Here is a 576716-nt window from a genome sequence, read left to right as displayed (position 1 = left end):
TGATTTGTTGGAGCTAATGGAAGATATTGATTTAGAAACTAGGCAACGAATGTGGTTCCAACAAGATGGAGCAGCTCCCAATTATGTTAAAAATGTGCCGAACGTTTTAAATTTTCGGTACCCTGGCCAGTGTTTAGGACGCGGCAGACCAGGTTCAGTGGGCTCCACGTTCACCAGACCTAACATTTCCTGATTTTTTCTTGTGGGGTTATTTAAAAAATATTGCCCACAACCCGAAACGATATGGAGCAGTGTATTCGAAGAGCGTGTGCAGCCATACCACGGGATGTACTACTCAAAACTGTGGACAATTTTCGCAGACGATTGACTTTATGCATTGAAGCAAATGGGGATAATTTTGAACAATTTCTTCTTGGCTAATTTCATTAATTAAGCACCCCAAATTGTGAGAGGTAAGGAGACTCAGGCTAATGAAGCACCCCAACATGCGAGAGGCAAGGGGACTCGCACTAATGAAGCACCCCAGGCGAATATCATTCTACTACGTCCATGTCGTTGTTCCTGGATAACGCTAAAAGTAGGATACAGTTTACTTTGTACAAAAACAGCTTAATTTGGCGTAACGAAAGAATTGGTGCACTATTTTTCGATTTAATGCGTCTTTGGCTCTGAGCACTATGGGACTCAACTGCTGTGGTCATAAGTCCCCCAGAACTCAAAAATACTTAAACCTAACTAACCTAAGGACATCACACACATCCATGCCCGAGGCAGGATTCGAACCTGCGACGTAGCGGTCGCGCGGTTCCAGACTGTAGCGCGTTTAACCGCTCGGCCACTCCGGCCGGCTAATGCGTCTTTCTCGGATAATTCTAAATAAATCAGAGTTCTTCCCCACTTTTACATTTTTGTAAATTTCAGCGACAACTGTCGATGGTTTAAAATATGTTTCAGACAAAACTTTATTACTTTTTTATGGAGACCCCGAATCTGCAATAAAAAACTGGTGTTCCCATTTAAGATTTAAAAGCTTCCTCCTGCCTCACCCAGGGGTGCAGGGGCTCGAGGTCACGTGTGGTATCGTCTGATGTCCACCTTTGAACTTACAAACTTGCCTTACCCACTATTTTTACCTGATGTATAGTTTTCGAGGTAATCTCATCTGAAACTTCAGATGGACCACCCTGTATGTTCGAAGTGCTCTCCGTTTGCATCAATACACGTTTGCAAATGGGTAACTAGAGAGTGTTGCACAGATTGTAGAGTTTATACAGATATTGCCGCACACGCCGCACTAATATGATGTTTCATATCCTCTACTTTCTTTGGGGTGTTTTTGATACAGAGAAAGAAGTCTAATGGCGTCAAGTCGGGGGACCGTGCTGGCCATCGCACAGTACCTCCCCGCCCCATCCACCTATTTGGAAATGTCGCATCTAGAACTTCTCTGGCAACTTTTGCATTGTGTGAGGCACATCCATCATGTTAGAACCTGTGGGGCGGCGGGTGAAATAATACGTTGTTGTTTAAAATGTCCCTATTATTTAGAATGTTATTTATGCTGTCTTTCGCCGTTCTCAACACTGGCTCTCTAACTACAATATTGGCAACCAGAAAGTGATTAGCAAAACGTGAAGCCTGTAATTAGAATTCCTAGTGCCCACTTCATCTGAGAATACACTTATAGTTACAGCTTATAGCTCTGAGGAATTAGGAGATTGTCTGGGATTTATAATCAAAAACAGTCGTGAAAAAAAATGTCCTGTATTCTGAAAGTCACAGATGAAAACAAAAGAATCCACACAATCTAACTAACAGGGCAGTTCAGAGACTAATGCGCTGATGCCACTATAACTGTCCAAATTAAATAGTTAAATGAATGCTCGCCATAATTTGATGATTAGTTTCATCAAACACCACGCTAAATAATGGTAGAATGTTTGTCCCGTGGCGGCACGTGAAAATACGACAATACGCAAACTGAAGATCGATAATTAAAGTCATCCCAGAATTAACACTTCACTCGAAAATGATTTCATGGTTACGCGTATCTCGAGTAACTTAATACGGCATCCGAGGCTGGTTGTAGCAATGATACCAACGCGACGCGACTCCCGACACAGATGGCGTGCTATTCAGCGTCTGGAGAGAACTGGGGCCTTGCCTTCCTCGCGTAGCGTTCTTACATATAAAGCCGCGGTGCGGACGGCTAAGGGAACGCCTGATCAAATCGGCTCTCCCGACTAGCCGCTGGGTTAGTAATGCACCACTTTAAGTTATTGAATAAATCATAGCTTCTTTTGCTGATGGCCGATGAAGCTCTCAATTTAAATGTGCATTCAGCACACAGGTAAGTAATCATAATAAAAGTTTGACGTGGCTAAGTTAAATATTTTGGGCGAGAGAATTAATTTAATTACACTGCACGCAGTAGACGAGCTCTGAACTGGCCCTTTGGAGATACGCTATCGCTATAGTTTTATAGGTATTCAAATGAAACTTCTCACATCCTTATGGTTATAGCGGATCTCCATTCTACTTAAATATAAACATCGTAGCCTTATTTATTAGCCTACTTAATCTATCTTGCTTCCTTAATTTTTAAAACAAAAACCAGAAAATCATGAATTTCCACTAAAATTTTAATTTGTGAAACCCAAAGTACTGTTTTTATTAAATTATTATGAAAGATGAATCTAATTATAAATTTTTAATTTTCTAGCTCTTTTCTGTTGCGCCAATGATTTTTACAGAAAAACATCCAAATTTCGAAAATGGCTAAAGTTATCGAACTGATATTCAACGCATATCAATTTAGTATTACTCCTGACATGCTAGAAACATTTCAGGTTATTTATTTGATTTTTAAAGTATTGCGCAACATTTATGATGTCAGAGCTAGTTACAACGGACTGGCTGGCACACAATGGAAAGACTGCTGTGAATTTACTACGGCGTGAGTAGGCTACTTCCCTACATCACCCTCTATTTAAATTTTTTGTTTTTGAATGTTAATGAAAGAAAAAAAATTAATTACAAAAAGGGAAGCAAGAGTACACCTTAACTTCCTATGAAAATTTAAAATTGGAATGTAAACATGTAGAAACACTAAAAGAAAAACTGATTACCTACACTAATTATTTAAATTGCGGGCATGTTCACTGCCTCTTAAGCAATATTATTACTCAAAATTTAAGCAAAGTCAGTGAAACAGTTTGGCATACATATTGTCTTAGACAAACAAACACATAAAAATATGTAAAATTATGAAAATCTTAACTCCATTAAATACATTTTCATATACACAAATTCAAAGAAAATAACATGATACATAAACAGATGATTATTTCTTAGCAGTCTTTTCTAAACCTGAAAGAAAATTTCACAAATCATTTTTACACACATGGTTGTAGCTGCTTTGGCTGGCGTCCTACACTTCCATTCACAAGGGTAGAGGAGGGGAAGTTGCTATGGTGGGCGTCCTTCACGTTCACTCTAAATTACGTGGGGAAAGGGGAGGGGTCACTGTGAGTTGTGTCCAAGTCACTCCACGCTTTCACGCAGCTACCAGGCTGCCATTATCTGGTTTGTCCTGTAGAACAAACAAAAAGAGTGCCTCAGACTCTGTTCACTTAATATCTATGGGTGGGTCACAATGAAATGGGGATATATACATTTTATCCTTCAATATTTCGCTGGAACAAAGTTAACAGAACTTTTTCAATATTACTCTCGTGGTTACTTAATTGTCATAAAATCGGTAAACAAATGGCTCAAAACGCCGTTAGCCACGTACTAGAGAAAATTAATGCTCAAGGCATACAATCATGAACCATACTTAACCTCAATTTATTATTTGTAGGCCGGAACACTGAACCAATGCTCGGTACATTCCTGACAAATCTGTATTTTATTCACTTAGCTGACTCATCTTCGATTACCTTATTCTTAGAGATAGTATGAGTATATTTGATTAGTAGTTGTATTCTCAACTTCTTTGTACATGTGAGTAACTTTTGGTAATAGTACAGTTCTGAGTGTTCAAAACACACTACGTTTAGTTGACTACTAAATCCACTTATTGGTACTCTGCTGCTGTGTCATTTCCACATCTGCAATTATGTATTTACTTCATCGAGGTGTATTTATGCTGAGCTATAAATAATGTTTCACGTCTGCCATTATATACTTACTTACTTTGCTAGTGTATGAACTTAAGTAATACTCACTCCATTAAAATTTAAAGCACAGGATAGCACATTTATTTCATATCCATAGTGTATTGCAACTGAATAGTTTGCTCACGTGGCAATCCATTTCCACTCGATCGGACGCTGAAACCACAGGTAGTCTCTCTCGACCTACCACTAAAGTGCATTAAGTAATTATGGACGAGCGTAATGCTAAATTCCTTAAACCTATAGGACACCATGAGCTGCTCTGTCTCATCTAACATAAGGGTACCTATGGTCGCATTCACGCCTCTATATCATAACCTCAATACGTGTAGGTGTGTCCTGTCACACACTACACCAAAATAATGGCCAGCTCGAACCTTATAAATACTTCAGGGACGGGTGATTCACGTCTCAACCACAAACACTGTTCAATTCTATTACACTACCATTCCTTGCTACACAAGGTGAGTTTATTCTAACAATTTATCTGCATATTTTTCATAAAGGAACCTCTTTTACTATTTATTAGTTAGCTCTAATGCATACACTAGGTTTCACTACCACTTCAGATCCTGCTTGTACACGAATTTGTATATCTTTTTTAAACTACTGTTGGTGGACCATTTCAAATAAAACAACACTTTGTACCTACAATATTACCAGGGTTCTATACATACTTGTTACTCAAATACATTTGTATCTGAATTACGTCATACTTCTCTATTGTTTATGTCACTGTTAGGTTTGTCACATTAGGTATTTTTCTTCACTAATCGGTGGATAGAATGGTTCCAGAACTCATGGCTTGATAGCCATGACGGAAAATTTTCATATTGGAAAGAAGGGGTCAAAATTTTTGTGGATAGGAAAGATGAAGAGTGAGTGAGACCTGAAATGGAAAGAAGATCTCACACAGCTGGGACTGCACAGCTGCCACACTGTGTAGAGGTTACAGAACAACCTCCTCCCTACAGCATTCATTTGTTTAATGCTGGCTTGATAGTCATGCCGGAAGATTTAGTATTTGAGAGTAAGAGCCGAAATTTTGGTGGATAGGAAAGATGAAGAATGAGTGAGACCTGAAATGGAAAGAAGATCTCACACAGCTGGGACTGCACAGCTGCCACACTGTGTGGAGGTTACAGAACAACCTCCTCCCTACAGCATTCATTCATAAACTTTGACCACGCCACGTCGATCTGAAAATACCTTATGATGCCCTTTTAAAACCTGTCTCAGTTTTTCTTCTGATAAGCTGAAATTTTATCGATTTCCTGCAATTTAGTTTCTATTTTATTCAAAATAATTGCTTCTTCTTCTTCTGTGTTTAGCTTACTGTTACTAAGATTAACACTTTCGTCCCAATATCTCCTAATTTTCAGAACTCGTATAGGCAGCTCCCAAGTTTCATCATTAGTTACTACATGTTCATCACTAAAAGGTACTGTAATTACTCCGGTTATTGGCAAGACCATCTTTAACTGGCTTCTTTCAAAGTCAACAACACTCTGATATTTCGACAAGAAATCTATGCCAATTAAAACCTCAATACTGAGATTGTTTACAATTAAACATGGATGATTACCATTAAAGTTAAAGGGCAAAAAAGCTTCTTGCTTTACCGTTTTTGACACCTTGCCAGTAGCACCAATTATTCTTAGCCCCTATACCCCCATTATTGTAAGCTTGTCTTTACCAGGTAATGCATCAAAGAAGGACTGAGATATTGCACTCACTTCACTTCCACTGTCTAAGAGACAACGTACATTGATACCCAACATATTCACTATTATTATAGGGTGGCTTATTCTAGGTTGTACAGGTGGTTCCTCAAACTCATCCAATAGTTCCTTTTGGATTTGTCTCCAACTAAAGTGATCGACATCTGTCTTCATTACATTTAGGTCAAAGTGTGTAGGGGTTTCCTGAATTACATTTTCAGCTGCCTTTTCCAGTCGGTCTATTAATTTTAAATCGAAACACCACACGACTTCATTACATTTAGTTTGCTGAACATAACCAAAAGTACTGTAGTCTGGGCGATTCTGCGCCTCCAGACCGGGCATAACACTAGTTACAGCTAAACCACTTTCACCATTATCGTCGGTTTCCTTCTCAAGTGACAACTGGTCACAGCTACTGGGTTCATCGACCCCAACAGGCTACCCTCTACATTCTCACTTATCTCCTATCCTAAATCTATTAGTACATTATCAACATCCTGCACCGGCACTTTAGATAAGAGCACATCATCCTCATCGTAAATATAAGCATGAATTTCTTCTGCTTCTTCACCTGACAAATCAGTATTTTGTAGCTCCTCCCTATCGTCACACTGCTGCGCCTTCTCTTTCTCTTCCCACTTAGAAAGCGTCTCTAACACGGTATCTATCAAATACTGTGAGTGATCTAATATTTCTGTTGTATCCTTAGATGCTACCGACACTTCATCCACCTGTTCAGTTTGAGTATCTGATTTGTCTTACCAATTCCCGTAACTACTGGCTTAGGAAAAGTAACCGCCTGGTGAGCGCCAGTGTCCTCATAGACGGGAACTGGTTTTCCTGCCTCGGCCTACTAATGTTTCCTTTATTTTCATTATAGTTAACTGGCACAGCATCACTTTCCGTACTGTTGTTTACATACATAATTCTGTTTGGAACAAAATTATTATCACTTGGATGCCATTGTTGGTTCTGATAATCATTTCTCCAATTCCTACCTCTCTTAGGATGGCGAACACCTACTGTTCTGATGTTTACATTGCCATTTTGCTCGTTCCTAAAATTACTACTATTGTTATTAGCATTTCTGTTATTACGTGCTTGCTCCTCATTGGCAGCAACACGTTCTACACGTTCCAAATATTCAATGAAACGATCCAGATTGTCTCTAGGGGCAGATATAATTCTAGTTTGCCAATACCATGGCAGTTTGGCTTCAAGACCTAGTATAATCATTTCCGGTTTTAGCTTTTCCGCCGAATGTGACAAACGTGAGATCCATGACCTAGCAAACTCTTTAATTGATTCCTTGCCTGCACTGAAGCGTTTTCCACTCCAAAATTCTCTCAACACTTCATTTTGCTTATTACTAGACCAATACTCATTAATGAAACCTGTTTTAAACTCCGCTAATGTTTTACACTTCAACATAACATCAGCTGACCAACGCTTGGCGTCACCTGCTAAATGGCTTCTAATAAATGAGATTTTCTCTCGTTCAGATCAAGTTGGTGGAATCACATCTTCAAAATCGTTCCAGAAATCTACCGGGTGGATATTTTTATCTGGATCGAACCGCAAGAACTGCCGACACCCGATAAAAGCGGCGTTTGCAGCTACAACTTGTTGTATACTACCATTACCAGAAGTTACTGAAGCTACTTTACTCTCAATGTTAGCAATGTTAGTACTGATATTTTCTACTCTCATTTCAACATTATCTACTCTTTGCACAATATGAGTAGTATCAGTTTTGATTGCATCTACTTCTGCTTGACATACGTTTACCTTTATATTAACATCTTTAAATCTATCTGAGCACAGTTCAGATTCTGCCTCGATCTTTTCTGTTAACTTGTGCTCCAGCTTCGCATCTTCCATTTGGAAGTCTCTGCGAACCTCAGCAACTTCGGATTTTACTGTTTTATACATTTCAGAAAACTGTTGAGCATCCTTTTTCTTAATATCCTCATGATTGTAATCAATTTTATAATTCAAACTGTCCAGATCCTCTTTCAACTTATTGCAACCAGCCGTGAAGAAGGTTTCTAATTCAGCTTTATTGGATTCTAATTTATTGTCCATTACCTCAAATCGTTTATTAAAATTTGTTTGGCTGGCCACAATCTCAGACTTTAATTCAGCATTACTGTTTTTGACCTGTTCACTTATTTCAGACTTTAATTCAGCTGTCATTCTAGCATTACTGGTTGACATTTTTGCATTACTGGCAGCTATTGCTTGTAATATAACATTTAAATCAATAGCCCCAGCATCTTTGGGTTGCTCACTAGCTGGCTTTTTATCACACTCAGGTGACGAAAAACTAGCTCCAACACCAGAATCATCAAAACTAAACGAAACTTCTGATTGATCAGTCATATTTAACTTCTCCTGTTTTAACTCTACCACTTCTGATGGCGGTTTCGTTTTTAACTCATCAGATAACCTATCATCCAATAAATTAACAATTTCTGATTTCTGCTTTACTACAGGGGTCTCTATTATTGAATCATTGCCCCTTCACACACTACTGTCAGGAGACAATACTTCATATTTCACTTTAACATTACTATTTTCACACATATTTACACTTGAACCATTGTCTGGATTTACAGTTCGTTCAACAGACATAGGTTCTGATTTAAGTTTAACATCAGTTTCTTTTGGCGGTTCCATCGCCGACAGTCTTTTAGTGCAGGTTAGTAAAATTTTTAACAGCTTTTCACTTAACTTAGTTCCTTCTGCACGACATATGGCGTTGCCGGCGTGGTGTACCAGGATTACTGATGCGACGCAGCTCGCTGACTTGCAGACGGCACTCCGACGGCTGTTGTGTGTTTGCGTGGCCCGCAACTGCAGGCGCGGCTCCGGCTACTTTGGCGAACGACTGCGGTGCGGCGAAACTGGTTTCTCGCGATGCCGGAAGCGCCGCTGGACTCAGTGCCAGCTCCGTCAATACAGATGCATTGTTAATCCAATTGCGTCGTCCACATACACACGTAACACTATCACTGTTTTGTTACTCAGTTGCGTGTCGCATTTCACTCGCGAATCCCAATATTTAAAAATCACTTTCACTTTACTCAGTTTGTTTCCCGGCCGATGCACCATATGTGGGGCGGCGGGTGAAATAGTATGTTGTTGTTTAAAATGTCCCTATTATTTAGAATGTTATTTATGCTGTCTTTCGCCGTTCTCAACACTGGCTCTCTAACTACAATATTGGCAACCAGAAAGTGATTAGCAAAACGTGAAGCCTGTAATTAGAATTCCTAGTGCCCACTTCATCTGAGAATACACTTATAGTTACAGCTTATAGCTCTGAGGAATTAGGAGATTGTCTGGGATTTATAATCAAAAACAGTCGTGAAAAAAAATGTCCTGTATTCTGAAAGTCACAGATGAAAACAAAAGAATCCACACAATCTAACTAACAGAGCAGTTCAGAGTCTAATGCGTTGATGCCACTATAACTGTCCAAATTAAATAGTTAAATGAATGCTCGCCATAATTTGATGATTAGTTTCATCAAACGCAACGCTAAATAATGGTAGAATGTTTGTCCCGCGGCGGCACGTGAAAATACGACAATACGCAAACTGAAGATCGATAATTAAAGTCATCCCAGAATTAACACTTCACTCGAAAATGATTTCATGGTTACGCGTATCTCGAGTAACTTAATACGGCATCCGAGGCTGATTGTAGCAATGATACCGACGCGACGCGACTCCTGACACAGATGGCGTGCTATTCAGCGTCTGGAGAGAACTGGGGCCTTGCCTTCCTCGCGCAGCGTTCTTACATATAAAGCCGCGGTGCGGACGGCTAAGGGAACGCCTGATCAAATCGGCTCTCCCGCCTAGCTGCTGGGTTAGTAATGCACCACTTTAAGTTATTGAATAAATCATAGCTTCTTTTGCTGATGGCCGATGAAGCTCTCAATTTAAATGTGCATTCAGCACACAGGTAAGTAATCATAATAAAAGTTTGACGTGGCTAAGTTAAATATTTTGGGCGAGAGAATTAATTTAATTACACTGCGCGCAGTAGACGAGCTCTGAACTGGCCCTTTGGAGATACGCTATCGCTATAGTTTTATAGGTATTCAAATGAAACTTCTCACATCCTTATGGTTATAGCGGATCTCCATTCTACTTAAATATAAACATCGTAGCCTTATTTATTAGCCTACTTAATCTATCTTGCTTCCTTAATTTTTAAAACAAAAACCAGAAAATCATGAATTTCCACTAAAATTTTAATTTGTGAAACCCAAAGTACTGTTTTTATTAAATTATTATGAAAGATGAATCTAATTATAAATTTTTAATTTTCTAGCTCTTTTCCGTTGCGCCAATGATTTTTACAGAAAAACATCCAAATTTCGAAAATGACTAAAGTTATCGAACTGATATTCAACGCATATTAATTTAGTATTACTCCTGACATGCTAGAAACATTTCAGGTTATTTATTTGATTTTTAAAGTATTGCGCAACATTTATGACGTCAGAGCTAGTTACAACGGACTGGCTGGCACACAATGGAAAGACTGCTGTGAATTTACTACGGCGTGAGTAGGCTGCTTCCCTACAAACCACACTGAGAAGAGTGATCCTAGAAGAGAGATCCTAGATCCTCCATGTGAAGCGCAAATGTGTGTTGAAGGAATGATGCATATCATTCTCCATACAGTGTTCCATGGTAAGAATAAGGACCTATAATACAGCTAGCAATGATACCGCACCAAACATTGACACTCCACTGTCGTTGATGAGCAACTTGGCGAATCCAGTGAGGATTTTGCACTGACCAGTAGTGCATGTTCCACAAATTCACATTACCATGATTTGTAAATGAAGCCTCGTCCGTACACAACGTATTGCTTAGGAATACTGGATTACCTTACAACTGCTGAAGTGCAAAACAATAGAATGAAATGCGGGATTCAACGTCATTCCCGTACAGTTCTTGGTGCAGTGAGATATGGAACGGATGAAACCGATGCCCATGTAAAACTCTGCACACACTACTGTGGCTTTTTCCTCCACATCGTGTATGTTTCTCGTGCACCCACCTGAGGATTGTGTGCTACGGCAACCAGAACAGCAATTTCGTTTCCATTGCCATTCACTGGAGTTGTACGTCGACATTTTGTGGGAGCCCAGCTTCCTGTTTCCTTGAGTGTCTTGCAGATGTTGCCAATGGTTCGACGTGACGGACACCGCCGATCTGGGTAGCGTTCAGCATACAGTGTCACGGCTGCGGTTGCATTTCTGTGACATACGTCTAAATTAAAATAATATCTAGTTTTTCTTCATTACTGAAGGCCGACATATCGACTAGATGACGGCAAATGTAACAAGCCACAAGAAAACAGATTTTAATGTGGCAACGTATACGAATTACGCTACAGTGTGAGAGTAGACCACATTAGGACACACTTGTACACTAAAGGTAGAGCATGCCGTGGCGATATTGGTATGTTTACGGCAGGATGCAGGCGCCAGTGCAGGCAACCCCTGCAACCTCTTAAAAATTTAATCCTTGCAGATGTTAAATAAAACAACAAAAGAGAATTAACTACTTTAATCTCTTTCTCCAACCAATAATTGGAAGAAAAAATATAAGTTACACCCCTATTGGGTAGGGATCTAGAAATATCCTCACAATTTGATTGAAGGTGAAATACTGCTCTGTATTAATATTTCATGCATCTGAAATTCATGTAATACCCCCGCGCACGACACTTTATTTACAGGACTTCCACACACATTAGTTTTGAACGCAAGGAACGCTCTCAGCTATGACAATTTGTTTATCAATTTGAAAGAAATCGGTTGTATCTGTTCTCATGGAGCAGTAAGTGCTTTGTTATTATCGCACGTGCGGTTTTTTCAATAGCTGGTCCATTATAAAAGGTAAGTTGACTTTAGATACAGTTGTTCCACTAAAAATTACCGTCACACTACAGCTTATAACGTAAATATATTGGTAGATTGTTTTTGGATATTAAAAGGTCCACTCTTACTCAAATGAATGTTCCAAAATGACAAGAACATTCTGCTGTGATAGGTAGTTTTCACATCAAAATAGTGGAAGTTTTCGATTCATTAAGATACGTTATCCATTTTATACGTGGTAGGCTTGTCAAAGAGATACGTGATAGGTTAATGCATGTGAAAGATGTATCGTTATAGAGCTCCAACCTTCGCAGTTTGCTCATCCGTTATCAACATCAGTATCATAGACTGAGTTCGTACTTTTACTCAGTTGGATGTCATGACATAACGAGGAGGAGTGGAGAATGATAATTGTAGCTTGCTGTTGGGTGCAAAAATTACTGTGTTCTTTTTCTGACATACGAATAGATAATGTGAAAGCTGCTGTTCTCTATTGATATTTGTGTGTCTGAAATGTATGTAATACCCACAAGCATGACGATTTGTGTACAAGACTTCCACAGACACTAATTTTAGTGGTTGGGGGGTACAGGCTGCCGGAAATGGCTAGCAACAATAGGTATGGGAGAGCAGTCAGTGCCAGCCTATTAATATTCACCACTACTGAAATCTCAATGTGGTCTCAGGGCCCGCTCCTTTTGCTGTCTCTTCCCAAGGGCTGTAGCATGCTGATGGCCATTTTTCTTTTGGAGAAATGTCCATGACAAAGAGTAAAGTATTCCATCATTGTTCCAGGGCCTGGCATTTCCTAGAAATACATCTGATTTTTGCAGATATGAAACAGTACATAACTGTCAACCAACACCAACCAAAGCAGAGCATTGATAGCAGATGAATCTGTTTGAGTACCCACAGCAAGAGATTAGAACAGGTCTGCCAAAAGCAGTATCCCTACTTATGGAAGGGTGCAGCTGTGCACTGGGCACAGCATACCAATGTCAACCCAACACGGACCAAAGTAGAGCACGTGCAGTGGATGGACCTCTTTGTGTACTATCAACAACTAGTTAGAAACAGCCTGGTAAACCAGTATCTCTACCTACGGGGGTAGAAAAGGGAGGGAGGAGGGGAGGTATGACTGGTTTGAAGCAGCTTAGTTTTTATCCACACGTCGATGTGAAGACACATGCACTGTTCTGGTGAAGGTTTTCTTTTATTTTCGATAGTTTTGTGATGTTCTTACAGTGTTTCATCTTACTGTAGAAGCAAGGCCAGGATGTTCTTGTAACATGACACAGCTATGTCATGCGAGTGTATTTTTTTAATAGTTGCTCAGTTATAACAGCAGTGTGTCTCTCTCCTCCTAAGACACATTGGTACCATTCACGAGAAAAACACGTCAATCCCTCTCAGACCAGCACTACATTATTGGTGGAGTCTTCTACTCACCACAGTGTATGGAACTTACTAGCTGAATGTATGTTTAAGGACTGTTGGATGCTGTTAAGTGCTTATATTGTAGTATATTAAATGCAAGATTCAATGTTCGTTGTAGCAAGCTTGATTTCAGACCACAAGAGTGAGTTTACACTTATTAAACTGGAGATTTCATTGTTATAGTACTATTTCCACTATATGCACTGTTTCCATCATTGTATTCATTTTAGAAGCGGAAGATTACACCCTTTGCACCATGTGAGGTGAGGTCTGTCGGTAATATTCGTTGTAGCAGGCATAAGACTCACATGCGGAGAATATATTGTGGTAATAATTTATGCTAAATATGGTGTGATTGAGTTTATTCAGTCACTTTTTTTAAATGAATGAGCTTAAATTACAGCAGTTGAGCTGATAAGAACGGCAATACTTTAGCAGACACGTTCGTTTGTTACTCCACGAGGAGCAAGAGACATGTACAAAATTCCTCCACCATCTGTACAGCACGAATGCCTCTCTTTCAACACCAACATCACTCAATGGTTGTATGTGCATATTCCTTCCAGAGCAGGTTTCAGCCACCCATGAATGTACCTAGAGCACTGTGAACAAAGCCTTTTACTTAAGTGGATCTTCCTAAATAGCAGAGATGTCTGATGAGAGCAGAACAACCCATCCTTCCAACGTATATGAGAACACATACAGAAAGCTGTTATTCAGTACTGTGGAGCATCTGAAATCTCTACCACACAGCCTTCCAACAGTTTACATGAAGAAGTAGAATAAACAAATGTGATGATGGATTATAACCGCATACAGCAGAGGAGGCTAGCTGGTGTGGACACTACTCTCCACTGATTGGTGGCAGAGTGGGTGGATTGGCACACAGTGAGACTACTAGTAAAGAGATCCTTGTGTATCTCATTGGCATGGGGAGTATTATTTCAATGGTTTTCCTACATGAGACTGATTTTACTTAGCCAACGATCACTTTCATAAATTGCTGGCACATTTCTTCCTCCATGACAGATACTCAGAAATTTCGCTGTTTTTCCAGGGGTGGGGGCAGTTTTCCGAGAAATACGTTTATCAACTTGCAGGAAGCATCCTTTTCTTGAGTCTTTTATCCACCTGTGAGTGATTTCTGCAATCTGGAAAAATTATATCACTTCCAGCAGATGGAGCTCTTTGTGTGCCAGCAGCGACAGGTTAGAAAAGGCCTGGAAAACCGTTATCCCCACCTGTTGGGGGGGGGGGGGGGGGTCGGAAGGGATGGTGAGGCAGGAGGGGAGGTGAGACTGATTCTAAGCTGCTTAGTCTGTATCCACACACTGATGTGAACACTCACGCAGCTGCCTCCACTCTCTCCTGGAGTCGGTTTTTGTGGTAGTTATGTTATTGTAGTGTTTTCCTCAATCGCTAGTGCAAGGGTTGCATTGTGGTCCGTTGTTTGTGAGTGGTGGTTCTTTCATGACAATTTCGATGTGTAATTAGAGCAGTGAAGCGTTTTCTGTCAATAGTGATAGAGTGTATTGGCCTTCCTACATTTCAGTGATAGTTTGCTGCCCTATCCCTTCTTGACATGTATCTGTGTATAAGCTACACACTTGTAGATTGATAGGAGGCAACTCTCCCTACACTTCAGTGATAGTTTGCTGCCCTATCCCTTCTTGACATGTATCTGTGTACAAGCTATACACTTGTAGATTGATAGGAGGCAACTCTTCCTACAATTCAGTGATAATTTGCTGTCCTATCTCTCCTTATCATGTACCTGTGTACACGTTCCTCAGCAGCTATAGACTTGTAGATCGGTACTTTGGTAAGAGGCAACTATTCCTACACTTCAGTGATAGTTTTTCTTGATGCAATAATTTACCAACAGCCGTATGATTTGTAGAAGTTTATTTTATTTTATGAACTTCTATGTGCTGCTACCAGTTTCGGCATTACATTGATACCATCTTCAGGCCCCACTCGTGATAGTCGTAAAATCGCTAAACACTGAAGGAGCCATATAACTGGATACAGTTCATAAAATAAAATAAACTTCTACAAATCGTACGGCTGTTGGTAAATTATTGCATCAAGAAGTTCATGCCAGCCGTCGTCACACGATCCATAATGGATCAACGAAGATGAGTGATAGTTTGCTGCCCTATCCCTTCTTATTACATACCTGTGTTCAAGTTACTTAGCAGTGATACCCTTGTAGATCGGTAGGATGCAATTCTCCACACACATCAGTGATCGTTTGCTGCCCTATCGTTACCATGTATCTGTGTACAAGTATCTCAGCAGCTATACACTAGTAGATCGTAGAAAGGAATTTTTCCGGCAGCGTCTGTAGAACGGTTTCCCGCCAGTTTCGAGTGGTATTGTGGGCTATGGCACGCAGCAAGGTGAACATATATGTACACGCGATCGTAAAGGGGAAAAAACCCGTTTCAAGTGTCCTTAGTCGAGCCCCATACACCAAGGCAGGCACCTTTGTTTCATTCAGTCTGGGAAGAGGACAAAGTTATGGGTGAGATCTAGGGGTCACGTGTAGTATCATTTGATGTCCCTCTTTGAGCTTACAAACTTGTCTTACCCACTAGTTTTACCCGATGTATAGTTTTCGAGGTAATCTCATCCAAAACTTGATATGGACCACCCTGTATGTTGACGTGACACAGTTTCATAGGTCAAGATGTGGGTGTATTTTCTATGCTGGATCTAATGCACAACAATAAAGTTTCTGTGGGCGACAGGGTACTAGTACATGTGTTTAGCAAAGTGAATTCAAGTGTGTTATCTCTAATTGTAGCTCTAGTTGTCATTTCGCTAGAATAAACATACATTTACAATTTGAAAAACGTAACTTTGGGTTGGACGTGTTACTTGTTTATTTTTGTGAATTGTGCAAACCTTTCCATTGTGTGAGACTCTGACACAGGCAGCATGAGGTACACGCTTGAGTCACAGGACGTGCAATAGCTGTGCACTTCATTTATTTCAAGTGTCAACTTCGTTTCACAATTTCTCGCGATGTAATCGACGTATTTCGACGCAACCAACGCCATTATTTTTGTGATTTTTCATGCTATTGATTGCATACGAAATAATAGGGGGTGTCCATTTAAAAATTCACACGTTTGTGTTGAAAATAGTATTTGTTTACGTTTTAAAATTTCACATAGTATGTGGTTTCCTAAGCCCCTGCCGTACGTTCATGCTGGTGAAAACAGTTTTTGAATATCTATTAATATTCCAGAGATATTTTAGGTGGCAGAGTTAGGTGAGACATCCTGTATAAGCATACAGTGACTGTGTAGCACTATAAATCGAAGATATTAAATGTGGCATTAAAGTGTGATTTACAGAGGCTGTATGGGAAATATTATGTCGTGCAATGCCATTCGTCCACACTCATATGGCGACAGACCTATCTCGTCCTGCTCCAGACATTCACGTTGTGGGTTAATACTATCATAGATATGCACAGGGATGCAGCACTCAAGGTAAAACCAGAGCCTCCATTTACTTATGTTATTAAGTGTTATGAACTTATGTAACAGAGGTGGCGCCTTATGCATTGTGTTTGACAGACTGACTCGATGGCAGTCATATGTAAATGCTGTAATCACTGACGTTTGCTATCTGCATGAGTACCATGCATGGGCTGATGACCCAGAACAGTGTTTAAATCCATGTGTCTACACAGTGCCAAAGTTGGCTGCTATCAACCCTCATGATCATTAAATCCATAAAAGCTGAATTTACAGATAGAATACCCTATTTTCATTGCATCTGTCTGTATGAACGCTATACAAACTGCATTTAGCGTGTATATGAAATAATTATTTGAGAAACAGTGTAGGCCCACAGCTGTTGATGTAGTGAAGAAAAAGAACCAGTGGACTTTTTTAAAGGATGGTGAATTACTGTACCCAATGTACAATTTTTACTGATGTATCAAATCACATAATATTTTCTTACAGAATTGTTCTGTTTGTCATTTAACGTGATTTAATAGTGTGTAAAGGTGTGGAGCCACTCTAGTTCAATGAGTAAGATGTTTTCTTCCTAAACAGAAGGCATTAGGCAGAGGCATTAGGACCCTCCAACCGACTTGCTAAGCTGTAGTGACTGCTCATTTTTTATGAAGAAGTTATCTTATTTGCTTCTTTTTATAGCCTTGACAATGTGGCATAACAGGAGGAGGTCCTTCAACCTGAAATTGGAAATTCAAGTCATAATTTTTATAACAATATTCACACTTGTAAATATGCACATAATCCTACTTTTATACAAGAAAGTAAATATGTTATTTAACTATACATCTCTTTTCTGTAAGTTGCATACTCTGCGACAAATTAGACTTATTAACACATGCTGAAGAAATGCTTTCTCCCAGTCATGTGAGAACTCTCAAAGGGTGAAGATGACGAAATATGAAGCAGCAGTATAGCTCTCATCATCTGCAGTGAATGCAACATCTAAGTATTAACGATGATGGTGCTATTAAAATGCAGTTTAAAATTGAGAAAATAACTTATATTTCCTTCTTCTTCATGATGCTGAGGTAAAGGTGTCATCATCGTCACTGCAGCCACAAGATGTGAAAATAATGTTTAATAGAACGTACAGTTTAACGAACAGTGAAAGTAAATACATTAGTGTTGGCATGATATCGGATCATGAGTTCCATTCAGTAGTTGTTTTAGAAAATATTCGATGTAGTGACATGAAAGTGACATTATCTATGGATGAGTGCAATTGTCTATGTAGTACTTCATGAAAATTTCCGCCTTGAGCAATGAAATAGCTCATGTTCCATCAGAGATATTAGGTGACTGTATGGTTACTGTGGAGGAGTTTCTGTGAACAGTTAGACTTTTTAACAAGAGAGAGGGTGCACTTATCTGCAAGAGCATACATTTATAAACCAAATGTATGCCAGTTACATGATTTGGGATGCTCTAACAAACTACTAAGCTAGCAGCCATATGTGTATAGATTGTACAAGAAGATATGGATCAATTTGCCGGAGTTAGGTCGTCAAACCATTTTCGTATAGAAGGAATAATCATTCAGTATCATGATGCATGTTGTGTATCAATACAGGAAAATATGTATGAATCTACCATGCCAGCTGCAGGCATGGAAACACATTCTTACTTAAGTATGTTCATATGCCCTAACATATTTCAGAGCTTATGGAAAAAACAAAGTGTGTGTGTGAAACCTAGATATGTTTTTTCTCTATATAAAATCCCATGCATGCAAATGTCAACACTTAGTCATTAACATGGCCGAGTTGGTGAAACATCCATATCACAAGAACTTCATAATAACTGACTGGTCCTGCAGTACTAGTGATAATATACATGCAATAATTGTTGGCCCATTTGACTGTGGCAAGGCGAATATTGTGTGTGTTCTTTCAAACGCACTATTTCAGTCTAAATATCAGCTATTACCGGATTTACTGCAAGGTATCAATGGTGTCACATACTCAGCATTCAGTGTAAGCAGTGATACCCCATCACCTGGAAGAGTAAAGCTGAACAGTGTGTTCATGTCTGACGATGTGGCTGTGGAAAACAAGGAGCAAATACGGAAATATTTCTAATGTGGTCGGCATATTGGACGCGATATCTTTTATTTGAGCCAGAGATATTCTAGCATTTCGAAAGAGACATAATGCTAATCTTATTATCGTTTTAGAACAGGACAGTTCGAATTGAAAACACATTTTTGAATGTATGTAGAAGCTGACATGACATTCAATTAATTTTGTAACCATATGTTGGGATTCCTGGAATCACACTCAGGATGGGCTCCTGCTTATTAAAGAAACAAGAAAATTGAATGACGGATGATACAGATGAAACTTCCAAGAGTACCTTTCAACTTAAAATGAATATATGGTAATGAATATTCGCTGAAGAGCCAAAGAAACTGGTAAACCTGCCTAATATCGTGTAGGGCCCCCATGAGTATGATATGACATGGACTCGACTAATGTCTGAAGTAGTGCTGGAAGGAATTGACAACATAAATCCTGTAGGACTGACCATAAATCCAGAAGAGTGCGAGAGGCTGGAGATCTCTTCTGAACAGCACGTTGCAAGGCCTCCCAGATATGCTCAATAATGTTCAGGTATGGGGAATTTGGTGACCAGCGGAAGTGTTTAAACTCTGAAGAGTGTTCCTGAAGCCACTCTGTAGCAATTCTGTACGTGTGGGGCGTCGCATTGTCCTACTGGAATGCACAGTGAACATGAATGGACGCAGGTGATCTGACAGGATGTGTCACCTGTCACAGTCGTATCTAGATGTATCAGGAGTCCTATATCACTCCAAACGAACACCATTACAAAGCCACCAGCAGCTTGAACAGCCCCCTACTGACATGCAGGGTCCACGGAATCATGGGGTTGTCTCCACACCTGTACTCGTCCATCCACTCGATACAATTTTAAACGAGACTCGTCCGACCAGGCAACATGTTTCCAGTTATCAACAGTCCAGTGTCAGTGTTGACGGTCCCAGGCAAGGCGTAAAGCTTTGTGGCGTTCAGTCATCAAGGGTACATGAGTGGGCCTTCGGTTCCGAAAGCTCATGTCGATGATGTTTCGTTGAATGGTTCGCAGACTGACACTTTTAATGGTTCAGCATTGAATCTACAGCAATTTGCGGACTGGTTGCACTTCTGTCACGTCTTCAGTCGTCATTGGTCACGTTCTTGTAGGATCTTTCTCCGGCCTCAGCGATGTCGGAGGTTTGATGTTTTGCCGGATTCCTCATATTCACGGTACACTCGTGAAATGGTTGTACGGGAAAATCCTACTTCATCGCTACCTCGGAGTAGCTGTGTCCCATCGCTCGTGCGCCGACTATAACACCATGTTCAAACTCACTTAAATCTTGATAACCTACCTTTGTAGCAGCAGTAACCAACGTAACAACTGCGCCAGACGCTTATTGTCCTGTATAGGCGTTGCCGACAGCAACGCCACATCCTGCGTATTTAAATACCTCTGTATTTGAATTAGCATGTCTATACCAGTTTCTCTGATGCTTCAGTGTAGGTAAGTACATCAATATACTTTACTGCATGGACAAATTTAAATGTATGTCAAGCACTCAACCCAAGTGTTGGAGAGTGCGTAGACAGAACGTTAGTCCATACGTGAACGTAAACGACAGTCTTAAAAGCTGTACTGCAGAAATTGAAACTGTCAACAAAACTCTTAAACATCACACTATGGAAAGACAAATATTGAGAGGTGTCATGTACTACATGAATACAGTAACTGTAAAGCTCCAGGATATTGTGAAAATGTTAGATTAAAAAAAGACCTCTTATTAACAATAATAAGGCAAGAAAAGATCGGGAAGAAACCAGAGGAACCTTTCTGAGGTTAATCAATATAATAAATGCAGATATTGACGGGACTGAGAACATTTTAGACATACGACAAGAAAACCACATTCAGTAGCATGTACAAGTTCAAGAGACTACATAATCTGCATATTATATCGAAGTCCATTTAGAACTTAATTTTGTCGACTGCTGTCTGTTTCTTCCATGACTGTATTACTTAAATAAACAGCATTCACCTTCAGTCACAAACTGTCACAACTGCGCATTGAAATAACATCACAGCTTGGTATGCAGTAACATGTCGACAAAACGTAAAATCATCGAGGCACGTAAGAACCATACCCGCGATTGCTAAGATTAGGATACTTTTAATAAGGTTAGTCTCTCAGAGAAATGTATAACCGAGCTACTGCATCTATTGAACAACTTGTGAAGGGGAAAAAAGAGAAATGTCTGATCAACTCTTTCGTTAACGGACACAGTGATACTAAAATAGATAAAATTTATGGTGTTGACATAGGAAGAACGTATACGTTGGGTACACTGCTATAGTGATCACTCAGCAGCTGACGCCGTTCACGTCCCTTATGCAGGGTGTTACAAAAAGGTACGGCCAAACTTTCAGGAAACATTCCTCACACACAAATAAAGAAAAGATGTTATGTGGACATGTGTCCGGAAACGCTTAATTTCCATGTTAGAACTCATTTTAGGTTCGTCCACCTACGCTCAATGGAGCACGTTATCATGATTTCATACGGGATACTCTACCTGTGTTGCTAGAACATGTGCCTTTACAAGTACGACACAACATGTGGTTCATGCACGATGGAGCTCCTGCACATTTCAGTCGAAGTGTTCGTACGCTTCTCAACAACAGATTCGGTGACCGATGGATTGGTAGAGGCGGACCAATTCCGTGGCCTCCACGCTCTCCTGACCTCAACCCTCTTGACTTTCATTTATGCGGACATTTGAAAGCTCCTGTCTACGCAACCCCAGTACCAAATGTAGAGACTCTTCGTGCTCGTATTGTGGACGGCTGCGATACAATACGCCATTCTCCAGGCTGCATCAGCGCATCAGGGATTCCATGCGACGGAATTCTTCAGCGATTTGTTCTGAGTATTCTGGTGTAAGGAATCTATGGCCTCCGATGGTTTGTTAAAGAGTAAATGCATTTTGTTTGATTTCTTTCCACCATTTACCTTCCTATCTCTACTGCACTCAAAATTTCTACAAAGCAATATAAATACTAACGTTATGTGATGCGTGTCTCATTTGGAGGCGGCATTGTTCCATTCAACTACGTATAGTAATGCCCACCTTACTCATCCCCTTCAAGCATCCATTAAGTACTGCTCGGTTTGCTTTGTTTTTCTGGCAATGTTAGTTGCACCGTAACAGCGATACGTGGTGGTTTGCGTAGATTTACTGATGAAGAATTGGCATTCCTTATGGGTTTACTGAGTGTAATAGAACAGTGGCGCCAAGGTGAGATACTGAGCTATTCCTGAAGTGGCGGTAACCACATCATGCACATCCATTACTTTCGTATCTTAAGGTTGTTGCATTACTCTGTGTTTTGTGTTGTACGTTTTTGTGCTTGTATATTATAGATTTTTCACTGTTATGACGTTATTTTTTCAGAAAAAAATAATCGGGGTAACAAAGTGAATAAATCGAAATTAGTTTATTAGCCTGTAAAAGTATTTGGGAACAACATCCTAAATTTTGCGGGTAGAGTTCGAATTCAGCTTTTATATTTTAATGAACTTCAGGTAACTGAGCTATTACGGAAAGTTCTGGACTCTTAGACCAGTCCAGATATCTTGCAAATGCACCGAATTTGAAACCCACATTACAACTGGCTGCTGACTGGGTGTCCTCAAAGAATTAACTTCATAGTGTAAGGCGATCATTCGAGCAAGTTCCTGCATTGTAGTAGAAATCAGTACAAAATGGTGCGTCAAGCTAAAAGAGGGGTGTTTAAGGCGATTTTTTAGTCGTTGTATACCGCCTTAATCTGCATTGTCCACTCTGCACCGGTGCGTATTCATTTTACTAATTGCTCAGAAATCTCAAAAAAAAAAAAAAAAAAATCCTCTGCCTGGTGTAGGGCGACGAATAAGTTAACTCATTCCAGAAAAGCCATAAAAAATTGAATGTACTGGGCGTGTCACTAAACTGCTCCATATTATCTGTTAATCTGCTGTATTCTTGTTGCACACTTCAGATCTAGGCCTACTAACTAAATACACTGAGGTGCATCGAGAGAAAGTAACTTTTGCCGCGCGGGGTAGCCGAGCGGTCTAGGGCGTCTTGTCACGATCCGCGCGGCTTCCCCCATCGGAGGTTCGAGTCCTCCCTCGGGCATGTGTGTGTCGTCCTTGGCGTAAGTTAGTGTAAGTTATATTAAGTAGTGTGTAAGCTTAGGGACCGATGACCTCAGCAGTTTGGTCCCATAAGACCTTACCACAAATTTTCAAATTTCCAAAAGTAACTTTCGCCTTGTGTCACTGCCAAAGTAACATAGTTCGATTAAACTTGGACCATAATTCGAAAGAGCTGCTACAGTATAGTGAAAAAGGTAACTGAAGGAAATACGCAATGAGACACTTTTATTCGAAGACAATAACTACACGGAATTTACTACGATTCATGGTCTCCTGGACATTGCAAACGGCGAGACATGGTTGTTAATAGGATGTGTAATCCCCACGGGCGACAATGCATGCAACATACTCCTATGGTAGCCACAATCCATTACTCCACCAGCGCAGTTGACAACTGTCGTATGGCCGTTGGTGCATTTGGAAGTGCTGCATTGTTTCTCTCCAACGCATCCCACACGTGCTCGGTGAGATTTAGGTCGGTGGAACGCTCAGACGACACCATACTTTGAATATCCTCTCATTCCAACAGCTTCTCCACTTGTGCAGTCCGCTGTAATTGGGCATTGTCAGCCATAAAAATGAAGTCAGGGCCAAATGCACCCCTTCAGAGACGAAAATGGGGGAAGAGTACAGTGTCACAACAATACTGGTCGATGAGCGTACCGTGTCCTAACATTTGGAGGTCAGTACGCCCATGCAACATCATGCCTCCCCACATCATAACACAAGAACCACCAAACGGATCGTGTTCGGCAATGTACTGTATTACAAAGTAGCCCCATCTGGACTGTGCTCAAAAGTATTCCAACAACTTATTATACATCGCACACACTTAACGAAATATCTGAATCGCTTGAAATGACGAAAATATTGTCAACTGTTTTTTCACTACTGACTTGAAAAAATCGTTTATGGACTGGTTCACCAGTCGCATCAGTAAATTGCATCGGAAGCTGTACATCATTTGCTGTGGAATATTAGATTGAGTATACAGCATACTCTCTGGAAACAGCTAAAACTAACGCTTTGCTTTTAAAATGTCATTCATAAATTAGCAATAGCAGAATAGCAAAGATGGAATAAGAAACTAAAGATACCAATGACAAACAAATACAGTCAGGCACCCCAAACAGGCAGAGATACACACTTCAATTCTACCCAGGTCTCATAAACCTGACAGACACCAGACGTAAGGATGAAGAAACACAGCTCTTACAGAAAGGTTTAAAACACAACGTAAACAAAAATGTAAATGAACATTTCATAGAAAATCTGATCAAAGAATTTGAGAACATACTGTCTCAAGAACAGTTCCGTGAGCATAGGCCTAACCAGTGAATTAACAGGCAAAGCAATTAAAAACATCATCATAGATTCAAGACATGAACACAATAAAACAAGAGAGATAACCACAGAAACCAAAACTGAAAACCCTTAGAGAAAAGCTGCACAAAGACAACATAATCATAACGAAGGCCAACAAGAGGAACACAGTTATTCTTATGGATAAACCAGAATACGGGATAACAAGGGACAAGGATTCATAAAACGAAAGTGAGACCCAACAAATAGGTTCTACACAATAATGAAAAATGTACTAAAGGCAACAGCGCACACACATGATGACAGACAAAGAGTTCATACGACACGAATGAAGCCTAATATCTGAAAAATCTGGGACTATCCAAAGCTTCATAAAGTAAATACTCCTGTGAGACCCATCGAAAATTACAGAAAAACACTCTCATACACCCTTGTCACACGTATGATAAACATATTGACACAACAGTACAAAACACAAAATGAGAAAACAGTAAAGATACAAAAGAACTAATAAACCACATAAAATGCTTATATATTCCAGATACAGCTATTTTGGTCTCACTTGATGTAGAAAACATATTGGACAGTCCAAGTCAAAGAAAAAATCAAAATAATAGAACAGGACCTAGATATTTCCAATTAGTTTCCACGGGAGCACGTAACAGAGGTAAGCACACTCCTAAATCTCATTACTTACCAAAATTACTTTGAATTCAACGAAACATTCTACCTAGAAGAAGAAGGATTGCCAATGGGTTCCCCAATATCAGGAAAGTTAGTAAATATCTTCATGAACAAAGTAGAAGAAAAAATGTGATCCACAGATTAAACAAACTACACCTGACAAACACAACTGGACATAATTAGTTAGATAGCAAGGAATAACGGATACCAAGAATCCCTAGTAACAAAACTGAACAAGAAAATCCAGAAAAACACGAAAATTAAAAAAAAAAACAAAAAACCAAACACCACACAAAAACAACAAAAAACCAAACACCACACCGCAAATACACACCAAAACATCACCACCACTATACAGCAAGGGCACAACACAGACATTCAACAGACAAGCTGTTACACACTCAAATTTGGAAAAAGACTGCTGTACAGAATTGGGAATATCATCAAGAAACAGGGAATAAAAATAGCATACCAAAGCAATAACTCTACACAGACATGTCTAAAATGGAAGATCACCCTGACAGCTATAAAAAATCTGTCATTTTCCAATTTTATCGTAACAGCTGTGATGGGGTTGGAGTAGGGTTGTTTGGGGGGAGACCAGACAGCGAGGTCATAGGTCTCATCGGGTTGGGGAAGGATGGGGAAGGAAGTCGGTCGTGCCGTTTCAAAGGAACCATCCCAGCATATGCCTGGAGCGATTTAGGGAAATCACGGGAAACCTAAATCAGAATGGCCGGACGAGGGATTGAACCGTCGTCCTCCCGAATGCGAGTCCAGTGTGCTAGCCACTGTGCCACTTCACCCAGTAACAGATGTGATGCTCTATGCTTAGGAGAGGCAGGCAAAACTTTTGAAATGAGGTAATAGAAACACAAAAGTGCATGGAAATACAGGCCCAACCATTCAACATTTGCAGAAAACCTCTGGTAAGAAAACAACCACACTACAATATAAAAGGACATGAAAATAGTCAGATTCAGTAACGAGAGACGTCTCCTAAACTTAGAAGAGAACTTCCAACTTCAAAAAGCAATAATAGAGAAGAAACACATAATAAATAACCAGACAAACTTCAGCTACTAGACAGTATTTAAACCAATGAAACATATTGTAGAGAAAGAACCAACCCCGAGTCACCACAAAATAATATCAGAAACTAGGTAATGTTCCCACCCTAGATCATCCATCACCGTACCATAGTAATGCAATAATCTACACACACAGTAGTTAGGTCATGCTCCCTTTACACACACACACACACACACACACACACACACACACACAAACACACACACACAAGGCAACAGAAGATGTTTCCACTACTACTACTACTACTACTAGTACAAAAAATAGAAAAAAAGACGCATTACTCAACAGGAAAGCAAAACACACGAAATGAGATGACAGTGGTTCTTCACAACCTAGAAACATGAATATATTTAGTGCAGTGAAACTGCTGTGTGCTATAATTCAACCATATACATCTGGAATAACAGGAAGTATGGCGTAAAGAAAAAAACATCATGAGTAACGACAACATTAACACTGTTTGTAGCAGTAAGTAAAGCATGTGAACTGTTCACGATCTCAGAAAACAAAACTGTTTAAAAAAAACATATTGTACAGTGACTACTGGAGATGCTTTAGAATAAAACGAAACGCGTTTGGTATTAATAAGACTTTCATTACAGTTGTAGAAGAGAGTATTTAACTTACACAACTTGCATATCTGCAACTGCGGGAAAAAAAGAGGCCAAAAAATAAAGGATACAACATGTGTAGTAATACATAGTTGCTGAATATGAATTTTTTAAAAATACTATTCCGCGAAACTTGAAATCCTGCAGAACAACACCATGCCCCACTGTGCATGAGGTAGACGAAATAACGCTCTCTGACATGCGCAAGGTGTGTGTGACAGTGGCGGAAAACCTGTTGAGAACGCATCACTGATACCTCGGCTCCTGCTCAACTTTGGACGCACTATATGCCGACAGCATATAAATGACACATCCGCTATAGGTACCTTGGGTGCTCTCGCCACACAGCTGAAGATGGGCGAGTGAGAACATCTATACCCACCATTCCTGGCCCTCCCCGCTGTCAGCACATCTAGCCCCCACTCAGTCAGTGGTTCCAGACGCGCCTCACAGAACGTAGGTTAGTACAGCGCACTCCACCTCGCCAAGCAGCACATTGAAGGTAGATACCCCTGCCACAGAAAATTTTCCACGGTCCAAGGCACAACTATGCGTAAAATTTGGTGCATCAGTGTGCCAACAGGGCAGTTCGGAGCTGCGCAAAGTAAAAGCGGCCTGTCTGAATGACAAAGAGAACCACTTTTGCCTTGCCCTACTTTATCGAGCTGCCCTGCTTTCACTCTGATGCAGGCAAATTTTAAAAAATGGAGCATGTCTTCCTTATCTTTAGCTCTCCATAGTATTGATGATGTTCTCTGAATAGTAGATTTTGACTAGGTGCGGTGTGTACGCCTGTGGTCTTTTAAGGTTGTGAGTATATTTTAGACATTCCTAAAACTGTACTTTGCTTTTTACCATGTAGGTTGCACCTGATGATGTGGCTTTAAGCCGCAAAACCCAATGTGTTTTAACAAACAACAATTTACCAGCTATAAGCAGAGTTCTTCATAAAATCATGCCTTTCCACAGCTGCGATTGCTCAGAATATAAAATAGCTTGTGACTCTGTGGGGACTAAAGAGGTCTAACTCCCAAACAGTGTATGATAGATATCCGATGCCAAATATTCAGGACTTCATGCCCGCCGGCCGGAGTGGCCGAGCGGTTCTAGGCGCTACAGTTTGGAACCGCGCTACCGCTACGGTCGCAGGTTCGAATCCTGCCTCGGGCGTGGATGTGTGTGATGTCCTTAAGTTAGTTAGGTTTAAGTAGTTCTAAGTTCTAGGGGACTGATGACCTCAACAGTTAAGTCCTATAGTGCTCAGAGCCATTTGAACTTCATGCCCTCATATGCAGGAATCACTGTCTTCCTGGGTGATCGACTGTGAAAAAGCATACCTCCAAATTCCCATGCACCGAGATGACGTTGTGGAAAGGGCGATAATCACACCATCTAGCCTGTGTGAATACCTCTTCATGGCATTTGGCCTGAAGAATGCAACCCAAACATGGCAGCACTTCATACACAGTATATTTTTTAAGTTCGACTTGTGCTGTGCCTACTTAGATGAGTTCCTCATTTTTTAACCACACCCCTGCAACACAACTAGCACGTTATAAAATTCTCACTGCCTTAGAGGACAGGGGCATAGTCATTAATGAACAGAAGCCTCAGATGCCAAAGGCTGAAGCAACCTCCATATGACATACAGTAAACACCGCAGGAATCAAACCTTCAGATGACCGAACTGATGTTGTCAAACAACTCCCTCTTCTTCTGAATTACCATGTGCTTCGATGCTACTTAGGGATATTGAACTTCTATCTGCGTTACCTACCACAGGCGGTACAAGCACCCCTAACTGATACCCTTGCCATGATGAACAAGTAGCGGAAAAGAGAAGTTTGTACCAATAAAATGAGGGATGCGTTTGAACTTGCTAAGGACCGTCTAGCAAGGGCGATTACACTGGTTGTTCCCATTCCAGAAGCGCAGCTCACAATCTTCACAGGCGACAATAACACCAGGATCGGGGTTGCACTATAACAATGCGTGGGAAGCTAGACACAACCAATATGCTTCTTTTCGAAAAATCACACAGCTTAACACAGTCGAAGTTGTCTGCCTTCGACAGTGAACTACTAGTTGTTTGTGAGGTGGTCAAGTGCTTCAGGTAAGACATTGAGGGGAGACACGTCATCATGTTCACAGATCACAAGCCACTCTCCTATGCGATTTGCCACCCTTCAGAAGATGTCAGCCTCCACTGCTATACAGCGTTTCTGGACTCTAAAATCCCTAAGGCGGCCAAAGAAAGACGGCCACCACAGGTTATCTAAAGCGCCAGTGATACCCATCATCATTGCTACAGCGTACGTGGAATGAGTATCTGTTGCGAGCGAGATCGTCTTACTAATTGCGCCTTCAGCTGACTTGCCTGTTCTAAATCCATACTGGTGAGGGCTTATGTCGTGTAGCAGTCTGTGAACTTGTAATCTTTTGCTTAATAGTTTTTCAAATATCTTGCCGTGAACGTTCAAAAGACAAACTGGACTGTAGGATCTGGATATCACTGGATAATTATCTTGTCCTTTACTAATTATTACTTCAACGTTCTTCCACGGTGTAGGGACCCTTCCCTATCTAATCGGTAACGTACTGTAAGGCTTGTATTACTTTGGCAGAGATTCCGTCTGGTCCTGGAGATTTTTTCTTTTTCAGTCTTAAAATTGTTTGCCTAATTTCTCCTTGTGCGAAGGGGTAAAAAAATTTATTGTTTCTATATTCTTCCCTTAACATTTCCCGTAACCTATTCTGATCAGCTGTCTCGCCTTCTTCTCTATCGTCAGGTAGTAGTGTTTCCATCAGCAGGGCAGCTGACTGTTCCCAACTTTCTGTTACCGTCCCGTCATTCCTTTTAAGCTTGGATAAGACTGTTGGTGATCGTATTTCCTCGCAGACTATTTTATATGGTACACCCCAGAGATTGGATTCTATGTTAGCCTCCACGAATTGCTTCCATCGTTCCATTTTTGTTTTCCGCGACTCTTCCTTAAAACGTTGTTTAACGCACCTGTATCTACGCAGCATTCGAACTGTTTTCTTGGGTCATGCTGCTCTGATGTAGCTACCTGGCTCTTCTTGTTTCGCGTCTTAATTTCTGCAGGGTCTCGGTCTAGATGCAAGGTACACCTGTAGAATGACCTCTGCTGACAGATATCGATGCCTCCATTGCTCTATGTAGAAGCACTGTCAGCTCTTGCTGGATGGAATTCATGGACACTGAAACACTCTTTTTAGTTCTTCTCAGTTAGCGTCCTTGATCTTATATTTGGGGCTTATGTGCATGTTTGCTGTAGCGTCTTTGACTTCTCTTCCAGTTATGGTATAGTGTATGATATTGTCATTCCACTCACAACCTTGCACCCTTTCACACGGCGCGCCACTGCTGTATTTGCTAAAGTCATACCAATATTTGACGTTGCTGCGACCCTCCCTTCGTAGGTTGGCGGATTGTGAGATGTGTTCAATACCTGTAGGTTGAGTTCCATAATGGCTTCTTGTACGAGGGTCACTCCAAAAAAAATTCACATTATTTTTTTTTAAATCCATCTTTTATTCTACATGGTTGAAAGTTTTACAGTGTGTAGATACATCCTTTATGGACAATATTTTCATTTCTCCACATAATTTTCATCCCTCGCAACTGCCTTACGCCATCTTCGAACCAGCGCCTGTGTACCCGCATCGTAAAATTCTGGACCTACCTGTTGGAGCCACTGTTTGGCAGCGTGCACAAGGGAGTCATCATCTTCAAACCTTGTTCCACGAGGAGAGTCTTTCAGTTTCCCAAAGAGATGATAGTCACATGGAGCCAGGTTAGGACTGTAAGGCGGGTATTTCAGTGTTGTCCATCCGAGTTTTGCGATCGCTTCCATGGTTTTTTGACTGACATGTGGCCGTGCATTGTCGTGCAACAGCAAAACATCCTGCTTTTGCCGATGTGGTCGAACACGACTCAGTCGAGCTTGAAGTTTCTTCAGCGTCGTCACATATGCATAAGAATTTATGGTGTTTTCACTTGGCATGATGTCCACAAGCAAAAGTCCTTCGGAGTCGAAAAACACCATAGCCATAACTTTTCCAGCTGAAGGTGTGGTTTTGAATTTTTTTTTTCTTGGGTGAATTTGCATGATGCCACTCCATCGATTGCCTCTTCGTCTCTGGTGAAAAATGATGGAGCCATGTTTCATCACCTGTCACAATTCTTCCAAGAAATTCATCTCCACCATTCTCGTACTGTTCCAAAAGTTCGCTGCATACCGTTTTTCTTGTTTCTTTGTGAGCCACTGTCAACATCCTGGGAACCCACCTGGCACAAACCTTTTTTTAACGCCAACACTTTCAGTGTTCTGCAAACACTTCCTTCTCCTATCCCAACGTAGCGTGACAATTCGTTCACTGTGATGCGTCTGTCAGCAGTCACCAATTCGTTAACTCTCTGCACATTGTCTGGAGTGTGTGCAGAACGAGGCCTGCCGCTGCGAGGGCAATCCTCAAAATTGCCGTGGCCGCTTTCATCACTTAACCTGCTTGCCCACCGACTAACTGTACTGCGATCGACAGCAGCATCTCCATACACCTTTTTCAACCTCTTGTGGATGTTTTCCACTGTCTCATTTTCACAGCACAGGAATTGTATGACAGCACGTTGCTCCTGACGATCGTCAAGTGTAGCAGCCACCTTGAAGACATGCTGTGACGGCGACACTCACGGGAACAGGTTGAACTAAGTTTGAAAACAAGTGGGAAGGATGTATCTACACACTGCAAAACTTGCACACATGCAGAATGAAAACTGTATTTTTACAAAAATAGTGTGCATTTATTTGGAGTGACCCTCGCAGTTGCCTTACACGGTCATCAGTCGGGCAGCTATGACATAATACTGACACCACATTTACATCAATGGTGTACACAAGAGGCTTAGTCCGTCCTAGGTGACTAATATCCTTTAGTTTTTTTAGATACTCGTCGATCTTATCCCTAAATTGAAAATACATGACCGTGTGACCGCTACGGTCGCAGGTTCGAATCCTGCCTCGGGCATGGATGTTTGTGATGTCTTTAGGTTAGTTAGGTTTAAGTAGTTCTAAGTTCTAGGGGACTGATGACCTGAGATGTTAAGTCCCATAGTGCTCAGAGCCATTTGAATTTTTTTGAAAATACATGGAAACCAGGATGCAACTGTCCCTCCTGTTTAATATTTCCACACAGATTGCGTGTTATTAACGGTATTGTGATATTTTTGTCACTATTGTGACCTTGTTAAGTACTATTATTACTTCCGTAGGACTACCTGGCCAGCTATTGGCTTACTAGGGATCTTTCCTGCCTTCGTTTTTGGTTCTTGGAGGCACAATGCATATAACTGCAACTCTTCTGCCATTCTTCTAGCCTCACGCAATACGCTGACACTTCTCTTGGTATTAAGCTGTCATATCTTTATCTCCATTACGGGTGATGGGTAAAGATTCGACAGTCTTGCCCTACTCGCCTGTAATGGAATGCTATAAGACCATGCGTCATCACAAAGTGCTTGTGCAACGTATCTAAGAAGAATGATTCATTTCTTCTGGCAGAAACCTGCTTGAATAACTTATCCAGTTTCCCACTTCTGTTGGCAGATTGTTTAGCATGAGATGGATTCTGTCTACGAAATCAGGTACTGGAAAAGTAATATACTCACCTTCTGGATGCTCACACCTTACTAGAGGTCTTAACGTTGTAGTAAGCGTCATCGGCTCTTCCAGTCTAGCAAGTTGCATAACGTTCCGTATGCTTTCATAAATGTGCCGTGGACCTGTTCCGGTCTGTGTTTTATTGATTACTTCTTTGTAGTAGGTGTTTGTTTCCTGTGCGAACTGGCTCTGAGTCTCGTACTGTTTTTCTTGCAGATTCACATCCTGCATTGGCGAAGCGTCTTTTACTTCTGTAGGCAGCGCAGTGTATTCCTCCGGATGCGTGCTGTCGCATTCTATGTACAACTGCCCAGCTTGTATCACCAAATCATGATCGCCTATATCATATGTCACTCCTACATCCGTCTCTGATCTTATCTTCTCTGTTATATCACCTAGTTCTGAATTTTCGCCAAAAACTTCTTTCCCGCCTTTTCGTAGGTGCATGATGCTCTACTTCGGTGTGTGTCGCATGCTCTGTTCTTGGTACTTACTGCTCACTTTTTGCCAGAAATTCCTCTCTCTTGCGGCGTCCCTCCTTCTCCTCGATGATGATTTGCGTTTTTTTACATAGACGGCACTTGATGGTGTCATTAGAATTCTCATTGACTGCTAGTGTTATGAGACGCCTACCCATAATCTGTTCTTAAAATCTGCCTTGTTAGCAGTGTTTGATACGTGTGACATTCGTCTGTGTTCTCTGTGCATTTTTTACCCCTATATTTACATGGCACACACACTGCCGCTTCTTTGATTTTATTGCAGTCTTTTCTGATGTATCCTTCTTCCCCACAATGTCCGCAAATTACTACTTGTTTATTGCAATATCTTGCCAAATGACAAGGGTCTTGGCATTGAACGCACCGCCTCACTACTAGATAGCCTTTCACTGGAACCGAATGAGACCCAAGATATATATTTTGTCACTTCATGGGAGCTGTTCTAACCTCAGGGCTCACTTCAATAACTTGATGGACCACTTTTATTCCCCTACCGAGTTAAATAGGTTTTCTGAATATTTTCGATATCTTACTCACCTCCAGAGTGACTAATCCTTAATTGAAAATTATGGCCTGTTTAAAATTGGGCCTGGTGATATAATCTTGGGCGCTACAGCGCCCCCTTCCATTGATGAACTACATGAATTTCATTGTGGCTTCTTAAACTTTCCATGTTTTTCCCAAAAATATCATTATTCGTTAAGTTAAAATATCTTTCTCAATGTAATGCGTCGAGAGAGGCCTTTGGTATTAACATCAATATACTCCTTCAACCAGTGGGTCTGCTTGAAGGAGGTGTTGCGAGTGACTAATCAATACCATTCACAGGTACACGTGAGAGGTTCCTATGGTGCATTATGTGTTACTGTTCTCCCCCAGCGTTGTTGTTAGATTGGGGATGGGACTGCTGCACGGAAATAGACTCTCCGGACAGAGACAGATCACTGTGCATGTCACGCACTCAGGAAGAATATGCCACAACTACCTCCATGACATATCCTTCACCAGAACCAGTTGCCACATCCATGAAATCATCTAACCTGAGGATGACATCTTTGGATAGCCACCAAAACTCTCCAACAGGTAGCTATTGTTGCATGGCATATCCATATATGTTTTTAACGTCGAGGCACAAGATATAACTCTCACACTCAGATTCTTTGAACTTTCCACTCGTTCGTGGGTTTTTAGCCTTGTCATGTCCTATGGCACATCGGTAAAGTCCGCCATGAGCGCCGCATTCGAAAAAGAGCAGCATGTCGACATCAGTCAATAACGCAATGTTGACACATATTCATTTCAACATTGAATCTCACGAAAGTCCTAGTCCAATGCAATAGAATGTAGACTGAGTGTATGTGGTCATGCATACACTCTGGCACTTCTCGAAAATATCCGCTAATAGTCGTATGTCAGTGAACATATATTGCTTTACATATTTCCCTAAAACAGAGATGTTGAATTTCTGCCAAATATTCACCACATGCCCATGGCATTCCGTTATAGCATTGCTGTACGGTTACTACTGAATGCGGTTACGTTGGGCAGTGCGATTTCGTTGAGTCTGTTTATAGAATCCAGGAACTCATCAGGAAAGACCCCTTCTTCGTTGCGAGCTGGCACTTTGCATCACTGGGAAATGGAGCTCTAGTGAGAAGCATTTCCTCCTGAAACAACCTCTCAGTAAGTTTCTAAAGCGTTAAGCGCATAAATCGAAGTGAGTCCAGAAACCGTAAGGTGATGTTAGGTGTCATCTGTTTGGAGAACGAAATGTATCTCTCAATGCTCTCAGGTAAGAAATTTACGTGATCGTTGTTTTAACTGAAATCACCCAAGTGCTCAATGATTAAGTGGGCATCATACCAGCTCAAACTGGGGAGAAAGATGGGTATGTGTCTTGGCACTTTGTAATTTAAATTGCATGCACTGTGTGCTGCACCACGGATCTTCCTCATTAGATGATAGTGGTCTCTATGTGGAGTTTCCACTGTTCTGTCTAACAGCAGCCTAGAAATATGACTTTTGATGGCTTTGTCATATAAGGCTTTATTCTCCTACAAGTTGGTCATGGGGATGTTGATGCCATAAATGCGATCAACTTCCCATGCAAGTCTTTCGAGCTCAGTGAGCAATCATCTCGCAGGATTATCCCCAGCATATTATCTGAAACGGTTTTTACCTGTATCGTATGAACACACAACCTGGTATGTAGCAGCATAGGGGTCATTCTGCTCTGTGAGTTTTGTTTGGGAGGCAGTGGGGTCCTTTTCCCTGACGTTTTCCTGCCATACATCAGGAAAAAAGCATCTGACGTATGGTGGAAAAATGTACTGATTAATTCATTATAAAGATTAAGAGCTTAATATTTGCTAATGTTAGTGTCTGTTACTGCGATTTTCATTTTGAAGTAGATCTTCATTACGAAAAGGATGAAAAGTTGGTTTTATTATTAAATATCGTTTTTAGACCACTTGTGATCTGTTGATTTTAATTTTAAAATTTGACATCTTTTCATTAATAAAAGATAAAATTGGATTTGTTATAAGCTTTTGTTTTAGACTACTTGTTTGGTACGGCATTTGCTTATTTGTAAACGACCGCCAATGTAGTGTTTCTGTGCATCGAGTGTGGCCTGTGCGTGTTGTCTTATTTATAAATGGACTTCTTGGTTCAATTTTAGAAAGTCTGTACAAAGAAAAGACGTATGAGTTCTTATTAGTGTGACTTATACACGCATGTAGACATTATTTTGTTGTATTGATGATGATTATGGTATGCAACAAAGACTTTCCTAAACGTTCGATAGGGTCGCCGCCTGCAGGAAAATTTTCTCAGGCTGACCAAGGATAGGCTGTCAGTTTTTGTTTGTATCCATTTTCATGATCACTTGCGTTGTACTCCTTTGGATAAAGATTGTCATGATTTTTGCCTTATAGAATAATATCTGTTCTAATTGAATGGTATGTATTTTTATATTTAGACATTGTACTTTGTGACACACATTGGCTGTTCAGTATATTATGTAACAAATTGTTACTTTAGCGTATTGTTTCAGAAGATGATTCAAGAATGGATTATGATTAAAAAACCGAGACTAATCATTATCAAATAATAAAAAGAGCTATTTTGCAACTTCGGCTCTTTGTCATATTGAAATAGTATCACAAGTTGCTGATCCTTCAACATCGCCGGCCGAAGTGGCCGTGCGGTTAAAGGCGCTGCAGTCTGGAACCACAAGATCGCTACGGTCGCAGGTTCGAATCCTGCCTCGGGCATGGATGTTTGTGATGTCCTTAGGTTAGTTAGGTTTAACTAGTTCTAAGTTCTAGGGGACTAATGACCTCAGCAGTTGAGTCCCATAGTGCTCAGAGCCATTTGAACCAACCTTCAACATCCCAGCATGCTGTAAATCCTTCACTTCTTTCATTTCCTGCACAGTGTGCTCTTCTTCTGGCTTACTTTCCTCTTCCTTCAGGCTATAAACATGAACTGAATAATGTGGCTTCTACCTGTCGAATTTATGTATATCCTGCAGTGTCATGGGGAATGAGATGCCATTAAATTTAAAAAGCCCACAAACATATTTCATTCCGTATGTGGTAGGATACTCAGGATGACCAGTATAATGTCCTTCACAAGCCAGTATTGTCCATGCGAAGCAGATTCGTCTTTATTATTCTGAACATTGATGCAAGCCCTTTTCTTCGCTGTATCCTGCAGAAACTGGACCCCAATTTAATGGATCAAAGACATGGGTGTGGAAATTCAAGTAACATATATGGTAGAGTACCTTACCGGACACTCTTTCCTGCATTTTGGAAAACGGGCCTAGTATGACACTCGGGATGAAATCATGGAACCACTCAGTGATTGAGTCACCCCAAGTTACCACGTCGATTTCCTTCTAATGCAGGTGATAACTTTCTCCTCAACATCACTATCTTGTTAGGGGGTACATTAATTTGCAGCATAGTACAACGCTGCAATTTATGGTAGGATAACACAGATCTCTTAAGATTTTAGGGAGCTCCCTTTCCAGAATGGGAATCTGTGCATTGAGGAACAGGTCAGGTTCTATGTACCCCACAGTAGAAATTTCTATGCAGGCATATGAGATCTGCTCTCTAAATGCATCTGCAGTCACAAAGTACACATACACTATATGATTAAAAGTATCTAGACACCCACAAAAACATACGTTTTTCATATTAGATGCATTGTGCTGCCATGTACTGCCAGTACATATCAGCGTCCTCAGTAGTCATTAGACATCGTGAGAGAGCAGAATGGGGCTCACCGCGGAACTCATGGACTTCGAACCTGGTCAGGTGATTGGGTGTCACTTGTGTCATACGTTTGTGCGAGAGATTTCCACACTCCTAAACATCCCTAGGTCCACTGTTTCCGATGTGATAGTGAAGTGGAAACGTGAAGGGACACGTACAGCACAAAAGCGTACAGGCAGACTTCGTCTGTTGACTGACAGAGACCGCCGACAGTTGAAGAGGGTCGTAATGTGTAATAGGCAGACATCTATCCAGACCATCATACAAAAATTCCAAACTGTATCAGGATCCACTGCAAGTACTATGACAGTTAGGCAGGAGGTGAGAAAACTTGGATTTCATGGTCGAGCGGCTGCTCAGAAGCCACACATTACGCCGGTAAATGCCAAACGACGTCTCGCTTGGTGTAAGGACCGTAAACATTGGATGGACGATTGAACAGTGGAAAAACGTTGTGTGGAGTGACGAATCACGGTACACAATGTGGCGATCCGATGGCAGGGTGTGGGTATGGCGAATGCCCGGTGAACGTCATCAGCCAACGTGTGTAGTGCCAACAGTAAAATTCTGAGGTGGTGGTGTTATGGTGTGGTCGTGTTTTTCATGGAGGGGCCTTGCACCCCTTGTTGTTTTGGGTGACACTATCACAGCACAGACCTACATTAATGTTTTAAACACCTTCTTGCTTCCCATTGTTGAAGAGCAATTCGGGGATGGCGACTGCATCTTTCAACACGATCGAGCACCTGTTCATAATGCGCGGCCTGTGGCGGAGTGGTTATACGACAATAACATCCCTGGCCTGCAAAGAGTCCTGACCTGAATCCTATAGAACACCTTTGAGATGTTTTGAAACGCCGACTTCACGCCAGGCCTCACCGACCGACATCGATACCTCTCCTCAGTGCAGCACTCCGTGAAGAATGGGATGCCATTCCCCAAGAAACCTTCCAGTACCTGATTGAATATATGCCTGTGAGAGTGGAAGCTGTCATCAAGGCTAAGGGTGGCTCAACACCGAACTGAATTTCAGCATTACCGATGTAGGGAGCCACGAACTTATAAGTCATTTTCAGCCAGGTGTCCGGATACTTTTCATCACATAGTGTATGCTGCCATGTGATTGACCTGGTCCAATCCTGTAGGATGGGTGAACGACTTGCTACTAGTCAGCTGGTGACTGTAACTACATGGCGTTGCAGGGTACAAGTGATGCCATGACGGCCCCATGAAAGGTGATGACCCCACATCCATGAGGGTCCTGGACACAGGTAGTGTAGCCACGAAGGCCCTGCATACATTGATGGTGGTGGCGCTGGGTACATTAATGATGGCTTAAGAGACGGTGTTGTTGTTGTTGGCTGAAGTCTGCCTCCAGACGCACCAGATAGTCTCAGATCAGACTGATACAGCCCAGCCATCACGTTATTTTCAACCAATCAGAGACGATAACGTGGCCTCCGTATTCTCCCCCCCCCCCCCTCCCCCACCACCACTACCAATCAGAACGCAGGACGCCTGGATGCAGAACAGGGTGACACCAACGCCTCAGGAAGGCTGGAACTGGAGTATACCTGACGTAATATGTAAGCCAGACACACAGACAGCCAACCTGATTGGACCTGTTCCAAAGAGTCCGAGTGAAAGCAATATACTGCTTGATAGAGCAGCTATTGATACTGCCCATGAGTATTTCTGGATGATGTAATAAATTTCTGTACCACACAAACGCTGCCTGTGAGATTTGATGCATCTGGCTCTGCCGCAATAGGCGGACGCTTCTGTACAGTAAATCCCTGTGCATTGTGTAATGAATTTTTAACATCCACCAGAGCAAAGTACTCCAATAAATTTTAATACCGTTTACTGAAGCGGGTGCTGATGTAGCATCAGAGAGATAAGATGCTACAGCACAGTTCTAACCAGCAGACAGTGTCAGTACTGAACTGGGCTCAGAAGCGTTCTGACTGTCTGGACCTGCTACATACGTAGACAAGTATGTGTTTTGGTGATAATATAAGCCCTTCACAGTTCAAGTGATCTTAACAAATGCACTCATCTACCCTGCTCTGATGTGAGTGGGGAGTGGTAAAGTCAGTTAGACCATGTCACTCTTCTTTAAAGATACGCAAGCACCTCGCAACATACAGTAGTGGACAATGTATCACAAACATCCTGGTGGTCTCCTAATATCTCAGCGAGCTTAAGAACACACAAAGTGACATAAACAGATATGGGAGTCTCAACCGCTGCGCTGTAAACAAACTGGGACTGCTGGTCACAGGGAGCCACCAGCTACATCGGTCGCTGTGCCGGTCTGCAGCTATGGATGTCACGGAATATAAGAAGCGTGTTTTTTTCAATGAATGTTGCAATGCTCTCGACTTAATGATTGTATGGCCTTGCGCATACTGGGCAGCTCGTGTAAGAGAGTGCCAAACGAACAGTTTACCGATACCAATTTGAAAAACGCATTCGGTAATTACATTAAATAAATGCATTAAATGTATTCGCAGTTGCGAATATGGACAATCATCACCTGTAGAATCGAATAACGATAATAAAAATTTGTGCTAGACCGGACCCGGGTTTCCCACTTATCGCGAGCGGTCGCCTTACCATTTGGCCATCCGTGCACGACACAGGGCCAGACCCAGTCTTCCGTATGTTGTCAACCATGCATCTACAACCTGTACTTGTTCATCCGTTATGTCTATTCCCGTGCAGGTGAGTTATTTTACTTGAAAGTCGCTTGCCCGGTGTCGGCGGATGCATAAGATATTGCAATGCCTGTGTTATTCCGAATTACGATGCAAAGTTCCTTTGGACATGCAGGAAATTTGCATCGTAATTCAGAATAATACAGCCACTGAAATATTGTGTACGGGAACTGTCTCAAATTCTGTCTCCAGTTCTAGAACACAAACACGGAACATATATGGAAGAATTTGCATTTTCACCATTGAAAAATCTATTGGTAAGAGAAATAAGTCAAACACATAATTTGGTTAAAAAATTCATTTATTGGTCATTCAGCTTAAAAGTAATTTCACGTTATTTGAAGCATAAATAAAAACATTGTTCTCTTCATCATCGTACATTTTCTTGAGTTGGCGGATCGCCAGACAACTGTATGATTGAAGATAACGTACTGAAGTGATCATAAATATTTTATTCATGTAGAACACTCTGTCACTGCCTTTGTCGTAAACTACACTATCGATGTGATCAAAATACCGACATGTCGTCAGCACATGCTCTAGAGATTCGTCCTAGTCCTTTAAATGGTGATTTAATGTCAGCCATAATATTGTCCTCGGAGTTTTCTGGGAATTCATCCTCCTGAATGGTTAGGAGCCTCAACAATCACAGAGAATATTGCTTTTACACTTCCAGCCTTCGTAAAAGCTAGACATACCAAATTTTTGTACATCAACTGTCCAAATGCATCTAAGAACTCTGGGGCACAAGAAATAATATTCACAATCTGAGACTCCGTTGTGAAGTAATGTGGATGTGGTGCATCGCTTGTTAATTTATACCTCCTGCTGCACTAGTCCAGTCATCGGACAATAATTCAACACTCTATCATGTAAAAACAATGCGAATGTGGCAGTTTCTTTGGGGATATTGTCTGATGACCCAAATTCTATACGAATATTAACAGTTGCGCCTTTGATGACTTCGTTGTGCTTCGATGTGTCTATAATAACGATCGGCGCCAATTCCTTAAACTTCTGCGGCTTCAGTATGCATCCAGATCTGTCGTCTGACTCTTAATAGGAGACATTTATATGAACAAAACTTCATATAAATGTCTTACAACAGGTTGTGCGCTGTATTACTCCAGTTCAGCTGTACGTCATTGTATAGGTAGAATTCGTCATTTAAAAAGACCTTAGCATTTGCTAGTTTACAGTTTCCGAATATGCTTGACTTTTTCTTCACGTTTCCTTCTCATTTCGTCTGCAGCGCCAATATAATGAAATGTGAAGTTTGTAACTGAACAGTCGTTTTAACTGTCCAAGACTGACATCCAGTAATCACGAGTGCTGGATATTCATACAGTTCCCATGAATGGAAAGACAGTGATAGCATAGCAGAGAAATTCAGTACCCAATAGAATTGTAGGTGCTATTTGTCTGATGCTGCAATGTGATACATTTTCCAGATGACCTTCTCCAATACTATTTTATTTTCTTCTGGATTTAGCTCTCGCTGAACATAAAATTTGTCATCCGTCGCACTTCCACTAAAGTCCATTCTTGTTTTGAGGGTATAATTACACGTCTCATATCTTCAAGGAATTCCATAAGTACCTAGAGCGGCAAGCTTACACTAAAGCGGTCGTATTCACTTATCGATCTGCCATGAGACACCCTGCATTCTGCAGGTAATTGTCATCAAAAGTTGATGCAGAAATGGTTAATCGTTGATATGATATGCACGTTGCATGAACACCATATAACCACAGGGATGGAGATGATAAATATCACGGATTATAGAGTTGTATCATTTTCGTGTAGAGTTAACATGGAATAAGGAGGAGTTACAACATACGTAAAAGTTGGACAAAACGTCAAAAATATTTAAACAAATAGCTTTTGTGTTGCTCAGAATTAAGAAGCATTTGTTCGTGAGTTCCTACTGCAGAATACTTCTCTGATAATTATAATAGTCTAAAGATGCCCTCTAGGAAACATTCAGCTATTTATGATAAATATAGATGCATTACTGAGCAACCTGTCAGACACTACGAAACAGTTAGTAGTTTGAGGACATTTCAATGTAGATTTATTAAAAGATGCAGACAGGAAAAACGAACTAGAATTATTATTTCTGTGTTTCAATCTAATTTCAGGAGCAATTTTCCAACTCATGTCCAACTACGTAAATAGTAGGACACTGATTAATAACATTTTATACAGTGTACAAGCTGAAACAATTAATGTGTACTGTAACGGAACATATTAAAGGCTTTACTTTAATGAAGTATGTGATACCCTCCAAATTCAACCAGTTTAACGAGTATTTATGATTATAGAAGAGTTATTGTGTATGTTAACAATGATTGCACAACATGTCTCCATAAACAGTCAACCCATTAAATTATACTGAATAACTGACCCACACAAAAGTTAATATTACTTGATCACTGATACAGCAAATGTCATCATCTAAAAATACTAAGTTTATCTTAAATAATTAATATGAAGTACGAAAAATAGTAGCCAACTTAGGTATTTTGGATCTCCTTAAATAAAAATCACCCAGTGAAACCTATTTGTTCACTAGGAGCGTTTTCACTCAGTATTCACGTACTCAATCCTATTTTAGACGAAAACCAATGTAATTCTTAATAATTCATGTTAATTACTTATTTATGCAAATTAGAGAAGTCAATTGACAAACTTCTAAAAAACGGCCTTTTTGTAACAAAGAATTATTCTGTCAAGTCTACAAATCTGTCTGTCATTTTAATAACATGTTAAATTATGTCACTCGATGCAAATTAATAACTTTTCTGCACAAATTATGATAACAGATGTACATGTGACTTGTAAACTATATCTCTTTTTAGTAGTTCTTTGACAATGTTATAAATACAAGCAGCAAGAACGGTCGGGAGGCAGTCGGAATGTCACTTTGGTAAAGTGTATTTGTGTGTTATTGTTTGAGGTGGATAAACAATGCAAAGAACATGTAAAGGAAGTACTATTTTGTGTTGTGTCATGGTCTTTGGTGGACAGTGGAATTAAGATGGCCACCAGAGTAATAAATATTTGAAGTTTACACATTTGTTGGTTTCGCTCTTTCTTTATCATCAAAAGCACATAAAAAACACGGGACCTCATGTTTTTAACCCTAGACAACCAGATTTAGAGCCAGCATCAGCATCGAGACACAGCAGCGATCCAGCAAGCAGCAGCGATTACTACAACGCATTTTAATGGCGCCAACGAAACATCAAGTGCTAACAAGCTCCGTAAACGGGAGTGAAATAGTGCGAGTACAGCAATTAGCAATATCAACGACTAGGCGACCATTACAAAAGTGGGGGCTCAGCCGGGATCTTTAAGTGCATCGATGATAATAGTGCAGCGATAAATTTCGTAAGTGCTTATCATTCCAAAAAAGTTTATTTGTGCAGTGTGGCAACAGTGAAAATATGTCAAAAATAAATAAATAAATAAAGTGTGTTTGTGCGACTACGCCGCTCGGAAGATTAACGTCTGGATTATGTCAATGGAATTCATCAATCAAGACTTCAGCTTCGATAAAACCGAATAGAAGTAAAGAAAGCCAACAGGAACACCGATCACGACATAGCTACATATAGCAAGGTATTTTGTTGTTGTTGCAATTTAAAATAATTATTAGTTAACATGTCTCTACCTGAGAGTGATGAGATCGTAGGAAATGTAAAAATTGAACCAGGGGATGGTGAACAATTAAACTTAACAGAGTGGCTAGCAGGGTTTGCAACTCAAATAAGCTCGCAACTTAAACAGTCAATTGAACAAGTAAGTTTGGATTTTAAACAATCAAGTGAACAAGTACGTTTGGATGTTAAACAATCAAGTGAACAAGTAAGTTTGAAACTCACAGATAGACTTGATAAGTTAAGTTTGGATTTTGATCTATTAACTACTCATCTCAATGAGAAGTGTGAGGAAATTAAAACAACCCTCAGTAAGGACACTAGCGAACAGCTGATACACTTCAGAAAAGAATTTCAAATTAAAGTTGAAAGTTTAAATGAAAATATACAAGTTAACACAGACAGCATTGCTGTCATCTACAACACAGTAGATACTGAAGTTGAAAGATTAGATCAGAGAATAGACAAAACATCAGAAAACCTTAAACAAGAATACAACCTGTATACCACTAATGTAGATACAAAAGTAGAAAAGATACACACTAAATGTACACAATTGGAGGACGCATTAATGTCCAAACAAACGATTTACAATCAAAATACAATGTATGGGCACATCCAAGTGAAATGCTTTCCTGGTGAAAATCTGCACCCTATTGACTTTATTCACCAATGTAAGGATATGTTTGTTGTGGGAATGTCAGATAACATAAAAATTAAGTTAGTAAAACGGTTCCTAGAAAGGGAGGCCCTATCCTGGGCAAATGAGAATAATGATTCTTGGAATACTTTTGAAGAGTTTGAAGCTAAATTTATTTGCAAATTTTGGTCACAATCTATACAAGCCAGATTAAAGTCAGAATTTCTAAATGGACCAGTGTATAGAGGGAAAGTAGGGGGAATGCAAAAATTTTGCAGAGATCAATTGAAAAAACTTGCTCACTTGAATAACTCTTTTGATATTATGACACAAATTGATGTTTTAAAAAGAAGGTTACCAGAGAGACTGCAGTGGGAATTGGTCCATGGACCAGACGATTCAATGGAAGAGTTCCTGAAATTTGTAGGGCCTTGGAAAGAGAAAATAACCAAAGTTTTGGCTCTGGCAACAATCAGTATGGGGGGGGGGGGGGGGTGGAACAGGAATGTAAATAGAGATTATTATGGGAGGAGAGACTTTGAAAATTCTGGAAATAATGCTCCAAATAGGGGAGATAGGAGATATGAAAATGATTTCAGAAACAATACACAGGAGGGAGGATAGAGGAGAGATAACAGGAATGGTAGAAATAGGTATTGGGGAAGAGAACAAGATAGAAGGGGGTTTGTTGAAACTAGTGAACAAAACGACAACTACAAACAGACAGACCGACGGAACCAGCCGGGAAACGGTGGACAGTCCCACTAGATGTCCGTAGTTTTGGGGCTAGACAATATTATGATAGGACAACATATAACCGAAACTGGAAAAGGAGAGGACACAATGTAAAAAGTAAATATCATGAAAATACTGATGTTGTTAGAATAAAAGGTTTTGGGATACTATGAGTAAAAGTGATACAGTTAATAAAAACAGGGTTCAAGCACAGGTAGTTAGTGAAAGTGCAAAAGTTGAAGGTATTGCAGAGTTCCATAGTTGGGCTGAAAAAGATACTGGTGTTAATAAAAAGTCAGACACACCACAAATAGAATCAATTTTGGGGGGTTTATTTGATAAGAAGGGGGATGCCGAAGTGTTTAATGGAGCCAAAGACTCAATTGCTGAGATTCAGATACATAGGGGGGAAACTGAAGATGGGGTTGTTGTGGAGGAGGAGGAAGAAGTAATAGAGGGACATTTAAATAATGATCCTAAATCAAGTGATGTTATTGATGAGAGTGTGGAGGAAGAAATAAAGGTATTTGTAGAATTGAAAAGTGATTATGTAGTAAAGGTAAGTGATGTGACAAACATGGGTAATAATGAGGTTAATTTAAGTGAAATGCAGACTAGGGAATGTGTATCTGAGGACAAGCTATTGCCTATTGGGAACTATGAAACACTAATCTATGAGAATGGTAATAATAATAATAATATTAAAGAAAATACAAAGGGATGGAATGTAAATGTGTGTTTTCAAGAAAAAGGGGAAAAGTTTTTAGAAGTTTTGTGGAACAACTATGGAAACTGTATAAACAAAGATGCCTTTTGGACAGAATTAGCAAAGGTAAGTGCAACCTTGTATCCTACATGGTGGACAAGAATCCGTAGTGGACTTTATAAAAAAGGGGGTGAAAACAGTAGGTTGTTAAGTGACAACACAGTGTTGAAAGGAACAGATGAAAACAAAGGTTTATGTTTAATTGTCAATGCTTTGCAAACAGAGAGGGATGTGTCTAAGTGTAGGAAAGAGACATTAGACTTAGGAACTAAAGAAATTGAAAATGATCTATTGTTTGAAAATACTGAAATAGACAAAGATGTTGAGCTAAGTTGTCCATATGTTAAAGTAAACATTGACATTTGTCCATTTGAAATAAAAGAAAGCCCACATCCTAATGCGTATAGACTTATCTTTCCCAGATCAAGAAGGTTATTTGGATTAAGAAACATCACTGAATTGAAACCATATAAACATGATTAAGCACATTTCCCTGTTTGAATACAGTTACTTACCCATTTGCCATAAAGCATGTTATCAGCAAACATTTTTTACTGGGTGTCAAATAGCAACTACCACTCATCCTACAGACCCTGTCACTATTGAATATTAAATTTTGAGACATCTTCCTTACTTGCAACGGGCAAGAAGGTGACAAACATTTATTACTTTCTTTTTGTATTGTTGAGTATGGGACAACTTGCACCAAATAAAAGACAATGTAAAAATTGTTGTGCAAAACCCATCATTTTGTTACTATTTTCTTAGGCATAAGAGTTGTGTACAATTTTCTACAGCTAATCAGATGTTCACCAAGTTTGATGTTTGTGTTATGTTGTGACCAATTTAAGTGTCCAATTTTAGTATTAATATGTTCTTGTACTATCTTGACTATGTGTCTCAATGGGAGACAAGTTATTTACATATTTCCTTTTTTTTAAATGCATACTATATTCATACATGTGACTTCTCTAGTGTTTGTATTTATATATCATGTCCATACTTATAATTATGTTCTTTGTTTTCATTTCCTTTATGTGGCTCAAAAAGAACAGACAGTTGCAATATTTTCCTATGGACATCTGAACTGTCCATCTATGTAAGATATTTATGTTCCTTCTATTATCTTGATTATTCTGTGACTCAATGAGAGCTGACTTTGAAATAATTTACATATATTTTTTTTATATCTTAAGACTGCATGTGATATATTTGTGTCAGTTTTTGATCATTTTCCATATGGCTCACTGGGAACAAAGATTAACAGTTTTTTTTTTACTTTCATATATTACTAATTATTTTTATTATGCTGTCATACTGAGGGCCATAACACAAAGTGCATTCGAAACAACACAACTAAAATATTTGCAGGAAACAGTCATTGTATACATACACATTATGCATAGTAAAACAAAAAAAAATTATTAAAATAGTACTTTTCCAAATTTTAACCATTTGACACATTTGTCCTAGTCGGCTAATATCATTATCATTCTGTAAATGATACTACCCGAGGGGGGTATTGTAACGGAACATATTAAAGGCTTTACTTTAATGAAGTATGTGATACCCTCCAAATTCAACCAGTTTAACGAGTATTTATGATTATAGAAGAGTTATTGTGTATGTTAACAATGATTGCACAACATGTCTCCATAAACAGTCAACCCATTAAATTATACTGAATAACTGACCCACACAAAAGTTAATATTACTTGATCACTGATACAGCAAATGTCATCATCTAAAAATACTAAGTTTATCTTAAATAATTAATATGAAGTACGAAAAATAGTAGCCAACTTAGGTATTTTGGATCTCCTTAAATAAAAATCACCCAGTGAAACCTATTTGTTCACTAGGAGCGTTTTCACTCAGTATTCACGTACTCAATCCTATTTTAGACGAAAACCAATGTAATTCTTAATAATTCATGTTAATTACTTATTTATGCAAATTAGAGAAGTCAATTGACAAACTTCTAAAAAACGGCCTTTTTGTAACAAAGAATTATTCTGTCAAGTCTACAAATCTGTCTGTCATTTTAATAACATGTTAAATTATGTCACTCGATGCAAATTAATAACTTTTCTGCACAAATTATGATAACAGATGTACATGTGACTTGTAAACTATATCTCTTTTTAGTAGTTCTTTGACAATGTTATAAATACAAGCAGCAAGAACGGTCGGGAGGCAGTCGGAATGTCACTTTGGTAAAGTGTATTTGTGTGTTATTGTTTGAGGTGGATAAACAATGCAAAGAACATGTAAAGGAAGTACTATTTTGTGTTGTGTCATGGTCTTTGGTGGACAGTGGAATTAAGATGGCCACCAGAGTAATAAATATTTGAAGTTTACACATTTGTTGGTTTCGCTCTTTCTTTATCATCAAAAGCACATAAAAAACACGGGACCTCATGTTTTTAACCCTAGACAACCAGATTTAGAGCCAGCATCAGCATCGAGACACAGCAGCGATCCAGCAAGCAGCAGCGATTACTACAACGCATTTTAATGGCGCCAACGAAACATCAAGTGCTAACAAGCTCCGTAAACGGGAGTGAAATAGTGCGAGTACAGCAATTAGCAATATCAACGACTAGGCGACCATTACAAAAGTGGGGGCTCAGCCGGGATCTTTAAGTGCATCGATGATAATAGTGCAGCGATAAATTTCGTAAGTGCTTATCATTCCAAAAAAGTTTATTTGTGCAGTGTGGCAACAGTGAAAATATGTCAAAAATAAATAAATAAATAAAGTGTGTTTGTGCGACTACGCCGCTCGGAAGATTAACGTCTGGATTATGTCAATGGAATTCATCAATCAAGACTTCAGCTTCGATAAAACCGAATAGAAGTAAAGAAAGCCAACAGGAACACCGATCACGACATAGCTACATATAGCAAGGTATTTTGTTGTTGTTGCAATTTAAAATAATTATTAGTTAACATGTCTCTACCTGAGAGTGATGAGATCGTAGGAAATGTAAAAATTGAACCAGGGGATGGTGAACAATTAAACTTAACAGAGTGGCTAGCAGGGTTTGCAACTCAAATAAGCTCGCAACTTAAACAGTCAATTGAACAAGTAAGTTTGGATTTTAAACAATCAAGTGAACAAGTACGTTTGGATGTTAAACAATCAAGTGAACAAGTAAGTTTGAAACTCACAGATAGACTTGATAAGTTAAGTTTGGATTTTGATCTATTAACTACTCATCTCAATGAGAAGTGTGAGGAAATTAAAACAACCCTCAGTAAGGACACTAGCGAACAGCTGATACACTTCAGAAAAGAATTTCAAATTAAAGTTGAAAGTTTAAATGAAAATATACAAGTTAACACAGACAGCATTGCTGTCATCTACAACACAGTAGATACTGAAGTTGAAAGATTAGATCAGAGAATAGACAAAACATCAGAAAACCTTAAACAAGAATACAACCTGTATACCACTAATGTAGATACAAAAGTAGAAAAGATACACACTAAATGTACACAATTGGAGGACGCATTAATGTCCAAACAAACGATTTACAATCAAAATACAATGTATGGGCACATCCAAGTGAAATGCTTTCCTGGTGAAAATCTGCACCCTATTGACTTTATTCACCAATGTAAGGATATGTTTGTTGTGGGAATGTCAGATAACATAAAAATTAAGTTAGTAAAACGGTTCCTAGAAAGGGAGGCCCTATCCTGGGCAAATGAGAATAATGATTCTTGGAATACTTTTGAAGAGTTTGAAGCTAAATTTATTTGCAAATTTTGGTCACAATCTATACAAGCCAGATTAAAGTCAGAATTTCTAAATGGACCAGTGTATAGAGGGAAAGTAGGGGGAATGCAAAAATTTTGCAGAGATCAATTGAAAAAACTTGCTCACTTGAATAACTCTTTTGATATTATGACACAAATTGATGTTTTAAAAAGAAGGTTACCAGAGAGACTGCAGTGGGAATTGGTCCATGGACCAGACGATTCAATGGAAGAGTTCCTGAAATTTGTAGGGCCTTGGAAAGAGAAAATAACCAAAGTTTTGGCTCTGGCAACAATCAGTATGGGGGGGGGGGGGGTGGAACAGGAATGTAAATAGAGATTATTATGGGAGGAGAGACTTTGAAAATTCTGGAAATAATGCTCCAAATAGGGGAGATAGGAGATATGAAAATGATTTCAGAAACAATACACAGGAGGGAGGATAGAGGAGAGATAACAGGAATGGTAGAAATAGGTATTGGGGAAGAGAACAAGATAGAAGGGGGTTTGTTGAAACTAGTGAACAAAACGACAACTACAAACAGACAGACCGACGGAACCAGCCGGGAAACGGTGGACAGTCCCACTAGATGTCCGTAGTTTTGGGGCTAGACAATATTATGATAGGACAACATATAACCGAAACTGGAAAAGGAGAGGACACAATGTAAAAAGTAAATATCATGAAAATACTGATGTTGTTAGAATAAAAGGTTTTGGGATACTATGAGTAAAAGTGATACAGTTAATAAAAACAGGGTTCAAGCACAGGTAGTTAGTGAAAGTGCAAAAGTTGAAGGTATTGCAGAGTTCCATAGTTGGGCTGAAAAAGATACTGGTGTTAATAAAAAGTCAGACACACCACAAATAGAATCAATTTTGGGGGGTTTATTTGATAAGAAGGGGGATGCCGAAGTGTTTAATGGAGCCAAAGACTCAATTGCTGAGATTCAGATACATAGGGGGGAAACTGAAGATGGGGTTGTTGTGGAGGAGGAGGAAGAAGTAATAGAGGGACATTTAAATAATGATCCTAAATCAAGTGATGTTATTGATGAGAGTGTGGAGGAAGAAATAAAAGTATTTGTAGAATTGAAAAGTGATTATGTAGTAAAGGTAAGTGATGTGACAAACATGGGTAATAATGAGGTTAATTTAAGTGAAATGCAGACTAGGGAATGTGTATCTGAGGACAAGCTATTGCCTATTGGGAACTATGAAACACTAATCTATGAGAATGGTAATAATAATAATAATATTAAAGAAAATACAAAGGGATGGAATGTAAATGTGTGTTTTCAAGAAAAAGGGGAAAAGTTTTTAGAAGTTTTGTGGAACAACTATGGAAACTGTATAAACAAAGATGCCTTTTGGACAGAATTAGCAAAGGTAAGTGCAACCTTGTATCCTACATGGTGGACAAGAATCCGTAGTGGACTTTATAAAAAAGGGGGTGAAAACAGTAGGTTGTTAAGTGACAACACAGTGTTGAAAGGAACAGATGAAAACAAAGGTTTATGTTTAATTGTCAATGCTTTGCAAACAGAGAGGGATGTGTCTAAGTGTAGGAAAGAGACATTAGACTTAGGAACTAAAGAAATTGAAAATGATCTATTGTTTGAAAATACTGAAATAGACAAAGATGTTGAGCTAAGTTGTCCATATGTTAAAGTAAACATTGACATTTGTCCATTTGAAATAAAAGAAAGCCCACATCCTAATGCGTATAGACTTATCTTTCCCAGATCAAGAAGGTTATTTGGATTAAGAAACATCACTGAATTGAAACCATATAAACATGATTAAGCACATTTCCCTGTTTGAATACAGTTACTTACCCATTTGCCATAAAGCATGTTATCAGCAAACATTTTTTACTGGGTGTCAAATAGCAACTACCACTCATCCTACAGACCCTGTCACTATTGAATATTAAATTTTGAGACATCTTCCTTACTTGCAACGGGCAAGAAGGTGACAAACATTTATTACTTTCTTTTTGTATTGTTGAGTATGGGACAACTTGCACCAAATAAAAGACAATGTAAAAATTGTTGTGCAAAACCCATCATTTTGTTACTATTTTCTTAGGCATAAGAGTTGTGTACAATTTTCTACAGCTAATCAGATGTTCACCAAGTTTGATGTTTGTGTTATGTTGTGACCAATTTAAGTGTCCAATTTTAGTATTAATATGTTCTTGTACTATCTTGACTATGTGTCTCAATGGGAGACAAGTTATTTACATATTTCCTTTTTTTTAAATGCATACTATATTCATACATGTGACTTCTCTAGTGTTTGTATTTATATATCATGTCCATACTTATAATTATGTTCTTTGTTTTCATTTCCTTTATGTGGCTCAAAAAGAACAGACAGTTGCAATATTTTCCTATGGACATCTGAACTGTCCATCTATGTAAGATATTTATGTTCCTTCTATTATCTTGATTATTCTGTGACTCAATGAGAGCTGACTTTGAAATAATTTACATATATTTTTTTTATATCTTAAGACTGCATGTGATATATTTGTGTCAGTTTTTGATCATTTTCCATATGGCTCACTGGGAACAAAGATTAACAGTTTTTTTTTTACTTTCATATATTACTAATTATTTTTATTATGCTGTCATACTGAGGGCCATAACACAAAGTGCATTCGAAACAACACAACTAAAATATTTGCAGGAAACAGTCATTGTATACATACACATTATGCATAGTAAAACAAAAAAAATTTATTAAAATAGTACTTTTCCAAATTTTAACCATTTGACACATTTGTCCTAGTCGGCTAATATCATTATCATTCTGTAAATGATACTACCCGAGGGGGGTATTGTAACGGAACATATTAAAGGCTTTACTTTAATGAAGTATGTGATACCCTCCAAATTCAACCAGTTTAACGAGTATTTATGATTATAGAAGAGTTATTGTGTATGTTAACAATGATTGCACAACATGTCTCCATAAACAGTCAACCCATTAAATTATACTGAATAACTGACCCACACAAAAGTTAATATTACTTGATCACTGATACAGCAAATGTCATCATCTAAAAATACTAAGTTTATCTTAAATAATTAATATGAAGTACGAAAAATAGTAGCCAACTTAGGTATTTTGGATCTCCTTAAATAAAAATCACCCAGTGAAACCTATTTGTTCACTAGGAGCGTTTTCACTCAGTATTCACGTACTCAATCCTATTTTAGACGAAAACCAATGTAATTCTTAATAATTCATGTTAATTACTTATTTATGCAAATTAGAGAAGTCAATTGACAAACTTCTAAAAAACGGCCTTTTTGTAACAAAGAATTATTCTGTCAAGTCTACAAATCTGTCTGTCATTTTAATAACATGTTAAATTATGTCACTCGATGCAAATTAATAACTTTTCTGCACAAATTATGATAACAGATGTACATGTGACTTGTAAACTATATCTCTTTTTAGTAGTTCTTTGACAATGTTATAAATACAAGCAGCAAGAACGGTCGGGAGGCAGTCGGAATGTCACTTTGGTAAAGTGTGTTTGTGTGTTATTGTTTGAGGTGGATAAACAATGCAAAGAACATGTAAAGGAAGTACTATTTTGTGTTGTGTCATGGTCTTTGGTGGACAGTGGAATTAAGATGGCCACCAGAGTAATAAATATTTGAAGTTTACATATTTGTTGGTTTCGCTCTTTCTTTATCATCAAAAGCACATAAAAAACACGGGACCTCATGTTTTTAACCCTAGACAACCAGATTTAGAGCCAGCATCAGCATCGAGACACAGCAGCGATCCAGCAAGCAGCAGCGATTACTACAACGCATTTTAATGGCGCCAACCAAACATCAAGTGCTAACAAGCTCCGTAAACGGGAGTGAAATAGTGCGATTACAGCAATTAGCAATATCAACAACTAGGCGACCATTACAGTACATATTCGCTAATGGGCTGTCTGATCCTGATGCATAATTAAAGGAAAAAAAACAGTATGGCACATTACAACCTGGAGGCAAGTTTATACAAAGCAGTGAGGCTTGAACAGGATACCGTGTTTTAAGAGAAAGCTAAGAAGTATGGAGTGGAATGAGGAAATGTAAAAAGAGATACTAATGTAATACAATTTATTCCATAGTAAATCAATATTTGATTGTTGCTTCCTAAAAAATTATACAAAAGATCCATTAAAATACTAATAAGCCGTAGGTACCTAATGAAATTAAAATCTCATGTAAGAGGAAGACGGAAATTTATGTAAAAGTATGCATGTACTCACAGAAATAAATAATGCAGATAATGAGATTAAAACCATTTGTGACATTGTCAAATGGGAGACAGGACAGCCAGTCAATGTACAATACTCCATAAAGTATATGACAATGTTCTAACTAATAATTCACAAGTCGCAAGTACTTTTCACAGTCACTTCCTAAATGTGGCAGCAAATATAGGATTAAATGGTTGAAGAAGCAAGAGAATGTATTAAAAAGTCATTCCATAAACGTGTAAGGAACTAGAAGTAGCATCAACATCCTTCACTGAAATTAATGCAGTCATAAAAATTCGAAAAAACAAAAGCTCTTATGGGGTTGATGGTATTTCAAACAGAATTCCGAAAAGTTGTTCCAATTTAACAAGTAATGTCCTTGGAGATATATGCAATGCATCGCTGGCACAGGGAATTTTTCCTGACACTTTAATACATACAATTATTACAGCACTTCATAAGAAAGGTGACAAGACAGACTTAAAAATTGTCGTCTACTTTCCTTCGTGACATTAATTCACTTAACATATCACAGTATGGATTCCAGAAAGGTTGCTCGACTCTGAATGCTACTTATACACACACACATCGGATACTACACACATCAAAAAAAGTTTTGCATCACCTCGGTTACGAGAGTTCCGGAATCCGTACAGAAAATTTGAATAGAGATCAACATAAACATCATTTACGCCCTTTTTATTGCTCATGAAAACCACACATTTCATGTTGTACCACTATACAGCGAGACCTTCACAGGTCCAGATTGCTGTGCACATCGGTACTCTAATATCCAGTAGCACGTCCTCTTGCATTGATTCATGCCTGCATTCGTCGTGGCATACTATCCACATGTTCATTAAGGCACTGTTGGTCCAGATTGTCCCACTCCTCAGAGTGGTTTGTGGGTCACGTCGTCCATAAACAGCCCTTTTCAATCTATCCCAGGCATGTTCGATAGGGTTCATGTCTGGAGAACATGCTGACCACTCTAGTCCAGCGATGTCATTATCCTGAAGGAAGTCATTCACAAGATGTGCACGGTGGCGACGCGAATTGCCGTCCATGAAGACGAATGCCTCACCAACATGCTGCCGATATGGTTGCACTATCGGTCGGAGGATGGCATTCACGTATCGTACAGCCGTTACGGCGCCTTCCATGACCACCAGCGGCGTACGTCGGCTCCACATATTGTCACCGCAAAACAGCAGGGAACCTCCACGTTGTTGCATTCGCTGTACAGTGTGTCTAAGGCGTTTAGCCTGACCGGGTTGCCTCCAAACACGTCTCCAACGATTGCCTGGTTGAAGGCACATGCGACACTCATCGGTGAACAGAACGTGATGCCAATCCTTAGCGGTCCATTGGGCATGTTGTTGGGCCCATGTGTGCTGCGCTGCATGGTGTTGCGGTTGCAAAGATGGATCTCACCATGGACGTCGGGAGTGAAGTTGCGCATCACGCAGCCTATTGCGCACAGTTTGAGTCGTAATACGACGTTCTGTGACTGCACGAAAAGCGTTATTTAACATGGTGACATTGCTGTCAGTGTTCCTCCGAGCCATAATCCGTAGGTAGCGTTCATCCACTGCTGTAGTAGCCCTTGGGTGGCCTGAGCGAAGCAAGTCATCGACAGTTCCTGTCTCTCTGTATCTCCTCCATCTCCGAACAACATCGCTTTGGTTCACTTCGAGACGCCTGGACACTTCCATTGTTGAGAGCCTTTCCTGGCACAAAGTAACAATGCGGAAGCGATTGAACCGCAGTATTGAGCGTCTAAGCATGGTTGATCTACAGACAACACGAGCCATGTACCTCCATCCTGGTGGAATGACTGACACTGATCGACTGTCAGACCCCTCCGTCTAATAGGCGCTGCTCATGCATGGTTGTTTACATCTTTGGGTGGGTTTAGTGATATCTCTGAACAGCTAAAGGCCAGTGTCTGTGATACAATATCCACAGTCAACGTCTGTCTTCAGGAGTTCTAGGCGCCAGGATGATGCAAAACTTTTTTTTGATATGTATACATGCCTTAAATATAATATATCACCAATTGGTATTTCTTGTGATCTCTCTAAGGCCGCCGCGCGGGATTAGCCGAGCGGTCTAGGCGCTGCAGGCATGCCCTGTGCTCCTGGTCCCGGCGGAGGTTCGAGTCCTCCCTCGGGCATGGGTGTGTGTGTTTGTCCTTAGGATAATTTAGGTTAAGTAGTGTGTAAGCTTATGGACTGATGACCTTAGCAGTTAAGTCCCGTAAGATTTCACACAGATTTGAACATTTTTTTCTCCAAGGCCTTTGATTTTGTAGCTCATATACCAGCCATAAAAACTCAATTTCTGTGGTAATGATGGGTGATTTGAATTGTACTTGAAAAACAGAATGCTGAAAAATTCAGACAGTGTCGGAAAGATAGAAAAATTTAATGAGTTCGGTAAAATCATTAAGTGAACCCCGAACCCCGCAGAGTTCTACTTTGGGTTCACTCCTATTCCTTACATATGTGAATAACTTTTCACTTAACATTCAACAAGCAAAATTGGTACTTTTTACAAAATGGTTCAAATGGCTCTGAGCACTATGGGACTTATCATCTGAGGTCATCAGTCCCCTAGAACTTAGAACTACTTAAACCTAACTAACCTAAGGACATCACACACATCCATGCCCGAGGCAGGATTCGAACCTGCGATGGTAGCAGCAACGCGATTCCGGACTGAAGCGCCTAGAACCGCTCAGCCACAACGGCCGGCTGGTACTTTTTAGACACAATACTAGTGTTATAATTCATCCCTTTAGAGACAAAGCAACAGAAGAGTTAGTAAACAATCTTACAAACTGTTATACTCTCCTGGAAATGGAAAAAAGAACACATTGACACCGGTGTGTCAGACCCACCATACTTGCTCCGGACACTGCGAGAGGGCTGTACAAGCAATGATCACACGCACGGCACAGCGGACACACCAGGAACCGCGGTGTTGGCCGTCGAATGGCGCTAGCTGCGCAGCATTTGTGCACCGCCGCTGTCAGTGTCAGCCAGTTTGCCGTGGCATACGGAGCTCCATCGCAGTCTTTAACACTGGTAGCATGCCGCGACAGCGTGGACGTGAACCGTATGTGCAGTTGACAGACTTTGAGCGAGGGCGTATAGTGGGCATGCGGGAGGCCGGGTGGACGTACCGCCGAATTGCTCAACACGTGGGGCGTGAGGTCTCCACAGTACATCGATGTTGTCGCCAGTGGTCGACGGAAGGTGCACGTGCCCGTCGACCAGGGACTGGACCGCAGCGACGCACGGATGCACGCCAAGACCGTAGGATCCTACGCAGTGCCGTAGGGGACTGCACCGCCACTTCCCAGCAAATTAGGGACACTGTTGCTCCTGGGGTATCGGCGAGGACCATTCGCAACCGTCTCCATGAAGCTGGGCTACGGTCCCACACACCGTTAGGCCGTCTTCCGCTCACGCCCCAACATCGTGCAGCCCGCCTCCAGTGGTGTCGCGACAGGCGTGAATGGAGGGACGAATGGAGACGTGTCGTCTTCAGCGATGAGAGTCGCTTCTGCCTTGGTGCCAATGATGGTCGTATGCGTGTTTGGCGCCGTGCAGGTTAGCGCCACAATCAGGACTGCATACGACCGAGGCACACAGGGCCAACACCCGGCATCATGGTGTGGGGAGCGATCTCCTACACTGGCCGTACACCACTGGTGATCGTCGAGGGGACACTGAATAGTGCACGGTACATCCAAACCGTCATCGAACCCATCGTTCTACCATTCCTAGACCGGCAAGGGAACTTGCTGTTCCAACAGGACAATGCACGTCCGCATGTATCCCGTGCCACCCAACGTGCTCTAGAAGGTGTAAGTCAACTACCCTGGCCAGCAAGATCTCCGGATCTGTCCCCCATTGAGCATGTTTGGGACTGGATGAAGCGTCGTCTCACGCGGTCTGCACGTCCAGCACGAACGCTGGTCCAACTGAGGCGCCAGGTGGAAATGGCATGGCAAGCCGTTCCACAGGACTACATCCAGCATCTCTACGATCGTCTCCATGGGAGAATAACAGCCTGCATTGCTGCGAAAGGTGGATATACACTGTACTAGTGCCGACATTGTGCATGCTCTGTTGCCTGTGTCTATGTGCCTGTGGTTCTGTCAGTGTGATCATGTGATGTATCTGACCCCAGGAATGTGTCAATAAAGTTTCCCCTTCCTGGGACAATGAATTCACGGTGTTCTTATTTCAATTTCCAGGAGTGTATATATATTCATTAAGGTTGTCAAGGAGGTATTTCCCAAACTTTGCCTCTTGCTAAATGAAGCTTGTTGTTGACCTCGGTGATGTTCAGAATGCTATTGTATGTTTCAAGACTGATCAGTACAATATGCCATTCTCCCATGCTTAAATCTATTTGCGAAAAGTAATCCGCTTTTAATACTGAGGATCGTTCTTTCAAAGTTATGGTGTATGACATGACATCTGGATAGCGAATGATGCTCTGATGTACATGCAGTTTGTTTTTGTGCATTTTTCAGGCGAATCATTAGACAGAAGTTACCACTGACATGGTTGGTTGGTTTGGAGTGCCAGGAAGTAAACTGCAAAGTCATCAGTCCCTTCATCCGTTAAGTGGCAAACCATAATGGTCGTCAAAGGAAGCAAAAGGCAAATCCTGGAAAGTCTAAGTGTAAATAACACAATACAAAGCCTAGAAGACGGACAGCACAGACAAGTCGTTAAAAGATCTGTCAAGACAAGGCATTAAAACCAAGAAATGAAAAATAAAAAGGCGGAAAGGGTAGAGGACAGGGTGGGTCACAGAGGAAGGGCCAACAAGTGACCTCTAGGAGAGGGAGGGGGGGAGGGGGGAGCAGCAAAGGGGTGCCCACCAATCCCTCAGATTGTCAATGAGGCCCAAAAGACCCTATCTAAGAAAGATGAATAGAAACCACCTTCGCAGGCAAAACATAACACCAGATCAGCTGCTTTTTCATCGTCTGCTAGCATCAGAGGTAGCGTGTCAGGAAGATGAAGATGCCGCCTCAAAGCAGCAAAATAAGGACAGTCTGTGAGTAAGTAGCCTATTGTTAGGCGGGCTTTGCATTGGTTGTGAGGGAGATCCTCATGTTGGAGACTGTGGCCATGTGTCAGGCAAGTGTGGCCAATGTCAAGTCGACAGATAACAGTGGATTTCCTGCGAGAAGCATGCAGGGCAGATTGCCATGTGGTCATGGTCTCCTTAATTGTCCTCAGTTTGTTTGAGGACATCAGGGCAGATCATTCTGAGTTCCAGACTTCCAGCAGTCTATGGTGTATAAACGAGCAAAGGTGGGTTCTGGGATCCCCATTTGCAAAATCGGCATCCTGGTCGCCGGCTTGGCCAAACAGCTCATTCATTTCCTGAAATCCCAACATGACCGGGGCTCCAAACGAAAACGACTGGCTGTCCAATTTGATGGAGGTCAGAGACAAGATCCTGGGTGGCCATAACCAGTGGGTGAGAAGAGTAGCACTGGTCTATAGCCTGAAGGTTGTTAAAGGAGTCGCTACAGAATAGGATACTCTTGCCAGTGCAAGAACGAACATGGACAATGGCCACCAATTCAGCAGTGAAGACACTGCAGCCATTTGGGTGAGAGTGGAGGTCACTGCACCGTGCATGTGCGTATGCAAAGCCTGTTAGTCCATCAACTGTTGAGGCATCAGTGAATACCATTTCCAAATCCAGATACATCTCAATGACAGCCAAGAACACAGGATGAAAAATCGTGCAGTCAGCGACATATTCTGGACTAAAGGAGGCTTAGAGACAAATCCAAGGTTGAGGCACAAGCCATGGGGGCAGATGCGATGTCTCCCTGACCAGAGGTGACAGTGGAGGAAGTTCAGTTCCAAACAGAGACACTGGAGGAGTACAGGAATTGTAAACCCCATTCTGGGTCGCTGTTGTGGACGGTGGAGCTCCATTCCAGGGAATATAACATGGTAGTTGGGATGCTCAGGGAACGTACAAATGCGTATAGGGTAATTCTACAGCTGTTGTTGGCGCCTTAAAGGTAATGGAGGCACTCCAGCCTCGACTTCTACGGTGTTCACACGGCTATCTCAGCAGGCTCCTGTCACAAGGGGGATCCCGCAATGATGAATGGGGTCTAGTGTTTGCAATGCTGAGGGTTGTGCTGAACCATATGCAAGACACCCATAATCAAGATGGGACAGAATCAGGGCTTTGTAGAGCCAATCTGTAACCCAGCTAGTGTTACTGAGGTAACGAAGTGTATTGAGGTGTCACCAGCACTTTCGCTTAAGTGGGCGAAGGTGGGGAAGCCACGTCAGCTGGGATTAAAAAAAAATGGTTCAAATGGCTCTGAACACTATGCGACTTAACTTCTGAGGTCATCAGTCGCCTAGAACTTAGAACTAATTAAACCTAACTAACCCAAGGACATCACACACATCCATGCCCGAGGCAGGATTCGAACCTGAGACCGTAGCGGTCGCTCGGCTCCAGACTGTAGCGCCCAGAACCGCACGGCCACTCCGGCCGGCTGGGATTCAAAGATCACTCCCAAAAAGTGATGCGTCTCACCCACAAGAAGTAACTGGTCGTCTAGGTAAAGTTCTGGGTGTGGGTGGGCAGTACGATAGTCAGAAGTGCATAGCACGAGTCTTGGCAGCTGAAAAACGAAAGCCATCGGTGAGAGCCCATGACTGCGCTTTTTGTGCAGCACCCTGTATGTGAAACTCAGCAACACCCTTACTGGAGGAGCAATAATAAAAGGAAAAATCGTTGGCATACAAGGAGAGCGATACTGAAGACCTCACGGCTACTGCTAGACCATTGATGGCCACCAGAAAGAGGGGTATCCTCAGTACAGAGCACTGTAGTACCCCCTGTTGACTTGGATATGGAGGGTACTGAGTGAAGCACCCACTTGAACCCAGAACGTACAGTGCGACAGGTAATTCTTGACAAAAATCGGGAATCGTCCTCAGAGGTCCCACGCATGTAACGTATTTAGGATGTTGTGACGTCATGTCGTGTCATAAGGCTTCTGTATGTCGAAAAAGACAGTGACGAGGTGCTGACGACGTGATGGACTCTAGATGAACTAAATTGTCAGCAGTGGAGCGGCCTTTGCGAAAATCGCCGTGAGATGTAGCCAAAAGGGCCTGGGACTCTAGGAGCCAACACAGACGCTTGCTCAGAAAGCGTTCGAATAACTTACAGAGAAAGTTGGTAAGGGTAATTGGGCGATAACTGTTCATCTGTTGTGGGTTCTTAGCCGGTTTCATTACCAGAACTATGGCGCTTCCTCACCACTGAGATGGGCACTGACCCTTGTTCCAGGTCTTATTAAGGAGGGCGAGAATGTGACGCTGACAGTCCACTAAGAGATGTTTTAGCATTTGGTTGTGGATGTGGTCTGACCCTGGGGTCATATCAGGGCAATGGACTAGAGCACTGGAGAGTTCCCATTCAAGAATGGAGCATTATATGACTCCAGTTGGTGGGTAGTAAAAGATAAGTGCATTTGCTCGACCTGCTGTTCTATGAGCCAAAAGACAGGGTGGTAGTTGTCAGTTGCAGATGTGTGATCATAATGCTCAGCAAAATGTTCGGCGACGTCGTTTGGGTCAGTATAAATGGCACCATCTAAGGGAATACTTGGTAAACCTGCATGGGTCTCGAAGCTATAGAAGCATCTGATCTTTGCCCGGGCCTGTGATGGCCTGTGATGTGGCCACAGAATGAGGTACTCCAGTGAGGTTGCTGCTCGTAGTGTTGGCGAGCCCATCTATGCTCTGTAATTACCATAGCGATCTCTGGAGTCTACTTGGGTACTGCCTTCCGATAGGGGGATCCCAAGGAAGAGAGGATAGCTTGGTTGACTGCCAAAAAAATGGCTGCCATTGTATGCTGAACAACTGTATCAGTACTCCCTTGCAATGGGGCAAGCGTCCAAGGGAGCAATGCTGAGGGAGGGACAGGAAGATCGAAAAGTGGTCACTATCACACAGGACTTCGTGGGCCCTCTGGTGGATAGATGGTAGAAGACCAGGACTGCACAAGGAGAGATCAATGGCCGAACAAGTTCTGTGTGCCACACTGAAGTGTGTGGGGGAAACAGGGTTCAAGAGGCAAGGATCGAGCTGCTCCAGTAAAGTTAAAGTTTTGATGTCTTTACCATGACTAATGATCATTGTACCACGCCACAACAGGTTATAAGGGTTGAAGTAGCCCAAGACCAGGAAAGGTGGAGGGAGCTGAGATAGTATTGCAGACAGTACATTTTGGGACAGGAAATCATCAGAACGAAGATAAAAAAAAATCCTGATGTGCCATTACCCAAACAACAACAGTCTACAAAGGTGTATCAAGAGGCACAAGGTCACTGTACATAGAATCCAGCACATATATACAAGCTCTACCTGATACCCTCTCATAATCTTCATCATTCTTAAAATAACCTCAGTAGCCATGAAGTATAAGGGTTCGCCTTGCTGGAAACCACGTTTCCTGCATGGCAGTACAGAATGAAGGATAAGTGCTTAAAAGCTGCTGTAGCACAACCAGGTAGTGGAAAAATCCGTTACAATTCCACTGGAGCATCATACTGTGTGAATACTGTGGGATCATGAAGTGACTGTGGGTCAGGTTATGACCCAGGGTCATATGCTGCCAATGGTTGAGATGTCAGGGGATCCACTGACATATTGCGTGGGAAGATCTGGTGTTCCAGGAACCACCGGGATCTCCACCTCGGTCACAGAAACAGTACATGCAGAGTCCAGTGGCGCGGGGCCCACTGGAGTTTCCTTTGTCTCAGAAGACTTCTTTTTGTCCTTCTTGTCTTTCTTCCCCTTAGAAGATGAGGACTACGAAGGTGTCCTTGAATTTTTTTTGGGGACAGAAGAAGAACAAGAAGTCCGACGGCCAGCTGCCTGTGGTTCCTTCAGCCACTGGCTGGCGTCTGGCTATGAATGAGCAGGAACATGGAAGGAAGAGTCCTGAGGGACCTCTTCCTAGCCAGAGAAGCCAGAGGAGGATGAGGCATCTCTGGCTGGGGGATGGGGACTGGTGTCTCCGGCAGGTGGGGAGCCAGTGCTCCCAAAGTGGGTGCGGTGGGAGCCCTAGAAGGGCTCCTAACCGCCTGGGGGCAGCTAACAGTGGGCAGCTCTGAGGGTCCACTGTAAGAGGAAGTAACTGTCGATAGAGAAGGCAACACTGTTGCAGCTGATGTGGAAGATTGTTTCATTTGTGTGGGTTAAGATGTTCATACTTTTTTCTGGCCTCTTGATATGTGAGCTTGTCCAGAGTCTTATACTCCTGGATTTTCATCTCATGCTTAAAAACGGAACCATGTGGTGAGCAGGGGGAGTGGAGCTCGCCACAGTTTACACAGATGGGGGGAGGGGTACAAGGAACGTTTGCATCCAGTAAACTTCCACAATCCCTGTAGACAGTGGTAGCCGTGCAACGGGAAGACGTATGTCCAAACTCCATTCACCAGAAGCATATCAAAGAAGGAGGAACATAGTGTTTCACATCACATCGGTAGACTACGACCTTGACGTTCTCAGGCTGTGTACTAACCTCGAAAGCGAAGATGAAGGCCCAACTAGCAACTCTGTTTTTCCTTGGTCCCCTATGGACATGACGGTCCCCTGGGCCATGCTGAGACTCTTGTGGGAAGTGACAGTCACGGGAATGTCAACCAACTTTTCGCAAGAGAGCAGCGCCTGTCACTGGGCAGGAAATGACGTTTTAATCACGACGGAACCATTCTTCGTCTTAGAGATAGCTGAAACTTCCCCGCATTGTCTCCAATGTATTCCATAAAAAACTAAGGATTTGTGGCCAAAAAGGTGCCCCCATCAATCCTTGTACAGATCGGGTATTGGGGGCAGGTTTTTGCTCCTTGTCGTCTTATCCTGCATTCCTCTCATGGCGTGGCCAGGGAAGGGAACAAATTGGGATCGTACTTTGTTGCATCATACGAGGCCTTTCCATTTAAGAGATGCTAGGGCCATATGACCACCAATGGGAGAAAGTTTAAGTCACTTCATGTGCGAACTATCCTCCATGTTGCCATCAACTCTGAACAGGGGCTCTCCACATGGGTGCCACCCAGATACAGCAACGTCTACCTGGCCGGTTATCCACTGTGGGGAGTCCCCATACTCCCGTCATGATGGGCACAAATGGTTCAAATGGCTCTGAGCACTATGCGACTTAACTTCTGAGGTCATCAGTCGCCTAGAACTTAGAACTAATTAAACCTAACTAACCTAAGGACATCACACACATCCTTGCCCGAGGCAGGATTCGAACCTGCAACCATAGCGGCCGCTCGGCTCCAGACTGTAGCGCCTACAATCGCACGGCCACTCCGGGCGGCTGATGGGCACACATGAGGAGTGAGCTTTGCAGACACCAACAGCATGATCCCTGTGTGGTCAGGGGGCTACCATCGAACAGGTACTTGACAATACCCCCGCAATAGAATGGCTACCATGATGGGTTTTGGGTGTAGTATGACAACAGGAAGGAAGGCTCCCAGGGTGGGAGGTCACGAGATGCACCTCTATGTAACTTTGAAAAGATGGTAGACCAGACCCAATAATGTTGACTGTCGAGAAATGATTTATTTTCTACCGATCCATTATTACATTGCAACAGCGATTGTAGAATTCATCTCCACGATCAGTTTGAAGATTGTTAGGGCAGCAATTCATCCCTGTCTGTGGCAGTTGTTAAAGATATCTGCTACCTCCTTACCAAATCTTCTCAGGCAGAGCCCAGGCGAATTTCGAATACGTATCTATAACCATTATAATATTCTTGAAACCTTTAGTTGCTTGTGAATACTGACACATATCCATGAGGCCTGGCTGCCATAAATTATCCAAACCATGTGCAGTAGGTCGTTTACATTCAGATGTCTTTTGCGCTGATTTATGGAGTTCTCAGACAACTGTCCCCCTAATTATTCAATAATGTGTCTTTCTTTTATGTCGGAGCTGAGTGATATGATTTCGTTTGTGTGCACTGTACTCCCAATAGCAGATGATGCTGTGAGCAGCTGTAACCATTCTACAATTTCGTTAGAATTGCCATAGTGTATGTGTTCCGCAGGCTTCTTGTTCATTTTCCTATGTTCCATATCAATACCATTACCCACATCACGTACAGCTTCTAATGCAGGTGCAATAGTATTAACGTATTTCTTGCTCTTGGGGTGTTTATTTGTCCATCTGGCGTGTTGTTCAGCGTGTATGCGTCAGTCATACAATTCACTATAAAATCATATCTCTTTGGGGAGGTATGTGCTAGGATTCAAAGTTTTTAAAAATATCAAATCCACCAAAAAAAAGGTGTTCGCTCAAATTCCTTCTCTCCAACGTCTATTAAGTACCTGGTTAAGTGCATAGGATGCTTTCCCAACATATACAGTTTTTCCTGGCGATTCAGTATGCCTTATTTGTTTTTCTTGCACTGTGATGGTTAATGCAGTTCGTAACAGTATATTCCCCCCCCATGAACCATGGACCTTGCCGTGGGTAGGGAGGCTTGCGTGCCTCAACGATACAGATAGCCGTACCGTAGGTGCAACCACAACGGAGGGGTATCTGTTGAGAGGCCAGACAAACGTGTGGTTCCTGAAGAGGGGCAGCAGACTTTTCAGCAGTTGCAGGGGCAACAGTCTGGATGATTGATTGATCTGGCCTTGTAACACTAACCAAAATGGCCTTGCTGTTCTGGTACTGCGAACGGCTGAAAGCAAGAGGAAACTACGGCCGTAATTTTTCCCGAGGGCATGCAGCTTTACTGTATGATTAAATGATGATGGCGTACTCTTGGGTAAAATATTCCGGAGGTAAAATAGTCCCCCATTCGGATCTCTGGAGGACGTCGCTATCAGGAGAAAGAAAACTGGCGTTCTACGGATCGGAGCGTGGAATGTCAGATCCCTTAATCGGGCAGGTAGGTTAGAAAATTTAAAAAGGGAAATGGATAGGTCAGAGTTAGATATAGTGGGAATTAGTGAAGTTCGGTGGCAGGAGGAACAAGACTTCTGTTCAGGTGAATACAGGGTTATAAATACAAAATCAAATAGACGGTAATGCAGGAGTAGGTTTAATAATGAATAAAAAAAAATAGGAGTACGGGTAAGCTACTACAAACAGCATAGTGAACACATTATTGTGGCCACGATAGACACGAAGCCCACGCCTACTACAGTAGTACAAGTTTAAATGCCAACTAGCTCTGCAGATGACGAAGAAATTGGAGAAATGTATGATGAGATAAAAGAAATTATACAGGTAGTGAAAGGAGACGAAAATTTAATAGTCATGGGTGACTGGAATTCGAGAGTAGGAAAAGGGAGAGAAGGACACAAAGTAGGTGAATATGGATTGGGGCTAAGAAATGAAAGAGGAAGCCGCCTGGTAGAATTTTGCTCAGAGCATAATTTAATCATAGCTAACACTTGGTTCAAGAATCATGAAAGAAGGTTGTGTACATGGAAGAACCCTGGAGATACTAGAAGATATCAGATAGATTATATAATGGTAAGACAGAGATTTAGGAACCAGGTTTTAAATTGTAAGACATTTCCAGGGGCAGATGTGGACTCTGACCACAATCTATTGGTTATGAACTGTAGATTAAAACTGAAGAAACTGCAAAAAGGTGAGAATTTAAGGAGATGGGAACTGGATAAACTGAAAGAACGAGAGGTTGTACAGGGTCTCAGGGAGGGCATAAGGGAACAATTGACAGGAATGGGGGAAAGAAACACAGTAGAAGAAGAATGGTAGCTTTGACGGATTAAATAGTGAAGGCAGTAGACGACCAAATAGGTAAAAAGACGAGAGCTAGTAGAAACCCTTGGGTAACAGAAGAAATATTGAATTTAATTGATGAAAGGAGAAAATATAAAAAATGCAGTAAATGAAGCAGGCAAAAAGGAATACAAACGTCGAAAAAATGAGATCGACGGGAAGTGCAAAGCGGCTAAGCGGGGATGGCTAGAGGACAAATGTAAAGATGTAGAGGCTTATCTCACTAGGGGTAAGATAGATACTGCCTACAGGAAAATTAAAGAGACCTTTGGAGAAAGGAGAACTACTTGCATTAACATCAAGAGCTTTGATGGAAACCCAGTTCTAAGCAAAGAAGGGAAAGCAGAAAGGTGGAAGGAGTATATAGGGGGTCTATACAAGGGCGATGTACTTGAAGACAATATTATGGAAATGGAAGAGGATGTAGATGAAGATGACATGAGGTATATGATACTGCGTGAAGAGTTTGATAGAGCACTGAAAGACCTGAATCGAAACAAGGCCCCCGGAGTAGACAACATTCCATTAGAACTACTGACAGCCTTGGGAGAGCCAGTCCTGACAAAACTCTACCATCTGGTGAGCAAGATGTATGAGACAGGCGAAATTCCCTCAAACTTCAAGAAGAATATAATAATTCCAATCCCAAAAAAAAGCAGGTGTTGACAGATGTGAAAATTACCGATCTATCAGTTTAATAAGTCACAGCTGCAAAATACTAACGCGAATTATTTACAGACGGATGGAAAAACTGATAGAGGCCGACCTCGGGGAAGATCAGTTTGGATTCCGTAGAAATGTTGGAACACGTGAGGCAATACTGACCCTACGACTTATCTTAGAAAATAGATTAAGGAAAGGCAAATCTACGTTTCTAGCATTTGTAGACTTAGAGAAAGCTTTTGACAATGTTGATTGGAATACTCTCTTTCAAATTCTGAAGGTGGCAGGGGTAAAACACAGGGAGCGAGAGGCTATTTACAATTTGTACAGAAACCAGATGGCAGTTATAAGAGTCGAGGGACATGAAAGGGAAGCAATGGTTGGGAAGGGAGTGAGACAGGGTTGTAGCCTCTCCCCGATGCTATTCAATCTGTATATTGAGCAAGCAATAAAGGAAACGAAAGAAAAGTTCGGAGTAGGTATTAAAATCCATGGAGAAGAAATAAAAACTTTGAGGTTCGCCGATGACATTGTAATTCTGTCAGAGACAGCAAAGGACACGGAAGAGCAGTTGAACGGAATTGACAGTGTCTTGAAAGGAGGGTATAAGATGAACATCAACAAAAACAAAACGAGGATAATGGAATGTAGTCTAATTAAGTCGGGTGATGCTGAGGGAATTAGATTAGGAAATGAGACACTTAAAGTAGTAAAGGAGTTTTACTATTTGGGGAGCAAAATAACTGATGATGGTCGAAGTAGAGAGGATATAAAATGTAGACTGGCAATGGTAAGGAAAGCGTTTCTGAAGAAGAAAAATGTTAACATCTAGTATAGATTTAAATCTCAGGAAGTCGTTTCTGAAAGTATTTATATGGAGTGTAGCCATGTATAGTAGTGATACGTGGACGATAAATAGTTTAGACAAGAAGAGAATAGAAGCTTTCGAAATGTGGTGCTACAGAAGAATGCTGAAGATTAGATGGGTAGATCATATAACTAATGAGGAGGTATTGAATAGAATTGGGGAGAAAAGGAGCTTGTGGCACAACTTGACTAGAAGAAGGGATCGGTTGGTAGGTCATGTTCTGAGACATCGAGGTATCACCAATTTAGTACTGGAGGGCAGCGTGGAGGGTAAAAATCGAAGAGGGAGACCAAGAGATGGCTACACTAAGCAGATTCAGAAGGATGATGGCTGCAGTAGGTACTGGGAGATGAAGAAGCTTGCACAGGATAGAGTAGCATGGAGAGCTGCATCAAACCAGTCTCAGGACTGAAGACCACAACAACAACAACAACAGTATATTGCTCTTACTACTTTGTTTCCTCCCTTCTTTTGCCTCCATCTTTCGTGTGTGAGAACCAGTTAAGACTATCGGTTACTGGCTTAAACATATCTGAAAGAGTATTGTCTTGCTCTGGCTGTCCTTATTTCAAAATTGATAGTTTACGGCGAGTAGCCTTTTGCGCCACGGTGACTTTGCGTTTTTTCTTTTGGCATATTGCTACATACCAAAGTTACTTCGAAATGGTGTACAGCTTATATATACATTGATATATAGGAATTTCCTTTCGTATGTCTAACATTCGCTCAGTCTCGTTAACCTATGCGTTTACTATATTAAACTCAGATTGGTGCTAATGTTTCCTTCCCGTGCATTTCTTTCCTCAATATTTATAGAAGAAGTTTTTTTTCATGTCCTCGAATGTCGTTTGAGTCGCATGGGACTTTACAGTTATCGTTTTGAGGGTGACCTTTTCAGTAGAGCTTTTAAGGCTTTCAATTTTTGTGTCTATGTACGAGGGTTGCCCAGAAAGTAAGTCTCGATTGGTAGCGAAATGGAAAATACTGGGAAAATCCGGTAAAGCTTTGCACAGATGTGTTGGGCAGTGTCTCTAGTATGCCCGTCGATCGTGTCGCGGTGCTCTTTTCATTTTTGAGTGAACAGTCAGCACGTAAAGATGCGTAGGGAATAGCGTCTCCCGCCAAGTATGAGGGCCTGGTTAGAGATTTCGCCTGTGTCATGCAGCCCACATAACACAACTGTCGAGCAGTTCCTTCTTCATGCCAGTTCTCGGCCGCACACTGCAGGGGCAATGAAGACGCTCCTGCAGCGTTTCCAATGAGCCGTGTTTGATCACCCACAATGCAGTCCGTAATTGGCTCCCCCTGAGTCGCAGCTCTGCTCACAAGAACCGCTGGCTATGAAGACAAAATTTTACCATAGACAACGAGCTGCAGACCAGTGCAGATAACTGGGCGATAGCATAGGCGGCTGCTTTCTATGACGAGGATATTGGAAAGTTTATACAGTACTACGAAAAAACACGAAGTTGGAGCAGCGTCTATGTAGAGAAGTTGGTGGAATGTGTACCTAACTGTTGCAAATAAAACGTTTCTGGTTTTCGCTGTGGTTTCCATTTTGCGACCGATCGGGACTGACTTTTTGGACCACCCTGGTAGAAAGTGATGTTCAGTCTGTGTTAAAAAAATGTCCAAATGGGAGTGAATTCCTAAGGGACCAAACTGCTGAGGTCATCGGTCCCTAGACTTACACACTACTTAAACTAACTTGTGACAAGAACAACTCACACACCCATGCCTCAGGGGGGACTCGAACCTCCGGCAAGAGCGTCCGCGCAATCCGTGCATGGTGCCTCTAACCGCGCGGCCACTCCACGCGGCTTCAGTCTGTGCATCACACCCTCAGAATGAGTGCATGACATCCTTGAGAGCCTCTCCAGAGCAAACAATATACTGGCACAGTTACGTATTGGTACAAAAAAATGGTTCAAATGACTCTGAGCACTATGGGACTTAACTTCTGAGATCATCAGTTCCCTAGAACTTAGAACTACTTAAACCCAACTAACCTAAGGACATCACAAACATCCATGCCCGAGGCAGGATTCGAACCTGCGACCATAGCGGTCGCGCGATTCCAGCGTATTGCTACAGTATCTAGTAACAGGATGTCCTCGAAATTTCGTCTGTACCGACAATCATTCAATTTCCTAGTTTTATCGATAACCAGAAAATCATAATGAGATTTATTCCAGCAGTCAATGCATATGGTGACGAATTCATTGAATGACATGTTGGTTCCTTCATGAGCTTGGTAAATATGCTTTACATTCGCATCGTCCTGTTTGAAGGCGATAATAAGGTTCGCATTATCCTGAATCAGCTGCTTTGGGTGTATGAAATTTGGAAGAATTGACCCTTTCTTCTTCATTTCGGCATCATTGTAGGACCAGTTGGCTACTGCGGAGTCCTTGGAAAGAGGATGTTTTGCCGACTCAGACATGGTGATAACTACAAGTTTACATTAGCATGCAGGGGATTTTATAGAGAGAAAACACATTTTGCTCTTATACTTTTATTAGTTTATAAATTCTTACAAATGAGTGGATTAATATACATTATTAAATATGATCATAGTTTGGTGCCAACATCAGACATGGTTGGTTCATACACATTCCCAAGTACTGAACACAGCATGCGTCAGAGTTGGGCAATGATTTCTTATTCCCAAGTACTGAACAGATCATGCGTCAGAGTTGGGCAATGATTTCTTCCGATCGTTTTGAAGTTTGATGTACCAACTCCATCTGATTGGTCCACATTTTCTTGTAGAATCTGGACACATATGGTTGCACGCTTAGCCGTCTGTCTAGAGTGCGCTGAAGTGCGTAACTGGCATACATTGAGTTCTTCAATGTCTGCTCCTGTACATGCGTCCACTCCTTTTTGTTACAAATTGTAATTGTTCCGGGGAACTCACCTGTGGCAAGAGTATGGTCACCTAGTATTACTGAGGGAGCTTGACTAATTCCAATGAATGGAGTGGTAATCTGCATGGAAGTTTCATATAGACGAATCCAATCATCTAAGGATATGAAATTACAATGAAATTAAAACCCTTAGCTACTTACAGGCATTGACATACGTCAACGGGGACAGATGAAATGTGTGCCCCGACCGGGACTCGAACCCGGGATCTCCTCCTTACATGGCAGATGCTCTATCCATCTGAGCCACCGAGGACACAGAGGATAGTGCGACTGCAGGGATTTATCTCTGGCACACCTCCCGCGAAACACACATTCTCAACGTATTGTCCCGCACTACATTCGTAGTGACATGTCCGAAAGAACATATACCATCTTAGTATATCTAGGGATATTATGACTGATATAACTATATCACGGATTTTCTAAAACAAGTACTGGGTAGAACTAATGATCTGAGACCATTCCCACATTAGCATGTTTGCTGTCATTGGTGTTTACGTTGTAGGTGACGTTACGTAACATAATTCTAAGATCTGATGGTTTTGCCTCAGCTGCAGGAAGATAAAGATATGTGCATTAGATTCATACATGTATCGTCACGTCCTTTTTTTTACTAACTCCAGTGAGACTAATACTTAGTTGTCGCCTGCATTGAGGAGATGATCTGAGATGCACAGTTCGACATCATTTCCCTTTAAAGAGTTCTTACTCGACTGAAATAAAGCTATTTTGCATCTCCGTTAATACACATAACGACCACAGCAGTGTATGAAACATTAAGAAACAAAAAAATACTATATGTAAATCGTCTTTGGTTTCAGGTATATAAGATGAACCACTGTTGAGTGGTAAATTAGAGGGTGAATTTCTCCGAAGGGTGGAGGAATGTTGAGTGGTACTTAAGTAAATAATTTAGTGAAATCAAAGTGAACTAGAAATTAGAATATAAATGGAAAACTTGGTTTAGTTTAGAGAGTTACATACTGGCATTCAGCGGGCAGAACAGAAGAGACAATGACCATGAAGTCAGCAAGTTCCACATAAGCGGGCGCTGTCGATTCAGCGGTCAGGGCATCGCCCGACCGGCTCACGTGTTTCTCAGTTGTCGCATGTGAGCAAAGGCCCTCGCCTACATTCCAAGAGCCAATGACCGACGTTAAGAAGATTCTTCGAGAAGCTTTTCAAAGTGACGGAAGAGGCAATGACCGGCTCACGTGTTTCTCAGTCGTCACATGCGATCAGAGGCCCCCGCCTACATTCCAAGAGCCAATGACCGAGGTCAAGAAGATTCTTCGAGAAGCTTTTCAACGTGACAGAAGAGGCAATGGCCGTGAAGTCGTTCACCTCCAGTGAACTGAAGTAAATAAATACGCGAGACGCGGTGGGCCCGACAGATGAAGACAGACGGAGACGAAGACGAGAGACGTAGGAAGAAAAGAAGAGTAGCAGTAGTTTTCAGTCAGTTTCGGTGCTGAAGACCGTCATGCAAGAAGAGACTACATCATGCACAGTCGCACCAAGTCCGCCGCTGTAATGGAATAGCAAGCAGCAGCCGCGGCGCCAGAAGACAGAAGTTAAAAGGTATTGGAAGTCTGATTTTTACGTACCCGGGTGACTCGTGAGGACGGGAAGGAGACAGCCTCACCTCAGCAGTCACCTGTGAGCTGGGATAAAGACCTGACAGCCGAAGACTGGCAAGCGGGAGTCCGTGGTTCGAGTTCGGGACACTGGCCTTGCCCCGCCGCGCCGCTCCGCTGGTCGACGCACAACACACGCGGCCGCTTAGAGAAGAGAAACACTGGGACGCCACACCCAAGGTATCATCCGATGCACGACTTCGCTCGCAATAGTTAAACCGGCCACCTCGCGCTGCGCGTCTCCGGTCAGCTGGGCGAGACGGCGACACGAGATACACACCGCTACGCGTAATCAGACGCCGCCGCCGCCGCCGCCGCCGCCGCCACTGCCGCTGCCGCAGCAGAAGACTTCACAAACGACACAGCTGCCGCTCTCCGAACCAGAACATCCCGTAAGATACATTTGTATAAATCTTCAATAAAAGTTATCTTATGTAAAAATGATGTTTCATTCGACCTCATACCCGAGCCAAGGAAGAACCCACCCTGCCCACATGTTATTAAGAGAGAAAAGTTAATTTATTTAATATTTTCACCCTGACAGAATGCTTTAGAATGCTCATCCTGACAATTGACAGCATCAAAAGAGAAAACCCAGTTACACTGAGTGACAGAAGTGTCACATTTAGTAACACAAATGGTACATTTGGTGTCAAAAGCTGTTTTAGTTGTTACACCACTCAGAGAGCGTAACAGTCAGTTCTCGCATGACACATATTGAATAAGGCCTGATACTAGACGATAAATGCGATAAGATAAGAGTAATGGTATTAGTTATTAATTTAAACACAGGCGATGAGTGAATACTGCAAGTTATCAGCACTGAAGCGTCTTTCAACTCACTGTAGTCAACCATTAATACGCTGTTAAAGGAGAATAACGATTACAGAGCACTAGTGTTTTTGGGGAATCTGCTAAGCCTAGGCATTCTAAATATTCTACAACAAATTATACCAGAATACAAGACGATGGTGCGCTAGAAGACTATTGGATTCGACAAAATGGAGTGTTTACACATATTGCATGTTCACATAGATTAGATCTAAACATGTACATAAGGTGATGCTTGAAATATGAAAGGAACTTATGGATGAGTGCTATAATTTGAATAGTGAGGATTACTACTTGTTTCCTAAAGAACCGATGCATGCTACATATAACATTAGACACATATATGACAAGCTACCACCAGCGTTTCAGTCTGATGAGTTTATTTACAAGCACAGCAATGGTGGTAAGCATTTTCAGTAGCATGGAGATTGTGAGATTGATGGTCCACCTTCTATTAAACTGTGATGTGAAGGCTGTAAGAAAGCAAATTGAATGAAAAATAAGTGTTATTTTTTTATGTCTGCATACTCTTTTCATATAAAATGTGTGACAGATTTAGCACAATCAGCTGGTAATGATGGGGGCCACTCACTTCCTTTCCTCTATATACAGGCACCTTGCCAACTGTGCTACACCAGTTGCATGCCTGTACGCACTGCGGAGAAGGTGTACATCCTACAGTGGGGGCCAAGTGTATACACTGCAGTCCAGCAGAGAGAAGCGGGGGTGGACAGCACTGACTGCACAGACAGCCACCGCATTCCCCCGTCAGCTGCCTGTCCACCACTGTCTACCGATGCACCACCATTGCAGCCACAGCTCATGCAGTGCACGTCGAACATCTACCCTCCTGTCTGCTTCCGCTTCGGTACAGGACGAGAAGAAAATGAACTTTATAGATAGCCTATCCCAGTGTTGTTTACTGTAATATTAGAGTAGCAAGAGGATACTAGAAAAGTGGTAAATAGTCTTGGGGTACATTATTGTCCTGGAAATTGAATAAGCTTCATAGTGGTAGCAGTGTTGCCCAAGTGAGATTCACATTAAGAATGCCAATCTCAGGGGACACTAAGGAGCAGTGGGGGTAGCGGTGGTGGTGGTGCCGGTGGTGGGGTGTTGGGGGAATGGCCAATAGCACCACAGTGGAGGCACTGGGGACACAAAGACATATTTGTTTAGAGTCTTAAATTACTATCATCAATATGACAGTAATCACTTTAAGCTAAAAGCTTTAGATGATGATGATGATGTTTGGTTTGTGGGGCGCTCAACTGCGCGGTTGTCAGTGCCCGTACAAATGCCTTTGCTCAGCCCAATCTCGCCACATTCATGAATGATGATGAAATGATGAGGACAACACAAACACCCAGTCATCTCGAGGCAGGTGAAAATCCCTGTCCCAGCCGGAAATCGAACCCGGGACCCCATGCTCGGGAAGTGAGAACGTGACCGCGAGACCACGAGCTGCGGACTAAAAGCTTTAAACACTTGAATAAACATCAACTATGGCCGTCATCTTGAATATAAATTATGGTAATTATTTTGACAGTTTTTGCCTATTATGTTCTAAATAAAGAAAAAATGTGGCTAAGTGATCAGTTTTGTTTATACAAGGGTCATCAAATTAGGCTAGTGAAACTCGGCAGTTTGCTTACTTAAGAGATAAAGGGATTGTCCAGAAACCGACCAACTCTCCCCCCCCCCCCTCCCGTCTACCTCCACACACTGACACAGATGCCCCTGTTGACGCACCACCTCTTCAGCTGTAGCCCGCGGCCCAGCTAACCTAGTCCGAGTCCCGGTACGATCGCATCAGACAGCTCCTGTGCCACCTGCTCCTTACCATCTGTATGACATTAGTGCTACTGGTGACACCTCACCAAGAAATGGTCCAGCTGTGTCTTACTTATGTGCTTACCCATGGCATGACCTGTCAGGCGCACCTGCGCAATGCTTTTCTGAGAAATGACTTACACATGCGTCTGCCATGGCATGACTGCTGGTCAGGCGCATCTTGCGATGCTGCTATGAGAACTGGTTCAGCCGTGCCCCTCTCATAGCTTTCCCCAATGCTCCTCACTACAGTGGAGGGGGGGGGGGGGGGAGTGCAGGTGGGCTCTGTGAGGGTATTGACATCGACAGCATTGCTTGGAGGCATACGCATCTGTGGGCGGAGAGAACAGGGAGACACAGCAGGAATATCTGCACAACAGACAAAGATTTCAGAATTATGTGAGACATGCAGCTGTGCAGTCACGCTTTTGTGTCATTCGATCGCAATCAAGTGTTCTTCGCTCACAACCGTCTCATCTCCATTATTGGAACTGTCCTGGTCGGGAAACCTTCCATAAGTATGTACAACCTGATGATGTGTACTGTCATCGCATAACGTTTTTCACCACGAATTAAGGAGGGGAGCGAAGATAATGTATCACTATAAAAATAAAATTGATAGCAGTTGATTTTTATTTGAAGTGACTGACTCCAGTTGACATCAAGTACGAAACGGAACTGCTGTAATCGGGGCTATGGCTTTCCAACACTATAATCAAATACGAAATAACGCCAGTATTTAATAAAAAATACCACCACACACACACACACACACACACACACACACACACATACACACACTCACTTGTACGGAGGAAACGCCAATACTTACATATGACCAAAGAGATGTAACATCAGCAGAGATGATGACAGACTCAATGTCTCGAAAGCAAATTGTATGATAAAATTATTTATCATTTATCGAATACAAATACACACAGGCAGGTTGCATATCTTAAAACGCAAGTATAATTACAGATCTCTATGGAAATTCGAATAAAATAAAATTGTATTATATATAAGATCTTATACATTTTTTCAAGCACGGTCACCCTTCCAATTACTTATTTCCACACCTAACTTGCCTGTCTTACTCATTACATTTCACTCAGCTTTCATATTGGCGCTACTGATAAAAACATTTACGTTAAGCAGCACTCGTTAACGACGAAAGTTTGGTATTGTGCAACACTTTTTGAGCTCTATTAACCAACAAATTAAATATTCCTGCGTTTAGACTGTCTGTATAACTTATTAAAATATATGCAGTTCGGTTATTGGCCCTATGTGAATAAATTATGCGAAGGTGTAATGAAAAGTAGCGCCTTCCAATTTTTTATGTGAAAACTCTTAAAGATTATTAAATAGAACAAATCTTATTAACGTTGTACATCTATAGTTTTCATGTCTGCATTTTATTTCCCAACATAGTCACCCTGGTGACGAACACATTGCTCCCAACGAGAGATCAGTTTGTTCATACAGACACTGTAGAATGTTTGACTTTATTGACGGAGCCAGAAACTCACTTCTACTTGCACTGCTTCATTACTATCAAAGGAAAGTCCTCGAAGGTGTTACTTAAATTTTGGAAACAGATGAAAATCGGATGGGGCCAAGTCGGGACTGTAGGAAGGATGATCGATGACAGTGAACCCAAGACGTCGGCTTGTTGCAGATATCGCAGTGCTCGTGTGTGGTCTATCGTGGTCATGCTGAAGAAGAGGGTGCTGCTCCACGTGTGGAAAAACTCTACGAATAAAGAACTCGATTACAGCACGCTGTTTCTCACACATCGACATAGCTATGTTACACACTGCCACGTTACACGCAACAACAGCAGAGGGTTGCATCTTGCATCAGCGAAGCGTGAAAATTGACTGAGTTTTATGTAGGACCTGTAATACCTCAACCGATACTGAGATGAGAATAAAAAATTCGGTGGCATTACTTTTCAACGCGTCTTTGTATTATGGACATTAAAGAGAAAACAGACGAAGATGAGATGGAGATACGATACTGCGAGAAGAGTTTGACAGATTACTGGTACACCTAGGTCGACACAAGGCCCCTGGAACAGACGACATTCCCTCAGAAGTATTGAGATCTGTATCATAATAAACCACGATAAAACTAGTCCACACGATGCGCCAGATATATGAGGCAGATGGAGTACCGTCAGATTTCAAGAAGAATGTAATTATTCAAGTTCCAAAGAGGGTAGGTGCTGACAGATGTGAATATTACAGAACTATGAGTTTAATAAGTCATGGCTGCAAAATACTCACATAAATTATCTACAGAAGAATGGAGAGATTGAAAGAAGTCAACTATGAAGAAGGTATGTTTGGGTTCCGGAGAAATGTAGGGGCACGCGAGGCATTGCTGATCCTAAGACATATCTTAGACGATAGACTAAAGGAATGCAAACCTACGTTTACAGACTCTATAGATTTTGAGAAAGATTTTGACAGTGTTGAATATAAAATGCAGAGAGGAAAAGATTGTCGACATTTGTACAGAAACCATTAGTACAGAAACCTGACTGCAGTTACAACAGATGAAAGACATGAAAGGTCGCACGGTTTGAGGCGCCATGTCACGGATTGCGTGGCCCCTACCGCCGGAGGTTCGAGTCCTCCTTTGGGTATTAGATTAGATGAGATTAGATTCAGTTTTCGTTCCATAGACCCAAAAAATGAGATGATTCTCGTGGGTGTGGAACATGTCAGAAAGTATAACATAAAAACATAAAACTTTTGAATATAATAGTTACTATCCAGGTCATTTGTCAGGAGACCGTCGAAACAGGTGAATATAATACGAGAAACTGGAACAGCTGATAAATACAAAATTAACACTCTGTCAGAATGAAACATTGTTGTTTTTTTTCCACTATGGGACTTAACTTCTGAGGTCATCAGTCCCCTAGAACTTAGAACTACTTAAATCTAACTAACCTAAAGACATCACACACATCCATGCCCGAGGCAGGATTCGGACCTGCAACCGTAGCAGTCGCGCGGTTCCAGACTGTAGCGCCTAGAACCGCTCGGCCACTACGGCCGGCTGAAACATTGTTATGCACTATTAATAAATTTATGATACACAAAATACCTAATCTTGACTGTTGTGACCAGGTGCTGTCAAAACCGAAATATAACAGATATCTTTATTTAAGCTGGCTTAACAGCCTCTGTTAAGATATTCTTCTATGGAGTAGAAGGAGTTGCCTATCAAAAAGTCTTTCAGACTCTGTTTAAAGCGGGCTTAATCTGAAACCAAGTTTTTAATGGTTGCTGAAAATTTATTGAAAATGTGTGTTCCTGAGTATTGGACCTTTTTTTTGACCAAAGTAAGTGATTTTAGGTCTTTATGTAGATTGTTCTTACTCCTAGTATTGATACTGTGTATTGAGCTATTTGTTGGAAACAGAGATGTATTAACTGCAACAAATTTCATTAAGGAATAAATGTATTGAGAAATAGTGGCTAGAATACAAAGTTCTTTGAACAAGTTTCTACATGATGTTCTTGAATTTACACCACAAATGATTCTTACCACACGCTTTTGCACCCTAAAAACGTTTGCTCGGTTTGATGAGTTGCTCCAGAATATGATCCCACATGATTTTAAGGATTCTACGATGGACGCTACTTCTTTGGGAGACGTGAGTGTCATTTCCATTTTACGGAAGCTATTTTTAGAGATTGGTCTCAGATACTCCATTGCACTGTTGACCGAACCTGATAACCCCAAGCTGCCAGTAACAGAAATGAAGCACTTGTTTAAGAGGTTTGCAACACCAAATGTACTTGTTACCAAAGTCTCATTTATTTTTACAGCTATCTGTTCCTCTTCCCTCTTGGCCCCACCTGTCTCTGTCTTCACTATATCCCATACGGTTTCTATTTTGTTGCCTGATGTAATTATCTTACAGCTATCTGTTCCTCTTCCCTTTTGGCCCCACCTGTCTCTGTCTTCACTATATCCCTTACGGTTTCTATTTTGATGCCTGATGTAATTATCCTTTTCTCGTAATAAAGGTGCTTCGATTTCTGGATTGCTTGTTTCAATATTTCCCTGTATTCTTTGTAATACATTACAATTGTAACATCACAGCTGTTCCTAGATAGTAGAGACAGTCTCCTTTTTGTTCCACATGATATCTTTATTCCTTGTATAATCCACGGTTTATTTTTTTTGCTTCTGTGTATTTTAGTTACCTTTAGGGGAAAGCAAATTTCAAAAGTGGATGTAACTTTATTAATGAATGCTTTGTATTTTCAATTGGAGTCAGAAATATTGTAAACAACTATCCAGTTCATGTCTTTGAGGAATTTCCTGAATTTCCCAATTTTTTACTTATTTATTACCCTCCTGTACTCAGATTTAATAGATTTTTTTATCCTGACAAGTTTCAACATTTAACACAAGATGCTGCATGTCATGATCAGATAGTCCATTTACTATTCGTTTTGTGATATGACTTTTTTCCCTAGATTTGTCTACAAAGATATTATCAACAGCGGTCTCAGAGCCTTTACATATCCTAATAGCAAAGTTCACAGTAGGAATTACCCTGAATGATAGTGTTATTGACTGCAATAATTGTTCACTGACAGAGATTTTCAGTAATTCCACATTAAAACCATCAGCAACCACTATTTCCTTGTTTTTTATCATGAGATGGGACAGAGGAGCTTCCAGTTTTTTTTATGAAGGGGTTAAAATTTCCTGCAGGTGACCTATCTATACCTACTATTATAAAGGACCTGTTAATGAAACACTAATTCTGTTGCACAAGCTTCTAAGTTCTGCTCTGAGCAATCAATATTCTTGAAATCAAAACAGTTTGTGACAAATGTGGCAACTCCTCCTTTCTGCACATTTCCTCTACAGAAGTAAGAAGCTCACCTGAATCCTTTAATATTTAACATATCTATACCAGTGGCCACATGAGGCAGATTATGTCGACTGGTTTGCTCAATTCTAATTCTTCAACACAAATAAGCGACTCATTAAGCTTACTCCTTAGTCCTCGGATAATCTGATGCAATAAAGACAATTGATTTTGTGCACTGGCTGAATTACAACTGGATGAACCTAATTTTCCTGCCAATTTTTGAGTATCTCTAGTTTCAGAGGCTGTCTGCATGAATTGTGTCAATTAAAATTTGTTTTCTGGCTGCCTGTTTTATCAATGTGAATGTCATTTTCAGCCTGTCTCTGAACATCTTTTGTTTCTGCTCACCCTACCCTAAAAAAACTGCTGATCTGTCACTTGTAACCACTGGTACTTTACAACTTGTGACAGTGCCCCCCCCCCCCCCTTAAGTTAATTGTTAGTAGCCCAGACAGTTTTCCCTTTCCTGTTCAAGTGAAGAGTGAAGGCCGTACATAGTATAATCCCATCTGCCGATAGAGTCAGCAGAAACCACACCGATATGGGACCCCATATCTGATCCAAGCAGCCCTTCCACCTTTAAATTAACTCTATCTTTACCAGGCCACTCTCAATTGAATAATTAGGGTTCCTATCTATGCTGTTGCCCGACCCACCCACTATTACCAGTCTTCCTTTGTGAAGTCTTTGAAAAGTGAACCTACATCCTTTATCACCTGACCCAGATTTGCACTAGGTTTAAAAAAACTTGTGACCTGGTAACCTGACCCTAGTTCATCCTGCAACAGTTGGTCAACACCTATACCATGTGAACCACCTAACAACAAAACTTTCTTATTCTTCACACTGTCTGAGAACGTCCTATTCCTATTTCTTCTGTAACTTGTTGCTAATCCTACACAACCAATGACCCTTTTTTATTTCCTCAATTCCCACACCACTACAGTCACCCACATGAAAGAAACTGCAAAGAAACTGCAATAACCCTCACACCACAACCCGGAACTAACAGTCCTACGGCAAGTCATACACTTCTCACTCATGGCAAACAAATTTTAGCTTTAGTCTAAGTTAAAACAACAATAACTCCTTAGACTACTCAATTAATACATAAAATTTCTTAGAAAGCTTAGGCCTAAAGTTCGGATTCTAATTCAAAACTTCTGGGGAAACAAAAACGATATAACCTGTATTGTTTACGTGACGAAACAAAAAGTAAACACAGAACTGAGCCTATACTATATAAACTTTTCACTTATTTTGGAACCTTTCACTTCGGCTACTTACTAGAGAATCAAATGCATAGCGTATCATGGGTGTGTGTGTGTGTGTTGTTCTTAGCATGAGTTAGTTTAAGTAGTATGTAAGTCTAGGGACCGATGACCTCAGCAGTTTGGTCCCTTAGGAATTCACACACACACACACACACACACACACACACACATGAAGGGGAGGCGTAAGTTGAGAAGGGGAGAGGGAGGATGTAGCCTGTTTCCCATATTACTGAGTCTGTGCACTGGGCAAAGAGTACAGAGAACCAAGAAAAATTCGGAAAGAGGATTAAAGGTCAGGGAGAAATAATAAAAATCAAGGTTTTCCGATTACATCATAATTATACCAATGTCAACAAAGGATTTGGAACAGAAGTTGAACGGAATTCATAGTGTCTTGAAAAGCGACTGTAAGATGCACATCTTCAAAATTAAAGCAAAGCCATGTAATGAAATCGTATTCAGTCAGATGATTCTGAATGATTAATTGGATTAAGAAATCAGACAAGGGATGTAGTATATGAGTTTTGATATTTAGTCATCAAAGACACCGATGATGGTTGTAGTAGAGAGGATATAAAATGCAGTCTGGAAATAGCAAGAAATGGCCTTCCGAGGAAGACGAATATTTTGACATCTAAAATAAATTTAAGTATTATGATGTCTTTTCTGAAAGTATTCGTTTGGAGTGCAACAATGTATGACAGCGAAACGTAGACAATAAACAGTTCAGACACATAAAGTTCCACGTTCTGACCCTAGATGGGTCATACTCTGCCCGTGGCGTCATTGGATGTGTTGTGGTCAACATACCGTTCTCTCGGTCCTTGTCGGATTTCCCGATACTAATCGGCCGAGAACTCGTCAGATCGCCGCACAAGGCTGACTGCAACCCGTTGCAGTATTCCCACGAAGGAAGAATCCCTGGCAGTACCGGGAATCGAACCCCGGTGTTCCGCATAGCAGTCAGCCATGCTACAGCGACGGACAGTTCACGCAGAAGGAGAACAGAAATTTTTGAAATGTGGTACTACAGAAGAATACCGAAGATTAGATAGGTAGATCAGGTAACTAACGACAAAGTTCTGAATCGAATTGAGAGGGAATTTAATTTACGGGACTACTTGACTACGAGTAGGGATTGACTGACAGGACACATCCTGAGGCATCAAGGAATCGTAAATTTGGTACTGGGGGGAAGAGTGTGTTGTAAAAGTAGTAGATGGGGACTATGGCAAGCTTCTTCAAACGGATGCAGGTTACAGAAGCTGCGTAAAAATTAAGAGGCGGATACACTAGTCTAGAAAGTTGCGTGAAACCAGTATTCAGACTGGAAAAACAACAACTCTTCTGCACTCGTAACAATAAACGTAGACAGGTATATAGAAAATATGCGCTGCTCAGCAGAAATGCAGACATGACAATGTTTACAATATTCAAGAAGTCTTCATATACACCATAAAGTTGTGGCAGTGCCAACGAATACATCGAGCCTTGTGATTACTGACTTTGTTGGAGTAAGCGTAAGACGTAAAAATCTGAAGAATACTCTCAAATCTGATAATATTTAGGGGGAATTATGAAAGACATTATGTATTTGCATTTGTACGAAAAATATAGGACTGCGGGGCGTCTCAAGTGGAGTGCAATATGAAAGGAAGCTTAAGGAATCAAACTGGTACTGCTGTGACAACTCTTTTATTAATAAATATCAGATTTTACAGATAATTTATTTATTGCTTATTTAAATAAAACTAATGACATATGGTACATCTGGTGAAAAGTTATTATAAGATAACCGTCAGAACATGTTGTGAAAATATTAAGCTGACAGTTCCATGGCATAAGGAAGGTGACAAACATTAAATGAAATGGAAGAAAATGAAAAAAAGAGCTGAGCATTACACAGATGGTTAGCGCAAACGCGATGATTTTTGCCAAAGTGTGCAGTGCTGTTTCCGATGGTCTGCTGGGAATGGAAACGAGGAAATGAAGCGAAGAGTGCCCTTAACAGGCAGTTAGAGTTAACTGTAGTCCTTATTACTTAATAATGCTAGGGAAATGAAGAAAATGGATCAGTTGTAATGGTAAGACTTGCTGAAGAGCCGGGAAGTGTGAGATGAAATTCAGTCTATAGAATAATAAAATTCCTTTCTTATTTAGAAAAAAATAAAACAAAAAGCGAGAGCGGATATTTGGGTAGGAAGTAAAATCGTTGACACTACACAAAAATGAAGTACTGTGAGCTGCAATAAAGCTATGTGCTATAAAGATAATGAATATGTCGAGTAATTACGTTGGAAAGGACGAAAGAGAGAATTCAGAAGACGACGGGAAAAAATAGTGAAAACACGAAACTATCAATGAGGATAAATAACGACTGCCTAGTGACAAAAGTGTTTCGCCTTTTGTTTCTTGCTCAGATATATGAAATTCTGCACATATCTCTATCACTATATTACAAAAATTGCAATACTTTCAATTTTGTGAAGATCACGAGACACCAACCTCATTTTTAAACGAAAGTCAGGGGTAACAGCAGAATCACATCTGGAACAATACGTGGACGTGCTAACGTGAAAGTTTAAAAATTCATGGAGCATCACATTGATGGAAGAAGTGAGAAGAATATAATCACTTGAAAGGGAATAGCATCAGTTGTGTTTCAATATACACGCTATGTCCAATTAACAAGGAAGGCTAAGTGTGTTGAGTTCTTCAAAGACATCGTCATCTCAACAGCGTTATGTCTTGTGAATTTTCTTTACAACAAAAACGAAAACACTTTTCGTTATCTTTAACATCAATACAGCGTGTTTCCAGTCAGTGCCAAAATTATGACGGGTCATTTATTTTTATTGCTCATCATTCGTTTTCCATTTCTTTACCCGATTGTCCTCGACGGCGACTGTTCATCGAAGACAAGGTTATTGTCAGGAGTGTTCCAGGTAACTGTGATACGACCGCTTTTATTGTCTGTGTATAATACATAAATGACTTGACGGACAGGGTGAGCAACAATTTACGGCTCTTTACTAATTATGCTGCAGCGTACGGAAAGGTGGCATCGTTGAATGACTGTATGAGTATACAAGATGACTTTAGACAAAATTTTTACTTGGCGGAATTTAAGGTGTGCGGAGGTGAAAGTTATGTAAATTCCATTTAACATAGGAGCCGTTTATTTCTTCTTGTCTGTTTCACAACCACCCACAATTGTCCTCATCACCATCACCACCGTCAACTTCAAGATAGCGACGAACATAAAGAGATTTAAATATAAATCATGTAGAAGGAACAGTCATAAAGTTTTAATTATAATCTCGGAAAATTAAATTTACATATTTAATTTTTTGTTTGTTTGCAGGTAAATGTCTGCAGCCCTGGTGGACACTGAAATCCCTGCGCCGCAGTACCGTAGCACGCTGCTAGAAGAGTAAAAGCAAGATGGTGCAGCCCGTCGATGGAGTATTGTGCATATAATCAGCAGTGGAAAACTGCATCTGTGGTGGGCCAATCCAGTGGAATTCTGTAGCCGGATAAAGTGAAGTATTAAAAAGTTTGCCATTTTCGCATTTATTCAAAAAACAAAAAAATATACTGGATTTCTGATCATAAAGTTGATCTACTGCAGTATCCATTATTTGATTTCCAGCTATTTTAATTATTTGCTGTTGTATATATTGATGTTTATTTGCAATAGGACACAATATGTAAGGGGCACTCAAATGAAAACCGGACACCAACCACAACTGACCATGGAATGGTTCCATTCAAAGGTAACCGCCACACGTGTTAAGACATTTATCCCACTGGAAGACGAGACGATCAATCTGCGTTTCATAGAACATGGTGGGATGCTGACAGACCCACAACCGCACCCACTCTTGCACATCCTCGTCTGTCTGAAACTGACGTACACGTGAAAGATGGGAAAATTACACAGCGAAATATCCAGGCTGTAAGAAGTATATTATAGGGTTTCCCAACCAAATCACTGAAGTTAAACCTTCATCCAGTTGACAATATGGGGCGGAAGTTAACATGCAACTGGATGATTCCGCCTGACAGCATTCCTGGACATTTTGACTTTATTATACATCGCCATTTCTGCAAAGTATTTTTATAGTGATGCCCATTGGTTGTGCTTCCACGCTTGGGGAACTCGACTAGCAGAGAGATCCTGTAGTTTAAGAATGAGGTCATCATGACCTTACTGAAACTTGTGTGAATACCTTTGGATTTCTATGGCGGGGGAGATGTGGTGCGTTTCCATTGTTGGGTTTGGCATTTGCCCTCAGGCTGTCAGAATGCTGACGGATAGGATTACCCTGATGCACAACAACGCCTGCCTCCACACTGTCAACCGGATGAAAGCTACGCTTCAGCGATTTAGTTGGGAAACACTGTAACATCCTCCGCGCAACTCGGAACTTTCACCGTGTGACATTCACATCTTTGGCGATCTGAAGAAAGACACGTGTGGACGTCGGTTTCAGTTGGACGAGGAAGTGCAAGCGTGGGTACAGCTTTGGATACGTCAGTGGTCGGACGCGTTCTTCAAAACAGGAACTGATCGTCTCATCTCCCAGTGGGATAAATGTCTTCATGCATGTGGTGATTACTTTTGAATGGAACCATACCATGGCCCCGTTGTGGTGGCCGTTTAGTTTTCATTTACCTGCCCCTCATACACAAATATCCTTTAAAAATATTCTAGGTAGGTGAGTTATTTTTTGGCCGTTATTACAGATGTCAGAAATTGCATCGCTTGGCAGTACACTGCGGTACCACTATAATAATACATATATTGTAAAGCCATCATCAGCATTACTGGAGGCACCGTGGGTAATGTACACTACTGGCCATTAAAATTGCTACACCAAGAAGAAATGCAGATGATAAACGGGTATTCATTGAACAAATATATTATACTAGAACTGACATGTGATTACATTGTCACGCAATTTGGGTGCATAGATCCTGAGAAATCAGTACCCAGAACAACCACCTCTGGCCGTAATAACGGCCTTGATACGCCTGGCCATTGAGTCAAACAGAGCTTGGATGGCGAGTACAGGTACAGCTGCCCATGCAGCTTCAACACGATACCACAGTTCATCATGAGTACTGACTGGCGTACTGTGACGAGCCAGTTGCTCGGCCACCATTGACTAAACGTTTTCAATTGGTGAGAGATCTGGAGAATGTGCTGGCCATGGCAGCAGTCGAACATTTTCTGTATCCACAAAGGCCCGTACAGGACCTGCAACATGCGGTCGTGCATTATGCTGCTGAAACGTAGGGTTTCGCAGGGATCGAATGAAGGGTAGAGCCACGGGTCGTAAAACATCTGAAATGTAAAATCCACTGTTCAAAGTGCCGTCAATGAGAGCAAGAGGTGACCGAGACGTATGGCGATGACGAATACACGCTTTCAATGTGCGTTCACCGCGATGTCGCCAAACACGGATGCTGTAAACAGAACCTGGATTCATCCGAAAAAATGACGTTTTGCCATTCGTGCACCCAGGTTCGTCGTTGAGTACACCATCGCAGGTACTCCTGTCTGTGATGCAGCGTCAAGGGTAACCGCAGCCATGGTCTCCGAGCTGATATAACATGCTGCTGCAAACGTCGTCGAACTGTTCGTTCAGATGGTTGTTGTCTTGCAAACGTCCCCATCTGTTGACTCAGGGAAGGAGAGGTGGCTGCACGATCCGTTACAGCCATGCGGATAAGATGCCTGTCATCTCGACTGCTAGTGATACGAGGCCGTTGGGATCCAGCACGGCGTTCCGTATTACCCTCCTGAACTCACCGATTCCATATTCTGCTAACAGTCATTGGACCTCGACCATCGCGAGCAGCAATGTCGCGATACGATAAACCGCAATCGCGATAGGCTACAATCCGACCTTCATCAAAGTCGGAAACGTGATTGTACGCATTTCTCCTTCTTACACGAGGCATCACAACAACGTTTCACCAGGCAACGCCGGTCTACTGCTGTTTGTGTACGAGAAATCGGTTGGAAACTTTCTTCATGTCAGAATGTTGTAGGTGTCGCCACCGCCGCCAACCTTGTGTGAATGCTCTGAAAAGCTAATCATTTGCATATCACAGCATCTTCTTCCTGTCGGTTAAATTTCGAGTCTGTAGCACGTCATCTTCGTGGTGTAGCAATTTTAATGGCCAGTAGCGTAGAAGGCATATCATCAGGAAACATCCCTCGGTGCCAGTAGAGAGGATAGTTTATGGATGTAGACCTGTGAAAATTAGTTACACAAATTAAACTGAGTATTCCCAGCAATCCGCTCTGGCCTCTGTCTTCTCAGCCTTAGCTTCCCTCAACTTCAGATACTGGAAGCGAAAAGAGTGAATCCGTCATTCAAGTTGATTAATGGTACAATGATGGAAAAAAAATCCGAACACCAGGAAATAATCAATGTAGAGTAATGACATTTTAGGAATACTCTTGTCTAGGTAACATATTTAAGAAATTAACGTTGCAAGATAACAGGTTAATGTAAATGTGAGAAAAGCCGCTGCAAATATGAAATACTGGTACATTAATAACCAATGCAGCCGCTAAACTGTTGAATGCAAGCATGCAAAAGCGCATGCATTGTGTGGCACAGGAGCCGAATGTGAGTTTATGTGGGAAAGTTTCATGCCTATTGCACTTGGTCGGTCAATACAGGGGCAGTTAATGTTGTTCGTGGATGACGCTGGACTTGTCATCTAATGATGTCCCCTACGTGCTCGAATGGAGATAGATCTAGTAATCAGGTAGGCCAAGGCAATATGTCAAACACTCCGTAGAGCATGTTGGGTTAAAACAGTGGTATGGGGCGAGCGTTATCCTGTTGGAAAACATCTCCTGGAATGCTGTTCAATATGCCAGCATAATAGATCGAATCACCAGAGTGACGTACAACTTTGCAGTCAGGGTGCGTGGGGGAACAACGGGAATGTTCCTGCTGTCACATGAAATCGCACACCAGGCCATAACTCCAGGTGTAGGTCCCATGTGTCTAGGCCGAAGACAGGTTGGTTGCACGCGTTCACCTGACCTGCTTCGAACCAACACGCGATCATTATTGGCACTTTCGTGGAACCGGCTTTCATAAAAAAAAACACAACAGTCCTCCACTCCACCCCCCAAGAGCTCTCGTTTGACACCACTGAAGCCTCAAACGACAGAGGTGTGGGTTTCGTAGAATGCACGCTAGACACTGCCTGTCTCGGAATTGTCCTTTAAGTAACTGATCTGTAACTTCGTTGTGTAAATGTGGTGCCAACTGCTGCTGCAGACGCAGTACGGTGCGCCATAGCCATACGCCGAACATTACTGACTTCCCTACATCTACATGTACATTTATACTCCGCAAGCCACCCAACGATGTGTGACGAAGGGCACTTTACGTACCACTGTCATTACCTCCCTTTCCTGTTCCAGTCACGTATGGTTCGCGGGAAGAACGACTGCCGGAAAGCCTCCGTGCGCGCTCGAAACTCTCTAATTTTACATTCGTGATCTCCTAGGGATGTATAAGTAGGGGGAAACAATATATTCGATACCTCATCAAGAAGCGCACCCTCTCGAAACCTGGACAGCAAGCTACACCGCGATGCGGAGCGCCTCTCTTGCAGAGTCTGCCACTTGAGTTTGCTACACATCTCCGTAACGCTATCACGCTTACCAAATAACCCTGTGACGAAACGCGCCGCTCTTCTTTGGAGCTTCTCTATCTCTTCTGTCAACCCGACCTGGTACGGATCCCACACTGATTAGCAATACTCAAGTATAGGTCGAACGAGTGTTTTTTAAGCCACCTCCTTTGTTGATGGACTACATTCTCTAAGGACTCTCCCAATGATTCTCAACCTGGCACCCGCCTTACCAACAATTAATTTTATATGATCATTCCACTCTTCAAATCGTTACGTACGTATACTCCCAATTATTTTACAGAAGTAACTGCTACCAGTGTTTGTTCCGCTATCATACAAGCATCCAATAAAGGATCCTTCTTTCTATGTATTCGAAATACATTACATTTGTCTATGTTAAGGGTCAGTTGCCACTCTCTCCACCAAGTGCCTATCCCCTGCAGATCTTCCTGCATTTTGCTGCAATTTTCTAATGCTGCAACTTCTCTGTCTACTACAGCATCATCCGCGAAAAGCCGCATCTCTACTAAGTCATTTATATATGCTCTCCCGGTAAAGCCACATGGCCGTCCGGAGCCCGGTCTTTTTGCGACCGTAACTTCCCGTGACCACTGGTAGTAGCAATCACGTACAGTGGCTACATTTATGCCAATGTCTTTCTGCAATATCGCGGAAGGAATATCTAGCTTCTCGTAACCATTCACATGGCTTCAGTGAGCTGTTGATAATGGAGTCTTCGTCGTCTTGAAGGCATTCTTGATTAACACCAACTCACGACGTCCAATCTCAAAGGTAACTAACGCCCACGACCTTTACAGCGCACATTTAATGCAAACCTGAGGCACGTCCTCATAGTGCCACTACTGGCGCTATTCTCATGCGACTGGCGCGAAATTTGAATAGACTTCATCTTTCAGATACAGAAACATCCCTTTTCAGAATGGTTCAAATGACTCTGAGCACTATGGGACTTGACATCTGAGGTCCTCAGTCCCCTAGAACTTAGAACTACTTAAACCTAACTAACCTAAGGACATCACACACATCCATGCAGGATTCGAACCTGCAACCGTAGCGGTCGCGCGGTTCCAGACTGAAGCGTCTAGAACCGCTCGGCCACAGCTGCCGGCCGTTTATCTCATACGATCCCTATAGCCAAAACTGCAGGCAACCAAGGACATTCGAATGGAGACTAGTGTCTCCATCGAGATAGTGCGCCCCGTCAGTCGACAGAGCAACTGCTTTTGTAGAATTCAATTCCCGTTGAAAACTGTCCCACAATTGAATGGATGACTGTGGTAACAAGTTGTTCGAATGTGTTTTCCTTCTTGGAAGCTGGTAATTGGTACAAAGTATCAGTATATTTCAGCAATTTGATGTGTAGGACGTTTACATCTGTTGCGTTTGAAAGCGTGTCGTTAGCAATAGCACAATCCTATTGGACAAATTTCGTCAAAATTGTTAATCCCTCTTAATATTTAAAAGCAAAGAAATTTGCTTTTAGTAACTGAAATTAATTTCTAAGGAATACCACTAAAGATAAGGAATTTAGGATGATTGTTTCCCTGCTTTGTCCCAATTACCACCTTCCATGTAGGAAAGCACGTTCCAACAGCTTGTTATTACAATTATCCAATCAGTGGTGGGATAATTCTCAAGGGGAACAGAATTCAACGAAAGACGTCGGTCGCTCTATCGACTGACGGAGGGCGCTATCTCGATGGAGATACTAGTCTCCGTTGGTATATCCTTGGTTGCCTGCAATTCTGGCTAGGGCACGTTGCCGAAAATATAAGTGACTTGCCACTAAAAGAAGCGTTCAACTGGACAATTAATAACAAATTAGTAGCAGCAAACGTTGACGCGATCAAAACTTGTAAATGGCCTCACATCACTTTCTATGCACACACCAAAAAGCCCAATCGAGAGTATAGTCGAAAAAACAGGCGTTAAACATTTCCTTAACTAGATTTCCTTTGTTTTCTCAGCACCACGACCATAGCTGCTAGTTGCTACATTTGATGATGAGCTTTCAGTGGCTTGAAAACTAGTTAATGGTACAATAAATTGTCACAAAAACACGTTTCAATCGTCATATAGTGTGTTTTGTGAAAAAATGGGAATTCGTGTGAAATCACCAAAACTTCCGTTTAACAAAGAAAATTACGCATCCAGAATAACTGCAAACAAGATTAGAGAATCAGAGATCGTAATTAACATGCTAAATAACGCGACTGATCTGGCCTTGTAACATTGATCAAAACGGCCTTGCTGCGCTGGTACTGCGAGCGGCTGAAAACAAGGGGAAACTACAGCCGTAATTTTTCCCGAGGGTATGCAGCTTTACTGTATGATAAATGATGGCGTCCTCTTGGGTGAAATATTCCGGAGGTAAAATAGTCCCCCATTAGGATCTCCAGGCGGGGACTACTCAGGAGGATATCGTTATCAGGAGAAATTAAATTGGCGTTCCAGGGATCGGAGCATGGAATGTCAGATCCCTTAATCGGGCAGGTAGGTTAGAAAATTTAAAAAGGGAAATTGATAGGTTAAAGCTAGATATAGTGGAAATTAGTGAAGTTCGGTGGCAGGAGGAACAAGACTTCTGGCTAATGGTTCAAATGGCTCTGAGCACTATGGGACTTAACATCTGTGGTCATCAGTCCCCTAGAACTTAGAACTACTTAAACCTAACTAACCTAAGGACATCACACACATCCATGCCCGAAGCAGGATTCGAACCTGCGACCGTAGCGGTCGCGCGATTCCAGACTGTAGCACCTAGAACCGCTCGGCCAGTCAGGCCGGCAAAGGAAGAGAAGGAAAAGTAGTAGGTGAATATGGACTGGGGGTAACGAATGAAAGAGGAAGCCGCCTGGTATAATATTGCACAGAGCATAACTTAATCACAGCTAACACTTGGTTTAAGAAGGGGGTTGGGGGGGGGGGTTGTTTGGGGGAAGAGACCAAACAGCGAGGTCATCGGTCTGATCGGATTAGGGAAGGATGTCGGCCGTGCCTTTCAAAGGAACCATCCCGGCATTTACCTGGAACGATTTAAGGAAATCACGGAAAACCTAAATCAGGATGGCCGGACGCGGGATTGAACCATCGTCCTCGCGAATGCTACTACGAACAGGATAGTGAACACATTGTTGTAGCCAAGACAGACACGAAACCCACTCCTACCACATGGACTGTGACCATGATTTATTGGTTATGTAGATTAAAACTGAAGAAACTGCAAAAAGGTAGGAATTTAAAGAGATGGGACATGGATAAACTGAAAGAACCAGAGGTTGTAGAAAGTTTCAGAGAGAGCATTAGGGAACGATTGACAAATACAGGGGAAAGAAATACAGTGGAAGAAGAATGAGTAGCTTTGAGAGATGAAATAGTGAAGGCCGCAGAGGATCAAGTAGGTGAAAAGACGAGGGCTAGTAGATATCCATGGGTAACAGAAGAGATATTGAATTTAATAGATAAAAGGAAAAAAATATATAAAAATTCAGTAAATGAAGCAGGCGAAAAGGAATATAAACGTCTTAAAAATGAGACTGACAGGAAGTGCAAAATGGCTACGCAAGAATGGCTAGAGGACAAATGTATGACTAGGGGTAAGATAGATATTGCCCACAGGAAAATTAAAGAGACCTTTGGAGAAAAGAGAACCACCTGTATGAATATCAAGAGCTCAGATGAAAAACCAGTCCCAAGCAAAGACGGGAAAGCAGAAAGATGAAACCATTATATAGAAGGTCTATACAAGGGCGTCTTTTTCGAAACCCATGCTGATTCCTACAGAGTAGATTTCTAGTCTCCAGAAAAGTCATTATACTCGAACATAATACGTGCTCCAAAATTCTACAACTGATCGACGTTAGAGATATAGGTCTATAGTTCTGCACATCTGTTGGACGTCCCTTCTTGAAAACGGGGATAACCTGTGCCCTTTTCCATTCCTTTGGAGCGCTACGCTCTTCCCACAGAAGATAGCACAAGAAGTGCTGAAACATTTTTGGGTAAAGGAAAAACAAACAAGCTGTGCCTGCATAAGGCGGAATACCTCTCCAGTTCTCCTGAGTAAGCACAGAGAGGAAGAGCATCAACATCCAAAAAGATGATTATCATTATTGTTATTATTGTTCCTTTCCGAGGAAACATGATTCGTTGCAGCAATGCAAATATTTGGTGAAAGATAAGAAAAAAAAGAAAAAGACAATACTAACACAGTACAGGCAGTGCCACCTTAAGCGGCTGCGCTAACACCGCTGCTTAATGGCGTGTGCTCTGTTATGGTATTGATCTGTCTTGTTAGACTTTGAACTTCGATTTGTATGAAACACTTGAGAAGCACGTCGTACTAAAGCAATAATTGTTACATATGAGTACGTTGTAGAATCGTACGAAAGATGAACAAGTTGCTATATTGTCGGAAACTGACTGAAATGAGCAAAATCTGTGACCCGTTAGGTGTCTGCCTCGTTTGTAAGTGCTACGACGTAGCAGCATCCTCGTATGTTTCGGATTCATTACATACGTTCCAACATTACGTATGGGGGCGCAGAAGCCGTTAATCGAACTCCCGGTGGAGCATGCGGCCGTGGCGCCGGCCGGATGGGATAGTGCGCAGGCACCGCTGGAAATGCTGTTCGCGAGCGATCAATACGATAATATTCCGGCACAGCACAAGGGGTAGCGCACCTGCTTCTTTGCCATGAGTCACTCTTCGTCGTAACTGTGACAGCAACACAACGCCACTCATCATGTCAGTCAAAGTAAGTGCAGCACTATTTTCTTATTAAATCGTTACATTGTTTACGTCGCGCTGTGGCGATTAAAGCATGCCAGCTGGCGAGTGTGCGAGTCCTGAGTGAGTGCGTCTCAGACTAGCGTCTAGTCATCGATTACTTATGCGCTTCGTAGTTAGTTTGGAAATTTGCAAATGCTTTTAAAACTTTTGTACACAGTTTACTGTGATCCGAATTTAGCGCCATGTGACTTCTTTTAGTGTAAAGACGTACGTTTTTCCTCGGCCCACCGGCGATAGTCTTGGATTAATAGCACGGCTCACTCTGCGAACAGCATAAAAACACTACTTCAGTTGAATTCTGTTCCGGTAGCAAAGAATGTCGCTTTCTGTTGATATCAGATAAGTTCAAGGCTGTAGACAGACTGTGCAAAGAACTTCGCAATTTTTGAGTAGGTTTACGCTATATGCCTCATCCTTTTGTTTTCTTTTGTTATTTTGAAATACTAATTTTAAATTTCAGAGCTTATGTGCACGTTTTTGAATATTTTGGATGGTGCAATAACTTCGTGTAATATGTTACCCTGGAATCTGACCTGAAGTGTGGGTAGTAAACATCTCAGGTTTCCGGTGAACAAGATATAGCTCTAAATTCCACGTTTGAAACAGTAGAAAAAACGAGAATTTATTATCCAGTTCACAACTTTCTGTCGCAGAGTCGATGCAGTTAACTCTACGAGGTACCTTATTCTGGTGCAAGTGCTTTGTCACAGCTGAGACAACACATAGCAGACTTTCTTATAGGTCTATAGATCTTGCGAACTGTTCTAGAATTATCTTTATTAACGCCACGTGGTGTATCAATAAGATAGCGTTTTAAAAAATTATTTAATGTTACTGCAAATCAGCTGAGTGGAAGTCCATTACAAGTATTTCACATTCTCTTGTACTCCAAATTTATTTCTTCTGTGACGTGTGAGTGTTTATTGGCTTTTGAGCGATTTCTAAGTGCCTGTTGCTTTCTTTTATGTGCAAGTAGTATTTCTGAGAGAAAACGTCTGTTCAATGTATGTGTGTCTATCATTGTAACAGCATCATTAACGTTGTTTGAAATATTGTCAAAGTTAAATGAGCAATTCCTTCGCTTATTAATTGCGGCTGTGAATTAAAAGGCATTTCATATGTGATAATAGAATTCTGAGTCACATCTCACAGCTGTGAATAAAACCATTAATTTATTATAGCTTAACCATTGTATAAAGTTACTTCTAGATGTTTTCCTTTGAAAAAATACAGAGGTTTTAATTTATGACGTCAAAACCAAATTGTAGCGCTTGCTTTATCTGTTTCACTTATGTTAAGGCATATGCTCTTACATTCGTGAAATATACTCATTTATGTTTAAAGTACTGAAAAAGATTTCACTATTAAACTGACCACATAACTTCATAATCTACTGACAACGTAAGAATACAATTACTTATAAAATTTCGATCTTACTGAAACATATTACGGTTCAAGATACAGACATAGGACATTATTGATGATAAACCAAAACATATTACAGATGGAGCGTAAATCAAATGAAATATAATATCGTGTCCAAAATATGTTAACGGAGAGCGTTGAAGCTATATGGAATAAAAAGACTGCTGAATATGAACTAGTTACGAAAAAATTGGACAAAATAATGAAACAAAATTCCTCCCAAATCATTATTTCGAACGAAGTAAAGAACATCCTTCGAAAGAGGCAACATTAAGCGTAAATCGATTTCCAGTTCCAACAGTGAAACGCGTTGTTTCTGTATTACAGTCCTCGGAATGATCAATAAATGTATAGAGCTTAGCGACATTGATTTTCAGTGAAAACTTCGTTTATTCCATTACAGATGTGTCCATGACAGAAAACAGATCTAAACTGTAGTGAAATCAAGGCAGTTCGTGCAATTATATTCTTCAATCCAGCGATTGCAAGAAATGTCCGTATTTAAATGTGTAGTTAAAAGAAAGTGACTTACTAACGCAACAGTCATTCTGCTGCAACACTGACTTGAAATCAAATGTAACAATTTTATGAAATGCAGCATTTATCTCCTCAATAATAGTTTTACAGAGGAGTAAGCTGCGGGATTCCAACTTTCTAATGAAATCCATGCACTTAAAATCGCCTCACTTTGCTGTTATTAGAATGTGACCTCTCTCTCCCTTGCTTATTATATCTCCGATAATCATCCTGTAGTCGACAGGACAGTAAACTAGAATCTTCACTCCTTTCTTTTATTGGATAATTTTAGTTTGAGGTAACGGTGTTAATGAGTTCAGTAAATTGAAGGCAGCGTTAATAGTACTCGTAATTCGGCTGTTAAATATCCAATATTTTTTTACACTTTGCTTAGTGCAAATAGCAAAATATACCGTTCACTAAAAACAAATAATTAACATCACACTTACGAGATAGCACACGAAGCTGGAAAATTGTCTGTTTCAGTTTTCATTCTACTCATTCTGATCACCTGTCTCCTCAACAATTATTCCATCACTTTCACCTTACAGATGAAGGGTCCAGGAAGAGAATGAGTTAAGTAATTCTTTTCATTTTTTGAGTTTTCAGCAGTATATTAAAGCATGGAACAGACCTAATATTTCCTACTGTAGTAAGTAGGTAAAAAACAAGACCAGTCGTACTGTAAATTAGGTTTGACAAATTTCAGTACAGGGAAAGAGTGAGCTCAGTCCATATGAAACAGGGAAATAAAATGTTCTGTTCAATAAGTGCTGGACTTTAAATAATTATATAGGTTGCAGCCCTGATAAACAGCTCTAGTGTCTGAAATTTTGCGAAAATACAGTTATGGAACGCCAGTCATCAAATGATGCCTGTAGTGAAAGTATGGAAGGAGAAACATTGCCGCTTATCTGAGGTAAACAGAAAGATTAATTTAACGTCTCATGATTGGGAGAGAACTGTCATTGTAGGCTACAGTGCTTTGAAAACGCGCCTGAAGAGACAAGACAAAATATTTTAAGAGAATTCAACTTGATGGAATCTGTAGATTTACAGGATGCTTATCTATGTTGTCTCATGACTGTACTTCCAATACAGCGTAGAAGGCCTAGGAAAGGCGAATGTGAAGCAAGATTTAACAATGCAACCTATAAGTACAGAGTTCGACGACAAATAGGGCACTGGACGAAAGAAGCTGTAGTTTGTCGTAAGCATTTATAGCAAAGTACGGCATACCAAAAAGTAAGATTCAATATTTTGTGTCTAGTGTCGAACTGTTGGGAATACCCCTACTGATAAGAGAGGCAAACAGGAGAGCAGGCCCTGGGAATTAAGTGATAAAACAGTTAATACCATTAAGCAGCATACTGTGCCCCTATCCGAGCAGAGATAGCCATTATGGGTTAAAGTATACCTCTCTGAGGAACTAGGTATAAGTAAAATGTTCAATTTATTCACAGAGCCTTACCAGCAGGTAAGGCATCTTACGAAACATGTAGACACATATTTAATACGAACTTCAATATTTCCTTTGGATGGCCCCACGCAGATACATGTAGTGTCTGTGGCGAATATATAGCCAGAATGAAATGCCGGTCACAAAAGTGCACTGAAGTAGTAGAAGACTCAATTGAAGAATTTTAAAACTTTATAAGATTATCCACATATTTCCAATAAGAGAACATTCTTATTTGGAATGTTATAAAAATATGGGGCTTATAAAGAAGAAAGCTCACACAGAAGTTCCCATAGATTAGCTAAATCTGGAACTTTTCGCTAATGCACAGCATTCCTGAAGCACTTGTACAAGCAGAAGTGACCTTCTCCTACACTGCTGCTTTGTAATCGGCTCATCCAGCTGAAGGATCCAATGGACTAGACTTTGATTTGACTGAGTTTCATTATACTGGTAAGACTGTAAGATAATCTCCAAACCTTGATTTTTTTAGCATGATATAGTTTCAAATTATAAAACGTTATATTTTCAGTCCATGAGAAATACCTGGATTTGCAGGTTTTGAAAAATTTCTGTGGGACAGAAGCACAAGAATATTATGACAGTCTTTCTGTTGCTTGAAGTTCTCACAACAGAACAGGCAACCTTGAACTGTTTTTTAAGTATAGTTTGAGTCCTACTTCAAGTACTAAGGGAATAAGCAATACTTATGATACTTGAATTCATGGACTCACTCATTGAATAAGTTACCCTTACACAACTTCTGCACTTGTAGCAACGAAAGTTTGAATAAATACCTTATAATATTGTTATATATTTACAAAATATTAGTCAAGCTTTGTAATTTTGTAAAATAATTGTATTTTGTTGCATAACTATAAAATGAAGGAGGGATTTAAAGAGAAATATTAATGTCCTGTAGAATTTATAAAACAGGACTTAGCTCATTCTTATCCTGGACCCTCCCAATGAGAAAGTTAGTATGGAGGAATCGGTTGTGTAGCTGAGCTGTGATCTGAATTGTGAGCTTAGGCTGTTAAGTTAAATCTTTAACATTTTTGAACTATAAATTGGAGAGAGTGGCATCGTTTATGAGTTTATACATTTGTTTGAACAAATTATGGTGCAACATTCGTAAATGATATGTACCCTACTCTTCTCTCTCTCTCTCTCTCCCCCCTCCCCCCCCCCCCCCTCTCTCTCTCTCTCTCTCTCTCTCTCTCTCTCTCTCTCTCTCTCTCTCTCTCTCTCTCTCTCCATCTACTGTCACCCTCATTCTGTTTCTGTTCCATACAGAAGGAAACATTTTGCAATCAATTTCCAGTTTCAAAAATTGCTGATACATAGTCGTGATGCAAGCCTCTATTGTTTTAATGACATGGAGTGCCTACATTACATAATCATTGAATTAGTAGCGTTAAACAGTTTGATTGCATTCCGATTCTATAACGTAAGGATTACAGCACAAAAAAATATATACTTTTGTGGTATTCTGTGTTTTGTTGAAAGACATTCTAAAGAGTCCACCTTGGTTGTTGCTTACACACATTTACTTCAATAAAACACGCGCAATTGACCACTTTCGGTCTTGCTTGCCATTTTCAAGTGCTGCAGGTGCCAACATATTTTTTTTCCTGTACTGTAATGTCATTCCCCTGCCCCATATGGGCATGGGAGGGCTAGCAGCGGCACAGTCCACCGCTCTTCAGCCAAACGATTTTAAAAATACATGAAAGGGTGATGCTTACAAAAAAAGAGGGGGATAAAAGGAGGACATAAAAAAGCAGGAGATGGAGATGAGCAGAAGTTAAAATATACACTAATATGGGGACATGCACAGGGTAACAGTTAAAAAGTCGACAGAAAGTTAAAAGAACACAGCTGGCAAGCATTTGTACACTTAAAATCACTCGAGTCAAACACAAGTTAAAAGTTGGCCACAGTATAAAAATCACACGAACAAACATGGACTATATATGGGTCGAGCACACAATTAAAGCCGTATCACTGATGATACTGTATAACGCCACCGAGCACAACACTAATGCAGCACACTTTTTAATGCAGCATACTTGATAATGAAGAAAAACCTGGGACAATCTGCCAGGGTAGGGGACAAGGGAGAAGGGAAAAGGGAAAAGGAGGTGAGACGGAGGGGAGAGAAAGGGGGATGAGGTGGGGGGGGGCGCTGAAGGGGGATTGGGGAGGGAAGGGATGGGAGAGGAAAACAGCTGAGGAGGGGGTGCAGGGACTCAGGGGGAGAAGGAGGAAAATCCGCTTTGGGGAAGGAGGGGGAGGTGAAGGAGGGCCCTGGGTAGGGGGGGGGGGTCAACAAGGTCAGGTTACAGTTGGAACGAAGGGTAGATGTCATGGCGAAGTTCAACATCTGGGAGGGGGGGAGAGGTGTGCTGGAAATTGCCCTGATGAAGGAGATGGAGGGTGTAGAGGTGGAGAGATATAGTGATAGAGGCACAACAACAGGTCGGGGGGTGGAGAGGAAGGAGGATACCAGGGAGTGGGGGGTGCCAACATGTCATACTATCCAATTATTAAACCCCAGAAATGACAGTCTTGGAAGCGAGCACGGAACATGAGAGCGCATAGTTTTGAAACTGAATGTTTCCACAGAAAATTGGCAACGCCTTTTTGTCATCGCTAATTTCGTCCAGATTTATGGTATACTAGCTGAGTACTCGGTGTTTCCTGGGTATATATTAGGTTCATTAAAATGAAATCTGGTCAGTGCATTTACCTTTGCCTTACACGTAAGGTGACACCACATAACTGTGGCTATGGTGGCGCCATGTATTGATAGACTAACGCGTGTGCACTGTTTGATGTTGCATAGTGCCAGTGTGGTTTCACACCAAAGAGAAGATGGTCACACAAGTTACTGTCCACTACCGAACATGCAGACGAGTAAGCAGGAACAACAAGGAGTGATTCGATTTTTGGTGGCGGAGGGAGTTGGAGGCAGCCAACTGTATCGACGGATGGAGGTTGTGTGCGGTGAGTACAGTCTGAGTCGTTCAAGTGTTGTGGAATGTGCGAACGATTCCTTGAGGGGCGTGAGTCACTGGAAGACGATGCTCGTCCTGGACAAGCTCATCGTGTCATCACACAGGAAATGGTTGCGGAAGTGAATGCTTTAGTCTTGGACAACCGCAGAATCACCGTGGACGAGGTCCATCGATAACTGGGTATTAGCGTGGGCAGCCGATGACGAAATGTGTGACTGCGTCTAGGTCTGGATGTGACAGCAACCCACTAGCTTCTTCAAGGATGGAATCGACCAGGTAGTGTCACAGTGGGATAAATGTGCCAACAGTTTTGGATATGTGTATGTTTTGAGTATGTATGCTGTGTATAACTACATGTTTGAGTTAATAAAATCATTACCGTTACTTTACACTAGTGATTAGGTTTCATTTGAATGCCCCTTATATGCATTCCAATTCTGTTAGTCTATCTGCTCCTCCTGGCTCCTGCTCTCTGTCCACCTCTCCTGTCCCCCTCTCTGTCCATTTCCTTCTAGCCCCTCTCTCTGTCCATTTCCTCCTCACTCCTCTCTTTCTGGCCATCTACTCCTCCCTTCCACCTCTATCTCCTCCTCCCCTCTCTGTCCATCTCCTTCTCGCTCCTCTCACTGTCCATTTCCTCCATCCCCCACTCTGTGTCCATCACTTCCTCCCTGTCTGTTCATCTCCTCCTACCCTGTCTATCCATCTCCTCCTCTACCCTTTCTCTGACCATTTCCTCCTCGTCCCTCATCTGTGTCCGTCTCTTTCTCCCTCTCTGTGTGTCCATCTCTTTCCCCTGCATTCTTTATCTAAGTTATTACCCTCACCCCAACAGGAGGCTGCTGATTCTTACCCCCACAGTATACCAAGTTTGACTGAAATCGATCAAGGGATTTTGGAGGAGTTTCATCCGCGGCTTTTCCCACATAAGCACATTCCACATACATCAAATATATTTCACACTTACTTGTACAAATATTTCACCTGTTTCTATAGCGAATTTCGCCCAACAGATTCGTTTACACTCAGCTCAGTGTTTACGACATCATACCTCTTGAACTGTGTGTTGTATAATAGTACAATTTTGCAAGTATGCGAGTACTGTCTGCAAAGTGTATCGTGGTAAAGAAGTAATAAATTAAATCGTCATGCCTGATGTGGTAGTTTTACTACAAAAATGTCATAAGCGGTAAACTTTTTTCTTTCCTCTTTTTGTGGGATGGGGAGGGGGGGTCACCGAGGAAAGGTTTCGTGAAGGTCTGAAATTATGGTTTGTTGCAAGTAACTAAGTGCTCTCATTCTCAAATACTGCATAAATAAAGTCTGAGAACTCACGCGTCTTGGGTCATACTTCTTTTTCACACCCACCCCTTTGAGAGATTGCTTACGGACAGGAAGTGATAAGTGTAGCAAGGTTGTTTGAAATCCGTCGGTTTAGGAGGAGCTGTGGAACGTACATACATATATACGTACATCCATTTTTATAATATGTGTGGATGTATGGATGTTGGACTTAACAAGAAATTGTCAGAAGTGGGAGCTCAGATGGCCAAGCGCTTATGAAAGATAGAAATTTTGGTGAGGGTAGGCCGAGGCTTGAGTCCTTTATGTTAGAATAGTTTCCAGGCAGCGGTCGGCGCAGCTGAAAAAAAAAAAAAAAAAAAACAGGACTATAATCCGAGAGTCGTGGGGTCGAATCCCTATGCAGAAACTTTTTTTTCAATTTTTACGTTACTTACACTACAAATAATCCTAAATGATGTTCAATATATTGTATTTATTAATATTGTCATACAAGTCACGAAAAAGAAAGTCAAAATAAAATTTTGAATCGCAAATAAATTTCTAGGAAGGGATTTTAATGCGTACAGCAGAACTTCGCACGTAAAATTAGATACTTGTATTATTTTACAGTTGATGATTTACCCCTTGCTGGGGTGCTATTCACCGTAAAAAGAGGGTAAGCAGTGATTTTCTAGGCATCTTGCATACATTATAAACGCCTAATTTTTCTAGTTGCATGGTTGTTTTCAAGTTAATATAGAAAAACAAACTTGGTTTCCATTCATTATAGGTTCTCTCCCATCACAGTTTCGCAGTAAACCACACGCAACGGCCGGCCGGAGTGGCCGTGCGGTTCTAGGCGCTACAGTCTGGAGCCGAGCGACCGCTACGGTCGCAGGTTCGAATACTGCCTTGGGCATGGATGTGTGTGATGTCCTTAGGTTAGTTAGGTTTAATTAGTTCTGAGTTCTTGGCGACTGATGACCTCAGACGTTAAGTCGCATAGTGCTCAGAGCCATTTGAACCATTGAGCCACGCGCAACGCACCATTTCGCCGTACGTTGGCGAGGATGGCTGGTTATATACAATGGAATGTATTTTGATGCAATCTTCTCGGGATATGATTTGCTTTTCTCTCTATGAGATAAGAGCAGTTTTGAAGGTTTTTGATCAAATTCTTTATGTGACGATAAAAGTAGGCATCGTAGGGTCGCAGTAGTTTCTGAGGACTGCTCAAAGATCAAAATGAAACTAAACGAATACGACGCTCTGTACACTTTAATTACAATGGTTCTTTGAAAAATTGTTTGCTGAGTCCTGGTGGACGCTGCAAGTACAATCCTTTCTGGGAAACATATTAGCAGTTCTCAAAACTTTCCTTTGTCTTTTCTTTTCATGCCTTTTACGAAAATATTAACAAATACAATATAGTGAGCATTATTTAGATTTATTTGCCGTGTAAATAACGTAAAAATTTAAAGTAAAGTTTCCACATATGGACTCGATCATACGACCCTCGGATTACCATTCTGCACTCTTTCCGCTGCACCAACCACCGTCTGGAAACTACGTTAACAGAAATGCCTCATGCCCCTCCCCTGCCGGGCCAAAAACGCTATTTTTTCCAAACGATTAGTCATCTGGAGCTCCCACTTCAGACACAAATCGGTGATGACAAGTAGGCGCTGTATCCTCGTGAGTGCAGTAATATTTATCACTGAAAGCTGTGTCACGTCATAAACCATAGTTTGTGCTCGCTGTTCGCTTACGTTTTTAAACACCATCCGTTACTCTTGTCCGCTGTGCTTCCTGCGCGAGCGCATAGTGTGATTTATAACGTGGCACTAGTGTGGACGACAGCGCTCGGTAACCATTCTGTTTCTAAATTTGTCACTTGCACGTTATGTGCTCGCTCTCACAACTGCTGTAATCGGATAATATTACGTGTTGGCGCCCTGTAGCTTTCCACAAGTACCACCCAACAGATTACTAATTTGTACCTATAACCGCCTACCCCCCCCCCCCCCCTCCGCTACAGAAAACCGTACGTGTTTCGTGTCTGGCTATTTCCTCTTTTCAAACCTTTCACGCTGGTAACAACACTGTATATTTGTAATCATCTCTTCATTAATTTTTTTTTTAAATTTTTCATCTATAAATATGTCTTCATTCATATTTTTGTAAAAGCTCTAGACTAAAGAGTGTGATACTATACCACTGGTGGCCCACCACACCTCCCCATATGGGGCTAGGAGGATGAAATGACAATAAATTAAAAAACAAAGGATATTTTGGTACCTACAGCACTTGAACATGACCTGTAAGACCGTATTTGGCCAACTGTGCGCGTTTTAATAAAGTATCTGCGCGTAAGCAATAGCCTAGGCGGGAATTTTACAGCGTGTTTCAACAAATATATGGTTGTGGTACCCCAGAAGAAGGAAATTATCCATGTTCTGTGTTCGTGTTATTTATTGCTGTTTTTTCGACCTGTGCAGATTGCATACGATCATTGCAGCCGTGGTCACAACGTCATCACTGGCTGCAGCTTAATGAATTCTGAGGCATTCTGACACGGATAATTAATTTACTTATTAATCTTCGATCATTACTCTATCACCCATGAGGTACCAATTCAACACACACGTAGCCCTCGGGAATGGTCTGATTCTAGGTAACAATTTTGCGGCAAAGTAGAAAAGTACACGAAAAATAGACGAAAAATAGTTACGTCCCACGTAATGGATAGCACACATTTCCTCTCTTGTGATGATGGCGACTCGTCGTGGGATGGACCATTCATGACTCAAAATACATTTTAGACCCATCTGTTTCCAGCTGCCTACAACTCATATATATTGGTTGAGACACATTCCCAAACGTAGTTAATTATCTCGACGGAACTGAGCTTGGTGGCCTTGGGGCAGACAAGTACACTGACGCCCTTGTAGTGATCGTCTAATTACTCTGACACTGAGTTTGAGAGAGTTTGACGGTGGGGTAGGGACGTACTCGTCCACTGCTACCACCCTGTATACCGATTTGTATCGAAACTCCTCTGTCAAGGCGGTCTTTGTTCATGCTATAGCAGACCAATGGTACTGTTCTTAGACTCATATTTATCTCTATGCCCTACGACGTACCATTGTTTGAGATGTTCGTGTGAGATGGTGGCTTCTGTAGCTCATGGTGACTAGAATATTTTGAATGTTATAGCTGCAACCATGTTTGTGCAGAGCAATGACAAAACAAATGGTTTGCGCTATTTGTGCCGTCTGTCCGCTATCACAATCCGAGCTGGCTGATGGCGATCCTCACCCAACACTCGTCGTTGATGGCAGCAGCAACTGACATTGGCGAAATGATGGCGAAGAAGTATTTACGGTAGATTAGATAGAGAAAAGAGAAGCAGATGCATGAATATCAAGAGCTCAGATGGAAAACCAGTTCTAAGCAAAGAAGTGAAAGCTGAGAGGTAGTAGTTGCTATTTTGTAGAAATGGAATAGGACGTAAAAGAAGATGAGGTGTGAGATATGAAACTGCGAGAAGAATTTGTCAGAGTACTGAACGACCTAAATCAAAACAAGGCTTCGGAAGTAGAGGACATTCCGTCAGAACTACAGACAACCTTGGAAGAGCCAGCCATCACAAAATTCTTGCATCTGTTGTGCAAGATGATGAGACAGGTAAAATACCCTCAGACTTCAAGAAAAACGTAATAATTCCAATCCCAAAGCAAACAGGTGCTGAAAGGTTTGAACATTACTGACTATCAGTTTAATAAGTCCTGTTTGCAAAACGCTAACATGAATTCTTTATAGAAGAATGGAAAAATTGATAAAAGCCGACATTGGGGAAGATCAGTTTGGATTCCGAATAAATGTAGGAACACTCGAGGCGATACTGACCCTACGACTTATCTTGGAAGATAGGAAAAGGAAAGGCAAACCTACGTTTCTAGCGTTTGTAGACTTAGAGAAAGCTTTTGACGATGTTGGCTGGAATATTCTCTGTGAAAGTCTGACGGGAGGAGGGATAAAATACAGAGAGTAAAAGGCTATTTACAGCAACCAGACGTCAGTTATTAGAATCTAGGAACATGAAAGGGAAGCTATGGTTGAGAAGGGAGTGAGACAGGGTAGTAACCTATCGCCAATGATACTCAATCTGTACATTGAGCAAGTAGTAAAGGAAACCAAAGAAAAGTTTGGAGTAGGAATTAAAGTTCAGGGAGAAGAAATAAAAACTTTGAGATTCACCGATTACATTTTAATTCTTTCAAAGACAGTCAATAACTTGGAAGAACAGTTGAGCCGAATGGACAGGGTCCTGAAAGGAGGATGTAAGCAGAACGTCAATAAAAGCAAAACAAGGATAATGGAATGGAAGTGAATTAAATATGATGCTGAGCGTATTGCATTTGGAAACAAGACACTTTAAGTTTTGTTATTTAGGCTCCAGAATAGCTGATGATGGCCGAAGTAGAGAGGATATAAAATGTAGACTGGCGATGATAAGAAAAGAGTTTCTCAAGAAAAGAAATTTGTGCACAACGAATATAGATTTAAGCATTTGGAAGACTTTTCTGAAAGTATTTGCATGAGTGTAGCCATGTATGGGAGTGAAACATGGACGATAAACAGTTTAGACAAGAAGAGAATAGAAGTTTTTGAAATGTGGTGCTACAGAAGAATGCTGAAGATTAGGTGGGTAGATCACGTAACTAATGATGATATACTGAATAGAACCGATGAGAAAAGAAATTAGTGGCACAATCTGACTGGAAGAAGGGATCGGTTGATAGAACACATTCTTAGACATAAAGGGATCACCAATTTGGAATTGGAGGGAAGTGTGTGGGGGTAAAAATTATAGGCGTAGACCATGAGATGAATACAGTAAGCAGATTAAGAAGAATGCAAGTTTCAGTAGTAGAGATGAAGAGGTTCTCACAAGACAGACCAGAATGGTGAGCTGTATTAAACCAGTCTTCGGACTGAAGACCACAACAACAATTAGTTTATTTCATGATGTATAGGTGATTTGTACCATTTTTACATGATAAATTGGGACGAGTCACAGTACAGTCTGCCTATACAGACAGTGCACCAAATATCTTCATTACAATTCGCCTATTCAGTGTTTTTACCTTGCCTAATTTATAATTCAGCATTAGACATACGCATGCCTATAAGCACTGTGAATTCACTAGTGCACTGTAGTCTTTTAATGTAAGGTCTCTAACCTAAATGTCTTTTATTGTAGTTATTTGTAGCTATCCCACACGAAATTCCCATCCTGTGTATACTTTTTCCCTACGGAAAATTCTTATGAATTCAGCTCTTGACCTACTGTTTCGAAGTATTATTGTCTTTACTTTCTCTATGAGGCATTGTTGTTATTAAAACAAATAAACATTGTCATCGCAAAGGAATGTGCTGGTCTGATCGTTAATTATTCTAAAGATTGGTATGTATCGTTGCATTTGTGAGGCTAGCATGATATAAGGTAAAATCAGATGACAGGTAGTTTCTTTCAGTGTATTTGTTTTTCGTCCCAAGTTTGGTGATAGGAGTATATAATCTTTTAGTTTTCCTTTCCAGATCCTTACAATGTTCTCCGAGACACAGTTAAAGCTGGGAGGAGATAGAACTCCACTTTGCCTTCAACTTGTGATGATTTTGAACTATGTGGCGATTTCATCTAAAACTTTACATTTAAAAGTGACAGTCACATTATAATAATAATTATTATTGAAGTCATTTGATGAGTCATCGTCCTTGGTTAATATTTATTTAATGTAGGGACCAGTGTAACACTAACTAAGCATTGTTACTGCCATTTTCATTCACCATACTTATCAAAGTATGGAAGCTAGTAATGCATCTCCCACGACTTTGCTGATATCAAAGGCCTAACTTCTAACAAAGAAATCACAAAAAATATGAAACGGAGCGAGTATGGAACGTTTGAATTTTTTGATAGCTTCATTTATTTCTAGTTGTGCAATGGCAGAGTGCAGTGGGATAAGTTGATGGGTATCTTGAAAAGGAAGGGGGTGTATTTAAAGGAGAGAAGACCGATTACAAATCTGTATTGAGTCAGAAAGTGGAGGTACGTATAGGAATCGAGACTCCGGAAGATAGCAAGATCGGGAGAGGGGTGAGACATGGCTGTTGTCTCAACACATCGAGGTCAGAATGGCGATGGCGATAGACCCATTTCAAAAGTAGAACTGAATCTTATGTGGTTGTTTGGACATAGAAATAGGGAAGTGACTTGCGAAATGGCTGGTATGGAGAGTGGTCTTGTACGGGGCAGAAACATGGACACTGAGAAAGCACTAGGAGAGCAGAATCGAAGATTATGAAAAGTGGATATGGCACGGAATGGAGAAGAGTACCTGGACCGATAAAGTCAGGAGTTAGGAGGTACTGAGATGTGTTGCAGAAGATCAGAGGATGTTGTTGACAGTGAAGAATAAGAAGCTAAGCTGGATAGTACATAATTTGAGACGAGATTGAATTCTAGCACAAGCAATTGAAGGTTTTATTCTGGGGAAGAGAGGGAAGGGCAAAACAAGATACTAGATGCTGAATGAAGTCAGTAGACCGCACAGAGGGTACCGAAGAATGAAGAGGAAAGCAGAGGACAGAGAAGCACGGACGGCTATGAAGTCTAAACGTGTCGGAAGGCAGATAACCAAATGATGATGACGAACAAATGTTCCAACATCTAGATGCAACTCTGTTCTCAGATATATTTCTCTTCGTCATATTACGAACAATGATTTGAAGCCGGCTGGAGTGGCCGTGCGGTTCTAGGCGCTACAGTCTGGAACCGCGAGACCGCTACGGTCGCACGTTCGAATCCTGCCTCGGGCATGGATGTGTGTGATGTCCTTAGGTTAGTTAGATTTAAGTAGTGCTAAGTTCTAGGGGACTGATGACCTCAGCAGTTAAGTCCCATAGCGCTCAGAGCCATTTGAACCATTTTTGAATCATTTGAAATAAAATAGTCTGTTGTTTTAGCCGCTCCCCCCTGCCCCCCGCAATACTTCTCTGCAATTAACCGTTTAAATTATTTCACAGAAATTTCTATCTTTTAGAGTGCGCATAACAGGATTTTACTATGAAAGATTTGTGGAAATAGACAGTACATTTTCCTCTAACAGACTAGTATACTTAAATTTTGGTTGTGCTGATTATTTAGGACATTGGACATTTATCTTGGAAGAAAGTTTTGAAACTCCTTTGATTGCAGTTGACCGTTGTTTAGTTAGCTAAATCACTTCTGGTGAGTTGCGAGATAAGTTGGGAACGAGGGGAGGGAGTGCGTGGGGAAGATTGAGTTTGTTAGTTCGACCGAATAAGCATTAACATCTGAAAAGTTGTTTTCACTGTCTGAGAGAGCTCTACTATTTGAATATTTACATCAACTGCCTTTACTCTGCATTTGATCCTTCCCACTAGTTTCTTCCTACTCGTAGGAGATGTTGGCAGTGTGGTAATGAATGCTTCTGCGTTCTTCTCTCGCTATGTTGCATCGTTAACTGGCTTAATGCCTCCTGGACTTCCGTCGATTTGTGGACAACTTTCGGTAACGTAATCCCCATTCCCTTGCGATTGTGTTTGCAGTTATCGGCAATTTGGACCAGTGGAACACATTTCCTGTAGGCAAAGGTTTTATAAGTGATTTTCCAAACGAGTAAGTAAAGCTTGGAGACAGCGTAGACTTTAGCATTCGTTTTGCTTTACCTTATCGTATGTTTCTGATTGCTTCTTAATTCCTGAATTTTCAACACTGTGGCGGTTAGCTTGTATTCACTGCTCCACACGAGATCTTTATTTACATCTCCTGCAGTTCATTTCTTATTTTCTTGGCAGAGGGTGCGCAGTACCACTTTTAGGCAATATCTCGACCTTTCCACTATCGAACGGCACATGGCAGAAATAAACACCTAAATCCTTCTGTGCGAGCTGAGATTCCTCTTATTTTATTACCATGGTAGTTTATCACTGTGTAGGTGGGCGTCAACAAAATATTTTGCATTCGAAGGAGATACTTGGTGAAAAATTTTGTGGAAAGATCTTGCAGCAATGAAAAACGGCTTTGTTTCAGTGAGTGTCACACCAGCATGCTCATCACATCCATGACACTCTCCCCGCTATTTTGTGATATTACAAAACGAGCTGCCATACTATGAACTCTTTCGATATTCTCTGTCAATCCTAACTGGTAAAGACCTCATACAGCGCAGAACATTCTAGCACAGGGGCGTAGTATAGGCAATCTGTTCAGTAGATTTATTGCATCTTGTAAGCGTTCTGCCAGTAAAACGCAGTCTTTGATTCATCTTCCTCACAAGACATTATTTGTTATTGTTCCAATTTAATTTGTTCATAAATGTAATTCCTCGGTATTTATTTGAATCTACAATCTTTAAATTTGCATTTTTTAACTTATGACCGAAATTTAATGGATTCTGTTTAGTACTCATGTGGAAGACTTCTCATTTTTTATTGTTCAGGGTCAACTTGCATTTTTCGCATCGTACCAATATCTTGTCTAAATCATTTTGTAGTTTGTATCGATCTCTTGATGACTTTAGTCGACAGCAAACAGTTGCATCATGTGCGAAAAAGCTAAGAGGACTGTTCGCAATGTCTCCCAAATTGTTTGTATAAATTAGAAACAGCAGAGGGGTCTGTAGCACTTCCTAGGGGAACGCCAGGTATCAATTAGGTTTCACTAAATGATTTCCCGACAGTTACTACGAACGAGGTCCATTCTGACAAGAAATCACGATAGCAGTCGCACAACTGAGACCACACTCCATATGAATACTCCACTGGAATAGAAGGGAGAACCGATAGAGGTACTCAAAGTACCCTCCGCCACACACCGTCAGGTGGCTTGCGGAGTATGGATGTAGATTGATGTAGATGTAGAAGAGCGCAATTTGGTTACAAGCTGCTTATGAGGAACGGTGTCCAAAGCCTTCTGGAAATCTAGAAATACGGACTCTGTGGTGTCACCGCCAGACACCACACTTGCTAGGTGGTAGCTTTTAAATCGGCCGCGGTTCGGTAGTATACGTCGGACCCGCGTGTCGCCACTGTCAGTGATAGCAGACCGAGCGCCACCACACGGCAGGTCTAGAGAGACGTACTAGCACTCGCCCCAGTTGTACAGCCGACTTTGCTAGCGACGCCACACTGACAAATACGCTCTCATTTGCCGAGACGATAGTTAGCATAGCCTTCAGCTAAGTCAATTGCTACGACCTAGCAAGGCGCCATCACCAAGTTATATTGAGATGATAATACTGTATCAACAAGACCAATGTTCACCAATTGTGGATTAAAGTTAAGTATTCCAGCAGCTACGTTCTTTTCTTTATAGCATTCATTACGTATCCTGTTTCAGACCTCACGCCAGCCTGCGTGAGTTTAAGCGCGTGCCTTTCGGCTTCCTCTCATTGTGTCTAGGCTGTCTTGCCTAGACACAACAGAATCAACTAGAAATCACCTGTCAATAGCACTTGTTATGATGACGACGAACGAATCGTCGCCAATGTTAATGACTGGTGGCCAATGCTAAATAGAAACATACAAATCTCTTCTTTGCATATACAGCAGGTTTGTCAGTGAAGTCGATAAGGAGTTGGCTGCGTGGTCTGGGTCTACAACGACTAAAATAATTAGAAGTTGTTGGTAAAAAATAATATATTGTACTTAAATGATGGTTCATAGTCAGGAGGAATATAATTACAAACAGAGAGGTATAGAGGCCTCACATAGGCCATACTTTAACTAAGCGCCTAGTTAGATGTTGCTTTCTATCAGCTGAAGGCTATACTACTTTCCTACTTGACGTTCCGAGCAAGAGTAGTCGAGCGCACGCTAGAGACTCGTTGCATGTCGCGGAGCGGCGCTAGCGTCGCTAGTCTCGACTCGATACTAGTACGGACCGCGGTCGATAACTGCAACCCCTAACAAGTGTGCTATCGAACGTTTGATACCACAGCACTCATCACTTCGTGTGAATAAAGGGCCAGTTGTGTTTCACACGAACGATATCTTCTTGATTCCGTGATATATTTCAATAGATCATCACCAACACCATTGACACACTTTGACACGGATGTACAGGAAGATTCTGTTTCTTGTTCTGACCACATATGGGTCCGCCATTACAATGAATCGTCGTGGGCCCAAACATCCGGAATTTGGAAAACCTTAATTTGATACGGTATAATAGGTCGTACCTCGAGGTGGATGTACCCAGCCTCTACTTCTTTGGGTAGCGCAGGCGTGTTGCAAGTTAAAATGAATTCTTACACTTTCACAAGTTGAGAATTTACTTTCTTCGTTATATTCTTGACTTCCGTTACTCTGTTTTTTGACTATTCTTCCTGCAACTCTTTCACGTTGATATCCATGATATTACGCTACGTCGCAAAACTTGTGTAAAGGTCGAGTATGTTGTGAAGTTTGCGAGCGATAGTGTAGTCATCCACCGGCCTCTGTGAGCGAGCGGTTCTAGACGCTTCAGGCCGGAATCGCGCTGCTGCTGCGGTCGCAGGTTCGAATCATGCCTCGAGCATGGATGTGTGTGATGTCCTTAGGTTAGTTAGGTTTAAGTAGTTCTAAGTTTATGGGATTGATGACCTCAGATGTTAAGACCCGTAGTACTCAGAGCCATTTGAACCATATGATAGTGTAATCATCCAACGTCTTTGTACTCGGTAATTTTGCTCATTGTTTGGTAGTGGCAGTCTCTTCCTGCCCACTCAAAAAGTTATGAACTCGAGCATATAAACCTGGCTGCCCTCGGCTTTGGTCACACGCACGGGACATATGCTCCTACAATTTGCCGCTTTGTTTGGATAGGTCATAGAACAATTGTTGTAAATCGCCTCACAGCGTGAAAGACAACAGATTATGGTCAGCAGAACGGGTATATCATGTTGCTGGATTTCCTCGTCCAGTTCACCGTCCATTAAACGACTGGTTTAGATACTGTAGTACGAAACGTAGAAAATTGGATGTAGGCTTGCCACATCCGTTTTCATTACTCATAGACGATATTCTGCTATAGAGAGGGTATTTTATGCACAGAAACTGTTGATAAATAGCCCTTGTTAAAGTGGAATAAGACAATCAGCCGCTTCAGTTGTAAATTGTTTTTTATTAGTTCAAAAGTACTACTGGTAGCGGGAAATTTTAAGTTCATCTTCAGGTGTGCAACAACCGAGGATCGCGTGGCCGCCGCCCACTGAACGCTAGGCTGCAGGCAGGTGACCGCCGCACGTGAGGCCGAGGCACGTTATGTTGGCTTCAGTTCCGGCGGCCGCCTGCCCGCAGCCTAGCGCTCAGTGGGCGACGGACGGCTCTTGCACACCTCAAGACGGGCTTGTAATTGCCACAAAGCGGGCGTATTTTTGAAACAGTACTTCCTACCAAATCTTATGCTTGTTAAAGTGACTGATAAAGTGTACGACCCTATGAAATTCCTACTTACGTGATTACTGTGGCAACTTGTTTTTCCACTCCTTGTGAATCCCGTTTCATCTGTAAATTAAAGTGCATATTGTAAGTTGCAAATTTTACCCGCCAGGGTAGCCGAGCGCGCTAACGCGCTGCTTCCTGGACTCGAATAGGCGCGCCGGTCCCGGATCGAATCCGCCCGGCGGATTAACGACGAGGGCCTGGATGTGGTTTTTAGGCGGTTTTCCACATCCCGCTAGGTGAATACCGGGCTGGTCCCCACGTTCCGCCCCAGTTACACGCGTCGCAGACATTTGAAACACGTCCGCAGTATTTCGCGATTTATACTAGACGCTGCCAGTTGGGGTACACTGATTCCGTGCTGGGGGGGGGGGGGGGGGGGGGTACGGGGTGGCGGCAGGAAGGGCATCCCTAACACTAACACTGCCAAATCCGTTGTAACCACGCTGACCCTGCGATCGCTGCAGGACTATGTAATGAAAGGAAGAAAGAAAGAATTGTTAGCTGCAAATTTTCAGCTCTAAGCCTTAGAAGCAATTTTTGTAACTTTGGTCTGCAAGCTGACGTTCTGGCCTGAGTCTACACTGAAGCCCCGAAGAAACTAGTATAGGCATGCGTATTCAGATACAGATATTTGTAAACAGGTAGAATACGGCGCTGGGTCGCAAAGCCTATATAAGACAACACATGTCTGGCTCAGTTGTTAGACCGATTACTGCTGCTACAATGGCATGTTATCAAGATTTAAATGACTTTGAACATGGTGTTATACTTGGCGCACGAGCGATGGGACACACAATCTCCGAGCTAGCGGGATGAAGTGGGGATTTTCCTGTACGACCATTTCACGAGTGTATCGTATCAGGAATCCGGTAAAACATCAAATTTCCGACATCGCTGCTGCCGGAAAAGGATCCCGCAAGAACGGGACTAACGACGACTGAAGACAATCGTTCAATGTGACCGAAGTGCAACCTTCTGCAAATTGCTGCAGGTTTCAATGCTGAGCCATCAGCAAATGTCAGCGTGCGAACCATTGAACGAAAAATCATCGATATGGGCTTTCGGAGCCGAAGGCCCACTCGTGTAGAAAATGGTTCAAATGGCTCTGAGCACTATGGGACTTAACAGCTGTGGTCATCAGTCCCCTAGAACTTAGAACTACTTAAACCTAACTAACCTAAGGACATCACACACATCCATGCCCGAGGCAGGATTCGAACCTGCGACTGTAGCAGTCGCGCGGTTCCGGATTGCGCGTCTAGAACCGCGAGACCACCGCGGCCGGCCCCACTCGTGTACCCCTGATGACTCCACGGCACAAAGCTTTACACCTCGCCTGCATCCGTCAACACCGATATTGGACTGATGATGACTGGAAATATGTTACCTGGTCGGACGAGTCTCGTTTCAAATTGTATCGAGCGGATGGACGTGTACAGGTATGGAGACAACCTCATGAATCCATGGACCATGCATGTCAGCAGGAGTTTGTTCAAGCTGGTGGAGGCTCTGTAATGGTGTGGGGCGTGTGCATTCAGAGTGATATGGGACCCCTAGTACGTCTAGATACGACTCTGACAGGTTACACTTACATAAGCATCCTGCCTGGTCACCTGCATCCATTCATGTCCATTGTGCATTCCGACAGACTTGGGCAATTCCAGCAGGACAATGCAACGCCACACACGTTCAGAATTGCTACCGAGTGGCTTCAGAAACACTCTTACCAGTTTAAACACTACCGCTAGCCACCAAACTCCCCAGACATCAACATTATTTAGCATATCTGGGAGGCCTTGCAGCGTGCTGTTCAGAAGAGATCACCAATCCCTCGTCCTCTTAGGGATTTATGGACAGCCCTGCAGGATTCATGGTGCAGTTCCCTCCAGCACTACTTCAGACATTAGTTGAGTCCATGCCACGTCGATTTGGGGCACTTCTGCGTGCTCGTGGGTGCCCTGCACGATACTAGGCTAGTGTACCAGTTTCTTTGGCTCTTCATTGTATAAGAGACATGGATAAAGTAACAGCTCATGCAGAAGGGAACACACGACGTGGTTGATGTCTGCAGCAACTGCAGTTCCTGTCAACTCGTTCCAGGATCATCTTCTACCAGTCGCAACATTCGCTCTCACGTGGCTGGCGTGCAAACTGTTCGAGGTTTACCGTGATCTCTTGCATCTGTAGCGAACGTTACCGTGCCTACAAGTCTTTGATACAGCTCGCTGATTTTTTTCAGGTAGAATGCAGCGTTTTGGATATTGTTCGGCGAAAATACACTGATAAGCCAAAACATTATGACCACTGCCCTCTGCAAGGCTGGATGCTTCCTGGTGTCTTTGCGGGCACGTGACGCAGTAAAAAGTATGTAAGCCTAGCAGCGACCCTAGCGAATATATGCGCTGAAAATGGAGAAATCTACTCATATAAGTGACTTTGCCAAAGGGCAGATTACTATTATTCAGAGCCTGTGAATGAGTATCTCGAAAACGACCAAGCTTATCGAATATTCACGTGCTACTGTCGTGAACATGTACAGAGAGTGATAGAAGGGCAGTGAAACTACCACTAGGCTCTAAGTGGTTGGACGTCCACGACTCTTCACAGAACGTGGGTTCAAAATGGTTGAAATGGCTCTGAGCACTATGGGACTTAACTTCTGAGGTCATCAGTCCCCTAGAACTTAGAACTGCTTAAACCTAACTAGCCTAAGGACATCACACACATCCATGTCCGAGGCAGGATTCGAACCAGCGACCGTAGGGGTCGCGCGGTTCCAGACTGAAGCGCCTAGAACCGCTCGGCCACACCGGCTGGCCAGAACGTGGGGTTTGGAGGCTTGTCTGCTATGTAAAGTAGGAAAGATGGCGATCTGTGGCACCTCTGGCGAAAGAACACAATGCCGGTGGACGCACAGGTGTTTCGGAGCACACCATTCAGCGCACATTGTTGAACAAGGGGCTCCGCTGCAGATGACCCTTGCTTGTTCATATGTTGGCCCAAAGACATCATCAATTACGATTTTACTGGGATCGGGATCATTGAGATTGCACCTTGTATCACTGGAAACGTGTCGGTTCGTCGGATGAATCACGTTTCACCAGGTCTATGGTCGTCTTCACAAACGCCATCATCCAGGCGTGCGGCTGCTCGAAACGTGCACCGCGTCACGGGCGCGTGTTGGTGCGAGCAGCATTGTGCTATGATAGACGTTCTCCTGCGTTTGTATGGGACTTGTGGTAGTAACCGCAGCTGCTGCCCGTCATGATTTATGTATTCCCTGACGACGATTATCTTTCAGCAGTAAAATTGTCCGTGACCCGAAGCCATAATCGTGCTACAGTGGTTAGAGGAGCATGATAGTGAAATCACGTTAATGTCTCGGCCACAAAATTTGCCTGATATGAATCCGAGGGCTCCCAACTGCGTCGCTATCGAGGGCTATCACCGCGTGCACAAGTCAGCGGTCAGTTATTTACGGGAATTACATGACACGTGCGTAGGCACCTGGTGCCACATAACTCCACAAATCGACCAACGAACTATCGATGATACGCAGAATCGGTGATATATTTTGTTACAGAGATGGCCCAACAAGCTATTAAGCAGGAGTTCATAATGTTTTGGCTAGTCAGTGAATAACTCCGTTCTGTAGATTTAGCTGAACCGTAGCAGAGTACCATGCTTGCCGCTTGCCAGTTGGAATAAGACATCTCCAGTTGGTTTACGTTGTTCACACTACTACAGGTGACAGATGTAGCTGCTATGACTGACATCAACACTAACCGGTGGACTGAGTAGAGAGACAAACAACCAGTAATAAATCAGAAATGAACAGCAATAAGACGGCCACGTCACTAAGTACTGAACATTCTCGACGTAAGTAAAATGGCCCATATCTCAAAAAAGGTATGTTTAATCTAATTTTGGCAGATGAAGATATGGTTGGAAACCGTGTCCGCTATATGAAATAAATTGTTGCTGTACACCACCAGCAATTTATCTCAAGAGGTATCTTTTTCAGGACATATGCCTACCTGACGTTTTTTCCTATTTTGACAAATACTATCTCCTGTAAGGTTATGGAAACACTTGTTTTTTTTAACATCTTGTATACAGTTTGCTGAAGGCAATAATTTATTCATCATGAACACCTTAATCAAAAATGGTCATGAAGCCCAGATCACGACTCTGAATGAAATAGATTTTATTACTCCAAAGCGCCGGCCGCGGTGGTCTAGCGGTTCTAGGCGCTCAGTCCGGAACCGCGGGACTGCTACGGTCGCAGGTTCGAATCCTGCCTCGGGCATGGATGTGTGTGATGTCCTTAGGTTAGTTAGGTTTAATTAGTTCTAAGTTCTAGGCGACTGATGACCTCAGAAGTTAAGTCGCATAGTGCTCAGAGCCATTTGAACCATTTTTGAACTCCAAAGCAAAACGAAGTGATCACAGAAAAAAAACTAGCGGAAATAATAATGAAAACTACGAAAGAAATAGGGGATCAGTGAAAGTTACTGAACAACCGCGGAAGTTATCGAATGAAACCAGGGAACTGCCGTTAAAAACACCAGCGATGAAAATTAAAACAAGTGTTGAGGCAGAATACTCAGAATTATGTAACGCATAAAGAAGAAAATGAAAGCACATATAAGAAGATACAGCAAGAATGCCATAAAATTAGCACTAGAAAATAAAAGGAGCTGTAAAAAAGTTAAACAAAAGCGTATGATTGGTAAAAAAGAAATAATAGCAATTTACAGTGGTAAGGGGCACGTAATAGATAAGGTAGAAATCTAGATCACATAGGGGATTTTTACAGCGAACTATATCAAAGAACTCATGAACCACTAAGAACACTTGATGAAAACAAAAATGACGAAGTCGGGTCAACGGAAGCGTCCGATTCGTGATTTCCCTCAATCACTCCAGGCAAATGCCGGGATGGTTCCTCTGAAAGGGCACGGCCGCCTTCCTTCCCCGTCCTTCCCTAATCCGATGAGACCGATGACCACGCTGTCTGGTCTCCTTCCCCAAAAAACCAACCAACCAAGCGTCCGATTCCACCCGTCTGCTTTGACCCGCGACGTAATAGTATTGTAGTGTGTGGCGTCATTAAGGCGCGGAGTTTTTATTTATTTATTTATTTATTTATTGTTCCGTGGGACCACATTTAGGAGAAGTCTCCATGGTCATGGAACGAGTCAATACATGAAATTATAACACGATTGTAGAAACAGATAAAATGAAATATAAGAAACATATTCAGGCGACAAGTCGTTAGTTTAAATAAAGAAAATCAAGAATGTAACACTGGAATTTGCTTAATTTTTTAGCTCTTCCAGGAGCTCCTCGACAGAATAGAAGGAGTGAGCCATGAGGAAACTCTTCAGTTTAGACTTAAAAGAGCTTGGGCTACTGCTAAGATTTTTGAGTTCTTGTGGTAGCTTATTGAAAATGGATGCAGCAGAATACTGCACTCCTTTCTGCACAAGAGTCAAGGAAGTGCATTCCACATGCAGATTTGATTTCTGCCTAGTATTAACTGAGTGAAAACTGCTAACTCTTGGGAATAAGCTAATATTGCTAACAACAAACGACATTAAAGAAAATACATACTGTGAGGGCAATGTCAAAATTCCCAGACTATTGAATAGGGGTCGACAAGAGGTTTTCGAACTTACACCATACATAGCTCGAACATCCCGTTTTTGAGCCAAAAATACCCTTTTTGAATCAGAAGAATTACCCCAAAAAATAATACCATATGACATAAGAGTATGAAAATATGCGAAGTATACTACTTTTCGTGTTGAAATGTCACTTATTTCAGATACTGTTCTAATGGTAAATAAAGCGGCATTTAGTTTCTGAACAAGATCCTGAACATGGGCTTTCCACAACAGCTTACTATCTATCCATACGCCTAGGAACTTGAACTGTTCCGTCTCGCTTATAACATGCCCATTCTCTCTGATTAAAATGTCAGTTCTTGTTGAATTGTGGGTTAGAAACTGTAAAAACTGAGTCTTACTGTGATTTAGCATCAAATTATTTTCCACAAGCCACGAACTTATATCATGAACTACATTATTTGATAATGTTTCAATATTACACACAAGATCCTTCACTACCAAGGTGGTGTCATCAGCAAACAGAAATATTTTTGAATCACCTGTAATACTAGAAGGCATATCATTTACATAAATAAGAAACAGCAGTGGCCCCAGCACCGACCCTTGGGGAACGCCCCATTTAACAGTGCCCCATTGGGACTGAACATCATTACCACTCTCAATATTGCGGAGGATTACCTTCTGCTTTCTGTTCTTAAAGTAGGAGGCGAACCAATTGTAAGCTACTCCCCTTACTCCATAATGTTCCAACTTCTGCAGTAATATTTTGTGGTCAACACAGTCAAAAGCCTTCGTTAAATCAAAGAAAACACCTAACGTTCGCAAACTTTTATTTAATCCGTCCAAAACCTCACAGAGAAAAGAGACTATAGCATTTTCAGTTGTTAAGCCATTTCTAAAACCAAACTGTACATTTGACAGCAAATTATGTGAATTTAAATGCTGCAGTAACCTTGTATATACAACCCTCTCGATAACTTTAGCAAACACCGATGGCATAGAAATAGGTCTATAATTGTCAACATTATCCCTGTCTCCCTTTTTATACAGTGGCTTCACTACTGAGTACTTTAATCGGTCGGAAACCGACCACTCCTAAAGGAAAAGTTACAGATATGGCTAAGTACTGAGCTAATATACGTGGAACAATACTTCAGTATTCTGCTAGATACCCCGTCATATCCATGAGAGTTCTTGGTCTTTAGTGATTTAATTATTTACTCAATCTCCCTCTTGTCAGTATCATGGAGGAGCATTTCAGGTAACAGTCTCGGAACACTTTTTTCTAAGAGCGCTATATGATTCCCTGTTGGGACTAGGTTTCTATTTAGTTCACCTGCTATATTCAGAAAGTGATTATTAAGTACTGTACATATATGCGACTTATCAGTAACACGGACATCCCCACTACGCACTGATTCTATATTCTCGACCTGTCTCCGCAGACCAGCCACTTCCTTTACGAGTGACCATATGGTTTTAATTTTATCCTGAGACTTAGCTATTCTATCTGCATACCACATACTTTTTGCCTTCCTAATAACTTTTTTAAGCACCTTACAATACTGTTTGTAATGGGCTGCTGGATTTAGATTTTGACTGTTTCTAACGTTTTGATATAATTGCCACTTTGTTCTACAAGATATTCTTATCCCTTTAGTCAGCCACCCAGGCTGCCTGTTTGTGCTAGTACCCTGTTTTGAACGTTCTAACGGAAAGCAACTTTCAAAGAGCACGAGAAAAGTCTTGAGGAAAGCATTATATTTATCGTCTACTGTATCAGCTCTATAAACATCTTGCCACTCTTGTTCCTTGATAAGGTTTACAAAAGTCTGTACAGCAACTGGATCAGCTTTCCTAAAAAGTTGGTAACTATATTTAACATGTGTTGCAGCACAAAAATCTTTTAGTCTTAAACTTTGTGCATCATGATCTGAAAGGCCATTCACCTTTTTGCTAACAGAATGCCCTTCTAATAATGACGAATGAACAAAAATATTGTCTATGGTTGTTCTACTGTTCCCTTGCACTCTCGTTGGAAAGAATACGGTTTGCATAAGATTATATGAATTAAGGAGGTCTACCAGCATCCTTTTCCTTGCACAATCACTTATACAATTAATATTGAAGTCACCACATATAACTAACTTTTTGTATTTCCTATAAAGTGAACCAAGAACCTCCTCTAGCTTTAGCAAAAATGTTGTGAAATCGGAGTCTGGGGATCTATAAATAACAACAGTAAGAAGTTTAGCTCCACTAAATCTAACCACACCTGCACAACATTCAAACACCTTTTCAGTGCAGTACTTTAAAACATCAATTGACTCAAATGGGATACCGTTTTTCACATACATGGCTACTCCCCCACACCTCAAAGAGCTCCTAGAAAAGCTGCCAGCCAACCTGTATCCTGGTATTTTAAGGAAGCCTCTGAATTATCTCCTTATTTAAGAAGTGTTCAGATATACCAATAATTTCAGAGTCAACATCTATAAGCAGTTCACTAACTTTATCTCTAATACCTTGTATATTTTGATGAAATATACTAATTCCCTCATTAATCGGATACCCAAGCTTTGTAGAAAGTGGTTTCTTTGTTAGAGAGACTTCCCTTAAGCAGGAATACCTATCAGCTGACTTCAATCTAAAAAATGTACATCTCTAACACCCACAACTACCGGAATTTTCCCATGAGTGATCCCACCACCCCCACCTATGCTGTCACCTATAAGTTTTGCCAACCTCCCCTTCCCATACCTGTTGAGGTGCAGGCCATGTCTAGTGAAACCCGTCCTACTGATAGACTCCACCGACACCACTGAAATGTGACTCATGCCTTCTGTCATCAGCGCACCCCCAAGTCTCATGTTATTACGCCTGACGGCTGTATTAAGATGAGGCCGATCGTGACGCTGAAACAGTCCCACGAAATGCACATTCGTGTTGCCAGTCTGAGTGGCTATCTTTTCCAGGTCACCATCTATGTCATACTCCCCATCCCTATCAATACTATTACCAGCCCCACCCACAATCACTACCTGATCCTCTTTAGTAAAATCCCTACATAACCCCCCTATGTTAAAAGTCACCTGAGCCAATCCTGCATTAGGCTTCACAATGCTGGTGACCTGGTACTCACTCCCCAAAACTTTCTGCAACTGCTGGCCTACACCTCTACCATGAGAACTACCTAACAGCAGAACCTTCTTCTTTCTCTTAGACTTTGCAACTGTCCTAGCCACCGTAACTGCTGAGGTCTGCTGCATACTTCCTACATCTACAGCTACTAGAGATCCCTCTCCACTAGACTCTGACAGTTTGTCATATCTATTACAAACACCAATAGTAAAACTATCTGAAAATCTCCTTCTCCTAGCAGATCTCTTGCCAACAGCCAGCTCCCATTCCCCAACCCCTTTCTCCCTCCTCATCCTATCTAGCTCCTCCTGTGCGTTTTTCAACTGCACCTGAAGGGCACAGATCTTACGCTCCTACTCCTCTTATCAACTTACTCTTGCTACATAACCTGCAGTTCCAGGAGAGGATCTCACCAGAATGCCCACTGGCTTCCCCACTGCATTCCCCCCAGTGAAAATACTTCGAACAAGTCTCACACCACAATCCACTACTCACGAACCTACGGCAAAGCCCACACTTCTCACTCATGGTAAAATTTTACAATTATTGAAACAAGAAAACAACTTTATCTAAGTTCCGCTACTACAATAAGAAGATGTTAAAAACTGACTACAATTATCACAAACTTGCTCTACAAGGGAAGTAACTACTATTATTGACAGTATTAATCAACAACAAATGAGAATATAACAAAATACTAACACAGAAAGAAAATCAAACGTCTAATGACCGTAACGAAACTGAAAGCAGTTCGCAAAAATTTCTTCTGAAGTTATTTCACCGGAAAACACCAAGAACACCGGTTGAAGACTACTAAAGTTCCTAAATAAACTACTATACACAAACAATTAATTAGTACTTAGCTTTCGATGCGCCGCTACAGCTGCAACTGGTCAGCGCGGAATGTAAACACGGGTAAGAGGTTAAGTTGCTCGATACGAAACACTCACAAATATCAGGCCACAACACAAGAAATGCAGAGGTGAATGAAGAAACCACTAATAAGTCACTTATATAGTAAATATTATCACAAAAACAGTTAAAATATATATCTGAAACCTAAAAATAGATGAAAACTTAGAGAGCGATCTCACACGCAGTCACGCGCTTATGACGTCACACCAAAGATGTGTTGGTTGTGTTTGTAGATGTCATATTTGATGGTGTCCTCTGGTGGTGTATGTGTATGTGCAGGGTGTAAGGTGTTCATTTGAGGTTCCGTGCCGGACGATGTAGCCGAGCGGTTCTAGGCGCTTCAGTCCGGAACCGCGCTGCTGCTACGGTCGCAGGTTCGAATGCTGCCTCTGGCATGCGTGTGTGATGACCTTAGGTTAGTTAGGTTTAAGTAGTTCTGGGACTGATGACCTCATATGTTAAGTCTCATAGTGCTTAGAGCCATTAGAACCATTTTTTGCGGTTCCGTGTTGACAGTGCAACGTTGTTGGGAGTGTTAGTTGCTGGTCACGTATCGTGCATTGGAAGTGTTTTCAGTGAGTTATTAAGGACTTTTTGTTTATGTGTTTGGTGTTTTCGTCAGGTTTCATCGGTTTGGTGTTTGTTGTGCGGTAAGAAATTGAATTCGTTGTTTGGTTTCTATTGTTAGGAATGGATATGACCGTGAAATATAACACAGCATCATTTCGTGCTGAGATTGGGAAGGAGATGATGTCGGTTATTAAGTTCTTGCAGTTATTGTGTCATATTGCGGAGGCTGTTAGATGCAGCATTCGTGGCGAAAATATAAGTAACGGCGTCTCAGACCAGGGACGCGTATATGCGGCAGTATTTGATGGGGATTTTTTGAGGGGGAGAGGTGTGAGGTGGGTGGTGTGGGTTGGTTTATGGGTGGTAGATAGTGGGTGGTTTGGGAGTTTGTTTGTTCGTGTATTTTTTGTGTTCGTGTGTGTGGATGTGTGTGCCAGTCTAGTTTGTATCGTCGGAATACGTTGGTGGTAAGTAATGTTTGTTTTGCGTTTATTCTACACGAATTCTGATGTTTTGTGTATTTATGGTAGATTGATTGTGCTTTAATTTATGTAGTGATGTCTAATTTTTGGGTTATTGAGGTGTTGGTGCTTTCGTTGTATTTTTCGTACTTGTGAAGTGTTGGTTTTTTGGTATCGACAGTAGTGGTTGAGTTATATACACTATGTGTATCCAGACATCCCGAAAACATAAGTTTTTCCTATTACGTGCATTGCTCAGCCACCTACTGCCAGGTAATCCATACCAGTAGAGATGGGCAAACTGAAACACGTAACTGTTTCGAAACAAATGAAACAGTTCAAAATGGCTCTGAGCACTATGGGACTTAACATCTATGGTCATCAGTCCCCTAGAACTTAGAACTACTTAAACCTAACTAACCTAAGGACATCACACACATCCATGCCCGAGGCAGGGTTCGAACCTGCGACCGTAGCAGTCGCGCGGCTCCGGACTGAAGCGCCTAGAACCGCTAGACCACCGCGGCCGGCAAATGAAACAGTACAACGTAATGTTTCGATACGCTGTTTTCTAACGGTTTGTGTTTTGTAATCTAATAAACCTACACATTTTATCATCTTGAATGTCTACTGTATAAGTATGTCCATATAAACCCAAATGAGGTGCGAGAGCACTATCATATCGCAGAAAGTATGAAACTATTACTTAGGCGTCTTGGCAGTTTCGTATTTCATGCAGCAAATGCGCTGCTTTCGTGTCGTGTGACTTTCATACTTTTCAATTGGCTGAGGACAGCCATAGCTGAAGACAGAAGAACCACCACGAACGGAACTGGAGGTGGGAGCAAACTGCAGAAACAACGGATATGCTACTGGGCTTCCCACATTCCGTTAGTATGGGTAATATACCCATCCTGCTAATTTCCATGCACACAAAGGGAATCATTGTGGATAATAGGCACAGTGACTATAGACTCACAAATAATGCCAAATAATTCGAATAAATAACAAAATATAACAGAAAAAATTTCTTTCAAGGTGTTTCGAACCGTTACTATAAATTCACCTTGCTTCCCAGCCCTTCCCGTTCACCATTACACTATCAGCGATATGTCAAACAGACTACTTGCAATTATACCTACACCAAATTTATGGATATGTGTAATAACTGTCACTCTAAGCCTTTTTTTTATTCAAAATGTTGTAGGCTTACTTGCGTTTCTTACTATGATTACTGTACATGAGCAGAGAAGCGTATGTTGTAAAAAAAGTGTAATTTAACTGAATGGTTTTCACATATTTATTATTTTGAATGTGAATAGTATGCGTTGTTTTATTGTTTGGTTAGTGTTTATAAAGCAGATGTTACACCATTTTGGAATAGGACAGTCAGCTAGAAACGAAGCTTTATTTTCGGATATCTTAAGCTTCATGCTATTGCTTGTCAAAAAGATTTCGACACTCTTGAGAGTGTTTCACGAAGTGGTGTGTTGTGTTTCAGTACCTGTGCCGAACCCGAATCTCGTCCTACACAGAGCGGAATGAAACATCACTGTTTTGATACAATTAGTCCGTTCGAAGCACAGGTGGACTGAAACAGCCTTATTTTGAAACAACGATACAGTTTCTGTGTCTGGCTCGAGATCGAAACGAAACAGAGAACTACAGCCGTTCCGAAACACTGAAACAGTTCCACGCATCGATACACTGTATCGAAACATAGAAACAGTGGCCAAATCTACATACCAGTGACATCAGTAGTCGTTAGACATCGTTAGAGAGCAGGATGGGGCGCTCCGCGGAACTCACGGACTTCGACCGTGGTCAGGTGATTGAGTGTCCCTCGTGTCATATGTTTATATGCGAGATTTCCACACTCCTAAACATCCATAGGTTTACTGTTGCTAATGTGGTAGGTAAGTGGAAATGTGAAGGGAGGGACACGTACAGCACAAAAGCGTACAGGCCGACCTCGTCTATTGACTAACAGAGACCACCGACAGTTGAAGAGGGTCGTAATGTGTAATAGGCAGACATCTATCCAGACCATCACACAGGTATTCCAAACTGCATCAGGATCCACTTAGGCGGGAGGTGAGAAAATTTGCATATCATGGTCGAGCGGTTGCTCATAAGCAACATACCACGCCGGTAAATGCCAAACGACGCCTCGCTTGGTATAACGGGCGTAAACATTGGGCGATTGAACAGTGGAAAACGTTGTGTGGAGTGGCGAATCACGGTACACCATGTGGAGATCCGATGGCAGGGTATGGGTATGGCGAATGCCCGGTGACTGCCAGCGTGTGTAGTGCCAACAGTAAAATGCGGAGGCGGTGATGTTATGGTGTGTTCGTGTTTTTCGTGGAGGAGGCTTACACCGCTTGTTGTTTTGCGTGGCTCTATCACAGCACAGGCCAATACTGATGTTTTAAGCACCTTCGTGCTTCCCACTGTTGAAGAGCGATTCGGGGATGGCGATTGCACCTTTCAACACGATCGAGCACCTGTTCACAATGCACGGCCTGTGGCGGAGTGGTTACGCAACAATAACATCCCTGTAGTGGACTGGCCTGCACAGAGACCTGGCCTGAATGCTATAGATTACTTTTGGGATGTTTTGGAACGCCGACTTCGTGCCAGGACTCACCGACCAATATCGATAACTCTCCTCAGTGCAGCACTATGTGAAAATGGCTTTCCCGAAGAAACCTTATAATGCGGCAATTCTTTCTATGCTGGTCTAAGCTTCATCGAGCAGCGTTAATTGGCAGGGACACAGCATGTGAAAGTTACTTTAATAATTAATTTTTCGCACAACTGTAGTACATGCAGGTGAACAAGTGCACTATGAGATCAAAAGTATCTGGACACCTGGCTGAAAATGACTTACAAGTTCGTGGCGCCCTCCATCGGTAATGCTGGAATTCAATATCGCAAACGGTCTCCAAGTAGCCGAACATAACCATTTCTAGTCAATTATCTGTTCATTGAGACCACAGGGCCCATTCAGTTCCATGTAAACATAGCCACACCATTATGGAGGCAACACCAGCTTACACAGTGCCTTGTCGACAACTTGGGACCATAGCTTCGTGGGGGTCTGCACCACACTCGAATCCTACCCTTAGCTCTTACGACTGAAATCAGGACTCATCTGGTCAGGTCACGGTTTTCCAGTCGTCTAGGGTACAAGCGACATGGTCACAAGCCTAGGAGTGGCGCTGCAGGCGATGTCGTGATGTTAGCAAAGGCATTCGCGTCGCTCGTCTGCTGCCGTGTCCCACTTACGCCAGATTTCGTCGCACTGTTCCAACAGGTACGTTCGTCGTAGTCGTACGTCTCACATTGATTTCTGCGATTATTTCACGCAGTGTTGCTTGTCTCTTAGCACCGAGAACTCTACAAATAAGCCTCTGCTCTCGGATTTTAAGTGAAGGCTGTCGGCCACTATGTTCTCCATGGTGAGGAGTAACGCCTGAAATTGGGTATTCTCGGCACATTCTTGGCTCTGTGAATCTCGGAGTGTTGAATGCCCTAACGATTTCTGGAACGGAATGTCTCATGCGCTTAGCTCCAAATACCATACCGCTTTCAAAGTCTATTAATTCACGTCGCGGGATCATAATGATGCCGGAAACCTTTTCACATGAATCACCTGAGTACAAAAGATAGCTCTGCCAATGCACTGTCCTTTAATACGCTGTGTAAGCGATATTACCAACATCTGTATATGTGCATACCTCGACCCCATGACTTTTGTCACCTCAGTGTATTGCTTCTTTTCCTCCAAGAGCGTTATAATGTTCAAGCTTAAGGTAAGTTCTAGGATTATGGAACAGATGGACATCAGCAATATTGATCAGTAATTCTGTAAATTCTTTGACTGGATCTCTTTACTTTGCACAAAAAGCTCATCATTCCCTGCTGATTATTTAATTTTGGAAAATGCAAGTCTTGTAAAATACATCAAAGAGAAGTAATTAAATATGTAGAGAGATCACTTTTTTCCAATCGTTCCAGGAATGTCGCCATGAAATCGACATCAGCATAAAACACTCACCGCACGTAATTACACTGTTACAGATCTGATAAAAAAACATTCTCACTGTGTCTTCCCACTGACCTTATGGCAGACGTGCTGGGAGCTGCAGCTGCGCCAGCTCAAATGTTCAAATGTTCAAATGTGTGTGAAATCTTATGGGACTTAACTGCTAAGTTCATCAGTCCCTAAGTTTACACACTAGTTAACCTCAATTATCCTGAGGATAAACACACACACCCATGCCCGAGGGAGGACTCGAACCTCCTCCGGGACCAGCCGTACAGTCCGTGACTGCAGCGCCTGAGACCGCTCGGCTAATCCCGCGCGGCCGCTGCGCCAGCCACCTGGCGTATTCCCGCATGCGCAGGTCAGGAGAGAGACGGCACACAGGGCCAACTCATGTGGCATGCAGACTGGAAGTTGCACAAATCCCCAGAACAAAAGCTTTATGCGGCTGCAACCCTTTGATATTTGATACCTGGGAAACCATCTCCGCTCTCTCTCAAGTGGCTACTTCCAATGCCACAGACAGCACTTGTAATAAGTACTTTTCTCCCCCACCACTTTCCTCGGGAATCAATAGGAACACAACAATCACCCTTCCCACAACTAAAAATTACTAGAGACCAATAGGAATGTGAGAACAGTACATGTGGTCATGTGACCTTTACGTTGGGGAGATATTAGATGGACGTGCTCTCATTGCAGTCAGTCAGTGGAAGAACCACAAAGTATCAACAGCAACTGAGATCCTCATATGGCTCTGCAAAGCAGGAGAAGCGTGAAAGTAAGTACTCATTACATGTATTTGCTATTATTATCATATTTAGCGGTTCTTCCTTTTCTTTCTCAAGTCTCTTACCTGCGTTCAACTCCATGTCCTTCTCTGTGGATGCTTATTGGTTCTTCATCTTTGTTCAGCAGCGTCCAGCTTGTCCGGACTTGCAGCAACCTCTTGCGTGTCTGGACCACTGGTCTGTGTCATATGCCAGAACATTCCGGTGTTATTGCAAGGACAGAGTGTTGATGTGGTGGGTGTGAAGCCGCCAATTCCTCCCAGTGCTGTACTGCTTTTCACTTCAACTTATAATTTAACAACTAGTGGTTCTAGGTACATAAATATTGGTATAGATGCATCAGTGGGCAGTGGCTGGCGTATTGTGTTAGAGATTAAGAATGCATCGAGAAGTGTTAAAGTGTGGTTTACGGAGTTGGAATGGGATGAACTGTGTAATGCAGAGCCCTACATCAACAGACAGATGACCTCTGAGTATTCTCTATCTCCGAACATTTACTGTGCTGGTCTGACACTTTCTATAGCATCACTGTGCGATGGAGTGACACTCATGGTGAGATATAGAGGTTGGTCCATTTATCTGCTACACTCTACCGTTACAAGCTTGTTCGGCCTACGGATGGTGCTATCCCTTATGCTGGTAAGACTGAACCATGGGCTGCCGCATGTTCGAACTGCATATGTAGGTATTCTGAACTATCTCCGTATGTATACTGTGTATGCAGACAATTTAGAATACTGCATCACTACAGTGACAAAAGAAGGAGCTAAAGGAACACCTATCAGTTTGAGAGACATACACGCTGAATTCTGTGCATACAAGAAATCTTTATTTGCAAAATACTGTATTTATATATTTACGCATCAAGTTCCGTAGGACCAAATTAAGGAGCAAATTTCCAAGGTCATGGAACGTGCCAGTACATTAAATTACAACATAAAGGTAATAACAAATAAAAATAAAATGTTTATGTCGAGCCATAAGTTCCAGTAAAAGCAGTCAACAAAATAACATAAGAATCAATATTTCAAGGAACTCCTCAACAGAGTAGAAGGAGTGACCCATGAAGAAACTCTTCAGTTTCGTTTGAAATCGCGTGGATTGCTGCTAAGATTTTTGAATTCTTGTTTTGCTTACTGCAAATGGATGCAGCAGTATACTGGATACCTTTCTGCACAAGAGTTAAGGAAGTCCGATCCAAACGCAGGTTGGATTTCTGCGAGTATTAACTGAGTGAAAGCTGCTTATTCCTGGGAATAAGCTGATATTCTTAACAAGAATCAACAGTAAAGAATATACAAACATCAAAAAAAGTTTTGCATCACCTCGGTTCAGAGAGTTCCGGAACCTGTACAGAAAATTGGAATAGAGATGAACATAAACATCATTTCCGCCCTTTTTATTGCTCGTTAAAACCACACATTGCATGTTGTACCACCATACAGCGAGACCTTCAGAGTGGTGGTCCAGACTGTTGTACTCACCGGTACTCTAATACCCAGTAGCACGTCCTCTTGCATTGATGCATGCCTGTATTCGTTGTGGTATACTATCCACAAGTTCATCAAGGCAGTGTTGGTCCAGATTATCCCACTCCTTAACGGCGATTCGGCGTAGATCCCTCCGAGTGGCTGGTCGGTCACGTCGTCCATAAACAGCCCGTTTCAATCTATCCCAGGCATGTTCGTTAGGGTTCATGTCTGGAGAACACGCTGGCCATTCTAGTCGAGCGATGTCGTTATACTGAAGGAAGTCATTCACAAGATGTGCACGATGTGGGCGCGAATTGTAGTCCATGAAGACGAATGCTTCGCCAATATGCTGCCGATATGGTTGCACTATCGGTCGGAGGATGACATTCAGCCGTTATGGCGCCTTCCATGACCACCAGCGGCGTACGTCGTCCCCACATAATGCCACCCCAAAACAGCAGGGAACCTCCACCGTACTGCACTCGCTGGACTGTGTGTCTAAGGCGTTCAGCCTGACCGGGTTGCCTCCAAACACGTCTCCGACGATTGTCTGGTTGAAGGCATATGCGACACTCATCGGTGAAGAGAACGTGATGCCAATCCTGAGCGATCCATTTGGCATGTTGTTGGGCCCATCTATACCACGCTGCATGGTGTCGTAGTTGCAAAGATGGACGTCGCTATGGACGTCGGAAGTGAAGTTGGGCATCATGTAGCCTATTGCGCACAGATTGAGTCGTAACACGACATCCTGTGGCTGCACTAAAAGCACTATTCAACACGGTGCCGCCGTTCCCTTGGCGGCCTGAGCGAGGCATGTCATCGACAGTTCCTGTCTCTCTGTATCTCCCCCATGTCCAAACAACATCGCTTTGGTTCACTCCGAGACGCCTGGACACTTCCATTGTTGAGAGCCCTTCCTGGCACAAAGTTACAATGCGGATGCGATCGAACCGTGGTATTGACCGTCTAGGCATGGCTGAACTACAGACAGCACGAGTTGTGTACCTCCTTCCTGTTGGAATGACTAGAACTGATCGGCTGTCGGACTCCCTCCGTCCAATAGGCGCTGCTCATGCATGGTTATTTACAACTTTGGGCGGGCTTAATGATATCTCTGAACAGTGAAAGGGACTCTGTCTGTAATACAATATCCACAGTAAACGTCTATCTTCAGGAGTTCTGGAAACTGGGGTGATGCAAAAACTTTTTTTCATGTGTGTATATATTGAGATGTCAAAATGTGAACACTGAACCAGTGAATTCTTACTGATGTATACCACTGCTGATATGTGAATAAAAAAATATTATCGCCAATCTTTGTTGTTTCCCTTATTTAACTAACCCATAATTATACTGTAAGGTGTATCCATTGTAGCGCAGTTGGTAAGATGATTGCGCTATAGTGGCTACATATGTTATTATTATTGTTATTATTATTATTATTATTACAAGTGTTCATTTTTCTATAAAACCCATTGCACGCCAAAACCTGATGTAGTCTGTATCATGGCAGGGTGGATGAAGCATCAGGACCTCGTTGTAAGTGACTGGTCCTGTGATAGTGCGGAAGAAGACCAGAAGAGGTGGAAGAAGAATGGGATACGCCTACCTGATGATATACGGGCGATAATTGTTGGTCCATCCAACTGAGACATGTCACCACTAACACACCCAGATGAAGTCCACTTTGAGCATGTATGTGTATTTAAAAAAAAAAAAAAAACGCTGTTGGAACCCAAGCACCAGCTATTTTAAAAGATACTGCATGGTGTAGATGGTGTAACATACGCAACATACAGTCAAAGGAGTCAAATACCCCCTGACAGAAAAAATAAAGCCGAACATAATTTTCATATTTGAGGATGTTGCTGTGGAAACACAGGATAAAATTCTACGATATTTTTATTTTGGTCGTTGTATGGATGTTTAAGTATTTTGTATGAGTCAGACATATTCCAGAATCCTGTAACAGTTGACAGGTATAATGCAAATCTCATTATAGCTTTCAAACAAGAGAATTTGAATTTAAAACACATTCAACAGGTGCATGTAGGAACTGACACGTCATTCAATGATTTTGTAAAGATATGCGCAGATTGCTGGAATAACACACAGTACTGGTTGTTAATAAATCAAGAAAACTGAATGACAGTAGGTATAGACAGAACTTCCAGGAGTTTATTTGTATGTAGCTATGAAAAAAAGTGATGCATATGTTAGAATGTAATGCGCCATGGACAAGTTCGCACGTATGTCAGGCACTCAGTGCAAGAGGATAGGCGTGCATAGACAGAGAATGCATCTGTACATAGATGGAAAATTGCACTCTTGCGAACGTAATGTTAAGAAGCTAGAGATATATGCCCCGAACCTTCTGAGACGGATCAACGAATTAGATACTAGGGTTAAGGAACTAGAGATGTACACCCGGATCATTCTGGAAAAAGAGGAGGCTACTTAGCTATAAAGGTTAATGGAATTGAAAATAAAGTACATGACTTAACTGTAAAGATTGAGCAAAACTTATATAAGGTGCAGCCTGTGAAGCAGCCCACTTAGTATATAGCAAGAAGTCGACTATGCGTAAGGTAATCACTACACAGAAGGTTGTTCAAGAGATGTTTCGGCTGCTAAGGGCTGGACATTTGGACCAAGAGCAAACACCGAGAGAAACCTTTAAACCTGTCACTGAATCTCTCCGTGAACTCTCAGTGATATTACACAACGATGAGGAAGACGCTATTGCTAGTTCCAATAACTATCTCAGCGATGCTAGGGTAGACAAAACATTTCGTGTCAGTGGTGAAAAACCATGTATGCTGGGCATGCAGTCTATAAATTTAAATGAAAAAACAATACAGATGGGCGACAGTAAATTTCAAAGATCACTAGGTCTACTGAATCTCATTTTCCTAAAACCCTCAAGAACAACGAAATTTTCACCTAAAGATTTGGTGATGTATGGTTAAAGAATACAATTGACTGGCGTACACAGAAAAGCAGGAAACCAACGCAGTGCGAAATACGAAGACGTAATAAAACAATTATTGTCAGACAGTCTGTATAGCAGCGGCGAATGTATTGACATTCAGTCTAAGAGTCAGCAGTCAGCCCTCTCAGTATATATACTATGACGATCACAATGAGATAATAAATCGACTATGACTGCTTGTGGCATCAGCTGCTGTGGGCAATACAGCTCATTCGAATGAGATTTGTTTTAGTAATTTTAGAGCTTAGAGAGAGAGGTATAATCGAAAACTATGCAGTCCTAGAACTGCACATAATAGCATTCAGAACATACCCCCGCAGGCATGTCATGATTATAGGTTTGGACGACTTACGGAAGGCTGATCTTGTAGATATGAGGAAATATCTACATGAGGATAATGAATTCAAATATATTTTAATGGTTATTGATACATACTCCAAATTTGTCTGGGCATTACGTGTTAAAACAAAAATCGAGAGAGGTGTTTGAGCGTTTGTTGCAGACAGGGATGAATCGATGGCTGGACAACCTCCAAACCGGTCGAGATGGAGAGTTTTACAACAGGGATTTCAAGACTATGATGCAGTGGTATGGAATACATAACTACTCAACATTCACCCACCTGAAGATGAGTATCGTGTAACACCTGAACAGAACAATAAAGGGTCAAATGTGGTTGTGTTTTAATGGACCGATATTCTCCCAGAAATAATTTCACAGTATAATCGAAACAAACATATCACAATAAAAATGAGACCAAGCAATGTTTGTGATAATTGACTCATGGATATGGTGTACTATCGCATTACAGAAATTTAATGTGTGCGATTTGGTAAGTATCTCAAAACACAGGACAGCATTTGAGAAGTGGTACCTCCCAAACTGGATCAGTGAGATATTCGCAGTTTCCAAAGTGCAGAGAACAAATCCCAGGACTTACATCTTAAAGGATGGCATGGCACTAAAATTTCAGGATGCTTTTACACCGAGGAAATGCAGAAGAGCTCAGAACTACACGTGTGTCTCAAAGAGTGTGTCATAAGACGTCGAGGGAATAGAGAATTAGTTAAATGGCTTGGTTTTCCTGCAACACCAAACAGCTGCATCGACGCTGACGATTTGCTACGTAACGGGCGCACAGAGCACAACCAGCACAGTAGCATTACATGCACGATAGGAGATGCGTTATAGGACGTGGTGGTATTCTCGACAAACTTCCCTTCAAATATCACATTCCGAGGTATAATTACTATGGATCTGGTACAAAGCTTCAAAAACGTTTAGCTCGTCATGATAAGCGGATTAACCTGCTTGACGAGGTGTGTTTGGAACACGACATTGCATATGCTAAACATAACTCCCAAGACGTCATATTGCAGACCGAATTTTAGCTGATAAAGGCAAGGCAATACATGTGAGAAAGGATAGTGGTATAGGGCAGCGCATTAGAGCATTTATAGTTGTTAAAACCATGCATGGTAAAATTAAATTGAGCTTCGCTGTGAATTTCAAGCAAGTTATGAACACCGCACATAGTGCACTGAAGAAGAAGAAGAAGAAGAAGAAGAAGAGAACGATGATGAAGAAGAAGAAGCCTAGGCAGGGGTGCTTAAAAAACTGTATCCTGACAGCGATGTATGCAGCTAAAACTGCTGTGAAGCATAAGGGAACAATTAAAGCTTCCAGGGTTCTGCTGGTACCAAAGACTTCAGGTGGACTTACCCTCTTCTTCATTCCAGTCCTTGCAGGTCGCTAAGCGATGGGTTCACTGGCTGTTAGTGCTGTAGCTTTTTCCAGAACAGGCAACAACACACAAAACTCACAGGAGCAGCTAAAGGAAGCAAGAATACATAACTGTATAATGGAAGCCGCAGCCATCGGAAAGAACTAACCTGAAGCGCGACAAGGAAGGACTAGGGCTCTTCAAAAATAAAAAAAACGGCCGTTAGTTATTCTATCGGACAGACCGCTTACAAATAAAAATCTGCTCAAATTTGTTAGGAAAAAGTTCAGCATTCCAATATTCCATGATGTGTTTATGCGGAATACATTACCGAAGACTATGTGGAAATCGGGAGAATGTGGAATTGTGAATTTAGATGTTTCTGGGAAGGGGGGGGGGGGCGGGGGAGGGCAGGAACCCACTGAGTGGCGTGTACGTTCAGAAAAATACAAATAACGCCTTCTATTTTGATTCATTTGGAGACCTGCAGCCTCCAGAAGAGTTACAACGATACTTTACCGACAGAAGACGTGTGTTCTACAATTTTCATCGCTACCAAGACGTTAATAGCTACTTATGCAGACATCTGTGCATCATATTCCTCCTAAAGTTTACGATGAATCATATATATAAGGAGATGCCTTAAGCATCCGCCCGTCAGTTAAATGCCTTATACCCTGATTCTAAAACAACGATGTCAGTATTACGAGCGAACTACTTCCCAGCGATTGATTTAAGTAATGGGTTAAGTAATGCAATGATTGGATTGGAGATATACAACAGAATTCCGAATATCACAGAGGCTAACAGTAAACGTCTTCTGGATATTAATGGTGGAAAAGAAACTGTGGAATTAGAACCTGTTGGATAAGTTATTGACGATTTAAACGAAGTTTTAAAACGGTCTGGAAAAGGGATTACGCTATATGCAAACACCAATACACTTAATTCTGAAATAAAGACAAGAAGTGCAACTACTGACATTACCCAGAAAGGTTCAATAGGGCGGCTACTGAGTTTCACAAAAGAACGGGTTTTGAAGACGGATCCTAATAAATTCTATAGATCCGACCATTCAGCTGATATACTCCCTGTCAATACAATCCGTGTTGAGTGTAACATTGCAACAAACTCTTACCTCAACAACAGATTGATTTACAGATTCTTACCATCATTGGGTACAGGGTATAAAACCACTGAGACTCATATCAACGCTATTTACCTCCAAGTGACAGTTCAGGCATTGGACTGTGTGAAGCTGCGTATTGCGGACCAGGATAATCAACTAGTCGACTTTCCTGGTGAGGATATCCTTGTACGGCTACATCTAAAGTGGAACCAGCGGTGATCTTGAATGTATAGGGATCTAGAAGCAGCGGCGGTGGCCTTCAACCAGCCGGGACCTGTTGGAGGCAGAAGCAACGACTTTTAACTAGCTAGACGGGAAGCGTCGGCGGCGAACTTCAACCAGTCAGGGATCACAGTGTCCCTGTATTGTCAACAAAGACAGGATGGGCGTAAGGTATAAAACCAAGGTGCACGACGCACAACGCAGCACTTCACAACAGAACAGCAAGGTGATATCACGAGTAAATTAAGAATTTCTAAAATCAGTAGGATTGAAACTGTGCAATAACGTCGTTCAATATAACAAGCCCAGTGGAATATGACGAATATATTATACACCAGGAATACTTCTCGCATAAACCTCATGCATCAACCACATTCAACAAGAACGATGAAATTAGGATTGCCATCCAACACCAGGACGCTTTAACCCTTCCATGCAAGAGTTTCACAAATCTTGATAGATCATTTACGAAAAGGGATGGCATCGAAACTTACATATAAAATGTTTTAGCATTCCAGTTTCATGAGGTACGATATAAACGTAAGGGGGTCGAGACTGACCGTACACGCAATGTGGGCATAGCATCAACTCTTAAAACGTACGTCTCTCCTTCTCCCTCGGATTTGAACGATTTAGAAAATGCTGGGTGGTTCATTGACGAGTCAGCGAATGGAACAGTAGAAGAGCACAAGAGATTTACTGCTTGTATACCTTTAAAATTGTTTGTGGGATACTTTGAGAACATGCTGCGAATTGGTTGCATCACCAATGTCTTTCAAGGATGTGTCGTGTGCTAAAAGACAAAGGAGTGCAAAGTGATTAACACATTTCTACCATGCAATTCACTGGGATGACCTTGTCATACCCTATAAATAGATGGTGACGCCACTTTACCTGTTAAACCACACAGATACCATCATATATGTCAAAGGTGAAGGAGATCACATGGACGCCTCGAATCTTCAAGTTTGCTGCTATTCAAGACCTGGAATTCTTTGGGTGTCCTGCTTTCCATCGACTCGAGACAAAGAAGAAGAAAATTACTTTTAAGTTGGATGGACAGTAAATGATTTTCTATCTCACAAACTGTGTATAATTTCTCTTCACCCTGTTCCCACTTCGATAGTATACAGTTTTAGCCTGTTTATGGTTTTTTTCAAGTACTGGTGATATAATTTTAGACATGTCAGATATACGTCTTTGCAAGCGGACCGGGTCATGTGCCTCCCGCTCCCAATTCGTAAAGCACGATAGGCGGAATCCAGTCGTGATCAAAAGTGTCTGGACACCTTGCTGAAAATGACTTACAAGTTCGTGGCGCCCTCCATCGGTAATGCTGGAATTCAATATGATGTTGGCCCACCCTTAGCCTTGATGACAGCTTCCACTCTCGCAGGCATACGTTCAATCAGGTGCTGGAAGGTTTCTTGGGGAATGGTAGCCCATTCTTCACGGAGTGCTGCACTGAGGAGAGGTATCGATGTCGGTCTGTAAGGACTGGCACGAAGTCGGCGTTCCAAAACATCGCAAAGGTGTTCTATAGGATTCAGTTCAGGACTCTGTGGTGGCCAGGGATGTTATTGTCGTGTAACCACTCCTCCACAGGCCGTACATTATGAACAGGTGCTCGATCGTGTTGAAAGATGCAATCGCCACCAGGGGCGAATTCCTCTTCAGCAGTGGAAAGCAAGAAGGTGTTTAAAACATTAATGTAGGTCTGTGCTGTGATAGTGTCACCCAAAACAACAAGGGGTGCAAGGTCCCTCCATGAAAAACACGACCACACCATAACACCACCACCTCCGACTTTTACTGTTGCCCTACACACGCTGGCAGATGCCGTTCACCGGGCATTCGCCATACCCACACCCTACCGTCGGATCGCCACATTTTGTACCGTGATTCGTCACTCCACACAACGTTTTTCTACTGTTCAATCGTCCAATGTTACGCTCCTTACACCAAGCGAGGCGTCGTTTGGCATTTATCGGCGTGATGTATGGCTTATGAGCAGCCGCTCGACCATGAAATACAAGTTTTCTCACCTCCCACCTAACTGTCATAGTACTTGCAGTGGATCCTTATGCAGTTTGGAAATCCTGTGTGATGGTCTGGATAGATGTCTGCCTATTACACTTTACGACGCTCTTCTACTGTCGGCAGTCACTGTCAGTCAACAGACAAGGTCGGCCTGTACACTTTTGTGCTATACGTGTCCATTCACGTTTGGACTTCGCTATGACATCGGAAACAGAGGACCTAGGGATTTATAGGAGTGTGGAAATCTCGCGTACAGAGATACGACACAAGTGACACCCAACCACCTGACCAAGTTGGAAGTCTGCGGGTTCCCACGGAGTGCCCCATTCTGCTCTCTCACGATGTCGAATGACTACCGAGGTCGCTGATATGGAGTGATGATGATAAGGTCCCATACTCCGAGGAGCGTAGGGGACGATGCGCGAGACCCGCACCGCCGTACTAGGCAAGGTCCTAGCGGAGGTAGTTTGACATTGCCTTCCTCCGACTGTAATGGGGATGTATGATGATGATGACACAACAACACCTAGTCATCTCGAGGGAGGAAAAATCCCTGACACTGCCAGGAATCGAACCCGGTCCCCTGTGCGCGGGAAGCGACAACGCTACCGCAACACCACAAGCTTGATATGGAGTACCTAGCAGTAGGTGGCAGCACAATGCACTTAATATGAAAATCGCATGTTTTCGGGGGTGTCCGGATACTTCTCCACTGTAGGAAAGTTCTCATTGAATAATGTGGTGCGCGTAAAACATGGCCTGGCGACGCATTATCTTAGCCCCCCCCCCCCCTCCCCCATCGCCCATCATATTCGGTTCTAATCCAAATTTCATGACGTTCCCTCAAAGTCTCTATTGTTTTACCGAAAATTGAATTATTCGTTAATTTTAAAAAATGTTTCTCGAAGTTACACATTATGGAATCCCTCAGTGTCGTATTCAAATCGATATACTTCTTCAACCAGGTGCTTCTAACCAGCGTCATCCCCAATCTGAGCCGGCCGGAGTGGCCATGCGGTTCTAGGCGCTGCAGTCTGGAACCGAGCGACCGCTACGGTCGCAGGTTCGAATACTGCCTCGGGCATGGATGTGTGTGATGTCCTTAGGTTAGTTAGGTTTAATTAGTCTAAGTTCCAGGCGACTGATGACCTCAGAAGTTAAGTCGCATAGTGCTCAGAGCCATTTGAACCATTTTGAACCCAGTCTGAGACATGGAAATGGAAATGTCGTGTGACGAGGGCCTCCCGTCGGGTAGACCGCTCACCTGGTGCAAGTCTTTCGATTTGACGCCACTTCGGCGACTTGCGCGTCGATGGGGATGAAATGATGATGATTAGGACAACACAACACCCAGTCCCTGAGCGGAGAAAACCTCCGACCCAGCCGGGAATCGAACCCGGGCCCTTTGGATTGACAGTCTGTCGCGCTGACCACTCAGCTACCGGGGGCGGACAGTCTGAGACATTACTGGAGATTACGATAGTGAGTAATGTATCTCCACTTATTACCCATCGTCATCATTAGTTTTGGCGTAGAGCCTCCTCATGGAACTAGTCGCTCTGGACACAGCAGAAAATCGGCGTGCGCATCATGCAAACTAATAGGATATGTGAGTTCTGCCTCCACCACATACCACACATCAGCCGCCATAACATCGGTTCTTCCACCTAATCCCTTGCATTTGGGTTCAGGCACCCATTGAAACTCCTGAATTGGCAGTGGTTGTTGCGTGGCGTGCCCGTATGTGTTATTGACATCCAAGAACATGATGTAACTCGAATCAACATGATGTAACTCACCGGTACTTTGGTTATTTGCCTTGGTGTGCCTATTGACACATTGGCAAAGTCGCCCATGGATCCTTCGCTCAGACAAGAGAAGTATGTCAGCATCACTCAATAACAAAGACTCGTGTGAAGTTATTCTAGGAGCGCCCTCAACGTAAAACCTTGACCAATTGGATAGAAAACCAACTCGAGATGGGAACATATTCGATATCTTGGCGACAAACAGACCTGATCTTTTTGATGACGTTAATCTAGAAGAAGGTATTAGTGACTATAATGTCGTTGTGGCTTCTATGTCAGTGGAAGTTGCAAAAAGACCAGAGAAATAGCGTAGAGCGCTCCAAACATTCACGGTGGGACACAAAGATATTGAGAATCTTTGGTCGGAATTTAAAGGTATTATCTACCACGTGATAGAGAGGCATGTGCCTAGCAAAAATATAGGGGAGGGAAAGGATGCACCTTGGTACAACAAACCTATTATGAAGTTGCTGAGAAAGCAGAGAATTTTGCACAGTCGTTTTAAACGTAGTCACTGCCCCGCTGACATACAGAAATTATGCGAAATGAAAGCAGCTGTCAAAAGGTCAATGAGAGATTCTTTTAACGAATTTGAAAGCAATATTTTATCTGCAGATTCTAAAAATAGCCCCAAAAAATTTTGTTCACACGTAAAATCTATGAACACTATAAATAATTCAATACCTTCTCTTGCTGACAGTATGGGTAATGTAACGGATGATGATAAACAGAAGACCGAAATTCTAAACCTAACTTTCAAAAATTCGTATACGGTAGAGGACTTCAGCACCATTCCTCCTTTCATTTATCGAACAAACGCAGGGATGGCTGATATAGTGTTCAGTGTATCTGGGATTGTAAAACAGTTAAGATCTTTAGACGCCAGGAAGGCATCTGGCCCAGACGGTATTCCCGTAAGATTATATGTTGACTATGCTACAAATATAGCACCATTCTTATCCATCATCTATCAGAGATCATTGGAACAGCGGAAAGTTCCAAGGGACTGGAACAAGGCCCAGGTCATAGCAGTCTATAAAAAGGGGAGAAAATCGGATGCACATAATTACCGGACAATTTCACTGATATCGATTTCTTGTAGAATCATGGAACATATTTTGTGTTCAGACATAATGACCTTCCTAGAATCTGAGAAGCTCGTCTGCAGAAACCAGCACGGTTTTAGGAAACAGCGGCCATGCGAGACACAGCTGGCTCTCTTTGTGCATGATACACAACAGGCTCTAGATACCGGCTCCCAGGTTGATGCCATACTTCTCGACTTTCGAAAGGCGTTCGACTCAGTACCGCACTGTTGCTTGCTCCAAAGAGGGCGCGCTTACGATCTATCCGATGACATATGCGGTTGGATAGAAAGTTTTCTAACAGACAGAGAGCAGTATGTCGTCCTGAATGGGGTGACTTCAACAGAAATGCGTAACTTCATGTGTACCCCAGGGCAGCGTAATAGGTCTGCTGCTTTTTACGATTTACATAAACGATATGGTTGATGGTATTGACAGCTGATTTAGACTGTTTGCCGATTATGCTATAATCTACAGGAAAGTAGTATCACACGAAAGTAGTGAACGAATCGATGAGGACTTGCAGAAAATAAATGCGTGGTGTAATGACTGGCAGTTATCTTTCAATATTAGTAAATGTAACCCACTGCGTGTAAGGCGAAAATCCCCATTAATGTACGAGTACAAAATAAATGCCCAGTCTTTGGAAGCGGTAACATCAGTCAAGTATCTGGGTGTGACTATTCGAAATGATCTCAAATGGAATGATCAGATTACACAAGTAACGGGCAAGGCGAACTCTAGATTACGATTTATTGGTATAAACCAGGGCTTAACAACTGGCCGGTTTTGAGCGCGAGTAGGTACTCGCGTCTGCTCAGGCACGTGCTCGCGAGCAGGTGCAAGGTCGCGGAGTAGGGAGGGAGGGGAGGGAGGGGAAATGCGCGCACACGTTTGAATAGGGCCGCAGCGTGCCTATTGAATTCGCGCCGACTGTGTAACGTTTAAAGTACTACTATCAGCTCTAACAGTCACTTCGCTGGTTAAGAATCATGTCAAGTCGCCGTTGTGTGACCACAACCATGCTTTCGCAGTTCAACCCCCATTGGGAGGAATTGTATCTGTTTACAGAAAAAGATGGTGTTGCAAAATGTTTAGTATGTCACAAAACGCTGAATTCTTTTAGAAAATTTAATTTGCAGCGACATTATATGTCGTACCACGCGAAAGACTACGGAAGTGGAAAATGTGATGGACCAGATCGTGCACAGGGAGTTATTAAACTTAAAAGAAAGCTATCCGAAGAAGATCTGGACGACGAAGAAAAATCAACTGAGGCAGCTCTCAGAGTGAGTTACAAAATTGCTTTTCTTTTAGCAAAATCCCTGCGCCCCTTCACTGATGGCGATGTAATAAAAGAATGTTTGGTAGTTGCAGTGGAACATTTGTTTCCATCTCAAGTTGAACAGTTTCGGATTGTGCCATTATCTAACATGACCATTATGCGTTGCATACAAGAGATGGCAGACGACGTCCAGAGCCAGCTTGCAAATATCTGTAAAGATTTTATGGCGTATTGTCTAGCTCTGGACGAAAGTGTTGATATCACTTGAACAGCGCAGCTTGCCATATTCATTAGAGGTGGTAAAAGAGATCTTCAGATGAGGGAGGAGCTCCTCGATGTAGTAGCCATGAAGAACACTGCAACCGGAGGTGATATTTGAAGTAGTGTTGAAGAAAGTGTTGAAAATATAGGATTGTCGTGGAATTCTTTAGTTTCAGTGTCTACAGACGGTGCACCAGAGATGACAGGGAAAAAGTCAGGTTTCGTTGCGCTGTTGAAGGAGAAAATGCAAAAACTGACCGTGCCGAATGAAATAAGGGGCGTTCACTTTGTGATCCATCAGGAAAACTTATGTGCAAAGAGTATCACTCTAAAAAATGTGATGAGTGTTGTTGGTACAACCAATTATATAAGGAAGCATGGGCTACAACACAGGCAATTTAAAAGCTTTCTTGAGTATGGTAGCCTGCCTTATTACAACGAGGTCCGCTGGCTTAGTCGTGGCGAATTATTAAATCGATTTTTTTGCCTATTAGATAGGATAAATATGTTCATGGAAATAAATAACGTGTGTGTTCCTGAATTGAAAGGGCCTTCATGGAAATGTGATCTCGCGTTCTTAGCAGATTTAACTAGCCCTCTGAATGCTTTGAACATTTCACTACAAGGCAAAGATCTGCTAATTACTCATTTCATAGATCGAACACGAGCTTTTAAAATGAAATTTACGCTTTGGGTGAGTCAACTGGAAACAGGAAATCTAGTTCATTTTCCTAAATTATCATCCGTGCAAGATGTTCACAAAGACTGTGAACGTTATTCACAAAGTTTAGTTGTCCTTAAGGAAGATTTTGATCAACGCTTTCAAGATCTGACAGCACTAGACAGTGATTTTGATCTGTTTTCCTCTCCATATTCAGCAAATATTGAAGAGATTTGTCCTGAGCTGCAACTAGAAATTATTGATCTCCAGTGTGACAGAGAATACAGAGACAAATTTCAGAACAAGAAAAACATTTTGGAATTCTACAGACACTTCCCTCAGGATATATTACCTCGTTTGCACAAATTGGCGGCTAAATAATATTAATGTTCGGTTCCACGTATGTTTGTGAGCAACTGTTCTCTGCAATGAAATGTAACAAGACGCGGCTGAGAAACGCATTGTCTGATCGAAATTTAAATTGCACGCTGCGCCTACAATGCACAAGAACAATTACTCCGAACATAGACGCAATTGTAAAGAGAAAAAAAATTACAAGATAACCGAGAATCCCACACTTTGGGACTGATTGAAGAGATTGAGAGCGTCCAAAGAAGACCGGCAAGATTCGTGACTTATTACATTTAGCCATCGCGAGAGCGATAAAAATTTCATAGAAAGTTTGAAGTGGGACACACTTGCAGATAGACGACGCGCTAAACGGAAGGGGCTGCTCACGAAACTCCAAAATCCGATCTTCGCCGAGGATGTAGAGCATATATTATTACCACCAACGCCCAAATCGCGCAATGATCACCATTCAAAGATAAGGGAAATTAGAGATCGTACTGAGGCGTTCAGGCAGTCGTTTTTCCCTCGCGCGATCCGCGAGTGGAACAGTGAGGGGTGGGGAGGGGGAGCGGGGAGGGGGGGGGATTATGACTCTCGCGCGAATTGTGCCCTCTTCCACACACCATTTGGTGGCTAGCTGAGTATATATGTAGATGCAGACGTAGATAGTTCGATGCTGCGCTTCATTTTCTAGATTATAGCACCCCAAGACAACCCAAGTGCTGTGTAATAAAATGCGGGATCCAGAGAATATGTGGTCATGCCTAGACTGATAGACTCCGAAATTTCTCGAAAACGTCCGCAAGCAAGCGCATGTCCGTGTCCATTTAAATCTGTGCATACTCTCCTAAAGTGGAGATGTTGAAATCCCGCCAGACATTCACGGCATGCTCATACTCTGCATCTGTTATGGCATCGCCTGTAAGGTCGGTGGAGAATGCGTTTACGTCGGGTAGTCTAGTTTCTTTGAGTTTTGCCATACTATCCTCGTACTTATATGGGAAATCCCCCTTCCTAGTCACAAATTGAAACTTTTCCTCATCGGGAAATGCAGCTCGAGTGATATGCATATCCTCCCGAGCTAGAGTTTCAACGAGTTTCTGGAGTGGTGCCTGCATAAAACGGAGCGAGTCAAGGAAGCGGAGCGTAAGTCTTAACGTCATTAGTTTGGAGACTGAAATATATTTCTCAACACTCTTAGGCAGGACACTGACCTGATACCTGCTTAAATTATGAAATAATACGGGTATGTGCCTTTGTAACTGGTGTTATGGGTGGTGCTGTGGAATTTCCCTGAAAGATGACAGTGGTCCTTACAAGGAGTTCCCACTTTTCTATCTGGTGGAAGACCTCAGATATGACAGTCAACCACGTTATTGTACAAATCTTCATTCTCCTTCGAATTGGTCAAGGGGAAATTGTCGCCGTAAAGCTTATCAATCTCCCATGAAAGTTTCTCAAGCTCAGCGAGAAGCCAAACCACACGATTATCCCGAACATAAGATTTGTATTGTTTAAGACCCGAATCGGAAGATGATACAACTATGCTGCCACATATGGTACTATGTGAGGCTGTAGGGTCACCGTCACAACAGAGCACAGGAGCAAGGAGGTTCAAAGTCGACATACACCACAAATGGATGGTGAGGATTTCTAAACTATGAATCTGTTTTCCTCAGGAGGCATAATAACACGTACTGGGTCCTTGGAAGTGTAATCTACTAGATGCTTTGCTAATAACTTGGCCGAGGAAAAGACATTGAGGTACCTTAAGCAAATATACTGTTTATGCCTATGTTTACTCATCTGGGATAAAAGTAAGTGGGACATGTCCCTGATCCAGCAGTGATGATAATTGCCTTTCTCCTTATTTTTTTCATTGGAGAATAGCAGCATATTTACACGCAGTTTGAATATAGAGAAATGGAGGGGTGCGACGACTGTATGCTCGTTCTGCTCATCTGACTTGTTTCTCCAGGCTGCAAAGATGAACCGATATTCCAGTATTCTGAGCCTCAAGTTTAGGTATATCCTGTATCTTGAAGGGGAAAGCCATAAAGCCATACCACCAGAGTCATAACACTCATGAATGTCAGAATAGCTACCATATTAAGGTGTGTGCTGCTGATTTTTCGTGTAATTTCTTTCGCAAGCCAGGACTGACCATGCAAAACAAGCCTGGTCGGTTTTATTTTTGGCATTAATGCATGTCTTCTTATCATCTATATCCTTAGGGAGCTTGATGTAGCTGGACCCTCCATTTACTGTACCATAAACATGTGTATGGGTGTCAAGGCGTAGTATTGCTTTAGCTGCCCCTCTAATTTCCATCTTGGAAAACCATTCCAGTATAGCACTTGAGGTGGACTCACAAAATCGGTTGGCGATTAATGTGCTCCATGTTATCACATTTTGTCCCAAAGATAGTGAATGCCAGAGGCCTGTTTGGTATGAAGGGGGGGAGGGTGGGGAGGTGCGACGTGTGACCACAGCACTATATTTAATGTTGGGATACCACGCTTCATTAACAGCTTTGAGAAGCTCCGTTTCCAGAACAGGACGGCACACTTTCAGAAACCCTACAGGGTCTTGGTGCCCTACCGCTGGATTCTCGATCCTAGCAAACGAGATTCGATCCTCAAAGGCGCCCGCAATCATCACTATCTTAATTGCGGTACAGTGTTACTAATCTGATGTCCTTCACTAAAAGGACGGGAGAGGGAACTGCCACTAGCCTCTGGATTACTACTACTATTACTATAACTACAGCTTGTTGACGACGATGCTGTTGCTGCAGCTGGCTGCGTGGAGGAGCATGGAGGTGCTTGTACCTTGCAGTTTAGGCAAGAACGTGGGGAGAAGGAGATTGTATGTTGTCCCAGAGTGAATAGTCTGGCTGTGGCTGCAGAGATGGCTGTTACCACAACCCTGAGCCAGTTGCCTGAGGGAGGGTTGACCATGGACGCCAGAGTGGAGCTAGTGAGGGGGCAGGGTCAGCGGCGGCTGTGGCTACAGCTGCTTGCGCTGCGACAGCTTCCCGTGCAGTGACGAGGTCCGTCTTACATAGCGGAGCTTGCCGCATAGGACCGCGTCTTGTTGGTGGATTTTTCACCGCCCCTGTTACCCACGCTACTGCATATTGCGTGGATGGTGGTGCTGTAGAGAAAGAATGATGAGAAATAAGTACATCATTCCAGACATGGCCTGCTGCTGCAAGGAAAAAAAGAACAATGGTTATTTGTAAGCAGAGTGAGTACATGTACAAATTACCTAAATTGTTCTGGCTCCGTTCATATCCCTTAGGTCATCCGGCATCTTCTCAAGGCAACGCAGCTCCTTCTCTATCTCCTCCATCCATTCAAGCATCTCCTCGCCTGAACCACCATGTATCAATCAACCGAGTCTTCTCCAAAATCACCTACAACAGCAGCATATTTATTTAATAAAAAGTACCCACTCTAAACTTATATTAAAATTTAATGAATGAATACGTACTTACATTATAGCTGTGATGCAGATGGAATCACAACCTCTGTCCCTCCCTGCCGCTACTCCTCAAAATCATCAACAACAACAACAACAACAACAACGACAACAAAGAATATGCAACATTTTACGTATATGATAAAATTTTTGTCTACCTGCAACATATTATGTATACACAGTATTATGAAGATCTAAAATATAGTAAATATATACTCGTACTACTGAAAATGCTACTGCTACTGCTGCTGCAGTTGCTTGCTTTCAACAGCCAGGTTATCAATTATCCGCTGGACATATACTGAAACAATAAGACGTCATGCATTCAATTTTATTACTACTACGAAGTTCTTAGTGAAAAAGTTACAGTTATCGCTTTTGATCCTTGAAATCATGTACAATAGCAAACACTTACTGACCACCAAATATAAACAGCACATTACATATACAATGAATAAAATATATATATTTACTATGTTGATTCTTCTGCTGCTGCTACGTCACAGGCTCCAACTCATACACGATTTGGTGAATATATGATGAAGCAACAAGAAAAACAACTAACGCCGAAATCCAAACAAATGCTATGAAATATGAACGCTATGAAACCTATGAAATCTGAACAAACAGTATGATTTGATACGACACTTTTCTTGCGAAAATATACTTCGAACTCTGAATACACAGTAATTTGATACTACAAAACTTTTTTACGAAAGTATACACCATGAAATCCGATCTCATGCTATGAAACCTAAATCTGAGCAAATGCTACTATACCGAAACCCGAGCACAGTGTTCTTCGATACCAAGAAACTGTTTATACGTAAATATACCCTACGGAGTCTGATCTCATGCTATGAAATCAAACATGGGCTTACCTCGTAATTCTTCTTGCCTCAGGCGTTTGGTATTGCAACTGGTGCTGGTGCTGCTGGTGCTGCTTGAAAAACGTTTCATCTAGCCAGCAAACTGCACTGATACAGGCAAAGCGACGATCAGCCTAACGGAAACGTGAACGATAGCATAATGAGGGCAAGAGTGGAGGGGTTAGGCTTTATACTCCTTCACTGCTTCAGCATTAGCTAATAGCAATTCAGTATTCTGAGGAGGGCTGAAAACCTCCGTCTGTGTATTTGGACTCGTTGGTTCACGCACGAATAGGAAATAGCCACATGAGAGAGAGCGGTGGTAGGAATTCCCCAGGTATCAAATATCAAAGGGCTGCCGCCATCTGATGCTTTGTTCGACAGAAAACATCCACGACCTTATCTCGACATTCCTATTACAGTCTGTCTATCATGGAGTTCATTAAAGTGTGCTAACACCAATTTCTGTCAGCGGAAACCTTCACAAAGGTGACGTGTGTGCGAAGTGCGCAGCCATGTACACTACTGGCCATTAAAATTGCTACACCAAGAAGAAATGCAGATGATAAACGGGTATTCATTGGACAAATATATTATACTAGAACTGACATGTGATTACATTTTCACGCAATTTGGGTGCATAGATCCTTAGAAATCAGCACCCAGAACAACCACTTCTGGCCGTAATAACGCACTTGATACGCCTGGGCATTGAGTCAAACAGAGCTTGGATGGCGCGTACAGGTACAGCTGCCCATGCAGCTTCAACACGATACCACAGTTCATCAGCGTATTGTGACGAGCCAGTTGCTCGGCCACCATTTACCAGACGTTTTCAAGTGGTGAGAGATCTGGAGAATGTGCTGGCCAGGGCAGCAGTCGAACATTTTCTGTACCCAGATAGGCCCGTACAGGACCTGCAACATGCAGTCGTGCATTATCCTGCTGTAATGTAGGGTTTCGCAGGGATCGAATGAAGGGTAGTGCCACGGGTCGTAACACATCTGAAATGTAACGTCCACTGTTCAAAGTGCCGTCAGTGCGAACAAGAGGTGACCGAGACGTGTAACCAATGGCACCCCATACCATCACGCCGGGTGGTACGCCAGTATGGCGATGGCGAATACACGCTTCTAATGTGCGTTCACTACGATGTCGCCAAACACGGATGCGACCATCGTGATGCTGTAAACAGAACCTGGATTCATCCGAAAAAATGACGTTTTGCCATTCGTGCACCCAGGTTCGTCGTTGAATACACCATCGCAGGCGCTCCTGTCTGTGATGTAGCGTCAAGGGTAACCGCAGCCATGGTCTCCGAGCTGATAGTCCGTGCTGCTGCAAACGTCGTCGAACTGTTCGTGCAGATAGTTGTTGTCTTACAAACGTCCCCATCTGTTGACTCGGGATCGAGATGTGGCTGCACGATCCGTTACAGCCATGCGGATAAGATGCCTGTCATCTCGACTGCTAGTGATACGAGGCCGTTGGAATTCAGCACGGCGTTTCGTATTACCCTCCTGAACCCACCGATTGCATATACTGCTAACAGTCATTGGATGTCGACCAAAGCGAGCAGCAATGTCGCGATACGATAAACCGCAATCGCGATAGGCTACAATCCGACCTTTATCAAAATTGGAAACTTGATGGTACGCAGTTTTCCCCCCTACACGAGGCATCACAACAACGTTTCACCAGGCGACGCCGGTGAACTGCTGTTTGTGTGTGAGAAATCGGTTGGAAACTTTCCTCATGTCAGCACGTTGTAGGTGTCGCCACTGGTTCCAACCTTGTGTGAATGCTCTGAAAAGCTAATCATTTGCATATCGCAGCATCTTCTTCCTGTCGGTTAAATTTCGCGTCTGTAGCACGTCATCTTCGCGGTGTAGCAATTTTAATGGCCAGTAGTGGATTTCAGCATTTGACGCGCGTTTTCAGAGAAAATGGTTACAGTAAGGGAAAAATTGCAAAAGGTTTCAGGTGCCACCAATTAAAGACGACAAGCGAATCGACGGAAGAAACCAACCCGGCTGCATTCCTTCCACATTGTCGAGCAACTAGTACCAAGATTGGACGCGTGTTGGGAAATGGACTGAGACCAATGTTCCAACATAGGTCTTCGTGTTCCTGGCATTTATGGTGTCACCTGTGAATGTGGTAGCGTTTGCGAAGGTCAAACTATTTGGACTGTTGAGCAGAGTACTCACGGCATATTAAACAAAGTGTACTTGAGAAGGCGCCGAGGGTTGAACATTGCCTAGAAAGCGGGAATAAAATACAATTCGAAAAGCCAGCAGCTGGTGGCCGTGCGGTTCTAGGCGCTTCAGTCTGGAACCGAGAGACCGCTACGGTCGCAGGTTCGAATCCTGCCTCGGGCATGGATGTGTATGTGATGTCCTCAGGTTAGTTAGGTTAAAGTAGTTCTAAGTTCTAGGTGACTGATTACCTGAGATGTTAAGTCCCTTAGAGCTCAGAGCCATTTGAACCATTTGAACAATTCGAAAAGACGAGAGTTTTGGTTCAAATATCGCCATATTGAAACTCACTCTTAAGACTTTGGACATTAATATTCCGGATGGACAGAAACAGATATCCAGGGACCTTGAACGTTTAATGCTTTGATACAAGCTATAGCATATAAAAAGTATAGGGCTTAATGTCATCTCGACAACGAAGTCTCTGGAGACGGAGAAAAAATTCGACTTGGAGAAGAACAGGGATGAAATGAGCCATGCCCTTCTAGAACAACTATGTCGGCGTTCGCCTTAAGCGGTTTAGGGAAATCTTAACTCCCTAAATCTGGACGACTGGAAAGATTTTTTTTTTAACCGCCGCCCTCCTGCATACGTGTCCAGTGTCTTATTGCTACCTCTCTCGGTGTAGCTGTAATAAAGTGTGTAGCTGGGGTGGGGTGGGGTGGACGGGGGAGGGGGGGGGGGGCGAGGAGGAGGCTACTATCGACTATGCCTTTACCATCTCTATCTAGGAGCTTGTTTTCAAAAGCGATCCAAGAAGAATTGTGCTGAATTCTGGCTACTTCTCTTTTCTGTTCCTCCGCCCTCTGTAGTTAATACATTTGGAAACGTGTGGAGTGGGGTGAAAGTAACCTCTTGAACCAAAGACATCGACAAATCTTAAACATGTCAGCATTAATAACATTCTTCCAGGATTATCTTAACTATCTGTGCAACCTATGTCTTACCGAGATGGAGCATTGAAAGAAGCTACATCGTGCCCCAGCTCTATCTAAGTATTTGGCATTTCACGATTAGAGTGTTGCCAACTTCGGCCTGTCTTCACTGAGAACCCTACCGAAAGTCGCTTACAGTAGGTTAGCCTAGAGGTAAAGTACCGGGTGATCAAAAAGTCAGTATAAATTTGAAAACTGAATAAATCACGGAATAATGTAGATAGATAGGTAGAAATTGACACACATGCTTGGAATGACATGGGGTTTTATTAGAACCAAAAAAATACAAAAGTTCAAAAATGTCCGACAGATGGTGCTTCATCTGATCAGAATAGCAATAATTAGCATAACAAAGTAAGACAAAGCATAGATGATGTTCTTTACAGGAAATGTTCAATATGTCCACCATCATTCCTGAACAATAGCTGTAGTCGAGGAATAATGTTGTGAACAGCACTGTAAAGCATGTCTGGAGTTATGGTGAGGTATTGGCGTCGGATGTTGTCTTTCAGCATCCCTAGAGATGTCGGTCGATCACGATACACTTGCGACTTTAGGTAACCCCAGAGCCAATAATCGCACGGACTGAGGTCTGGGGACCTGGGAGGCCAACCATGACGAAAGTGGCGGCTGAGCACACGATCCTCACCAAACAACGCGCGCAAGAGATCTTTCACGCGCTATCTGTAGGACATTTTGTGAACTTTTTTTTTGTTCTAATAAAACCCCATGACATTCCAAGCACGTGTGTCAATTTCTACCTCTCTATCTACATTATTCCGTGGTCTATTAAGTTTTCAAATTTATACCGACTTTTTGATCACCCTGTACTTTATTTATCAGACATATTCATGTATCAGCTAAGTCATCCTATCTTTAAGGAATTTTTTTTTTTATTTTCCTTTCCTCAAACCAAACAACAATTAATGTAGAGTAATGAAAATTTTGGGAATCCACTTGTCTACATAGGAAATAGAAGTGATTAATATTTCAAAACCACAGGTTGATATAAGCACGAGAAAAGCCGTTGAAAATGTAAAAGTCTGGTACATTAATAATCAGTGTAACCGCCAAAATGTTGAATGCAAGCATGCAAAAGTGCATGCATTGTGTTGTACAGGTGCCGGATGTCAGTTTGTGGGATGGAGTTCCATGCATGTTACAACTGGTCCGTCAATATAGGGACGGTTAATGCTGCCTGTGGATTACTCTGGAGTTGTCGTTCGATGATGTCCTTATGTGCTCGACTGGAAACAGATCTGGTGGTCGAGCAGGCCAAGGCAACTCGTCGACACACTGTAGAACACGTTGGGTTAGAACAGCTGTATGTGGGCGAGCCTAATCCTGTTGAGAAACACCCCTTGAAATGCTGTTCATGAATAACAGCGTAACGGGTCGAATCACCAGACTCATATACAAATTTGCAATCAGAGTGCGTGGGATAACCACGAGAGTGCTGCAGTCATACGAAATCGCACCCTAGATCATTACGCCAGGCTGTGTTCAGTGTGTGTAGAACTTAGACAGGTTGGTTGCAGGCACTCAACTCCCCTCCTCCTAACTAACAAAAAAATGTTCAAATGTGTGTGAAATCTTATGGGACTTAACTGCTAAGGTCATCAGTCCCTAAGCTTACACACTACTTAACCTAAATTATCCTAAGGCCAAATACACACACCCATGCCCGAGGGAGGACTCGAATCTCCGCCGGGACCAGCCGCACAGTCCGTGACTGCAGCGCCTAAGACCGCTCGGCTAATCCCGCGCGGCCCTAACTAACACACGGGCAACACTGAAACCGAGACAGAACCAAGTTTCATCAGAAAATACTATACACCTTCACCCTGTCCTCTAGTGAGCTCTGGCTTGACGCTATTGGTAGAATGCACGCTACAGAGCGTCCAGCTCGGAGCTGACCTTGAAGTAACCGATGTGTAATCGTTCTTTGTGTCACTGAGGCACTAACTGCTGCTCAGATTGCTACTCCAGATGTAGTACGATGCCACAGAGCCATACGCCGAATACGGTGTTCTTCCCTCGCGATAGTGCCACAGTCACGGTCTGGAGTCCGGTCTTCTTGCGACTGTAAATGCTCGTGACCACCGCTGCCAGCAACCTTGTAGAGTGGCTACATTCCTGCCAAGCCTTTAAGCAGTACCGCAGAATCAACATTCAGTTTCTCATAGCCTTGTTACACGAACCCGTTCAAACTCAGTGAGGCGTTGGTAATGGCATCTTTGTGGCCTTAAAGGTATTCTTAACTAACATCAACTCACCACGTCCAGTCTCAAAGGTAGAAACACGCCTACCAACTTTAGTTTATATCGAACAACTCTTTCTTGATGTTGAGATTTTTTTCTGTCAGCGTATAATTTGTCATGGGTTTTAACAAGCCGTTAGAGGATTTTCTTTTATAATATAGTACACGAAGCAGATAATGGTTCAAATGGTTCAAATGGCTCTAAGTACTGTGGGACTTAACATCTGAGGTCATCAGTCCCCTAGACTTAGAACTACTTAAACCTAACTAACCTAAGGACATCTCACACATCCATGCCCGAGGCAGGATTCTAACCTGCGACCGTAGCAGCAGCGCGGTTCCGGACTGAAGCGCCTAGAACCGCTCGGCCACAGCGGCCGGCGAAGCAGATAATGTATCTAAGCTTTACATATCTGCCAAATATACAAACTCGTTAAGAAATACTAGTACAGTCAGTTACTGTCGTGGGATTAGCTCTCCTGTAACACACACTTTGTGACCAAAATTGTCTGTACACCATTGTGTAATAAGGAATTGCCCACTAGATGTCAGGAGAGGCGGCCCGCCAGTATGAAAGGAGGCATGTAGTATTCTGTTGTCAGAAGAGAAGCAGTAACAGCAAAATGGGTCGCTCAGCAGAGCTCAGTAACGTCGAACATGGACTGGTCGCCGAATGTCACATGAGTAACAAATACATCAGCGAGATTTCGACCCATCTAAAGCTGTCTAAATTGACTGTTGATGATGTGATTGTGATGTGGGAACGCATAGGAACAACCACAGTTAAATCGAGACCAGGAAGACCTCGTGTACTGACAGACAGGTACTGTCGAGCACTGCAGAGGAGGGGTCGTAAACATTGCATGAAACCTGAGGTAGGAATCACTTGTAAGTTCCATAGTGCTATCAGCAGTCCAACTAGCACAATGACTGTGCGTAGGGAATTAAAGAGAATATGTTAAAATGATAGAGCAGCTCCTCGTAAGCCAGAGATCTCAATCGGTAAGTCTAAGCGATGCTTCAGGTCGTGTAAGTATCGACACAACTGGTCAGGGAATGAATATCCGCCCCGATAGCTAAATGATAAGCGTGACGGACTGCCGTCCTCAGTGGCCCGGGTTGGATTCCCGGTTCGGTTGAGGACACTCCCCGCTCAGGGACTGGGTCTTGTGTTGTCTTCATCATCATTTCATCCCCATTCGGCGCGCAGGTCGCCCAATGTGGCGTCGAATGTAATAAGACCTGCACCAAGGCGGTCGGACCTGCCCCGTAAGGGGCCTCTCGGCCAAAGACGCAAAACGCTCATTTCATTTTCCAGTGAATGAATGGAAACTAGTGATTTGAAATTATGAATTCGCTATACTCTATAGCAGTCCGATGGAAGGGTTTTGTTTACCGAATGCGTGCGAAACTTTACCTTTCGTCATGTGTGTTGCCAACAGTGGAGATTGAAAGAGGTCATGTAGTGGTATAGTGTTGTTTTTCATGGTTATGGACCCCTTATTGCTCTTAAGAAGACGCTAATTTTGGAAAGATAAGAACGCATTTTACAGCATTGTGTAATGCTTATAGCAGAGGAATAGTTGGAGGTGGTGATTGTTTGTATATGCATGGCAATGCACCTTGTGATAACGCAGGAACTGTGAGGCAATTGTGAACAACATTTCTGAAATGGACTGGCCTGTCAAGAATACCGACCTGAAACCAATGGTACACGTTTGAAATGATTCAGAACGTCGACTTCACTGCAGAGACATGCGTACAGAATCACGTCTTCTCTGGTTTAGGCTCTTGAGCAAGAATGGGCTGGCATTCCTCCGCAGTCATTCAGACAACTCACTGAAAGTGAAGTATCCATGGCCATGAAGCGCAACTGTCAGTACTGAGATATACACTTGAACTAAACTTGGGCAGTCGCTGATGAGTAGCGAGGCGCCGTGACGACATGGTTCCATGAGGTGGTGGCTCGTGGACCGTCACACGCAGTGGTGCCCTCGGGAACGGCTGACGGAAGTCCAACGTCGTACGAGGCTTGTGACGAGGGTGAGACGACATCTTGCTGGGCAGCAGGTGTTGGGTCTGTAATGAAAACTCGTGGTTGCTGATGGTCGGTCGGAGCCTGGAGCGTAACTGACTCTAGAGGGATGGAGCAGCGAGCTAAGCAAGAGTCCGTAGAACACTACATGAGCGGTGTCACGCGGACACGTGACTGAGTGGACTGCAACTGCAGTGATTTCTACCGCTTAGCGGTAAACAGCTCAGTGAATCTTCTATTGGCAAACAGCGTCCATGGTGCGACAGGGGCTCTACCTGGCCCGCGAAGCATATCTAGAATTGCAGGGGCCGAATATGCGGGGGTGCAGCGCTGCATATGCCACACCCCTCACACCCTAAAAAAGGGATTGCCCAACCATCTTAGAGAAGCTCAGCATAGAAGGAAGGAGGCACAATGTAGCCTCCAGAGCACACTGTCCCAACAACTGGAACGAATCAACGGTATAATCATCCAGTGTGCAAAGATGCGTCTGATAAATTACCAACAAGTTGCTGAATTGTGTAACACAATATTCCACAAGAACGGACATACACCAAAAATATGCATAAAAATAACCTCTGAATTACATCTACCACTGAGGAAGCATAGAAGACAAAAGTAAGAAGACGGCGGAACATGGGTTGCATAACAAATGCCGTCTACACTACTGGCCATTAAAATTGCTACACCACGAAGATGACGTGCTACAGCCGCGAAATTTAACCGACAGGAATAAGATGCTGTGATATGCGAATGAATAGCTTTTCAGAGCATTAACACAAGGTTGGCGCCGGTGGCGACACCTACAACGTGCTGACATGAGGAAAGTTTCCATTCGATTTCTCATACACAAACAGCAGTGGACCGGCGTTGCCTGGTGAAACGTTGTTGTGATGCCTCGTTTAAGGAGGAGAAATACGTACCATCGCGTTTCCGATTTTGATAAAGGGCGGATTATAGCCTACCGCAATTGCGGTTTATCGTATCGAGACATTGCTGCTCGCGTTGGTCGACATCCAATGACTGTTAGCAGAATATGGAATCGGTGGGTTGAGGAGGGTGATATGGAACGCCGTGTAGGATCCCAACGGCCTCGTATCACTCTCAGTCGAGATGACAGGCATCTTATCCACATGGTTGTAACGGATTGTGCAGCCACTTCTCGATCCCTGAGTCAACAGATGGGTACGTTTGTAAGACAACAACCATCTGCACGAACATTCGACGACGTTTGCAGCAGCACGGACTATCAGCTCGGAGACCATGGCTGCGGTTACCCTTGACGCTGCATTACAGACAGGAGGTCCTGCGATGGTGTACTCAACGACGAACCTGGGTGCACGAATGGCAAAGCGTCATTTTTTCCGATGACTCTAGGTTCTGTTTACAGCATCATGATGGTCGCATCAGTGTTTGGCGACATCGCGGTGAACGCACATTAGAAGCGTGTATTCGTCATCGCCATGCTGGTGTATCACCCGGCGTGATGGTATGGGCCGCCATTGGTTACACGTCTCGGTCACCTCTTGTTCGCACTGACGGGACTTTGAACACTGGGCGTTACATTTCAGATGTGTTACGACCCGTGACTCTATCCTTCATTCGATCCCTGCGAAACCGTACATTTCAGCAGGATAATACACGACCGCATGTGCAGGTCCTGTACGGGACTTTCGGGATACACAAAATGTTCGACTGCTGCCCTGGCCAGCACATTCTCCTGATCTCTCACCAATTGAAAACGTCTGGTCAATGGTGGCCGAGCAACTGGCTCGTGACAATACGCCAGTCACTACTCTTGATGAACTATGGTGTCGTGTTGAAGCTGCATGGGCAACTGAAGCTGTACACGCCATCCAAGCTTTGTTTGACTCAACGGCCAGGAGTATCAAGGTCGTTATTACGGCCTGAGGTGGTTGTTCTGGGCACTGATTTCTCAGGGTCTATGCACCCAAATTGCGTGAAAATGTAATCACATGTCAGTTCTAGCATAATACGAGGGGTGTTCAGAAAGTAAGCTCCGATCGGTCGCGAAATGGAAACGACTACGAAAATCCGATAAAGCTTTGCACAGATGTGTTGGGTAGTGTCTCTAGTATAACCCCAGTTAGCATCACGTCGCTCTTCTCATTTCTGAGCTCGCAGTGAGTGCGTAAAGATGTCTAGAAAATAGTGTTTGCCGCCAAGTACGAGGGCCTGGTGAGAAATTTCGCCTGAAGCTATGCAGCTAACTTTACATAACTGTCGTGCTGTTTCGTCTTCACGACAATTCTCAGCCGCATTCTGCAGGGGCAATGAAGATACTCCTGCATCGTTTTCAAATGGAAATGTTAGATTACCCACAATACAGTCCGCAATTGTCTCCCCCTGAGTTTCATCTCTGGTCACATGAACCGCTGTCTTTGAAGACAACATTTTGACACAGACAACGAGGTGTAGGCCAGCGTGGAGAATTGGCGGAAAGCACTGGCGGCTGCCTTCTATGATGAGGCTATTGAAAAGTTGGTACAACGCTATGACAAAAGTCAAAGTCAGAACGGCGACTACGTAGAGAAGTAGCTGAAAGGTGTAGCTAATTGTTACAAGTAAAACATTTCTGATGTTCACTGTGGTTTCAATTTGGCAATCAATCGGAGCTTACTTTCTGAACAGGCCTCGTGTATCTGTCCAATGAATACCCATTTATCATTTGCATTTCCTCTTGGCGTAGCAATTTTAATGGCCAGTAGTGTAATACACAAGAATATAAAAACCATATAAGTGTTTCACAACAGCTTCCAAAATATCAGTGCAAATCTAAGTAACACAATAATACGATCCCATCCTGAGAAGCACGCCATGTCGGTTTAGGGAAACGGTAACATGCCGCCACAGGCGACGACGCGGAAAGCCGTGGCTAGGCAGGGCTTGGGGCGAAATTTCCACGAAGGCGCCACCCACAGTCCTGAAGAACACACGGCGGGATCGGCGGCGCCAGCATGGACGGTGTGACCGTCACCAATGTTAAGGGGGGTGAAGGGGGGAAGGTTCCAGGGACGGCTGTGGGGGAGGCGGCGGCGGCGGCGGCGGCGGCGGCGGCGAAGGGGCCGGCGACGAATGCACTGACAGTGGGCTGTCGGCGGCGGCGACAGGGCCGGTGTCCAATGGCGTCACTTGCAAGAGCGGGGGACTTCCGCTGCTAGGGCTGGGCCGACATCAGAGGGGCTTCCGCCGTAGAACTCCGTGAACAAGAAACCGAGTGCCACATGGCACGACAACATTGCAGATAACCTTGCCACACACAAAATTCTTGGTCGCCCAGTGTGGACACTCTTCATAATCACACTCACTCTAACACTGTGGGGAAGACTGTCCGTCATTAACCCGGAAAGAGGTATGTTCTCGGGGCTGCCGGAATGCAACTGTCACTACAAACATACACATCTAATCGGTCCATTAACGAGTCAAAATCTTGCGGACGAGAGTGTGGGAAAAACTAACGACACAAACAAAAGATTTCTGTACCAGCACCTGCAATAAAGTAAGCACTGTGCTGCGTACCTTGTATGCCGTATGCTATAAAGTGCATCTTCAACCGTTGACGATGTATGGTCCAGTCCTCTTTCTAACCGTCAAACATCCGAAAATTTTGCGCAGATTCAGAAGTAGCTTGCCGAGGCACGGCCTTCGTAGTCAGAAGCTGAGAGAGTTGAGTTACGGTTTACAGCTGCTTCTGAATTTTCTGATCCTGCAACTGAATGACTTGAGTCTAAGGCAGCTCCGACGATCGGAGAGAGAGATAAGTCAAAAGACACTCAAACATTACACGAAAATACACTGGCAGTGAACTGGAACCTGAACTGTCACAGAAGTACGAAAAAATTCACGAAATAATCACAGATAACAATGCAGACCAACTGCGTCATTTAAGAGAAGACCTACTGCATTAACGCACGAACGCACCACCCAAACTATGCAAAAAATAAAACTACTGAAAACGAGTTTCACAAACTGGCAGCTACTAAGAAACTTGGACACCATTTGTAAAATGGATGCCTACCAAATTCTAGACAACCAAATCAACATACAGTAACTGAATCCAAGAAAAGGACAGTCCTTGTCCTGTACACAGCTGAACACGTTCGCATTATAGTATTGTTTTAATAGTCCTAATACGGTACAGGGCTGGACGCAACTGAATCAGTCATTTCAAAAAGGCCATATATCCACCAAAGTAAAATTTTCATAAGAAAGAAAAATCTGTTTTGATTGCAAATCTAAAGTGTGAAATGTCTTCGTTTGTATTTAGACTATAGTGTAGGATATTTAGCATAAATGCGACCATAAAATCGTGTGCCAAAACAATACATGTCCCATGTTGCTATCGAGCAACCGATGTAGAGATATGGCCTTTTCGAATGAAATAGTTTTTATGAAATATAACATTCTACGAATTGTTGATACCCTGCAGCTGTGTCTAGTAAATAAGTGATTAAGATGTAATTAATAAAGAATGCAGCATGATGCATATTTAGGTATGCTTTTTATTACACAGTCTTCTAAGTTTGGAATAGTACATAACAGAAAAGCTGTTAAATATCAAAAGCATTCTTAATGCACACTCAGGACGTTTGTGGGCCGTTCACAAAGTTCCTTGTGGAAGTCTAATTTATCGCCTTGTACGAGCTGAATCAATTTCATAAATTTTTTTCGTATTGACTGGAATTTTTTCTTTGTATGCAGAACTGTTTGGTAGTTCAGGTGTGGACGCCACAGGCTTCCCTAACTAAAAATCTTCTCGTTGTAACCCATCGATCCACTGATATGCTTTAAACAAACCACATTCACTTGGACAATATTCAGACATTATATACTGCCACCATTGTAGAGTCACTTGTTCACGTGGAATTTTTGTCAGTGTTTTCCTTGACTGGACAGATTTTTTATAATGTTTAGTCCACCATGCCTTAAAATCAATGTTTGCACTAGATGAACTTCGAAATTGGAAACTGCTCTTTGTATTAGTGTGTTGATTTCGTCTGAAGTGTACATTCTATGTATTGTGAATAAGTCCCTTTGCTGTGGCAAAAGCCCTGTCACAAGGAAGGAACGAATGTCCTCTGATAGGTAAATAATGAATAATCTTTTCAAGTCTCCCAGGCGATGCTGCAGCTAACAAAAATCTGAGCACCGTGTTGTTTGTATTTTGACCATCTGAGAAGATATGTAGGTCTTTCACCTCTTAGGGAATATTTTGCTGAAAATGCTTGTTTAGCAGTGGGCAGACTTCACTGGATCCTTTACGAGCCTGCCCTTAACGGTAAGAGGAAAACATTGCCGTATGATCCCGCAAGTTGACAATGCAAAATTAAAAAACCCACAATTGTCTGTAGTAAAACAGCTTCTGCATTGGAATATCCGGCAGTGGGAAGTTCTGCATGTAGTCGATAGTAATGCCACCTACAGTATTGTTTTTCTAGGCAAGCTTCTTGAAAGCATCACTTTTCTTGTATAATTTCTTGGCTCTGTTTTTATGTACTATGAGTTCTACTGTAGCCACTCTTTACGCATTGTCATTCAAATGCGGGCATTTAAATTTTTCATTCTGTTAGTCACTTGTCGAGCACGTGTCAATCTGCAGTTTCCCAAATTTACAATCAAAATTTTCCTTGAAAGATTTCAAATAAAATTTGTAGTTCGCTTTCATATCAGGATACTGTTGTCTAAAGAACTCATGCATTTGCTAGACATCCGACTGTGCTGATAAATATTTTCTTCATTTGTTGTTCAAATAATGGACTTCATGTACAGGGAATTATTCAATATGGTCCTTAATCGGGAAATATTCTCACCTATTCCATAGAGAATCAAGAACGCATTTTTACAAGCTTTGGTTCTTCTTCCACACTGCTCACGTGATAAGGAAAATTAGCCACTTCGTGATTTGTAATTCTTGACTACCTTTCTCTTTTTACCGGATGCGCATCAATTAGATCTTGCAAATAACCACACTGAGTATCTTTATCAGCAAAACCACTCATATTTGTCAATATCTACTTTTGCTATTCCTCTGTCACATTGTCGAAACAATTTCTTGGACACCTGAAAACACCAACACACTCAACCAACTTGTGATCAAACAGCCCATTTTACGAGGCACAGCTGCAGGCTAATTAAGATATGATTTCTAAGAGAATTGCGCAATGCGGCGGTAAGTTATCACCGAAGGTATAGCTATTACGTTCTAGGGTCAACATCAGTAACTATACCTGCATTGAGGTGCCGTTTTGCATGTTGGTACGACATTTACACCGTAGCTCACATGCTGTTTCCCTTGGAATTTTGCCCTTGTTATTCCATCACATTTACTCAAACTACCTTTTTTCCTTCTCTTTGCACCCTCACACTCACTGACACTATCACTTTCACTCATTATAAACAAAACTATAACATAATCCTATGAGGAAGCACTGTCATTGTATACACAAATAGACGTCGGCGTGCAGGGCATGCAGTGGTCAACACTTGATTTCACAGGTGGCGACCGCGCAAAGTCAAATCGCAGGAAATATGGTTCTTTCCTGCGGAACGTGAAATGCGACTCTTAATATCACCTATACAGGAATTAGCGGGATATGGCCATTTCACAGGGAATGCGCGTATCTTTCATTGCTTGCAGATTTTGACCTAAAATGGAAATGTGGTGGGAATGGACATATGGCCTTTTCGAAATGACTGATTCAGTTGCTCTGTAGTAGGATTTGCGTATGGCGATTGACGCCACTGAATACAGACTGTCATAGCACAGCCCCATCAAGACGAAGTAACACACACGCCAAAATCCATTTGGAAACCACACGAATAACCTGGAAGAACGAAACTCTGCTTCATCAAAGCGAACTGATATACCACAAGAAACACAAAAACATACGTGATAGCCGGCCGGGATGGCCGAGCGGTTCTAGGCGCTACAGTCTGGAACCGCGTGACCGCTAAGGTCGCAGGTTCGAATCCTGCCTCGGGTATGGATGTGTGTGATGTCCTTAGGTTAGTTAGGTTTAAGTAGTTCTAAGTTCTAGGGGACTGATGACCTCAGAAGTTGAGTCCCATAGTGCTCAGAGCCATTTGGACCATACGTGATAAACAACAGCCTCGTCCCAGTTGAAGTATGGCGGACGAGGGATTAGCACTGAAAAACCACGTCAAACCATTATACTCGTCGCCATTCAAGTGTCCTTGGCCGGGTGGTATCATTGACAGTATTGAAATATTCAAAAATGGTTCAAATGGCTCTGAGAACTATGGGACTTAAGTCATCAGTCCCCTAGAACTTAGAACTACTTAAACCTAGTGTCTATTCTTACACACACGTCGAGGCCGCTGCTTCCGCATAACATCCCGATGCAGCTGGTATCATTAGTTCCTTCCCTCCCCTTTCCTTTCCTTTCTCCCCCATCCACCACCAATTTACATAATATATATCGCAGCAGCTAATTCCTCTTGGTGCCTGTTCTTTCAAACATGTCCGAAAGAACAGACACGACGCGTTCATATAATTGATTCGCTTCTATGGACAGTGACTCAATAACCTTTAGTGCTGATGCACGTTTACGTCCTACCTCCAGCAGGAATCTACAATTAGCGAGCATGGACGACATGGACAGGACTGCAGATAGCTGGCAGTAGGTGGGAATGTAAGCCGGTCGGGGAGCGTGCAGAGATAATCCGCAGTCCGTGTCCGGGTGGCGCAGTGATTAACGCAATTGCCTAGTAAGCACGAGATGCCGAGTTCGAGTCCCGGTCCGCCACACATTTTCACTCTTCGGTGCTGATTTCGGATGAGGTCCCGATGCAGCTAATACCATCAGTATTGAAATACACACCGGCAATAACAATTGTTTGTTTATTCACGTGAAATAAACAAAGCACAGCTTCTGACAAGGGAACCTCCCCATCGCACTCCTTTCAGATTTAGTTATAAGTTGGCACAGTGGATAGGCCTTGAAAAACTGAACACAGATCAATCGAGAAAACAGGAAGAAGTTGTGTGGAACTATGAAAAAAATATGCAAAATATACAAACTGAGTAGTCCATGCGCAAGATAGACAACATCAAGGAGCGTGTTAGCTTACGAGCGCCGTGGTCCCGTGGTTAGCGTGAGCAGCTGCAGAACGACAGGTCCTGGGTTCAGAGCTTCTCCCGAGTGAAAAGTTTAATTTTTTATTTTCAGATAATTATCAAAGTTCAGGCACTCACACATAATCAACTTCGCTCTCCAAAATTCCAGGACATGTTCAGATTTGCTTGGACATGTACAGGATTTGACGGTCTACGAACGGAAACATTTGAAAACGTAAAAAACATATGTTTTGATAGAGCACAGGGAAAACTGTGCGACTGTGAAACTGTTGCATTCATTTGATGCAGTTTATGTGACAAACTCATCACTTTTTTGAGAGTGATTATCACATCCACAAGAAAATCCGAATCGGGCAAGGTGGAAGATTCTTTTTACCCATTCGCCAAGTGTACAAGTTAGGTGGGTCGACAACATATTCCTGTTATGTGACGCACATGCCGTCACCAGTGTCGTATAGAATATATCAGACGTGTTTTCCTGTGGAATAATCGGTTGACCTATGACCTTGCGCTCAAATGTTTTCGGTTTCCATTGAAGAGGCACGTCCTTTCGTCTACTAATCGCACGGTTTTGCGGTGCGGTCGCAAAACACAACCGCTAAACTTATTACAGAGAACAGAGACGTCAATGAACGGACAGATAATAACTTTACGAAAAGAAAGAAAGTAAAAATTTCACTCGAGGATAGACTTGAACCGAGGACCTCTCGTTCACGCAGCTGCTCACGCTAACCACGGGGCCATGGCGTTATTAAGCTGACATTCTCCTTGATGTTGGCTATCTTGCGCATGGACTACTCAGTTTGTATATTTTGCTTATTTTTTTTTCATAGTTCCACACAACTTCTTCCTGCTTTCTCGATTGATCTGTGTTCAGTTTTTCAAGGCCTATCCACTGTGCCTACTTATAACTAAATCAGAGGGGGGTGCGATGGGGAGGTTCCCTTGTGAGAACTAATGTCCATGAACGTGAAAGTAGCGAGGAGCAGGGAGGATAAGCAACGACACTTTCCCACGAGTTGGGAGCTCAAGGGTAGTCACTTACGAGCAGCAGGATGCCATAACGACATGGTCCCACGAGGCGGTACCTCTTGCGCCGTTAGCTGCATCCTACGAAGGAGTGCCCTTAGGCTGGAAAGTACGAGTGTGCGGAAGACTGTTAGTCGATCATAATATTATTGTATCTGGGTTAAAATGGTTCAAATGGCACTGAGCACCATAGGACTTAACATCTGAGGTCATCAGTCCCCTAGAACTACTTAAACCCAACTAACCTAAGGACATCACACACATGCCCGAGGCAGGATTCGAAACTGCGACCGTAGTGGTCGCGCGGTTCCAGAACCACTCGGCCACACCGGCCGGCTATTGTATCTGGTAGTGAGGGCGCTTCAGCAGGCTTATATAAGTTTTAATTATGATACCGAGCGAGGTGGCGCAGTGGTTAGACACTGGACTCACATTCGGGAGGACGACGGTTCAATCCCGCGTCCGGCCATCCTGATTTAGGTTTTCCGTGATTTCCCTAAATCACTCCAGGCAAATGCCGGGACGGTTCCTCTGAAAGGGCACGGCCGACTTCCTTCCCCATCCTTCCCCAATCCAATGAGACCGCTGACCACGCTGTCTGGTCTCCTTCCCCAAACCAACCAACCAACCAATTATGATATTTCACGAGGACCTGCGGAACCAGTTGATATATCCACAACTGTCCTGAAAGCATTTGCAGTGCAATGCACTTTCCTTTGTCACCACTGTATTTGTTTACTTTAACGTCACTGCGTGTTTCCCGTAACGGCCACGGGAGACCAAGTGCAATAATACTGCGGTCGGCTAGTACACGCCTGGTGTAACGTGAGCACGTAACCGCGCTGACGATGCACTGTGTAACGCGGCCTACACACCATGTATCGGTGCAGCTTGCATCTCAACACACAGTGGCTGCTGCAGAATATATGGTGGTCAACAGTTCAATGCCTCTTCTATTGACAAATAACGCCACGGTGAGGCAGGGGCCGTATCTGGTCCGCGAAGCATATCAATAAGCCTGGAGGGCGAATATCCAGCAGAATACAAGCCACAGTAAAGGCGGAAGATGGGTACTTTTTTTTTTAATTACTATGGGACCAAACTGCTAAGGTCATCGGTCCCTAGACTTACACACTACTTAACCTAACTTATGCTAAGAACAAAACACACACCCATGCCCGAGGGAGGATTCGAACCTCCGGCGGGAGGGGCCGCGCAACCAGTGACATGCCGCCTCTAACCGCGCGGCCACTCCGCGCTGCGGAGGATGGGTACCCCATATTCATGTTCACTAGCAGGTGCGCGGATACAACTGATCAGATATTGTAGACATAACATTTAACAATTGAGTTTAAGCTCCTGTGTATGTCACTAACACACAATATTTGCTTCGATAGATGGATTTACTACCGCAACTTTTTGGTGGGTGCCCAACTGGTCTGAAAAGTTGCGATTTTGAAACACAAAAACTGAAGTTTTTAGGGAGGAAAGTTATAATTTAACGCCTCCTGACGTTTGGGTAATTTTTTTATATGCTAGTACAGGCGTTGAAGAGGGGGTCTATAGAAACTGTGGACAAGATAGCATTGAGCAAGCAAGAGGAATGAAATCGGTGGTGCTCTTTGCAAAGGAACCGTCCTCACATTCGCCTAAACCGATTTAGAGAGCCCGCGGAAAGCCCATATCAGGATAGCAGTATGGGGATTTGAGCACTGTCCCAACAAGAAGCGAGTCCAATGTTCTAATAGCTGCGACACAGCAACCGAGGTATACTTTAGGCCATCTCTGCTCAGACGTGGATAAATAGAAGGCAATACACGTAACTGAAACAGGTATTATCAGATTATTCTAAATTAATTCGCTTAATGCGAATTCATTGATATCAACTGTATCAAGTGTAAATCTACTACCCAACAACAACACACGAAAATTTTTACCACGCCGGGAACTCGAACCCGGATTTCCGGCTTATAGCGAGTTGTCGCTTTCAACACTTCGAATATGCGTGCACACTCCCCAGACCAACCCAAACTTCCATGCGTCACACATCCTTATACAGTAGTAAATTTAAACAAGATTGCAAATGAACATTTGTAATTTTTCTATTTTTTTCCTCTAGTTTTATTCTTTTGTAAAATTCTCAAAAATGGACTAGTAATAAAACTGAATTTGTATGATACAACATGTAAAATTACAAAATGTACGACCTGCTATATAATAACAGGCAGCAGGCCTTTACTTGAGAAATAAATAAATGCCATAGTTCACCTAACGCTCACAACATTGCTTGGATTCCCGCAACATGGAAAATGAGACAATGAGGAATCGAGACCAATGCTATTACCGTCGTTACCCACCTAGGCTTGTAATACTTGTTTGCATGTCTGAAATAACAGCCACTCTGGATAATCCGCATCTGTACAAGACAATGCGAAATTAATTCGAGCCGGCCGCGGTGGTCTAGCGGTTCTAGGCGCTCAGTCCGGAGCCGCGCGACTGCTACGGTCGCAGGTTCGAATCCTGCCTCGGGCATGGATGTGTGTGATGTCCTTAGGTTAGGTAGGTTTAAGTAGTTCTAAGTTCTAGGGGACTGATGACCTTAGATGTTAAGTCCTATAGTGCTCAGAGCCATTTGAACCATTTGAATTAATTCGAGGAATGCGAATTCCATGAAATCAGCTTTATCAGGTGTAGATGTACTACTCAATAATTACATGAAAATTTGTGCCGGACCGGACTCGAACCCGAATTTCCCGTTTATCGCGAGAAATCGGCTTAACCACTTCGACTATCATGCACGCTCCCGAGACCGACTCAAACTTCCTTACGTCAATATTTGATAGTAGATTTACTCCTAATACTGCTCATATCGAGGAATTCGCATTCAGCGAATTAATTTAAAATTACGTAGTACAGCTGTGGATCGTAAACAGTGTCTGTTCGCTCAGACTTGTACAAGTACTACCAGATTGCAGGATTAGCAGTAAATTGACTGATCCTGTCACACAGGAATCAACACCATCATCTGACATCATGACATTGAGCGATTACCTGAAAGCAACTATAGGGAATGCGAATGGAGGACATGTACACAGTCCAGACACATTAATGTGAGCACCGTCTATGTTCGACGTCAACGTGCAATAACCATACAAAGACAGCAGATGTCAGCACTAGCAGTGGAGAGTATATAAAGTGTGACGGGGAGACGCGAAAAAACAGTGCTGTAGTTGTCGTAATACAGAAACGCAGCGATTTATCTGAAGTCCAAAGGGGTTTGATCACTGGATTTCAAGCCAAGGGTGCAAGCATTTCCGAAACTGCTAAGTTTATAAACTGTTCGCATGATGACATGGTTCAAGTATTGAGTGCAAGGCAAAATGGCGCATAGTAAATGTATAGGGGAAGACAAAAAGTATCCGGACACTCCCAAAAACATACACTCCATATCAGCGACCTCAGTAGTCATTAGACATCGTGAGAGAGCTGAATGGGGCGTTCTGCGAAAATCGACTTCTAACGTGGTTAGATGATTGGATGTCACTTGTGTCATACGTTTGTACGCGTGTTTCCACACTCCTAAACATCCCTAGGTCCCCTGTTTCCGATGTGATAGTGAAGTGGAAACGTGAAGGGACACCTATAGCACAAAAGGGTACAGGCCGACCACGCCTGTAGACTGACAGAGACCGCCGTCAGTTGACGAGGGTCGTAATGCGTAATAGGCAGACATCTATCCAGCCCTTCACAAAGGGAATTCCAAGCTGCATCAGGATCCACTGCAAGTACTATGGTAGTTAGGTTGGAGGTGAGAAAACTTGGATTTCATGGTTGAGCGGCTGCTCATAAGCCACACATCACGCCGGTAAATGCCAAACGACCTCTCGCTTGGAGTAAGGAAAGTAAATATTGGACGATTCAACAATGGAAAAACGTTGTGTAGTGTGACGAATCACGGTACAGAATATGGCAATCCGATGGCAGGATGTGGATATGGTGAATGCCCGGTGAATGTCATCTGCTAACGTGTGTAGTGCCAATAGTAAAATTCGGAGGCGGTGATGTTTTGGTGTGGTCATGTTTTTCATGGAGGGGGCTTGCACCCGTTGTGGTTTTGCCTAGCACTATCACAGCACAGACCTACGTTGATGTTTTAAGCACCTTCTTGCTTCCCACAATTGAAGAGCAATTCGGGGATGGCGATTGCAACTTTCAACACGATCGAGCACCTGTTCATAATGCACGGCCTGTGGCAGAGTGGTTACAATACAATAACATCCCTATAATGGCCTGGCCTGCACAGAGTCCTGACCTGAATCCTATTGAACACCTTTGGGGTGTTTTGGAAAGCCGACTTCGTGCCAGGTCTCACCTACCGGCATCGGTACCTCTCCTCAGTGCAGCACTCTGTGAAGAATGGGCTGCCATTCCCCAAGAAACCTCCCAGCACCTGATTGAAGGTATGCCTGCGAGAGTGGAAGCTGTCGTCACGGCTAAGGGTGGGCCAATACCATATTGAATTCCGGCATTACCGATGTAGGGCGCCACGAACTTGTAAGTCATTTTCAACCAGGTGTCCGGGTGCTTTTGATCACATAGTGTAGAACAAGCAACAAATGTACTCAAGCGACTGCTTACAATAAGCTTGACTTCTGGAATATTTCTGCGTTGTATGGAATCCTTACCAGATATTATTCCCGGGGACCATCGAGAAAGTTCAAAGAAGGGCACCTTGTTTTCATTGTTGTGAAATAGGGAGGAGAGTGTCACGGATATAACACGCGAATTGGGGTGGCAATCATTAAAAAAAAAAGGTGTTTTTCGTTGCTGCGAGATCTCTTCACGAAATTTTAATCGTGATATTTCTCCTCCGAATATGAAAATATTTTATTGACGTCCAACTACATAAGGAGAAACAATCGTAATACATTAGGACACGCCAGATCTGGCGTAGATAGATTTTCGGTGTTCATTTTCTCCCGTGCTTTGGAGAGTGGAACGGTCGAGAAACAGTGTGAAGGAGTTTCTATAAATTGGCACCAAGGACTTGAATGTAAATTGCAGAGTAGTCATATAGTCTTAGTTATGGCCCGTGTTCTAATACATCTTTCTGTGTCTAATATTTGATCTCTTAATCCTGGAGACATCACTAGATGTAAATACCGGCTCTGAAAGCCTACACTGTTTGATTAAAAGGAAATATTTGGAAGAAAGGAGAAGTCGTTGTCGCTAGCCCTTTTTGGTAAATTTAAAGTATTCAAGGGGAACTGAGGAATAATTCTCGTGCCTGCATCTAATGTTTCGCACAGAGACCAGCGGAATAATATAAGATTTGTGTGCGCAACGAGGCATTGTTTTAGACTGCCATTTGTCCGTCGCTCCGTATGCAAATGGAATATGACTTAAAATCGCTAATATTGGTACGTACTGGTTTCCTCTATCCTCTGCACCGGGTATTGTGGAGTGTGTACATAGGACATCAAATGCTCACAGGAATAAAGTGAACATTGATAAAAGTATGGAGAATTCCTAGGCTGAATCGCGAGAATAATACCTAGTCATTTGCCATGTATGGATTCTTGTAATTCGTTGCTGCTTGCGGAGCGTAAGCAAAATAACAGGCGCCGGCACTGGTAGTAAAGGTTGCGTCACCGCGAACAATGAATGCTGCAACAGCAGCAGCGTGAGAACGCGCGTTTCTGTGGGCGCAGACACGAGTGGCGATGGTGACGCCTGACTGATCCCACGCCGAACACCTAGCCCCTTCTCTTTTCGTTCCCATTTCCGTTCAAGACCAGAGCAACATGTTAGTTTTCAAGTGTCTGAAAATCATATTTTAAGTCAGTCAATAGAGCGTCCCAGGTGAGAATTAGCTTAACAGTGGGAGAAAAATCGACGAAACGAGTTGTAATGAAGCGATTGTCGCCGTCTGTCAAAAAAATGGTTCAAATGGCTCTGAGCACTATGGTACTTAACATCTGTGGTCATCAGTCCCCTAGAACTTAGAAATACTCAAACCTAACTAACCTAAGGACATCAAACACATCCATTCCCGAGGCAGGATTCGAACCTGCGACCGTAGCGGTCACGCGGTTCCAGACTGAAGCGCCCAGAACCGCACGGCCACACCGGCCGGCTCGCCGTCTGTCACTGAGAATTTCTGTGTAATATCCTAACTCTTATTTATGACATTTGTATGGGTATGGCGGAAATAAGAGCAAGCAGTAAAATGGGTGTATGAAGACATCGTATGTGATGGAATTCCGTTAGTAACTAGTCGCAGCTCCTGTATCTGGGTCGGCTGGGAATGGTTGTTTTACTCGCGTGGATGGACGCGCAGTGAAGCTATCTTTATCTGCAAACATGCACCAATATTTCTTAACTGGTATTTGCCACATTATAAATTAAATTTTCTCGCGATGTTGCGCAAAAATGCACTGGGAAACACTATCATCTCTGCGTATTAGCCCGCCAGGTCACCGTTTCTTCCTCTCCAGTGGCGTCATTCACATGCTGTATGGAGGTGCTTGGAATCAGCACACTTTTCTCGCGGCTGTTGTGGGCCTCCAGCCAACGGAAAATTCATGGGAATCCTACTTCTCCGAACAGCGGTCAGACAGACTGACCACTTAGTTACGGACGTGGACAATATTGGGAAATCTTCCTCTTTTATTAAAATATCCGGTAATAGGTTGTTACATGATTTTTTGGCGAAGGCAATAACGTTGTCTTAGTATGGTGGGTTGTATTGTTATATGTTTGAATGAATAACCGGGTTTGTTAATAGACTATAGTCCGCAGCTCGTGGTCTACTGGTTAGCATTGCTGCCGAATTCGATTTCTGGCCGGGCTGGCGATTTTCGCTGCCCGAGGACTGGGTTTTTGTGTTGTGCTCATCATTTCATCATCATTCCTGAAAGTGGCTGGATTGGACTGTGTAAAGATTGGGACTTTGTTCGGGGGCTGATGACCGCGCAATTGAGGACCCCACAAACCAAACATCATCATCATCATTAGCAGACTATACGAAATGGGAAGTAGAGTGATTAAATAACAAAGGAAAAATTAACATTTATGTATCTTATGCAGCATTGTGGAATCCAAGGACTTCCATAGTACTGCAGGCGAACTCGAAACCGGTTGTAGCGATGTTCGTAAGTAAGCATGTAACAATTATCATAAATTCTGAAGTGATGGTAAATGATTTAACAATGGAAAAATCCGGTAGTTCGCGGGCAAATAAAATGCAAAGATAATTTGCAGATAGTCATACAAATTTCCAAAGAGAAGACAAGAATCGCTTATCTTCCTTATGTTTTTCTATAGTCCGGAAAAATATGTTGCGGCCCGAGCTTCAGGCAGGCCTTTGCAACCAGTCAAGGCATACGCGGGCCAGACACCGATATAATTCTGCAGCTGTGCGCTCCAGTCGTATTGACGCAGCACCCTGCAGTGTGTCGTTCTGCCGTTAGTGGCTGACTAGATTATCACATGGTGTTGCAGAATGCAGAGGGCTAGAGGTAATAGCAAACTGTCACCAGCTAGGTGAAGCCGCTGACCTAGCAGCTGTCAGCTAGTCCTGATGGTTCCAGGCTTCGAACTGGGTCTGCTAAGGCAAGGTCACCAAGCGGATGCCGTCGCCATAACATTCCAGTCAGTCTGCAAAGGCCCTGGAATCGATGTCGAGCCTGTCCACGTCTTGTCAGACTCACAGAGCGCTGGCAGTAATCACTGCCGCTGGCTTGACCTTAAGGCCAATTCATACTTGACGGTCCGGCACGGCATGTCACGTCAAAACATTCCACAATGCATTTCATATGGCTGCAATCACACAGGCCGTCAACGGCACGGCACGAAACGTCACGTCACGTAACGTCACGTCACCGGCAAGGTTTCTCAGGAAGGAAATTGAGAAGTTCAAGGTGGTGGGGGAACTGTGTCGTCGTCTGCTAACATTGAAAGTTAACCTACTTTGGAATCGCTCACTCATGTTACAGTAGCGTATTGCTCACTTCTCTATCTTCTACATTTTTATTTTGTTACTTTGCTTTGTTTTGTTTTCGTGGTAAATTGTAAATTGTCCATGACAACTTGGATATTTTTTCCATTGAGTGTTCTTGCATAAGCGAGACCAGATACCTGAAAGTGAAAAATGATTTAGGTTTTACAATGACAGAATAGGGCTGACGCCTATAGTACATAGAAATAAGAACATAAATTGATGAAGCAGTTTTAACTATACTACTGGCCATTAAAATTACTACACCAAGAAGAAATGCAGATGATAAACGGGAATTCATTGGACAAATACATTATACTAGAACTGACTTGTGATTACATTTTCACGCAGTTTGGGTGCATAGATCCTGAGACATCACTACCCAGAACAACCACCTCTGGCCGTAATAACGGCCTTGATACGCCTGGGCATTGAGTCAAACAGAGCTTGGATGGCGTGTACAGGTACAGCTGTCCATGCAGCTTCAACACGATACCACAGTTCATCAAGAGTAGTGACTGGTGTATTGTGACGAGACAGTTGCTCGGCCACCATTGACCAGACGTTTTCAATTGGTGAGAGATCTGGAGAATGTGCTGGCCAGGGCAGCAGTCGAACATTTTCTGTATCCAGAAAGGCCCGTACAGGACCTGCAACATTCGGTCGTGCATTATCCTGCTGAAATGTAGGGTTTCGCAGGGATCGAATGAAGGGTAGAGCCACTGGTCGTAACACATCTGAAATGTTACGTTCTCTGTTCAAAGTGCCGTCAATGCGAACAAGAGGTGACCGAGACGTGTAACCAATGGCACCACATATCATCACGCCGGGTGATACGCCAGTATGGCGATGACGAAAACACTCTTCCAATGTGCGTTCATTGCGATGTCGCCAAACACGGATGCGACCATCATGATGCTGTAAACAGAACCTGGATTCATCCGAAAAAATGACGTTTTGCCATTCGTGCACCCAGGTTCGTCGTTGAATACACCATCGCAGGCGCTCCTGTCTGTGATGTAGCGTCAAAGGTAACCGCAGCCATGGTGCCTGAGCTGCTGCTGCTGCAAACGCCGTCGAACTGGTTCGTGCAAGTGGTTATTGTCTTGCAAACGTCCCCATCTGTTGACTCAGGGATCGAGACGTGGCCGCACGATCCATTACAGCATGCGGATAAGATGCCTGTCATCTCGACTGCCAGTGATACGAGGCCGTTGGGATCCAGCACGACGTTCCGTATTTCCCTCCTGAACTCACCGATTCCATATTCTGCTAACAGTCGTTGGATCTCGACCAACGCGAGCAGCAATGTCGCGATATGATAAACCACAATCGCGGTAGGCTACAGTCCGACCTTTATCAAAGTCGGAAACGTGATGGTACGCATTCTTCTCCTTACACGAGGCATCACAACAACGTTTCACCAGGCAACGCCGGTCAACTGCTGTTTGTGTATGAGAAATCGGTTGGAAACTTTCCTCATGTGAGCACGTTTTAGGTGCCGCCACCGGCGCCAACCTTGTGTGAATGCTCTGAAAAACTAATCATTTGCATATCACAGCATCTTCTTCCTGTCGGTTAAATTTCGCGTCTGTAGCACGTCATCTTCGTGGTGTAACAATTTTAATGGCCAGTAGTGTAAAAAACATTTTTAAAGTGAAAAGTCAGCTCGACTGAATAAGAAAAATACAGTTGTTTATGACGTTATTTGCTACATAAGGGAAAAATACAAAATGGATAAGGTAAACAAGGTCTATTTATTTGCCAGCCGGTGTGGCCGTGCGGTTCTAGGCGCTTCAATCTGGAACCGCGTGACCGGTACGGTCGCAGGTTCGAATCTTGCCTCGGGCATGGATGTGTGTGATCTCCTTAGGTTAGTTAGGTTTAACTAGTTCTAAGTTCTAGGGGACTGATGGTCTCAGATGTTAAGTCCCACAGTGCTCAGAGCCATTTGAACCATTAATCTATTTATTTCTTTATAAATATTGTTCGATGAGCTTATATGTATATATTTCCGCTAGCAAATAAATGTCGATGTTTTGTCATGTTGTTTCATTTCTCAGCACTTTACCACGCAAAATTGATCAAGAACATTACGTTATGCAGTTTGTCTCCGCAATTAATGAAATTTAGTGTTGATAGTACCTCAATTCCGATACTGTACTCCGACTTTTTGTATCACAGATGGTATCCACTACCTCACTTACACCTTTTGGTACTGGGTTAAGCGAACTGACATGTCGTGACGTACAGTGTGAATCCACTCTGAGGTTGACGTGATGTGACGTGACGTGACGTCCCGTTCTGGTGACGTCTAGTGTGACTCGGTCTTTACAACGGCCGCAAGGTCGCTGTCCACCGCCCAGCTGCCATTGTCTCAGCATACGTCACGCACTTCCGATACCAATGTCACAATGGAGCCACTTCTGGCTCCAATGTTGTGGCTTGGCTGGTTCCAGATGCGCGAAGTTCAGTGAGCGGGTTGCTGTGGCATGGGTTCTACAGTACCGCGGAGAGTGCAGAGTCAAGAATGCTACTCAGCAGGAACATACTACATCTATAACTACACCTTCGGGATTACTCTGCTATTGATAATAAAGTGCCTGGCAGAGGGTTAAATGAACCTCGTTCAAGCTGTCTCTCTACCGTTCCACTATCGAACGGGGCGCGGTAAAAATGAGAACTTAAATTTTTATTTTATCGTGATCGTTTCTCCCTATGTAGGTGGGCACCAAGATAATGTTTTCGCAATCGGAGGAGAAAATTGGTGATTGAAACTTCATGAGAAAATCCCGTCGCAACGAAAAATGCCTGTGTTTCACTGATGCCACTCCAATTCACGTATCATGTCTGTGGCACTGTCTCCCCTATTTCGCGATAGTACAAAACGAGCTGCCCTTCTTTGAACTTTTTCGATGTCATCCGTCAGTCCCACCTGATGCTGATCCCACACCGCCCAGCAATACTCCAGGACAGGGCGGACAAGTGTTGTGTAAACAGTGTCTGTAGTAGTGCTGTTGCACCTTCTATGTGTTATGCCAATGAATCGCAGTCTTTGGTTTGCTACACCCACAACATTATCTATGTGATCGTTGCAATTTAGGTTATTTGTAATTGTAATCCCTGAGTATTTAGTTGAATTTAGAGCCTTCAGATTTGTGTGACTTATCGGGTATTCGAAATTTAGCGGATTTCTTTTAGTACTCATGTGAATAAATTCGCACTTTTCTTCATTCAAGGTCAATTGCCACTTTTCGCACCATATAGATATCTTATCTAAAACATTTTACAATTCGTTTTGGTCGTCTAATGTTTTTACAAGACGGTAAATGACAGCATCATCTGCAAACAATCTAAGAGGCCTACTTACATTGTCTGCTTTGTCGTTAATGTAGATCAGGAACAATAGATGGCATATAACACTTCCTTGGGGAACGTCGGATATTAAGCCTGTTTTACTAGATGAATTTCCGTTATTACTACGAACTGTGCCTTTTCTGACAGGAAATCACGAATACAGTCGCACAACTGAGGCGATATTTCATAGGCACGCAGTTTGGTTAGAAGACGGTATCGAAAGCCTTCTGGATATCTAAAAATATGGAATCAATTTGACATTCCCTGTCGATAGCACTCATTACTTCATGATTATAATGAGCTAGTTGTGCTTCACAAGAACGATATTTTCTGAATCCGTGCTGGCTACGTGTCAATAAATCGTTTCCTTCGAGGTAATTCATAATGTTCGAACTCTGTATATGTTCCAAAACCCTACTGCAAATCGACGTTAGTGATACGGGCCTGTAATTCAGCGGATTACTCCTATTTCCCTTTTTGGCTATTGGTGTGACTTGAGAAATTTTCCAGTCTTTAGGTACGGATTTTTTTTTAGGAGCGAGTGGTTGTATATAATTGCTAAATATGGAGCTATTGTATCAGCATACTATGAAAGGAACCTGACCGGTATACAATCTGGACCGGAGGCCTTGCCTTTATTAAGTGATTTAAGCTGCTTTGCTACACCGAGGATATCTACATGTATGTTTCTCATCTTGGCAGTTGTCCTTCATTGGAATTCAGGAATATTTACTTTGTCTGCTTTGGTGAAGGAGGTTCGGAAAACCGTGTTTAATAACTCTGCTATAGTGGCACTGTCATTTGTGACTTGACCGTTTTTATCGCGCAGTGAAGATATTTATTGCGTCTTGCTACTGGTGTGCTTTATGTATGACCAGAATCTATTTGAGTTTTTTGCCAGATTCCGAGACAGAGTTTCGTTGTGGAAATTATTGAAAGCATCTCGCATTGAAGCACGCGCTATATTTCGAACCTCTGCAAAACTTTGCCAATCTTGTGGACTTGCGTTCTTTTAAATTTGGCGTGCTTTTTTCGTTGCTTCAGCAACAGCGATCTGACCTGTTTTCTGTACCATGAGGGATCAGCACCATCGCTTATTAAGTTATGTGATATATACACTACTGCCCATTAAAAATGCTACACCACAAAGATGACGTGCTACAGACGCGAAATTTAACCGACGGGAAGAAGATACTGTGATATGCAAATGATTAGCTTTTCAGAGCATTCACACAAGGTTGGCGCCGGTGGCGACACCTACAACGTGCTGACGTGAGGAAAGTTTCCAATCGATTTCTCATACACAAACAGCAGTTGACCGGCGTTGCCTGGTGAAACGTTGTTGTGATGCCTTGTTTAAGGAGGAGAAATACGTACCATCACGTTTCCGACTTTGATAAAGGTCGGATTGTAGCCTATTGCGATTGCGGTTTATCATATCGCGACATTGCTGCTCGCGTTGGTCGAGATCCAATGACTGTTAGCAGAATATGGAATCGTTCAGGAGGGTGACACGTAACGCCGTGCTGGATCCCAACGGCCTCGTATCACTAGCAGTCGAGATGACAGGAATCTTTTCCGCATGGCTCTAACGGATCGTGGAGCCACGTCTCGATCCCTGAGTCAACAGATGGGGACGTTTGCAAGACAACAACCATCTGCACGAACAGTTCGACGACGTTTGCAGCAGCATGGACTATCAGCTCGGAGACCATGGCTGCGGTTACCCTTGACGCTGCATCACAGACAGGAGATGGTGTATTCAACGACGAACCTGGGTGCACGAATGGCAAAACGTCATTTTTCGGATGAATCCAGGTTCTGTTTACAGCATCATGATGGTCGCATCCGTGTTTGGCGACATCGCAGTGAACGCACATTGGAAGAGTGTTTTCGTCATCGCCATACTGGCGTATCACCCGGCGTGATGGTATGGGGTGCCATTGTTTACACGTCTCGGTCACCTCTTGTTCGCAGTGACGGCACTTTGAACAGTGGACGTTACATTTCAGATGTGTTACGACCCGTGACTCTACTCTTCATTCGATCCCTGCGAAACCCTACATTTCAGCAGGATAATGCACGACCGAATGTTGCAGGTCCTGTACGGGCCTTTCTGGATATAGAAAATGTTCGACTGCTGCCCTAGCCAGCACATTCTCCTGTTCGCTCACCAAATGGAAACGTCTGGTCAATGGTGGCCGAGCAACTGTCTCGTCACAATACGCCAGTCACTACTCTTGATGAACTGTGGTATCGCGTTGAAGCTGCATGGGCAGCTGTAGCTGTACACGCCATCCAAGCTCTGTTTGACTCAATGCACAGGCGTATCAAGGCCGTTATTACGGCCAGAGGTGGTTGTTCTGGGTACTGGTTTCTCAGTATCTATGCACCCAAATTGCGTGAAAATGTAATCACAAGTCAGTTCTAGTATAATATATTTGTCCAATGAATACCCGTTTATCATCTGCATTTCTTCTTGGTGTAGCAATTTTAATCGCCAGTAGTGTATCTCTCAATTGCCGTCGATACTATGTCTTTGAAATCATTCCACATCTTTTCTACGCTTACATGATCAGTTCGGAAGGAGTGGAGACTGTTTCTTAAAAATGCGTGAAGAGCAGTTTTATTAGGTTTTTTAAATATATATTCTTTGCGTTTCTTTTTGATGGTTGTGAGTGTTGCGGTATTTAGCCTAGCAGCAACCTCCTTGTGGTCGCTAATCCCTGTATCTGTCGCGATACCCCCTGTTTATCCAGAATTATCTGTTGCTAAGAGTTTAAGTATGCTTTCGCAACCATTTACGCTTTGAGTGGGCTTATGAACTAATTGTTCAAAATAATTTTCTGAGAAAGCATTCAGTACGATTTCGGATGACGTTTCATGGCTGCCGCCGGCTTTAAACGTATAATTTTTCTAGCATCTCGAGGGTAGATTGAAGACACCACCGGCTATAATTGTATGAGTGGGGTACCTATTTGAAATGAGACTTAAGTTTTCTTTGAACTGTTCAGCAACTATACCTTCTGAGTCGGGGGATCGGTAAAACGATCCAATTAATAGTCTAGTCCGATTGTCCCGTATAGCCTCTACCCATACTATTTCGCAGGAATAGTATGGGTATTTCTTTATTGCTTGGTCCCGCCGTACAATATTTCAACAGTAGCGGCCCAGATGCCGGTCGTGGCTAGTAGACAGTGGAGGCTGGTGGTAGGTAGCGACCTTGCTGATGCAACCCGTTTGGTGGTATAAGACCAAACGTGCTGGCAGCGAGTAACCACCGATGGTCTGTGACGCTGGCAGTAAATGGGCAGGCACTGTATTGAACATTGGATGGCTCATAGATGTCTAATTGGTGGCGTCCACAGAAAGTTGGATGTTACATGGTGAGAGGTCATTGTGACTATAGCAGCCGGTCCTGTAACAGGTGACAGTTGAAGGAACGGACAGTTTATGTCAATAAGCAAGCAGTTACTATGTTATTCATTACAAAATGCCCCGGAGACAACATTTGGATGACTTCGCACGGGGCAGAATCATCAGGAAACTGGAAGAAAGGCAAAGTGTTACGAGTATAGCAAGGATTTTGATATTGCTCATAGCACTATTTCACGTGCATGGGAAGCGTTTCGAACCACAGGCACTGCAGCCCGAAAGAGAGGAGGTGCTCGACAACAGCAGACGATGGCTACATTGTGCAACAGGCAAGGAAGGACCCACGTCAAACAGCAGGTGCAACTACAACCATATTTAATGTGCAATGTCAAGCTACTCAGCAACACGGCGACAGCAAAGGGCTGGTCTCTTTGCTCGGCAAATACAGGGTGATTCTAAAGTCACTATACATTTTGTAATTAAACAAATTTTTTTAACCAAAATGTAATGGCACTGCAACTTATGTTACAATAGGACATAACTTCAGTACATTTCAATGTGACCACCTTGCATGTCTAGGCACACCTCCAGCGCTCCACTGTAGACCGAAAAACCTGCCTAAGCATATCTGGTGTAATCTCAGCAGCTGCGGCTCGAATCCGCTGTGTTAAGTGTTCAGTGCTGCGGATCTTCACCTGGTATACCTTAGACTTGATAAACCCCCATGCAAAAAAGTCTAACGGTGTTGATTCAGCAGAGCGGGGTGCCCACATTCGTGGAGAGGCACGACCAATCCATCTGCCGGGAAATGCTTGATTCAGATAATCCCGAACAACGAGGGCAAAATGGGGTGGTGCACCATCCTGTTGAAAAACAACAGTATCCATGATCCCATCAGATATCAACTCAGGCTCCAAAAACTGTTCCAACATACCTGGGTATGTGGTTCCAGTAACGGTTTGTTCTGCGAAGAAGAAGGGCCCGTACACTGTTGACCTCGTTATCCCTAACCACACGTTCACTTTTGCTGTGTCCCATTGCCACTCCTGCAGCACACTTGGTTGTTCGTCCGCCCAGGTCCTGCAGTTGTGTCTGTTCACGCGTCCACAGGTATGAAATGTAGCTTCATCAATGAACAAGAAATTTTGCATCAAATTATCATTTTCCACAGCTTGTCTGTCTGCGTAGCCTTCCACTTCAAGCTTATGTACGACCTGGACATGGTACGCACGTGTGTGCAGCTTGTAACGAAAAACTCTCCATGCAGTGGTTTGAGGAATACCAAGCTCCCTACTAACAAGGGAACCTCCCCATCGCACCCCCACTCAGATTTAGTTATATGTTGGCACAGTGGATAGGCCTTGAAACACTGAACACAGATCAATCGAGAAAACAGGAAGAAGTTGTGTAGAACTATGAAAAAAATAAGCAAAATATACAAACTGAGTAGTCCATGCACAGGATAGGCATTATCAGGAAGAGGGTGAGCTCAGAAGCTCCGCGGTCCCGTGGATAGCGTGAGCAACTGCGGTACGACAGGTCTTTAGTTCAAATCTCCTCTCGAGTGAAATATTTTTCTTTCTTTATTTTCGCAAAGTTATGATTTGTCCGTTCGTTCATTGACGTCTGTGTTCATTGTAATGAGCTTAGTGCCTGTGTTTTGCGACCGCACCGCAAAACCGTGCGATTAGTAGACGAAAGGAAGTGCCTCTCCAATGGGAACCGAAAACATTTGATCGCAAGATCATAGGTCAACGATTCCTCCACAGGAAAACACGTCTGATATATTCTATACGACACTGGCGACGGCATGTGCGTTACATGACAGGATTATGTTGACGACCCACCTAACTTGTACACTTGGCGAATGGGTAAAAGATTCTTCTACCAGCCCGATTTAGGTTTTCTTGTGGATGTGATAGTCACTCCCAAAAAGTGATGAAAACATAAGAGTTTGTCACATAAACTGGAACAAATGAATGCAACAGTTTCACTGTCGCACAGTTTTCCCTGTGCTCTGTCAAAACATATGTTTTTAACGTTTTCAAATTTTTCCGCGCGTAGACCGTAAAATCCTCCATATGTCCAAGCAAATCTGAACATGTCCTGGAATTTTGGAGTGCGAAGTTGATTGTGTGTGAGTGTCTGAACTTTGACAATTGTATGAAAATAAAAAAATTTCACTCGAAGGAAGACTTGAACCAAGGACCTCACATACCGCAGTTACTCACGCTAACCACGGGACCACGGCGCTCCAGGGCGCAGAATAGGCTGTTCTGTTGCCTATCTTGCACATGGACTACTCAGTTTGTATATTTCGCTTAGTTTTTTCATAGTTCTACACAACTTCTTCCTGTTTTCTCGATTGATCTGTGTTCAGTTTTTCAAGGCCTATCCACTGTGCCAACTTAGAACTAAAACTGAGGGAGGTGCGATGGGGAGGTTCCCTTGTAAGTCTCCTGGTAGATGCGGAAAGGCTACGTGTGATCGCATTCTGCACACTTTGCACGGTGTCTGGCGTTATGGCTGGCCTCCCTGGACGTTCTTCATCTGCAACACTATTAGTACGCTGTAATATATTGACTAGGGTCTTGATAGCAAGCCTGGTGGGGCCTGTGTTCCGGAATCGACGGGCAAAATCTGTCCGCAGCTGTTCATACGTCATTCCACGAAGACAAGCAGAAACAACAGCAATTCGTTCTCCTTTGGTTAGTATTCTGTCGTAGTACCTGCAAGAAACGAATAGTCCCTTACCAGATCACTTCAGAATCACCATGTAGTACGTTGTGTTGACACCTGCACATCGGCGGCACCGTTTGCCATAGTGCCAAGAGCATAGTGACTGGAACAAGCAGGAGTGGGGTCACGAGCTTTTTTCAGATGAGAGAAGATTCAGTCGGAGTAGAGATTCTGGACGTACATTCTTCTGGTGTGAAGTGGGAACACGCAGTGCACCCAGGAACATTGTCGATCACGATAGTCTTGGTGTTCATTTCAGTTATGGTAGTTATGGTATGGGGTGGCATGATGTTGCACGGGCGGACTGACCTCCAAATCGTTGAAGACGATTCACTCACCGGTCAACGTTATTGTGACACTGTGCTCCTTTCCCACGAGCGAATTTACAAGCGTCGGCCCCAACTTCATTTTTATGGATGACAATGTGGGGCCGCTTCAAATAGCGCAGGTGAGGGCTCTTGGAACGAGAGGTTATTCGGCGTGGCCTGCCCGGTGCCCAACTAATATCCCATCGAGCACGTGTGGAGTGCACTGAGGAGACGTATTGCAGTACGTCCACATGCACCAACGACCATCCAGCGCTTATTATCCGTTCTAGTGGAGGAACGGAAAGCCTTACCACAAGAGCGTCTTACCAACCTTGTGAACAGTATGGGAGCACATTGCAGAGCACGCATTGCCGCCTGTGGTGATCACACACCTTAATACGGACCATGCCCTGCCTATTGTAATGACCATGGGACCATAATACACTACTGGCCATTAAAATTGCTACACCAAGAAGAAATGCAGATGATAAACGGGTATTCATTGGACAAATATATTATACAAGAACTGACATGTGATTACATTTTCACGCAATTTGGGTGCATAGATCCTGAGAAATAAGTACCCAGAACAACCACCTCTGGCCGTAATAACGGCCTTGATCCGAGCGGTTCTAGCCGCTTCAGTCTGGAACCGAGCGACTGCTACGGTCGCAGGTTCGAATCCTGCCTCGGGCATGGATGTGTGTGATATCCTTAGGTTAGTTAGGTTTAAGTAGTTCTAAGTTCTAGGGGACTGATGACCTGAGATGTTAAGTCCAATAGTTCTCAGAGCCATTTGAACCATTTGAACGGCCTTGATACGCCTGGGCATTGAGTCAAACAGAGCTTGCATGGCGTGTACAGGTACAGCTGCCCTTGCAGCTTCAACACGACACCACAGTTCATCAAGAGTAGTGACTGACGTATTGTGACGAGCCAGTTGCTCGGCCACCATTGACCAGACGTTTTCAATTGGTGAGAGATCTGCAGAGAACGCATTGCCGCCTGTGGTGATCACACACCTTAATAAGGACCACGCCCTGCCTATTGTAATGACCATGGGACCATAATACACTGCTGGCCATTAAAATTGCTACACCAAGAAGAAATGGGGCAGCAGTCGAACATTTTCTGTACCCAGAAAGGCCCGCACAGGACCTGTAACATGCGGCCGCGCATTATCCTGCTGAAATGGAGGGTTTCGCAGGGATCGAATGAAGGGTAGAGCCACGGGTCGTAACACATCTGAAATGTAACGTCCACTGTTCAAAGTGCCGTCAATGCGAACATGAGGTGACCGAGACGTGTAACCAATGGAGCCCTATACCATCACGCCGGGTTATACGCCAGTATGGCGATGACAAATACACGATTCCGATGTGCGTTCACCGCGATGTCGCCAAACACGGATGCGACCATCATGATGCTGTAAACAGAACCTGGATTCATCCGAAAAAATTACGTTTTGCCATTCGTGCACCCAGGTTCGTCGTTGAGTACACCATGGCAGGCGCTCCTGTCTGTGATGCAGCGTCAAGGGTAACCGCAGCCATGGTCTCCGAGCTGATAGTCCATGCTGCTGCAAACGTCGTCGAACTGTTCGTGCAGATGGTTGTTGTCTTGCAAACGTCCCCATCTGTTGACTTACGGATCTAGACGTGGTTGCATGTCCGATACAGCCATGCGGATAAGATGTCTGTCATCTCGACTGGTTGTGATACGAGGCCGTTGGGATGCAGCACGGCTTTCCGTATTACCCTCCCGAACCCACCGATTCCATATTCTGCTAACAGTCATTGGATCTCGACCAACGCGAGCAGCAATGTTACGATACGAGGAACCACAATCGCGATAGGCTACAATCCGATCTTTATCAAAGTCGGAAACGTGATGGTACGCATTGCTCCTCCTTACACGAGGCATCACAACAACGTTTCACCAGGCAAAGCCAGTCAACTGCTGTTTGTGTATGAGAAATCGGTTGGACACTTTCCTCAAGTAAGCACGTTGTAGGTGTCGCCACCGGGGCCAACCTTGTGTGAATGATATGAAAAGCCAATCTTTTGCTTATCACAGCATCTTCTACCTGTCGGTTAAATTTCGCGTCTGTAGCACGTCATCTTCGTGGTGTAGCAATTTTAATGGCCAGTAGTGTAAATCGCAGTGACTTCACGGTGATTATTTTCATGGAATTAATGTGTCATTTCTGTTCGTCTCATTGTGTATTTCTTACAGTTAGCTTCTGTACTATACCGTAACAGTTCTTTCTATGTACTGTCCAGGTTTCATCGAGCTATGTTACTTGGCAGTGACACATCATGTGAAAGATACTTTCGCCCTTAAGTTTTGCACACCGGAATACATCAGTTACTGGGTCCACACCACTGCACGAAACATGACTCGCATCAGGCCTCAGAAATTCACTACAAGTGAACAAGTAGTGGCTAAACTTTATATAATGTAAGATATGTTTACTGTGTAAATGTGTATATTTCTGACACGATAATAATAATACAATTTTCCTTTTATGTCACAGTAATGCTAATTTCCTTTGAGTTTCAGAAGACTTGTTATTTCATTCTCTGGTCCACGCCAGTTTAAGTCCCCACAGATTCTCAGATACACAAACCGTATAAAACTGGTTTTAGCAGTTCATGTGTGGAACGTCCCCATTTACACTCTCTCGCCCTGTCTTTCCTACCTGCATTAACCGTGAATGGGTACCATTAGTGACGTAAGACGTACTCTCTAACACTATGCCTTACATTGCGGGACAGAAAGAAATCGATGTATAAGGGACAGTCAAATAAAAGCGAGACAGATGAAAAGAAAGTAAGTAAACCGTTTATTATTTCAAAATTAATTGTCTAAATTGTTAAAACATTCATCCCACTGTGAGACAAGACTGTCATTGCCCTGGTAAAATGTTTTCGGTGCCCACTGAAACATGATTGTACCCAAGAGTCCACCTCTTCATCCGATGCAAACGAATGCCTTTCTCCAGGACTCAAAAAATATGGAAATTGCGTGGGGAGAGATCCGGACTTTGTGGAGTATGTGTAAGCGCTTCCCAGCAAAACTTCTATAGCGTGCTCGAAAGAAACTTGGCAACATTGGTTGTTAATGCTAACAGGTATGTCCAGAAACTTTCTAATCTATTTGTGGAGCAACAAACAGAAGATGAACGACTGTATTGATATTTTCAGCAAGATGAAGCAACGGTAGACGACGCCTTAACAATCTTGTCATGAGTGTATGAAGTGTTCGGTGATTCGAGGACGATCAGCAGAGTCAGTGCAATCTACGGGCTACGTCGATCACCTGATCTCTCTTCATGTGATTTTTAGCCGTGAGGTAAATTGAAGAGTCAGGTGTAGCACCCAGAAGGGGAGGAGGGAACTAAATGAAAATTCACGAGTTGATAGGATGTGTGATGTTATTTCAGTGATTCCAAAGCCAAGTCAAATTTACAAAGGACTTAGCAATCTGAGTCGACTCATCTGTTTGACGTTGCATCTCCTCTGTCTGGATGCATGCTCTGCCTTGTTTGGGAAGGGTTTCATATAGCCACTGTCTCCTCTCGAGAGGAAAACTGGCCTACATCTGTTATAACGGGTCCTTGATATGCTGGACACTAGCATTGGGACAGAGTTGACGCCCGAACTGGTACCACTCATGTTCTGTCGGGGGCCGATTGTGGGATATTGCTGGCCACAGGAGTAGCTCAACATCACACAGGCAGTTCATAGAAACACGTGCCATGCGTGTGTACGAGCATTGTTCTATTGGAAATGGTACCACGGTAATGTCGCATGAGGGGTAACACATAAGGATGCAGGGTTACGACGTACCACTGTGTCGTCAGTGTTCCCTCAGCCACTACCAGCCATGAACTATAGTCATACCCTATCGCTCCCCACACTATGAAGCCAGGATTAACATCGCTGTGGGTATCCAAATAGTATGAAAATGGGACTCGTTCCCAGGGCGTAGCCATACGCGCCAACTATGGTCGTCCATGGTAGTACGGAACCATTATACGACACTGAACACAATGCGACCCCATTCAGCAGCAGTCCTTGCTTTCTGGCCACGGCACCACCCCAAACGTAGCCATCTGTGTTGTGGTGTTAACGGCTAGCTATGCATAAGAGGGTAGTTCCTTATTCTGGCTGCTGCAAGTGCGGTGTGCCACAGAAAGTTGCATGGAGTCCATTACTTGGTCTCGGATGGCAGGCGCACATGTGAAGCGTTTTCGACGTTCTTCGTGCACAGAACGACTTTCCTCTCTTGTGGATGTCATATGTGGTCAGCAGAACCTTGAAAATGAGTCTGATTGCCCTCAGTTCTCATGCAGTCCAGTATCAGTTCATTCAGATAGATTGTAAACTGTCACGGAAAGCCCACGTTCAGGATCTGGTTCAAAGACTTAATGCTGCCATTTTTACTATTCGAGCGGTATTTGAAGTAAGTGATCGTTCGATACGAAAATTAGTCTACTTTGCTTATTTTCATTCGCTCATGTCTTATGGTAGTATATTTTGGGGTAACTCTTCACATTCTTGACATTGGCCTCTCAATATATATATATATATATATATATATATATATATATATATATAAAACTTACTGCCTTTTCTTGCTAACAATATTAGCTTACTCCCAAAAATGAACAGCTTTAATTCAGTTAATACTCGGCGGAAATCAAACCTGCATTTGGATCGGAAAGGTGTGCAGTATACTGCTACATCCATTTGCAGCTGCCACTAGAATTCAAATATCTTAGCACTAATCCACGCGCTTTCAAATCGAAACTGAAGAGTTTCCTCATGGGTCACTCTTTTATGCTGTCGAGGAGTTCCTTGAAAAATTATGCTGATTCTTATGATATATTGTTGTCTCCGTTTACTTAAACTTATGGCTTGGCTTTTTTCGGGTTCATAAACATTTTATTTTTGTCTGTTATTACTTTTACGTTTTAATTTCATGTACTGACACTTTCCATGACCTTGGAGATTTGCTCCTCAATTTGGTCCTAAGGAACTTGACGTGTAAATAAAAATAAAAACATATACACTGTTAAACATGGCCCCATGGGTGGTTGGTCCATGTGACCCAGAGGCCGACAGCACCTATCGCAGAAATTCGCGGTGGCTTCTTCATGAAGGTTCAAAAAGTTAGCAAATGAGAGCCACTGATTGCCTTGGATCTTATTACAACCCACGGCATCCCCACTCCCTGCCCAAAGAAAAAGGTCGACAGACAAAGTGGCATACATTTTATGGTCAATCTAATTGTGTCTTTGCAACAGTTCTGGAGGGACCATTTTGGGACGTAAAGTTACCAGGCACTGTTGTCTTTCTAAAAACCAAAGTCGCCTTGCAGATCTATCTACGTGCACGAAAGCGTTCAAAGTTTTGCTAAGCTTTGGTTTTAACGATAATCGTTATCTTGACCATAATTAGTAACTTTTTTTTGTAAAGCTAGGTATCGACTTGCGAAAATTTCCTCTATACCTATGTAAAGTACTATCGTTATCTATTTACCATCTTTCGGTCGTCCACACACCACATACAAAATAGGACTGGTGAGTTGGAAAAGGAGTCGTGTTCACTTTTTTCTCAAATAACATTTACTGGAGATATATGATATTTATATCTGTATGCATCGTTTGGTATAATAAGGGGTCATGTTCCATCAACTTAAGTGCTCGTGAGTCAGAGAAGGGGACATATTCGGAGATGACTCTAGAGGATTATAAACTTTGATACGTCCACCGTCTCTGAAGCAGAAATTTACGGTCATAAACGTGGAGACAGAACATATTCAGGACCTCAAGGCCTAAAGGCCTAAGCACTACAGAAATAATGTTACTTCAGTATGTTCCTATGGTAGCAAACCAAAAATGAAGTTTCAGATATCTATGTACAGCCACTTCGCTTCCCGTAGCGATTCAGCTGGAATTATTGAAGCCAGGCTGTTCGATTATAGACTCACTGCTTTCCAGTTTCCTCTACTCAAAGAGAATGTAAGGTAGACCTCCCAGATAAAGAAAGTGGACCTTTGCCGACAAAAGAGAAGAAACTATGGGACGTAACGAAAACTGTGCAGTATATACCTGACGAGCAAAAACCATTTTATAACAGTATCTGCCACTCGCCAGTGGAGAATAGACAAGATAATTGAAGCATACCCACCAGACCGCTTTGCTGTATTTTGGGTACATTATGAATAAACCTATATGGTCGTAACATATTATTTTATTGCTATAACAAATATGAATAATACAAACTTGCATAACACATTCCTTCCGCTGCAAACCAGAAGGCTAGTTGCCTCTGCATCATCATCAGTTATGAAAAAGGGTCATCTCCTCTTCAAATTGGATTGCTGACAATCACTCGATGGCTATAGTGTGTTGTAATAGTGTATACTGTCTCATCCTGGGGTCAACTGTTACATAGCAACTCCACGATACCATCCTTAATCCCGTTCTGTTATTATAGAAGTTCCAAAATTAATTTTTAATCTCAAGTACTTCATTTTTCGTGCAATTAATTCTAAAGTTTTTTCACTATCTCTAGAGGATGTGGCATCAGTAGAACCCACATACGACTTCTGTTAGAGCTCACGAAGAAATTGGTTCGAGGGTTGTTTGATAATCATCGTCTAGAACTCATACTCAAGTAACTGCAGCAGCTCAACTCCATTTTCTCTATTTCGCACTACACAGTACCGTTCGACAAGCTCAACAATCATATACTAGGGTTTGATGGAGATGCACAATATTTCAGTGTTGATGGCAGAAAACTGGATAGATCGAGAAGGACGTGTTGTGTAGCCGCCTCGTTCACCTGATTTACCATCCCTTGTTCTTATATTTTTCTTATGGGGCATTTCAGTATTGTAATTTACATTAGCCCAATTCCCCACAAACTGAGAAGATGGCCCAAATCGGGGAACATTCATCTAGACTTCCATGGGATCTATGGTGGTAGTAGAAGGCACGATGACACCTGTGTGATTCATAAACATTATTGTTGATCACATGAAATGAAACAAAACGCTACCATGATCGACAGAATTTGATAATCATTTCCGGGACTTATCAAGCAACACAAAATTTAATATATCGTCCAGACGAGATGCCAAGCGAACCTCGACAATGTATGAAATAGACAAGACGCCTGCCGCCCAGACACAAGGAAGAAGAGCCAAGAACGGTTGAATGATCGGACAATATGTCAGCTACCCAAGACATGAATGGAACGTGGGACTGTTTTAGAATATGTAACTGTTTACAATGAATATTTTCACTAGTAATAAACTATAAATCATGATAAATTGTGAGACATGCAAGGCTGAGGTCTGTGACATAGTGCTGTTTATCTCCATTACTTCAAAAAACAAGAAATTTTGGCAGTGCAATGCACTCACGAATTTTTGCACGTACCCTGATGAGCCGCAATATTATGAACATTGCCCATCACGGAACTGAATGTAGCCTGACGGTGTCGCGTTGCACGTGACGCGGTAAGGAAATAAATAAGTGGAGCAGGGACGAATCAACAATCATTCTGCGACAGTACTGCCACCAGTGGAGAAACTTACTGTGAGAAGCGACTTTGACAATGAGTACAGTGCTGATGCAGGTACAAATGTTTCAGAGGACAGCGTTCAGCGCACATTGTTGAACAGGGGGCTCCATAGCTGACAATTCCTACATGTTGCCGTGTAGACTGCACGACATCGTCAACTACGACTGTAGTGGGCACGGGACCCTCTAGATTGGACAGTGGATCAATGGAAATGCGTCAACTGGTCGGATGAATCACGTTTCTTGTTCCACCAGGCTAATGGTTTGGTCTAGATACGCCATCATCCAGGTGAATGGCTGCTCGAAACATGCACTGCACCGCGGAGTCGGGATTTAGAGGCAGTATTATGCAGTGGGGAACATTCAGCTAGACTTCCATGGGAGCTATGGCAGTAGTAGAAGGCAAGATGACACCTGTGTGCTATATAAACTTATTGTTGACCACCTGAAACCTTTCAAGTTTGATTTATTTCCCGACGTCGATCGCATCTTCAAGCAGGATGCTTGTCCATGTCACACGACCAGAATTGTGCTAAATGCTGTATCTCTGCCATCCAATAGCGAGCTCGATACCCTGCAATGTCACACGGACCTGGCTGGTGATGTCAAACCGGAAATAAAAACTGACCATCGGGCCGCTGCAAGACACTATGAATCGTACTTATATTGTTTTCATGACCTGGCTGTTTCAAATGATTCAAATGGCTCTGAGCACTATGGGACTTAACATTTGAGGTCATCAGTCACCTAGAACTTAGAACTACTTAAACCTAACTAACCTAAGGACATCACACACATCCATGCCCGAGGCATGATTCGAACCTGCGACCGTAGTGGTCGCACGGTTCCAGACTGAAGCGCCTAGAACCGCTCGGCCACAAAGGCCGGCACCTGGCAGTTTACTGGATTTAAACAGGACTACGGTTTGGATTGCTGTTTTATGGATTATTGACGAATTTGCTCAACTTGGACTATCTGGATTATTCTCTTGGTGTATTCTACAATTTACGACGACCCGGTGTGGAATGGAATTGTGAACTATCAAGTGATTACACTCTATCCATGTTTCTGTGCAATATCGAGCGTGTTGATCATAGTAGGTGTAGTGCGACAGTGGTTGGAAAAATATAATAGTGAGATGACGTTGATGTGTTGGCCACCAAATTTGTCTGATCTGAACTCGATGGAACACATCTGGGACGCAATCGGGTGCCATTTCCGCTCCCACAAATTACGGGAACTGAGTGTCCGTTGCGTAGACATCCGGTGCTATACACCTCCGGAAACCTATTATCGACTTGTGGAACCCCCTAATATCCGACAAAATTAAAATCTCATCCGAAGCTTTTACATTCTGGGTTTCTGTTATTAAAGTAACAGTACAATGCAGAATGTACGAGAACAACGTCAACCGGACAGCATGGAAGCAAGACAGAGAAATGCGCGAAACTGTTCCTACGACAGTGATGGCGCAATCAATGCAGACAGGGGCACAATTCCTAGTAACATGACGTAATGATAAAACACCCTGACCAACTACAAGCCGTCTATGGGCTATAAATAACCACCACAATAGCTGGGGCGCCAGTCAGTTGTTCCCGACAAAGATAATGGAGGATTTCGTAGAACGCTCGAGGCTTTATTCAGATTTGACATGGCAAGAAAATTAAGAACGTTTTATGCAAAGTTATCGTTGATAGAAACTTCAATCTCATAATGGTCTTAGGGGTCTTTTCTAACAGACAAAACTTGAACCACTGCTATGAAAACCATTTCTGGCTAAGCTAGACATAACTTCTCTTATTTAAAAACATAGTACATGAAAAAATCCCAGGGTATCTTTTTGTGCAAAATTTGGTTACTCAGCTCGTCAACAAAATTTTCGTGCGCAAATTCAAAAACCTAGGAGAAATAATCCGACTGCGAGAATTAAATCGTGGAGCTAACAGAGAGAGATAATTCACATTATAAAACTCACAGTATGAGCTGAAACATATGCAACAACAAATCAGCACCTTTGGAAGCAAAACCAAGACATTGTAACACAGTAACCTAGCCTTAAGCATTATGTACATGCATGATGTACATTGAAATCCGTGAAAACTGCTGGCAAATAGGCAATAAAGATATGGAAAAGCATGAAATCAAAATTATAATACAATTTCCAGTCCAGTATGTATAGCGGAAATTTGCAAGAAAATTTAATTGGAGGAAAATGAATAATACAGATACAAACGGTAAGAAATAAAAATTATGATAAAATTTATGGTACAGTATGCATTGTGGAAATCGGGGGACAGAAACTGCCATAAATTATACCAAATATTCTAAGAAAATTTATTACACTTTAAGGAAGAACACACTAAAAATGACATGGTCTTATCAACAAAATTAATACATTGGCTGAAATAATTGAATTTATCTTCTCAATAATAATCTAGAAAACTAGAGACATTCAAGAAACTGGAATTAAAAATGACAGAAGCAAATTCAAAATTCTAACAAACAGTCATCAGTTTACGGAATAATCAAACACTATATTTAATAGTAAGAACCTGGACCAAAGAACGTAGTAGAGACTTCAGCGAGAGACCGAAGAAATACTGAGAGGAGAAGAAGGGAAAAAAATTAGACAATTAAGTTGATTCGCTCTCCTCCATTGAGTATAACGATGTAATAAAACATTATTAAATCCGGATTGTAATATCGTTGTTAACTGTTACTGTTGGCCTGTCAGTTACAGAATTATTCATTTTAGGCTTCCGTTCTGATTACAGTTGTACAAAACACGTTGTGTTGTAACCAGTTTAGTCAAGAATATAAGATCTCATAGTTTTATAAGTCTGCTATCGTTCATTCAGCGCACGTCGCTTCGTTCGTTTATGAATAATCACCAGTGTCTTGTAATATGATTTTTTAAATATAAGCAACAGATACGTCACAAAATAATTGAAACACTTCTCTTCTTTGGAGTTCCGGCATAAGACTACTTAGGACAAGTTGAAAATAGTCAATAAGGCACATATTAGCACTATTTTCAAAACGTATTGGGTACACTTACGAAGTTTTGCAAATCCCGTGCAAAAATAACCCATTAAAATGAATCAGGGTTTATAAATACATCATACACGAAAATGAGCCATTACTAACCTGGAAATTTAGTAATCAGCAGTGTTAGCAATGGACAAATTACAGAGAATAATTGGCTGTTTAGACTTATACGGAAAGCAGATAGCAGCTATACGATTTGAAGAACATGGAACGCAGGCAAAAACTGTGAAAGAAGTGACAGATCTGCAGCCTATGCCCTATGATACTCAATACGTACATAAAGAAAGCAGTGAAGGGAACGAAAAGGAGATTGGAAAAGGAATTAAATTACAAGGAGAAGAAATAAAAACTTTAAACTCTGTAATACTGTTAGAGACGGCAAAGGACTTGCGAGAGCACCTGAATGGAATGGATAGTGTCTTCAAAAAAGAATACAAGATGAACAACAACAAAAGCAAAGCAATGGTATTGAGATACAGTAGAATCAAACCAGTTGATGATGATGGAATTAGATTAGGAGATGAGACACTAGAAACAGTATATGAGTTCTGAGATGGGACACTAAAAGCATTATATGAGTTTTGTTATTTGGCATCAAAATAATTGACAACGGCTAAACTAAAGAGGATACAAAATGCAGGTTAGGGATAGCACGAAAAGTGCTCTGAAAAAGAGAGTCTTCTTAACATAGAATACAAATTTAAGTGTCGAAAAGTATTTTCTGGAAGTATTTTGGAACGTGGACAATAAACAGTAGAGGGAAGAGGAGAATATAAGCTTTTGAAGTTTGGTATTGCAAAAGACTACTGAAGATTAGATAAACAGATCCAGTAACTGAATGAAGAGGTAGTGCATCGAATTAAGGAGAAAATATTTTATGGCGTAATTTGACCAAAAGAAACAATTTTTGATAGGGCACATGCAGAACGACCAAGTCTCGTAGGTAATTTGATAATGGAAGAAAATATTGGAGAGGGGGTAAATTTGCAGATGGAGACAGTGGCTTGACTACAATACGCAAGTCGAAGTGGGTGTAGGTTGCAGTCGTGATGCAGATATGAAGAGACCTACACAAGATATAATAATAACATAGAGAGCTGCATCAAACTAGTCTTCGGACTGGCGAACACAACAACGACGATGAACTGGGAAACAATGTCAGTTAAGTACAAAGCGAAGTAGTGAATAAACGGAAAAAAGCAATTAGCGACACATACCCAGCCATCTGATGAGTCGTATGAAAACCATGACATACGGTCACACTGAATTTATCTGTCTCATGAAAATAAATATGCAAAACAACTGTGTTTTGCAAAGTAACTACCATTCACATAGTACACTTTTCTTGGATGTTGGAAAAATTTCTGCCCTTCAAAGCGAGGACAGTACATAATACAAGCTCAGATACCCGCAGCACCTTGCTTTGACTCCAGAGTTTACCGAGAACAGGATCAGTCTTAACTAGGGGCAAGTAACATTTTCCGGCTAATATTGTCCTCGATGATCCATAATCCAGTATGAGAAATAGTACATAGAGAGATTTTGCTAAATGGGCAAAACTGTAGGAAACGATCCCTGATAGGATAGGGAGTTAAAAAGGTCGTGTGGGCATATGATTGGAAATGCATTCCAAGGGAGGTCCTGCCAGTTGAAGAGATAAAGATCTGTGACAATGACCCTGCAACAGCAACAGCCTGATGGTCCACCAACATGGGGAAGCCATGGAACATTCTCCACGACTGCCAGTATCGGCATCACTGACGTATGCAGGTCTTATTACCTACGGACTTGATGCCACGGCGACGGTTTCGTCACTGATTCGTCGCACAGGCCACCACGGTAGTGGTATTTCATTCATCCATTCTATTCTCGGCTGAGGCTACCTTTACGAGAAGCAGGATCGTCAACTGACACAGTCCCCATCTGTGGACTACAGAGAATCGGTATGATATGGCGACAGCGAACCATCAGCGCCCGCTCAGCCTCAATGTGTGGGTGGGGATTATTAGCGACCGCCTGTTGGGACCCATCACCTTCCCAAAACGTCTCAAAGGCGAAGCATATGTACACTTCTTGCAGGTGAACCTGCTGGTTCACATGGCTCTTTGCACTATGGGACTTAACATCTGAGGTCATCAGTGCCCTAGACTTAGAACTACTTAAACCTAACTAACATAAGGACAACACACACACCCATGCCGAGGCAGGATTCGAACCTGACCCTACTGGAAGACAGGCCTTTGCTAGTGCGAAAGATAATGCGAGCAGTACATGATGGTACTCCAGCTCGATGCCCTCTTGAGTATGAAGCTGAAACACTAGCGTAGACAGAATATTCTCACTTGTCTGGTACGTTCACAGGTGTGCTTTCAATCACTGAAACGTACATTGTCAATGATGTCTTATCTCCTTCCTTATCCTATCAGGAATTGTTTCCTGCAGTTTTTACCCATTTAGCAAAACCTCATCTAATTCCACACAACATTTGTTTCAGCTCCAGTTGCAGGCGAGAGTCATCATGCACTGTCTGTGGTAACACGGGACTGGATATCTTTCCATGTTGCATGGATGGTTTGCAGAACAGCACGTAATCTCTTCATTCGACTGACATACTCCCGCTTCTGCTCTCAACGTTACCGAAATTAAACTGCTTAACGCGATTGTTCGCCATGTGCATATCTAAGAACGTGTTTGTGCTTTATTCAAGGGGAGAAGGGAAGGAAGTAATAAGCCTTATGAAACTAAGAAATTAACTTCATTGCGAAATAAAAACAAAAAAATAACCAACATAAAGTCAGCCCGTTCTAAAATACATCATTGCACACAATTAAAATTAAAGTATGTTGCTGGAGTAACGTTCAAGACAGTGTTGCTGTACCTAATGCATTGTAATAGCTTCACTCCTCCTTACAAGGGAACCTCCCCATTGCACCCCCCTCAGATTTAGTTATATGTTGGCACAGAGGATAGGCCTTGATAAACTGAACACAGATCAATCGAGAAAACAAGAAGAAGTTGTGTGGAACCATGAAAAAATAAGCAAAATATACAAACTGAGTAGTTCATGGGATGATAGGCAACGTCAAGGACATTCGGAACGCAGTAGCGCCGTGGTCTCGTGGTAACGTGAGCAGCTGCAGAACGGAAGGTCCTGGGTTCAAATCTTCCATCGAGTGAAAAGTTTAATTTTTTATTTTCAGTTTATGTGACAAACTCTTACGTTTTCATCACTTTTTTGGGAGTGATTATCACATCCACAAGAAAACCTAAATCGGGCAAGGTAGAAGAATCTTTTTACCCCTTCGCCAAGTGTACAAGTTAGGTGGGTCGACAACGTATTCCTGTCATGTGACGCACATGCCGTCACCAGTGTCATATAGAATATATCAGATGTGTTTTCCTGTGGAGGAATCGGTTGACCTATGACCTTGCGATCAAATGTTTTCGGTTACCATTGGAGAGGCACGACCTTTCGTCTACTAATCGCACGGTTTTGCGGTGCGGTCGCAAAACACAGACACTAAACTTATTACAGTGAACAAAGACGTCAATGAACGAACGGACAGATAATAACTATGCAAAAATAAAGAAATTAAAATTTTCACTCGTTGGAAGAGTTGAACCAAGGACCTCGCGTTCAGCAGCTGCTCACGATACCACGGGACCACGACGCTCCTGAGCTCACTCTCTCCATGATGTTGCCTATGCTACCCGTGGACTACTCAGTTTGTATATTTTGCTTATTTTTTCACAGTTCCACACAACTTCTTCCTGTTTTCTCGATTGATCTGTGTTCAGTTTATCAAGGCCTATCCACTGTGCCAACTTATAACTAAATCTGAGGGGGGTGCGATGGGGAGGTTCCCTTGTTAGCATTATGCCCATAGGGTGGCCAGATGTTGCTCCTCAAACCAGTTCCACTCATCCTCGGTAGCCCTCCAGAGGTCAAACAGTGTGTGACAAGGGATCGTTCCTGTGACGACACCATGCAAATTTTAGCTCTTCGTAAGCACGTTCAGTTGAGTACATAACAGCAGGAACCGCATGCCATTCCATTCAAGTGATTCTTGTCTCCCTGAGGAACGTGTTCACGAGGTCAGCGCGGAGTGACAGTTGAAAGACGAACCCATTGCCGAAATGTTGGCTATAAGGCTGGACAGTAGATTGGAACATCCTGTTCCGGCACTGCACGACCTTCTAATTATCCTGAATAACTAAGAAAGGGGTCCAACTTTCGTATATGATACCGGCCCGAAATATGGCTGACCCACTTACATGCTGAATCCGTTGGGCTGCGTGCCTGAGAGGCTTAGTGGTTCCCAGCCGCCTCCAGACTTTTCTGTGACGACCATCAGGCGTCAGACAAATCCTGCACTCATCAGTGAACAGAACCCGACGCAAATGATCCGGGTTTCATCCCAAGTGTTTGCGCCGGCCGAAGTGGCCGTGCGGTTAAAGGTGCTGCAGTCTGGGACCGCAAGACCGCTACGGTCGCAGGTTCGAATCCTGCCTCGGGCATGGATGTTTGTGATCTCCTTAGGTTAGTTAGGTTTAACTAGTTCTAAGTTCTAGGGGACTAATGACCTCAGCAGTTGAGTCCCATAGTGCTCAGAGCCATTTGAACCAACCAAGTGTTTGCTTGCCCACCTTTACGGTGCTTGCTGTTGTTCGAAATTGACGTTTGAGTCAAACTTGTGTTGTGGAGACGGTTGCGTATCATCTTGGTCGACAGAAGACATCCAACTGCCTCAAAATGAATGCGAACAGTTCTGTTACATTTTCCACGGGGTGCTTACTAACCGTAGTTTATAGGCAGCGGTCATCGGCTGTTGACGCGGGGTGACCACTGCGAGGCCGACACTCTCTATAAAGCCTGAACGTTCGAATGAAGTCCACACCACCAACTGTGGACTCAGGCAGTTTTAGAAGGGTGAAATCCAATACCTACTCGACGTTCAAAGTCACTAAGCTCACCTGACCACCCCATTCTGCTGTTACTGCTTCTATACTAACAACACGATACTCCCCGTCTCCTTTTATACTGGCGGGTCCGCCTCTCATAACATCTAGTGGTCAGTCTCGCATTACGTAAAGCTGCGCAGATACTTTTGATCAGATGCTGTTGGTGGGGTAAATAACTTTGATACTACGGGACGACCCCAGATGCCAACTATAATGTCGTACGAACCAGGTGGTTGGCCCTCGAATCAGAAAGTTATTATTCATTTTCGATCTCACAAAGACTCCCTCACGCGGAATGCACGGTCATTACTACAAAAGACCACTACTCAGTAAGTTAGTGCAGTTGATAAGAAACCGACCTTCTTTTCGGGAGGTTTCCTGAGTAGTAATGTGCTTTGTCTGTCTTGTAAGATTCTTGTGATTAGAGTGGAGCGTCAGCAACAGGCTGTGAGGAAACTGAGGATCGATAATTTACACGTTCCCCAACTGGCCGATGTGTGGAAAGTGCGTTATGACAAGTATTTTAAAATTTGATTATAACGCGAAGGGGAATATTCGTAAAAATGTGTTTTACTTACGATGATCATCATTCCCAACACATTTTCTGCTTCAGTTCGTGGTTTGAATAGTCTTCAGATGAAGTGTCCCAAATTGCTGGTCTCATCTGAATATCACAGATAAAAGATTCGATGTCAAGACTATCAGTAGCATACACGTAGAATTAAAAGAAAACTATGTACAGATAATGATCGAGTAGTGCTTGGCAGCTCTGCTGGTGTGGGACCTTCCATAAGCCACCGTGCATTCCACTGGCTCGCAGGCTAGCCGGCAGAATTCGCGGCGGCAGCACCTCTACTAGCAGACCTTCTGCGTTGAGGTTGGTTGGTTAATTTGGGGAAGGAGACCAAACAGCGAGATCATTGGGCCCATCGGATTAGGGAACGATGGGGAAGGAAGTCGGCCGTGTCCTTTCAAAGGAACAATCCCAGCATTTACCTTAAATGATTTAGGGAAATCGCGGAAAATCCTGCATCAGGATAGCCGAACGCGGGTTTAAACCGTCGCCCTCACAAATGCGACTCCAGTGTGCTAACCACTGCGGCTTGCTGCCTCTGGATCACGGGGTCCCGGGTTCGATTCCCGGCCGGATTGGGGATTTTCTATACCCGTGGACTGGGTGTTTGTGTTGTCCTCATCATTTCAGCATCATCATCACTCATGACAGTGGCTAGATCGGACTGAAAATTTGGACTGTCTCAAAATTGGGACGTTGTACAGGCGCTGATGACCGCGCAGTTGAGCGCCCTACAAACCCAACATCATCATCATAACAACTGCGCCACCTCGCTCGGTCTGTCTTGAGGTAAATTTCAGGTGCGGGAAGCTCCGTTGCGCCCCCTTTATTGTGTTTTGCTTCTCTGCCAGCAGAGCTGCTGTGATCACAGTGATGGCAGGCCCTTATAGTGTCTGGGGATCGTCCAAACAACAGAACTCTTGGTACGTGAGTCGCAACCGCAGTTCTAAGTGTGGTGCCGCTATTACACACCGAAATTCAAGCTGTTCCTAATTGTTCTAAAATGGACACTCGTGTTGATATTTGTACTAGGCTTCGAGTCAAGAAATGTATTATTGAGGAGATGAGATATTCATGTTAATGAGTCCTTGTTTGTGGCAGAGGTAACTACCTAAAATTCGCAGCATGCACTGACTATAAAAGAAAGATATTCTTGAGATTTTATTATTAATCATTATTTACTCATTGCTTCAGACACTGACTTCACAAAATTTTGCGATTTGAAGAATCTGGTAGCAGATCATTAGTATCAATCAATAAAGGATTAATTATTACCTTGTCCATGTGCTGATTCTGCAACTGTTTGTTTATTTAATGAAAAGCCACTCCAGTTTCGGTTGTGAATTTTATTGAGTTCAGTCAGAACATCAGAAAAGCTACAGATAGTAACTACTTTTTATTCAACAACAAAAAAGAAAAAGACAGCCTGAAAATTATAAATCCCAGAAGGTCTATACCTATTGTTGTGTCTAGACAAGACAGCCTAGACACAATGAGAGGAAGCCGAAAGGCACGCGCTAAGCCAAAGCAGGGTGCGTGAGGTCTGAAACAGGATACGTTATGAATGCTATAAAGAAAAGTACGTAGCTTCTGGAATACTTAACTTTAATCCATCCTTTTGGTACATCTGGAGATTGTGGCGATACAAGTGAGACTCTTTAGATACATGCAATGTTACTAATGGCGCCTTGCTAGGTCGTAGCCATTGACTTAGCTGAAGGCTATTCTAACTATCTGCTTGGCAAAGGAGCGAGGCTTCGTCAGTATAGTCGCTAGCTACGTCGTCCGTACAACTGGGCGAGTGCTAGTCCATATCTCGAGACTGCCTTGTGGTGGCGCTCGGTCTGCGATCCCTGACAGTGGCGACACGCGGGTCCGACATGTACTAATGGACCGCGGCCGATTTAAAGCTACCACCTAGCAAGTGTGGTGTCTGGCGGTGACACCACATTCCTACCCCGCAAATCGGCGAACGGTCGTGTTATAAGGCTTCCGCCCACCATGGGGAGGACCCCATGTTGACGTATGCGATGAGGTGGGGAGCCTAACAACAGGCGAGGCTGTGCCACCCGCACCCGGCCATTCGGTCCGAGGGGAGCTAGGAAACGCCTGAAAACCTAGTCCAGGGTGCACGTCAACATGCGGTAAAGAGACAGGAGGGGCCGAAGGGTCGACCTCCATTGCGTCGGGGTACCCGACGCGCGAAGACAACATGTGGTCCGGAGCGGGCAAGAGTTCCATGGCGGAGGACAGCTGGTCACGGGAAGCGATCGGCGGCGCGTGACCCAGGGAGGCGCTTGGCGGCTGCAGCGAAGCGTCCACTGCGGGCGGCGCCGGCTGGAGGACAGGCGGCGGCGGCGGAGGCGGCAGTGGCGCGTCACCATGGGGCAAAATGGAAGGCATCGTCGGTAACACCTGGCGATGAGGCGAGCCAGTAGATGGGTCCCCAAGGCGCTGACCGGACGGCACCGTCGCTGAAAGCAGACGGGGAGCGGCAGAACCCGTGCGACGACCGAGGCGCAGCTGATTGAGATGCCGACGCACCTCACCAGAGGCCCCCAAAACCAAATGCATCGCGCGGCCGAGGCAGCGAAGAATGCGCCCTGCGAGCCAACGCCGTGAACCGCGATAGTTGCGATAGAATACAACGTCGCCTGGAGCAAAAGCAGGAGTCTGCCGCTGCACAGGAACCTGATGCGGCGGATGCAGCAAAGACATCAAGGTTCGATGAGGACGACCGTGGAGCAACTCACCCGGCGAGCGACCATCTCGGGGCTGAGAGCGATACGAAGACAAAAAGAGCAACAACGCGTCCTCCCGAGAATGCGACTCTTTTAGCTTCAACATCTGTGACTTGAAAGTCCGGACCAATCTTTCAGCGGCACCGTTTGACTGAGGCGAAAACGGCGCGGATGTCAGATGTTGAATACCATTGGCCGTGCAGAATGACTGAAATTCTGTGGACATGAATTGTGGGCCATTGTCGGAAACAATAGTCCGCGGAAGACGTTCAATGCAAAAGATAGCAGACAATGCTTGGATGGTGGCAGATGACGTCATGGAAGACATCCGGACAACAAAAGGAAAATTACTGAAGGCATCTACCACAACCAACCATCGAGCATTCCAGAACGGACCAGCAAAATCTATGTGCAAGCGCTGCCAAGGGGAAGTGGCTTGCGGCCATGCAAAGAATTTCCGCGGCGGTGCGGATTGTTGTTCGGCACACGCCATGCAAGAAGAGCACATATTCGTAATCGCAGCATCGATTCCAAACCAAGTACAGTGCTGACGAGCAAGTTGTTTCGTTCGCACCATACCCCAATGTCCTTGGTGGAGAAGCCGTAAAACAGAGGACTGTAACGAACGTGGGACCACGACTCTGGACTGATCATTATCAGAACGCAACAACAGAACACCACGTCGAACAAAAAGTCTCTCCTTGTGAGCAAAAAATCGGCGAACCAACGGATCCTCGATCCGAGACTTCGACAAGGGCCATTGAGTAGCAACAAAACGCAAAACGGTAGCAAGGACAGGGTCAGCAGCTGTGGCTGTAGCTACATGACGAAAATCAATCGGAAACGATTCGACCATGTCATCGGTTTCCGAATCAATGAACATGCAAGCAAGTTCGGAAGAATCGAATGCTCTATCCTCAGCAACAGGCAAACAGGACAACGCATCGGCGTTTCCGTGCTTAGCAGTGGACCGATACAAGATATCGTAGCGGTACTGCGAGAGGAAAATAGACCAGCGAATGAATTTCTGCGCTGTACGCGGAGGTACAGGCTTGTTCGGATGAAAAAGCGACGTCAAAGGTTTGTGGTCTGTGATGATGGTAAAGTGACGACCATACAAGAAATCATGGAACTTAGTAACACCAAACACGAGAGCCAAAGCTTCTTTCTCGATCTGTGAATAATTTCTTTGTGCAGACGAGAGCAATTTGGACGCAAAGGCAATAGGGCGATCATGCGACCCATCTTTGTGCGCAAGCACAGCATCGATCCCGAAATCCGATGCATCTACCATCAACAAAAGGGGTTTCTGGGGATCGAATGGCGTAAGGCAAGTATTAGAAAGCAACGCCGATTTCAACTGGCGAAAGGCGCGTTCGCATTCCGTCGTCCAGACGAACGGAACACCTTTACGGCGTAAGCGATGAAGCGGAGCTGAAATGGAAGAGGCATTGCGCAGAAAGCGACGATAATAGTTAATTTTACCCAACACACTCTGTAGCTGCTTCAAATTCAGCGGCGAAGGCAAGTCTCGTATGGCACGGAGGTGCTCTGGAATCGGATGTATGCCTTGGGCATTGATTACATGTCCCAGGTATGGTACGTCACGAGCAAAAAACACACATTTGTCCTTCCGCAAGCTAAGACCATTTTGTCGCAATACCTGAAATAATGTTCGTAGATTTGCTAAATGTTCATCTGCTGTCGTTCCGGAGATCACGATATCGTCCAGATAGTTCGCAGCAGTAGGGAGCGACGCACAAACAGTTTGTAAATATTGCTGAAACAATGCAGGGGCGGATGCACACCCGAATGGCGGTCTTTTGAATCGGTACAAACCAAGATGCGTGTTAACCACCAAGACGCGCTGGGATTCTTCGTCCACCGGTATTTGCAAGTACGCATCTGCGAGGTCCAACTTCGAAAAGTATTTACCCGGGCACAGTTTATCAAAAAGATCTTCCGGGCGGGGTAAAGGAAAAGTTGCAGTCACTAGTTGTGGATTCACAGTGGCCTTGGAGTCCACACAAAGTCTCAATTTTCCGGAAGGTTTTGGCAAAATTACTAAGGGCGAGACCCAGAGAGAAGCCTGCACACGTTCAATTACACCTTGTGATTCTAAATCGTGTAATGTTCTTGCGACCTCATCACGCAATGCGTGAGGAACATTGCGCGCTCTGAAAAATTTCGGTTGCACGTTGACTTTCAGTTCCAAATGTGCTTCATAGTTTTTAGCGCAACCTAAGCCCGGTGCAAAAATGTCTGCAAATTCTTCACACAGACGAGAAACACTGTCTAAAGGCACAGTCTGATTCACTGATAGGACCTGATTTAGTATAGACATGTTAAACAACTGAAATAAATCTAAACCAAACAAGTTCACTGCAGTAGAAGAACGAAGAACGTAAAATGACATAAGTTTTGTTTGTCCCTTGTATGTTGCAAGAAGAGTGCACTGTCCTAACACAGGGATATTCTGACCTGAATAACTATTTAACTGAACATTTGCGGCACGCAACGGAGGTTTGCCCAGTTGTTTGTACGTGTCGTGATTGAGCAATGAAACTGCAGCTCCGGTATCGAGCTGGAATGGTATGACCTTGCCATTAAAGTCCAAATCTACTAAAAGTTTATTGTCCTGCTAACGACAAGAGCGACTATCTTGTGCAATTTGAACTGACACTGGTACAGCATCACTTGCTAATTGACGTGATTTCCGGCGACGTCGACGCACACTTTGTGTGGGACGAACACAGTCACTGTTAGAGACAGTGGCACTGGACGAAGTGGAATTTACTACATGAATGTCCATGGGCGAAGGTTCACGAGCCTGAGTGTCCTGGGTTCGATTCCGGCGCGAAGCAAAGGGCCTGGAGTGATTAAGAGTGTCTGACCTGAGCTTTTTCTGGCAAACACTTTGAACATGTCCTTTCTTATTACAGAAAAAGCAAATAGCTTGGCGTGACAGGCAATTGTCACCCGAATGTCAAGTGGCACACCACGGGCATGATTTCACTGCATTTGTATGCTGGCGCGGCACACCTGGTTTAGAGCGTGGTGGCAGCTGCGTGGACGTGCGCGAGGGCAGTTTACCAGGCCGTGCAGCGCGCCCGGCGGGCCGGTTAATGTTACACACGGCTGGCGAAGTTGCAAATGCTTCCTGAGCGAAGTCAAGTGTGTCTTGCCTATCCAATATGTCTATCACTTGTTGAAGGGAGGGATTGACTAGTTTCAAAATCTGTTCCCGTATACGAACATCAGAAACGTTCTGTGCAATTGCATCACGTACCATAGTATCTGAATAAGGGAGTCCACATTCACACTCAAAAGCACAATCCCTTGTAAGGCCTTGCAATGTTGTAACCCATTCCCTATTAGTTTGACCGGCCGTACGTTTTGTACGAAAGAAAGTATACCTTTTTGCAACGACATTGACTGTTTCTTTGAAATAGGCGTCCAATGCCGACAAAATTTCTTCGTAGGACATAGTCGCTACGTCGCGTCGGGGAAATAATTTCACTATCACACGGTACGTTTGCACCCCGACACACGCCAATAAATGAGGCTGCCGCTTGTTACCTTGAATTCTGTAGGTGGCGAGATGAAATCCAAACTGGCGTGACCACTCCGTCCATGTTTCCGTAGCTGGGTCAAACGGCCTAAAAGGCGGTGCAACTGCATGTTGTGGCTGCGGTAGCGGTGAAGCGGCGGCGGCCGCATCGTTTTGCAGTGCACGTTGACCCTGGACGAGCTGTCCAAGGGCATCCAATAACGCCTGCGTCTGCTGATTCTGCAAGCGATAAAATTCGGACAGTACATCTGGCGAAGCCATGACACAAGTAAATGTAAGCAATTAGGAAGAACAAGACCCTTTCCGTTGGCTCGTCGCCAAAAAATGTTGTGTCTAGACAAGACAGCCTAGACACAATGAGAGGAAGCCGAAAGGCACGCGCTAAGCCAAAGCAGGGTGCGTGAGGCCTGAAACAGGATACGTTATGAATGCTATAAAGAAAAGTACGTAGCTTCTGGAATACTTAACTTTAATCCATCCTTTTGGTACATCTGGAGATTGTGGCGATACAAGTGAGACTCTTTAGATACATGCAATGTTACTAATGGCGCCTTGCTAGGTCGTAGCCATTGACTTAGCTGAAGGCTATTCTAACTATCTGCTCGGCAAAGGAGCGAGGCTTCGTCAGTATAGTCGCTAGCTACGTCGTCCGTACAACTGGGCGAGTGCTAGTCCGTATCTCGAGACCTGCCTTGTGGTGGCGCGCGGTCTGCGATCCCTGACAGTGGCGACACGCGGGTCCGACATGTACTAATGGACCGCGGCCGATTTAAAGCTACCACCTAGCAAGTGTGGTGTCTGGCGGTGACACCACACCTATAAATTAAAACGCACGAAATCAATGCTCCTAGACATGTAGTTAACATTATAAACACAGCTATCTGCCAGACAAAAACTTAATAAACCACTACGAGATCATTTTACGTTTAAAAATAACTACCCTGTAAAAAACAGTAACAAACTTATGGAAACGATTAAACATACAAGTATACCTTCTAATGCAAGGTTCACGTCGTTTGAAATAGCAAATACGTATACTAATATTCCAATGAACGAAACAATTAAAGTAACAAAACACAATTTGCTACCCCAAGGAACTATTACTGAAGACCTGAAAATTTGTAGTAAAGTAAAACTGTCTTATATTCCAAGACAGTACCTACATACAAAATGATGTATTAACTGTAGGACCTCCAAAAGCAGGTACACTGACAAATATTTTTGACAATCATTTGTAAAAGAACTTCTTCGAAGAGCACCCTGAAATTAACGCCTGTATAGAGAGTTACAAATGTTATGTTAAGCAGGTCGTCGTCTTATATAGTGGCTTACAATAAGAAAATGAGGAATTTGCAGATGCCTTTAGAAAAATACGTATATAATAAAATTACTGTTACAGACGAATGGCAGCGCGAAAACGGTATTAAATTTTTAGATCTAATAAATCAAAATAAACATGTTTTTGGAACTTATTGTAAACCTACATCTTCTGACCGCAGCATTCCCGCTGCAGCATGCCATGCTGATCAATATAAAGAAGCCTTATTTCGTTCTGCAATAAATAGGCTCCTTAAACTGTCACTGCATGCCAGTGAAGTAGAAAGAGGGTTTAACTAGTTATGAAATATAGTCCGGAATAACGGCTATCACAGCATGATCGTTGATGAAATTTACAAATTGACGAAGTCTAAAATGAATCAGTTGACACATGTCGAGTTGCTACAAATAAAAAGAAAAAATTCTATCTCTTCCTTTCAATGGTCAGGTCTCACATAGATTCAGTAACCTTCCTAAAAAAACAGTGTACACATCGATATCATTCTGAGCCTTCAATGCTACATCTCTTAGTTATGACACTGACATAACACACGACTTCTATCAAAACAATGGCATATACATAATTTAGTACTCTAATTTTAAGGCTAGCTGCAGCGAACGTCCTAAAGATGGACTAATGAGCCGAAAACTAGTTTGAAATATACAAAAATCAGTGGAACAAAAACAGTGTACTTGTTATTCAACCTTAAAAAAAACGGTAAGGAGTTTTAAAACGGTTTACAAGGATAGGTACGAGTATTACTCGTGCACTGAGGGTTCGGTACAAACTTAATTTTGCATGTACGAGTGTGTAGTTCACCCATCCCGGGAATCGAGAAAGTCGATGACTTTTGCTTTCAAACGATATCGATATCGGCAAGATATCAATTCCCTGACATTCCCATACTTTCGAGGATGTTTTAAGCTTTAAGTGTAAATTTTTTGTGTGATTTTGCATTTGCTATAGTTGTTTTTCATTTATTTGATTAATTTTGTAGTTATCAAGAAAGTGCAGATTCGTTGACTTCGTCTGATCTCTTCCCTGTTGCGATTACTGGTAAGATTTGACGAAAGTCCGTGGAGAAGGAACCGGTGCAACCGACCATAGGGCTATTGCTGTTACGCATGTTTCGAACTATTCTGTGGAAAGCTTTAATGGATATTTTATGGGATATGGGAATCTCATTCCAGACAATGGAAGTGCAATCCTGCATCAGTTACCAGTATTACTTTGCTTTGAAACATTACGGATGCTGTACCTTTGCCCGTCAGCGTGGTAGTCGTGCGGCCTTTCGCCTAACACCGCTAGATGGCAAACGCTTCGTTTTCACAGTGGCAGGGGACTTTATTTGATCGTAGCTCAGCGACGTAGCACGAAGTATTTGTAAACTATATACGCAAACCTTTCTCGTGAATCACTATACCTATTACTGAAAAGTAAATCAAAATCTCTGCCGCCCTGCACTAGTTCCTGAAAGTTCTGACAGATTACGAATGCAATGTTAGTTTGTAAGGGGAAAAAATATTTTTTGTGCGATATAATTAAGAATTAACAGTTTTCGTATTCTTTCCTTTACTTGTATTATGAAGCCTTCCTTCTTGCCAAATTTCATGATTCTAGGTCAACCTATAGGCTTCGATGAGTGAGTTTGCGAATGACAAACAAGCCGTTTCTTTTCACTGCATTGACTAAGCCTTAATGCGCTTACACCGCCAAGGCACTGTAGACCAAAGTATGTGATATAAATTTCAACTTGATACCTCTAAATGTTCTTGAGAAAAATGGATCTTAACAGTCGGACAGCGACGAATAACGACGTGATCCTATAAGGGTTCCGTTCTTACCCACTGAGGAGCGAAACCCAAAAACAGACAGAAAATAAATCCTCCTTCGCAGTTCACCTCATACAACAGAATGACACAGTATCGAAAACAACCTCGTAATGCTTCATACAATGGAGAAAATATACCTTATTAAGATATATGAAGAATTGAAAATTACGCCCATCTGAAAAAATCAAAGGAAAAGACGCTTTAATGAACATCGTACGCTAAAAAACACATCTTGGACATCTGCGGCACCGTTGTTGACAACGCCCTTAAAGTTACTCATCAAACTCTTAGCTGTATCTAGAAGTTTGTAAACATGTTCTGTAAGCAGTCCACGATGCGTTCAAGCTACGCTAACGACCTCTGAAGTTCCCGTAGTTCAGGTTTCACACGCTGCAAGATGCAATTCTACACTTGACTTGGATACCCCCGTCCACTGCAACTATTTCTATGGCTTTATTAAATATAAAAAAACTATTTTCAACCTTTTATTTATAATCCACACGATTTGGAATTGTCGAATATGTCGAGACATACATGGTTCAAATGGCTCTGAGCACTATGGGACTTAACATCGGAGGTCATCAGTCTCCTAGAACTTAGAATTACTTAAACCTAACTAACCTAAGGACATCACACACATCCATGCCTGAGGCAGGATTCGAACCTGCGACCGTAGCGGTCGCGCGGTTCCGGACTCAAGCACCTAGAACCGCTCGGTCACCGGGGCCGGCTAGACATAAATCCTCTTAAAGCCAAAGAACAATTATTATATGTAATCTTGATACGCTCATGGTTCTCACGATATTACGAGGTGCATTCAAGTTCTAAGGCCTCCGATTTTTTTTCATAATTAACTACTCACCCGAAATCGATGAAACTGGCGTTACTTCTCGACGTAATCGCCCAGTAGACGTACACATTTTTCACAACGCTGACGCCATGATTCCATGGCAGAGGCGAAGGCTTCTTTAGGAGTCGGTTTTGACCACTGGAAAATCGCTGAGGCAATAGCAGCACGGCTGGTGAATGTGCGGCCACGGGGAGTGTCTTTCATTGTTGGAAAAAGCCAAAAGTCACTAGGAGCCAGGTCAGGTGAGTAGGGAGCATGAGGAATCACTTCAAAGTTGTTATCACGAAGAAACTGTTGCGTAACGTTAGCTCGATGTGCAGGTGCGTTGTCTTGGTGAAACAGCACACGCACAGCCCTTCCCAGACGTTTTTGTTGCAGTGCAGGAAGGAATTTGTTCTTCAAAACATTTTCGTAGGATGCACCTGTTACCGTAGTGCCCTTTGGAACGCAATGGGTAAGGATTACGCCCTCGCTGTCCCAGAACATGGACACCATAATTATTTCAGCACTGGCGGTTACCCGAAATTTTTTTGTTGGTGGTGAATCTGTGTGCTTCCATTGAGCTGACTGGCGCTTAGTTTCTGGATTGAAAAATGGCATCCACGTCTCATCCATTGTCACAACCGACGAAAAGAAAGTCCCATTCATGTTGTCGTTGCGCGTCAACATTGCTTGGCAACATGCCACACGGGCAGCCATGTGGTCGTCCGTCAGCATTCGTGGCACCCACCTGGATGACACTTTTCGCATTTTCAGGTCGCCATGCAGGATTGTGTGCACAGAACCCACAGAAATGCCAACTCTGGAGGCGATCTGTTCAACAGTCATTCGGCGATCCCCCAAAACAATTCTCTCCACTTTCTCGATCATGTCGTCAGACTGGCTTGTGCGAGCCCAAGGTTGTTTCGGTTTGTTGTCACACGATGTTCTGCCTTCATTAAACTGTCACACCCACGAACGCACTTTCGACACATCCATAACTCCATCACCACATGTCTCCGTCAACTGTCAATGAATTTCAATTGGTTTCACACCACGCAAATTCAGAAAACGAATGATTGCACGCTGTTCAAGTAAGGAAAACGTCGCCAATTTAAGTATTTGAAACAGTTCTCATTCTCGCCGCTGGCGGTAAAATTCCATCTGCCGTACGGTGCTGCCATCTCTGGGATGTATTGACAATGAACGTGGCCTCATTTTAAAACAATGCGCATGTTTCTATCTCCTTCCAGTCCGGAGAAAAAAAATCGGAGGCCTTAGAACGTGAAAGCACCTCGTATTGGGGCCATAACATTTTAAATCCACCTGACTTTCACTTTTTATCATTCAGACATTACTCTTCTACAACATAATCTTTGGTTGGTTGGTTGGTTTAAAGATTAAAGCGACTAAACTGCAAGGTTATCAGCCCAGCATACTTGTTCAAATGATCTATGGAACACGTAACTATCTAACTAATTATTTAGGTGTTACACTCTGACTGTACTTAAACTATAAATATGTAAGGCTTGGTTTTTTCATCTTCTGTTATATACAACGTACAGGGTGTCCAGAAAAGGACTCCCTGATTTCAAAATTAAATATCTCGAAAACAAAGATCGATAGAGGAATGCAGTAAACGGTATGTTTATTGTGAAAGCTGTAAGAAGTTTATACAGCAGTTTGAAATAATAGTTACAAAAGCTGCTAATAGATGGCGCCGTAATCGCCATACGTAATGCCTAGTATAAATATCCGAAGCCCAGAGCGATCAGTTCCACTATTGAAATGTGAAAGGAGGTTAGCGTACCGAAGGAACAGATTAAAACCGTGTACTCCATTGAACAACGCGTTTTTCTGGTGCTAGAGTACCACAGGTTAGAAGAGAGTCCTACGGCAACAAGGCGAAGTTTTCAAGCACGATTTAACGTTCCAAAAGGACCCGATGCGAAAACCATTCGTACGCTTTTCGCAAAATTTCAACGAACAGGCAGCGTAACTGATGATCTAGTGGGGCATGTTGGCCGCAAGCAAACCGCAGTTACGCCTGAAAATATCGCCACAGTTTCTGGAATTATTCAGCGAAATCCAGTGTCATCCGTACGTAGAATTGAATCTGAGACTGGCTTGAAGCGTTCAAGCACGCATAAAATACTGAGAAAGAGCCTGCACATGTTTCCATTCAAAATTCAAACGCACCAGGCCATACCCGTACGAGCTGTGCAACAAAGAGTTGCCTTTGCTAATCAGATGCTCACAATGATTGATAGTGAAGGACTTGATGTTGGCTGCATCTGGTTTACAGATGAAGCACACTTCCACCTGAATGGATACGTGAATAAGCAGAACTGGCGATTTTGGGGTTCCGAAAAGCCATATTGATGTGAAGCGAAACTCCTGTATTCTCCTAAAGTTACTGTGTGGGCTGCAGTATGCAGCAGAGGCATTATTGGCCCTTTTTTCATTCGAGAAACGGTCACTGGTGCACGTTACGTTGCAATTTTGGAACAATTTGTCGCCACGCAGCAAGCGTTAGAGGATCGACCAGGTACTGAATGGTTTATGCAAGATGGAGCCCGACCATATCGGACCGAACAAGTGTTTCGCTTTCTTGAGGAATACTTCGGGAATCGAGTCATTGCTTTGTAATATCCCAAATTTACTGGTGCAGGCATGGATTGGCCTCCATATTCGCCGGATTTGACTTCCTGTGACAGTGAAAGACATGGTCTACTCGAGCTTGAATCGGCGATCTGTGTGGCATGTGAATCCGTTTCGGTTGAGACACTACGAAATGTGATGGCGAATTTCATTCTTCGTTTGCGCCACCTCTGTAGTGCCAATGGTGAACATTGAAAACATTGTGATGTGATTGTTTGCAAAGATTGTTTTCATACTAGTATTTCACTTATGTATGCTGATATGAGCTGTACAGCGTACAGCGCCATCTGTTAGCAGATTTTGTAACTATTATTTCAAACTGCTGTATAAACTTCTTACAGCTTTCACAGTAAACATACCGTTTACTGCATTCCTCTATCGATCTTTGTTTTCGAGATATTTAATTTTGAAATCAGGGAGCCCTTTTCTGGACACCCTGCATATTTATGTATCTATCTTATTTGTGGCAGTTTTCAGAATCGCTTGCAGATGGTCTAAAGTAGACTTGTGTTGAAGACCTAGCGAAAACAAACATTCATGATTAATTCAAACCGTCTAGAGATATCACTACTCATGTCATGTATTTCATGGGGATAGTAAAGATTCAGCAAAACGGGTGACTGAACAAGTGTTTATATCACATCACCGGGACATAATCTCTAATACTTTCAATGGGATAAAGACAAGTGAAGCCTGTCTGTACGTGTCGGGAGCGTGTTTTGCCCCGCTAAGATATTCACCAAATGTTAAATCCAGATTCTTCACCAACTTCTCTCATAGTATTTGATTAACATAAAGACCAGAGGTCAAGTGTTGGTGGAATTCACATCTTAGGAGAAATTAAAATTACTCGAAAATTATTGGCATTTAATTCAAGGTTCACGTTATGCACCCATTTGGAAAATGAACACAGCTTGTCATTATTGTGAAAAAGGGCAATATTGATTCATTCAGGTTTGGCACACAAGTAGAGCTCGATGGTAATCGATATAGAAATGGTATTTGAAGCACCAACGAGATGTGGACGTACACGGAGGACAACTATTGACCAAGAACTGTGCCCTGAAGTACTGCAGAGAGAACTTGCTTTCAAGACGATTTTTCATTCCCACATACCACACGCTACTGTCTGTTTCTCAAGTAGGTTGCAACCATCATCAGTGCATTATATGAAAAATTTAGCTGTTGGACTTTCGTTAGCAATATGTCAAATGCTGATGTGTAACACATATTGCGACCTCACTGTTCTTTATGCCATATTTCAACTCATCATTTACCTTACTTAGATCAGTATTCGTGCGAAGGTATTTACAAAACAAGGGGAGTTGAATGTCTGTTAGCACATAGTTAGTTAATCGTGAACAATGTATTCCAAAGCTTTCGATACAGTGGGTAAAATGTTGATTGGCCTGTAATTGCAAAGCGATTTTATTTTCTCCTAAGACCACTACAAATTTGCAAGTATTCTTCAAGTTTTGGACTGAAGAGTCCACATCTTGGGTATCAGCTCAGTGTCTGACACAAAAGCAAAACTAGAAACACGTTTGCTATCTGCTTCCTGGCCAGGTCAGTCGGCCTTGAGATTTTGTATGAACTCCAGTCTGTTTTTCTCTCAGTGAATTTGCAATTAGAGAATTTTGTATTGGTCTGTGGATTCATCGAAGAATATATAAATATACACTAAGAGCCAGCACTCCCAGTAGAAAATGAAAAATGAAGAATATCGTGACTGAAATACACTGGTGTACAAACCTTAAGGACGAAAGTAACTTCCGCATGATACGTCACTGCCAAGCAACTTGAATCGTATTTACAGCTGCCTGTAACATGGACACGTCTACCGGCAACCAGATCTACCGGCGGCCCTCGTGGAATGAATTCGTGTTCTCTCTACTTAAACCTAACTAACCTAAGGACATCACACACATCCATGCCCGAGGCAGGATTCGAACCTGCGACCGTAGCAGTCGCACGGTTCCGGACTGAAGCGCCTTGAACCGCTCGGCCACCGCGGCCGGCGGTAGTGTTTTCATAACGTATTTCTGACGTTAGGAGTAAGTGATCCTTCGTTACCAACCTGTTTATTTCTTGTAGTATGGAAAACAGAGAGAATCCGAAAGTTCGTGGATGTGGATTTCTGGCTGAGTAATTCAAGATTTTGTTGACGAGTAATGCCGTTTAGCGAGTGTGCACACGCTCAGTAGGCAGAGACCGCAGATTAGGTTGTGGAGCCAAGTAGCTAGCTAGACGGTGGTGTTTTAGTGAGACGGACTTGGCGAGACTTAATTCAAAGAAGTAAATTCCACTAGCTTCAATGGACATCCGAATGTGGTGTGTATGTGACTTTCTCCGTATCTGACTGATCTGTATTTCTGTTTTGTCGTTTTGGAGATTATCGGCGGAAGCCCCCATGTGTCAGATGGGGGCGAAAGTATGAAGACGCACGTTATATAATGTTATTTTAAAGATTTTTTTGGTGACGATCGTCTATATGCAGCCAATTAAAAGCAGAAACGTTTCGCCTCAGTTCATTAAGGTACCATCAATTGCTGTTACTGTATTAGGGCTGTACTAAGTTGACAACAACGAGAATTCTAACGGCCGAAGTGCTAAGCCAATCGAAACCGGACATACGCCAACAGGAAACTGAATGTAACAAGAGAGCATTTCGGGAAGAAGAATATCCTTTTGAACACGCGAGTGTTTAAGTGTGGCAGAATGTTAGCATATGAGACTTCTAAGCTAGCGAAAACACAACTGACGCGACGCGGCGGTCACCGTAACTGCTCGTCTCGGAAACGAGGGACTCTCTCCAGCACACACGGCGCGAGCGCGCCCTGTGCGGAGCCGCCGTAACCATTTCGCTGGCCGCCACCACCATTGCTCCCGCGTATTCTGTTGCCATGGCACTATCGACATGTGCGGATACCAAAGCTGTATGTGATGACATTGCTCTACATGTGCGTTTTCTGTACTGATCGTGAAGCTGTTGTTCTTCCTGTACAACTAGAACCAAGTTTCAACACAGGTCGCAAACTGCACAGGTATTTACGTAAACAAGGTGGAAGAGAACGAGTGTGTGTGTGTGTGTCGAAAATTAGTTTTTGTGCTACGGTAAAAAAAGACCAGATTATATATATGAAGATAGTAACTGTTTTCGAAAGAACATATACCATTGATGACCGTGCAGCTTCTCTAGAATAAATGATAATTAATTGAAACCCTCAGCCGCCAGAAGGTATTGTTGATATTCCTCGATGGGGAGAGCTGAAAATGTGCGCCCCGACCAGGACTCGAACCCGGGATCTCCTGCTTACATGGCAGACGCTCTATCCATCTCTTTTTTTTCTTTTTTTTTTTAGAACTGATTTTGTTCTATATTGTGCGTTGAATTTGTTAGGGGCGCGCGTCCGATGACACCCGTTCAGGTTCTTCGTTGATCCGTTCACTCAGTTTTTTATTACAGAGGGTAGCTAATCCTCCGACCGAGCACGCTGAGCTACCGTGCCGGCTCCATCTGAGCCACTGACGACACAGACGAATAGCGCGACTGCAGGGACTTACCCTTGCACGCTTCCCGCGAGACCCACATTCTCAACTGTCCACAATCTACATACGTAATGTACCCGTCGGCAGTTTTTTTTTCCTTTATTGATTTTCAATTCCCCCCGAAGGGGGCGGGCTGGCAGCAGCTTAGAACACTGCTCTACAGCCTACAGACTTTTATTTTAAAAAACGGAAGAAGAAAAGAAACAAGAAAAACAGGCGATAAAACGGCGACGTCAAGTGTAAAATGGCGGAAAAATGCGGAAAGTTAAAACAGAAAGCAAAAGGGGTTGGCAGCGTTAGTAAAAGACACAGGAATCAGACAAGTAACATAGTACACACACAATTAAAGAAACACAGCGACAGTCTGCTTTCTGTTCGCAAGAGATAAAAGGCACACCCAGCGGCAGTATGATGGCCGTTCGCAACACTTCCCAAAAAAAAAACACGGAACACTCACTGTAAAACACTCACTGTAGAACACTCAATGTAGAACACTGCACGAAAGTGGCGGCACAAAGATGACACTCCCAAGCCAAAGGCAGATGGGGGGGGGGGGGGGGGGTGGGACCTGGAGGAGGGGGGAAGAACAAGGAGGGAGGAAGGAAAAAAACGAAAAAGGGGGGGACCAAGGAGGGAGAGGACTAATAAAGGGGGAGAAGGGCAGACGCGAGGGAGAATGAGAGGAGGCAGAGGAGGGAAATGAAAAAGGACTCGGGGGAGAGAAGGTGGCAAAGAGAGGGGAGGTGGGGAAGAAAGAGGATGGAAGGGGGGAGAGGGAGCCCAGGAAAAGGACAGAGGAAAGGAGGGGCAGTGAGGATCAGAGTTGATAGGAGGGATAAATGGAGGGAGAGAGGGCATCATCCGGGAGGGAGAGTTGATGGAAGCCACCTAGGGAAAGGAGATGTAGGGTGTAGAGATGGAGGGTAGGAGGGACACAACAGTGAAGACGTGGCAGGGGGCGGGTATGGGAGAGGAGAGGAGCAACCAGGGGGTGAGGGGGTTCAAGGCGGTGGGAGGTGTAGAGGATCCGTCAGCAGCTGAGGGTTTCAATTAAAAAAAAACAGATTCCCCAGCAGTACATCAAGAGCGCATGTCGAGCGACGTCAACACATATAGCCATTGATATTGCCTTCATAAATTGAGGCGAAAAGCGTCTGACAAAACAAATATTTTCTTTATTCAGTTTCATGCACACGATTCTAACCTAAAAATTGTAAATATACACTATCTGATGAAAAGTATCTAGTCGCCCTTATGTAATGTGGAATTGACCACTAGATGTCATGACAGGCGGACCGTGTAGTATAAGAGGAGGCGGGAGGTATTGTGTTGTTAGTAGAGAAGCAGTAACATCAGAATGGGGGCTGGCTGGAGTGGCCGAGCGGTTCTAGGCGCTACAGTCTGGAACCGCGCGACCGCTACGGTCGCAGGTTCGAATCCTGCCCCGGGCATGAATGTGTGTGATGTCCTTAGGTTAGTTAGGTTTAATTAGTTCTAAGTTCTAGGCGACTGATGACCTCAGAAGTTAAGTCGCATAGTGCTCAGAGCCATTTGAACCATTTAGAATGGGGCTATCAGGTGAGCTCAGTGACTTGAATGTCACCTGAGTAATAAATCCACCTGGGACATTTAAATCCTTGCCGGCCGGGGTGCCCGAGCGGTTCTAGGGGCTACAGTGTGGAACTGCGCGACCGCTATGGTCGTAGGTTCGAATCCTGCCTTGGGCATGGATGTGTGTGATGTCCTTAGGTTAGTTAGGTTTAAGTAGTTCTAAGTTCTTGAGGACTGATGACCTCAGAAGTAAATTCCCATAGTGCTTAGAGCCATTTGAACCATTTAAATCCTAATAAAGCTGCCCAATTCGACTTTCGGTGTGTGACTGTGAAGTGGAAACGCGAAGGAACAACCACAGCCAAACGAAGACCAGGTAGATCTTGTGTACTGCCAGGCAGGAACCCTTGAGCGTTGTGGAGGGTAGTTGGAAAATATCACATGAAACCAGTGACGAGAACAACTTCTGACTTCCAAAACTGCTACCATCATTCCAACTAGCACAATTACTGTATGTAGGGAGGCAAAAAGAGTAGGGAACTATGGACGAGCATCTACTTACGAGCCACATATTTCTGTAGTCGCCGGAGTGGCCGAGCGGTTCTAGGCGCTACGGTCTGGAACCACGCGACCGCTACGGTCGCAGGTTCGAAGCCTGCCTCGGGCATGGATGTGTGTGATGTCCTTAGGTTAGTTAGGTTTAAGTAGTTCTAAGTTCTATGGGACTGATGACCACAGCAGTTAACTCCCATAGTGCTCACAGCCATTTGAACCATTTTTTTTCTGTAGTCACTCTAAGCAATCCTTGGGGTGGTGTAAAGAGCGACACCAATGTGCAGTGAATAACTTGAACCGAGTGATTTGCAGTGATGAATCACGCTGCGTTATGTGGAAATCCGATGGGAAGATTGGGGGTGCCTGGAGAACATTACCTGCCATCAGCCGGCCGCGGTGGTCTCGTGGTTCTAGGCGCGCAGTCCGGAACCGTGTGACTGCTGCGGTCGCAGGTTCGAATCCTGCCTCGGGCATGGATGTGTGTGATGTCCTTAGGTTAGTTAGGTTTAAGTAGTTCTAAGTTCTAGGGGACTGATGACCACAGCTGTTACGTCCCATAGTGCTCAGAGCCATTTGAACCTGCCATCATGTGTACTGTCCACAGCGAAGCATGGAGGCAGGCAGTGTTACGATTTTGTTGTGTTACCCTTCGTGCGTTTAAGAAAACGCCAAATGCAGAGTTGTGTACTGCGTACAGTAGAGGGACAGTTCGGAAACGATGACTCTAAGAGTGTGAGATGAGACATGTGATAAAGGAGCATCTGTGAGGCAGTGGCTTGTGGACAATAACATTACCGACATCGACTGACAGGCCCAGAGTCACGCTCCGAAGCCAATGGGATGGAAGCCTTTGGGATGATTTAGAACGTCTATTTCGCTCCAGAACCCAACGTCCAACATCACTACCTTCTCTGGTTTCGGCTCTTGACGAAGAATGGACTGCCATTCCTCCACAATAATTCAGACACCTCAATGAAAGTGATCGCAAAAGAGTTCAAGTCGTGATAAAGGCGAAAGGTGGACACACCCCATATTAATATGCACTAATATGTGTCCAGACACTATTAATCAAATAGTATTTTTGCCCTGTATTCAGCTGCATACAGAAGGTCGTAACATAGAAATCATTAATATAATATTAATAGTAACTGAGTATTTACAGATCAACAATATTGGGAGGATCAGTTTGGATTCCGGAGAAATGTAGGAACACACGAGGCAATACTTGCCCTACGATTCTCATAGAAGATAGGTTAAGGAAAGACAAACGTACGTTGATAGCATGTGTAGACTTAGAGAAAGCTTTTGATAATGTTGACTGGAATACTCACTTTCAAATTCTAAAGATGGCAGAAACCAGATGCCAGTTATGAGTCGAGGGGCACGAAAAGGAAGCAGTGGCTGAGAAGGGAGTGAGACAGGGTTGTAGCCTATCCCCGATGTTATTCAATCTGTATATTAAGCAAGCAGTAAAGGAAACAAACGAAAAATTTGGGGTAGGACTTGGAAGAGCAGTTGAACGGAATGGACAGTATTTTTAAAGGAGGATATAAGATGAACATCATGGAATGTAGTCGAATTAAATGAGGTGATGCTGAGGGAATTAGATTAGGAAACGAGACACTTAAAGTAGTAAATGTGTTATGCTATTTGGGAAGCAAAATAACTGATGATGGTCGAAGTAGAGAGGATATAAAATGTAGACTGGCAATGGCAAGAAAAGCATTTCTGAAAAAGAGAAATTTGTTATAGATCTAAGTGTCTGGAAATCCTTTCTGAAAGTGTTTGCATGGAGTGTAGCCACATATGGAAGTGAAACAGGGACGATAAACAGTTTAGACAAGAAGAGAATAGAAGCTTTTGAAATGTGTTTCTATAGAATATTACTGAATATTAGATGGATAGATCTTGTAACTAATGAGAACGTACTGAATAGAGTAGGGGAGCAGAGAAATATGTGGTACAACCTGACTAAAAGAAAGGACCGGTTGGTAAGACATGTTCTGACGCAGCAAGGGATCACCAATTTAGTGCTGGAGGGAAGCGTGGGGGGTAAAAATCGTAGAGGGAGACCAAGAGATGAATACAGTAAGCAGAGTCAGAGGAATGTAGGCTGCAGTAGTTATTCGGAGATAAAGAGGCTTGCGCAGGACAGAGTAGCATGGAGAGCTGTATCAGACCAGTCTTTGGACTGAAGACAACAACAACAACACAACATTAAAGATGTTATTATCAGATTGTGTTTCTCCAACTTCTATATAGAAACCCGAAGTGACGCAGAGGACGCGGAGACAAGTAATTTAATATAAGACACATGGGGGCAGCAACTGTCGGGAAATACCCCAAAAATAGATGACAAATTTAGAGCATGTGACGTCACCAGATGACGTATCTCGCCGCGCGTGCAGCCGTTGACCCTATCGATCTGTCACACCTGAGCCGGCCTTTGTGGCCAAGCAGTTCTAGGCGCTTCAATCTGGAACCGCGCGACCGCTAGGGTAGCAGGTTCGAATCCTGCCTCGGGCGTGGATGTGTGTGATGTCCTTAGGATAGTTAGGTTTAAGTAGTTCTAAGTCTATGGGACTGATGACCTCAGATGTTAAGTCCCATAGTGCTCAGAGCCATTTGAACCATTTGATTTGTCGCACCTGATCAACACAACCCAACAGAAGTCAAGTATTCACGTCGCTGAGGCTCTGGGCCACGTGCGCAACTTTAGCGCTTGGGGCTGGCGTCTGGAGTCTTGTGCTTAGCAGACAGTATTATTATTATTATTTTTTTTTTTTTGCGTTAGAGAATTATGTGTTTACATTGAGGTCAGATTTACTATTTTATCTAACGGTCTCACGATCTCCACCGGTTTATTGCAAAGCACAGTACAACACAAACCTAGCACATGGTGTCACAAGTAAATGAGTATAAGCTTCTGAATTGCGTCGCTGCTAGTAAAGAACGTAAATAGAAGAAGGAGGGACAAAGCACAGAAACACAAACTTAGAACAGCTTTTGATTGGTTACAGCGAGGACAATAATTTTATAGCTTCTACGTTCACAACTGATCACATCTACAAAAGGTGTTCGAAAAAAGAGTAGCCTAGCGGAACACTGTGCACCTCTGCCCCCTACCGGCGAAGGTAGGATCGACGAGCCCAGCCGGTGCACGCGTGGCGAGGTAGTGTCATCTGGTGCCGTCACGCTCCACATTTGTCAAATTCTTTTCTACATCTACATCTACATCTACATCCATACTCCGCAAGCCACCTGACGGTGTGTGGCGGAGGGTACCTTGAGTACCTCTATCGGTTCTCCCTTCTATTCCAGTCTCGTATTGTTGTGGAAAGAAGGATTATCGGTATGCCTCTGTGTGGGCTCTAATCTCTCTGATTTTATCCTCATGGTCTCTTCGCGAGATATACGTAGGAGGGAGCAATATACTGCTTGACTCCTCGGTGAAGGTATGTTCTCGAAACTTCTTCAAAAACCCGTACCGAGCTACTGAGCGTCTCTCCTGCAGAGTCCTCCACTGGAGCCTATCCATCATCTCCGTAACGCTTTCGCGATTACTAAATGATCCTGTAACGAAGCGCGCTGCTCTCCGTTGGATCTTCTCTATCTCTTGTATCAACCCTATCTGGTACAGATCCCACACTGCTGAGCAGTATTCAAGCAGTGGGCGAACAAGGGTACTGTAACCTACTTCCTATGTTTTCGGATTGCATTTCCTTAGGATTCTTCCAATGAATCTCAGTCTGGCATCTTCTTTACCGACGATCAATTTCGTATGATCATTCCATTTTAAATCACTGCCAATGTCTACTCCCAGATAATGTATGGAATTAACTGCTTCCAGGTTCAAATGGCTCTGAGCACTATGGGACTTAACATCTGTGGTCATCAGTCCCCTAGAACTTAGAACTACTTAAACCTAACTAACCTAAGGACATCACACACATCCATGCCCGAGGCAGGATTCGAACCTGCGACCGGAGCGGCCACGGGGTTCCAGACTGAAGCGCCTAGACCGCATGGCCACTGCTTCCAGTTGCTGACCTGCTATATTGTAGCTAACTGATATGTGATCTTTCTTTCTGTTTATTCGCAGCACATTACACTTGTCTACATTGAGATTCAATTGCCATTCCCTGCACCATGCGTCAATTCGCTGCAGATCCTCCTGCATTTCCGTACAATTTTCCATTGTTACAACCTCTCGATATACCACAGCATCATCTGCAAAAAGCCTCAGTGAACTTCCGATGCCATCCATAAGGTCAGCCGGCCGTAGTGGCCGAGCGGTTCTAGGTGCTTCAGTCTGGAACCGCGCGACCGCTACGGTCGCAGGTTCGAATCCTGCCTCGGGCATGGATGTCTGTGATGTCCTTAGGTTAGTTAGGTTGAAGTAGTTCTAAGTTCTAGAGGACTGATGGCCTCATCTGTTAAGTCCCAAAGTACTCAGAGCCATTTTGAACCACAAGGTCATTTATGTATATTGTGAATAGCAACGGTCCTACGACACTGCCCTGCGGTACACCTGAAATCACTCTTACTTCGGAAGACTTCTCTCCATAGAGAATGACATGCAGCGTTCTGATACATTTTGGGATACTTCCCGACATTTGCAGCCCCCGGTGGTGTCTTATCTTAAATTACTTGCCTCAGCGTCATCTACGTCTCTTCGCGGGTTTTTAAAAGTCAATAAGCACTACCCCGTATAGTGTAGACCTCATTGGAGACAGGACATTAAACTCGAATCCTTTTTGCTTCCTTCCTAAGCGTATGCTGAGAGCGTCACAACCGCAGCGTCGTCTGCGGCTGCTAGAAATGCTGCTAGCGCGGCGGGCGATAAAGCAGACGAGTGCTTTTCGGTGCTAGTGCCGCGGCTCTCTCCGCTTCGGCGCGTGGCGCCAGCACAAACGGCGTGGCGCCGTGCGTCGCGACGCGGGGTGGGGGACGCCGATTTAGGGGAGCACCGAAAAACAAACGCTGACGTAAAGGGCACAGCTTACGGCGGAGACGACGAGTGCAAAGCGGCGTCTGTCCTTGACACGTCGGGGGCGGAGGAGGGGGGAGGCGCTTCCTACTTACGCCCACGCCACGCCCCGCGGCAGTCGGCGACGCGCGCCCGCGAGGTGAACACAGGCCCGCGACCGCGAGATGGCCAGTGCTCGCCGATAGACGCCGGTCGCGCCGCCCGCGCCGCGCTGCGCCAACAACGCCACAGGTTCGCCTCTCGCTTTCTCATTGTGCGTTTCTCATTATCCCTTCTACGCCTAATGCTCTGCTGCTTAGACACTCATCGTGTAACAATTTCGAGATGCACAGTATTCGCTACTGGAAAAAAATGGCTCATAATTACTTTAGGATTGACAGCCCCGGTTCAGCCCTTCGCTACTATTGCCAACTACTTTAACATTATTAGTGTGGTGGGGCTTAAATAACCCAAAATCAAATGTTTCATTTTTTCGTTCTAAAAACAGGTGAACACATTGTTAATTAACCTCGACAACATACATCAATAACAAAAAAAAAAAAAATGTTTTCCATGATAGTATTATTTTCTTTATGTTCTGAAAAGTTTTGTAATTTTCAGTCATAATGTCCACAGTTTCAATAATAAGAGAAATAATAAGTACACTTATATTTTCCTAATTTTAGTTGAAATGTATAGCTTCCTTACAAGTAATATTTGGAGTAAACAGTTTTCATTCGATGTCTTCTTCATCACTGAGCCACCTTTCACACATTAGAACAATGTGTTCTCAGCACAAAAATTTACTGCATACACCACATCGATGTTTAGTATTCCTATCTTTGGATCCTGAACATACCACGCACTTGCTCTGTGATGATAGTTTTTTAGGGGCAAATTAATTGGAAATTGTGTTACATTTCCTTTTCAGCTTCAGTTCAATCTCTCTTGGCAATCTACTTGATGACTGTGCTTTGTGCTGGATAAAACTTTCTGACATCTGAAGACCAAGATTCTTTAGAAATTCTCTTCTCTTCATCTTAGATCCAGTGTTTCAAAAGAGCACCACATCTGGATTAGTTTATATTACAGCTTAGACTTACAACATTTGTAATAGCAGAGGGACTAAACTACTGTGGTTTGGTGTGATAAACTACAGCAACGAAAAAGGCGTCTGTCTTTCTGCACGAACGAGGCTAAACTGGCGTTAACTGCAGTAATGCCATCCACAGTTTGTAAAAGTAACGTAACGAGTTATTCAAGTACAAAAGTGATGCGTCATCTCATGAAAACGCTGAGAAATACATCGACTATGGTGTCTGAAATCTCAGTACAGCAACTGAGGGTTAAGATCGTGCGGCGTCCGTAACATTGATGAACTACGGGCCCCATATTCGGCAAAATGAACTTACGTTGTTGTAAAAGTATTATTTTACTTCCATATAACATTTAAATGTAATAGTTATTTTCTTCACTTATTTAAACCTAACAGATGCTACGCAGCTTCATTTTTGAACCATTATCCGAGAAACATAACATTTCCCAATACGTAAGAACTATCCGTCGCAGTTGACACCAAGTCCATTCCCACAGCAAGGAAAAATCACTTTTTACTAAAACTGACGAAGTGGTCGGGGTGTTCTTGCTCCTGTTCAGATTTTTACCACGCTCGAATTATTGGTAAGCAGAAGTGACATCTGCTTGCCGTCGCAGGCACTAACTTGTGCAGACTGTCATGAAACTGAATTTCTTACAGCATTTATCATCATAAAAAAGTAAAAGTAGTTAAATTATAAATTTAAAAAGTTTAGAACTCTGTATACGACAGAATTTTGCAACACAATACGTACTTACGTGCCGCGAAGCAATATGTCGGCATACAGCAACACTGTGCTAGAGTAAGTCAACAAACGGTGTTTGAGTGAGCTCTGTTAGCTATGTAAAGCAAGCAATGGCTGTCGACGATATTGTGGTGTAAGTTCGTAATAAGCCATAACAGAGCATAGTGGAACAAAGCATGTAGAAAAAAAAATTCTTTTTCCAGTTTATAATACGTAAAATGTGGTTTAACAAAACAGAAATGCCGAATGTATACTTCAAACGTTTGAAAATAAGCGCATTTTTTTGTCAATGTTCTATTTCTTTCAGTGCTTTAAAAGTACTGCTCAATCATTCGCACATAATCTTAAAATTCAAAACTACCACGGTTCATATTACCCCGTCAAATAGTCGGTGTGGTGTAGTGTTCCTTGAAGGCACTACTCCCATAGATATGCTGCAATATGGATAATCCGCTTCTGAGGAGTGACACTTCTGCAGAAGAACGTGTAAGTCACATCCAACATGTAACACGAGAGTAAGCTTACATTTCAGCCAACTAGGCCAGAAGTGGAAACTACTCAGCGTGTTCTGGACGAGATGCATTATGCTTTCATTTTAGTTCTAGAGGGTGAAACAGAACTCCACCGACAAATTTTTACATGTTATTCAGTGATATTTTCTGAGTGTTTGGTATAAGGGATACATGTCTCAATGGATCGTTACAAATTAATTGCATTTCGTTTTGTTTTTTGCCCTCATTTATCTTCGTATCTGTGCTATACTGAAAGTATCTACACAACAGTGCAAATGTCGACGGTATAAACTGCGTGTCTCATTTGGAAACAAACTAGTTCAATCCACACATGGTATTTGCTGTTAACAACAATAATGCCCAATTTACTCCTTGTGCTCAAGCTTGCATTGTTTACTGCTCGGTTTCGTCTCGGGTTTGATTTTACGACATTGTTAGTTGTACGTTGACAATTATACGCAACAGAAATATGGACAGTTTTAATGATGAAAAGTTGCCCGATACGCACCTTGTGTAGGGAGTCTGTGAATGCAGTGGAAAAGTTTCAGAGCAACACTATGCGGAGCTATCTGCGCAGCGACGGCAACCACATCACACCACTTTTACATCTGGCTATAGGAGCACACGAGAAACGGGATGATTTTGCGTTATGGAAATTGCAAATCACAGACTTGTTCACTGTTGTGAACGTATTTTCACAGAAACAAGGGTAACTGGAGTAAGAAATCGAATAAATCCTAATTACATTATTACCTTGTGACGAACCACCGGAGATCACGGCTCCTTCATATCAAAATACTAGGAGTATCCATGAACAACCTCCGAAAGTGTGTCGGTGGAGTTTGCTTTCACTCTGTAGAGGAAAAGAACTGAAACATGTGTTAGCTTTCTTCCTTTCATTGTTTATCTACATCCGTCTGACATTCGATGCGTTATGGAAATTGCAAATCACAGACTTGTTCACTGTTGTGAACGTATTTTCACAGAAACAAGGGTAACTGGAGTAAGAAATCGAATAAATTGTTTACCTTATTCCAGAGCGAAGATAATTATAGTATCCTGATATCCGTGGGGGAATTTGAACTGAAGATCAGTACACACCAAATACACGTGTAATGCACCGTTCTTCGCTCTAACCAAGTGTATCTATTGCAGTTTTCTGTGCGTGGAGTCTTCAGAATTTGGCGGGTTTTCAGTTGTTTAAATTGCAGCAAGAATTATTCAGTTCTGACTCTGCGTGTTGTGCGTTAGTATTTGATACAGGGCGTAGTTATCAAGAACATTAAACTAGTACCATCTGATTATTAATTTTCTACGTCGAATGATAAACGAGATACTGAGTATAAGAAATATTATTGGTGACGAAAATACGGTGTTACTGAAAATAATTTTGGGGAAGTATTTTCTCTTAACGTCACTGGTATTGACTAAACACCATAAATAATTATTGCATATGTTAGTGATGATTTCCCTGTGATTTTCATTCTGGCAAGGTCAATAATCGCTCATTATTACAGAAAACTAAATTCTCCTTTCTTCGCAATATCTTCAGATGAATTAGCGTAATTTACTTCCTGGTCCCTCCAGTTGTTCATAATATGCCAATAAATACAAGGTGTCACAAACTTTTAGGATCAAGAGAATATAGGCGGTAGAGCGTTCTTAACTGAGTATTTTGTCTTCAGAAAATCAGTATTTCAGATGGTACGAAATCTTGAACGAAATGCGTGTATCATGTTCTATTGTAAAGTTCTTGGGTTTCGTAACAAGCAATTGCCTGTCACATCGATGTTGGAGACGCTAGCTTAAAAATAATATGCAGTTATTTTTAAACTATACACGGTGGATCAAAATGGCTCTGAGCACTATGGGACTTAACATCTGAGGTCATCGGTCCCTTAGAACTTAGAACTACTTCAACCTAACTAACCTAAGGACATCACACACATCCATGCCCGAGGCAGGATTCGAACCTGCGACCGTAGCTGTAGCGCCTATAACCGCTTGGCCACAACGGCCGGTACACACGGTGGAATTTGCCACTATTTACAATTTATGACTGGTTGTCGAAGATGGAGATATTCGTTTAATGTATGCTGCAGCTGGATGCATCGCCATAAAAAGCGAATGAGTCGGCAGAGAAATGTTCCGCAGCATACGTCACTGTAATTTGAAGAAATTTATTGCCGTGGATAAAAACTGGGCGCTCAAGCTACAGAGAACAGGCCAAGGTTCTCGAGAAAGAACTGCTCGTACACTATCTAATTAAAAGTATCCGGACACCCATTACGGGACATTAATATGGGGCGTATTCACTCTTTCGCTTTATGAAGGCTTGAGCTCTGTTGCGGACACATTTTCAGTGAGGTGTCTGAATGTCTGTGTAAGAGTGGCTGCCCAATCTTCCTCAAGAGCAGAGACCAAAGAAGGTAGTGGTGTTGGACGCTCTGGTCTGGAGCGAGCGGTTCTAGGCGCTTCAGTCTGGAACCGCGCGACCGCTACGGTCGCAGTTTCGAATCCTGCCTCGGGCATGGATGTATGTGATGTCCTTAGATTAGTTAGGTTTAAGTAGTTCTAAGTTCTAGGGGACCGATAACCTCAGATGTTAAGTCCCATAGTGATCAGAGCAATTTGAAGCGTTTCCTGGAGCGAAGTCGACGTTCTGAGTCATCCCAAATGTGTTCCATTGTGCTCAGGTTGGAACTCTGTGTAGGTTAAACGATTTTAGGAACGTTATTGTCGAAAAACCATTGCCTTACAGATGCTGCCTTATGACAGGATGCACTGACATGCTAATCGAATCATTGCCTCTGAACTGTTCCTTTACTGTATGCAGTACACAACGCTGTAAAATGTATACCGGTATATATCATCCCTGATTTAGCGTTTTCCCCAGTAAGGGAACCACACTCAAAACAAGAAAAACACTCCCATACCGTAACACCACTTTGTTGCTGAAATTTTTGATACCCTATAACAAGGCTTTTCTAGTGTTGCGCGCAAAACTTCTTCTCGTAATAATTTCCACTTTATACACTGAAGTTTCCAACTTCTTAAAGCACATGGGTTCTAAAAAGAAAAGAAAAAAGAGATTGTCACATCATTCACTTTGCAAGCCACTCCTCCTTCCACGAATTCACGACATCGTTGCCTCTGATTTCCTTCAGTCATTGCTGCAAGCCAATAAGTTTTACATTACTACCTGTAAAAATGGCTTTCTGTGCATTCACTCTTCCCCCGTTCAACCGTGCACTCACTGACCAGGTATTTTAAGTACCCAATCATTGGTTTAAACTGAAACGTTGTGACGCTTCTTTTCAGTGTTTACATAAGGCGGGAAGATTAGATTAACAACCCTAGCACAAGCTCAGATTAGATAACGACGGGGAGAAGAAATCGATCGCTTTCGGAACCATAGAACCAATGTGACCGTCTCCTAGAGTAATTTCGAGGAGACGCAGAGAACCTGAATGAGCCCGGCCAGATGGATATATGACACACGCTCTTTCCACATACGAGTCAGATGTCTGAAAGCCACCTTACCGCTTGGCTATCTGAAGAAGATACCGATATTTCGCTAGAATCCCTCTTTTTCCCCTCAGGATAGTGTATCAGTTGTAAAACTTTGTATTGCGGATGATAGATGAGTGCATATGTAGCGCAGAACAAACTGGCGGCTGAACAACACATGTTTGTTATAACACTCTGACAAATATGTGAAAATTACAAAATATGCAAGGAAAAAATAAAGAAATCTGAGGAGAAAGAAGGAAAGGAAGAAGACTAAGAGAGAGAGAAAAGAATAAAGTAAATATGAATGATTAAATGTTCAAAATGTTCAAATGTGTGTGAAAGCTTATAGGACTTAACTGCTAAGGCCATCAGTCCCAAAGCTTACACACTACTTAAGCTAAATTATCCTAAGGACAAACACACACACCCATGCCCGAGGGAGGATTCGAACCTCCGCCGGGACCAGCCGCACGATCCGTGACTGCAGCGCCCTAGACTGCTCGACTAAGCCCACGCGGCTGAATGATTAAATACCCGGAAGCTTAAGCACTGAACGGATTGAAACTTTTTAAGACGGTGCGAGTCTGGGGTTCAAAACCAGATAATTTAGATTTGAGATCCAGTCATATACCACTTAATTTGAATTTTTCAGGAAGATTCATTCCAGCACATCTCCTGTCGAGTAGCTTTCCGGATTGGTGAAAGCTCTGATGATGAAGCTGTCCGAGTCTTTGGACATGCAATGGAGGGTAAGAAAACTGTACGCTGGCAAGGAGCTAACACACCGTTTTAATTTAGAATAATCCCTACGAAGCCAAATTACCGGTGTTATATACTCCCACAAAACTGGTTTTCCACAATTGTCAAGAAAAGAAAAGAATTGATTCACATCGACTGGAAGATTTGTTCAGATATGTCCGTAACTTATACTGTTTGAACTGTGGAGATTAATGATGTGGCCCACGGTCATTACATTGCGCTAGATTAATTTGCGTATCAAAGACACGTTGACGGCAGGCTGTTTTCCGAGCAGAGCCTTATCGCCTTGAGTTATTTCGTTTGCTGGACATTACACAGCTTCTGTTTTACTTATTATGTTCGGAAACTTTTGTGCGTTAAATCGTGTCTCCTAAGCATTCAGTGTTCCAACCAGCATCAGGAAGATTTTATCCAGTTTGGTTTATAGAAGACTGCAAGAATTTCGGGATACCATATTGTTATATAATACCACAGAAGAGAGAAACTAACAAGCCCTCTGTGGAACGTTGATGAACATTTGAGGAAAACAGAGAAAATGTAGACAACAGATGCATTAGTCGTTTAATTTACAAAAATTTATAATTGACGGTTGTTAAACGATCCGTGTTACTCAGACAAAAAAAAAAAAAAAATCCCTCTGTAGTACGCAATCTGAGATTGAGCTGATCATAAAGTAAACTCAGTTAGGTGATAGAGAAAATGCAAAAGAAAAGAAGGAATAAGAAACAAAGTCCTCGACTTACGGTGTATATTAAGGATACAGTTAATGTGTAGCCAACGCTCCATTTATAGACACGACCCCCCAAAAATTGTGCAGGTGACATAAACTAAAAATAACTTTTTGCAGAACCATCAGAACCAACAGAAGTGAAGTAACTCATTAAGCAATACATTAGATCACGTAACATACAAAGTTTTGCCTAAGCTGTTGCATGTATTAGAAATTGGCAAAAGTTTCACGCAAGATATTTTCAGCACAATGACTGCTATATTCACTTATTTTTATTTCTCAAATTCAAGCAAAGCTAAAAAAAAGAAAAACCTCTGTGTATCCAGTTATGACTAAGACTAGAGACTTTAAATGCACTACTTAGTTTTGATAAAAGTTGTGTAATGGATCCCAGTGAAGTTCTGTACACTACAGGAAACTGCTTAAATTAAGAATTACTTTGTCATTAGTTGAATGATTATGAAAATATAAAGTGAAATTAAAGCATTGAATACAACAAAATGATACGTCGACTACGTTTACGGGTGTTCTCCTACATACAATTTTAGTGTTCATTTAATATTGTCTGGAAAGGTGATTAACTTTTCTATCCAGAAAAAGGAATACTCCTCGTCAGTGTGTTCTATTTTTACGTTTTGAATACTTTCTTCACCAGTATCAATTGACAACTGTTTACTAGACTCATCCAGCCCGCGAACTGGCTTATGGATGGAGACACTTGCTAGAAGCGAAGTTCAAATTTCCGATCTGCCATTCCCATTTATTTTTGTCTAACTCAGCACATGTGAATGCCGAGGTAGTTCCCTCTTCCCCCTTCTTAGCTGACATTTGGTTGTTAGTATACTCAGCCATCTCATCAGTTTTGAGGACTTATCAAACATTAACGTTGTATTTAATTATTTTTATTAGTTTCTGGTAAATTTTTTTCATTTCTTTCTCTCTCTCTCGCACGCTCGCACACACACACACACACACACACACACACACACACACACACACACACACACACACACACACACACACACACATACACACAACAGGCATACATACAATTGGCGTCTCCAATTATAGGAAAACGCAAAACATACAGTAATTATGTACTTAAAGCACACACCAATGCAGTCTGAAAGGCCACTTTGCGAGATTTATAAGATTTATATGGTTAAAAGCAGTTTTAACACTGCTCTTAATAACGGAGGCCAGATTTAGGAAAATACGTACATAACATTCGTAGATTTCAAGAAGACTTTTGATACCACAGAAAGGAATGAAACATTTTCCATTCGGAGGCACAGTAGCCGGATGGTTTGGCCAAACGGTTCTAGGCGCTTCAGTCTGGAACCGCGCGACCGCTACGGTCGCAGGTTCAAATCCTGCCTCGGGCATGGATGTGTGTGATGACCTTCGGTTAGTTAGGTTCAAGTAGTTCTAAGTTCTAGGGGACTGATGGCTTCAGATGTTAAGTCCTAAAGCGCTCAGAGACATTTTCGGAGGCAGAGTGGCATCAGTTACACAGAGAGAGAAGTGTAGATTACTTTTTTATCTGAAAAAAAAAACGAAGGAAGGGAGACTAGAGTTGAAGGTCCCGTCCGAAACGAGGTCATTAGGGACGGAGCAGAAGCTCGAATTAGGGAGGTATGGGGGACGGAAATCGGCCGTGCCCTTTCAAAGGAACCATCCCGGCATTTACCTTAAGCGATCAAGGGAAGTTACGGAAAACCTAAATCAGGATGGTCAGACGCGGGGTTGAATCGTCGTCCTCCCGAGTGCGAGTCCTGTATGATAATCAGTGATCTAGCCCTCTCGGTGTGCTGGAGGGGGTAAACGTATACTTGGACAAGAATATCTTGAGAGGTGAGTGAATTTTTATCGTCTCGGCAGTAGAATAGACAATAAAGGAAGGCGCTAGAAGTCGTAGTCGCAAATATTGCACAATGCAAAAAGACTTTCTACAAAAAGAAACAGCTTCTAGCCTCCAAAAATATAAACCTTTAGACCAGAAAAGAGATTTATGACACTGTAAGTTTGGAACACAGTTGTGTGTGTGCGAAACGTTGACAATCAGAAATGTGGTGTTACGGGAGACTGCTGAAGATGAAATTTGGAAATTTGTGGTAAGATCCTATGGGACCCAACTGCTGCTGTCATCGGTCCCTAAGCTTACACACTACTTAATGTAACTTAAGTTAACTTACGCTAAGGACAACACACATTCCCATGCCCGGCTGAAGATAAAATGGGTTGATCGAGTAGGGAGTAAAGACGTCCTGTAACGAGTCAACGAGTGAAAATCTATAAAGCCCGTAATGAAACTACGATATAGGGGAGTTGGGCACATATTAAGACGTGAGTCGCTTTCTAATACAGAAGCTGAAGGGACTGTAGAGGGAACGAATCGCAGCAGCAGCTCTATATTGTATACATAAGGCAAACCGTTTATAATGAGGGATGGAGCAGTTAAGACGAGTTGAAGAGGTTAACTGGTAAGTGACAGCAGCGGGATCAAACCGAGTATCGGCCCGATAATCACAACAACAAAAACTTAAAAACAGTTATGCATTTGTGCACCTACGTTAACTTTATGATTAACATTGCTGCCTTCGGTGCCGAAGGACTTGGGTTCGATTCCCTGGACGTTTTGACATTTTCTGAGCTAGAGTGGCCTGGAATGGGCCCACTCAGCTTCGTGAGGCCAAGTTAGGAGCTTCCTGAATAAAGATCATCAGGATCCATCCACTGGCAATAACGGCTGGAGAGATCGGAGACCTAATGATAACATGCCCCACGATCACAGACTGCTCGTCGTACTGCTTTGTTGGTAGTAGTTGGCCAGCTGGAACAGGCCTCAGTGAGGTGGTGGTGCTGGTATTTGAGCTCTAAAACTGAATATATGCGCTTATAAAAAAAAATAATATCCAGATTTCTCGACTATTACCAGACCATTTTACTCTTACATAGGACCCGTGAAAGATGAACACCTGTTTCCGCGCGTGATCTGGTTTGTCTTATTGTATTACGATGGTCGTTTCGCCCCATTTAGATGAGTCTCAACAAAATATCTTCGCAGTCGGATGAGAAAGTGCGTGACTGAAATTTTATGAAAAGATCTCGCCGCAAACAAAAGAGCTTTCATTTTAATGACCGCCACCGCAGCTTGCGTATCATATCTGTGGCACTCTCCCCCCAATTTCGCAATAGTACATAACGCATTCGCGATAATACAAAAATATCTGCTTGTCTTTGAACTTTTCCGATCTCCTCCGTCAATCCTATCAGGTAAGGATCTAACACCACGCGGCAAAACTCTAGCAGAAGGTGGAGAAGATTAATGCAGGCAATATTTTTAACAGATATGTTGCAACTTCTAAGTGTTTTGCCAATAAAACGCAGTCTTTGGTTCATCTTCCCAACAATATTTTCTTTGTGATTGTTCCAATTTAAGTTCGTAATTGTTATCCCTGGGTATTTAGTTGAATCGGCGACTTTTGACTTTGGTTTATTTATCGTTTAACTGAAATTTAAAGGATTATTTTTAATAATCATGTGAAGGTCCTCACACTTTATATTGTTCATGGACAGTTGTCACTTTCTGCATCGCACAGATATCTTGTCTAATTCATTTTGTCATTCGTATTGATCTAAAAACTTTACTATAGTAAACAACAGAGTCATCTGAGAACAGTCTAAGACAATTATTCTCATTGTCTCCCAAAACATAAGAGAGCTTTAACACTTCTATTGGGATCGCCAGATATCACATCTGTTTCACTCAATGACTTCCCATTAATTGCTGCGAACTGAGACCTTTCTGACAGTCGCACAATCTAAAAGATACTACAAAGACACGCAATACGATTAGAAGACGCTTGTGAGGAACAGCGTCAAAGGCCTTTCGGAAATCTAGGAATATGGAGTTAACTTGAGAATCATTGTCAATAACATTCATTATTTCGTGTGAATAAATGACCAGTTGTGTATTACAAGAACATATTTTCTGGATCCATATTGGCTGAGTATCAATAGATCGGTTTCTTCGACGTATTTCATAATGTTCGAACACAATTTATGATCTAAGATGTTACTGCAATTTTATGTCAACTGTATGGGTCTAAAATTCATTGGATTACTTCTTTTTGTCTATTGGTGTATTGGTGTGACCTGAGCCACTTTAAAGTCCTTATGCACGGATCTTTCACCGAGCGAGCAGTTGTACATGACTGCTAATTATGGATATACAGGGTGTATCAAAAAGAATTATTCGATTCTAAAAAAATCGTAACTATTATGTTATTTGCGATATGTCCGTGAACAACGACCTGCTGGAAAATGGCAAACTCTCGAGTTTTACATGGTTCCCAATAGGTAGCAGCAGTGTGCGCCCAATTCAGTTCTAGTAAAAATGGTGTCGGGACAACAGAAAGCGTTTCGTGTTTTACGTTTTGCACAGTGTGGGTCAGTAACAACTGTTCAGCGTGACTTTTGTATTAGGTATGGTGTGGATCATCCTACAGCACAGAGCATTAGTCGATGACATGACCAATCCGAGAAACAGGTTGTTTGTGTAAAGGCAAATCGCAGGGCCGTCCCCGACTCCACATCTACAAATCCCTCATACATCCTATCCTCAGTTATGCCAGCATTGCCTGGATCTCCGCCAACCCCCCCCCCCCCCCCTTTTTACAAGGCCCTCCCAATCCTCAGGTGCCATGCACTCTGCCTTGCCTTCTGTATCCACATTCCTTCCCCCGCACGCCTCCTGTATGACCTCAACCCCTTCCCCCACCAGCTCCTTTTCCTCCAACATCTCCACAACCTTTACACTGTCCGTGGGCTTTATCTCCACCACCCCCTTGTTTACTCCTTCCTCTCCACCCCCTGCCTGTTGCTGTGCCTCTGTCGCTGTATCCCTCTCTCTCTCCACCTCCACACCCTCCATCCCCTTCATCAGGGCAATTCCCAGCACCTCCTCCTCCCGGATGTTGAACTTCGCCGTGACATCTACCCTTCCTTCCAACTGTGGCCTGGCCTTGTTCCTCCCTCCCAGGGCCCCCTTTTTCCTCTCCCCTCCTTCTTCCAGAGCGGATTTTCCTCCTTCCCTCCCTGAGTCCCTGCACTTCCTCCTGGGCTGTTTTTCTCTCTCATCCCTTTCCTCTCCAGGCGGCCTTCGGCGCGCCCCTCACATCATCCCCCTTTCTCTCCCCCCCTCCTCACCTCCTTTTCCCTTTTTCCCTTGCCCCCCCCCCCCCCCCCGGCAGATTCTCATAGGTTTTTATTCGTTATCAGTGTGCTGCGTCAAGAGTTGTGTTTCCATGCCTTTATACAGTGTCCTCGGTCCTAGAGTGATGTGGTTTCAATTGTGTGTTCGACCTGTTTATTGTCCAAGACTGTTCCATGCTACGCCATCCGTCACGTGGCTGTTTTCATCATTCTACAACTTTTTATGCTTCGGCCGTACTTTGCCTGGTGCCTTTTAATCTAGTTTGTGTTTTTTGTGTAACATACTTTTTTAGATTTTTATCCCCAATTTACAGTCACCACTTTGTATGCTTTCTTTTCTTATGTTCCGCCTTTTTGTTTCTATATTCCGTCATGTTTCCTTCTTTATATTGTTTTAATGTCTTCCTGTCTATTTATGTCTCTTGGCTGAAGAGCATTGTGCTTACGCTGCTGCCATCCCGCCTCTGATGGGGAATGGAAATTACGATAAAGGAAAAAAAAAATCTTCCCCGACTGTCTGACGCGGACGTCCAACGCATCCGCCATAGTTTCACAAGGAGTCCGCAGAAATCCGTTTGCTGTAGAGCTCGACAGCTCAACTTGCCCCTAATGCCAGTCTGGCGCGTGTTGCGATGACGTTTACACATGGAACCAAACAAAATTCAGCTACTGCAAGATGTTCGTTAAGGTGTCAAACAACAACGTGTGGAGTTCTGTAATTTCGTTCTTGGGTAATTGGAGGATGACAAAGTGTTCAAATGTGTATGAAACCTTAGGGGACTTAACTGCTAAGGTCTTCAGTCCCTAAACTTACACACTACTTAACCTAAATTATCCTAAGGACAAACACACACACCCATGTCCATGACTGCAGCGCCTAAGACCGCTCGGCTAATCCCGCGCGGCGCAGGATGACATTTTTCTTCCTCACTTAGTGTTTAGTGACGAGGCAACGTTCCATTTAAATGGAAAGGTGAAACGTCGTAATGTGAGAATATGGGTACAGAAAAACTACATGAAGTTGTACAACATGAGTTGGACTCTCCAAACTTTAATGTGTTTTGTGCAGTTTCGCGGGAAAAGGTGTATGGTCCATTTTTCTTTGCCGAGAACACTGTTACAGGAAGCACATATCTCGATATGCTTCAGAACTTACTTTTACCACATTTCGAGACTGATTCGAACGACTTCTTTTACAAACAAGATGGGGCACCGACACACTGGCATCTGGAAGTGCGGGAATTTCAAAATCAAAGGATTAGTGAACGATGGATCAGTCGCACTGAACCAAATGATTCGGATTTACATTACTGGCCTCCAAGGTCACCAGACCTGACTATATGTGATTATGTCTTGTGGGGGTTTATAAAAGACTCTGTTTATATGCCTCCGTTACCAACAACAATTAGTGAATAGAAACATCGCATAACAGCAGCTGTGAAAGTTGTAACTCAAGACATGTTCGCTGCAGCGTGGGAACAATTTGAATACCGCATTGACTTATGCCGTGCATCTCAAGGGGGCGTATTTAACACCTATGAAAAGGTACGAAAAAACTTTTTGACTTTCCTGTTCATCAAAAAACATAATTCATTGCATATATTTATTAGTTTCAGAAATATTGACGTGTTAGATAGGACAATTCTTTTTGATACACCCTGTATTACATCAGCATACTCCGAAAGGTTCATAACTGGTATGCAATGTGGAACGCAAGACTTGCCTTTATTAAGTGACTTACGTTGCTTCGCTACACAGAGTGTACCTACATCTAAGTTGCTCATGTTGGCAACTGTTCTTGATTTGAATTCTGGGATATTTATTGCATCTTCTTCGGTGAAGGTGAAATAATTGCGGAAAACCATGTTCAGTAACAGCATTTCAGTGCCGCTGTCATTGGTAGCACTACCACTGCTATAGTACAGTGAAGGTATTGACTGTGTGTTGCCGTTGATGTGTTTTACATACGACTAGAATCTCTTTAGTTTTCTGTAAGATTTCGAAACACATTTTCAATGTGGAAAGTATTGAAAGCATCTCAAATTGAAGACCGAACTAAATTCCGAGCTTCTGTAAAGCCATTGTCCATCTTGGGGATTTTGTGTCCTTTTATATCTAACATGTTTTTTTCATTGCTTCAGCAACAGCGTCCCGTCCTGTTTTGTGTACCAAGGGGGTCTGTTCCGTCTGTTATTAATTTATTTGGTACCAATCTCTCAATGGCTGTCAGTACTATTTCTGTGAATTTAAGTCGCATCGGGTCTACGCTTACATAGTTTAGAAGGAATTGAAACTGTCTCTTAAGAACCCAAGAAGCAAATTTTTTCTGTTCTTTTATATTAACTTATATACTTGCGTCTGTTTTGGTGGATTTGGATGTTACGGCATTTAGTCTCATTACATCGACTTTGTGGTCACTAATCTCTGTATCCGTGTTGACACTATTTGTTCATAACTGTTTGTTGTCAAGAGGCCTAGTTCGTTATCGCAACCATTTATACTTCGTGTGAGCTCCTGAACTAATTGCTCAAAATAATTTTCGGAGAATGCATTTAGTTCGATTTCGGCCGATGTTTCATGCCTATCACCGACTTTAATCAGAGATTGAAGTCACCTCCAACTTTAATTGTATGAGTCGGATATCAGTTCGAAATGAGACTCAAATTTTTCTTAAACCCTTCACTATATATATCATCTGAGTTGGGGGGCGGGAGGTGGGTGTCGGGTAAAATAAATATTAATTTATTCCAGTTGTCGAGTATAGCCCCTCCCCACTGTAAATCCCAGCAACCAGCGCAATTTCATTACACGATAAACTACTTGCAACAGCAACAAACACGCCAACTACTGAACTTAATTTATCCTTTCTGAACACCTTTAGATCACTGGTAAAAACTTTGGTTGAACTTATTTGCGGCTTTAGGTAGCTTTAAGCACCTATAACGATTTCTCCTTCGGCGCTTCTTATGAGCGCTGGGAGTTCTGGGTCTTTCCCAACACAGCTACGACTATTTACAACTAGAGTGCCAATGCTTCCTAGGTCTATCCTCGTCCTGTGTTTGACCTGCACCCCTTTAGACTGAATCCCTATTTTTATACTTCGACAAACTTCTAACTTCACGCGATAAAAATTTGTAGGAAAAGCAGTGCTGTACACCATGCTCTGGTTGTCGGTTACAGAGTGACGATTTCCCTACAACGTGAAAAAGAGCGTTCCACAGCACATGTCAGCCTTTCACGTTTACCGAGCGGGGTGGCGCAGTGGTTAGACACTGGACTCGCATTCGGGAGGACGACGGTTCAATCCCGCGTCCGGCCATCCTGATTTAGGTTTTCCGTGATTTCCCTAAATCACTCCAGGCAAATGCCGGGATGGTTCCTCTGAAAGGGCACGGCCGACTTCCTTCCCAATCCTTCCCCGAATCTGATGAGACCGATGACCGCGCTGTCTGGTCTCCTTCTCCAAACCAACCAACCAACCAACCAACCTTTCACGTTTAAATAAAGCGATATGCTGTACTGTGAAGCCTTCAGGAAGCGATGCTGAAATATCACCGCTCAACGCAGCAGCGGCAACAGAATACACAGTTTCGAAACCGTCGTATTCCTTCAAATAGGAACGAGCTTTTTGTACAATTGTGTCGGCCTTACTTCCGGTTACGTTTCCGAGCGCTGCAAAGGCATTGACGACCTCGCGTATTGCTTCAGTCAAAAGCAAATCAAAAGCTTCTCTTGCTTTGATAGCCTTCATACAAAATCTAAAATTTGCTGTTGTGTAAAGTCTGATTTCAAATGTGCGTTGGAGCGCAAATTTCATAAAATATCGTTGAATGGGACAACGGGCTAGGGCTACTTCCGTAGCTATATTGTGATTAATTTCAATTCAGTAGAGTGCTTTAACAAAACCAGCCGTATTTTCTCGCAAATACGATGTAACAAATGAATGACGCAACAGGGTGAATCGGTTTAGAATAGCTTGCTCGTAATCCCTTGGCTCCTTTTTCCATCTGTTAAAAGTAGAACAACATCATCTTAACGAATGCTGTTAGATCATTAATTCCATGGATTCCTTAAAACTCCAATCACTGGACGAATCGGTGACAGTTTTCCGCTCGTGTCAATTTAACAGGAATGACGGAGAATACTCATCGTTCTTTGAAAATGCTCCAGTACAGATACTTCCAAATTAACCTACCAATCAGCTCGCATGTCTCATCAGTTCACACACAATTATCCGCATTGCTTCATGTTTCGCAAACTCGATGCATGGTTTCAATGACACGCATTGACAGATAGAGTTTTTTCATTGTTGGTTGATTGGTTGATCGGGGGATGGGACCAAATAGCAAGACATCGGTCACATAGGATTCAGTGTGCTAACAACTGCCTCACCCCGCTCTGTTTTCTCAATGTTGCTTCGTCGGGTGTCCAGTGACTTGTGAATCTGGACAGAAATACATTTATCAAAAATGGTTCAAATGGCTCTGAGCACTATGGGACTCAACTGCTGAGGTTATTAGTCCCCTAGAACTTAGAACTAGTTAAACCTAACTAATCTAAGGACATCACAAACATCCATGCCCGAGGCAGGATTCGAACCTGCGACCGTAGCGGTCTTGCGGTTCCAGACTGCAGCGCCTTTAACCGCACGGCCACTTCGGCCGGCCAATACATTTATCTGGGGGTTATTTAACTCAACGAAAAGTATATTAAAATAATTCAAGCTTCGCACGAATCCATAAAATACACCCCTTGTGAAATACCGCATGATGTGGCAGCAAATGCTTCTGCAAAACGCTGGTTCCACTGATTTGACGAACTCTTCACTGCCTGATGCTTTTGTTCTGCATTACTTGTGACATTTGAAGCCCACTATCTTATCATACAGCTTAAAAAAAAAAAAAAAAAAAGCTATTGCTCTTTCGGCAACACTCACAACACTGAACTGCTGGGAAACTTTACACACTCGAACAATCGGCAATCAATTGGCGTGCTTGAATAAGACGTACTGTGAAATCCAGTATGTCACTTGTACTGGTGCGTCCACGATTTTCCGCTCTTGATTCGATGCCCCACGGACTCAAGTGGGTCGCAGAAAAAAGTAACTTAATGAGATATATAATCAGTAACATGTAAAACTGAATTCAGTCTATAGAAAACACCTTTCAAATAAGTGATTTATGTTATTTGTGTTATAGAAAACGGGAAAATATGCAACTTATAAGCTTTATCACTAAAATATTGTAGTAGAAAAATAAAGTACGTAGTTTTATGTGCTCATAAGTTCTTCATCTACATCGATCGACACACATACTCCGCAAGCTAGCTTTCAGTGCATGGCGGCTGTACCATGCGCCACATCTAATCATTCTCTTTCCTGATCCGCTCGAGAATGGAGACAGGGGAAAAAAATTGTCTATATGCTTCCGTACGAGTCTTAATTTCTGTTAATTTGTCTTTGTGGAGCTTACGCGAGATGTATGTTACTGGCTCTATAATCGTCGTGTAATCAGTCGTAAATGCCGGTTCTCATCAAACTTTATTAATAGTGTTTAACGAAAAGAATGTCTTTTTCCGACCAGGCATTCATATTTGAGTACACGGAGAATTTCAGTAATGCTCGTGTGCCGGTCGAACCTACCGGTGACGAATCTGGCAGGGTGCCCCTGAACTGCTTCGAGGTCTTCCTTTAATCTGACTTGGTGTGGGTCCCAAATACTCGAGAAGTACTCAATAATGATTCGCGTAAGTGTTCTGTACGTGGTCTCCTTCATTTATGCAGCGTTTCAGATGTGCTGGTAGGTCTCCCAATAACACGAAATCGACGATTCGCCTTTCCTACAACCCATCTCACGCGCTCGTTCCATTTGATGATGCTTTGTAACGTTACGTCTAGGTATTTATAATCGACTTGGCTGTGTCAAGTAGCACACCACTAATACTGTTTTCTAACATTATAAAGCTGTTTTTTCCACTCATCTGAATTAACTTACATTTTCCCAGTTAGAATCATTGCCGATCGTCACTCTAATGTGGTCTCAAAACACATACCAGTCCCTGGAGGTTTGCCACTTGTTTAATAATTATATAAAACATAAAATTTAATTTCTAATAATAATTCATGTATAATCCATTCCAATGCCACAGGCGGGCTTACGAAGCAGCAACGCTGCTACAGGAGCACAATCTTTTTATTACTAAGAGTCATGTAATATTTTGAAGTATAATAAACTACAACATTGTACAGATGTTGATGCAATGTATTACCATTACCAACACATTCTTCAGTCTACTTATATTAAGCCTTATATTAAGCAAGGAATAACAAAAATAAAGGATGTCTGTCTATTATACATTACGACCCTCTTCAACTCTTGGCGGTCTCTGTCAGTCAACAGACGAGGTCGGCCTATGCACTTTTATGCTGTACGTGTCCCTTCACGTTTCCACTTCGCTATCACATCGGAAACAGTGGACCTAGGGCTGTTTAGGAGAGTGGAAATCTCGCGTACAGACTTATGACACAAGTGACACCCAATCACCTGACCACGTTCGATGTCTGTGAGTTCCACGGAGCGCCCCATTCTGCTCTCTCAGGATGTCTAATCACTACTGAGGTCGCTGATATGGAGTACCTGGCAGTAGGTGGCAGCACAATGCACCTAATATGAAAAGCGTATGTTTCTGGGGGTGTCCGAATACTTTCGATCACGTAGTGTACGTTTACCATAATTTGGGATAGACTGTATAACGATTCGGCTGCCTTTGTCCTTTACGTCAGAAGTACAAGATAAAGGAGGTTAAGATACATAGCAAGGCATTCAGGTGGACTTTATTCATTGGCAGTACGCGAGTTTGGCAGAAAAAAGGAACAAATTGACAAAGAAATACTCTCCGAATTGTACTGTTGTCGCATGTGGAAAGTACGTATGCGCTTAAATAGAGTTTCTAACAGTAAAAACAATAAGAAATTTGCAAAAAATATTAACATACAGTTTTTCCTAATGTTACCCTAGTTTCGTTACAGCGTCCACCACAGGACCCAGAATGGTAATGGGGCATCGGACACTCATTCAGATGGGTGGATACCCCTTTTACTGCAAGGGAAGGAATACTGTATACGCTAGCTGGCTGCAAATCACGTAAGCTTTGCTGACGTGATTCATGTGAAACAGGGTAGCGTAATACACTGCGGCGCGTGTTTTTGTGATTCACAGGTTTCTGTGAAACACCCCGAGTTGAAGTGCGCTACAGGACAGCACAGTTTACTGCGCGTGTCGCGTAGTTTCACAAACTAAAGCATCTCCCCTAGGCATTCAGAGTCCTCCAGCTCAAGAATGCGAAGTACCTCGCTCATATGACGCTGCAAGTCCTTGTTACTCTAAGTAAGACAGTGGCTGATCCTTTAAACCGAACTTATAAATATTGTGAACAATTTTCATAGGTAATTTTCGAAACCTACTTATACAACTCTTGTCAAGATTGAGGTTTGATGAGCCGTAAAGCAAGTCAATAGAGACGAAGTGTACAATCATCCAGGAAAAACAGTGGGCGGAAATCGGCCGTATTCTTTCGACAGGAACTGATACCACATTTGAACTACGTGATTTCGGAAAATCACTGGAAATCTAAAATCATGAAGACTGGACGAGGATAGTAGGATGCTACTTGCTTTTTTGACACACCCTGCGATTTGAGAGAGTTTTCCAAATGTTTGCTTTTTAATTTCACATAAAATTCGAGCTGTTTTGTTATATGAAGTTATTTCCTGTCATTGAGATTAGATAATAGTTTATCTTCCCTCGACAGTTTGAGTGCAGTTCAGCTGCATCGATCGATGATGGACCATTACGCCGGATGATCATAAAATTTCTATTATCGGCTCAAAGAACCGTGGCGATGGTGTCAGTCCTCCATATATATTCACCCTTCAGTGGAGTATATTGTTTCTAATGATGACTGACTTGGGGGAGGCTTTTATTGTATAACTGCATTTTGAGTGTAAGGAACCGCCACACTACGAAAATCACCTCATTGTCATTCTGGAAATGGGTGCCTCGCAATGGTTTCTTCATTCTAGGAAAGAGGTAGAAGTCACTGAGAGCCATGTCAGAAGAATACGAGCATAATCTGTTAGTATCACACCATGCCAGTCCCGTCCTAAAAAAAGCATTTACTTCCACTTTATTCTATGGTGTTTGAGTCTTCATTTTTTTTTACATGGAATGCATTCGCAGTGGCAAATATGGACTACCACCAGCCGTATAATGGAATGACGACAACGAAAATTTGCCCCGGATCGGGACTCGAACCCGGATTTCCCGCTTACCACGAGCAGTCACCTCACCATTTTTTATTTTCTTATTTTTATTTTTTAAAATTGATCTTATTTTGTTCGTGTTTGTTCGTTGTATCTGGTAGGGGCGGACGTCGCAAGACACCCGTTTCAGTTCGTCGTTGATCCATTAACTCAGTTTTTTTATTACAGAGGGCAGCTAACCCTCTGACCGAACACGCTGAGTTTCCTTGCCGGCAGTCTTTCCACAGGAACGCCCCATTTGGCGGTCCGAGCACGAATCACGGCCAGATCCAAACTTCCCTGTATCGTCAGCCATGTGTCTACAACCTATACTAATACATCCATTATGTATATTCCCGTACAGGGGGCACATTGTACTTGAAAGTCACTTGCCCGGTGTCGGCGGATAAATATGATATTGCAGTGCCTGTGTTATTCCGAATTACGATGCAAAATGGTTCAAATGGCTCTGAGCACTATGGGACTCTACATCTGTGGTCATAAGTCCCCTAGAACTTAGAACTACTTAAACCTACCTAACCTAAGGACATCACACACATCCATGCCCGAGGCAGGATTCGAACCTGCGACCGTAGCAGTCGCGCGGTTCCTGACTGAGCGCCTAGAACCGCTAGACCACCGCGGCCGGCAATTACGATGCAATGCTCCTTCGGACACGCATGCATGTCCACAGAAACTTTGCATCATAATTCGGAATAAGAAAGGCACTACAGTATTGTATTATTTTTTTTTAATTTCTCGGATGAGGTGATCCACATGTTTTCACGTCTTGCTTTTCTACTTTGTCTCGAGGTCATAGATATACATACAGTAACCGTCCACGGTGATTATGCATCTAAAGAAATCGTCCGTATTGGGTAAATGATTGTTCACGCTGGTCGTTCTTCGTGTTAACTGGTCATTCAGAATTAACGCCTCAGGCGAAGGTAGCTGATGATACAAAAAGTGTGTGTATCGTCTTAATTGTACGATTGGATTGTGATTTACTATCGGAGAGATCACAGTTCGTAGTAATTGACGGAAAGTAATCAAATAAAATAGACGTGATATCTCGCGTTCCCCAACCTATATAAACGATTTAGAAGACTATCTGAGCAGCCATCTTAGATTGTTTGCAGATGATGTTCTCATTTACCGTCAAATAAAGTTATCAGAAGATCAAAACCAATTGCAAAATGATCTAGACAAGATTTCTGTATTGTGCGAAGAGTGGCAGTTCGATGTCAGAGGTTATTCACATGAATACTAAAAGGAACCCGTTAAATTTTGTTTAAATGATAAGTCACACAGATCTAAAGGCTGTCAATTCAGCTGAATGTCAAGGAATTAAAATTACGTACAGCTTAAATTGGAACGATCACATAGTTAGTGCCGTCTGAAAGGCAAACCAAACACTGCGTTTTATTGGCGAAACTCTTAGAAGATGCAACATGTCTTCTAAAGAGACTACCTACACTACGCTTGTTCGTCCTCTGCTGGAGTATTGCTGGCAGTATGGGATCCCTATCAGACTGAACTTACGGAAGACTTCGAAAAAGTTCAAAGAAGGGCAGCTCGTTTTGTATTATCGCGAGAGAGTGTCACGTATGTGATATCTACGCGAGTTGGAGCGGCAGTCATTAAAACAAAGGCGTTTTTCGTTGCTGAAAGATCTTTACACTAAAATTTCAATCTCCAACGTTCTCCTCTGAATAGGTAAACATTTTGTTGACACGCACCTGCAAAGGGAGAACTGATCATTGTCATAAAATAAGATAAATCAGAGCTCACATGGAAAGCGTTAAGTGTTCATCTCTCCCGCGCGCTATTGGAGTGTGGAACATTAAAGAAATAGTGTGAAAGTGGTTCGATGAATGATTCTGCCAGGCACTTAAGTCTGAATTGAAGAGTAGCCGTGCAGATGTAGATGTGTTCATTTAGAAAACAACGATAATTCAGTTCTTCTGGAGATGCCAGTAACTGTTCAAATGTTTGTTTTGAAAATAATTTAATTTTCCGGCACAATCACACACAATTTCAATACGAAAGCATCTATTGCGGTCGCCACCGGGAATATTCAGATCGTAAGACGGATGACGCAGTTCATTCCGAGCACTGAGGAATCGACTGCGTGGTTTCCTTAGTGGACGGAATGGACTCCGGTGTCTGTCGTATGGTCTGAAGACGGCCGGTGAAATCTGAAACCGGTAATTTTGCATTTAAACTGTGAGCGAGTGTGACGGAGAATAAATTATATTAAAAAAGGCGTTCATTTTTTAAAATATTGTCCGACATACCACACTATTAGAACTATGCAAGTGTGAACTTATCTTGTTCTGTGGACCGTACTGTTCGTGTGTGCAAAGTATTTCAGTTGCTGGCCGACACGTGATGCTGGCAACATTGTCTAGAAACGAGCCGTTCGTGTTGTATTGACAGAGCTGTGTGTCAGGCTACGCTAGCGAGTGGCAACCGTGCAGCGCGCCCGGCTTCGTCATTACACGCAGAGGAACGTCCACGCCAGCCGACCTCCAGACCCTTCAAGTGCCACTTGTTGTAACGGTCTGCGCCGCTTATCTGCCCCTGCTGTCCTAGCTTCTCCTCACAAAGACAAAATAGCATTAATGTCATAGTTAGGCTCCGTTAATACGACAGTTGAGGAGAAATTGCAGTGACACGCAAAAAGTGCAACACCCGAACTTGCCAACAAATCTCAAAATTCAAGCATCGTGTGAATCGCGTTGATGCATCTTAAGCGTGAGACTAATGTATTACCTGGCAAAGCGAACTGAAGACCTGATCAAGTGTCAGCATCGTCGTTTTTACTCCCAGGAAGGAGGAAGGGAAAGTTCTGATTTTGAGTTCCAAAGAAGGCAGATGATGACAAGTTTGAATATTACCGAATCATGCGTTGAATAAACATTGAGTGCAAAATACTGACACGTATTATTTACAGAAAACTGGAAAAACTGGTAGAAGCCGATTTCGGGAAAGATCAGTATGGGTTCCGGAGAAATGTAGGAACTGTGAGGCACAGCGTGCGATTTGTGCTTTTACCAGTGGGGGGGATGTCTTAGGGGGTTAGTAGAATTATATATATAACTAGCTTGGGCCGTGGCGTTACGCATGGTTAAACAGCTATTTATAAATAGATGTTAATGCCGAAACTCACTATTGATGCGTATGCACTATCAGAAAAGCCATCCCCTGTTATATGTTTAAAAGTACATTATAGGTAAAGCTTATTTACCAAATCATCTACATATGGGTACAGATATACGAGGGGAATTCAAAAAGTAGAGGCACATTTGTGAAAAGTTGTACTTATTCTGATGATAGAAAACTGAAACATACTAATAGTATTAATAATAAGTCTTATTAAAATCTTTCAGTGTTCGGCTCCACAAATTTAAATTATATGTAAAGTTTTACTCCAGTGCGTGGGAAATAAACATCCCAGGTTGTGATGCATAAACTAAAACCAGACGAGGGGATGATCTGATGCAGAGGGGGGGGGGGGGAATCCCCCCCCATCCCCCCCTGCAAATCGCACACTGGTGAGGCAGCACTGACTGTCCGATTTATCTTAGAATACAGCGTTTGGAAAGGCTGACTAGACTACTCTCATTGACATTTTTAAAGTAGCAGGGTAAAATACTGGACCGAAAGGGTATTTACAACTTGTACGGAAATCAGAGTGCAATTATAAGAGTTGGAGGACATAAAGGGAACCAGTAGTTGAGAAGGAAGGGAGACAGGGTTGTAGGAATTAAAGTTCAGGAAGAAGAAATAAAATCTTTGAGGTTAGGCGTTAACATTGTAATTCTGTCAGAGACGGCAAAGGACTTGGGGTAGCAGCTGAACGGAGTGGGCAGTGTCCTGAAAAGAGATTATAAGATGAACATCAGCGAAAGTAAACCTGGGGCAACGGAAAGTAGACGAATTAAATCATGCGAAGCTGAGGCAATTAGATTAAGAAATAAAGCACTAAAAACAGTAGACGGGTTTTGCTGTTTGGACACCAAAATAACTGAAGATGGACGAATTAGAGAGTATGTAAACTGCAGTCTGGCAATGTCAAGAAAAGCATTTCTGAAAAAGAGGAGTTTGTTAACATCTAATACGAATTTCAGTGTAAGGAAGCCTTTTCTGAAGGTAATTCTCTGGAGTATAGCCTTGTACAGAAGTGAAACGTGCAAGATAAGCAGTTCAAACGTGAAAAGAACAGACGCTTTTGTATTGTCGTGCTGCTGTGGGTGGTCGAAGATTAGAGGGATAGATCTCATAAATACTGAGGAAGTGCCGAATCGAATCGAGAAGAAATTTAATTTATGGCACACCATGACTGAAGGAAGTGGTCGGTTGATAGGACACATCCTGAGGCATCAGGGAATCGTAAATTTGGTGTTGGAGGGAAATGTATATGTGTGTGTGTGTGGGGGGGGGGGGGGGGGGAAATTGTAGAGGGAGACCTAGGCGTCAATACGCTAAGCAGGTTCAAGTTGATGTAGGCTGCAGTAATTACTCAGAGACGAAAGGGATTACAAGGATAGACTAGCGTGGAGAGCTGCACCAAACCAGTCTTCAAACTGAAGATCAGAACGACAACAACCGAAAGCATGTTCTCCATGCTTGCACTTTGAAGTAACAACAAGCACTGGTGCCTATACTCAGTTACCTGATCAAGTTAGTTTCTCCTACGGACGTCCGTTGATCATCGATATTTACAAAATATTTATGTCGGGAATTTAATCATCTATGTTTCAATATCGACACTGAAGCCTTTGAAACTTTGTAATATCGATGTTAAAGACAAAATATTGACCTGCGATGGCAAAAAAGCCATTCTACTTGATGCCTCAGTCAATTATTTTTTCGTTATTTAAACGAATCCTTTTTGAACATGTTCCGTAACGACATCAGTAAAGGAACAGAAATAGCATTTGGGGAAAAAGTCATATATCGTGTTTTGCTCACATGCTTAGTTTGGTAACAAAAATTCTATTGAAAAGACTGAAAAAGTGCCTGGGTTTATTACCTGTGAAAAGGATAGTATTTTTGTTCAAACAAGTGTAGTAGCAAGAGACTAACTACAAAGAGAATGAGACGTCAAACTAATTCAAGAAGTATCCACTAAATGAAATTCAGCGTTTCATGTGATAGGTAATTTTCGGAGTTCTGCGTCCAGTGATTAATAACGCCTCCATGACGGTGTGTCTGGACGCGTTCGTCGAACTAATTTTAACAATGAACGTCAATCTTCCTACAAGCCGATACGATTTCATTGATCCGCGGTCCAATTTCGGTGATCCTGCGCCCGCTTTAATCATAATTTGCGATGTTGTTGGGTGAGCATGGGAGCACGTTGGGGTTGGTCTAGTATGTGCTGTAACTTTCGTATGGCAGCGAAACTTCGTAGATATGCCAATACTTAACGTAAGGGATTTACGCTGGAAAAAATTAGGTCCAGTTTTCCAAATTTGGTGTTGTACAGCATCTCGTGGAATTCGCCGGCGCTCATATTGAACAAACTGTGTAAGTGGCAGTTGTGTTACCTTTCCTGCTCACACCCCGTTCCTAAACCATTACATATGGAAACATTTCTGTATGTTATGAAACGGTTTCACACATTACGAATATGAATGACGACGGCTATACGATTTCCTAGTAACATATGAAAATTTGTACCGGATCGGGACTCGAACCCGGATTTCCCGCTTTACGCAAGCGGGCGCCTTACCCGCCTCAGGCATCCAACCATGCCTCCAGACCGCCCCAAACTTCCATATGTCCTAGTTTCTACATACCATAGTGTTCGCGAACAAATCGTATGGTTACCGCGCAGGGAGAGACATTGTTTTGCTCGTCAGATTGCCTTGCTTTGGTGTGAAATACAGCAGGGAAGTGTCTGTATTTTACAGTGTCTGCGTAATTCGATGCTATGCATCCAACTATACGAACATTGAAAAATATAGACAATGCCCTACTATTTCTACACATCTTAGGTGTATTTACGGCGCCAGATTTGCACCTGGTGGCCAAAATTGAAACTATTTTTTTCCCAGCGTAAATCGGCTCCGTGTTAACGCATTAGATTATCTACCAAGTTTCGCTGCCATATGATAATTACTGCCTCACTGGATCTCTGCGAGTAGCTGCACTTTAATTATAACCATCGGCTATCAAAAACTGTACTTTAGCGTTATCTTGACTATACTTGCCAGGGCGCACATAAAAAAAAAACTTTAATTCCTGTAATCTGCAAGTCGGTTACATTATAAGCGAGGCGTAATCGCATACGTATAGCAAACGTAGATGAAAGTGTGTGGCAGTGTAAGTAGCGAATGTGTTGTCTGTTGCAGATGGCGCGCTACAAGCAGGCGGAGTTCGACGACGACGCCAGCAGCGTCGGGTCGGTTCAGCTGACTGGCACTTCGACGCCCGGCGGCCCCCGGATCCGATTCCGCATGGTAAAGTTTTCTCTCACCGTGGCCTTCATGTACAGCCGCATTTTTGGTACTTACCTCCTGTGTTCTTGTTGGGCGCACATTATCTTACTGAAATCGAGTACTACTACGTAGAATTTATAGGTCGACCAAGGGAGTGCGTACACGAACACGGTATTTACACAAGGCAGGTAGAAATTTGACAGATAGGCCAATTCCGGCTAATACGCTGCCACTGACCAGCGGCCTGTGACGCCACCAGAGAGACAACAGTGCTATGGACTTCAGTTTTCCATTGTGCTAAGCGTTGGCTGTGATATTCCTCGGTGTATTTCTCGTGCTGATCATATATAATAACACCTTGTAGTTCTGGTACATTTATAAATACTGTTCTAATTAGTCGGATTGAAAAGTTATACAGGGTGGTCCATTGATAGTGACCGGGCCAAATATCTCACGAACGAAAAAACTACAAAGAACGAAACTCGTCTAGCTTGAAGGGGGAAACCAGCTGGAGCTATGGTTGGCCCGCTAGATGGCGCTGCAGTAGGACAAACGGATATCAACTGCGTTTTTTTTAAAAATAGGAACCCCAATTTTTTATTACATATTTGTGTAGTACGTAAGGAAATATAAATGTTTTAGTTGGACCACTTTTTTCGCTTTGTGATAGATGGCACTATAATAGTCACAAACGTATAAGTAGGTGGTATCACGTAATATTCCGCCAATGAGGACGGTATTTGCTTCGTGATACATTACCCGTGTTAAAATGGACCGTTTACCAATTGCGAAAAGCTCGATATCGTGTTGATGAATGGCTGTTGTGATGAAAATGCCCAACGGGCGTGTGCTATATATGCTGCTCGGTATCCTGGACGACATCATCCAAGTGTCCGGACCGTTCGCCGGATAGTTACGTTATTTAAGGAAACAGGAAAGTGTTCGGCCACATGTGAAACGTCAGCCACGACCTGCAACAAATGATGATGCCCAAGTAGGTGTTTTAGCTGCTGTCGCGGCTAATCCGCACATCAGTAGCAGACAAATTCCGCGAGAATCGGGAATCTCGAAAACGTAGGTGTTGAGAATGCTACATCAACATCGATTGCACCCGTACCATATTTCTATGCACCAGGAATTGCATGGCGACGACTTTGAACATCGTGTACAGTTCTGCCACTGGGCACAAGAGAAATTACTGGACGATGACGGATTTTTTGCACGCGTTCTATTTAGCGATGAAGCGTCATTCACCAACAGCGGTAACGTAAGCCGGCATAATATGCACTATTGGGCAACGGAAAATCCACGATGGCTGCGACAAGTGGAACATAAGCGACCTTGGCGGATTAATTTATGGTGCAGCATTATGGGAGGAAGGATAATTGGCCCCCATTTTATCGATGGCAATCTAAATGGTGCAATATATTGCTGATTTCCTTCGTAATGTTCTACCGATGTTACTACAAGATGTTTCACTGCATGACAAATGGTTCAAATGTCTCTAAGCACTCTGGGACTTAACATCTGAGGTCATCAGTCCCCTAGACTTAGAACTACTTAAACCTGACTAACCTAAGGACATCACACACATCCATGCCCGAGGCAGGATTCGAACCTGCGACCGTAGCAGCAGTGCGGTTCCGGACTGAAGCGCCTAGAACCGCTCGGCCACAGCGGCCGGCTCACTGCATGACAGAATGGCGATGTACTTCCAACATGATGGACGTCCGGCACATAGCTCGCGTGCTGTTGAAGCGGTATTGAATAGCATATTTCATGACAGGTGGATTGGTCGTCGAAGCACCATACCATAGCCCGCACGTTCACCAGATCCGACGTCCCCGGATTTCTTTCTGTGGGGAAAGTTGAAGGCTATTTGCTATCGTGATCCACCGACAACGCCTGACCACATGCGTCAGCCAATTGTCAGTGCATGTGCGAACATTACGGAAGGCGAACTACTCGCTGTTGAGAGGAATGTCGTTACACGTATTGCCAAATGCATTGAGGTTGACGGACATCATTTTGAGCATTTATTGCATTAATGTGGTATTTACAGGTATTTACGCCGTAACAGCATGCGTTCTTAGAAACGAAAAGTTCACAAAGGTACATGTATCACACTGGAACAACCGAAATGAAATGTTCAAACGTGCCTACGTTCTGTATTTTAATTTAAAAAAACCTACCTGTTACGAACTGTTCATCTAAAATTGTGAGCCATGTGTTTGTGATTATTACAGCGCCATCTATCACAAAGCGAAAAAAGTGGTCCAACTAAAACATTCATATTTCTTTACGTACTAAACGAATATATAATAAAAAATGAGGGTTCCTATTTAAAAAAAACGCAGTTGACATCCGTTTGACCTATGGCAGCGCCATCTAGCGGTCCAACCATAGCGCCATCTGGTTTCCCTCTTTAAGCTAGACAAGTTTCGTTCTTTGTAGTTTTTTCGTTTGACGCTTATTTCTTGAGATATTTGGCCCAGTCACGATCAATGGACCACCTTGTGTAATAAGACGGTTACAAGTAGAAATAGAATGCTCAGATAAGTAGAACGTTGCACAGCCAACTTAAACCGTCTTCGCAGTTACATATATTTACCATTTGTAATAACTGTCAGATAAAGATAAAATATATTACAGAAAAAATAAAATTTTAACCACAGTAATATGTCCCATCAGAAATGCTATGCAAGCTAATATGTAACGGTGATTTTACTTCAAACGATGTTTGGTAAATTAGACTTTAACAATGCACTCAGCGATTCTGTTAATGGAGATATGAGGCCTTCTTTAAAACTCCAAGTATCCAGTTATGATCTGCGACTCCTTTAGTAGGAGGCAGGCAGTTTCTTATTTCACCTCCCAGTGAATTTTCAATGTTCTTTCCTTTAAAGACAATGTATCCTGTGAGGTTAATTCAGTGTGTTGAGAGCCGAATATTCACTGGGAAATACTGAACAACTGCATGCTATATTTAGAAACAAATTATCTTCGCTTCTATCTTTGGCGTTATTATAGCACAATTTACTGGTTAAAGTGGCACCTAGTTCGACGTATAACTGACTAGAGAGTTTTCATAATCTAGGTTGGTTTCTTCAAAAGCATACTATTATCTGAGGAGACAGAAGTATCCTTTTCTTTGCCATTCAACGCTCAAGACGTGGACGAAACAACTTACTTTCAGCTGGAGGAGAACTATTTAAAATCTTCGAAGAGGTACGCCTCCTTACCTCCGATAAAATATTGATAATCGAATAGTTTACATCTGCTGATGCGATACTTCAGTTTACGGTGGTGGCCCGCAGCTAATTTTCGGCGTGGAAACAGCCAGTATAACACGTCTTCGACGTCACAATGACTATTGAGCTCTATGAAAGAATAATAAAAGATATCGAAAGAGCTGAACAACCCATTGTGACTGTTATTTGGTACAAGGGAGCCAAGGAATGCATGGAAGTAACTTGCCCTATTCATAAATTAAACTTAATTCTCAAACCATCGGATTCGTGACAGAATCGTATGGGTATTCTGTAACACATTCATTGTTGAAATTGCCAAGAAACCATTTAGGCCTACTGCACGAAGGACACGTTTTGCAGGTGTCATGACCAAGACAAACAAATTGATACAAGATCTTCTGGATCATCTGAAGAACGAGCTTTCAATTCCTTTTCATATTTCAGAAGCGCATCTAAGTATTCCTGGACACTCCAACCAAAATGTGTGGACAGCTGAACAGTTACTTTCACATCACTCCGTGCAAGCTGAGAAAATATATACTAAAGAAAACGTGAAGATAATTTCATGGGACTCGTAAACGATACTTGTGAAACTCGAGATACACCGAAGGCGAGATGATTTCCGTACAAATTGAATACGGCCTCAACATTAATCTCATTTTAAGAAGATTTTTGACAGTTTGTCGTGCCTTGATTGTAGGAAGAAGGATAAGACACAAAGCATTCTGGAAATGAGTTTTGACCTCCGTGATCTTTAGTGATTGGTCCCTATAGCGACCTAAGAAACCTTGGGGCATCTCACATATTGAATGCTAGGTTGAACTGACTAACGAATAATTTTTCCATACTTTTCGGTCTTGGTGCATTCCGCTATAGTCTGACAACGATAAAAGTAAAAAGCATCACGCTCTTTATAACATTCATCGGAAACGTGAACGTTAATACTTTCTCTGATGGTGCTATAATTTTGGGAACAGAATTCAGCCATCAATTCTACTTCTATTGCATTTTTAACAACGGCACAAGACTCTACTCCAGATAACAGGTTTTCCATTTTTGAGTAAACATCGAATCTGCTCTAGTATGAGAAGTTATGACAAAATAACATGTACGTCATTACTAACAGTCTTATGTTTCACTTTATACTTATATAAGACATTACATGACGATAGCCTCAGCTTCATTGTTAATAATTGTTTCTCGAGATCCTCGTTTTAATTTAGTGTTACTAATGTGGCTGAAACCGGAACAGAATCCGATAAACGATGAACATAGCATCCCTTGTATTACGGGCTACCTTGATGCAATGAGTGGCAGTACAATTATGCCTGCACTAATTTATTTCTCCAGAAATTCAGTTATCACCAGAAAAGTAGCAACGACAACCCATACCACCGAACTATCCGCACACGAAACCACTACTATTTGCCAGGCTGCAGCTAGCGGTAATGTTCGATATGTCGCAGTATCTTCCCAGTGACGTCACAGGCAGCATTCGCTGACTTGAGTTTCATGCGGGAAGACGGAATACACCCTCGTGATGTATACATGCAAGACCCTCACCCAACCCATTCTCGTCTATGACAATGTGGAATGAACGTCCGATTCTCTCAAGTTTTGCTTCTCTCTCCAAACCCTTGAACGACATTCAATCAGCCGACTACCTTCTCCCAGCCTTGCCCTGTACTAGTTTATAAAATCTCTACACCACCGCAAATATCTAGAGTACCTTTGCCTATCCTATGCCTCCCGTGCACTTGGGTAGCAATATACCACTGGATTGCTTACCCATTACAATTCCAACCTGCTGCCGCACATACAAGGCGATTCAAAGTCTCTGCACTAAATGACTAGGGATGATGGATCACGTCATGGGGAACGAATTTTGTTAGAGACAAAATTTTCTGTGACAGTTCCCGGCGACGCTAGGCGTCTTTTTATTGAATTCTCTGGCTTGGGGATGAAGATATTTCACCGACCTATCAGGTTCTACTGACAAGGTGTGCTGCATCTGTATAGCGCCTTCCCCAATAAATCGATAGAGTGATTTTAAACAAGAGAACCTTAAAAATAAGTGTTTCTAAGCGGAGAAGCATATTTTAGAAGCTCGGTCTACCCTTTCCACTTGGAGCAGACGACTGTCTTATAGACAACACACATTACATATGACCCATGCAGAGTGTCTACGCCACGCCGCCCTTCAGGAGCATAACTAATAATAAAAGGCTCCTTGCGTCACCTAGAAGCAACGGCGAACATCCTGTCTCTAACAAAAGTTGTTGCCATTAATGTGACCTATCTCCCTTAGATGTTTGACGCACAAAATTTGAAACATCGCGTATATCGGCACACGACACCTTCTGTTCATCTACAAACAACGAAATACTTCCCGTATCAGTTCTGAAACCTCCCTCGGGCAGTCCATGAGATAATCCCGAAGATCTACCCATCATGTGGACTGTAACATACACCACCTGCTCTACCCAAAATTATAACTCCATCTAGGGACGACTGAAAGTCACACGGGGCCCATATTACCTATAAACTGCAGGACCTGTATTATTGATAAACTGCGGGACCCCTATACGGAAATATGACCGAGCGAGGTGGCGCAGTGGTTAGCACACTGGATTCGCTTCCGGGAGGAAGACTGTCGAAAGCCGCGTCCGTCCATCCTGATTTAGGATCCAACCTGACGCTCACTAATTACGTATTTATCGATGCAGGCTCATAGCCATCTATTCCTGTCACTCTTCAACCAAAACATTTTTACTCTTGAAAACAAAACTTAAAGGAATATTCTTATAATTTTCCAACAATATCCCTCTCAAATACAGTTTTTTTTCCTTTTTAAAAACAAAATTTCTCCCTTATTGATAATTAATAATTTTTCTAACCTTCTAAGTCAAATTTTCATTCTTTGAACGTAAAATTCTTCCGTCTGTGAAACTTCAATTTCTATTCGATCGAAATTTCTCATCTTGTGTTCTCGGACGTCATTTTGTACCTTGCGTGGTTTATTTTGCCGGCTAATGAAAATCAAATCCTCTCGACAGGAGACAGTTTGCGTCCCTAAATATGTCCTCGTATTTACTTGAGGTAACCAGGGGTTTCGGGTGACGCACACCACTTTTCCAGTCGGAAGTAGCACCGATTTATCATGCTCTTGGGTAAAATATTCTCGAGGTAAAATATCCTTCATTCGTATCTCCTGCGGAGAACCCCTTAGGAGGATCGTGTGATCGGGAAAGATAAATTTGGTGTTACAGAATGAATTTTTTCTCTACATCAGAGTGTGCGCTGGTTTGCTTGGAAGATTAAAACTGTGTGCCGGACCAGGACTCGAAATGGGGACCTCTGCGTTTCACAGTCAAGTGCTCTACCGACTGAGCTACTCATCCACAACTAACGCACGAACTTTTCCTCCCCCCGACCCCCTCTCCTCCCTCCTCACAGCTCTACCTCCACCAGTATCTCATCTCCTACCTTCTATACTTTCACAGTTCTGGAAGAAAGGCTATTGCGGGACATGGTATGCTGGAGAATTTCTGTGAAATTTGGAAAGTGGAAATGAGGTAATGGCGGAAGTAAAGCATGAAGACGTGTCGTGAGTCGTTCTTGGATAGCTCAGTCGGTAGAGTATTAACCCGCGAAAGGCAAAGGTCCCAGGTTTGACACCTGATCCAACACATAGTTTTAATTTGTCAGGAAGTTTAATATCTAGTGTCGTACGGGTCGGAACGTCGAATGTTACATCTTCTTAATCAGGTAGATAGGTCAGAGCCTTTAAAAAGAGAAATGGATCGGTAGAAGTTAAATATAATGGGATTAGGTAAGGGTGTTGGTTGGCAGAACAAGGCTTTGGCCAATTGGATACATGATTGTAGACACAAAATCAAATATGGGTAATGCAAGAGTAGGCCTAGTAATGGATGACGTTCTGGTTCCCTCTGTGTTTACTTGTTCTGGAGATTTGTTCGATGGCCTGTTTTATCAGCCTCAGCCTGTATATATTTAGCTATTTCGCAAACCTAGGTCTTTTGCCTCCGCAAGGAAAACCAAAACTTGGGGTGTTGTGTCTTACTGGTTTTCCGTGATCAGTAGTTGACGTACTCACAAACAGATGCACTGTGTGCGGTCGAATGCGGCACCTGGCAGGCTGATGCAAATCAACAACCTGACTATGCGGGTCGCTGTGGCTCTGCACGTCCGTGGCTGAATGCTGCCGGAAGCAGGCTGGGCCCAGTTTGCTCCGCACCTTCGGAGGGTGTTGACGTGCAACGCCACTGTTCCGCTCACAGCAAGTCAGTTTTCTCGTTTACCTTGCGTATAGTGAAGACAGCAAGATCTAAGTATCTCTCAACAAAGTTAGCATTCTCACGCTACACTGGACATGATAACAGACAAGTGTAGATTGCGGAACTAAATGCAACAGAAATGGTCACTTTAAATACTGCGGACGGAATCGACAGTAATCTAAGACAAGTTGAAGACGTCGAGATGATGAGTCATGAGAAAAGCTTGCGGTAGCGACTGATGAATGACAGCGACAACGCGCACGAAAGCGGTAAAATGCTTTGTGCAGATGCAGAAAGTCACCCCGGATGCGGCTCTGGTAAGGAAGACACACGCCACACGGAAGCTGCTGTAGCACATGCAGAACCGGTAAGTGATCGAGGCACAGTCTGTACGCCAAATAAATGTGTACGGTCAGTCTGGCGTTAGCCCATTTTATATTTTCATTGAGAACAAGGATAATGACTTGGGTCAGTTACACTCTATCTTTGATAAATCGTGAGTGTAGTGGGATGAATAAATATCGTCGATCATGTAGAAGAAATTGAACATGATGCAACCTAATATCTAGACGGTTACCTTCAATAAATAAATATATCGCAAATATAATATCATTAGACCGCAATCGCATAACAATGGAAACTTGTTCTGGAGATGCTGCAGACGCTTTAGTTCTCAATCACATTTTTCAGTACAGTGATACGCAGGTTAATATTTCACCTTTCATACCAACAAAGCAAAGAAGAAAATTTGGAAGTTATCTTCAACAGCGTACCCCTAAGTGCTTTATCAGAAATATTACAATAAAAGTGAACATATAAAAAGCCCTACTCCAGTACTTTTCATAACACTGAAGTCGCAAGACAGACCAGTTTACTTTCCAACTCATGGAGTAAGACAGAGTGTGGTTGTCATTCTACCATTCGTCTTTCAATATCTGAACTGTTTGAGATTTACACTCGAAAGTAGAGAGTACCATAGTTAACTTAAGTGTTTTCATTCTGAAGAGACTCATAAAGGTGCTGGATGTGACCGAGCTAAAGATACTTTACTTACAAAGATTTGCTGCGCAGCTCATGACAAGACTGCAGACAAAATAGACCCAAAATTGACCAGACCATGGGAAATACAGAAAAAAGAGTAGGGTTCGATGTAACCTGCCAATGCTTTTCCATCAATGTACACCGTTCATGATATAATATAAGCCGAACCTCCTGCTACCCAGCCAACATATTTCCCTCTTGCAAGCGGGTCAGTCCCACCGCCTGCCGTGTTGTGTTCACAACAACCGGCAACTGCACCAGCTCTGATCGTACAGAGCAGAACCTTGCCTTTCTCGGGCAGTGCTCTTACTGACTGAGATATCCAGGGACGACTCAAAATCCGTCCTCACTGACTTACTTTTGCTAGTACCACCCTTCGTTTCAAACTTCATAGACGTTCTCCTGCATACCAAGGTTCATGAGTACTTACTGAGGAATAATTTAGTCAAGTCTATGGGAGTGTTCTCAGAATGAATAATTCATTCTGCAGCTGAATCTGTGATGTTTTCAAACTTGCCGGCAGATTAAAATTGTGTGCCGAACAAGGACACGAACTCGGAACCTTGCTTTTCTGGGGCAGTGCACTTATCAAATGAGCTATCTCGGCACGGTTTAAACCTGTCCTCACTACTTCACAATGTATTTGGTCAGTCAGTGTAATATCATAGCAACAAGTCAATAAACAATATCCAGTGAACATAAATACACTATCTGAAAAAAGTGGCCGGCCAGAGTGGCCGAGCGGTTCGAGGCGCTTCAGTCTGGAACCGCGTGACCACTACGGTCGCAGGTTCGAATCCTGCCTCGGGCATGGATGTGTGTTATGTCCTTAGGTTGATCTCAGAAGTTAAGTCCCGTAGTGCTCAGAGCCATTTGAACCATTTTTGAAAAAAGTGAAGCTCCGAGAACGGGAGAAGGGAACGAAATGAAATTTTACGGGTTGAGTGTATATATGATATTATTTTAGTTACTACAAAATCGAGACGAATTTACAAACAACGTGACGGTATGCGCCTACTTAGAAGCACGACGATGCACACCCTCTGGCCTGGATGTATGCACTGATTCGGTTGGAAAGGTGTCATAAAGCCGTTGTATCCTCTCCTGAGGCAAGCTGGCCCATAACTGTTGTAACTGGTTTTTGGTGTTCTCGATACTGGCATTGGGATGGAGTTAAAGTCCGAATTGGTAAGAACATGTTCTATGGAGAACAAATCTGGCGATCTTCGTGGCCTCGGGAGTACCGGAATATCACGCAGAGATTTCGTAGACATACGTGCTACGTGTGGACGAGGATTGTCCTGTTGATTAATGGCACCACGACACTGTCGCTTGAGAGTTAACATGCAGGATATCCGTGACGTACTGTCGAGCCACCATAGTTCCCTAGTGATCTGAAGTCACCCACTATGGATCCCCACATCATCCTACCAACAGTAATACTTCATTGCCTCTCCAAGACATTGGAAGAATGTGACCCCTTCCCAGGTCACCGCCATACTCGTCGACGATGGTCATCCATGGTAGCACAGAACTGCAATTTATCGCTGTACTGTAAGCAGTACCATTCATCAGCAGCCCATGCTTCCTGGTCACGACCCCCCCGCCCCCCCCCCCCCCCCCCAAATGTATCTTCTCATGTCGTGATGCCAACGGCACCCTACACGTGGGAAGTTAATTACCTAGTCTGGCTGCTGCTTATCTCCGTCCAATGGTGAGGGATAACACAGAATGTTTCAAGGCATCAATTACTTGTTCTCGGATGGCAGACGCATATGTGAAGCGCTTATAATGTCCTTGGTGCACAATGCAGAGATCCTCCCTTGTGGTGCTCAGACACGTTCCCATGCAGTCCACCGTCGGGTTACTGTCACATCCGAAGAATCTGGATACTGCACTACTATTCGATCATCCGGCCAAATGGCCCGTTTCAAACACTGTCAGGTGCCGATATACCTGTTTCACACGATACGCAGCATCTCCGTGTTCTTCACAGTGATCACTCAACATCTGACGCTATTCACGACCCTTATATACTCTACCAGGTCCTGTAACAACACTAAACATGAACAACACTAATGCCTTCTGATTGTGTTCCACCTGGCACAGAGAATTGCATCTTTAATCATTTACATTCCCGCCGATGACGTGTACATGTACAAAGTAGCATTGACGTCCAGCCATGTCCTCTGGGTGCTTCACTTTTTATGTCAAGCAGTGCAAATAGACAAAAAAATCTTAGAACTAAGAATTACAGAGTCGGTGCTCTTCCACATCCTCCCCACTCTGGTCGGCTTCCAATGGTACGACCAACTGGACAGTCTTGGTAACATATTCCCATTCGAGTTGACTAGGAAGACAATTCGGTTTAGTCCATATCGTCTAGTTCGTAATTCTTTTAACCTGCCCTTCTTCCACATGTGGCAAGGAGGGACGTCCTCTTGTAGAGGGCTAACGTCTCAAAATCGAATTTTCAAAGCTCACCAGGTGTGCTTGACTTAATTGAAATGCCGAAGGAGCTGTAGGTACTCTTTACTCGTCCGCTTCCAAAAGTCCAAACGTCCGCAGCTATCTTCTACTGGAGCTTCAATAGTTCCACTGAGTTGATTGTCTTTGGTGACTCAGGCCCTGTGAGTATTGTAGTCCCTTTCCAACTGGGAAGGACGTTGAGGTAATTCATCCCCAGTTTCTGTGATGAATATTGCAGGAAGCGCGGCTTTTACGTTCCCTTGCATTGTTTTTAGGCCTTCCTCGTCCATTTTGCAGTGTCTGAGGACTTCGTGGAGCTATCTTTCTGTGAAGTCAATCATCCGCTCCCACTATCCTCCCCACCAAACCGCATGTGGTGTTAAAGTTCGACTTGACAACTTATTGTGTGATGAACTGGCGGGTCCTGCCAGCACAGAAAGCGATTCATAGTTCCGCAGTTCCGATATCTCTCGATTACCTACATGAAACATTCAGGAATTATCACTGTAAACAGTGTGTGGAATGTAACGCCTACTTACAAAGCTTTGAAGAGCTAATAAGAATCTGTCTGTTGTGAGTTGGTGGTTAGTTTCACATGGACAGCTATGGTTACAGCACAGATGAATAAGACATTACAACACTTGCCTGTAACACAGCTATTTTTAAATATTGTGATCCATCAGAATCTATTCCAGTAACTTCAAACGATTTGTGAGGCTTTGTTTTATCTGTTTGAGCTTGAGCATGCCTTCTATCGGTTAGTCAGCAATGCTACGTGCAGTTTTACCGGGGAGACAACGATATAGAACCACTGTGGTGACAGGACGAGCGTGTTGTATCCATGACTCTCCGAGAATAACAGTGACTGTGAAAGGTTTTGCTCAGTGCTCCATTTTTCGTTTGTGCTTAGTGGCAGAACTGATTCTTCTCTCTCACTCCGTAGCATGACAAGGCCCCCTGCAGCCCCCATCCTAGGACACACTTCACTTCGTCAAACCGTCAAACTGAGGTAGACAGCAATAAGATTTTCTTTTCGAGATGAACAATGTTATTCAGTAACTGCCCTTTATAAGGTAGGACAGAGGAAATACAAGATAACCCGTTGTCATTATTTCTCCTTTTCTTGATTTCTGTGTAGAAACAAATTTAACAGATACAGGGAGACGACTATGGATTTCAGAAATAAGCGGAACGTTGACCATAATTTTGCACCTCAACGGAATTAGGACTGATATTCTTCGAGTATTCTTCTGCTGTAAAGCAAGGCATTAAACAATAAGAGTTCTAGCAGTGGATTTAATTGTGTCGACCGAGAACCAAAGCAGGAATAATATTACACTATTTAACAAAATGGGTGTAATTACAATAGGATGGAACAAGCAGTGTATATTTTTCGGTGTCCATTATCCCTGAGTGGACCATTCATTAGTAACACACGCTCGATGTTGGTGTCATTATTTTCAGTGTAAAGAAATTGAGATAAAAGCGTCTTGTGTCAGATGAAAACTGTTTTCTTGGATCCTTTTGTGTATACGGCATCTTTAGACAAATACTGGTATATGAGAGCAGATTGCAGACTTTTACCAAGACATTCTCTCCCTCGTAAAGAAGAAAAGGGAAGCGGACACAGTTCAGTTATACTTTACTACCCGCAAAGTCGGTGATACTCTTTCCTCACGCCACGAAAGTTACATCTTGCTTTATATTCCAGAGTTAAATGAAAGACTTCTGTCATGTATTGAGATATAGTAAGAAAACAAGTGGAAGCGAGCGACTGGGTTATCGCTGCTATGCCTCACTTCCTGGGTGCAAGAATCTCATAATTCAGGCCATGAGTTAACAAGCGGAAGACATGCTCAGAGAAAAGCATTATATGCGTCAACACTATTAACCTTCTGACCTCGGGTGATATGTCGACCACTTCAGGAAACAACGTTTAGACGAAATGAAACTGTGAGCAGGATTTCCAAGCTGACGTTGCAAGTCTAGGTGAAATCCTGAACCATACTTCTCACCTTGAAACTGACTCTGCTAACTATTTTAAACTATGTAGGAAGCATCATTCATTAGTGGATTACGGGATGATCGTGAAATATTGCGAAAATTTAAAACTGTGTCTTATTTCCGGATCCAAGCCCAGATGCACTTCTCTAACAGACAGCACTCTTCCATCTGAGCTCTCTGAGCTCCGCTCAAAATTAGATTTCTATGTGTTCCCACCTCTCGGGGAGTACATCCAACATTGGCGAACATGAACGTTTTGGGGTGAAGGTCTTACAGAGGAGAGAATCTTCGGCGAATCGACTGGTCTACCGGTTCCCCAGACTTAAATCCCATTGAATACGTGTTGGATGTGTTGGACAGATGTACTGCAGCACTTGCAAAAGCGACAACGACCCTCCAGCTACGCCCTACGACAAAAACTCCTTACGAATCTTGTGGCCAGCACGAGAGCGCGTTGCAGAGCACGCAGTCTACATCTACATCTACATCTACATCTACATGATTACTCTGCAATTCACATTTAAGTGCTTGGCAGAGGGTTCATCGTACCACAATCATACTCTCTCTCTACCATTCCACTCCCGAACAGCGCGCGGGAAAAACGAACACCTAAACCTTTCTGTTCGAGCTCTGATTTCTCGTATTTTATTTTGATGATCATCCCTACCTATGTAGGTTGGGCTCAACAAAATATTTTCGCATTCGGAAGAGAAAGTTGGTGACTGAAATTTCGTAAATAGATCTCGCCGCGACGAAAAACGTCTTTGCCTTAATGGCTTCCATCCCAACTCGCGTATCATATCTGCCACACTCTCTCCCCTATTACGTGATAATACAAAACGAGCTGCCCTTTTTTGCACCCTTTCGATGTCCTCCGTCAATCCCACCTGGTAAGGATCCCACACCGCGCAGCAATATTCTAACAGAGGACGAACGAGTGTAGTGTAAGCTGTCTCTTTAGTGGACTTGTTACATCTTCTAAGTGTCCTGCCAATGAAATGCAACCTTTGGCTCGCCTTCCCCACACTATTATCTATGTGGTCTTTCCAACTGAAGTTGTTCGTAATTTTAACACCCAGGTACTTAGTTGAATTGACAGCCTTGAGAATTGTACTATTTATCGAGTAATCGAATTCTAACGGATTTCTTTTGGAACTCATGTGGATCACCTCACACTTTTCGTTATTTAGCGTCAACTGCCACCTGCCACACCATACAGCAATCTTTTCTAAATCGCTTTGCAACTGATACTAGTCTTCGGATGACCTTACTAGACGGTATATTACAGCATCATCTGCGAACAAGCTAAGAGAACTGCTCAGATTGTCATCCAGGTCATTTATATAGATCACAAACCCTATTAGGTGCCATATCTCGTCTTTTGTAATGTCCAGGGGACTATCATACAACGCGGTGACTTCAGTGTAATTACGTACTTCTTTCAGTTGCCGTCTGTATTATAGTGTAGCAGTTCTTTGTAGATATGGTTCAAGTTTCATCGAGCTATGTTACTTGGCAGTGATACATGATGTGAAAGGTACTTTGTCCGTAAGTTTTAGACACCAGTGCATTCAGTAAGGTTCTATTTCATGGAATAGCTCTGTAGCAGAAAAAGGTATTGTTAGGTTCAGCTTCTGCGTATGCAGCCAACTTACTCCATAACCTGCATTCCATGTGATCAGGTGGACTGCAAGATGGATTTTTCGAAGGCAGAAAAAAGGAGAGATCAGGTTTGTGAGAGACGGTGCAGTGGTTCAGTTGCAGACAAATGGGGTAAGCGAGCAATCCTGTTTTAGGCCTTTATCACTTGGCCACCTTCGTCGATTGCATTGTCGAGAGCACTAAACACTGACTGTGATACGTGCTGTGTCTTCTTTACAGTACAAAAACTTTAATTCCTAGAGAGCAAAAAGATGACGGTGGCAAAATTAGGTACGTGGGGAATGCGAAGAGCGCCGGACGCCTTAGTGTATCTTGCGAAAGAAATGAGTGGACGCGTTGTTGTGGCGGAGCAGCCAATTGACCTTGCCCCACAGTTCAGGCCATTTGCGCCCAGCAGCTCCGCGGACGCCTCACGACGCCGCAGTAGAACTTACGGTCGACGATCCGAACAGTGACACGTATTCATCGTGCATTATCTGAGGAATGTTGAAAGACATATAAAGACTATCTCTTGACGTACCCAACATTTTCTGACTCCGTAACAACAGAGCACTGTCTTTTCTTCTTGATGACCACTGGCGCCGAGATACTTTCTACGACGCTGATGTAAGTGTGGGTAGAAGCACAGCTGAGGGCATAGGAAGTCTACGCAAAATATCGACGCCAAGCTGCTGGACCTTCAAATGTGATATGGAAGTAGCATCAATGGTTCTACGAGGACATTAACGCAGAAGACATATTGCACCCTGGCAAGAACAGTGACAAAACTAAAGATGAGTATCGTAGGACCGTTTCTACTCACAGCATACATAAATGACGTTGTGGATGACATCGGAAGTTCACTGAGGCTTATTACCGATGATGCTGTGGTATATCGAGAGGTTGTAACAATGGAAAATTGTACTGAAATGCAGGAGGATCTGCAGTGAATTGACGCATGGTGCAGAGAATGGCAATTGAATCTCATTGTAGGCAAGTGTAATGTGCTGAGAATACATAGAAAGAAAGATACCACATCATTTAGCTACAATATAGCAGGTCAGCAACTGGAAACAGTTAATTCCATAAATTATCTGGGAGTACGCATTAGGAGTGATTTAAAATGGAATCATCGTATAAAGTTGATCGTCGATAAATCAGATGCCAGACTGAGATTCATTGGAAGAATCCTACGGAAATGCAATCCGAAAACAAAGGAAGTAGGTTACAGCACGCCTGTTCGCCCACTGCTTGAATACTGCTCAGCAATGTGGGATCCGTACCAGATAGGGTTGATAGAAGAGATAGAGAAGATCCAACGGAGAGCAGCGCGCTTCGTTACAGGATCATTTAGTAATCGCGATAGATAAACTCCAGTGGAAGACTGCAGGAGAGACGCTCAGTAGCTCGGTACGGGTTTTTGAAAAAGTTTCGAGAACATACCTTCACCGAAGAGTCAAGCAGTATATTGCTCCCTTCTACGTATATCTCGCGAAGAGACCATGAGGATAAAATCAGAGAGATTAGAGCCCACACAGAGGCATACCGACAATCCTTCTTTCCACGAACAATACCAGACTGGAATAGTAGGGAGAACAGATAGAGGTACTCAAGGTACCCTCCGCCACGCACCGTCAGGTGGCTTGCGGAGTATGGATGTAGATGTAGATGCAATATTTGAGAAAAATCGGCTTAAAGAATTTTATAAAACTTATGCTGGTGCTGATTTTGCATTTAACATTTGACGATGCCACTGTGGCTGCAGTACATTAGGACTTTGTTTTTATAAAACAGATCTCATGATGGTCATTATAGACCGAAACCGGTAATCTGTTACCAAAAAGGTTGTGACCATAGACGTAAATTATAGGAAACTTATTACATTGAAATAGTATATGCTTGTTTTAAATTTCAAATAACTTTGCGGCAGTAGATTCCAATATATTCAACACAAAACTAATATGGACATGTAGCTCTGTTCTCGTCGAATATGCAGTGTTAACAGATAATTATTAATTAGTTCTTTGAGCTGAGTCTCTTTTCTTGCCTTTCTAATTTTTGTTTCTTTTGTTATGACGCCTCATCTAATATTTTTAGCAGTTTTCCACAGCAAATAACTTTTTTATTTTTATTTTCTATAACACAATACGACAGTTGAACCTCCATAAATCAGAATCGGTACTGAAGTTAGAATAAAAAATAAAAAAAAAATTGAAATTGTTTTATTGGAAAAATACAAAATAGAAAATTATAATTTATGAAAATTAACACAGTTTGGCTAAATGGCTCTGAGCACTATGGGACTTAACTTCTGTGGTCATCAGTCCCCTAGAACTTAGAACTACTTAAACCTAACTAACCTAAGGACATCACACACATCCATGCCCGAGGCAGGATTCGAACCTGCGACCGTAGCAGTCCCGCGGTTCCGGACTGCGCGCCTAGAACCACTAGACCACCGCGGCCGGCTTAACACAGTTTAATAAAGAACATCAATTAGGTACAATTTAAGAAAGACAACTTACGAAAACACAGACTCATAAATGGGCTTATATAATGTAGGAATACTTTTAGCAGTTTTTCAGTATGAACTTTCATTATAGCAGAAAATCCATTGTTTTCTTGTACGCTGCAACGCACGAAGTTTCGTAGTATGTGGTATTTACAGCATCTACATCTACATCTACATCTACATTTGTACTCCGCAAGCCACCCAACGGTGTGTGGTGGAGGGCACTTTACGTGCCACTGTCGTTACCTCCCTTTCCCGTTCCTGTCGCGTATGGTTCGCGGGAAGAACGACTGCCGGAAAGCCTCCGTGCGCGCTCGAATCTCTCTAATTTTATATTCGTGATCTCCACAGGAGGTATAAGTAGGGGGAAGCAATATATTCGATACCTCATCCAGAAACGCACCCTCTCGAAACCTGGACAGCAAGCTACACCGCGATGCAGAGCGCCTCTCTTGCAGAGTCTGCCACTTGAGTTTGCTACACATCTCCGTAACGCTATCACGCTTACCAAATAACACTGCGACGAAACGCGCCGCTCTTCTTTGGATCTTCTCTATCTCCTTTGTCAACCCGACCTGGTACGGAGCCCACACTGATGAGCAATACTCAAGTATAGGTCGAACGAGTGTTTTGTAAGCCACCTCCTTTGATGATGCACTACATCTCCTAAGGACTCTCCCAATGAATCTCAACCTGGTACCCGCCTTACCAACAATTAATTTTATATGATCATTTCACTTCAAATCGTTCCGCACGCACACTCCCAGATATTTTACAGAAGTAATTGCTACCAGTGTTTGTTCCGCTATCATATAATCATACAATGAAGGATCCTTCTTTCTATGTATTCGCAATACATTACATTTGTCTATGTTAAGGGTCAGCTGCCACTCCCTGCACCAAGAGCCTATCCGCTGCAGATCTTCCTGCATTTCGCTGCAATTTTCTAATGCTGCAACTTCTCTGTATACTACAGCATCATCCGCGAAAAGCCGCATTGAACTTCCGACACTATCTACTACAGCTGCAATCGTCAAAACAGTGTCTCTTCTATCAGGCATGCATGCATGTCTGAGGAACATTGTAATATTAGATAGAGACTGTGTATAATACAGATATTGCCGCGCGGGATTAGCCGAGCGGTCTTAGGCGCTGCAGTCATGGACTGTGCGGCTGGTCACGGCGGAGGTTCGAGTCCTCCCTCGGGCATGGGTGTGTGTGTTTGTCCTTAGGATAATTTAGTTTAAGTAGTGTGTAAGCTTAGGGACTGATGACCTTAGCAGTTAAGTCCCATAAGATTTCACACACATTTGAACATAATACAGATATTGTAATAATAAATGATATTAAATGTGACGTTCAACTGACCTTATACATGAAACGTTCCACAAATCAGAATGTGCCGCCCTTGTTGAATGGCCGATCCACACATGCCAGTGACACTGTTCTTGCCGTGGCGAATCATGGTGTTGCTTCCAACAAAACTGGCACAACTGTCCTGAAGTGGAGGTACTAAGAGATAGAGATGTGACGTTTTTTGTGCACGTTGGGTCACTTAACATGTATTTTTCTGTGACATAAGCTAGAAATTGCCGTTTTTTGAATTGTGTCACATTCCTTGTCGGAGTGCGATATAGTGACTCCATATTTAAGGCGTTTTTATGCGGGAACACGGAGCCAGTGTAAAGTTGCGCGGAGCAAGTGGCTCAGATGAGCCAAACGATCCATATTTAGCGATATGTCCTCATTTTTTGAAGTACTTTCTTAATTTCATATAAAATCTGAAGGAAATGTCTAACAAAATTTTATTTCACTAGTCTAAGAGCTAGCAGATGCTAAGTACTCATTAGCTCAATTCGATTGTAAAGGAAGAGGTTCCGTTTACTGATAAAAAGTCTCTCAATCATGATCTTAAAATACATTTTTAACACCACTACGTATTTAGGTGTGTATACAAACCATAACTGGCCAAGTGGTCAGGGTTTTTATTACGCTTGATTTTATTATGTGAGAGCGGTAAGAAGATCATCATTCCACGTTTTCACCATAGCTGGAATTACTGGGTGAGCGGAACTGTAAAGCGCTGACTTATCCATGCTGTCTAGAAATTGACTGCAAATTATTAAGCTCACTTTAAAAAGCCAAATTGCTTGTATAATAAAGTTTACACCTCCGGTTAGAACAAAACTTCGCAACGCACTACGTAGGTCTAAGCAGCACAGTAAAACTTCGCGACACAGTTTTGGAAAGTCTGATTGCTGTGCTTAGTGGAGGGAGCTATAATCATGATTTACTCGGTGGGAGAGAATGAACACGCCGCGTATGTGAATCGGTTAAGCATCAAAGCATGCACTAAAATTTACGGAAATATTTCATACAGGAGGCGTTGGACAGCTTTCATGAATATTAGGAGCTGCGTCATTTAATATACGGCCGTACTTATTTTTTGTTTTGTCTGTAAATTTAGGTCGAACTTTGACCATCCTCGGGTCATAACAGATGTTTCCCACTGCGCATTGCACGACTGCAATGACTAATCATTCTTGAAATTTTCTATTTGGGTTTAAAATTAGTTATAACAAAAATATGTATTTAAATGGCACATCTTTGAACATAAAACAAAATTTGACAGTATTTCATAGTTAAAGCTGTATTCGCGCCGTCAAATTCCTGGCAACTTTCTCTATACATTTATAGATCCATATCAGTTAAGTGATTGAAACTACGAGTAGTTAACAAACAGAGAAAATTCCAGACCACATGGACTATGCACAACATGTCCCATTCGATTACAGTAGCTGCAATCTCTATCCTCATCAACCGCAACTATTCTGTGTACATTATCATTCTATTCCTGGCATTGTATCTTATAACTTTACTACGGATTTTATAACATTCGGGAACCCTAACAAACGTCACGCATTAAACACTTTAAGAGATCAATGTCCATTAGAAAGGGTAGAAGAGATAAAAAAACTCCCTATGCCTCCAGCGGAAGTTCCCCGACCATACGTCTGGCTCAATGGTCGAGTGCAAGGCTTTCAATTTGAAACCACTTCGGCAAATTGTGTGTCCCTAACCTTCACTAGTTATCCAAGGGGGGAAAGGGGATCTAGATTTTAACATGGGATCAGATTTACGTCTCGTTCCTGGCAGCTCCTCACATACTTGAGAGGTGAAGGTTAGATTAAAGGCAGACTGAAAATTAACATAGTCCGACCGGAATACGATCCCGCGACCTCTCGGTTTCCACGCACAAGCTTTGTCACTAGACCAGCAGTCCCGACATGGTAGCTGTAGGAGATGTATTTAATTTTCTTATTATCCGCTGGGATGACTGCGCGTACGTTGCAGGTTTGCGAACTAACACTGAATAAACAATCGAACAACGTCCTCCAACTACTAGCCCGACAGCCCACAAGAGCGAGAAATATTTTCGACTTCCTGACTTAAGAAAAAAAGAACAGAAAGGAAAAAATCCGGTCCTTTTGAGAATGTCATCAGAAAGACAGCGCCGGTCGTTGTGGCCGAGCGGTTCTAGGCGCTTCAGTCCGGAACCGCGTTGCTGCTACAGTCGCAGGTTCGAATCCTGCCTCGGGCATGGATGTGTGTGATGTCCTTAGGTTAGTTAGGTTTAAGTAGTTCTAAGTCTAGGGGACTGATGACCTTAGATGTTAAGTCCCATAGTGCTTAGAGCCATTTGAAGAAAGACAGGAAATATCACCCATGATGGAATTACAGCAGCTTGAAGTATTTCAAGAAAGCTAGGAGATGATTTGTGTTTAATAGAATTGATAGTATGTGACATCCTTCGTAAAGAGCGATCTGGGAATATGTAGTTCACATCAGGTAAATGCGGAAGGTTAGTGGTCAAACGTCAAACTTGCTCTTGGATAATTACGTATGAAGTAAAGTAATGAACGATACCAAGTTCCCACCTTAACTGAGGTGACAAAAGTCTTTGGATAACTATATGCACGGTAACATCGCGTACACAAGGTACAACAGGGAAGCACTTTGGCGGAGATATTATTTGACCTCAGGTGATTCATGTGAAAAAATTTCCGATGTAATTATAGCCGCACTACGGTAATTATCACACTTTCGACGCAGAATGGTAGTTGGAGCTAGACGCATGGGACATTCCATTTCGAACACTGTTAGGGAATTCAACCTTCCGAGATCCACAGCGTCAAGAGTGTGCCGAGAATACCAAATTTCAGGCATTCTCTCTCACCACGGACAACGCAGTGGCCGACGGCCTTCACTTAACGACCGAGAACAGCGGCGTTTTCGTAGAGTTGTAAGTGGTTACAAACAAGCAACAATGCGTGAAATAACGGCGGAAATCAATGTGAGACGTACGACGAACGTATCCGTTAGGACAGTGCGGCGAAATTTGGCGTTAATGAGCAATGGCAGCAGACGAACGACGCGAGTGCCTTTGCTAACAGCACATCGCCTGCAGCAGGTCTTCTGCCCTCGTGACGCTATCGGTTGGACCCTTGACGACTGGAAAGCCGTGCCCTGGTCAGCTGAGTCCAAATTTGAGCTGGTAGGAGTTGATGATAGGGCTCGAGTGTGGCGCAGACCCAACGAAACCATGGACACTAGTTTCAAAAAGGCACTATGCAAGCTGGTGGTGGCTCCATAATGGTCCGTACTCTGTTTACGTGGAATAGACTGGATCTTTGGTTATGTATGGCTACTTGGAGACCATTTGGAGACATTCACGGACTGCATGTTGCCAAACAACGATGGGATTTTAATGGATGACAGTGCGCCATGTCACCATGTCACAATTGTTCGAGGTAAGTTTGAAGAACATTCTGGAATCGGAGTGATTGATTTGGCGCCCCAGATTACCCGACATGAATCCCGTCGAACATTTATGGGGCATAACCGGAAGGTCAGTTCGCACACAAAATCCTGTACCTTCAACACTTTCTCAATTATGGACGGCCTTAGAGGCAGCCTGGCTAAATATTTCTGCAGGGGACTTCTAACGACTTGTTGAGACGATACCACGTCGAGTTGTTGCACTACGCCGGATCACTACAAAGGAGAATGCAGGGAAACTGTTAAAGAAAGTTTATTAGTAATTCGTACATTGTTAACAGTGGCTATGTGTGAAACCAACAACCATTTTCATAAAAACATACTAGTGGAAGATTCACTGATCAGCCAGAACATTATGACCACCAACCTATTATCGATATAAATCCATCCAGCGATAGCATCGTTACCTAGCGAGGAATGACTGTTACTCAGACACATGCATGGTGTATGCAGTAACAGTGAGCGTGCTGTCCGTGTGTAAAATGGGAAAGGCGCACGATCTATCTGAATTTTACCGACGGCGGATTGTGATGGCCCGGAGGCTCGGCACGAGCATTTCGGGAATGCACGATTTTCTGGGTGTTGGAGGAATGCTGTGGTGAGTGTCTTTAACACATGGAAAACCAATGTGAAACCACGTCCAGACGTCGTGGGGTTGGGCGGCCACCCCTCATTACAGATGTCGGACGTTGTAGGCTGGGCAAACTGGTAAAATAGGACAGGCGGCCAACTGTGGCGGAACTGGCATCAGACTTTACAGCTGGGCAGAGTACAAGTGTGTCTGAAAACACAGTGCACTGCCGACGACTCATGCATGTGCCAATACACCACGACATCAGCACCTACGACTGAAATGGACATGTGACCATTTGCACTGGACGTTGGCGCAGTGGCAGAGCGTTGCATGGTGTGATGAATCCCGATACCTTCTTTACCATACCGATGGGAGGGAGCGAATCCGTTGTCTTCCAGGGGAACAGCTTCTTGACGCCTGTACTGCGGGACGGAGGCAAGCTGGTGGTGGCTCCGTTATGCTCTGAGGAACATTCACACGAGCATGCATAGGCCAATTGAAGGTTGTGCAAGGCACCATGAAGGCCAAGGAGTATCGTACGCTGGTTGAAGACCATGTACACCCCTTCATGACGATCATGTTTCCCAATACCAGTTGGCCGGCCGGGGTGACCGAGCGATTCTAGGCGCTACAGTGTGGAACCGCGCGACCGCTACGGTCGCAGGTTCGAATCCTGCCTCGGGTATGGGTGTGTGTGATGTCCTTCGGTTAGTTAGGTTTAAGTGGTTCTAAGTTCTAGGGGACTGATGACCTCAGAAGTTAAGTCTCATAGTGCTCAGAGCCATTTGAACCCAATACCAGTTGCGTTTTTCAGCAAGACGATGCGCCATGTCACAAGGCCAAGAGGGTGATGGAGTGGTTCAGGGAACACAGTGGCGAGTTCCAATTGATGTGCTTCCCCCCCCCCCCCCCCTTCCCCTCCAACTCACCAGATCTGAACCTTATCGAACACATCCGGGATGCGACTGAACGTAATGTCAGAGCTCGTCCCCCCCCCCCCCCCCCCTCCCCTTACTTCCCAGGAATTTACGGGAATTAGACGACTTTGTGGGGCAGATGTGGCGCCAGCTCTTTCCAGCTACCTACCAAAGCCTCATTGCGTCCATACCGCGACGCGTCGTCGCTGCTATCGGTGCCAAAGGTTGATACACCGGCTATTAATTAGATGATCATAATGTTCTGGCTGATCAGTGTTTATCAGAGAACTTTAGGAGATTCTGGCTCTTTGTTTAGTTAATGAACGGAAGGAAATCGATGTGTTGAAACTGAAGACAGCACATACAAAACCGAAACGTTAACCCCCCCCCCCCCCCTTTTAAATATACATTCATGAAAGAGTAAACTACAACCGTACCATCGTTTCACCGGCACAGAGAGAGTAACATATGGCTGATATTAAAGTACATTCGTTCTTGAAAAACAGTTAAAACTAATAAAATCGAACAAAACAGCAGGTCCTTACAGAAGCTGTACGAAAACGATAAAAGAAGGATATAGAGCTCTAACATTTTGACAGCTCGAGCATATGACGTTCCTACATTAACACAACCCTCTCACAAACAATCAGCACAGTTTCGGTGAAATCACTTGTATTAAACTCAGTTATTTTCATTTATTTTGTAGATAGAAAATACAGTCGAATCGGTGTTTTCTATTTCTCCAGATTTCACCGAGCGTGCTGGATTCCCATTCGGGAAGCCGACGATTCAAATCTGCGTCCGGCCCTCCTGAGTTAGGTTTTCCCTGATTTCCCTAAATCGCTCCAGACAGATGCCGAAATGGTTCCATTGAAAGGGCACGGTCGATTTACTTTCCCATCCCTGATACAATCCGAGCTTGTACTCCGTTCTAATGACCTCAATGTCGACGAGATGTTACAGACTAATCTCCCTTCGTTTTTCTTCTTACGTTTCCGAAAGTCTGTCACATCATCTGCAGATAACCAATACGATCTTATAATTATATGTTTGGCACGAAGTATTTTGTATTCATTGGATAATACTCAACCGGTTATCTAAATTAATCTAGCAGAATTTCACGAGAACAATATCGTTTTACTGCCACAGATTCCGATTTAAGTGTCCTCTTAGATTATCTAATGGACTGCGCTGGCCTGCAGTGACGCTGTCAGCAAACCGCTAAATTCGTTCAATATCTGTTGTCATGGCTGCTTGATTAGAATTCCAAACGCAATAACAGTACTCTAGAATCGGTGTCACTAGCGTCTCGTATGGTTTTCATTGGCCGATGCACCACCTTTCCCAGAACTCGCCGAACACCTAAACCTTTAATTCGCCTTCCTTACCACTGCTTTCTCGTTTTCGCTTAGCAGTGGAATTCTTATGTATTCATACAATGTGACGGACTCCAAATGTTGACCATCAAACCTGTAACCAGATGTCATCCGGTTCTTTATCTCGGTTTCGGGAACTATCTTACACACTTATTAAAATATTCCAGGCTATTATGCCGTGGTGGATGAATTTCTTATTGAAAGCCAATGTTTCGTCCTCGTGTTGAGGACACCTTCAAGGGAAGTAGTAACTTTTTCAAATGTCACTTGCACGCTCTGGCTCGCTTCTGACAGAGGTAAAATTCTTTTTCCTCGTGTAACGTCATATGTTTTGAAAATTCTAGCGCAATCGGCCGCTATTGGTTGTCATCGTCGGATATTGCTACCAGCCAGTGATGGAAGGCTGGTAGATATCTTCTTCAGCACCGGTATCCAGATACCATTTAGTTCGCACCCTCCTCCTTGTTATGAGACTTACTGAGATGATTAGTGAACTCTATGGCCTCTCTGTATAGCTTTACATAGCTTATGGCTGTAAGTATTTGAGTCTCATCAAATCGAATCTGGTGGTCTCCTGGGTACAAAGCATGTTCATCAGTATCTGATCTGTTAGTTTCTCCTATTACACACGTGCCCTCATGTTCATCTAATCGTTTTTTCGACCATTCGTTTAGTAGTACCCGCGTACAGGTCTCCACAACTATACGGCATTCTATGAATTCCTGATTTTTCCAGTTGTTTGCGAGAATCCTTGGCCGGCTTTAAGTGTGCCTGTATCTTCCGGGTGGGTTTGTAGGTTACAGCGATATTTCTTTTTGTCAAGATATTTCCTATGCGATCAGTAACGTCTTTTATGAACGGCGGGAAAAACTTAGATTTTGCAGAAAATGCTGCGGTTAGAGTATAGCTTGTGTACGAATGAGACTTTTTATGCCCTCATGAAGCTTATTATTCGAAAGATAGGAATTTGCCATTTTGCATTTCATGACGTTTGGGAATGAAACGCGATGTGCCAATTTTCCAGAAATTGTTTTGTGCTTACGAAGAATGCCAAGGTCTTTTAGTAATTGAAATGGGAATTTCCACTGTAAATGCTGAAATTGTTGGTTTAATGTTTATATCTTTTTTCATTTCTATTGTGTATATTTACATCTTACTTATGTAAATAATGTGGGCTACATATTCCTATGCAAGTTAGTTTCTTCATTTCTGACAAGGAAATTACAGTAAAAATATCAATAGTTCCTACCAATAACTTAACACTAGTGCCTTCGAAGTGAACAATTTGACGATACCACACTTGCTCGTGAACCTAAAATATCGCGAAATCAATTAGTCCTAATTTTGATGAGCTGTCACATAGGCCAAACAGTGCCTACAAAGAATGTCGCGATCGGAAGTTTCACCATCATGTATTTTTGCGTTTTTTCTAAATTCCATACACACATATCGATCAGCACTGAAATAATGAAGCTATGTCAATAAAAAATGTTTCTTTCGGAGTTTAGTTTGTTTTTGTGTCACAGATACCGTTGAAGATTTTTTATTTTTGCTTTTAGCGATATAATATTTATTGCCTTTACAGCTAACATCAATTATAATTTGGAAAGTTTAAGGAAATCATTACACTGAAGTATGAAAATATCGCAACTATCTACAAAATTATGGCCAGCACAACGTACGAGGACATCATGATAAATCACATGGCCGCATTACACATATATTAATTCTTACGATAGTCCCATATGCAGTCGGCAGGTTTTGACTCTTCGTATAAAAATGGCTCTGAGCACTATGAGACTTAACATCTGAGGTCATCAGTCCCCTAGAACTTAGAACTACAGGGTGTTTCAAAAATGACCGGTATTTTTGAAACGGCAATAAAAACTAAACGAGCAGCGATAGAAATACACCGTTTGTTGCAATATGCTTGGGACAACAGTACATTTTCAGGCAGACAAACTTTCGAAATTACAGTAGTTACAATTTTCAACAACAGATGGCGCTGCGGTCTGGGAAACACTATAGTACGATATTTTCCACATATCCACCATGCGTAGCAATAATATGGCGTAGTCTCTGAATGAAATTACCCGAAACCATTGACAACGTGTCTGGCGGAATGGCTTCACATGCAGATGAGATGTACTGCTTCAGCTGTTCAATTGTTTCTGGATTCTGGCGGTACACCTGGTCTTTCAAGTGTCCCCACAGAAAGAAGTCACAGGGGTTCATGTCTGGCGAATAGGGAGGCCAATCCACGCCGCCTCCTGTATGTTTCGGATAGCCCAAAGCAATCACACGATCATCGAAATATTCATTCAGGAAATTAAAGACGTCGGCCGTGCGATGTGGCCGGGCACCATCTTGCATAAACCACGAGGTGTTCGCAGTGTCGTCTAAGGCAGTTTGTACCGCCACAAATTCACGAAGAATGTCCAGATAGCGTGATGCAGTAATCGTTTCGGATCTGAAAAATGGGCCAATGATTCTTTTGGAAGAAATGGCGGCCCAGACCAGTACTTTTTGAGGATGCAGGGACGATGGGACTGCAACATGGGGCTTTTCGGTTCCCCATATGCGCCAGTTCTGTTTATTGACAAAGCCGTCCAGGTAAAAATAAGCTTCGTCAGTAAACCAAATGCTGCCCACATGCATATCGCCGTCATCAATCCTGTGCACTATATCGTTAGCGAATGTCTCTCGTGCAGCAATGGTAGTGGCGCTGAGGGGTTGCCGCGTTTGAATTTTGTATGGATAGAGGTGTAAACTCTGGCGCATGAGACGATACGTGGACGTTGGCGTCATTTGGACCGCAGCTGCAACACGGCGAACGGAAACCCGAGGCCGCTGTTGGATCACCTGCTGCACTAGCTGCGCGTTGCCCTCTGTGGTTGCCGTACGTGGTCGCCCTACCTTTCCAGCACGTTCATCCGTCACGTTCCCAGTCCGTTGAAATTTTTCAAACAGATCCTTTATTGTATCGCTTTTCGGTCCTTTGGTTACATTAAACCTCCGTTGAAAACTTCGTCTTGTTGCAACAACACTGTGTTCTAGGTGGTGGAATTCCAACACCAGAAAAATCCTCTGTTCTAAGGACACACTTGCACGTTGTGAACAGCACACGCTTACAGCAGAAAGACGACGTACAGAATGGCGCACCCACAGACTGCGTTGTCTTCTATATCTTTCACATCACTTGCAGCGCCATCTGTTGTTGAAAATTGTAACTACTGTAATTTCGAAAGTTTGTCCGCCTGAAAATGTATTGTTGTCCCAAGCATATTGCAGCAAACGGTGTATTTCTATCGCTGCTCGTTTAGTTTTTATTGCCGTTTCAAATATACCGGTCATTTTTGAAACACCCTGTACTTAAACCTAACTAACCTAAGGACATCACACACATCCATGCCCGAGGCAGGATTCGAACCTGCGACCGTAGCAGCAGCGCGGTTCCGGACTGAAGCGCCTACAACCGCTCGGCCACAAGGGCTGGCACTCTTCGTATATTGATAATAGATTATTTTGAAAACATCACCAAACTGTCCACTAATCTTAAAATATTAATATAGAGATACAACGATGAGAATTTCACAACCAGACTGTTACCGTAACATTTATTAAATCATCTGAACTTTTAGTGCATTTTAAAATCTGTACATTGGCCTGCGTCAGAAAATTCTCAGTCATATATATTTATTTATGTCACATTTAGAGAGTTAAGAAGTAGCACTTTACTTAAACGAATGTATTTGGTAGTCAGGTTCCTACACCTTGTGCTTTGTGCTTGCTAATGCTATGTGCATGACACTGTCGCTTAGTTGAGGTTAGCTTCATCACGACTTCAAGAATCTATAATTTTTATGCAACGTAAATATGCACGTTATCTTGTGATCCCAACATTTTAATGATTTGGGACATCATCTGACGTTAAATACACTCCTGGAAATTGAAATAAGAACACCGTGAATTCATTGTCCCAGGAAGGGGAAACTTTATTGACACATTCCTGGGATCAGATACATCACATGATCACACTGACTGAACCACAGGCACATAGACACAGGCAACAGAGCATGCACAATGTCGGCACTAGTACAGTGTATATCCACCTTTCGCAGCAATGCAGGCTGCTATTCTCCCATGGAGACGATCGTAGAGATGCTGGATGTAGTCCTGTGGAACGGCTTGCCATGCCATTTCCACCTGGCGCCTCAGTTGGACCAGCGTTCGTGCTGGACGTGCAGACCGCGTGAGACGACGCTTCATCCAGTCCCAAACATGCTCAATGGGGGACAGATCCGGAGATCTTGCTGGCCAGGGTAGTTGACTTACACCTTCTAGAGCACGTTGGGTGGCACGGGATACATGCGGACGTGCATTGTCCTGTTGGAACAGCAAGTTCCCTTGCCGGTCTAGGAATGGTAGAACGATGGGTTCGATGACGGTTTGGATGTACCGTGCACTATTCAGTGTCCCCTCGACGATCACCAGTGGTGTACGGCCAGTGTAGGAGATCGCTCCCCACACCATGATGCCGGGTGTTGGCCCTGTGTGCCTCGGTCGTATGCAGTCCTGATTGTGGCGCTCACCTGCACGGCGCCAAACACGCATACGACCACCATTGGCACCAAGGCAGAAGCGACTCTCATCGCTGAAGACGACACGTCTCCATTCGTCCCTCCATTCACGCCTGTCGCGACACCACTGGAGGCGGGCTGCACGATGTTGGGCGTGAGCGGAAGACGGCCTAACGGTGTGCGGGACCGTAACCCAGCTTCATGGAGACGGTTGCGAATGGTCCTCACCGATACCCCAGGAGCAACAGTGTCCCTAATTTGCTGGGAAGTGGCGGTGCGGTCCCCTACGGCACTGCGTAGGATCCTACGGTCTTGGCGTGCATCCGTGCGTCGCTGCGGTCCGGTCCCAGGTCGACGGGCACGTGCACCTTCCGCCGACCACTGGCGACAACATCGGTGTACTGTGGAGACCTCACGCCCCACGTGTTGAGCAATTCGGCGGTACGTCCACCCGGCCTCCCGCATGCCCACTATACGCCCTCGCTCAAAGTCCGTCAACTGCACATACGGTTCACGTCCACGCTGTCGCGGCATGCTACCAGTGTTAAAGACTGCGATGGAGCTCCGTATGCCACGGCAAACTGGCTGACACTGACGGCGGCGGTGCACAAATGCTGCGCAGCTAGCGCCATTCGACGACCAACACCGCGGTACTGGTGTGTCCGCTGTGCCGTGCGTGTGATCATTGCTTGTACAGCCCTCTCGCAGTGTCCGGAGCAAGTATGGTGGTTCTGACACACCGGTGTCAATGTGTTCTTTTTTCCATTTCCAGGAGTGTATATTCCACGTGATCTAATCACCAGCTGAAGGATACGTCCGGTCGTATTACTACTGCTGTCTCCCATATATTTCTGAGATTCGTGCCAATCGCATTTCCAGTGGTGATAGGCATACTCCCAGATAATAGTATGAAACCATAATGTGGAATCGACGTTAGATGGAGCTTACATGGTGCAATACTTCTCTTTACTAAGGAGTCAAATCTTTCGGTATGAACAATTTCGTGAAGTCTTTTACCGGTAACAAATGAGATTCTAAGTCGATTTTCTTTGCTACTGTGATTTTTTGTAATATTTCCGAAATATACGTGTTAGTTTACTTATCCCATTTCGGATCCAGTTATTTCTACAAAGCGAATTGAATGTCTGTAGTCCAGAATAAATAACTTCTCTGGTTGTCAATAGCAACGCTGTATTGATGGTAGCTTCGTTTAGCAATGCATCATTTTGATGGCTCCATTAGCTGGTAATATTGTGTCCTGCAAGACTGATGGGCTTAAATTCTGTCATTCCTCGCAGCTTCCCACTAGTAGAGGAATTCGTTTAATATTTTTCCTGAGTGGTGGCTGAAATAACAGCCAATATTTGGACACTCGCTTCGTGGAAATGTGACTCCATATCGCTTACCGGCTCATGAGGAATGTATCCGAAAATATTTGTTTTTTTTTCTTTTTTAATCTTTAGTGGCATTTCGAAATCTTCTACTAACAGTACGTTAGCTGGGGTAGATTCATACTTTCAGGTGTTTGGCGGATAGCTGTATAATCGACAGCACGCGAATTCCGAAAAGATATTTAGATGCGTTGACACATACAATGCTTCCGTACTCACACACAAAGCGAATCAACACCTCTTACCGTGTCAAGGGTACCGACGAACCTGATCTCCACCACACTCTCGCCATTCTTCTTGATAGATTCATACTTTTCCCATATTGTTAAATAAGTACTCAATATAACAACTCGTCGTTAATTTACTGACCTAGAAGTATCGGCAAATTATACGAACCAAGCCGTATTCTCGGTTGTACTTCTTATTTCTTGTAAATGCCACTCCCACATCTAAATATACATATACAGGGTGGTCAGATACAATCTGAAAAGCTTTTAAGAGAGTTGCACGGTGGATTGTGGTAAGAAATAATTGTGACGAAAAAATTCGATACGTTGCGCTGTTTTCGAGTTAATTAGCACTGAAGTTAGCCAATCGGACCGTTGCGCGTGTAATTCAAGCGGTCCGCCAAGGTCGGTGTCGCCTAACGTGTTACTCGTTCCTAAAACCGAGCAAGAGAGCGATACAAAAATTGGACATGGAACGGTAGTAAGGATCAAACCCGAGCCAAAGGTAGAGCAGTCTCGTGCACCATCATCTACGCTATGAGAACAACTGACACTAGTTGTATCTGGCGGGCCTCTTAAATTTTCGCGCACAACGGCCTAATTGGCTAACTTCAGTGCTAATTAACTCGGAAACGGCACGAACGTATGTAATTTTTAAACAATTATTTCTCAGCAAAACCTATTCTGCAACACTCTTATAATCTTTTCATAATGTTTCTGATCATCATGCATACACCACCAGTCACTGTACAGTTCAGGGTAGAGGGTATACTGCACCAATATTATCAGTTTCCTTTCCTGTTACATTCTCGTATTGAGTGAGGAAAAAATGATTATCTGTATGCTCCTGCATGTGCCCTAATCTCTCTTATCTTATTCTCATGACCTCTACGCAAGATATACAACGATGGCAGCATAAGTTAGGTGGGATAGTCTTTTCGAATACATATTATTTAAAATCATCCTACATGATTTCGTGAAAACTAAGTTGTCTTTCTTCCATGGATTTCCGTTTAATTTCCCCCTAGCCATTCTGTTATAGTTTCGCATGAATTATATCGACCTTTTATGATCCAAACAGCGCTACTCTGAATTCGTTCGACGTCTACCCTCATCCCTAAACACTAGAATAATACTCTAGAATTGGTCGCCTTAGCGTCTTGTACGCTATTTCCTTTACAGATTCAATGCATTCACCCAGAACCCTTCCAACATATCTATGTCTTCCATTTACCTTCGCTAATAATGAGTCTACGTGATCGTCTCATTGCATATCACTTCTTTGTTTTACCCGTAAAAATATACACGATGGACGTGCTCAACATCAGAACTAACCTTGTTAGAAGATGCTATCAGATTCTTTCCTTTTGTTGTAGGTATTATCTTACGTTTATTCACATTTACAGAGAGCTGCCATTCATCAAAGCAAGTGAAAATTTTTCTCAAGTCTTTCTGCAAATCCTTACGCTCGTCCAACATCGATACTTCCCTGTAGACTACAACAACGTCAGCAAACGATCTTATAGCGCAATCAAATACTCAGTATCATGAGTGTTTCTCTCAATGTTAAAGGTCAGAGATGTGATATTCTGTGGAGTATCTTTTCGTTTTATGAAGTATTGTTAATATTTAATTGCACAAAAATCCGAGTTAGTTCACTATAGTATTTATTTTTAACTTTAAAGCGTAAGAAATAAATGAAGGTCCGTCGCTCGTGGTCTCGTGGTAGCGTTCTCGCTTCCCGAGCACGGGGCCCCGGCTTCGATTTCCGGCGGGGTCAGGGATTTTCACCTGCCCCGAGATTACTGGGTGTTGTTGTGTCTTCATGATCATCATGCACCCCCATTACGGCAATGGCAAACGACCTCCATTAGGACATTGCCTAGTACCGCGGTACGGGTCTGCCGCATCGTTCCCCTACCCTCTGTCAAGAAGCATGGGACTTCATTTCCATTCCAAAGAAATGAAGAGGATTACATCGAGCTGAAATACAGAAGTGCTGGAGGAGGATGAAGAAGGAAAGAGGAAACTGACTATGAAGAAGTAAGGAAAGTTAAGGATTGGGACATGGAATGTGCTCACACAATTGCAGGATGGAAAACTGGAAAATGTTAAACAAGAAATGATGATGAATAGGCTGGATATATCCGATGGATGTGAAGTGAGATGGGGAAGTAATGGAGAGCTGATAGTGGTGAGTATAAATTGTTTTACTCAGGCAGGAAGAAGTGTGGCAGATGTCGCGTGTCAGCAGCGGTAGGAAAACGGCTGATGAAAAACGTATTGAAAGTGGAAATGGCTAAATGGTTCAAATGGCTCTGAGCACTATGGGACTCAACTTCTGAGGTCATCAGTCCCCTAGAACTTAGAACGACTTAAACCTTACTAACCTAAGGACATCACACACATCCATGCCCGAGGCAGAATTCGAACCTGCGATCGTAGAGGTCGCGCGGTTCCAGACTGTAGCGCCTAGAACCGCTCGTCCACCCCGGCCGGCTTGAAAGTGGAGTACATAGTGGAAAGACTGATGATGATGATGATGATATTAAGAAGTGACGACATGGACGTTGCTTCAATACAAATATACTTGCCTACAAGTCAACACCCTGATGAGGTCGTAGAGGAATAGTATGAAAAGACTGAACAAATTATGGATGAAGAAAAATGAAATGTTTGCATCATCGTAATGGAGTATTTGAATGCAGTGATAGCAGACGGAAAAGAAGACGGAGTTGTTGGAAGATTTAAACTGGGAAGTAAAAATTTCTGTGGAGAAAATTCTCTTGCGGTTGGAAACATTGTTTGAACATCATACAAGACGAAGATATAGGTGGATATCTAGAATGAATGACGACATACCAAATTGACTATAGCATAGTTCAGAACCGGTACAAAAACTGCCTAAAGAATGCCAGAGCATACTCTCGAGGAGATTCGGAACACAACTTAGTGGGGGCGGACTTGCAAATATGGTTGAAGAGAGTGAGAGGAGGAAAGCCAAGAGAGAAATTTGACCTAGAAAGACTCAAGGAAGAAGGTAAGGATGCTGAGTTGGAAAACACATTTACGTCAAAATAGGATGGAGGACTCAATGAAGAGAGTTCAAATGACAAATGGAAGAGGATGAGATAAAACCTTAGGGAAAGAAGTCGTAGAAGGGAGGAAATTCGAAAGAATAATACCGACTGAGAAGAAAGGAATGCCAAGAAATGTGAGGATTTTAGAAACGTAACTTTGATTTCCCATGCAGCAAAAGTTCTGCTATGCGTGATAAATAAAAGACTCCAAGGAAGACTGGAAAAAAGTACTGCAGAGGAACAGTATGGCATTAGAAGAGAGAAAGGTAAAAGAGATGATTGTACACCAGTCAGGTTCCTCTCAGAGTATGCAAATAGCTCCATATTTAGTAATCATATACAACCGATCACTCGTTGAAATATCCGTACCTAAAGAAACTTGCACAAGTCACTTCAATACCCAAGAATGGAAATACGAGTAATCCACTAAATTGCAGACCCATATCGCTAAAGTCGATTTGCAGTAGGATTTTGGAACATTGACTGTGTTCAAACGTCATGAGTTATCGCGAAGAAAAAAAATGGCTCTGAGCACTATGGGATTTACCTTCTGAGGTCATCAGTCCCCTAGAACTTAGAACTACTTAAACCTAACTAACCTAAGGACATCACACACATCCATGCCCGAGGCAGGATTCAAACCTGCGACCGTAGCGGTCGCGCGGTTCCAGACTGGAGCGCCTAGAACCGCTCGGCCACCCCGGCCGGCTATCGCGAAGAAAACGATTTATTGACAAACAGCCAACACGGATTCAGAAAATATCGTTATTGTGAAACACAACTAGCTCTTTGTTCTCACAAAGTAATGAGTGCTATATTTTGACCATTAATTTTTAATAAATACAAGCTAATTATTATATCAAAAATTCAATTACAAGATTACCTTACTAAAATTATTAATGATTAAATGATACGATTATTTACGGGAAGCTCGCGCTATTTGTGCTACAAAGGCATGTGATACTGTTGATGGCAGTCCATCTGTTGGGGAATGGAGTTTCCTCAGCTTGCTTGTGAGTGAAGTACTGCTTTCTTTTGTGGGATACATCACTGTGTTTTACATGTTTTAATTTTGTTGTAAGCTGTATAGCTTCATTTTTAACTTATTTTCATTTCATTTTGAATTTTATAGAAATAATGGTAGCCTATGACAGCCGAAACCGGTGATTTACATATGAAATTTTATGTGATTGTGCCAGACAAGGAACAATTTTTTTTAAAAAAACTAGAAATGATACGACTTAGAATTACAGGGAAACGATGGGGACCGGTGAACTGTAACAAGGAAAAGTGGATGAAGAAGGATCCGCGAACCACGTTTTAAATTCTAACGAGCAGTCCGTTTGATTTGTTACTTAGACTGGGGAGGAAGAGCTCCAGACAGCTTTTGAATCAAGTAGGGTGCAGCAGACTCGTAGAATATATGAAGCTAGGTCGGATGCAAAATAAAGCAGAAAGAAAAGTCTTGCTGCCAAGTACAAGTCATGAGAGCAATGTACTTTACTTGCTACAGGAAAATATAGGTGTAAAATACTAGGTCACAAATAAGGTGCATCTCGGTTACAGCGAGCATGGGGTGGGGGGGGCTTATGAAAAAATTTTGAAGAAAAATATCAGGCACTCGCAGTGGGAGCAGCACGAAAAGGCCCAACGACTTGCATTATAGCACTGAACATGAACTGGATTCAATAAGAGCGGCAACGGAGCACATAAGTGAGTTTTTTGCGGAAGTTTCACAACTCCATTGTCGGCAGCTGTAAGCCGCGTAAGCAAAACGTTGGATGGGCAATTGTTGAATAGCAAAATCTATGCTGTACCTGATACTAGAATTGGGATGCTGGGATATACTAAGCACGACATGCATCTGAATAGGAGGAGCGAGGATAGATTAGTTGAACTTCTTGCAGGAAGTATAAGAGAATGGTGGACGGGGGGAGTGGGGGGGGGGGGGGGGGCAAGGGAACGAGGCAAAAAAAGTCCCTGTAATTACTGGAGTCAGCGAGTCACATTTTTAAAACCGCAGTGATAATACAAACAAGCAGTCTTGAAAGATATGATACGTAACAGTTATCAGTGGAGTAAAGTGGATTTATTCCTAAAAAAAAGCAGAATTATGAAGTTACGTTCTAAGTTAATAATTTAAGTTTTTAGTGATATATCTAGTGCATTAATCACCGAGGTAATTTTTCCAGACGTCCTAAAATACTGCGTTGTTAAACGTCTTTATTAGGATTGTCACAGGAAAGACCTAAATAGATGTACAATAATTTCCTTTACTGATGGTTTTTCCAGAAACATTCAGTAAAGTTCTCAGGTATAATTGCACATCACGCTATGGGTCCCAGAAAGGTTGTTCAACTGAGAATGTCATCTTTATATGCTGGCACAAATTTTCAAATGTCTTCAGGAATTGGATTGGCTGCCAGTTGAGCTCTTGAACCTCTTCATGAAAAGCACGATACATCACTCCGGGAATGTGTGACAGCTACATGCAGCCACATTCTCTACTAATTGTTTTGTTGTTTTGGAAGAGATATTTCTGTTGCGTTTTCTTTTTTGAAATGTAATGCTTTCGTTTCAGTCCTTTCCAAATTACGTGTTTTGGATACACTACTGTAAAAAAAAGTTACATATCCTGTTCAGGAAAGGAACATAAGTGACTACGAAAGTATGAATGAGCTCTGAAGGCGTGCTCGGGTATCGCAATGGGCTGCTGCTCGTGAAAAGAGGGAAATCCGGTTTCGAGCCCCATTTCGTCACAAAAATCATCTATTTTGAATTCTTGGTTTTTATTAAAACCTATCTCTAGCGTACAAATACCATTAGAACAAGGGGCGCGTTTTGTAACAAGTAAAACACTTAAAAACGTTTACAACACTGCAGTTCCTCTGGAGAAGTATTGAATAAACATGCCTCACTACATTCCATATTAGCAACCGAACAGACTCATTCGGATTAATTTAAAACTTTCGCTTTTTGCAGAAACGTAAGTACATTGCTCTGAAAAACTTAAGGGGAGTTGGAATGCCCTATCCCGACAAAGTTAAATTTAGTGACTTGGCTTCCCTGTATTTCAGGAACCACTGTAGATTTGGGCATGAAACTTTTACAGGGCATTAAACTGTATGTTCTGAGTCTACTGAACTACAATAATTGCATTTCAGCCCATGCTTTCGAAAATACAGTTTTTTAATTACACCGCTAAAATTTTGTGTACTTTTTTGTACGTTATCCTAAATAATTTTAATTATACATAACGTTATGTTCATTTTTTTAGTTCAGTAGACTCAGGATATGTATGTTATTACTCCCTGAAAATTTGAATACTCTACTCGAAGTGGTTTCTGAAATTTAGGGAAAAATGCAACAGAAAATGTAAATTTTCATGAACGGCTTCTAAAGTTTCAAAAGACTGTAACTCACTTAACATATGCTTAATATTTTATTTTTAGTCACTCAGAAGCACCCTGCACCATACTGTATATCATCCTCTTGATTTTTTTCCAAGTATTTTCTTCTTTTCTTCTTTCTAGAATCCTTAGTGGGCAACTGTGCTGCATACTCTGCTTTATCAATGCGAACCTTGTCCATCCGTTCAAGTCCTCTGATGCAGTTTGCTCCAGGATTAATTCCCATATGCTGTAGCACTTTCACCCTACCAATCTTGCAATCATCAAAAGCATAAACAGCATCACTGACTGTCTTCGATCAAACAAAAACAATTTTTGGTAAGCGAGTCTATATAAAATTATTGAACGACTCATTGGGATTTTGAGTCTGACCATGCAGACACTTCCTCAGTAATTCAGGATTTGCCAGGTCTCTGTAAATAAGTTTTATGATATCCATGACTGCTGCTGGGATGGAATGGTTCAAATGGCTCTGAGCACTATGGGACTCAACTGCTGAGGTCATTAGTCCCCTAGAACTTAGAACTAGTTAAACCTAACTAACCTAAGGACATCACAAACATCCATGCCCGAGGCAGGATTCGAACCTGCGACCGTAGCGGTCCTGCGGTTCCAGACTGCAGCGCCTTTAACCGCACGGCCACTTCGGCCGGCTGGGATGGAATGTTTATGGCTGTATGAACTGTTTCAGTATTGGGCACTGCGGTAATTGCACCATGAATCAGGTCCAGGAGGGCAAAGGTGGTGTACCGGTTTTTCATCAGTTGACATTCAGTGGAAGGAGGTAGCCCATACTGCCTGCTTCACTTTCAACAAATCCTCAGTAGTATTTCTAATGGCCATCCCATAATACTGCTGTAGTTCATCAATCATTTTGTCTGTCAGCCTGCCCCTTATGGTTTTACCATCAGAAAGTTTCTTGTCTCTCAAACTTTGTTTCAACTTCCGTAACTTGGTGCCCACCCTCTTCTGGACATGACCAACACATCCCAGCCTTCTATATAAAAAATTACCGATTTTATTAGTTCTTGAAGTATTGCACGTAAAAATTTTAACATTTTCAACCGGTGTAGATTATATTTAAAAAATAAAATAAAATACTTCCCATGTTAGTTTATAAGTGATATTTATATCATTTTATTCGAAAAATTGCAAATTTTATAATGAGATAAAAATCCGGAAATTTGTAAAAACTTTTTCCGTTCTAATTCCCCTGAAGGACGGACAAGATAAAGTAACATAACATACTGACTATTTGGTGGGCATGAATGAAAATGCGTTACCATGTTGCCACGGGTCTAAAAGTCGTGAACAGAAAGTTGGACGCCACATGGCGTGAGGTCAGCGTGATTATAGCACCAACTGGAGCTGGCTCCGCAACATCAGGCAGTTGAAAAAACTGGAAAAGATGTGTGCGTCAATCAGAGAGCAGTTACGGTGCACTTCATTAAAACATGACCCAGAGACAGCATGTGGATGACTTCACACGAGAAAGAACCATTGGGAAGCTGGAAGAAGGGCGAAGTGTGACGAGTGTGTTTCGTATTGTTAACAGGATTGTTTCACGTGCATGCAGAGTATTGTGAACCGCAGACACTGCTGCCCGGAGTGGAGGAAGTTGACCACGGTCAACTACAGCGGCAGATGACCGCTATATTTGAACAAGCAAGAAGGGACCCATGGCAAATAGCGGGTGCAATTGCAATCACATTTAACATGACTGCAAGGCACGCAATCTCACGCTCCACAATGGCACCGCAAATGCGTGGAGGTGGTCTCTTTTCCCGACGAACAGTATACAATGTTCCGTTGACATCCGCACATCGGCGCCACCGTTTGCGATGGTGCTAATAGCATAGGGACACGGACCAACGCTGAGTGGTGTAGCGTACTTTCCTCTGAGGAGTGATTCTGGACGTACAGTCATATGGCGACTTGGGGGGAACACGTAACGAACCGTGGAACATTGTCGAACATGATCGTTTTGGTGGTTCAGGTGTTATTATGTGGGGAGCCGTAATGTTGTATGGGCGTAGTGACCGCCAAATCTTCGAACATGGTCACTCACCGGTCGACGCTACTGTGACACTGTACTCCCTCCCCAAGTGCGTCTTTTCAGGGGCGCAATCGCTTCTCACTTCATTTTTTATGGATGACAATGCGCGACCACACCGAACAGCGCAGGTGGTGGAGCTCTTGGAACGAGTGGATATTCGACGAATAGACTGACCTGACCGTTACCCCGACTTGAACCTCATCGAGCACGTATAGGATGCATCGAGGAGACGTATCTCAGAACGTCCACATGCACCAGCGACCATCCAGCAGTTGTCATGCGCTCTGGTGGAGCAATGGAACTCCCTACCACAAAACTCCTTAAGAACTTTGTGGACGGCGTGGAAACACTTTGCAGAGCATGCGTAGTGGTCACACACTCTATTAAGAACCATGTCCCGCCGATGGTAATGTACAGGGGACCATCATGAATTGCGGCCACTTCAGTGTAATTATTTTCTTTGAATAAACATGTCATTTCTGTTCGTCTCATTGCGTATTTCTTTCAGTCATCTTCTGTACTATACTGTAGCAGTTCTTTCTATGTCTGATCCAAGTTTCATCGAGATATATTACTTGGCAATTACAGATCGTGGGAAAGTGACTTTCGTCCTTACGTTTTGTAGACCATTGTACGTAACAGGGTAGGGAATCTTTTGTATACGGCTTATGTTCGTGTTAGGAGGGTTGACGTTCAATTGTAACATATGAAACATGCAATATGGAAGTATACATCTTGTTGAACCTAATTAATCGCTACAGTAATAAGAAGTCTTCTTCCTTGGATTAAAAAAAAAAATTGTTGAAATGGCTCTGAGCACTATGGTACTTAACTTCTGAGGTCATCAGTCCGCTAGAACTTAGAGCTACTTAAACGTAACTAACCTGAGAACATCACACACATCCATGCCCGAGACAGGATTCGAACCTGCGACCGTAGCGGTCGTGAGGTTCCAGACTGTAACGCCTAGAACCGCTCGGCCACCCCAGCCGGCCCTCGGATTAAAGACAGCACACTCACCACAGCAGAGGGGAAGTGCAAAGGGTAAAATGAATACAGAGTGGGAATTTTGGCACATATTTCAACATGCAGGAGCAGTAACAGATTGTGACGCCTCATAAGAAGAGACTGTGCAGACCGCAGACCTGCTCTGCATTCACCGCTGTTAAAAATAGCCAACCGTCGCCGATTGGAACAGTCTATCATGCACGCGCAGCGTCCTCTGCGCTTTTTACCCTTGATGTCTCATCATCGACCGCCAGCACTCGTTGGCTGGTGCAATGTACCAGACATAGGAATGTATTCTATGACGACTACCGTAAAAGGCGGTAGCAAAAGGGTTCGTGGCTGTAGCAGACAAGGAAATAAGTCAGCACCGACGCCTGAGTAGTGCAGATCGCGTGTACCGAACGTTATCTTTTTGCAGAGGGGAGGGGTCTGATACGGCGTTGCCATATCAAATGGTTTTTGCGTTGCACGGCCAGCGCTGTAACGCGACCTACGTAGCTCGCTGCCCTAGAAAGCCTCTGCTATGTATTCACTTAATTCATTTAAGCTGTGGTGTTCGTGAACAGTAACATTGGGGGGCGTCCTAGGACGACTTCTGCTCAACAGTGAATAGTCACCGAATGTAATTAAAAGCTTCCTAGCAGGTTAAAACTGTGTGCCGGCCCAGTAATTCTACACAGACAATTCTCAGGCAATACCCAGTTGCAGTCTGAAAACACGTAACAGAGTACCTTGTTGTATTGGCTCCAAAGGAGCCCACAAAGTCAGCTAATCTTGCGCCATTAATGCGTGGGTCAGATGAGTTACATTTCATCACTGGTTCGATATATGGTCCTGATATGGTTGATGGAAAATGATGCCTTGTGGATATAAGAATGTCATATCCATGAGCACATTTGCTTTGTCCCAGTTATTATTTGGAAAATAATTACTCTGTTTCACACATTATTAGATATTCGTACGCCAGTCTCAGTATTATGGTTGTGGGAAGAAGGAAGGAAGATTTAGATTTAACCTCCCGTAGACTATGAGGTTATTTCGAGACGAAACACGTAGCTAGGGTAGGGAAGGATGGGGAAGTAATTCGGCCATGCCATTTACAAAGTAACTGTCCCGTTATTTGCCTGAAGCGATTTACAAAAATCACGGAAAATGTAAATCTGATTGGCCTGACTGGGATTTGAACCGTCATCTTGCCTAATGCGAGTCCACTGTCCTAATAACTACCCAGCCTCGCTCAGTATATTGTCGCAGAGAGGCTACAAGCGAAACTAACCGAACTGTAGTCGTTGTAAGTGTGCCATGCATTTATATTCCCTTTAGATACATATATCTGATGTAGAACAAATTATAAGTCTTTACTGACGCATTGATTATGATAAACTTCATCATGACGGTAGAACTGCACTTCGAAACCGCACATCCTCCAGTTGAAACGTCGGTTATAGCTCACGACTATGGATCGACAGAGTTACAACAAGTACATGTTATTGGCTGAATGAAAGCAAGAGTGAAACGTGAATAATATTTACCTCTGTTAATAATAGATTCGGAGTTTCCACACGGAATGTAGAAACGTTATTGATCAGTTAATGTCAAGCATGAAAAGACTTGAATAAAATCATACATGCCTATTTTCAGGTAGGTAATAACATTTATTTGCTTCCTCTCTCAGTGATTTGTCTACAGCAAACGCCCCGAATTACTCTAAACAATAAATAAACGGAATATAATTGCGTGATACAGTTAGACAGAAATGTATGAGCTTATTTTCATCTCATGCAACATATAACATTATGGTTACTCCTGTTCTGTTGTCAGAAACGGCCTGAAAAACTTGTAAGGATGTTGCAAGGGGATTGAACTGAGAGATACGTGTTTTAAAAAAATCGATGCGTTGCCCCGTTTCCGAGTTATTGTGAATTGCCGCTAGCGAGTCAGGTCGTCGCACGCGCAAATTGAAACAGCCTGTCAGAGACTGTGTAGCCAAATTTGTTCTTCGTTTGGTTTCCTCAAAATGAACAAAAGTAGTCTGTGCTCACCTAGCTTAAATGTATCATTTCCAAAAAAAGACACGTTTTAACTGGTAATGAGGATCTGACCAAGTGGTAACTCACGAACCCACAAATTTCTGTGCATTACGACTTTTTGGCGCGTGCAGGTCCTTGAACTTAGGCGGGTGAAAACCTGATTGGCTAACTCTAATGCTAAATAACTCGGAAATGTATCGAATTTTTTCTTAACAATTATTTCTCAGCGCAACCTCCCCTACATAACTGGGGAAACTAAATAAAGAACGTCTCAGGAAATTTAAAAATGAAAAAGTACTTCCTAGAAAGAGATCAAGGTGGCGCTGAGATACCGAAAGGGCTTGTAGCAACAGCAGAGGATGCATAAGGAGCGAATCTCATGCCAAGATACCACAGCCGGCAGCAGTAACGCCGAGGGAAAAAAATTGCAGTAGATACATTTTATTCTGTATAACCCTCTTTTTGCAAAGTCGCAAGCAGAGAACAAGTTTCTGGGTCTGTAGAAAAGATCAGAACGCCCCTTCTGCAATAATTGATTAGAAATTTTCTGTGCATCAAATGAAATATAACTGCCGTGCTGAAATCCACGCGCATTGTGCGTAAAAAGAATCGAAGACCTACATGGAATACTGAGTATGAACATTCGTAGAGAGACAGAGAAAGAGAGAGAGGAAGCAGTATCGGGGAAGACGTGAAACACTTCCAAAAGGACAGAATTTGTGTTGAAACATGGGTTAGTGTAGGGCCTAAGTCGTGACTGGGAGAGGTTCCACCGCCAGTTTCACTGACGAGCGTTGTAGTAAGTTATATTAAAACTCTTGCTACAGATTATTCTGCATACTGATACTCTGGTGCTCACTATGCTGTTTTCTAGCCGTATGGAAATGCTGGTAAGGAAACGAGACAAAACTTTTGCGGGGCTTAAGGTTCAAATGGCTCTGAGCACTATGGGACTTAACTTCTGAGGTCATCAGTCCTCTCGAACTTAGAACGAATTAAACCTAACTAACCTAAGGACAACACACACATCCATGCCCGAGGCAGGATTCGAACCTGCTACCGTTGTGGTCGCGCGGTTCCAGACTGTAGCGCCTAGAACCTCTCGGCCACTCCGGCCGGCGGGGCTTAAGGAAAAGGAAAACGTGTAAAAGGGGCCTACATCTTGAAGAGAGAGCTGTTAATTATCAATTGACGTGAAACACTCAGGCCAGGGATTAAAGTATGAAGCAGAACGAAAAAGGACGTACAGCACTAGTGAAATGAAACAGTATACAGGAAAGGCAGACAGGAAGTGACAGGAAGGTTAACAACATGTTATTCGGAAAGACCTTATTCATCTAAATAAGTTAGTAGCATGCTGCATTGATTATACTGTATATTCCAAGTGATTAAAATAACGGGAATTTTTTTAGTTACTCCACATTTCTACCTATTACCTAGTATACTACAATAAGGCATTTTTATGTCTACAGCTGTATTCCTAGATTCACTCAAAAGAATGACAAATAAGAGAGTTTGTACTTTCCTTCATAATAATTCGACGTGGCGAAAAATATGGTTCGAAAAATCGGCTGTTACTGAATTTTCTGTCTTGGTCGGTTTAAATTCGGGAACTAGCAGACCAAAACTGCAAGTTTAATTCTCTTATCATAGTGCTTGCTATACAGTATTAAGCATCATTCTACCAACTATGCCTTTCGATCATCAAGCTGAAATTAGTTCTTTGATACAAAGTAAGTTAATTATTGGAGAACAATCGGAGCAGTACTTAGAATGGAATAAACAGGGTGGTAATTCTGCACGCATCTTGTTTACACTCGAAGTTTAACGAGGTGACACTCTAGAGACGAAGTCTTTGTGTTTGCTACATTACATAAATAGCCTCTCGCTCGTTATTGGCAGCGTATGTTCCAAACCTTCAGCTTCCCAGATCAACCAGGTGAGACAAAACGTCCGCAGCTCGTGGTCGTGCGGTAGCGTTTTCGCTTCTCGCGCCCGGGTTCCAGGGTTTGATTCCCGGCGGGGTCAGGGATTTTCTCTGCCTCGTGATGACTGGGTGTTGTGTGCTGTTCTTAGGTTAGTTAGGTTTAAGTAGTTCTAAGTTCTAGGGGACTGATGACCATAGATGTTAAGTCCCATAGTGCTCAGAGCCATTTGAACCATTTTTGAGACAAAACGCTCAAATTTAAATCCACAACGCTGTTCTTTGTAGCGCTCGATAGCTCAGTGGATAAGTGCCAGACCACGAATCAAGCCGTTTGGCCTTCAACCCTTAGTTGGTGGTAGTATTCTTTCTGTAGCTTATCGCTTCTTTCATCGCTGTAAATAATTAGTTAATACCAAAAATGAGTTTCAGCATGATGTGAAGTCCAAATTAAACTATAGGTCCCCTAATGACTAGCTGGGTATGTCAGTTCGAAAGGTTAAAGGAAGTCAAGGGCATACCACTCCTAGTAAAGCACACCGCTGTCCAAACAAGTATTAGAGTTGACTACTTTACTGAAAGTTTTCAACAAAAGTCATTAAAATCGAATGTCCCTGTTTAGAAGATACTATTAAAAATTGGGAAATTTCATCTTGCAGCGCCGAGTACGTAAACTGAATAGGCTAGTGCTGACACGACAGGCGTGCTGGAGCCGAGTAGAGTGCACGGCTTCGAATGTGGCTTCCCATAACTGCCGGGCAGATAAACGGCATGTGCGTGGCCCATTGTGTGCCATATTTATCCTATGCAGGGGCCTGGCTGGGTGAAAAGCCTCAGATGGAGGATCCCTGATCTAAAAATAACTGCAGCAAAGCGCTCGTCCCATCACTGGCGCCTGCATTCTGTTGTAAGAAAGACTTTCACGGTCTATTCTTGGATAGCACAAGAATGTACAAATGCGAGATCGTGTTACATATCTCCATCGCTAATAACTTCGATGTTGATGGGACGTTAAAGTCTAACCCACTTTCTTGCTTTTCTATACTTTATATGTTCATAAATGAAATATGGAGGTACTAAATAGAAACGTTGGAAATACCACTCGCTCATTTATCTGCAGGAAACTGCAGATAAAAGCAAAGCGCTGATATCGAGAATATGATAATTCAGCAGAGAATATCACGGGAACGTTTAAAAAAAGACAGTTCAGAAAGAGAAAGCGTATCGCAGTAATTATTCTGAGAAAGTTACAATGAGAAGGGGAGAAAATGCGGATTCTTTTCTGTCGGTCTTTATGGAGGTAAATATACATGCCAGTCCAAAAGTCACCAGGGGATTTTAATTTATGAATAACTTCTTTATTTATCATTAATTTCCATCAACAGTTCACACACTTAAAGACCAAGGATGGTCAATCTCCGGCCCTTTTTCTTTCAGAATCTGAAATAAAAGGAAGGAGAAATAGAGAGAATGAAGAAAGATATTAACAGTTATGACCCAGTCTTGGATCAACCCTATCTCACTGGTCTTTGACCAAAATCTTGTGAATATTGAGTTCCGTGCGCAGTTAGGTCGTGGATGACTGGAGTCAAAAGTAATTCGTAAGTCGTGTTCTCATTCTCGCTGCTCTTGATGGAAATGAAAAAACTGTCATAAGATCACACTGTAATATACGCTTTAACACCCAGTTCTACGCACTAAGACTATGATATACAGGGTGATTCAAAAAGAATACCACAACTTTAAAAATGTGTATTTAATGAAAGAAACATAATATAACCTTCTGTTATACATCATTACAAAGAGTATTTAAAAAGGTTTTTTTCACTCAAAAACAAGTTCAGAGATGTTCAATATGGCCCCCTCCAGACACACGAGCAATATCAACACGATACTCCAACTCGTTCCACACTCTCTGTAGCATATCAGGCGTAACAGTTTGGATAGCTGCTGTTATTTCTCGTTTCAAATCATCAATGGTGGCTGGGAGAGGTGGCCGAAACACCATATCCTTAACATACCCCCATAAGAAAAAATCGCTGGGGGTAAGATCAGGGCTTCTTGGAGGCCAGTGATGAAGTGCTCTGTCACGGGCTGCCTGGCGGCCGATCCATCGCCTCGGGTAGTTGACGTTCAGGTAGTTACGGACAGATAAGTGCCAATGTGGTGGCGCTCCATCCTGCTGAAATATGAATTGTTGTGCTTCTTGTTCGAGCCGAGGGAACAGCCAATTCTCTAACATCTCCAGATACTGTAGTCCAGTTACAGTAGCACCTTCGAAGAAAAAGGGACCAAAAACTTTGTTGGCTGAAATGGCGAACAAATGTACAACTAAATGAAACTTTATAGCTCCCTTAATTCGCCGACAGATAGTGCTTAGCTCTGCCTTTTGTCGTTGCAGAGTTTTAAATTCCTAAAGTTGTGGTATTCTTTTTGTATCACTCTGTATTATACTGTTTCTTCGGAAGACACTGATGAGAGGTTTGGGATTGAATCAGCATCTCTATGACTACGCAGAGTCTATTGAAGTGCGTGCGAGCATAATGTTCACAGTGGGAGACACAGCTGTGAATTTCTTCGATGAACGCAACATTTTTCCATTCCACTGTAATATTCATGAAAAACTCTTCCTAGTCACACAGCTAGCTTATATAGACATTTCCATATGTCTGCCTGTATAAAAAACACATAAAATCATCGACACGCGACGAGAAAACAATAGTGCGAATGTAAAATAATTGAAAAATAGTTTCTCAAAACAAGGTGCCACACGATGGGCTACTGTCCGTGATGGTTTACATACTACAGCAGAAATGATACCGTTTGTAATGATTTATAGGCGTGGTACTTAAGGCAGGAAATAGCTATGCCAAAATATAACTCTGTCCAAAAAATAAATCTGAGGATAGACTGAGAATTACAGAAATCTATTTACCTATATTTATTCGTATACCACAATAAAACCTGGTACACAATAAAAATAAAAAGCGATTACAAAGAAATAGGGAGCTACAAAATGGGAAGTTCGAGAATATACAAATTTAAAGAAATATTAAAGCATAACAAATGTAAAGTCAGTATTTAAAATAGTGCAACATAATTTGTTGTGCAGCAACACATTTGTATCATCATTTATATCCTCAGTAAAGTAGGTGAGGAGGTACTCAGTAAGATTATAGATGATAATCCTATTTGTCAGTTTGAAGACTATGAATAGAATTGCCACTTTTGTTTTGTTCAGCTGTAACCAGAATGTTACCAAAACAATTGAGGAAATATCTATTGTGTAGATCAATTTACTTAATTATGAGGGCATTCAGTTGATTTGCGAAACGACTAAAAATTTCAATCTCTTTCAGAATATAAACTTTCTTTTCATTCTTTTCATAATAAAGGATTTGTAGCTTATCGTTATTCTACCGTGACGTGTGATGCTTGTCAATAATGTTCAGCCCGGAGGCACTTGCACAATTCTCATTATGTGTGTATCGAGCAAACAGGAAGAATTCCCTGGTTCGTGCTACAGTTCCATTTGTTATATTCACACTGACAGATAAAGTACATTGCATCGTCTATACTTCGAATGAAATTAATAATACAGATGTGATGTTGCCCAACAATTATTGTGAACGTTTTAAATCTTGGCATTACCTTTGCCAAAGAAACCTTATATTTAAATTTCGATTCATTAATATTTTGAAACATTCTAACACTTCCATTTTGCATTTCCGTATCTCTTTTTAATAGCTTTTTATTTATTTTTTTATCATATTTTATTTAGATATACTAACAAACACATGTACATTGCTTTCTGAAAGTGCTAGGCTGTCCTCAGCTTTTTTGTTTGGTCAGCGCCATATCTCTGCAGAGTGCACCTACTGCTTGCAAACCATCATGAATGGCAGCATTTCTATCACTGTTTGTAAACATCACGGATGATAGAACAAAGTGTGTGGTACTTCGCTTTGGACATCTGTTTTTCACTTGTGTTATAGTTCACTAGCGTGTTCTCGTTCCGGCCAATAACGTCATGTGCTTCTTACGCAGGCAAACATGCGGAAGTGGCTACATAATCTGAAATCAGCTGTGTTACTAAGAGGAGGTCTTAATAAATACTACAGCTTAAGTGAAACAATGTCACCTTGATGCATACCAGCAACTTACACCACCCCTGGTCTTTTACTAGTAGTGAAACTGGTTACCACCGACAGGATTCAAACAGCAGAATATACTCTGTTTAACAGTTGCTAAAGAACAGCTATACTTTAAGTTGTAGTGTTTTCATTTGGAAATCAACTGACCATTTGATCATCCAGAGAATATACTGATTGTATTACACGATACTGCTGGTATTCTTTGGCATAATCTCAGGTAGGACCATGACAAACAGGAAACTATAAACTCGAAGCAATATCGCTCGATGACAAGTATTGTCCTTAACTCGGCAATGCAGCAAAACGATTCAGGAGTATGACCCATGTGTATAGCAATGCAAGGCGAACTTGATTAGGACCTATTCTACTAGTCTGTTCAGAAATCCTGTAGGTATGCTCTCTTGATACTCCATAAAAACGATTTGCAGGGCCAAAAGGGTCGGAGGTGGTAGCATCGTTTGGGAAACAGGTCACCCGTGAACACACGAGCCATATCCTGTAGAGTGTAGATTAAGGTCAGGCAAATACGCGCCACGTGCTCTCTCTCCAGTGTCTCAGGCGCTCGACTGCTTCTGCGGGCACGGACGTCGCCGTTCCTTAAAATGTGTCACAACTCACACGGAAACGTCCAGTATGATCCTTCTCTATTTCAATATATTATCTCTAAATTCTGATCGACCTTCCTGTAAAGACACGCAAAGATGTTCTTGTATTGATTAGGATACACCTGTACGTCATGACTCCAAGCCCATTAGCCGGCCGGTGTGGCCGAGCGGTTCTAGGCGCTACAGTCTGGAACCGCGCGACCGCTACGGTCGCAGGTTCGAATACTGCCTCGGGCATGGATGTGTGTGATGTCCTTAGGTTAGTTAGGTTTAAGTAGTTCTAAGTTCTAGGGGACTGATGACCTCAGAAGTTAAGTCCCATAGTGGTCAGAGCCATTTGAACCATTTGAACCAAGCCCATTGTTATGTTCCAATATGCTGCGAGAAGTGTAATTAGTTCCTTGTTCTCTTCGCTCTACGTGGTGGTCAGAATTTCTTTTTACAATGAACCAATGCCGATCTAACATCAGCGTCGCTCGCTATGGTTTTTTTTTCCATCATGATATTCCTTAGAACAGATTAGTTAATTTCTAATACGCTGAACGAGAGATAACATCCGAGTTACAAGAAAATTGGAAAAATTGTAAGCATATGTTAACAACTTCTCATCCCTTGTTCATAAATTTCTTCGTCTTGAGGGGAACTTCTGTTACTTCGCAATACAGATTTAAATTATTACATGACTCAAAACGGTGTATCAGTTCCAGTCAGACACGTGTGGAGAATGTCTGAGAGTGGGTCCTCATTTAGAGTAGAGGGTTTTCAGTATCGGAGTAATTAAAAGTTGTGCTATTGCCAGACTTATAATTTTTGTACGGACGCACTTAAACGCTTTTACAATTAATAAGAATGGCAGGAAACGTATCTACCTCGCTTCCTGCACTTTAGTAGCAATTAAGTTAGGAATGTGATGTTACATTCTAGCTAAACTGGGGAAATAGTGAAAGGGTAGAAAGTGTTAAAACTGAGAGCAAAATTTTGTTGTTGTAGTCGTGGGCAGAAGTTATAATTTAAAATGGAAAACCTTGTTACTAAAAAGATGATACAATTGACGTGGCAGGAACGAGCGTAATTATCTACCGCCAGGCAATGTTTTTTCCAATCTAGCGCCGCTGGTTCGAATCCTGCCTCATATATCGTTACTGTGTGCGTCTGTTTGTCATTAATATGTGGAAACAACAATTCAATGTAAAATACGAGAAACCGTGAAGAGGGGTGGGGGGCGGTTGTACTGCCACTACTGTTCACAGCTTGTGTTAAAGATGCATCATTATGATGTTAAAGCACAGGGGAAGATGTCACCTTTTTTTTCGAAAATTGCAGCGTTCGTAAAACTATTCTAAAATCCAGTATGACCAATCGAATTTTTAATATTTTCCTGTAGTCGCTGACAAGCGTTAGATTATAATCGACTGGGTTTATGAATTTTTAAGCATAATGATGTTAATATCAAGCTAGAAGATTGCTTGGAATAGTGACTCGAATCGTTATGAAACCGAACCAGATTATAAATTTCATTCTGTCAGATCATCATTAAAGAGACAAATGAGCATCTCATATATAATTCATTGATTCTTACATACACACACAGAAAAATACCCACATTTGTGGGATTCATAAAAAATAGACACTAATACAATAAAAGTTTAAAAGTGCGCAAAAGACATTCATAACATATCTTTCCACATCAAATGGAAAAAACGTCGAGGAAATGTGTGTTTTCATATAAATATGGAATAAACGATGTTGCAATTACACATACACACCGGAAGCCATTGTGTAGTTCATGGTGAAGGTTACATAGTACCAGTATCTGCTATTTTTCGTCGTATTCCATTCACACACTGACAGAGAGAAAAATGACTATGTATATACTTCTGCACGTGTCGTAATTTTTCTTATTCTCAAGATCCTTACGCGAGATACACAATGGTGACAGGAGCATAGTCGCCTAGTCTTTCTCCTAGAGAGGTTCCCTAAATTTACTCAGGGGGCTTACGCCAAAACTACGCCGCTTTCTTCCAAATATTCTCCCATGCAAGTTCCTTGAGCATCTCTGTTACACATTCGAATGGGATATACCGACCTTTTATCATTCTAGCAACGAATCTCTGAATTCTTTCCATGTCTGTTGCCACTCATATTCGATAAGGACTCCAAACGCTGGAATAATACTCTAGAATTGGTCGTACTAGTGTCTTCTATGCAGTTATCTTCAGAAATGTACTGAGAGGTCATGGGTCTCCAAGGTTTTATCACTTACAATTGTTTTCAGATCGTAGTCTAATTGTCTGCAGTCTCTCTGCCTGAAAAATGGAGCATCTGAGAACGACATGATCAGCGGAACCATCCTCTCCACGTTCATAGATTGATGTGGTACTAAATCCCACTCGAGCAAAAAATTTGGGATACGGACTGTGACTTGTTAATAGGTGCACTGTACCTCGAGAAGGGGAAATATCGCGCAGTTTGAACCTGTTCCTGATGCTTGGGAATATGCTGTAAACACACCTCGCAGTGTTCCTAGTGTCCCAGTCAGAGTGTCATTCATCTAACTTCCAGGCTCGTAAATGTCTTTTATCAGTAATATGCGTTCCTGTGATCTCGTACACACGATCATATGCAGCACTGCTATTTAGTACAACGCGCTGGGTTCTGTTAGTGAAATATTCGTCGAAGAAATCGTATATCTACAGGGATACTTCGTATGGGCGTGTCTTTGCTAGTAGCTGACAGTTTGGTACAGATTAGAACGCCTTTCGGAAATCTAGGAAGACGAAATCTACATGTTCACCTGCATCTACAGTCTAGATATCGTATATGAAAACAACCGGCTGTCTTTCACACGAGTGGTTCCTCTCGAATTTGTGGTGATTCTCTGAGAGAAATTTCTTTTCCTTCAAGAACGGCATAATGTTTGATATTAGAGTATGCTCTGTCAAAGTAACACTTCGGTGAAACATTTAAAAAGATGATCCAGGCACATTAATGACCACCGCCTATGTTCGACGTCAACGTGGAGTAACTACTCGTAGACGGTAGCTGGCAGCAGCACTAGCAGTGGAGGAGAGAGAAAGAGAGAGAGAGAGAGAGAGAGAGAGAGAGTGAGACAGAGAGAGAGAGAGAGAGAGAGAGAGAGAGAGAGAGAGAGAGAGAGGGAGAGAGCGTGTTTGTGGGAAAACAGTGCAGTTGTTGCAATGTGAAAACGGTGCGATTTATCTGACGTCCAAAAGGGCATGATCACAAGGGCCCGGATTTTAATTACCTAAAAAACAATGAAATATGCAAGCATTTATGACCTAAAACTTACATAAATATAACCTTAAAAAATAAAATATGACTTAACAGAAGTTTATTTAAAGCATTCTTGTTTGTTTATTTAATTTTTTATTTATCATAAAGTAATACAGAATTCACTTCTCAAAATACTGTAAATATAGTTCTTTCTTACTGTAGGGTTTGTGGCTAATTTGCACCTATTTTTGACTGTCTGAATGTTTTATTTTCTAAAGGCAAAGTACAGTGAAAAGATCATCTATCGAAACAGTAAAACAATATTTTTATTTCTACATAGTATTTAAAGCGTTTCACATTATTTAATACCGTATGTCAATCTTCAGTATCTGCAAAGTTGCACTGGATCACAAGGTGCATTTTCAGGTTTTCCATTGTCAAAGATCTACGGTTGTCTCTGAGGATAGTTTTGTACCTGGAAATCTCCCAAAAGTAGGAAAGTTTTAGGGAGTTGATCAATCAGTGCAGCCAATACGTTCAGGGGTAACGCACCATCTGGAGGGAGATACACGTTGCAGACAGTTATTTCCTGACAGCTACAGCTTCAAGAGGAGTTTGAAGCGGCACAGGTTCACTACATACCGAGTTCAGAACATAAACATAGACTCCACCTGACACTCTATTATATTCACTATGGTTCTTGTTATGTTGCCTGTAGCTACGAAGGGGAGAGGTCTGCATTGCCGGGAACCGGGTTTCCTGGAGGGCAATGCACAAAGCAAGTGTAAAGCTTAACAGATGCCATAGCTCAACCAGGTGGCGGAAGAAACCGCTGGAATTCCACTGGAAGATAACGTGATCGTGAGACTGGGAAGGGATGAAACACTCAATGAGGCAGTCTACGCCTCAGGGTCACCTGCTGCCACAAACTTATTTCCTGAACAGGCTATATCCATTGTGCCTGAGGGTCTGGTGAGATCTAGGTCCTCAACGGACGCCAGATACTTCACCTCATCCTCAGACGCAGAGCTTGTAGGCAGCAGTGATGAGGGTGCCACCACAATTCCCTTGGGCTTGAGGGCCTTCTTTCTGAATTTCTCTCGCTGATCCTTCGGTTTCTCTGGCTGGGAGGGCTTCACTGATTCAGTCTCTGGGACTGAGGATGATAGTGAAGCCCTACAACCAGCTGCTTTTGGTCACTTCAGCCACTGGTGGGTGTCATCTTCCCCACTAGCAGAAACCTGAGAAGGGAGTGACCCAAGGGACCTCGTCCTAGCGAGAGAAACTGAAGAAGACTTAGGCTTCTCCGGCTAGGAAGTGGGGACTTGTGTCCCCGATGGTTGGGGGGACATTGCTCCCGAGGAAGGTGGTCCAGGAGCAACAGAGAGGGAAGTGACCCCCACGATCAAGGGGGCAGGTGTAGTCTTTCAGATCTGAAAGCCGACTGTAACTCGTGGAACTGATGGGGCTACAACTGTTCTCGTAGTGGTGGCATAAGAGGAGGTCATAGCCACAGGATGTAGACGCTCAAATTTCCTCTTGGCCTCAGTGTAGGTCAGTCAGTCCAGTGCCTTGTATTCCATGATTTTCCTTTCTCGCTGTAAAATCCTGCAGTCTAGTGAGCAAGGGGAATGATGCTCTTCACAGTTGACACAGATGGGAGGCACGGCACATGCAATATTGGGATGGGATGGGCGTCAACAATCTCGACATGTGATGCTGGAAGTACAGCGGGAAGACATATGGCCGAACTTCTAGCACTTAAAGCACGACATTGGTGGAGGGATAGATGGCTTGACATCACAGTGATAGACCATCACCTTGACCTTCTCGGGTAATGTGTCACCCTCAAATGAAGGCACCAGTGGCAACCTCATTATCCCTCGTACCCTGGCAGAGGCACCAGACGAAACGAACTCCTCATCGCTCTAAGTTGACGCACAGCTCGTCGTCAGACTGCAAAAGAAAGTCCCTGTGGAATATAATACCCTGGACCATATTTAAGCTCGTATGAGGCGTGATGGTAACAGAAACGTCCCCCAGCTTGTCACAAGTGACTAATGCCTGTGACTGGGCAGAGGATGCCATTTTTATCAAGACCGACCCTGACCGCATTTTGGACAAGCCCTCCACCTCCCCAAAATTGTCCTCCAAATGCTCTACAAGAAACTGAGGCTTCATGGACACGAAGGAGTCCCCATCAGCTCTCATACATACGAGGTACTGGGGTGAATAAGGTTCACTGCCATCCTTAGCCCTGCTTTCCTCCCATGGTGTGGCCAGTGAGGGAAACGATTTAGGATCATACTTCCTTGCACTGTACTGAGACTAGGAACGCTTGGAGACTGCTGGCGTTTGATCACCAGCAAGTGATGACATGGTATGCTTCATGGAGCGTCATCCGCCCTGATGCCACTCACTCCGACCAGGGCCCTCCACACAGGCACCACCCAGCCGCAGCGGAGGACACCTGGCAGGATGGCCATTTCCGGGAGTCCAGATGTCCCAGGGTGACGGGCATCTACTCCTTGGCATACGTGGGAAGTTAACGGTGTAGGCGTCAGCAGAGCGATCCCTGTATAGTCAGGGGACTACAACCAACAGGGTACATGGCGGCCCCACCACAATGGACTGGCTACTGTGCTTGATATGACGTGCAAAGAATTCCATGGTTGTCGTCGGTGCAGAAAACGACACTGCATAGTGGGTGGAGGCAAAAGCACCCAGAAAGGTGTCCCCGCTGAAGAGATGGAGGATGAGCGGGACTGCAATGCCACGACGAGAAATTGGGCTAAAGATGTGAGTGCACGATGGACACGATGCACCATTTAAGACGCCCTTCCGCAATTGGCTCGCTCTTAGGGAAAATTTTGAAAAACGGAGGTCAGACCCTACAGGAGACCATCACATATAGGCCGAAAGGTGTGAGACTCCTTTTACTCGCCTCTTTCGACAGGCAGGAATACCTCGGGGATATTCAAACCCCCCGAGTCAGCAGGGGGGCATGCTGTGAATGATCTCATCAGTCTCGTGCTGAGGCAATAGTGCCCATTCTTCCTGTAGAGCTGCTTGCAAGTCTAGGAGAGTGGTTGCTGAATGCTAACGTGATGTAACCCGTCTCCCTAGGGCATCACAGATATGCTCTATGGGATTCAAATCGGGAGAGTGAGCAGGCAACGCCATACATGCAATGTCTTCCGTTTCCAAGAAAACATCAACCACCTGTGCTCTATGAGTTTGAGCATCATCTTCTATCAGCACGAAGTCTGGGCTGGCAGGATCCCGCAGCAACTGGGCGTGAGGTCCTAAGATATCGTCACGATGCCCGACAGCACTTGAACCCTGCCGATTCAAACGTACAATTTCATGAAGAGGTGTTACAGTGGTCAACATAATCCCTGTCCACACAGTTACGGATCCTCCTCGATATCAATCTCTTTTCACAATGTTTGAGTACCAAAATCGTGTTTCACGTTCCCTCCAGATGCGAATCCGCCGAGAATAGCTTTCCAGACAAAATCGGGGCTCATGTGTGAGAAGAACGTTGGCCCACTGTTCGACCGTCCAGGTAGCATGATGATGACTCCACTTTAGACGTTCCCTTCTGTGAAGACGCGTCAGAGCTACACATATAACAGGTTTCCGACAGTAAAGGCGACTCTGCCGAAGCCTTCTGTAAGCCGTTTGCCTCGATACAAAAACGTCCAATGGATACTGCGAGGTCAGATGCCAGTTGCCGTGGGGAGCTAAGGCGGGCCATTGTGCCATAACAGCTAAATAACGGTCCTATGTTTCTGATGTCACACGTGGTCAGTCGTGCCCTGCTTTTTGGGATACAGTTTCGGTCTCTACAAACTGCCGCCACATTCGAGAAACAAGCCATCGGGCCATATGTGCTTGCAACTTTCCTGCTTCCATTCTTTCTATGGCTCTCCACCTCAGAAAGTCTGGAAGGCGTCTTCTCTATGCCATGCTGCAGCGTCTGTGACTGTGTACACAGCGATTGTGGATGTGGGTCTACCACGCAAACCCTACTCCGTTTGATAGATGCCATGACATCATCGTTCGCGTGATTGTCCGTTGACCGGAATGACATCTTCCGTGCAGAAGACGATCGTACGAACATCTGTTGACAGTATGTATGATTACATCGTGAATCAGACACAGGACGAGGAAATAGCGGTTTGTTGCTTTAATTTTGGACACTAGTGTATTTGTAACAGTAGCGTTGTTGTTACTGTAACCAAGCGAGGTAGCGCAGCGGTTAACACTCGCATTCAGGATGATGACAGTTCAGATCTCCGTGTAGCCATCCAGATGTAGGGTTTCACTTTATATGTTGAAGACAATCGTGCAGTTAGCTAAAACACACTGAAATAACGAAAACCTTTGACTCTCTTTTGGTCATAGTAGATAAATACCCAACTGAGAATGGAGAAAGTTGACATTGGATAACCACATGTAGATAAACATATAAGTAGTCATCTAAATGTTAGAGAGGTAGCAGAAGAGATAAACAGAGATAAAGAAAAATGACATGTTACGTACTGTAAACTTAGTTCAGAGTTCACAATAGAAAAAAACACAAAAATATATTGTCATATGAATTCACGTAAATATAATTTGATGTGTGATGGTCCATTGCTTTATCTAGGAATTTTACAAGACTGAATAAATAAATAAATAGGTATTATTACGAGGAATCAACGGAGTGTTGGAACGGCAAATGCCGGACAGATTCATTGCAAGGAAATGTATTAACCTGCATAAGAGGAAGTTTATTAAACCCTCTTTCGACTGATTCTGGAGCACTTCTAACAAGATTGGGAGCCTTGCTAGGTTTTTCTCGAACTCTAGTGTTTGGCACTACAAGGGGAAGGGGGGGGGGGGGTGGGATGTTCACCAGGGACAAGTTTACTGCTAATATTTTCAGAGCGTAGAGTTCAATAAATCAAGTAACATATTAATCATCCTCACATACACCTTGCAGAATCGCCATGGCGGTAAAGATCAGGGAGAGTCTGCCTGATGATGAAAGCATGTTACAGTAGGTAGCTTCAAAATGGCCGAGGGGGCGAAATTAGCTAATAGCGAAAATTCATTAAATAAAGAATTTATTCCATAAAGAAATATTAGATAACTTGAAGCTCTCACAGAGGATTGCAGACTGTTTTTCTTCCCACACATCTTTCGATGATGGAACGGGAAAGGAGTGTAGATGTAGATAAATGGACAGGACAGCAGAAGAACGAATGCCAACGCCGGTTCAGAGGTTGGAACGAGTTGACAGTCGCTATACTACGGAGCAGTTGATCAGCCAATGGAGCAGAGGCCAGCCGGTCAATTTGCTCTTTTCGTCGACGATTATGTGCTCCAGATTCACAACTACGGAACCTATACTGCATCTGCTGGCACCAGTCTAGTTCATCATCGAAAGAGGTGGCCTAGTGTTTATGCCATCAAATTTCCAACAGGCTGTCAAGGTTAAGGTTCTTCATAAAATTCCTTTAGGTGATCAAACTTTATTGCTATGTTTGTATATACAGTGCCTGACAAAAAAGTGGAGCACACCTAAGTTGAGGAGGAAACGAAATGAAACTTCACGAGTAGAGAGGGAATGTGATGTTATTTCAGTGATCACAAAATCATGTCAAATTCATTAAGAACTTGGCGGAATGAGACGACTTAACTGTACGACACTGATTAGATGCAAGCGCTGATTCAGTTGGGAGAAGTGTCATAAAGCCGTTGTATCCTCTCCCGGGGCAATCTGGCTCACTACTGTTGTAATTAGTCCTTGATATCCTGGATACTGTCACTGGGATAGAGTCGACATCCGACCTGCCCCCACTCTTGTTGTGTCAGGGAAAGTCTTGGAAGCTCACTCTCCACGGAAGTCCCTCAACTTCAAGCAGACGGTTTATAGAAGCACGTGCCATATATGTATGAGCATTGTTCTGTTGAAAAATTCCACCACGATACTGTCGCAGGAGAGATAACACATGAGAACGCAGGATGTCCATGGCGTACCGTTGTGGCGCCAGAGTTCCCGCAGTCACTACTAGCTGTAACCTAAATCGTACTTGATGTCTCACCACACCATGACGGGAGGATTAACACTGCTGTATCTTTCCAAAACACTGCGTGAATGCGACCTCTTCCCAGAGCGACGTCATACTCGACAACGATGGTCATCTAGGGACGTGCAGAACCGCGATTCATTACTGAACACAATAGGACCCCTTTCATCAGCAGTAGACGCTTCCTAGTCACGGCACCACTCCAAACGAAGCCGTATGTGCTATGGCGTTAACGGCAGCCTGCGCATGATACAGCAATTCCTTTGTATGACTGCTCCTAATCTACAATCTATGGTGCGGGATGACACAGAATATTATAGGGAGTTCATTACGTGTTCTAGGACGGTAGACACAGATGTGAAGGGGCTACGAAGTGCTTTGTGCGCAATACGGCGATCCTCCCTTGTAGCGGTCAGATGTAGTCGACTGGAAACTTTACGACGAGTGTGCCCGCCCTCACGTCCCATGCAGTCCAACATCGGGCTACTGTCACAACCGAATCCCCCAAAAATCTGGTTATTGCACATATCGAACAGACAGCCAAAGAGAGTCCCACATTGCGGCCACTCTCAAACTTTGTCAGTTGCTGATAATACTGTGTCATTCGAATGTACGTCATCTCCATTTCCTTCATTTCACGGTGTTAACGTTCCTTATACGCCCTACCAGGCCTGGTAACAAAGCTAAACACGAACAACACTAATGCACTCTGGCGACAGTTCCACCTCTCACAGAGACTGAATTTAAATATCCGCCAATGGCATGGACGTGTATGAAGTTACATTGACATCCGCCCATGTCTCCTGGGTGCTACACTTTTTTGTCAGGCAGTGTAATTTTATCGATTATCTGTTATGTAAAACGGTTATATCCTCATGACCAGTCTAACTAATAAAATTCTATATGGTTCCAAATCCTGTCACACATGAACCACGCTGAAGATAGAACATAGACGTATATTTGGCATGACTTCGTGTATGATCAACTACACTAAGATTATGGAATCACAGAATTATTATCGCTGGTTTCATAAGTAAATAGACCTCGACTGATCCAAAAGCGTCGGTTTGTCATCCATTATATATATATATATATATATATATATATATATATATATATATATATATATATATATATATATTTAAAGTGGAATTTTAAATGTCCATTCGATAGAGTGGTACAAAATTAGACTAGTGGGATATTTTTCATCGATATTTATTAACAAAGACGGTGACACAAAAAGAATATCCAGTACCCTAACAGGGACAGCACCACCCTGGCCTGCGCTAATTGCTACCGCCATGCAGCAGAGCTTCTCAGCTGCTGCTAGAGTACTGGTTATTCTTCGTGTTTTATTGTGTCTGTTAATGCATACCGATTATATGAATACCGCAGAAGGCTAATCTTGGACCGCTCCATCGAATGGGTACATAAATATTCCGCTTCAAAAATAATTTCGTTTGCAATGGGAAACAAACCGACGTTTTCCGTCGACATTGGGCTTCGCGTGAAAGACGTGATGAGCATTATCTGTTTGGGCTGACTCCAGCTACACATTACAACAACGAAATTGCACATATCTGCCGAAACGTGAGAGAAAATGTACCCGACGATTCGTACGAGAACGCCCTGTATGCAGGGTGTTTCAAACTCTTTGCAACAAATTTAAGGCGGAACAACTATTATTAGAGACAAACTGCTGATGCTTGCCGGCGACACAAGGCGTCGTTTAAGAGTGGTTATGATCCTGGGAGGCGACTGGGAATAGGCACTCTGCGGCTTTCATATGCCGTATGCATTGCCTACCATCCAGTCATCTGCTCCAAGTGAAAGGCAGTAGACTGGGCAAAATTAAAGTTCATAATTCGCTTCTAAAATGTATTTCTTCGCTTAGGGGCATGTTTTCTTGTTGCAAATCATTCTATCAGTTTAATGGGGTAGGTAGTGCACTGCATACCTGGTTGGTAAACCCTGCTAATGCAGTGAAACCTCGTCGTCACAGGACCGGCTTATACTAAAGGATGCCTAGCGTAGAAGGGAAGCGTCAATGAACATTTTGTCTCTGACAAAATTTGTTCAAAAATGATTCAAATGGCTCTGAGCACTATTGGACTTAACATCTGAGGTCATCAGTCCCCTAGACTTAGAACTACTTAAACCTAACTAGCCTAAGGACAGCACACACATCCATGCCAGAGGCAGTATTCGAATCTGCGACCATAGCAGCAGCGCGATTCCGGACTGAAGCGCCTAGATCCGCTTGGCCACAACGGCCGGCAAAATTTGTTCCCCATGACGTGATCTATCACTTCTAGGCGTTTGTCACAGACTTCGAAACACCCCATATATGTATACAGCGTGTCCCAGAGTGACAAAATTCGAGGTGTTGTAGAGGTGCATTGAGGGAGAAATCGAGGATAGGAACCCGTGTGGGGAAACGTCATCCAACGACGCTACAGAACGTCGGAGTTATAGGCGGTTGCACCTGCCACTAGGTCACCCCTTCAACAGCAAACGTGACTTGGTATGCTGACGGACTGTAGGCGGAACGTTTCACAATGTTCTTTGTTATTCAGTGATCGCGACTGATTTCCACGATGGCCACTGGACAATCTGCTGTGTAGAAAGGCTTTGTCTACTACGAATGTAATGCTCTGCTGCAATTTATTTTTTTCCTGGAACCCTCTACAGTCTCCAACGTTTTACAGCATACAGGAGAAACATAAACAGCTGATGGAAACGAGCGTCCGAAACCCTCATCCAGCAAGGCAACAGAGCATTGCATTCATAGGAGACAAGGCCTGTCTATGCAGAAGCTAGCTCCATCTTCCCTACTAGCCATCACTGAATAACAAACAATATTGCGAGACGTTTTGCCTACTTTTATACAAATAGCTATGGTATCACAAAGTTAACAATCCAATAGGACATATAGAGATCGATTTCAGAACACAGGGTACGCTTTCCTCATACAAAGTGTTCCACAAACGCAGCAGTTCTCAGTTTTACACGTCTATACGTCAAGACTGCAGCGCATATAATGCAGATGACGGTAACACAAAACCATTGTCAGCTCTTCATTAGTACAGGGCGGTTATAATTAAACTAGAGAGCGTAGTCATGAAAAACGAGTGATAGTAGGGCAATGAAACTTTTGGTAATTTTTGTAAGGACATGCGTAAGAGAAATCACGAATAAAACATTGGAAGAAACCACTTTAATTCCCGTTTGAGAAGGTAACATTTGTTAATTGCGTACCATGTTACATTCCGGGCTACAAACGTTGCTGTATGTGATGACCGCCTGCATTCATGACAGTCTGAAACCGCACTACGGACACAATCGTTCGCAGCCCTTTTCGTACGGTGGAGCATGGAATGTTCAGCTGTCGTGACAAAGCTCGTGCACTGCTTGAAGATCGCACATTGCATCCCGCATTCTCAGCCATGGAAACAGTAACTTCTTAAACAATTTGTGGCGCAACTGGCTGTCGGCTTCTTCCAAGAGTAATTCCCAAAACGATGGTTAATTCGAACTTCCGAATCATGGTTTCAACTCCGGTGCAGAAAGAGGATCTCTCCGTATTCCTTTAATGCGTCGATACTCGCGAAGATCAGCTGCACTATTGCTGTTGTTTTGATAAAACAGCTTTATGAGTAAAGTCCTGCTCATCATGTCCAAACCCATATTAACTTTCTGCAACTCTAATGAACACAGATGCTTGTGTTTCAACCCTACGTCACCATACCATTACCTGCGCTGAACGGCAGGTTATGACACCAACACTATTGTTGTTGTTGTGGTCTTCAGTCCTGAGACTGGTTTGATGCAGCTCTCCATGCTACTCTATCCTGTGCAAGCTTCTTCATCTCCCAGTACCTACTGCAACCTACATCCTTCTGAATCTGTTTAGTGTATTCATCTCTCGGTCTCCCTCTACGATTTTTACCCTCCACGCTGCCCTCCAATACTAAATTGGTGATCCCTTTATGCCTCAGAACATGACCTACCAACCGATCCCTTCTTCTAGTCAAGTTGTGCCACAAACTTCTCTTCTCCCCAATCCTATTCAATACCTCCTCATTAGTTACGTGATCCACCCACCTTATCTTCAACATTCTTCTGTAGCACCACATTTCGAAAGCTTCTATTCTCTTCTTGTCCAAACTAGTTATCGTCCATGTTTCACTTCCATACATGGCTACACTCCATACAAATACTTTCAGAAACGACTTCCTGACACTTAAATCTATACTCGATGTTAACAAATTTCTCTTCTTCAGAAACGATTTCCTTGCCATTGCCAGTCTACATTTTATATCCTCTTTACTTCGACCATCATCAGTTATTTTACTCCCTAAATAGCAAAACTCCTTTACTACTTTAAGTGTCCAACACTATTAATAACGCAAATACTGCAGCGCATAGTCTGAATATCATTCCTATAAATTCCTATAAAGTTAGGTACCCATACGCTAAATAGTTTTACGTCTACAATGGCTCAAGTAGCTAAAGTTTAATTATAACCTCCCTCTATACCAATAAGAGAAAACACTGCTGTACGGTAACTGTGTAGCTGATCTAAACGGTATAGTAGCTAGTCAGAATTCAGTAATTACACAATCTACATACACATTTCTTAGTGGTAAGAACATTGAAGTTTATTTTCAATGAGAAATCTTCATCAGAAGCATTGGCGACAATGCAGCATTAGATTATGAATTCTGTTTAGAAGCTACATGTTATTTCAAGCGAAATGTCACATATGTAAGAGGTAGTAATATGAACTATTGATAGTACAAAAGGATCAAATGCTATTGTCTCACTCAGTGTGGTGGTACAAGCGTCGAATGTGACAAACAAGACGAGTTTGTTGTCCGTAACTTTCGTTTTGTAGAGACGGATGGGTTGCACACAGTATATGTTGACTAGCAGCGTACAGATTCGATGTTGCTGCCACCTCAAAACAACGCCCCTCAGACTGTTTATGAGGACCCTTGCGTGCAACTTCATAACTGCTGCGTCTTTGCTTATAATTAACAGTGGACAGGTGTTTAAATCATCACTCTTTTCTTATGCATTAAACGTAATTAATTTTTTTTCTCTCTGAAAGCACCTCATATCCATTACGCAGGTGAGATACGTCCTAATGCTGTCCCATATTTGTGTAGATTTTTAAATAGGAATATTAAAAGATATTGTGTTCTACAACCGTAAACATACTCGTTGATTATAGTGCCTGCCAACATAGAAAGTGCAGAGTAACGCATACGAAACAGAGATGTTAAGATAACGTTCCATTAAAGTGTCTGATAGCCGTGACATCCATTACATAGTGGTCAACTATAAAGATAAACGTGTCAAGATAAAACTAGACGCTGAAACGACGGAGAGGGAGCTTTGGTTCTACCCCTGTGGTGAATAAATAATAACACCAAAGACGTCGAAGGGGCGAACATCTTAAAGGCAAAAAATAAAAAAAAAAATAATGGGAGCACATAGGAACGACTGCATAACTACGAGTAGCTTAGAGTAAGCACTTAGCGAACAGAAATTTACGGTATGAACGCTCGAGAAAAGGTCCGAAAATGCTGTCGTAGGTGATGCTCTCCTGTATCGAAACGCAGAGGGACTACTCCCAACTCAGAACCGCCGGACAGAACTTGTAGTAGAGTAAAGTTTTAAGGACGTCGGGGAGGAATGAACAGACGTCACTAGGTAGGCTTTTCGCGACGAAAGAAAGTCATTTGGATTCGGGTCCCTGCCCAACATAAATATACAGCTTGTCAAAAAGTTTACTATTAGTAAAGCTTTTTCTCATTCGTGAATGCGAAATTTCAGTTCATACATAATTGATTCAACCCAAAAACGTAAATTAAGATAGTCGAGAGTGAGGTCCATATGTTTCTTCGAATCTAGATGTTGCTGTTAGGAAATTATTTTATTTGTTCCACTATTTATGTGGTTGGTAGTGTTCAACTATGCATGAAAATGGGTTGCCAACGAAACTCCTATCTTTGCATATCTGGTCACATACGACAAAAGCAGGCAATTTTCTTATCATTTTCGATGAAATACGATTTCTGTCATCACAGGAGCAAATGCGCATTATTTACGCGTGATGATGATAGAAAGCAACGCACTATTGTTAGATATTCCCAGATATGCCACGTGATATACATTAAGTGTTGTTAAGATGTTAGTTTTCAAACATAGGTCTTTTGGAAATTGGCTCTATCGCATTTACTTTCATCATAATTAGTAACTGGCCTATGTCTACAGAGTTACACTGCTGACTTTTGCTACCTCTCATGTTCTTTACCTTTACCTCTATCAGTTGAGGTGGCGTTAACGTCCTGCGCTTTAACGCAAACAGTATTGACAAGAGGGAGGAGGACGTGGGAGAAGTATACACCCTAATAAGGAGTTTCCTTCCTTTTAGAGTCTCATGCTAGCGGAAAGACACCTCGTGATACCCTGGAGATCACTGTTTAGCACGACTTGAAACAAGAAATGAGTAATTGTGGTTCTGTAAGGGCAACTTATAGCCTGTGTTGGTGTCACGTGGCGATAGCACCAATATCTATCTAATAATTCCAAAATCTGTTTAACATTTTAACTCTTTACACGTAGAGCTAAACTGAAATAAGTGAGTGTCATTTAATAAAAACATTACTGACTGAGCAAGCGATTAGGATGAAAGTATTTATCGCGTTGACCAGCTTTGTAACAAGGAAAATATACCAACACTGAGTGAACTGCTTTTGGTATCATAATGTTCGTTTTCTAGTTCATAGCACATGAGTATCTTCTCTCATTGTTGTTTAGACCGATTAGTAAAATTCTCTCGTGTGCGTCGGTTTCCCCAATATTTATGCTATAGTGGTACCTGACTTGAAAGCCTTGCAACTTAACACTGAATTTTCGTTCGTCACGTATCCTGTTCTGACGTTAAGATTACATACACTCCTGGAAATTGAAATAAGAACACCGTGAATTCATTGTCCCAGGAAGGGGAAACTTTATTGACACATTCCTGGGGTCAGATACATCACATGATCACACTGACAGAACCACAGGCACATAGACACAGGCAACAGAGCATGCACAATGTCGGCACTAGTACAGTGTATATCCACCTTTCGCAGCAATGCAGGCTGCTATTCTCCCATGGAGACGATCGTAGAGATGCTGGATGTAGTCCTGTGGAACGGCTTGCCATGCCATTTCCACCTGGCGCCTCAGTTGGACCAGCGTTCGTGCTGGACGTGGAGACCGCGTGAGACGACGCTTCATCCAGTCCCAAACATGCTCAATGGGGGACAGATCCGGAGATCTTGCTGGCCAGGGTTGTTGACTTACACCTTCTAGAGCACGTTGGGTGGCACGTGATACATGCGGACGTGCATTGTCCTGTTGGAACAGCAAGTTCCCTTGCCGGTCTAGGAATGGTAGAACGATGGGTTCGATGACGGTTTGGATGTACCGTGCACTATTCAGTGTCCCCTCGACGATCACCAGTGGTGTACGGCCAGTGTAGGAGATCGCTCCCCACACCATGATGCCGGGTGTTGGCCCTGTGGGCCTCGGTCGTATGCAGTCCTGATTGTGGCGCTCACCTGCACGGCGCCAAACACGCATACGACCATCATTGGCACCAAGGCAGAAGCGACTCTCATCGCTGAAGACGACACGTCTCCATTCGTCCCTCCATTCACGCCTGTCGCGACACCACTGGAGGCGGGCTGCACGATGTTGGGGCGTGAGCGGAAGACGGCCTAACGGTGTGCGGGACCGTAGCCCAGCTTCATGGAGACGGTTGCGAATGGTCCTCGCCGATACCCCAGGAGCAACAGTGTCCCTAATTTGCTGGGAAGTGGCGGTGCGGTCCCCTACGGCACTGCGTAGGATCCTACGGTCTTGGCGTGCATCCGTGCGTCGCTGCGGTCCGGTCCCAGGTCGACGGGCACGTGCACCTTCCGCCGACCACTGGCGACAACATCGATGTACTGTGGAGACCTCACGCCCCACGTGTTGAGCAATTCGGCGGTACGTCCACCCGGCCTCCCGCATGCCCACTATACGCCCTCGCTCAAAGTCCGTCAACTGCACATACGGTTTACGTCCACGCTGTCGCGGCATGCTACCAGTGTTAAAGACTGCGATGGAGCTCCGTATGCCACGGCAAACTGGCTGACACTGACGGCGGCGGTGCACAAATGCTGCGCAGCTAGCGCCATTCGACGGCCAACACCGCGGTTCCTGGTGTGTCCGCTGTGCCGTGCGTGTGATCATTGCTTGTACAGCCCTCTCGCAGTGTCCAGAGCAAGTATGGTGGGTCTGACACACCGGTGTCAATGTGTTCTTTTTTCCATTTCCAGGAGTGTATAATCAAATATCTCTCGTCAGTTCACTTTCTCTGTTCACATTGTTTACAGTGAACATTTATCTCTTAAAATTATAAAGCATTCTTCAGAGCTGCCGTATCCAATGGACCCAATCAGTACTAGTTTGTGGCCGCGTGGTTTGAGGCGCAATGTCACGGATTGCACGGCCCCTCTCGACGGAGGTTCGAGTCCCTCGGGCGTGGGTGTGTGTGTTGTTCTTAGCTTAAGTAGTGTGTAAGTCTAGGGACTGATGACCTCAGTAGTTTGATCCCTTAGTAATTTACACACAAATTAACAAATTTACTAGTTTGTGCCACTTGTTGTCTATGACACCTACTAATCTTTTCCATTTTCCTTTCCGCAGTACAGACAATGCTCCACACTGCACGCTCTCACTCCGACATCAACCATAGCTTATCCAGCCGCGACATCTTACCCCATCACCCACATCCACACTCTCCACAGTTTCCGTTGTCTCATGCTTCCATTGCCTTCTGATTTAAATGGCTCGCATTAATTCTTGCTTCACTGTTGAAAATTTTTGTTATCAGGTGCGTGCTGCTACGAAAAGCACAGCTACAAGGAGCACCATCTATCGAATGTCAACAACTTGCGTTATTGCAAGGTTTACTACAAAAATAACAACATTCATGATAGTCACTGTGGAAAGTTCGTTACGAGACATTTATAAAAACTCTAATAACAAAATCCTTGTTGAACAGAGAAGACCTAGATTCCTAGCAACTTTGCTCCAGTTTCGAATTCGCGTTTGATACAGCTATTATTGTAGCTCAGAATAAAGTTTGCTGATATATGTTCTGTAAAAATGTTGCCCATTTCGCATTATATGCTTAGCATCGTTTGTTCCTAATTCAAAAGCACATTACAGTGGATGAAAATAGCCATCCTTATGGCATTCCTATCTATAGAATTCTTCTGAATGTACTCTTATGTTCTTACCTCACATATTTACATTTTGCCCAGAGTGAAATTTTACCCTCCTCTTTTTTATTTAGATGATTTGTAGCGCGGAACAATAAATTATTTTTCCAGATCAATTGTTGACTCTTGATTTAGTCGTTAGTAATTATTTTGTAATTATCCACGTGTTGGTATTTTCGCTGTCACATGAATTTGTTCGTGAAGTGAATCATGGAAGCTTTGTTTAACTGTCAATCGATATTAAGCCGAGATAAATTTCTAGTCTGTCGTCATAACCACCATGCGAAGTTAATTCTGCGGAACAAGACACTTTTTAAGTCCTACGGGTACGTTAACAGTTTTTCAAGCTAAAAGTCACAATACGATGCTGTTTTCGACTAATTTTTGATGGATCATTTTCCATATTGCCTCTATAACAGAATGCCCGTCTCCTTAGCTGAGGGCGCTAATTCAAATTTGTCCCGTGACGTTCGACTTGGAGGTAGTCACTTCTAATATTTGTGGTGAAGATATTTCATCGCCAGTGTTTGGATAACAATGAATGAGCAACATTCCGTATCACTTGTTATTGCACCAGCGTCCTGGTTAAAATCCAAATCCCTCCGAAGTTGCTCATAGAGTGTCGTCTTGTGAAGTTATTGATAGAGATCAGTCATTTGGATCAGAGTGAAAAGCCAGGCGATCTGCTTTGTGCTGTTCGATAGGAACAGGTTATGTGTCGACACCACGCTCTCCCTTCTCCTATCCTAATCACCCTAGCAACTCAACCACCATCTCTCTCATCAACATCAACACAAACACGACATTGCAATGTTCACGCCATCATGATACTCACGAACGAGAGGTAATTAAAATCTAGATACGCTAAAAGCAAGTCTCCCATATCGCGTCAACCAGAAAGGCTAGTCCAAAGCCGTAAGCCACACGAGTAAAATTAAAATAACGAAATAGGTTTTACCGAGGTTTAAAACTGCTCACTCAACGCCTGAAATACACATCTGTACGGTAACAGTGAAGCGATTAGCAGGCGTCCCATGCGCTGCCCGGACCACACAGCACATGGCGTCTGGCTTTCGTCCGCTGCGCGTTCGTTTCCACACCAGCTGCGCTCTCAAAACAGTCACCACGTTTTATTAAATGTCAACTGCTTCCATATCTGTAAGCAAAGCTGACATTTCCTACCTCATGGGTGTTAAGCAGGAATCACTGGCTTATTTTCGTGGCCCAAAATGTTACGTTGACACGAATCATATATCTGTATTGTTTATTTGAGTTTTTGCCACGAATCATATATCTGTATTGTTTATTTGAGTTTCAAAAACGCGTGGTAACTGTCATATACTTTCGCTAAACGATAAATGGGCACAATATTAAGGCAGTGCCAGTTATATAGTAGAAATTTTAACACTTAAAAAGATTATACTTACACTTTTTGTGGATATAACTGAAGTTTTCATGGAAATAAAGGGTCGCGAGAAATTGAAAGTACTTTAAAGATTGCTGTAGCCTTGAAATATGAGCTGTACGAAGATCTTGAGATATAAAGAAATGAAAAGCTTAGAAATTTTTTATTTATATACATGTGTCAACTCACAAATGAATGCTTAGTGCATTCTTGGCCTACGCATACGTAATGACAAACCTAAGTAGTTCTAGACACGGTGAATAATTGCTGTGTTCGTAATAAAGACTTAAAAAAGGTTAATTTTTGTTCACTTTCTTATTTAGTATGTTTATTTAGTATATTTCAACACATATCAGAAATTTCTCGAACAAAACAAGAGGTGGGCCGTGTAATGCATAGAAAAGTATCCGGTTCAAAGTCACCGCAACCCACAGCCTGCACATATTTCGTTTCTATAATTTCTATAATCTTCCAAATGATTTTGTTTCTCAATAGATCCGCGCTTCTGACATTACGTTTCTAATCTACATGGACAATAAACAGTGTCCTGCAGATAAGTCCAAGCATTGCTCGTAACGAAACCTGGTAACTACGCTTAGAACGCATGTCAGATACACGATTGATGCTACAAAAGTTCTACAAATGTGACGTTCTGCGTCGACAAGTCCTTCGATACAAAATAAAATCTGTTCATACGTGCACTGTTGCCAGGAATTCTAAACTTGTTGTGTCCCCAGAATAAAAGTATCTTAGAACATGTTAGAAACTATAATTCGTATCATTATGAAAGGACCCGTAATCCTTTGCGGGTTTCACACTATTTCAGAAAGAGGCTTATAGCATCACGTATCTGTCTGTTGAAAGGAATACTCAAACACTTGAATATGGCAAATAATGCTACGTTTACGACAAAGCCCTAAACAATCGTTTTTCCCGCGTTCTATACGCGAATGGAAAGGGAAAAAGCCCTAATATCTGGCGCTAAGTAACGTACCCTCTGCCAACACTGCACAGTGGTTCGTGGAGTACAGATGTAGATGTTCCAGACAATTCCGGAAACATTGTTTGAAGATGTTATACAACTTCTGAGGTCCAAAGTACATGGTACACCAAGAAGATACAGCCGACGGCTTTGTTGTATCTACGAGGAAGCAAAGAATTTGTTGAATTGCTTTAGACACTACGTTCTCTTTATTTTACGAATCAGCGATGTATAGTGTTCTTGTTGAGTTTCCAACTGGTGTTGTTGAGCTTTGCTGTGATTCCCACACCAAGACTAAATAAATCATTCTGAATTTCCATTATAAGCGAATGCTCGTAGAAATATTGGAGTATCGCTTCCCGCCTACGTGGAGACCATTAAGAACGGAGCGTTATTTCAACTGATCACAGAAGGGGATGAAAAACATGGGTGGGTTTGTTGAAGGAACCGTCGCGATATTTGTCTCAAATTATTTACAGACTTTGTATTACTTTTTATTTTTCTTACTATTTATAGCAGTTTATTTTGGCCCATAGTGTGGGGAGCTACGGTAGACCTCTAATTTGCTTAATTTTTTATTTCTACTGAGGATATACGTAGCAAAGAATGGAATTACTTCATTGACGTAATACTTCAGTTAACTGAACGGAATTTTATACATACGTTTACCATGCCTTTGTTACTATAAATTGCAAATGTAAGTATATAACAAGAAAGGATATAGTTTTTTTAGAAACTAGCTTATCAACTAAAAGCAGCAATCTAAGGATGGAAGATTTGAGATAGTTGAAGGGAGAGGAAGACGTATCCTATCGTAGTTATCGGAGTGATTACATCAAGTCTTCCACTTCACTGGCCGGTTTCCACTTATATATCTTATAATACCACACATGCTACCAACCAACAAGTCCAACCATGCCTCCAGCTTGATAGACCGATCTGTACGAAAGTTAGACGGTACTACATTATGGCGCTTACAGCTAATTTTGGTGAATCTGCCAACGACTTATTCTGATAGCTGGGTTTTACGATGAAACGGAGAACTTATCTGTAGGGTTAGTATCTAGCGGAAGGTCGAGTAAAAAAAAAAAAATGGTTTAAATGGCTCTGAGCACTATGAGACTTAACTTCTAAGGTCATCAGTCCTCTAGAACTTAGAACTACTTAAACCTAACTAACCTAAGGACATCACATACATCCATGCCCGAGGCAGGATTCGAACCTGCGACCGTAGCGGTTGCGCGGTTCCAGACTGTAGCGCCTAGAACCGCTCGGCCACTCCGGCCGGCTAAGGTCGAGTAAGATACAGAACTTACGATCTGGAGATATTTTTTATCTTAATAATTTTTTTTCACAATATTCGGTAGAGCAGTGTACTTAACAATACTGTATAATTCGATACAATGTTCCTTCGGCCATAAGTGAATTATGAAATGCATTCGCAAACTGCGAATACGATTGTACTAGGGCTATACGATTTACTAGTAACGTATGAAAATGTGTACTGGACGGGGACTCGGATCCGGATTTTCCAGTTTACGCGAGCAGTTGCTTTAACTACCTTTGTTCCGCTAGCGGTCGCCTTACCATTTTTTTTTTTGTTTTTTAAAGAGCAGAAAGGCAGGTTAAACAAAATATCTTTATTCTTACAATGGAGCCCTTCCAGGAATAAAAAGATGACAAACCAACAAAAAAATTAAATCATAAATAGAACGTAAAGACCTCCCTTCTGGCGGAACCAACATTAGACTCGACGCACACTGTTACCATCGATCAACATGTCCATGGAGTCTTCTAACCCATAATTCACGAAGAAAGGGTTCATATGATTCTGTCCCTTGTTCCGATCCGTTCCGTGAAATTAATATTCACATAAGGTTAACTTCTCATACCCGGCACACCCCAGCTGTAGGAAGGGTCCAAGAAGACACTACCGAGATAATTAGCGAAGTATTGGCGGTAGCTCGGATGAATCGTTCCAATAGGAAGGTCCAAAAATCGCGAAATTGATTGTCATAATCACGGTGAAGATGTAATATGGTCAGGCCCTTCGACCATATCACTGCATTCATCTTAGTATGTGGATAAAATGTCATATCTGGGACAAGAAGGGATGTTAAAGTCACTGCTGTAGGGGGCCTTTCGCCAACATCAGTCTCGTCAACGTCGACACCTCCATGGCGGACCCACATCCCAGACGGTGTTCATCTGTACCAGACAGATGGCACTGGGGACATAACGGAGAATCTGCTATACGTATGGAATGCAGTGCCTGGCTATTCATATATTGTAGTTGGCCACCAAATGCCAGGTCACGCTGGTATCGGAATCGAGAAGAGCACCTTGCCTCGGCCATCTGATCACTCCTCCATGACCGATCCAGACTACCATATACCCAAGTGTCTACGTCGCATAGTGCTCGCATACAAATAGTATGATTCCCGCACAAGGAGAGACATTGTTTTGCTCGTCAGATTGCCCTGATCTGGGGTGAAATGCAGTAGGAGTGCCTGCCTTTTACGGTGCATGTATAGTTCGATGCAATGTTCCTTCGGACATGCATGCATGTGTGCACTATAGGATATACACACTAGAACATATGAGTGTTTTGGTCGGTTTGGAGGGCCGCTCGGGTGGCAGAGGCGATTAGGGCAACCGTTCACTTTGAGCGAGAAATCCGGGTTCGAGTCCCAGTCCGGATCTAATTTCCATATGTTACTAGTTAATCGCACAGTTATACAATCGTATTGGCAATTTGCGAATGCATTTCATAATTTAAAAATATTCGTAGAAATATATAAAGTAATATTAAACAAAATCGATTAGTTTCCATCATTTTATCCCCATCATTTTCTTTTACTGATAAGCACCGTCAGGTGAGATTACTGACAAAGACAACGATCAACTTCAATAGTAGGTAGTATTAAAGCTTAATTTTAGGGACTGAGAAACCAAAACACAAGTAAAAACTCTTGACTTACAAACAGCAACAATAATCGGTGTTCCATTGACGTGATTCGCTTGAATTTCGTCTTATTCGATGCATGTGACAAGGGGCACCTTGCTTGTAAATAAAACATTTTAACCATAATGCGATTTTCCCTTGTCCACCACAAATAATGCAATTTTCTCCATAATCAGTCTTTTCCTGGTTCATATCCTCATCCCTATAAATGTATGAGAGAGCAGTCGCATCTTAACCTTTAGATACGTCAGGTATCAGCTGACCCATCGAAAGCTGCTTCTTTTTAGCGGGAATCGGCCGAGCGGTTCTAGGCGCTTCAGTCCGGAACATTGCTGCTGCTACGGTCACAGGTTCGAATACTGTCTCGGGCATGGCTGTGTGTCCTTAGGTTAGTTAGGTTTAAGTAGTTCTAAGGCTAGGGGACTGATGTTTAGATGTTTAGTCCCATAGTGTTTAGAGCCATTTGAACCATTTTTTAGCATGAATCCACAGTTTGAGACGTTTAATTACTTCACTTTTCAGCGTTAACGTTTATTGTCCGCCGGTGCGTGTAATATGTTGAAGTCTTCAGGTTATGACCTTCTACTCGCAACAGAATGAAACCATTTTTCTCAAGTTCTATTCATTTCGCCTTTATTTTTTTGAAAGATATCACCAGTGGCAAGGTTTGTAGCTACTGCTTTACACATGTGCTTGCTCTTCTGGTTTACAAGCTGTTCTTCTGCTTCCAGTCTTTCAAATATTTTCTGGCACAGCATTTTAGATTTAAAAATAGCGAACCAAGCACAGATGTGGAGCAGCATCTACAAGTCTTGCCTCTCACGCCTTTCAAGAAAATAGGACGATACGCATATCACATGATAAAATTGATTTTAATCAGTTGCATATAGTTAGACATAACCTGAAAACTATCAACATAATAAGACGTCAGTTATCTCTAAATTTAGTAACCTTCCTTCGTTTTACTCATTTTCTTCAAAGCTTAGAAGTGTCTCTTTCACCGAAGTTCTAGTGAAGTGCACATTAAGTTATTTCTTTTCAGGTCTTCTAGATTATTTCCTTGCACATTGGGAATTTGCGAAAGATTAGAAGCCGTGTTTATTATCAGTGGAACATGAGCAGAAGATGGACAGATATTGTCGTAGTTACACACCGAGCGAGGTGGCGCAGTGGTTAGCACACTGGACTCGCATTCGGGAGGGCGACGGTTCAATCCCGTCTCCGGCCATCCTGATTTAGGTTTTCCGTGATTTCCCTAAATCGCTTCAGGCAAATGCCGGGATGGTTCCTTTGAAAGGGCACGGCCGATTTCCTTCCCCATCCTTCCCTCACCCGAGCTTGTGCTCTGTCTCTAATGACCTCGTTGTCGACGGGACGTTAAACACTAATCTCCTCCTCCGTAGTTACACTGTTCAAAAGAATTAGGGGAACACGTGTATCTCCGTCCAGTATGTTAAATCTATTTTCATACAGGCGGTACCTGTGGTCTAATTGAACGGCTTCAGAGCTTCTCTTTGAATGTAGGCAACAATTAAAAGCATTCTCCATATATTGGCTGTGTTATGCGTTACAGTATCAGGTGGCCCCTAAGAAGGAAATGAGTACACAGACGACAGTTGTAATTCGAGGACGTTGTATTCAACCAAGCACATGCAATACGACATCTTACTGCAGTGCAAGTTGCAACGGCAGTCTGTTCGATCCAAAAAGGACGGACTTTCGGTCGTGTTGCTGCAGATGCCAATGCTTCTCCATGTACCATCCGTAGGCTGTGGACACGCTACAGGGAGACAGATCAGTACACAAGACGTGTTGAACAAGCTCCACATTACAACCCCACGTGAAGAGAGATATCTGGCCATCTCTGCGCTGCGGTGTCGTACTGATACCGCCAGAGCACTGAAAGACGATCTCTGAAGGGCCACTGAAACCGCTGTCTCCGATCATACTGTAATTAACACATTGCGAGAAAAAACCTTACTACCAGATGTCCTGTACAAGTACCCTGTTTGACACGACAACTTCTTGCAGCTCGCCTTCAGTGCTACCGTTCCCATGTTACCTGATAATTTCGTCACTGGCGAAACGTGTTATTCCCAGACTATTTCAGATATTCTCAGATGCGGTGTAATGACCGTGTTCATGCGTGGAGATCTGTGGTCAGCGGTACCTGCTAAATGTTGTCCAAGAAATCGACAGATTTCTAAGGTTCTGTGATGCTGTCGGGAGACTTCAGTGTTGACAGCCACACGGACCTTGTCGCTGTCCATGGTCGCCTGACCGCGAGGCAGTGCATCGAAGAGATCCTGCTGAACCATGTGGCGGCTACTGCATACGGTGGTGGCCCTGAATTCCTTCTAATTCCAGGGCCATTGTGGTGGGCGTCAGCAGTGATGTCTCGTGAAACCTGGACGTTGAAGTAATGAAATGGTCGGCGATGAGTTTTCGTGGTCGTCCTGTTCCATCACACATTCTCAAGTACTAACGTGGGCTCTCAATGAAACGCATACCTCAGGATGACCTTCGTAGACTTATAAAGGAGAATGTCACGTAAGTGTCAGGCAGTTTTATGCGCTAACGGAGGGTGCACACGTTGTTAAAGCTCTCAAAGTCTATTGGAAAGCACCCAAGATGACTGGATGAACGATTGCTTCCATTTTGTTTTCGATATCTGTCGGAAATTTCAGTTCTATTTATGTGGCTGGCTCTGAGCACTATGGGACTCAACTGCTGAGGTCATTAGTCCCCTAGAACTTAGAACTAGTTAAACCTAATAACCTAAGGACATCACAAACATCCATGCCCGAGGCAGGATTCGAACCTGCGACCGTAGCGGTCTTGCGGTTCCAGACTGCAGCGCCTTTAACCGCACGGCCACTTCGGCCGGCTCTATTTATGTAAACGATAGAGAATATAATAACGTTTTGCTGTGTACTTAATTTGTGAAAGATAAAGGTATAGTGTGGTTATAATATGGGAACATACGCAGTCCTCAATTATTGCTCAATGCTGTACGGCAGACACCCAGAGTCATGTTCCTCTAGTTCTTTTGGGCAGTGTCTGTTGGGCAGAAACAGATTATAAGGCGACTCGAGTGAATTAGTATCAGCAGTTTCTGAGATATATATGGGGTGTCTCACCTAACTCTGCCACCTCAAATATCTCTGGAACAACAATAGCAACAATAGATATTCAAAAACGGTTTACACCAGCGTGAACGTACGGCAGGGGCTTAGGAAACCAAATACTATGCGAAATTTTAAAACGTAAACAAATACTGATTTCAACACAAACTTGTGTATTTTTGAAATGGACACCCCCTAATATTTCGTATGCAGTCAATATAATGAAAAATAAAAAAAATAATGGCATTGGTTGCATCGCAATACGTCAATTACATCCCGAGAAATTGCGAAGCGAAGTTGACGCTTGAAATAAATGAAGCGCACAGCTAGCGCACGTCCTGAGACACAAGCGTGCATCTCACGCTACCTATTTCAGGGGCTCACACAATGGGAAGGTATGCACAATCCACAAAAACAAACAAGTAACAGGTCCAAAGCAAAGTTACGTTTTTCAAATTGTAAATGTATGTTTATTCTAGCGAAAGGACAACTAGAACTACAATTAGACATAACACACTTGAGTTCACCTTGCTAAACACATTTAATAGTGCCCTGTCTACCACAGAAACTGTATTGTTGCGTATTACATCCAGCATAGAAAATATACCCACATCTTGACCAATGAAACTGTGTAACGTCAACATACGTTCGAAGTGCCCTCCATTTGCATCAATGTACGTTTGCAGACGGGTAACGAGAGAGTGTTGCACAGATTGTAGAGTTTCTACAGATATTGCCGCACACGCCGCTGTAATAGGATGTTGCATATCCTCTACTGTCGTTTGGGGTCCTTCATACACTCTGTCTCTCACTGCGCCCTGGAGAAAGAAGTTTAATGGCGTCAAGTCGGGGGACCGTGCTGGCCATCGCACAGTACCTCCCCGCCCCATCCACCTATTTGGAAATGTCGCATCTAGAACGTCTCTGGCAACTTTTACATTGTGTGCGGGGCATTCATCATGTTGGAAACACATTGATAGACGAGTTTCGAATCCTAGATCCTCCATGTGGAGCGCTAATGTGTATTGAAGAACTGATGCATATAATGGTCCATTCAATGTTCCACGGTAAAAATAGGGACCTACAATGCATTGACACTCAACTGTCATTGATGAGCAACTTGGCGAATCCAGTGGGGATTTTGCACGGACCAGTTGTGCATGTTCCGCAAATTCATATTATCATGATTTGTAAATGAAGCTCAAAGGATGCAAGTGGCTCTAAGCAGTATGGGACTTAACATCTGAGGTCATCAGTACCATAGACTTAGAACTACGTAAACCTAAACAACCTAAGGAGATCACACACATCCATGCCCGAGGCAGGATTCGAACCTGCGACTGTAGCAGCCTCGTGGTTCCGGACTGAAACGCCTAGAACCGCTCGACCATAGCGGCCAGCTGTAAATGAAGCCTCGTCCGTAAACAACGCATTGCTTAGGAATACTGGATTATTTTGCAACTGCTGAAGTGCAAAACGACAGAATGCAATGCGGGATTCAAAGTCATTCCCGTACAATTCTTGGTGCAGTGAGATATGGAACGGATGAAACCGATGCCGAAGCAAGATTCTGCACACACTACTGTGGATTATTCCTACACCTCGTGCAATTTCTCGTACACGCACCTGAGGATTGTGCTCTACAGCAGCCAGAACAGCAATTTCGTTTCCATTGCCAGTCGCTGGCATTGTACGTCGACGTTTTGTGGGAGCCAGCTTCCTGTTTCCGCGAGTGTCTTGTAATGGTGAGATGTGACGGACACCGCCGATCTGGGTAGCGTTCACCATACAGTTGTCACAGCTGCGGTTGCATTTCTGTGACATTTGCCACAAGTTAAAATAGTATATAGTTTTTCTTCATTACTGAAGGCTAGCATATCGACTAGAAGATGGCAAATGTAATAAGCCACAACTACGCTTCGCAATTTCTCGGGATGTAACTGATGTATTGCGATCCAACCAACGCCATTATTTTTGTGATTTATCATTCTATTGATTGCATACGAAATAATAGGGGGTGTCCGTTTAAAAAGACACAAGTTTGTGTCGAAAATAGTGTTTGTTTACGTTTTAAAATTTCGCGTAATATTTGATTTCCTAAGCCCCTGCCGTACGTCCATGCTGATGAAAGCCGTTTTTGAATATCTATTGTTGTTCCAGAGATATCTGAGGTGGCAGAATTAGGTGAGACACCCTGTATATAGAATTTTTACTTTGTCGAAAACTGACATGGAGAGAGCGTGACTGTGCAAAAATATATGTTAAGTCTTACAATAAGTAAAATCAACGGCTAGCCACAGGTGAAGCCCAACATTTGAACTTCAAAGTGTAAAAGTACGTACTGAGTTTGAATAAAGTAGCGCTTTTAGATTTAGGCAACTGATCGCTAGGAAACACTGAGCGAGGTAGCGCACTGCTGATGAGGCAGGAGTCGTTTCCGGGAGGAGCAAGATTCGCGTCTCCGTTTGCAATCCTGATTTAAAGTGTCTGTGGCTTTCCCACTATCACTCTAGGCAAATCTCAGACTTTTTCTTTCGTGCAAATCATGGCAGTTTTCTTTTCTCATCCTTACAGTTGCGCGTTTTTGCTGATTCTCTCTAATAATCCCGACGCCGCCAGGGCGTTAATTGCTTCTTGCTAGTGAAGACGATAATTGCGTACAGTGCTAACGTCGTGTTTGTATTGATGACGGCAAAGAGACAGAGACTGGAGACGGTAAAACCGATTCATTTCGAGCAGTGCTAAGGAGTAATTTGGAATCTAAGCCAGGACGTTACGGCAAAGTCTGGTGATCACGAATTGTACCACATCAGATCCGCCCCTTGGCCGTCAAATACTTGCAATGAAAACTCCCTCTATCTTCAATATTCTAATCACCTTCTAGCGACCTCTATTATGGAGACAGGCGAAAAAAAATTTTTAAAAGCAAAGTATGGCTATTCTAATTCATATTCCTCTTTTCGCTGGAGAAGGCACAGTAACGTGTGCGGAACACAGAACATAGCGGGTCTCAAGCAATTCCAAAATGCACCACACACGAAACTATAGAATACACTCCAGTTTGATTCTCGAAACTTTCTCTACGCAATGAGAATTCCATTAAGTTTCGGGCTTGCAGCCGCATGACGTCGATATATTGGGCAGTAGACTTGAGCAGTAGGCTTGAGTGGCTAATGAACTTGACGGAGAGAGAGAGTTATTAATCTGTACGTTGTATTTTTCTAGATAATGCTGGCATATTTTAGAAACAGTTATACACTGACGTGACAGATGTCATGGGATAGCCATATTCACAGTTGAAGATGGTGGTAGTATAGCGTAACCAAGGTGTAAAAGGGTAGTCCATTGGTGGAGCTATCATTTGTACTGAAGTGATTCATGTGGAACGGTTTCCTACGTGATTATGGCCGTCGATGTGAACTAAAGGCTTTGAACGTGGATTGGTAGCTGGAGATAGACACATGGGACATTCCATTTTGGAAATCGTTAGGGAATTGAGTATTTAGAAATCCACAGTGTCAAGAGTGTGCCGAGAATACCAAATTTCTGACATTATCTCTCAGCACGGACAACGCAGTGGCCGACAGCCTTCACTTAACGACTGAGAGCAGCGGCGTTTGTGGGAAGATGTCAGTGTCGACAAACAAGCAACGCTGCGTGAAATAACCGCAGAAATTAATGTAGGAAGTACGACGTATCCGTTACGACAGTGCAGAGAAATCTGGCCTTAATAGGCTACGGCAGCAGATGACCGACGCGAGTGCCTTTGCTAACATCACGACATCGCCTGCAGCGCCTTCCTGGGCTGGTGACCACATCGTTTGGGCCCAAGACGACTGGGAAACTGTGGCCTGCCCAGATAAGTCCCGATTTCAGTTTGGAAGAGCTGCCGGTAGGGTTCAAGTATGGCGCAGACTCCTTGAAGCCAAGGATCCAAGTTGTCAACAAGGCACTGTGCAAGCTTGTGGTGGCTCCAGAAGGGTGTAGGCTGTGTTTACATGGAGGGGGTTTGGTCCTCTGGTCAAATTGACCGATCATTGATATATGAACGTAGGATTCCACGGCCGGTGTCATAGTGATTAAAATTCTTCTGGGTATTATGCCGCGTCATTGTTAGAAACTAACAACAATAATAAACTAAAACCGACGTTTCGGCCGAATTGCAACGGCCTTCCTCAGGACACAACTGGTTTTGAATGGGGATAGGTGCTTCTATTTATTACAGACTATCAATGTCTGACATCACTGTTGTAAAACTTTTAATTGGCCCTCTAATGTGATTGGCTAGTCATTACATAACGGAAGATGGAAGGCGAGAGGCTATTCGTGGATGTCCATATCGTTAACGATTGGTAGCTGTCCGCCAGTCAGCGTTCGGCTTCTGGTCGGCAAGTTTTCCTCCTGGTGTGCGCGGAAGTGGACTGACTAGCTAATCATATTAGAGGGCCAATTAAATGTTTTACAACAGTGACGTCAGACATCGATAGTATGTAATAACTAGAAGCACCTATCCCCATGCAAAACCAGTCGTGCCCTGAGGAAGGCCGTTGCAATTCGGCCGAAACGTCGGTTTTAGTTTATTATTGTTGTTAGTTTTTAGCAATGACGCGGCGTAATACCCAGAAGAATTTTAATCACTATGACCGATCATTGACTGGAAATGATTATGTTCGGCTAGTTAGAGATTATTTTAAACCATTCATGAACTTCACGTTCCGAAACCACGATAGGATTTTTATGGATGACAACGCGTCGTGTCACCGGGTCACAATTGTTGGCGATTGGTGTGGAGAACATTCTGGACAGTTCGAGTGAATGATTTGGCCTACCAAATCGCGCAACATGGCACATAATCGAGAGGTCAGTTCGTGCACAAAATCCTGCACCGGCAACAATTTCGCAATTACGGACGGCTATAGACGCAGCATAGCTCAATATTCGTGCAAGGGACTTTCAACGGCTTATGGAGTCCATGCGACATTAAGTTGCGGCACTGCGATGGACAAAAGAAGGTCCGACACGATATAAGGAGATAACCCATGACTTGTGTCACGTCAGTATACACTGTTCTCAAGCACAAGTTTGGAATTGGTCCTGCTGATAATGTGCGTTTTCCAGTGACATTCGCAATGTTATATTGCAGTTACTCCCCTACAGTTTATTTGTTGCACGGAGCTGGTTTCAACGACTACGGCAAGCGCTACTGATAGTGAAATACTCTGAGCGTCGGTACTGCAATTGCAGAGGCTGTAATATACGAAAGTGCAGCAAGCGCCTGTGTAGTGAGGCACGTGTTGTGTTGTTGTGCAGGGCTGGTCTCTGTGGCAGTCGCGCACACTGCTGGAGCGTCTGCTGCTGGTGGTGATGGGCGCGCTGCTGCTGGCGCTGCTCATCGTGTCCGCCGTCCTCCTCTCCAGGCCGTACACGCCCGCTCTCCTGCACGCCGGTAAATATCGCCTGCATCTCTCTTCTCTTCTATTTATTAACTTGCACTAACACGCAATAGTACGCTACTGGCTATTATAATTGCTACACCAAGAAGAAATGCGGATGATAAACAGGTATTCATTGGACAAATATATTATACATCAACTGACATGTGATTACATGTTCACGCAATTTGGGTGCATAGATCCTGAGAAATCAGTACTCATAACAACCACCTCTGGCCGTAATAACGGCCTTGATACGCCTGGGCATTGAGGAAAACAGAGCTTGGATAGCGTGTACAGGTACAGCTGCCCACGCAGCTTCAACACGATGCCACAGTTCATCAAGAGTAGTGACTGGAGTATTGTGACGAGCCAGTTGCTCGGTCACCATTTCCCAGACGTTTCCAATTGATGAGAGATCTGGAGAATGTGCTGGCCAGGGCAGCAGTCGAACATTTTCTGTATCCAGAAAGGCCCGTACAGGACCTGCAACACGCGGTCGTGCGTTATCCTGCTGAAATGTAGAGTTTCGCAGGTATCGAATGAAGGGTAGAGCCACGGTTCGTAACACATCTGAAATGTAACGTCCACTGTTCAAAGTGCCGTCAATGCGAACAAGAGGTGACCTAGACGTGTAACCAGTACATGCTTCTAATGTGCGTTCACAGCGATGTCACCAAACATGGATGCGACCATCATGTTGCTGTAAACAGAACCTGGATTCATCCGAAAAAATGACGTTTTGCCATTGGTGCACCCAGGTTCGTTGTTGAGTACACCATCGCAGGCGCTCCTGTCTGTGATGCAGCGTCAGGGGTAACCGCAGCCATGGTCTCCGAGCTGGTAGTCCATGCTGGTGCAAACGTCGTCGAACTGTTCGTGCAGATGGTTATTGTCTTGCAAACGTCCCCATCTGTTGAGTCAGGGATCGAGACGTGGCTGCACGATCCGTTACAGCCATGCGGATAAGATGCCTGTCATCTCGACTGCTAGTGATACGAGGCCGTTGGGATCCAGCACGGCGTTCCGTATTACCCTCCTGAACCCAGCGATTCCATATTCTGCTAACAGTCATTGTATCTCGACCAACGCGAGCAGCAATGCCGCGATACGATAAACCGCAATCGCGATGGGCTACAATCCGACCTTTATCAAAGTCGGAAGAGTGATGGTACCCATTTCTCCTCCTTACACGAGGCATCACAACAACGTTTCACCAGGCAACGCCGGCCAACTGCTGTTTGTGTATGAGAAATCGGTTGGAAACTTTCCTCATGTCAGCACGTTGTAGGTGTCGCCACCGGCGCCTACCTTGTGTGAATGCTCTGAAAAGCTAATCATTCGCATATCACAGCATCTTCTTCCTGTCGGTTAAATTTCGCGTCTGTAGCACGTCATCTTCGTGGTGTAGCAATTTTAATGGCCAGTAGTGTATAATTTATAATTAGCCACGATAAATGACGTTTCCAGACAAGTGTTCCTATCCATAAATACTTGCTCACGGCACCCTCTACAAACTTTAGAAGGTTAGTTATACCCTGTATAAAATACTCAAAAGATGTTTTGCGCTATTCTCACAACTTAAATGTTCGTGTTTTTGACGGGTAACCTTTCCTTCAGCACTGTTTTCGATAAACTACGTAGCCACTTGAGTAATAGCATTCTCCGTGTAGTTCAGTAGAACTCTCTTTGTATACAAATTAAAAGAGAGTGTGTACACTTGTCAGTCTGTCAGCATGGCTTTGTGGTGATTTCAAGTTTAGAGCGTACATGCAGTGTCACTTTACGGCAAGAGTGTTGTCAGCACGGGAATCTGCCTTTTGAAGGGGCTTTTCCGGCAACCATTCAGGGAACAAAGAGCAACAATCTGCAGGTAGTAGTTAACGTTGGAAGGAACGGTGTGAAATGTCTGGTTCCACGGAGATGTCCACTAGAAAGACGGGTAGCGATAATATAACAAATTTATTTCTCGAACGCAGCTTTAACAAAGCCTTCAACGTACTGTGGATGTAAAGTTCCTTCAAGTCTGAAATTAAACGAAGCTCTTACACAAGTTAAAAAGAAACAGTAGTTCTCTACTGGCAAACAATATCAAAGTTCCTGAAACGAAAGTGAACAAAATCGTGAAGTCTAAATAAAGCCGAAGTTCAACATAAAACAAGTTCCTAAATTCTCGAGTCTGGAAGTATGCTCTAGCTCACGTCGCGGAAGCAAACACTTTCAAAAGATCTTACAGTGTACTTCACGGGAGAAGTTCCGATGACCAAACCGTACAGAAAAGATAAAAAGCACTATTTTGTCGGTAAAGTAAAAATAGTGGGAACAGTACCAAGTCCCACCCAGCACGTCGCCGATCTCACTTAGAGTCCAGGCGGAGGTGCTGTGCTGGAAGACAGTATTGGAGTCCATAGCGAGACTTGCTGAGATCTTTTTGTCGGTTGCTTGCTGCGATGAAACTCGCTTGCTAAGCTCACGTGCGGGTCTAAATAGCTGCGGGGCTATCTCGAGCACGTCGCACTGCGGAATAGGTGCTGCCGTACGTCAACAGCTTCTACCGTCGCCGTGCACGCCGCCTGGTGGCCTGTTGTCGCCACCTGCTGGTCTGACCGAGGAGTTCCGGAACTCATACTTCCCGTGGCGTCCGTTCCGTAGGAGCGAAGCTCGCGGCAACCCAAACTACTTAGACGTTGTGCGTGGTGCCTTCGACGCCTGCTTTCTAGGGCACCACAGCACGGTGCCTGTCATCAGAGGTTCGAGAACATAACTGGTTCATTCCAACGACAGGCAGAGAGAGCTGCGAAGACCACCCATGCTCATGGAGTACCAAAGAAACTCACAGTCTGCAACATTGTCCCCAGAAGTGATGGGGGTCCTCTGGCTTTGAGGCGAGGGTGAGTGGAAAGCTCGAAACATACACTTCGAAGGTTCTTCTACCAGCTGTGCTCTTCAACTTACGCCATAGCGTTGAGAATTGTGAGGCCCCTCAAAATGAGTCAAGGGTGTACTGCTGCCCAGGTGACTTACTATGTGTAGAGCACACAAGATTTTTTTTAGCTTCGACGACCCACCATCCAATCAAGATAACGATAGCTTTAGCAGACCCCTATATGTTAGTGGAAGACCCAATGAAATGGCCCCACAGGTGAAACGATTAAAATGCTAGTGATCAACTACCCAAGCATTCGCAACAAATCCCGAGGGTTTGAAGCAGTTCTAAAAAGTGTTGGGACTCATACAAGACTAAATTTAAGCGTGTATCGAAAGGGAAATGAATATAATGTATTTGGCACAGTAGATAAGAAACTCAAATTCAACTAGATAGGAATTGAAACTTCATGTGTGATGTTTTGAGCAACATTCACTATTGGACATAAACCTGTGATCGAGTGTTCAATCGACTACCAGACTCATTCCCAGATGACACTTAGCAGTTTAATAGACAATATTAGTTCATCATTACGTATGTTCCTGAAATATATTGAAGGAGACACTAATCATTTAAGAATCGATTGAGAAAATTGCAGCTTTATAAGTGCTGTGCGTGAAAAGACATCCTGCGAAACATCACTAAATACCTTATCTGATGAATGTATAGAAAAAACCGCTCGGAAGCCCACTCATCATGGAAATACGCTGATGAGCCAAAAAATTATAACCATCTGCTTAATAGCATGTTGGTCCTCCTTTCGAACGCAATAAAGTCCCATAGTGCTCAGAGCCATTTTTTGGCATCTGGTAGCGTGCGAAATGTGTACCATCGGGTTCATGGTAGCCTAATTTGGTGGCGAAGACATCAGCTTCATTTTAGTATCATACCCTTCAAACCACTGTAGCACGATTCTTGCCTTGTGACAGGGATAATTATCCTGTTCGAAGATGCCATCGCCGTTGGGGAAAACATCAACCATGAAGGGTTGCAGGTGATCTAAAATAATATTTACGTTGTTCACAACTGTCATCTTGCCTACGATTATTACCACAGGTCCAATGGAATTCCAGGCAAATGTCTCCTATAGCAAAATACAGCCCTCACTGTCAGTGACAATGTGTGTGTTTCGAACAGCCATTCGCCAGGATGATGGCATATCTGGGCATGGCAATCGACCACTTAGTTCAAGACATGTGACTCATCCGAGTATACGTCACGTTCCCATTGATCCACAGTCTAACCTCGATGATCCCGTGCCTACTGCAATCGTAACTGACAATATCGTCGTGTCAACATGGGAACACATATAGCCCTTCTGCTGAGGAGTCACATGTTGAACAATGTGTGCTGAAATATGTGCTCCTAAACACTTGTGTCTGCACCAGGAATGTGTTCTGTCGTCAGGTCTGCCATACATCGCTGCCCATCCTGGTGTACAGAGTGGACAAGCCTCCGACCTCCACATCCTGTGATGTGGCGTGGACGTCCAACACCTCGGCACCTACATATGGTTCCGCAGCGGTTCAAACATTTTCCACAGATGTTCAAGGCAGTAGGACGCGAAAAACCGACCAGCTTCGTCGTTCCTGAGATGCTAGTTCCCACGTACCGAGCCATAACAAACTTCTCTTTGTCAAAGTCGCTTACGTCCGTGGATTTCCCCAATTTTCGGCACATATCATCGCAAGAATGATTCCCCATTCGTCTCTGCTCTGCTTGTATACTTAAGTTACCTTGTCACGTGCTCGCTACGTCACCCGTCGGAAATTCGCTCTCAATACAGGCAGTGGACATAATGTTTTGTCTCATGAGTATATACAGTATTAGATCTAATGGCAAGAAACAGATCTGACCTCTTTGAGGATATCCATATTTAAAGTGATAACAGTGACGTTGAGTCCGTTATAGTGACAGTGACTGCCATAGTGGAAAGAGCAGCTAAAACAATAACGAAGATTTACATTTTTAGCAAGTTAGATAAAGTGGCTGTCGTGTTATATCACACAGAACAGCTCAAATCATTTAAATCTGGGCACTAGCATGCAGAACTATGGCTCAAGTGTAGAAAAATAGCTGACCATCCATCCATATGGATCCATAAGTACATAGTACAACAGTTCATGATCGGAAGGACTCTCAATGGTATACAGTCACTATAAAGAAACATCTAAAGAAACAGCGACTATTGCATAATAGACTTAAAATAATATATAGGGCTATAAATAGAGAAACGTTGAAGGAAACACGTTTGTCTTGCATAAGCCAATACATGAAGCCTTTAGTGATTGCTGTAACAAAATCTTATCGAAAGTGTAGTAACCAAAACCAACTGCGGGAACGCCTTGGGCTGCGGATCGGAGCCGCTAGGCGGGGAAGCCGCCGGCGGTGGAGCACGCACCACCGGGTAAACACAGGACGAGTCGGACGACAGACCAACGACAACTGACAACAACCGACCACGACCGACTATGACCGACACAACAAGGAAGAGATAAACAATGGAGGCTTTTGGAAACCACAGTACCAAAAACCAACAGTAAATCCACTCAGAACCAGAGCCAGCCAAATGTCAACAACAAGCAACGACCAGAACGCAGTACCGCCGAGATAGAAACGAAATCCAGAGCGAGTACCAGACTGGCAGGACTAGGTTTTTTTTCTTTATTGTGATTTCATTCCCCTGCCCCATATGGGCAGGAGAGGGCTGTCAGCGGCACAATCCGCCGCTCTTCAGTCGAGTGACATAACAACTTCAAATAAGAATAAAATGTTACATACATAAGGCGAGAAAGAGGAACTTAAAACAGAATAATGGGAGAAAATGGAGGTAAAAAGTAGACTAACACGGAGACGTTCATGGAGGACAGTTAAAAGTCACCAGAAAGTTAAAAAACACAGCTGGCGAGTCTTCAAAACTCAGAGAAGACACTGAATGGACATGCACACGTTAAAATTCGGCCACAGTAGTAAAAACACTCCGGAACAACACACTTAAAACCCACTTGGAGCACACACGACGAAGAATAAAACTGCCAGGCGGGACCTGCCGAGGGAAAGGGCAGAGAGGATGGAAAAGGAGGGGAGAGCATGGGGCCTCAGGGGAAGCGGCGGGATGAAGAGAGGAGGGGCATCAGTGGTTTCATGAAGAGGCAGGAGACAAATGGCTCTGAGCACTATGGGACTTAACATCTATGGTCATCAGTCCCCTAGAACTTAGAACGACTTAAACCTATCTAACCTAAGGACATCACACAACACCCAGTCATCACGAGGCAGAGAAAATCCCTGACCCCACCGGGAATCGAACCCGCGAACCCGGGTGCGGGAAGCGAGAACGCTACTGCACGACCGGCAGGAGACACATGGGGCGGGAGAGGAAGAGGGAAGACAGGGCAGGAGGGAGTGCAGAGACACTGAAAGGAGGCACAAGAGATGGAGGGGGAGTAGGAGGGGGAAGCCGCTCAGGAGGAGGGAGGGGGAGGAGAGGGAGCCCTGAGGAGGAGGCAGGAAGATGGGGTTAGAGTTGGTAGGAAGGGTAGATGTCAGAGCGAAGCTCATCATCCGGGAGGGGTAGACGGTGGAAGTTGTGTCGGGAAAGGAGATGGAGGGTGTGGAGATGGAGAGAGGGTGGGACACAACGGTAAAGGCGTGGCAACTGGTTGGGGGTGGAGAGGAAGGGAGACACCAGGGGGTGAGGGGGATCAAGGCGGCAGACAATATATAGTGTGCGGATGTGTTCAAGGAAAAGGAGAAGGTGGGGGAAGGGGACGAGGTCGTAGATGATGCATGTGGGGGACAGAAGGCGGATGCGGAAGGCGAGGCGGAGCGCATGGCGTTCTAGGATTTGGAGGGCTTTATAGAACCGGGGAGGGGCGGAAATCCAAGCGACACTGGCATAACAGAGGATGGGGCGGATCAAGGATTTGTAGGTGTGAAGGATGGTGGAAGGATGCAGACCCCATGTCTGGCCGGACAGGAGTTTCATGAGGCGGAGGCGGTTTTGAGCTTTGTTTTGGATGGTAAGGAGATGGGGAGTCCAGGTGAGGTGGCGGTCGAATGTGAGGCCAAGGTATTTGGGGGTAGGAGTGAGGTGGATAGGACGGCCATAAATGGTGAGGTAGAAATCATGGAGGCGGAAGGAGCGGGTGGTGCGACCTATGATGATCGCCTGGGTCTTGGAGGGATTAACACGGAGGAACCACTGGTTGCACCAAGCGGTGAATTGGTCAAGGTGGGTTTGGCGGGTAGATTGGGACTGTTGAAGGGTAGGATAAAGGGCTAGGAAGGCGGTGTCATCAGCGAACTGGAGAAGATGAACAGGAGGGGGAGGTTTAGACATATCAGCAGTGTATAGGAGATAGAGGAGAGGGGAAAGGACAGAACCTTGGGGCATGCCGGCAGAGAGATAGAAAGTACGGGAGTTGGAATTGTGGATAGTCACATAGGAGGGACGATGGGAGAGGAAGGAAGCAACGAGATGGACGAAGTTGATGGGGAGAGCATAGGTCTGGAGTTTGAAGAGGAGCCCGGGATGCCAGACACGGTCATAGGCGTTCTGGAGATCAAGGGAAACAAAGATAGCGGAGTGACGGGAATTAAGCTGGAGGGAAAGAAGATTGGTAATGTTAAGGAGCCGGTCGTCGGCGGAGGAGGAAGGCCGGAAGCCACATTGGGTAAGAGGAAGGAGGCGGTGCTGGTTAAGGTAGCGGTGAATACGGCAAGAGAGGATGGCCTCGAAGACCTTACTGAACACGGACTTGAGGCAGATTGGACGATAGGAAGAAGTATCAGAGGGGGGTTTGTTAGGTTTAGGGAACAGCAGGATACCTGGACTAGGGCATAGCGGGTCCTTATATACGAAACCGGAGGGAGCGGCTATTGGCTGCTGTCTGCACGTGGCGTAGCGGTGGCGCCCTCGCTGCGCGAGAGCCGCTGCGCGGAATAGCCGCCGAGGAGGCGGAGCCCTCTATGGGCTGACCACGTCCATTTGTCCTGGCGCGTGTTCGACATCCGCGGCGGAAGATACTAGAGAAAGATCTCTCACAAAACCCAATGAAATTCTGGTCATGTGTAAAGGCCGTCACTAGCATCATAGTAACTGACCAGACACTAATGGAATTGAAATTGAGGGTAGAAAAGCAAAAGCTTAAATGGTGAACCCCTTTTCAAATGGTGAACCCCTTACTAAGCAAGTTACAGAAGTACTTACCAGTTTACTTTTCACGACAGTGCAAAATGAGTTTGTACAGATATTAGTGTCACTGGCGCTGAGAAATAGCTAAAATCGCTACAACTAAAACAAGGCTTCAGGTCTCGATGGAACCCTGGTCAGATTCACCCATTTAAACGATAAAACACCGCAGATGCCTTGAACAAAAAATACCGAGCCCAGTAATTGGAAGAAAGAGCAGGTCACGCCTGTTCACAAGAGGGATAGCAGAAGTGATCCACAAAACTACTGACAAATCTCACTGTCGTCCATCAGTCGTAGAATTCTAGAACGTATTCTGAGCTCAGTCATTATGAGGTATTTCCAACAGAATGACTTCCACGGTGACAACCAGCATGTTGTACGACAACATCGATATTATGGAACCCAACTTGTGATTTTGTTACATGACATCCTCAGAGCTGTGGATCAAGGAAACAGTATTTCTTGATTAGCAAAATGCAATTGACTTGGCACCATACCAACGCTTACTATCAAAGATATGATTGTTTGGAGTATCAAACAATGTTTATTGCTAGATTGAAGATTTCTTGATAGGGGGGACACAGGATGTTATTTTTGATGGAGATTCATCGTAGGTAGTAGAGCTAACTTCGGGCGTTCCCAAGGGACTTGTTTTAGGACACTTACTGCTCATAGTTTTCATTAATAATCTCGCAGACAATTACAATCTAAGCAAAACAAGACGCACCACGAAGGAATTATCCAAATGAGACGGAAATCGGTAGATGTGGTGTACATATACAGACAAACAAATGATTACAGTTTCAGAAAAATTGGATGATTTATTCAAGAGAAAGAGCTTCACAAATTGAGCAAGTCAATAACGCGTTGGTTGATCTCTGGCCCTTATGCAAGCAGTTATTCAGCTTGGCATTGATTGATGGAGTTGTTGGATGTGCTGCTGAGGGATGTTGTGCCAAATTCTGTCCAATCGGCGCGTTAGATCGTCAAAATCCTGAGGTGGTTGGTTGGTCCTGCCCATAATGCTCCAAAAGTTCTCAATTGGGGAGAGATGTGGCGACGTTGCTGGTCAAGGTAGGGTTGGCATGCACGAAGACAAGCGGTAGAAACTCTCGATGCGTGCATGCGTGCGGGAGGGCATTATCATGCTGAAATGTAAGCCCAGGGTGATTTGCCATGAAGGGCAACAAACGGGAGAGTAAAATGTCGAGACGTATGGCTTTGCTATAGCCACGGATGACAAACAAAGGGGTGCTGCTACGAAAAGAGACAACGCCCCAGACCAACACTCTTGGTTGCCTGGCCGTAGGGGGGGTGGGGTGGGGGGGCGCACATTTAGTTTCGTATCCCATCGCTGTCTAGGACGTCTGCAGCGCGTCTTCGGCCGGGGATCTCATTGACTAGAGTAGAATTGTCTTCAATGGTCTGGAGACTCACTATGCACCTAATCTTAGAACAGGCAACCACTCATAGAATATTTGTCAAATTTTTGTAACCTATACCAAGTAGGACTAAAAGGTAATATTAAAATTGGCAGATGCTTGCAGAGAGACAACGATTATCCTGCAAAAGCCTACTTGTAAAAGAATCACATACCAATATTTAGTGAAGAATCGAGAGATAGTCTTTTCAGCCCCCCTCCCCCTCGATGTATTGGTCCCTTAGTGGCCATGAAGACAAGATTAGAAAAACCATTCTTCGCGTGTTCCACAGGCGATTGGAACGGAAAGAAACTCTAACATGTAGTACCACTCGAAGTAGCCTCTGCCACGCACTTTACAGTAATCTGCAGAGTATGTATGTAGATGTAGAATTAGTTTACACCACAGTGACCTCTTTCGAACATTATACCGCTATCGCGAGTCACAAAACATTGGATACCTGCATGATAGTGCTCAACGACACCAACTGATGGCATAGGATTATGGTTTACAGATACTCCGAGAAGAACGCAACATAATTATAAAGTGGCTAAGGGAACGCCCGGAATGGGACATGGATTCATGGCGTCGAGTTCTCTTTGCCAACGAATGCTAGATTTGTCTGACAGCTGATGATGGCCTTAGAAGGGTCTGGAGGCAAGTTATGTACCGATGCACGATTTTGAAGTCCAATGGGTTCGTCTGCAGCTCGTGGTCGTGCGGTAGCGTTCTCGCTTCCCGCGCCCGGGTTCCCGGGTTCGATTCCCTGCGGGGTCAGGGATTTTCTCTGCCTCGTGATGACTGGGTGTTGTGTCATGTCCTTAGGTTAGTTAGGTTTAAGTAGTTCTAAGTTCTAGGGGACTGATGACCATAGATGTTAAGTCCCATAGTGCTCAGAGCCATTTGAACAATTTGAACCATCCAATGGGTTCAAAAGGGAAGTGGGTCAGACATGAGTTGGGACAGTATATACCTCTTATCGCAGTCGAGCGTATATGTGGGCTGTTAAGGCCGGCCGCGGTGGCCGAGCGGTTCTAGGCGCTGCAGCCCAGAACCGTGCGACTGCTACGGTCGCAGGTTCGAATCTTGCCTCGGACATGCATGTGTGTCATGTCCTTAGGTTAGTTAGGTTTAAGTAGCTCTAAGTTCTAGGGGACTGATGACCTCAGATGTTAAGTCCCATAGTGCTCAGAGCCATTTGAACCATTTTTTGGGCTGTAAAGTTTTGGGACAGGAATCTTCTACCTGTTGTCCAATCATATAGTTAACACTTCGGCCATGGGCTCGTCGTTCAAGAAGATAGTGCACGAGCAAACCGCACCCACCACGTGATCAACTTCCACCATGAGGCATTAATCAACCGGATGGAATCGTCTGTGGTATCTGGTAACATTATCCATATTGAGAATGCTTAGGATCAGTTGAAACTTCAAAAGCGTCGTCACAGGAACCCACCTGACACACTGGACGACCTCAGGATGGCCGCGTCAAAGTGTGAGGCAGGTTTCGGCAGCAAAGTCTCGACCACCTTGTGGACAGCATGCCACGGAGTGTCCAAGCATGTTACAGTGCACAGGGTAGAACAGTAGAGTACTGAATGTTAGCCAGTGGCAGAGTTTGATTTCAGAGATATGCAGTCATGATCAGTTTGAAACAGGTTTTGATTTGTACAAAGATGAGCACTTTTGAACAAGCTGCTTTTAGTTTGGTTATTTGTTTGTTTTTATTCCACGGTAATGTTATTTCCTTTTACTTCATAAGGCATATTTTTCCATTCCCCTCGTCCCTTGAATCTAAGCCCACATACACTATCTGATCAAAAGTAACTGCACACCTATTAGTTGATATTAATGTGGGGTGTGTCCATCCTTCGCTTCAACTCTGCTGGGAGCAATTTCAGTGAGGTGTCTGAATCTGATTATAGCAATAGCAGCCCATTCTTCCTCAAAAACCAAAACCAGAGTGTTAGTGATATTGGACGCCGAGGTCTGGAGCGAAGTCCAAGTTCCAACTCATCCAAAAGGTGTTACGTTATGCTCAGATCGGAACTCTTCGCAGGGCAGTTATTTCAGGAATCTTTTTTGCCATAAACCATTGCTTCACAGACGCTGCTTTATGAAAGGGTGCGTTGTGACGCCGATGCAAACAATCATCGTCTCCGAACTGTTCCTCTAGTGTGCATAGTACCCGAAACTGTATAATGTGTTCGTAGCTTGAATTTAGCGTTTTTCAAGCTCCCTAAGGGGGCTGCACCATAACCACAAAAAACACTATCCGATTGTAACACCAGTTCCTCTATATTTCACTGTTGACACTACACCTGATGGCAAGTTACGTTCTCCAGGCAAACCCTTCCATCAGAGTGAACTGGTTGCTGTCCGTAAACAGCTGGATGCTGTGTTGGCCATGGTCGACAAGCTTCTAGCAGTTGCTCAGAGCTGTGGCGACATCAGGGCGCCAGTGACGAGCCCTGCAACATCTTTGGTGTCATTGGAATTCCCTGTTGACTTGGCTGTCGCTGCATCAACCGATACGCAACATGTGACCGGTTTCTCGTCACTCGAGAGTGAGTGGCGGACAGTGGTAGGTTCGCGTGACACTGCACAGAAGGCGAAAAGGGATGGGCCACACGGCTGGCTCCTTATTCCTTAGCAACAGGTACAAGGTGCTACCAAGCGTTTATAAAACTTCTGAGCTAGCACGGGATACCTCACCTGTTAGGACAGCGGCCGATATTCCTGTCAAGTCCGGTTGGGATCGGAGGGCTGGTATGCTAGACATTGAGAGTTCCAACGATAGGCGGGCCACGGAGCCCATCAGAGAAATAACAGGCAGGGTGGGAAATACGACCAGTGTGCACTTGGTATGTTTGCCAGGGGGTGTGGGGGTGACTTCTGAGACATGGAGGAGGCCCTTCCGGCAGCTATCGAGCGCACTGGGTGCAACCGGCCTCAAATAGTGACTCATGTCAGCACGAATGTTGCCTGCCGCTTGGGTTCTGAGACCCTCCACGGCTCCTTTCTGCAGGTGCCTGATTTGGTGAAGACACGTTTTGGTGGCACAGATCCTTGTCGTCACAATATCTTGATGACCCACTCTGGTAATTCTTAAAGATTTTATGGACTCCCCAAGGTCCACCAAGATGGGGTGCCATTACACCACACTGTCAGCAGCATCATGGCTCCTACATATTTGCCGACAAAATATCTGACAGATACTAAGTCCTTTTGTGGGTAAATGCCCATATTATATCCACAGTTCTGTGGACTCAGATATCATGGTGAGCTCTGACGTCGTTTCGTTATTCACCAGGGTGCCTCTACGTGAGTCTCTAGAACTCATTGATCAGAAATTTTACGAGAAGATCACCGACTTCTTCAGGCAAGTCCTAACCTCCACGGACTTTCTGTTTAATGGAGAATACTATAGGCAAACGGAGGGAGTCGCAGTGGACAGCCCACTCTCGCCAGTCGTTGCGAAGTTGTGTATGGATCACTTCGAGCAAGAGGTCGTGACGTCAACCAAATGGAAACCCCATTGCTTTTCCCGTTATATGGATGACACGTTTGTCTTCTGTCCCCTTGGAAGGGAGAGACTCCTTGACTTCCTTGTACATCTGAACTCCGTGCATCCCAACATCAAATTCACTATGGAGACCGAAGAAGAAGGAAGACTACCATTCCTAGACGTCATGGGAAAGAGAAGAGACGATGGCACCATGGGTCATAGTGAGTATCGGAAGAAAACGCACACTGATCTGTATTTGCGCGCACGTAGGTGCCACCATCTTGCGCAGAGGAATGGTGTACTAAAAATACTAGTACACAGGGCGCATGTCATCTCAGACACAGAGTGATTTCATGCGATTTTTTACAACCACTCTCCGCAATCCTGACGATAAGGTGGGGAGATTTTGTTTTAACGTTCTGTCGACATCGAGGTCATTAGAGATGGAGCACAAGCTCGGATTGTTTCAACGATGGGGAAGTAATCCACCGTGGCGTTCCCAAGGAACTGTCCAGATATTTTCCTGAAGCGATTTAGGGAAATCACGAAAAACCTAAGTATGGATGGCCGAACGAGGACTGGAACCGTTGTCCTCCCGAACGCGAGTCCCGCGCCCTAACTACTGCGTCACCTCGCTCACTGCTGGACAGTCCCTGTTGATCAGCAGATGAAGCCTGCCTGATTTTTGTTTAGCTGCGGTTCTTCTTTCGCGTTCCAACTTCACAATCACATCACCAACAGCCGACTTAGGTAGCTTTAGAAGGCCTGATTGTGTCGTTCAGGTGAATCAGGAGACACGTTGACCGTCATAGCAATGAGCGTATTTGTTGCTCACAGTTTGATTTTATTATATGAAACAGTTAGTGCCTCTTGGTACCATGTTGCGTAACTAGTTACGTTTGATAAGAGTGTGTGTGGTTTGAGAATGTCCGACTCAGCCCGACACTTGTAACCACTGTAGCAGTAAATTGTATATTCATGCAACTGAGACGGACAAAATAAAAGTGTATCAAGCTTTCCTCAGCCTTAGAAGGGTTGAAATGACCTTGACGAATTTATTACTCAGCAGACATCGAATGGCCAACGGCCTTGCAGCAGTGGTAGCACCGGTTCCCGTCAGATCACCGAAGTTAAGGGGAGTTGGAATGCCCTATCTCGCCAATGTTAAATTTGCTAACTTTGTGTACCTTTTTCTTTGGAACTATTATCTTCAGAACTTTGAAATTCTGGCAGAGGTTTTCAGCATATATTGTGAGCCCACTGAACTAGAACCAATGTTTTCTTTTTGTTGGTATAGTATTTATGAATTTTTTACCATTAAGCCATTTTTTATTGGAAAAAGTATAACATAAACTTCCCTAGTTCAGAGAATAAGCCAGTTCTTGTCATGATTCTAGTTCAGTGGCCTCTTTGAACTGTTTTGCAGCATTTCTGAAAATTTGAATGTTGTTGGTTGAGTGGTTTATGAGATAAAGGTACATGTAACACTAAAAATGTCAAATGCCAGAAAATGCGATTAAAGTAATTTATTATGAAAATTCACAAATACCTTTTATTCTATTATCAAAAGTGTCCAGCAGAGTAATCAGGGTCATCTTCTAGTTCTTCTTCTTCACCTAGAAGCTTTCTTCTCCTTGCTGCCCTTGCTTTTTTTGTATTAAATTCAGCTGCATACTGAGCCTTCCTTACTCGCACGCTGTCCAGAAGCTGAAGACCTCTGATGGTGTTGATACCAGGAGCAATGCCGAGCCTTGCCATGACCTTTAGCCTACCCATATGACCATCATTGAATGAAATAACAGCATCACTGACTCCCCATTTCAATGTTTTTATCCCAACAAATACATTCTTAGGTACACGAGTCCAAATGAGGTTGTTGAACGACTCGTTTTGATTCTGGGTACAACCATGAAGACATTTTCGCAGAAGATCAGGATGCCCCAAGTCTCTATATATTGGTTTAATTACTTCCATAACAGCCAATGGAATATAATTTTTATGGTGATAAGGATCCCCAGTAGCTTGAGATTTTCTATAATTGCACCATGACTGAGGACCATCTGGACAAGCAAAATGTTGAGGATTATCATCAGTTGATGATCGATGTAAATATGTGGCCCATACAGCTTGTCTCATTTCCTGCAAATTATTTGCATTATTTCTTATTGCCATACCATAGTATTGTTGTAATTCATTTATAATTTTATCTGACAGGCGACCTCTAATGGTTTTACCATCTGACAAAATTTTGTCCTTCAGATTCTGTTTCAGTTTCCTTAGACGAGTGCCCATTCGTTTCTGAACATGACCGACACATTCTAGTTTAGTTATTGTCTTATTGACATATGGCATGGATTCTGTAACACTTTTGTATGCCTTGGAGTCCCCATCTCCAAGGAATTTTGTGTAAAATACTCCCCGTTCTTTTTCTGATCTGCTAAACATTTTCACAGCAGCGGCAGCCTCCATGCCTCCACTCGTACCTTCATAATTCTTGCTACATATGTGAGCTGCTTCTATCTTACCAGATGCACAATGGTAACAATGTTTAGTGAGCACTTCATAGTCCAAAACTTTACCGCTGTCCACACTAGTAACAGTAGCAACAGCATTTTTGGATGTGTGACCCCTTTTCTGCCAGGTTCCATCAAAAGCAACAGGGATATCTGGGTTTCCTTCATTTATATATTTTGCTTCACTGGCAGCAGCTTTCATTGATAAATCTGCTACAGACTGAACAGCATCTCCTATCACTTCAGTGTAATTGTCAATTTTAGCAGGTGGAGGTGGAAGATTCATTATGGCACAAAATGTGTGAGCAGCAGTATGTCCTTTACCAATTGCTCTCATTGCATACATTAGCCTGATATTACTCTCAAACAAATTGCTACTGCATGTTTTAGAGCTCCAAAAACAGGTCTCATTTTCACAACTGGCACAAACTATAGCAATTTTGCAGGAAAGTCCTATAGATTTTGTTATGTTCATATCAAAAGAACCTCCACAAAGATTACAACACAAACATTTCTTCATAAACTCAGTAAAAACAGGAAAGTCGACTAAAACATATTGTTCATTAGAAGCTTCATCTGTAATTTCACTTGCACAGTTTGATAACTTCTTTTTTGATGCACTGGTGGGCGTGTCTCCTTCACACATCTCAGCTGTACAAACGTCAGAACTTTCACCAGCATCAACAGGTGCTGAAGCAGAATCACTTGAACAAACGTTATTTGTAAATCTATTACCGCGAAACTTTCGCTTTTTAAATAATGATGCACTCCTAGGCATCGTAGAAACTACGCACTCACCACTGAAAGTCAAAACAAGACAGATAACAAACTCCAAATGAGCGACAAACTAAACTCGAGGCTCAAAACAAACACTCACAGATCAAAAACTGAACAATAAACACAGCTAGTCGTAAAAACAATGGTACCTATGGAAGGATCAAAGATTCTACAACTGAAGAGTGAAATCCACAGCCTTCTATATGTAATGTTTTCGGAAATGCGAAGATTTAAATGTGTACAAATCACAAGATGGGTAACTTTGCTGGGCGCACATGTAATTTTGAAAAATTAAATAAAAATACTTCCAATTGGAATTTCTTAACAAATTTTGCACCATTTTAAGCAGAAAATTTCAAATTAAGTTATAAGGTTAAAAACTGAAAATGTGAATTTTTTCCATTTTCCGGCATTCCAACTCCCCTTAAGCGCTGTCGGGCTGGGCTAGCACTTGGATGGATGACTATCCGGTCTGCCGAGCGCTGTTGGCAAGCGGGGTGCACTCAGACCTTGTGAGGTAAACTGAGGAGCTACTTGACTGACAAGTAGCGGCTCCGGTCTCGGAAACTAACATACGGCCGGGAGAACGGTGTGCTGATAACATGCCCCTCCATATCCGCATCCACTGACGCCTATGGGCTAAGGATGACACGGCGCCCGGTCGGTACCGTTGGGCCTTCATGGCCTGTTCGGGAGGAGTTTAGACATCCAATTACTAGTCCACGTTCGAAGTCAGTGTGCTGTCCTGACCGACCGATTCTGTTGTTAGTGCTTTTCTACTGAAAACACAATACTCCCCTGCCTCCTTTTATTTTATACTATCGGGTCCTCCGCTCGTGACATCTTGTCTTCAACTGTGCATTACATAGAGGTGTTCGGATACATATGATTAGATAGTGTACGTTCGCAGATATGCAGGTTGTACGAAACTTTTTTGGAGAACTTCTCGCCGAATTAAGAAGCGTCTGAGCAACCAAACCCCATTACTGTGACCTACTTGCGAAGTTCAATCTGGCCAATGGCTTGTAGTTCGATTTACACGTTAGATACAGCGCAGAAGAATGAGGTCTGCTCACTTGTTCACTCATTCTTTGAATGTATATTTCAGGGTTCAGATTGTCACAGAACATTTGTATGGCATGAACTTGAATACCGCTCAAACCTGCGAGGTCAGGTTGAACTGAAAAGGGAACACCGTGTGTTTATAAACACAGCCAGCGTGACTGGTGGCACGCTTATTTGCCTTGCGGGAGACTAAAGGAAATGCTGAAACAAGCAGAGACTCTGAGAATGACGCCGTTTATCTGGTAGAAACTGATTCACTGAGAACTAGTTTTCGAGGAGGAAGTTTGGAATTTTGTTGAGCCGCTACGTATTGCTCCGGTGCGGGACGTGGGTACAAGCCCGGTATGCACCTAGCTGATCGTGGGAAACCATCCAAAATCCATATCCAGGCTACCTGGCACACGGCTCCCGTCGTTAACCCACCGGGCGAATTCGATTCGGGGCCAGCGCATATCCCCCTGTCACAGAGGCGGGCGCCTTTTCCGGTCTTTTTTCCTCTCTTCGCAGCAGTTCGTCACGTTATATTATTCAATTCACACCCCATGGCGCTCAAGAGCGCAAGTCTTGAGACGGTGTAAACGTGTTCGGATAACCTGGCGGGTGTATTGCTCCGGTAGATATCGCGACAGTAACATAACAGCTCGCACAGAGTCACTCTTATCACACATCACCCGTGAATGGAACGGGAAAATTGTTCACTGAATTCGCATTATACTGTAATTCGTGTAGTGTAGATAAAAATGTTGAAAGTCTTCTTACAGAATTTTGGCGAAGAATTGTTTCTTCCTACGGAATATTGTCCAAGAATTGTTGCTGAAATGAAAGCAAAGCTCCTCTTTCTGGCCTTGATGGACCAAGCCGTACCGACCGACCGCCGTTTCATCCTGGCGTCATCTGATGCGGTATGCAGCGGCGTGGGACCAGCACATCCTTCTCCAGGCCGTTGTCGACTTTCCTGACCTTGGAACTGCTACTTCTCATTCAATTAGTTTCCCAGTTGGCCTCATAAGGTTAAGTGTGCGGCGGTCCAGTACTCTCACCAACGAAAAATTCCGTCGCGGTACCGGGATCGAGCCCGGGTCCTCTTCAAATCGAATTGACGTGCTGACCATTGAGCTATGGAGGCGGACAATGCTAACATGTACAGCTGCACATAAACAGATATTTGGGCTGTCGTTTTTTGGGGGGACACTATCTATTTTCATAACCGAAAATTGCTTAGAAATTATGCACATTCGCCACTCAGTTAATGCACCATATCTTACATATGGGGATTTCCAAAATTATGTGAACTAAAGATATCATCAAACGATAAGCGGACATTCCAAAATACAGAAGTTCTTCAACATTGTCGTATGATATGCATACAACGGATGATTAATTCCGCATTACAGTTTTGTAGCTTCATTTTATAAATGAAAGATACTCGTTCCGTAAAAAGTTTGCAACATTCCTTTTGGATAAGCCTTTATAATTATTAAGTAGTCCGCGATTTATAAATATTTACCCTGATGATATTTAAAATTAAATGGACCAGAAGCAAGGTCAGCCAGATATTAAGAGAATTTGCTACCGTTTGTTTTAAAAGCCGATGCTTAATTTACAATTCGTTGTGCATAGTGCATCAACTATTGTAAAACACACACACACACACACACACACACACACACACACACACACACACACATGCGCATGCGCATTTACGAATATAAATTGAAGCTTTTGTCTTTAGATGCATATTCAGGAGTCGTGTTTCCACGCTGGCTTAAATCCGAGTTCATTGTATATCATGTGCACTGTTCATAAGAAAGCCATCGTAAGCAGTTCCTCCTGTAGGCATTAACGAACATTCCCTAATTCTATGTTAATCTTAAGGGGAAAATTTCGTCTTGTGGCATCACTGAGTTACGTGCCACCCAGTTTTGCATTCTCTCCTTCTTGCCTACTTCTAACAAAATAAAAATGAAGTCATGCTGTAAGTAGGCTCAATTTTTGTAAAAGTCCCATGTTAATTTAGCAAAGCCTTACTAAGGAAGTGGAAACAACGGGATGGAAAGAAATGAAAGACTATAATATTGTTTCAACTTCTCTTTCGCTTTAATTTCTTACTGCAGTTAAGGCTTTCTCGCTGTTATTATTGTTACTTTTTTCGGAATTTGCACTTCAATAGACCAACTCCATTGTCGGATAACTCAAAATTTTGGCAACCCGATTAATATTTGTTAGAATGAAAATTAACACATTATATATTTCACCCCATTAACAAATTTTATTAAACTCGCTAAACTAAGAAAATCAATGCATAACTCAAACTCGGAGGTATGATGCACAGCGGGCCGCCGGTAGCAGCTGTTGTACAAAAATATCGTACCTCAGTGGCTTATCGCTGTGCTTTAAGTCTTAAGTTAATGTTAGTATCCTGTTAATCTCTCAGCTACGTACTGTGAAAACATTTACTGAGGCTGTAATGGTAGGTGAGGCTTTGGAATTCACTCCATGGAAGATATTTCTTGGAGCCTCACTGTCTGAGGAGACGTAATTTCCTACATTGGCAGTTGGTGGACAGGGGAGACACTGATCTCAAATTGAAGTAGACTCTGTATAGGGATTCTGATCCCCGTATGACCACTAAGATTTAGGCTTCCCGTGGTTTCCATAAATCGATCAGCACGAATGACGGGATGTTCCCCATTCTTGTCTTGACCGAGTTTTTGCACCGTTTATAATGAACTCGTGATGTATGAAAACATCACGATCGGCAGGTGACAGTGCACAGCTGCGCGTTATATCTTCCAAAGGTCAATGAGCGTTGTATTAAAGAGGGCGCCGCTATCTGCGTAGTTCCTTCTGGATCTAATGGTCGAACAGAATGAGCTGAGTTCCATAACATTAATTTTTGTGGTGGTAGGTTACCATACCTCAGGAAACCTCCTATCTAACCTTCCATTTCAGTCACCGACAAACAGTTAAACTTTGTATGTGTAAAGTAGCACGTGAACTAACCCTGAACTCAAACGCCAGATTACGAAGCACTTTAATTAGGAGAAAATACCATTCAGAAAACGAAATTATTGGCGAAATTATTCGAACAGTATTACTTTAATTGTTAAATCCTGTGAAGACATACGTTGTAATACACTCGTGTGCAAAACTTACGGACGAAAGTGTGGTGTCACCGCCAGACACCACACTTGCTAGGTGGTAGCTTTAAATCGGCCGCGGTCCATTAGTACATGTCGGACCCGCGTGTCGCCACTGTGTGATCGCAGACCGAGCGCCACCACAAGGCAGGTCTCGAGATACGGATTAGCACACGCCCCAGTTGTACGGACGACATTGCTAGCGACTACACTGACGAAGCATCGCTCATTAGCCGATCAGATAGTTAGAATAGCCTTCAGCTAAGTCCATGGCTACGACCTAGCAAGGCGCCATTAGCCTTACATAGCAATTGATAATTATCGTCTAAAGCATGTCTCAACAAGAACGATGTATACAACAAGGATGGATTAAAGTTAAGTATTCCAAAAGCAACGTACTTTTCTTTATAGCATTCATAGAGCTTCCTGTTTCAGACGTCCCGATATTCTGCGTGAGCTTATAGCGTGCATATCGGCCCCCTCAAAATAACACTGTGTCGGCACTTCTGTCGACACATCAGAAAGTAACTTTTGCATGACGTATCACGTAAACTAACACACCTCGATGAAGCTTGGATCATATAATGCATAGAAAAAACTGCTATAGTATAGTACACAAGATAATTAAAAGAAATATTCAATGAGATGAACATAAATGCCATGTTTATTCAAAGAAAATAATTACACTGAATTCATCGCGATTTTTGATGATCCTGTGGACATTAAAAAAGGCGGGATGTAGTTCTTGATAGGGTATGTGATCACCACAGAGGGCAATGTATGCTCTGCAACGTGCTCCCATTCCGGAACAAAACTGATAGGGAGCTTTAGTGGTAGGGTGTTCCATTCCTCCACCAGCGCAGATGACAACTGCTGGTTCAAATGGCTCTGAGCACTATGGGACTCAACTGCTGAGGTCATTAGTCCCCTAGAACTTAGAACTAGTTAAACCTAACTAACCTAAGGACATCACAAACATCCATGCCCGAGGCAGGATTCGAACCTGCGACCGTAGCGGTCTTGCGGTTCCAGACTGCAGCGCCTTTAACCGCACGGCCACTTCGGCCGGCAGACAACTGCTGGGTGGCCATTGGGACTGCAATACGTCTCCCCAGTATGTTCCATACGTGCTCGATGGGATTTGAGTTGGCGTAACGGGCAGACTAGTCCAGTCATCGGATACCCTCTCGTTCCATGAGCTCCTCCAACTGTGAAGTTCGATGTGGTCTCGCGTTTTCATCCATATATATGAAGTCAGGAACGAATGGACCCCAGAAATGACGCAAGTGGGGTAAGAACGTAGGTATACCCATACAACATTATGCCTTCCCGAACCACAACACCTAGACCACCAAAATTATCATTTTCGACAATGTTCCTGGGTGCATTACATGTTCCCACCTATCGCAATAAGGTATGTCCAGCATTGTCGAATATTCTGGACTACACTGCAGCAGTTCTTTCTATCTGTGGTACAGGTTTCATCGAGCTATATTTCGTGGCAGCGACACAAAATACGAAAGTTACTTTCATCCGTAAGTTTTTAACACCACAATAAGTGGAAATCATGACAAATGGCGTAGGGATGGAAGACCATGGCGTTAGCTGGGAAAATATTCCCCTCGAGGGAGACGCCAAGCAGGGCGGTTCTAGGCGCTTCAGTCGAGAACCGCGCGACCGCTACGCTCGCAGGTTCGAATCCTGCCTCGGGCATGGATGTGTGTGATGTCCTTAGGTTAGTTAGGTTTACGTAGTTCTAAGTTCTAGGGGACTGATGACCAGAGATGTTAAGTCCCATAGTGCTCAGAGTCATTTGAGCAAGGGCAGTTCTGTCTGGAGAGCAGTTACTGACGAGAGTTGAGGGCAAAACTGAGCACAGACTAGTGCCGGACGCCGTGAGTGAACGCGTGGAATCTAAGGGGCGTCGAAGGGGTTGCCAGCCCTCAGGCACTAGAGCAGCGATGGAGCGCCACTAGTCCGCAGCTCGTGGTCGTGCGGTAGCGTTCTCGCTTCCCGCGCCCGGGTTCCGGGGTTCGATTCCCGGCGGGTCAGGGATTTTCTCTGCCTCGTGATGACTGGGTGTTGTGTGATGTCCTTAGTTTAGTTAGGTTTAAGTAGTTCTAAGTCCTAGGGGACTGATGACCATAGATGTTAAGTCCCATAGTGCTCAGAGCCATTTTTTTTTGGAGCGCCACTTAGCTGAATGGGTGGCGAAGCGTCTGTACCGACACGTTTTAAAAGTGCTCAACAACGGTGCACTGTGTGTGTTGCCGGACTGGGGAGTCTTAGAGGGACCCTTTGTCGTTTTATTCATGCATGTCTCAATATTGGATCCCCACTCACATTCACCCTGATGATGCTGCAAGAGGGCATGAAGTAGGAGTACTAAAGAAGCATTAACACCCTTTGCTGTTTCAGATCAGATTCAGATGTCGTCGAATGGTTTTGAACGGTCGCCAGTGGTTCCATCCTGTATACCAAAGCAAACAACATGGCAGCACTAGACTCCGAAGGGGACAGATCACGTTCAATGGGTCGCTGCCCCTCGATGTTTTTAGAGAAGGATTGAATCTTGCCCCAGGAGCGGGGTGCGGGGTCTCAACTTTGTCGAACGTTGTTAGACGGCGTTCCGTTGCTAATCGTTCTGGAAAATGTCGTTTTCAAGCACGAAATGTGTGGGAATCAGCACCCCAAGGGAAGGAGTGGTTTCATTGACGCCCTTTATATAACCTCCTGAGGCCTCTCCGTGTCGATTCTGAGCGGTTGTGTGTCTGAAATGTTTTCCTCGGCCACCCATAAGAAAGCCGAGTGATTTCAACGCTGGGCGTTGGGGTTCCGACCTCCATCGCGGAGGCCTCAAAAGAAGGCGTGAAATGTTGGTAAGAGGGGATGTGACGACCTTCCCATCATGACACGTTGAGCAGAACTGTGGTGAAATTTGATGCCAATGTGATATCATTAACCCATCTTGCACCTCACGCGAACTTCTGAGCTCTGGCGTTGTTTCTCGCTTGCCTCGACAACTTACTGCTTGAAACATTGCCAAGGCCGACGATGACGTCACAGGGCGCCATGCTTTTTCACCATTACAGAGGACGGTTGTGGGCACCTTAAGCCAAATTTCGAACTTATGCGTAGCAATGGGAGACAATTACAGTGTTTCGAAATAGTGACCCTTTGACAGTTTTGCGCAGGGTGTAAATGATAATGCAAAAGGAATGAGTGTAGGTCTGTCGTATCTGAATGAATCATTTACCTACATATCTACCTCAAGAAAGGATCAACGCACTCTAGTGAAGTGAAACCTCATATCAAGGTAACAAAGAACTGGTTTTTATTGTAGGCTTTGCAGCATAATTCGTCAGACGAAGAAGACACCATTTCTAGACTTGGGAATGTCAGTGTGGTGTCCATATCGCAGAATCTCTACATAACTCTCCTCACAGTCAGATTCTATGCAAAAGCGCAGTCAGATCCAATAATACGGACATAAAAATTCCGTTGCTCATAAACATTAAAATTTTTCGAACAAAGAGCATTAGGCGTATTATACTTGTCGATGATGATCATGAAGATGATTTGGGTTGAGGGGGGCTCTCGACATCATGGTCATCAGCGCCCTGACGAAAAGTCAACATGCAAGTCTCATGGGTGGGGACGAAGGCTGTCCCCACATGCGGATGTTTTAAAGACTGCCGCCCTTCCCCTTTAATGTAGGGATGAGGCCTGACAGTTCACAAAATTTCACCACCCGTGTAACATTGGTATCGGTATCTGCGAGGATGCTGGGCAGATCTCCAGTGAGACTGAGGGCTGCCCTAATATCAGTATACAGGACACACGTAGCCACAATATGCTGAACTGAGAGCGGCACGCCACAAACTTCACAGAATGGTGGATACTCCCGCCGGAGGAGGAAGCCGTATGTGGAAGGGCTATGCCCGATGCGCAGTCTGGTAAGCAAAACCTACTTCCAGCGGCGAGGCTGACATGAAGTCCTCCAAGCCTTTGTGATCGATTTGAGCGACCGCCGTTTGTTGTCTGTCACCTGCAACCATTCAGTCTCACACTGACACATGATGCATCTGTCAGAAAATGAGATGATGGCGGGAAACGGGATGCGACATTGATGGACAGCACTATCCCAACATGCTTCCTTGGCGTCTTTGTCGGCCATGTCGTTGACCTGTATCCCAATGTGGCCAGGTACCCAACAAATGATAACCTCCTTGCCTTGGTGTTGGAGCCACTGTAAGGAGTCATGAATGAGCTGAATCAGCGGGTCTACTGGATGCATTTGGTGAAGTACTTGCAGTGAACTAAGAGAGTCGGAACAGACAAGAAACCTTGTACAGTGATGTCTGTGAACGCTCTCCGGTGCCATCAGAATGCCATATAACTCCGCATTATAATTTGTAAATTGTTCCGTAAGACGCACTTTAAAAACCCTATCAGGGAAAACATCAGAACAACCTAGAGCATTTTCCTGCTGGGATCCATCTGTATAAATAACAATAAAACTGTGGTACATACTTAAAATAAACGAAAACAAAATTGTAGAAACAAATTCTGGAGTGCAAGTTTTCTTGTACTGTGTCAAGCTTAAAATCACTTTGGGCCTCTGAAGACGCCAAGGCGGCAGTGCGTTCCATCCCTGGGTGTCTAAGAGATCCAGATCCTTGAGACAGTCTGTAGCACGTATACCAAATGGCTTGGTCGTTTGGATCGGATTCCTGAACAGTCGTTCAAATGTGGGTTGGATCACTGAACTAAATGCCAGTGACTGAGGTGACGCTGAGATTTTCAGCGGCTGTTGAGCCAAAAGGATACGTGGCCGAATCGAGAGTGGTGGTTCACCAGCCCCTCTGTACACAGACTCGGAACTGGGCTGGTCCGAAAGGCTCCAGCTGATATCCGAATGTCCTCACTGTGGACAGCGTCTAACATCCTGAGGTAAGAAGGACGGGCCGATCCGTAGACCACGCTGCCATAATCTAAGCGTGCAACGTACAGGGGTATAATGACTTTGAAACTTCATGTTTCATTACTGCTACCTGTCCTCAGCTCTGTTTCAATGCGCGAATATACCCCCAGTATCGTTTGCATCGAATTAATATGATAATATATTTTATTAATAAAACTATTATTCTATCAGTAGTTTTCTACCTACATAATTGATAAAGCTTTGATTATGGTCTGTTATTAAATCGTACATTTATTCATTAAAAGTAGGATGAGCAATATTCCTAACCTAAAACATTACAATCAAATTAATTCCTTAAATTAACTATCCTACCATTGCCACAATGGAGACTCTATCACTAATCGTCCCTTTCCCTAACTTATGTAGGTTAATACTGGCCACACAAGTGGTTTTACTGAAGTTCCACCTAGACGGACACAGAATTAGAGATCTCAATCAAAGAGCTAGTGGAAGGCGTACGCAATTTCAGTTACAGTGCCCTACTCTGCCAGCTGTTTGCTGTAATATCACCATAATTTCGAACGTAAATTATGACAGTCGTCCCTGGCACCAGCGTGATGTCGCCTTTCCCCTGTGAGAGCTCTTGCGGAGCAGACCCTCAGCGTCCGCCTCGCACCACCGTCGACACCATAGTCCTTATCTTGTTGCCGCCAAACTATACCGTTCCTCGTACATGTATCCATACGCGTTTTTTGGCCAGTCAGGACTCTGAATTTTCGCGCGGTTCTTGTTGCCACCAAACTTTGCCGAAACATTCGCTCTCTGTCACGCACGTACGCCCTCTTCCTCTTCTTTCACCTGTGAGATCTCAGGCTCCCCCAATACCCCCTGTGGTCACAAGTGCCACTTAACCGACAAACCAGCCTCCGTGTGAAGCACCGGCCAGCTGCCGGCCACCTCGTTTGTTCGACATCACAAACAACTCTTTCCTGTGTCCGTCCAAACCACCTTCCCAATGATAATATGCACGGTTCTAAAATCTTACGTACCAGTATTAACCTTGATATGTTGATATTAGTATCGTTCTGTCAAATGGCTATCTCTATCCGCGTGGTATTTGTCATATATTGCCGGCCGGAGTGGCCGAGCGGTTCTAGGCGCTACAGTCTGGAACCGCAAGACCGCTACGGTCGCAGGTTCGAATCCTGCCTCGGGCATGGATGTGTGTGATGTCCTTAGGTTAGTTAGGTTTAAGTAGTTGTAAGTTCTAGGGGACTGATGACCTTAGAAGTTAAGTCCCATAGAGATCAGAGCCATTTGAACCATTTTTGTCATATTATTGTCTGAATAAATATCATGTAAGGTGCTAAAATCTGCCACCTTACAAGCGTCATCGAACAAATGACCTATAAAACTGCAGGAGACGGGACCTGTCAGCTCCCCACGTATTCCCGCCAAGGCGTTTCAAAATATTAACTGACTGGAAGCCCTTAATTCGTAGGTCTTTCAGGTGTGGGAGCCAAGTTAATTTCGAGTAAAATAATAAACCCAAAAATTGCACAGTGTCTTGAAAACGTAAAATCTTGTCCCCCATTGTGAGCACTCGTTGGTTAAAACTCCGACGAGCACGGTTAAAATTGACACAAGCAGTCTTCTCTGGTGAGAACCGAAAAGCAGTTGTCCGGGTACAGGTTTCCAGCCTCTTAATGGTCAGAGGAAGAGTAGAAGATTGCAAAGTTATTCACAAACAAAGAGAATTGGACTGGGCTCCTGACTGCGGAGGAAATGACATTGATAGCGATGGCAAACAATGTGACATTGAGGACACTGCCCTGGGGCACGCCATTCTCCTGAACGTAGCAATGATACATGGCATCGCCAATGCGATAGTGAAAACGCCGGTCCTCGAGAAAGGATTGGATACGAAGCGGCAGGAAACCAAATGGTTTCGGCGTAAGAAGGACTCCTGTATTGCTGTCTCCAGTAGAATTAAGTTGTCAAGGGTGGAACGGTTGCGCCTGAAACGGCACTGGGAGCGGGTCAGATGTTCTCGGGAATCGAGCAGCCAGACGAGGCAGCGGTTGACCATGCGTTCGAGAGTCCCACCCATACAACTGGTAAGGGCGACACTTCGATAACTGTTAGGGGCGCTATGGTCCTTGCCTGGTTTCCAGAATGGAATTAATATTGCCTCCTTTCAAGTCGTGGGGCACTGTCCATCAAACAAGATTTGATTGAAACAAGAGAGGATGTGTTCTTTCACTTCGGGACACAGATGACAAAGCATGGTATAATGGGTCTCATCAGGTCCTGGAGCAGTGTCTCTGGCTGCAGACAAAGCTGATTCCAGTTCCCACACTGAGAACGGAAGATTGTAGACTTCCTCATTATGCGAGAAGAAATTGAGCTTCCTTATCTCTGCAGTCCTACGGAACACCTGAAAAGCGGGAGTTCGTCTGGATGACGTAGTAATAGTAAAGAAGTGCTCAGCTAAAACCTGAGCCATGTCTTCTGTATACTTGTCGACCTGTACTATGATAAGACAGCACATATAAATGCTCTTAAGGACAAGATATATAAAGTAAAGAAACATATTAACATCTCGTTGGAAATGAATGAAAGTTCGGAAGCATGTCGACGGAGGTCTCTCAGTTGGGCACAGAAAGCATGGTGTGACGTCAGCGTGATTATAGCGCCAAATGTGGCTATCCCCACAACAGGAGGCAGTTGAAGGAACGGGAAAAGACAGTGTGTGTCAGCGAGTAGTTACGGTGCACTATGGTACTATTCTTCATTATAACATAGTACGGAGATAACATTTCGATGACTTCATCCGAGGAAGAATCATCGGGAAACTGGAAGAAGAATGAAGTGTGACGAGCGTAGTCCAGGAGTTTGGTATCGCACACAGCCCTGTTTCAAGCGCATGAGAAGCGTTCCGAACCACAGACACTGCCCCCGAAGGAGAGAAGGGGGTCGAATAAGGTCAACTACAGCTACACTGTGCAACAGGCAATAAGGGACTAACATCAAACAGCGGTTGCAACTGGAACCCCATTAAACAGGACTGCAAGGCATACAATATTATACTCAACAGTGGCACGTCAACTGCAACGGGGTAGTCTCTCTCCCTGACGACCACTCTGTCGTACCTTCATATGGTGAGAGCTGGGAACCCTAAATGCATCCAGGAACATGTCGAACATAATTTTGGTGGTCCAGGTGTTATGGTGTGAGGAGGCATAATTATGCATGGCCGTAACAACTTTTCTTTGAATCTTTGATCACGGTACAATCACCGATCAACTTTATTCCACATGTGCGTCTTTTCTGGAGTGCATTCATTTTTATGGATGACACTATGCGACCCCATCAAACTGCGAAGGTGGAGGAGCTCTTGGAACTGGCCTATCCGTTCCCATGATTTAAATCCGATCGCGCACTATGCGGTGCGTTGGGGAGACGGATTGCAGCACATCCACACGCACAAATGACCACCCAGCAGTTGAAACTTCCTGGCAGATTAAAACTGTGTTCGCAGAAGGGCTTCTGGGAAGTTCGGAAGGTAGGAGACAAGGTACTGGCAGAATTGAAGCTGTGAGGACGGGTCGTGAGTCGTGCTTGGGTAGCTTAGTTGGTAGAGCACTTTCCCGCGAAAGGCAAAGGTCCCGAGTTCGAGTCTCGGTCCGGCACACAGTTTTAATCTGCCAGGAAGTTTCATATCAGCGCACACTCCGCTGCAGAGTGAAAATCTCATTCTGGAAACGTCCCCCAGGCTGTGGCTAAGCCATGTCTCTGCAATATCCTTTCTTCAAAGAGTGCTAGTTCTGCAAGATTCGCAGAAGAGCTTCTGTGAAGTTTGTAAGGTAGGAGACGCGATACTGGCAGAATTGAAGCTGTGAGGACGGCTCGTGAGTAATGCTTGGATAGCTCAGTTGGTAGAGCACTTGCACGAGAAAGGCAAATGTCCCGAGTTCGAGTCTCGGTCCGGCGAACAGTTTCAATCTGCCAGGAAGTTTCATATCAGCGCACACTCCGCTGCAGAGTGAAAATCTCGTTCTGGCACCCAGCAGTTGTCAGCCGCGCTGGTGCAGGAATGGAACACCCTACCACAAGAACTCCTTATTAAACTTGTGGCCAGCATGGGAGCACGTTGCAGAGCACGCACTGTCGTCCGTGATGATCACACATCCTATTAAGAATCGTGTACAACCTTTTGTAATGTCCAGAGGACCTTCATAAATCACGGTGACTTCAGTAATTATTTTCTTTGAATAAGCATGTCATTTCTGTTCGTCTCATTGCGTATTTATTTCATATACCTTCTGTGCTGTACTATACTATAACAGTTACTGCTATGTATGGTCCGCGTTTGAACGAGGTATGTTAGTTGACAGGTACACATTATGTAGAAGTTACTTTCGTCTGTACGTTTTGCGCACTAGTGTAGTATAGCGAAATCCATGGTGGTTTCTACAGGATAAGTCGTTTCCAAAACGTTATAATGTGCGATACATATAAACGTTCTATAATTCTACAACCGATTGTCGTTAGCTATATGGGCCTAAGTAATGCGTACCGCTCTGACTGTCCTTCCTGAAGAAGGAGTTAGCCAGCGCCATTTTGCAAGCGCCTAGAACGCTTCGTTTCCTAAGCGCTCTATGAGAAATTCCATCTTTAGCCTTCTTCCCTCTGTGGTCGTGTTTACTATGTGGGCTGTAACCCCTAGTTCAAATGCTTCAAATGGCTCTAAGCACTATGGGACTTAGTATCTGAGGTCATCAGTTCCCTAGACTTAGAACTACTTAAACCTAACTAACCTAACACACACATCCATGCCCGAGGGAGGATTCTAACCTGCGACCGTAGCAGCAGCGCGGTTCCGGACTGAAGCGCCTAGAACCGCTCGGCCACAGCAACCCCTAGTCACTGGATATAATTCTCTCTGAAATGTGGAAAGAAATGGATTTTACTCCGTTTCAAAGTAACCGCTTCTTCCCGCATCATAAGCTATTAACGGAAACCATGGTATATCTAAAACAGGATTCGAATTTGAACCACTGTTCTCTCGATATAGAGCGTTTCAGAGAGGCACAGACGTAAGTGTTCCCTGCGCCGAGATTTTCAGCTCCTTCGTATGTTGTCTTCACCCCATTCACATTAAAATGCAGTACAGACTCCATAGTATGCCAAGTTACGCTCACGAGGTGAATACTGTAAGTGCCATAACACGATTTCTCAGAAACTTCGCTCAGTGGAAGAGGGGTCTAAATATGCGAATACGTTTTTCGGTTTATGCGCAGATACTCGACTGCTGCTGAAAAAACCACCGCGAAGGTTTTTGACGTAATTCAGATGCATTTCAGCGCACGAGAAGCTCACATAGTGAATAGCGTCGCAGCCTTTCACTTTTGCGTCTCATGTTCGAAATCCGAATATTGTTTTTATTTTATTTTCATTTATCTACTATACGAATGTTTCTTATCAAGTTAGGAGATACAAGAGAGTTAACTTAATTGTAAAATTATAACTGGGTTTCACAATATGTATCATTCATTCATTATTGAATGTATATGTGTGTATGGTTATTCAGGGCTTACAATCTTTTTAAATTCTTATATTTTAATTTTTCGTTTTTATATCAATTCTTATATTTCACTCTTACGTTTTTTCTTCAGGAAGATTTGGCGCAATCCCTTGGATGACACCGATAATTAAAATTCCGAACACCATAAGCATCGCGCCAAGGCAGGTTTGCAACACCGACATTTCTTGGGTTTACCACACTCGGGAAAGAATCCTCGTCATCACTGCTCAAGATTTACCACTTTGGCAATAGTTTCGGGGCAGACCAAGCACAACAGACAACATTTCCGAAAACTGGCGTTTGCTATTGATTACGAACAGGAATTTCATTGAGAACAATTTCAAATAATTTTTCCATTCACCTAAGGACAACGCTATTTCAGTATACATTGGAAAACATCTGCGTAGTAATCTTCTATAGCGATGGGTAGATAAATGAAAAAAATAAATAAATGAAATAAATAAGAGCAATAATCGGGTTTCGGACACGGGATGCAAAAGTGAGAGGCTGCGACGGTAGCCACTGTGCCACTAGTTGGGCTAGGCTTGTCACGCGTTAAAGGACATCTACATTACGTCGAAAAATTTGACGGTCTTTTCTCAGAAACAGTCGGATAAGCCGAGACACGTGTTCGCTTATTTGGACCCCTCTTCCACCGAGCGAAGTTTCTGAGAAATCGGGTCATAGCACTTGCTGTGTTCTCCTCGTGAGCAGTAAAGAAATGTTAGTCATGCCTTTAAAAGAGCGTACTCGTCGCTTTGGAACGCTGTAGATAGGTATGAACTAGTGCCATGCGGTCGTGTGACCGTCCGTCACTGATTAAAGTCATGGCAGTGAAGTACTTGCCAGTCGGTTGTATGGGATTAGCACAGTAAGATGAATCGACGTGGAGACGTCACGGAATGGCAGAAAACTGTCGACTTCGGGCGTACCTGTAGACACAAGTTTAATGATTTACTTGACTAGTGTTATACCAATGAGGACTGTCCAGCGAGTCTAGGACTGGTGTACCACTCGCAGCCCTGTACCACGGCGTAAGAACAGTGGGCGCAAAAGGATCCCAACCGACAGGGACTGGAGTAAAGTGTCACGCCTTCTCAATGGCAGTCGGTTTTAAACCCGAGCAGAATTGCAACTGTAATTGAATGCAGGACTATCTCAACCAGTTTCCAAGCGATCGTTGCGAAGGGATTGTATGCAATGCATATTTCTTGTAGCGTACCTCGCAATATGTCATTGCTTATAGCAGCACATAAACGTGCGCGTCTTCATTGGGCAAAACAACGCAGAAAGTAGACAATAGTTGACTGGAGCCATGTAGTGTAGCCCCATGAGTTGCGGTTTTGCCGATTTTCAATTGATGCAAGGCGTCGAATGCATCGACGGCCCAATGAGGAGTTGAGCCCACAGTGAATGGGGGATGCAGTTTAGGCTGGAGATGGTTCTGCGATGTTTTGCAGGTGTTTTTCGTATCATGACTTTGGCCTGCTTGCAACGACGCGGTTATGTGTTCGTCCCACAGAAAATGTCCACTCAACCTTCGGTTATACCTTCTTCTGCAGTCCAATCCACGCGCTTGTCCTGTTAGGAGACGAATAGTGTTTCCCTACTGCAGAAGCTGTAGTAGAACTAGTAGCGTCACACGATTCTAAAGGGCGCATCAAGTTTTCCTTTATCAGATAAATTGAGCGACTGAGTAAAAGTCAAGTCTTCGAATGAAATTTTAACTATATTCGCGCTTCTTTTTTACAAAAAACCGCCAAATCCGTGCAAATTAGAACTTATAGTTTCGCCATCACGGTCACTCTTATTCAGCCAGCTTATAGTACGAGGGGCGTTCAGAAAGTAAGCTCCGATCGGTCGCGAAATGGAAACGACTATGAAAATCCGATAAAGCTTTGCACAGATGTGTTGGGTAGTGTCTCTAGTATAACCCAAGTTAGCATCACGTCGCTCTTCTCATTTCTGAGCTCGCAGTGAGTGCGTAAAGATGTCTAGAAAATAGTGTCTGCCGCCAAGTACGAGGGCCTGGTGAGAAATTTCGCCTGAAGCTATGCAGCTAACATTACATAACTGTCGTGCTGTTTCGTCTTCACGACAATTCTCAGCCGCATTCTGCAGGGGCAATGAAGATGCTCCTGCATCGTTTTCAAATGGAAATGTTAGATTACCCACAATACAGTCCGCAATTGTCTCCCCATGAGTTTCATCTCTGGTCACATGAACCGCTGTCTTTGAAGACAACATTTTGACACAGACAACGAGGTGTAGGCCAGCGTGGAGAATTGGCGGAAAGCACTGGCGGCTGCCTTCTATGATGAGGCTATTGAAAAGTTGGTACAACGCTATGACAAAAGTCTAAGTCAGAACGGCGACTACGTAGAGAAGTAGCTGAAAGGTGTAGCTAATTGTTACAAGTAAAACATTTCTGATGTTCACTGTGGTTTCAATTTGGCAATCAATCGGAGCTTACTTTCTGAACAGGCCTCGTATTTACCGAACCTGTTACCGGAAAAATTACAGAACGGATTGTCTGTAACAGAATGCACGCTCAAATATTTCGCAACTCGAGCCATTTGACCATGTAGTTCTCGGTCCCAACTTGCACAATGCTCCACGCGGAATTTAGGTAGTTCAAAAGCCACAGCTCACATATTAAAGCCAGAATTTCGCGCCTTCGTCTTTATTACTGCCCGCGATTACTTCATGGCACTCAACGGTCAATTTAAACGCTAATTACTCAAAATTATTACATATACTCAGAGCTCCTGATACACTCGTCCGATCGTCATGGTGTCTGAGCTTCGAACTGAACGTAGACTCCAGAAAGCAATTCTTTAGCTCACAAAACGCGCGCGAATGTGCTCTCTTCTCCTTGGCTGAAAAACGTTGCAGCCAATGATATGTCAGTGTAAACCCGCGCTATTCAGCTTTTTCACACTGGACCAATCGCAACTTAATAGTTTTTGTGAGCAGTTTATTAAAAGAACAAATTTATAAAATCCACAAATATCAAAATAAAAGCCTCTTTAGACAACTGAATTACCGTAAAATGTTTCTTCTTTCCTCATGCCATAAACTGGCGAATTACACTTTACAAATTTCCCCTGAGCTTATGATTCACTCTCTCTGTACAAATACGTCTGCAACAGTACCTTTTCCTCAGTTAATAGTCAGCACAATATTCATTTATTATATTACCTGGGATTCGCACTTTCATTCACACTAATAACTAAACACATTAAATCAACAATAATTGATAAAAAACGTAATATAGTTTCATTTCCAAATACATGGTTTTGACTACATACAAGGGAAACTCCCCAGCGCACACCCCTCACATTTAGCGGTAAAGTGGCTCAGTGGATAGCTTGTCAAAAACTGAACACAGATCAGGCACGAAAACAGGAAAAAAGAAGCAAAATATAAACGGTGAGCGGTTGAAGCTCAAGATGTGCAACACCGAGTGCATTGTAAGACCTTCGACGTCGTCGTTGTGTGGTCACGATGTTGGACTATAAAACGGGAAATCCGTGTTCAGATCTCCCTTTGCACCATTTTGTTTTCTCCACAAAATTATGAACTTTCCGTCCGGTCATTGACGTGTCTGTTCTCCTTCTGTAGTCTTGGAAATTGTGGTACTGCACATTGGTTACAAAATATTAGTCATGTGGTAAAAATACACTACTGTCACAAGTAAATGCGATAAATAGTGAGAGCAAGCGAGGTGATGCATAGACCTCTCACAGAAATGAAAACAAGAAATAAGCGGGTGTGAACTATGTTACAACAAAGGACTTCAAGATTCAAACTTGCAAAACGGAACGCAAGAGTCATAACATGTGGTACTTGTATAGAACAAATAGGAGATATGTACGTCTGGAGGTTCCTTCGTCACTCCCGCTGTTGCAAACGGAGGTTATACGACGACACAGACACAACTTTGAATACAGCAAACAGATACGTCAGTGATCACAGGGTCAGTTTGTAATTTTGTGATTAAAAACAAATTGGGGCACGAGGGTGATGTGAACACTAATCTTGTGCTTCGTAACCCAACACCTTGACCACACACCCAGGACGCCGCTGTTATTGACGATCTTTCGATGTTGCTCTCCTTGACCTTCGACCGTACACTGTTTCTATTTTGCTTCTTTTTTATCATGATACACAATACACCTTCTTCCTGTTTTCATGCTTGATCTGTGTTCAGGTTTTGACGGGCTATCCACTGGACCATCTTATCACTAAATCTGAGAGGGAAGAGATGAGGAGTTTCCCTTGTTAAGATTTCATAGTGAGTAAGATGCTAACACGTTTCGGCCACAGCCGTCACTATTTTTGAGCTGCAGCTGGATCGGAATGCACATAAGTTACAAACGTTGTAACACATCGTCTGTATGAAGCTAACAGCTGTCGTCCGACTTATATAGGTACGATTCAAGGCGCTACGTCCCACACACTTTCAGGTTACCGTTCATTTTGGAACATATTTTTGAAAATTTATCAATTTCATTAATTTATTTCTCTAATTGATGAAATTTATTATGTAGTTTATTTAGTATGAGGTTCTGTCTATCTGTGCATGAGAAATGAAGATCAACAACAACACTTACTACTATTACTACTACTACTACTACTACTACAACTACTACTACTACCACTTATGCTCCTATGAACTCCGACCCTTTCTTTGGAGGATGAGCTCCAGTGCACCATAGGGCAATGACACATATTTCCTGCTCGGACACACCGACTTTACGCCTCATTTTATGCAGGACAAAAGTACCACACCCTACTATGTAGCCGGCCGGAGTGGCCGTGCGGTTCTGGGCGCTACAGTCTGGAGCCGAGCGACCGCAACCGTCGCAGGTTCGAACCCTGCCTCGGGCATGGATGTGTGTGATGTCCTTAGGTTAGTTAGGTTTAATTAGTTCTAAGTTCTAGGCGACTGATGACCTTAGAAGTTAAGTCGCATAGTGCTCAGAGCCATTTGAACCATAGCCTGCTATGTACCACGTAACGGCAAAGCCGGAACACTAGTCTACTGTCCACAATTGCATGTCCTCCACTGTGACTCGTTCCATGCCGTCTACATGCGCCAGAAGTTGCTATTAGTTTCGAAATATTATGAAACGCCACTCTAAATTAATACTTTGGAGTGAAAAAGATTTATTGCAGCTCCGAGTATCGTTACAAAGGCAGTTATTTATGTACTGATGCACCTGTATTAGTCTGAAGATTTAATTAATTACACTCCTGGAAATTGAAATAAGAACACCGTGAATTCATTGTCCCAGGAAGGGGAAACTTTATTGACACATTCCTGGGGTCAGATACATCACATGATCACACTGACAGAACCACAGGCACATAGACACAGGCAACAGAGCATGCACAATGTCGGCACTAGTACAGTGTATATCCACCTTTCGCAGCAATGCAGGCTGCTATTCTCCCATGGAGACGATCGTAGAGATGCTGGATGTAGTTCTGTGGCACGGCTTGCCATGCCATTTCCACCTGGCGCCTCAGTTGGACCAGCGTTCGTGCTGGACGTGCAGACCGCGTGAGACGACGCTTCATCCAGTCCCAAACATGCTCAATGGGGGACAGATCCGGAGATCTTGCTGGCCAGGGTAGTTGACTTACACCTTCTAGAGCACGTTGGGTGGCACGGGATACATGCGGACGTGCATTGTCCTGTTGGAACAGCAAGTTCCCTTGCCGGTCTAGGAATGGTAGAACGATGGGTTCGATGACGGTTTGGATGTACCGTGCACTATTCAGTGTCCCCTCGACGATCACCAGTGGTGTACGGCCAGTGTAGGAGATCGCTCCCCACACCATGATGCCGGGTGTTGGCCCTGTGTGCCTCGGTCGTATGCAGTCCTGATTGTGGCGCTCACCTGCACGGCGCCAAACACGCATACGACCATCATTGGCACCAAGGCAGAAGCGACTCTCATCGCTGAAGACGACACGTCTCCATTCGTCCCTCCATTCACGCCTGTCGCGACACCACTGGAGGCGGGCTGCACGATGTTGGGGCGTGAGCAGAAGACGGCCTAACGGTGTGCGGGACCGTAGCCCAGCTTCATGGAGACGGTTGCGAATGGTCCTCGCCGATACCCCAGGAGCAACAGTGTCCCTAATTTGCTGGGAAGTGGCGGTGCGTTCCCCTACGGCACTGCGTAGGATCCTACGGTCTTGGCGTGCATCCGTGGGTCGCTGCGGTCCGGTCCCAGGTCGACGGGCACGTGCACCTTCCGCCGACCACTGGCGACAACATCGATGTACTGTGGAGACCTCACGCCCCACGTGTTGAGCAATTCGGCGGTACGTCCACCCGGCCTCCCGCATGCCCACTATACGCCCTCGCTCAAAGTCCGTCAACTGCACATACGGTTCACGTCCACGCTGTCGCGGAATGCTACCAGTGTTAAAGACTGCGATGGAGCTCCGTATGCCACGGCAAACTGGTTGAAACTGACGGCGGCGGTGCACAAATGCTGCGCAGCTAGCGCCATTCGACGGCCAACACCGCGGTTCCTGGTGTGTCCGCTGTGCCGTGCGTGTGATCATTGCTTGTACAGCCCTCTCGCAGTGTCCGGAGCAAGTATGGTGGGTCTGACACACCGGTGTCAATGTGTTCTTTTTTCCATTTCCAGGAGTGTATTTACAGTGTTACTATTAATGTTTAGCGGTAGTTCTATGCCTTTACGATGATTACCTTGCGGCGTTAAAATGTGTTGTCCATTAGTGCGCAGTTGTAATCTCAAACTTAACGATTTTAAGTAATTTACAGCTCTCAAATGTTGCCACTCCAGCGGATGGAGAAACTCAATGTTTTCCGATTGTTGACAGAGGAAGCGTACTGCGTGACCATGTCGTGCGTGACGGCGGCGGCGTCGGTCCTGAGCCTGATGGACGAGACGGCGGACCCGTGTACCGACTTCTACCAGTACGCGTGCGGCGGTTGGGTGCGCGCCAACCCCATCCCCGACAGCAAGTCCATGTGGGGCACCTTCGTCAAGCTCGAGCAGCAGAACCAGCTCGTCATCAAGAACGTACTAGGTAAGCTATCAACCAAAAAATTCTAATCAGCTTTATTACAAGTGCAAAGTTGGAAACATCAACATTTTTAAATCTCTAAAACGTTATAGATCAATTCTCTTTAGCCATATGAATGCTAAATACACTGCTGGCTATTAAAATTGCAACACAAGGAAGGATAGCAAGTACCGAGGGTTTTCTTATTGTGCGTACACGCAAGGACATAAAAAGAGGACTCACCACGAAGGAATTACCCGAATTGGACAGAAATCGGTAGATGTGGTGTACTTGTACAGACAAACAAATGATTACAATTTCAAAAAAACTGGATGATTTATTTAAGAGAAAGAGCTTAAACTGGGCAAGTCAATAACGCGTTGCTTACTTGTGATCCTTATGCAAGCAGATATTCGGATTGGCATTGATTGAAATATTGAAAAAGGTAGGAAGATTTATCTGTTGCAAAAGTGACAAAAAGCAGATTTCAGAGTACTGGACGGCTCAACACAAAAGTTTTATCTCAAATACAGATAGTGGACAGAGTTCAAAACCATTGTACAGTTATGCTCAAAAGTACCAGAACGACCTAAATTGCATTTCGCCTGATTTGCATGCAACCCACATAACGCAGCTGTCTAGCACGTCCTCTAATCGCTCCTTGGTACAGTGGTTTACCTATTGAAAATGGTTCCAACAAGTCACCACTAGAAAACACTAATCTGTATCGCAATAACTCAAGATGTAAAGTAATACTACGATACTACAAATATCAGGGACCACCTTATCACAGATAAGACTGTCCTTAAGGCTTGTAAGCTCACATTTATTACAATAAATGACATACCTGAAATGTTACCACTCTCATTATTAGGTCAGATAGGTAATGCACGTAATAAGTTCGTTGTATTCATGATATCCTCTTCAAAGTAACATATCGTACTTATTATTTAACGCAAAGTGAGATTAAAAATTTAAGTTATTCACGAGCAGCTAGTTGAGAATATGTATGAACTTCAAATGACACGACGAACCGTCTCGTTCTGCACATGGATTCAAACCCAGGTCATGCAGACTAAGCAAAGATTTCGTGAATGACGGAAACTAACAGTCATTCCTGATTAGGCATACAGAGACTGATATACCTCGACTTTAGACAGTATTAATTAGCAAATACCAACTTTAAATTACATAACGCAAACATTTTTAACGGACGCGAATTCCTACCCAGCACCTATTGTCCCTGTTAACGAACTACGAGAGATGTTAAATATTGCTTCTTAACAAGTAGCTTACTTGAATCGCCGTGAGGTAAAACTTTGTGTTGGACAGGGATTCGAACCCAGAACCTAATAAGATAGATATCGAAGCACAATCAACTGTGACATATCGCCTTTTCTCGTCAGTAGCTAGATTTTTTAACTGAAATGACGAGACGAAACATTAATTTTTTCCTTCCCAGGACTCCAACCCGGCACCTATCGCTGTTATATTCTAGAGAAAACGAACGTTAAATATGGGTTTGTTGCACCAGCAGCGACATGTGAGCATGTTTGAACGAGAAACAATATGACGAAGAGTTCAGTGCTGACTGGGAATAGAGCTCCACATACATCGTTGTTGACTACACATAAAGAGACGTCAGCTAACGAATTTTTCTCCACCAGCATCTCGGAATAACATCCTTGAACTTACAGTGATCTCGCAAATAGTTCTGTGTCTCACTGGGAGTCAAAAACGTCATATATCGTTTATGTTGACAACGAATGAAAATACATTAAACATCGAAATTATTATTCACCAGCAGAAAGGTGTTCTCATGGTAAAGCTTGATAATACATAATGAAATCTTTAGTGCCGGACCAGGATTCGAACCCATTCACGTGCAATATGTGGAGATGTTGGCGAATCTGCAGCTTTGAACAAACAACAAATTCTAGCCAAGCTGTATTGTCACGAAGGGACCAAATTCCGCGTTAAGGGCGGTCTGAGTTGCATTCCCAGTTCAGAACCAATTTTATCGACATACAGAAGCTCAGACAGAAAATGGAATAAGTGTCCTGTGAGCCTACATAGCGTTTGTTTTGTCACTAGAAATAAGCAACTAGTATAAGAAAGGTTACTGGTGATAGAGTTCCTACATGTCGCCACTCCAGACTTTATTGTGGCTCAACCTAACGTCTACTTGGCAGAGAAGGAATATCATTTTTAATGTGAATTTCAGACCACAATGCCATTATATCTTCTTCACTTTGTGTAGCCAGAAGAGAATGGAATCTGTCTCTCCTTATCTAAAATCACTGACCGAAGTTGGAACCGAACCCACACCATAGATACATGAACCTATCATCAGCCGAACAGACCACCAAATCCTCTTCTCAGTGGCTCATTTTTCTATCGTAACGCCATTGTGCTACACTGGCTGAGAATTCTGACACACAGGCTCCCTGTATCAATTTGCTGCATGTTCAGTAAATTCATTTACTTGCTTGACCAAATCACCACGAACTAGCTGCCTCGGCTACCCAGTGCATACATTCAACTTTATTTTGTAATCACCAAAATAAAATCACGTAACTGCCAACAACACAGAACTTCCAACAGTGTAGGATGCAGAAATTTAAATTGGAAGTGTTCCTTTCCACTTGAGCTACTCTATTGTGCTCTCTGTTGGTTGAAAACATGGTGCAGTGCAAAGGAAGAGGTATAACTGTTTGTCTCTCATGAGTATTGACCTGGCCATATGCATTATCCCACAGCGCTGTGGAATGCAGAACTTCTGGAAGAATTCTTGTTGACTTCTGGAGCTGTTACAGCAACGTATCAGGTAGTAGCGCAATGGTAAGTATCGCGCCTGGTAGTTAAGATGTCGCGAGTTCGAGTACATTCACTGCTATATTTTTTAAAACGCAGTCCTGCTGTCTGCTAAAGTAATCAGTCTAATGGAACTTGTAACATAATTCAATTCACTTCTCAAACCAAAATAGAAGTATGTGGAAGAAGGACTAAATTCTGTAACATTTTGTTCATTTCAGGTTTAACAGACAGTAGATGCATTTCGAAACTTTTGTATTATGTATGGGTAGAGCGCATCGTGCCAAAATACGTCGGAAAAGTATTTTCTACATTAGCTGTCGTCTGGTAGTGGCATTTTATTCTTCTTCAAACCTTGTTTCAGAGCTTTAACTCAGAACAAGTTTTCTACATGCATGTAATCAATAAACTGCATGTGCATTTTCAGACTGTTATAGATAGAGGTTTCGCATATATCGTTGATGATTAATTTCTCTCTCATGTTTACTATTGATTTAAGAACGTTAAAGGAAACCTTACGAAAATTGTGAACTATAGTATAAAAAATGAAATAAAACTACCCACGATAAACTTACGACGAAAGTCTGTTTTAATAAAACTGAGTATCTGAACACAAGCGTGCCTCTATCGTAACGAATTGGTAAAATACTACTCACCTGGATCTTGATTGGGTCTGTGTTTAATTGGTATGCTGTGTCATACTCAAGATGTATGCAAATGTGGCATTTCATAAATAAAGTTATGTATTCCTAGAAACCCAAAATTTGCTTGTCAGCAGCGGAAAGAGGCGTTACCTGTTGTGCAGCATTGTAAGCTTTTCACCATGAGCCGAAAGTATTTTCCTGAATTTTCATTAGTGATGTTTGATCTGACTGCTTGCAGCTCTTTCACAGAAGGGATAAAAACGCTACACTCAGTGAGACGGACTGTGGACCATAACAGACGTTTTTTCACAGGACAGCACGTTACCACAGAGATGGCAAATAAGTATGTCTCTTTTCTTCCTCTTACGAGACCAATAATGGCTAGAACTCGTAAACCGCTATTTGAAGGACGAGATTAGTTGCGATTTCCACCTGCAACGACTTTCCTGGGCTGAAAACCGTAAATTTATAATCTTTTGTTACACCTCAAGCGATAATAACTCAGATTATTCAATGGAAATGACAGGTAAAATCATGTGAACTTTGAGGCTTAATTCCGTGCACACCAGGAAGTAACTCGTCAATCACAGAGTTGCCAAATATACATTGCCTTCTTGCCAAATCTCAGTTACAATTCCAGCAGGATGAAGACGAACCGATGTGATCTTACAGCGGGCTGGGAAGTGACCATAGCTGGTGTCTCCAAGTCGCGGCTGCAACGGCCTGGAATACGTAATGCGTCTGATTCGCATTTCTGTAACTAGGTTTAGGGACTGGAGTGTAGTTACTAATAATACTTAGAACTGACTGCAAACTAAGCATCATAAATCAGTAACTCTCATAGTTGTTTTTATATTTCATTCGTAAGTGTACTCAAAACTAAGAAACTCATTCACAGACGTTTTCATGCCTCGCCGATACTCGAGCGCAACAACCAAATAAAAATAAAAAAAGAATGTGTGTGTGTGTGTGTGTGTGTGTGTGTGTGTGTGTGTGTGTGTCTGTGTGTGTGTGTGTGTGTGTGTGTGTGTGTGTGTGTGTGTGTGTGTGTGACAGAGAGAGAGAAAGAGAGAGAGAGAGAGGGATAAAAATCAAAAGGAATGAGAGAGAAAGAGAGTAAAAAATTGTAAAGAAATTGAATCATGGTATGTAAAGAAATCTTTCATTAAAATGACACGTTCCACTTCATTACGAAATATCGTATTCGTGATTCATGAAAAAGGAATTAATCTAATGTAATCTAATCTAATCGTATTATATTGATGATTAGCCATGAAGAGTCATGAATTACCGAAATTTTTGCTAATTCCAGTAACCAAATCTAAACGTGAAAATAAAAGACGACAGTTTTTGTAATAAACCGGGACTTCTATCAAGACCCTTTCTTCCCTGTTAACTAACCACGAAAGATGTCTGATATACCTCTATTCTGAAGTAACAAAGTGTGCATGCATTTAAAGATGAAGTGCATGATGTGAAGTTCTGTGACGGAGATACGAATCCAACACGTAATCGGATTGTTAACTAAGTAAAATCAAATGTTTCGTATCGGTTTGTCTTACCAACTGCTAGGTGTTTAAATCTAAAATAAGGTAACAAACTTTTGTGCCTAAGCGAAAATCGAACTGTACACCTACCGTGCATCCACGAATAAAGCTTAAGTATCAGTTGCTTACTCACCAATATTAAGATGTGTGCCTGTTTGACCAGAAAAAACGACACCTATTGCGATTTTTTGCAACACATGAACAGACATTAAAAACGTACGTTAATTTTCACAAACAGGCCGGTGTGCACGTGATGGGGCTTGAAATGAAATTATCAATATTTTTGTACTGGATCAGGATTCGGACCCACATACTTACATTTGGAGGAGACCTAGAGAAGATTGCAGTCTTGAGAAAAGGAACGAAATGATTGAACTATACTGTTCCGAGAGCTTCAGATCCTCGAAAGAGGAGATACGAATTCGAATCACAGTCCAGCACCAAATTTTTCATCGTCTCTAGTTCAATCAAGTACAAGTAAAGTAAGAGCCCTGTTCCTTTAAATGGCTATCGGTTCATCAAATAAAGTAAAATTTTCTAATGTAAGTAAGTTTACGATGGCTTCCGCTATGTCATTTCCCAACGTAAACCGGCTCTGCCCAGTTGGTAATGAAAGAACGTGATGTTTAATGCAGATTCTGGATTATAACGTCTTTCTCTTGATGTTACCAGGGCTGAAGTAAATCTGTTTGTGCCTCTTAAAAGTAAATGCCTGAACCCACGCATTGCACCTGTGATAGTTCGTTCCGCCAGACCATTGTGGCCACATTTCCCAGCCCCAGGAGTGTTCTGTAACAGATGATTTGCTTAGCTTACACAATTAGTCTCGGTGGAAAAAACGCGAGTCTATTAAATGGTTAAGTAGAATCAAGCTTCTGAAGCGGAGATTATGCTATTCTCATGTCAGCAGGATGTAAAGACTCTTCTAGGCTCCAGAGCTGAACAACAGTTCCTCCAGAACTTCTGCATACCACAGCACTGCGAGATAATGCAAATGACCGGGTCTAGACTTCCGAGAGAAACAGTTACAGCTTTTCTTTTGGGCTGCACGACGTTTTCAACAAACAGATAGCACAATAGAGTAGCTCAAGTGGAAAGGAACACTTCCAATTTAAATTTCTGCATCCTACACTGATGGCAGTTTTGTGTGGTTGGCAGTTGCGTGATTTTATTTTGGTGATTACAAAATAAAGTTGAATGTATGCACTGGGTAGCCGAGGCAGCTAGTTCGTGGTGATTTGGTCAAGCAAGTAAATGAATTTACTGAACATGCAGCAAATTGATACAGGGAGCCTGTGTGTCAGAATTCTCAGCCAGTGTAGCACAATGGCGTTACGATAGAAAAATGAGCCACTGAGAAGAGGATTTGGTGGTCTGTTCGGCTGATGATAGGTTCATGTATCTATGGTGTGGGTTCGGTTCCAACTTCGGTCAGTGATTTTAGATAAGGAGAGACAGATTCCATTCTCTTCTGGCTACACAAAGTGAAGAAGATATAATGGCATTGTGGTCTGAAATTCACATTAAAAATGATATTCCTTCTCTGCCAAGTAGACGTTAGGTTGAGCCACAATAAAGTCTGGAGTGGCGACATGTAGGAACTCTATCACCAGTAACCTTTCTTATACTAGTTGCTTATTTCTAGTGACAAAACAAACGCTATGTAGGCTCACAGGACACTTATTCCATTTTCTGTCTGAGCTTCTGTATGTCGATAAAATTGGTTCTGAACTGGGAATGCAACTCAGACCGCCCTTAACGCGGAATTTGGTCCCTTCGTGACAATACAGCTCGGCTAGAATTTGTTGTTTGTTCAAAGCTGCAGATTCGTCAACATCTCCACATATTGCACATGAATAGGTTCGAATTCTGGTCCGGCACTAAAGATTTCATTATGTATTATCAAGCTCTACCATGAGAACACCTTTCTGCTGGTGAATAATAATTTCGATGTTTAATGTATTTTCATTCGTTGTCAACACAAACGACATTTGACGTATTTGACTCGCAGTGAGACACAGAACTATTTGCGAGATCACTGTAAGTTCAAGAATGTTATTCCGAGATGCTGGTGGAGAAAAATTCGGTAGCTGACGTCTCTTTGTGTGTAGTCAACAACGATATGTGTGGAGCTCTATTCCCAGTCAGCACTGACCTCTTCGTCATATTATTTCTCGTTCAAACATGCTCACATGTCGCTGCTGGTGCAACAAACCCATATTTAACGTTCGTTTTCTCTAGAATATAACAGTGATAGGTACGGGGTTGGAGTCCTGGGAAGGAAAAAATTAATGTTTCGTCTCGTCATTTCAGTTAAAAAATCTAGCTACTGCCGAGAAATGGCGATATGTCACAGTTGATTGTGCTTCGATATCTACCAGTTCGATTTTACACAGAGTACGCGAAGGAACTTGCCTTCCCTTCTTGCAGCGATGTACCGTAGGTCTCTAGAAGAGCGTAGTGTTCCAAAAGATTGGAAGAGGGCACAGGTCATCCCCGTTTTCAAGAAGGGACGTCGAACAGATGTGCAGAACTATAGACCTATATCTCTAACGTCGATCAGTTGTAGAATTTTGGAATACATATTATGTTCGAATATAATGACTTTTCTGGAGACTAGAAATCTACTCTGTAGGAATCAGCATGGGTTTCGAAAAAGACGGTTGTGTGAAATCCAGCTCGCGCTATTCGTCTACGAGACTCAGAGGGCCATAGATTCGGGTTCCCAGGTACATGCCGTGTTCCTTGACTTCCGCAAGGCGGTTGATACAGTTCCCCACAGTTGTTTAATGAACAAAGTAAGAGCATATGGACTATGAGACCAATTGTGTGGCTGGACTGAAGAGTTACTAGATAGCAGAACGCAGCATGTAATTCTCAAAGGAGAGAAGCCTTCCGAAGTAAAGAGTGATTTCAGGTGTGCCGCAGGGGAGTGTCGTACGACAATTGCTATTTACAGTATATATAAATGACCTTGTTGATACCATCGGAAGTTCACTGAAGCTTTTTGCGAATGATGCTGTAGTATATCGAGAGATTGTAATAATGGAAAATTGTACTGAAATTCAGGAGGATCTGCAACGAATTGACGCATGGTGCAGGGAATGGCAATTGAATTTCAATGTAGACAAGTGTAATGTGCTGCGAATACATAGAAAGAAAGATCCTTTATCATTTAGCTAGAATATAGCAGGTCAGCAACTGGAAGCAGTTAATTCCATAAATTATCAGGGAGTAGGCATTAGGAGTGATCTAAAATGGAATGACCATATAAAATTAATAGTCGGTAAAGCAGATGCCAGACTGAGATTCATTGCAAGAATCCTAAGGAAATGCAGTCCGAAAACAAAGGAAGTAGTTTACAGTACACTTGTTCGCCCACTGCTTGAATACTGCTCACTGGTGTGGGATCCGTACCAGATAGGGTTGATAGAAGAGATAGAGAAGATCCAAAGCAGAGCAGCGCGCTTCGTTATGGGATGATAGATAGACTCTGGTGGAAGACTCTGCAAGACAGACGCTCAGTACCTCGGTACTGGCTTTTGTTGATGTTTCGAGAACATATATTCACCGAGGAGTCAAGCAGTATATTGCTCCCTCCTACGTATGTCTCGCGAAGAGACCATGAGGATAAAGTCAGAGAGATTAGAGCCCACACAGAGGCATTCCGACAGTCTTTCTTTCCACTAACAGTACGAGACTGGAACAGAAGGGGGAGCCGATAGAGGTATTCAAAGTACCCTCCGCCACACACCGTCAGATGGCTTGCGGAGTATAGATGTAGATGTAGATGTAGATTGATATAGTTGTTGGAAGTCGTCTTGAGGGTCAATTTCTGTACAATTGAAGAGGTGGATCGTCAAAATCCCGAGATGGTTGGAGGGCCCTGCCAAATGTTCCGTACGTTCTCAGTTGAGGAAGATGCAGTGACTTTGCTGCTGAAGGTAGAGTTTGGCAAACACGAAGACAAGCAGTAGAAACTCTTGCTGTGTGCGGGAAAGTGTAAACCCAGGATGGCTTGCCATAAAGGTCAACGAAACGGGTCGTAGAATATCATCGACGTACCGCTGTGGTGTAAGGGTGCCGCGGTTGACAACCAAATGAGTCCTGATATGAAAAGAAATGGCACCCCAGACCATTACTCTCTGTAGGCGGCCTGTATGGCAGCTGACCCAATATGGTCTGACTGGGGTGTCATTTCTTTTCATAGCAGGACCCCTTTGGTTGTTATCCGGAACACCCATACAGCACAGCGGTACGTCGACGATATTATACCCTCCGTTTCGTTGCCCTCCATGGTAAGCCCTCCTGGTTTTACATTTCAGCAAAATAATGCCCGACTCCGCACGGCAAGAATTTCTACTGCTTGTCTTCGGGCTTGCCAAACCCTATCTTGGCTAGCAAGGTCGCCGGATCTCTCCCGTATTGCGAAAATTTGGATCATTATGGGCGGGCCCTCCACCCAGCTATTTTGACGATGTAACGCCAATTCGACAGAATTTGTCACGATATTCCTCAGGAGTACTTCTAACAACTCTATCAATCAATGCCAAGGCGAATAACTGCTTAACTGCTTCCACAAGGGCCATAAACGAGTTATTGACTTGCTGAATTTGTGGAGCTCTTTATCTTGAATGAATCATCCAAGTTTTCTGAAATTGTAATTATTGTTTTGTCTGTACATGTACATCACATCTAATAATTTCCGTCCGATTCTGATAATTCCTCCATGGTGAGTCGTTTTTTTTGTCGAAGAGTGTATGCAGTATAGTGAAAAGAATTTATGATTAAATCTGTACGTGATTTTATGGTACACGACGTGTAAAATTTATAACCCAGAGGTACCAGCTCTTACAGCGGCAATGACTGTAGACCGACTGCACATCGAGCTGAACTTAGCTTGATAGGCAGATATGTGTAGGAGAGTTGCCAAAATTGTGCCACTTTTGAGATTTTATTTATTATATCCTAAACAATAAGTTACAAAATTATTTAAACAATGCCATCCTCAGCTGGAGCATGTTGTTCTTGGCATCTGATTTAAAGAATAGAAATTCTGTGAAAAATAAACACATGACGCTCAGTTTTCGAAATGCCTGCAAGTGATACAAATTAGGAATCTGGTTGAATCAATATTGGGTGCATAAATTGTTCCATCCTTATAAACAATGTCCCTGAGCTTGCCCGAGCGAGGTGGCGCAGCGGTTAGCACACTGGACTCGCATTCGGGAAGACCACGGTTCAAACCCGCATCCAACCATCCTGGTTTAGGTTTTCCGTGATTTCCCTAAATCGCTTCAGGCAAATGCCGGAATGGTCCCTTTGAAAGGACTCGGCCGACTTCCTTCCACATCCTTCCCTAATCCGAAGGGGACCGATGACCTAGCTGTTTGTCCTCTTCCCCCAAATCAACCAACCAACCTGAGCTTGAAGGTATGTACTGGTCTATATTATGGAAATGCTCCATATTTTAATTCTTACATCACTACATGCAGATGTTACAAAATAACTTTCTCACTCTTTCACCCATCCATCCACACTGTCCATGAATTCACATTTTACATCTCATGCATCTGGTCATTTTTTCCATTAAATCAGGCTCGCACAACACACAATACCATTCCGCTGCTTTATAAATTAATTTCTTATGCTCTCCCTTTTCAGACGAATTTGTGGTTCTAGATTTATTCTGTTTTTCTTCGGTAAACTTTTGTTTTGCATAGAGTGCTCGTCAGTTCACAGGCTCCTTGGCTAGGCCTTGAAGGTTTTCTTTGAGCTTTCATCACTTCCCTCGGATTCGGTGATATTTCTTGGCTGGACGCCTTTGGCCCACGTTTTATCTTCCATGGGTTCATCTGCATTGAAACTGTGGAAGAATCCGCTCGCAGCTGCTGTGGCCGAGCGGTTCTAGGCACTTCAGTCCGGAACCGCGCTGCTGCTACGGTCGCAGGTTCGAATCCTGTCTCGGACGTGGCTGTGTGTGATGTCCTTAGGTTAGTTAGGTTTAAGTAGTTCCATTCTAGGGGACTGATGACCTCAGATGTTAAGTCCCATAGTGCTTCGAGCCATTTGAACCATTTTAGAATCCGCTTCTTTCTGCAATGTCGAAAGCAAGTTTTCTTACGTCCGACATGCATAAACTGAACAAAATCTTCAAATGTAAGAATACTCTTCCATTTCATATTCAACTTCGTTGGAAGACATTTTTTCTGCGGGTTTTTATAAACCCGCTTGCATTTTTATTTTCAGCATGCCTCTCAACGATTGGCTTAGGCCTATTAAGTGCACGTACGTTCATTTAATCCATGATCCCCAGTTATATTGTTGCAATTACATGCTGTTCATTTGTGATCCACTTCCCATAATGCCTTTCTGTTACGATACTGTAATATAAAATAATTATTTAATTAATAACATGGGATAAAGAACGCATTAGAAAACTCACCACATCCTTGCAGAACATTATGGTGCACTAATGATGCTACATGCATTTTTAAAACTCACTATATGAGTAAGTTTATTAAACTGTACCGGTACAATATCGAAAATTTATACCGATAAATTATAGACAACGTCGCCATTTTCTCTTTGTTAGTTTCCTACAAACGAATCACAGATTTGGGACTGTCTGAAAGTAAGTTTAGTTCATGTATATTCAACCATAAATAAAACAATATGTTGGGCCTTACCTTACAACAGTAATTCTCTTCGCCAAGTCTACAAAAAGTTAGATGAAAATTATAACAGAATCTACGCGGTTTTCAGACGTTCTGCTCCTGAATACACAGGACGCATAGCTGTCAATATGGCACAAAGAAGCACGTAGTTCACGCTGATCTCTGTAAATGTCGGTTAGTACCGGAGGTACGAATTTTATAGCAGTAGTACAAATTAGGAGCCAGTAAAGTATACACAACTCTCCCCTACGTCATTCCATGCCGCTTCAACTGTATGTCAGGATGTACAAATAGTAGTGGTTGAAGTGTGGTGGCCTGTCAATCACTCGGTAACCCAAGACCAGATGTATTCAATGGGCGGGAGATGTGAAGAACGTACTGGCCAGGACAGCAGTTTAAAACCTTTTGTATCTGGTAGGTCAAAGCAGGTCAGCCAATATGGGATCTTGAGCTGTCTTGTTGAAATATGTGACGACTGCTGCCCGAAATACCGGCTATACGAAATAGGGGCGGTCGTATTGTGCAACCATTGGCATCGCTTTCCATCATGCCATTTTCTGGGTCCGTATCTAGATGATGAATTAAATCTGGCAACGTTCCGTTCGTTCTCTCTGGAGATTCCAAAAGCGGATATGTCCATCGTGTCTCTGTATGCAGAGCCGGGACTCCTCTGAGAAGATGACGCGGTGTCACTTTTGCGTCCAGTGTTGTTGGGAGTACCACCCTCGGCGCATCTCTCTCTCTGATGGCGCGTCAAGGGAAGCAGCAACAATGATGCTGTTCTGACAGTCCGTGGTGCCTCAGACGTAGTCGCATTGTCTGTATGGGTACTTGTCTTACTGCAAACAAGCCCATTTCCTAACTCAGGTATGTAACGTGGATGTATGATCCGGCAGAGCGGTGCAACAGTCGGTTTTACTGCTCTTGAGTGTCCGGCCGAGTGCAGTCGTCTTTGTAACACGATATTTAAGCAGCGTACCTTACCGTCTCTGTTGATCAGCCAGTCGGCCACTCGAATTTCAATAACCTCCTTCAGAGCACAGACCCAAAACGATAAGGTCTGTCTTCACACTTCCGTTTCTTCATATTTCATTGAGTCCCCAGAGCCGTGCGATGTTCTGCAGTCGCAGATTTTGTTGGTTCTTAAGTTTAGTGTGTCTTCTGTGTTCCTTACATCTTTCTTCGGCTGTCCGCTCAATCTGCCCGATGTATGCCTTATTGCATTTATATGGAGCACGGTAAACACCCGTTTTACGGCGTCCCGAGTCGTCTTTCAATTTTGACACAGCCTGTATCATTCAACACACTGTCCGCCCCGGTAGCTGAGCGGTGGCCGGCACGGTAGCTCAGCGTGTTCGGTCAGAGAGCCGGTTGGCCTCTATAATAAAAAACTGAGTGGAAGGATCAACCACCGAACTTGAACAGGATGTCTTGCTACGTCCGCAACAACCAAACACAACGATTAAAAAAAAAGTGGTCAGCGTGACAGATTGCCGTTCTACGGACCCGGGTTCGATTCCCGGCTGGGTCGGAATTTTCCTCCGCTCAGGAACTGGGTGTTGTGCTGCCTTCATCATCATTTCATCCCCATCTGGAGCGCAGGTCACTCAATGTGGCGTCGGATGTAAGAATACCTGCACCAAGGCGGCGGGACCTGCTCTGCCAATCGCTGATTTCCATTTTTCCATTCAACACACTTTAAGTTACCACCTTTCGGCACGTCTTGCTCCCTCAAACCTCTCTTTAAATCCTTTGTTGTATATAAATAGTCCCACACTCAGGGAATGAGTGTAGGGGAAGCAGATGCAGGAATCATGCACCGCCGCTCATGGCAAGATCCTAGTGGAGGTGGTTTGCCGTTGCCTTCCTCCGACCTGTTATGAAGTGTCAAGTGTCTATCTGTATCCAGAGGATGACTGTGATGAGCGTTTGTACAGTTGGATTTGTGTTGTCATGGATGAAGGCAATGGAGAGGGGCCGCTGAAACTAAGGTCACAATCCGACGGACGGATCGCCATCAGAAGTGTCACATGCCCTCACTATATGAGACACTGCGGAGAGGTTTGGAATTTAATCCAGGACGTTGGCGCAAAGGCTGGTGGTCAGACTCTTTACGCTACCTCCTCTCCTGCCCTTGCGGCCAAATACTGGCAGTGAAAATTTCGTCAAGCACCAGGAGACGAACCAACTTGCCTCTGATTTGGGCGCCACTGCATAGGCGTGCGTTAACGACGCAGGGTATCGAATCAGATTTGTTTTATATATGTTTCCTTATACATTTGTCTAAAGAAATCCGCTCACGGTGAGCTAGAGCACAATGATGAAACACACTGTACCCGCTCTTGTTGCATAACTGAATAGGAAATGAACCCTTTTAAGCCACACATTTCTCTGTAGCAAGAGCACACATTTGATTCAGTGACAATAGACATCACAACAGGGAAACGCTTTTACGAAAAAACTGACTTCATGAATGATATGCCAAGAGTTCTACGTAATAATGAATTATTCAGATGTCGGTCGCTGTAAGAAGGATAATCCAGGACCACTGAACCCAAGTGCCGCAACAATGCCCTACTTAAGGTCCCGAACTGCCACTCAGTGACTTTCATCTTTATTTACATATTTTCTCAGGTTCAGGATATGTTGTGCCATCTGACTGAAAGCTACTTGGTCAAGGAACGAGACATTGGATACACACTTCGTAAAACTCCACATAACATTTGATACATAAAAAAATAAAGAAAAAATGAAAAGAAAATATAAACAAACGAAACAAGAAAATTTTCCAACGTTTTACGCAACTGAGCGTACAGTATAGCGGAATATTCATAACCATTGAAATAAAATCTAGGATAGAGCAAAGTTGGTTCTGTAAAGAAGCCTTTCAACTTAGCTTTAAAAATATGAACTCTATGGCTCTTGCGTCCCAATGCGAATATTGAGCTTGCATATTTTTTTCTGTGTAACGGTAAGAAGTGTTACTGAAGTAAATATGGTGACGATAATAATTATATTTGTTCATCATTTCAGTATTTTGTAGAAGGATATGGACAAGTCACTTAAAAAATAAGTATGCAGAGTGACTATAATGTAGCAGCGAAATAAATTTTTGTCTGAATTTTATACAAATACACGTACAATGAAAATCTTACACTGTATCACATATCTCATCATTTCTAGAAAGAGTCTCTCTCTCTCTCTCTCTCTCTCTCTCTCTCTCTCTCTCTCTGTCTCTCTGTCTCCCCCCTCCAACTCTCTGTCTTTCTCCTTTCTCTCACTCACTCTCTCTCTCACGTACCTACCAATCACACACACACACACACACACACACACACACACACACACACACACACACACACACATACAAACAAACAAATATCTAACAAGTTTTCTCTCAGTGAATGTTGTAATTGTTTCTAAATCATAAAAAAGTATAAGAGCAAGGGATCACAATACTGCAGTAAGTATTAGATGCTTGAAGATCACTCTACACTAAGTTCCCTAGCAGACATAAAAACCTGACGTGATACCCTTTGTATGGGGTACAACTATCCAGCATTAGCGAACATAGTTCCTCCAAATACCGTGCGACATAATACAACTTTTCATGTCTCAGCAATGGTGGAGAGTTTTCTGATGCTGAAAACAGCAGTTCTCATTTATTGCCTAAGTTCCTGAATATGTAGCATTGAAGCAAGACGGTCACCCATACTCAGTCCCAGGAATTCAAAATTGTCAGTTTCACTGACTACTCCACACATTTTGGTGGAATTAGCTCGACGCATTTATAACAGATCTTTGTCATAACATGGATGCACTGTGTATTGTTGCAGTTCGGATAAAATGAATGTTCCGGATGCCACGTGAGGGTGTTACCCAGTGTTAAATCATTTACATTAAATTCAAAATCTTTCATCAAAGTACCTGTGGCATTTTCAAACAGGACATGTTTTGAACCATTTGACATGTACAGGGCTAGTTGAAGTGATATCACAACACCGGAAATGTTAATGTTGACTGAAAAGCGTTTTGCATATACACTACTGGCCATTAAAATTGCTACACCACGAAGATGACGTGCTACAGACGCGAAATTTAACCGACGGAAAGAAGATGCTGTGGTATGCAAATGATTAGCTTTTCACAGCATTCACACAAGGTTCGCGCCGGTGGCGACACCTACAACGTGCTGACATGAGGAAAGTTTCCAACCGATTTCTCATACACAAACAGCAATTGACCGGCGTTGCCTGGTGAAACGTTGTTGTGATGCCTCGTGTAAGGAGAAATGCGTACCATCACGTTTCCGACTTTGATAAAGGTCGTATTGTAGCCTATCGCGATTGCGGTTTATCGTATCGCGACATTGTTGCTCGACTGTTAGCAGAATATGGAATCGGTGGGTTCAGGAGGGTAATACGGAACGCCGTGCTGGATCCCAACGGCCTCGTATCACTAGCAGTCGAGATGACAGGCATCTTATCCGCATGGTTGTAACGGATCGTGCAGCCACGTCTCGATCCCTGAGTCAACAGATGGGGACGTTTGCAAGACAACAACCATCTGCACGAACAGTTCGACGACGTTTGCAGCAGCATGGACTATCAGCTCGGAGACCATGGCTGCGGTTACCCTTGACGCTGCATCACAGAGAGGAGCGCCTGCGATGGTGTACTGAACGACGAATCTGGGTGCACGAATGGCAAAACGTCATTTTCCGGATGAATCCAGGTTCTGTTTACAGCATCATGATGGTCGCATCCGTGTTTGGCGACATCGCGGTGAACGCACACTGGAAGCGTGTATTCGTTGTCGCCATACTGGCGTATCACCCGGCGTGATGGTATGGGGTGCCATTGGTTACACATCTCGGTCAACTTTTGTTCGCATTGACGGCACTTTGAACAGTGGACGTTACATTTCAGATGTGTTACGACCCGTGGCTCTACCCTTCATTCGATCCCTGCGAAACCCTACATTTCAGCAGGATAATGCACGACGGCATGTTGCAGGTCCTGTACTGGTCTTTCTGGATACAGAAAGTGTTCGACTGCTGCCCTGGCCAGCACATTCTCCAGATCTCTCACCAATTGAAAACGTCTGGTCAATGGTGGCCGAGCAACTGGCTCGTCACAATATGCCAGTCACTACTCTTGATGAACTGTGGCATCGTGTTGAAGCCTCATGGGCTACTGTTCCTGTACACGCCATCCAAGCTCTGTTTGACTCAATGCCCAGGCGTATCAAGGCCGTTATTACGGCTAGAGGTGCTTGTTCTGGGTAATGGTTTCTCTGGATCTATGCTCCCAAATTGCGTGAAAATGTAATCACATGTCAGTTATAGTATAATATATTTGTCCAATGAATACCCGTTTATCATCTGCATTTCTTCTTGGTGTAGCAATTTTAATGGCCGGTAGTGTATTAAGTGCATAACAAATATACATGTAAGCAATTATATGATATGAAACATATCGGCCGGCCGCGGTGGTCTCGCGGTTCTAGGCGCGCAGTACGGAACCACGCGACTGCTACGGTCGCGGGTTCGAATCCTGCCTCGGACATGGATGTGTGTGATGTCCTTAGGTTAGTTAGGTTTAAGTAGTTCTAAGTTCTAGGGGACTGATGACCACAGCTGTTAAGTCCCATAGTGCTCAGAGCCATTTTGAAACATATCGTGTTTTGAAATCAGAGGACGTAAATGCCATGGCAATCAAAGAGTGCCTGCATTTGACGCTATGGGATTCTCCTTTAGGCGGTTTCTTTAGTATCGCTGCTCACTGGCTACGACGGCTGATTAGAGACAAACCCGATGTCGACTAGAAGTAACGCCACGCCGTCTCGCTATGAGACAATGACTCAGCGATGCGGTCGTCGCTGCTTGTCGACAGCAACATACGAATATCGGGTCGCAAAACAACAATTTACTTACTGTTGTTCTGTGAAGTCTGTTCTCACGTTCCATACAGTACACAGCACCTTGCTTTACTACGGATTTGATTTTTAGTATTGCTTGGGATTATGCATCAACAGCTTTTGTATGTTTGATTTCTAATTCCATTTTCGGTTCGTCATGGGCCATTTTCATGTTCTATGCGTCATCCTCCATACGTAAATGAATCACGAAGCCTCTAATGATTGCTGTAATATTATAAACTGAACTGCGTCAAAAATAAACTCAGTGGTCAAAAGGCACAGGAAAGGTTGTCCCTTTCGAAGATGTGCCGTCTCTGAAATCCGGCAGTTGTGGCTAAATGAAGCGCATGGCGCGAGTGGAGACTCGATATCAGAGCTATGTGTTACAGATAGGTGAGCAGTGAAGATGGCAGGACGTCGCAAGTTTTCCGACTTAACAATGGATGGTAATCGGTACGAGACATATGGCTCATAGCATATGGGAGATTACTCGTGTTTCCGTTACCGTTACGTTTTCTCGAATTTCCGCGGTCAGTAGCGCTAGGGTAGATCTTAGATATCGCAGAGACAATGTTTACACTACTGCATAAGTGTCTGCCGAAACTTATCCAAGAAGGGACATGATTCTAAAATTGTCATTTTTCATCCAGGTGAGTAGGTGACTTTGAGAACATGAGCTCCCCAGAAACTAAATTCTACGGGAAGTACACAAAACTTATTTTATCTTAAACGGTAGAGCGAATGAGTGTTATTCACTCAGTATTTTGAGGTCAATTACTCTGATACCTAAACAGTAAATACAGGGTGTTACAAAAAGGTACGGCCAAACTATCAGGAAACATTCCTCACACACAAATAAAGAAAAGATGTTATGTGGACATGTGTCCGGAAACGCTTAATTTCCATGTTAGAGCTCATTTTAGTTTCGTCAGTATGTACTGTACTTCCTCGATTCAAAGCCAGTTGGCCCAATTGAAGGAATGTAACGTTGACTTCGGTGCTTGTGTTGACATGCGACTCATTGCTCAACAGTACTAGCATCAAGCACATCAGTACGTAGCATCCTGATTGGGCCCCATGTTCTTCCACCTACGCTCAATGGAGCACGTTATCATGATTTCATACGGGATACTCTATCTGTGCTGTTAGAACATGTGCCTTTGCTAGTACGACACAACATGTGGTTCATGCACGATGGAGCTCCTGCACATTTCAGTCGAAGTTTTCGTACGCTTCTCAACAACAGATTCGGTGACCGATGGATTGGTAGAGGCGGACCAATTCCATGGCCTCCACGCTCTCCTGACCTCAACCCTCTTGACTTTCATTTATGGGGGCATTTGAAAGCTCTTGTCTACGCAACACCGGTACCAAATGTAGAGACTCTTCGTGCTCGTATTGTGGACGGCTGTGATACAATACGCCATTCTCCAGGGCTGCATCAGCGCATCAGGGATTCCATGCGACGGAGGGTGGATGCATGTATCCTCGCTAACGGAGGACATTTTGAACATTTCCTGTAACAAAGTGTTTGAAGTCACGCTGGTACGTTCTGTTGCTGTGTGCTTCCATTCCATGATTAATGTGATTTGAAGAGAAGTAATAAAACGATCTCTAACATGGAAAGTAAGCGTTTCCGGACACATGTCCACATAACATATTTTCTTTCTTTGTGTGTGAGGAATGTTTCCTGAAAGTTTGGCCGTACCTTTTTGTAACACCCTGTATATTAGTATATGCAAACTGTACCTATAAATATTGTTAGTATGCCACTTCCTTAACTCAGTGATCTTAAATTACATCCTCATATGATGAAATTAAAAATATACGAGTAGAATGAGTCAGAAAATAAAACTGAAAAATATCCACAAAACATTTCTTTCCATATCAATAATATCAAGCTGAAACAGAGAGTTAAAATTTTGAAGTATAAAAACAATCAAAACAAATGAGAGAACCCTGTCTGATATCAACAAAAATATGTACAAGGGTTGTACGAGGAAAAGACAGAAAATAGATTATCGACACTGTTTTAGCATTGATTGCAGGACATAGCCCCGCCGAAATGTCAAGGAAAAGACATGATGTGCAGTGAACAGCGTGAGTATGACACAAAACTGTATTATACAATGATTGATAAATCTACGGTATTTCCCGTTACTATCAGTATTCCTGAACCTACGCTGTAGTATAATCGCACTCAGTCATTGCTATAACCCTGTAATAAATAAGAAGTCTATCCCCTGATTCCCTCCTCTCCACCCCCACCCCCTTCCATGAACAATGGACCTTGCCGTTGGTGGGGAGGCTTTTGTGCCTCAGCGATACAGATAACCGTACTGTAGGCGCAACCACAACGGAGGGGTATCTATTAAGAGGCCAGACAAACGTGTGGTTCCTTAAAAGAGGCAGCAGCTTATTTATTAGTTGCAGAGGCAACACTGTGGATTATTGACTGATCTGGGCTTGTAACATCAACCAAAACGGCCTTGCTGTGCTGGATCTGCGAACGGCTCAAAGCAAGGGGAAACAACAGCCGTCATTTTTCCCGAGAGCAAGCAGCTCAACTGTATGGTTAAATAACAGTGGAATCCTGTTGGGTATAATATTCCGGAGGTAAACTAGTCCCACATTCGAATCTTTGGAGAATGTCGTTATCAAGAGAAACAAAACTGGCGTTCTACGGATAGGAGCGTGCAATGTCAGATCTCTTAATCGTCCAGGTAGTTAGAAAATTTAAAAAGGGAAAAGGATAGGTTAAAGTTAGTTATAATGGGAGTTAGTGAAGTTAGGTAGTACGAGGAACAGGACTTCTGATTGAGTGAATACAAGGTTATAAATACAAAATCAAATAGGGTAATTCAGGAGTAGGTTTAATAACGAATAAGAAAATAGGAATGCGGGTAAGCTACTATGACCAGCATAGTGAACACATTATCATAGCCAAGATAGACACAAACCACACATCTGTCACAACAGTGCAAGTTTATTTGCCAACTAGCACCCAAGATGATGAAGAGATTGTTTGATGAGACAAAAGAAATTATTGAGATGGTTACGAGAGACAAAAATTTAATTGTGATGGGGAACTGGAATTCGATACTAGGAAAAGGAAGAGAAGGAAAAATAGTGAGTGAATATGGACTTGGAGAAAGGAATGAAAGAGAAAGCTGCCTGTTAGACTTTTGGATAGAGCACAATTTAATCATTGCTAATTAAGAATCATGAAAAGTTACATACGTGGTAGAGGCCTGAAGACGCCACAAGGTTTCAGACTGATTATATAATGATAGGACAGAGATTTCGGTACCAGATTTTAAACTGGAAGAGATTCCCTAGGGCAGATGCGAACTCTGACCACAATGTATTGATTATGAACTGTAAATTAAAACTGAAGAAATTGTTGCAGCCATGTTTAAAATCTTGTAAAAAGGTAGGAATTTAAGAACATCCGGTCAGAATAAACTGAAACAACTAGAGCTTGTTGAGTGTTCCAGAGGGAGCATTAGGGAACATTTGACAAGAACAGGAGAAAGGAATACAGTAGATGAAGAATGAATAGCTTTGAGAGACGAAATGGTGAAGACAGCAGAGGATCAAGTACGTAAAAAGTAGAGGGCTTGTGGAAATCTATAGGTAACACAAAAGATATTGAATTTAATTGATGAAAGTAGAAAATATAAATATGCAATAAATGAAGAAGAAGAAACGGAATACAAAAGTCTAAAAAATGAGATTAACTGACAGTGGAAAATGGCTAAGCAGGAATGGCTACAGGACAAATAGGCCTATAAGGATTTAGAAGCATATATCACTAGGGGAAAGATAGATATCGCCAACAGGAAAATTAGAGAGACCTTTGGAGGAAAGAGAACCACTTGAATGAATATCAAGACCACAAATGGAAAACCAGTCCTAAGCAAAGAAGGGAAAGCAGAAAGGTGGGAGGAGTGTATCGGAAGGGAGGGAGTGTAGGGAGATGAACTTGAAGGCAATATTATAGAAATGGAAGGGGACGTAGATGAAGATTAGATGGGAGATATGATACTGCGTGAAGAATTTGACAGTGCACTGAAAGACCTAAGTCGAAATAAGGCCCCGGGAGTAGACAATATTCCGTTAGAACTACTGATAGCCTTGGGAGAGCCAGCCATGACAAAACTGTTCCATCTGTGAAGAATTTGACAGTGCACTGAAAGACCTAAGTCGAAATAAGGCCCCGGGAGTAAACAATATTCCGTTAGAACTGCTGATAGCCTTGGGAGAGCCAGCCATGACAAAACTGTTCCATCTGGTGAGCAAGATGTTTGAGACAGGTGAAATACTTTCAGACTTCAACAAGAACATAATAATGCCAATTGCACAGAAAGCAGGTGGTGACAGGTGTGAAAATTACCGAACTATCGGTGTAATAAATCATGGATGCAAAATACTGACAGGAATTCCTTGCAGAAGAATGAAAAAACTGGTAGAAGCTGACCTCGGGGAAGGTCAGTTACGATTCCGACGAAATATAGGAATACTGACTCTACGACTTCTCTTAGAAGATAGGTTAAGGTATGGCAAATCTACGTTCATAGCAATTGTAGACTTAGAGAAAGCTTTTGACAGTGTTAACTGGAATACTCTCTCCGAAATTATGAGAGTTGCAGGGGTGGAATAAATGGAGAGAAAGGCTATTTACAATTTGTACAGAAACCAGATGGCAGTTATGAAAGTCGAGGGTCATGAAAGGGAAGCAGTGTTTGAGAAGGGAGTGAGACAGGATTGTAGCCTATCCACGAATGTTACTGAATGTGCACATTGAGCAAGCAGTAAAGGAAACAAAAGAAAAATTTAGAGTAGGAGTTAAAGTCCAGGGAGAAGAAATAAAAACTTTAAAGTTTGCCGATGACATTGTAATGCTGTCAGAGACAGCAAATGACTTAGAAGAGCAGTTGAACGGAATGGTCAGGGTCTTGAAAGGAAGATATAAGCTGAACATCGGCAAAAGCAAAACGAGGGTAATGGAATGTAGTCGAATTAAATCAGTTGATGCTGAGGGTATTAGATAAGGAAATGAGACACTGAAAGTAGTAGGTGAGTTTTGCTATTTGGGCAGCAAGATAACTGACGATGGCCGAAGTAGAGACGATATAAAATGTAGACTGGTAATGGCAAGAAAAGCTTTACTGAAGAACAGAAATTTGTTAACATCGAGTATAGATTAAAGGGTCAGGAAGGCTTTTCCGAAAGCATTTCTAAAGAAATGTATGGAAATGAAACATGGATGGTAAACAGTTTAGACAAAAAGAGAATAGAAGCTTTTGAAATGTGGTGTTGTTGAAGAATGCTGACAATTAGATGGGTAAATCATGTAACTATGAGCAGCCACTGAGTAGAAATGGGGAGAAAAGAATTTGGTGGCACAACCTGAATAGAAGAAGGGACCGATTGGTAGGACACATCCTGAGACATCAAGGGATCACCAACTTAGTACTGGAGGAAGCGTGGGGGTGGAAGGTTAAAGTCGTAGAGGGCGGCCGAGAGATGAATACAGTAAGCAGATTCGGAAGGATGTAGGTTTCAGTACTTGCTCGGAGATGAAGAGGCTTGCACAGGACAGAGTAGCACGGAGAGCTGCGGCAAGCCAGTCTCATGTAAGGAACCCACGTTACCAGCACTCAGCTCTGCACGAGAGAAATGCATCGCATAGGTTGCGGCGGTAGAGTAGTGGCTCACTAGTGTCATCACATCAATGTCTTCTTATGACTTTTGGCCACTCAATGTAAAAATAATTGTATAGATATGAGTGTAAGTGCTGCTGAGAAACATCTGAAATCGTTAAAATTGGGCAGCACCACAGGGCCCGACGAAATGCCTGTCAGATTCTATATAGAATTTGCAGTTTCGTTACCTCTCTCTTAACCATAAGATAGCGTGGTTCCAGTGAACAAAAAGAGATGCCCATTGGTTGGATAACAAGACACATCAAGCCCGTCTAAAAAAAGAAAAAAAAAGGTAGCAGGAGTGAGCCACAAACCTACCGCACAGAGTCATTGACATCTCTTGTAGAGTCTTCCAACATATTCTGGGCTCAAACGAAATGATAAATCGCGAAAATAATGAACTCCTTCATGCCAGCCATCATGGATTCGGGAAACATCCGTCACGCCAAACCAAAATCGCGGCCGGCCGAAGTGGCCGTGCGGTTAAAGGCGCTGCAGTCTGGAACCGCAAGACCGCTACGGTCGCAGGTTCGAATCCTGCCTCGGGCATGGATGTTTGTGATGTCTTTAGGTTAGTTAGGTTTAACTAGTTCTAAGTTCTAGGGGACTAATAACCTCAGCAGTTGAGTCCCATAGTGCTCAGAGCCATTTTGAACCAAAATCGCGTTCATCTCATATGACATCCTAAAAGCATTACTTCCACGTCAAACGCTTCTCAGTACCACATAAACAGAGTTTAATGTAGGTACATTGATGTGAATGTATCAAACGGATTCAGGATTTCTTGGTTGTGAGGATGCAGCATGTTACCTTGGATGGAGAGTCAACGATGAGTCTAGCAGTAAAGTTAGGTTAACTGTAAGCAAGTGCATTAAGACCCCTTACTGTTCATGTCCTATAATAAAGACATGGAAGATATGATTAACAGCAACCTCAGATCACTGCATATGATGCAGTTAACTATAATGAGAAATGCTGCACACATATCTCGTTAGAACTTGATGAGATATTAAAGTGATGTAAAGTTTGCAAACGTGCTTTCAGTGTTCAGAAACGTACAGTTCGCTGTTCAGAATACGTAAACACGTGATATACGATGGTTAAAGCACATTACTAATGGCCCAGTTATCTCAGCTGTAACAGTTTCTGGGAGTATGAAATGGAATGATCATATAGGCTCTATCGTAGCTAAAGCAGGCGGTAGAAATATGGCAGCTATTCCGCGAAAGCCGAGCGGTCTAAGGCGCTGCAGTCATGGACTGTGCGGCTGGTCCGGCGGAGGTTCGAGTCCTCCCTCGGGCATGGGTGTGTGTGTTTGTCCTAAGGATAATTTAGGTTAAGTAGTGTGTAAGCTTAGGGACTGATGACCTTAGTAGTTAAGTCCCATAAGATTTCACACACATTTGAACTTTTATTCCGCGAAAGCCTACTTACAAACAGCCCATAACCAGTATTAAGCGAGAATCTAACAGTACACTACAGTCCCCTAAGTACTGCACCTATAGGAACAGCGAAGAGACTATTAGAGCGATTAGGAAGGAAGGAAGATTGGGTTGTCCGGAGCCGCGCTGCTGCTACGGTCGCAGGATCGAATCCTGCCTCGGGCATGGGTGTGTGTGATGTCCTTAGGTTAGTTAGGTTTAAGTAGTTCTAAGTTCTAGGGGACTGATGACCACAGCAGTTGAGTCCCATGGTGCTCAGAGCCATTTGAAGATTGAGTTTAACGCCCGGTCGACATGGAGGTCATTACAGACGGAGTACAAGCTCGGATTGTATCAAGGATGGGAAAGGAAATCGGCCGGACCCTTTCAAAGGAACCAACCCGGCATTTGCCTGGAGCGCTTTAGGTAATCGCGGAAAATCTAAACCTACTGAGCGAGGTGACTTAGTGATTAGCACACTGGACTCACATTCGGGAGGACAACGGTTCAAACCCGCGTCAGGCCATCCTGATTTAGGATTTCCGTAAATCGCTGCAGGCAAATGCCAGGATGGTTCCTTTGAGAAAGGGCACGGTCGATTTCCTTCTCCATCTTTTCCCTAATCCGAGCTTTTGCTCCAACTCTAACGACCACGGCGTTGTCGACAAGACATGAAACACTAATCTCTTCTTCCTCCTCCTCCTCTTCCTAAATCTGAATAGCCAGACGCAGATTTGAACCGTCGTCCTCCCGAATTTAGACGGGTTATGGTGTGCACAGAGGCATTTCAGTCGCCTTTCTTCCCGCACTCCATTTTCGATTGCTCTTCACAGTGGTCTTCAGAGTATGGATGTAGACGTATATTAGACGAGACGTCGCACGGTTTTATTGTCAATAGAAATAACGGAGTAAGAAGCGGCGAGAACTGCTTAAGAAACCATCCCGGCATTTTCCTATTGTGGTTTAAGAAAATATAGGAAATATTAATTCAGAGTTACCGGACAGGGCACAAATCTTGCTCATTTCGAAACCTGTTACATAGCGGCTGCTCGATGTCGCCCGGTGGTTGGTATTACAGCACTCTGGAAACCCACACAGTTCCCATTGATATACAACTGGTAGCTGATAATGTTACAGATTGCCCGTTGAGCTTCTACCATGCATTTTATAATGGATGTAACTGTATAAATGTATTTTCCGTTGAGAATAACATTCCATTCTCTCACTTTAACATACACTCCTGGAAATGGAAAAAAGAACACATTGACACCGGTGTGTCAGACCCACCATACTTGCTCCGGACACTGCGAGAGGGCTGTACAAGCAATGATCACACGCACGGCACAGCGGACACACCAGGAACCGCGGTGTTGGCCGTCGAATGGCGCTAGCTGCGCAGCATTTGTGCACCGCCGCCGTCAGTGTCAGCCAGTTTGCCGTGGCATACGGAGCTCCATCGCAGTCTTTAACACTGGTAGCATGCCGCGACAGCGTGGACGTGAACCGTATGTGCAGTTGACGGACTTTGAGCGAGGGCGTATAGTGGGCATGCGGGAGGCCGGGTGGACGTACCGCCGAATTGCTCAACACGTGGGGCGTGAGGTCTCCACAGTACATCGATGTTGTCGCCAGTGGTCGGCGGAAGGTGCACGTGCCTGTCGACCTGGGACCGGACCGCAGCGACGCACGGATGCACGCCAAGACCGTAGGATCCTACGCAGTGCCGTAGGGGACCGCACCGCCACTTCCCAGCAAATTAGGGACACTGTTGCTCCTGGGGTATCGGCGAGGACCATTCGCAACCGTCTCCATGAAGCTGGGCTACGGTCCCGCACACCGTTAGGCCCTCTTCCGCTCACGCCCCAACATCGTGCAGCCCGCCTCCAGTGGTGTCGCGACAGGCGTGAATGGAGGGACGAATGGAGACGTGTCGTCTTCAGCGATGAGAGTCGCTTCTGCCTTGGTGCCAATGATGGTCGTATGCGTGTTTGGCGCCGTGCAGGTGAGCGCCACAATCAGGACTGCATACGACCGAGGCACACAGGGCCAACACCCGGCATCATGGTGTGGGGAGCGATCTCCTACACTGGCCGTACACCACTGGTGATCGTCGAGGGGACACTGAATAGTGCGCGGTACATCCAAACCGTCATCGAACCCATCGTTCTACCATTCCTAGACCGGCAAGGGAACTTGCTGTTCCAACCGGACAATGCACGTCCGCATGTATCCCGTGCCACCCAACGTGCTCTAGAAGGTGTAAGTCAACTACCCTGGCCAGCAAGATCTCCGGATCTGTCCCCCATCGAGCATGTTTGGGACTGGATGAAGCGTCGTCTCACGCGGTCTGCACGTCCAGCACGAACGCTGGTCCAACTGAGGCGCCAGGTGGAAATGGCATGGCAAGCCGTTCCACAGGGCTACATCCAGCATCTCTACGATCGTCTCCATGGGAGAATAGCAGCCTGCATTGCTGCGAAAGGTGGATATACACTGTACTAGTGCCGACATTGTGCATGCTCTGTTGCCTGTGTCTATGTGCCTGTGGTTCTGTCAGTGTGATCATGTGATGTATCTGACCCCAGGAATGTGTCAATAAAGTTTCCCCTTCCTGGGACAATGAATTCACGGTGTTCTTATTTCAATTTCCAGGAGTGTAGTTATTAAAGTTGTGAACATTTTACAGCTGTTTATTTCCTGATGTAGATTATATTTCTATTGAAATATGGTTACCATAAAGTTTGACGTACTGGCGCTTCATGTATGACTAGAGTTAACTTTCAAGAAAAAAGTTGTCTAATTTAAGTTAATCAGTATACATTAAGGGTGGGGGGGTGGGGGGGGGATGGAGGTATTTCGGTCTGTTCGGTCGAGGCCACACTGAAATAACTAATTGAAAATGAAGTTCTTTAGACGGTAAATTTGAGAATGATATACAGTTTTTGTTATTGCACGTCCTAATGACCGCGGAAAGCATTGGTTGCTGTCCGTCATTGCTGCTGAAGACAGAGTATGAGGTTAGATAATGGTGTGGACAAGGCTAACCAAAGACTGCATTTTATTGGCAGAACACTTAGAAGATGAAACAAATCCACTAAAGAGACTGCCTACACTAGCCTGTCCGTCCTCTGATACAAAATTGCTGTGAGATATCGGATCCTTAATATATAGAAGTGACGGAGCACATCGAAAAAGTTCAAAGAAGTGCAGTTCTGATACACGAATAGAGTGGCAATTATTAAAACATAGGCGTTTGTCGTTGCGGGGAGATCTTCTCACGACACTTCAATATCCAGCTTTCTCATCCGAATCCGAAAATATTTTGTTGACGTCCATCTACATAGGGAGAAATGATAATCGTAATAAAATAAGAGAAACCGCAGCTCACATGGAAAATTTCGTTATTCCCACACGCTGTCTGAGAGTGTAATGGTAGAGAAATAGTGGAAAGTGGTTATGTTAAACCTCTGCCAAGCACTTAAGTTTGAATTGCGGACTAACTAGGTATATGTTCATGTATGACCTCCCTGTTTTGTGGAACTGTACTTAAGCGTTACACCAGTCGCCTTCAGCAAACTGTAACGACATAATTGCAGATAGTGAGTAAGTAAAAGAGAAAATGCGCTACAGGCGTTCCTATGCACGTTGTCATTGTCAGCAGAGAACAGAGAAGTGTCATAACGAGGAACATCGCAAAATAATAAATAATAGAGAATTTTAACGTATGTGATAAGCTAAGTGCTGCAATTGGCACCATTAATGAATGATAACGTCATCATTTTTCCTGCCATACGTGTGTATACAAGGTGAATCCGACCTCCAGCTACAAAATCTCTAAGGTCGTTCAAAGATATTTTCTGAGTATTTTGTTATGAGAGATCTGGGGTGTCTGGTGGATCGTTACGCAGTAATTACATTTCGTTTGATTTCTTGCGATCTTATTGATTGGCGACTCCATGTTGTCTTGTGCACTACGACCAGATAACAGGTATACTTGAAAAAAGAGACAGCATTGGTCGTATATTTTTTACTATTGCAAAATCGATTTTCTGTCACTGAGTGACCATCTTCAGTGCTATATTGTATAACTTAAATTGGGATGCACTGTTGTCACTAAGCTTACGGCAATCACATAGACTCTATTTCCACACGCTGTCTGAGAGTGTAATGGTAGAGAAATAGTGGAAAGTGGTTATGTTAAACCTCTGCCAAGCACTTAAGTTTGAATTGCGGACTAACTAGGTATATGCCGTAAGCTTAGTGACAACAGTGCATCCCAATTTAAGTTATACAATATAGCACTGAAGATGGTCACTCAGTGACAGAAAATCGATTTTGCAATAGTAAAAAATATACGACCAATGCTGTCTCTTTTTTCAAGTATTCTTGCGATCTTCTATCTCTGTATCTTTGTTACACTGAAAATGTCTGTACAACAGAGAAAATGTCAGTGGTGTGTGCTGTGTGTCTTGTTTGGAAACGAAATTGTTCGATTCTCTCACGTCACTTGCTGTTGCCAACAGAAATGCACACTTTCCTTTCCGCCTTCAGTTTAGCACTCGGTATTTGTCGGTTCTGGCTCGGGTTCGGTTTTCCGGTAAAACTGTAATACACACCAGTATGAATATGTTTACTGAAGAAGAGATGGCCGATATGCACCTGACCACTGAATACAATAGCAAAGCGGCACCACGTTGATATGCGGAGCTATTCCTGCAGCGACGACAACCACATCACAGCACTTTTGCACTGGGAGTTCTTGCATTACTCTCTATTTTGTGTTGCACGTTTTGTTGATTGCATATGACAGGCTTTTTCACTGCTTTGAATGCATTTTCAGAGAAACAAAGGCAACTAGATAACAAATCTAATTAGTAATAATTACATTATTACTCTGTAACGAAGCACAGACGACCACCGTTCCTGACACCAAAATATATGTCCCTGAACAACCTCCGAAATGTTGCCTGTGGAGATCGGGTTCAGTTCCATACACCGACGACAGGTGTCGTTGCTAAACGCGGCGTCAGCGGCATTGTTTGCTGGCTCTTTGTAGCTGGGAACTACGCTCCGAAAGTTTTAATCACGTCCGCAGCATTCACCTTCAGTTATTGATTCATGCGTCAGGGCTTTGTCCTCTGTGAACAGCGCTAGAATATTGCATGAGACACTTAATTTAAGTTGATTGTGCCTGGTAATCGCTAGCAAAAACACTTTGATTTGTTTTGAATTTCAGATGGCCGGAATTTCTTCTACCTCTTTCGATTAGTTGCAGGAATTCTCCTAACAGTCTCCGATATAGAAAACTTGTAACCTTCAGTGTGTTTTAGGTAAATCCTTCATCTACATCTGAACAATGTTAGTACGTAAGGTGCATTACAGAGGGTAGATAGTGTACCAGAAATTTTACCTTTCTCTTGTAACACAAGACTGGTATGAGCTGGTATGAGGTAAAACATTGCCACTATCCCTCTCTATAATAACGAATTTCTACATTTTCACGCGTGTCAGTTAGCAAGTTTGTGGTGGACAAAGTAATACTTCACAGGGTACTGCAACATGTACTCCTGGAATTCAGAGAGTAAGGTCCTCCACGATGCCTAACACCTTTCTTGCAGCGTTTCCTACACTAATGTGTTGAGAATTTCAGTGATGCTCTCACACTATCTAAACACATAACTTCTTTGAATCATTTCTCTCTCTCTCTCTCTGTCTATCCATCTTTCTTTCTTTCCCTCTCCTGTTAACATTATAAGGGACGTAGACCGACGAACAGTTGAATAATTTAGAAACAATCCAACTGACGTTATGCACAAGTGTGTTAATCTGACTTAGCGGTGAGTCACCGCATCAAGGCAGAAACGAAACGGCCGTTGGCTCCACAAAAGAAGTCGATTTTATCTGCGGGAAAGGTTAATTCTAGTGTTTTCTACAAGGAAAAAGGATTGCCTTTACTGGTTGCCTAGAAGACGTAAAACGATGACTGGCAAGTTTTCAGATCCAATTGGATACAAGATATAGGTTGTAAAAGTCCTGTATTGAACGAAAGTATCTTTCATCAGGACATTGGAAATTTTCGAAAAGGAATTTTATGAAAGGAAAAACTGGAGAATTTGATTTGTACTTTGTTGGAACGTTCAATCTACTCACTAAATTTCTTAGGGCTTTTTAAATTCGCATATCCCACAGCTGTAGAAACTCGTGGCAGCAAACGTTTTGAGTCAAATACAGCGGTTATAACAACCAGAAATGAGTATTTTGCAGACCTACCGGAATCTAAATTCAGGAATGGAATCTACTCTCGGAAAAAACTTTGGACTATGAGCGTTAACCCATAACGGAAATTTTCGCATTGTCCTTCTACCTGAGATGAACCCATGACTTAACTTCAACTGATACTCTGGTAGACATCTGTATACTTCCGTACGTATACTGTCTGTGTGTGTGTGTGTGTGTGTGCGTGTTGGGGCGTACGGGCGCTCAACGTCGAGGTCATCAGCGCCTTGACACACATTAAAAGAAACGAATGCGGACAAATTTAGTAAAATGGAAGCATACACGCAAAGAAAGCGGGAAAAGACGAAAAATGCTGTATAAGAAAATAAAACGTAAGGAAAACGAGAAAGCAGCGTCAAGGATGCCACAGGAAATTGTCACTGGCTGGCCACTTACGTAAAATATGGGCGAGCCAGTCACCCTGTCAACAAATTAAAACCCTCTCCCTAAAATCTTGGTAAAAACATTGGACAAGTCACAGAACTTTAATACTTCAACCACATTCGTTTGAGTATTTCCCAAAAGAGATAGCAGATCCACCGGTGAGTCAGCCGCGGCCCGCTGGTCAGAAAATAAAACGCAATCCAATATAACGTGGCGCACAGTAACCTGGACGCTACAAGTACCACACACTGGAGAGTCCTCTCGCCGGAGCAGGAAGCCATGCGTCATAGGACTGTGGTCTATCCGAAGTCGCGTGAGGAGAACCTCGTCCCGTCTACGGGGTTGGAAAGAAGTGCACTACACACGCGTTGTGGACTTGACTAAACGGACCTTATTGTCAGTCATTTCCAGCCACTGATCCTCCCACCGACGCATGACTCGTGAGCTCAATAGCGAGGTGAGTGCCTGCAGGGGGATGGCACACTGAAATACTTGCGGATCGAGACATGTCTCCGTGGCTGCGAGATCTGCCCTTTCGTTCCTAGCAATGCCGACGTGCACTGGAACCCAGCAGAGAATCACCTCCTTCCCCAGTCTTTGTAGTTGGAGGAGGGCATCCTGGATGTTCTGCACTATCTTATCTGCTGGATACAAACGTTGCAATGAGTGAAGGGCACTTAGTGAATTGGAACATACAAGAAATTTAGGACGGGAAGAGCATCTTGTAAGTAGGCTGTTTAGGTTTTTTTATTGGTAACGCCACCTCTGTATGAAAATCACTGGCTGTGCTGTGTGCAGTCTGTGGCTGCTTTGCATTGTTGTAATACTCGCCATTGTAGTGTTAGGCAGCTGGCTGTGAACAGCGCGTAGCGTTGCGCAGTTGGAGGTGAGCCGCCAGCAGTGGTGGATGTGGGGAGAGAGATGGCGGAGATTTGTAATTTGTCATGAACTGCTATATTTATATATGATGATATCAAGGTAAATACATTGTTTGTTCTCTATTAATATCTTTCATTTGCTAACTATCCCTATCAGTAGATAGTGCCTTCCATAGTTTGAATCTTTTATTTAGCTGGCAGTAGTGGCGCTCGCTGTATTGCAGTAGCTTGAGCAGCGAAGATTTTTGTGAGGTAAGTGATTTGTGAAAGGTATAGTTTAATGTTAGTCAGGGCCATTCTTTTGTAGGGAATTTTGAAAGTCAGATTGCGTTGCGCTAACAAAATATTGTGTGTCAGTTTAAGCACAGTCATGTATAAATTGTTCTAAGGGGACGTTTCATACAGTCCTGTATAGATTGTTCTAAGGGGACGTTTCGCACAGTCGTGTACAATTTTTCTAAGGGGACGTTTCATATGTCGTCTATGCAACGTCCTGCTAAAATAATATGCCGTAAATGTTCAGGTAATTTGATTAAGCAAATGCGGATGAGTTCTGAGGGGCTGTATGGGTTTAACTGGTACTGATTCTTGTGCAACATGTCTTCAAAATACACTCCTGGAAATTGAAATAAGAACACCGTGAATTCATTGTCCCAGGAAGGGGAAACTTTATTGACACATTCCTGGGGTCAGATACATCACATGATCACACTGACAGAACCACAGGCACATAGACACAGGCAACAGAGCATGCACAATGTCGGCACTAGTACAGTGTATATCCACCTTTCGCAGCAATGCAGGCTGCTATTCTCCCATGGAGACGATCGTAGAGATGCTGGATGTAGTTCTGTGGCACGGCTTGCCATGCCATTTCCACCTGGCGCCTCAGTTGGACCAGCGTTCGTGCTGGACGTGCAGACCGCGTGAGACGACGCTTCATCCAGTCCCAAACATGCTCAATGGGGGACAGATCCGGAGATCTTGCTGGCCAGGGTAGTTGACTTACACCTTCTACAGCACGTTGGGTGGCACGGGATACATGCGGACGTGCATTGTCCTGTTGGAACTGCAAGTTCCCTTGCCGGTCTAGGAATGGTAGAACGATGGGTTCGATGATGGTTTGGATGTACCGTGCACTATTCAGTGTCCCCTCGACGATCACCAGTGGTGTACGGCCAGTGTAGGAGATCGCTCCCCACACCATGATGCCGGGTGTTGGCCCTGTGTGCCTCGGTCGTATGCAGTCCTGATTGTGGCGCTCACCTGCACGGCGCCAAACACGCATACGACCATCATTGGCACCAAGGCAGAAGCGACTCTCATCGCTGAAGACGACACGTCTCCATTCGTCCCTCCATTCACGCCTGTCGCGACACCACTGGAGGCGGGCTGCACGATGTTGGGGCGTGAGTGGAAGACGGCCTAACGGTGTGCGGGACCGTAGCCCAGCTTCATGGAGACGGTTGCGAATGGTCCTCGCCGATACCCCAGGAGCAACAGTGTACCTAATTTGCTGGGAAGTGGCGGTGCGGTCCCCTACGGCTCTGCGTAGGATCCTACGGTCTTGGCGTGCATCCGTGCGTCGCTGCGGTCCGGTCCCAGGTCGACGGGCACGTGCACCTTCCGCCGATCACTGGCGACAACATCGATGTACTGTGGAGACCTCACGCCCCACGTGTTGAGCAATTCGGTGGTACGTCCACCCGGCCTCCCGCATGCCCACTATACGCCCTCGCTCAAAGTCCGTCAACTGCACATACGGTTCACGTCCACGCTGTCGCGGCATGCTACCAGTGTTAAAGACTGCGATGGAGCTCCGTATGCCACGGCAAACTGGCTGACACTGACGGCGGCGGTGCACAAATGCTGCGCAGCTAGCGCCATTCGACGGCCAACACCGCGGTTCCTGGTGTGTCCGCTGTGCCGTGCGTGTGATCATTGCTTGTACAGCCCTCTCGCAGTGTCCGGAGCAAGTATGGTGGGTTTGACACACCTGTGTCAATGTGTTCTTTTTTCCATTTCCAGGAGTGTATTTCACAAGACTGGAGAATTCAGATTGTTCGAAATGTTTCATCATTATGATACCATGTTTTACCCGGTCTTGTGTGGCTTGAGACCAATATGCTGAGTGGAAGGCATGGTAAAATTCTCCTTCACTGTGGCAATCGTGAATGACCGATCGCATTCTTACAGCTGGTTCATTCTCTAAGTAGCCACACATAAATTCTAATCTGTGTTCCAACGACCAGTTGGGAGGAAAACAATGAGAGAATTGATGGAGCCATGCTTGTGGATGAATGTCGTTGCCAGAATTCTTAAATGTTTTGAATTTACGTGTAGTAATGAACAGCTTATAGTCAAAATCATCATGTCGGCGAGTCGCATATCGGTCATTGTTAGGTCGTGTCGGCCGTTCCATCTCAAAATTCGGTGCACATTGCCAATTTCTTTCATAACTTCCGAAATGCCCTGTGTTATTATTTTGCAGCTTTTCCGTGTTTCTAAGTCCCTCTTCCCATGTTGGAGCGCGAGTGTCCTCTGAAATACGTAATTCTTGTATTACCTGTGTCAGCTGATCTTGTACTTCCCGGATTTCTCTTTTGTACTGTGTATTGATTTGATTTTGATTCTGTTTGAATTTTCTAATTTGTTCATACTCTTCTGTGTCAGTGAAGGCTACAGGTCTTGTGTCATTCAGATCATCATCTACCTTTGTAGATAAGTTAGTGACCTGATCCGAAAGTTCGGCTACTTTCTCCGATAGTGAACACATTTCCTCAGTGTGTTTTTCTGAACCAAGTTTCAGAGTGTCCATTTGTGTTGAAATCGTATCTACTGTGTCCTTTAAGTTTTCTTGAGTTTTTGCAAGTTGCGTAACCGAATCGGTAGATGCAACTGAGTCAAATTTAGCTTGCAAGATCTCATGATTTTCATGAACAATAATTTGCAGTTCTTTTATGGCTGCTTCGTGATTCTGTAATGCATTTTCATGCCGCGAAAAAATAGGTTGAAAATGCTCACAAATTTGTGTTTTTACGTCATTACAGACTTTTTGACATTTCGATTCGATGTTATGTAACTCAGTAGTTAAATCTTCACGTGTTTGTTCAAGCGTGGTGTGAAGATTTTGTTCCATTGCGTCTAACTGTTGCTGTGTTTGTCTCTGATGTTGTTCCATTGTGTCTAACTTTTCAAGCTTTTGTCCCATTTGTTGCATTAATTGTAATAACAATGCACTGGTGTCTGAAACATGTTCCTCAGTGCTTTTCGGCAGTGAAGTTGCACCGGCAACATTCACATTTTGACAAGTGGAAAGTGTGTCTTGACTCATTTGAGAAAACGGTGGGAACCCAAAACCTGAGTCTGCAGTATTTGCAATATTGTGTTCTGTCATTCCCGATTCCTGAGGCGAGCTGTTGCCGACCAATCGATCGATAACGCTTCCCCGTTCACTACCTGTTTCACTGTCTACACCATTATTTGCAGCCCGCTCCATTTCCCTATGCGCAATTACCAAATTACTACTTTGAACATTAGTTAATTCATTACTCTGCGGCGCTAACACACTGCTTTCGTCTTCACTGTCATTTCTCAGTTTACTTTGGAGCCTAGTATTACGTTTTTCACACGCCATTATTGTCACAGTATTTCACACGATAACACAGAAAAGCGCAATTTGAAGAGCAAAATAAAATAACATAGCAATGGAAATAATGTCTACTTAATTGCCAGCGCAGCTGCGAAATACTTGGTGCAAATCTACATGCATGCCACAACTGTTTTACTGTACCTCAATGAAAAACTACAACTACAAAGGAAATTCTCTCTATAATTACGCGCTAGCAATAAACAATAGCTACACTAATTACACAAACTACAAGAAAAAAATCAGAAGATTCCAGTGAGGTATCCTAGGCAAAGGGTCGACATATGAAACGTCCCCTTAGAAAAATTGTACACGACTGTGCGAAACGTCCCCTTAGAACAATCTATACAGGACTGTATGAAACGTCCCCTTAGAACAATTTATACATGACTGTGCTTAAACTGACACACAATATTTTGTTAGCGCAACGCAATCTGACTTTCAAAATTCCCTACAAAAGAATGGCCCTGACTAACATTAAACTATACCTTTCACAAATCACTTACCTCACAAAAATCTTCGCTGCTCAAGCTACTGCAATACAGCGAGCGCCACTACTGCCAGCTAAATAAAAGATTCAAACTATGGAAGGCACTATCTACTGATAGGGATAGTTAGCAAATGAAAGATATTAATAGAGAACAAACAATGTATTTACCTTGATATCATCATATATAAATATAGCAGTTCATGACAAATTACAAATCTCCGCCATCTCTCTCCCCACATCCACCACTGCTGGCGGCTCACCTCCAACTGCGCAACGCTACGCGCTGTTCACAGCCAGCTGCCTAACACTACAATGGCGAGTATTACAACAATGCAAAGCAGCCACAGACTGCACACAGCACAGCCAGTGATTTTCATACAGAGGTGGCGTTACCAATAAAAAAACCTAAACAGCCTACTTACAATCTCACCTGCTCCAGTGCCCCTAAGATCGCAGACTATTCTTCATCAAAGACAGTAAATCACTCTGGGACTCTCCAGAAACTAGAGTGGCAGGCGGCTAAAACCCTGGATTTGGGGCTGTACGGGCTTCACACCGAGGGACTCCAGCACACGTTGCACACGGATCCCTAATGGCATCGTGGCTCGTGGACGGTTGGAAAATAGGCGCTCCAAAGGCGGACGAGCAACAATATGGTGAGCGGGTGAGGTTGGAGCTGTAAGAAACTTACAAGCGTGGCGCACCAACAGGAGCTGCTGCCGGATGGTAAGTGGCTGTTTTCCCGTCTCAGCACAGAGGCTGGGTATGGGACTAGTCCGATAAGCACCCGTGGCCAGTCGAATCCCCGCATGGTGGACAGCGTCACGGATCCGCAGATAAGAGGGCCTCGCTGACCCACACCCGTACGTATACTGAGCCGTCCGTGATGGATGGGTACAGAGTAGAATGAAAAAATTTAAAGGAACAATTATTTTACCTGAAATCACTGAATGTCCAGTGATTTAGGCTCAGATTAATTATTTATGGTCACTAAGTTCTCACAGGGGCTTATGAAGGAAAGTATCCTTAAGAATAGAAGCGCCTGTGTAGCACTTACCTCGTCTTAGGGAATGTTCTCTGACACACATTACTAAGGTATTAGCAAGGTTATTAAGGCCAATGTTACGCAAGTCATATTCCTGAAAATACAGAACAAAAATTGCAGTTTGCTTGTGTTACGGACATACTAAAGGGTCATGGGCTTTATTTATTTACTTTTACAATAATTTATGCATTTTACTGGCTGCTGAGCTCCGTGGCTGTGGGTTATATTATCTTAATAAATACAGCAACCAGCCACTTTGTTATGTATTTTTATTTAAGCTAATACACGTTCCGCGTTTTCACCCATCTTCAGTTAGCGTAATACATATTTGAGTCTTCAGTCAGGACATAGTTAAAACATCGATAACAAATTGGATGCTGCAGCTGCCCCGTATTAAACAGAAGAAAAATAACGTTTGTGCAACATCCGTAAGGGCGAGAATCGGAATAACAACAACAGAGTAGAAAGTAAGTATACCGAAATAACAATACATCGTAAATATACAATTCGCGAAGTGTAGCAGCCAAACAAAATTGTTACTTTGCACAGGGCATCTGCAGCATTCAGTTTGCTGTCGATGTTGTAACTATGTACTGACTGGAGATTCAAATATGTATTACGCTGATTGAAAATGGACAAAATCCGGAAACGCGTATTAGCTTAAATAAAAACACTTAACAAAACGAATGATTGCTGTATTTATTAAAATAATGTTTTTCTTTTTTCTGAATTGATTTGTATCGATTAGAATCCCGTTAGCTATTAAGATCTCGAACTTATGTTTTTATAGCATAATTAACTCAACTCTTTTCGTCGACTATAATTATAGTAGGTGGAAACACTTTCCCTACCATTATGGTTTACAGGTAAAGGAAGGAGCGGAGAAGCCTGGCTTACTGAATGCAAGCCTTACACATGGTCCAAATGGCTCTGAGCACTATGAGACTTAACATCTGACGTCATCAGTCCCCTAGAACTTAGAACTACTTAAACGCGAGACCGCTACGGTCGCAGGTTCGAATCCTGCCTCGGGCATGGATGTGTGTGATGTCTTTAGGTTAGTTAGGTTTAACTAGTTCTAAGTTCTAAGGGACTAATGACCTCAGAAGTTGAGTCCCATAGTGCTCAGAGCCATTTGAACCATTTGAACTACTTAAACCTAACTAACCTAAGGACATCACACACATCCATGCCCGAGGCAGGATTCGAACCTGCGACCGTAGTGGTCACGCAGTTCCAGACTGAAGCGCCTAGAACCGCTCGGCCACAGCGGCCGTCACAAGCCTTACATCTACATCGAGTTCTTCCGAGACAGTAGGTGTTAAGATGTTGAAGGATGCAGACCAGCATTAGCCTGAAGTGGTCTGGAAAATATTGTGATGAAGCAAAATCAATGGAGGGCTGGAAGGGATTCCATTTCCACTTTTCTCCAAACCAGTTTCACTGTACTGGCTGCGCTGCGTAGGGTATTGAAGATATTTACCGTAACTATTAAAATAACGATCACTAAATATTTCCTATAAAGCAAATAATATATTCCGCGCTGGACCGTAACAAATTTTAATAGCGTAGGTTTCAGCAAAAGAAAAACGAATTTTCACCATTCACCTCGTTTCTGGATAGCAATGAGAAAGCTATTCAGGTTTTATTACAATATGTTTCTTCTTGCTGTTAAAATTTCATTAACATCAAGCAAATCAACACATTTAAAAACAGTTAATAGTAGGAAAAGAATCTGGCTAGGACACTCGATGAGAAAGGACTGTATAATAAACGACACACTCAGAGGAATGGTGACAGGGAAAAGGGCCAGAGGCAGTAGAAGATACAGTTTAATTCACGATATCAAGATAAATGCATCATACGCAGCTACGAAAAGTATGACAGAATACCGGAAGGACTTGAGGATGCTAAATTTGAAGTGATCGACCAACCTAAAGGACAAAACTCATCATCATCATCGTCGTTGTCGTCGTCGTCGTCGTCGTCGTCATCGTCATCGTCATCACCATTATCAACAACAATAACAACACATTTCGTGCCTTGTAACTATAAAAGGCGGCCTCGCCCTTCCCTCTCGTAACCTATTACGCACAGAACTATTTGTGCGCTCTGATGATCATGTTGTGTACCCAACGGCATACCAGCACGCCAGGAGCTGGCCCTATTTGACGCAGACGAATGCAATCGGATATCGTTAGTTCTCCTCGAAGACTCCACACATAGTGTATGAGATCAAAAATATCTGGACACCCGGCTGAAAATGACTTACAAGTTTGTGGCTCCCTCCATCGGTAATGCTGGAATTCAGTATGGTGTTGGCCCACCCTTAGCCTTGATGACAGCTTCCACACTCGCAGGCATACGTTTAATCAGGTGCTGGAAGGTATCTTGGGAAATGGTAGCCCATTCTTCACGGAGTGCTGCATTGAGGAGAGGTATCGATGTCGGTCGGTGAGGCCTGACATGATGCCGGTGAGGCCTGGCACGAAGCCGGCGTTTCAAAAAATTCCAAAGGTGTTCTATAGGATTCAGGTCAGGACTCTGTGCAAGACAGTCCATTACAAGGATGTTATTGTCATGTAACCACTCCGCCAAGGGCCGTGCATTATGAACAGGTGCTCGATCGGGTTGAAAGATACAATAGCCATCCCTGAATTGCTCTTCAACAGTGGGAAGCAAGAAGGCGCTTAAAACATCGATGTAGGCTTCTGCTGTGATAGTGCCACGCAAAACAAGGGGTGCAAGCTCCCTCCATGAAAAACACGACCGCATCATAACACCATCACCTCAGAATTTTACTGTTGGCACTACACACGTTGGCTGATGACGTTCACCGGGCATTCGCCATACCCACACCCTGCCATCGGATCGCCACATTGTGTACCGTGATTCGTCACTCCACACAACGTTTTTCCACTGTTCAATCGCCCAATGTTTACGGTCCTTACACCAATCGAGACGTCGTTTGGCATTTACAGGCGTAATGTGTGACTTATGAGCAGCCGCTCGACCATGAAATCCAAGTTTTCTCACCTCCCGCCTAACTGTCATAGTACTTGCAGTGGATCCTGATACAGTTTGGAATTTTTGTATGATGGTCTGGATAGATGTCTGCCTATTACACATTACGACCCTCTTCAACTGTCGGCGGTCTCTGTCAGTCAACAGACGAAGTCTGCCTGTACGCTTTTGTGCTGTACGTGTCCCTTCACGTTTCCACTTCGCTATCACATCGGAAACAGTGGACCTATGGTGTTCAGGAGTGTGGAAATCTTGCGTACAGACGTATGATACAAGGGACACCCAGTCACCTGACCACGTTCGAAGTCCGCGAGTTGCGCGCCATTCTGCTCTCTCACGATGTCTAATGACTACTGCTGATATGGAGTACCTGGCAGTAGGAGGCAGCACAATACACCTATATATGAGAAACGTATGTTTTTGGGTGTGTCCGAATACTTTTGATCACATAGTGTATCTAAGTCAATCGCGATAACGTACGTAGAATCAGGAATCGATTAAAAGATGACGTGTTGCTACTCATGTGTACAGTATTATTCTTGGGCGCACCATTGTCGGCGAGCCTCGTCTTATTTGTTTGGAGTGTGTTCATTTGTTTGAAATTACTGAAATTTCAACAGCAAGAGGAAACACATCGTAAGAGAAATCACAACACTCGTCACCGCGCTGAACGCCCGTTATGCTCCACACATCACAGCACAGTCCGTGTTAATATGACTTGTCTTGCTGCAAACAAGCTCATTTACTGACGGAAGCTATGTCACCTCAATGTACAGTACTGCACGGTCGAGCGAACAATGTGTGTCCTCTTGGGCGCTTGTCGCGTGGCGCTGTCTATATCATGCATGGCGTCGAGAATGGTTCTCTTGAACCCATCGATTCCATATTCGCACAACAGTTACGGTATCCCAACCAATGAGAGCAGCAATTTCACCGATCGATAGACCGGAGTACTAATGGGTCACGACCCTGCCGCTGTCGAATTGCAAAACGTGTTGTTAGTTGTTTCTCCTTCTTATTCGAGGCAAAACAAAATTTTCTCACAAAGAAACAACATTTGTAATGTATCAGTGACAAATCCGCTTTGTAATATTTCCTTACATAAAGAATCCAGACGGCGTTATTCCGTAATAATTTGCGTATACCAGGAAGTTACAATTAAAGTGCTGCTAGAAGTTGCTAGTCACGAAGGTCCTGTGTGGGCTGCACTTATCGTATGACAGCCAAACTTGGTAGATATGCTAATGAATTAATGCTGTACCGATCTGCCCTGGAAAAAATTAGTTCCAATTTTGGCTACCAGGTGGAAATCTGGCGCTGTACAGCATCTTGTCGGCGTCTCCGGTGATGTATTGAACGAACTGTGCAAGCGGCGGTTAATAGTAAAATCAACATTATGTCTTTCTCAATTGTTTGATCTATTTTGCTCACGTCCCATTCCTAATATACTGCATATGGAAATATTTTTCTACGCCTTTATTGCATTCACGGCTTCGTATTTGCATCTAGTGGCCAAAACTGGAACTAATCTTCTTCCAGCATAAATCGGTTCCGCATTAACGCATTAGAATATCTTCCAAGTTTTGCTACCATTCGATAATTACAACCCACAATGGTATTCCGTGAGTAGCTGCACTTTAATTATAACCACCCAGTACAAGCAAGCAATTCAGGGTCATGCCAATTTTATGCTTGTTGCATGCGGCTTTCGTGGTGTTGCAATTTTAAAGACCAGTAGTACATAATATTATTATCCAGTAAGTATGAATAAGATGGTATGGTTTATAACTGTTGCGGTAGTTGTGTGGCCCAGTAACTAACTTCTAATTTAACAAAACAAGGGGAGTGGCAACCTATTACATTTCAAGATTATGAAATGTCAACAATTTCCGCGATATTCACTCTTAATGGCCTCAAGTAGAAACAGAGACCTCTGGACATAATCTGCAAGTGTGACAAAAGCATTCCAAGAAAGATAAGTTATTGTTTAATGTTTAGTCGACGTCTTGATAGTTAAAAATGGAATATTAACCCTCTTAGACATAGGTAGAGAAGGGAACTGATTGTGACTTCGTTGGAGTAAAGGCCTAGCATTCATGTGAAGTACTTTAGGGAAAGCACGGGAAATCTAAATCAGGATGTCTACACGGAGAATTGGACTTGATTCCTGGCCGATAAGAGTTTTAAGCACAGTTCTACCTTGTTCGGTTCTTGCATTCTGATATGGAGTAACATATTTGTACGTTTGTATCCATTATTAGTAGGTGTTGCAATTCTTAGATACAACAGTGTACTCTCTCTATTGAATTGTTAATTGCGCTTAAGAATGTTCTTGTTTTAATAAAAATAACTCTTAGACACTGAAGTAAGTGAAAGAGGTTTTCATATTCCGAAGTTAAATTTCCCATGAAGCTTTGGAATAATTATATATTACAGCTAAGCTAAAAACGCCAATTTTTCACTTAAAAGAGCTGTACAAGTCTTAATTGTGTTCGCTTTTATACGGCTTCATGTGCATGTACCTTTTTTGCAGAGCAGCCAATGTCAGAGTTCAAGAGTGAGGCAGAGCGCAAAGCGAAACTGTACTATATGTCCTGCTTGGACGTCAACGACACAATAGAAACCCTGGGGCCAAAGCCAATGCTGGACCTTCTCGAGAAAATTGGAGGGTGGAACATTACTGGTAATTTCAGCATTAAGAATTGGAGCCTGCAGAAATCGCTGGAAACGTTACAGAACCGTTACAACATGGGTGGACTATTCACCTGGGCCGTAGGTGAAGACGATCGAGATTCCAAGAAACATATTATACAGGTAATTTCGAATCTTTTCCTTTTAGTTTTAAAATTTTATCGATATTGTTGTTGTTTCCGTCCAGCATTTACAGACCATTGCTGTGCACACTTACGAGCAATTGAATCTGAGATACCGTGTACTTCATAATAACGGACGCATCACCGAATGTACTCCAGGAGACATCGGAAGCGTTGGAGAGCCATCCTGATTCATTCTCAACAGCTCGTGGAGATGGTTAGGACAGGGTACTCGATGCATTCATTTCTCTCTAGATGCACTCAATATTATGAGTTCTGGTTTTATGCAAAGGGGCCTGACATCTTTAAAGCTGTAAGCGTATGGAAATTCTTCAACAGATCAAAAGACTGTGACACATGTAAGTGCCCCATTCGACTATAAATGCGTGTAGTTAGCGGTATCCTATTCCTGCTCGTACGATATCAAAACTGTTCTGGACAGATGGACCGTGTGGCGAAGCACCGGGCGCATTAAATACTCGTATATAAAGTATGTGACCGTATATATTTTCGAGAGGGTGAGGGCTTCATTCGAACACAGTTTACTCAATTTGGCACTGATTCACAGTCCAGCTACACGTCACACGGCTTCCGTACAACACACGCTGTTACACTACACTGCACAGGTGGCGGGTATGCTAAATAACATTCCAGAAGTTACGAACAAACTAGCGTATATTCTGGAAGTTCTCCACCCAAAGTATTCAGTCACACTTGACACAGTTCCGTACACGTTGATTTACTTGTGATCATGGCAGTCTACTAACAGACTTTTATTCTACGAGGACGTGCTGAGAAGTAATGCCTCCGAATTTTTTATGTGAAAATTCTTAAATATTTTTAAATAAAACAGACCTTATTAACATTCTACATATTTATTCTTCATGTCTACGCATTTATTTCTCAGCGTAGTGACCCTGATGACGATCGCATTTCTTCCAACGAGAGACCAGTTTCTAGATACTGTTACTGAAGAATGTTTGACTTTGTTAACGGAGACACTACCTCACCTCCGCTTGCATCGCTTCACCACTATCAAAGTGAAGTCCTCGACGATGTGCTTTACGTTTTGGAAACAGATGACAATTGGATGGGGTCAAGTCGGCACTGCAGTCAGGCACACTTAAGACCAAATAACATGTCTTACATTTCCTCGAACGTGTGTGTTTTATGTATCGAAAAATCGATTTTTTTTAAATTTTGACGTCCTGTCTCAAACGCTCGGACTGTAAGGAGTATGATAGATGACAGCGAACCAAGGCGTCGGATCGTTGCAGATGTTGCAGCGCTTGTGTGTGTGGTCTGACATTGACATGCTGAAGAAGAGGGTGCTCCAAATGTGGACAAAATCTTCCAATTCGCAACTCGATTGCAACTCGGTGTTTCTCACGCGCTGACGTAGTTAAATTACACACCGCCATATTACACGCGACACTGTAGTGTAGAATTTCCAGGGAAGTATGAAATCTCATAATCACTCTTGAAGGCAGGAAGACAATATCTCAGTTAGATCTCAGGTACAGAATCCAATGATAGAAAGAACCGTCTAAAGATGAGAACATTTGTTATCCATAGTCGCGTTGCAATACAGACGCTGTTAATTACGAAAATTAATTTGCAAGGGCGATCGCAGTGATCCAGATAAAGCCAGAATTGGAATGTGTAGCAGCAGAAGAGGAATTCATGGAATCATGGGACACAATACAGGATATGGAATACAGATGAGCTTTTATAGATTTGGCGCAAGCGTAACGAGTAGCATTTACCTTAGTGTGTTGCGGGCGCACTGAAATTCAGTGCAAGAGATGAATTGCATTCGGGGACCGTCAGCGAACTTCTACCACAGCGGAGTCTCTGTCATACTGCAGTAAAGCGCAAATAGTTTTCAATGATAAATGACATCATTCCTTTGGACTCAGATCGATCATATCCAGTGTTATTATGGGGACAGAGTTATGGTATTATTAGGGTGTTATGCGTATTCGTGATACGGTGAGACTGTCACCTGCAAGAAAGAGACTAAATTAAGGTACCTGCTAACCAAGAAACAATATACGTTAAGGATGCGCGTAGTGTAAGTCCTTGGAGCTAGCGGGAGAAAACGTGAGAGACAGGAAGGCCGTGTATGTATGTTCCTCGTGTGTGTGTGTGTGTGTGTGTGTGTGTGTGTGTGTGTGTGTGTGTGTGTGTGTGTGTGCGTATGTCCGTCCATGTACACTAGCTGGCATGTATAGAAGTTATTAATATATAATTTAATAATAATAATAGGTAAATAAGCTCTAGTTTTAAAAAAGTAATGAAATTTATTGGTCGGCTGTTAAATTAAATGCAGCTAACTGTAAGAACTTCCACTTAGATGCCATTAAAAAAGTTCGGTGCTGGTAATGTAATGATATGACGGAGAGTATTCTGATTTTGTTGTGGCCGTTAGGTTTTATCTGTGGAAAAATTAACGAAAGTATTGTAGATAATAGTAGGTTTCTCACACTGTGGTACAAGTTTAAAACTGGACCTTTCTTTGTCTATCACCATGAGAACCCTTCGATCTACAACGAAAGATGCATTACGTCGTGGTTGGAATGAAATGAGATGGAGAAACCTATTTCAAACCCAAAACGGAAGTCCAAATAATTTTTTTTGAATAAACTGGAGTTTTCGTTGCGTTCCTGATCAATTCGTCCAAAACAGTGCCCAGAACGATTCCCCTCGTTTCAGAGGAGTGGAAAAATTCACTTTCAGTGAATAAGAAGTTAATGATAAGCCTTGCCTGTAGATTAACGTCTGCAATGAAGCGAAAGCAACTCATACGCGCAATCAGTTAGAAGGGCGACTCTTTGGTATCCACATGGATTGATACCAGGAGACTTTTGGACACATAGTGTTTGCTACTGCAGATTTTCCATAAATCTTACTAATTTTTTATAGTAGCTATTAAATTATTCCTATTTCATGATCTTCGGGCCACTTCCCAATATATATATGAACCTTGCAGTTGTATTACAGACGCAGTTACATATTTTTGGACTCGTTTTAAAGCCTTTAAAGAGCTATCGGTAACCCTGAATGTTAGGATAAAATAGACTTTCGGTTTGTGTTGCTTAGGGTGGAAACCAGAGTCGTTTCTTCTCGTTACCTTTTTGCTAATATAAGATTAATTATGTGCGGTTTCCCAAAATCAGTCTCTCTCTCTCTCTCTCTCTCTCTCTCTCTCTCTCTCTCTCTCTCTCTCTCTCTCACACACACACACACACACACACACACACACGCTCACGCTCACCTCTTCTTCTATTATTCTGAAATCTCCATTCGAACAAGCTATTGTTCTATTTATCTAGGCACGTCTTTGACAGAACGACAAATGATACAACTGTTTTTAATGAGTGAGAGATCTGAACAAGATTCAAAGCCGTAAGTAACGAACTAGAACAGAGACAATTTCTTTCAGTAGTCGAGGAATAAGTTTGATCCACTAATTATAACGCTCAAACAAAAATTTGTGTAATTCGGAAGTATAAAAAATGTTGTAATTGGAAAGTAAGAAAAAATTACTGCTTTCAACAGTCACAATGTGTCCCTGTTAGTACAGTATAATTTCTTTCAACAGATTGATCAAGGAGGCTTAACTCTTCCAACTCGTGACAACTATCTCAATGGAACTATGGATGATAAAGTATTGTCTGCTTATCTGGAGTATATGACTAAGGTAAGTTCACATATTTAAAATACTGAGCACTATTTTTAATTTTTCCTTATAAATTTGCACAATAATAGTAAAATCAGCAAATTATTTGTTCACATAGTAACTAAGATCTGTGATAGAGAGAAAACAGTGTTTCAGCAATTATTTTTTGTCAACTCCACTAACTAGAAAAAAATGGCTCTGAGCACTATGGGACTTAACATCGTTGGTCATCAGTCCCCTAGAACTTAGAACTACTTAAACCTAACTAACCTAAGGGCATCACACAACACCCAGTCATCACGAGGCAGAGACAAAATTCCTGATCCCGCCGGGAATCGAACCCGGGAACCCGGGCGTGGGAAGCGAGAACGCTACCGCACGACCACGAGCTGCGGACCCACTAATTAGAGTTTCGAACATCAACAGAAAAGTCCAATACCTCATCACTGAACATTGTGCTATTCGTATGGTGCCCTGAGTATCTCCTGCAGTCTAACACATATTTTAGGAATAAAAAGCTCCATTTTAGATGTTACAGGAATGTAGGAAAGCATGTTCTCCTATCTCCGATGATGCCGTATGTAGGCCCTGTGTAAAATTGCTACTGATTCCCCTCTCGTTATGATTCGGTCCACTGCACAGAGGCCTATTTTGTGGAAAAGGCGGACAAAAACAAAAAGAAAAAATTCAGACGGAAATGAAAATTGGTATCATGGATTTTTAGGGTCACTGACTATGAATTCTATGTTTTTTCTCAAAATTCGATATTCGATTTGGCGAATCAAAAAGGTGAAGTTCCTAATGACAAAATCGCTTATTCGAAAAAAAAAAAACACGTTCACAAATGTTTGTAACGCTGTTAAATTCGAAAATAATTATATTCGCCGTTAAATTAAATGTGGCACACGAAAATGTTTTGAGGGTCACTGACTATGAATTCTACGCTGTTTTCTCAAAATTCGATATTCGATATGTTGTTGTTGTTGTGGTCTTCAGTCCTGAGAGTGGTTTGATGCAGCTCTCCATGCTACTCTATCCTGTGCAAGCTTTTTCATCTCCCAGTACCTACTGCAACCTACATCCTTCTGAATCTGCTTAGTGTATTCATCTCTTGGTCTCCCTCTACGATTTTTACCCTCCACGCTGCCCTCCAATACGTGATGGTGATCCCTTGATGCCTCAGAACATGTCCTACCAACCGATCCCTTCTTCTGGTCAAGTTGTGCCACAAACTTCTCTTCTCCCCAATCCTATTCAATACTTCCTCATTAGTTATGTGATCTACCCATCTAATCTCCAGCATTCTTCTGTAGCACCACATTTCGAAAGCTTCTATTCTCTTCTTGTCCAAACTATTTATCGTCCATGTTTCACTTCCATACATGGCTACACTCCATACGAATACTTTCAGAAATGACTTCCTGACACTTAAATCAATACTGGATGTTAACAAATTTCTCTTCTTCAGAAACGCTTTCCTTGCCATTGCCAGCCTACATTTTATATCCTCTCTACTTCGACCATCATCAGTTATTTTGCTCCCCAAATAGCAAAACTCCTTTACTACTTTAAGTGCCTCATTTCCTAATCTAATTCCCTCAGCATCACCCAACTTAATTAGACTACATTCCATTATCCCTGTTTTGCTTTTGTTGATGTTCATCTTATATCCTCCTTTCAAGACACTGTCCATTCCATTCAACTGCTCTTCCAAGTCCTTTGCTGTCTCTGACAGAATTACAATGTCATCGGCGAACCTCAAAGTTTTTATTTCTTCTCCATGAATTTTAATACCTACTCCGAATTTTTCTTTTGTTTCCTTTACTGCTTGCTCAATATACAGATTGAACAACATCGGGGAGAGGCTACAACCCTGTCTCACTCCCTTCCCATCCACTGCTTCCCTTTCATGTCCATCGACTCTTATAACTGCCATCTGGTTTCTGTACAAATTGTAAATAGCCTTTCGCTCCCTGTATTTTACCCCTTCCACCTTCAGAATTTGAAAGAGAGTATTCCAGTCAACATTGTCAAAAGCTTTCTCTAAGTCTACAAATGCTAGAAACGTAGGTTTGTCTTTCCTTAATCTTTCTTCTAAGATAAGTCGTAAGGTCAGTATTGCATCACGTGTTCCAGTGTTTCTACGGAATCCAAACTGATCTTCCCCAAGGTTGGCTTCTACTAGTTTTTCCATTCGTCTGTAAAGAATTCGTGTTAGTATTTTGCAGCTGTGACTTATTAAACTGATAGTTCGGTAATTTTCACATCTGTCAACACCTGCTTTCTTTGGGATTGGAATTATTATATTCTTCTTGAAGTCTGGGGGTATTTCGCCTGTTTCATACATCTTGCTCACCAGATGGTAGAGTTTTGTCAGGACTGGCTCTCCCAAGGCCGTCAGTAGTTCCAATGGAATGTTGTCTACTTCGGGGGCCTTGTTTCGACTCAGGTCTTTCAGTGCTCTGTCAAACTCTTCACGCAGTATCATATCTCCCATTTCATCTTCATCTACATCCTCTTCCATTTCCATAATATTGTCCTCAAGTACATCGCCCTTGTATAGACCCTTTGTATACTCCTTCCACCTTTCTGCTTTCCCTTCTTTGCTTAGAACTGGGTTTCCATCTGAGCTCTTGATATTCATACAAGTCGTTCTCTTATCTCCAAAGGTCTCTTTAATTTTCCTGTAGGCAGTATCTATCTTACCCCTAGTGAGATAGGCCTCTACATCCTTACATTTGTCCTCTAGCCATCCCTGCTTAGCCATTTTGCACTTCCTGTCGATCTCATTTTTGAGACGTTTGTATTCCTTTTTGCCTGCTTCATTTACTGCGTTTTTGTATTTTCTCCTTTCATCAATTAAATTCAATATTTCTTCTGTTACCCAAGGATTTCTACTAGACCTCGTCTTTTTACCTACTTGATCCTCTGCTGCCTTCGCTACTTCGTCCCTCAAAGCTCCCCATTCTTGTTCTACTGTATTTCTTTCCCCCATTCCTGTCAATTGTTTATCCAGGTCCCATCTCCTTAAATTCCCACCTTTTTGCAGTTTCTTCAGTTTTAATCTACAGGCGAATCAAAAAGGTGGAGTTTCTAATGACAAAATCGCTTATTCGAAAAAAAAAAACACGTTCGCAAATGTTTGTAACGCTGTTAAATTCGAAAATAATTATATTCGCTGTTAAATTAAGTGTGACACACGAAAATGGCGCAATTTCTAATTAAAATTGATTTGTTTGAGGGAAATAAGTTCATAAAGGATTTGAAAATAATTAAATTTGGAAAATATTCTGTACGCTACTTTTATGATTTATCTAAAAATAATACGTTTAAATTTTTTGTACAATAAATTTTCAACTATTTACACACATCTGTTGCACCCGAGCTAACTTCAGAGTCGTTTGACGAAGACGCAGCTACTGCTTGCGCATAAGAGGGCAGCAATAATTGCGTCGCCCCAAATGACAATTCGTCAGATTTGTTGATAGTTTTAATCGTAAACTATAAATTAAAGGTCTGATAACAAAAGCGACCAATTTAGAACATCTGTCATGGTATCTTCTCTGGACGATTTTCACGAATACATTTCTCGATATTTTTGTGCCGTTCTTTCACTATTCTTGAGCTTCCTTGAATAGTTGTCCGATTCACAGTGGTGTCCATTTGACAATGAGGGATCCATGAGTGGCAGTAGGCATACAATACCACAGAAAACGTTCTACCAACATTTTCACAGTATCCGCACAATACTGTTTCAGGAGATCTACATTAGCACCGAATCCACGTAACAGAACTTACATTATAATTTCTGCGTGAAATTTAAATGATTTCTTTATTTTGGTAAAAACAGTTTCTCCAAAGTTTTACCTTTTTTCCAACGTTCCATTTGTGTCCTGCGTGGCGTCGGTATAAACTGTTTACCGTCACTTGCTTCAGTGAGTACACTGAACTACAGGAAAGCAACACACGTTCCTGTTAAGTCCGCGATAGAAGTGAACGAAGCGCTAACAGGTCCTGGACGTAGGGAGATCGGCGTGGCAGTGCAGCAGTTCCCAGTCAGGAAACACTGGAGAAAGACGGCGGCCCGCAGCAGCCACTCGCAGCCTCATTTTTACAAGGTCTTTGTCACGGCCTTTCTGACACGCACACGTCCGTGCTGGGTGGGGAAACCGAATTACCGTCGGATACAAAAGTTCCAAATGTAATTACTTATACAGATTATAGAATATTTCCTGCCAATCGCACTCTACAGTATTCGCTAAAATACTCAACGTCGACTTTAAAATACTTATAAATTTAATCACTTGAGAATGACATTGAGGCAAACATACAGGGTGTTTCAAAAATGACCGGTATATTTGAAACGGCAATAAAAACTAAACGAGCAGCGATAGAAATACACCGTTTGTTGCAATATGCTTGGGACAACAGTACATTTTCAGGCAGACAAACTTTCGAAATTACAGTAGTTACAATTTTCAACAACAGATGGCGCTGCAAGTGATGTGAAAGATATAGAAGACAACGCAGTCTGTGGGTGCGCCATTCTGTACGTCGTCTTTCTGCTGTAAGCGTGTGCTGTTCACAACGTGCAAGTGTGCTGTAGACAACATGGTTTATTCCTTAGAACAGAGGATTTTTCTGGTGTTGGAATTCCACCGCCTAGAACACAGTGTTGTTGCAACAAGACGAAGTTGTCAACGGAGGTTTAATGTAACCAAAGGACCGAAAAGCTATACAATAAAGGATCTGTTTGAAAAATTTCAACGGACTGGGAATGTGACGGATGAACGTGCTGGAAAGGTAGGGCGACCACGTACGGCAACCACAGAGGGCAACGCGCAGCTAGTGCAGCAGGTGATCCAACAGCGGCCTCGGGTTTCCGTTCGCCGTGTTGCAGCTGCGGTCCAAATGACGCCAACGTCCACGTATCGTCTCATGCGCCAGAGATTACACCTCTATCCATACAAAATTCAAACGCGGCAACCCCTCAGCGCCGCTACCATTGCTGCACGAGAGACATTCGCTAACGATATAGTGCACGGGATTGATGACGGCGATATGCATGTGGGCAGCATTTGGTTTACTGACGAAGCTTATTTTTACCTGGACGGCTTCGTCAATAAACAGAACTGGCCCATATGGGGAACCGAAAAGCCCCATGTTGCAGTCCCATCGTCCCCGCATCCTCAAAATGTACTGGTCTGGGCCGCCATTTCTTCCAAAGGAATCATTGGCCCATTTTTCAGATCCGAAACGATTACTGCATCACGCTATCTGGACATTCTTCGTGAATTTGTGGCGGTACAAACTGCCTTAGACGACACTGCGAACACCTCGTGGTTTATGCAAGATGGTGCCCGGTCACATCGCACGGCCGACGTCTTTAATTTCCTGAATGAATATTTCGATGATCGTGTGATTGCTTTGGGCTATCCGAAACATACAGGAGGCGGCGTGGATCGGCCTCCCTATTCGCCAGACATGAACCCCTGTGACTTCTTTCTGTGGGGACACTTGAAAGACCAGGTGTACCGCCAGAATCCAGAAACAATTGAACAGCTGAAGCAGTACATCTCATCTGCATGTGAAGCCATTCCGCCAGACACGTTGTCAAAGGTTTCGGGTAATTTCATTCAGAGACTACGCCATATTATTGCTACGCATGGTGGATATGTGGAAAATATCGTACTATAGAGTTTCCCAGACCGCAGCGCCATCTGTCGTTGACAATTGTAACTACTGTATTTTCGAAAGTTTGTCTGCCTGAAAATGTACTGTTGTCCCAAGCATATTGCAACAAACGGTGTATTTCTATCGCTGCTCGTTTAGTTTGTATTGCCGTTTCAAATATACCGGTCATTTTTGAAACACCCTGTATCTGGTTTCAATTACACAATGGAACCAACTTAACTGCCACGACCCTACAGCGCACGCTTCTTGGTTAGGCGAGAGTGGTGACACTGAAAATGATTGTGAAAAACGCAGTGGTGCCTCGTGGTACGAGATTTCGGGGAAAAAATCGAAAGTCTATACACTAAACTTCATGTTAAAATAAAGCAGACGATCAAAATCGTTAAAACTCACAGCTATATTGTTCAGTTTCAAAAATATTAACGGATAACAACAATAAAAAACAGTCAATTTCGACGTCAGTGTCGGCCGGTGTGACCGAGCGGTTCTAGGCGCTTCAGTCCGGAACCGCGAGACTACTACGGTCGCAGGTTCGAATCCTGCCTCGGCATGGATGTGTGTGGTGTCCTTAGGTTAGTTAGGTTTCAGTAGTTCTAAGTTCTAGGGGACTGATGACCTCAGATGTTAAGTTCCATAGTGCTCAGAGTCATTTGAACCATTTTTTTCGATGTCAGTATTTATACTTGTACAAATACGAGGGTAATCCCAAAAGTAAGGTCTCTTATTTTTTTATAAGCACATAGACCTGTTTATTTCTACAATGGTTTACATCAGTTTACAGCTTGAACATTTAGCTATTTTTCGACATAATAACTATTTCTGTCGATGCATTTTTGTAGACGCTGTGGCAGTTTTTGTATGCCCATGTCATACCAGCTCGCCGCCATGCTGTTTAGAAAGTTGTGAACGTCTTCTTTCACCTCGTCGTCGGAGCTGAATTGGTTTCCGGCCAAATGTTCTTTTAAACTAGGGGACAGGTGATAGTCACTGGGCGCCAAGTCAGGAATATAGGTTAGGTGGGTGATTATGTTCCACTGAAACTGTTGCAGGAGACCATCGGTTTGCCGAGCGATGTGTGGGCGAGCGTTGTCATGGAGAATGTGTATGCCCTTGCTCAAAATTCCTCTTCTCCGGTTCTGAATTGCCCGTTTGAGTTTTTTCAGAGTCTCACAGTACCTGTCAGCGTTAATTGTGGTCCCAGCGATTCAGCTCCGACGACGAGGTGAATGAAGAGGTTCATAACTTTCTGAACAGCATGGCGGCGAGCTGGTATGACATGGGCATACAAAAACTGCCACAGCGTCTACAAAAATGCATCGACAGTAATGGTGATTATGTCGAAAAATAGCTAAATGCTCAAGCTGTAAACTGATGTAAACCATTGTAGAAATAAACAGGTCTATGTACTTATAAAAAAATAGGAGACCTTACTTTTGAGATTACCCTCGTAAATTATGCTATACAACTTACAGCGTAAGTTATATATAGCTTCGTGAACGCTATCCATTAATATTCTAAAAAGCCACTTGGAAAAAAATAATTACGATTTTCAATAGCGCTCCAATTTATGCTGCAAAGACGTGGCAAGAGCGTCATACAAGTAGATTACTTTGTTATGTAAACTGAAGGTGGAGGGGGGAGAAAGGAAAGGGTAGGAATTATTGACGTCAGCTGTATCACGATTTTATGCTAAATCAGCGGCGACGAGTGAGGATGTGTGACGGGCAGGGACTCGAATCCAGGATCCGCTGCTCAGTAGACAACTGCGTGAATCACTGCGGCATCCGCACACAGTGTTTATCACCGTTGCGCGCACTAGCTGGGCACGCCTCTCAGCCGACTCACATTCCCACCGAGCGCCACGTATCTCAGTCCCCATCCATGTGCTTCACGCTCGCTACTTTCAGACACCCGTAGGAGATTGAACGTAACTACGCATCCCTACTGAAGGTGGTGGGTTCGTGGCCCATCCAGGCGAATCAGTTACGTGGATGCGTGGAGTCTGTTCTTTCGGACATGCATTCATATAAGTTACTTTGATCCCCTCTCACACTTAAACTTCAAGGACCAAATGAGTATGACTGCTCAATGTCAGACAGTCGTGTCACTTTTATTAGATCATGAGCTGTTACATATAAAACAGAGAGCTTTGGTCTTTGGCAAATGAGATACTGTACACTGGTACAACACTCGAGTTCATTCTGATAGACATGTACTCGTTTCGTGGCTCTATCGTTGGATTTACTTTATTTTAGAATTGACATTCATTTAGATTAAACAGAATGCAGCATCGCAACTAACTTAGTAGCAAAAATCTTATTTCTTTTGTATTAAAAACAAGTTTATTCCTGACTCGCAGATAACAGCATCCACTGACAATCGGTGGTTCCTTAGCAGCCTCAAGAAAGGCAGCAGTTACCTAATGTTTCAGCTCCACACTAGATGAAGTTACAAGAAATAGGAAAATATATTTTAAGGATCACTTTTCGCCTTTGACTGTCAGCTGTTTTCAGTCGCCACGATTGCAGTTTCGACTGTAGGGAAATGTTTAAGTGGAAGTTTTCATGCATACGCACATATCAAAATATTTAAACATACTCTGACATACACTGACGGTAAAAATGTCGCATCATCAAGAAGAAGTTGTGCGACATAAACGAAAGTTAGTAGGCATGTGTCTACATCTGAAAGATGATGGCTATTCAAATTTCAAGCCAGTTACATAAGAGTGGCGCTAGTAGCGCCCCTATGAGGATGCAAATTAGGTTTGCTTTAAATACACACTGTAACGGTCGTGAGCGTTAGTTACCTTTGAGACTGGACATGGCGAGTTGATGTTACTCAAGAATGTCCTTAAGGCGCCAAAGACGCCGTTATCAACACCTCACGGAGTTTGAACTAGGTCTTGTCAGATGTAACAGGGCTACGAGAAGCTGTATGTTCCTTCCACGATACTGCGGATAGACTTCGCGGGACTGTAGCCACTGTATCTGACTCTTGGCAGCGATGGTCACGGGAATGTAATGTCTGAAGAAGACCGTGCTCCGGACGGCCATGTGGCACTACCGAGAGGGAAGGCCATCGTATTAGGTGTATAGCTCTGGTGCATCGCATAGTATCTACAGCAGCGATCTGAACAGCAGATGGCACAATAGTGACACAACGAATTGTTACAAATCGGTTACTTCAAGGACAGCTTCGAGCCAAACGCCCTGTCGCGTGGCCGGCCGCGGTGACCGAGCGGTTCTAGGCGCTTCAGTCCGGAACCGCGCGACTGCTACGGTCGCAGTTTCGGATCCTGCCTCGGGCATGGATGTGTGTGACGTCCTTAGGTTAGTTAGATTTAAGTAATTCTAAGTTCTAGGGGACTGATGACCTCAAATGTTGAGTTCCATTGTTCTTAGAGCCATTTGAACCATTTTGAACCCTGTAGCGTGCATGCCACTGGCCCCAAACAACCGTCATTTGCGACTTCAGTGGCGCCAAGCGAGAGCTCACTGGAGGACAGGGTGAAAGTCCGTTTTGTTTTCTGATGAAAGTTAATTCTGCCTCGGTGTCAGCGATAGCCGTGTGTTGTTAAGAGGCCAGTTGAGGCCCTGCAACCGAACTGTCTGCGTGCTACACACACTGGGCTACACCTTGAGTTATCGCCTGGTGTGCGATTCTGTATGACAGCAGGAGCAATCTCGCGATTATCCCACGCACCCTGACTGCAAATTTGTAAGTCAAACTCGTGAATCAACTTGTTGTGCTGCCATTCATGAACAGCATTCCAGTTGGTGATTTTCAATTGGAACTGCTTGCCCACATACCGCTGTTTTAAGCCAATATGCTGCTCTGCATAGTGTCGACAAGTTGCCTTGTCCTGCTTGATCGCCAGTTCTGTCTCCAATCGAGTACATATGGGACATCATCGGGTGATAACACCAGCGTCATCCACAACCAGCAAGAACCGTCCCTGTATTGACCAACCAAATGCAACATCCAACAAACTGACATCCGACACCCGTACAATACAGTCCATGCACATTTGCATGTTTGCATTCAACATTCTGGCGATTACACCGGTTATTAATGTACAGTCGTGCTCAAAAGTATTCGAACGACCTGAACTGCATTTCGCCTGATTCGCGTGCAACCGGCATAAGGCGGCTGTCTAGCAGGTCCTCTAATCGCTCCTTGGTACAGTCGATTGACTATTGAAAATGGTTCCAACATGTGACCACTAGAAAACACTACTCTGTATCGCAGTAACTCAAGATGTAAAGTAATACCACGATGCTACAAATATCAGGGAACACCTTATCACAGATAAGACTGTCCTTAAGGCTTGTAAGCTTGCATTTATTACAATAAATGACATACCTGAAATGTTACCACTCTCATTATTACGTCAGATAGGTAATGCACGTAGTAAGTTCGTCGTATTCATGATTTCCTCTTCAAAGTAACATACAGTACTTATTATTTAAAACAAAATGACATTAAAAATTTAAGATATCCACGAGCAGTTAGTTGAGAATATGTATGAACTTCAAACGACACGACGAAACGTCTCGTTCTGCATATGTATTCAAACCCAGTTCAGGCAGACTAAGCAAACTTTTCGTGACTGACGCAAACTAACAGTCATTCCTGATTAGGATTACAGAGAGTGATATACCTCGATTTTAGACGGTATCAGTTAGCAAATATCAACTTTAAATTACATAACGCAAACATTTTTAACAGAATAAATATTGCTTCTTCACAAGTAACTTACATGAAAGGCCGTGAGGCAAAGCTTTCTGTTGGACAGGGATTCGAATCCAGAACCTAATCGGATTGATATCGAAGCACAACCAACTGTGACACATCGGATTTTCTCGGCAGTAGATAGGTATTTTAACTGAAGTGACGAGACGAAACACTAATTTTTTTTCCCAGGACTCCAACCCGGCACCTATCGCTATTGTATTCTAGAGAAAACGAACGTTAAATATGGGTTTGTTGCACCAGCAGCGACATGTGAGCATGTTTGAACCAGAAATAATATGACGAAAAGTTCACTGCTCACTGGGAATAGAGCCCCACACATACCGTTGTTGACTACACACAAAGAGACGTCAGCTATCGAATTTTTCTCCACCAGCAGCTCGGAATAACATCTTGAACTTACAGTGTTCTCGCAAATAGTTCTGTGTCCCACTGGGAGTAAAAAACGTCAGATATCGTTAGTGTTGACAACGAATGAAACAACATTAAAAATTAAAATTGTTATCCACCAGCAGATAGGTGTTGTCATGCTAGAGCTTGATAATACATAACGAAAACTTTAGTGCCGGGCCAGGATTCGAACCCATTCACACGTAATATGTGAAGATGTTGAGGAATCTGCAGTTTTGAACAAATTGTAGCCGAGCTGTATTGCCACGAAGGGATCAAATTCCGCGTTAAGGGCGGTCTGAGTTGCATTCTCACTTCAGAACCAATTTTATCGACATACAGAAGCTCAGATAAAAGATGGAATAAGTGTCCTGTGACCCTACATAGCGTTTGTTTCGTCACTAGATATAAACAACTAGTATAAGAAAGGTTACTGGTGATAGAGTTTCTACATGTCGCCACTCCAGACTTTATTGTGGTTCAACCTAACGTATACTTGGCAGAGAAGGAACTAGCGGCTAAGTGTAAGATCAATGAGTCGGAAACGATTTTTGCAACTGTGGAATACTTTCCTACTTTATAAAAGCGAATATTGAATTTGAACTAATATTGCGAAAATTTTGTACTTGTATAGCTTAGAATGAAAATCTTTCTGTTTATTTCAAAGGAAAACAATTGATTTTCGAAAACATTGTCATAAACAACTTGAAACAGGTCATGTCGACCAAATCGTATGGAAGAACTGACAGCGACATATATCCGAAGGCAGTAAGATCTCTTGCCTTTTGGTTTGGCAGTACTCGATAGCCATTTCTAGGCGCAAGTAAATAAAGAAAGGCAGCGCGTTTTTGTTATCAAGTAACGTCTTCATCAATTACTTTAGTTTTAATGTAATCCATGAGTAACTGTTGATGTCTGTTATTAACTTGAAAAGGATTCCGTAGATAGGGAAAAAACCTGTTCTTGGGAAACTACTTCTATAGTGATCAAAAGGCATTAAATGATCTTCAGGCACGTGTGTTCCAGCAGCGGTATTAATAAAATGATAGTAATAATGACGGTAATAATCGAATTATCCGGTGACTTCACACTTCACAGTGGATTTTCTCGAACTAAGAAATTTGCTCAATTTGTGAAAATTCAAAATGGCTTTACTTCGAGCCTATGATGCCTAGAAGAGTCTTTACATCCTGCTGAAATGAGAAAAGCATAATCTGCGCGTCAGAAGCTTGCTTCTACTCAACCATTTAATAGACTTGCATTTTTTCCACCGTGACTAATTGTGTAAGCTAAGCACATCATCTGTTTCAGCACACTCTTGAGGCTGAGAAATGTGGCCACAGTGGTCTGGTGGAACGAATTATCACAGGTGCACTGCGTGGGTTCAGGAATTTACTTTTAAGAGGCAGAAACAGATTGATTTTACCTCTGGTAACCTCAAGAGAAAAACGTTATAATACATAATCCGCATTAAACATCACGTTCCTTCATTACCAACTGGGCAGAGCCGGTTTATGTTGGGAAATGACATAGCGGAAGTCATGGCAAACAGAAATACAGTCGCCAGTAAACTTACTTACATTAGAAAATTTTATTTGATTTGATGAACCGATAGTCATTTAAAGGAACAGGTCTCATATTTTACTTGTACTTGATTGAACTAGAGGCGTTGAAAAATTTGGTGCTGGACTGTGGTTCGAATTCGTATCTTCTCTTTCGAGGATCTGAAACTCTCAGAACAGTATAGTTCAATCATTTCGTTCCTTTTCCCAAGACTGCAATCTTCTTTGGGTCTCCTCCAAAGGATCCAGTACAAAATTATTCATAATTTCATTTCAAGCCCTATCAAGTGCACACCCACCTGCAAGTGAAAATTAACGTGCATTTTTAATGTCTGTTCATGTGTTGCCAACAATCGCAATAGGTGTCGTCATTTCTGGTGAAACACGCACACATCTTACTGTTGGTGAGTAAGCAACTGATACTTAAGCTATATTCGTGGATGCACGGCAGGTGTGCAGTTCGATTGTCGCTTAGGCACAAAAGTATGTATCCTTATTTTAGATTCAAACACCAAGCAGCTCGTAAGAAAAACCGATACGTAACATTTGATTTTTATTAGTTAACAATCCGATTACGTGTTGGGTTCGTATCTCCGTCACAGAACTTCACATCTTGCACTTCATCTTTAAATGCATGCACACTTTGTTACTTCAGAATGGAGGTATATCAGACATCTTTCGTGGTTAGCTAACAGGGACGAAAGGATCTTGATAGGAGTTCTGATTTATTACAAAAATTATCGTCTTTTATTTTCAAGTTTCGATTTGGTTACTGGTATTGGCAAAAATTTCGGTAATTCATGAATCTCTATGGCTAGTCATCAATATGATGTGATTAGATTAGATTAGATTAATTCTTGTTCCGCAGATCATGAATACGACATTTTGTAATGATGTGGAACGTGTCCTTTTAAATGAAAGATTTCTTTACATAACATGATTCAACTTGTTTACATACCATGATTCAATTTCTTTGCAATAATTTTTTACACACACTCTCTCTCTCTCATTCTTTTTTATTTCTCTCTCTCTCTCTCTCTCTCTCTCTCTCTCTCTCACCCTCTCTCTCTCTCTGTTACACACGCACACACACACACAACCATTCTTTTTTTATTTTTATTTGTTTTTGTGCTCGACTATCGGCGAGGCACAAAAACGCCTGAGAATGAGTTTCTTAGTTTTGAGTACACTTACGAAAGAAATATAAAAACAACTATGAGAGTTACTGATTTATGATGCTTAGTTTGCAGTCAACTCTAAGTATTTTTAGTAACTAGCTCCAGTCCCAAAACGTAGTTACAGAAATGCGAATCAGTCGCATTACGTATTCCAGGCCGTAGCAGATGCGACTTGGAGACACCAGCTATGGTCAATTCCCAGCCCGCTGTAGGATGACATCGGTTCGTCTTCTTCCTGCTGGTAATGTAACCGAGATTTGGCAACAACGCAATGTATGTTTGGCAACTCTGTCATCGACGAGTAACTCCCTGGTGTGCACGGAATTAAGCCTCAAAGTTCACTTGAGTTTACCTGTCATTTCCATTGAATAATTTCAGTTATTATCGCTTGAGGTGTAAGAAAAGATTGTAAACTTACAGTTTTCAGCCCAGGAAAGTCGTTACAGGTGGAAATCGCAACTAATCTCGTCCTTTAAATAGCGGTTTATGAGTGCTAGCCAGTATTGACCTCGTAAGAGGTAGTTAAGCTACATACATCTTTGCCGCCTCTGTGGTAACGTGCTGACCTCTGAAAAACTGTCTGTTATGGTTCGCAGTTCCAGTCTCACTGAGTGCAACGTTTTTACCCCTTCTGTGAAAGAGCTACAAGCAGTCAGATCAAACGTCAATAAGGGAATCGCAAGAAAAAACTTTCGGCTCATAGTGTAATGGTGAAAAACTTACAATGCTGCACAACAGGTAACGCCTCTTTCCGCTGCTGACAAGCAAATTTCGGGTTTCTAGAAATACATAACTATATTTATGAAATGCCACATTTTCATACCTCTTGAGTATGACACAGCATACCAATTAAACACAGACCCAATCAAAATCTAAGTGAGTAGTATTTTACTAATTCGTGTCGATAGAGGCATGCTTGTGTACAGCTACTCAGCTTTATTAAAACAGACTTTCGTCGTAAGGTTATCGTGGGTAGTTTTATTTCATTTCTTATAATACAGTGCACAAGTTTCGTAAGGTTTCCTTTAGTGTTGTTGAAACAATAGTAAACAGGAGAGCGAAATTAATCATCAACGATATATGCGAATTCTCTGATGTTATCTATAACAGCCTGACGATGCACCTGCAGTTTATTGATTACATGCATGTAGAAAACTTGTTCTGAGTTAAAACTGTCAAACAATGTTTGAAGAAGAATAAAATGCCAGTACCACACGACAGCTAATGTAGAAAATACTTTTCTGATGTATTTTGGCACGATGAGCTCTCCCCATACATAATACAAAAGCTTCGAGATGCATCTGCTGCCTGGCTGTCTATTAAACCTGAAAAGAACAAAATGTCACTGAAGTTAGCCCTTTTTCCACATGCGACTATTTTGGGTTGAGAAGTGAAGGAAATTATGTTCAAAGTTCCATTAGATTGGTAACTCCAGCAGACAGCAGAATCGCGTTTTAAAAAAATTTAGCAATAAATGTATTCGAATTCTCGACATCTTATCTATGGCGCACAACACTTACCCTTACGCTACTAGCTGACACACAGTTACAGCACCTCCAGAACTGAACAACAATTCCTCCAGAACTTCTGCATACCACAGCGCTGCGAGATAATGCAAATGACCGGGTCTAGACTTCTGAGAGAAACAGTTACAGCTTTTCTTTTGGGCTGCACGACGTTTTTTTACAAGCAGATAGCGCAATAGAATAGCTCAAGTGGAAAGGAACACTTCCAATTTAAATTTCTGCGTCCTACACTGTTGGCAGTTCTGTGTAGGTGGCAGTTACGTGATTTTATTTCAGTGATTACAAAATAGAGTCGAATATATGCACTGGGTAGCCGAGGCAGCTAGTTCATGGTGATTCGGTCAACCAAGTAAATGAATTTCCTGAACATGCTGCAATTTACTACAGGGAGCCTGTGTGTCAGAATTCTCATCCAGTGTGGCGCAACGGCGTTACGATAGAAAAATGAGTTACAGAAAAGAGGGTTTGGTGGTCTGTTGGACTGATGGTAGGTTCTTATAGCTATGGTCTGGGTTCGATTCCCACTTCCGCCAATGATTTTAGATAGGGAGAGAGAGATTCCATTCTCTTCTGACTACACCAAGTGAAGAAGGTATAATGGCGGTGTGGTCTGAAATTCACATTAAAGATGATATTCCTTCTCTGCCAAGTAGACGTTAGGTTGAACCACAATAAGGTCTGGAGTGGCGACATGTAGAAACTCTATCACCAGTAACCTTTCTTATACTAGTTATTTATTTCTAGTGACGAAACAAACGCTATGTAGGGTCACAGGACACTTATTCCATCTTTTATCTGAGCTTCTGTATGTCGATAAAATTGGTTCTGAACTGAGAATGCAACTCAGACCGCCCTTAACGCGGAATTTGATCCCTTCGTGGCAATACAGCTCGGCTACAATTTGTTCAAAACTGCAGATTCCTCAACATCTTCACATATTACGTGTGAATGGGTTCGAATCCTGGCCCGGCACTAAAGATTTCGTTATGTATTATCAAGCTCTAGCATGACAACACCTATCTGCTGGTGGGTAACAATTTTAATTTTTAATGTTTTTTCATTCGTTGTCAACACTAACGATATCTGACGTTTTTGACTCCCAGTGAGACACAGAACTATTTGCGAGAACACTGTAAGTTCAAGATGTTATTCCGAGCTGCTGGTGGAGAAAAATTCGGTAGCTGACGTCTCTTTGTGTGTAGTCAACAACGGTATGTGTGGGGCTCTATTCCCAGTGAGCAGTGAACTTTTCGTCATATTATTTCTAGTTCAAACATGCTCACATGTCGCTGCTGGTGCAACAAACCCATATTTAACGTTCGTTTTCTCTAGAATACAACATCGATAGGTGCCGGGTTGGAGTCCTGGGAAGGAAAAAATTAGTGTTTCGTCTCGTCATTTCAGTTAAAACACCTATCTACTGCCGAGAAAATCCGATATATCACAGTTGGTTGTGCTTCGATATCAATCCGATTAGGTTCTGGGTTCGAATCCTTGTCCAACACAAAGCTTTGCCTCACGGCCTTTCATGTAAGTTACTTGTGAAGAAGCAATATTTAACATCTCTCGTAGTTCGTTAACAGGGACAAGAGATGCTGGGGACGAATTCGCGTCCGTTAAAAGTGTTTTGCGTTATGTAATTTAAAGTTGAAATTTGCTAACTGATACTGTCTAAAATCGAGGTATATCACTCTCTGTATGCCTAATCTGGAATGACTGTTAGTTTGCGTCAGTCACGAAATCTTTGCTTAGTCAGCCTGAACTGGGTTTGAATTCATATGTAGAACGAGACGGTTCGCCGTGTCATTTGAAGTTCATACATATTCTGAACTAGCTGCTCGTGGATAACTTAAATTTTTGATGTCATTTTGTGTTAAATAATAAGTAGTGTATGTTACTTTGAAGAGGAAGTCATGAATACGACGAACTTACTACGTGCATTACCTATCTGACGTAATAAAGAGAGTGGTAACATTTCAGGTATGTCATTTATTATAATAAATGACATACTCCGTGAATGTAGAAGAGGGTATCAGTGATCATAAGTCAGTGGTTGCATCAATGACTACAAGTGTAATAAGAAATGCCAAGAAAGGAAGGAAAATATATTTGCTTAACAAGAGTGATAGGGCACAAATCGCAGAATATCTGAGTGACCACCATCAAACGTTCATTTCTGAGGAAGAAGATGTGGAACAAAAATGGAAAAAATTCAGAAACATCGTCCAGTACGCCTTAGATAAGTTCGTACCGACTAAGGTCCAAAGCGAGGGGAAAGATCCACCGTGGTATAACAATCATGTACGAAAGGTACTACGGAAACAAAGAAAGCTTCATCATAGGTTTAAGAGTAGTCGAATCATAGCTGATAAGGAAAAGCTGAACGAAGCGAAAAAGAGCGTAAAGAGAGCAATGAGAGAAGCATTCAACGAATTCGAACATAAAACATTGGCAAACAATCTAAACAAGAACCCTAAAAAGTTTTGGTCATATGTAAAATCGGTAAGCGGATCTAAATCCCCTATTCAGTCACTCGTTGACCACGATGGCACCGAAACAGAGGACGACCGAAGAAAGGCAGAAATACTGAATTCAGTGTTCCGAAACTGTTTCACTGCGGAAAATCGTAACACGGTCCCTGACTTCAGCCGTCGCACGGACGCCAAAATGGAAAATATTGAAATAAACGATATCGGAATTGAAAAACAACTGCTATCACTTAGTAGCGGAAAAGCATCCGGACCAGACGAGATACCCTTAAGATTCTACAGTGATTATGCTAGAGAACTTGCCCCCTTTCTATCAGCAATTTATCGTAGATCGCTGGAAGAACGTAAAGTACCTAGCGACTGGAAGAAAGCGCAGGTCGTTCCCATTTTCAAGAAGGGTCATAAATCAGATGCGAATAATTATAGGCCTATTTCGCTTACGTCAATCTGTTGTAGAATAATGGAACATGTTTTGTGTTCTCGTATTATGACGTTCTTAGATAATACAAATCTCCTTCATCATAACCAACATGGATTCCGCAAACAGAGATCATGTGAAACTCAGCTCGCCCTATTTGCCCAAGAAATTCACAGTGCCGTAGACACTGGCGAGCAGATTGATGCCGTATTCCTGGACTTCAGGAAGGCATTTGATACGGTTCCGCACTTACGTTTAGTGAAAAAAATACGAGCTTACGGAATATCGGACCAGGTTTGTGATTGGATTCAGGATTTCCTAGAAGAAAGAACACAACATGTCATTCTTAACGGTTCAAAATCTGCAGATGTAGAGGTAATTTCGGGAGTACCGCAGGGAAGCGTGATAGGACCTTTATTGTTTACAATATACATAAATGACTTAGTTGACAACATCGGTAGCTCCGTGAGGCTATTTGCAGATGACACGGTTGTCTACAAGAAAGTAGCAACATCAGAAGACTCGTACGTACTCCAGGAGGACCTGCAGAGGATTAATGCATGGTGCGACAGCTGGCAGCTTTCCCTAAACGTAGATAAATGTAATATAATGCGCATACATAGGGGCAGAAATCCATTGCAGTACGATTATGCCATAGGTGGTAAATCATTGGAAGCGGTAACGACCGTAAAATACTTAGGAGTTACTATCCGGAGCGATCTGAAGTGGAATGATCACATAAAACAAATAGTGGGAAAAGCAGGCGCCAGGTTGAGATTCATAGGAAGAATTCTAAGAAAATGTGACTCATCGACGAAAGAAGTAGCTTACAAAACGCTTGTTCGTCCGATTCTTGAGTATTGCTCATCAGTATGGGACCCTAACCAGGTTGGATTAATAGAAGAGATAGACATGATCCAGCGAAAAGCAGCGCGATTCGTCATGGGGACATTTAGTCAGCGCGAGAGCGTTACGGAGATGCTGAACAAGCTCCAGTGGCGGACACTTCAAGAAAGGCGTTACGCAATACGGAGAGGTTTATTATCGAAATTACGAGAGAGCACATTCCGGGAAGAGATGGGCAACATATTACTACCGCCCACATATATCTCGCGTAATGATCACAACGAAAAGATCCGAGAAATTAGAGCAAATACGGAGACTTACAAGCAGTCGTTCTTTCCACGCACAATTCGTGAATGGAACAGGGAAGGGGGGATCAGATAGTGGTACAATAAGTACCCTCCGCCACACACCGTAAGGTGGCTCGCGGAGTATAGATGTAGATGTAGATGTAGACAAGCCTTAAGGACAGTCTTATCTGTGATTAGGTGTTCCCTGATATTAGTAGCATCGTGGTATTACTTTACATCTTGAGTTACTGCGATACAGAGCAGTGTTTTCTAGTAGTGACTTGCTGGAACCATTTTCAATAGTCAAACGACTGTACCAAGGAGCGATTAGAGGACCTACTAGACAGCAGCGTTATGCCGGTTGCATGCGAATCAGGCGAAATGCAATTCAGGTCGTTCGGATACTTTTGAGTATGACTGTATTAGCATTTCACATTTGCAATGACTTATCTCACACTTATATTGATCTGTGATCTTGAAATGTTAATCACTTAAATACGCTACGTAGAGAAATGTATTAACGAAATTTCATTAATCAGCAAGAATTATTTTTGGGTGCTGCGATTTTTTTACGTCAGTGGATGAGAACAAAGTCTTTCACGACGGCACTGTTCTCTAAAACTTTCTCGGGGTTCTATTCTTGTCAGTTGAGGGCCTTGGGTATTTGACGATTACTCCCATCGTCTTCGTCAAGAGCTATAGTTGCTCGTGACGGAGACGAGGGAGGTAATCGTCGAAAGATCGAGGTTTAACCCTGAACTGATTCGACAAGAAGCGCGAGAATGTTTTATACGTACTCTGAGATACTTAAACATTTCACGCCACTGTCAATAAAGATTAGTCAATTGATGTTATGCCAGAACACTAGCATTAAAGTGGAACCATCGTGGAAAATAACCAGTTCGGTCAACGCTGAAGGTAAACTAATAAACGAGAAAGTATCCCGGCAATGTTGACTGCAAATGGCTTTGACAGACGATTACATTGCAATTACAACTATTGATCAACAGAACTTTTCTAATAGTTCCCGCAGTCTACAACTCTGACAGTTAGTGCTATACGCCAACTATTACATGTCAATGGCTTGTGAAATGTAGGGAAAAAAAACTTCATCCGAAAAGGTATCGGAAGGCCCAACGGTTCCAACAGACCGTCGTGTTATCCTTACGCGATAGGCGTCACTGGAGGCGGATATGGAGGGGCCCGTAGTCAGCACACTTGTCTCCCGACTGTTCTCAGTTTTCGTGACCGGAGCCGCTACTTCTCAATCAAGTAACTTCTCAATCGGCTTCGCAAGGGCTGAGTGCACCCCGCTTGCCAACAGCGCTCGCGAGAACCGCACGGTCACCCTTACAAGTGCTAACCAGTTCCAAGAGCGCCTAACTTCAGTGATCTGATTGGAACTGGTGTTACCACTGCGACAAGGCCGTTGGCTAAAACGTAGAAGACACCATATAAAACGTGTTACTTTCAGACAATGGCAAAGATATCTTCTCCAATTCACTATGCTTTAGTTTATGAATTGTGGATAAAGGGTGGAAAAGACCCACCATGGTTTAATGCCGAAATTCGGAAGATGCTGAGGAAACAGAGACTGTTGCGCTCTCGGTGCAAAAGAGAACACACAAATGATGGCAAACTAAGGTTAGTAGAGATTCGTGCGTCTGTGAAATGATCTATGCACGTAGCATACAACAACTGCCACCGTCACACCTAAGAAAAAAATCTGTCAGAGAAACCGAGAAAATTCTGGTTCTATGTAAAATTGCTAAGCGGGTCTAAGGCTCCCATTTAGTCCATTGTTGAACAGACTGGTGTGGCAGTTGAAAATAGCAAAACGAAAGCCGAAGTTTTAAATTTCGCGTTCATGAAATCGTTCACGCAGGAGAATCGTACAAACATACCTTCATTTGTGAATGGTTGGTTCCATGTGGTTCCCAAGTTGTGCAGCGACCGTAAACCATAAAATTACCAAATAAGCTGCAACCAGTCGCAAAATCATGTTTTCTTTATTTGATATTTGACCTCTGCTTAAGACAGTGTTACTACTCAGGGCACATATTCGTTGAAAGCACCGATGATGGCTGTTAACCAATTGAAATCGATTAGGAAAAGTAAATAAATAAAACATGATTTTGCGACTGGTTGCTGCTTATTTGGTAATTTTATACCCTCATTTGACCATCGGACAGACTCCCTTGTGGACGACATAGTAACAAGCGTCTCTGGCGTAGAGAAACAACTGAAAGATTTGAAAGCAAATCAGTCACCAGGTCCAGATGGAATCCCAATTCCGTTTTACAAAGAGTACACTACGACATTGGACCCTTACTTAACTAGCATTTATCGCGAATCTCTCGCCCAGTATAAAGTTCCAAGCGACTGGGAAAAAGCACAGGTCACTCCTGTATACAAGAAGGATAAGAGAACGGACCCCCAAAATGACAGACCAATGTCTCTAAGTTCAGTTTGCTGCACAATCCTTGAACATATCTCATTTCGAATATAATAAATTTTCTTGAGACTGAGAAGCTTATGGCCACGAATCAACATGGTTTTAGAAAGTATCGCTCGTGCGAAACTCAACTTTCCCTTTTTTAACGTGATATACTGCGAACAATGGATGAAGGGCAACGAGCAGATTCGATATTTCTAGATTTCCGGAAAGCCTTTGACACGGTGTCCCATTGCATGTTGTTCACGAAGGTACGAGAATATGGAATAATTTCGCAGATATGTGAGTGGCTTGAAAACTTCCTAAGTAGAAGAATTCAATATGTTGTCCTCGACGGCGAGTGTTCATCAACGTAGAGTATCGTCAGGAGTGCCCCAGGGAAGTGTGACAGGACCGCTGTGTTTATCTATATGCATAAATGACTTGACGGACGGGGTGGGCAGCAATCTGCGGTTGCTTACTGATGATGTTGTGGTGTACGGTAAGGTGTCCAAGTTGAGTGACTATAGGAAGATACATGTTGACTTAGACAACGTTTCTAGTTGATGTGATGAATAGCAACTAGCTCTAAATGTGGAAAAATGTAAATTATGCGGATGATTAGGAAAAACCAACGTGTAATGTTCGGATAAAGCATTAGTAGTGTACTGCTTAACAAAGTCATGTCGTTAAACCCTCGAGCGTGAGCGCCGTTTTTCGTAACACGAGCGGGAGCGCGGCGCGCTTTGTAAACATGAAAAGAATAGCTTTCCTCATGTTACCGAGGTAAGTCATGCATGATCAAAATCGTAGTTTATTCTCAGTTCATTTCAATAAGGAGAAAATAAACTTACATAATATGAGCTAAACTACTGTTTTATTAAACAATAATGAAATAAATTTTCACTACAACTCTTTTGCCAAGGACTGGTATTAAAGAGGCAGTAATGATGCATTCGAAGAATTAAGCAGTGCAGTTGCATCAGATCTCGTTCAGCTGCTTATTAGATCACTAATTATCTCGTAGACAACTGCCTCAATGTGGGATTATGTTTCTGTTTCCTAACTGGGATCATTTTTTTTTAACTGATCGTAAATTTTTTCTCGCCAAGCTCGTTTTGTATTTTATATTACTGCTGCTCCCTTGGACATACGACAACGCAATTTTTCGCTGTGTTACCTAAAGCAATACTGAAGGAATAGGTATAGGTTTGCAGCTGCGAAACAAAAATGGAAGCGCATAAAATAATTTTATTTTTGGTTGGCGCATTTTATACACATGGAACGCATGCTCGAGGGTTAAATATCTGAGGGTAACGTTGCAAAGCGATACGAAGTGGAACTAACATGTGAGGGTGTGGTAGGAATGGCGAATGATCGACTTCGGTTTATTGGGAGAATTTTAAGAAAGTGTGGTTCATCTGTAAAGGAGACCGCATATAGGTCGCTCGTGCAACCTGTTCTTGAGTACTACTCGAGTGTTTGCGATCCGTACCAGGCCGGATTGAAAGAGGACATCAAAGCAAATCGGAGGCGGGGTGCTAGATTTGTTACCAGTAGGTTCGACCAACACGTAAGTATGAGGTGCATTCAAGTTCTAAGGCCTCCGTTTTTTATTCTCTGGACTGGAAAGAGATACAAACATGCGCATTGTTTTAAAATGAGGCGGCGTTCATTGTCAATACGTCCCAGAGATGGCAGCACCATACGGCAGATGGAATTTTACCGCCAGCGGCGAGAATGAGAACTGTTTCAAATACTTAAAATGGCGACGTTTTCCTTACTTGAACAGCGTGCAATCATTCGTTTTCTGAATTTGCGTGGTGTGAAACCAATTGAAATTCATCGACAGTTGAAGGAGACATGTGGTGATGGAGTTATGGATGTGTTGAAAGTGTGTTCGTGGGTGCGACAGTTTAATGAAGGCAGAACATCGTGTGACAACAAACCAAAACAACCTCGGGCTCGCACAAGCCGGTCTGACGACGTGATCGAGAAAGTGGAGAGAATTGTTTTGGGGGATCGCCGAATGACTGTTGAACAGATCGCATCCAGAGTTGGCGTTTCTGTGGGTTCTGTGCACACAATCCTGCATGACGACCTGAAAATGCGAAAAGTGTCATCCAGGTGGGTGCCACGAACGCTGACGGACGACCACATGGCTGCCCATGTGGCATGTTGCCAAGCAATGTTGACGCGTAACGACAGCATGAATGGGACTTTCTTTTCGTCGGTTGTGACAATGGATGAGACGTGGATGCCATTTTTCAATCCAGAAACATAGCGCCAGTCAGCTCAATGGAAGCACACAGATTCAACGCCACCAAAAAAATTTCGGGTAAGCGCCAGTGCTGAAAAAATGATGGTGTCCATGTTCTGGGACAGCGAGGGCGTAATCCTGAGCCATTGAGTTCCAAAGGGCACTACGGTAATAGGTGCATCCTACGAAAATGTTTTGAAGAACAAATTCCTTCCTGCACTGTAACAAAAACGTCTGGGAAGGGCTGCGCGTGTGCTGTTTCACCAAGACAACGCACCCGCACATCGAGCTAACGTTACGCAACAGTTTCTTCGTGATAACAACTTTGAAGTGATTCCTCATGCTCCCTACTCATATGACCTGGCTCCTAGTGACTTTTGGCTTTTTCCAACAATGAAAGACACTCTCCGTGGCAGCACATTCACCAGCCGTGCTGCTATTGCCTCAGCGATTTTCCAGTGGTCAAAACAGACTCCTAAGGAAGCCTTCGCCGCTGCCATAGAATCATGGAGTCAGCGTTGTGAAAAATGTGTACGTCTGCAGGGCGATTACGTCGAGAAGTAACGCCAGTTTCATCGATTTCGGGTGAGTAGTTAATTAGAAAAAAAAATCGGAGACCTTAGAACTTGAATGCACCTCGTATTACGGAGATATTTCGGGAACTCAAATGGAAATCCCTGGAGGGAAGGCGACGTTCTTTTCGAGAAACACTGTTAAGACAATTTAGAGAATCGTCAGTGCGGTGGCTTGCGGAATATCTATGTAGATGTAGATGAAGATGTAGATGAAGATTTTTGGTGGCCTGCTACATACGTAGGTTCTTATGCTTGCCTATATTGTATTAGAAACAAGTAGAATTTCAAAGTAGCAGTAAGATAATACGTAAATTAAAATATCACATGGTATTATAAAAATTATAAATAATTAATATTTTGTTCCTTTTTGTTACTAATAACTGTCATTCTTCTTAGATTGGTGTGCTGCTTGGTGGTGAAGAGAAGAACGTGCGCACTCAGATGAAGGCGGTAATAAAGTTTGAAACAGAATTAGCAAAAATCATGTCACCACAAGAAGACAGAAGGGATGAAGAGAAGCTGTATAACAACATGGAGCTGGATTTGGTGCAAGCGAAGGCCCCCTTTGTAAGTTCCATCTATTCTCATTGCTATGCCTGCAAATAAGATTTATAAATGTTTGCTTTTCTTATAATACTACATTAAAAAGTCGGAAATGAAATTTAGTAAATAAAATCTCTTCTTAGCAAATAATGTATGTATATTTGCTTCGAGGTCAGTATGTATTAGATGTTATTTCAGCACTTTTTTCTCGCTACGTCATTTCTGAGAACTACTTGTTATGGGTCAAAATGATTAACTAGAGAGTTTCAAAAACGTTCATCGATTTCACACCACACATCTTCTACAGGGATAAAAGTAGAAACTTGGAGTAGAATTCAACTCATGCAACTTCTCGGCAGTATCTCTTGAAATGATGGCATTTGACATTATTGATGGTGATCCGTCCGTCGGATGGGGGCGTTAAGTTTGTCGGTGGTCTTGGTGCTATTCGTGAGGAGTAGGCTATGCACCGGCATCGTGTTTTACATTCTCTCTTCTGTCATCATCATTCAACACAAACATAACACCGCACAATACATGCATGCGTTACACTCACCTGTACTATACAATTACACATACGCCACAATTGTCGCATATCCGGAAGGAGAGGGGCCAATGTGCGCGTAGGAAGAACAGTTTCCGACAGGCAGCTGAACCTACGCTCGTTCGATTTCCAGCCGGATCGGGGATTTTCTCCGCCCAGGGACTGGATGTTTGTGTTGTCCTCATCATCTCATCAATATTCACGAAGTGGCGAGATTGGAAATGGAAAGACTGGAAACTTGTACGGGTGCTGATGACCACGATGTTGAGCGCCCCACAAACCAACATCATCATTGTCATCCATGTGAAAAGGTTTCCGCCGTGATTGTGGCCTCACGGCGGTAACTAACAGCCTTTGAACGCGGAACTGGTAGTTTGAGCTAGACCCATGGGACGTTCCATCTTGGAAATCGTTTGAGAATTCAATATTCCGAGATCCACAGCATCAGAGTGTGCCGATAATACCAGATATCAGGCACTGCATCTCGCCACGGACAACGCAACGGTTGACGGCCTTCACTTAACAACCCAGAGAAGCGGTGTTTGCTAGAGTTACCAGAGCTAACAGGCGACCAATAATGCGTGAAATAACCGTAGAAATTGCGTTGATTGGCTGTTCCGTCGGTTCTTGGTAGAATAGTCTACACATTATGAATGAAACACACACAACTTTGATGTAATATTCTACATCAATGAATTTGGCGATAATGGGCTATGGCAGTGCACACCCTCGACGCCATGGAACCGATTTGTCAATAAGGCACAGTGCAAGCTGGTGGTGGCTCGATAATGGTATAGACTGTGTTTACATGGAGTGAACTGGGTCCTCTGGCCCAGCTGAACCGATCATTGACTGGAAAAGGTTAGGTTCGGCTACCTGAAGACCATTTGCAGCCATTCATGGACTCCATGTTCCCGAGCAACAAAGGAATTTTTTATGGATGACAGTCTGCCATGTCGCCGGACCACAATTTTTCCCGATTGATTTGAAGAACATTCTAGACAGTTTAAGCGAATGATTTGGCCATCCAGATCGCCCGACATGAATCCCATCGAACATGTGTGGGACACAATCGAGAGCACGGTTCGTGCATAAAATCCTGCACCGGCAATAATTTCGTAATTATTTACACCTACAGAGGCAGATGGCTCAGTATTTCTGCAGTGGACTTGCAACGGCTTGTTGAGTCCATGCCACGTCGAGTTGTTGCACTACGCCAGCCAAATGGAGATCCGACACGTTATTAGGAGGTAGTCCATGACTTTTGTCACATCAGTGTATTAGGTGGTTAAATCAAGTAACTAGCAGGGAGGTACTGATTCGAATTGGGGAAAAAAAGCAATTCATGATACAGCTTGACTAAAAGAAGCAGTCGGTTGACAGGACACATCTTGTTTATGATGGAATCGTCAGTTTGGTTAAAGAGGAAAGAGTGGGGAATTAAACCTGTAGAGAGGGACCAAGGAATGAATGCAGTAAGGAGATTCAAACGGATGCAGGTTTCAGTAGTTATTTGGAGATTTAGAGGCTTTCACAGGACACAATAGCGTGAAGAGCTGCATCAAACCAGTCTTCGGACTGATAAACAACATGGCACTTTACCTTCTACAGCGTAAGCGGAGTTCTGATCTCGCATTGTACAATTGGTGTCCACTGTCGCTTGATATCACTATACGAGATTATTTCGGATGGTTCGTTAAAGACTCTGTCTCTATGCCAACCCATACAACTACTTTGGATGGACTATGACGCCGTATTTAACAGCAGGGACTGCAGTATTTCCAGAAATGGTCACAAAGTATGGGGCGAGCTTATTATCGTTTGGATGCTGGACCTGCCTCTGGTGGAGTGCACATTTGACTTGGATGAAAGGTAAACGAAAACTTTTGATCCTAATCGCAACTGTAAAAAGTATATCAGTTTTGCATCTACATGAATATAAAATTTATACCCTTGTAAAACTGGGAGGTTCTTTTGAAAATAAAATCTTTTTTAGTCCCATGCGTAAAAACTCACTGGTGACTACGTAAGAACCTCAAAAAAATGCACATCTTTTTTAACTATATATCCTACTGAAATATGCCATCCAGTAGTTTCCTCAAGGGAGCGCCTTCTCTTTTGTGGGAGGAAATGAAAGACAATAAAAAAAGAATATAAGAACGAAATGTGAGGGACGGACCACCATCACGTCAATGGCGGACCGCAAGTTGCCCATGGACCGCGGACTGTGCATCTCTGATGATAAAGATATATAGTCTTCAACATGAAATCGGATGAACTTGTTTGGAACAACCTGTAATTACTAACTAAATCAACAACCAGGAGAGAATTCCTACGTAAATGATTTTCTTTTACAAATACACTACAAGTTTAATTTACACTGAAGTGCCAAAGAAACTGGGTTAGACATGCGTATTCAAATACAGAGATATGTGAACAGGCAGAATACGGCGCTACTTTCGGCAACGACTATATAAGACAAGCATCTGGCGCAGTTGTTAGATCGGTTACTGCTGCTACAATGGCAGGTTATCAAAATTTAAACGAGTTTTAACGTGGTGTTACAGTCGGCGCACCAGCAATGGGACACAGGATCTCCGAGGTAGCGACGAAGTGATTTTCCCGTACGACCATTTCACGAATGAACCGTGAATCCGGTAAAACATCAAATCTCCGGCATCGCTGCGGCCGGAAAAAGATCCTGCAGGAACGGGACCAACGACGACTGAAGAGAATCGTTCAACGTGACAGAAGTGCAACCCTACCGCAAATTGCTGCAGATTTCAATGCTGGGCCATCAACAAGTGCCAGCTTGCGAACCATTCAACGAAACATCATCGATATGGGATGTCTGAGCCGAAGGCCCACTCGTGTACCCTTGATGACCACATGACACAAAGCTTTACGCCTCGCCTGGGCCCGTTAACACAGACATTGGACTGTTGATGACTGGAAACATGTTGCCTGGTCGGACGAGTCTCGTTTCAAATTGTATCGAGCGGATAGACGTGTACGGACATGGAGACAACCTCATGAATCCATGGTTCTGCATGACAGCAGGGGGCTGTTCTACCTGCTGGAGACTCTGTAATTGTGTGGGGCGTGTACAGCTGGAGTGATATGGAACCCCTGTGACGTCTAGATACGACTCTGACAGGTGATACGTACGTAAGCATCCTGTCTGATCACTTGCATCCATTCATGTCCATTGTGCATTCTGACGGACTTTGGCAATTCCATCAGGACAATCTACACACCACACATCCAGAATTGTTGCAAAGTGGCACCAGGAACACTCTTCTGAGTTGAAACACTTCCGCTGGTCACCTAACTCCTCATACATGAACATTATTGAACGTATCTGGGATGCCTGGCATCGTGCTGTTCAGAAGAGATCTCCACCCCCTCGCACGCTTGCTGATTTATGGACCGCACTGCAGGATTCATGATGTCAGTTTCCTTCAGTCCACTTCAGATATTAGTCAAGTCCATGCTACGTCGTGTTGCGGGGGCACTACACGATATAATTTCCTGTCTATTCATTTTTTAAGCTGATCATTTTCTCTGATTGTTCTTGCCAAGTGAATAAACGAGATCGATGAGCTGGGCTAAATATTTTATAAACGTCTGGCTGCCGGGATCGTATGTTTAGATTAGTGTCTTTGTACTTTCAATAACTTTTGTAACTCTTGCTGGACTGATGTAGGCCATGAGTGCTGGTGCAATGCAGACGTGCGAAGGGGAGAGGGACGTATCTGGTGTACGGGTCTATTACTTCATGTAATGCAACCAGCGCTCAACAGGTCCGAGCGCTGATGCGTCTACTCAGTTTGATGACAGTCACGATAAGGTTTCACCTCTGTATAGGACAAATCGTGCTAGCTTCTGAGTTGCGTCGCTTCCCTAAAAAAAGTAACGATGTTTTCTATATGGCACAAGAGAGTCGACTGCATTCAGTCCGATAGAGAGTCATGTTAGTTATCCATAGAAGTAGAAACTTACGCATCCGAACAATTTTTGCATTTATTGGAAAGCTACTTAGATACAAAAGGAAAAATTTAATAATACGGACAGCGACGGACGTCCACTGTCTGTGATTCCATTGAAGCATTTAGTAGGCTGTAACAGCCCGTTCCAATTATATGAAAGGAACCTGCGCTAATACTGCGAGAGAAAACCATCTAGGACAAGAGGATAAGCCGCTTAGTGCAGTGGGACCATATAACAAAGGAAACTAATTAGTCTAATCAGTCTATCACAGATAGGTTCCAAACTGAAAATAATACAGAGAAGAAGTTCTCAATGCAGACAAAAGGTGCAATGAGAAACAGCAGGAAGATCATAACAATGGTAACATAAAATCTGAAGTGATGCAGAAAGAGGCAAAATGTAGTTTCAAGGAAGTTATAAAGTGCTAAGGCATAAGTATAGAGAATCCCAGTATACAACGTTGAGCAGAACAATCGATACAAGAGTCCCAAACAACGAAAAATCTGGAACGAAACAAACAGACGATGTTTGCTGATAAAGTTTTAAAAAATGTGAGATGGAGGAACAGGGAGACTTCAGTCTGAAGAGATACTGCAGGTGGGAGGAAATGAATTATAGAGACACAAACATCAGTTTCATAATTTAATTGGGCAGAATCCTCAGAATTTTTACAGCACACGTAAGAAGTACAAGACTATAAATAGACATTGGGAACAAAAATTAAATCCAAGCTGACAAAAGATATCGAATTTAGGCGAAAATGAATACGCAGTGGACTTAAACATCTGATATGAATCAACACTTAATATCAATAGTGAACTATTTGTTGGCTGATATGAATCAACACTTAATATCAATAGTGAACTATTTGTTGGCTTGAACATTCTTATAAAATAAGGTATAAGTTTCAGTTTGATACCAACAGTAGGTAATGATAGAGACACAGCCATTTAGAATCAAAATGTACTGGTAGTTAATATTTACATTCTGTGTCGGTGAGATCATACATGAGACAGATGAGAAGAAATTTTAGCATTTCAGCTGTGTGATTGGAAAAGCTGAATTCTAGAACTATAATTATTCTAATGAGTTGAGGATTTTAATAGATGGGCTTAATACGAAGGACGCGTTGGTGCAGGTACACCCTAGTCGAAAAATCTTTTCTTATGCAGTTGCATCAGCTGCTGGTGGCCGAGTTACGTTCTCTGTTACGGAATATACACTCCTGGAAATGGAAAAAAGAACACATTGACACCAGTGTGTCAGACCCACCATACTTGCTCCGGACACTGCGAGAGGGCTGTACAAGCAATGATCACACGCACGGCACAGCGGACACACCAGGAACCGCGGTGTTGGCCGTCGAATGGCGCTAGCTGCGCAGCATTTGTGCACCGCCGCCGTCAGTGTCAGACAGTTTGCCGTAGCATACGGAGCTCCATCGCAGTCTTTAACACTGGTAGCATGCCGCGACAGCGTGGACGTGAACCGTATGTGCAGTTGACGGACTTTGAGCGAGGGCGTATAGTGGGCATGCGGGAGGCCGGGTGGACGTACCGCCGAATTGCTCAACACGTGGGGCGTGAGGTCTCCACAGTACATCGATGTTGTCGCCAGTGGTCAGCGGAAGGTGCACGTGCCCGTCGACCTGGGACCGGACCGCAGCGACGCACGGATGCACGCCAAGACCGTAGGATCCTACGCAGTGCCGTAGGGGACCGCACCGCCACTTCCCAGCAAATTAGGGACACTGTTGCTGCTGGGGTATCGGCGAGGACCATTCGCAACCGTCTCCATGAAGCTGGGCTACGGTCCCGCACACCGTTAGGCCGTCTTCCGCTCACGCCCCAACATCGTGCAGCCCGTCTCCAGTGGTGTCGCGACAGGCGTGAATGGAGGGACGAATGGAGACGTGTCGTCTTCAGCGATGAGAGTCGCTTCTGCCTTGGTGCCAATGATGGTCGTATGCGTGTTTGGCGCCGTGCAGGTGAGCGCCACAATCAGGACTGCATACGACCGAGGCACACAGGGCCAACACCCGGCATCATGGTGTGGGGAGCGATCTCCTACACTGGCCGTACACCACTGGTGATCGTCGAGGGGACACTGAATAGTGCACGGTACATCCAAACCGTCATCGAACCCATCGTTCTACCATTCCTAGACCGGCAAGGGAACTTGCTGTTCCAACAGGACAATGCACGTCCGCATGTATCCCGTGCCACCCAACGTGCTCTAGAAGGTGTAAGTCAACTACCCTGGCCAGCAAGATCTCCGGATCTGTCCCCCATTGAGCATGTTTGGGACTGGATGAAGCGTCGTCTCACGCGGTCTGCACGTCCAGCACGAACGCTGGTCCAACTGAGGCGCCAGGTGGAAATGGCATGGCAAGCCGTTCCACAGGACTACATCCAGCATCTGTACGATCGTCTCCATGGGAGAATAGCAGCCTGCATTGCTGCAAAAGGTGGATATACACTGTACTAGTGCCGACATTATGCATGCTCTGTTGCCTGTGTCTATGTGCCTGTGGTTCTGTCAGTGTGATCATGTGATGTATCTGACCTCAGGAATGTGTCAATAAAGTTTCCCCTTCCTGGGACAATGAATTCACGGTGTTCTTATTTCAATTTCCAGGAGTGTAGTTGTTTAGGAATGGTTCTTGGGAGCGTATATCTGGCCACTGAGTGCTTCAGATTGTTATGTGCGGCACATCTGATTAATGGTTAACTGCAAACAACTGTTTGGAGACTTCGTAGTCATATTCGTAGTCAACTGTTTGGAGAGTCTAGCCGACCAATATTTTTCTCACTTAAGAAAGATCGAGTTGTGAGTCGATCTTGGAACCTTTGTATTCTGCAACAAAGAAAGTATCAGCAACCAATTTCGTATTGACTAGAGTATGTTAAGCTAAAACAGAATCCTTGTTGCGCTACTCCAAAGTCAAAGCTTAGAATAAACACACAATAGAATTTTACTTTATATGTCAAAGAGACTTTTACCATAAACCGTTGTGTTGGACTCAAAACATCTTGCCCTTGAGGACAGCGAAGTCAAAAGTTGCCCCTTTAATCCAACAGTCGTTTCTATGAAAGAAACGAAAAAGACAAAACTTCCTCTCTATATCATTTAGTTAGAGATGAAAAACGAGCACGTTAAAAAATAATAATACAGTTAACAGTTAGGAGCAGAACACGAGTGCATACATATGCGTAAATTAGGTTACAGGTGATGGGTTGTTTTACGAATTTGTACTTGGAGGCAGACAGGAGTCTAACTTCATAAACGAAATAATTAATTGTGAATACGAGTATGATAAAGGACTTATGAGTGAATATCCCAACAAGAAATTTTTAACAATTAAAGTCTTTCCACAGCACCTAATTTAGATGGCTTCCCTCTGAAATTTAATTTGGTACATTGGGATATTTTTCCGGGAAGAAATCACTGACATGTATAGCGAACTACTAAGAGAATCACGTATGCCTCATCAGTTCTCCAGCTCAGGCGCTGCAGTCATGGACTGTGCGGCCGGTCCCGGCGGAGGTTCGAGTCCTCCCTCGGGCATGGGTGTGTGTGTTTGTCCTTAGGATAATTTAGGTTAAGTAGTGTGTAAGCTTAGGGACTGATGACCTCAGCACTTAAGTCACTAAGATCTCACACACCTTTTTTTTATTTCTCCAGCTCGTGGTTGTACTTGTCGCCTAGGTTAATGACGCAAATGAGATAAAAGACTATACACCAAATGCGTTGCACAAGGTGGGCTATAAAATATTAGCATGGCTGATCAATGACTGAATAAAGCCACTTTTCACCATAATGTTAGGTCCGAATCATGCAGAAATATGACATATATCTTATTTTATTTCTATTTTCTATTTTACACGTCTATTTCCGTAGGACCAAATTGAGAAGCAAATCTCAAAGTTCGTGGAACGTGTCAGTACATGAAATTACAACATAACTGTAATAATACATAAAATAAAATGTTTATGAACCCAAAAAAGACAAGTCATAAGTTTATGTAAACGCAATCAACAATATAACACAGGAATCAGCTTAATTTTTCAAGGAACTCCTCGACAGAATAGAAGGAGTGGAGGAGTGACCCAGGAGGAAACTCTTCAGCTGCGATTTGAAAGCGCGTGGATTACTACTAAGATTTATGAATTCTTGTAGTAGCACATATATATATATATATATATATATATATATATAGAGAGAGAGAGAGAGAGAGAGAGAGAGAGAGAGAGAGAGAGAGACAGACAGACAGACAGACAGAGAGAGAGGCAGGCCAGAGTCAGAACACCCGGACTAGTGAACAGGGGTCAACAAGAGTTCGCGAACTTCACCACTTATTGGCGCAAACGCCTGTTTCTGAGCCCAAAATATATCCTTTGAGAATGGGAAGAGTTACCCCAAAATATGATACCATACGTCATAAGCGAATGAAAAAAAAAGAAAAAAAAAGTAGACTACTTTTCGTGTCGAACTTACTTCAAATACCGTTCAAATAGTATAAACGACAGCATTAAGTCATTGAACAAGATCATTAACGTGGGCTATCCACGATAGTTTACTATCTGTCTGAGCATCAACAAATTTCAACTGTTCAGTTTCACTAATCATATGCCCATTCTGAGAAATTAAAACATTGGCTTTGTTGGACTTTGTGTTAGAAAATGTAAAAACTGAGTCTTACTGTGATTTATCGATAATTTATTTTCTATATCCATGAAGTTATCTCACGAAATGCACTATTTGAAACACTGCCAATGTTGCACGCAACATCATTTACTAGTGTCATCAGCAAACAGAAATATTTTAGAATTCCCTGTAACACTAGGGGCATATCATTTAAACAAAAAAGGAACAGGAATGGCCTCACCACTGATCCGTTGGGCGCCCTCCATTTGACCGTGCCCCACTCAGACCCCACATCATAGCCATTCTCAAAACTGTGGGTAATGACCTTTTGCTGTCTGTTGTTAAAGTAAGAGGTGAACCTGTTGTGAGCAACTCCCCGTATACCGTAATAGTCCAATTTCTGGAGCAATACTTGTGATCGACACAACCAAACGCCTTAGTTAGATCAAAGAAGATGCCTAGCATTCAAAACATTTTGTTTTATCCATCCAGTACCTCACAGAGAAAAGAGGATATCAAATTTTCAGTTGTTAAACCGCTTCTAAAACCGAACTGTACATATGATAGCAAATTATGTAAAATAAAATGATCAATTATTCTTATATATACAGCCTTTTCCATAACTTTAGCAAACACTGATGGCATAGAAATAGGTCAAAATTGTCTACATTATCTGTTTCTCCCTTTTTATAAAGCGGCTATACTACTGAGTTATTTAATTTTCTAGGAAATTGACCATTCTTAAAGGAAAAATTACAAATATGGCCACGTACAGGGCTAATTTGTGCAGCACAGTACTTTAATATTCTGCTAGGTACTCCATCATATCTATGCGAGTTCTTGATATCTCAAAGGCCTTTGATGATCTCCCAGAGGCCTTTGATTGTGTAAATCATGGAATTCTTTTAGATAAGCTAAATCATTATGGTTTGAGGGGGACAGTGCATAAATGGTTTAATTCATACTTCACTGGAAGAATGCAGAAAGTTGAAATAAGTGGTTCATGTAATGTTAAAACAACAGCTGATTCTTCAAACTGGGGGGGGGGGGGGGGGCTATCAAGTACGGGGTCCCACAGGGTTCAGTCTTAGGTCCTTTACTGTTCTTGATATACATTAATGACTTACCATTCCACATCGATGAAGATGCAAAGTTAGTTCTTTTTGCTGATGATACAAGTACAGAGTGTCGGTTAGACCGTCAGTGAGAGAGCACTTCGATTTCCTGCTGCTAATAAGGCGAGTACACCGTTCGCTTGTTACACATTTTTACGAGCTTCAAACAGGTACAACTTATTTTCAGTTATCTGGGTAGTTACTATTTTATTTTTGTAATTTCTTGCGTGTTTGAGTGCCTACTAGACACAACCTTTTATTTTAATAACAGTGTAGTGTACAGTATCGCCGTTGCTATCGACCCTCGTATCGTACAGGCTTTTGTTTGTTTGGTTAGAACAGCTCAGTGTCGGTTAGACCGTCAGTGAGAGAGCACTTCGATTTCCTGCTGCTAATAAGGCGAGTACACCGTTCGCTTGTTACACATTTTTACGAGCTTCAAACAGGTACAACTTATTTTCAGTTATCTGGGTAGTTACTATTTTATTTTTGTAATTTCTTGCGTGTTTGAGTGCCTACTAGACACAACCGTTTATTTTAATAACAGTGTAGTGTACAGTATCGCCGTTGCTATCGACCCTCGTATCGTACAGGCTTTTGTTTGTTTGGTTAGAACAGCTCAGTGTCGGTTAGACCGTCAGTGAGAGAGCACTTCGATTTCCTGCTGCTAATAAGGCGAGTACACCGTTCGCTTGTAGGGTAAACATAGTCATGTGTAGGGACTGTGGTTGTTGTGAGCGGACGCAAGGAGAATTGGCCACTCTTCGGGGGCAGGTGGAGGCTTTGTCTGTTAGGCTCATCGAGCTCGAGGCGCAGGCGTCGGCTCGTAGTGGCGTTGGGGCAACTGTGGTGAGACCTATGCCTACTTCGGTGGCCTTGGAATCGCATGGAACCCCTGATGTCGCTGCGTCTTCCGGCAGTGAGCATCTTACCGGTCAGCCATCACTCCAGGGTGAATGGCGGACAGTGGTGGGCTCGCGCGTGCCTGGCCGAAAGGCGAAGGTGGGATCTGGCCGCGTGGCAGCTGCCTTACCCCTTTCCAACAGGTACGGGGTGCTTCCTAGTGGTGATGACATCGTTTCCGAGCCACCACAGGATGCCTCGCCTGTTGGGCCAGTGGCCGATTCTCCGGCAAGGTCCCGACAGTCACAGGGGGCGGGCCTATTAGTTATAGGGAGCTCCAACTTTAGGCGGGTTATGGAGCCCCTTAGGAAAATAGCGGGTAGGTCGGGGAAGAATGCCAGTGTGCACTCGGTGTGCTTGCCGGGGGGTCTCGTCCGTAATGTGGAGGAGGCCCTTCCGGCAGCTATTGAACGCACTGGGTGTGACCGGCTGCAGATAGTAGCACATGTCGGAACGAATGACGCCTGCCGCTTGGGTTCTGAGGCCATCCTTGGTTCCTTCCGGCGGCTGGCTGATTTGGTGAAGACAACCAGCATCGCACGCGGAGTGCAAGCTGAGCTTAATATCTGCAGCATAGTGCCCAGAGTCGATCGCGGTCCTCTGGTTTGGAGCCGTGTGGAGGGTCTAAACCAGAGGCTCAGACGACTCTGCGACTATAATGGTTGCAAATTCATCGACCTCCGTTATTGGGTGGAGAACTGTAGGGCCCCCCTAGACAGGTCAGGCGTGCACTACACACCGGAAGCAGCTACTAGGGTAGCAGAGTACGTGTGGCGTGCACACGGGGGTTTTTTAGGTTAGAGGGACCCCCCTTTGGGCGAAACGATAAAATACCTGACGGCTTACCAGAGAGGACATTATCATCGTTGATAAAGAACGTCCGTCCTCAGAGACCAAAAACAGGAAAAGTCAACGTAATATTGGTAAACTGCAGGAGTATCCAGGGCAAGGTTCCTGAATTAGTATCTCTTATTGAAGGAAATAGTGCGCATATAGTATTAGGAACGGAAAGTTGGTTAAAACCGGAAGTGAACAGTAACGAAATCCTAGACACAGAATGGAATATATACCGCAAGGATAGGATAAACGCCAATGGTGGAGGAGTATTTATAGCAGTAAAGAATTCAATAATATCCAGTGAAGTTATTAGCGAATGCGAATGTGAAATAATCTGGGTTAAGTTAAGTATCAAAGGTGGGTCAGATATGATAGTCGGATGCTTCTATAGACCACCTGCATCAGCAACCGTAGTAGTTGAGCGCCTCAGAGAGAACCTGCAGAACGTCGTGAAGAAGTTTCGTGATCATACTATTGTAATAGGGGGAGACTTCAATCTACCAGGTATAGAATGGGATAGTCACACAATCAGAACTGGAGCCAGGGACAGAGACTCTTGTGACATTATCCTGACTGCCTTGTCCGAGAATTACTTCGAGCAGATAGTTAGAGAACCAACTCGTGAAGCTAACGTTTTAGACCTCATAGCAACAAATAGACCGGAACTTTTCGACTCCGTGAATGTAGAAGAGGGTATCAGTGATCATAAGTCAGTGGTTGCATCAATGACTACAAGTGTAATAAGAAATGCCAAGAAAGGAAGGAAAATATATTTGCTTAACAAGAGTGATAGGGCACAAATCGCAGAATATCTGAGTGACCACCATCAAACGTTCATTTCTGAGGAAGAGGATGTGGAACAAAAATGGAAAAAATTCAGAAACATCGTCCAGTACGCCTTAGATAAGTTCGTACCGACTAAGGTCCAAAGCGAGGGGAAAGATCCACCGTGGTATAACAATCATGTACGAAAGGTACTACGGAAACAAAGAAAGCTTCATCATAGGTTTAAGAGTAGTCGAATCATAGCTGATAAGGAAAAGCTGAACGAAGCGAAAAAGAGCGTAAAGAGAGCAATGAGAGAAGCATTCAACGAATTCGAACATAAAACATTGGCAAACAATCTAAACAAGAACCCTAAAAAGTTTTGGTCATATGTAAAATCGGTAAGCGGATCTAAATCCCCTATTCAGTCACTCGTTGACCACGATGGCACCGAAACAGAGGACGACCGAAGAAAGGCAGAAATACTGAATTCAGTGTTCCGAAACTGTTTCACTGCGGAAAATCGTAACACGGTTCCTGACTTCAGCCGTCGCACGGACGCCAAAATGGAAAATATTGAAATAAACGATATCGGAATTGAAAAACAACTGCTATCACTTAGTAGCGGAAAAGCATCCGGACCAGACGAGATACCCTTAAGATTCTACAGTGATTATGCTAGAGAACTTGCCCCCTTTCTATCAGCAATTTATCGTAGATCGCTGGAAGAACGTAAAGTACCTAGCGACTGGAAGAAAGCGCAGGTCGTTCCCATTTTCAAGAAGGGTCATAAATCAGATGCGAATAATTATAGGCCTATTTCGCTTACGTCAATCTGTTGTAGAATAATGGAACATGTTTTGTGTTCTCGTATTATGACGTTCTTAGATAATACAAATCTCCTTCATCATAACCAACATGGATTCCGCAAACAGAGATCATGTGAAACTCAGCTCGCCCTATTTGCCCAAGAAATTCACAGTGCCGTAGACACTGGCGAGCAGATTGATGCCGTATTCCTGGACTTCAGGAAGGCATTTGATACGGTTCCGCACTTACGTTTAGTGAAAAAAATACGAGCTTACGGAATATCGGACCAGGTTTGTGATTGGATTCAGGATTTCCTAGAAGAAAGAACACAACATGTCATTCTTAACGGTTCAAAATCTGCAGATGTAGAGGTAATTTCGGGAGTACCGCAGGGAAGCGTGATAGGACCTTTATTGTTTACAATATACATAAATGACTTAGTTGACAACATCGGTAGCTCCGTGAGGCTATTTGCAGATGACACGGTTGTCTACAAGAAAGTAGCAACATCAGAAGACTCGTACGTACTCCAGGAGGACCTGCAGAGGATTAATGCATGGTGCGACAGCTGGCAGCTTTCCCTAAACGTAGATAAATGTAATATAATGCGCATACATAGGGGCAGAAATCCATTGCAGTACGATTATGCCATAGGTGGTAAATCATTGGAAGCGGTAACGACCGTAAAATACTTAGGAGTTACTATCCGGAGCGATCTGAAGTGGAATGATCACATAAAACAAATAGTGGGAAAAGCAGGCGCCAGGTTGAGATTCATAGGAAGAATTCTAAGAAAATGTGACTCATCGACGAAAGAAGTAGCTTACAAAACGCTTGTTCGTCCGATTCTTGAGTATTGCTCATCAGTATGGGACCCTAACCAGGTTGGATTAATAGAAGAGATAGACATGATCCAGCGAAAAGCAGCGCGATTCGTCATGGGGACATTTAGTCAGCGCGAGAGCGTTACGGAGATGCTGAACAAGCTCCAGTGGCGGACACTTCAAGAAAGGCGTTACGCAATACGGAGAGGTTTATTATCGAAATTACGAGAGAGCACATTCCGGGAAGAGATGGGCAACATATTACTACCGCCCACATATATCTCGCGTAATGATCACAACGAAAAGATCCGAGAAATTAGAGCAAATACGGAGACTTACAAGCAGTCGTTCTTCCCACGCACAATTCGTGAATGGAACAGGGAAGGGGGGATCAGATAGTGGTACAATAAGTACCCTCCGCCACACACCGTAAGGTGGCTCGCGGAGTATAGATGTAGATGTAGATGTAGATGTAATAACATCCAAAAACCACGAACTAAGTGATGTAATTGTAAATGATGTTTTTCACAAAATTATTAAGTGGTTCTCAGCAAACGGACTCTCTTTAAATTTTGATAAAACACCGTATATACAGTTCCGTACAGTAAATGGCACGACTCCAGTAATAAATATAGACTTTGAACAGAAGTCTGTAGCTAAGGTAGAATTTTCAAAATTTTTAGGTGTGTCCATTGATGAGAGGTTAATCTGGAAGCAACACATTGATGGTCTGCTGAAACGTCTGAGTTCAGCTACGTATGGTATTAGGGTTATTGCAAATTTTGGTGATAAGAATCTCAGTAAATTAGCTTACTATGCCTACTTTCATTCACTGCTTTCGTATGGCATCATATTCTGGGGTAATTCATCGTTGAGTAGAAAAGTATTCATTGCTCAAAAACGTGTAATCAGAATAATTGCTGGAGCCCACCCACGGTCATCCTGCAGACATCTATTTAAGGATCTAGGGATCCTCACAGTAACCTCACAGTATATATATTCACTTATGGAATCTGTTGTTAATAATCCAACCCAGTTCAAAAGTAATAGCAGTGTGCATAGCTATAACTCCAGGTGAAAGGAGGATCTTCACTATGCAGGTTTAAATCTGACTTTGGCACAGAAAGGGGTAAATTATGCTGCCACAAAAGTCGTCGGTCACCTACCAAACAGCATCAAAAACCTGACAGATAGCCAACTAACATTTAAAAATAAATTAAAAGAATTTTTAGATGACAACTCCTTCTACTCATTGGCTGAATTTTTAGATATAAATTAAGGGAAAAAACAACTTAAACATTAGTGTCATGCAATATTTTGTGTAATGTAATATCTTGTACAGACATATTTTATTAACCTGACACGTTCCACATCATTACGAAGTGTCGTATTCATGATCTATGGAACAAGTATTAATCTAATCTAATCTAATCTAATCTTAGTCTTCAGTTATTTAATTATTGACTCCATCTCCCCCTTGTCACTATCACAGATTAGTATTTCAGACACCAATCTCGGAAAGGCATTTTCCAAGAGAGTTATATGATTTCCTGTTTTTATTTAATTCACCAGCAGTTCTTAGAAAGTGATTGTTAAATACTGTACATATATCTAACATATCAATAAAAAAATATTTTTAGTACGAACTAACTTTATATCGTCGACCTTATGCTGCTGACCAGATACTTCCTTCACGACTGACCATATTTATAATTTTTTCCTGTGAATTACCTATTCTATTTGTGTACCACATACTCTTTGCCTTCCTAATAACATTTTTAAGCACTTTATAATACTGTAATGGGCTACTCTAGCTCTGTTGTGACTACTTCTAACATTTTGATATAATTCCCACTTTGTTCTACATGAGATCCTTATCCCACTAGTCAGCCACCCAGACGCCTTTTACTGCTAGTACCCTGTTTGGAACGTTCTAGTGGAAAGCAACTTTCAAAGAGCACGAGAAATGTGTTACGGAAAGTATTATATTTCTCATCTATGTTATGGGCACTACAAACATCCTGCCACTCTTGTTCCTTAACAAGATTTAACAAACTCTCTATTGCCGTTCGATTAGCTTTTCTACATAGTTTGTAATTATATACCGGTATAACATTTTTTGAGTACATAAACCTTTTAGTGTTAAAATTTGAGCATCATGATCTGAAAGACCATTCATTCTTTTACTAACAGAATGCCCATTTTGTAATGAAGAATGAATAAAAATATTTTCTGTGGCTGTGTTACTTTTCCCCTACACCCTGGTTGGAAAAAACACAGTCTGCATCACATCATATGAATTTAGGAGATTTTCCAACATCCTTTCTCTTGCACAGTCACATACAAAATTAATATTGAACTCACCACATATAACTAATTTTTGGTACTGCCTATAAAGTGAACCAAGAACCCTCTCTAGCTTGAGCAGAAATGCTCTGAAGTCAGAATTAGGGGACCTATAAACAACAACAATTAGTTGTTTAGTTTCAATAAATTCAACTGCCTCTGCACAACATTCAAATACTTGTTCACTGCAGTACCGAGATACGTCTACGGACACAAATGTAATACTGTTTCTTATGTACATGGCCAATCTCCCACTCTGCGAAAAACTCCTTAAAAACAACCAGCTAATCTGTATCCTGGTAAAGGAAGCCTCTGAATTGTCAAATTATTTAAGTGGTGCTCCGATATATCAATAATGTCAGAGTCACCATCTATAAGCAGTTCACTAACTTCATCGCTAATACCTCTTATATTTTGATGAAATATTCTAATTCCTACGCTGATTGGATAGCTGGCCTCCTTTGAAGGTGATTCCTTTGTTAGAGGGACTTAATTTAAACAGGGATACCTATCAGCTGACTTCAATCTAAAAAAGGTGCCGCTCTAACACCATCTACTACACGAATTTTTCCATGAGTGATACCACCACCGCCCACTACACTGTCACCTATAAGCTTTTCCAGCCTCCCAGTACCATACTTATTGAAGTGCAGGCCATGCATAGTGAAACCCAATCTGTTGATCGACTGCCGGCCGGTATGGCCGAATCGTTCTAGGCGCTTCAGTCTGGAACCGCGCGACCGCTACGGTCGCAGGCTCGAATCCTGCCTCGAGCATGGATGTGTGTGCTGTCCTTAGGTTAGTTAGGTTTAAGTAGTTCTAAGTTCTAGGGGACTGATGACCTCAGATGTTAAGTCCCATAGTACTCAGAGCCATTTGAACCATTTTTTGTTGATCGAATCAACTGGCACCATTGCAATGTGAACCATGCCCTCCGCCATCAGCGCCTTCTCCAGCCCCAAGTTAACACGCCTAACACCAGCATTAAGATGAGGCGGATCATGACGCTGAAACAGTTGCACGAAGTGCACATTAGTGCCACCAGTTTGAGTAGCTGTCTTTACCAGGTCACCACATACATCATACTCCCTCTTGCTATTAAGACTATTCCCAGATTCATCCACAATCACTACTGATCCTCTTTCGTAAAACTTCTATGTAACTCCTCTGTGTTGTCAGTCATCTGAGACAACCATGCAGTAGGCTTCACAATGCTGGTGTGTGATCATTTTTCTACTGGGCACAAGTCGAAACAGCTCAGCTCTATTTCTTGTTGACTTTGACAAAATATTCCAAGGATTTAGGCCCAATCTTCCAATAAAATTCCAAGTAGACTTAGTTCTGATAATTCATTTACTGAGATTATTTAAAACATAATCATCAGCGCCTCGTTAACAATCAAAATTAAAGGCCAATTATCCAAGTCGCTTCAAATAGAACGATCACTGCGACAAGAAAGCCACACTCTCGTCAACTGCTCTACATTTCACATGTAGAATCATCGGAAATTTCAATCCAGTTTCAGTGGTTTATTTATTTTTGGCACCAATACTAGCTGTGAAGCTTATACAGACGCCGTCAGCGTCAGCATAAGGCACACAAAAGAACAAGAATCCTCCAAAAAATCCCACTTGAACAATGTTGTGAGGCTACTGGCGCAAAAGTCCCACAGATTGCAAATATTAAAACTGGGCCGAATTTGAGTATGATGGGCACCAATTATATACAGCCATCCATAACCAGCATAGCGTTGTGGTGTTGATTACCTGCAAATCCACATGAATTAATACATATAAATTGTACATTAAATTTTTTCCCAACGCAGCGCACAAAAATAGAACAGCGAGAAAGTGATTTAAACAGATTACAGAGGATTTTCTCGTTAAATGAATATGCGCTTAGTAAGGCAACCTACATTGCGTCAGTTACTCCTAGCTCCACATATTGCGTACAGTGATGCACATACAGCAAGGAAACCAATCACGCTGTAAAAAGCACTTTAATAGTGATAACGAAATCTATGTTCACAGGACTAAAGCAAAGACAGTGGATGCCGTCTGTCAACGAGGTCCACATAAATACAGACTTAGAATATGTACGTCACTGCTCTGTAGACATGAGATGTCTGCCAGGAATTTTGCGTAATACACGTTGCCAGAAGTGTACTGTGGCCAATGGAGATTACTTTGAAGGTGAATCGACGGGCTTTGTTTTAATCTTCTGTTTCCTAGATTTTTTCCTTTATTGTAATTTCCATTCCCCATCAGGGGCGGGCTGGCTGCAGCATAAGCGTTGCTCTTCAGCTGAGAGACATAAATAGACAGGAAGACATGTAAAACGATATAAAGAAGGAAACATGGCGGAATGTAGAAACAAAAAAAGGTGGAACAGCAGAAAAGAAAGCATACAAAGCGGTGACAGTAAATCGGAGATAAAAATCTAAAAAAAGCATGTACACAAAAAACACACACTAGATTAAAAGGCGCCAGGCAAATTACGGCCGGAGCATAAAAGTCGTTGAACGATGAAAACAGTCACGGGATGGACGGCGTAGCATGGAACAGTCATGTACGAAAAACAGGTCAAACACACAATTAAAACCACGTCACTAGTTGTTGTTGTTGTGGTCTTCAGTCCTGAGACTGGTTTGACGCAGCTCTCCATGATACTCTATCCTGTGCAAGCTGCTTCATCTCCCAGTACCTACTGAAACCTACATCCTTCTGAATCTGCTTAGTGTATTCATCTCTTGGTCTCCCTCTACGATTTTTACCCTCCACGCTGCCCTCCAATACTAAATTGGTGATCCCTTGATGCCTCAGAACATGTCCTACCAACCGATCCCTTCTTCTGGTCAAGTTGTGCCACAGACTTCTCTTCTCCCCAATCCTATTCAATACTTCCTCATTAGTTAAATGATCTACCCATCTAATCTTCACTAGAGGACACTGTATTACGGCACCGATACACAACACTAACGCATCACACTGATAACCTATAAAAACTTGGGATGATCTGCCAGGGAGGGAGGGGGGGGGGGGGGAGGACAAGGAAAAAGGGAATAGGGGAAAAGGAGGCGAGGAGAAGGGTGGAGGGGAGAGAAAGGTTTTTCCTAGATTTCATAATGCACTTTTTATACCAACACTATGGGAGCTTGAGGTCTGTAGCAGTTTCACTGGACTTATTGCAATCGCACTTACGGTTAAAGGAAAGGGAGATAAGTTGTACGTTACATTTCCAGAGCTTACCAATAATTCATATGGACGAAAGATATTGTTAACTCAAATCAGTGTTAGAAATTGTGCGTAGGTGACACGTAGACTTTGAGACATATACCCAGTCCAGTCACGTTAATGTGAGCACCACCTGCTTTCGACGTCAACGTGCAATGAACACTCTAGACGGCAGGTGGCAGCAGTATCAGTGGAGGGCATATAAATCATGTCGGGGGAACGCGGAAAACGGTACAGAGGTCGTAAAGCGGCAGTGGAGCGATTTATATGACATGCAAAAGGGCACATTCATTGGCTTTCGGACCGGGGTGGAAGCATTTCAGGAACGACTGAGTTTGTGAACTTTCTCATGCCGGTGTGGTTAATGTGCACGTCCAAATGGCACTATCTAAAACCGGCGTCGATGGACCTGATGGGATACCAGTTCGATTTTTTCAATTTTATACAGAGTACGCGAAGGAACTTGTCCCCCTTCTTGCAGCGGTGTACCGTAGGTCTCTAGAAGAGTGTAGCGTTCCAAAGGATTGGAAATGGGCACGGGTCATCCCAGTTTTTAAGAAGGGACGGCGAACAGATCGTCGATCAGTTGTAGAATTTTGGAACACGTATTATGTTCGAGTATAATGACTTTTCTGGATACCAGAAATCTACTCTGTAGGAATCAGCATGGGTTTCGAAAAAGACGATCGTGTGAAACCCAGCTCGCACTATTCGTCCACGAGACTCAGAGAGCCATAGACACGGGTTCACAGGTAGATGCCGTGTTTCTTGACTTCCGCAAGGCGTTCGATACAGTTCCCCACAGTCGTTTAATGAACAAAGTAAGAGCATATGGACTATCAGACCAATTGTGTGATTGGATTGAAGAGTTCCTAAATAACAGAAAGCAGCATGTCATTTTCAATGGAGAGAAGTCTTCCGAAGTAAGAGTGATTTCAGGTGTGCCGCAGGGGAGTATCGTAGGACCGTTGCTATTCACAATGTACATAAATGACCTTGTGGATAATATCGGAAGATCATTGAGGCTTTTTGCGGATGATGCTGTGGTATATCGAGAGGTTGTAACAATGGAAAATTGTACTTAAATTCAGGAGGATCTGCAACGAATTGACGCATGGTGCAGGGAATGGCAATTGAATCTCAATGTAGACAAGTGTAATGTGCTGCGAATACATAGAAAGAAAGATCCTTTATCATTTAGCTAGAATATAGCAGGTCAGCAACTGGAAGCAGTTAATTCCATAAATTATCTGGGAGTAGGCATTAGGAGTGATTTAAAATGGAATGATCATATAAAGTTGATCGTCGGTAAAGCAGATGCCAGACTGAGATTCATTGGAAGAATCCTAAGGAAATGCAATCCGAAAACAAAGGAAGTAGGTTACAGTACACTTGTTCGCCCACTGCTTGAATATTGCTCACCAGTGTGGGATCCGTACCAGATAGGGTTGACAGAAGAGATAGAGAAGATCCAACGGAGAGCAGCGCACTTCGTTACAGGATCATTTAGTAATCGCGAAAGCGTTACGGAGATGACAGAGAAACTCCAGCGGAAGACTTTGCAGAAGAGACGCTCAGTAGCTCAGTACGAGCTTTTGTTGAAGTTGAGAGAATATACCTTCACCGAGGAGTCAAGCAGTATATTGCTCCCTCCTACGTATATCTCGCGAAGATACCATGAGGATAAAATCAGAGAGATTAGAGCCCACACAGAGGCATACCGACAATCTTTCTTTCTACGAACAATACGAGACTGGAATAGAAGGGAGAACCGACAGAGGTACTCAAAGTAGCCTCCGCCACACACCGTCAGGTGGCTTGCGGAGTATGGATGTACATATAGATGTGTTGGATCATGGGCCATAGATGACAGGAGTGAACGACGGCTGCGGAGATGTGTACGGGCGAGTAGATGTGTAACTGTTGAGCAACTGACAACACGGATGAACCAAGGGGCTATCAACAGTGTCTTCTCAGCGACCGTTCAGCAACGTTACTGCACATACGCCCCGCAGGAGATGCCTGCTTCATGCACCCGAGCTATTCATCGGCGACGAAGGCTGCAATTTTCACACCAATACCGCAACTGGACGTTCAATGAGTGGCGATAGGTGAACTTTTCAGATGAATCACGTTTTTGTTCCATCGGACAGATGGCCGTCGGCGTGTACAGTGTGAAACGTCTGAAAGCAAACACTCGGCAACCGTCGTTGGAAGAGTCCAGGCTGGAGGTGGGAGCGTTATGATCTGGGGAATGTTTTTGTGACGTTCCCTCGTTATTCTGGAAGGCAAAATGGATAACACTAGTATGCATCTATCCTTGGGGTCCATTTCCATCCCTACATGCAGTTTGTTTTTTCTCGGCACGATTGCATCTACAGGCAAGTCAAAGTAACATGTCACATAGCTCGCAGAGTGCATGCGTGGTTCTAAAAGCTCCAAGATGAGTTTACCGTAATCTCCTGGCCACCAGACCACCGGGATTAAGAGCCAGCCGAGAAACTGTGGGACCACCTCCATCAGGCTGTTTAAACCATAGATCCTCAACTGCGAAACGTAGCACAGGTTGCCACGGCACTGGATTCAGCATTGCTCCAAATCCCTGTTGATACATTCGAGAATCTCATTGACTCTCAGCACGTCTCGCAACAGTCCGCACTGCAAAAGGTGTTTATTCAGATTTCTAAAAAGTGGTCACATTAATGTGACTGGATAGTACAGGGTGTACATAAAGCCTGGGAACACTTTCAATTATTTATTGCACAAGAACAAAACATTGTACAGATGTCATACATATTGCATTTGAAAAGATACTCTGAAAGGTTTTTTTTACAGACATTCGATATGCGAACCATGAGTGACCCGCCAGACGTCAATATGGTAATCGAATTCTTGCCGCCGCGCGGAATTAGCCGAGCGGTCTACGGCGCTGCAGTCATGGACTGTGCGGCTGGTCCCGGCGGAGGTTCGAGTCCTCCCTCGGGCATGCGTGGGTGTGTTTGTCCTTAGGATAATTTAGGTTAAGTAGTGTGTAAGCTTAGGGACTGATGACCTTAGCAGTTAAGTCCCATAAGATTTCACACACATTTGAACATTTGAATTTTTGAATTCTTGCCATTCCCGTCCCAGCATGGCATCGTCGACTGTGGCAGTGGCTTCCCGTATTCTCTCCCGGAACTCTGCTACATCACGTGGTAGAGGCGGTACATACACCACATCTTTAATGTGTCCCCACAGAAAAAAGTCACACAGAGTGAGATCTGGTGATCAAGGAGGCCATTTCATGAAACAGCTGTTCCCTTCTGTTGTACGGCCGATCCATCGCTGCGGCAGCTCCGTGTTCACGTACCCACGAACTTCACGATGAAAATGGGGTGGCGTTCCATCCTGGTGAAAGATGAATGTAGAGTCCAATTGCATTTTAGGCATCAGCCATTGCTGCAACATGTCCGAGTAAGAATATGTGACAATGCTCTCGGCGAAGTTTTCGACGTGACAAGGCACAAAAAACATTTACCTTTGGAGAGTCACGCTCAAATTCAGTGCATTCGTGTGGATGCTTTGTACCCCAGATTCGACAATTATGCCTGTTCACTTTCCCATTAGTGTGAAAAGTGGCTTCGTCGCTGAAAATTAAGCGATCAACAATGCCATCCCCATCCTCATTCAGTTGTTGTAACTGTGAACGAAACTCAAAACTCTTGTCTTCACTGTCGTCATTGAGCTTCTGCACTAGTCCAATTTGAATAGTTCCATAGACAGCTTCTGTCGCAGGACTTTCCACACTGACATTGGAGCCATTTCGAGTTCATGGGATGGATGACGCACCGATTTCTTTGGACTCCTTATGAATGGCTCTCGGACGCACTTCACATTCACTTCACTGACACTGGGACGTCCGCTTCTCTTTGCTGGGCACAAGCAACCAGTCGTAACGAATTTGTTGTGCCAGTGGTAAATGGCCTTCCTTTTTGGTGGCTTCTTACCGTACTTGGTTCTAAACATCCCTTGAACAGCTGTAGTACACTTGTTTTTGTCAAACTCCAACACACAGAAAGCTCGCTCCGCACCTGAACTCGCCATGTTTGCGGCTAGCGCTGACTATCGGCAAATTACCAAACTACGCTGTGGCGGTATACATGAAAAAAAAAAATAACTTTCAGGGTTTCTCTTCAAAATGATATATGTATGATATCCGTACAGTGTTTGGTTCTTGTGCAATAAACAATTGAACGTGTTCCCAGACTTGATGTACACCCTGTACATAAGACGAAGTAGCAGCGTGACATCCATTGATGCATTTCATTTTCTCTCTCTTTACAGAAGCTCCTGCTTCAATGGATTGCTACTGCTGCCACTGACTGTTACTTGTGTTACAACGTCTTGTCAGTTCTGTTTCTTGCACTGTATTAGACTAATAACCTTCTTCACCGTCAAATCTGTAATTGGGAAACTTTCATTTAGTAATACTTCAGAACAGTTTTCTTAGATATTAGATGTACAATTCCAAATTATCTGCTTACTACATGAAATTTTTTTTATTCAGTTCCTATTTCATATATTACACAATAAAGTTTCCCATTATCTACTTCAACACTGTAGCATTCCTCATTTCAAACTATTTCATATTCTATCAGGATTTTATGACTTCCTTATCCAAAATGTTAGTGTTTACTTAACGTCTTCGCCGCTTCTTGTGTCTTTAGAATTACAGTTCTTTAATTTTAAAGATCTTTTATTTCTTCTGGTATAACTGTTGTTATACTGGGTGACCCAGAAACGTTGTCACACAGTTCGAGGGGATTTAGAGGCTGTCGAGAGGAAAAATATGGAGGACAGGAAAAGTCATCCAATGACGCTACAGAGTGTCGAAGTTATAGGCGCCGGCGACTGCCACTAGGCCATCCGCTCGGCAGCAAACGTGACTTTGTACTCTGACAGATCGTAGGAGAAACGTCTCACAATGTTGTCTTTCATTCAGCAATCACGACTGATTGCCACGATCGCCAGTGGAGAAGATGTATCTAGCTGCTGCGCAGACATTGGAGATTTTAGAGGGTTCCAGGAGAAAAATAAATTTCGGGTGGAGACCCTTGTCCGAAACCGTTATCTACCAAGGCAACAGAGCATCACATTCATTGGAGACAAGGCCTTTCTACGCAGCAGCTGGCTCCATCTTCTTCAATCGCGATCGTGTAATTAGTCGCGATCACCGAATAACAAACAACATTCCGAGACGTTCCGCCTATGGCCCGTCAGCGTACGAAGTCACATTTGTTGCCGAAGGGGTGGCCTACTGGCAGACTCTGGGCCCGGTAACTTCGTCGCTCCGTAGGGTCGGGCACGGCTTGCTATCCTTGATTTGTTCCTAAAGACACCCTATACAACCCCTCGAAATCTATCACAACCTTTCTGAGACACCCTGTATACAGGGTGGTTGTTTTAACTCGAGACAAATAAATATCTCGAAAACGACACATCATACGAAAAGAATGTTCTTCGTGAAAGGTTAATATTTGTAAAGAGTACATCTGTCTGTGCTACAACTGGCCACCTCCTAACCACCCCTCCAGCATTGGTGGGGTCAACTTTCTATTTTCAAATTGGAACCCATCATTTTATTGCATATTCGGATTCCACGCGAAAAAATACGTACGGTTTACTTAAACCATTGTTTTCTATTCGCAGTAGATGGCGCTGTAATCGAAAAATATCAGGTGTGACTGTTTTCGCATTTAAGAACCGACGCATCTGATTTTACTTTTCATTTACGATGTAAATGTAAACCTTTGTATTCTAACGGTGCATATTTATGTTCGAAATTTTCTCTAGTGTTGCAAATTTGATTGTACAGTACAATACGGTTAACCGTTTAAATATCTGATGAAAAACTACGCTTAACGTGATCCAAGAACAACGGTATGGATGTAATAGTTTCTGTTCCCATGCGGAAGCTTGGTTTCGGTGAATCCCATTGCCTCTCACGATTGAGGTGCTTCATTTCAGTGTGTCCCTGTGTTTCTCACCATAATTATAATTCACAATATGTAATAGTTTCTGTTCCCATGCGGAAGCTTGGTTTCGGTGAATCCCATTGCCTCTCACGATTGAGGTGCTTCATTTCAGTGTGTCCCTGTGTTTCTCACCATAATTATAATTCACAATAAATGCTCAAACTAACGACCTTCCGTTTCGATATATTTATTAATTACTTCCAGGAATGCATGTACACAGCTTAAATGTATTGTGAATTACAATTGCGGTGAGAGGACAAAAGTTTACATTTACATCGTAAATGGAATGGAGAATCAAATGCACCTGTTCTTAATTGCAAGAACAGGCACACCTGATATTTTTCTATTACAGTGCCATCTCGCACGAATGGAAAACAATGGTCTGAGTGACCCACATGTATGTTTGGGCACAGAATCAGACTATACAATAAAAATGGGAGGTTCCATTTTGAAAATACAAAATTGATTCCGCCCATACCGGCCGGAGTGACCGTGCGGTTCTAGGCGCTACAGTCTGGAATCGCGAGACCGCTACGGTCGCAGGTTCGAATCCTGCCTCGGGCATGGATGTGTGTGATGTCCTTAGGTTAGTTGGGTTTAAGTAGTTCTAAGTTCTAGGGGACTGATGACCTCAGAAGTTGAGTACCATAGTGCTCAGAGCCATTTGAACCATTTTTGAACTCCGCCCATGCAGGAGGGGTGGTTATGAGGTGGCCGATTCTATCACAGATAGCTGTCTCCTTTACTAATATTAACTTTTTACTTAAAACATTTTTTTTTCGTACGATGCGTTTTTTAGAGATAATTAGTTATCTCAAGTTAGAACAAACAACTTGTACGGTGGGAAAGTAGTTACTCTGTTGTATTGAGTCTTTTGCTCTGAGTAATACTATCAAACAATTTATAACAGACTTTTCAGTCCTCTCAATATCTAATTTACATCCTTTACCGTCATAAAGAAATTCAAACATCATACCCACATTAATTATTTCCTGTAAAAACATAAATTTCTCGACTATTCACTAGACTTCAGATTGATTACTTCTACAGTCTAATCAAGGAGTATCTAACATATGTAATACAGTCCTATTTTCCACGCTATCTGGAGAGCTTGTACGGTTTTTGTGGTTCTACCCACCACAACACAATAGATAACTGTTTTATTGAGTCGTTTGCTCTGAGTAATACTATCAAACAATTTATAAAGGACTCTTCAGTCCTCTCACTATCTAATTTACATCCTTTACCGCCTTAAAAAAATTCAAACATCATGTCCACATTACTTATTTCCTGTAAATACATAAATTTCTCGACTATTCACTAGACTTCAGATTGATTACTTCTAAATCAAATCAAGAAGTATTTCATATATGTAATACAGTCCTATTTTACACGCTATCTGGAGAGCTTTTACGGTTTTTGTGGTTCTACCCATCACAAAACTATAGATACATGAAAATGTCAATATCGTCAAAAGCCATAGTGCTTGCGAAAAACGGAATCGCGAAAGGCACACTATTTCAATCGATTTTCATTAATTTTTCTCTCTTCTTCTAATCAGTTATGTTCTTGAACATGAAAGGCAACCTGGGCACGTCAAATATATGTTCTACAACCGAAATGCACGGAGGTGACAGAAGTCATGGATACCTCCTGATACCGTGTCGGATCTCCTTTTGCCCGGCGTAGTGCAGCAACTCGACGTGGCATGGACTCAACAAGTCGCTGGATGCCCCTGCAGAAATACTGAGCTATGTTGACTCTACAGCCGTCCATAATTGTGAAAGTGTTGCCAGTGTAGGTTTTTGTGTACGAACTGACCTCTCGACAGTGTCTCATACATTTTCGATGGGATTCATGTCGGGTGATCTGGGTAGCCAAATCATTCGCTCGAACCGTCCAGAATGTTCTTCAAACCAGACATAAACAACTGTGGTGCGGCAATATGACTCATTCTCATCCGTAGAAAATCGCATCGTTGTTTGGGAACATGAAGTCCATGAATGGCTTCAAATGGTCTCCAAGTAGCCCGAACATAACCATTGCACTCAATGATAGGTTCAGTTGGACCAGAGGACCCAGTCCATTCCATGCAAACACAGCCCACACAATTATGGAGCCACCACCAGCTTGCACAGTGCCTTGGCAACTCGGTTCCATGGCTCCGTGTGATCTGCACCACACTCGACCCAGTCATCAGCTCTTACCAACCGAAATCAGGACTCATCTGACCAGGCCACGGTTTTCCAGTCGTCTAGGGTCCAACCGATATCGTCAGGAACCCAGGAGAGGCGCTGCAGGCGATGTCGTGCTATTAGCAAAGGCACTCGCGTCTCTCGTCTGCTGCCATAGTCTATTAACGCCAAATTTCACCGCAGTGTCCTAGTGGATGCATTCGTCGTAAGTCCCATATTGACTTCTACGGGTATTTCACGCAGTGTTGCTTGTTTGTTAGCACTGACGCTATACGCAAACGCTGCTGCCCTCGGTCGCTAAATGAAGGCCGTCGACCACTGTGTGGTCCGAGGTGAGAGGTAATGGCTGAAATCTGGTAGTCTCGGCACACTCTTGACGCTGTGGATCTCGGAATATTGAATTCCCAAACAATTTCCAAAACTGAATGTCCCATGCGTCTAGCTCCAACTACCAATACCGCATTCGAAGTTCGTTAATTACCGTTGTGCGGCCTTAATGACGTCAGTAACCTTTTCACATGAATTACCTGAGTACAAATAATAACCCCCCAATGCACTGCTCTTTCATACCTTGAGGATGTGATACTAGCGCCATCTGTATATGCACACTTCATTATGGCATGACTTTTGTCACCTAAGTGTAAAACAGTCATTCAGATACAAGTTAGTCTCAATAGTGATAACCAAAGGTATAGGCCTCAACTTCTAGACGACGTTATTACTGTCGCGGTGGGAACAAATTCTTAAACTTTCATAAATTAAATGATTGTTCTTTGATGTTACAGAAATGTAGTAACGCAGTTGCCATAAAGAAATAAAGAACAATATTTTTTTCGGAAAAATCAGGCCTCATACTGTTATGTTCTTTTATGTGTATTACCGACATATCATTCGTCTAATTTATTGCGTAAAAATTTACTTTAAATTTTCTGGGTGGAGCATACTGTTTGCCTACAATAAAACTTTTCCAAAATTCCAAAGTTTGTACAGGCAGTGCTTTCGGTACTCTGTAAGAAAGGATGATTTGCTTCCTTCATCAACAAATTACAGTGCTCGGTTTTGTTCTCCTTTCCTTTACACAGGAGGTTTGTAACCAAGATCAACTTTCTTCTACCCAGTGTCTGATTTTCTTCAGTAGATTTACCTTTAGAACTTTAACTCGATGGATGAGGAAGCGCGCCAGTGAAATGTGGATTCAGTCCTTACGGCCGTTATGAGAATCTTATTCTCGCCATTATGATTTAAGTTTTCATAAACCACTCCCCGAGAATGCCAGTCTACAGTGAAGAGCCAAAGAAACTGGTACACTTATCTAATATCGTTTAGGGCACCCACGAAGACGCAGAAGTGCCGCAATACGATGTGCCATGGACTGGACTAACGTCTGAAGTTTTTCTGGAAAGAACTGACATCATGAATCCTGCAGGTTGTCGATAAATCCGTAAGAATACGACGGCGTCGAGATCTCTTCTGAACAGCGCGTTCCAAGGCATTCCAGATATGCTCAATAATGTTCATGTCTGGCGAGTCTGGTGGCCAGTGGTAGTGTTTAAACTCAAAAGAGTGTTCCTGAAGCCACTCTGTAGCATTTCTGGACGTGTGGTGTGTCGCATTGTCCTATTGGAATTGCCCAAATCCTTCGGAATGCGCAATGGACATGAATGGATGCAGGTGATCAGACAAGATGCTTACGTACTTGTCACCTGTCAGAGTCGTATCTAGACGTATCAGGGGTCCCTCATCATTCCAACTGCACACGCGACGCGCCATTACAGAGCCTCCGCCATCTTGAACAGTCCCTTACTGACATGCAGGGTCTATAGATTCATGAGGTTGTCTCCATATCCGTATATGTCCACCCGCTCGATACAATTTGAAGTGAGACTCGTCCCACCAGGCAACATGTTTCCAGTCGTCAACAGTCCAATGTCGGTGTTAACGGGCCCGACGAGGCGTGAATCTTTGTGTCGTTCAGCCCGATGATGTTTCCTTGAATAGTCGTGCGCTGACACTTATTGATGGCGCAACATTGAACTCTGCTGCAATTTGCGGAAGGGTTGCTCTTCTGTCACGTTGAAGGATTCTCTTCAGTTGTCATTGGTCCCATTCTTGCAAGATCTTTTTCCAGCCGCAGCGATGTTGGAGATTTGATGTTTAACCGGATTCCTGATATTTACGGTAAACTCGTGAAATAGTCGTGCGGGAAAATCTCTGTTTCATCGCTACCTCGGAGATGCTGTGTTCCATCGCTCGTGCGCCGACTATTAACCGATTTAACAACTCCGCCAGACACTTGTAGTCTTATATAGGCGTTGCCAACCGCAGCGTCGTATTCTGCCTATTTACTGATCTCTGTATTTGAATACACATGTCTATACCGGTTTCTTTGGGGCTTCAGTGTATAAATTTATATATCGTTTCAGAGTTTCTTTCTTCCTTTTTTAAGAACGGATTGTGTGGTTATATTATCTGCACCTCATTTTGTACATAGTAACGCATTGCAATTTGTCTTACACTCTAGCACACCATTCTCACTATAGTAACAGTTGTATATAAAAACGTTTTGAGAGATTTTTTGAAATATTTTGATTTTTTATCTCTCTCTCATGTCTGAAAGGAGTTTTTCCGCGGCTTTGTTTTTGTAGAAGAGGGCTTTGATTTGAATTACATGACGATGCGGCTGGCTCATGGAAGTAGTTCCTTTTCCTTATGTCATGATTCTGATGTGTCTTGATCTTGACTATCGAGAACGTATATGAATTTTGTCCAGCACAAGAGTTCATTTAGAGATATTCTTGATAGTGTTAATATCTCAAATGCGTCAAATGCTGGCCCACATGATTCTCTCCTTTTCAGGTTGGCTATCATTCTTACTTCTCTTTTCTGAATTTTGAGTACTCTATTAGTATTCGTTCTGAAGGTGTCTCCCTAAAAAATTAAGTCATAACTAAATGTAGAACGAATAAGTGCATAGTATTTCATTTTCAGAAATCTGTGTCTTTTAGGTAACTAAGTTTGTGCGGAACATATAACTCCGAACTGAATTTTCCACTTATACACTCAAAAGAAAGGAAAAGAAAAACAGTATGATGAAGGAATTATCCGAAAGGGAAGAAATCGGTATTGTGATGTGCAGGTACAGACAAAAAAATCATTACAAATTCAGAAAAAATTTGATTTATTCGAGAGAGCTTCACAAATTGAAGTCGTCAATAATGCGTTGGTCCAACTTTGGCCCTTATGTAACCACTTATTCCGCTTGCGTTGATTGATAGTTATTGTACGTCCTCCTGAGGGATATCGTGCCAAATTCTGTCCAGTTGGCGTGTTAGATCGTCGAAATCCTGAGATGGTTGGAGGGCCCTGCCCGTAATACTCCGAATGTTCTCAGATGGGGAGAGATCCGACAAGCTCGCTGGCCAAGGTAGGGTTTGGCAAGCACGAAGACAAGCAGTAGAAATTCTCACCGTGTGTGAGCGGGCATTATCTTGCTGAAATGTAAACCCAGGATAGCTTGCCACGGAGGGTAACAAAACATGGCGTAGAATATAATCGACGTACCGCCGTGGTGTAAGAGTGCCACGGATGACAACCAAAGCGGTCCTGATTTGAAAGGAAATGGCACCCCGGACCGTCATTCCCGGTAGTCGGCCTGTATGGCAGCTGACAGTCAGGTTGGTATCCCGCAGCTGTCTGGGGCGTCTCCAAACATGTATTTGCTGGTCATTGGACTTGAAGTCTCATTGACTAAAGTAGAATTGCCTTTAGCGATGAGTTCCGCTTCTAACTGAGCTCCGATGACCAGCAAAGACGTCTCTGGAAACGCTCTGGACTGTGATAGGATACCAACCTGACAGCTGCCCGCCATACGGCCTGACAATTAGGAGTGATGGTCGGGGGTGCTATTTCTTTTCAACCTCTGGTTGTCATCAGCGGCATCCAAACAGCGTAGAACATCGACGATATTGTACGCCACGTTTTGTTGCCCTTCACGGGACGCCATCCTGGGCTTGCATTTCAGGAAAATAATGCTTGCCGGCACACGGGCAGAGTTCTACTGCTTGTCTTCGTACCTGCCGAACCCTATCTGGACCAGCTAGGTCCGCGGATCTCTCCCCAATGAGAACGTTTGTAATATTATGGATAAGACCCTCCAACCAGCTCGGGTTCTGACTTAACTTCTGAGGTCATCAGTCCCCTAGAACTTAGAACTACTTAAAGCTGACTAACCTAAGGACATCACACAGATCCATGCCCGAGGCAGTATTCGAACCTGCGATCGTAGCGGTCGTGCAGTTCCAGACTGTAGCGCCTAGAACCGCTCGGCCACTTCGGCCGGTTGTAACGCGTCAATTGGACAGAATTTGGCACGATATTCCTCATCCTCAGTAGGACATCAGAAAACTGTCAGTCAATGCCAACCCAAATAATTACTTTTGTAAGAGCCAGAAGTGGACAAACCCGTTACTGACGTATTCAGTTTGTGAAGCTCTTTCTCTCGGATAAATCATCCAATTTTTATCAATTTGTAACCATTTGTTTTTCTGTACATGTAAATCACATCCACCTACTTCCGTCCCATTTGGATTATTCCTTCGTAGTGTGTCTTTTCTTTTCTTTGAGTGTATATTCTATGTGATTATCCCAACATACATCTTCATTACTATTAGTGGCTAGCGAGTGGTGGCCTGCCAGTTTTGGTAACTTATGACCAAATGTTTTATTTACTTACCTGTCAACAAAAGCAGCAAAAATGGCCGACTTGATTAAGTTGGTTCAAATGGTTCAAATGGCTCTGAGCACTATGCGACTTAACTTCTGAAGTCATCAGTCACCTAGAACTTAGAACTACTTAAACCTAACTAACCTAAGGACATAACACACATCCATGCCCGAGGCAGGATTCGAACCTGCGACCGTAGCGGTTGCTCGGCTCCAGATTGTAGCGGTTAGAACCGCACGGCCACTCCGGCCGGCCTTGACTAAGTCCATGGCGCTCCAGAGTTCGTCTCACTGACAGTGCAGATACTTGTCTTGCTTCCGGCATCTAGGAGCTTCAGTTTGGAATCGCGTGACTGCTACGGTCGCAGGTTCGAATCCTGCCTCGGGCATGGATGTGTGTGATGTCCTTAGGTTAGTTAGGTTTAAGTAGTTCTAAGTTCTAGGGGACTGATGACCACAGATGTTAAGTCCCGTAGTGCTCAGAGCCATTTTTTGCTTCCGGTAAGCACATTTCCTGAAACAGCGACCGTGACGTATCTTTACGAACCTGTGTAGAAGAGGGGACATTATGTCTGTCCTCTCTGGCGCTGGTCGCACGGGGCCGTTGAGATCCTGCTTGGTGTTTAGTATGGCCGTACTGAACCTATCATTTCCATATAGAAATGAAAGTCGTGGGATACCGGCCAAAGCGAGCAGCAGTATTGAACAACACAACTGTGTTGCTGTCGAATTGCGACACGCTCTGGTAGATATTTCTCATTGTTACTCGAGGCATAACACGATATTCTCACAAATAAACGACATTCAGATACAATCTCCTAATGAGAAACCTGCTGTGTATTGTTTCTTTATACAGGGTGATACAGCTGCCCCTTCCGATTAGTTGCCGATCGTTTATTCCGTTTATACACTTAATCTTTCGTAAACGGTTCAAAGGTTACATAAAGGATAATGGTTAACTGTACACTTCCGATTTTGATATCTCCTTTTAATTTCAGTGTTTCTGATGGTGAAATACACTTTATAAGGTAAAGTACCTGAACCTTTTACGAAAGGTTAAGTACCATAAATGGAATAAACTGATAGAGGAATCCAAAACCTGTATGACTACGCCACTAATTACAAAAAAGAAAGATTGGAGACACTTGAATAAGTATAGTAGAAGTAAGGTATATCTTGGTACAAAATTACCGTGTGACTCATGGCTAATCCTCACTTGCATTTTTTCAGTATGATACCGTTTACTAATACTCACCAAAAGTTCTGAGACGAAACTTATAGCCGGCCGAAGTGGCCGCGCGGTTCTGGCGCTGCAGTCTGGAACCGCGAGACCGCTACGGCCGCAGGTTCGAATCCTGCCTCGGGCATGGATGTGTGTGATGTCCTTAGGTTAGTTAGGTTTAACTGGTTCTAAGTTCTAGGGGACTAATGACCTCAGCAGTTGAGTCCCATAGTGCTCAGAGCCATTTGAACCATTTGAACGAAACTTATACAGATTACGTCGCTGTCGTCTGTCTGGATACCGCTCCTGATACAGATGTAGTGCGGTTTGCGTGAAACGAATCAATAGGGGCATCTCTATCACGCTGTATACAGAATGTACGTGGCGTTACTACTACCTACTTTGTGTGGTTGCAGTGAAATGCTAATGATTTGGATTTCCAAGCATATGGTACACTTAAGCCCAGTTTGGCATTTATTGCCTGTCGCCTTAATGGTTTTCCAGTTTTAATGGCCGGCGGTGTAGTGTTATCAGACACACATTACTGTGGGTAGCTGTGTGGACGCCCGCCACTGTGGTGAATATCCGTGGCCAGTGAGTTGTTTGTAGTCTCTGCGAACGGCGGCCACCACGCCGCTGCCTGGATCAGCTGCCCTTGCTGGATGTCGCTATGGTGGCCTGCGCGGACACACGGGCATACACTATCTGATCGAAAGTACCTGGACTACTATTACTGGATCTTAATATGGGGTGTATCCTCCCTTCGCCTTTATGACGGCTTCAGATCTGTCGGGGATAATCCTAATGAGGTGTCTGAATGAAACTTCCTGGCATATTAAAACTGTATGCCGGTCCAAGACTCGAACTCGGGACATTTGCCCTTCGCGGGCGAGTGCTCTACCGACTGAGCTACCCAAGCACGACTCATGACCCGTTCTCACAAGAGCCCTTGCCCGCGAAAGGCAAAGATCCCGAGTTCGACTCTCGGTCTGGGACACAGTTTTAATCTGCCAGGAAGTTTCATATCAGCCCACACTCCGCTGCAGAGTGAAAATTTCATTCTGGTCAAGTACCTGAACATCTGTGGAGGAATGGAAGCTTATTCTTCTTTAAGAGCCGAAACGAAAGAAGTTAGTGAACACTATGCTAAATAAGAAGTCGCTTACTTTGTTGGTAGCGAAATGGACCTTCCTGTTTGAGCACTGAGTTTCCTGATTCCGTAAAGCATAATTTTCATTTTGATTTCAGATTGACTGGCATGCATTTTTCTCAAATGCAATGGAAAATATCACGCGTAAAATCAGCAAGAAAGAGAACGTCGTTGTTTACGCTCCGGAATATCTAGAAAAATTAAATGACATAATCAAGAACTACACCAACACCACTGACGGTAAAATGTAAGTAGTCATGCTTCCATAACTATTGTCGTTTATATACGTATGAAAGCCATTTGTTAACTTCGCACTATCCTCAATAATAGATTATATCAATAAGTTTGTGTAAAATCTATAATATTGCTTAATTTCGAATATACGAGTATCCAGACCTAAAGATTAAAGAAAATTCACAGTCCCTGAATGAGATAAAAAATTGTAGTGAGATTTGTTTCAGTGACTGGTAACAATTATCAGCACAACATACACTGAAGTTCAAAGCCTCAGGGAAGTTCCAATATTCATGTTTATTAGATATACAAAACATCATTCGACATGTATATTAAAAAATTAAATTTTTGTATGATACGTGTGGTTCCTGAAGAGGCGCAGCCGCCTATTTAGTAGTTGCAGAGGCAATGTATGACTGACTGAACTGGCCTTGTAGTATCAACCAAAACAGCATTACTGTGCTGGTACTGCGAACTGCTGAAAGCAAGGGGAAACTACAGCCGTCATTTTTCCCGAGGGCATACAGCTTTACTGTATGGTTAAATGATGATGGCGTCCTCTTGGGTAAAATATTCCGGAGGTAAAATAGTCCCCCATTCGGATCTCCGGTCGGGGACTACTCAGGAGGACGTCGTCATCAGGAGAAACAAAACTGGCGGTCTACGGATCGGAGCGTGGAATGCGGGCAGGTAGGTTAGAAAATTTAGAAAGGGAAATCGATAGGATAAAGTTAGATATAGTGGGAAAAAGCGAAGTTCGGTGGCTGGAGGAACAGGACTTCTGGTCAGGTGAATACAGGGTTATAAAGACAAAATCAAACAGGGGTAATGCAGGAGTAGGTTTACTAGTGAATAAAAAAATAGGAACCCAGATAAACTGCTACGAATAGCATATTCTAGCCAAGATAGCCACGAAGCTCACGCCTACTACAGTAGCACAAGTTTATATTCCAACTAGCTCTGCAGATGATGAAGAGATTGAAGAAATGTACGGTGAGATGGGAGAAATTATTCAGATAGTGAAGGGAGACGAAAATTTAATAGTCATGGGAGACTGGAATTCGATAGCAGGAAAAGGAAGAGAAGGAAAAGTAAGTTAATTGGACTGGGGGTAAGGAATGAAAGAGGAAGCCACCTGGTAGAATTTTGCACACAGCATAACTTACTCATCACTAAAACTTGGTTTAAGAATCATGGAGGAAAGTTGTATACGTGGAAGAGACCTGGAGACACCGGAAGATTTCAGATTGATTATATAATGGTATGAGAGAGATGTAGGAACCAGGTTTTGAATTGTAAGACATTTCCAGTGGCAGATGTAGACACAGACCACAATGTATTGCTTTTGAACTGTAGATTAAAACTGCAAAAAGGTAGGCAGTTAAGGAGATGGGACCTGGGTAAACTGAAAGCACTAGAGGTTGTAGAGAGTTTCAGAGGGAGCATTAGGGAATGACTGACAAGAACAGGGGAAAGGACTACAATAGAGGAAGAATGGGTAGTTTTGAGAGATTAAATAGGTACAAAGACGAGGGCTGGTAGAAATCCTTGGGTAATACAAGAAATATTGAATTTAATTTATGAAAGGATAAAATATAAAAATACAGTAAATGAAGCAGGCGAAAAGAAATACAAACGTCTCAAAAATGATATAGACAGCAAGTGCAAAACGCCTAAGCGGGAATGGCTAGAGGACAAATGTAAGGATGTAAAAGCATATACCACTTGGGGTAAGATAGCTGCCGCCTGCGTAAAAACGAAAGAGACGTTTGGAGAAAAGAGAAACGCCTGTATGAATATCAAGAGGTCAGATGATCAACCAGTCCTAAGAAAAGAAGGGAAAGCATAAATGCAGAAGGTCTAATTAAAGGGGCTATACAAGGGCGATGAACTTGAGGGCAATATTATGGAAATGGAAGAGGACGTAGATGAAGATGAGATGGAAGAGATGACACTTCGTGAAGAAACACTGTAAGACCTTGGTAGAAACAAGGACCCGGGAGTAGACGACATCCCGCTAGAACAACTAATAGCTTTGGGAGAGCTAACCATGACCAAACTCTTCCATCTGGTGGGCAAGCTGTATGAGACAGGCGAAATACCCTCAGACTTCAAGAAGAATATAATAATTCCAATTCCAATTCCAAGGAAAGCAGGTGCTGAAATATGTGAAAATTACCGAACTATCAGTTTAATAAGTCACGACTGCAAAATAATAAATGGTAGAAGCCGACCTCAGGGAAAATCAGCTTGGATTCCTGGCAAATGTAGGAACACGAGAGGCAATAATGATCCTATGACGTATCTTACAAACTAGGTTAAGAAAAGGCAAATCCACGTTTATAGCATTTGTAGACTCAGAGAAAGCTTTTGACAGTATTGACTGGAATACTCTCTTTCAGATTCTGAAGGTGGCAGGGGTAAAATACTGGGAACGAAAGGCTATTTATAATTTGTACAGAAACCAGATGGCAATTATAAGAGTCGAGAGGCACAAAATGGAAGCAATGGTTCAGAAGGGAGTGAGACAGGGTTGCAACCTATCCCCTGTGTTATTCAATCTGTACATTGAACAAACAGTAAAGGAAAACAAAGAAAAAATTGGAGGAGTAGGAATTAAAATTCAGAGAGAAGAAATAAAAACCTTGACTTTGCCGATGACATTGTAATTCTGTCAGACACAGCAAAGGACTTGAAAGAACGGTTGAGCGGAATGGACAGTGTCTTTAAAGGAAGCTATAAGATGAACATCAACAAAAGCAAAACGAGGGTAATGGAATGTAGTCGAATTAAATCAGGCAATGCTGAGGGAATTAGGAGAGGAAATGAGACACTTCAGGTATTGCTATTTTGGCAGCAAAATAACTAAGGGTTGTCGAAGCAGAGAGGTTATCAAGTGTGGACTGACAATGGCAAGGAAAGCGTTTTTGAAGAAGAGAAGTATAGATTTAAGTGTCAGAAAGTCTTTTCTGAAAGTATTTGTATGGAGTGTAGCCATGTATGCATGTGAAACATGGACGATAAATAGTTTAGACAAGGAGAGGATAGAAGTTTTTTTTAAAATGTGTTGTTATAGAAGAATGCTGAAGATTAGATGGGTAGATCACGTAACTAATGAGGAGGTACTGAACAGAATTGCGGAGAGGAGGAATTTGTGGCACAACTTGATTACAAGAAGGGCTCAGTTCGTAGGACACTTTCTGATGCATCAAGGGATCACCAATTTAGTACTGGAAGGAAACGTGGAGGGTAAAAATCGTAGAGTGAGACCAAGAAATGAATATACCAAGCAGACTCGGAGATGAAGAAGCTCGCAAAAGATAGAGTAGCATGGAGAACTTCATCAAACCAGTCTTTGGACTGAAGACCGCAACAATAACAACAGCAACGACGACGACGACGGGTCCATTGTTAATTATTGATATCCATTTTTAAAACAGCTACCAAAAACGTAAACCGTAAAAAAATAGAATAACAGAGATCACAGGGTAGTAGGGATTTAGTCCACATACGTCAGCATATTGCAGTTGTATAAGTTATTCACGAATAGAGACATAAACAGGCACCTCAAGTGTAAACATACGCTAATTTCAGATCTTGAGAAGAACTATTCATGGATTATAGCGAAACATACTGTTTTTTTTATTTTGTTAGTTATTTTGAAAATAATACGCTTCTTATTACACTTTACTACCAAGTTGGCCCAATATAAGGTCGAAAATTGTCACTCTGATATCTGTTTCCATAATTTCCGTTAAGCACTCTGAATGCCTACGTTGCTACTCGACAATGCACACAAATTATACGTCATCGACGAAAAAAATTAGCTAGTGTTAATAATTTTTCTTACTTGTGGGTCATCAGCCACTACAGTTTCAACGTTTGAAAATGGCCCAACAACTGAAACTGCACATACACAAACAACAGTTACAAATTCAGGCAGTTTTGAGAACATGTTGTCATTTAGAAAACTTAGCAAGTGTTTCAATATTTTAAAATAATTATTATCGTCTCATACGGACACCGGCCATATCCGTATAGACCTCCATGTTCGGTTCTTTCAACGAATTTTAAAGGGTTATCAACAACGTTAGAGCGTAAGGTAAGAGTAACTTGGACATTAAAGCTTTTATGTCTCTACATAGAACATTAAAATTGTATGATATCACGTTTCTGCTGCTTAGTACTTAAGTCATTGGGTTTTCAGACTGTTTTATTAATTAAATTCAGGGGGATAATTTCAACATGAGTTGATTAAAAAGTGTGGTAAAGTAGAACGATTATGTGAAAAATAAATGATAAAGGAATCATTTTGTAGAAACAAATGAATCAATTGTAATGAACATTACGATACAGCCTAATAATGGCAAAAATATTTCATAGATTGAAAACGAGCTAGAGATAAAACTAAGCGATAGAACTAATTCGGGTTTAAATTCTCTACAGAACTAACGTGATTTAAAAAAAAAAATGGTTCAAATGGCTCTGAGCACTATGGGACTTAACATCTATGGTCATCAGTCCCATAGAACTTAGAACTACTTAAACCTAACTAACCTAAGGACATCACACACATCCATGCCCGAGGCAGGATTCGAACCTGCGACCGTAGCGGTCACGCGGTTCCAGACTGAAGCGCCTAGAACCGCTCGGCCACGCAGGCTGGCTTAACATGATTTAGTTATAGGTACAGCTGTATAGCATTTTAATTACAAGAGAATTTGTAACATAAGCATTACATTAATGCACTTAAACTACGTTTTCAAGGTAAAAAATCTCTTTACTGACACAAATTTTGCTTGAAGTTTACAATATTATCGTTAATATGTTAGTACCTGGCTCCTTTGAAAAGTGCATGATAGATTTCCTTCCCCAACCTATTCCAGTATGAGCTTATGCTCCGTCGCTAATGACCCCACCGAGAGGACGCTAAGGTGTGAGTTTCCATTCTTGTACTTTAAAACTGACGCAAGTTTGTCTTTTTTGTAGACATCGGCTCCACCTTTCTCTTTCGATATTTTCCAGGATGAGGAGTCATAATGTTAGTCATGGCCATGTGAAAGCTCAGCTTCACGTGTATTTTGAAATAAGAAAGCTGAGCAAGTCTTATTCTTGTTCTGGTATCGGTTGTATCAGTTATTCGAAGAGAAATCAAGTTTCTTCGGAAGAATGTATTCTGATTCACCAGAGTCATCAAGCGTTACAAAAAGCAAATTTGTAACTTCTGGTGAAAACAACAATATTTGCAGTAGCCTAAATATTATTTGGAAGGACTCAAACTAAAAATCCCCTTTCTTACAGGATTGTTTTCAAATTCTGATTACATAGAAGCGGATTGCGTAGAGGTGCAAAAAGAAAGTACCGGAAAACATCAAGATCACACGAACCTGTGAAGTGGAACTTGACCAATACTAGAATCGCTGTAACAGGTCTGATACGTCGAGTAATAATTACTTTAATGCAGAGCGCACTGAGATTTAATCACTCGCTAATCGTTTCTACGAGCTTTTATAACGCCTGAGTTTCTTGTAGTTCGAGCTCTGCTTTTCCTACTGTCGAAGTACTTCTTCCTTGACGGTTGTGGTTACCTTTTATTCTGAGTTTGCTTCTACAGTACACATCAGGCGTAATGCGTCATCTTGTGAGTGCAGCATGCTGGTTTGCTGGGCATGTCGCGGGCGCGGACGAGACGACGACGACGAGCAGGATCTTACAACAGTGCTGCAGCCACTAGTTGTAGTGCTTCACTTCCCATTTCCTTGTTTCAGGTGTTATCCTCTCCCTCTGCCAAGATTGCAAAGCATGCTATCGAGTTACAGCGGCCTTGAACTTCACACAGCCGTAGTAGCTCGCTACGTTGTCGCCATCTCAGTTCTTGCACTGTGGGGGTTGCGACTCGGCGAACGGGTATTGCCCACTGGGATGACAGACCACCTGCACATTGCATGCTGGCAGATGGATTATTGGGTAGGCCTTCTTTTCTACTTCAGCGTCTACACTGTGACAATGGTAACAGCTACCCGCATCACTTGAAAGATTTTGCGGTTTTCCATATTGTCTGTGAGGACGACCAGAAATGATGGCGAATCTTTCTAGGTCCTAGGAGGTTTGACACGCATCCAATCAATGTCTTCCAGCTTTTATCGAAGGTGATATGGATTCGTGCAACGAGAGAAACCCCGAAGGACCACTTTGAAGTGTCTGTCTGAGGCGGTGGCATGGATGCAGAATGGGAATTGCCGCGCTGCAGCCTCACTCGTCACACTCGAAAATCTTCCATAGATAAAAGACACTCTACACAGGTCACGTCCGACAGACTTCACAGTGAACGCTGTGGTCGTCCACTGCTACTGCAGCCGTCTTTCAGTTGAATGATGACTGGTGGCAGCTTAGGCTCAGACCACTTACCACTGAGCGGCTCTCAGGTCTTTCCGTCTTCTTGGGCAGTGGGTGGGTGTCCGCCTTTCCGGTCTGTGGTTGTTCGTCAATCTCAGCATTGACAACGCCTCGAAGTGGTTGTTGGTTGCTGCTGGTGAGCCGCTGGGTATCTGTGCTGAATGGACCGCGCATTTAGATGCCTTAGTGGCCCAGGCAAGGCCCATACCACTGGAATCGGCGACAGTGCGATCCTTGCCACCGATTGTCGAAATAGTGATATGCCTCTTTGCTCTTCTTTTGTGAAAGTTTTGTGCTAACTGACTACATCACCGTCCGTGAACTGTTTCGTTGTCTGATGTCTAGATGGAACAGCACCCCTGCCACCTCTCGATACTTCTGCCCCTCCACTGATAGTTGCAAATAGAGTTGTGATGCCTTCGGGAAATCCCTCTGCATCGATCGCATCTGTTGACTCTGTGTGGATGTCCACGTATGTAGATCAAATTATTGTACGTGGGGGCCCAGATGGGGCCGCCGACGAAACGAGCTATGCTGGATTGCAATCCACCGCACCCTTCACTGCAACACGTTCATCTGCATACTTCGCCATCCTGGTGCAGAACGTACTGTTACAGGTGCAGACAATACTGGAAACATCAGCACTGTTCTGGTGCGGACGAATAACAGAGCGCTGCCAGCATAATTTTTTGGAATGAACATTGCCGAAACCTACATCTTCTTATTGTCACAAATGGTTGGGCCATCTAATTCCGTGCATTGGTGTAGTCTACGGGCCAAGGTGCGGATGTTGTCATTGGTGGAGTGCAGACACTGTTTGTAGAAATTCTGCCCCATCTTTTAGTGGCTGCATACCCACCAGTCGATTTAGCATGTGTATGGAGTGTCCCTGAGTGTCCTGAGTGTTCCAGTTTAGATGTGTCTGTGGATGTGGCTGTTGGCATCATTGCCCCGCACAACTGCAGTGTATTCTAGTAGCAATCATACTAGGCACTTGCACAAGATTGTCCTGGCGTGTAGAGGCAGGATTGATGATGAGCAAAGCACTGCATGTAGGTCACACATTCACCACAGTGCATTTTGTCTGACATCGCTGATATGAGAACCCCACATCAACACTAATCTATTGCGACGCCTATATAATGAGTGTTGTTAGTCCATGGTACTAAGGTGACCCTAATGTTGACTTGCTACAGTGCACTTGATATTTAGCTCTTTTTGATGATGACAGCTTGCGTTTTGGTTGCATTAAAAGCAAGCCTTCCTGTGGTGGCCAAGTCAGCTAGTTGGACTGCTGCTTGCTATACAACTAGATAAGTACCGGGATGGCACTCTGGCTCTTCCTATGTAGTGCTGTGTCAGCAGTGTATGGCACTATCAGCACGCAGTGTGATTGAATCATGTTCGCTGTATAGAGAATGTAAAGGAGGCATCCCAGTTACTGTTGGTGTACTGTGCAACCACCTTTACACCGTAGTCCCAGGCAGAGAGCATTGCTAATGCAGCAGCTTCCTGCACCTCCTTGTGGTACAATCATCAACCTTAGATTGCTGTAGATCACAGGTGCTAGTGGTATCATTTGTATCACGCATTGTCAGTACAAGATGTGTATTCTAAATCTCTTGGTTTGAAGAACAGGGCTAATTGTTACCACTGGTAGTCCATCTTCTCATCCATGTGGAGCCATGGGATGAAATAAAATTAATGTGATAAAATATAACATTCGCATTGCTGTTCTAGTGAATTAGACAGAACGGCACTACTTATTGAACTTGGAATTCAGTCTGCAACGCAATTGACAGGAATATATTTGTTAGGTTCTGGGATAAGTTTATTAAAGACTAGTTTAGACGCCTGCATGAATTTTGTTGCTGAGTCTATTATGATCTGAAAGATTATGCAAATTCTGTATAGAAGTATGCTTACTAAAATATGTTGTTTATGTTTCAGAATCCTTAACAACTATTTGGTGTGGCAGACAGTCAGGAGTATGACCAGTTATCTCTCAAAAGCTTTTCGTGATGCGTACAAAGGATTAAGAAAGGCCCTTGTAGGCTCTGAAGGAGGAGAAAAGCCTTGGAGATACTGTGTTACTGACACAAACAACGTCATTGGTTTTGCTATTGGTGCTATGTTTGTCAGAGAGGCTTTCCATGGGAATAGTAAACCTGCAGTAAGTAGTGCAAATATAAAATTTTATTAATGTAAAATAAATTAACTTTGGGTTACAGGCAACGTGAATGAAATTCATAACAATTATTATGTACAAATGTTTTTCATAATGAAGAAACCAGTCTATGGTCCAGTTTGTAATGTAGTTTAATATTAGTTTATGTGCATTAATCACAAAGCATTCTACTGTAACAAAATTACTACACTATTTTTTAAACAAATTTTTAGTACATGACCTCTGACTTTAACGGTCAGCAATAATTCACAAAAGCACTGAAACATGCCTATGATCATTATTATGAATGACAGAGGCACATTACAATTATCTCACTCTCTCTTTGTAACACTTTTAGTACTGGTTTGTATAGTTACAGTGGTATCATTTGATTTGCAAGATAAATCTAACAATGATCATGCTCAGCAACTAATACAAATGCTGCTTTGGAAACTAACAAGAGATATGACGACTATGGGTACTAAAAAACATTGCCAATGTTATGTTAAAGACTAAAGATGAAGAAAAATGAAAGAGATTATAGTGAGAAGTAAAATAATCTCTTTAAAATAGCACATTCGCTTCTAACCATGTTTAATACTGCCATTCATCATCACTGGCCATTTTAAATTCACTGTTGGATAAACACCTCCTTCAGATTTCTCCATATGTCAAGGTTTCCAGCTATAAAAGTACATGTCACTCATGCTTCTCTTCTAAAGCCATCTATTACCTTTCCAACAGGGCATCATCTCAGTTTTTCCCCTTCTTCTTCTTGTGATCCAGTAAATAAGTTACTTGGTCCATCTACACTGCTTGTTTTTAACACTGCAACACCATGAAGACAGCAGGCAACAGACAAAATTGCCACGAAGTGTATTACATGCTTGTGTATGCAAATGATAAGGATTTCAGTGCAACCACACAAAACAGACAGGTGTAACATGATCGACATTCTATGTACAGGATGGTCAGAAACAGTTTGAAAACCATGTAGGATGATACAGAGTAGGTTGTGCTGAGAAATAATTGTTAAGAGAAAAATTAAATATGTTGCACTGAGTCCAAGTTAATTAGTGTTGAAGTTAGACAACCATGCTGCTTCATGCACGAATCCTGGCTGGGTTAGAGATTTTCTCCGCTCAAGAACTGGGTGTTGTATTGTCTTCACCATCAGCATTTCATCCCCATCAACATGCGAGTTGCCGAAGTGGCATCTACTCAAAAGACTTGCACCAGGCGACAGGTCATTTCATTTTGTATCACTCTTTTGTTGGGCTTTAGGAAACCAAATGAAGGACACATTTGATCACCTGGTCTCTGACAGGCTGCTGGAATTTGCATGTGCATTGGCCTGACTGGCTGCCCCAAAACACGTGCAGAGTGGTCTCCAACAGAACACCATGTTTCCCCTAAGTGGATTAAGGTGAATGCGGAGACCATTTCTTTCAAAAAGACAGAGCCTTGTTTCCTTCCCCATCCTTTTCCTGCATGAGCGTATTGTTTGTTCTGTATTGGATTCACCACTGATAGCCATTGTGCCACAATCTTTCTTCTTTTGACATAGATTACTGATAAGCTCATGTTACAGTACTAGACATGTTATATCTTAAGAAAACAGAAGGCAGATTTTATTCATAAAAATAAATAATTGTATCCCCGCAATTTATCAGTGCTACAGGCCCCACATGATCATAAACAGTTAACTGTGTGCCTACCTCTTGGTATGTCTGTGCCAGCCATGCAACTTTATAGTAATTGAAAACAGACTATATTTTTAAAAAAAAATTATATGAGATATGAGTCTTAAATGCAGCATAGTCATTATCTAATCTTTTTTTTTTTTTTTTTTTAATTACCTTATCTTGGAATGTGACACAGTTCTCACTTATCATTACAAGATCACATAGTAAAATGGAGTTTCACCTAATATGCTGTAGTAGAAAGATTCCAGTTACATTTTGCAAGGTTTTCATAAATGAGTCAAACCAGTACTGAGTCATTGCTAAAAGCTTATCTCACTTCATACCCAAAAACAAGAACCTTGGCAATATGATGCTGTTGGAATATCTAGTGGCTATCAGCCAGAAATGTGCTGACATCCCAAGAGTACCTTGACTGTGTAGGATATTTGTAGAATATCTAATGGCTATCAGCCAGAAACACACTGACATCCCAAGAGTACCTTGACTTCACTATGATGGATATTTGGAGACTGTTTTAAGCAGTAATCACCATCATACAATCAATTTCTCTTTCAAATTAGTTGTTGCAACTATATTTCTGAAGTAGTATTTTTTAAATTGCTTCAATCAGCAGAATATTTCCTGCTAGTCTGTCTGTCTTGGCAATTTCTCTAAGATGAAGTTAAAACTCAGAAATGAGATATATTACTTCCAAAGTGATGTATTGCCACTTGACAAGTAAAGGCAGTTTCTCTCAGAGTTGTTCACATTATAGTGAAATACTTTCATGGAACTGGTGGAAAAACAGGGTGTATTTTATCAAATAATAAATATTGTGGGAAAGGCATTGATATCACCTGAAAAGGGGCTCTTGGGAAATCATGTGTTAGATAGGTGCTAGGTTTATTGCTTATCCTGTCAAGGAAGAAAGTTATTTAAAAAGGTAGGTTAAATGGCACCAGAAGATCACAAAGAGGCTCAATAAATTTAGATCACCATTGTCACAAGTTAATCATATTTTAATAATAATGTTAATTTGCACTTTGTGAAAATATCTGCTCATTCGCAGTATGTATAGCACAGAGGCCATCACACCACCTAAATAATGTCTGCCCTCGGTAGCTGAGTGGTCAGCGTGACAGACTGTCAATCCTAAGGGCCCAGGTTCGATTCCCGGCTGGGTCGGAGATTTTCTCTGCTCAGGGACTGGGTGTTGTGTTGTCCTAATCATCATCATTTCATCCCCATCGACGCGCAGGTCGCCGAAGTGGCGTCAAATCGAAAGACCTGCAGCAGGCGAACGGTCTACCCGACGGGAGGCCCTAGCCACACGACATTTCATTTCACCTAAATAATTTCAAAACTGCTAATTGTTAGTGAATTGTAATGTTGACTGTTTCCAGGCAGAAAACATGATTAATCAGATAAGAACTGCATTCAAGAACAACCTGAAAAACCTGAAATGGATGGATGCTGAGACACGGAGGGCAGCAGAGAGGAAAGCTGATGCCATAACTGACATGATAGGTAAGGCATGAATATATTTAATGCAATACACCATTAGTGAAATGCTCTTAAAAATTAACTCTAAATACTGAAAGGAATGCATCAACTCGATGGTTGGTTTTCCACCATTGTGTCTTACTAATAATGATCTTATTGGATGTAAAACACTTTTGTCAACTAAGCTCAAACCAACCTCACCCATTGAGTTATCAGAACTACAGAATTTAAAATGGAATCTGAATTATTCCCAAGCATATTGTATTGACACGAGATGGAAAAATACATGGACAAAAAACATAGCGACAAGTGAGGATTGAATACAAGATCTATTAATCAGTTTCATACTTCAGCAGATTTTCTAACTTAGGGAATTAGAGAAATACTGCAGTCAAGGTAGGAGGCTGTTAAACATGGTTGTTTCCACATATGGCTGTCAGAAATTCTTTTAAGTTTTATTTGTTGCTACTGCAATTTTGAATAGACCTGTTACTCGTCTTCTGGCAGCAGTCTCAAATGCCTGAACATATTTGTCATATAAAACAACACAAGCTCCACAGGCTATTGTGCCTGGCTCACTTCTGACTGTACTATAGGTGATTATAAAATGAAGTGATATGATCTGACTATAGAGTTATGTCCATAAATGTACATTAGTCCATGTAAGGGTCATTGTTGATCTATTATGAAGTGAATTTGGAGGTTATTTGTTTAGTGAATTTATGAGACAATTAGGCAAAACAGTTGTTTTCATGTAAAATAAGATGGATTTCTTCTGGTTGGGATGGTACCTACATCTAACCTAATGTGAGTGTTGACAGCCAGGGAGAGTGTTGCACCTTCAGACACTTTTCAGACTTTCCCTCTAGCCATCCCTGTGAGAGAATTTTACTGTATTTCCCTATTTCATTCTTCAGTGATGAAATTCAGTTTTTTGTGCTGTAGTCTTTTTCTGAAATTGCAAAAATTACTTCAGAAAATTAAGGTTTTTCGAATGTGAAAACATGTTCCAAGGTACAACATGGTCGTGTAGGTACAAATATTTGATTGAAATTTCAAAGAGTTTCAATTGAGAAATTTTTATCAATATTGTATTTAATAGTCAATCTATTACATTATTACACTGCCACATGCCAATAATCAGTAAGTGAAATCAGTAAGTATTATCAAATACCAGTTACAAGTTAAATACGTTTTGAAATATAAGCTATTGGAAACTAACCTAAATTTCCATTTTTAGCCCAGGTAAAATTATTAAACCTTAAGGAAACTCAGCTCATTTGCAAGTACGCATGTTTCATGGTAATAGACCTTTGGTTTCAAGGTACAAGATTGTACATGATTGATTAAGTATAAATATAAATTGTTATAGAAGTAACATAGCATTTTACTCACCATAAAGTTCTGTACCTGGAGAATTAACAATACATTCCAAATGGATTTAATGTGTTATATAGCACTTACATGTGCAGAGCATGAAATATTTCAAACGCTACACGAAACACAACCTCATATCAATCAACAATAAAAATGGCACAAAACAGCAGAAACTGCTTATGGCAGTCTGCAGTGCACATTCCTTCATGCAATTCTGCAGGCAATAGGCTGAAGTATTGAACAAAGAACACCATGTCTTCCTAGGTACACTGTTGTTCATGCACAACACTCTTCCATATAAAATCAGTGTACAGTATAACCCAGAACACTTTGTTTTGAAGGGTTAGCATTTGTTGCAAGTGTTTTTTGGTGGCCAATGACAACATTTCTGAACCATACAAGATGGCTGGAAGTATTGTCAGTTTTGCTTTGTCTGATAGTGTGTCACTTTTAAAGAGTGGGTACAATAAGCTATTTTCCTATGTCAAAAATATGGTTTGGACTGTTGTTATTCGGAGTGGTTATAAGATTCAAATCACATTTACGGTCAGCATTCTCACAAAATATCTCTTATTTTTATGTACTTAGAGCTTAAAAATCATTAAATAATCAGGATTTGGTCACATGATCATAAACGCTCTGTTATTGGCTAATGCTCTGTTGACAACACAGACTAGGTGTACGATGAAACTATACAGGAGTGGTAGCCATAGTTGCTAGGTTTTTACGTACTTTTTCTGCTAGTTATTTAGCTATTGGAAAACGCATTTACAATTTTAAGTAACAATAAAAAGGAATTTTGTGAATGATGATACCGTAAACCTTATAAAAAGTGATGTTTTTATGCTTCCCTCACTTAGAGGATGGATATTCTTTTCCCTACTCCCTGCAGCCTCATTAAACATGCTCAAAGCTATATAGTTGTGGAACGTATGTTGGTTGGTTGGTTGATTTGGGGGAAGGGACCAAACAGCGAGGTCATCAGCCCCATCGTATTAGGGAAAGATGGTGAAGGAAGTCGGCTGTGCCCTTTCAAAGGAACCACCCTGGCATTTGCCTGATGCAATATAGAGAAATCATGAAACACCTAAATCAGGATGGCCAGACATGGGTTTGAACTGTCATCCTCCCAAATGCGAGTCCAGTGTGCTAACCACTGCACCACCTAGCTCAGTGGAACTTCTGAAAAATGCATCAGTACCTTATATACAGACTGTCAACTATGTCATGAAATATGATCCAAAGCATGACAAAATTATTCTTGACAAATCTTAGTGCTGATTTCTGCTCTGCAAGATACTCAGCAGGCAAACAATCATGAGCACAGGCTCTTTGGCACAACGATGAGCACATATAACTATGAAAAAAAAAATGCAACTTGGTATCCTGGAAATGTCATAAATTATTTAAAGTTTTACACAAACTATGAAAATAGCCTTAACAAGAACTCATTGTAGCATTTGTTTTGATGATGGGATGTATTGTGTATAGTTTCACATTAAGTGTAGTCTGAAAAATGGACAGCTGAGAATAAATGCATCTACTATGCCTATAAACCATTGCCTTTCTTGGAAAACATTGTTAGTAATGAATATATCACCACATGCTCACAGTACAATAAGTTGAGGGATGATGAGGTCTTGTATGTGGAGAGATGTAAAGCATGGGCAACATGCAGGTAACACAAAGGTAATGGCTGTGCTGTTTGTGAATGTAAACTAACGTCAGTGTCTGAAGCAGACTTAACTTCATCTTACGTAACATGATGAAACTTCAAAAGCTTAAACAATAAGGATCCTACCTGGACAGTGTGAAGATAAAAGAAAAAACATAGTTTCTAATAAAGTAATAAGTGTGTGGTCACATTAACTAGAAAATATCTTTTTGAACATGATGTATGTGAACAGCTACTGCAAAAGTAATCACATGTAAATGCCAAGGAAAACATAATAATATTCTGTTTCTAATCAATGCAGTGCAGTTTTATAATTGTGATTTGATTTTCATATGAAAGTACTGTCAATTTCTTTTAGGAACAAGTTAAAATATTGTAAATATTGTTGTAGGCTAGATTTAATCTTTTCATATTCGGCAGTCCACAGCTTCACCAACTGGCCCACCAATGTTATGAAAAAAAAGGCAGTTACAATGACAATTTTTTCTAAGAGTAACAGTGGAAAAGCATATCTCAGAGGTAAATTAATGTTAACTTCAGACTACAAGATATTTTTAATTATGTAAGTGGACTTGGCACAGACATCGTGGAATTTTGCTGCTACAATGCAACCACTTTGTACAGACCTCCTCATTCCCTGAAACACTCAGAAAAAATTTTTCAAGAGTTTTTATAGATGTATTTGTACAGTGTGATACTATGTACCATTTGTAATCCATTTTCTGAAATGTAAATTCCAACACAAGACATCACTGTGAATTAGCTTTATGAAAATGGGAGCAGCGTGCTAGCCAGCGACATCACAGGCATCACATGACTTGAATGGAGCACATAAGTGGGCTTTCAAATTATTTGAATTTCATTTCCGTTTTTATAAAAGAATACTGAAATTTAAGAAGGAAAAGAAGCGTGCTATGAGCATAAAATGACATAATTAGCCATTCAAGACAATTTCCACAGAACAGCCAAATGCACTATTCATGAAGCAGGCCACAAACCTTGTTAACCACACTGGTTACATGTGACAGCTAAATCGAAGCTATGTGACTCGGTCATCGTAAGTCAAGTCTAAGTCATCAAATGTGGGTTGGTACATGGAGAGCTTGATCTTGGCTGTGAATAGCATTGATTAGCTCTTGTCAGAGTTGATTTTCACCTTCCATACAGTGCACCATTGATTAATTTTGTCTAGATGTTTCTGGAGGTGCCTAACCGTAACATTTAGGTTTTGGCAGTGCATGAATAGTGCAATATCATTGGCATACAGGATGGTTTCCCCTCCCAGCTGCTTGGGTCAACAAATGGAAATATGCACACAGGCATAAATTCAGTCACTAATTCAAGTGAGTATGAATGGTGTCAAAGTCACAGAGTACTCAAACAAACACAAAACCAGACAAAAAGTACCACTGTAATGTATTCCTCATGTTTATATACCCATGCCTGACAGTTAGAGAACAACATTTTGGCATTACTTAACTTGTGGTCTGACACTAAAATAGACAGATCACTATGATGAAACACATAGAATGTGAAAGCCAAAACCTATAGCCAAAACTGCAGTACATGGGAAACACCAAGACTACAATTAATGTGAGCCTGAATCAGTAGCAATGAATGAACTTGGAATCAATATACACAACAACACATGCACAGAAGATTTCCAAAATCAAAGCCAAAGAAGAGAGGTAATAACTGTATCTGACAATCTATGAAACAATAGCTTCACTAAAATAATATGGGCTGGTGCATCCATACCTGGTATTTATTTCTAGTAGAGGTCTAATGGCCATTCCCACAAGATGTAAAACTTCCTGGTACTTTTATACATAATAACTCTAAATGAAAGTCCTCTCCATGTTCTTTTGCCTGTATGTTATGGCTTATCTCAGGAACTGCTATAAGGATTTTGATACTGTTTTCAGTAATAGAGAGACTGATCCGTGATGAAGGTTTTGTATAGAATTTATTGTTTATAGTAATGATGAGTGTGTAATATATGTACTGTTATCTGTTCCATCTTTAATTGGCTTTTGGAGTGACATCTTGTGGCACTAATGGGAGCTATTAGCTAGTTAGCTAAGGGGGACATGATATCTGGCAAGGAAAGTAATAAAGTGTCAGCCACTGCAACTCCAGGGAGCAGTGAAGCTTGACCTGAGTCTGTACATATTATAAATTAAAGTCGTCCACTGTGTTTTCCTTTTTGTAAATGAAGGCCAGCCTCAGGAACCACTGTAGGGATTTTGATACAGTTTTCACTAATAGATGGATTCATGAAGGAAGGTTTATGTATATCACTAAATATTAAAAACAAGCTCTCCAGCCGTAGATGCTTAGTGCTAATATTGTGAGGATGAGGCAGGTCGCTAGTTAAAAACTACATGCCAGACTTGAGCTCAGAACCTAGCCTTTGCAAGCAATACTCTTATTGACTGAGATATCCATGCACATTTCATAACCTGTTCTCTCAGTTTCATGTGCCTCTCTCCTACTTTGGAAACTTCAGACATGCTCTCATCCATAATGTGTTGACCTAACACTCTTGGAGGAAATGATGTAAATGAGAAATGGATTACCAACAGTCTAGATGATTGTTCCAAGAGTGATTCTTTCACACTAAAGTGAAGTATGCATTTTTTTGGAACTACCTGACAGACTGTGACTCGAACCCAGAAACTAATCTCTCACAGGCTTCTATGAAGTTTGGAAAGTACGAAAGATGAAATGCAGAAGTGGAACTCTGATGATGATTGGTGAGCTATGACTGTATAGCTAAGCCACTAAGGGCATTGCTCACAAAGGGAAGATTACAGGCTCATGTTTTGGCTCAGAGCACAGTTTTAATCCAATAGGTAGCTTCAAAACAGAGCATATGCCATTATGGAGTAAAAATTTGTATTGCAGTCAGTCCCATCGGCTATGGCTGAGCATTTTCTCAATGATATGCTTTCTTCCTGATTTACTAGTACAGCAAGCAATACAGAAGAATATCTATGAAATTAGGCTAGTAAGCTACATGTTGTGGGGGAAAAAATGTGGAAAACCTAAATATGTGTTAGAAAGAAATGTCCATCACAAAATACACGATCCTAGCCAACAGTTAAACATTGGAAAATAATTTCATTATTTCAATTGTTTTCTGAATAACTGGATCCACAGCTATCAAATATTGCTTGAATGAAAACTTTTTGCTTTCAGGATGAAACTTTATGTAATGCAAATAGAAGTATTCCATGAAATTACAGTCTAAGCAGAAACATATCTTCATTTAAACAGTTTCCTTATTAATACAATGCCATGTGCAACAGTGGAATTCTTGTCACAAGACATCTTAGTGGGTTCATCTTGTATGTCAACTATTGAGCTTTTATATTACAAAAGATCTAGAAGCTCATGTGGAGTAACAAAAATGCCCACTCTTCAGGTTACAACCCAAACTTTCTCTTACTCTACTCCAATTTTCATCACATCCTTTATAAAGTCATACAACAGTATTTCCTTAATCTTCATAATGTAGTATTTTGTTTCTTTCAGTTAATCATTGCAGGTATGTATATCTCATATTCCTTAAGCTCTCCCTGTGGCTCTACAGTGTTAGTATTAGATTCCTGGTTAGTTGAATACATCTATTTGTTCAAAAAGTAACTCATTTTTCAGAATTGTACAAGAAGTAAAAGAGAGAACACTTTTGATTTGCATCATGACTATGTACACTATTTGTAAACAAAGGGAAATAAAAATGAAATCTTGGTTTCTAAGTGAAAAATTTAAGATTAAATACAAGATCCGTACAAAATTCTAAAGTTTGTGTCCTTTCTGTTTCTCCTGTTTCTGTAGTAAAAATGCAACTTCAAACATAGCTGACATCTGAAAAAAAAGGAATCTGCAGCGTAATGAATTCAGGTCACACATAACACCAAAGCATCAACTTTGGAAGTTTGTGATACAAAACACTTTTTTATCAATTTTAAGGTGCATTATACACTTAAACATAATTAAGCATGTAAAATATGTTACACATTTATTTCATGTTTAATTATACATTGTTGTTCTAGGCTTTCCAGACTATATACTAAATCCAGCAGAACTGGATCAGAAGTACAAAGACCTAGAAATAAAAGAAGATGAATATTTTGAAAATAATATTCGCGTCAATAAATATAATCTGAAATCAAATTTAGAAAAACTTGATCAACCAGTTAATAAAACCAGGTATAAATGTTATTTGTATTATATTAACTTGTTCATTTATAGTTTATATCAGTACATAAGATACTAAAACTGCATTTATGGATGCATCAAGAACTGTATGATTTGTGCTTCATGAAATAATAGTTGTCTGCAGGGATATATCCAGGCTACTTTTATTTTCTTGCATTGCTAATATAGTGTTGTTTCCTAATGTGAAATTCTAGCATCATAAAAATATTACTTTTGGAAGAGCAAAACTGCATGAAACACTAACTGAACTGCAAGATGTGGAAAGGTACATTTAACAAAATTTTAATTTCCATTTCTCTGCATTGTCTGATAGCTGGAGCATAAATCTATCCACTGTGCAAAGGGTCACATGTACAGGGTGGTCCATTGATAGTGACTGTGCCAAATATCTCACGAAATAAGCATCAAACGAAAAAACTACAAAGAACTAAACTCATCTAGCTTGGAGGGGGAAGCCAGATGGCACTATGGTTTGCCCGCTAGATGGCGCTGCCATAGGTCAAACTGATATCAACTGCATTTTTTAAAATAGGAACCACCATTTTTTATTACATATTCATGTAGTAAATAAAGAAATATGAATGTTTTAGTTGGACCACTTTTTTTGCTTTGTGATAGATGGCACTGTAATAGTCACAAACGTATAAGTACGTGGTATCACGTAACATTCCGCCAGTGCGGACAGTATTTGCTTCGTGATACATTACCCATTTTAAAATGGACTGTTTACCAATTGTGGAAAAGGTAAATATTGTGTTGATGTATGGCTATTGTGATCAAAATGCCCAATGGGCGTGTGCTATGTATACTGTTCGGTATCCTGGATGACATCATCCAAGTGTCCAGACCGTTTGCTGGATAGTTACATTATTTAAGGGAACAGGAAGTGTTCAGCCACATGTTAAACATCAACCACAACCTGCAACAAATGATGATGCCCAAGTAGGTGTTTTAGCTGCTGTCATGGCTAATCGGCACATGAGTAGCAGACAAATTGTGTGAGAATTGGGAATCTCAAAAACGTCAGTGTTGAGAATGCTACATCAACATCGATTGCACCCATACCATATTTCTATGCATCAGGAATTGCATGGTGATGACTTTGAACATTGTGTATAGTTCTGCCACAGGGCACAAGAGAAATTACTGGACGATGACAGATTTTTTTGCATGCGTTCTATTTAGCGACGAAGCGTCATTCACCAACAGCGGTAACGTAAACCGGCATAATATGCACTACTGGGCAATGGAAAATCCATGATGGCTGTGACAAGTGGAACATAAGTGACCTTTGCGTGTTAATTAATGGTGCGGCATTATGGGAAGAAGGATAATTGGCCCCCATTTTATCAATGGCAATCTAAATGGTGCAATGTATGCTGATTTCCTACGTAATGTTCTACCGATGTTATTACAAGATGTTTCACTGCATGACATAATGGTGATGTACTTCCAACATGATGGATGTCTGGCACATAGCTCGCATGCAGTTGAAGAGGTATTGAATAGCATATTTCATGACAGGTGGATTGGTCGTCGAAGCACCATACCATGGCCCGGACGTTCTCCGGATCTGACATCCTCGGATTTCTTTCTGTGGGGAAAGTTGAAGGATATTTGCTATCATGATCCACCGACAATGCCTGACAACATGCATCAGTGCATTGTCAATGCATGTGCGAACATTACGGAAGGCGAACTACTTGCTGTTGAGAGCAATCTTGTTACACGTATTGCCAAATGCATTGAGGTTGACAGACATCATTTTGAGCACTTATTGCATTAATGTGGTGTTTACAGGTAATCATGCAGTAACAGCATGCATTCTCAGAAATGATAAGTTCACAAAGGTACATGTATCACATTGGAACAATGGAAATAAAATGTTCAAACGTACCTACGTTCTGTATTTGAATTTAAAAAACCTACCTATTACCAACTGTTCATCTAAAATTGTGAGCCATATGTTTGTGACTATTACAGCACCATCTATCACAAAGTGAAAAAAGTGGTCCAACTAAAACATTCATATTTCTTTACGTACTACACGAATATGTAATAAAAAATGGGGGTTCCTATTTTAAAAAATGCAGTTGATATCTATTTGCCCTCTGGCAGCGCCAACTAGTGGGCCAACCATAGCACCATCTGGTTTCCCCCTTCAAGCTAGACAAGTTTCGATCTTCATAGTTTTTTCATTTGACGCTTATTTCATGAGATATATAGCCTAGTCACTATCAATGTACCACCCTGTATACCCACTGGAATATGATTTCACTGGCTGTTGATTATCTTGAAAGATGTAGAATGAACATATGTAGCACAGCTGTTTCCTTTCTACAAAGCAGGGAGTGTTTATTATGGTCGACTTGAATGCATGTATGTCACCTCTGATTTTTTGCACTGTTCGTATTGTATGTTTGCCAAGAAGTAATTGCAAAGAGACCTCATCATGAAGTTTTAGCTTTATGTAGGACTAATCTGAACAAAATAATAAAGAACAACATGTACAGCTTCTAATACTGTTCAGTGACACATGTCCTGGGCAAAATAGAAATCATACTCTGGTTTGTTTTCTGCTTAATATTGTTAATAACAATATACTGAAGACTATAACTCTGTATGAGCACATTCCATTCCATGCTGTGACAGGGACTTTAGGGATATTTGCTGGCTCATCACGAGGAGTGACAGAATATTTATAATGGAAGAATACTGTGAGATTATGAGAAAGAGCAATGTGCCTGGATGTTTCTCCATCAAAGTGTTGAATTTAAATGATGTTCTAGCTTTCAAGAAATGATGGCCCAGGCACTACAAAAAGATGAGCCAGCAGGAAGGGATATTTCTAATGAAAATAAAATTACTTTTCAGTTGTCTAAGTTGAAGAATACTGAATATAAATCAGATAAGAAAGAGAAGATTGTTGCCTTTGAGTACCTATATTTCTGGACTAGTCAGTCACACATTTCCTCACAAATGCTCTGAGTCTACCTCAGGAGAAAGCATGCATCACTGATTGTGTTCCAATCATGATAAAGAAAGTGGAAGATCTCCACAAACTTGACAACATGTTCCTGCAGGGAACAGTAAGTTTTATGAGACACTTTTCAAATGGCCCACAATATACACAGAAGAAGAAGAAATTAATGAGAAGAAAAACTGCTTGTAACTACATGTGAAATAACTTGATAAAAGTTTTTTCTGACAGTTTATTGTTTATTTCATTACAATTTTTAAAATTCATATGATTGCAAGAGTCATACTTTGTAAAAAGGGCATATATACAACATGTAAAATGCATAATAATTGCCTGATACGCCAGATGTTGGAGTAGCATTCCTTTCAGTATTGTGACAAAATATGACTGCAAAGCTGCAGAAAAGTTTCATGTGCAAACTTTGTGTTTCAAACTATCTATGAAGATTTTTGTGTCTACTGTAAACTTTCATTTTGTTAGATATGTCCTTTCTGCATCTTATAATTCACTTGCAGAAAATAGTAATGGTTCTATGAATACCAGGAGATGGATCAATGTGCATTATGGTGTTTGTTGATCATGGCACTAGACTGGAATGAGTTGTAATATAGGCTGATTCATTTGTTGACTGATTCTTTCATTCATACATGTTTCGTAAATACTTTTACAAAGGAGAGTCTTCTAGAATGTAGAATGAGTGATGTTATAGATTAACATGCAGAAACAACCACTGCAAGCTACTTCTGTAAAGTACACTAACAACAAATTATGGCTAGTGCTAATCTACTCACACTGACAATTACGGGAATCACTTCCAGATGATATGAATGTATATATATTTCCAGATAAACAGTTACTCTGGAAAAGTCACTGATCCTCCTCTTAAATCACAAAATTGCTGTTTATGTCTCATACATAAAACAAAGCATTTATGTAACTGTATACAGAACAACATAATCTGTCTACATGTTTAATGTAAAGATTATACCAAAGTGAAATTTACATCCATGAGTTCAAACATTCTGATAAATGGTATATATGGCAGCTAATAATGCATCTTTTAATTTGTTCTGGACTATTCAGAATCTTTTCTTCAATTCCCTGTTTCCTATTTATCAACAACATGTTATAACCTTTTACACCATTGTATAAAAGTACATTCTGAACCCTAGATAAGGATACACCTATACAGGATGGTCGGAGACAGTCTGAAAAGCTTGTAAGGGTGTTGCAATATAGGTTATGTTGTTCAGGAAAAAATTCAATGTGCTGCAGTGTTTCTGAGTTATCTAACATTGAAGTCAGCAAATCAGGCTGTTATGTGTGCAAATTCAAGTGACCCACCAAATACGGTATCACCAAATGCGCTCTTCATTTCATTTCCTAAAACCAAACAAGTGAGTGATAAAAAATTGAAAATGGGATGCTAACAAGGACTGAACCTAAACCAAAGGCTGAACAGTCTTGCACACTATCATCTACATTATGAGAACAACTGACACTAATTTTACCTGGCAGACTGCTTAAATTTGTGTGCACAATGGCCTGATGATCAACTGACACTAATTGTGTGAGGCAAGCTGCTTGAATATGTGTGCACAAGGGCCTAATTGGCAAACTTCAATGCTAATTAACTCAGAAATGGCACAATGTACTGTGTTTTTTTTTTCTTAACTGTCATCTCTCAGTACAACCTACCCTGAAACACCCTTATGAAGTTTTCAGACTCTTTCTGACCACCCAGATTATGGAAATTATTTTTACTTTTAGAGTGATGGTTGCTCATCCAAAATTCATTCTTATTATCAACCACAAATACCATCAGAGAGTAAATGTATTGGCAGAGAAGTGTAAGAATCCCAAGAGCCTTGAAAATATTTCTGAAAGATGTTTAGTTATCAAAGTTACATAATATTCTTACCACATATTTTTGTGGAATAAATATTTTTTCATTTATCTGCAATCTGCTATAAGGACAGTATTGAGTAAAAGTATGTGAAGTGTGATAGCAATACCTTCTGTATGTAAACATAGCAGGAGAGATTTAGAAGAGCAAAGCAGGCAGAACAGAAACTTCTGTTTAACTCAACCATGTTTTTGTGCCAGCTCAGCTTATGCCCCATATAGTTCCTAGGAACTTCACACATGGATCCTCATATAGTATTGCCACTGATTTCTGCTTCTGCTACATGTAAGTCATTTTTATTTGTTTGGTTTTGCATAGTAAGGGTCTTTATACAATTATGGATAAATCAGATTACTGTGAACCAGCTGTAAGACTGTTTCAGACTGTGTCTGGTTTTGATGTGATTGGGTCCTTCATCCATGTATTTATATCATTTGAAAATATGACAGTTTTTTGAGAATCTTCCAAAATCTCTCCTCCTAAATCATTTATGTAGGTTGAGAACAGGAGCAGGCAAAGTACTGAAACTTATGGGCTATTGTAACTCTAATGGTTGTCTAGAGTGATTTAAGATGTAATGACCACATAAATCTACTTGAAGGGAAGGCAGATCCCACATTGAGATTCAGCAGAAGAATTTCAAGGAGCTGTAATAAACCCACAAGGGAACTTACTTACAAAAACCCTTGTTTTGCTGATTATTCAGTTCTGTTTGCTGGTATGGAACCCCTGTCAAATTGAAATAATGGAAAAGACAGAGAAGATTCAAAGAAGACCTCCATCTTCCAATTCAAAAATTGTTAATCACCATGAGAACACCTGTAAATGCTAGACTCATTTCCATGGCAGACACTATAAGAGAGGTACTATGAAATATCAAGATTCTTACACTCAGAAAGCCCAGAGACCATTATGAGTCAAGATACATTTTACTTCCTTCAACTTATGGTATGGCACAAGCTATGTTTTCCATGAGGTCACATCAATTCCTTCAATCTTGTTTTTAGTACTATTCACTTTTTCATCTTGTCATAGTTTTAAGGATTATCTTATGAACACATTCACTTTTAAACACATATGTATAAGTTCATTCTTGTTTTTCTGTATTTTGTACATAATTTTTTTCCTTCTGCCCATAATTATCCTAGCTGTGACCCATTTTCTCACTTTAATAAATTAATCTTGAGCCATATTTTTACGCTTCTTTTTGTTTTAAACACAATTACATAATATGTTGACAAACATAACTGGTTTCAGCATGTATGTAGTGTAACAACACGTTGTTCACCAAATACCGTCTATGGTGTGTAGGTATGACTCAATGTATTTTGATTTTTAATTTACATAGATTATAAATAGAACTGTCCAAACAATTTACAGGTTTTAACTTTTTAAAATGGATTTATTTATTTATTTTTCCTATTTTACGATCTGAAAAGGCCCAATGTAAAGCTCAAACTGGCTACAATTGTTATATTATGTGATTGTGTCTGAAATAAAAAAAAAGTGTATAATATGTGAATCATTTTTCTCCACAGACAGAATGCCATTCTTTCCAACTACAGTTTTTCTCTTTGTGTATGTGTGTGATAACTCTAAAGAAAGAAATATTGGGATTTAACATCTCATTAAAAGGGAGCTCATAAGAGATGGAGTACAAACTTAAATCAGGGAATGTATATGGAAGGAAATAAGCTATGTGATTTCAGATGAGTCATCCTAACACTCTCTGTAAAGGATTTAGAGGAAGTATGTAAAATTATACAAAGAGGGCTTTGTAGGCTCTTTATTTTTGTTGAAACTTCCAGGCTGAATTGCTATGCTCAGTGCATAAAACAATTCTCAAATATTTCATCCTCATCTATGGAGGACATATTGAACACTGGGAACCATGTATAAGTCATGTAACTTTATAAAGTCATTATTAGCTGTATAAAGAACACCACAGTCTGCAGTGGGATGCATGATGCATATGACTGTCTCTGACAGGTAACATACATCTCAATTACAAATAAATTATAATTATAATTTCTCCCTTTGTGCAAAGTCAGAATCAGGATACTTTTATAAAATACTGAAAAACTAAATCTGGGTGGCTAGTTGGGATTTGAGCTTCCATCCTGCCACATATAGCTGTGTGCCAACCAATGTGCCACATTGCTCAATGTGAAGATTGTGTTATAGTGCAATTTAGCAATGCTTTAACATCCAGTTTTAATTCAAATTGTGCAAAATGTTGTCAGAGAAACACACAGCATTGTTGCAAGAATAAAGAACAGAAATTATTAACACAAAATGTGTACTGTATGTGACTGTTTCAGAGCTATGACAGGTAGCTGTTGGTAATGCACCATGCTAGAGTCAATAGTCTACAAGCCCTGATCAGGTTACTGTTTTTGAGATTCATATCAGCTAAATTAGAGAGTATCAAGGGCAATGTTAATGCCAATATTCACAAATACATGAGTTGGCATTTAGGCAGCTGAGATTAGGTTGAAGGCAAATAGAGTTTTCTGTTTTGTTTTTAATTTTTTTATACCATTCACCCATTTTCTTAGGTACACCTTGTACCTAATGAACTACTATCTCTTGTGTGCTTACTTGAGTTGATCATATTGTAAGTGTGAAGGAAATAATACTGTCATGTGGTTATTAATTCTGTAACTATAAAGTGCAGGTCATAATGTGTCTGAAACACATTTTGAGGTATAATTAGGAAGTAGCCCAACACGTAGTTAAAGAGGCATGGGAAAATACCAAAAAAATCGTTACCTTGTTGGTTGGTACATCACATTTTGTTTCCATCTAGTGTATTTGATTTATTTGGGTCTAATCACATTACTTTTAATTGTTTGGAATTTTAACTGTGGGCTGCACTGCATATTTGTCATATTCCTAGGGAAGATTACTGAAGATTCAATTGAACCTTAAATCACTCCTTAGAAAGATATTCAGGAAAACTGATGTCTTACAAAGTAGTTTCTTTTTCAGAATTTAAAGAAATTTATCATTAGTTTCTAGTTTCTGATCAGCATTTTGCATCTAATATTAAATTATTACTATCTGTGATTTTCCTAGACTGTATGTTTTATAAAGACAGATTCAATTAATATATTCTGTTAACATAATTACTTGCATTTTATGTGGTATTCATTTTTGTTAGTTTCATGTAGGCTGTCAGGGCAGGAACTTAAATATCAATAATTTAATCAGTCCAAAGAAAATTGAATATATTAGAAATACTGCTCTGTTTCAGAAATGGATACTTATGAACATATTTGGAAATTAGATCATGTTACATAGTTATTATTTTTCGTATTTGCGATTATAGGTGGGGTATGACACCTCCCACTGTAAATGCCTACTATACACCAACCAAGAATCAAATTGTTTTTCCTGCTGGCATTTTGCAAGCTCCATTTTATGACATTGGACACCCAAAATCTATGAATTATGGAGCAATGGGAGTTGTTATGGGACATGAACTTACTCATGCATTTGATGATCAAGGTTTGTTGCCAATTAAAATTTTGCTTGTACTAATATCTACATGTTTGCACAAAAGTCTTGCAAATATACATGTATACTGTGCATTCACTGTGCATCATACAATGTTCTACAGACATGCATGTCACTCATATGAGATTAAGCAATTTATGTGATGTCTGTGTGCTGATATCAATTCCATATGTTCTTATGCTTTGTTTATTATTTTGTATCTTGCATATGCTTTACATCCTGGTCACAACTTAAGCTGTAACTGTGCACACATAAGGACACCCAAAGGCACACATGTGTGTGCAGCTCCCATCCCCTCCCCCCATGCACAAAAATATGTGTATGTATTATATGTAGCCCCCAGAGAGGTCCAGTGTAGCTTTTTTTTTAATGAAGCGCTGAACCATGACCATCATCTCACCTCTCTTATAGTGCTTTTGACTCTTATACTTTGATAATAGGCTCTATTAATTCCATCAGTTAAATGCTGACACATGAGAGGTCAAATGTTGGTATGATACCAAGGACTCCAATTTCTGACAAAGGGGCCAGGGCAATATAGAGGCATCAAAAATAGTTTTGCATCACCGTGGTTCCCAGAAATCCTGAAGATAAACATTGACTGGGTTTGAACAGTCCACGGGTGTACTGCCAGTCCATAGTGTCCAACAGGCACAATATTTCAGCGATCAGACATGTCGCTATTGTCAGGTGCACTGATGAACTGAGCTCCTGAGGGCAGGCAGCTGTCCTAAATCCCCTTCTCCTGCGAGGTGTTCTGTCCACGGTCTGCACCCGCGGCCATGCGTCGGTGGTCGCTGAGAGGCTGGCGTTGGCATCTGTGGTGGCGTCGGTGTAACTGCCTCGTCCGCCCTGGTCGCTCATTTGTTTTGTTTGCTAAGCCTCTTTTTAATTAGACTCAGTGCTGGTTCCCATGCCTTGCTGAGGTTATAGCCGCAATCTCTGTTGATGAGTCAGTCCCTGGTATGAATTTTGATAGCCTCTCTAACGACGCAGTCCCAGTATTTAGATGTCTGTGCCAAGACCCTGGTATGTTGGTAGTTCATTTCGTGATTTTCGGACAAACAGTGCTCTGTGACTGCCGACTTGTTGGGGTACATATGTTGATGACAAGTTTGTGGTATGGCCCCATGGAAGGGACAAGCTGCTAGACTTCCTTACACACCTGAACTCCATACATCTGAACATCAAATTCACTATGGAGACCAAAGCAGAAGGATTTTTACCATTTCTGCACGTCATGGTCAAAAGAAGAACGGATGGCACCCTGGGCCATGGGGTATACAGATGGAAACGCACACTGACCTGTATTTGCACGCAAATAGCTGCCACCACCCTTCGCAGAGGAATAGGGTACTAAAAACACTGGTGCACAGGGCACACACCATCTCCGATGCAGGGAGTCTGCCCCATGAGCAGGAACACCTCAAAACTGTATTTCAGAAAAACGGGTACTCGGAATGGCAGATCAGACGCACTCTCTGCCCCACCTCTACAGTACACTGTGTGGAGATGGACGAAGTCACGGAGGAAGAGATAGCCACCGCCTATATACTGTATACTGGCGCACAATCGGGCAAATTAGGACGAATATTGAGAAAACACTGAGTAGGAACTGTCTTTTGCCTGCCCAATAAAACATGAGCATTATTGGGAAGTGTCAAAGACGATCTCAGTTTGTGGAAGGCTGGCATAAACCAGATTCCCTGTGAGTGTGGGAAGACTTACATTGGACAGACAGTGTGCATCATCAAAGATCATTGCTGAGAACATCAGAGGCACACTCGACTTATGTACCCCAACAAGTTGGCAGTCACCAAGCACTGTTTGTCTGAAAATCATGAAATGGACTACCAACATACCAGGGTCTTGGCACAGACATCTAAATACTGGGACAGCGTCATTAGAGAGGCTGTCAAAATTCGTACCAGGGACAGACTCATCAACAGAGACTACGGCTATAGCCTCAGCAAGGCATGGGAACCAGCAATGAGTCTAATTAAAAAGAGGCTCAGCAAAAAAAAACAAATGAGCGACCATGGCGGACGAGACAGTTACACCGATGCCACCACAGATGCTGACGCCAGCCTCTCAGCAACTGCCGATGTGTGGGCGCAGTTGTGGACCGCGGAGACAATGCCTCGCAGGGGAAGGGGATTCAGGACGGCTGCCCGCCCTCAGGAGATCAGTTCGTCAGCGCAACTGATGATGGCAACATGTCTGGTTGCCGAAATATTGTGCCCATTGGACACTATGGGCCGGCAGTACACCCATGGACTGTTCGAGCAAGAAATACGCTGGGAGAAGTTGAAGAATCACATTGACTGTGGGTATTGTATCACAGACACAGTCCATTTGACTGTTCAGAGATATCACTAAACCCACCCAAAGATGTAAACAACCATGCATGAGCAGTGCCTATTAGATGGAAGGGGTCCAACAGCCAATCAGTTCCAGTCATTCCACCAGGAAGGAGGTACATGGCTTGTGTTGTCTGTCATTCAACAATGCCTAGACAGTCAATACCATAATTTGATTGTGTCCGCATTGTTACTTTGTGCCAGGAAGGGCTCTCAACAAGGGAAGTGTCCAGGCATCTCGGAGTGAACCAAAGCGATCTTGTTCAGATATGGAGGAGATACAGAGAGACAGGAAATGTTGATGACATGACTCACTCAGGCCACCCAAGGGCTACTACTGCAGTGGATGACCGCTACCTGTGGATTATGGCCCGGAGGAACCCTGACAGCAATGCCACCATGTTGAACCTTTTTGTGCAGCCACGGGACGTTGTATTATGACTCAAACTGTGCGCACAGGTTGCATGATGCACAAATTCACTCCTGACATCCATTGCAAGGTCCATCTTTGCAACCATGACACCATGCAGCACGGTGCAGATGGGCCCAACAACATGCCGAATGGACTGCTCAGGATTGGCATCACATTCTCTTCCCCCATGAGTGTCTCTTATGCCTTCAACCAAACAATCATCACAGACATGTTTGGAGGCAACCTGGTCAGGGTGAACGCCTTAGACACACTGTCCAGGTAGTGCAGCAAGGTGGAAGTTTCCTGCTGTTTTGGGGTAGCATTATATGGGGCCAACATATGCCACTGGTGGTCACTGAAGGCACCGTAATGGCTGTACAATATGTGAATGTCATCTTCTGACCAATAGTGCAACCATATCGGCAGCATATTGGCGATGCATTTGTCTTCATGGATAACAATTATTGCCCCCATCATACACATCTTATGAGTGACTTCCTTCAGGATAATGACATCGCTCAACTAGAGTGGCCAGCATGTTCTCCAGACATGAACCCTATCGAACATGCCAGGGATAGATTGAAAAGGGCTGTTTATGGATGATGTGATCCACCAACCACTCTGAAGGATCTATGCCGAATCGCCATGGAGGCATTGGACAATTTAGACCAACAGTGCCTTGATGAAGTTGTGGATAGTATGCCGTGATGAATACAGGCATGCATCAATGCAAGACAATGTTCTACTGGGTATTAGAGGTACCAGTGTGTACAGAAATCTGGACCACCACCACTGAAGGTCTCGCTGTATGGTGGTACAACATGCAATGTGTGGGTTTCATGAGCGATACAAAGGGCAAAAATGATGTTTTTGTTGATCTCTATTCCAATTTTCTGTACAGGTTCTGGAACTCTCAGAACCAAGGTGATTCAAAACTTTTGATGTATACAACTTTCAGGAGTTAATTTGTGATCATATAGCAGCTCCTCCAGCAAATTCCACACCTAAGACCTGAAGGGCAAAAGCTGTATTGCCTTTGAGCAATGCACTCCATATAGAACTTAGCCAATCAGCGGGAGTGAAAGGTGAGTCCCTGGCCTGTTAAAACTGGGTCAATTTTGCCAACATCCACTAATCTTAACAGAACAGTCCCTTGGTTCTCAAGTTTGGGAACTGTGCATGGAGTTAACACCTACAAACTGTAAAACTGTCGCCATTAGGAATTGTGGCAGAATAGGTAGAAGAACTACAAAGAGAAGATAAGAAAACATGGACTTAGATTTGAATCTTAGAATGTGTAACACATGAAAAGGAAAGGAACAGCAGTTACTATTGTCTCCGAAATTAACAGATATAATCTGAATGTCAACAAATCTATGGGAATTAAGTCAATTAGAAGAAGGAACAATAGTTATAGAAAACTAAGTAATTATTTATGAGTGCCAGTTGAAAGGCACGTACTAATGTATGAGATATGATAATTTCTCTGGTGTTTCTTTTGATAGTTATACATCAGCAGACAACAAACATTTATTTATATTATTTGTAGTCAAAGGATTTAAATCTACAAATGAACCATATACTCTTGTTTTTGACAAGCATTTTTGCCCTAATTAACAATCATAACACAATAAAGCATCATTGGTCAAGAATAAAATATTTTCCATAATGAGCCTCAACTAGACATATGGAAATCTACAGCATTCACCTGTATCACCACTAAATAAAAATTTCGACAAAAAACTGCCAAACAGGTTGAATAAAGTGTCAAAATACAGACATAACATACTGTAGCTCATGATTTGAATCTACATTGTGTTTAATTCATGTTTCTTGCAAGCTATCTACTTTTTGTATCTGCAGGAAAATGTCAGCATGTTTTTAAGAGAGAACAATGTCATTTTCATTTTAAAGGTTTCTCAATATATTTCCACAGTGCTCTGAGAAAAACAGTTATTGTCATTCATAGTATGTACATTTGGACATGTAGTTAGCAATAACAGATTAACTAAAATATCAGTTTTCCTGTATGCAAAACCTTCATAGAGAGATCTTTTTCTGCTTTACTCTCAGTGCTCATAATACAAAAATCATATGCCAAAACATATTCTTTCTTTATTTCCTATTTCTTGCAGACTGAAATAGCTATTATCTGATACTGATATTACTAAATCAACAAAACAACTCCAGCCTGTAACACATTCATTAACTTTTTTAAATGGTATCATCTTGCTTTCAGCTGTTAGTGCTTTATTTGATGATTGCAATTTCAAAATTATGCCCTTTTCAAGTGTAAGATTTTGACCAATAGGTTTACATTAGGCAGAGATTTCTGTGTAATGCAAACGTATATCTCAAAAACATATGCTTGTAAATGGCATAATACCAAAAATGCAATCATAAAATAAAACTCTAACAGCTGAAAGCAAGATGACAACATTAAAAATATTTATAGAATCTGTGGGCTTATATTACAAGAAAGTAACATTCATTAACAATATCTCATCTTAGCTGTACTACTCATCAAGAGACTCATAGATAACCATGTGTGGGAAAGTAACACATAATTTCTAGATGTAAACTTTTGGAAATGGATGAACAAGTATTTGACATCCAGTCATTCACCTTAAAATAACAACTTGAAAATGCATACATACAGATGTTGTATAACATACATTAATTTCAATTGATGCTATCTGAAAACAGTCCACATATTTGTACAGCTACATACAAAAATACTATTTTTTTAGCTTCAAGATATTCTTTAATACTGTAGACATGCTATTAATGCCATATTGGAACTGTATATGCACCAAAATTTGTGTAATACGTGATGAAATTCAGAAGCCTTTAAGTTAGTGTATATACATTCCAATTACTGCTATTTTCATCTGTCTCTCATAGAAATATCTGTCTGTGGCAAATGGGCTCCAATCACATGTTTTTCAGTTACTCAGTATTATATTGCAATTATCTCAGTTCCCTGCATAAGCACATACACATAGTACACAGTAAGCAGATGATACCTAACTAAATAGTTTACAGATGACTGACATTTACATACAAAATTAGATTTTATTACCATTTGAGTAATCCTTATTTTTTTGCATTAAGACTTCTGCTACTTCGACTATCCTATTCAGCCTACAAGTATTTCAGGAAATCTAATGAGACAATTTTTAAACATTAATTTTTTTTGTTCTCCCAGATTGTTATATGTGTGATCATTATATTTCCAATTTATGTTGAATTTACTGACAATACATCACCTAGTTTCTTTAAGAAATGGAGATTAATAATATTCCCACAGAGTTGTACATGATGTCCCAAATTATATATTTAATGAATTCATTGCAGCAAGTTATTGCCTACTATTCTGAAACTGATTTGACAGTAAATGAAACAAGCAAATAGTTCAAGCTTCTATCTTATCTTTTTATTAAGCAGCTTCTCTGAGGAAGAAAAAGAAGGATTTGGTTTATTTTCCTATTAATGATGAGATCATTAAAGAGTGAGTAAAACATCAGATTGGGAAAGGATGGAGAACGAAACTGGTTGTGTAATTTTTAATAGAACCATTCCGACATTTGCCTTAAGTGATTGAGGAAAATAACAGAAACATCTTGACAAGTGGGAATGGATTTGAATTCTAGTCTTCCTGAATGTGAGTTCAGTGTCATAATTATTGCAACATCACTTGATTCTTTCCAAGTGTTTAGTGGTGAGTAGAGCAGATGAACACAATACAGCATTCTAAATACATGTTGGTTTGCTCATCCACGCATGGTGCAATGTTCTGCTTTAGTAATGAAAATGTATAAAACCATCTGATGTTATCCATCTTAATCTTCTGTGGCTTACCCAAACCTGGAAAATTCTCCTAAGAATATTAGACTTGTGTTATTCATGTTGAAGCAAAAGGCTGTGAAAGAAAATCTCCTTCTGAAATAATTACAATGTTTCAATAAAAACACAATACTTAAGTTAGTTAAAGTAATTCATAAGACATTCATAAATGCTTGACTGTAAACAGAGTAGTCTAGATGTTTCAGAAACTAAATGCAAATGCAAATGGTGATACACCTACAATTCTACATTACAATAATTAATTCTTTGGGCAACTAATAACTATTTACCATATAGTGGAGATGCTGAGTCACAGATAGGCACAACAGAAAGACTGTCACAAAATGAGCTTTCAGCTACGAAGGCCTTTGTCAAAAAAAAGGCAACACACACACACACACACACACACACACACACACACACACACACACACACACACACACACACACAAATGCAGCTCACCCACACATGTCCACAGTCTCTGACTGCTTCACTGGCTTCAGCTGCCAGGGACTGAGGTCATGTGTGTGTGAGTTGCGTTTGCACATGCACTTGTGTTGTGTGTGTGAGTAGCAGCTATCCTTTTCATAATATTGTTACATTCCATCCTGGTTTTTCCATTGTTTAATAACTATTTAATAATGTATGAAGGAATATTTCTTATGAATAAATTCCAGTAACTTAGGTGGACAGCAGATTCACTAGGTCACATTGTTAAGAAGTTAATCTGGCACTGTTAATCAGTTACTTGGCAGTATCAATGAAAAGGCATACTGGCTTGCCAGATATTAGAGTAAGTAATGAATACACTAAACTGTGCATGTAATGACAGTTTTATGGTACTTATAGTTACATAACACAAACTACAATATCATTAGAGATCTTTTTCAGCTCTTCTTCAATACTGGAGCAAAAATAATTGAAGAGGAAATGAATTATTTGATGCATGTGCTATATAATAAAGGCAGTAAAAGTGGAATAACATGACTAAATAAATAAGAGAACATGAAAGGTTATATAGAAGAAACTGAGAGGAAGAGAAATGTATAAGGGGCAAAGAAATGAGTGAGCAAAACCAAATAAAAGTATATGGATAATTAGATAAACGTCCATTTATTTCATCTTCTCTGGTTTTTTGCTCCAATAATCTAACATTTAAATTCTGTAATGGTTTATAGCCTTCTTCAGGATCTGGCCCTTTTGGACTGTTCTCTTTCTTCAAAATTGATCTCATTACCTCTTGCTTGTGGTCCCAAGAATCGTTGTCCTCTTGATACATATTAATTTATTGTTTCAGTAATTCTCATGTTTGGTCTATATGTTCTTTTCATCTTGCCTGGTATTGTGTTATTTTTTCAGTAATATTCCGATTTTTTAAATTTCTGCATGAAAATCTTCTTTTCTCATGTACACTACTGACCATTAAAATTGCTACACCAAGAAGAAATGCAGATGATAAACAGATATTCATTGGACAAATATATCATACTAGAACTGATATGTGATTACATTTTCACGCAATTTGGGTGCATAGATCCTGATAAACCAGTACCCAGAACAAGCACCTCTGGCCGTAATAATGGCCTTAATACGCCTGGGCATTGAGTCAAACACAGCTTGGATGCTGTGTACAGGTACAGCTGCCCATGCAGCTTCAACACGATACCACATTTCATCAAGAGTACCATAGTGACTGGCGTATTGTGACGAGTCAGTTGCTCGGCCACCATTAACCAGATGTTTTCAATTTATTTTATTTATTTAAATGTCAAGTTCCGTAGGACCAAATTGAGGAGCAAATCTCCAAGGTCATGGAACGTGTCAGTACATGAACTTACAACATAAAAAGTAATAACAGATAAAAATAAATGTTCATGAACCTGAAAGAAAATCAGTCCATAAGTTTAAGCAAATGCTATCAGCAATACAATGAGAATCATCTTAATTTTTCAAGGAACTCCTCGACAGAATAGAAGGAGTGACCCATGAGGAAACTCTTCAGTTTCAATTTGAAAGCGTGTGGATTACTGTTAAGATTTATGAATTCGAGTGGCAGCTTATTGAAAATGGATGCAGTAGTATACTGCACACCTTTTTGCACAAGAGTTAAGGAAGTCCGATCCAAATGCAGGTTTGATTTCTGCCGAGTATTAACCGAGTGAAAGCTGCTTATTGTTGGAAATAAACTAATACTGGTAACAAGAAACGACAATAAGGAATATACATATTGAGAGGCCAATGTCAAAATACCCAGACTCGTGATAAGAGGTCAACAAGAGGTTTGTGAACTCACACCACTTATTGCCCGAACCGCCCGTTTCTGAGCCAAAAATATCCTTCTAGAATGGGAAGAGTTACCCCAAAACATAACACCATACAACATAAGTGAATGAAAATAAGCAAAGTAGACTAATTTACATGTCAAAATATCACTCACTTTCGATACCGTTCGAATAGTGAAAATGGCAGTATTAAGTCTTTGAACAAGATCCTGAACGTGGGCTTTCCATGACTGCTTACTATCTATCTGAACACCTAGTAATTTGAACTGTTCACTTTCACTAATTATATGCCAATTCTGTGAGATTAAAACGTCAGGTTTTGTTGAATTGTGTGTTAGGAACTGTAAAAACTGAGTCTTACTGTGATTTAACGTTAGTTTATTTTCTACAAGCCATGAACTGAGGTCATGTACTACTCTACTTGAAACCAAGTCAATGTTGCACACAACATCCTTTACTACCAAGCTAGTGTCATCAGCAAACAGAAATATTTTAGAGTTACCCATAATACTAGAGGGCATATCATTTATATAAATAAGGAACAGGAGCGGCCCCAACACTGATCCCTGGGGCACCCCCACTTGACAGTACCCCACTCAGATCCCACATCACAGCCGTTATCAACACTGTGAATAATGACCTTTTGCTGCCTGTTGCTAAAGTAAGAGGTGAAACAATTGTGAGCTACTCTCCTTATTCCATAATGGTCCAACTTCTGGAGCAATATTGTGTGATCAACACAGTCAAATGCCTTTGTTAAATCAAAAAATACGCCAAACGTTAAAAACTTTTTGTTTAGCCCATCCAGTACCTCACAGAGAAAAGAGAATATAGCATTTTCAGTTATCAAACGACTTCTAAAGCCGAACTGTACATTTGATAGCAAATCGTGTGATATAAAATGATCAATTAACATTACATACACAGCCTTTTCGATAACTTTTGCAAACACTGATGGCATGGAAATAGGTCTAAAATTATCTACATTATCCCTTTCTCCCTTTTTATAAAGCAGCTTTACTACTGAGTACTTTAATTGCTCAGGAAACTGACCATTCCTAAAGGAAAAATTACAAATATGGCTAAATACAGGGCTAACATGTGCAGCACAGTACTTTAGTATTCTGCTAGACACTCCATCATAACCATGAGAGTCCTTAGTCTTCAGTGATTTGATTATTGTCTCAATCTCCCTCTTGTCTGTATCACAGAGGAGTATTTCAGACGTCAATCTCGGAAAGGCATTTGCTAAGAAATTTGTATGATTTCCTGTAGATACTAAATTTTTATTTAATTCACCAGCAAATGGGTGTTAAATACTGTACAAATATCTGATTGATCAGTAACAGAAATATTATTACTGCAAACTGACTTTATATCATCATCTTGTGCTGCTGACCAGACACTTCCTTCACAACTGATCATATGGCTTTAATTTTATCCTGTGAATTAGCTGTTCTATTTGCATACCACATACTTTTTGCCTTGCTAATAACATTTTTAAGCACCTTACAATACTGTTTGTAATGGGCTACCGTAGCTTGATTGTGACTACTTCTAACATTTTGATATAATTCCCGCTTTGTTCTACATGATATCCTTATCCCACTAGTCAGCCAACCGGGCTGTCCATTACTGCTAGTACCCCGTTTAGAATGTTCTAATGGAAAGCAACTCTCAAAGAGCATGAGAAATGTGTTATGGAAAGCATTGTATTTATCATCTATATTATCGGCCCTATAAACATCTTGCCACTCTTGTTCCTTGACAAGTTTTGAAAAACTCTCTATTGCTGTTGGATTAACTTTCCTACGTAGTTTGTAATTAAATACGACATTGGTTAGAGTACAAAAACCTTTTAGTGTTAAAATTTGTGCATTATGGTCTGAAAGGCCATTCACCCTTTTACTAACAGAATGCCCATCTAGTAATGAAGAATGAATAAAAGTATTGTCTATGACTGTGCTACTGTTCCCCTGCACCCTAGTTGGAAAAAACACAGATTGCATCAGATCATATGAATTTAGGAGGTCTACCAACATTCTTTTTCTTGCACAATCATGTACAAAATTAATATTGAAGTCACCACATAGAACTACTTTCTGGTACTTCCTACAAAGTGAATCAAGAACCCTCTCTAGCTTAAGCAAAAATGCTCATAAGTCAGAGTTAGGGGACCCATAAACAACAGCAATTAGAAGTTTAGTTTCACTAAATTCAACTAATGCTGCACAACTTTAAAATATCTGTTCAGTGCAGTGTCGTGATACATCTATGGACTCAGATGAAATACTGTTTTTTTCGTACAGAGCCACTTCCCCACCCCGCAAGGAACTCCTTGAGAAACAGCCAGCTAATCTGTAGCCTGGTAAAGGAAGCCTCTGTATTATCAAATTATTTAAGTGGTGCTCCGATATACCAATAATTTCAGAGTTAACATCTATTAGCAGTTCACTAACTTTATCTCTAATACCTCTTATATTTTGATGAACTATGCTAATTCCTTCTCTGCTTGGAAACATTACATCCTCTGGAGGTGAGCCCTTAGTTAGAGGCACTTCCTTTAAGCAGGTATACCTATCGGCTGACTTCAGTCTAAAAAAGGTGCAGCTTTAACACCAACTACTATAGGAAGTTTTCCATGAGTGGTACCACTACCACCACCACCACCCACTACACTGTCACCTATAAGCTTAGCCAGCCTCCCCTTCCCATACCTATTGAGGTGCAGGCCATGCCTAGTGAAATCCCATCTACTGATAGACCCAACTGGCACCACTGAGATGTGATCCATGCCCTCCGCCATCAGTGCCCTCCCCAGCCCCACATTAACGCGCCTAACAGCCGCATTAAGGTGAGGCCGATCATGACGCTGAAACAGTTGCACGAAATGCACTTTAGTTCAACCAGTTTGAGTAGCTATCTTAACCAAGTCACCACTGACATCATATTCCCCGTCCCTATCGAGACTGTTCCCTGCTCCACCCACTATCACTACCTGATCCTCTTTCATAAAATTCTTACATAACTCCCCTATGCTTTCAGTCACCTGAGCCAACCCTGCACTAGGCTTCACAATGCTGGTGACGTGGTACTCTCTCCCCAACACTTCCTGCAACTGCTGGCCCACACCTCTACCGTGGGAACTACCTTCTTCTTGTTTCTGATAGACTTTGCAACTAACCTAGGCCTCCTAATTGCTGAGGACTGCTGCAAGTTACCTACATCTACAGCTACACGAGGCTCCTCTCCACTCAACTCTGACAACTGGTCGTATCTATTGTATGTATGCAAAGTAAAATTGTCTGAGTACCTCCTCTTCGTAGCTACCTTCTTGCCAACTGCCAGTTCCCATTCCCCACCACCCTTCACCCTCCTCAACCTATCTAGTTCCTCCTTAGCGCATTGTAACTGCACAGGAAGGGCACAGATCTTACGCTCCTGCTCCTCTATTAACTTGTTTCTACTACAGATTCTACATTCCCAGGAGAGGATCTACCTAAAATGACCACTGGCTTCCCCACTGCATTCTCCCCAATGAAAATACTTTGAACAAATCCCACACTGTAATCCACTACTCACAAACCTAAGACAGAGCCCACACTTTTCACTCATGGTAAATTTCACAGTTACTGAAAAAAAGCTATACGTCTATGTTACCAAAGTTCAGTTACACCAGTAGAACTATTTAAGAACTAACAATAATGGTCTCGAAATTCTCTGCCCACTAAGAAAGCAGCTACTTGTATTAATACTACTACAACACAGCCGATACCAATACCAGCAAAACTTCACAAAATTATTAGCTACAACCAAAAAATTAAAACTACCACTGTAATACTAAGCAAAGTTAAAACACTAAATGAAAATTTTACTGAAATATTTCACTAGAAAGAATAATAAACGTCAGTTGAAAACTAAAGCACGAAAATTACTAATGACTTCAACACACTGAAAACTCTCTAAAACACAGCAAACGAATGATTACAAAAGTTTATTAAGTCATTATATCGCCACAAATGGCACGCAACACCGCTGAAATCTATTAAATTTAATAACTGTATTACAGAGCACAAATAAGTTTGTCAGTACCGGTACTTAGCTTATAACTGCTACAGCTGCAGTGCACGCTGCAAAAAAGATTGGTGAGAGATCTGGAGAACGTGCTGGCCAGGGCAGTAGTTGAACACTTTCTGTATCCAGAAAGGCCTGTACAGGACCTGCAACATGCAGTCGTGCATTATCCTGCTGAAATGTAGGGTTTTGCAGGGATTGAATGAAGGGTAGAGCCACAGGTCGTAACACATCTGAAATGTAACGTCCACTGTTCACAGCGCCGTCAATGTGAACAAGAGGTGACCGAGATACATAACCAATGGCACCCCATACCATCACGCCGCGTGATATGCCAGAATGGCGATTACGAATACACGCTTCCAATGCGTGTTCACCACGATGTCGCCAAACACGGATGCAACCATCATAATGCTGTAAAAAGCAGGTGCTCCTGTCTTGATGCAGCGTCTAGGGTAACTGCAGCCATGGTCTCTGAGCTGATAGTCCATGCTGCTGCAAATGTTGTCAAACTGTTTGTGCAGATGGTTGTTGTCTTGGTAATGTCCCCATCTGTTGACTCAGGGATCAAGACGTGGCTGCACAATCCATTACAGCCATGGGGATAAGATTCCTGTCATCTCGACTGCTAGTGATACAAGGCCATTGGGATCCAGCACAGCATTCCGTATTACCCTCCTGAACCCACCGATTCCATATTCTGCTAACAGTCATTGGATCTCGACCAACGCGAGCAGCAGTGTCATGATACGATAAACCGCAATCGCGATAGGCTACAATCCAACCTTTATCAAAGTTGGAAACGTGATGGTATGCATTTCTCCTCCTTACACGAGGGATCACAACAATGTTTCAGAAGGCAACGCCAGTCAACTGCTGTTTGCATAGGAGAAATCGGTTGGAAGCTTTCCTCATGTCAGCACATTGTAAGTGTCGCCACTGGTGCCAACCTTGTATGAATGCTCTGAAATGCTTATCATTTGCATATCACAGCATCTTCTTCCTGTCAGTTAAATTTCACATCTGTAGCACATCATCTTTGTGGTATAGCAATTTTAATGGCCAGTAGTGTATTAAACTGTATGAGATTACATATAACTGTAATTTCATTGGTGCCCATTCTTTCTTCTCACAACCAAGTTATCACTGTCATATAGCAAATCTGGGTTTATTTGCAAACTTTTCTTCAGTGTTATAGGATACACATAAATTATTGAAAGCACTTATTCTCTATTTTTGTCTTAGTAAGAGAAATGTTCACATTGAACAGTTTTTTAGTACCTGTATAATTCAACTCGAAAATAGCTTTCTTTACATAATTTTTGAGTTTGTTGATAATCACTTGATTTTCTTCAGAAAGAAGTACATTCAATTTTATGTCATTAATTGTAGGCTATTCAATAACTTTCAGTCAGGCTATCAGCTTGCAGGCTGTAAACAATACCTGTTTACAATCTGCCATAATGTCATAGTTTAAATCAAGATGAACAGTTTGATATAGGACAATTTTGTTCTGTCAGATCAAAAAAATAAGCTGAAACTGAGCTATAAAAGCCACTAAAGCTACAGCATATACACACCTCACAAGATTTAAAATATCATATGCCACTGATTTATTTGGTCTTAACTGTTTGAAACTCATTTCTTTTTCTCACAAAAATCATCCTTGAATATTAAACACAGTTTGTCCTTGAACTTACAGATTACACCACTGACTATTTTTTTAAAGTTTTGTCTCAAATGTTTGTGAATTTTAGCAGCAAAAAATTAATAATTAAATAATTTTGGTTCTCTGACCTTCTTATTGTTTTATTGATTATATTTAGATTGAATTGTAAATGTAATTAGCTTATGCATAACTTTTATAACTTTTTTTCCCATTACCCTCATAGGAAAATTTAAATTCCTGATCTATACAAAATAAAAAAAAAAAAAAAAATATATATGACTGATTAAACTGGTGGCAGTTCCATGTGTCACACATTCACTGTAGCAGAGATGGCCTTTGTAGGCCAAACTGAGTTTGTTTTATGGTTAGGTAGACCACAAGTGTCCTATGTTAAATTGTTCATCTTGACTTCCACTATGATATTGTGCTACATTGTAAACAATTATCTATTATATGCCATATAGTAACTAGTTCATAGTATACATTCCTCTGACTTAGCCACACAGTTATAGTAGGTGTAACATGGACTCTGGACCACAAGGTATTTTTCTGTAGTAGTAACATTAATTCCCCGTCTGAATTTTCCAGTTGTACCTTGTTGTGTTAATGGGCTTTCTTGAAATAAATTCCAAAGAATTTCATCATTTCCAGAGTTTTGCATTTAAAACCACATCTAACAAAATAACTGGTAAACTAAATAAAAATAGGCATTTTACTGAGTATGTTAGACATTATATAACCATATTGAAAAACCTGTGAAGGCAACCATGCAAGTGACAAACAGTTGGTTCATCTTAAAGGAAAGACACTGGCAGTGTGATAAATTATCAAATCAGAGTTAGAGGTTACAGTTAGTAGTTATGAAATATAATAGTAGATGATAGCCTTATTTTACACCCAACTCAATATCAGTGTCATTCTTCATAAATTTGTCACAGTCAGATGTTGACATAGAGGAGTATCAGAGTAAACTAAATCCCTTTGAACTACACCAAGAAGCTGAGTATCTCACAGATTTATAAAAAAGTCACAATAAAGGATGTGGGAAATATATTATCATTAAAAATGAAAACTCTACTGGCTGGGGTGGGATACCGACAAATGTGCATAAAGCAAAGTATCATATAATAGAACCTCCAGTAGTTCAAATAACCAACCAATCTTTTGAACAGGGGTGCTTTCCTGATGTGTTGAAGCATGCCAAATCAGACCTCTGTTCAAGGAAGGGTCAAGGGAAGACATGGTAAACTATTACCCTATTTCCAATGGTGCTGTAAAAATGATATTATTATAAATAACCAATTTGGATGCCAACAAAGGAGACACACTCTGGATGTAGTGAACAACTTTATTGAAATTATATGCAAAGCACTAGATCACAGTAACAAAATTTCAGGTATCTCCTGTGATCTTATACAAGCCTTTGACTCTGTAAATCATGCATTGCTTATCTACAAATTAAATAAATATGGGGTTAAGGACAGTTCTCTGAAATGGCTTACATCATACCTGAAGAACAGAAAACAAAGGGGAAAAATCACTTCAATTGCAGTAAATTATTATTCTGAATGAATTACAGTATCACAAGGCATGCATCAAGCCTCCATTTTAGGGCCACTCATCTCCCTATTCTATATAAATGAATTACCTGTAAATATAAATTTCCCATCAGGTTTGTTTGGATTGTACTTATGTTTTAATTGAAGATGATGATGTAGGAAAAATTCTGAGCTCTATTGTGAGCACACTGAATACCCTAGAAAACTGGTTCCAGTTAACTAGGTTGAAACTGAACATTGCCATAACCTATATGATATGTTTCAAAACCAAGCATTCAAAATGTGTGAAACTTAAAATAGAACACAAATATAAACTTATGGAAGAAGTTGGCACAGTCAAATTCCTTGGCATAAATTTGAGCAATAACTTAAGCTGGAATACACATATTGATTTTCTATCAAATAAATTAAGTCATTTTTCATTTTCAGTGCAAATACTAGGAAATTCTATTGGCATGAGTTCATGAAAAGTAGCATCTCCCATCTGCCCATCTCCTTCTCACCACTCTCTCTGTCCCATTCCTCCACCTCACACTGTCTATCTCCTTTTCTCTCTCTCTATCTCTCTCTCTCCTTCCCTCCCTCCTCCCCTTCTCCTCACCCTGCCCATCTCCTCTTCTTTCTATCTGCTCTTCCCCCTCTCTCTGTCCATCTACACCTCTTCTGTTTCTCTGTCCATACCCTCCCCCCCCCCCCTTTCCCATCACTGTGTACACCTCCTCCTTCCTCAAATCTGTATCAATGTCTTCCTCCCCTCTCTGTATCTGTTCATTTCTTAGTCCCTCCTTCTTATCTCTCCATATTATCAACCCCATCCTAAGAGGAGGTTGATGGTTCTTGCCCCACAGTATTTCTTGCCAGATAGTAAACTGTGTACGACATTTGGTAGCAATCAATCGATATAACAAAACTGTAGTACTATTAGTAGTGAAAGGATTTTAAGATTCAAATTATTGTCATAAAAGGAGGAAAAATGTTCTGAAAACAAATACAAAAAGGTGCTGATGAAATTACTTTATTTGGATTTAAATCAGCTACATTAACTTTCTTTGTTCCATGTGCAGGGTTCTTGTTATACTGGATTACACACACCATTTCAGTGTTTTTTACAGTAAGTCACTGCACTGTGAGCTCAGTAGCTTTTTATATACTCAGAAATTCCACTTGACATCTATAGAAACCAACAGAGCATATCTTGTCAGCACAGGAAGTTCAGTCAAAGTTGCAAAGGTTTCCACATCCAGATAGTTCTTCAAATTTAATTCAAATCTCTCATTAGCAGATCCATCACAGAAGTCCCTAACACTCATCAACTTCTTCCACTGTTCCTGCTTCTCCATACCTTCTTCCAGACTCAGCATCACATCAGACAAATAGCCATACACAGCACAAAGGCCGTTAAATATGTCTGCTTGTGTTTGTATGTGTGTGGATGGATATGTGTGTGTGTGCGAGTGTATACCTGTCCTTTTTTCCCCCTAAGGTAAGTCTTTCTGCTCCCGGGATTGGAATGACTCCTTACCCTCTCCCTTAAAACCCACATACTTTCATCTTTCCCTCTCCTTCCCTCTTTCCTGACGGAGCAACCGTTGGTTGCGAAAGCTTGTAATTTTGTGTGTGTGTTTGTGTGTTTTTTATTGTGCCCATCTACCAGCGCTTTCCGGTACACATTGTTTAAAGTTAAATTTTCAGAAATTACAATTAAAACTTAACTTATTAAATTAACTGATTACATTGAAAAATTGGTCCTTTTTAACAGTTTCTTCTGCCCTAAGGGTTAAACCGAATTATTTGTTTAAATTGTGAAATTAATAAATATAGTTACACAAACAATACTTTTGACAAAACTGCTGTTAATTACTTTGGAATTAATTCAGGGCTGGTTTTGCTAATATGTTTTCGAATAGTGTCAAAAAGATACTTTAAGTTTACTAGTATTTTGTCTTCCAAATGTTTATAACTAGTACAGAATTTATATTTGTTTGTATACCAACAATAGAATTTAAGCTGCGAAACTATTACTGATTTCATCTTATAAGAAAAGATACTAACTAGGAATAGTTAAAATAAATCAGAAAATCAATTACCTGCATAAAACTAAGCACAAAATTAGATCTGGTGTTATATTCTTTCAAGCTGAGGGCCAGCCTTTCTCTTTTATGAAAATGCAGATTATATTCACATATGCTAATGGTAAATAGTTAAAAGTAACAAAACGAATTTAAGGAGGCAGATGGCAAAACAAAAGGGGAATTAAAATTATCCCAGATTGCTCCATCACAAGCAGACTTTGATTTGTTCAAAAATGTACACTTTCAAAGAAACTGTATTTTTATTTCATAGTAAAGTCCCCCCCTCACACACCTGTGGTTCTCTTGAATCTAAACCCACTTGGGTTTCCGGATATACTCCTGGTGATAACCATTATGTGAGTAATTTATATAGGGAGGGGACATCATTACAAACTTGTTACAGATGTAAAGAGACTTGCAGATGATAAGTATCTGGTGCAAAAATTTGTAGTATGCACTGAATGTAAATAAATGTAATGCACATAAATATATAAAACAATCCAACATTGTTTGACTATATATTGGCTGTTAGTCACTGGCATCAGCTCAAACCTCCAAGTAACTAGGTGTTTCTGGCTGGAGGAGGTTATGGTGAAACAACTACATAAATCTATCCATCTGAGGGAATATGGTATAGTTGTAGGTAAACAACTAGAATTCTCTCATATACAGATTTATTCACACTTAGCGTCTACACAGATACAAGTCCGGAGGCTAACTGCCGTTAGCGTCCAACATGCTCTCCAAAGCCCTCTCCTCAAAGATAGCACACTTACGCACAGAACAAATATCGATTTTTATGGCTCTCTATGCCACACATCTATCCCAGACAAGGCAGATATCAGATCCATATTTCTTGGAAGAATCCTAAAAGGACATGTAATGCCCACATGAAAGAAGTTACAACAACCCATTTCATTAATTCTTGGGTATTTTTTGTCAGACTGGGAGAAGAAATAAGAAAGAGTCAAAGAAGAGTTCCATAATTCATAATGGATTCATTTGATCAGTGGAACAGTGTAACAAAGATGCTCAACAAACTTCATTGAAGGACATAACAAGAAGGAAGTTTGACTTCAGTGAGAGCTGTGCCCACAAATCCAAGACCCAATTTGCAAAACAAATCAAGAAATATACTACATACTCCTAAATACCTCTCTTGTAATGAACATACTGCAACATTAGAGTTAGAGATATTTCAACTCATACTGGGGGATACAGTCTTTCTCCCCACGTACCATCTGACAATGGGATATGAAGAGGAAGAAAATGTACTGGTACCCTACTTGCCCTGTACCACACAGTGTGTGGTGGCTTGAAACGTACAGATGCAGATGTAAATGGAGAAAATTATAGTGCCACATAAAGATGCATATATGCCCAGATCTATTTAGAGTTTAATGGAGGTTTCATTCATCAAAATTGTGATTGTTTGCAATTTATTTCACATTGTTATGTTTATTTATATTTAATCAATACTCAAAAAAGGGCTTCAATTTAGTATTTAAATTCTTGTTATATGCAGAAGCTTTACTAATTATTACTGGGATAAAACTCAATATTTTGTGAATGATTAAAACATGTACAATCTACAGCTCAGATTAAAGAACATCACCCTGAAATTTTTCACAAATGTATATTTTTCTAGGTAGAGAATATGATCAGAATGGTAATCTACATAAATGGTGGAACAACCAGACAATTGAAGCATTCAAGGAAAGGGCACAGTGCGTAGTTAACCAGTATTCCAGCTACACAGTTGACAATAAACACGTAAATGGAAAACAGACACTAGGTAAGGATAAATAATACTCAAGTTAACCAAGATGTGTTTGCAACATTCATCGTCTGTGCCAAGAATAAAATTCTCATGGCATTTTACTGTTAGAAAGCCACATATTTCAGTCCTATATATCTGTAATGCAGCTCCTCAGCACCTTCAACCAAATCTGTGGAACAAGATTCTTTTTGAATGAAAGCTAAAAGGTAATGAAGTGTAACTTAATAATTTTACAATGTAATAATTTTATAATATAATAAATAAAAACATAACAATTTACTATTGAAAGAAAGTGCAAAATAAAGGTCTGTTAATTTGTCCATTACTAATGGTATAGTTTTACTGCTTGTGTAATTTATCTGAAAATTTAAATTTATGATAACATAACAGGACAGCAAGTAACTCAAAGAGTAATTAAAAAAATCATTCATTTATTTATACAAATAGAAAAAACATCATAAGAAAATCAGTTACAGCTTTTGACGTATGTTTTGAAATTTTGCAGTAGTTGGTTCTTAACTCATTGCAACTTCATGTCGTCATCAAATTCTGCAAAGTCACAGTGTTACTCTAATTTGTTAGTAGACTTGTTAAGGTTACTTGTTGAGACTCTGAAGTGTTGTTTGTCATGGCAAACTGAAACATAGATCTACAAAACTCATTTCCTACCAATTTTATATTTTTATGTGAAGATTTCATCTTAGACAAACAAAGTAATTTTATAAAGTGGAAAGACAGTAACTGAAATTACAGGTAAAATCACACTGAAGCAAGAAAAGACAGTGTTTTTGTCCAGGACGTAGTTAAACTGAACCAATAAATACAGTCTTACGGTGCAGCAATTTCAACTTTTGTGTGAGTCTAGTACCAGAAAAATTACTGATGAAGTAAAACTGATTTGAAAGTTCAGGCTGCAATACCTCAACCTTATGATTCATTCTGCATAAATTTGTCCTTCCTGTTTGGCCACCCATGGACACTGCATTTATATTCAATATGCATTCCATCTACTAGTAGGGTGAATGTCTTTCTAGGGTAATTTAAAGCCAAAAAGTTTTGTCCATAAGCAATCTCTGATGTCCTATACTCACACACATCTCTCAGACCAATTGATCAGACACTAAATATCACCCACTGCTGAAACAATTAATTCTTGTTCTCCAGTAGCGCTTTGACTATCTCTGGCTGCTCTCTCCAAAAGTGGTATTCTGCTGCCCACCCAAGCTGTAAAATGTGTTTAACTGCTCTTAAATCTGCTCCTGCTCCCAATTTCTTGTCCCAGGGGACATCCATTCACAAAAGCTATGTATCAGACCCATCCCATGCATCAGTCTATAACATCTTTTTCTAGCAACAACATCTGCGTTTCTTACTTCATGAAAGGCAGAGCCACCTGTGAAAGTTGCCACATCATGTATCAAATTCATGACTAAAGACCAACTAGACCAACTAGCTGCAGAGTGAACTGCACAACAAGGTGCAGTTGATTTCAGTTTGTGCTTCATTTTGTAATGTGTAACTTTTTGACTCGTCATACCATTTCTGGATTGTCTCATTTCACAAGTGGGAATTTTCCATGAACCTATCTTCCTTCCAACCCTCCCCCAGATCTATATCACTGCTTCTGATTATGCCCCCTTTTGTGATTTCACTCCATTCCAACCCAGCCAACATCTAACTTCCCCCGTCTATTTTTTTTTTCTATCCCAACTATCTTCCCAGTAACTTTTGCTGCCTCCGATCTTTCCCTTCTACTCTTTGTACTTCTAACTGTACTTCACATTCTCTCTCTATGCATGCCTCCCAACATACTTATTACTTAACCTGCCCCAGCACTTTATGTCTCTTGTCCTGTTCTTCTGTCCTCCTACGCCATACCCCTTCCATTAACCCCACCAACCACTTCATCTGAGATTACCACTCGCTCCAGTAAACTGGCAGCTTGGGGAAACAGTGTTGTTCTGTGATGTTGAGCCAGTAACTTGATTTAAGAAACGGATATATTATTACCAGTGCTAATATGAATAATAGAAACTTTCTGTTGCAATTGTAACATTAATTTGAATTCAGAATTCTTTTAAAATATTTCTGGAAACATGGTAATTTTTAATGTAAACCTCTATATATTAATCCCCATTATATTTTATGTAGCTATAAAGTGACATTCCTTACTGTTTGCACTCAAATTCATGCTTCTCTTGAGTATACATTTCAAAAACATGGATTATACAAGCAGAACCGTATATGAAAAAGAGTTTTCATTTTAGTGTACAAGAACTCTGCCTATTAAAATCCAATCACCTATGGTCATGTAAATAATACATTATGTTCAGTGACATGAAGGCTCACACAGATGTATGTTACATTGTTTAGAATCATAACTAGAGAAAATTCTACTCGAAACAATACAACTTACGTAGTTTTATTAGGGAGTGCTTATTAACCATGTCTAACATTAACTTTTGTCATCTTAGGTGAAAACATTGCTGATAATGGAGGACTTAAGGCAGCTTATCATGCTTATCTTGAATGGGAGCAAAGAAATCCTCGTGAATTACCTCTGCCTGGGTTAAACTTCAGCCACAAACAACTTTTTTTCCTCAGTTTTGCCCAGGTATTAATTATTAACTATTTCCTTAAATTTATATCTCTGCTATCAGTGGCTCATATGTCAGCAGTGATGTGACTGACAATGAAATACAGTATACAAATTGATGTCACATCTTTTAGCAACATGTGAAGAATATTTCTGGACCACTATTCAAGCATTTGTCAGTTGTGTTCTCAATTTTTATTCACAACACATATAATCTGAATTCTGATATGTTTGATGAAAATAATGTACAGTACTGTATAAAGACAAGACACTGTTAAATATTATTACCAAAAATCTCAAAAAGGTTTTGACTCATTCACTCCAGATTTTTACACAATCCTCTAATAAACATCCAGACAGATATAGGCTTTATGTGTTTATAACATATTAATATATGTTAGCAAAACTCTTGAAAAGTTCTTGATCAGCTGAGCAATAAATTTTGAAAACTGTTCCCTGATAGAAGAGATGTATCAAGAGACTTGGCATATTTGTTGGAAAGTAAGTGAGTAGCTGTAATGTCAAGTATTTTAAATATCTTTTGAAATTTTAATCCACATTTATATTAAAATACAAAAACCTCTCTTTCACTGCACAACAAATATTCTTTCTTCCATAGTCTACTCATTTGCTACACATACAGTCATTTAGTATAAAAAAAAGAGAGAGAGAGAGAAAGAGAGAGAGAGAGAGCTGGAGCACTTCAGTGTGGCAGACGTGCTTCATAAGCACGTACATTATTTAATTTGCTACCACCACAAACAGATCCTATTGCTGCAGATGTACTTAATTTTATATTTTTCCTAAAGAATTTTTATGGCAGTTCTAACTTTCTGTTATAGCTGTAAATTAAGTCTTGTCTTAGTTTAAATATAATTCAATATTTCCATATTCTCTCGTTCTCAAACTAATTTATGTTTAATGGAAATGCAGGTATGGTGCTCTGCAAGCACAGAGGAAGCTATAAAATTGCAGCTTGAGAAGGATCCTCATGCTCCACCAAAGTTTAGAGTTATTGGCCCACTTTCCAACCTGCATGAGTTCTCATCAGAATTTCGTTGTCCTCTGGGATCCAAGATGAATCCTTTGCACAAATGTGAAGTGTGGTAAAGTGTCAACAGTTCTGAAATCCAGGGTAAATGTGCATACATTGCCTTAATGTCACACAATGAGTGTTTCTGGTCAAAGTGAAGGAACAAATGGGAAGCATATCAGTATACGGTACTTGAAAATGTGTTAAAAGTTGTAATAAAAAGAACAAGATGTATAAAATGCAATCATATATGCTGTTGCTTGGTTTTGTATACAGTGCTGTTTTACATGTGAAGAGATATGTATTGTTTTCATTAAAATAAATTATTAATGAAAGTATTTTTTATTGTAGCCCACAGATTACCATTTGAGAAGAATAATTTACAACAAATAGACATGTTTCATAATTTTTCAGTCTCATATCTCATAATTCTCACATTTTTACAGCTATTTTACCTACAAAATATCTTTAATAGTTCACTATATTTCACCAGTGTAGTTTCCTTGTAATTCTTTGAATTCTATGCATGTCTTAGAAAATATCTATCTTCATGTTGACAGAGAAAATTGGCATGCCAGACAAACAACAAGCCTCTTCTACTGAAGTCATATTTGGAAATAATTTACTCCATTATATGTCTGTTGCTGAGAGAAATAACCATTGCTATTTTGAAAGGCTTTTTTTACTTAGTAATTTAGAATTTTTATTACAAATTTAAGATTTCTTTCAACTTGCTCTCACATGGCTCACTACTCATCAGGAATGTATTGGTATTTCACTTCTCAGTTCAGTATAAAGAAATGTGTGTTAGGGGATGAAAGTTTCTATGAAAATATCATCACAAGATTGCAAAAGGTATGATTAACAGAAACATTTGACTTCAGCCACCGGAACTGCTTTTTCATCAGAAGTACATTTGGGAAAGCCCACACTTCTATGGCCTTAATTGACATGGAAAATTGAGAAGAAGGTGTTGCAATTTGTGAACAATATAAAATTTTGATTTAACAAAACCAAAAGAAGTCTATGTAGACCATACAGACTACATGAGCAAAGCAGCAGGTGCTTAACTAGTTACACATATAATCAAATCATACACAAATGAAGAGCACTATACTGTGGATTTAAAATGCACTTATTTGTGGATTACACAAGTACATTTAGTGAAAGAAAAACTATTGACACATTTTAGAATTAATTGACTCCATGATTCAGTTTAGGGCTATATGGAATATTAGCTATAAGCCGTTTCTTGATGTGTGTCAAATTTTTTGCCCTCTAACATTTTGAACTCATTGGGTAAGTAGGCATATTATATGGCTCCATTGATACATGGACTGCTTGCCATAAAATCTTCTTCTCTCATTGTATTACACCCATAAAATCCCACATTTCTGCTAGTTATTTTTCTGTTCTCTATCACCATTTTAATTGTTTGGAACATACACATTGTATGTACAGTCATAATATTAAAATTTGTAAATAGATCTTTACTCGAGGTTCTTCCTTTGACTTTTCAGTGCTTTCTTCAGTATCTCAAAGACTCCAGTCATGTGTGTGTAATGGGTTTGTACCTACAGTAGCCTAAAATGTCATAACAGAAAAGGGCATGCAAATCAAAAGTATATTATCCTCAGTGTTTCGGAATTTAGGTGTGGTAATACAGTATATGGTGTAACTAAATTCCCTTTACAGAAGGTGAAGACTTGTAGTGGGGCAAAGCTGGTTACATTTATGTAGGAACACATGTCCAGAAACATATCCTTCTCCTGTTACATGTAAAATACTAAAATACCATGACACAAGTTCAAATCTCCTGCATTTTTGGAACCACTGACTAGGCTAGTATGTATGTGATGCATCCATCACCTGATATCCCATGCCAATACAGTTTTGTTTACATGCCATTCTGTTGAATTTGTGATCTGCTGTTGTGCTTGTGGTCTTTGCTCATGTTATGCTACAGTGCAGTAGAAATCATTTACTGTAGCACAGAATGCAAGACGTATGTACATTTTATTATTAGTGTGTAGCTGTTGACCATGGTGAACTACATGCTAGTGGAATACACCCCCATGATATTATTGTAAGGTGAAGCTTGGTGCAATGGGAGGGCTGCTCTTCAGTTGTATGCAAAGCATATTCCACGCCACCATATACCTGCTTTACTACTGTGTAACCAGGGGGCCTCAGAGATGCATACATTCACCATGAGCAGAGTCAACTGTGTTTGTCTGCAGCAGCCAACACACACCAGAGTTTGAAGAGGCTGTACTTCTTGCAGTGGAAGAGGCTGCAGTGATGAGTACCTGAAACATGGCAGGTAGACTGAATGTGGATCATCAAACTGTCTGGTGTGTTCTGTACGACCAGCAGCTACACCCATACCACCTCCAGAAGGAACGGGCAATGCAGCCACAAGATTCTGCATCATGGGCCCACTTCTGTAGGTGGTTCTTGCACTGTTGTGTGGACAAGCCTGACGTCCGATGATGGATTCTTTTAATCAATGAAGCCAAGTTCACCAAGGAAGGTCTTCTCAGTTCCTACAACAGTCATGGGACCTGATGAAAACCTGCATGCTGTGCATCCCCATGGGTTTCTGGAACAAAAGAGTGTGAGCACTTGAGCTAGGTGTCCTGGATGGACTTGTGATTGGGCCACACCTTCTTCCAACACATCTCACAAGTGCTGTGTACTTATGATTCCATGACAGTATAAGGGAGAATGAGGATAGTTGAACCTTTTTTTTCTTTTTTTCTTTTCTTTTTTTTTTCTCTAGAAGCTTAAACAAAACTGAAACTGGAATGATAAACCTTGCATTTTACCTATTACATTACATGTTTAAAAATATGAATAGGAAAACACAAATATGGAGAAATTGTTTACAAAAATGCTTTACACCATGGGTCAAGGATACCCATGGTGGAAATACTTGATCCAGGGAGTGTGAATACTTGAGCTGGAAAACCATCATTTTGTACTCAAAACATTTTTGTTTAGGACTTCATGTCTCAAGTTAATAACATTATAATCATAAAAATTTAAACTCTAAGAAACAGAAAGTCCTTAAAATGCACTTTTATAAATGAAACTCATCACAATATCATTTTTTGTATTGATGATGAGGCTGTAAATTCATTTCTAGTTGATTTTCAGCAACAACTGTGATGTCTCCAATTGCAGACCATTTAAACTTAAGAGTCTGCAATTCTTCTTACAAACTTAACTTTGAGCCTTCCTCTTGTATATTAATAACTTTTCCAACAAATCACTTAACACATTTTCCCCTTCGAATTTTACCAACAACCAATCACTGACACTTGGGATTCCTGACCACAACTACATTGTATCTTCACTGTTATGCTTATTATTCTGTGTCGTGGATGAGCTCATACTTTTTGTGAATAACTGAAGGGGTCGGAGAGATATAGTCATAAGCCACAGGGCACTAATTTTGAAATACAGCAAGTTTAAAGTTTCATGGAAATCTGAAAATGTTTAATATGGTTCAAATGGCTCTGAGCACTATGGGACTTAACATCTGAGGTCATCAGTCCCCTAGAACTTAGAACTACTTAACCCTAACTATCCTAAGGACATCACACACATCCATGGCCAAGGTAAGATTCGAACCTGCGACCGTAGCTGTCGCGTGGTTCCAGACTGAAGTGCCTAGAACCGCTTGGCCGCTCCGGCCAGCTATTTAATACAAAACAGAAACCTACTTTGTACTTCAAACACTTGCTTGATACTTGCAAAGCATGCAGTGAAATAGTCAACTCTCTTTATGCTACATAGTATTAATTTTAGAGTCAATCTAATTACGAGGTAGTCAATAGTGGCTTATGACTATACCTCCCCGAAAATAATTTAAAACGTAAAATATAAATTTGTAGGGATTTGTTTTGAACAACTCTTACACAGTGACTAGTATTTATAATTTTTAATTTTTACACATCTATACATACATGTAACTGAGACTAATAAATTGTTTTATACTGAGACAGTTACATCAAGGAATTTCCTCTATCTCATCATTGTTCATGTTATTTCCAGCCCATGACCAAAAGAAATCTTGATTTGCTACAGGCACATATGTGATAAGAGACAGTACATCATCAATTATTTTCCGTTTAATCCGAAGTGGCTTTCTATACTTTATTGGCAGCTCTTATGGATCTGGTTCAACAAGCCTTCCTTTCCTTTTGATAGGAATATCCACTGATGTGAGCAACAGTGTTTTACACTTGGCCTGAAGGGATCCTCAGACTCAAACTTGAACCACATCGCTTCAATGAAATGAAGAGGATCTCCAGACATGAATAACATAGGTTTTGAGATCAATATTTTCAGGGTTTCCATGCTTCTGAAGTCTTCTCTTTCAATTTTAGTCACAACGAAATTTTTTGGATTCACAGGTTTTATCACTTCTCCCATTCATCTGATGTGTACACTATTGAATGTCTGTTTCTTGCATACACTTCAATTCAGCCAGAATCTTGGTCACAAGGGAGGCTGATGTGACCTACCACAGGGAAGCAATGCTGAGTAGATTGAAATCTTGAAGGAGCAACAAGGGACCTTTCCAAACCAACATTAATCCATTTCTTTGCCAGTCTCTTGCAGCTGTCTGTGATTATGTGGAGATGTTTTGTTTGAGGATTAGTTATCTGCAAGTACTTTAATAAGCAGCTCCCAACCTCTTCCAAACCACTCTCTCCATCTTTCTCACTCTACGGAAACATAATCTTTATTTGGTCCACAGTCATGGATACTATAGTTGTATGTCAATATTTTCCTCTTGTAAACTACTAGAGAAACTGTGCATCTTCATGTTTTCATTGTGTGAAGACTGTTCCATAAAATTACGGGTGTGCAGCTGTATAAATTCAGTTTTTTCTTCTTTTATGCTGAATTTATGTTTATGGAACATACTAGACCAACTGTTTGTTTAGGTGTGGAGAATGTCTGCTGCATGCCCATTGCTACATTGCTATCACATGGTGCTCTTTCAAGTTCTCTTTGCCAGAGCAGTTAATGATACAAACATATTTTGCCCACTGTCAGCTTTTTGACATGCAGTTCATGTTTTTGTTTCCTTTCTGTAACTTCTTCTGCACATAATTCAGGGTTATTTGCTGTCATTAAAAATTCATCACATTTTGAACTGTTGTTACTTTTTGGCAGTTTCAATCCTATGTTAAATTCAGATACAAACATTTCTCTGTAGTTACTTTCAGATACTGTAGGTACCTGCTTTCCTTTGCAGTATTCTGAGTTTTTATCACAAAATAAGGATGTAATTTTGAGATCACATTCTAAACACATTTTTGTGTTTCTGTTGCCTTGTAATGACTATTATCAGAATGAGATTTTCACTCTGCAGCAGAGTGTGCACTGATATGAAACTGCTTGGCAGATTAAAACTGTCTGGAACACAGTTTTAATCTGCCAGGAAGTTTCAATGACTTATATTTTGGTATGGCATTGAGAAAATCTCTGAAACCTTGGAATGTGGGTAGTTTCAATGTTTTCCTGAAAAAAAAATTGAGTTTATAGTCTCTTCCGAATGCAAATATTTCTACAATATTCTATTTGAGTAAATGCCTAACATTATAGTACAGTGTAACATACAAAGCTCTTCCATCTTCTTTTGGAATTGCAATACGCTGCTTCATTTGCTGTTGTACGTTTCTTACTCTTCCTGCATGATTCTGAGGGCCATGAACCCTTTTAGAAAGCTTCCTTGCAGATCATGACTTCCATTCCACATTCACATTATATGAAAACGTAACAGCACTAGATCATGTTTTCTTGGTAGTCTTTTTTGGATAGCTGTGAAAGAAGTTATGATAAAATTGAACAAAATAAAATAAATTTACAAGATATTAGACTATCTGTATTTAAAAACTAAACAAACCTCTGCTTTTTCAGTACCATTTTTATGCAGCTCATCAGGTAAGTATTCTGGGCATTAAAGTTTCCTGTGTCCCAAAATGAATGGAAAATGTTTTCTTATTCCCCAACTAGTTTTGTGTACCACTTATTTGAACAAGTAAAGTGACTTACAATAGAGGCTGCCTGAATAGTCTTGTTGGTTTTTGAAGACATATACTGCTGACCAGCATTTTGACAACATTTTGTGTTAATTTTTCCCCACTGATCAATATTTTGTTTCCTTTTCCAGGAACGCTTTTTTTATCAGGTGATTCTTCATTTACTATATTTACTTCAAGCTGTAGTATGAAGAGCAACACAGTCTCAGAATCTGTGTGAGATATAGTCATAAGCCACAGAAAAAATAAAATACCACCAAAATGGCATTCATGAGACTAATATTTTTTCACATCTCTTGCCATCAAAACTACACTCTTGCAACATTAAGCAGGGCTCATAAAGTTTCCTCATTAATACATGGTACAGCAATCAAATGTGTTAGCAAGGTTAAGAGAAACAAAGTCAAAAGTGATAGAATATTAGTCACCAGTAATAAATTGTTTTATATACTCATAGAAACATCATCTGAGCTGGAACTGTTAGTCAACAGATGCCAAGACACACTGCTGTCTGTATCCAAAGGATAAAGCTCTTCAGGTCCACCACTATCTGACACATATATTTGTTGAAGATGCAAAAATGCTTCAGATGTTCATGAACCATATGCCATTTTGCTGTGGTTTGTGACTATGTATCTTCTGAAAATATCACCATATGACAGAGCATAGAACTGCAGTCCATCATATTCTGCTATCTGCTCCAGAAAGATGGAATGTTTACAACTGAATATGAAAAAGGCATTGTTAAGAGTATTTTATCAAGATAAACTCAATTCTGAAATAGTTGTAGCTTATGACTATATCTCTCCAAGCTCTTCAATTATAAGATTCTGTTTCAAATGATTCTGATGAAGTCTTCATTTTTGATTTCTGTGAGAGACACTGTACTTGCCTTTCATTAAATGTGGCAAGGCTTTTGAATAAGGTCTCACAATTTATGGTGAAACAGTGGCTTCATGGGTTGAGAGCTCTGGTGAGATTTCTACATAGCACTTAGGGTGACAGCAAGTCTAATCCCAACCACACCAGTTGCAAGGTGCTCATTATATTTTGATTAGTTGAAGAAGCCCCAGAACTTCCCACTAGGACATGTGACTTTGTCAGTGTCCTATCAGTTCCATAAGAACTCAAATTCATCAGTGAAAATATTTTCATTCAGGGGGAAACACCACTAATTTGAAAACCTTTGCAAATATTTACACTCTTGAAAGCAAGTGGATAAGGCTTACCTACTATTTTGGCCATATTGTAGATAGAAATAGGCTGGCCTGGATGTGTCAACAACCATTCATCAGCAGCAATGATGATGTACCATTCCAATGGACCATAAACAGTGTGGTCCAGTGGTTACGATTTGTGGCTTGTATGTGGGGAAAAAGTGACAGCAAATTGCCATTGTCTTTGACCAAATTGAGGAAAGCAACAGAAATGTGGCTGTCATGATTATCTAAAAGCATCAAAACCATATTGTCAATGGAGCACCTAACATACTTGATGAAATGCTTCAGAAAGAATTCAGAGTTTGCTGCTCTCATCTAACCAGATGGATACGCAGATCCTGCACAACCCAGTAGACCACTTCTTAAAAAACAATCTGTTGTATTGACCCTTGGAAAAAATTAAAGTGGGAGGAGTTGCGTATTGCATTTATTTCACAGCGTAAGTTGACTAAAGCACCTTGTTTGGCAGAGCTAACTTCACTAACTTATTTCTCTCCCTTCTACACCACAATCTTCCCTGGCTTTCATATGGTAGTGACCCCACTCTCATCAATGTTCCAGATACACTATGTGATCAAAAGTATCCGGACACCACCAAAAACATACATTTTTCATATTAGGTGCATTGTGCTGCCACCTACTGCCAGGTACTCCATATCAGCCACTTCAGTAGTCATTAGACATCATGAGAGAGCAGAATGGGGTGCTCCACAGAACTCAAGGATTTTGAACGTGGTCAGGTGATTGGGTATCACTTGCCTGTATGCGAGATTTCCACACTTGTAAACATCCCTAGGTTCACTGTTTCTGATGTGATAGTGAAATGGAAACGTGAAGGGACATGTACAGCACAAAAGCGTACAGGTCAACCTTGTCTGTTGACTGACAGAGACTGCCAACAGTTGAAGAGGGATGTAATGTGTAATAGGCAGACATCTATCCAGATCATCACACAGGAATTCCAAACTGCATCAGGATCCACAGCAAGTACTATGACAGTTAGGTGGGAGGTGAGAAAACCTGGATTTCATAGTCGAGCAGCTGCTCTTAAGCCATGCATCATTCCAGTGAATGCCAAATAACACCTCGCTTGGTGTAAGGAGTGTAAACATTTGAAGATTGAACAGTGGAAAAACATTGTGTGGTGTGACGAATCATGGTACACAATGTGGCAATCTGATGGCAGGGTGTGGGTATGGCAAATGCCCGGTAAACGTCCTCTGCCAGTGTGTGTAGTGCCAACAGCAAAATTTGGAGGTGGTGGTGTGATGGTGTGGTCATGTTTTTCATGGAGGGGGCTTGCATCCCTTGTTGTTTTGCATGCCACTATCACAGCACAGGCCTACATTGATGTTTGAAGCACCTTCTTGCTTCCCACTGTTGAAGAGCAATTCAGGGATGATGATTGCATCTTTCAACACGATCGAACACCAGTTCATAATGCACGGCCTGTTACATGACAATAACATCCCTGTAATGGACTGGCCTGCACAGAGTCTCGACCTGAATCCTATAGAACACCTTTGGGAAGTTTTGCAATGCTGACTTCATATCAGGCCTCACCAACTGACATCGATGCCTCTCCTCAGTGCAGTACTCCATGAAGAATGCACTACCATTCCCCAAGAAACCTTCCAGCACCTGACTGAACATATGCCTGCGAGAGTGGCATAGGCTAAGGGTAGGTAACACCATATTAAATTCTGCACTACCGATGGAGGGTGCCATGGTCTTGTAAATAATTTTCAGCCAGGTGTTCGGATACTTTTGATCACATAATGTAGACTCTAGTCCAAAGTTATATTTATCAAGCACAAGTTTGAAGTTTGTGTGGAGGCGGTAAATTAACATTAGCTTGATTAAAACTTGTGACTCTTGACAGGCTTGTTGCCTGGGCCTCTCTGAGACAAGTTTGGGTGTCTTTTGTGACCAAATCCCCATGATCTTTTATTATTAGGTCAAGCCTTGCTTTTTAATTAGCAACAAATTGTGTACAAATTGCATCAAATTCTTATGTCAAAAGTACTACAACGACTGTTGACTGTCAACCAAGGGGTCTTGTATTTTGTTTATGGCTTCAGTTAATATCATTTTATTAAACAGGTCAGTTTAGTGACAAAAAGCCACATTCTGCACCGCTGGTCACTGCATCCTGTTTCTTGTCTCTCCTACCATTAGCATGAACTGGGAGTGCATGTGACATTGGTCTCACCAGCACTGTGTCACTGAAACTGTCACGGCAGACTTCATTGCAAGCATGAATTTTGCTTCCATTTAGTGGCTCCCCAATGCTGTTAATATCTGGAAAATAACAATAACAGTTGTGATGTGTTTTGGTTGACCTATGTGTGCCCTGCTTGGGATGTTTCAAGATTAAGAAAGGTGACTGACTACTTATTCCAAAGCATCTGGTGAATATAGGGATCCAGTCCTCAACTACATTCACTATGGCATATGAAACACTGTCTTAATGTTAACACTACCTACCTTCGATATCATTTTGATATCATAATTATATCCACCAGTTAACGGTTGAAGATTCCAGCTCAGTAAAGAATTGTTTGTGACTCACCTTGGAACTGTAAGTTTCCAGAAGTTAACATGCTAAACTTAACCATCTTGGTCCGTTTACATATCCTCAAAGTTTGTAATGAGAATTTAGTCACACAGAAAACTTGCAAAGAGGGCTTGTGTTGTCAAGGAGTCATTCACACCTTGCATTTTGTTTATTTGATCCATCTGGTTGAGAGTACTTTACTTTGGTTTTTTACATGTTAACCCTCAAAACTTTCACTTTCAAAATGTTATTGCATTTTTTCTTTAGATTTTTGAGCTTTCTTATGAAGATTACCTGGATCTTCTACCTGACAAAGACCAGATGTATCATTGACATAGTGAGTCACCATTGGTTGTGAATGGTTAATTATCTTCAGTACTTGGAAGGTCATTTACATATCTCATAAACAGATGTGATCCCCATGGGATACAAAATTTTGTGACTCTCATTCTGGACCTGTTCCTGTCTACAACATTCCAATTGCAACAGTTTCAGTGCATTGAGGCCTATTTGTCAGATATAACTATAGTAATGTCAGATTTCCACTGAGAGCATCTTTTGGAAGTGTACCAGGGCATGCTCTGCCAAAAGCTTTGGAAAGATTTTAAAAAAATGGGTGCCTGCACTGTTTCATCAATTCTGTAAGCATCATATAATTTTTTTATGCCTTATGTATAAACTGTACAGCTGCTAACATTGTGCTCTGCCTTTTACTGAAGTCTCACTGTTGTAATGACATAGCACATGCTTTACTATAATTCTTTTGATAAGTTTACTAAAGTTGTAGCTTAGGCCAATAGCCCCATGGTGTTAGAGAAGTTTACTATCTCTACATTGAAACTGAGGCTGGCAAGTTATCAACTTTGAAGCTGCTGGGGAGTATACCTTCCCAGAAAACACAGTTTAGCAATTGAACCAATGGTATAGACACTTTTCTGAGTTGTGGTGCAGAAAGACCAAATGCACTAGACAATGATAACTGATACATTTATATGACCGCTTTGAAAAATACACACACCAGATAAAACAACAGCTTGAATACATTGTAATTATAAGGGGTTAACCTGCACAGAAGTGCATTGTGTGTGGACATGCACGTGCGCGCCCACACACACACACACACACACACACACACACCACACGACACACACACACACACACAATATATATTATAATACTCTACTCACTACCTACACTACACTACACACTAGTGCTAATTTCTCCAATATCCATATTACACCTCCGGCAGTTCAGTGATATGGTTAGGAACTACCACTAACAGAGCATTTACAGCTGCTAAGACATTCATGAGAAGGATACAGGAGCAGCGGTCAGTCCTTTTTTTTAAGTCAGGATCAGTATTGTTCAGAGAGTGATTGTGAGGATGGAATGATATGGAGATTTTCAGGGTATGTTATCATCCATGTAGATTCACTGAAGGGAACCACACATAGTGCAGATATTCTTGTTTGACAATGTGACTATGACATTTCAACAATACTGGGAAAATTAGGTGACATGTATGCAAATGATGATGATATATACTTTATCAATACAATATTCATTCAAAGTACATATAGATGGACAAAATTGGATGGAAAGAGTATTATAAGATTGCAATTTCTAATAAGCTTGGCAGAAAATGTCACAAACTCTGACTTCCACTTCAAATATATCCTGTGTGTGCACAGTTTGAGCTGGTTTATACATTTATTAATGTACACTGTGGCATAATAATCTCATTATGAAATTTCTCACTGAAAATTTATTGTAACTGAATCAATTGAATTCATCTCTGATGTTTCATAAAAATTTGTGAAAATTGAAAAAAGTACAAAATTTTTCTTTTTATTGTTGCATAACACCAGGAAAAGGTATTTTTAAGATTACTAACTCTCTTAAACTGTGGTAAAAGACAAAGAGCCACAATAAAAGCCCCAGACATTTTAAGACTTCTGTAAGACCTATGAAACCCAGCATATAAAATTCATTCCATTTTAACCATCAAAGTAATAGGGAGGTAGACAATTGTTGAAGCTTTCATGGGCACTTTTTGACATTTAGTTCATTGGCCTTCCTCCTTGGGACCTTTGCCTACATTTGTAATGATTTTTCTGACATTTCATTTACATCTACATCATACTCTGCAAGATATTTTATGGTAGATACTGTTTCCAGCAGTTTCTTGTCAACTGTGTAACTGTACAGTGGTGGCTTTCTTATCTTATGTATGCATAAATATGTTACATTTATTTACTTTCAGGGACAAATGCCAGAGCCTGCAACATTCATCAATCCTCCGCAGGTTGTTCTATAAATCGATGCTCTCTTCTGGCATTGCTACTTTGTTACAGACAACTGCATCATTTGTTAACAGTCTTGAAGAGCATCTGAAGCTTTTAACTAGATCATTTACAGAAATTTCAACTAATAATGGTTCTATCACAATTACTTGGGGTACTTCAGAAATTACCTTTACATCTGTCAATTTTTTTCCGTTAAGAGTGATGTATTGAGCTCAGTCTGCAAGAAAGCCTTTAATTCAGTCAAAATCTGGTCTGATACTCAATAAGCTCATAATTTTTCACTAAACAGCAGTGCAGGGTGCTGATAAATGCCTTCTTTAACTCAACGAACAGGGCGTCAACCTGTGTACAGTTGTGTATAGTGGTGTGGATCTCATGGAGGAACAGAGTGAGCTGAGTTTAGCAAGCTCTCAGTTTGCGGAAACCGTATTGATTTTTATAGAGAAGAATTTTGTTCCCCAAGAAATTCATAATTCTTGAGCATAAAACATGTTCCATAATTCTACAACAGATATATAGGTCTATAATTGTAAGCATCTGTCCTGTGGTCCTTCTTGAAAATGGGAATGACCTGCACTTTTTTCCAGTTGCTAGGTACCCTTTTTTCCTACAGCAATCTATGATAAACTGCTGATAGAAGGGGAGCAAGTTCTTTCACATAGTCTTTGTAGAATATCAGAGGCATCTCGTCTGGTCCTGACGTCTTTTCACTACTAAGCAATTGTAGTTGCTTTTCTATTACGTGATCAGTTATCTCAATATCTGCCATTTCAACATTCATGTGATTATTGAAAAGAGGGCCTGTGTTACAATCTTCCATGGTGAAACAAATTTGGAATACTGAATTCAGTATTTCTGATTTCTTTCAATTATCTTCCATTTTGGTGCCAGTATGATCACCGAGTGAATGAATAAATGATTTCAAACTGCTTACTGATTTTACATAAGGCTAAAACCTCTTAGGGTTTTTACTCAGATCAGTTGTCAAAATATTACTTTCAAAGTCATTAAACACTTCTCTCATTGCTTTCCTTATACTCATTTTCACTTAGTTCAGCTTTTGTTTGTCAGCTATATTTAGACATCTACTGAATATGAGATGAAGCTACCTTCATTTAATAGCAGCAGTTTTCTAACATGGCTATTAAACCACTGTGGGTCTTTAATGTGTCTTTTCCATCCCTGATGGTGTTAGCATGCTAAGGTCATGTACATTTACAAGACTTAAGTCTACATGACTTCATACACACTGACAATAGCTATACTGTACCTGAAATCTAGATCTGCAATAAAGTACAGATTGAATTGTGATGATTGCTGGCTTCTTTGTTGTCTGAATTATATATACCTGTAACACCAATGTCTTCAGGATTTTCCCTCATCTTTATTGCTGTGATTCTTTCCTTATTACCTGCAATGGTCATTTTCGGCAGCATGGGAATCCAGGAACCACTTACTTTGAGACTCTTTTCTTTCTTATTAAAACTGTTGTTATGTTTGTGAATTTCTATGGTTTCCCTGCAAACATGAACACAGTAGCTCTTCTCCACTGCAACAACCTGTGTGTTGGCAAATTTTATTATATGGTCAATATCACACAATGCATGCTCCACCCTGGCCCATTGCTCCGCACATCCTAGTGTGCAATAACAGTTATGTTCGATGGTCCTTGTACTGATGGATCATCCAGTCATTCCAACATAAACTTCTATACATATACACAGTATACAGTATATCCCCAAAATTGTGAGTTCATCCCTTTTGTCCTTTGCTGATCTGAGACACTCTTTAATCTTCTTGGTCAGAAGTAGATTAAAGATTATTTCAGATAGGGAGACAGAGTGGATACTCCAGACTTTCAGATAGTAAATTTTGTAATGGTCATGAAAGCAGCAACAGAATAAACCCTGATATTATTCCATAGTATCTATCACATCATGTTGGTAAATGGCAAGAGCTCAGCCAAATTACACATTGCTGTCAGTCCAGGACACTGTTGCACCTCTTTTACCCTTCCTATAAGTCACTATAGTCTGACTCATCAGACTGTTTCTGCCCTTGCATACAAATATGAGCATACTCTTTTGGGACATCCACAGTATGGATGCTGATCACTATAGAGCCTACCCACGGTTGCCTTGACTGTGCAGTGTCCGCCATAATGATAGTTGTTGGCATCATAAAAATAACCTTTGGCTATGGCGACTACACAAATGGACATCAACATTGAGCCACTTGGATGAACTACCACAGTAGCAAGACCAGAGAACACTGCCCAGGACCTTGACTGTCAATGTGAGTGCCAGCTGACACAAAAGCAGTGCCACATTTGACACTTAGGCATGTGGGAACTGGCAGTGGTTTACATCTTCTGGCACTCATACTTGCAGTCAAGGTAACTTACCCTCCAGGACACCAAGATGTCAATCATGGCACAGGATACAAACTCCAGTGACACAAAGATTTCCAGCAATACAGTCTCTTCCCATCCCCCTCCACACTGCAGGAGTCATCACCATAGTGTTCATTTTGGACTTACATCCCAAACCCAGTTAGGAGGTATTCAGTGTCTAGCAGAAGTACAAAGGGCATTCAATAAGTAATACAACACATTGTTTTTTTCTCTGTCAGTTACAGGTGAAAAGATGCAGAATTTGTTGTGGGACATTGTGGAATATTTCTGCTTCAGCACCTATGGTTTAATGATGTTCCCATAGGTGACAGCACTATACATAGCCTTCAAAATGGTGCACATAACAGAAGTGCATTCAAAGCAGAGAGCTGTCATCGAGTATCTTTTGATGGAAAACCAGAGCATTGAAAACATTCTAGGTGCTTTTAGAATGTCTATAGAGACCTGGCAGTGAATAAAAGCACAGTGAATCATAGGATGAGGCGTCTGTCATCATCGCACCAAGGTTGGTTGAACTTGTTCCTCTCCCATGTGCCAGCTGGCCACACATAGCTGTGTCTCCTGCAATGTTAGAACATATGGATGCTCTCATTTGAGGTGATTGATGGATCACAATCAAATAACTTGCTTCTGAACTGTACATCTCTGCAGGTAGTGTTGACACACTCTTTCTGCTGCATCTGCTGGGTATCTTGCTGCCTTGCAGAAGACCATAGAGAGCAACAAAGGACCATCTGTGTGGAATGGCTTATGCGTTATGAGACTGATTGTGACAAAAAAATGGTTCAAATGGCTCTGAGCACTATGGGACTTAACATCTGTGGTCATCAGTCCCCTAGAACTTAGAACTACTTAAACCTAACTAACCTAAGGACATCACACACATCCATGCCCGAGGCAGGATTCGAACCTGTGACCGTAGCAGTCGCGCGGTTCCGGACTGAGCACCTAGAACCGCTAGACCACCTCGGCCGGCGATTGTGACAATTTTTGTTGAACATCACTGCACATGATGAAACATGGGTTCATCACTTTGAACCAGAAACAAGATGGCAATCTATGAAATGGTGCCATACCACCTCTCCTTTGAAGAAAAAGTTCAAAGTCATACCCTCAGCTGTTAAAGTCATGGTGACAGCTTTATGGGACTCTGAAGGGGTTATTCTGTTACATGTCCTCCCTCATGGTGCAACAATCAACTCCAAAGTGTACTGTGCTACCCTCAGGAAACTCAAGAAACGACTTCAGTTTGTTCATTACCACAAAAATGCAAACAAACTTCTCCTCCTCCATGACAATGCAAGGCCTCACAAGTCTGCACACATGAGAGGAACACATAAAGCTTCATTGGACTGTTCTCCCTCATCCAGCAAAGATCTTACACCTCTCAACTCCCATCTGTTTAGCCCAAGTAAGGATGCACTCAATGGAAAGCAGTACATGGATGATGGGGAGAATATTGATGCAGCACAACATTGGCTCTGACATCGACCAGTAGAATGGTACCATGTGGATAAACAGACTCTCCCCCCCCCCCCCCCCCTCCCCCAGTAAGATGACATAAGGCTGTCACATTGAACAGAGATAATGTTGAAAAATAGGATTTTTTCTAGCCAAAAGAGTGGGGAATAATATGGTGTATTGGAATCTTGAAAAAAAAGGTGCTTTCAGAAAGAAACTGTGCTTCATTACTTATAGAACACTCCTCACACAAAGTTACAGTTGCAGTCACAGACACATTACTTTCATTTGTTGTTACTGCCGAACTGCTGATCTTTGAGGAATATTCATAATGGGAAGGCGAGCCAAAGGTTGCGTTTCATTGGCAGGACACTTAGAAGATGCAACAAGTCCACTAAAGAGGCAGCTTACCTACACTCGTTCTTCCTCTGTTAGAATATTGCTGCGCAGTGTGGGATCCTTACCAGGTGGGATTGACGGAGAACATCGAAAGCGTGCAAAAAAAGGGCAGCTCATTTTGTATCATCACGTAATAGGGGAAAGAGTGTGGCACATATGATACACGAGTTGGGATGGAAGTCATTAAAGCAAAGACGTTTCTCGTCGCGGCGAGATCTATTTACGAAATTTCAGTCACCAACTTTCTCTTCGGAATGCGTAAATATTTTGTTGAGCCCAACCTACATAGGTAGGAATGATCATCAAAATAAAATAAGAGAAATCAGAGCTCTAACAGAAAGGTTTAGGTGTTCGTTTTTCCTGCGCGCTGTTTGGGAGTGGAATGGTAGAGATATAGTATGATTGTGGTTCGATGAACCCTCTGCCAAGAACTTAAATGTGAATTGCAGAGTAGTCATGTAGATGTAGATGTAGATGTAGACACTAATATGGTTATCACTTGGCAAATTATTGGCAGGCCTGCATACATGCTGGGGGATTACCTTGGCTGTGAACCTGTTCCAGAGTAGATTACTTTTAAGCAAGTCTTGTTCTTCACCACTGACACCTGGAAGTTCTTGGCTATTGCTTGTACTCTATCTGCATCCTAGATAAACAGGAAACGTAATGATACACATAGTGGTCAGTAACCATGAGGCCAGCTAGAGAGACTAAATACTGTAATGTTCAAATCCAACAAAAAATGCAATATGTATGTATATTTAAAAAAACAGCTAAAAATTCTGCTTGACACCTTCCCAAGAGATATGCTGTAAACCAACTATGTAAGCATAGACCAGGTGTGGCTTGAATTCAGAAAAATAATGTTATCAGCAATTGAGACATTTAGAGCAAATAAATTAGTGACATTACCCATGGTATGGAAAACATGTCAGAACACTATTTCAGAAGCAATGTCAAAAGTGTGCCAAATTTAAAACAATACAAAATAGCCAAGATTACCCACATTTTTTTAAAGCTCAAAAATTAGCTCATACTTCAAAGTGAGATGCTTTTGATAGCATCCACAACAAAACTCTGTCTCAAAATCTTGCAGAAAATCCAAACGGATTCTGTTCATATGTAAAGTGGACCAGTCACAAGACAATCAAAATGTTCACTGCACAATAGCAGTGCTAATATTACCATGGACAGTGCCATTAAAGTGGGGTTACTAAATACAATTTTCAGAAATTCCATCACCAAAGAAGATGAAATGAATATTCTAGAATTTGAATCAATAAAAACTGCCAATGTGAGTAACTTAGAAATAGATACCTTCAGTGTGGCAAGGCATATTAAATCTCTTAATAAAGGCAGGGCTTCCTGCCCAGACTTAAAACTAAGTAGCTTGCTTTTGTAGTATGCTTATGTTTAACAGTCACATACAACTGCTCACTTAATGAAAGATCTGTACCTGAAGACTGGAAAGTTGCACAGGTCATGTTAATACTCAAGAAAGGAATTACCTACCCATATCACTAACACTGATTTGCAGTAGGATTTTGGAACATATACTGTGTTCTATCATTATCAATCACCTCTAAGAAAACGGTCTATTGACATATAGCCAGCACAGATTCATAAAACATCATTCTTCTGGGACACAACTATCTCCTTATTCACATGAACTAATGAGTGCTACCAATACAGAATCCCAAATTGATTCCATATTTTTAGATTTTTGGAAAGGCTTTTGACATCATTCTGCACAAGTGATTTCTAATCAGATTGCATACCAATGGATCATAATCTCAGTTGTGTGACTGGGTTTGTGATTTCCTGTCAGGAAGGTCACAGTTTATTTATTTATTTATATACTTGTTCCATAGATCTGTACATGTGAGCAAGTCACTCAGATGTGGAACGTGTCAATGTACATAATAAAATACATAGAATAAAGACATTGTTATAGTATTAATAACAGTGCACAAGAGTCACTTATTAGCTTAAAAACTAGTCAACATAAATGTGAAGATAGCAGTTTCATATTTAGGGCATTATTGCAACTATTTTAACCTTGAACAGTAATCAAAACTCCCCACTTTGGGTTTAAAAGTGACCCAAAAATGGAAATGAGAAAAACAGGAATTTTTACATTAGGGCATTATTACATTAGTTTAACAGTAAACAGTGTCAAACAATTTAAAAACATCTTTCCAATCTGGGTTTTACTTATTTCTCTGAAAGAATTCCTCTAGTGAGTAAAGTGAGGTCTCAAGTAAATAATTTCTCAAGCTGATGGAAAGTCATGGATTAAAACAGAACTAATATCTGGTGTTACCAAAAAAAGTGTTTAGGTTTCCTGCTGCTCCTAATCAATTTAACAATGTCTAGTAAAGTCATCAGAAGATGAAAAGCAATTGCAAAATGATTTACACTAGATGGCTGTAGGAGTTTAGAGGCATCAACTGACAGTAAATAATGAAAATTATGAGGTCATCTACATGAGTGCTAAATGGAATATGTTAAATTCTGGTTAGACAATAAATTACACAAATCTGAAGGCTGTCAATTCAGTTAAAGTGTTCACAGTTTGTGGGCAACTTAAATGGAATGGTGACACAGATTCTGATTCTCATTCAGATGCTGTTGTGGGGAAGGTGAAACAATGACTGCATTTATTGGCAGAACGCTTAGAAGTTGCAACAGGTTTACACTACTCTTGTCCATCCTCTTCTGGGGTACTGCTATGATGTATGTGATCAAAATGACTGTACCATATGGGACTGATAAAGGACATCGAAAAAGTTCAAAGAAGAGAAGCTCATTTTGTATTATCATGATACAGGCGAGAGAGAGTGTCAAGGATATGATACATGAGTTGCTGCAGCCATCGTTGAAATAAATGCATTTTTCATTACAGTGAGATCTTTTCATGAAAAATTTCAGTCACTCACTTTCTCCTCTAAACACAAAAATATTTGCTGATGCCAAACTATGTACAGAAGAATGATTATCTTAATTAAATAAGAGCTTACATGGGGAGATTTAAATGTTCATTTTTTGCATGCACTGTTGGACAGTGGAACAATAGAGTAATAGTGTGAAGGTGGTTGGATGAACATCCACCATATGCTTAAGTGTGAATTTCAGAGTAGTCATGTAGAGATGTCATGTATGTATAGAAGAAGTCACAAAGTAAGGCCAAATGATATTTTCATTTAAGATATTGTATAGCCTTTTACAATTATTTTTAATAATTATTTCATAATATTCTGAGATATTAAAAACTGTTTGCATTCAAATTGAGGGAAGTGACAATTGATGCAATTCTATACTATTGTAGAAAATATCAGTATGCAGTAACATTTATGCATTTAACATGTATCATGAAGTATGATAAGGAAGATTACTTTTCCTACCACGAAACACAATAGCCATCATAATGAATTACAATAAAGTGTGTGTTCCAATATTTAGAACATTGTGGCCTTTCATCCAAATCATCCTGAGAAACAGATGAAAGGATTCTCATTGCTTATTTTTTATCCCCTGGATAGCACTTCTCTGAAAAATGTTGTTTCTGGCCAGAAATTTTTATTACTTTTTTATCAAAAGGTGCTGGAAAATATCTATCTTCACAGAAAAGTCACTAGCCCTTATATCATCCTAGTAGACTCCAACCACAACCCACTGTAGACAGATTAGGGAATGACCAACCCATAAGCACAAGCTGGGCAAAGACTAAATCCACTGGAAGACATCTCTTGCATCCCTAAGAGCCAAATGGACATCACCACAGCATTCCAGGAATGATGTGATACACCTTTCAGAACTGATTGTCACTCTTCAGTGGAGAGTTTGCTGATTTGGAACTTCCTGTCAGAGTGAAACTATGTACCAAACTGGGACTCATATCTGGGACCTTCACCTTCAGTAGGCAGGTCCCCCCCACACACAGCTGCATTTTAAGAAGCACAACATGAGTTACTGGTGAAAGTAAAGCTGAGAGGGTAGATTGTGACTCATTCTCAGAGAGCTCAGTGGGCAGAACTATTAACCACGAAAGTCAAAACTTTCAACTTAAAGTCCCAGTGTAGCAAATACTTTCAACTTGCCAGGAAATTTCATGTTACACTTTGTTGAGTTCATTAGCTTCTCTAATAGGACTGCTCTTAAGGTTTTATACTCATAAACATGTAAACATACTTGGTGAAGACCTGCTCCTTTGTTTGTGTGCTGAATGGGTTATTGTTGTGGTCTTGAGTCCAGAGATTGGTTTGATGCAATTCTCCATGCTACTCTATCCCGTGCAAATCTCTTCATCTCTGAGTAACAACTGCAACCTACATCCTTCCGAATCTGCTTACTGTATTCATCTCTTGGTCTTCCTCTATGATTTTTACCTTCCACACTTCCCTCCAGTACAAAATTGGTGATCCCTTGATACCTCAGAATGTGTTCTACCAACCAATCCCTTCTTCTAGTCAAGTTGTGCCACAAATTCCTCTTCTCCCCAATTCTGTACAGTGCCTCTTCATTAGTTACATGATCTACCCATTCTTCTGTAGCAACACATTTTAAAAGCTTCTGTTCTCTTCTTGTCTGAACTGTTTATCATCCACTTTCAGAAAATTATATGAATGTGTGGTGTCTGTCCCTCCCCCCCCCCCCCCCCCCTCTATAATTTACATATAATTTCAGAAAAAGACTTCCAGACACTTAAATCTATACTTGATGCTAACAAATTTCTCTTCATCAGAGATGCTTCTCTTGCCATTGTCAGTCTATATTTTATATCCTCTCTACTTCAACACTGTAAGTTATTTTGCTGCCCACATAGCAAAACTCATCTACTACTTTAAGTGTCTCATTTCATCATCTAATTCCCTCTGCATCACTTGATTTAATTTGATTACATTCCCTTATCCTCATTTTACTTTTGTTAATGTTCATCATATAGCTTTCTTTCAAGACACTGTCCATTCCGTTCAACTGCACTTCCAAGTCCTTTGCTGTCTCTGACATAATTACAATGTCATCGCTAAATCTCAAAGCTTTTATTTCTTTTCCCTGGACTTTAATTCCTACTCCAAATTTTTCTTTTGTTTCCTTTACTGCTTGCTCAATACACGTATCAATAATGTTGGGTATAGGCTACAACCCTGTCTCATTGCCTTCTCAAATGTTGCTTCTCCTTCCTGCCCTCCCCACTCTTATAACTGCCATATGGATTAGATTAGATTAGATTTACTTTCATTCCAATTGATCCGTAGTGAGGAGGTCCTCCTGGATGTGGAACATGTCAGAAAAACAACAATACATGACAAATATTTACAACTAAAACAAATAAGCTAATGTACCATTCCACAGGTCCCAAGTGGAATGATCGTCATTTTTAATGAACACTAAGAGTCATTTTACAAATACTAATGCACTGAATTTAAAATAAAAAACGTTTTTTATTTATTTATAAGGTAATAAACATGTAATATAACTACTGTAATACTTATTTACAATGAACACATTACTGCACTGAAATGGTGCAGAAGTTAGATTATACTTACACACACACACACACACACACACACACACACATTTTCAGTGAACACATTACTGCACTGAAATTGTGCAGAAGTTATGTTGTACTTATATACAAATCAGTTGGTTTTACTAAGAAATTCATCAATGGAGTAGAAGGAGTTGGTCACCAATAAATCCTTTAGGCTTCTCTTAAACTGAATTTCATTGGTTGTTAAGCTTTTTATGGCTGCTGGCAAGTTATTGAAAATGTGTGTTCCTGAATAATGCACACCTTTTTGTACAAGACTAAGTGACTTTAAATTCTTGTGAAGATTATTCTTATTTCTAGTATTGATTCCATGAATTGAGCTGTTGGTTTGAAAAAGTGATATATTTTTAATGACAAATTTCATTAAGGAATAAATATACTGGGAAGCTGTAGTTAGTATCCCTAGTTCCCTAAACAGGCTTCTGCAGGATGTTCTTGAGTTCACACCACATATAATTCTTACTGCACGTTTTTGTGCCCGGAAAACTTTAGCTTGGCTTGATGAATTACCCCAAAAAATAATCCCATATGACATTATGGAATGAAAGTAAGCATAGTATGCCAGCTTTTTCATTTTTATATCCCCTACGTCTGACAAAATTCGCATTGCAAACAGAGATTTGTTAAGACGCTTCAGCAGTTCTGTGGTGTGCTCCTCCCAATTGTCAAAATCTTTCTCTAAGTGTACAAATACTATAAATGGAGGTTTGCCTGTCCTTAACCTATCTTCTATGAGACGTCGTAGGGTTAGTTTTGCCTTGCGTGTTCCTACATTTCTTTGGAATTCAAACTGATCTTCCCCAAGGTTGGCTTCTATCCATTTTTCCATTCATCTGTAAAGAATTCATGTTAGTATTTGGCAACCATGAGCTATTGAACTGATAGTTCAGTACTTTTCACTCCTGTTAGCACCTCCTTTTTTGGAATTGGTATTATTACATTCTTATTGAAGTCTGAGGGTATTTCATCTGTCTCATTAATATTTCTCACCAGATGGAAGGGTTATGTTATTTTGGAATTGGTATTATTACATTCTTATTGAAGTCTGGGGGTATTTCATCTGTCTCATTAATCTTTCTCACCAGATGGAAGGGTTTTGTTATGGCTGGCTCTCCCAAGTCTATCAGTAGTTCTAATGGAATGCTGTCTATTCCTGGGACCTTGCTTCAACTTAGGACTTTCAGGTTCCTCACACAGTATCATATCTCCCATTTCATCTTCATCTACATCCTCTTCCATTTCCATAATATTGCCCTCAAGTATATCACCCTTGTATACACCCTCTATATACTTCTACCACCTTTCTGTTTTCCCTTCTTAGCTTAGAACTGGTTTTCCATCTGACCTCTTGGTATTCATACAGGTGGTTCTCACTACTCTTTAATTTTCCTTTAGATGGCATCTATCTTACCCCTAGTGATATAAGCTTCTAGATCCTTATATTTGTCCTCTAGCCATTCCTGCTTAGCCATTTTGGACTTCCTGTCAATCTCATTTTTTAGATGTTTGTATTCCTTTTAGCCTGCTCCGTTTACTGCATTTTTATATTTTCTCCTTTCATCAGTTAAATTCAATACCTTTTTTGTTACCTAATGATTTCTCCAAGATTTTGGCTTTTTGCCTACATGACCCTCTGCTGCCTGCAGTATTTCATGTCTCAAAGCTACCCATTCTTCTTCTACTGTATTCCTTTCCCTTATCCTTGTCAATCATTCCCTAATGCTCCACCTGAAACTCCCTATGACTCCTGGTTCTTTCAATTTATACAGTTTCCATCTCCTTAAATTCCTAAATTTTTGCAGTTTCTTCAGTTTTGATCTACAGTTCATAACAAATAAATTAGGACAGAGTCCACATGTGCCCATGGAAGTGTTTTACAATTTCAAACCTGGTTCCTAATTCTCTGTCTCATCATTATATAATTAATCTGAAACCTCCTGGTATCTCCAGGTCATTTCCACATATACAATCTCCTTTCATATCATTCATCCAAATTAAAAATTTCATTTCTTTACAGATTACCTATAGTCAACAGTTAACTTACAGAGTTAGAATTTAACAGGGTTTTCCATATTCATAATTTAGTAAAGCCTAACTGACCTAAATCGAATAGAGAATAAATAAAAACTTTGAGGTTTGCCAGTGACATTGTATTGCTGTCAGAGACAGCAAAGGACTTAGAAGAGCAGTTGAATGGAATGGGCAGTGTCTTGAAAGAAAGATATAAGATGACCATCAAAAAAAGCTAAACGAGGATAATGGAATGTAATCGAATTAAAGCTGGTGATGATGAGGGAATAAGTAAAGGAAATGAGACAATGAAAGTAGTAAATGAGTCTTGCTATTTGGGCAGCAGAATAACTCATGATGGTCAAAGTAGGGAGGATATAAAATGTAGACTGGTGATGGCAAGGAAAGCATTTCTGAAGAAGAGAAATTTGTTAACATCAAGTATAGATTTAATTATCAGGGAGTCTTTTTTAAAAGTATTTGTATGGAGTGTAGCCATGTATGGAAGTGAAACATGGACAATAAACAGGTTGTACAAGAAGAGAATAAAGCTCTTGATATGTGGTTTTACAGAAGAATTCTGAAGATTAAATGGGTAGATCACGTAATGAATGAGGAGGTACTGAATAGAAATGGAGAGAGGAGGAATTTGTGGCACAACTTGAGTAGAAGAAGGGATTGGTTGATAGGACACGTTCTGAGGCATCAAGGAATCACGTATTTAGTATTGGACGGAAGCATGGAGGGTAAAAATCGTAGAGGGAGACCAAGACACGAATACAGTAAGCAGATTCAGAAGAATGTAGGTTGCAGTAGTTACTCGGAGACGAAAAGGCTTGAACAGGATAAAGTAGCATATAGAGCTTCATCAAACCAGTCTTTCGACTGAAGACCACAGCAACAACAACATCCACAATGATATGAGGAGATTGTTGCTAAAATTGTAACTCGAACAATATACTCCCTATTTGACCAATATTACCATCCAAGGAAAGTCAAAAAACTGCTGTTGCTTGAAAGGAAGTCTTGGTATTTCTCAATGCAGAGTAGGCCTACTTATGTGAAACATCACTGGATTAAGGTCACTACCCTTCACTTTGTTGTGTATTATTTGGAGAAGTGTAACTGTAAAATGTAGTTTCATCTGTGGCAAAATTGCCGCTTTTCAGTCCAGAGATCCAAAAAACTACGAACACATTGTTCCATGTGACCATGATGATCTAATTACAGGCCTACGAAATGTACATTGTCTCTAATATAATCCAATCTAATATAATAAATTCTAACCTGTTCAGAAGAAAAGAGTTATCTGTACTGTACCTGCAGTTTTGCCTGGGGCAAACTTCAAATTTCTGCCACCTGCCCCATGTCAAGTCACTTCATGATTGTTATTATTATTTATTTATTTTGGTGTGGACGTGGGGGGAATGGCAACTGTCTAGAAACAGTTGCAAGCTGCGTTGGTCATGGACGACATGCTTCAGGCTGCTACCCTGGACTTCAGTGGCCTTGGGTCACCTGCGACGAGAGTTGTGGCACCTCTGGTACGTGTAACGTCTCAGTATGTCTTCCGATGCACTTGATCTGACTGTCTCACATCCACTGGATTGTGAATGCCATACAGTGCAAGCGTCATGCATTTCTGGGTGGAGCACGAAAATTGGTTCTGGTCATGTGGTATTGGTGCTGCTTACACTATCAGTCAGGACTGAGGTCTTGCACTGCTGGAAGTTTATCTGAGCTAACATGGGACTCCTGGTGTTCAACAAGTTGGACTTGATCTTCCTGAAACGTCCAGACATGCACACAGGGTGGGTTTGCTGGTCACTGGTAGCTCCAACGTTAGGAAAATACTGGTTTTGTCTGGAAGGAAGTTCAGTGTCCACTGTTAGCTTGCTAGGTGGGGTCTCGTCCAAAAATGGAGGAGGCCTTGCAGGCAAAAGTTGAAGGCAGTGTGTGCAACCAGCTGTAAATTGTGACTCGTGTCAGCATGAATAATGCCTGCCACCTGGTATCAGAGACCATCCTCGATTCAAATGCTTGGCTGCATGCATTGGCAAAAACAATTAGTCTCGTCTGCAGTGTGGAAGGCGAACTTGCGTTTTTCAGCACCGTTCCCACAAGTGACTGAGGCACTCTGATTTGGAGACAAGTGCAAAGCTTAAATCAGAGGCTCAGACGATTCTGTGTCGATCTCTACGACCCCTTTCAGGTAGAGCATTGGGACACCGCTCTTAGTTCAGGCGATCACTACACTAAGGAAGCAGCTACTAGGGTAATAAAGTATGTGTGGAATATTTTGGGTAAAGACATTCATTCACAGGCCCAATACGTTAGTTCTGAATTCAGAGATGGAAGAATATTAGCCCATAAATTGAAAAGAGTAGCATTTGTCAGGGCAGACTGGAGCAAGAAAACGTTAATATACATATTATTACATAGTTGCAGGAGCGTCTATGGAAAGATGCAAGAATTAGTCTCGCTTATAAACTTTAATAATGCCCACACAGTACTAGGGACAGAAAGCAGGCTGGAACCTGGTGTTTATAGCAATGAAGCCGTAAATTCTGATTGGAATGCTTGTCACAAAGATAGACTGAACGCTAGTGGTTGATGTAAATAATACGATAATCTCTATTGAGTACAGTACAGATTCCGAATGCGAAATATTTTGGGAGGAGCTTGTAAACCTCTTGCCTCAGGAGCACCAGCGGCGGTATATTTCAGGGAAAACCTTGAGAACGTTGCGCGTAAATTTCCAGATCATGTATAGTATTAAGGGGAAATTTCAACTTACCAACTTACAGGAGACTCGAATGATTAAAGCTGGTAGTCTGAGCAAGAAATCATGTGAAAATTTTCTAAATGCCTTATCCGATAAAGACATCGGGCTGTTAATCAGAGAACTGACTTGTGAAAGTAACAGCTTAGATTTACTGGGTAGAAACTGGCCTGAACTTTTCGTTTCAGTTGAAATAGTACAGAGACTCCTCGATCATAAGACCATTATGGCATTACTAACTAAAGGTGTCGACAGGAATGTAACGATTTTTATGCTTAGCGAATGAGACAAACAGATTTCAGATTACCTCAGCTATCAATATGAAACATTCATCTCTGAGACTGAAAGTGCTGAGTATAAATGGACAAACGTCAAGAGTATATACAATACGCGTTAGATATATACGTGCGAGCAAGGTCGTGATAGATGGGAAAGGCCCACCATAGTCTGATAGCGGTGCTATAAAGTTGCTCAGACAGCAAAGAGAACGTCTCCGCAAATTTAAACGTAAATAAAACTTCGTATACAAACTAAACGACGATTAATGTAAGGAGAATCTTGTTTGGAAATGTTCAATGAATTCCAAAGTGAAATTCTATCTACCTATCTCACAGAAAACCGGCTGTTGTGACCGAGCGGTTCTAGGTGCTTCAGTCCGGAACCGGGCTGCTGCTACGGTCGCAGGTTTGAAATCTGCCTCGGGCAAGGATATGTGTGATTTCCTTAGGTTAGTTAGGTTGAAGTAGTTCTAAGTCTAGGGGACAGATGACCTCAGATGTTAAGTCCCATAATGCTCAGAGCCATTTTGAGCCATCTCACAGATAATACTAAGAGTATTTGCTCTTCAAGCAGTAAACGGAGCAAAAACATCTGTCCATACAGTGTGTCGAAAATGGCATTGAAACGGAAGGTGACGGAAAGATTTCGGAAATAGTAAATTCCTTTATCCAAAATTGTTTCACTGAGAAAGATTGTACTACCCTTCCACTTCCAAATCATCACACTAACGTCAAAATTGCCGGTATCAAAGTAAGTGATTGCAGATAAAAAATAAACTGTACCGCTCAACAGAGGAAAGACCACTGGACCTGATGTGATATGGTACCTATTCGTTTCTATGTGAAATAACTTGCTTCTCTTCTAGCAGCAATGTATTGTACGTCGCTGGAGGAAGGGAGTATTTCCAATGATTGGAAAAAGGTGCAGGTCATTCCTGTTTTTAGAAAGAGGTATATATCGTTGGCATTAGGCTGTTGTAGAATTTTAGAACAAATTTTATGCTCCCGTATTAAGACATTTCTGGAGTCCGAAAATCTCCAGTGTAGGGATTAACCACCAAAAAGATATTTTGAAACGCAGCTCACTCTCTTCGTCAACGACACCCAGAAGACAGTAATAACAGCAGTCAGGTTGACCTCACGAAGGCTTTCAATAAAGCTCTGCACTGTCGCAAAATAAACAAAATACGAGCATATGAAATGTCAGTTCAACTTTGTGACTGGATTGAAAAGTTCCTAGCAAACAGAACACTGGTCATCCTTAACGGAAAACAATCTTCAGATGTAAAAGTGACCTTCGGGCGTACACCAAGGATATAGGACCATTACTTTTCACATCATGTAAACAGGGTGAACATTAATAAAACCGACAAACTGAAGGGAAGGATTCCTGACTGTAAATGGATGAAAAAAGGTCCTATGAACATGTGTCTGGAAATGCATCTTTGCCACGGTAGATGGCGCTGACAGAATGACAGTTCTCCTGACTACATGCTGTGTGTTCCTTGTGTGTTGCAGGCTATGTGCTTCACAAAGGGTACTGTAAGCAGCAGAATGGTCCGGTATTCATGTTGGGAACAAGCCAAGACAGTGTTTGTGTGTGGGGAAGCACATGAGAACGGTTGAGAAAGCGCGGCTATACCAAAGCAAGTACAAAGGATACCAGGAAAGTTGTGCAATACAGCTTTATTTATTTAATTTTTTCGAAGTAACTTCCGCCATACTGAATAAACCTCTATATCCTCCGAAACTATTCCTTAAACCAGATCTCCCAAGTTTCTGTAGGGAGTAAGGGACACTCGTTGTCCCAAGATCTCAGGAGGTCTTCATCACTTGAAAACTGCACTCCTTTCAGCTTCATTTTCACTCGCTGGACCATGGAAAGTCACAAGGAGCGAACTCTGGACTGTAAGGAGATTGCTCAAGAAGTGTCAGTCCTGTATCCCGCAAATCGGGACTTTCCGACAGCTGACAGCTATGGGGAATAGACCCAAACTTTGTTTTGAATCTTAGTCGGCGCGTCATAATAGTACAGCCAAGTCTCGTCACCAGTCGAGATTATTCCTTCAGAAATTCCTTGGGCATCTCCCGGCACCAGGTTATACGTCGTGTCATCTGCTCCTTGCGGCACCCATAGACAACAAAGTTTCTTTACCTGCAAATGATCATGCAGAATCGAACGAATTGCTGGTCCATTTATCCCTAAGGTATCCTCTGTCTGCTTATAGGTCACTCGCCTGTCTTCGTCTAGTATTTTCCTCAAATCATCAATGTTTTCTTCCGTAACTGATGACCGTGGCATTTCCGTCCTCTCAGCGTCGTCCAGAGTGAAGTTCCCTCTTTGGAATTCGCTATATCACATGAATATAGTCGTACGATATGGACGCACATCACCAAGTGCAAGAGTTAATTCTTCAAAGCACTGATCTATGTTTAAACTACGCGCGAAGTTGTACCGCAAAAACCACCCGAATGCAACTTCATGACAACGATGTCATAGCAAGCACTTCAAACCAACACTGCTAGTGAACGACAGCGCCCACAGACTTGGCTACAATACAAATATGAAGAATTTTCAGAACACAGTAACAATCAACCTCCTGCGACATATTGTTGCGTCGTATAGCAAAACTTTCCTAGTACCCTTTGTACCTTCACAGACACAAACCACATAACACCACATTTCAAGCCCTTTCTGGGCGTTTGCGTGATCACGGGTCCTTTCTGACAGACGAACGTTCAGGGAGATGGTGGACTGTGCCTACAGGAGATTTGGAGGACCAGTTTCTACAGGATACTGAGATGAACCCTAGTACAAGCTCTAGGCAAATGCAGAATATTTTCACTCTGCAGCGGAGTGTGCACTGATGTGAAACTTTCTGCAAGATTAAAACAGTGTGCCAGACCGAGACCTGAACGCGGGACCTTTCCCTTTCGTGAGCATGTGCTCTACCAACTGAGCTACCCAAGCACGACTCACGACCCGTACTAACAGCTATAATTCTGCCAGTATCTCGTCTCCTACCTTCCAAACTTCACAGAAGCTCTTCTGCAAACCGGGAAGAAAGGATATTGCGGAGACATGGCTTAGCCACAGCCGGGGGGATGTTTCCAGAGATACTGGGAGAATTAAAGCTGTGAGGACGGGTCGTGAGTCGCGTTTGGGTAACTCAGTTGGTAGAGCACTTGCTCGCGAAAGGCAAAGGTCCCGAGTTCGAGTCTCGGTTCGGCACACAGTTTTAATCTGCCAGGAAGTTTCTCTAGGCAAGTAGCCCGCCAACGTGGCGTAAAGTTGTAAAGTTGTGGTAAGACCTTATGGGATCAAACTGCTTAGGTCATCGGTCCCTAAGCTTACACACTACTTAATCTAACTTAAACTAACTTACGGTATGGACAACACACACACCCATGCCCAAGGATGGGCAGCCGCTAACATGGCGTAAGCCAAAGTACAATTACGTGTACCCTGCATGGCTACCGCCATTATCAAAAATGGTTCAAATGGCTCTGAGCACTATGGGACTTAACATCTGAGGTCATTAGTCCCCTAGAACTTAGAACTACTTAAACCTAACTAACCTAAGGACATCACACACATCCATGCTCGAGGCAGGATTCGAACCTGCGACTGCAGCGGTCTCGCGGTTCCAGACTCAAGCGCCTAGAACCGTTCGGCCACCCTGGCCGGCCCGCCACTATCCGTATCACCTGTAATCCCATGGAGGTCACTTGAACATCCGTTCAGACGTGGATGCAATGCAGTTCTGTTATGTGTACCGGGGAGATTTGTTGTCGTTGCACGCACACCGTCCTTTTCTGAACACATGTTCATAGCACATTTTTTCTCCTCCATTTCCAGTCAGGAATCCGACCATGTGGTTTGTCGGTTTTATTAATGTTCACCCTGTATCGGATGTAGTGCAGTGAACGTCAAACAACGGCCCGGAGGCCGCATGCTGCCCGTATAAAGTATTTCTGCGGCCCTCGGTTCTCAGCCGTATTTTATAATAATATATATTTAACAATTAACAGCCGACTTACAAATCGTCGACTAACGTTAAGAGCTTCTTAAAAAAATACAGAGATAGTAATATTTTAATATGAGCTTAATTTTAATTGAAGTCGAGGTATTCTACAGTGAGTCAAGTAGAGTTGGCCATTTACCTCAAGGACAGAGGGGTAAGTAAGCGCTGCCACTGCGGGGTTACAGGGTATGAGAGGGAGAAAGTTTTATTTTCTGTCTTCCAGTATTGTTTTCCTTCGAGTGCTAACAACCCATGGGCGTGCATGACTCATATCGATCAGCTGCTATGGTATAAATTTCGACAAGGAAGCGACATAGAATCGTGAATGCACACTATGAAGTCGCTCATCTACAAATGCGGTAAACATTTGTACCGACGAACAAGAAATTAAATTAAGACTATTTTAACACAATGCAATGAGTAGAAGCAAAATGCCATTCAAAACTTTTTGTAAATGTTTGGGATAGCGTCTCCTATTGCACAACGCCTTTCAGTGTAGGTGCAGTTACTGTTTTTAATAAGTCATCCACTCACACAGATAACAACACTTCGTCAGGCATATACAGTGTCACAACTCTGGGGGTCGCTGAGGTGTGGCAACGACCTGAAACTGAACAGCGGACATGAAGTGTTCCAGATAGTGCCTACTTTTAACGATCATTGCTTTGGTCGGTGACCAACTTATGGCGCCATTACTTTAGCTAATCTGTTTGGGGCTCTTAAGATACTAATTTATGTAGGTTACTAATTAATAATAAAATCGATATAGAGGGTAGTCAGAAACAATCTGACAAGCTTGTAAGAGTGTTGCACGGTAGGCTGTGGTGAGAAATAATTGTTCAGAAAAGAAATCAATATGTTGCGTCGTATCCGAGTTAATTAGCATTGAAGTTAGCCAATCAGGCCTTTGTGCGCGGAAATTCAAGCGGCCTGCCAGATACAAATAGTGTCCTCTCATAGTATGGATGATAGTGCACTAGACTACTCAGCCTCTGGGTCGGGAGTCGGATTCGATCTTTACTACCGTCCCATGTCCAATGTTTTTATCGCTCTCTTGTTCGGTTTTAGGAAACAAATCGAGGAACACGTTTGGTGACACCGTCTCTGGCGGGTCCCTTGAATTTGCGCGCACAATGGCCTGATTGGCTAACTTCAATAATAATTAACTCAGAAACGGCGGAACTCATCGAATATCTTTCTGAACAATTATTTGTCAGCACAACCTATCCAGCAACATCTTTACAAGATTTCAGACTGTTTCTGACCATACTGTATATGGGTCCCGAGGTGTCGCCCATAAAGGTCAATATTACACTACTGGCCATTAAAATTGCTACACCAAGAAGAAATGCAGATGATAAACGGGTATTCATTGGACAAATATATTATACTAGAACTGACATGTGATTACATTTTCACACAATTTGGGTGCATAGAACCTGAGAAATCAGTACCCAGAACAACCACCTCTGGCCGTAATAACGGCCTTGATATTCCTGCGCATTGAATTAAACAGAGCTTGGATGGCGTGTACAGGTACAGCTGCCATTGCAGCCTCAGCGCGTTACCACAGTTCATCAAGAGTAGTGACTCGCGTATTGTGACGAGCCAGTTGCTCGGCCACTATTGACCAGACGTTTTCAATTGGTCAGAGATCTGGAGAATGTGCTGGCCAGGGCAGCAGTCGAACATTTTCTGTATCCAGAAAGACTGGTACAGGACCTGCAACATGCGGTCGTGCATTATCCTGCTGAAATGTAGGGTTTCGCAGTGATCGAATGAAGGGTAGAGCCAAGGGTCGTAACACATCTGAAATGTAACGTCCACTGTTCAAAGTGCCGTCAATGCGAACAAGAGGTGACCGAGACGTGTAACCAATGGCAGCTCATACCATCACGCCGGATGATACGCCAATATGGCGATGACGAATACACGCTTCCAAAGTGCGTTCACCGCGATGTCGCTAAACACGGATGCGACCATCATGATGCTGTAAACAGAACCTGGATTCATCCGAAAAAATGACGTTTTGCCGTTCGTGCACCCAGGTTCGTTGTTGAGTACACCATCACAGGCGCTCCTGTCTGTGATGCAGCGTCAAGGGTAACCACAGCCATGGTCTCCGAGCTGATAGTCCATGCTGCTGCAAACGTCGTCGAACTGTTCGTGCAGATGGTTGTTGTCTTGCAAACATCCCCATCTGTTGACTCAGGGATCGAAACGTGGCTGCACGATCCGTTACAGCCATGCGGATAAGATGCCTGTCATCTCGACTGCTAGTGATACGAGGCCGTTGAGATCCAGCACGGCGTTCCATTTTACCCTCGTGAACCCATCGATTCCATATTCTGCTAACAGTCATTGGATCTCGACTAATGCGAGCAGCAATGTCGCGATACGATGAACCGCAATCGCGATAGGCTACAATCCGACCTTTATCAAAGTCGGAAATGTGATGGTGCGCATTTCTCCTCCTTACACGAGGCATCACAACAACGTTTCACCAGGCAACGCCGGTCACCTGCTGTTTGTGTATGAGAAATCGATTGGAAACTTTCCTCATGTCAGCACGTTGTAGGTGTCGCCACCGGCGCCAACCTTGTGAGAATGCTCTGAAGAGCTAATCATTTGCATATCACAGCATCTTCTTCCTGTCGGTTAAATTTCGCGTGTGTAGCACGTCATCTTCGTGGTGTAGCAATTTTAATGGCCAGTAGTGTACTTTCAACGTGCCAGGAAATTTCATGTTACACTTTGTTGAATTCATTATCTTATCTAATAGGACTGTTCTTAAGGTTTTATACTCAAAAACATGTTAGCATACACTGGTGAAGACCCGCTCCTTTGTTTGTGTGCTGAATGGGTTGTTGTTGTTGTGGTCTTGAGTCTAAAGATTGGTTTGATGCAACTCTCCATCCTACTCTATCCTGTGTAAACCTCTTCATCTCTGAGTAACAATTGCAACCTACGTCCTTCTGAATCAGCTTACTGTATTCATCTCTTGGTCTCCCTCTATGATTTTTACCTTCCACACTTCCCTGCAGTACTAAATTGGTGGTCCCATGATGCCTCAGAATGTGTTCTACCAACCAATCCCTTCTTCTAGTCAAGTTGTGCCACGAATTCCTCTTCTCCCCAATTTTGTTCAGTGCCTCCTCATTAGTTACATGATCTACGCATCTAATCTTCAGCATACCTCTGTTGCAAAACATTCCAAAAGCTTCTGTTCTCTTCTTGTCTCAACTGTTTATCATCCATTTTCATAAAATTAAATGAATGGGTGGTGTCTGTCCCTCCCCCCCCCCCCTTCTATAATTTACATATAATTTCAGAAAAAGACTTCCAGACACTTAAATGTATACTTGATGCTAACAAATTTCTCTTCTTCGGAGATGCTTTTCTTGTCATCGTCAGTCTACATTTTATATCCTCTCTACTTCAGCCACCATAAGTTATTTTGCTGCCCACATAGCAAAACTCATCTACTACTTTAAGTGTCTTATTTCCTCATGTAATTTCCTCAGCATCACCTCATTTAATTTGATTATATTTCCTTATTCTCATTTTGCTTTTGTTAATGTTCATAATATAGCTTTCTTTCAAGGCACTGTGCATTCCGTTCAACTGCGCTTCCCAGTCCTTTGCTGACTCTGACAGAATTACAATCTCATCAGCAAATCGCAAAGCTTTTGTTTCTTTTCCCTGGACTTTCATTCCTACTCCAAATTTTTCTTTTGTTTCCTTTGCTGCTTTCTCAATATACAGATCAATAACGTTGGGGTGTTGCTTACGCTTTCAGTCAGGTCTGAGTTCCTGCGCTGTTGGAAGTTCATCTGAGCTAACATGGGACACCTCATGTGTTGGAAATGGACTTGATCTTCCTGAAACGTCCAGACGTGCACACAGGGTGGGTTTGCTAGTCACTGGTAGCTCCGACGGTAGGGTGGTGACGGAACCTCTTAGGAAAATACTGGGTTTGTGTGGAAGGAAGTTCAGTGTCAGCTGTTAGCTTGCTAAGTGTGGTCTCGTCCAAAAATGGATGAGGCCTTGCCGGCAAAAGCTGAGGGCACTGTGTGCATCCAGCTGCAAATTGTGACTCGTGTCAGCATGGATAGTGTCTGCCGCCTGGTATCAGAGACCAATGCTTTGCTGGATGCATTGGCGAAAACAACCAGTCTAACTAGTCTCGTCTGCAGTGTTTCAGAATCGTTCCCACAAGTAACTGAGGCACTCTGATTTGGGGACAAGTTGTTGTTGTTGTGGTCTTCAGTCCTGAGACTGGTTTGATGCAACTCTCCATGCTACTCTATCCTGTGCAAGCTTTTTCATCTCCCAGTACCTACTGCAACCTACATCCTTCTGAATCTGCTTAGTGTATTCATCTCTTGGTCTCCCTCTACGATTTTTACCCTCCACGCTGCCCTCCAATACTAAATTGGTGATCCCTTGATGCCTCAGAACATGTCCTACCAACCGATCCCTTCTTCTGGTCAAGTTGTACCACAAACTTCTCTTCTCCCCAATCCTATTCAATACTTCCTCATTAGTTATGTGATCTACCCATCTAATCTTCAGCATTCTTCTGTAGCACCACATTTCGAAAGCTTCTATTCGCTTCTTGTCCAAACTATTTATCGTCCATGTTTCACTTCCATACATGGCTACACTCCATACGAATACTTTCAGAAATGACTTCCTGACACTTAAATCAATACTGGATGTTAACAAATTTCTCTTCTTCAGAAACGCTTTCCTCGCCATTGCCAGCCTACATTTTATATCCTCTCTACTTCGACCATCATCAGTTATTTTGCTCCCCAAATAGCAAAACTCCTTTACTACTTCAAGTGCCTCATTTCCTAATCTAATTCCCTCAGCATCACCCGACTTAATTAGACTACATTCCATTATCCTCGTTTTGCTTTTGTTGATGTTCATCTTATATCCTCCTTTCAAGACACTGTCCATTCCATTCAACTGCTCTTCCAAGTCCTTTGCTGTATCTGACAGAATTACAATGTCATCGGCGAACCTCAAAGTTTTTATTTCTTCTCCATGAATTTTAATACCTACTCCGAATTTTTCTTTTGTTTCCTTTACTGCTTGCTCAATATACAGATTGAACAACATCGGGGAGAGGCTACAACCCTGTCTTACTCCCTTCCCAACCACTGCTTCCCTTTCATGTCCCTCGACTCTTATACTGCCCTTTGGTTTCTGTACAAATTGTAAATAGCCTTTCGCTCCCTGTATTTTACCCCTGCCACCTTTAGAATTTGAAAGAGAGTATTCCAGTCAACATTGTCAAAAGCTTTCTCTAAGTCTACAAATGCTAGAAACGTAGGTTTGCCTTTCCTTAATCTTTCTTCTAAGATAAGTCGTAAGGTCAGTATTGCCTCACGTGTTCCAGTGTTTCTACGGAATCCAAACTGATCTTCCCCGAGGTTGGCTTCTACTAGTTTTTCCATTCGTCTGTAAAGAATTCGTGTTAGTATTTTGCAGCTGTGACTTATTAAGCTGATAGTTCGGTAATTTTCACATCTGTCAACACCTGCTTTCTTTGGGATTGGAATTATTATATTCTTCTTGAAGTCTGAGGGTATTTCGCCTGTTTCATACATCTTGCTCACCAGATGGTAGAGTTTTGTCAGGACTGGCTCTCCCACGGCCGTCAGTAGTTCCAATGGAATATTGTCTACTCCGGGGGCCTTGTTTCGACTCAGGTCTTTCAGTGCTCTGTCAAACTCTTCACGCAGTATCATATCTCCCATTTCATCTTCATCTACATCCTCTTCCATTTCCATAATATTGTCCTCAAGTACATCGCCCTTGTATAGACACTCTATATACTCATTCCACCTTTCTGCTTTCCCTTCTTTGCTTAGAACTGGGTTTCCATCTGAGCTCTTGATATTCATACAAGTGGATCTCTTCTCTCCAAAGGTCTCTTTAATTTTCCTGTATGTGGTATCTATCTTACCCCTAGTGAGAGAAGCCTCTACATCCTTACATTTGTCCTCTAGCCATCCCTGCTTAGCCATTTTGCACTTCCTGTCGATCTCATTTTTGAGACGTTTGTATTCCTTTTTGCCTGTTTCACTTACTGCATTTTTATATTTTCTCCTTTCATCAATTAAATTCAATATTTCTTCTGTTACCCAAGGATTTCTATTAGCCCTCGTCTTTTTACCTACTTGATCCTCTGCTGCCTGCTGGGGACAAGTACAAAGCTTAAATCAGAGGCTCAGACGATTCTGTGGCGATCTCTACGACCCCTATTCGGTATAGCATTGGAACACCGCCCTTAATTCAGGCGATAACTACACTAAGCAAGCAGCTACTAGGGTAATAAAGTATGAGTGGAATTTTTTGGATAAAGAAATTCATTCACAGGTCCAATACGTTAGTTCTGATTTCACTGATGGAAGAATATTAGCCCATAAATTGAAAAGAGTAGCATTTGTCATGGCAGACTGGAGCAAGAAAACGTTAATATACATATTATTACGTGGCTGCAGGAGTGTCTATGGAAAGATGCAAGAATTAGTCTCGCTTATAAACGTTAATAATGCCCACACAGTACTAGGGACAGAAAGCTGGCTGGAACCTGGTGTTTATAGCAATGAAGCCGTAAATTCTGATTGGAATGCTTGTCGCAAAGATAGACTGAACGCTAGTGGTTGATGTAAATAATACGATAATCTCTATTGAGTACAGTACAGGTTCCGAATGCGAAATATTTTGGGAGAAGCTTGTAAACCTCTTGCCTCAGGAGCACCAGCGGCGAGATATTTCAGGGAAATCCTTGAGAACGATGCGCGTAAATTTCCAGATCAAGGGGGAATTTCAACTTACCAACTTACAGGAGACTTGAATGATTAAAGCTGGTAGTCTGAGCAAGAAATCATGTGAAAATTTTCTAAATGCCTTATCCGATAAAGACATCGGGCTGTTAATCAGAGAACTGACTTGTGAAAGTAACAGCTTAGATTACCTGGTAGAAACTGGCCTGAACTTTTCGTTTCAGTTGAAATAGTACAGAGACTCCTCGATCATAAGACCATTATGGCATTACTAACTAAAGGTGTCGACAGGAATGTAACGATTTTTATGCTTAGCGAATGAGACAAACAGATTTCAGATTACCTCAGCTATCAATATGAAACATTCATCTCTGAGACTGAAAGTGCTGAGTATAAATGGACAAACGTCAAGAGTATATACAATACGCGTTAGATATATACGTGCGAGCAAGGTCGTGATAGATGGGAAAGACCCACCATAGTCTGATAGCGGTGCTATAAAGTTGCTCAGACAGCAAAGAGAACGTCTCCGCAAATTTAATCGTAAATAAAACCTCGTATACAAGCTAAACGACGATTATTGGAAGGATAACCTTGTGTGGAAATATTCAGTGAATTCCAAAGTAAAATTCTGTCTACCTATCTCACAGAAAACCGGCTGTTGTGACCGAGCGGTTCTAGGGGCTTCAGTCCGGAACCGCGCTGCTGCTACGGTCGCAGGTTTGAATCTTGCCTCGGACAAGGATATATGTGATTTCCTTAGGTTAGTTAGGTTGAAGTAGTTCTAAGTCTAGGGGACAGATGACCTCAGATGTTAAGTCCCATAGTGCTCAGAGCCATTTTGAACCATCTCACAGAAAATACTAAGAGTATTTGCTCTTCAAGCAGTAAACGGAGCAAAAACATCTGTCCACACAGTCTGTCGAAAATGACACTGAAACGGAAGATGACAGAAACATTTCAGAAATAGTAAACTCCTTTATCCAAAATTGTTTCACTGAGAAAGATTGTACTACCCTTCCACTTTCAAATCATCGCACTAACGTCAAAATCGCCGGTATCAAAGTAAGTGATCGCAGATAAAAAATAAACTGTACCACTCAACAGAGGAAAGACCACTGGATCTGATGTGATATGGTACCTATTCGTTTCTATGTGAAATAACTTGCTCCTCTTATAGCAGCAATGTACTGTACATCGCTGGAGGAAGGGAGTATTCCAATGATTGGAAAAAGGCGCAGGTCACTCCTGTTTTTAAAAAGAGGTCTATGTCGTTGGCATTAGGCTGCTGTAGGATTTTAGAACAAATTTTATGCTCTCGTATTAAGACATTTCTGGAGTCCGAAAATCTCCAGTGTAGGGATTAAGCACCAAAAAGTTATTTTGAAACGCAGCTCACTCTCTTCGTCAAAGACACCCAGAAGACAGTAATACCGGCAGTCTGGTTGACCCCACGAAGGCTTTCAATAAAGCTCTGCACTGTCGCAAAATAAACAAAATACGAGCATATAAAATGTCAGTTCAACTTTGTGACTGGATTGAAAAGTTCCTAGCAAACAGAACACTGGTCATCCTTAACGGAAAACAATCTTCAGATGTAAAAGTGACCTTCGGGCGTACACCAAGGATATAGGACCATTACTTTTCACATCATATATACAGGGTGAACATTAATGAAACCGATAAACTGCAGGGAAGGATTCCTGACTGAAAATGGATGAAAAAAGGTCCTGTGCACATGTGTCTGGAAATGTATGTTTGCCACGGTAGATGGCGCTGACAGAATGACAGTTCTGACCACATGCTGTGTGTTCCTTGTGTGTTGCAGGCTGTGTGCTACACAGAGCGTACTGTAAACAGCAGAATGGTCCGGTATTCATGTTGGGAACAAGCCAAGATAGTGTTTGTGTACGGCCAAGCAGATGGAAACGGTGGATAAAGTGCGGCTATACCAAAGCAAGTACAAAATGTACTAGGAAAGTTCTGCAATACAGCTTTATTTATTTAATTTTTTCGAAGTAACTTCCGCCACACTGAATAAACCTCTCCATCCTCCAAAACCAATCCTTAAACCAGTTCTCCCAAGTTTCTGTAGGGAGTAGGGGACACTCGTTGTCCCAAGACCTCAGGAGGTCCTCATCACTTGAAAACTACACTCCTTTCAGCTTCATTTTCACTTTCTGGACCGTGCAAAGTTACAAGGAGCAAGATCTGAACTGTAAGGAGAGTGCTCAAGAAGTGTCAGTCCAGTATTCCGCAAACACTCGGTGCATGCTTTGCGCCGTGAGGTGGAGCGTTGTCGTAATGGAAGAACCAAGTATCCGTTCCTGACTTCGGTCGCAGGTTCTGACTTTGGACAGCTTTCATTTTCCTCTTTACAGATCGGGACTTTCCGACAGCTGACAGCTATGGGGAAAAGATCCAATCTTTGTTTCGAGTCTTAGTCGGCACGTCATAATAGTACAGCCAAGTCTCGCCACCTGTCGCGATGTTATTCACCTACTGAAATTATTCCTTCAGAAACTTCTTTGACATCTCCCGGCACCAAGTTACACGTCGTGTCATCTGCTCTATGCGGCACCCAGGGAAAACGAAGTTTCTTTACCTGCAAATGATCATGCAGAAACGAAGAATTGCTGGTCCATTTAGCCCTAAGGTATCCTCTATCTGCTTATAGGTCACTCGCCTCCCTTCGTTTAGTATTTTCCGCAAATCGTCAATTTTTTCCTCACTAACTGATGACCATGGGCTTTCTGTCCTCTCAGCCTTGTCCAGAGTGAAGTTTCCTCTTTGGAATTCTCTGTATCGCCTGAATATGGTTGTACGATGTGGACACACAGCACCAAGTGAAAGAGTCATTTCTTCAAAGCACTGGTCTATGTTTAAACTACGCGCGAACTTGTACCGCAAAATTGCCCGAATCTCACTTTATGACAACGATGTCATAGCAAGCACTTCAAACCAACACTGCTAGTGAAAGACTGCGCCCACAGACTTGGCTACAATGCAAGTACGAAGTATTTTCAGAACACAGTAACAATCAGCCTCCTGCGACATATTGTTGCGTCGTGTCGCAAAACTTCCCTAGTACCCTTTGTACCTTCACAGACACAAACCACATCACACCACATTTCAAGCCCTTTCTGGGCGTTTGCGTGATCATGGGTCCTTCCAGAAAGACGTACATGCAGGGAGACGGCGGACTGCGCGTAGAGCAGATTTGGAGGACCAGTCTTTACAGGATACTGAGATGACCCCTAGTATAAGGTCTAGGCAAGTGCGGAATGAGATTTTCACTCTGTAGTGTAGTGTGTGCTGATATGAAACTTCCTGGAAGATGAAAACACTGTGCCGGACCGAGACTCGAAATTGGGACCTTTGCCTTTCGCGGGCTAGTGCTCTACCAACTGAGCTACCCAAGCACGACTCACGACCCGTACTAACAGCTTTAATTCTGCCAGTATATCGTCTCCTACCTTCCAAATTTCACAGAAGCTCTTCTCTGAACCCTGCAGAACTAGCACTCCTGGAAGAAAGAATATTGCGGAGACATGGCTTAGCCACAGCCTGGGGGATGTTTCCAGAGATACTGGGAGAATTAAAGCTGTGAGGACGGGACGTGAGTCGCGTTTGGGTAACTCAGTTGGTAGAGCACTTGCCCGCGAAAGGCAAAGGTCCTGAGTTCGAGTCTCGGTCCGGCACACAGATTTAATCTGCCAGCAAGTTTCTCTAGGGAAGTAGCCCGCCAACGTGGTGTAAAGTTGTAAAGTTGTGGTAAGATCTTAAGAGACCAAACTGCTTAGGTCATCGGTTCCTAAGCTTACACACTACTTAATCTAACTTAAACTAACTTACGCTATGGACAACACACACACCCATGCCCAAGGATGGGCAGCCGCCAACAAGAAATTAAATTAAGGCTATTTTAACACAATGCAATGAGTAGAAGCAAAATGCCATTCAAAACTTTTTGTAAATGTTTGGGATAGTGTCTCCTATTGCACAACGCTTTTCAGTGTAGGTGCAATTATTGTTATTAATACGTCATCCACTCACACAGACAACAACACTTCGTCATGCATATACAGTGTCACAACTTTGGGGGTCGCTGAGGTGTGGCAACGACCTGAAACAGAACAGCGGACACGAAGTGTTCCAGATGGTGCCTACTTTTAACGATCATTGCTTTGGTCGGTGGCCAGCTTATGGCACCATTACTTTAGCTAATCTGTTGGGGGCTCATAAGATACGGTGTAAAGGATAGTCAGAAACAGACTGACAAGCTTGTAAGAGTGTTGCAGGGTAGGTTGTGGTGAGAAATAATTGTTCAGAAAAGAATTCGATACGTTGCATCGTATCCGAGTTAATTAGCATTGGCCGGCCAGAGTGGTCGAGCGATTCTAGGCGCTACAGTCTGGAACAGCGCGACCACTACGTCGCAGGTTCGAGTCTTGCCTCGGGCATGGATGTGTGTGATGTCCTTAGGTTAGTTAGGTTTAAGTAGTTCTAAGTTCTAAGGGACTGATGACCTCAGAAGTTATTCCTATAGTGCTTAGAGCCAATTAGCATTGAAGTTAGCCAATCAGGCCTTTGTGCGCGGAAATTCAAGTGCCCTGCCAGATACAATTAGTGTCCTCTCATAGTGCGGATGATAGGGCACGAGACTGCTCAGCCTTTGGGTCGGGGGTCGGATTCGATCTTTACTACCGTCCCATGTCCAATGTTTTTATCGTTCTCTTGTTCGGTTTTAGGAAACAAAACGAGGAACACGTTTGGCGACACCGTCTCTGGCGGGTCCCTTGAATTTGCGCGCACAACGGCCTGATTGGCTAACTTCAATAATAATTAACTCAGAAACGGCGGAACGTATCGAATTTTTTTCTGAACAATTATTTGTCAGCACAACCTACCCAGCAACATCTTTACAAGATTTCAGACTGTTTCTGACCATACTGTATATGGGCCCCGAGGTGTCGCCCATAAACGTCAATATTAGCTCTTGAGGAAACATGTTTGACGACCACTAACATAGTTGATAACGTCCGATGTTTCATGAGGATTTTCGCAGATGATGCTGTTATATACAGATAAGTTGCAACGCCAAAAGATGTAGCGAAATGCAGGAAGACCTGCAGTAGATTGACGCTACCGAGCGAGGTGGTGCAGTGGTTAGCACACTGGATTCGCTTTCGGGAAGACGCCGGTTGAAACCTGCGCCGGGCCATCCTCATTAGGTTTTCCCGTGATTTCCCTAAATTGCTTCAGACAAATGTCGGGGTGGTTCCTTTGAAAGGGCACGGCCGACTTTCTTCCCCATCCTTCCCTAACCCGATGGGACCGATGACGTCTCTGCTTGGTCCCTGCGAGCTAACATCCCAAAGATGTTCGGTCTCACATTCGGTTCCTCTTCGTAGAAATGTCTTGGCTCAAACTCGTGTAGGGGTTGAACCACACGTGTCGCATTACACGCCATAAATTAGACACTTGTGACCCATTGGTTAAAATGTCTGGCTGATTGCAAGTTCGCGAAATACAAAGTTAATATAACATATAGTAACAGTAATAATAATATCGGGAACTAAATTAATGACCCTTAAATGATGTAGGTCACACAGTTTCTATGTGGTTAGAATAATTTTTATTCAGAAAGCAAACTAATAGCGAAAGTGGTCGTACTTAGAGTTACTGTTACACTCGAGCGCATATCCATTTGACACAGTTCGATCATTCACAATCTCATCGCGCATTGCAAGTCCATCTCGTTAACTACGCGAAATGTTAGAGTTTACACCAGGCACGCGGCTGCCCATCGCTCAGAGACTAAGTCCCGCGATACCATACAATGTGAAATTTTCAAAGTCGTTTCACTTCCTAGACACCTAAAGACCAACCTTCCGCTTCCGCGTCTCCACCAGCACTGTCCCCTTTGGTGTCTAGACCAGAACTGTCCGCTTTCGCCCGTCTCCGGCCGCGTTTTCCCGCGCCGAACATCGTCACTTAACTGACTAGGGCAGTTCCCTTTCCTGAAGTCATCCAGCTGATTGGCTACAGCTTATTCTACATTAGTTTACATGTTAACGTATTTAAATAATCAAGGCTTGACCACTTTCACGTTCTAAATGAAGTAACAATAACATCCATTACATAATAAGCGTTAAATTCTTTTACATGAAACCAATACAATTTCCTTCTTAGCTTTGAATGCCACGGCCAGTAGCCTTGCACCAATGTGTTTTCTGATAAATAAATAAAGAACAAAAGTAACTATTCTACACTAAACTTTACAACAAATATTCTATTACCTAATGATTCAATAAGGTGTAATGATAATTGAATCAAGACCCTACGCTACCGAGAGGCGTTGATATACATCAAGGGGGACAGCTGAAAATGTGTGCCCCGACGAGGACTCGAACCGTGATCTCCTACTTACATAGCAGACGCTCTATCCATCTGAGCCACAGAGGGCACAGAGGATAGTGCGACTGCAGGGGCTTATCCCTTGCAGGCTCTTGATTTAATTATCATTTCATTCTAGAGCGCTGCATGATCACCAACGGTATCTGTTCTTTCGAACATGTCCAAAGGGACAGATACCATCTTCATATAGTTAAAGCTAACCGGCCATTGACCTTCTTCTTCTGTGTGGATGCACACGTATTGCCCGAACTCTTACGGGACTCAGTAAGATTGTCAGCCGCAAGTAATGAGTGTAATGGACAGGGGGACTACGAGTGTGGGTGCATGGGTCACATCTCAGTGGTGCCAGTTGGGTCTATCAGTAGATTGGGATTCACTAAGCATGGCCTGCACCTCAAAAGATATGGCAAGGGGAGGCTGGCAAAGCTCATAGGTGACAGTCAGCTGATAGGTATGCTTGCTTAAAGAAAGTCGCTCTAACTAAGGGCTCACCTTCAAGAACGTAATGTTTCCAAGTAGAGAACGAATTAGCATATTTCATCAAAATATAAGAGGTGGGAGATAAAGTTTGTGAACTGCTTATAGGTGCTGACTCTGAAATTATTGGTATATCAGAGCATAACATAAATAATTTGACAATTCTGAGGCTTCCTTTACCAGGATATAGATTAGCTGGCTATTTTTCAAGGAGTTTCTTGTGGGGTGGGAGAGTGGCTATGTACGTAAAAACAGTATTCCATTTGAGTCCATAGACGTATCACGGCACTGCACTGAACAGATATTTGAATGTTGTACAGGGGCAGTTGAATTTAGTGAAACTAAATTTCTAATTGTTGCTGTTTATAGGTCCCCTAACTCTGACTTCAGAGCATTTCTGCTCAAGCGAGAGAGGGTTCTTGATTCACTTCGTAGGAAGTACCAGAAATTAGTTATATGTGGTGACTTCAATATAAATTTTGTGTATGATGGTTGAAGAAAAAGGATGTTGGTAGATCTCACAAATTCATCTGATCTGATGATGCAGACTGTGTTTTTTCCAACTAGGGTGCCGGGAACAGTAGCACAGCCATAGACAATATTTTTGTTCATTCTTCATTACTAGATGGGCATTCTGTTAGTAAAAGGGTGAATGGCCTTTCAGATCACGAGGCACAAATTTTAACACTAAAAGGCTTTTGTACTCAAACAATAATGTCACATATGATTACAAACTATGAAGGAAAGTTAATCCAACAGCAATAGACAGTTTTTTAAACCTTGTTAAGGAACAAGAGTGGCAGGACGTTTATTGTGCCGATAACATAGATGATAAATATGATGCTTTCCTTAAAACATTTCTCTTGCTCTTTGGGAGTTGCTTTCAATTAGAACGTTCTAAACTGGGAACTAGCAGTAATAGGCAGCCAGGGTGGTTGACTAGTGGGATAAGGATATCATGTAGAACAAAGTGGGATTTATATGAAAATGTTAGCAGTAGTCACAATCAAGCTACAGTAGACCATTACAAACCGTATTGTTAGGTGCTTAAAATGTTATTAGGAAAGCAAAGAGTATGCGGTATGCAAATAGAATAGCTGATTCACAGGATAAAATTAAAACCATATGGTCAGTTGTGAAGAAAGAGTCTGGTCTGCAGCACAAGGTCGACGATATAAAGTCAGTTCGTAGTAAAAATATTTCTGTTACTGATAAATCAGATATATGTACAGTATTTAACAATCATTTTCTGAGCATTGGTGGCGAATTATATAAAAATTTAGTTTCTACAGGGAATCATATAAATCTCTTGGCAAATACCTTTCCCCTCCTCTGTGATACAGACAAGAGGGAGATTGAGTAAATAATTAAATCACTGAAGACTAAGGCATCTCATGGTTATGATGGAGTGCCAGGCATAATATTAAAGTGCTGTGCTGCACATGTTAGCCCTGTATTTAGCCATATTAGTAATTTTTCCTTATAGGAATGGTCAGTTTCCTGAACGATTAAAGTATTCAGTAGGAAAGCCGCTTTATAAAAAGGGAGAAAGGGATAGTGTAGATAATTTTAGATCTATTTCTATGCCATCAGTGTTTGCTAAACTTAATGAAAAGGCTATGTATATAAGGATAATTGATCATTTTATATCACACGAATTGCTATCAAATGTACAGTTCATCTTTAGAAGTCGTTTAACAACTGAAAATGATCTATTCTCTTTTCTCTGTGAGGTACTAGATGGGTTAAACAAAAGGTTTCGAATGCTAGGCATATTTTTCAATTTAACTAAGGCATTTGATTGTGTTGATGACAAAATGTTACTCCAGAAGTTGGACCATTACGGAATATGGGGAATAGCTCACAATTGGTTCAGCTCTTACTTTAGCAAGAGGCAGCAAAAGGTCATTATTCACAATGCTGAGAATCGCTGTGATGTGGGGTCTGAGTGGGGTACGGTCAAGTTGGGGGGGGGGGGGGGGTGCCCCAGCAGGGATCAGTGTTGGGGCCACTCCTGTTCCTTATTTATATAAATGATATGCCCTCTAGTATTATGGGTAGCTCTAAAATATTTCTGTTTGCTCATGGCACTAGCTTGATAGTAAAGGATGTTGTGTGCAACATTGTCTCGATTTCAAATAGTGCAGTTCATGACCTAAGTTCATGGTTTGTAGAAAATAAACTAACGCTAAATCACAGTAAGACTCAGTTTTTACAGTTTCTAACACACAATTCAACAAAACCCGACGTTTTAATTTCACAGAAAGGGCATATGTTTAATGAGACTGAACAGTTCAGATTTCTAGGTGTTCAGATAGATAGTAAGCTGTGTGCTTCTCACATAAAAAATAGGAGGAATTACTTTTCAGCACGCCCTCGTATACAAAAAAAGAATTTACATTTGTAGATAAAATCTGTAAGTCGTGCCCCAAAGGTACAAAAGACATTTTGAAGTAAACTCGCCACAATCTGATAAAACTTCTATTATTCTGCAACTATAAAAATTTTTAAAGCTTGCCAGATGATAAGAGTGTTGCCTAATACTAACAAATCTAACAGGTTGTGGTGGGTTCACATCAAAATACTTTGCAGATTAAAGTCTGTCGTGTGGCTAAAAGGATGATAACCGCGTTTCATGGAGCAGAGGAGGTGCATCTCCTTATGTTAGTGATATTGTTGCCGGCGTCAAAACCAGAATTTACTGCTCTCACTTTGAAAATCGCAAAACAGGAAGTAGGCTGCGCCCGTCATAATTTGAAAATCCTACTAGAACAACGAAAGCACTGTGGGCTTTCGTGTCATCCCAAGCACCTGTTGAAATGTGTGATTCTCTGCCCTTAACGCAAAACGAGAAATGGTTCGTGGAAGCGCCCTTGTCAGGTAGTGGAATCTCTTAAAACTAAACGTACGAGACACAGGCGTGTCAATTCGTTTTTCCTTAGTACAACGTCCCAGCACACCGGCAATTTTTTAATGACTGTTTAGCTCCTCTATGCTTCGGTGTTCAAGAAAATATTCCAGAGGGCAGGTATTTATTGTGGGATTGGGGGGTGGGGGGGGCTGAATATTGCAGGTCGGCTACAGGCTCATTAGAGATTAAGAACTTTCTCGTACACAGTAAAACGCGGAAAGAAATCGACTATGTCCTTTTCAAAGACCTCATAATGAAGTGATTTAATGAAAGCGTGAGAAACCTAAGCCTCGGTGAGAGGCTGTGAATTTGAACACTCCTTTTCGGCATAAGTGCCTATTGTCTTGAAAACTGCTTCAGTTCGCTCAGTACTTTCATCTTTTCTCACAGGCTTTGTTTTTTACAGTCGCGTAGTCATCTCCAATGTATAAAACGTCCTATTAATCAAGTACACCAAGAAGTGCAGTATGAAAGATGACGCTGGTTTTGTAATCCAGTGGCGGAGTGTATACTATCCAATTACAGTAATGTGACCATCTGTCAAAAGCCTGAGTAACCAAATTCGGCATCGGCGACCGCTGCGAGGCGTGCAGGAAGAGATTCAGGAAGATTGTGGAAGATACCGACAGGTATGTGGAGCCATGGCGACTGCAGTGCCGTGGGCAGCTGTTCTAGGTTTCTCGATTGGAGATCCATGGCGCGAACAGCCTGGTCAAGGTAGT

The 576716-nt window shown here is 42.3% G+C and overlaps 1 protein-coding gene across 3 annotated transcripts; it reads left to right on the top strand.

Annotated features, from left to right (window-relative positions):
* The first annotated feature begins 93870 nt into the window (after window positions 1-93870).
* On the top strand, window positions 93871-528637 carry LOC126470034 (endothelin-converting enzyme homolog). Of its 3 annotated transcripts, none has more exons than XM_050097524.1 (15): window positions 93871-93980; window positions 249590-249697; window positions 331494-331629; window positions 369540-369749; window positions 412735-413015; window positions 416619-416717; window positions 441507-441677; window positions 477069-477217; window positions 485551-485773; window positions 488856-488979; window positions 496066-496222; window positions 504449-504627; window positions 524559-524705; window positions 527165-527304; window positions 528220-528637. In XM_050097524.1, exons 1-15 carry the CDS (start codon window positions 93969-93971, stop codon window positions 528394-528396), a joined length of 2313 nt encoding a protein of 770 aa, XP_049953481.1. In that variant the 5' UTR covers window positions 93871-93968; the 3' UTR covers window positions 528397-528637. The 3 variants fall into 3 exon arrangements, with proteins under 3 accessions (XP_049953481.1, XP_049953482.1, XP_049953483.1); XM_050097525.1 differs by lacking the exon at window positions 93871-93980 and adding an exon at window positions 222321-222630; XM_050097526.1 differs by lacking the exon at window positions 93871-93980 and adding an exon at window positions 222432-222608.
* The last annotated feature ends 48079 nt before the right edge of the window (window positions 528638-576716 follow it).

This window comes from Schistocerca serialis, chromosome 3, assembly GCF_023864345.2.
Source record: "Schistocerca serialis cubense isolate TAMUIC-IGC-003099 chromosome 3, iqSchSeri2.2, whole genome shotgun sequence".
NCBI classification, from domain to species: Eukaryota; Metazoa; Arthropoda; class Insecta; order Orthoptera; family Acrididae; genus Schistocerca; species Schistocerca serialis.
The sequence above is the reverse complement of the archived record's forward strand: the minus strand, read 5'-3'. Positions and strand labels throughout refer to the sequence as shown.

Excerpts from the sequence above, each read along its gene's own strand:
- LOC126470034 (XM_050097524.1), top strand. Across the intron at positions 413,016-416,618 it reads CCAAGAAACATATTATACAG|ATTGATCAAGGAGGCTTAAC; the intron begins GTAATTTCGAAT and ends TTCTTTCAACAG. Across the intron at positions 496,223-504,448 it reads CAACCAGTTAATAAAACCAG|GTGGGGTATGACACCTCCCA; the intron begins GTATAAATGTTA and ends TTGCGATTATAG.